Raw genomic sequence first — 429,895 nt, 5'->3', positions numbered from 1 at the left:
CAGGGGCTTCCCAATGTTTGTAGCTGAGATGGAGGACTTCTTGGATAGGCAGATCTGGTCTAGAAATCGATATTCTGTTTCTAGCCTTTGGCTTTAATGCTGGTAACTTCGAGCCTTCAGCCCACAAACTGCCTTGGAGGGACCCTTGTGAAAAATGTCTGCCTCGATGTCTTTTCGGTGGGACTCTCCTTAACTGGCAAACTAGGCATACACATCACTCTCCATAACACACTTCCTGCCCAGGCTGGTCCCCCTTTTTCTGCCTCATGCATTTACCACACAGAGATTCAACCAGGAATAGCATCTCAACTCTTTCTGCAAGGTCAAAAGTATGCTTTGGCCTATGACAAAGTCCTCCATGCCGCAGCCCCTCTCTTAATTAAGGCTTCCCCCTCTGAGGTTACTGGCCCCTGGACCTCAGAAATTAGGGTTTGTATACTCTTCACATCAATGGGTTCAGAGTGACTTACTGAATTTTCAGATGCCTCAAAGTTTAGAAGGATGGTATTGTGATAGGTGGCAATCAAAATTCAAAATGATATGGACAGGCTGGGGCCGGCCCAGTGGTGCAAGCAGTTAAGTGCACGCGCTCTCCTGCGGCGGCCTGGGGTTCGCCGGTTCGGATCCCAGGCGCGCACCGACGCACCGCTTGTCAGGCCATGCTGTGGCGGCGTTCCATATAAAGTGGAGGAAGATGGGCACGGATGTTAGCCCAGGGCCAGTCCTCCTCAGCAAAAAAAGAGGAGGGTTGGCAGATGTTAGCACAGGGCTGATCTCCTCACCAAAAAAAAAAAAAAAAAAAATGATATGGACAGGCTAAAACACAGGCCAAAAAAATCAACAAAATTTCATTTGTTCCTACTAAATTTACAGTCCTACTTCTAGGTTTAAAAAATGTATAATATACACATAGGATAAAGGGGATATGGTCTAAAGGACTTTATAGGGAAAGATTTGAGGATGTTAACTGACATGTTAGGGATCATTAGGAGCGTTGAGGATCTTTGAAAGATCAACCCAGCCTTAGACACTATAAATAGAAATATATTGTGCCAGTGAGAGGCTGTAAGAATTTCTGTTTCCCCTGCTGGTTACTTGAAGAATATAGGTTCCCTATATTAAGAGGAATGTTTATGAATTGGGTGGAGAGACTGGGAGAAGGGGAGCCAGAACCACAGGACTGGAAACCGTGTTGTTTGAGGAAGAAATCAAGAAACGAGGTGTTTACCTCAAGGAGGGAAGGCTTTATAGGAGACAAAGCTGTCTTCAAATATCTGAAGTGTTGTGAGAAAGGGGATTGCCTTGCTTTATGGTATTCTGGAAGATGGAATTAATACCTCATAGGAAGCAGGTCTTGGCCCAGATAAAAGAAAGAACTTAACAATTATCTCAGTAGGTCGACACTGAAAAGCCGTTGTCTAGAAGAGCTTCCCATCGGCCTCTAGTGAGGACCTCCCTCCCATGGTCCTACACTTGTCCCTCACATGTCCTCCAGCTGAAGGGCTGCATGTCTGGGGCCTGAGGCATCCCAGCCCACCCAGGCCTTTTCTAAGACTCTCATGAGCCAGTGAGGGGGAAGATGAGGATCTGGACACCTGGAGGGGAGATGGGGCTATGGATCAGACTCACCGAAACCAGCTCAGGCTTTCCCCCGAGTCACTATGATGGGGAAATACAACATCCCCCACTCCATTATGCTTAATTATGCTGTGAAATGAAGGGGAAAAATGTTGTCTAATATGACTTGGAAAAATAGCTCCAAATAAAGTTGGATGGTTTATAAATGCACTTCTACAGTTAGAACATGATATATTACTTGTACATAAGAGCAAACAGTCTCAATTCCAATGTTGAGAAGCTCGTGGAACAGCAAATAAATTACTGAAAACTGACGAGATTGTGTGATACCACTACTGATACAAGAATGCATTCATTAAACAAATATTTATTGAATACAAGCTATGTGGTGGATACTGCTGTAAGCACTAGGAATTTGGAATACACTGAGAAATAAGACAGACAAAGCCCCTGCTCTAACTGGGGGGCTATAGGTAAACGATATGGAGGTCATGGGGACCTTGACGAGAGCAGTCTCAGTGGAGTCCTGGTGAAAGAAGCTAACTTGGGATGGGGAATGAAAGAGGACCAGGAGGTGGGAATGGAGAGAACAGAGACTTCAGACAGTTCTTTTCAGACATTTTGCTGAGGAGAGAAGCAGAGAACTGGGGTGGTAACTGAAAGGTAGGGATGTAGGGTAAATGACATAGGATTGCCAAATAAAATACAGGGAACCCAGTTAAGCTGAATTTCAGATAAACAAGGAGACGTTTTTTAGTTTAAATATGTCCAAAATATTGCATAGACACACACACTAAAATATTATTTGTTGGGGCTGGCCTGGTGGCGCAAACGGTTAAGTGTGCGCACTCTGCTGCGGTGGCGCGGGCTTCGCAGGTTCGGATCCCGGGCGTGCACCGACGCACCGCTTGTCACGCCTTGCTGTGGTGGCGTCCTGTATGAAGTAGAGGAAGATGGGCATGGATGTTAGCTCAGGGCCAATCTTCCTCGGCAAAAAAAAAAAAAAAAAAAGGAGGATCAGCATCGGATGTTAGCTCAGGGCTGATCTCCCTCACAAAAAATAAATAAATAATATTATTTGTTGTTCCTCTGAAATTCAAATTTACCTAGGCGTCTGTAGTTTTATTTGTTAAATCTGGCAACCTTAAAATGACAGTGCTGATGGGGATGATCCATGGAGTGGGGGAGGTTATTACTAATAATGCAGAAGACAGAGAAGAAAGTGAGAGGGTCTGGGTTTCAACGCATAATGGGGAAATTGGCCTTTAGAAGAGCAGGGGTATTATCCCACTGTGGTGGGATAACAGAACACAGCACAAATTCAGGTCAGCCTGTAGATATGCAAAAACTGACAACCTTTCTGGTTCTGAAAAAAAATAACTTCAAGTGACTCTGTTACCATTTCTTTAGATTTATTAGCTCAGGGATTTTTTTTTTTTTTGTGAGGAAGATCAGCCCTGAGCTAACATCCATTGCCAATTCTCCTCTTTTTGCTGAGGAAGACCGGCTATGAGCTAACATCTACTGCCAATCCTCCTCCTTTTTTTTCACTTTTTCTCCCCAAGGGAGAAAGGGAACTTATCTTCAGGAGTACTGATACGGGCATTACCAATACTGTAGGAGGGGAAGTATGCATTCTTATCTTAAGAAAGTGCCTTCTGTGGGATGCTTTCTTCCTTTATGGAGACTGCCTTTCCGGATTACAGTCCTCACCCGGGCTCAGGTAAACGTCACCTAATCTCTCTCATCTATAGAATGGTTATTGGTTATTTTGCGTTGACATTTCCTTTGTAAAATTCTGTGGTTGGCATTCATGGTTCCTCTAACATTTCAACAAAGGAATTCCTGATTTGTTCACCATTCTTGTCTAGATATGAAGTATGTATGGTTGGCATTCATGGTTCCTCTAACATTTCAACAAAGGAATTCCTGATTTGTTCACCATTCTTGTCTAAATATGAAGTGTGTAATTAGTTCTGGAGGTGGAAGTCAGAGATCAGGGTTTCAGTATGGTCAGGTGAGGGGCCTCTTCCAGGTTTCAGACTTCTCATTTTATCCTCATGTGGCGGAAAGGGCTATATATTTTTTTCTGCATAATATTTCTCTCTATGGATCTACCATAATTTAACCATTTCCCTGATGTTAAACATTTTGTTGTTTATGTTTTGCTATTATAAATAATGATGGCTAAATATCTTTGTGTATAAATTATTGTCTAATTTTCAGATTATTTCCTTACAATAAGTTCCTAAGAGTGAAATTACTGAGGTGAATGGTCTGAGTAGATTTAAGGATCTTATTCCATATTAGCAGTTATTTTTCAGAAATCTTGGGTTGATTTATGTCCCCAATGTCCACTTGAGAATACACCTCATTATATCCTTGCCAGCATTGAATAACAGAGCTATATTTATATATTTTCTAATCTTTTATAATTTGACCAATGAAAAAGTTTCCACATAGTTTTCGTAATTATCATTTTACATCTATAAATATCCCATAGTAATATTATCTTACCTTTACCTTGTTCTTTGATATTTAGTGTTCTTTTCCCAATATGTTACATTATCTAGAACAGCAAATTATTGAAAACAACTAAAGCCGGGTACCTGAGGGTTACTGTAAATATTCAGTAAGGTTACCTTTCGACTTTGTTATGAAAAGAATTTTGTCAATTTTCTATTTTCTTGTTTAACCGGAGGGTGACTCAAGGGTCACAAGGATTTATGAGCTTGTTTTTTTTGTGAGTAACATCAGCCCTGAGCTAACATCCGATGCCAATCCTCCTCTTTTTTTTTTTTGTTGAGGAAGACTGGCTCTGAGCTAACATCTGTGCCCATCTTCCCCTACTTCATATGGGACGCCACCACAGCATGGCTTGACAAGTGGTGCGTTGGTGAGCGCCCAGGATCTGAACCTGCGAACCCTGGGCCACTGAAGCGGAGCACATGCACTTAACCACTGCTCCACTGGGCCGGCCCCTATGAGCTTGTTTTACAGAAGAAAAGGAATGTCTTCAAGGATCACCCGATAACCAGCCCCCAGCTGTGGTTGACGCCCAGAAGTCAGATTGCCCAGGGGCTTATCGGGAGTGAAAGAAACACAAATTACCCCTTTGTTTCTCTAAAACCCCTCCTGCCAAGCCACTTAGCTCTATCAACCCCCCTGCTTTCTTCTCTTGTTAAGGCAGATTTGAGATAACCTATCCTCCTGGCTTCGAGTTTTGACCAATTCGAATAAACCTTTCTCCACCTTCAAGCACTGAGGTGTCGGTGATTAGTTTACTGTGCATCGGGCACACGAACTTTTTATTTATTTTTATTTTTTTTTATAATTTTATTTATTTATTTTCCCCTCAAGCCCCAGCAGATAGTTGTATGTCATAGCTGCACATCCTTCTAGTTGCTGTATGTGGGACGCAGCCTCAGCATGGCCGGAGAAGCGGTGCGTCGGTGTGTGCCCAGGATCCGAACCCGGGCCGCCAGCAGCGGAGCACTCACACTTAACCGCTAAGCCACGGGGCCGGCCCGGGCACATGAACTTGAGATTAAGAGATTCAGTATCACAACTATTACTTTTCCAGACTATTTCCTAGCTTTTTTTCCTTTGAATTACTTTTCAATTAGGTAAATTATTAGCAATCGGTCATAAGATGTGAACGTTTTCCACATCTTTTATATGGACTTGAAGGGGTTCTCTCGTAGTGTGATGAACCTCATTTACTAGAAGTCAGCAAACAAAGACAGGTCATCCTTCTTGAGGTGTGGTTAAATGAATGTGTGTGTGCACATGTGTGTGTGTGTTTGTGTGTGAAAGAGAGAGAAGGAGATGGAACCCATTGGCCTCTAAGGTCCCTTACACCTCAGATTCTGTGACTCACTATATTGTCCCTGTCTCCAAGGCGTCTCACTGATGAGGATTTAAAGCAGAGAATTCTAAACCTTTAGAGGATCAGATTTTTTTTTTTTAATCCAAGCTGAGCTGCTTAGAGTGATGTGAGTTTGGCCAACTCACATTATCTCCTTGGGTTTCACCGAAACCCAAAGATGCCCGTAAAAATTTTTGTAAATAACATTAAGTATTAAGCTAAATATCTCTCAGTAAAAAAATTTTAAATGTTATCACCCTTAGACCATCATGGAGATCTAATTTGCCTTATATGCAAATTCCTCCCATCCCACAGGTCTTATCCACCTGGATCCTTGTCACCCCCTCCCTCATCCCACGGTTCTTCAGAGGGAATGCCCTTGGGAAGCTGGAGGTGAGAGGTTTGTTTGCTCCTATTGAGCTGACTGCCTTCCATGTGGCTTTATCCAGAGATGGGTTGGAAAGCTGCCATCTCTGAATGCAAATTGGAGATGCCAGGAGGCTATGGGAGGTTCCGTCTGTCTCCTGGAAAACTTAACTCTTGTAGGGTATATTGAATCTGTGAAAATTATTTTAAAATATTAAAAATAACTTTTAAAATTATTACAACCCCCTGTCTCCCTGATATTTATATTCTAGTTTTACTGAACAATGACGGTCTGAAATATCCTCAGTATAAGCCTCGTAGGACATGACATCTGAGGTTTTCTCACCATCTTAGCACCTAACACGGCTGTTATCTACCGCATAGCCCACTCTATTGTTGGTTCTCACTGCTAGGACAGACTTTCAGAACTGACCAGTAGTATCTACATTTTGGTTCATTTCTGGGAAAAACACATTGCGGTCTCACTCATAGTTCCAAACATGTCAATCACAGAGTTGCTCTCTTGAAAAAAACAATTTCTCCATATTTTCCCAAACCTGGCACAACCCTGGCATATCTGAAGGTGAAAAATCTGCCCTGGAGCCAGGAATATAGTAAGAGAGCCGTCAATTTTATTTTTTAATTCAACTAAAATGCACACTTGCCTAGAATTTTATTTATAGCCAACCTTTAAAAAAATCACATTAAAAGAAAAATGCTAACTGATACAAATCAATAGCAATGCTGTCTTCAGATTCAAAATAAAATTGAATTCAATAAATCAAGTTCAATATCTAGCAGTGGGAGTGCTGTGCATATTATTCTTGGGTGAGGCGTGGATATGATTGATGTGTATCCTGGAACAAGGGGATAGAAAGTAACAATGAAAAGTCCATTTCAATTTCTGGGACAACTGAATGAAATATCTGTATGGCAATTTAAAAAGCAAGTTATCCCATAATACTTAGTTTAATCAAGAATGAGTTTCTCCTGTGACCCAGCATTACTGCATCTGGCAGTATTGCCCAGGGAAGTACATTCACAGCACCATAAAAGGAACATGTGAGGATTTTCATGGAAGTGGGGCTTGAAGACAATCCAGGAGTGCATCTCCCGGGGAATGGAGCAGTGAACCATGGTGGTTCACATGGTAGAATCCCGTGCAGCAGCTAGAAGCTCTGAACATATGAACATAGCAGCGTAAATAGATCTTAAAAACATTATTACTGAATGAACAAAGTAAGAGGCAGGATGAGATCTAGTTTACATAAATTCAAAACACCCTAACTTGTAATAATACTTCACGTTTTACAAGAGCACATACAGAGACCCAGATGGTTGCCTTGGGGTTGGGAGCAGGAGAATGAGAGAGAGGAATAGGGAAAAAAGTGAATAAAGAGTAAAACGAGAGGGACCTTGCAGAGACCAGTGATGACAGAGTGAAAAGAACTGAGAGCTGTGAGGAACTACACCCTCTGCACAGATGTCCAGAAAAGTGGGGGAAAGTTCAGGTTATGAATGAAGAAAACTTCACACAAAGAAAGGCAAGGTCTCAAATTGGCTCAATATCATACATTTTTCTAAAATAGATAAGTAAATAAATGAGTACGGTTCTCTTAGGAAGAAATGGGTGGGCCTAGCCTGGTGGCATAGTGGTTAAGTACTTGTGCTCCGCTTTGGCGGCCTGGGGTTCACAGGTTCGGATCCCAGGCACGGACCAATGCACCACTTATCAAGCCATGCTGTGGTGGCGTCCCATGTATAAAGTAGAGGAAGATGGGCACAGATGTTAGCCCAGGGCCAATCTTCCTCAGCAAAAAGAGGAGGATTGGCATCGGATGTTAGCTCAGGGCTGATCTTCCTTACACACACACACACACACACACACAAAGAATGTTCAAGTTATGTATTGACCTGAAAAAATGTCAGTCATCTATGGAGGAAAAAAAACAATAAGCGAGTACTTAAAATTTTAAATTATTCAGTGATCCTAAGAATGGTTTAGGCATTAAAATTTGGTGCTAGTTCATAAGACGCAGAAGTTATCTATCGTAGCCTTTTGCTGAAGATGTTAAAATCATTTTAAACTTAACTTTATGCATAAAATACCACCTTCTACGGAATGAGTACCAAGATTCTCCCAGATACTTGTAAATTAGTTTAAAACAAAAGACTTAATTTTTTTAGGTTTTAGGTTCACAGCAAAATTGAGCAGAAGGTACAGAGATTTCCCATATACCCCCTACCCCCATTATTAACATCTCCCACCAGAGTGGTACATGTGTTAACAACTGATGAACCTACATTAACACGTCATAGTCACCCAAAGTCCATAGTTTACACTAGGGTTCACTCTTGGTGTTGTACATCCTATGAGTTTGGATAAATGTTACCTGAGATGTATCCACCATTATTGTATCATACAGAATAGTTTTACCCTAAAAAATAATAAAACAAATAGTTTCATCCTCAGTGCTCTGCCCAGTCATCCTTTCCTCCCCACTAACCACTGATCTTTTTACTGTCTCCATAGTATCACCTTTTCCAGAATGTCGGAGAGTTGGAATCATACAGTATGCAGCCTTTTCAAATTGGCTTCCTTCACTTAGTAATATGCATTTAAGGTTCCTCCGTGTCTTTTCATGGCTTGATAGATCAGTTGCAAATCAGTTTTCAAAAGAAGATTTGATCTGAGCATATCCAGAGTATAATTTAATTATTTCTGTACCTCACATATTGCTTATAACAATACAAAATTTGAGAAGAAGCCACTTGCTCAGCCAATGAAAACAGAGAAATATTTGCTTATTTTTATAGAACCATCTGGCTCTTATTCCTTCTTGATAGAAATGAACGTGTCACAAAAGAAATACGATAATTGCATTTTTGGTTCTGTCTGCTTTAGTGGGGAGGAGGAAAGGCTCCTTTGCACACTGAACTCTCATAACTCGGCATTTGCGGGCTGTAGGACGGTATTGCCACCTGCGCTGTGTCTCCTTTCATCAATGGTGCTTTATCAGTCTGGCCACAATTGATTATTGTTTGTAATCAAGTTTTTTTTTTTTTTTAAACTCTAGCCTTTTCTTTTCAGTACAAACAACACAATTACCAATATGCTATGTAGCAAATGTGTCTTGTACCAGACAAGCCTGTAACTGAAGCCAAATATTGCATCTTAAGTGTGGTTTCTTTTTTCTTAAGTTTTGGCAGCCCTTAGGACACCGCTATGCAAATTTTAAAAGGTGCCCATTCCTCAAGGAAAACTGAGTAAGTGCGTTAGGAACAACTGAGCTACCCAGAAGAGCTTTCCAGATCCCAGCGGGCAGCAGCCTGGGCACCCCCACTTGCTCTCCAGCTTACTTGCGCTCTGGACCCCAGGGCCTGCGTTGGCTTTTCAAACACTCCTCTCCCCGCTGCCATCCAGAGTCAGGCAGGGGTGGAATCTGGCTTGGCAGTGTCCGGCCGTAGGGAGCAGGCAGGTGAGGGAAGCGAGCTCAGGGACCCCAGAGCACGGCTGGTCAGGACAAGGCGCCAGTGTACGCGTGCGCTCCCCGAGTGTGTGCGCTGCCAGGTGGGTTTATCAGAGGGGTTTGCTAGAAGGAGGCTTCCTGCTGCCCCAGGACTTGCATGAGAGGTCTGAATTGCTACATTCCCCACCCTCTGCTGCAGCCAGCTCTCACGTAGATAAGTCTGGATGGGATGGCGCCTTTGTGCAGTGCATAGGATGTGTGTGACCCTGGGGCTGGCATCCGTCACCTCTAGTCACATTTTCCAAGGCAGAGTCTCCACCACTTGACCTGTTCTTGGGTGGGTAGTGTGTGATTTAGGGGAGGAGAGCAGTGATGGGCCATGGAGAGGTGCAGGAAGGCTGCCTGGGCATCCTGTCATGGAGGGTGAATCACTCCACACTTCCATGGCTTGAAGCTCCGTGGGGAACTGCATCCTGCCTGTTTGTCCAGTTGCTTCCATGTCTGTGGTCCATACATCGAAAGCTTTTGAGCACAAGGCTACGTTTGGTTTCAAGCTGAAACTATTCTTTTATCAAAAACTCATACTCCTTGTATTAGTTTGCTAGCGTTGCCATAACAAAGTACCACAAAGGTAAGACCAACAGAGTATATTGTCTCACTGTTCTGGAAGCTGGAAGTCTGAGATCAACCTGTCGGCAGGGTTGTTTCCTCTGAGAGCTATGGGGGAGAATCCGTTCCAGGCCTCTCCCCTAGCTGCTGGTGGTTGGCTGGCCATCTTTGGGATTCCTTGGCTTGTAGACACATCACCTGATCTCTGCCTTCATCACATGCTGTTCCCCTGTGTGCCTGTCTGTGTCCAAATCTCCCCTTTATGTAAGGACAGATTGGATTAGAGGCCCACCCTATTCCAGTGCCACCTCACCTCAACTAGTTATGTCTGCAGCGACACTATTTCCAAAGAAGGTTGCATTCTGAGGTACTGGGGGTTAGAACTGCAACATATGAATTTGGGGGGGACACAGTTCAGCCCATAACACTCCCTCTCAGAATTTTCCCTCATTTTCACCTAGTGACAGGAATGTCCCAGGTAAAAGGATCTCCTTCAAGGTACAAAGAACAGGTCACATGTTTCAACAAAGAATTCAACAAATAATCACTGTGGAAATAAACGAAGACCATCCAAATGGGAACACGCAAAAGCTTTTTATTCAGAGCTTGCTATAGTGAGGGAGTCAGCCACCATCATTTACATTTGGCAGAGACTCAGAGGTAGGCAGGGGCGTGGGAAAGCTCTGTGGGGAAAAAGGGGAGGCTTCAGGTCTTCAGTGTGCCCTTATTGGAGGCTGTTGGCAAGGGGCAGCTGTAGGTGGGCTAACTAGGAGTGGGGCATCCTATTGATTGGTTAGGAGTACATATTTGGCTTCCCCTGGTTGGTCCTAAGTTGGAAATGGCGACAAAGATTAATTAATTATATTAACTGAAGCTGTTAGTTATTAACCAAATCCTGACTGTTTGGGCCCATTGATATGGAGGTTGTCTGGCTTGCTGGCTGGGTTGCTGCAGATTGTGAGTCAAAGTTCTATTTTTCTATATGGTCTGGCCCTTGTCCATTTGTATATTTTGTCTCTCATCACAGAATTAAATTGTTGGGTAGACCTGCCAGTTACTCTTTTCCACAAATGACTTAAATATGTATAATTATGAACTCATGGAAACAATAATTTAAATTCTTTCCAACCTGGAAACCCCAAGGTTTCCCAAGAGCCTCCTTTGTTTTCACAGCTCTGCTGCTTCACTGTGATTACTTGCACAGGCCACCTCCCTAGTCTCCTCTGAGTCACTAATTCATCAAACATTTGCTGGGGTTTTGCTGCACACCCAGGCCTTGCGTAGGGGGAAGGAATCAGAGGTTAAAGACACAGTGAGAAAGACAAGCAGGTAGATATTACCGTTCCAAGTGCTCAGTTGTCAAAGACAAACAAAGCTGGACGTTAAGGTGGGAAGGACAGATTTTAATCAGTAGCATACTATTGCAACAAGGTGGAGAGTCCAGTGTGAACTGACTTCAACTTCAATTTGTACAGAGTGACTGGGCATTTTACAGAGAGATTGAAGGAGTAGAGAGGGGAGTGAGTAGGGGCTCAGTAGAGTCAGGAAAAGCTCAGTAGAGTCAGGAAAGTGAGAAATTACAGAGGTGGGTGGTGTAAATACTGATTAGGCCAGCTGTGTCTGCTGGCTGGCAATCATGGAAGTTGGGATTCCATCCTCCCACAGAGACTGGAAGACAGAGACCGTATCCTTCCTGATGATTCCATTTTAAAGGAATGGCTTTCAGGTCCTGAGATTTAGGAGATATACATAGATATAGATACAGATATATAGATATAGATATAGACATCTCAAAGGGACAGAGGAAGGATTCACAACTGTAAGCCCTTTTTGGTAAATGCGGTAAGAAAGGGTGGTCAGGGGCCTATTGTCGGGTGTTATCTAGAACAAGCAGTAAATTCTTTTTGGCAGCCTTGAGTTTTCTTATGTAGGCATTTTAAGGGGGACTAGGGTCATCCTAGGCACGCGGCCTTGAGCTGTTAAAACTCTTAGTGTGGGCCGGCCCCGTGGCTTGGCAGTTGAGTGTACGCGCTCCGCTGCTGGTGGCCCGGGTTCAGATCCCGGGCGCGCACCGACACACCACTTCTCTGGCCATGCTGAGGCCGCGACCCACATACAGCAACTAGAAGGATGTGCAGCTGTGACACACAACTATCTACTGGGGCTTTGGGGGGAAAAATAAATAAAAAAAAAAAACAAAAAAAAAAAACTCAGTGTTTGTTCAAGTCTTTTAATGTGGGGGGATGGGGTGGACGAAATTATTTGTGTTGAGAGTCTATAGTTTTTGTAGGCCAAGTTTGAGGCCTAGTTGAAAAGAGGGCTCAGAGGAGTCTGGCTAAAGTTTGGTCAAGGAAAGAGTCTTTGTCACAGTGCTACCCTGGGGGTGAACACAGGTCATTGAGGTGGGGCGTGTGTGCATGTGTGTGTGCAGGGAGGAGCAGACAGCTTGACTTGGAAGACCAATCCCAGTAAATCAAATGAATCCAATCAGGAGAGGGAGGGAGGAAGGGAAGAGCAAGGGCAGGTCCAGGTTTATGGGGCCTAAAATGTATTCAATTAGAGGGCCCTCTCTAAAAAAAAAGAAACAAAATTGCTAGAGGGCCTTGGGGTTGGGGGCATGCAAGTAGGGGACCCAAAGTTTAAGCCTCTCTCAGTTCACAGCAGATCTGGCTTGTGGGAAGGGTAAGTCCAGGTGATGTGGACAGCAAGAACGAAGGCATGAAGGATAGAAAGGGGACTGAAATAATTCAGAACTGGGTTTGCATGAAGGATGTGCAAGAGGAAAGCAAGAGAAATATCTTGGGATCCAATTACAGAAAGCCTTATGGGTCATCCTAAGAGTATGGATTTTACTCTGTCAGCTGTGGGGTGTCACTGGAGAATTTTAGGTAGGGGAGTGACTTGATCATTTATTTATGTTTTAGAAAGATTACTCTGGAAGGAAGTGTGGAGGATGGGCTGGAGCCGGGTAAGGCTAGTCGTAGACATCAGGGAGAGGTTGCCTACAAGGCACTCCTATCACACGCCCATGAAGACCCATGGAATCACACCGTATGTATATACATGACTTCAAAACAGATGCAAGGGTTCTGACAGAGAGCTGTTCTTCATCAAAAACATTTCCAGGGCCGGCCCCATGGCTTAGCGGTTAAGTGAGTGCTCTCCACTGCTGGTGGCCCGGGTTCGATCCCGGGCGCGCACCGACGCACCGCTTGTCCCGCCATGCTGAGGCCACGTCCCACATACAGCAACTAGAAGGATGTGCAGCTATGACATACAACTATCTACTGGGGCTTTGGGGGGAAAAAATAAAAAAAAAAATAAAAAAAAAAAGAAAAACTTTAAAAAACAAAAACAAACAAAAAAATTTCCAGATTCCTAATTCTCTAAGTTTAAAAATATACTTACGTATATTTTTGTGGAAAAGAGGCCCAAGCTAGCCTAAGATTTGTTTTTGATTAATCTTGCATGGTATAACATTTCATTTGTATTAAAAAATTATATATTTGGTTTATTTGTCCTCAAGTATCATGCATATAAAAAGGAATAGATTAAAAAATGATGATTTTTTGGGGCCAGCCTGGTGGTGCAAGCGGTTAAGTATGTGCGCTCTGCTTTGGCCCAGGGTTCGCAGGTTCGGATCCCAGGCACGCACCGATGCACCACTTGTCAAGCCGTGCTGTGGCGGCGTCCCATATAAAGTAGAGGAAGATGGGCATGGATGTTAGCTCCGGGCCAGTCTTCCTCAGCAAAAAAAAAAAAAGAGGAAGTTTGGCATCGGATGTTAGCTCAGGGCTGATCTTCCTCACACACACAAAAATAAAATAAAAAATGATGATTTTAAAAGTCAGATAATTGTGCCACACCTTAGTGTTTAATATTCTGTTTCTACACAGGACATTTTAATATAGAAATGCCCCGACCAGTGTAGGTTCTGTGTCACACAGTCTATAACGGTGTTGAAGACAGCATTGATTACTAAAGGCAAAATTTTTAGATGAAAAATACATCTGCATTAGGCAGGTTCTGCTGCTTTATACCAGGAAGATCTTAGATCCCTGGAAGTGGATACTCAGTTTCCCCCTCAGGTTTTCCTTTTTAATTTATTGGCGAATCTTTGCTTTGCTAGAATAAATAGATTCCGTGCTGAGAATAGATCCGAGATCCAGCATCTGGGAAGTATAGCCATCAAATTATGTAATCGTCTTTCTTTTCAGCCTCAAAGAAAAGAGCGATTGTGTGGATTTGGCCCATCCTTCCTCTTGTGCAGGTGAAAGAAAAGCAATTCACAAAATGCCTACATTTAAATGCGACAGTGACAGCAACTATGCATAATTTACTTCAATGTAGTCTAAGAATCTACACGTTGCCCCAGACTGGGGGGGATCTCAGACACCAGTTGGTGCTCTGACTCTCTGCTTTTTAAAGCAGAAATGAAATCTTACCCTGGAGGTCCAATATATAAGAGATAAGAGCCCGCTGCTCTGGTTGCAAGGAGGGCCGTCGTGCCTGCTCCTCAAATAGCTTTACGTGCTTTGCAACTGAGTTTGCAACCAGTGATTTGGTCCAACTCTTACAATCTCCACTTAGAAAGTTGATGCTCAGCAAGGTAAAGTGACTCATTTCTGTTCACGTTGGCCAGAAATAAATCTTAATTTCCCTTCTTTCTTTTTCTTTTTTTGAGTTAGTGCTCTTACCACATGTCACACTGTTTTATTTCAAAAATGTTTGCAGATATTAAATCAAAGCGTGCTCTTTACTGAATCTTTTCATCTCTAAGGAATTAAACCATCACATATTGTGGAAACTCTTTCCTTGAATTTCTAAAAAAGTGGAACACATAATCATGTATATGTTCACAGCACCGCAAGGGGCAGGGTGCAGACGCTTTTGTTCACATGATTATTTAACGCTTAGGAACAATAAATCCATCCCATTTTACTGCTTAAATGACTGGGATTTCAAAACTATCTGGCTTTTCAGAAAACAGTAGAATGAGCCGGGCGATCCCTCTAGTTCTCGTTGTCAGGGAAATTTATTTAGACTTTCTGAAAGAGCAATTGGGCAGCTTTGAGTCATTTGCCACCTCTAGAAAACATTTCTCCCTATTTCAGAGACCTCTCGCTTTTCTTTTTTGTATTATTACTGTTTAGAGTTTATCCAATCTAAATACTTGTTTCCTTTCAAAGGGCAGAAATTGTTTCATAAAGAGAGTCATTTTGTCCTGTCTTCCTTCTGATGAACCCCCCTCCTCTCCTCCCAACCCCCACTGGAAGAGTTCACAGTGACAGGCGACATCCTCGTGCTGAGTGATTCGCTGAGAGAGCGGGAGCCAAACCAACTGCTTCTTTGGAGGTCAGTTTTTCAACCATTTATAGAAGAATAGAGGTTCTGAGTGTGGAGTGATGATCATAAGTTCATCTAGGGCAAAGATTCATTCATTCATTCATTCATTCATTCATTCATTCATGGGACAAACATTATGAAGAGCTCACTAGGCCCCCAGGAGCATGAGGAAGTATAAACTGATTGTGAAGGCCCATTCATGATGGCTGCACCTCAAGGCAGAGCAGAATTGTTCTAACAGCACCAGCTCCAGGTCCCCCCAAGACCATCAGCGAAGACTGCAGGCAGAACCAGCATTTGAGCTGGACTTTGAGGAGTAGCCTCCATCCTGGAGGTGGAGTGGGGAGGCAGCTGCCCGAGCAGAGGGGATGGCAGCAGAGAAGTGGAAGACATCAGGATGAGGAGTGGGCCAGTCAGAGCCCTTACCCCAGATGTGCTGCAGGTCAGACCTGGAAAGATGGTTGGACTCATGCCAACAACCGCATGCCAGGCTGAGAGTTTCAATCATTAGATGTCACTGAAGGCTGTCAGCAGGGGTGTGACAGCATTATTGTGGCAGCTGCCCATGGGGAGTGACGAGCTGGGGAGGAAGCCCCTGAAGCTGGTGAGAACGAAAGGCGATATTCCTGAAATAGCGCAGGGACGATGTAGTGAAGGCCAGAGCCAGGGGCTGGCAGGGGGAAGGGAATGGGATAGCCACGGGAGACGTGTGGAGGGAGGAACAAGAGCTGCAGAAGCATCGGACAGACATGGGGGTGAGGGCGGTGGGGCGTCAAGGGTGATTCTCACATTTTGAAATGACATTGTGCCCTGGACTGAAGGGAGGGACAGAAGACAACAATCTATTTTTGGTGAGAAGGTTATGAGTTTAGTGTGTTGACTCAAAAACTAAATCTTTTCTTGGGCACCACCCTGGGGTCCCAGAAGAGAGCGATGGTTAAAATAGAAGCAATTCCCATAGGGATCGTCTGGAGGAAGGTGATTATCAGGGCTCGGAAGGCCCAAGTGCCTTTGGAAATTAGATGTGAAGGTAGCACTGGCCTGGCCTTTTTTGGATCCCCTTCCTTCTTCTTCTCCCTTAAAAGTAGCTGAAGCTTAAAGGTGAAAATGACTTGAAAATAATAGAAACTGCATTAGCACTACTCCCCTCCCACTGCCATCCACAATTGGGTGGTGATTGACGTTCTTGGGGCTACGATTCTACGTCTCATGCTTGCAAGTCCTTGGGCTCATCTGGAGTTAGCTTCGTCAGTTTATCCACACAGAGCAGGATGAGGGTGAGAAACAAGAGACTCCAACCAACGGCGGCCGCGATCCAGCCGTATTCATCCACTCCAGAGTGGCAACACCGGGCTGCTTGCGGGCAGAAGTCGACATCTGGCGGGGAAGGGCGAGCAGAACAACAGAGCCATCACACCAGCCCGCCCGCTCCTCCTCTAATATTCGTAATAACAAGAACAATGACAATACGATAGCTAACGTTTACGAAGCCTTGCTCCGTGCCACACACTATGCTAAGTGCTTTACGCAAGTTACCTTATTTATGCCTCACAAAGTGACAGATATGGTTATTATTCTCATTTTATCTGAAGAAACTGAGGCTGTAACTTGCCCAAGGTTATGAGATGGCAGAATCAGAACTCACACCCTTTACAGTAGGACTGTAAATCCATGTTCTTATCCTCTATGTATTATTGGCTCCTACCCTCCTTTTTTAGTGCCCAGAAGTAAACACATTTGGTCATTCAATGAGGGCAGAATAAAGGGAGCTGGACTTACAATAAAGCAAGTCTTTCTATTAATTAGACACTAGTAAAAGCGGTTGCTTTGTGAAGTGCCGGGCTCTTTGCTCCTGGGAGTATTCAAGTAGAGGATGAGCGCTCCTGCACTGGGCAGAAGAAATTGGACTAGTTGATTTTTCTGGTCATTGTACTTCTAAACTTCTGCAAGTATTTGAACTCAGGGCATCTTTGGCTGCTATCCTGGGGATGGGTCATTAAAGCCACCTGTACCAAAGATTGTGAGCCCAGATGGGGCCAAGGCCAAGAGAGCTTTTTAGATGTGCCCTGCAAACAGTTCTGGGGGCCGTGAGCAAACCACATGCGTGCACAGGAAGGCCAGGCAGGCCCTCAGCCCAATGCCAATGAACAGAAAACAAGGAGGATTAAGTTTCCCTCCCAGACCCAGGGCCAGCTCTGGGGTTAGAGCAGTTGACAGAAGCTTACTGAGGCACTGCTCCAGGGTCCCAGGGTCTGGGTGGTGGGCGGTCAAGGTTGAGTTGTTGTTGCTGCTTGCTTCTGGAAGAAAAGACAGGAGACAGGCTCAGACAGCAGGAAAAGCCATTCCTAGGCACAGAGTTCAAAATCTTTTTTGTAAAGGAGTAGTGAACATTATGAACGTATTATAGAAGTTCCAGTCTAGGTACATTGAGGCTTCATGCAACAAAGCTAACCCCCTCTTATGGACTGAATTGTGCCCCCCAAATTCATTTGTTGAAGTCCTAACCTCCAGTAGTGACTGTATTTGGAGATAAGACCTTTAAAGAAGTAATTGTAAAGTGAAATGGGGTCATATGGGTGGGCTCTAATACAAGATGACTGGTGTTCTTATAAGAAGAAGAAGAGATACAAGGGCTGTGCACACAGAGAGGAAAGACCATGTGAGGACAAAGTGAAAGTGTGGCCATATGTAAGCCAAGCAGACAGACCTCAGGAGAAACCAACCCTGCTGACACCTTGAGCCTTCAGAACCGTGAGAAAATAAATTTCTGTTGTTTAAGCCACCCAGTCTGTGATATTTTGTTATGGCAGCCCTAGCCAACGAATACCCTTCCCTTTTCCTATCATCATCTATTCTCATTCAGAGATGATTTATCTTCATTTCTCATTGTCCTTCAGTTACCAAGGGCCTGCTCTCTATAACTTTCCAAACACTCTATTTTAGCTGCTTTCTATGCATTTCTATAAAATGGTTTTTCTAGTATATATTAACACAATTACCTAAAAATCTGGAATGTCTTTTCATAACTATCTTCAATTCCCTTCAAAAACTTGAACAAACATTGAAATCTGACTTTAATTCTTTATTTCTGATGATGATGATAGTATTACTCAGGCAGATGGTTACCAAAAAAATTAAACACCATACAGGCAAGTCTAAAGGTTGCTAGAATACACAGTGCTTAGAATTGTTCCTTGATTAATAAGCAAGGAGCACGATGATACAAAGAACTTCAGCAGGAATTCTTAAAGTTCTATTGAGTTTGGGAGGTGAAGTGGGGTTACTGAGATGAACACAAGGATCCCCAAGGCAGAAGCCATTGCCCATGCTCCCTCTCATACCTGAGAATAAGAAGATAGATGATCTAGGTCCACTCTCTCTGATATGGCAGCCACCTGTGGCTACTTAAATTTATTAAAATTAAATTAAATAAAAAATTCAGCTTCTTGGTCATATTAGCCACATTAAAGCAGTCATTCACCACGTGTGGCTAGTGGCTACCATGTTGGAAGCACAGCACAGATATGGAACATTTCCGTCATCAAAAAAAACTTCTGTTAGACAGTGCTAGTCTAGGTAGATCAAGACCAAGAGACCAATTTTGAAAAATCTTTCTGGAAATTATATTGCTGTTCAATCTGCTTCTTTGGGAATGCAGCAACAACAACAAGAAAGGTTTGGAAACTCTCGAGGCCCCGCTGACTCTAGGGCGGCTTGTCCTTCAAAGGAGCTTGTTGTCACAATGCAGAATGAATTAGGAAGAAACTTCTTGTGTAGCCAAAGCCGTGAAATTGCTGCTCAGACTAATTTTATGCCACCCACCCCCAAGCCACTCCAATTCTGGCCTAAAGTAATTACCTTGATGCAATCTGATTGTTACTGTAAATTATTTACAACTAAATGGCTCACAGCTTGGTCTTTATTTGTTTTGGAGAAATTGATTCCTCAACATTTTAACTTACTTTAGAACCCAAATAACTTCCTTGGCCGTGACTTTCATCTCCTTTCTACCCTAGAATGGAAGTGGCCTCTGTCTAGAGCAAGTGAGTGGAAAAAATCCAGTTAATTGGATGCTAGGATTAGGTGAAACCATATGGAACTGCCATGTCTATAGGTCTAAAATTGTTTGATCTTAGCAGTTTTATATGGTTCAAACTGAATAGCCTAGTTATAAATTCCTACGAATTTATACATCACCCTGCTCCCTCAGAAACAGAGCCAGCCAGAGACAGGTCCCACTTGGGGTCACTTCCAAAGTAAAGGCCGCTGGAAGACCCAACAATTCAGTGCAGTTAAATTTGTGTACGTTTTTTGAGGCTCTATCATAAGCGAGGCACTGTGAGGATAAGCAGAAAGAAATAAAACACTCTTGTTTGGGGAGGGATGATATTGGAAAATAAAACAAACCCGCTAACATTCATTGAGTGTTTACCATTAAAAGTTCTTTACATGCAGTAATCTCATTTCATCTTTATGAGAACCCTACATATAAGCACTATGATTATCCCCACAATATAAAGGAGGAAACTGGGGCACAGAGAGGGTAAGTAATTTGCTCAAGGTCGTACAGCTAGTAAGTTATGGAAGCTGGAGCTGAGTTGAGGCTCAGCGGCTTGAGAACCCATACTCTGGATTTCCAAGGGAGAGATGGAGGATGAGAGAGACATAAAGACTGGAGGGGAAACGGCAAGGATTGGTGCTGAGAGAGGGAGGATCTGTCAGGGAGCAGGGCAGACAGTGTTTTCAGGGGAGCTGAGGGGCAAGATCAAAGCCAGAGGCAAAAGTCAGGAGCATGAGAGGTGCAGAGCCCAGCCTGGCAGAGCAAGACGGGACGCAACTCAAGCCCTCCAGCCTCTAGGAGAAAATGGGGCGATAACCCAACATCTCCTGTGTCCAGGGGAGGCGGGGGACGGTAGACAGTGTAGGGCAGCTTTCATGCATGAAGGTTTTGTGAAGGTTGCAAAGGAAGCTCTGGGCAAGGGAGGGACAGAGGACCTTAGGTAAGGGGAGGGAGTGCAAAGGGAGGACTGTAAACCATGACAGCCAGGGGCGCTGAGAAGGAGCCATTGAGAAACAGCACCCAAAAGATGTCCTTTTCGGCCAATTTAGTTCCCTGATGGGAGACACTCTGTACATTGTTTTTTCCTCTTTCTTTGTGACAGAGGCCAACAGAGGTGACTGTTCCTGTCCTAGCTGAGGAGTCAAGTATTTGATCTTGGTCTTAAGCAAATTTAAGACACCCCCACTCCACCCCACGACCTCCTGCCTAATCTTTCAGATGAGAAAGTACTGTTTCCTCTTTCTTTTATGCAGGACCAACCCTAGCCAGGGAATCCTCCTCCTTCCTCCTTCTTTCCCTCCCTCCCTCCCTCCCCCTTCCCAGTTTGGCCGAGAATAGAGCTCACAGTTCTACCTGCTAAGCAAGCCGAGTGGAAGGTGGCAAAGACCAGGCTGAGGACCAGGGCTGCCCGGGGCGCAGAGGTGAGGTGCTTCATGCCGGAGAGGGAGGCTGTCTGCACCATCCCTGCAGAGATGTGCTGAGTGCCCTGTGCCATGTGTCCTGGGTGTGCCGGGTCCTGCAGGAGCTTGGAAACAACTCTCTCACAGGTGAATTTCTGCTCTGTGTTTGGGGGAAAAGAGGGGGTGGAGCAAAGGAAGCTTTGGCTGTCACACCTTGCTCTTGCCTCTGTAGAAGTGAAGCTGAACTATGTTGGCTGGAGGGAGGAAGGGAGGGGCGATGTACACAATTCTTCCTTGAGCTCACATTTTGTTCCTACTGAGAAAAAAGAGGAGGACAGGAAAGGACATTTGTGCTCTGCTGGTTCCTTGAGATGAGTTTGCTGCCTCTTCCATCTGCAGGTGTAGCACTGGCTTCCCTGTTCCATTTAGTCCAGTATTTCCTTAGCGCCTGCTGTGTGCACTGCACTCTGCTCAAATCTGGGAATACCTGCCCTCAAAGTACTTTAATTACAAACACGCGTCATTAAAATGCAGAGCAGAGTTTCAGGAAGGACTCGGGAAGGATAAAGTACTTTGATTCTCAGCAGTGAGAGGCCACATCTGCTATTGGGCTGCTTCTTGGAGAAGATGGCATTTGAGTTAGGCCTGGAAGGATGGGTAGAATTTTGACAGGCAAACAGGGGAAGAGGCCATTGTAGGCAGAAGGGACAGGCGAGAAAAGGCCCAGAGGTAAGAGGTGCTCAGAAGTCCACTGTGACTGCAGCACAGATGAGTGCAGGTACCCTGAGGAGGGTGAGGTGGGGAGGTGGATGGAGGGCCATGAGGTTGAGTGTCTGGTGTGCCAGGCTGGGGAGATTAAACAATCAGGAAGCAAAAGGGAGGCTTTGTGAAGATTTCGAACTGAGTAGTAACTTGATTGGAGCTCTGCCTTCAGTCTAACCCACTTATTGAATAGCCCTCACATATACGAGAGGCATTATTCTAGGCATTTGAGACTCAAAGATGGCTAAGACATGACCCCTACTCTTGATCCCTACTCACAGTCCAGCAGTGAGACCAAGCAGTGAAGAAAGAATTGTGATGTAATATGGTAAGACTCAAATATGTGTGTCTTCCACAGTGATGGGGGTATAAACGAGGACGTGGTTGAATCTGCCTGAGAGGTACAGGTGGAGGATTTACAGAGGAAGGGACACTTGGGCTGGGTATTGAAGTTTGCATATGCAGATGGGAGTTGATGAGCCTTTTAAGTAAAAGGAATAGCACACACAAAGGCAAGAGCATTGTCTGTGCACGCAGGCTGCCACGTATGGATATGTGCATTGTGTTCTTGCATAAGTATGGGCCTAGTTAAGAGAGTGAGGGATGGAGTCCAGCTCATTCGAAGCTGTGTGGAAGGACATGAAGCCCTGTGTAAGCCCAGAGCAAGGATATCTTTTTGCAATACAACAGCCCCAAAGAGGCACTTTTTTCTAATTTGCCCAAAGGTACAAGTTAGTGGTGGCTCTATATTCTCGGATTTGGGGATTGGGAGCAGAAGTGCTTTAGGAAGGCTAATCTTCAGGCAGTGTACAAAAGTCCAGTTTAGGCCTACCACTTGGCCGAGCATTCAACAAACCCCAAGTAGCTACTGTGTGCTGGGCCCTTGGGACGGGAGGGGTGTCCGAGGTCGGTAAGGCAGCACAGTCCCTATCCTCAAGGAGCTCAGGGTCCAGTGAGGAAGATGGACAAATAAATAATAACAACACAATGAAATAAGTGTGGTAAGAAGTTTCTGCAAAGAATGGGAAAATCATGGAAGGCAGTTGGGGACTAGGGGACCCGGAAAACACTTCACATGGAGATGGAGACGGCATTTTGACCTGAAACTTGAAAGATGTGTAGTTCACTAGGCTCGGGAAAAGGGAATGGTATGTGCGAGGCCTCCAAGGCATGAACGTGTGCCCCCTGTTTGGGGAGTAATTCCTGTCCAGGGAGCATGGGGTGGGATCCAGGCGTGTCTGGTTAGACTAAGAACAGATAGTAAATGGTACTGAATGCCAGACAAAGAAACTTGCCTCTATTTTACAATTGGGGCACCCTATAAGGAACTTGTAGATGTGGACAACTTTGTATTTCAGAAACATGGAGGATTGATCTACGGAGGGCAGGCCTGGGTTCAGAGAGATCATCTAAGAAGCTATTGCAAAAATCCCAGCCAGAGATCAAAAGGGCCCTGAAATAAGAACTTAGACTGAGGAGAGAAAAGAGGGGAACAGAATCAAGAAGCATTTAGGAGGCCGAATTAACAGAAGGGAATCCAGGAAAAGGATGCAGGATGAAGGCAAGGTTTCTAGCTGGGGAGAGTGGGTAGCCACGAGGCCAGCCTCAGGTGGAATTCCAACCCAGCCTCTTACTGGCTGAGTGACCCTGGGCAAGTTATTTTATACATCAGAACCTCAGGTTCTTTATGGCAAAAGCAATAGGACAGTAGCACCTATCTCAGGAGTTGCTATGATGACTTAATTAAATAATCCACGTGAAGTGCTTTGCACAGTGCTGGCCGATGGTAAGTACTCAATAAATGTCAACTACCATTTCAATAGAAGGGTCATTATAAATAGAAAATGTGGGAAAAAGGCAGTTTTAGGGAAAAATAATACTATTTATGTGTTGCTTTATTTATATCCTGTCTTGGTCCAAAAAGAGTTTAAGGAAACTTACATACAACAAATTAAGCTAGAGAAAATAAATTTAAAATAAATGAGAAGAAATGACGCAAAGAGAAAGTTAATGCAGGAAATATAAGATGGGTCCCTGAGTGGGTTTACAGTACAAAATGGCACACATGTTTTCTAAGCTTTCTGGCGGCCAGTGTGAAGGGGGCAGCATGATTCATGGGCTCACAAGACGAAAACAGGAGAAGCACAACTGCTCTTGGTACCAAAACCAGAGAGGAATTTTCCCCTGGGTCCACACAGAGATGACATTACTTAATAGGACAAACACTATTCTTGACATTTTCCTCACAGTAAACCCCTCAGTCAGCTTCCTAGACTAGGATTGATGTATCCAGTGGGTACTAGAGAGAATAGCTGTGTGTGGAGTTTACGAGATTTTCGAGTGTCTCAAAAGTGTTTGAGACCTGAAAAAAATGTTCTCAGATCCAAAATATGAACAACAACAACAAACCTGTGCAATCAAAAGAAATAATTGTTTCAAAAGCAAAGTTATACAACGCATGTCAAACATTTAAACAGAAACAATTTAATGTTGTTGGGTGCATTTTAATATGTTTGATGTGAGCAGAGTGTCCCTCCAAAATGATGAGAGACTGGGACGGACCTGCCTCGGGTTGTGCTGGTGGTTTGAATAGCATCCACTGGTCTAAGCTGACAGCATCATATCAAATCATCTTAGTGAAAGCAATTCTGGGAAGCAGTGGATGGAGAGGGGAAAGGTAATGATCTGTCCCCTCTCTCCTTCTTTTTAACGTTGTTATTTGATTTGGGACTGTTTTAGATTAGGTATTTTCGAGTCAATTAAAAGTTAAACATTCTCTTAGCAACAGATGAAAGAATTTTATTTTCCTAAAACGAGATGGACTTGACTGGTTTCTGATGACTCATATTCCCAAAGGAAGGGCTGCATGGCAACTATTTTACAAATTTCACCATTATTAGGGTGTTTTTTTTTTTTAAACAGGTCTGTAACTAATAACTCCATGCAGCTGGTGACCTCACCCAATAACTCGCTCATAGATTTTACATCACGTTTGCTTTGAAAGGTATACGAGGAAGTTGCCTTGCTCAAAGCTAGACATTCTGCGGGAACTTTCTCGAGTTTATTCATTTTTTTTAATGATTGAGATAGGTGGTTGGTTACACATACTTTTTAATGTCCAGGCTAAAACGTCTATGGCTCCATGGTGGTGGTTGGGGTGGGGTTGGCCAAGAGGATGGGGTTCCAGGGCCCTCACTGCCTCCAATTTTGTCAATTTGCCCTGAGACCATTCCATTGAAGAAGAAAATGAGGGGGCAGAGTGTTTCTTGTGCTAAAAGATTGAAAACCAGCATTCTGTGGCCTGGAATGGCCTCCGCCTATGGGAAGGATATTTTATGTAGACGAAGCTTCCCTTGTGATTCTGATAGGACCGTCTACCGCCTCTCCATCTCTGGGAGGAGAATTCTGGCCTTGACTTTGGGGCATTCGTTTCCAGTCAGTCCCCTCTGAGGAGAATCATGGCCCTCACCATGGCTGTGCCTGCTCTTCCCTGACTTCTGGCAGAGACGGGAGCCACAGCTGTCCCTGCACGTGGCTTTGTCGGGATCTGTTTTCACAAAATAACGTCAGTCTCTAGTTAGACGTTCACCTGAGCAGCATTTAGTTTGTGGAGGAGCTTAACCTCACTCACTGCCACTCAGTTTTGGGTCTATAATTTGGAGAGCATGAGGAGTACTCTTTTAAGAAAAATGGAGAACTACACAGAGAGTAACTTTGAGATGATATCATAGAGTTGATAAAAGACACGTGAACCAGGCCTGGAGCCCACTATTTGGAATCATTTCTGAACAGGTCCCACGGTGATTCATTCAGCTTGCTCTTAATCCACAATTGCACTAGGGGGTGATGGGACCATGGCCCAGATGGGGAGGGCGGTTAGTAAAAAGAAGGAGACTCCCTCTTGGCTAAGGCCATCTTCCTTCCCATATTCTCAGATTGCACTGTGATCTGTGAACACACTTTGATGATTTCTTTTTTTTTTTTTTTTGTGAGGAAGATCAGCCCTGAGCTAACATCTATTGCCAATCCTCCTCCTTTTTTTCCGTTTTTCTCCCCAAAGCCCCAGTAGATAGATGTATGTCATAGTTGCATATCCTTCTAGTTGCTGTATGTGGGACACCACCTTAGCATGGCCGGACAAGTGGTGTGCCGGTGCGCGCCTGGGATCTGAACCTGGGCCGCCAGTAGTGGAGTGCGAACACTTAACCGCTAAGCCACGGGCCCGGCCCCAGATGATTTCTATTTTTTGATATTCATTAAGAACCATCATATGGCCAATTTTTGTAAATGTTTGGCAGTACTTGAAAAGAATGTGTCATGGAATTGAAGGGTTCAGTGTTCTACATAAGTTCATTAGATCAAGAGTGCTGATTGTGTTGTTCAGATCTTCTACATCTTTCCTGTTTTTAATTTTTTTAATTTGGTATGCTTACTCTATTGAATACTGAGACAAATGATTGTGGATTTCTTTCTATTCCTTGTAGTTTTGTCTATTTTTGCATTAAATATTTGAGGTTGTAATTAGGCCTCATACAAACACAGAGTCGTGACACCTTCCTGGCAAATTGAACCTTCTTTAAAAAATCATTTTGTAATATCCCTCTTTATCTCTAGTAACGCTTTTTTGCCATAAAGTTTACTTTGTGTGATATTACTATAGTTACACCATCTTTCTTTTGCTTAGTTTTGCATGCTGTATCTTTTTCTATTATTTCTTTCAACTTTCCTAAATCCTTATTATGTTTTAGATGTATATCTTACAAAAACACAGTGTAGGATTAAAAAAACCCCAGTCTGACAATCTTTGTCTTTAATTTGGCCACTGAATCTATTTACATGGAATGTATTTCCTGATGGGCGTAGGTCTGAATCTCCATCTTACGAAGCGCTCTCTGGTTTTCCTCTCTGTTTTATGTTCTTTTTTCTCACTACTTTTGGCTAAGTTTTTTATTATTCCATTTTTTAGAGATTACAGTATGCATTTTTGTCTTACCAAAGTCTAATATTAATTGATATCTTTACCGTCTTCACAGCTAATGCGAAGACTTTGGAACTTTAACTCTACTTTTCCACTCCTGATTTTTATACCATTATAGTTATGTATTTTAACTACATACATATTTTTTAACTCAATAAGTCATTATTACTATTTTATATAGTGAATGTTTATTTAAATTTGTCCATATAGTCACCAATTTTTTGCCCTTGATTCTTTTCTGCATGTCTGGTCTTCCTTCTGTGATCATTTTCCTTCTTTTTGAAGAATATCTTTCAGTATTCCCTCACTGGAGTGAGTAATGCTCTCGTTTTTGTTTGTCTGGATACATTTTTATTCTTTCTTCATTCTGGAAAGATATTTTCATTGAGTGTAGAATTCTAGGTTGACAGATATTTTCTTTCAGTGCGCTTTTGACTTCCATTGTTTCTTTTGAGAGCTGTCTATCTAATTGCTGCTCCTTTGTAGGCAATTTGTCTCTTTTTTCTTTGGTTGTTTCTAATAGTTTTGCTTTGTCTTTGGTTTTCAGAAGTTTTATTCTGATGTGCTCAGGTATGGATTTCTTTTTATTTATCTTTAGCGGGGTTTGTAAGCAAGTGAATATGGAGTTTGATATCTTTCATCAGTTTTAAAAAGTTCCCAGCCATCAATTATTGCTTCTATCCCATTTTTTCTCTCTGTCTGGTACTTGAATTACATGCAGGTTAGACTTTCCCACTGTATCCTCTAATTCTCTCCCGTCTTCTTTATTCTCCATCCTTTTGTTTTCAGGTGCTTTATTCTGGATATTTTCTTCTGCCCTCTCTCTTATTAAATCTCTTGTCATCTGTGCCTAATCCACTTTTATAATGTTAAAAAATTGATTAAAGAAGACAACTGAGGTGATACAAACAAAATTTAACACTTCATGAAGTGGACAGTCTCCTTTCAGAGAACTGCAAAAGGGGGTGGAAGGCAAGAAACTTTTATAGCATAAAGAATAAGGAACAGGGAAGAGACAAATAGAAAATACCTGATTGGCTGGGGCCACCTAGTCAACCTTGTTTGGGGTGAGAAGGTCCAGAGTTGGCTTGGTGTTTGGGGATTGGCTGATTGAATATACTGTGTTTCTGGTGAAGTGGAGCATTCACAGGAACACAAAAGTTATCTAAGTTTCAGCTGGCTGACGTGGCATCTTGAGCAGGACTGTCTCCATCTTGGGCCTAGAAATTTATTTCAACAATAACTACCTGCTGGGTTCTTAATTTCAGTTATTTACTTTTAGTTCCAGAATTTCTATTTGTTTTTTTATTATAGATTTTTGTTATTCAGTCTTGTTTTTCATCTTCATAAACAGAGTGAACATAATTATTTAAAATCTGTGTCTGAGGGCTGGCCAGGTGGTGTAGTGTTTGGGTGCGCATGCTCCACTGTGGAGGCCCTGGGTTCGGATCCCAGGCTCACACCGCCGTGCCGCTTGTCAAGCTGTGCTGTGGCGGCATCCCATATAAAGTGGAGGAAGATGGGCACAGATGTTACCCCAGGGCCAGTCTTCCTCAGCAAAAAGAGGAAGATTGGCGATAGATGTTAGCTCAGGGCTGATCTTCCTCACACACACACACAAAAAAATCTGTGTCTGATAACTTCAATATTTGCCCACCCCCATTGGTCTGTTTCTGTTGTTTATTATTCCTGCTGATTTTCATTCATGTTGTTGTGTTTCCTTGTGTATCTGGTTATTTTTTATTGTGTGCAAAATTGTAATTACACACAATTGTTGGCAGCAAACTTGAGACCTGGGATGACATTCTCTTCCTCTAGTTATTATTAGTTTTGGGGGTTGCTTTAATCAGGCGCTTGGGGGTAACAACAATCTGCCACCACGTCAGTCCGGTCTCAGCAACGGAAATGGTTTATAGCTAAGTTGTAGACTTTGTAAGGGTCGGTTTACTTTGGTCACTTTTCCTTCTCTGGTGCAGCTCTTTAGAAGTATTTTTCCCCAAGGAAATAACCAGAGATGAGCATAAAAATGTATATGCAAGTTTCTCCATCTCAACATTATAATATTTGTAAAAATGAAAGCTTAGAAGCAGCTTATAATGGAATGAAAGATAGCTATTAAAATGATGTTTTAGTATAACATTTGATTATTTGGAAAAACACTTGCTATATAATACAAAGAGAAAAAGCAGGATATAAAACTATATACTCAGTATGATTCTCGTTTTGTAATACACATACATGTACAAAGAAAAAAGTTTGGAAAGTATCCTATCCAGATGTTAGCAGTGGCCATATCTAGAATGTACAATTTGGGATAATTTAATTTTCTTCTTGACATTTTTTGTGTGTGTGTGTGTGTGAGGAAGACCAGCCCTGAGCTAACATCTGTCACCAGTCCTCCTTTTTGCTGAGGAAGACCGGTCCTGGGCTAACATCTGTGCCCATCTTCCTCTACTTTATATGGGACGCCGCCACAGCGTCGTCCCATATAAAGTGGCTTGACAAGTGGTGCGTCGGTGCGCTCCTGGGATCCAAACCTGCGAACCCTGGGCCGCCGAAGTGGAGTGCACACACTTAACCGCTACGCCACCGGGCTGGCCCCTTCTTCTTTACACTTTTTTATGTCTCTCAAATTCTCTACAATGAGTGTGTATTACTCTTACAATCAGGAAACAAAATTAAGTTAATACATTTTTAAAAGGAGTAGTTCACAGAAAAGGAATACAGTCACCATGAAGCAGATCAACTACCTTTTACAGTACCTGTCTGATTGTCTGTGAAAAATTTTCAGTGTCAGAGAATCTTCTTTTCCATTAAAAAAAATCTTAAGTTTCAAGTTGCATATGGTGCAGAGAAATGCTTATTGACAGCCTCTGCTCTTGGGGTGCTCAAGATATACAAAGAATGTACAGATACCCCAGAATTTTCAAGAAATAATGACAACTAGAAATAAGACAGAAAAAATTTAGAATTTCAGTGTTGGAAAGGGACCCAGAGGCCACCTGGCCCAATCTTTAACTTGGTAAGAATGTTCTCCTACAGGGAAGGTCGTATGTTATAGAGTTTGGTATAGCTACATTTGACCTCTCCTGCCTCTCAAGGTTGTTGGTTGGACTTCTGCTAAAATGCCTCGAGTGACAGGTTTCTCACTAATTTTTAAGGCAGCCAGTTCCACTGGGGATGGCTCTAACTACTAGAAAAGTTAGTGAGTTACCAGCATCAAACAGGTTAGGGCATTTTAAGGTGAAGTTAATGAACAGTTGGTTCTGCCCAGCTCCGTGACTGTGATGGGCGATTTCTGGCTCCCTTCGATTCCCGGTCTTACCATTTGTGCAAAATATTTCTGTTGGCACAACAATGCTTGTGGTCAGACTCATTTTGTGTTTAATAAACAGACATGTGTGTTCTCAATGAGTAATTTTAAGCTAAGGTTTTCGGGAAATAAGCTGCATGTTTGTGATAAACACTCAGGCAATTTTTCTTTTCCAGTTTTGTCCACATGAAAGTAAAAAGGATCAGAGAGTCGAGACAGAGATTACTGGCCCCTCTCCCAACATCCAACTTCTCTCCTACTGTGTCATTCCAGCCTCTTCTGTAACTTTCCTTCTCTCTCTCTCTTTTTCCTTCATGTCTCTTGTCCAGGCTGCCCATAGCCCCTTGGGGGTCAACACAACCAACCATGAGTCAGGAGTCCTGGATTCCACTTTTCATGTTGTGACTTCCTGTGTGACCTTGGGGGAAGTCACACAACCTTGGTGATGATGCTTCCCAAGAGATATGGTGAGGGTTCTCTGGAAGGGGGACACAAGGGAAAAATCCAGAGAAATGCTGCCTTGAAGCCTTTGTGGGAAGACCTTTGTCAAGGGTACTCAGGACTCCCCAGAGGGGATAAATTACCCCCAGAATGGGTTTTGCTACATATGGCGCCTACACAAAGAATTGTTAAGTCCTATGAGAAACAAACTAAAACGCTGCAGTGATGAAGCGAAGTGACCCTGAGAGTCAGGAGCCCTGTGTTCTGCTTCCCCCTCTGCCACTAATTAGCTGGATGACCTTAGACAAATCCCTTTGCCTCCCTGAGGTTGTTTCCTCACCTCTAAAGTAAGGGGATTGGATTAAATGATCTCTAAATTTTCTTCTAGTGGTACAATTCTATGACTCTGTGCTTACTACAGTATATTAAATGAAGAAAGAAGAAAAACAAGATAGTTGTCTTTTTTTTTAGTAGGTAGAGGTAGAAATCATGCTGAAAAGAAACCCCTTAATTTAGTTTAGAATAAATATTATTACAGAAAAGGCAAATAACTGGGGAAATGCTCCCAAGTGAAAAACATAGAGATGTGATAAGTAAAATCCATCCATGACAAACTTTGAGGCATTCTGTTCTCTTCATGATGAAATTTTATTTTCCTAAATCTCACTTCCAGTCAGTCTGTGACTTGGCAAGTGAAGACAGGAATGAAAGGGATGTAAAGCAGCTCTGCTCTGGAGAGAAGAGAAACAGAGAGACAAGGCCAAGATATGTTAAGGTGGAGAAAAGGGAAGCTGGAGGCCTCCATGATGGAGGATCATCTCCTGAGGAATGAGGGGGCTGTGTGCTCAGGGGGGAGGTGGGATGAGATGGAGGGTAGAGGAGAATGTAATGGTCAGTGAGGGCCACTGGGAGGGCTCTTTCTCTCAGGACATGGTCTGGAGGACAGAAAGCTGTAGAATGAGAGTGCTGGCCAAACTGATGTTGGATGGCTCCAATGCACACTGAGACCCATCACTGGAGGTCTGTGGCCAGGAGGGAGTGGGGCTATACGTGGCAGGGCTATGCGTGATCCTGGTTCCTACATAGATATGACCTCAGTGTGCTCATAACGTGAGCTCCTGGACATTACTGTCAATGAATTGCATCTAATTGTCTGTGTGTGTGAAGTTGAATGCCATTTCCTCTCTTTTTAGCAACCTCAAATCATTCTCTTTCTGTCTCTTGCACTTTCTCTGTTAGTGCATATTGTGAAGGATTGTGAATAGTGGGCTGAGTGCTCGGCCAATGGTGGAGAAGTGCTAGGCAAGTGGATGGTAAAATCAATTATTTGAATGAAAGTGATCTGGCTGAAATTCAGTTCAGAAAAATTAGACACTGTTGTTAGAAAATCAGGTTGTTACTTTTTTAGCTAGATTATTATTTTTGGATTAAATACCTGACAGGCATTTTAGCTTGCTCTCCACTTATCCCTTTTCATTTTTTTAAATTATGATGATCTCCTGTAAATTGATCTTGTACAGCTGAACTTGTTGTTCGCACTAGCATCCTAATTCCGGGTACAGGGATATGAGAAGACAGGAGGCCCTTTGTTTAAAGGAATGTTCATTTGAAGGAGTGTAAGTGAAGCGCTCACCTCTTCAGTTCCTCAAGAGCCATTTTACAGAAAGTCCTCAGGACATGAGAGTGCCTCACCTGAGACCTGCACAGACAAGCGTCCAGTGGTCACAGCTGGCATTGAGCCCCAGGCGTGTCTAAAGAATGGGAACAGCGGTGTGAAACACTAAATGTTGAAAACTGTTCTTTTGGCTCATATAGGGGATTGATTCTGCCCTAAGAAGGTTGTTTCTCGCAAGACCTAATGCCAAATTGAAGCGTTTATTTTCCTTTAAATTACTGAGTTGGGATTTTGAGAGTATATTAAAAATATATTTAATAAGTAATAGGAGAATTACTTGCTTTTAAAAAAAGTCAATGACAAATAATTAAAGAGATGAGAATGTGCTATCTGGCTTAGCCTCATTCTGCCTCCACTCCAGTGAGTGAAGCGCACTAAATCTGTCTCTTTCCCACCTGTCAGTGACCTCTTGAGGGTCAGAGCTGTGCTTGGTTCTTCTCTCCCCTTCTCTCTCCTTCCTTCACTGTTGAGATTCACAGTAGAGAATTCAGGAAGTTTACTTTGGTTTTAGACTAACTGGACTGTGGTTGCTAACACTTTATCTGTTCCAATCTTCCCTGAGTCAGCAATGCTATGAAATGTTGTATATAAAATATTGAGCTCAGTCAGGAAGCTTCCAGAGAAACTTAAAAGATATCTTTGTATGGTTCAAAGTGATTGTCTCAAATGTACATAATGGGTAAGGAAAAGGAGAAGTTGCCATTTTCTAGATGTGCTGTGCAACTAGAGCTCACAGAATTCTCTTGGGTCATCAACCTTCTCTTCCCTTGAAAAAATAAATAAAACCGTCCCATGATGCTTTATTTTCTCCTCTGCCACTGCCCTGCTCCCTCCTTCCCTTTCACAGCCTGGTATTTTGAAAGAGTTGTCTGTATCTTCTCCACACCAGCCACTGACTTCCCAATTCCACACTCTTTACTTTGAATTCTGCTCCCTTCATTCCACTGAAGTAGGTCCATCGGGGTCACCAGTAACCTCCAGATGCTTCTCAGTCCTCCTCCTGCATGACCACTTCGTGATTCTTGAGACACTTTCTTCTCTTGAATTCTCATTCTTCTGATCATCCTCCTCCCTCTCTGTTTCTTGTCCATCTTCTCTGTCCTGTCTTGAGACCTTTGAGTTCTCCCATGCCCAGGCCTGACTTCATGGCTTCCTCCTTGTTATGAGCTGAATTGTGTCCCCTCAAAATTCATATGTTGAAGTCCTAACCCCAGTGCCTCAGAATGTGACCTTATTTGGAAATAGGGTCTTTGCAGAGGTAATTAGTTAAGATGAGGTCACACTCATACTGGAGTGGACTGGGTCCCTAGTCCAATATGAGTGGTGTCCTTATAAAAAGGGGAGATTTGGACACAGATACATACATGTGAAGATGAGAGCAGAGATCAAGTGATGCTTCTACAAGCCAAGGAACCTCAGAGATTGCCAGCAAACCAGCAGAAGCTAGGTGAGAGGCATGGAAAAGATGATTCCTTAGAGCCCTTAGAAGAAATCAACCCTGCCGACACCTTAATCTTAGACTTCTAGCCTCCAGAACTTTAGATGATAAATTCTGTTGTTTAAACTGCCCAGTTTGTGGTTCTTTGTTAAGGCAGCTCTAGCAAGCCAATACCCCTTTCTCCTCTCCCCAGCCCAGTGATGCCTTGATGTTTTGGTCTAGGGTCCCGTTTATACTCTTAAAAATGATTGAGAACCCCAAAGAGCTTTGGCTTATGTGGATTCTGTCTACTGATATTTACCACACTAGAAATTAAACCTGAGAAATTTAAAAAATACTTATATATTAGCTCATTTAAAGTAATATTAAGCCTGTTATATGTTGATATAAATACATATTTTTATGAAAATAACTGTATTTTCCAAAACAAACAACAATTTGGTGAGATGAGTGGCATTGTTTTATTTTGCAAATCTCTTTAATGTCTGACTTAATAGAAGACAGCTGGATGTCTTTTGCATATCTATTTTTGCATTCAGTGTGTTGCTATATGTTATTTTTGTTGAAATATATGAAGAAAATCTGGCCTACATAGATATGTAGTTTTAAAAAAGGGAAAAATATTTTACTAGCCTTTTCAGATAGTTGTGGATATTTTTCTTTGCTAATACACCAAAACTTAACAAGTAGTAATTTTTAAAAGCTTAGTTGCTTGTGGAATCTGGAACCAAATCAACGACCTTTTCATCAAAATCCATTGGTTAATCATGTACTTTTGATGGATCATTTGCCCATACATGATTTTATAACATTATACATTGGCAATTTGGAAAATATTGGTTCATTGAGTTACGCAGATCCTCCAAATGTTGTCACCTTTCATTACAAAATAAATTTTAAAAATCACATTTATAAATATCCCCACAGAAATATCTTCATCAGGAAAGTTTTGAGTATTGGGAAGCTGTCAAGTTCACGGTCGCAGATAAGTTTTCCACAATTTTAATTATTACTTGAAAGCTAGAATTTTATTATTGGCAACAAACACTGTCAGTTGTTTTCCTTTGAAGTGACAGAATCATTTGGATCATTTTTGAGAAAATGCCTGCCAAATGCCAAAGTCTGAATAACTGTAGTTTGTCAGCTGTTCTTTCAAGTAAGAATGGTGTCCATGAAAATAGCGGCTAATTCAGCTTGCAACTCAAACAATCGCTTTTCTTACTTCATTATGCTGTAAAAGTGCTTTATGTGTACTTTCCATTCTGTCACACAGGACATTAAAAATAAAGAACATTTCATCTTTTGCCTGGACCTCTATCCTAGTCTCATGACTGGTCTGCCTGCTGCTACCCTTGCCTTGCCTCCAATCCACTCTGTAATTAGAAATGCATTCTCAGAGCTGCGTTACTTACCCACATCCCACAGGCTTAACACCTGTCAAGGCTTCTGGTTGCTCTTAGGATAAATACACAATCTTGAATAGGGTCTACAAGGTCCTGAACTTTGTCTTCCTGCCCAGTTCACCAGCCCCATCTCACAGCCCTCCCTCTTCTCTTTGCCCTATTTATACCACCTTCTTTCCCCAAGCAAGCCTTCCCTGAGCCCAGGCTGGGTTGGGTTATGCAGCTCAGAGAGCCGTAACCCTTGAGCATGCCCGTCCCAGTTATTACATATTCATCCCTGCAGTTATATAATAATTTGATTAAATTAGCTCATAGTAAGCATCATCGGTGTCTTAGCCGTTGATATTAGGATTATTGGATCTGACTCCTCCTCTAGACTTCACAGGAACAGGAACCATTTTGCCCACGTTGCACCCTAAACACCTAGTACCTTGCCTGGCACATCACAGTTGCTCAATAAGTATTTTTGAGATTATTTTCTCTTATTGTTATTGAAAATTTATTTTTAATTATATGTTTAATTTTCTTCAAACTAATAAATGGACACAGATTTTAAAAATCAAATAATATAAAGCGTTGATTAAAAAAATGCTAGTCTCCTGATCCACCCCAACTGCAATTTTGTTCCCTAAGAATTACTTTCGACTGTTGTAATTTTTTCTTTTTGTATTACCTTCAAAATCTCCAAATAATATGCTCACATTGCTATTCGTGATTTATCTACTTTAGACATTATCCATTGACTTGTAGGCTTATTTTTTTATTTCTGGTCTCTCCTACCTACACTAAAATATAAGCTATGACACTTTGGTTGTGTTTGCTGCTGTGTCTGCAGAGCCTACAACAGAGCCTCACACACTGTAGGTGCTCCATAAATAGCCACTGAATGCATAGGTGGCTACATCAGGACACGCTTCAGGAAGTGTCTGTAGATGCTCAGCGTTGTGCTTGGCTTCTGAGAGGCACTCAGTGAGGACCAGTGATGCTAGATGGAAATAGAATCACACCATTTCTATCCTTACTCTGGCTCAACTGTTATCTTCTGTCTTTTCTCCTTTCTGATCAGTTTCCATATCCATTTTATTACTTACCCAGTTGTGAATATGATGCCCACTCAAGTTGACATTTTGCTTTGTAACATCGTGTCACTAAGGACTTCAAGTTTTCCCCCAAATGAGTTTCTTGTATTGTTTTTGTTTTAATGTGCATAATCTCTCACCTGCAATCCAAAATCCATAAAGCGCTGAAATCAAAAAAACTTTTTAAAAACTTGGCAGCACAATCTGACCTGATTTAACATGAACCATGTGTAGTTTTTGTTGCTCCTTCATAGTGAGAATGTATATATTTAAGTATAGAAGGATTAACATGCATTGATTACAGGGTGCTGCCCCAGGGCCTAAGGGATGTTATATAATATATAGTATATACCCAGTTTATCTTTCTAAAATAGAAAACATTCTGAAATCTGACAGACATCCAGCCCCAAGGGTTTCGGGCCTGTAATACAAAAGCTTTATGTGTTTGTTACAGAAATACCAGAAATAAAGAAAAAGACAAAGCACATAAATAATACCCCAAATCCTATACACTGTGTTGACTTTAGTATAGCGCCATCCATATCTTTCAATGCAGATTACACATATTGAAAAACATTTAATGATACTATACATACTGTTTCATAAAATACTTTTTCATCAACAACGTACCAAGAGCATATTTCCTTATCAACAGAATTTGTTTTGTGCTATTTCAACAGCTGCACTGTACTCTATCCCACAGATGTGTCACAATTTATTTAATCAGTTCCCTAATGTGGGACATTTCTATTGTTTTTCACTTCTTAAGATCTCTGTCCCAAAGATTTGCAATTTGTTTTTACAAAATTATATATACTTATCACAAAAAATTAAATATTTAAAAATTCAGAACATGATATCTATCAAGGCTGCTTCATTGTTTTTACCAATTATAGCTCAAGGATGGATTACCAGCCCTCCCTGAAATCATTTCAAATTCCTTCCTCACCAACTAGCTTCCTCTCTTGTCCATTACTAATCCTTTCTTCATGCAGCTTTCGGAGTAGTTTGTTTTTTATTTTCTTTTTTTTCCCTCTAGTTTTCACACTTCTTTTTCATGGGGAAATCCTTTGTTCAAACAAAAATTATGCAGCAATGCCATAGGTAAAGGTGTTGCTCAGGATTAAGCAAGGTGTCTTGACCCTTTCTTTTCCTCTTCCCCTAAATGGCCCCTGAAAAATCTCTAGGGTTCTGTGCACCAGTCTGGAAACCACTGATAGGGCTCAATATCTTCTTTTTGCTATGAGGAAACTGAGTCTCGTGGTGGGGAGTTATCTTTCCAAGGCTGCTCAAATCTCTTGGGTTAGTTTGATCTAGAACACACATCTCTAGAGATTTTTCTCTGCCCTCTCTCCACTGTAATGCCACCTAAGCACAAGTCATCTTTGCTCCTATTGAAATCTTTTAAAAAAAATCTTTTCTTTTGAAATAATTATAGATTTTACAGAAAGTTGTAAACATGGTACATGTTGGTCTAGTGCACCCATCACACAGTTTTCCCCATTGGTTACATCTTAATGTAACAACAGTACAATATCAAAACCAGGAAACTGACAATGATAGAAAGAGCATATATAGTTCTATGTCATTTCATCACATATATAGATTCATATAACCAGCACCATAATTCATATAACAACAACAATTCATATAACCAGCACCACAAAATCTCCCTCGTGTTACCCCTTCACAGTTTCTCTCTCTCTCTCTCTCGCACACACACACACACACTCATCACCATCCCTAACCCCTAGCAACCACTAATTTGTTCTCCATCTTTATAATTTTGTCATTTGGAGAATGTTATATAAATGGAATCATACAGGATATGACCTTTTTAGATTGGCTTTTTCCAGTCAGCATAATGACCTTGAGATCCATCAAAGTTGTCACGTTTATCAATCGTTTATTGCTTTTAGTGCTGAGTAGTGTTCTATGGTATGGATGTACTATAAGTAGGATATTTAGATTGTTTTCAGTTTTTGGCTATTACAAATAAAGCTGCTATGATTGATGTACAGGTTTTTTTTGTGAACATAAGTTTCCATTTCTCTGGGATAAATGTCCATGAATGTGATTGCTAGGTCATAAGGAAAATGCATGTTTAGTATTTTATTTTTTTAAATTATTTTATTGAGGTCATATTGGCTTATAACATTCTGTAAATTTCGGGTGTACATTATTATGTATGTATAGATTGCATCATGTTCATCACCAATAGTCTAGTTTTTATCCATCACCATACATATGTGCCCCTTTACCCCTTTCTCCCTCCTCTCACCCCCTTCCCGTCTGGTAACCACTAACCTGTTCTTCTTATCCATATGTTTATCTTCCACATATGAGTGAAATCATATGGTGTTTGCCTTTGTCTGGCTTATTTCGCTTAGCATAATACCCACAAGGTCCATCCATGTTGCAAATGGCATGATTTTATCTTTTTTATGGCTGAGTAGTATTCCATTGTATATATATATACCACATCTTCCTTATCCATTCATCAGTTGATGGGCATTTGGGTTGCTTCTACATCCTGGCTATTGTGAATAATGCTGTGATGAACATAGGGATTCATAAATCTCTTTGAATAGTTGATTTCATGTTCTTTGGATAAATACCCAGTGGTGGGATAGCTGGATCATACGGTATTTCTATTTGTTTAGTCTTTTAAAAAATGGCCGAACTGTTTTCCAGAGTGACTGTACTGTTTTACATTCCCACCAGCAACACATGAGAGATCCAATTTCTTCACATGTTTGCCAGCATTTGAAATTGTCACTATTTATTATTTTAGCTGTTTTAATAGACATATACTGATATTTCATCATGGTTTTAATCCATATTTCCCTAATGGCTAGTGAAGCTGAACATCTTTTTATGTGCTTATTTGCCATCTGTATATTGTCTTAGGTGATATATCTCTTCATGTCTCTGGCCTATTTTCTTTTTTTTTTTTTTTTTAAAGATTTTATTTATTTTATTTTTTCCCCCCAAAGCCCCAGTAGATAGTTGTATGTCATAGCTGCACATCCCTCTAGTTGCTGCATGTGGGACTCGGCCTCAGGATGGACGGAGAAGTGGTGCCTCGATGCGCACCCGGGATCCGAACCCGGGCCACCAGCATTGCAGCGCGTGCACTTAACCACCAAGCCACAGGGCCGGCCCTCTGGCCTATTTTCTAATTGGATTATTTGATTTTTTTTTTTTATTGTTGAAGCTTGAGAACTCTATAAATTCTAAATATGGGTCCTTTATCAGATATGTGGCTTGCGAATATTTTCTTCCAGTCTGTAGCCACCTAAGCATTCAATGGCTATGGAGCACCTACAGTGTGTCAGTCTGTTCCTCCTTTTAACAGAACCTTTTGCACAGCACAAAGTATTTTTAAGGGATTTTTCTCTTTTATGGATTGCACTGTAGATGTCCTGTCTAAAGAACTTTTCACCAAGCCCTCAGTTCTGAAAGTGCTCTAGTGTGTTTCTTCTAAAAGTTTTATAGTTTTACGTTTTACATTTATCTATGATCCATTCTGAGTGAATTTTTGTACAAGGTGTAGAGTGTAGGTCTTGGTTCAATGTTTTGCTTATGGATGTCCAATTGCTTCAGCACCATTTTTTGAAAAGACTCTCCTTCCTCCACTGAATTGCTTTCTCATCTTGGTCAAAAATCAGTTGACCAGACTTGTGTGTGGCTGTTTCTGGGTTCTCTATTTTCTTACATTTCATCTGTGTGTCTGGTTTTCCACCAAAGCCACAATCTGGATTCCTGTAACTCTACGGTCAAGTCTTGAAATCGAGTAAAGCGGTTTCTCCACTTGATTCTTCTATTCACTAGACCTCTGCTGATGCCGCCCTGGCTGGGAGGAGCAGATGTGCCTGGTTACAGCTCCCCACAGGACCTCCACGCCCCGGTGAGGGGGTGGACTCATTACCAACGGGCAGTGGTGAAAGTTCTGATTAGGTCTCTTCTGACCTCACCCCAACGCGGGTTAACAAGGGGTGCCTTGTTACCACAGGGCAGGGCTGGGAGTTCAGACTCCGCACTTGGCCCTCTCTGACGCCACATGTGGGTCACTTTGGTATGGCTGGCTGAGGGTAGAAGTGTAGGCTTTCCAATTGGGCTTTGCTGGCATGGTGGGTGTGGGACCACATATTTTTCTGTGGTATTTGGCTGGATTAGCGTGAACATCATCTGAAAGTCTGTCTTCGTAGACTGCCCTTTCTTGGTCCTTCGGCTAGAGAGAGCAGGCTTGCTTTGGAACTTTTTTTGTCTGCAGAGCTTGCTGGCTTCTGCAGCACCACATCTAGAATGTATGTGGCAAAAGAAACCCCAGAGAACTCACCTCTGTCGTTCCTCAGTCCCTAAGGTCCCTAGAAGGTCTGTCTTCTCTCTCCACTTTTCAAGGTCTTCTAATGTTTGTTGTATATATAATGTTCAGCGTTTACAGTTTTACTTATTGGGAAGAAAAAATATTTCTACTCCATCTTTCCAGAAGCAGAAGTCAAAGTAATTAAAAAAAAATGTGAATCAAGTAGTGTCACTCCCTTGTTTCAAATTTTCCAAGGCCTTCCCAATGTGATTAGAATAAAATTCAAATTTCTTAGTGGCCCATCAGACCTCAGGTGGCCTGGCCCCTGCCTCCACTCTGACACACCTCATCTTACCTCTCCCCGCCCCTCACATGCCCCAGGTACATTGGCCTCCTTTCTGTTTCTAGAATATGTTGAGCCTTTTCAGACCATGAGACAATATCGTACAGTAGTTGTAAACAAAGACTCTGGTGTCAGATGACCTGTCGTGAGTGACTGTGTGACCTTGGGCAAGTTACTTAGCCTCTTTGTGCCTCTGTTTCCTCATGTGTAATTTGAGAATAAGAATACCACCAACCTCATAGGTTTGTTGAGAAGATTAAATGGATTAATAAATATTAAGTACTGAAATATGTTCTAAAGTCATGAGAACAATGCCCAGCACTTGGGGAACGCTCAATAGATACATTACCTATTGGGATGATGTCATATTCCTGCTCTTACATAGCTGTTCCTGCTGCCGGGAATATCCTTCTTGCAGCTTCTTTTTGCAGGACTGGCTCATTTGAATCCTCCAAGCCTCAGCTCAAATGTCACTTTTTGAGAGAGACCTTCACTGACCACTTATGTAAAGTAGCTTGTCTTCATTTCTCTAAAGTCTATCTTTCTTCTCTCCTTTTTTTTTTTTTTTTTTTGGTGAGGAAGATTGGCCCTGAGCTTTCATTTGTGCCAGTCTTCCTTAACTTCGTATATGGGATGCTACCACATCATGGCTTGATGACCGGTGTGTAGGTCTGCGCCTGGGATCCAAACCTACGAACCCCAGGCTGCTGAAGCAGAGCACGAGAACTTAACCACTATGCCACCAGGCCAGCCCCCGTTTTTTTAAAAATTGTTTTATCGAGGTCACACTGGTTTATAACATCGTGTAAATTTCAAGTGTGCATTATTATATTTCAGCTTCTATATAGACTGCATTGTGTTTACCACCAACAGTCTAGTTTCCATCCATCACCATACATATGTGCCCCTACGTGCCCCTTTACCTATTTTGCCCTCCCCACACCTACTTCCCCTCTGGTAACCACCAATCTCTTCTCCTTATCTATATGTTTGTTTATTTTCCACATATGAGTGAAATCATACTGTATTTGTCTTTCTCTGTTTGACTCATTTCATTTAACATAAAACCCTCAAGGTCCATCTATGTTGTTGCAAACGGCATGATTTTGTCCTTTTTATGGCTGAATAGTATTTTATTGTGTATATATATACCACATCTTCTTCATGCACTCATCTATTGATGGGGACTTGGGTTGCTTCCAAGTCTTAAGCCTGTCTTTCTACAATTGCACTTTTCATAATCTGCAACACCTTGCTAACTTCTTACTTGTTTACTATTTGCCTCCTTCCATAGGGACATAAGCTTCATGAGGGGAAGGGCCTTGTCTCTTATTTACTGCCCCATCCTCAGGGCCCAGAACAGAGCGGACACATAGTAGATTTTCAATAATTATTTACTGAATGGATGAAAGAATTCAGGTCGTTTACAATTATACACTTATTACTAACAATGCTACAATAGACATTATTGTAGTTAAATTTTGATTTACATCCTTAAGAATTTTTTTTAGGATGAGCTTCCTAGAGTGGGATTATTGAGTCGAAGGACAGGTAAATTGCCTTTTAGAAGGAGTACGCTGGTTTATTGTCCTGCCAGCATCATGTGAGTGTGCTGGCCTTCTGCACCTTCAACTTGGGGCTTTAGGAGAAGAAAAAACAAACCTTAAAAATATCCTCTCCCTCCTATACTTCCACATTCCACATTCCAATTATCTAACATCCTATTATATTTTGCTGATAAGGACACTGAGGCCCTGGGGTTAAATAGCTTCCCCAAGGTCACGCATGGTAAAGGGCAGATCTCGCATCCTGACTCAGGCAGTTTGCCTCTAGACTCTGCTCTTAACCATCAAGATGTTCCTTTTCCTCTATACGCTCCTCAGTGATTCCTGGGCCCCTGGACATTTGAGAACTCCTGCTCCCCCTGCTGACCGGAAGCCACAGCAAACCCCAGCCCAGGTGAAGAGCAGAATGAGAGGTGGGCAGGGGAAGGGGCAAGGAGAGGCAGGCACTAATTGGGGCGGGGGCTCCTCTTGCGTCCAGAGCTCATCTGGTGGGAGAGGCAGAATCAACCCTGGTGATTCCTTTTGCAGTTTTCAGTTCTAATCCTCCTGCTCTGCTTTGCGAATCCTGAGTTCAGGCTTCGCAACTTTGCCAGGTGAGTCTGGATTCTTGAGTGGATCTGCGGTGTTGGGAGGGGTGGGTGTGGCCAAGCTCTGCTTCCTAAGAAACCCTAAGAAACCCTTGCCTACAGGGCCTAGCTACAGGCCACCAGCTCCTTCCACTGCCCCAGGTTCAAAATCATTGCATCTTAGCCAATCATTTCCAAACTGCATACACCCTGCTCCTGCCTGCTGCCCCCCAGGCTAAAGTAAGATTTTTCACCCTGTGTCTCAAAAGAAGTGGTTCTAATTCAATCCTGCACAAGAATCACCCGAGGGGCTTATTAAAAATGCAAACCTCAGACAATGTGGGAAATTTGAACACTGACGAGGTATTTGATATTAATGAATCATTGTTGAATTTTAGGCATGGCTGTGGTATTATATACATGTGTGTGTATAACATATATACACGAAAGAATCCTTATTTTTTAGAGATACAGACAAAAGTATTTTGAAAGAAATAATATGATGTATGAAATGTGCTTCAAAATAACCTGGGGCAGGTAGAAGTGGGTGGGGGCATAGATGATACAAAATCCAACAATTGGTGACTGCTCAGTGGTCTGTACGTGGGGGTTCCTTATACTGTTCTCTGTACTTTTGCAGATGCTTTAATTTTTCCATAATGAAAAGTAAAAAAACTGAAAGCACCCCTCCCTCTAGAGTACGTTTTACAGGCACCCCAGGTGGGTGCATGCAGGGGCTCTGCGCACCCCACCTGGAAAAACTGCTCTCCAAAGCTCATGAATATGAACTCAGGTGGCCCCTGCCGGGTAACCCCTGGGCCAACAGCAAAGGGGTCTAGTCGCCCAGTCCTCTGCGCCTTGCCCTCTCCGCCAGATAAACGCGAGAGGTGGAACTCCTTCGCAAGACGAGGGTACATTTCATGTCTAGCCCTGTCTCTTTTTACCTGGGCCACATGGAGGCTGCATTTTAGCCATTGGGTATTTTTAAGGACTTGTCTGTCTATTCTCCTTTGAAAGTGAAGTGTTTTTGAAAGTAATTGTTGATAGGATGGTATGATATTTTTTTCTTTTTCAAAACTTTTTTTTTTTAACGTTATTTCATTTTTACAATGAAAAGAAGGAGTGTTTTGGTGTGTGCTTAGTAGATACATTGGAAGGTTGTCTCAGGGCCCTTCTGAGGCTCAAGAAGCCTCTTCCCAAACCCTGCGCTCCCTGGGATGTAAGGTACTTTCCTCCAAGAAGAAAGTCACTGCTTCCTGGTGGGGCCCCAATGTCGTGGCCGAGGGCACAGGTGGGGCGGGGGAGGGAGGGGGTTTGAGCAGGGCTAGCCGGCGGGGCAGGTTTGTCCTCACCCGCGACAGGCCGGTGTTGATACAACAGAGTCTGGGGAGGAGAAGCAGCGGGGAGAGGCTCGTTACCGCCGGGAGGTCGCCTGCGGAATCCCCCAGCCAGGCTGGTCCCACCCGGCCCGCCGCCCGCGAGCCCAGACCACTCCCGCGGCCCGGGGGTCTCCCTGCGGGGGGTCGCCGAAGGAAGCCACCGGAGAGCCAGAGCCACAGCCCCATCGCCCGCTCCAGACCCCCGCTCAGGACTTGCTTGGCTGAAGCTGGGGTAAGGTCTTTACCCAGGGCTTTTCGGTCTGCGCGAAGCTGCCCTATGTCTCTTTTCTGTGAAAACATTGCCTTAATTTTCAGGAAGGGCAGTATGAAAATTCGATTCACCTCGGTGTCAAAAGGCAAAAATAGAGGATCGGAGGGAGGGATGATTAGTCAATAAATCCGGGAACATTCGTGGAGCATCTGCTTTGTGGTCAAGCTAGACTGGTGATAGAATGAAAAAGTTGACATAAATCTAACCTCAGGGATTTTTTCTGGCTGGTGGGCAATGCAGACATTAAACAAGTAATTGCAGATGGTTATATTCTGGGGCCATAGAGGAAGGGCTTAGTTCACTGGGGCTGTTGGTGGTAACCGAGAAAGGCTTACAGAGGAAGAGGATCCTTACACTGAGACCCCAGGAATGACAGGATTATGTGGGGTGTGGGGGATGCAGGGGGGGAGGAAGACTTGAGGTTCCAAATCTAGGGGCGAGCATGGACAAAGGTCCTGAGGCAGGAAGGAGCTCCGGGGGAAATTCTGTGTGTCTGGAGAGCAGTGTGAAGAGAGATGAAGCTGGAGGGGAAGGCAGAGGCCAGATTATGCTGTCCTTTATTGGCCGGGTTAAGGGTTTTAGACTTTATCCTGTGGGAAAATGGAACACGGAAGGATTAAAACAGGAGAGATAGATCCAGTGCCTGACAAATAGTAGATACTCTATACGTTGGAAAGTGACATGGGCAAAAGGGGCCCCCTCTGGAGGTGTGATCCTTCTTCCAGAAGGTTGGACTTTGGGGGAAGCAATTTGCTTTGGCAGCAGGAGGGCAGTCTAGAGGGTCTTTGATGGGAATGGATTCTGATGAATATCCGTTTTCCATATAGAGGATATACAGATTTGTTTCCTTCCTGCTGGCTGCACGGGATTCTGTTATGTCAGTTTAATCATTCCCCTGTTGATGAACATCTAGGTTAGATCCATTTATTATAATTATCATATACAATGTTCTCAGAAACACCCTTGTGCATCCACTTTCCCGTACATCTCCAAGTTTATCTGGGTGAATGGCAGTGGAAATCTGGGGTCATGGGTATGAGCAATATAAAATTTGATAGCTGTTGACAAATTGCTCTCTGAAAAAGCTGTACACATTTACACTGCCACTACTAAGCGTATGACGATGCCTGCTTCCTCAGACCCTTCACAACATCTTGAATCATATTTTTCAATCTTTTGCCAATCTGATGGGTGGTGAAAAGTGCCATCTTGTTTTTGGTTTATACTTTTAAAATCAGGAGGGATTCCTGTTGGATCTTTTTGTTTTCCTGTTGGACTTTAATTTAACTCGATTAAAACCAATTTTCATCCCAAGGTTTCCACATGTCTATTACCTCAGATATGTTTGTCTCCCGCAGACCAAGGCTGGGTCAAGATGGCGTCTGTGTTTCGGAGTGAGGAGATGTGTCTGTCACAACTGTTTCTCCAGGTGGAGGCTGCGTATTGCTGTGTGGCTGAGCTCGGAGAGCTTGGATTGGTTCAGTTCAAAGATGTGAGTACTGCATTCTTTGGAGACCAGAGGAAGGTGGGGTGGGATTAGAAAGCCCTTTCATACCATTTCTTGTAGTGAACGAAGTGCAGGGAGAGGAGCCCTGAGCTGGAATAGACGGAATTCAGTGGTTCCAGTCCTTCTGGCTCGGATTTGTGATAACATCGGGCAGGTGACTTGTAAACATTCTCCCTTCCTCCATGTGTGTCTTCTCTAGAGGAATGTTTTGAAACCCTAATGTACTCGCTACGTGTTAGATGGTGTTGTATTTTATTTCCTGCGTAGCATCTTCAAAGCGTTGGAAATACCCAATGGGCATGTGGATTACCAAACCTTGTTCTCAGGACAGAAACCTATTCTGCCTGACTAGTCAGTCTGATGACAAAGTATTCCGGAATCCACAGTCTCCCTAGAGTGACATGCTAAGTCTAGACTGTCTTGAGTGTGATGTCAGAGTATCGTTTCCCAGGGGCGGTGTAAGATCCTCACCAAGGTCAAGGTCAAAATTAAGCTCCTGCAGGGAGGGATCATGTCTTATTATTTTCGTCCCTAGTTCCTCGCACAGGACCTGACGTGAGGCAGATCCCCAATAACATTTATTGGGCTGGGCTGAGGGTCACCAGCGCAAGGACGCTGAATTTGTGTTGATGACCCTGATACATTGCATGGAGCTGTGTAGTTTTCAAGGTCTTGTCATATTCTTGACTCCACTGGGGATTTCAAGGGTCTCTTGGATGGCAAATGCAGCTAAAAGAAAGGAAATCCTAGCTGTGGGAGTACCTTGTTTCTCTTAGAAGTGTAAGAAGGCCAGAGCTGAGGCATTTGGGGGATTGAGTGTAAGAACATGGAAGTGTGCTTTGCCTGTAACTCACCTCTCTTGTGCAGGGAGGTATCTATTCCTAAGACGATTCCAGCAACATTCTCCAGCATTAAAAAAAATAAAATAACCAAAGGGAATATGTTGGCAGCTGTTGCTACTAGTGTGTGCCTTGTGGTTTTTTTCCCCTTCTCTAGTTAAATGTGGATGTGAACAGCTTCCAAAGGAAATTTGTGAATGAAGTCAGAAGGTGTGAGTCACTGGAGAGAATCCTCCGTAAGCCAACTCTCTGCTTACTGTCTAAGTGGGAACTGGCACTGGGGAGGTAAATGGTTTGCAGGACTTGGTTAACAAACAGGTCCCTATTGTAATACTTTACAAGGGGATCCTGGAGACAGGGTGGGGGAGGCGAGAGATGGGATCCAGGCGCTGGGGCGGGACCTGGAGCAGTTCAGGCCGCTGAGCTGGCCAAAAGGCACCTGTTCTGCTTGTCCCCATTTCTTAGGTGAGAAAACACAATCACGTTGGGCTCTCTGGTGGGGTTTCATCCCTCAGGTTTTCTGGAAGATGAGATGCAAAATGAGGTTGAGGTTCAATTGCCTGAGAAGTCCCCACCGACCCCTCTACCACGGGAAATGATCACCCTGGAGGTAGGTCCTTCCCTGCTTTGCTAAGCACAGTTGTGAATCTGTCTCCTGGGGAATCTGGGAGCCACTCATGCATCCTTTACCCAGTTGCTGCAGGCGTGGAGGCGGATTTACGTGGTTGTCCACTTTTCAGTGTTACTCCCTCAGGGAAATCCTGCTGTGCAATTTTCAGAGTCACTCCTCCTGATCCCAGAGAGAGCTTTTTTTCTCTCCCAATGCAGCCCTAGGGAAGCGCACCCCACTTTGAGGAGTGGTTTCCTTTGTGGGCGAAATATTCTTACAGGCAGCGAAGTCTTGTCTATATGGTGCCACTGAACAGGTTTGATGCTGGCATGATGAAATGTTCCTTCTTTTTTTAAAGCTATTGTCACCATGCTGTACATTGCATCCCTAGGACTTATTTAGCTTATAACTGGAAGTTTGTACCTTTTGACCACTTTTACCCATTTCGCCCCCCCACCTCCAGCCCCCCACCTCTGGCAACCACCAATCTGTTCTTTGTGTCTATGAGTTCTTTTTTTTTCTTCTTTTTTTTTAGATTCCACACATAAGTGAGATCATGCAGTATTTGGCTTTCTCTGTCTGCCTTATCTCACTTAGCATAATGACCTCAAGGCCCCTTTATGTTGGCACAAATGGCAGGATTTCCTTCTATTTTATGGCTGAATAATATCCATTTGTGTGTGTGTATATATATATATCACATTTTCCTTGTCCGTTCATCTGTTGTTGGACACTTGGGTTGTTTCCATGTCTTGGCTATTGTAAATAACGCTTCAGTGAACATGGGGATGCAGATATCCTTTGAGGTAGTGATTTCGTTTCCTCCAGATAAATACCTAGAAGTGGAATTTCTGGATCCAATAGGACATTTCCTAATTATCTGTCTGATGGGAAACAGCTGATGCATTGAGTCCACTCTAGATTGAGGCCTCTCCTCAGACTTGCTTCTGAGATTAACTGTGCTGAGATCAACCAAAACAGTTTTCTTTAGCCAAGGACGTTATGGCTTGTGGGACCCTCCCTCTTTCTTTCCCTTCTCTGTCTACTTCCTTTTGTAAAACATTGAGTACCTGCCCTGTGCAAGGCACCTTAGAGAGAAATAAAACATGGATGGCCATACCCTCTAGGAGCTTCTAGAGCAGATGGTGGGGAGAGGAGGGAGGGGTGAGAGGTAGGAGCCAGATCGTGAAAGATCATGAAAGGCCCTGTAGATCTTGATAAAAAATTGGATTTGTTTATCCTCAGAGGAGGAAGTGCTCACGAAGGGAGGTAGATAGGTAGCAGGGAGCTTCACTGAATTGAGCCTTATCTCTGCTGGGTGTTTTTTTTCTTTTAGGATAACTTAAAATTCTTGAAATTTTTGAAGCCATCAGTAGTATAAATCTAGATACTCTAACAGAGATATGAGATGGGCAACTCATCTAGAAAATATTTTGGATCTTGTCATATTAAAATCTGGGTATCTGGAGAGAAAGCTTTTAACCAGTATGAATAGGAGCTCCATAAAATTGTCTCCAATTTCAGTCTTATCACTAGTCTTCTAATAGCAGCCCCCTCCCACCATCATCCCTTTCACCCTCCCTAACACCTAGACCTGTTCTTGTGGACTGGGGGGTGTTCTTCTGGCTTATGCTCTCACCCTAATCTTTTTTTTTTTTTTAATTTTTATTTATTTATTTTTTTCCCCCAAAGCCCCAGTAGATAGTTGTATGTCACAGCTGCATATCCTTCTAGTTGCTGTATGTGGGATGCGGCCTCAGCATGGCCGGAGAAGCGGTGTGTCGGTGAGCGCCCGGGATCCGAACCCCGGGCCGCCAGCAGCGGAGCGCGAGCACTTAACTGCTAAGCCACGGGGCCGGTCCTCTCACCCTAATCTTAGTTCTGAATTTTGGTGGAAGTTTTCTGGGTTTTCCAGCTTTCTTCTTAACCATTCCAGTCTCTTCTGCCTCCTACTGCCAGCCTAACTTCTGTCATGGTAGTGCTTTATCTTGCCACTTTGCTGCTCAACAATGCACAGTGGTTCCCTTCTCACCTATGTCAGGTCCAACCTGGCCATCAGAGCCTGCTTCCCCAGCCCTGTCCTACCTCTCAAGTCCTCCACTCTCCTTGAGCTGGCCCCTTGATTGTTCTCTGTTTGTCTCAGGTTCATTTCTCAACTCCAAGCTGTTATTCACACCGTACCTCATGCTCAGAGCCTAGTGTGCCTTTCCTGTATGCACCCACCACTCTCTCAAATCTAACCACACCTCCAGACTCAGTTTAATTCTCGCCTATTCTATAAAGCCTTCTCCGACTATGCCAAGACACATGACTTCCAAGTTTCTCAGAACTTCTGTTGGGCTTCTGATCAATATTACATTTCCATAATTCATCTTCTAATTCAGTGATTCTCAAGCTTCTTTATCTCAGACTCCTTTATACTCTTAAACATTATTGAGGATCCTAAAAAGCTTTATTTATATAGGTTATATTTATTGATATTTACTGCATTAGGAACTAAAACTGAAAAAATTATAAAATATTTATTTATTAATTCATTTAAAAATAACGATAATATCTCATTACATTTTAATTTTTTTTTTTGTGAGGAAGATCGGCCCTGAGCTAACATCTGCCAACCTTCCTCTTTTTTTTTTTGCTGAGGAAGACTGGCCCTGGGCTAACATCCATGCCCATCTTCCTCTACTTTATATGGGACGCCGCTACAGCATGGCTTGACAAGTGGTGTGTTCCTGCGCTCCCAGGATCTGAACCGGCGAACCCCGGCCCACCGTAACAGAGTGCACTCACTTAACCGCTTGCGCCACTGAGCCGGCCCCTAATTTTTTTTTTCACTGAGGAAGATTGGCCCCGAGCTAACATCTGTGCCAATCTTCTTTATTTTGTATGTGAGTCGCTGCCAAAGTATGGCTGCCGACAAGTGGTGTACGTCCATGCCCGGGAACCGAACCCAGGCTGTGGAGGCAGAGCACACGGAACTTAATGTGGGGCCATGGGGCTGGCCCCCATGTTAACTTTTTTTAAATGAAAAATAACTGTATTTTCCAAGACAAAAACTTGGTGAGAAGAGTGGCATTGTTTGCAGATTTCTTAAATGCATGCCTTAGTAGAAGACTGGCTTCTCACATCTCTTTCGCTTTGAATCTGTTATGATATGTTGTTCTTGTTGAAGTATATAAAGATAATTCAACCTTGCACAGATATGTAGTTGGAAAAGGGAGGAGTATTTTAACAGCCTTTTCAAAGAATTGTGGATACTCTTCTTTGATGTTACATTGAAACTTGACAAGCACAGAGACTTTCTTGCTTTTGTTAAACGGGTAACAAGTGTTTTTCTTTCTTTGTTTTTTTTTTTTTTTGTGAGGAAGATCAGCCCTGAGCTAACATCTGCCAATCCTCCTCTTTTTGCTGAGGAAGACTGGCCCTGGGCTAACATCCATGCCCATCTTCCTCCACTTTATATGGGACGCCGCCATAGCATGGCTTGCCAAGCAGTGCGTCAGTGCGCGCCTGGGATCCAAAGCGGCGAACCCTGGGCCACAGCAGCGGAGCATGCGCACTTAACCGCTTGCGCCACTGGGCTGGCCCCAGGTGTTTTTGTTTCTAAATTGAGTTGGTTATATGTTTCAGATAGTACCTTAAAAATCAATTCATCCACATGAGTTTGATATTGGCTGTCTGGTTGGTTTTGAAACTGTACATTCTCACATTTGGAGTGATAACCTGTCAGAGAAGGGGCAATTAGATATGTGTCAACAGTCTTTACTCAGTTATTTCCCTTCTGGATATTATTTATTATAAAGATGAAATTAAAATATGAGCTTATGAGAGTAATATCTGTCTTACCATTGATCATGAGGGTTGGTTGGTTGATTGATTCAACTGATCTGGCAGTTAGTTGAGCTTTCCTCCCACATTCCTAGAAAGGAGAATCCTTCTACTGGCAAGAGTACACAAGTAATTTTGGGCCTTTGCCTTGTAGAATTTCTGAAGAGGCTTCGTAATGATCCTAGAAGAAATATTAATTCAGAAAAAAAATCTACACACAAATCCACCATCTCAGCAAAAACTGTCTTAACTTTTCTCTTTTCAGGTGTTATTCTTATCATCTATGTTTTTATATAACTATGTATCCATAATCTACATTGTAGATTTCTACTTTTTGCATTTACTATCACACTGTAAACCATTTCTTAGATATTGCATTGTTTCCCAAAATATTTTTTATGGCAGCATTGTTTTTAGTGGAATCATTAAGTGAATAGAGCGAATGGTTAAAAAATGGGGATTTCATTTTTTTCCTCAACTTTGTGCCACTATAGTCAGTGTTCAAAATTTGGGGTAGTGATTATCTCTGAGAGAGGAGGGAATGGGTTGCGACTGAAGCTGGGTGACAAGTGTGTGAGGTTCGTTATGCAGTTCTCTCCACTTATGTGTGTTTGGAATTTTCCATCATAAAAAATGTTAAATATTCAATTTTGTTTGATATTAATATGCTTTTTTAGGGGGGAAAGGAACTAATGTTGGCATGGATATCTTTTTTATTGTTTATTTTTTTCTCTTTGGTAAGGGTGACTCTTAGATGAATTAAAAAAATAACTAGCATGATAATCTCTGTCTTTTAATGTGATTTTAATCCATTTTCATTTATTGTGATTATTGATTTTCTGGCTTTTTGGTTTACCACTCCCTTTATTTTTTTCTCCTCTTCCCTGCGTTTCTGTAATACCCTCCAACCTCTTCTGCCTTCTCTTGGTTTGAAAGCTATAGATTATAGTTACACTTAACATTTCAGGATACATACTTAGTAAATTTTTCTCATTAACATCTGCTGCTGGTTCAATGATTATTCCTTTGTAGGTTATATGTCTTTTTTTCCCCCAATAGCCTTTAAAGTTTTACATTTGTTCTATAGTTTCACTACAATGTGTTTAAGTATGGATTTATTTGTAATTGTTGTTATTAAATATTGAATTGTTACAGTAGAATTTTTAGAAAATATGTGTAAGGTATAAAGAATAACAATATAGGAAACAACAAGTGCCACCACCCTGCATAAGATGAAAGGTGACCACACGGTGATGCACTTAAAGCCCTCTGTGTGCCCTCCTCATCCCTCCCTTCCCCTCCTCAGCCCTCCCCTACTCTCCTCTCCCCTCTTTACCCCTCCCCTCTTCTCCCCTCCCCTCTCCCCCCCCTTGGAGATAATCTCTATTCTGAAATTTGAATTTTTCTTTTCCTTGTTTCTTCATAGTTTCATTACATATTTAGTTATCTAAATAGCATATGGTTTAGCTTTGCACATTTTAAAGTTTTATATAAATGGAATCTATTGTATATTCTATTGCAATTTGCTGTTTTCGTACATCATTTTATTTTTAAGCCACCACATTGTTTCATGTTTCTGTAATTAATTCATTTTCATTGTTGGATAGTGTTTCTTTTATTAAATATGCCACACTTTATTCATTCTATTGTTGATGGACATTTGGTTAAATGAGAAATGAGCTTTCATATTTTTTAATTATTTGCTAAATCTCAGTAGTGCATTCACAAGTTGTGTCCAGTAGAGAGTCGATCCTCACCTATTGGATTTTGAATTTCAATAGCTATATTTCACATTTCCAGGATTTCTGAGTAGCTCTCTTTATAATTCCCAGTTCTTTCATTTTAGGACATGTTTGTTTAATAATTTCTTATTTTTCTTTCTAGTGAAAGCGATGCCTTCGTTTATCTCTTTGAACATTCTCTTAAAACTTTAAACTCATTTTCAGACTATTCTATGAACATAATTTCACCCAGTGTGATCTTGTGTTCTGATTGTTGATTTTGTTGGTGATTTTTCTCATCATTAGATTTCTTTGTGATTTTTGTCTTCTTCCTTCTGTGCTCACCCTTCTCTGAATAGCCTTTGTCACTTGCTCATACCTGGCTCTCCAGAGCCCAATCCAGAACTGGTGGTTTCTCTTTTTATATTTTATTATAAAATATTTTATATTTTATCATTACACAATGTGTTTGGGGCAGAAGGGATTCTCATTAAAGACTGAGAAGTCACTCTGGAGAGTGTGAATTCCCTCTAGCGTCCCTTTTTAGTGTTTTAAGTCGGGGGAGACATGCGATTTGCCCAAATGCCTTGACTTGTTCCTGAAGCTAACTTCCGTTCCATCAGAGTGTTTCCTAACCCTCGCATTTGATGATGGAGCTCTAGAGAGTGTGTGAATGTGATCTAGCTTATAGCTCTGTAAATTAGTCACCACTCAACTTCAAACTACATTATGATGCACGGAATAGTTTTTTGATATTTAGTTATCTGATGTGGTTAATGTACAGTAAACGTCATAGCACTTTCTGCCTGGCTTACCTTCTTTCTCCCTCCTGCATAGACTGCTCTAGAAAAACTGGAAGGAGAGTTACAGGAAGCCAACCAGAACCATCAGGCTTTGAAGAAAAGCTTCCTAGAGCTGACTGAACTCAAACATCTCCTGAAGAAAACCCAGGACTTCTTCGAGGTCGTTATTTGGGGACTATTTATTAAAGGGCCCTTTCCCTCAGAGCCTCAATTTTCCGTTTTGAAAGCTAGCTGGTTTGGAATATAAATAAATCACTCTGTTTCTGTGTCATGGCTAGGCCACTGGTGAGGGGGGAGAGTATTCTGGGTGGAATGTGGCTCTGGGTGGAAGGTGGTGCTGGGTGAACTGAATGCAAAAATTTTACTGTGCTCATTAACAAGTATGCACCCAAAATGGCCCAGACAGAAGTGGAAGTCAGAACAAAGCACAACAATTAGTTTGAGCAGATTTGGGGTTTTGGTGGGAAGAGACTGGAGAAGCTTTTTGATCTGTCAGAGAGCACTCTGCTTTTTGAGTTCTGTTAACTATTTGTGGAAAATTAAAGCTTCATTAAGAACAGACAAAACGTTGAGATGTGGGGTGCTTTTAAGGTAGTCTAAAAACATTTAAATGAAAATAGCGGTTCTTTGACTTTCAGACAGAAACCAATTTAGCTGACGATTTCTTTATTGAAGACACTTCTGGGCTCCTGGAGTTAAGAGCTACGCCTGCATACATGACTGGAAAGCTGGGGTTAGTGTGATTCCGTGTTCTGACAGTTACGTGTGGGTGGGTCCCTGGTCTGTAGCTCCATGCCTGGCGCGTGATAGATTTCCCTGAGTGTGTGAGTGAATTAATGAATGAATACACAAATAGCCACTGGAATGAGGATTATGTCACATGAATATAAGGCCTGCACACAGTAATAAACCCTTTAACCTTTTCAGGTTGGTGGAGTTTGAGGTAGTGTTATCTTCTTGTTAAAGGTGATACTAACATTCTTGAGCCTGAAAAGGGCAACGTTTGTATTGTTCCCACAGGGAAAAGATGCGGCGATAATTGTTTAGATGGGTTTTCTCAACTATTCTCTGGCTTTGGAACAAGGCTTATGGGGTATCTGTTTTTTCCCTATCTTTGAAATATTGCTTTGCTAATAAATAGATTTGGAGTCTGAAGTTTGAAGTGCAATTAGAAATGAGGTAGTTATGCAATCAAGTCGTCTACAAGTAGCAGTAATACGATGCAATTATACCCATCAAAGTGTGTGATGATTCAAAATGGTGGGATTTCATTCAATTTCCAAGTAAAACTGATGAATTGGTAAAAGTGGTGAGTTTTGGAATTCTAGTTTTTTATTCAATAGGTACTTGGAGGCCTGCTGTCTGAGGCATTGGGCATTAAATTTGAAATGGAAAGAAAAATATGTATTAAAAATATTTGATCAGAAAGTAATACAGGATCAACGTACGTTTAAAGTAATAGATCCATGAAAGCAGCAATTTTAAGGTTAATATGAAAAATTTGGGTCAAAAATTATCTAGATACCTGGATGATAGTAAAAGTAAAGATGTATAAAAATTAATGTATATGTTTCACTCTTAGTACATTATTTGTAAAAATGCATACTGACCATTATTGAGCATTTTGAACATTTGCTTCCTTAAGCCATACTGCTATAATGAATGGTTAATCATATTTTTAAATGCAAATAAGTGAATACATAGTATTGGGATGATTAAGGAAACCTCAGCATGTCAAAGGAAACATGAGGTCACAAGGCACTTGGGGCAAGTTGGGGCTTTGTGACCTTGTGGTCTTATGACCCCTGCCAGGTAGAGCTGTGTCGTCACTTCCTGCTCAGAGGGAAGTGGTTCTTCGTCTTATGGTTGCACATCTTCACCTCCTACGGGGCCTTGTCCCTGCAGCCCACTCCTCGTGCCTCAGTAATGCCTCCTCTCCTGACTGCCCAGGTTCACGGCTGGTGTGATAAACAGGGAGAGGATGGCTTCCTTTGAGAGGTTGCTGTGGCGCGTTTGCCGAGGAAACATCTACCTGAAGTTCAATGAGATGGAGGCGGTTCTGGAGGATCCCGTCACAGTGGGTATCTCAGGCTGCAGAACACTTCCTCTCAAATTTCCTGTAGACCTCACCAGAGGGGGTTCGTTCTCCCGAACATCAGGTCTTTAGTTCTATGAAGTTAATATCTATTTTCTTTCTTTCTCCTTTCGTTTTTTTTTTCTTTCCCTTTTTTTATACCTTTGAAAGGTCAATTCAAGGTCTGATTCTTTTTAACACCTCGTAAACGTTCACTCCTCCAAGAAATTGAGTATACTAGTTCCTGGAAACTTAACTATACTAGTGCCACACTGGGCAGCAGCTGTGTCTTAATCGTAAAGAACTAAGAACTGATTGAGGTCAGTGTGCTCAAGCTTCAGAGGGCAGAGGAGCCTAAGAGTGACCTGGGGATCTTGTTAAGATGCACATTCTGATTCAGTGGGTCTGGGGTGGGGTCTGAGATTCTGCATTTTTAACAAGCTTACTAATGCTGGTAGTCAACGGACCTCACACTGTGAACAAGGATTTCAAGGGGCTCTTCACCGAGTGCCACACATTTGTTGTTGTTCATTCCATAGGATTTTGCTTCCTCCACCCTTCCAGTTAGTATTTAAATCCACTTACTCTTTAATTCCAAGAAGCTAGGCTTATTTCTAAGAGAGTCATAATCTTTTCCAGAATAGAGGCTTAAAAAATTAATTTTATGCTTTTTTTCATGGAAAACAACTTTATAGTTAAAGTAAATGCAATTTAAAATAAGAAGAAAGCTTATAAAAACAAATGCGAACCCCCACCACTTTAATGTCTTTATTTTTATTTTTCCCTTGTGTTGTTTTTCTCTAATCCAGCCATAGCCAGGTATAATTTAATGTAATATGGTAGTAGTAATAACATAAAAATCATTTTTTATACTTTTCCTTCCTTTTAAATTTCCACCTATATTACTATGCGTCCTTTATAAATATTTTAGAGTTTGACATTGAATCATTACTTTTCATTATCATGTTTTGACATGTAATAGTCATGGTGGTAGAGAGTATTTATAAAGTAGACATCTGGAAAAAGATGACTTTAGCCTGCTAACATTGAAGATCTACTGGGCAGATAACATGAGATCAGAATGAATTCTGGGTTCTGGTGGATCAAGAGACAAGAGAACCTAAGAGATTCAGAAAGGACTAGGAGTGGGCTTCATGGATGAAGAAACCTTTGGAAATAATGTAAAGCAAGTAGCTCCCCAAATCCTAAAACACCCCTCCCCTGCTCTGAAGAGCAACTCCCAAAGAGATGATTCATTTTGATGTTATTTTCATTTGATGCCTAATGTTTCCATTGAGCTCATGTGACATTTACTATTTTTGGATACTTTATTTCCAATTTTTTTTTTCCAGAATATAGACACTTTGATAAGCCTCTTCATGCATGAGGATTTTTTTTTTCTTTTGAGTTACTTCCATGATATGAATTCAAGGAAATAGGATTGCTGGTTTAAAGGATGTGGTTGTTTTCATGACACTTGATGGGTCCTGACAAATGGCTTTTCAGTGGGGTCGTACCTGATTCTAGTGCCCCGAGTGGTATGGGACAAGCGCGTTGGATTTGTTATAACTTTTCCAACAATGGGTTTCATAATTTTACCTTTACCCCTCACCCCAAACTAAATAAAAGTGAAATAGCACATTTCTTTGCTTACAGTAAAAGTTAAAACATTTTCATATATGCCTATGAAATATATATCCTCCCTTTTTTGTGAATTGTCAAACTTGGACTTTAAAAATGCATTTTAATCAGTGTCCTTATGAGCATATATTGAGTAACCTGTGAGTCAAACATTAGACATGGCTTTACCCTTGTTAAATATCAAATACCCACTCACCCCTGAAATGTAGATGTGTACACTTAATTCTGGTGAATTAGGACAGCTATTTTTATTTTAAGACTTGCAATATCCTGATTCCTCTCTTCTGGATGTTTCCGTGTTTATTAACACATTTATTATAGGGCTTAGAGCTGAATACAAGACCCAGCTGTGGTCCAACTAGTGTAACAAATAGTGGGGTTTTTGCTTTAAGACTGCACTGGGGGCCAGCCCCAGTGGCCTAGTGGTTAAGTTTGGTGCACTCTGCTTCAGCGACCTGGGCTGGTCCCCAGGAGTGGACCTACACCACTCATAGGTGGCCGTGCTGTGGCAGCCCACACACAAACAATGGAGAAAGATTGGCAACAGATGTTAGCTCAGGGTGAGTCTTCCCCAGCAAAAAAAAAAAAGACTGCACTAGCCTCTCTGAGCCCCCCGCCCCCGCCCCGCCTGCCTCTGTGGCCTTGCTCTCAACCATAATGAACTGTGAACTTAGATCAACTGGGAGAAGTTGAAGTTTTCCAATTTTAAATTTATAATTTTTTTTAAACCGAAAAACAGGACTTTACATTTCTATTATATTCTAACTAGAAAGAAAAATAATTTTTTTAATTTGTTCTGATTTTCCAGAAAGAAGAAATTAAAAAGAATATATTCATCATATTTTATCAAGGAGAGCAGCTCAGGCGGAAAATCAAGAAGATTTGTGATGGGTAAGAGAGACTGTTCACAGCTGTTTCACCAGTGATTGGGTCAGGGTAAGGTAGAGGGGTGTGCAGTGCAAACGAGACGTGACTGGGGCTACTTTGAGGTCCATTAGGGGTTTAGAATAACTTTCCCATATTTGACAAGATAGTGTTAAAAATGCCACTGATTTTTAATAACTTTGGGAATAGGAATAGAGAGAACTTGAATAAGCAAAATTTAAAGGTAACTAAAAGTAGACATTTTAACCATTTCAGTTTATTCCTTCTCTCTTCTTCTATCAGCTGCTAAAGAGGAGGCAAACCACACGCCAGTTGTTTCTGAGTTTACACAATTTCTTATATCCAGCCCCGTAGAAGCAAAAATTATTCAGTAGAGATTAATCAATTCTGGGGGGAAGAAGAGACAAGTCAAGCCTGTAGTCTTATTTATAAAACAGCTCACAGGTTTTATGGTTTGAATGAAGCTCATTTATATAATAGAACCATAGCTTTAATTCAAGTAGTGCGAGTGAGGTGTTGGGAACCCTGATGATGGGGACTCATTTCTGACTGCCGACGAGGCAGTTGTTCTAGGAAAAGGCGGCCATCCAACCAAAGCCAGCAAATGATGGCGTAGCAGAAGAGGACGTGCAGACTGCTTTGCAGCAGTAACCCATGTGTGTCCTTTGGAATGCATTAAACTTAGGTTTCGAGCCACCGTATACCCCTGCCCAGAGCCTGCGGCGGAGCGCAGAGAGATGCTGGCTGGCGTCAACGCGAGGCTGGAAGATCTAATCACCGTGAGTGAGGAGTTCCGGTGCATGACCTGAGTGGGGGTGTAGATGGGCTACCTCTGCCATTTCTGCAGAAGTCCTGTCCCTAGCGACCCTTGCTGGAAGCCTGGATGGCATGTTCACTATGCTCTTCTGGCTATTGCTGCAGAAAATATCATAATTAGAAAGCAGTGTTCAGTAAGCTGGAGGTGATGATTCTGCATGTCAGTAATGCTTTGCCCAGGCTTGGAATTGACCACAGCCCTAGTCAGCCTTTGGGTGGCCACCCCTCTCTGATAAAAGGAGCCCTTTATTGCTCACCTAGCCTAGGGCGCAGCTATGATACAACTAACTAGCCAATTAAGTTGAACAACCAGTCTGACCGAATCTTTTTCCAGTGAATTGCCCAGTTGTTTGAGCCAACCAATTAATTCTGTAAAGACAATGAGTTTCACCATGTGAACACACCCCAAATTCATATCCTCTTATAAAGTCTGTCATCAGCCAGAGTGGCACTCAACACATATGATTAGAACACTTTCTTCAATCAGCTTTGAAAATATCACTAACAGCAGCTGGACCTCCATCAGATTGAATATTCTGGATCAGTGCTGTCCAATAGAACTTTCCATGGTATCAGAAATGTCATATAACCTGCGAGTCCAATGTGACATCCATGAGCCACATGTGACCGCTGTGCACTTGAAACATGTCTAGTGCAACCGAGGAACTGAATTTTTATTTAATTTTAATTAAATTTAAATTTTAGCAGCTGCATTTGGCTGCTGTATTGGTCACCATAGTTCTAGATCCTCAATGAGTGTGTTTAGAAATTAGGGGTGTATGTGTGTGTATGTGTTTCAAAACTCTTAAGCTGGGGCCGACCCCGTGGCTTAGTGGTTAAGTGCGTGTGCTCCGCTACTGGCAGCCCACGTTCGGATCCCGGGTGCGCAACGACGCACCGCTTGTCCGGCCATGCTGAGGTGGCGTCCCACGTACAGCAACTAGAAGGATGTGCACCTATGACATAGAACTAGCTACTGGGGCTTTGGGGAGAAAAAGGGAAAAAAAAAGAGGAGGATTGGCAATAGATGTTAGCTCAGGGCCGGTCTTCCTCAACAAAAAGAGGAGGATTGGCATGGCTGTTAGATCAGGGCTGATCTCCCTCACAAAGAACAACAACCACAACAAATTAAAAGAACAAAACAAAACAAAACAAAAAACAAAACTCTTAAGCTAACAGACATATCTTTACCTTCCCAGAAAAATCTGTTTAATTTCTTTAATCCTCTCTGTTCCCTCTTTGTCACTTGTCAAGGAGACTGTTCCCCTGAGGCAATTACCCTTGAAGTCCTTCTTCCCAAAAAGTCTGTGCTAGATTTTATGAAAACTTCATGGGGAGAATGGAAAAGAAGTTATGGTAAACTTACGCTTATGTTGAGTATGACTTGGGTAGCCATGTGTAAAGCCACATACTGAAAAGGGTTACTCAGTTGTTTCACCAGAACAAAAACTAATTCCATTAAATGAATTCTATGTGGGCCAAATTGTCCATTTGTTCCTTCCTTCATTAATTCACTTGTCATTTATTGGAGAGATTATGTATGTAAAGCATTTGGATAGGTGTATTAGTTTCTTAGGGCTGCTTGTAACAAATTACCACCGAGTGTCTTAAAACAATAGGAATTTATCCTCTCACAGTTCTGGAGGCTGGGAGTCCTAAATCAAGGTGTCAGCAGAGACATGCTTCCTTTGAAGGCTCTAGGAAAGGATCCTTCCTTGTCTGTTCTGCTATGGTCCGAATGTTTGTGTCCCCCCAAAATTCATATGTTGAAAACCTAACGCCCAAGGTGATGGTGTTAGAAGATGGGGCCTTGGGAGGTGATTAGGTCATGAGGGCAAAAGAATTAGTGTCCCTATAAAAGAGGCCCCAGAGAGCTCGCTTGCCCCTTCTGCCATGTAAGGATAGAATTTGAAGTCTGCAACCCGGAAGAGGGCCCTCACCCAACCACGCTGGCACCCTGATCTCCAGCCTCCAGAACTGTGAGAAATAAATTTCTGTTGTTTATAAGCCGCCCAGTCTGTGGTATTTTGTTATAGCAGCCCGAATAGACTAAGACATCTTCCTAGCCTCTGGTGATTATTGGCAATCCTTGGTGTTCCTTGGTTTGTAGATGCATGACTCCAATCTCCGCCTCCATCACACAGGGTGCTCTTCCCTGTGTCCCTTGATGTCCAGCTTTCTTATAAGGACACTGGTTACGTTGGAGTAGGGCCCACCCTACTCCAATACGACCTCACCTTAACTTGATTACATCTGCAAAGAGCCTTTTTCCAAATAAGATCATATTCACAGTTACCAGGCATTAGGACCTCAACATATCTTTTTGAGGGACACAATTCAACACATAACAATAGTACTGTAAGGAATTAGAAGAAAAGGAAGATATGATCTTTTCCTAAGGGTTTTAGCCTCTAGTAGGGCAGATAACTGCTCATGAGAGTTAAAGGCCGGGTGAGAGCTTCAGGCCAGAGGAGGAGCCCAGGGCAGGGGAAGCCACTATGGCTGATGAACTCCATTTTTGCCACATTGCCAGACATCTCCATAAGTGTCCCTTGTGTTTCTGCGTGTTGTTTTTGCCCAGGTCATAACCCAAACGGAGTCTCACCGTCAGCGCCTCCTGCAAGAAGCAGCTGCCAACTGGCACTCCTGGGTCGTCAAAGTGCAGAAGATGAAGGCCGTTTACCACATCCTGAACATGTGCAACATCGACGTCACCCAGCAGTGCATCATCGCCGAGATCTGGTTCCCGGTGGCCGACACCGGGCGCATCAAGAGGGCCTTAGAGCAAGGCATGGTGAGCGGTGGGTGGATCGGAGTGGGGGGGGGGGTCAAGTCCAGCTGCGGCAGCTCCTCTGCCAGACACTCAGGTTGTCAGCCTCCTAAGGCACGTGAACCTCACAAGTGAAGTTGGTAGGATTGTCTCCTTCATCTTTGTATCTTCAGTTCTTAACCCAGTGCTAGGGCGCATATCAGAAACTCCTTTTCTTCTCAGGGTTTGACAAATATTCAATATTTCTTTGATCTTCAGTGAGTGTGTATTGAGCACTGATGTGCAGTCCCTCTGCTAGTTATGTCGTAGGTCATCCTTTACCTCATGAAGGTCACAGCCTAGCTGGAAAGACAAATAACCAGGCGCTGTAATCATGGTCCAATGAGTAGGTTGCTCACTGTGTGCCAGCAACTGTGCTAAGCACTTAGGTACCTTATTTAATCCTCACAGCTCTCTCTATTCATCCCTAGATGTTCACTGTGCACCAGGAACTGATTGAGGGCTATGCTGGCAGAACAAGGCCCTGCTCCGATAGACTTTCTAGAAAGGGGGATGGACAGTAAGCATGTCCATAACTATACGACTTCAGGCAGTGATATGTGGTGGGCAGGAAGTAAAGCAGGGGATAGGGAAGGATGGGGTGGGGAGTAGGAGCTTGTTCTGATCCCCTGTTCAACCCATTGGTGAAGAAGGGACACTTTCCCTTAAATAGTACCAGACGGCCAAACACGTGACACCTGACACTGGACAGATGAGCTTGGCAGCCGTTTATTAGTCATGTAGGTTCATAGCCCAGGGGAGGAGGACGCCATGTGTCACACAGGGCCACATGGAGTTTACACTTGGGACCTTTACTTGGGAGCAGAATGAACCAGCAAGGGCTATGGGAAGCAGGCTTTATCGTGACAAGAGGGTGGAGTAACCCCTGGTTTCCATAATTTTCTGGGGTGGCAGAGGAGTGAAACCCATTAGGTTGAAGACTGGGCTGTGTGCAGCTAGTCTGGCTGGTAGGAGAACCAGCTGGGTGGGGAGCCTGTCCTGCTAAGTGGGTGGCGTATTTGGTAAGAGCAGAGGAACTCATGGCTTTGCCTTTGGGGCCATGTGAGACTCAAAGATGTCAAGGCAGCACTTGAAATTTTAGGTTTTACAATACCGTTATAGGGCCGTTGCCAGAGAAGGCCCCTCTGAGTAGGTGGCATTGGAGCAGACTTCCCTAAATGTCATGGGAAAGTTGGGGTGGGGTGGGAGGAAGAGCTTCTAAGCTGAAGGGTCTGAAGGTAAAGGCTTTGAGGTGGGATTGGACTAGGAGATAGGAGCTATCTTTATTCCCTTTGCACAGATGAGGAAACCAAGGCACAGAGAGTAGAAGTAGCTTGACCAGGGCCCTGTCAGAAGGCAGCCATGTCCGAGTGACACGATCCAGTTTGCATTTTAGAAACATTTCACCACAGTGTGAAAAAGATTGTGGGACCAGCAGGGAGGGCTTGTCCCAGTGCGGATTTGAACTGAATGGTGTCATCCTATAATCATGAAGGGGTCGGACTTCTACATGGCTACTTAGAACTATTTCTTCAGTTTCTTCAGTCCTCTGAAATAAAAAAAGTATTTCCCCAGATAGGAGTAGAAGGCCTTATGTGGGTAGGAGATGAGCAGAGAAGTGTAAGAGGATAGCTATCATGATCATCATCACCAATAAGCAAAAAACACTTACTCTTTGCCAGGCATTATGGCAGCTGCTAGGGAACATGTTGAAAAAAAAGGAGGAAGCCACAGCCTTTGCCCTCCAGGAGATCATAATCACACACATGAAAAGATATATAATGATAGAGTAAGAAACTCCTCCACTTGCTGTGTGACCTGGGGAAGTTGCTTAACCTCTCTGTACCTTAGTTTCCTCATCTGTAAAGTGGGGCTTGTGGTGATACCTACCTCATGGTGTTGTTAGGAGGGTTGATGAGCACCCATTTAGCTGGTGGTGCTAAGTCCCACTGAGTGTGCAGGTGGTAAGTGCTGTTGGAGTTTGGAGTGACCAGAAGGTTCCTAGGGAATGAGCCTGGAGAGTTGTTAATACTTGGGTAAGTGAAGAAGAGAGATGGTAGTGTGGAGTTGGCTGATTTCCATGGAGAAGTGGAGGGATGCAGGTGTGAATGGAGGATTAAGTCAATATTGATTATAAGACTACAGAGTTTTGATATCATTCTTTAGAAACTAGGAAGGAATTTGAAAGGAATAGGAAGCCTTTGAAGATTTTTGAGTAGGAGGGTAACAAGACTAAAGTAGTGCTTTTTGTTTGTTTTGTTTTATTGAAAGGATGGCGCTGGCTGGAGTGTAAGGGAAATGAAGGGAAGGAGCTGGGAGGAAGATGGTGAGGCTCAGGGCTAGGCTGGCGGCTGTGGGAATGGACAGAAGAGGCGTGTGAAAGGGGCAGTTAGCACGATTTGGTGATTGATTGAATCAGAAGGGACGAATCTGATGATTCCGAAGTTTCAGGAATCTGGAGAATGGAGAAGGAACAGGGAGGTCTGGGGAGGACCTGGCTTTGGGGCAAGTTGATGAGTTCAATTTTAGGCTCTTGGATTTTGTGGGGTTGCTGAGGCGTGAGAGTGTGAAAGCCCAGGCAGGCAATTAAAAAAGAATTGAAATTTGGGAGAGGGTCTGGGCCATTGGGAAGACAGGGATAAATTAGGAAAATGGATGAGCTCTTGAGGGAGTAAGTGGAGAGAAAGGAAGAATGGAGAGCCTGGAACTGAGGCATAACATGCATTTCCAGGAGCAGGAGAATGGAAATTGCCAGAGAAGCAGGAAGAATTCTACTCTTTTGATAGCTCTCCTGTGAGATAAATTAGATAAGTATTAGGAAAGTATTAACTTTTACAGATGAGATGATGAGTCTCAGAGAGGTCAAGAAATTGTCCCGAGTTCACCCAGTGAGTGATGGCAAGAACTGCCCTGTGATCGCGTGCTGACACCTAGCCCAAGACTCTCTTCCTCACGGTTTTGTCACATGTTCTTTTGGCAGGAACTAAGTGGCTCCTCCATGGCCCCCATCATGACAGCAGTGCAGTCCAAAACAGATCCTCCCACATTTAACAGGACCAATAAGTTCACAGCTGGATTCCAGAATATTGTAGATGCTTATGGCGTGGGCAGTTACCGGGAAATAAACCCAGGTAAAGGGTCTGATGTGTTGCACAACTGAGCAGCTGGAAAGTGAAAATCGGGTAAGCTTTACCCCTGAGGTGACCTAGGAGGTGGACTGCTTAAAACTGTGACATTCCTAAAATCTTACTTGGTTTCCTAATGCCCTGCATTGTCTTCTGTAAATGGTGGTTAGTGAAAGATTTGCTCTTTGTCGGGATTTCCCCTGTTCTCCCTCAAACCGCAGCCTTATCAGGCAGCTGAATTCAGTTCTTATTCCCTTACCAATTCAGTGAAGGTCATCTTTAGCATCTTCACAGTTCTGTAGTTATCGGGTGGGAGAGATGGGGGACACAGAACTTGGAGTCGGAAGGCTGGATTCTTAGTGACCCAAGCTGTGTGATCTTGGTAGCCTGGTTTGTAAAATAAAGGGGTAGACCAGATGCCCTTTAGCCAAGCAGTTCATGGTGCTGTTCTTCTCTAGCTGGAGTCCCAATCTAACTGGTGACGCATTAGGCAGGGGCCTCATGGGTTGAGGGTCCTGTGAGTGAATGCTGGAGGTGTGTGATGCATGTGAAAGGAGGAGAAACAGACAAAAGATGGTGGTGGAAAGAGTATAGAAAGCACTTAGAGATAGAAAACTGGTTTTAAATCCTCTTTAACTTTGTCATCTTGGGCGAGTCACTTAACTGCTCCAAAACTCCGTTAGCTCATCTGTAAAGTGGGGAATAATAATGCCAGCTCATTGGTGAGCTAATGTATGGGGAAGCTAAGCAAATGTCGGGAGTGGGGATGGTGAGGGAAGATAGAATCAGACACAGGGGAACCAGCATCTGGGTCATGGAGCGTGACAGAGAATCTTTGATGAGGGGCCCAGAGGATGTTGGGAGGACTCAGACTATTGGGGTCTCACCTCCGCAGCTCCCTACACCATCATCACCTTCCCCTTCCTGTTTGCTGTGATGTTTGGAGACTGTGGTCACGGAATTGTGATGCTCCTGGCAGCCCTCTGGATGGTCCTTAGTGAGAGACGCTTGCTCTCCCAGAAGACGAATAACGAGGTGGGTGTCCATCAAGTGTCTCGCCTTATTTCCTCGAGGTAATAGTAGAATATTAAAAATGTGTGTGTCGTTTTCACCACGTAAATAACATGTTTTTATGAAATGTAAGGGAAAGACAGTATATGTTCATTGTAAAAACTGGGAAAACACAATAATCTAACTACCTAGAGAAAATCACAATTAGTGTTTTCGTGTATCTTTCCAATTTTTTTCTGTGCTTATACACAAATATATAATTTTCAAAAATTGGGATAAAATACTGCATATTAATTTGTAGCTTCATTTTTTCACTTAAAATATCACAAATATTTTTTCATGGCAGAGCCCTTCTCCCATGATCAGCTCATGATCAGCGTTCTTGTGAAACACTGAGAAATCCTGAATATTGTGTCTTCATTTTTTTGTGTGTGTGTATGAGCAAGATTGGCCCTGAGCTAACATCTGCTGCCAATCTTCCTCTTTTTGCTCAAGGAAGATTGGGCCTGAGCTACCTCTATTTTGTATGTGGGAAGCCACCACAGCATGGCCTGATGAATGGTGTGTAGGTCCACGCGTGGGATCTGACCCTGTGAACACTGGGCCACTGAGGCAGAGAGTGCGAACTCAACCACTACGCCACAGGGCCAGCCCCAGTGTGTCTTCATTTTTACACTTGAAGTTTCCGCACCTTCCGTGAAGTCCCTTCACAGTGTTGTGAAGGTTGAGACAACTCAAGAGTCTGCATTGTTTCAAAGTTAATCAGTTAGCGTCACTTTATGTCCATTGCAACACATTTTACGAAGTGGAAACATGCCTTTAGCTACGTTGTGAATTTTAAGAATATCTGCAATCTTTAATTACAAGTTGACTTAACTAGAGCTAGTGCCGTGATGTCATAGTGAGTTTACCATAAGCAAGGTTAGTGGGAAAATCAACCTATGACCAATGTCGTTTCCCATGACAAGTGTTTTAGCAGATGTGGTTTCCTATAGTAAATATCTGAACTCTCAAAGTTACTCTTGAGCAGTTCTGACAGTGATTGATGTGCATCGTCCAGTATTACTGGAAAGCACTTTTCTCTTCTTAGTGGATGTACTTAGAGACTTAATTTTACCGTGAAGACCTACAATGAGTATAGATTTGACTTGCCGTAAAGTTGAGCAGCCGTGTGAGGCCAGCTCAGTGCTCGTCTCCCAGAGGCACTTGAGACAACAGCCGCCCACTTTCAACTCAGCTTCTGCTTCAGTTGCGTTTTCTAACCAGGGCTGAATGAAAAAAGGTGAGGCTCTGTGGTTTTCCATAATGGCAACTGCCAGTCTAGGACTTCTCTGATTCACCTGTGTGAGCTCAGGAAAATCGTGATGGGTGTGCCCTTTCTATTTGTATTGCTTTCGTGTCTGCCTGGTCCTGTGGCCCCTCTGCAAAGGGCCTGTGTGCCTTGCTGTGGTTGGGCTAGTGGTCTTGGAGACATCCTATAACACGCTTTCTCCCGGGGTCTGGTTCAGATCCCACTGACATCATGCTCTCTGTCTCCCTGAGGCCAGATCTGGAACACCTTCTTCAACGGACGATATCTGATCCTCCTTATGGGCATCTTTTCCATCTACACGGGCTTGATTTACAACGACTGTTTCTCCAAGTCTTTCAACATCTTTGGTTCTTCTTGGAGTGTCCGACCCATGTTCAGAAATGGCACATGGAAGTAAGTTTATAGACAGAGATAGGTCACTCCCTGGCCATCCAGGTGGCCTCAGTGACAGTTTTCATGGCGGGGGGAGTCTACGCCTGGCTCTGCTCAGAGGTGCACCCACAGATTCAACAAAGAATTCTGTTTTATCTGCTGAGTACAAGACCATGTGCCACTTCCTCAGTGGCTGTGCTGGTAACTGTAATGCATGAAAACAGTTTTTAAAACTTCAGCTCAGTTAAGTATATATCATGGAGTGCATACTACGTGCCAGGCGCTATTGTGAAAACAAGCGGTGGAGCAGGTATCGACTGGGCATCATGGTAGCAGTCACGGAAGCAAGGCTTCCTGGAGAAGAAGGCGGCATTTGAAACATGCCTGCCTCTGGCAGGGAACTGAGACAGAGGGGAATTGTGCATCCACACACGTAGGACAGTAGGCTTTGCTTTAAGAAAGGCTGCTGTGGGCGTTGAACTATATAAATGATTGGTTTCTGGTGTTCAAGACCCTAGACTCTCCAGAAGGGCATTTTCTTTGACTGTTCAGAGAAGCTTGATTCAACGTTAAAAGCAAAGGAGGAGATGGTTAGTTTTGCAGTGCTGGTGCTTGGATTTGTCTTGTGGGTGATGGGGTGAGGTGGGCAGGGGTAGGGTGGGGTAGCTGGTGAGGAGATGTGTTGGCTGCAGAGACCACACAAAAGAAAGACCTGGAAGCTCTCTACCTCCCCACAAACCACACCTCCATAGGCATTCCACAATTATTTTATACAGTTAATTGGACAGTCATCAGAATGGAAACACAGCTCTTCAGGAATGGAGACTTTTATGGGGAGGGAGAAAGATTTTCGAGTTTGAGAGATAGGCCAGTTTGATGAATTGGGAGAAAAGAGAAGGGCCCTGGAGGACGGGGGACTGCGAGGGAAACAGTAGAAATTGTGACCACCTCGTGATCTCCGGGGGACCTCTGGCTGCAGGCAGCACCCACCTGAGATACCCATGGAAGTTTCAGGGCTAAGTTGCAAGGCCTAAAAGTCACAGTGATGTTTCCTCACGTCTGTCTGCCCAGCTTCTTCAGGTCAGCTTACGGTTTTTCTCTCATTCTGGAACTTTCAGTTGAAAGTATGACAGGAGAGGACTGAAAAAAAGTGAAGGCAGAGATGTGTAAACGTGTTTGCAACCTCACTTCCCATCTGTTCTCTCCCAAGCATGGCAGGACTCTAAAATTCCTATTTCAGGTACTTCAAGTGTTTTGCTTGCTCACCAAAATCTGTACTAAACATCATTAAATGGGGCTGAGAATAAACAATCTCATCCAAGGATTTTTCAGTTAGAAAACATTCAATCCATGCTGACTTTATGAACTTGAAAGTTTCCCAAGTGCATTCTAAGGACTTGACGCTGATTGAAGACACAGCTGGGCTCAGAGGAACTATGATAGTGTGGGTGGGTGTGTCATGAGAGTTCAATGCATTCCCTTTTAGTTTCTCTGCTGGGTCCAAGTCCCCTGTAGTAGAGGACAGGAATGTTAAACAATAAATAAGTAAATAAAAATGAAGAATAAAACGTTTTCCAGAATTACAGATGGCTATATCTACAGATTTTATTGTTTTTGTTTTGCAATTAGTATCCTGAAGAGGTGCCTAGAAGAACAAAACTATCATAAATTTAAAGATAAATTACTGGGCCGGCCCTGTGGCTTGGTGGTTAAGTGCGCGCGCTGCAATGCTGGTGGCCCGGGTTCGGATCCCGGGTGCGCATCGTGGCACCACTTCTCCGTCCATCCTGAGGCCGAGTCCCACATACAGCAACTAGAAGGATGTGCAGCTATGACATACAACTATCTACTGGGGCTTTGGGGGGAAAAAATAAAAAAATAAATAAAATCTTTAAAAAAAAAAAAAAAAAAAAAAAAAAAAAAATAAAGATAAATTACTTAGTTCTGCTCTTCAGATTTAAACTCATAAGCATGCTATGGACTTTTGAAACGTGTTAAATCAGCATAATTTCACCAAACTAACAACATGAAATCTCATTTACCCTGGAGTGTGATTGGGAAAGGTCCAAGACAACCGGCTTGTTGTCACTTTGCAAACATAGGTCGGAATATTGTTCTTTTATGCACATGCAAATTCTCTCTGCCCCAATTCAAGGCTCTTCGAGGCCAAGCCCAGTCTGAGAGATGCTCTGCCACGTGCCCAGGCATTGATAGTATGAAGCAGAACCTCATTAGCAGTGAGGCAAAAGAAAATTGCAGTCATCCATCAGAGCGGCAAAGGACGCAGCAAGCTGATTTTGGTCACCAGCCACCAGCTAGGTCTTGGGCCTGCCTTCCCTGACAATTGATTAGGGTCACTGTCACAGTGTCCTTCAGCCAAAGACCACCAGAAACAAGCCTGTTGTCACCCAAATTGGGTTTATTGACTCAATGAGGGACATGGCTCACCATTGGGGACTGTGGGCATCTCAGTAAGAGGGTGTTTGAAAGGGCTTAGAGGATTTGGCCTCTGTGACGATGAGGGGGATGCTTGGCCATTTCTGTGGTTTGGACAATGTTTTTATTTTTGCCTGTGTTCAGATATGATTGTGCAATGGTCTTGTTTTGTCTTGATCCGTCATGGTCACAGGGTGGCCTTGTCTGATGTTGGTGTTCTATGAAGTTGTTTATGTTCAACAGCAAACACAGGCTTAGCTCTGGGTGCCAGGCCAGTTCTCTCCCATCAGGGGTGGCTTTTTTCTTTGTCGACACACAAACACATCTCTGCTAATTAAATCCAACCATTTGCACTGAAGCGTGCCATTAGGACAGGGTCTATGTCTGCCATGGCCAGTCAGGGCTGGCTGTTTCCACTGTACATTGAGGGCCTGGTCGGCATGATTGGGCTTCCTCATTCCCCGGCTGCTACCTAATAGCTCCTAGCTCTTCAGTTGCAGGAGGGAGGGTGGGAGTGTATTTCTAGGTAGGCTGTCAAAATTGCCAACACTCTGTTCCTCATCTTTTCAAATGCTCATTCTTAGGCCCCTCCATAGATGTGTGCTCTGGAAAAAAAAAAATTAAATCTTAATGTTCTTATCTCCAGAGGGCTTCCAGAAACAGTAAGAAATTCCTATCCACTGAAGTTTGTGCTTCTGGGCAAAAATGGGACACCGATTTAAAGACACTCAATGGATCACAGCGTTTGAGAGCTAAGTTTCACAGAGATCAGGGCCCGTGTGTGAAAGCCAATTCATTCCTCCAGGATCAGCCCACGTGCTCCCAGGGGAGATTTCCCAGGCTCATTCCTGGGCTGGGATTTATTTCCTAAATGCTCCTTCATCCCTGCCATAACCTCTTTTCTGATGTAGTGTTACTGTTTTTCTTTACTTTACCCCATCAGGCTGAGAGCCCTTGGGAAACTCAGATTGTGAACTCCTTGGGCCACATGGTAATTTCCGCAGCCTCAGCACCTAGGATGATACCTGGCACATAGTAGGTATTGGGTACCCATTCATAGAATAATTGAAGGAGCCAAATTGATGGGTTGCACCAAGAGTTAGGCTTTGATTCCTTGCAAGTTCATGATTCATGGATGACACGTAGTTTTTCCTGCCTCTCGTTGATCCTTGGTTTTGTTTTTGTGTTTTCTTTCTCCCCCTGTAGTAGGCAAGTAATGGAAACGAATCCAGTTTTACAGCTGGACCCAGCCGTTCCAGGAGTGTACTCTGGAAATCCATACCCATTTGGGATTGATCCGGTAATAATGTCTTCTTGGGTTAAATATTTATTATGTAAAATGTCTTGCTGAGGAGATCTCTGGGTAGAGGGGAAGAAAGTGCCGGAACCTGTCAAATCAGCAAACTTATGTTGAGTTAGAATAACATGGACTGGAGGTTTTTGTGACACACTCTGCTGGACTCAAGTAAATGTCCTACCTGCACCCTTTACCCAGCCCCTGCGTCATTTTCCACACAGTTCCCCAAACATCCGCCTCTTTCTCCTTCAGTTATTCCCCTGGGGGTTAATGATTGCCTCTTTAAAGGCCCTTGGTTGCCTGGAAAGTAGGCATATTAGATAAGCTATTTAGCATCCTAATCCAGTTTTCTGCTTTGGCATTTTCTTGCAGTGACTCCCTTTTTCCTAGAAAAGTATGGATTTGCTTTTATTTTTGCTTTATTTTACTGCATAGAATTGATACAAGTTAAAAAAAATGGTGTGTGTTGACTTTTATTTATTTGTTTGTTGCATCTATCTCAATTGGATTTGAGCCAAGTGAAACAAAACTGCTTCCTCGCACAGCCTTCAGATGCAAAGGGTTTTCGAGAAGACTCACGTGCCTATTTGTGTAAAGCCATGCACCCATGATGGCCCAGCGCATATCGCCACCAGGTGGCGGCCCTGTGCTCCATATGAGCATGAATGGTGTAGACCTCAACTTGGCAAATGCTGTCCCTATGTTTCTTTTAAGCTGTTCTTGTGGGAGAGAACCTGAGACTTCAGTTTTAATTGCTGACAAGTGAGAGTAAACAGTACTAGCCCTAAAATTGTACTCTCCCATCTTGTGGGTCATCTCTTCAGTTTTCCTGGGTCCTCCCATTGTCTGCCCACTTCCCCTCCCTTATAAAAACAGAAAGCGTCATCCAGGATTTATTTATACTTGCCACCCAGGGCACTTGCATTCTAAGTTTTATCAAAAGAGATAAAGTCTTTGAAAGCTTGTTTGTAAGCTGCAAAGTGCTAAAAACAAGTGCAAGGTCTTATTTTCGTAGACTGGAAGGCTTTATCCGTGATCCGTGATCCGAGGAATTTCATGATGGCAAGCAGGCAAGGAGGAGTCCAGAGGGGGATGGTTTTAGGGTGTGGTTGACCTTCCTTTGCTTTGAATCTCACTGCTTCTACTGTCCTACTGTCCTCTCTCTTCCCTTCACAGCCACGTCTAATTCATTAGCAGATCCTGTCTGCCTCACAGACAAAGGGTAGTGCATTTCCCATTTCAGAACTGAGTGGTCCAGGGTCCCTACTCTGCATGCAATTTTGTCATCTGCCCAGTAGTTAGAAAAGAAAGGAAAAATGTGAGGGTGAAAGAGAAGATGGGATGTTGAAAATAATTTTTTTCCTAGGAACATTTAGATTTTTGAAAATTTCTGGTCTTTTTATTATAAAATAATAATATGTATGATTAAAAAGCCATATAATACAAAATATTATAAAAAATGAAAAGAAAGGGTTGTCTTTCTTACCTCTCCTGTTCCTGCAATTCTATTCCCCAGAGATAACCTTTGTAACAGAACATTTCTGTGCCTATGTTAGCACTTATGTATATTAATGAAGGTTTGGTTTTTACATAATGTAAATTTCTATAGCTGTGTTTATTGACTGTGTGCAGCATCTATTTGTGAATCAAATCAGAATCAAAACTGAGAGATCTTTCTAAAGGTGTTTGTAAATATTTTATAATAAATGAAACATAGCACAGTAGTTAAAAGCCCACACTTAGGAATCAGACAGCCTATGTTTAAATCTTGGCTTTTCTCTTTCCTTGCTATGTGATTTTGAGCAAGTTAACATCTCTGCGTCTCTGTTTCCTCATCTGTAAAATGGATATAATGGCCCTAACTCATAGGGTTGCTCAGAAGATTAAATGATTTTTACATGAAAACACAGAGAACAGGGTAAATGCTCGATTTGCTATTATATTATTTTTTCCTAGGTGTGTAAGTAACTTAATCTCTCTGAGATTAAGATAAATTCCCTTGGCTGTAAAATGGGAATACTTATGCCCATCTCAGAAGGTTTTTGTTAGAATTAAATGAGATAAATACATTTAAAGAGCTTAGTATATGCCTGGTACCTAACCATGAACAGTTTTAGTTTATCACACTTGGCTGGGTCGGAAGTGTAATGGTAACCCTGCCCTCACCATGTTGAGTGATCCTGCGGGGATTGGCCAACCAGGAGGGCACAGGGAAAAGCAGAGGGTGGAGGGCGGGCCTGGTGCAGCTCAGATGCCAAGGCAGATGGGGAGGGTAGAGGAGGTACCTCTGGTGTCTGGGCTCCTGTCATGGGAGTCCTTTCCTGCACCTTCCCAGCAGCCTCCTTAGTGACTGTCCAGCTGGCAGCACTGAGGACATTGTCAAGAAAATCAGTGAGATGTGGTTCTTGCCTGTGTGTGCATGGGGGAGGGGGCAACGTGATTGCATTGAGGCTGCGTGTAGGTGGACGTTGACTCCTTAACAGAAGCAAAGATGTTTGGAGGAGGAGGATGTTTTAGGAGGGAAGATGAGAAGACCCTTGTGGCTGTGTTACCTTTGAGATGCAGCATGGCACACCCTCCCGACGTGTCTAGCAGGCAGTTTGGGATGTCAGGGGTCAGGGGCAGGAGCAAGGACTCGAATCATTTGCGTAGGGGTGGGAGTGGAGACCACAGGGGCGTTTGAGATTTCTGTGGGGAAGGAGGATGTTAGTGACTGGGGTCATTAACCAGGGAGAGACCCTGACCAGCCCCCTAACCACTCTGAGGTCTTGCTCCGTGTGTCAGGCTCATTTGGGGCAGCCAGGTACATGTGTCCCTCACTCTGCAAGCCTGGAAGCTCTGTTTAAAACAGGGACTGCGTAGAAGGCAAGGACCGTGTCTTACCCACAACGCTAATAAGTATTTGCCACAGGAGTGGCTGCTTGAGAAGGGCCTGGGAAAATGCTTTGTAATGTGAAGTGCTATAGAAATTCAAAGTAAAACGCGGCTTTATTAAGATTGGAGGGCCGGCCCTGTGGCTTAGCGGTTAAGTGCGCGCGCTTCGCTACTGGCGGCCCGGGTTCGGATCCCGGGCGCGCACCGAGGCACCGCTTCTCCAGCCATGCTGAGGCCGTGTCCCATATACAGCAACTGGAAGGGCGTGCAACTATGACGTACAACTATCTACTGGGGCTTTGGGGGGTGGGAAGGAGGAGGATTGGCAATAGATGTTAGCTCAGAGCCAGTCTTCCTCAGCAAAAAGAGGAGGATTAGCATGGATGTTAGCTCAGGGCTGATCTTCCTCACAAAAAAAAAAAAAAAAAAGAAAGGATTGGATAAATTCATGGGCCAGAGAGCTACACCTTTAATGGAACTAAGGCAAGTTTGAGATCGCCATGAGGTTTCAGAATTTCTTTTCATTGAGAACAAGGGAAAAATCGTGTAGGACTTTTCTCCCCAGGTTCCTTCTAGACACTTGGTATTTTACTAATGGTCCTGATGCGTTTATCCTTAGAGTTGCATTTATAAGGGGCTTGGTCCTTTTCCTTTTCTGAGGCTAAAATGCATGCATTAAACTGGACTGAAATGTGGAAATGCTGTTCCCAGAGTAAATTCCGTAAGGGAAATCATGCCAGAGCCCCCGACTCCAATAGAACTTCCAGACTCTGATCACCTGTATTTCTTGTCACTTTCCCATCCAGATTTGGAATGTGGCTTCAAACAAACTAACATTCCTGAACTCCTATAAAATGAAGATGTCGGTTATCCTGGGAATTGTCCAGATGGTTTTCGGCGTTATTCTCAGCCTTTTCAATCACATGTAAGTTTCATGATTAACTTTCTGCCTGTGGTCTGACCACACCGATGATGAGCAGTGACAGAACCGCCAGTCGGGCCCTGCGTCCCTCCGTGTGAGAGCTGCCTTCCCATGGGGCATGCTTTCCTGTGTCGCTTGGCTTGAGCCAGGACAAGCTGGTTTGCCAGAAATGGCAGCTCTGTTTCTCCTCAGCTGAGGCTCCTTAAAGGTGAGTGCACCTGTCACCTCAGAGATATTTGAGGTTCAGAAAGAGATCGGCAAGCCGCAGTGTCTTTTGTCCCTCACCCTGAAGGGCCTCCGTTGGTGCTGTACCAGGCTTAGCTCTCACTGGTGGGCAAATGGGGACGTAAGTACATTTCTGCCAAAGTGCCCTCAGATTCTGAATTCCATTTGGTGTAATTTCTTCCTCCTGGCAGCAGCCTCTCTCTCACTTTTTTGGCTGTTAATGTTGTCCTGTCTATTCCTTTCCTTCTATCAAGATCCACCTCTGGAAAGCTTCTCAAACTTATTTACACTAAAGGTATAAATGTTTGAATATAGTTTCCAATGTGCCCATTCAGAGGCACCTTGTGTGGACATGCAGCTTGTACCTGTAGCTGAAGCCCCACCTGCCCTGTAGTTTAGGAGTAAGTGAGGGCAGCATGGTGCCACAGAAATGGTAAAGGGTTTGGAATCAGAAGTTTAAGTACTGGGTCCAACTATCAATAGCTGTGTGATCATAGACATATTGATTAATGTCTCTGGGATTGTTTTCTTCTATAGAATGGGAATATAGTAGTCAGAATGGGTTAGGTCATTGTGTAGTAACAAACAACCCCCAAGTCTCAGTGGCTCAAGACTGTGACACATGTCCACCATGGGCCCACTGGGGGCTCTGCTACTGTCATCCTCACACTGGGACCCAGGCTGATGGGCATTCACTATCTGGAACACTGCCAGTTGCCATGGCAGAAGGAGAGTTGTCCATTATGCATTGACTCAAGCTTCCACCCCGAAGTGACACCTGCAACTTCTGTTCCCATTTCATTGGCCAGAGCCAGTCACATGGTGACCCCTGACCTGCAAGCCCATAGAAGTATGATTCTACTGGAAAAATCAAAACTATTTCATGAGTGAACTAACGACTGGTACCACTGCCTACCTGAAAGTGCTGTGAAAATTAAATGAGAGAGAATACCGGAAAGTACTTTCTGGACTAGACTATAATTGCCATCATTATGTGTCAGGCTGGCCTCACCTCTCTCTAGTAATGCTGTTTTATTGTGGGATCTCCTTTTTCCCTCATATGACTCTTGCAATTAACAAAGGGAGTGGGGGCCCTGTCTGACATTTTAGCTTGGGGGCCCCAACTTAGCCTTGTGGGACTCTCTCTGTACCTTAAAGCAGGAGTTGGCTGACGTTCTCTGTAAAAGGCCAGAGAGTAAATATTTTAGGCTTTGCAGGCCACATGGTCTCTGTCACAACCACTCCACTCTGGTGCTGTAAAGGGAAAGCTGCCATAGACGTATGTAAACGGATGCTTGTGACTATGTTCCAATAAAACTTTATTTATGAAGACCGAAATTTGAATTTCATATAATTTTCATGTGTCATAAAATATTATTCTTCTTTTGATTTTTTTTGCCAACCATTAAAAAATGTAAAAACCATTTTTAACTTACAGGCTGTACAAAAACAGGAGATGAGCTCAATTTGGCCTGCAGGCCATAGTTTGCCGACGCCTGTCTTAGGGCATTCTTAGGAGAAAGCTGCCAAGTCGCTCTTGTATATCTTTGTGCCTTTGAATGTGCTGATGTGAGTTAGGTCTGCATGTGAAGCTGTGGCCAGATCACCAGCTCTCTACGTGGACATGATCTTTGCTTCAGACTTACCTTGTAACCCTGGTTCTCTCTGAATCTTTTCTGCAAAAGCACTTTCCTTTCTCTTCTTTTCCATCCATGCATGATTGCTGCTTGCCAGGGTAGTGGATGCAGTGTTCAAAAAATGACCATCTTGTGCCTTGGGGAGTATCATTAGTTACTGATATTCCCTCGGTGTTCTATCTTGTATGCGTGTGTTTTTTCCACCCCAGATACTTCAGAAAAACTCTCAACATCATTCTGCAATTTATCCCGGAGATGATTTTTATCCTGTGTCTGTTTGGATACTTGGTTTTCATGATCATTTTCAAATGGTGCCACTTTGATGTCCATGTGTCCCAACATGCCCCAAGCATCCTCATCCACTTCATCAACATGTTTCTGTTTAACTACAACGACCCTTCCAATGCACCCCTGTACAAACGTCAGGTATTTATGGTATTTTTCTTCTTTTATGCATGTGATTATGTCAAATCTCTCTCATACTCTTGAGTATTTCAGAGAGTGGTTATTTGCAAGACTGAACCATCTTAGCACCTAGTCAAGGGTGTTAGGGTCTTTAAATTTCAGAAAGCTTCTATTAGATGAGTGTACAGGTGTGGAGGGCAGTGTGTTGGTGTAGCTCCAGCCATTCCTATTTGGGTAGTATGTACATGAGAGACGTTACTGCTATGGGGTTGAAAATTGGCTTGTACATTGTCTGTGAAGAAAGAATAAAATATTTTTTCAAATTGATTGGCTGGAAACTGTAAATGCTCTAAATGGCACCTTACAATTTAATACAGTCATGCATTGCTTAACGATGGGATATGTTCTAAGAAATTTGTTGTTAGGTGATTTCATCATTGTGTGAACATCATAGAGTGTACTTACACAAACCTAGGTGTTATAGAGCTTACTACACACCTAGGCTATATGGTACTTGTCTTATGGGACCACTGTCGTATATGCAGTCTGTTGTTGACCAAAACATTGTTATGTGGTGCATGACTATAATCTTTTATTCTAAAAGTAAACTCTAGTTAAGGTTCACAAGAAAGAAAATTGAAATAGAGTCAAGAAGAGGAATCCTTCTGTTCACATGTGTAGTGGGTTACTGGAAAACTATGAACCAAACTCATGCTCTCCTATGAGCTTCCATGGCTAGTTGGAGATGCTTTTTTTCTTTTGGCTCTTCTTCATGGACAATACCTCCCAACAATTGGCCCTTATTGCCATTCTGATTTCTTCCATTTCTAGTAATTCATTATCAACTTAGCAATTCAGCCGCATTATCAACTTAATATTTTATTTTTAAAAAGTATAAACGTCTCATGGGAGCTGGATATGAAAATAACTCAGTAAATAATTCTTTGGTAACACAAATGATTCTTCTCTGGCCTCTGCCAATGATTAACCTGATAACATTGCTTGAAGGTAGAATTTCACTAAGGAGAACCCACTTACATAGGTTCTGATTCCTCTGGATCCAGCTCCAGGGCTAGTTTCCCAATGCCAGGTGGCCCTGGGGTACACCTGTTGCCTGCCCGTGATTGCTCATCCTGGGTGTCCTAGTTCAAGCCATGCTCCTCCTATGGCCATGCACGTCCTCATGAGTTTGATTCCTAGTTGTGTTCTCCTCCCCTACAGAAGCAGCAAATACTGAGAAACAATGCCTTATGACAGGGCATTTTTATGAAAAATAAGGAATGATTTTAGATAATAATCAGAGAATACATACACCTCTGAAAACTCTTTTGTGGTATCCCACCCCTTCCTGTCGTAGCGGCTTTTTTGTTATACATCAGTGGTAACCTTAAATCACCCCCAGACTGTTAGCTTTAAATGAGTGTACTTGGAAGGTTCATTTACTCAATGCTGGAGTCTAAATGAGAGTTTACCTGGATTTCCCAAACAAGTCTCTTTTAGGCAAAGGACTCAGATTCACCAAATATTTAATGTGCTAACTCCTTTCATAAAGACTAATGTCCTCACTTAGTCTGGAATATACACTGAGCATTGCACAGTGAATGGCTTTTCCATTCAAAAACATTATTGGGAGTTGGCTCCCAATAATGATGGGGAAAAGCTTTGTATGAAAATGTACAAACGGCAGTGAGGTAGCTTCGTGCACAGGGAACTAGGACCCACAAGAGCGGTGTGTGGTCACATGGTTCCCATCCTTCTTTTGAGCATTTAAGAGTGGAGGAGGGTAGAAATGAGCAGATAAGGTGTTCCCACTGTTATCAGGGTAAATCTTATTACAATTGGGATAATAAGTCGTCTCCTGGCGTTCCCTGAGAGCTCGGCCAGCACAGTTGAAGAAATGTGCAGGCTCAAAAAGCGTTTTTCCTTTTACTCCACGCACTCAGTTTTCATTCCTTTTCAATGGCTGTGACCAAGCCTTCCAAGTCTTCCTGGTTCTTTTGACAATAGCAGCTCTGGGTCACTCCTCAAAAGTGGTGACTAGGGAGTGTATAAAAAAGGAGGTGGGAGCATAAGGATGTGAAAGGAAATATGTAACAGAAAGATAAAATAGACCAACTCCTGGGTTTCAACCGAGGCTTAAAGGCCATAGATGCCTCATTCCAAAGTGAATTGTGAGAGAGAGACAGCGAAAGAGAGTTCAAAATAGATACCCCAGAACCTGGGGGGTCACTCACCCACAATGAGAGTATGCAAGTCAGGTGGAGATTGCGAGGAACTTTTTCTTTTTGAAAAAGAGAGAGAGCAAGAGAACTCAGATAATTACCTCGTACTGGAAATATAGAATTCCTGACTGAGATAATGTCTGTGATTAAAGTGACCCAAGGATTTTGGTTGCTAGAGTGGCCAGTGAAGTTGTGAGACCTGCCACACTCTTCATCCAGAGTCAGGGGCTAACTGTTCCCATGGAAGAGAGTTAAAGGGATGGGGACGAATGGAGTTGTCCTCATGATGTGTCTCAGGAGCACTTCCTGTTCAAATGACTGGTTACATATGGTACGTGCGTACAATGAGGGGCTACTAGAGAGTAAGGGATAAAGAGAGTGCGTTTCCAGTGCCCACCCTGTGTTGACATGGGGCACCACTGGACCGACATTTCTCCGTCTGCAGTAGGAATATTCTAAGATGTGAAGGTCAGGAGATTCACTGAAATGCTGTAGATCTCATCAAGTACAAATGGAATGACCCATATTTATCATTTTTATCATGTAAAGTATGCTGTGTGGTCACCTTAGAATGATAGAACCTTACCTTTTTGGTCTTGCAGCAAGAAGTCCAAAGTTTCTTTGTTATTATGGCTTTGATTTCTGTGCCATGGATGCTTCTGATTAAGCCGTTTATTCTTAGAGCCAAACATCGGCAATCTCAGGTAAGGGCCATTCATTTCAAGTTACTCGCTGTGGGTAGGAGTGTGGGTTTCTTGGAAATAGAATGTGGGGTTTAGAGAGAACGCAGGGCATATAGGGCCTGAAGGACAGTGGTGAGGTGAGGGACGGGCCCACCCCAGATGTTTCCTTCTGTAGAGTTCCACTTCTCTGCGCCTTCTCATTTCCAGCATAATCTTCTATTAAGGGCAAGCATCTTATGCCTTGGAAACTTTGCTTGGGGTGTGTGTGTGTGTGTGTGTGTGTGTGTGTGTGTGTGTGTGTGCCGAGTGTAGCGGTAGTTAATGACTTATAAGGGTCTGAATGTGGTTGTTTTAGTAGGGGAAAATAAGAGATTTTTAAAGATATTTTAATTTTGTTGATGGATATTGAAAGTTATTTTCATCAGAATTCTAAAGTTGTGAGCTTTTACTATGGTATGTTACAAATTGTGTGAGAGAACTGAAATAGTAAACAAATTAAAATAAGTCAATTCTTATTTACCTGTGATTTTTCCCGTATTGCCCAACACCGGTTTCAGCCCACTTCCTCCTTTTGTCTAAACTGCCCCTGAGCCTCAGATTTACTCAGGGAGTGAGGAAGAGTTTATTATCATTCTAAATCAAATAGGATTTGGGAAGATTAACCTTCTAGGGACATCAGAGTCCAGAAATGACGCACAAGCGCTGTTTGAGATTCTCAGTCTCTGCTTTCCTCCGTTAGTGCAGAAGGTTAAGTGGATTGTGCTGATATCGCGTATGTTTTAAATGGTTGTAGATATTTTCAGATAAATTCCTTTTTCTCTAAAATCTTTGTTGGATGTTGACCTGGCTGGCGGTAGAGTCGGGGACCTGGAGATGATGGGGCTGGAGTTCAGGAGCTTCGTCCCTAGGTGGCGCCCTCTTTCTATATCGCCAGCTTCTCCCACTATCTAGTTCCTGCCAGTCTTGACTAGTTCGAAGCCTGTCGGATAAATATGATTTATGTGGAATATAAATAAACAGGAAGGCAAAGAATGCTTGTTTATTGTTTGGCTAATTGGTGAGAGGCCAAGATGGTAAAGGTGATTGAGGAGGAGGGTTGTCCAAACAGGTGACCAGATGTCTTAAAGGAAGGTGGCAAATACCTGTTTGTAGAATAGATGCAGTTCTCTTTCCTAGAAACTCAACCTGTCCATGGGTCAAGGGCTGGTTTACTGCTGGCTCACCTGAGTCCCAGGACTCTGAAACAATGGCTTGTCTTACTCTTTGCTCTACAAAAGCTGTTTAAATAGTTGCTGCTGATCTCAAGGTGGTGGATTTCTCCCTTTTCCCTAAGGGTGATTTGTACAATAGGGAAGGAAGGAGAGAGGTTTTTCTTAGTCTGCCATCTTAGGTGGTACCTCCTAAACTGACTCTGGGTGACACGAGCTCCCCAAGACCGCTTGGAGGCCTGTCTCCTTGGCCCTTGGGGTGTATGGCTGTTGATTGGTTCCTTAAGCTGCTGGTTAGGGTTCTGGTGGTCCTTTTTCACGTTAGAAATGTTTCCTACCACCTCCATCCAAGAAATAATTCTATAATGGTGTTATTTGGCCCCCTCCCAATTCCCCCATGAAACCTGAAGAAGGCCTAATACGCAGAGATCATAAATAAATTAGTTCTGATAGGCCTCAGGGGATATGAGCAGAGATCCCATCCACTCAGTCTCCTCTATGACCCTATAACCCAAGGTCCCTGCAGAACGTGGTTTGGAAACATGTTCACTAGAGGGCCCCGTGGCGTATGCCCCAGGGGTCGTCTGTGAGTACACATCTTCTTCCTGGGACTGCTTGGGCCTCCCACAGTCTGCTTCCCCTTCTGACTTGCTGCCGTGGACCCAGGTCTCCTCTTACTCCTGTATCTCAGGTCACAGTGGAGTAACTTTGCATTCCTATTTAAAATCTTTACATTTGCATGTGCATTTTTTATGGTAAAGTTTACTGAAGTGTAACATACATACTGGAAAAGGCACAGATGATAGGGCACAGATTAGTAAAGTATCACAACACGACCACTTCGTGTGACTAGCACTCAGATCAAGACACATGACACCATCAGACCCACAAGTCCCTTTGTGCCTCCTTCCTGTCACTCTCACCCCAAGAACAACCATTGTCCTGACTTCTAGCACATACGTTAGTTTTGCCTGTTCTTGAACTTTATGTAAATAGAATCATACAGTACACCTTCTTTGGATCTGGCTTCCTTCAGCCAACGTCATATTTGAGGGGGGTGTGTATGTGTATGTGTGTGTGTGTGATTGCTATATAGTATTGCCTTGCGTGAATACACCACAATTTTTTAATCCATTCATATATTGATAGTTATTTGGCTTGTCTCCAGTTTTAGTAATTACAGATAGTGCTGCTATAAATACCCTTGTGTGTGTCTTTTGGCACATGTGTTTCTAGAAAGTTGCTAGTAACTTTAGCTAGTAATTTAAAATTGATTTGCTATCATATTTCACCAGGCACACAATCAAGCATTGTGGAATGATTAGTTCAGTAAGAGGAGAAGATAGGCATGAGGATTCATAAAGTCTGGTATCACGCTTCTGCAAAATTATTCATGTTCATTTTAAACAATTTCAAGATAATGACCAGAAAAGGCTAGAATTTAGGGATGGAAATGGAGAAACTGTCTTCCATTTCTTCTTTGGTATTTTCCTCCTTAAGTTGACAGGGAGAGAAAAATAGGATTTTAAGATGACAAAGTAATGTCAACTTGAGCCACATCCCTTACCATGTTGGCAAGGAACCATGCGGAAAAGGGGAAAGTCTTACTCAGAGCCCCCTCTTGGTACCGAGTACCCTGGAATTCCTGTCCAGGTGGACTCAAGCCCACTTCTGGGTCCTCCAAAGGGCCAGCCACACTCACTGGCGTGGGTACCACTAGACGCTGGCTTGGCCATGGGGCGGCTCTTTGTGGGGAGTTGGGGTGGAGCGTGGACATTGTGGGTCGGAGTGTCCACACATGTGCACACTGGGCCCTCGTGCTGTGGGATGAAACCAGAGGTGAGAAGGAAAGAGTGGCATGCCATGGTCCAGGCCAGCTCTCCTGTGCTGCACATCCTGGCATGAGACTCTGAATTTGAACCTGGCTTTCCAAGTTCTCATGAGTATTTATTTATCAAGATAGGAGGCTAGAATATATTTTATGTAGGATTTTGTTGGCTTGATTTATAACTTTTAAATATTTAAACATATGGCATTTGGACTTCCATTTTTACCTTTCCCAAGGGCCCTGCAAATATTAAGTGCAGACCTGCTAAAGAAAGAAAAGTAAAGGTACTTTAATGCCTAGTTTGCAGTACCCCACCCGTGAAATCATCCTAGGAAAAACTCTGGATGTGGGACATTAAGTTTCAGTGACTTGAACGAAATAGTCTGTTCAAACTCAGGGATAAAACCAGGCCAAATTAAATGGTGACTACACCTAGATTTTTTTTCCTTGCATTTTTTCTTAGCTATTTTTATAAAGGTAAAACTTCTTTTTTATTATGTTTTTATTTCTAAAGGTATATTTGTGTTGGAAAAGTCATTGTCTTGGTCCATTTGGGCTGCTATAACAAAATACCATAGACTGGGTGGCTTATAAACAACAGAAATGTAGTGCTCCCAGTTCTGGAGGCTGGAAGTCCCAGATCAAGGCTCCAGTGTGCTCACCTGGTGAGAGCCCTCCTGCTCGTGCATAGCTGGCACGTTCTCGCTATGCCCTCACATGGTGGAAGGGACGAGGGGGCTCTCTAGAGCCTCTTTTATAAAGGCACTAATCCCTTTCTTGAGGGCTCCACCCTCATGACCTAAGCACATCCCAGAGGCCCCACCTTCTAATACTATCATTTTGGGGGGTTAGGATTTCAACATATGGATTTTGGGGTGACACAAACTTTCAGACCATAGCAGTTATTAATCTCTCTTAGTTAACTTTGCCCATAGAAATTTGGTTGTTCAGGTCACAAAGCTATGTTGTCGAAGGTACGTTGACAATTTTATGACAGTGCGTATTTTTTTTAACAATAGAAACGCACTGTTGTACATGCATTCGTTTACTGTAAAGACTGTGATTAATGTGGCACCTTCTAGAGCAGCATGGAGAAAAGCATGTACTCTCTCAGACTGCCTGGGTTTGAATCCTCCTCTGCCACTAACTAGCCTTGCCAACTGTATGATCTTGAGCACATTTCTTAACCTTTCTGTGCTGTAGTTTACTTCTCTGTAAAATGGGGTGAAAATTGTGCTTACATAAAAAGATTGTTATAAAGGCTAATGGAGATAAGACAGAGTTTGGAACAGTGTCTGGTACGTGGCAAAAATTTAATGAGAGCCTTTATTTCATATGGAATTGTTGTAATTCTAATTCTAAGGATGAATTTAGTGCTTCATTTCCGTGCTTGTTGACAGTTGCAGGCATCCATGATCCAACAAGATGCTGCCAAGGACCTGGAAGGTGGCAACTCCATCCCTTCCGTGAGCTCTGGTCAGGGGGCTTCTGCAGGTGCCCCCGGGTCTAAGGACGACCATGAAGAAGAGGTATTTGGGATTTCCCAGTTTGTACAGATTCTAGAAGGGGATCTAGTCAGGGGTGATAGTCAAGTATTTAACAGCCAGTGGGGCGTGGGCACGGGCCCATCAGAATGGACTTAGACAGTAGAGCTGGGAGGGTCGGGAGGACCCTGCTGGTGGCAGCCCTGTAATTGGCGAGTCATGGGAACTTGGAGAGGTCCCAGGGGAGGGAAAGTGTCTATGAGGGTCAGAACAACTATTTACCAATCTGGGAGTATTTTAATATTTTAGCTCAGGTGCTTCTATATCTGTGCATATGAGGTGACTATCAGATCTAGTGACATAAAATGTCCTAAATGTTACTCAGGCCTCCTTGGCTCAGAACCATGCCCCTGGGAGTCAGCTACATTTATTATGAGCTTTCCCATCAGTGTCCCTCAAACCATGAGAGCAGAGTCCAAATCTAGCCCTAGTATTGAAGCAAAAAGTGGATTACTTATACTCAGCGCTCCTCTCCAACATACGCACGCACAGCTACCATCGCCTCCTCCTGCCTCAACCCTGACTCTGTCTCAACTTTGTTGACTTATCGCTGTAACATTATCTGCCTCCCCTGTGAATTCAGGAATTGTTTTGTTTCCTGCTCCCTCCTTGCTCCTTCTGTCTGAGGGCAGCCACTCCCCACTCAGGAATGTGCCACGTTTTCCCGGAGGGAGGCAGCTGGCTGTTTTTATCCATGATTGAAGTCACCCACAGTCCTGAACTGGCTGGGGGTTTTAACTGGAACTCTGTTCTAGTTCTGGAGTGGGGACAGGGTTACTGTGAGGCCTAAGGGATGCTGTAAGTAGCTCCATTTGTGGTGTTAATTACTAAAAAAGAAAAATTCATTTGCACTAATGGATGGTCAATTAGAATTAATGAAAAATCTGGGTCATGGAAAATTTTTCCAACAAGATTCCAGGTACAGAGAATAACTCATATTCATGGCTATTGATATTACTAAGTCTGTTGGACCTGCTAGAATGTTTTAGAATTCAACCCACATGTGTTCTGACTCATCAAGTCCCAGCCTTTCCAGTCCAGCCTTCCTTATCTGTTCTTTTCATGGCTTCGATATATATCCAGTCAATTTTCACTTGCTACCTGCGCCATGAACTGGCTGCCCTTGTTTGGGCAACTTCAGGCTCCGTTTGTAGGCTCCTTCTCCCAGGTATGCGTGGGTCTCCTATCGAAGACAAACACAGGCTTGACTCTGCTTCCCCCTCAAAGTTCTCTCCCACCTCTCTCCTCACCAGGAATTAGCCAAACTCAAGGTTAAGGCACAGTTCTTCAGAAGGCCAAGTTTGCCCAAGACTTCTGATACTAGCTACAAGTTTGGGAGCCCCCAGGACCACCCTCACTTCAGACCAGCAGGTTACAAATTCAGTTCCGTCTAAAACTTTAGACTCCCTCAGATTCAATAATTCATAGAACGATTCACAGAACTCAGGAAAGTGCTACATTTACATTTACAGTTTTGTCATAGCAAAAGTGAAAAAATCAGGACCAGCCAGAGGAAGAGGAACATAGGCAGAATCTGACACTGCGAGGGTTGCAAATGAGAAGCTTCTGTGTCCTCAGGAATGCATTACTCTCCTAGCATCGACCTGTGGCACTATGCGCATGGTGTAGCCTGCCAGGAAGCTCACCTGAGCTTCAGTGTCCACAGTTTTATTGGGGTTTCACCATGTAGGCATGATTGATTGAGTGCAACCCAGGTGGTTGTTCTCAATCTCCAGGTCCCTCTCCTCCCCTCCCTGGGGATTGGGCTGATAACACATGGCTCCAAGTCTCAACTCTCTAACCACGTGGTTGGCCTTTCTGGTGTGGTGGGCCCCACATAAACTATCAGATGTGCTCCCAGGGGCTCACTATGAATAAGAAAGACATTTCTTCCACTGGGGAAATGCCAAGGGTTAGAGGTTGCCTTCTAGGAGCCAGGACGAAGCCAGACCTCTCTTTGCATGAGGTTAATTCTTCCTTTACCTTGACTCTCTCTACTCACTCCCTCTGTTTCTGCCCATCCCCGCCCCTTCACTTCCCCCGAGCTGTTTTCACTGATGAATTGAGAGGCGTCGATTTTTGTCTTTTCTCTACAGCATCTGACCTGGTTGACCACAACCCCTGTTCCTTCCTTGACTGCAGAGATGTAACTCCTCGTGGTTCTTTGACCTTTTCTTTTCATCATCAGTTTCTTTCTTATGTTCAAATGAAGATGTTTCCCAAGGCTGGGAGCTCTCCTCTCTATGATCTTTCTGATGTTGATCATCTCAGTCCTCTTAGCTCCCACTGTCACTCCTCTCACAGATGAGGTCCCAGGTGTCCGTGTCCAGCCCGGACTTTTCTTCTGAGCCTGTTCTGCCTCTACTACTGTGTGCCGAGAGATCCTACTTATGTGGCCAGCTATCATCTGAAATGCAACACATCTGAGAATCAACTACTCATCTCCTTCCCTGATTTATCCATTTCTGTCAATGCCATTCTTTTAGCTACTCAGACTCAAGAACCTCAGAACCTGTATGACCCTGGCCTCTACAGGGTAAGGGGCCCTTCTCTGTGTTCCCACAGCACTGCTGCATTCTTGATCACTGCACTTCCTGTACTGTTGTGTGATAACCGGCTGTTTGCATAGCCTCCCTACTAGGCTGTGAGCTACTTGAGGACAGGGATGGTGCCAGTCAAATCATTTCCCCCACAACATCAGAGTGCATGAAGGAAACAATGAGCTAGTGCTGTCTTTGTGCTGTTTTCCCCTCGTACCTGGATTACTAAGCTAATTAACAAATTGGCTTTTTTGCTTGTAAGATATCCTTTCACTGGTCCGTTTTGCTACCAGATTAATCTTCCCCAAGTATTTCTTTATTTCCCCCTGGTGCTTTCTATTCAGATGCTTTTTATGGTTCCTCATTGACACCAGGTTATTTTCTCATCCCTGTCTGTAGTGGGTCTTTCCCAAAACTTCACTCCCTGAGCACTCTTTTCTACTCCTCTCTAAAACAAGCTCCCAGTTCCAGCCAAATTGTTTTCCCCCCAAACTTGCCTTCCTGATGTTCCCAGCCACCTGCCTTTCCCTTACCAGGCATCATTTTTTCTTTACCAGGAATGGTCTTGCTTCCCTTTTACTGGTAGATTCCTGTGATCCTTCATGGCGTAGTACAAATCTCACCTCCTGTGACCTCTCCCCTTACCAACCAATATCTCTTCTTCTTCGAGCTTTTTTCAACCATTATGTTACCAAATGTTACCACACACATATCATATCCTTTGTGCTGCTAATTCTCTTTCTACAAGTATATTAATTAATATTTATTTTCCTCTAGACTTTCCTCTAGGAAATGTCTTAATAGCAGAGCCCATGTCTTATTTGTCTAAGTATTATGTGTAATACCTTTTGGGTCAAAAATATTTAATGAAATAGAATAAAAAATTCTCTCTTTCAGTTCAACTTTGGAGACGTCTTTGTACATCAAGCCATCCACACGATCGAGTACTGCCTGGGCTGCATTTCAAACACAGCCTCTTACCTGCGGCTCTGGGCCCTCAGCCTGGCTCATGCACGTGAGTGAGCCGCCCATCGGGGTCCCCATCAGATCTCCCCTGGGAAACAGATGCAATGTAATTGTAGGTCAGAGTGCCTTCTCTGGGTTATTTCTGGTATGTTTGCCTGAGAAATAGCCCCTCCTTCCTAGGAAGAAGTGACCTTTTTTCAGTAGGTCTGGCTTTATACTACTGGGATGGTTATTCTCTGTATCAGTTTCCTGTTGCTACTATAACAAATTGCCAAAAACTTAGCAGCTTAAAACAATACAGATTTACTATCTTACAGTGCTGGAGGCCAGAAGTCCTAAAACCAGGGTGTCAGCAGGGCAGTTTTTCTTCTGGAAGCTCTAGGGGAGAATCCATTCCCATGCCTTTTCTAGTTTCTAGAGGCCACCTGCATTCCTTGGCTTGTGGCCCCATCACTCCAACCTGTGCTTCTGTCATCACATCTCCTTTTGCTCTGATTCTGACTTTCCTGCCTTCCTCTTATAAGGACCCTTGTGGTTACTTTGGGCCCAACTGGATAATCCAGGATAATGTCCTTATCTCAGCATTCTTGACTTAATCTCATCTGCAAAAAGCCCTTTTTGCCATATAATGTGACATATTTATGGGTTCTTAGCATTAGGACATCTTGGAGGAGAGGGGGTCATTTTTCAGTTTTGAGAGAAGGCCTGCCTTGATTATGAGCACTGGCGGAGGTGAGCCAGTTGGCTGCCCATTGAGCTGACCCACAGGGGTTGCTCCCCACCTTGGTGAGTTCACAGCTGTCCAGGGTTGGGCCAGGCCCAAGAATCCAATTTTGGTAACGATTCAAGCCCTGGGGTTGACTTAAGTCTGGAAGCCTGACTCACCAACTTACTTTGTAAGATGCCTCTTGATCTCTGCCTGCCTCTCCAGTCTAGTCTCTTGGTATTTCCCTCAGTGCCCCGCTGGCACCCCTGTACCCACCCATTTCACGTGCAGTGGCCACGAGGAAGTGCATTGAGGTTCCTGAAGATACCACGCTCTCTGGGCCCCTCTGTATGTTTGCCTGCAGCTCCTTTGCCTGAAATATTCCTCCCTTCTTTAACTCTCTCCCCACCTGATATCTAATTTCTCATTCAGAGCTCAGCTCAGATGGCACCTCCCCTGGAAGTCTTCCTCCCTAGCCCCCGGTCTGGAAGGTGCCCTTCCCTGGGTTCTGGGAATGCCCCATCCTAGCACCTTGTAATTCTGTCTTGACGAGCCTGTCTCCTTACTAGACTGTGAGCTCCTGGAAGGCAAGGACCCTGACTTTTATCTCTGCATTCCCAGCACTGCGCATAATATTTAGAACAGAGAAGCCAGGCCAAGGTGTGTGCTGAATGGATAGAAAGCAGTGTAACGAAAGTGAGCCTGATTATTGATTTATAGCAGAAATGCAAGTGCTCAGCATTAGTCTTCACTGCTTAGGCTGTGTTCATTTCCTTGCATAAACTCACGTGTGCGCGCGCGCACGCGCACACACACACACACACACACACACACACACACACTCTTCCATGTGCACAGAGATGCTTAGATGCATACATACATCCAGCCTGCAAGTGCCTGCACTCAGATACCCACAAGTGCCTGCATCCATTACCTGTGTGTTGATATGCACTCATGAGAAGCGGTTATCCAGGGACCTTAAGTGGATCTCTGAGCTTCGTGTGGTCAGTGGTGTTGATGTCAGCCTTCAGCTCCAACCTCAGCCATGGTTTGGAGGATTCAAGTCACAGTGGGGCGGAGTCTAGATAGGAGAGAAGGAGTTTTGGCATTTTCAGTGCCTGGGCCAGAGTTTGACACTGGATGTTGGGGTACCCTCTAGCCAGCCTATGCCCATTGAGGGCATAATTTGACTCCAGAAAACGCATATGGCTCACAGCTGCCTGGCATGGTCCACCCATTGGGTCTTTCTGGAAGTTCCTGCAAGGTATAGCTCCCATAGATACCCTCCACTCCATACCAACAAACTTGCTTGAAGAGGTAATTTGGTAGAGTGAAAAAAATAAAAATACTGATTTAATTTCTACTTCCTGTGCCACCACTTTTAGCTGAGTAACTTAGGTGAGCAGCCTAACCTGTGTGTGCTTTGACTTTTGTTTGTGGTTTTAGCAGTTGGCCTGCTGTGTTAGTCAGGCTACGCTAGAATATGTTAGACATCCCCAGATCTTGGCAGCTTAAAACAATAGAAGTTTACGATTTATCACATCTGTGTTCATCAGTGCCGGCTGAGACCCAAGCTGAGGGAGGTTTTGTTTTAACACAGGCTTCAAAATCACCAAGATGGGGGAGAAGGAAGGCAAGAGGAAAACACTGGAATTAAATGCATGCCTTCCCACAGGGCCATGGTGAGGCTCTCATGATGTGGCTTCCACTGAAGGGCCGTGGTTATTAGACCACTACCTGTGGGGAGCGGGAGCAGAGGAAAGCCGCTCTCAGGGAAGTTCTGTGTGATTTTACTTGTCTAAAGGCTGTGGGTCAGAGAAGCCACCTGAGTTCTGCAGCACAGCATGGTTCAAATTGCTTTCATTTTTTATTTTGATAATTTAGTTAAATATAGAGGCAAAGAATCTATCCCAACTTACAGCGGAGAGGACGGGTAAGAGTAGGAGCAGATGAGTAAAGCTGTTCCCACTGGTGAAGGACCTCGCGTTGCTCCAGCAGGCAGAAAGCCAGAACTCGGGTGGGGGGCACAGAGCAAGCACAGGTCCTCCTCCTGTGCTCCCCTGTGTCTCTGCTCTCATCATGTCCCCCTGGCCACTTGCAAGTCACAGGCCTTTGTCTCTCTGGGCCAGGTCATTGTAACCTTTTAGTTGGGGGGCCTCAAGCCTCAACCCAACAACGTAATGACAGTATCTTCCTGAAAGGGAGAGAGAGAGTGTGCATGAGTGAGCTCCCTGGTGTCCCTTTCATAAGGGCACTAATCCCATCATGGGAGCCCCACCCTTGTGACCTCATCTAACCCTAATTACCTCCCAAAGGCCCCATCTCCACATACCATCACTTTGAGGGTTGGGGCTTCAACTTAAGAATTTGGGGGGTGGGGGAGACACACTCAGTCCATATCAAATCATATTACATGTGTTCTTTTGTGTTTTGCTTCTTTGGTGTAACATTATGTTACTCAGATTTATTTACATTGCTCCTGGTAACTATAGTTTGCCTACTTTCATTGATGAATAACATGCCACCATATATTTGTCTTCTTGTGGAAACTCCTCCATTGTGAACAAAGCTGTGTAGACAATCTCGTGCAGGTACACTAGAGCACACGTGCCCACATTCTCCACCTGGAAGTGGAGCTGCTGAATCATAGGGTGTGCAGATCCAGGATTGTAGTATAGAAATAATCTGCATTTGCTAGATAAGCCCTCTGGTTGAGAATGTTTCTCTGCATCTTACAGAACTGTCTGAAGTGCTCTGGACCATGGTGATGGACATTGGCCTTCGCATTCGAGGCTGGGGAGGACTCATTGGGGTCTTTATCATCTTTGCCGTATTTGCTGTCCTGACAGTAGCCATCCTCCTGATCATGGAGGGCCTCTCTGCTTTCCTGCACGCCCTGCGACTGCACTGGTAAGGATGGTGCTCTAGAGGCTCTGGGGGCTCTAGGGAAGGTCACCTGTTGGTGTAATATTAAATGATGTAATATATGCACACATGTATACATATATAATGGCTGCCCTATAAAATGTTAGTTCCCGTTTACTCCTTCTCTTTTAAGTGTTCGTTTAAGGGACATCTCCAAGTATTGATAAGGGGACAGATCTGAAATAGGCTCACAGACGGCAGCTGAGCGAATGTGGGATGTGTGGCCCTTCGTGCTGAGCACAAGAGTTACATCAGTAGAACAGGCAACTAAACTCTCCAGAAAGTGGAAACAAGGAGGGTGCCCACGGGGAGGAGGGCGCTCGCAGGAGGCCTTTGACGTTCTCAGATGTGTCCAGAGACTGTCGGCTGTCACTACGTTTACAAACATGGAAACATTTGTTTAGGCTTCTGCTTTTCTCCCAAGTGCCTTTTCAACCACGAGTTTCGAGTGTGCCACGCGTGCCCTGAAACCACACAGACCGTCTTCAGCTTCACTGATGCTCTCGCTCCCTCTGTGGCCATTGTTCCTAAAGAAAAGTTTCCACACTCCACATATTGAGTTGAGAGAATCACAGCATCCCCTGCCTCAGGTTATAGCACCATTTCTTCCAGTGTCATTAAGGAAATGAGCTCTGCAACAGAATAGAACACAAACAAGGATGCATGGTATCTGTTCTATAAGTTATGAAAATATAAGTCACGGTGCTGGTGGTTCTGCAGTAGTGTAAGCCCCGCAATTTAAGATCAGGATGGAAATGTAAAACCGTGTATAACCCGTGGAGCACTCTCTCCTCCTAGCTCGTCAGACATTGCTGCACTGTCAGGGCTTCTTCGTTTGTGGGGCGCTGAGGGGAGAGCCTTTATGCTGTGATCTATGAGGCCGCTAGCAGAGGCCTGGAGGCAGTGGGGCGGGAGGGGAAGGGGAAGGTGTAAGAGGGAGGGAGAGAAGGGTTTAAAAAGCCGCAGGGCTCCGTGGCAGCCTGGGTGCCTCCCCTGGCACGCCTTTCTCACTCTGTGCTTGATTGTACAGATGCTCTGCTTCTTCCTTCCAGCTGCCAGCCTCTAGCTTACATGTTTAATCCCACTTTTTCTTGCCCCCCAACAACAGGGTGGAGTTCCAGAACAAGTTCTACGTCGGGGCTGGTTACAAGTTTTGTCCATTCTCCTTTAAACGCATCCTGGATGGGACAGCCGAGGAGTAGCTGCAGGTCCAGCGGCGGCCGCCGCCTTCTGCTGCGGTCTTTGTGTCAGTGAAAGAAGTTCAGTCTCGTCTCTAATGTCGGCCTGTGCAAGGCGGTCAATGGAATGATTGTTCTTGGCTAACTGGAGGTAGCAAGCTCTGCATTATATACTTATAAGCCTTGGGATTTGATATGACTTAGCCATGTCACACAGGAACCGCATTGGCAAGTCATTTCAACCTCGTGTGGGGTCTTAATTGTCAATTACTACAATGATTGAGAAATGGGCGGGGAGGGTGCGAAACGAATGTTTTCTTGCAATTAAGTATTATATTTAAGAAAATAAACTTCTGGGCCATTCACTCTTTCTTTGCGATGTCTTTATTCAAAATTATTCCATGAAATTTAGTATTGATAATTACAGGCCAAAGCTAAACAGTAGAGTTACACAGACTAATCCCAGAGGAGGATTATGTTGGTTTTATTCCTTCAGTTCCTGCTTCCTCAAACGCCTTTTTCCTTGTCTGGGGCTAAGCTTTACAAGATTAGGAACTTTCTCACGAATTTTCACTCCAGGTGAGGAAGAATGGATAATGTTCTCTGTTGGGCTGGAGGGTTGGCCCCAGCATGGCTCTCTGCATTGTTAAATCCTGAGGAATGAAGTGTGGCACATGACATCATCAGTGACTTTGTTTACTCTCCATGCACACACTGTGCTGGAGTAACTGGAGAAAGAGATTTGTGGGCTTGGGCAAGTGCTGGAAAATGGCTTGCCAGAAAGGAGACTGCCAGACAGTCTGCCCTAATACTCTCTGGGTCAGTCGGCCCCAGTCATTTTGTAGGGCACATGGATTGGCAAACTCTTAAGAGCCAGGTGTAGAATAAGATATGTTCCATTGACTATTTAGTCTGAATGACCTTTATCCAGGTTAATTATGACCTCTGTGGTCACTACACTGGCAGAATTAAGTTTAACTAACATCAGTACAGTGCTTTATAATTTACGAAGCACTTCCATGTAGTGTCTAGAGCTAAATAAGATTCCCAAAGATCTGACCAAATTCAAACTTGCCTTTTGGACAGGTCTCTGTTTTTTCAGCCCCATCTGCCCCTCCGTGTAGTGGGGTTGGCTGGTGCTCATGGAAGTGATATTGCTCATACCCAAGGAAGCTTCTATGTCACTGTGGGGGAAGAGGGAGAATCCTCCTCTGCCCTTTCCTTTAAGGTTCTTATGGCTGGCCAAATAATTAACAAGACAGGTTAGCAGGAGAAAATAATACCAAGTTTAATAACATGTATACATGGGAGAAAGCAGGGACACTGCATTTCTCAACACAATAGCAGAAATTCTCATCTTAAATACCATGTTCAGCCAATGACAAAGGAGGATGTTGGGGGTGGGGGGAGTCAGTTACAGGAGATTACCACTAAAGCACAGTAAACAAGAGTAAGGTTATTATGCAGATTTAAGGCCTCACCTTTCACATTGATAAGCCTCTAGAAATGAGGCCATCCCCCCCTTCCCAAAACAGAGAGGGAGACACCTTTACAAATGGAGATTTCCCTTATAAATGTAAATGATTGTCTGGCAACTCCTCACAGGGCCATCCAGAGAATGTGGCCAGAGAGACAGAACTTCTGATAAGATGGGCGTGTTGGTGCCTTTCCTATTGTAACATTTATCCTACCTTATCTTTACAGCCATCATGATAGATCTGTTCCAGGAAGGAGCCACCATGTCAAATTCTTTAGGCAGTTAGTGGGGGAGGTCAAATATCCCTCAGAGAAAACAACCAAGGTAAAGAGATATATTTTAGGATGGTCAAATCTTGATCTCCCACGTCACCTTCCACATCAATGTCATGACTTGTCCAGAACAATTTAAGGCACAATTAGATGCTCAACAAATATTCATTTAATGATTAAAATAGGTTAGCCCAAGAATGATAGTTGGCATCAGAAGACATATACCATTGAGTTCTAACTCTGACACTTTATCATGTGTGCCCTCGGGCAGGAATGGGAGTTGTTCCCCTCATTGCCAAAATGGGGCTAGTGATCTCCACCTCTCTGGGTTGTGGAAGCGGGTAGGAAAACACCAGGCATGGACGTGGTACTCAGTCAATGACATTGCCCGAAGGAAAGAACAGGCTAAAGCAGTGTGTGAATGGTGGTTGTAGGTCCACACATCCTAATGCCACCAAGGTCACTGACAGTTTCAAGGTTCTCAGCTCCTTACTGCCCTTCTCAACAGTATGCTCTGCCTTCATGCATCCCCAGCCTTTTGCCCTTCAACTCTAAATGGTGGTGGCTGTGAGGAAAGGTTTGAAAGGGCAAAACTTCCCTCTGCCCCTTGCCTAGACCCCTCCTCTTTCAGAAATCCCCCGGCCTTCCTGAGAACAACATATTAGATTCTCCCAGTGTTTGGCAGCCTCTTGGTGTCTCAATGAGAGGTGTAATTTCCCCTTTAAAAAGGGATGGGGTGAAGGGCTGCTGAGAAAGGGGTGTGACCTGGATGTCACTCACTTGCTCAGGATGCAGGGTTGTTCCTTAAAGAATCCTGTTCATAGAACTGAGCTGAAAGGGGAGGAAGAGACCAGGGGCCAGGATTCTTGGGAAGGTAAGTCCAGAAGCCCCAAGAGGCTATCAGTGGTCCAACTTCTGTGTGAGATTTGGCTGTTGGCTGTTGTAAGGGGGAACGAAAAGCCTGAAACTGGAAAGCTTTCCCAGAAATATGCAGAGGTAAGAAACTCAGACAGGCAACATGGATCTGGGTGTATTTTTCCTGCTCTGGGGGGTGGGCGATTGACCATTAGTGCTTGGCTGAAGGCAAATGGAATATGAAAATTTCCTTCTTCTTACTGATGATATTGCAAAACAAATTACATCTCACACACACACACACACAAGTTCCATTTTGAAAAGCTCTACGGTGGCCCAATTATTTCTGGCTAAAAAATTCAGTATAGGAAAATGCAATAGAATAAAATGTCCATCAGTCCGTTAGAATTTGTTTTAATGAAGCTTGAACTCCATCCGAGCCTTTGAGTTTCTGAGTAAATCTCAGTATGTCAGTTCTTATTAGATTTTTTGAAGGTAGTTCATGGTTTACTTTCCCATTGTCGTTTTTAAGGAAGGTGAGGGATGTGAAGCATTCTTCCTCACGTTATTCCCTATTTTCCTGAATTGGTCTGACTGATCGATCCATCTATCCATCCATTGTCCTCTTCCTAGGTTAGAAGGGATTTAGAATGACTTAGGGAACCGAAGAACAGAAGATGCCAACTCAGCTTTTCCAACATTCCATTTCAGAGTCGAGATTACAAGCCCTATCTTTCAGTAACGTTCCTCACATCCATCTCTGTGAAACGTTTTGTCTTCTTTATGAAAACTTTTCTTTATGAAACTTTTGGCTGAAACTCTAGAAAATACTAAGCAAATACTTTCCATATCTACTAACTTGGAGTTAGTGTTTGAGTGTCCTCTTAATGACTTGGAACATAAGCCCCTTTACAATGCACAGATGTAAATTCCAAAATCCTGATAACCTATCAACACCTCTGTGCCCCCCACCTCTGTGTTCCCATCAAAGGAATCCTATTGTTGAAGACCCTGTATAACCTAATAGGGCAGGAACGAGAACTTTTTCTGTTGCAGGTGTCGGGGGAAGAGGGAGAATCTCCCTCTGCCCTTTCCCTTAAGGTTCTTCTGGCTGGCCAAATAATCAACAAGACAGGTTAGCAGGAGAAAATAATACCAAGTTTAATAACATGTATACATGGGAGAAAGCAGGGACACTGCGTTTCTCAACACAATAGCAGAAATTCTCGTCTTAAATATCTTTTTCAGCCAATGACAAAGGAGGATTTTGGGGGTGGGGGGAGTCAGTTACAGGAGATTACCACTAAAGCACAGTAAACAAGAGTAAGGTTTATTATGTAGCTCAAGGCCTCACCTTCCACATTGATAAGTCACTAGCAATGAGCTCATCCCCCTCTCTTCTCCAAACAGAGAGGGAGATACCTTTACAAATGGAGATTTCCCTTATAAATGTAAATGATTGTCTGGCAACTCTTCGCAGGGTCATCCAGAGAATGTGGCCAGAGAGACAGAACTTCTGATAAGAGGGGCGTGTTGGTGCCTTTCCTATTGTAACATTTACCCTACGTTATCTTTACAGCCATCATGATAGATCTGTTCCAGGAAGGAGCCACCATGTCAAATTCTTTAGGCAGTTAGTGGGGGAGGTCAAATGTCCTCAGAGAAAACAACCAAGGTAAAGAGATAGATTTCAGGGTGGCCAAATCTTGATCTCCCACACAGGTAACTTGTACATTTGTTTCTTCCGTCCTTTGGCAACCTCCCCTGACATTGGGAACCCACCCAGGCCTTGGCCATCTTCAAGGGCTGGGCGTTAGAAAGGTTAATGTTGCAGTCGGTGACACTGAACACTGCGTTGGTGGCTGGGCAAAGGCCAGTCTTGCTCCTCTGAGTGCAGTTAGAGTGAGTCACACATCACTGTCATCCCTTTTCTCCACCCCCACCTCACCCCTGCACCAACTAGGCCAATCCAAACTGAAGTTTGGAAGGTTTTTCTTCCTCTAAAATATACTGATTTTGCAATGTAAAGCAATGTAGAACAACAGGAGCATTTTTAGTGAAAATTATTCATTTTGTTGCGCCTTTCATAAGTAAGATGAGGTTCTGGTTTGGATGGATAGAGGTGTTATATGTCTGGTTGGATTTATCTGGTCTGAGTTCTTATAGGCATGTAGCACAGGTGAGAGTTTCCTAACAGCACTTAAGTTTACCCTTGAAATAAAATCCATCCATTTCAGAAAACAAGTAACTTTTTTTCCATTTGGTTAGTTTTTCATTTGAGCCCAAGGTGTTCTAATGTTAGCAGGATATTAGTAAGAAATGCCTTTGAAGAGATAAACATTTGATAACTCCAAAGATACTTAAAAACTTAGCCTGAGTGTATTTGATTTGTGATTATGGTGAAATTTTAGAAATTTAGTTGGTACCTTTATTCAGAGATGAGAAACAGTACTACCATGAAAGCTTATGTTGCACGGGGCACTATGCCATATTATACAAACACCGTCTCCTTTAATCCTCATAGCACACTTAAGAGGAAGTTCACCAGTCAAGAATTGCATACACCTGGTAGGTCTGAGTGCCGTGGTGTTTACAATCCGTCACAGCCAGTCACAGATTTCTTTGTTCCTTCTCCACTCCACTCTTCACTTGACTAGCCTAAAAAAAAAAAAAAAGAATTGCACACAACTGCAAGTACCAGAGACCAGAAATAACAGTGTCTTAAACAAGAGAGAGCTTTATTTTTTTCCCATGTAAGTGGCATCTGGAGATAAGCAGCCCGAGGCTGTATGAGAGCTCCACATACAAGGTCCCAGGCTCTTTCTAGCTTCTGCTCTGCCAGACTGAACCCAAAGTCTCTGTCTTCACATTTCTGTCATGACCCACGACGCCTGCTGAAGCACCAGCCATCAGGTCTCTGATCCAGGGAGGAGTCAGGAGGGAGAGGAAGAGGGGCAAAGGAGGGCTTTCTCAGAAGCCCCCGCAACAACCCTCACCTACACCTCAGCTGCCATCCTCCTCAACAAGGTACCAGGGAAGACTCATTACTGTGAAGGCTGCAAGCTATTTCTCCCACAGGTGGCTAGTATTATTTTTATTTTCAGATGAGAAAACTGAGCTAGAAGAGAGGGAATCAGTTCAATCTCAGTCTCACTATGACTACTGACTTCTCTCCCTCCCTCCCACTTCTTCACTCCCTTCCTTCCTTCTTCTCTCCCTCCCACTGTCTTTTCTTCCTTCTTTCCTTCTTATGTTTGTTAATTTAGTAGGTATAAAATGATACCTAAAGATTATTTATTACTGTAATTTTGTCAGTTATTACAGATGAACAATTTTCTAGTTTTGTTTACAATTTATATATCCTCTTGTGAATTGCTTGTTCATATAATTGGCATGTTAATCTATGAAGATCTTAATTTTTTTCTTGTAATTTGTGGTTTATATCTACTACAGATATTTACTGAGTGCATGTATATATAAAATATGTATATATATTTGCAAATAGTTTTTCTTCTTTTAATTTTTGAAATTGTGCTAAAATGCACACAACATAAAATTTATCATTGTACCAATTTTAAAGTGGAAAATTCAGTGGCATTTAGTTGTACGATTTAGTTGCACAATGTTGTGCAACCACCCCCACTATCGACAGGGCCTCCTGTGACAGGCCACCTCGAGGACTTCTGGCCAATGATTTGATCGTCTCTGGGTCAAGCACCCACCGCTGGCCCATAGGTCACGGCCAGTGATGAGGGCAGGTGGGGGCAGGTGCCCCAGGCCCGCCTGGGACAGCGACCTAGGGAGCATTGTGAGCAACTGCACATTGGTTCATTTTTTCCAAAAAGAATTTTTATGGTAAAAGAAATAGCCTTTCTAAAATTTCAAACTCTGCAGAAAAGTACAAAGAAGAAAGAAAGGAAAAAACAACCTAAATTCTCCCTGCCACAGGTAATTCTTTCCTCCCCTTCTCCTGGCCAGCCCCTCATTGTCCTTCAGGTCTCCATTGAGACGCACCTGCAGCAGCCTCCCCAGGTCTCAGGACTGGTAAGGGACCAGTTAGAGAGGGCCAGTTAGACCTTGTGTCGACAGAGTAGCCTCCCCGTAACTCTGAGACCACTTGTTCCCACTTGAAAATGGGCCTTTATTCCCCACTGGACTGTAAGCTCTTTGGGGGCAGGAACCCTTTTCATCATATTTTGTTGTCTGATATAGTAATAGTGCTCCACAAATATTTGTTGAAAGACAAAACACAGTTTTGGACAACATCTCCCCTGAAATCTCTATGTAGGTATGTATTAAACTGAACTTTAAAAAATTGGGATCATTATATACATACATATACATTATGGATACATATACATTATATATACATGCATATTGGAAAATGCTTTTTAACACTATATAGACTTTCACTCAAGAGCTTTTAAATGGCACTGTTACAGGAATATCTTATTATTCGTTTAGCCACTTCTCTACTGGTGGGCAGTTAGGTTGTAACCAATTCTTTTGTTATTGTTGTTAAAAGAAAAGTGTGGTGGCCTTTCTTACACCTGTATCTTTGTCCACCTTTGACTACCTCATCAGGATGAATCCTAGGAGTGAAATTGCCTAACTAACATCATTTCGTCTTTGCCTAATTGCCTTCTAGAAAGGCTAAGGCATGTACACTCCCATCAATAGCTTCAGTGCCTGTTTCCCTTACACTGGGTATAATCAATCTTTAAGATTTTTGCAAATCTTATAGAGGAAAATGATAACTCATTTTAATTTGAAGGCATGGTAACAAGTTAGGTTGAACATAATTTCATAGATTTATCAGCCACTGTATTTATTCTTTTGCGTTGGTCCATCATGTCCTGACCCCTCTGTCATTTTCTTCCTGACCTCAAGAGTTTTTGTTAAACACATATGTTTCAGATATTCTGGTTTTTGTTTACATTTATTTATATTTATAATTTTTAAATTGAAGTAATAAGTACACATGGCAAGAAATCAAATTGTCAGATGGGTTTATAACAGGAATAAACAACCTCCTGCCTTGACTTTCCCCATCCCCAGAAAAATTTCTTTCAATTATTTGTTTTTACTTTCTCTGGTGATTACCTTTAGAGTCAAAACAACATAATTATACTTTATTTCTTGATTTATCTACTTAGCAGTATCAATCCATTACTCACTATGAAAGATGATGATTTATGTCATAATTTCCTCTTTGCCAATGTCCCAATATTTTATAAATATCTTTTTTTAAAGCCAATAATAGAAGTGTTTTTTGTGTTATTAAAAACTCTGCATAAATATAATTTTAAATGCAGGATGTATATTAGTTTACATACCCATTCCCTCTTTACATTTAGGTTGTTTTCCATTTGTCATTGTTAAAATAGACTTAGATAAACTTGTTTGTATAGAAGGCATTTTCCATATTTACATATTTCCTAAGGGCAAATTCCTAGAACTAGAATTACTAGTTTAGAGGAAATTAGTTTTTAAGGCTTTCGATGCATTGCCAAATTGACACAAACTATTTGAAAGGCATAGAATAATGGTTTTCAGGTGGGGACTAGGTATAGCATAATGGTTTTCAGGTGGGGCCTAGGTGGGGCTCATTGTATCAGAATCACCTGGCAAAAATTTTCAAACCACCTGTGTTGCTCCACACGCCCTCCTTCTTGGGGTTGAGAATCTCCGGTAAGGAAGGAAGAATTGGGCTTTGGGGCAGTGGTGTGGTGCTGGTAAACGTTTACTAACAGGACCTCAGAAAAAAAAATAGATGCCTTCATTTGTAGTGTTGGCTAATTTCCATAGTGTAAATATTCCCACCATGGCCGATCTTAAATTACCAGTGTGACGTTACTGGATACAGAGTTGGGAAAAATGTGCACAACTGGTTCTCAACAGCTGGTGGGAGCTGGCTCCAGCACCCCACTGCACACCTCACTGGCTGGCCTGGCACACCGTCATGTCTCTTATGTGCAGGTTTGTACACACGTATTTATTCATTCTCTTTCACCCACATTCCAAGTTCCCATTCCTTTGCCCCACAGGTAGTCACTGTAATTGAATTTTCATATATCTACGTAAAATATAAAATGTTCAGTTTTGGGCTACATATTTTTATTTTACGTAATTATTATATAGTTCTTGTTCTTTTTCTTACTCTTATTTTTAATTATTCTCTCAGTTATTTTTGTAGTTATAAGTAGTATACTGATGAATACATGAAAAACAAGATATATTGGAGGTAGGAGGAAGCCATTTGTTTTAAAGCTGATTCGGCCTGACCTTGTTTTTCCAGAAAGGCCTGCTGTGGCCTGTCGAACATGCACTGTACATCTGCTTTAAACACTTACAATGTCCCAAAGCCAAGAATGATGCCTTTAAAGATAGGGATGTTGCCTCCCCCCATATCAGCATTTCTTTAAGGATAAGCATTTCTTCCCAGCAACTAAGGATCAGTTACTGACCTGCTGTGCTCACCTTGTGACCACTGACCTGCTGTGCAGCAAAGCATCTCGTGACTGCAGTAAAAGAGACATTCCCGTCGTATGTGAAGTATGTTCCTTGTTCTGAGATGCTATATCACCACTCTGCACATCCTGCTTCCTCAGAGCGCTTCCCTCCTTAGTGGAGGTTCTCTCCTGGGCTACATGGCCTTTAGGATTGGCTCATGATAAAGTCACCCCAGTTTGATTTATAGATTGATTATGGATTATTTGTATTGACAATACTTATGGCTGGAGTTTTTATACTGATCCTGTTGGTGCGCTGCCTGCCCATCCCTCCGTCTTTCCTCGCTGACTTCCACCTCTCATCTTTGTCGTGTACAATTTTACTGTCTCATTGTCAAGGGTATTAACATTTCCATTCAGTTCTGGAACCACAGTCAAGTCTGCGTGTTTTATGCAAATGCTGACTGAAACCTGTAAATGAATAAAGAGCCATGTAAATATTTTTATTTTTTATGACCATGTAGATATTACTTACTCTAGGAACGAGCGTTATTATGTTTATTTACATTTATAAGATTACATTTATTTCTCTAAAGGTCCAATGTCATGACGGAAAGGAATTCTCTTTTCTTTATCTCATCAACTGCCTAAAACCATGCCACGCTTTAGTTTTCTTCATATTATGGAAACAAAATAATATGAGTCTCTTTTTTAGTCGAGGAAAATATGAAATCTCGAATGTGAATCTCCCTTTCCGGGATCAGCTTTTGTAGGATCCCAAAAAGGAAACCCCAACTCCAGTCTCGGGAAGGCGCGGACCCACAGACACAGAAGACCGAGCTTGATGCAAACGCAAGAGGTTTATTAAGCGGAGCTCCGGGTCGACACGTATCTCTCGCAGGAGACAGAGGAGTCGACCCCGGACCTTAAAGGGCAAATTCTTATATAGGGTTTGGGAGCACAAAGCGGGAAAAGGTTGGCGCAGTCTTACATGATTGGCTAATTTAAAACATTTAAACAGTTACATTTTATGGCGCGAATTGCTATGGCGCAAAGCGATTATCAGGTTACACACACGCGTTCCCATCTGGACCCCCTCCACCCCGACCCTCCCAAACTTATCCCTCTGGAGCACTCTCTTGTTCTCAATTCTTCCCCGAACAGTTTAGGGTGGGTCTTTCATGAATAGAGTCAGTCAGGATCGATAAACGTTCCCCCCTATACCAGGAATCCTTAGGGCGTGGAGGTGCCTGTCTCTAAGGTAGTAACTTTTTAATTTTTAATATAATTTTTACTTCCTTCACTTTAATCCAAGAGAAACTGTGACGTAGTTATCTTGAAGGTAACACCTTTGGCCAAGCTCTCTGTGATGAATCACTTCTCTTTGTTGATAAGAGGAGTATGTAGGATAATTATGACCCATAGAGCTACCTACTCAGATGAAAACACACACACTCACTTGAAATTAAAACTTGTTCTGCTCCATAGTAAGTGGCAGATCTGGGTTTCTTTTCTTGCCACTCAATACAAAAAGCAAGGAGACTTGCTGGAGATAGTCTTATCACTCCTTCAGAACGGAAGGCTTTATGATTGTTAAAATCATAAAACATGATTAGATTGTTATGAGAAGTTATAAAACTCGACTGATTGAAGAGATTAAGTGTTGACTGAAGATTGAGCTTATTGTTGAGCATTTTAGTTGTAGCTGAATTTAAGATGAACTTACTGGGATTTAAAAAAATTATTTTCCCACCAGACTAAGTTGTTTTGTTCTCTAACATGACAAATGGCCAGAATCATTTTTGGTTTTTAAGTCTGCTGCCATGATTTGCATTACTATTTTTTAGGAAAAAAATTGATGTAATTTACATACAACAAAATTCATCATTTTAAAGTGTATAATTCAGTGATTTTTAGTACATTCATTACATTATGCAACCATCACCGCTATCTAATTCTCACTGAATGATCTTGTTTTCATATTTTGATTAAGTTAAATCTATGTTAATAGTTCATCTTCCCATCTAGAAACATGATGTTCAGTTATAGGCAATTTTTAATGTGTACTGAAGTCCTTTTCATAATCAAGAGAAGGTGATTTTTCTCCTAACTACTTTATTTAAAAAGTTATCAGATGAAGAAGACTCCTCCTTGGGGCCAGCCCCGTGGCCTAGCAGTTAAGTGCACGCCCTGCTGCTGGATCCTGGGCACACACCGACGCACCGCTTGTCAGGCCATGCTGTGGTGGCGTCTCACAAAAAATGGAGGGAGACGGGCACGGATGTTAGCTCAGGGCTGATCTTCCTCACACACACACACACACACACACACAAAACACTCCAAAGGGTGTTTGGACAATATCTGAAAAGGGAGCAATAGAAGTTCTAGAACAGTCTGTCTTCATGAATTTTAGGCCCTCAGCTGGGCTGAGAGACCAATTTTCACTTTTTCCACTCTGAAAATAAGAGCTTTTTGTCCTTTTCATGGTCTCCCGTGGGAAAGAGGATTTCATGGACTTATTTCTGAGGGTTATTGATCTATCTCCCATCTGGGAATATTTGTGTCTCTGTGACAATGTTTTAAGAAAACAAATAGTATCTGTGTTACAGTATAGTTGTTTCTCTGTGTATCTTTGGTGTCCCCAGCTAGATTAAAAACTTCTTAGGGCAGGGAACATGTCAGACCCTCCTCCTCTCCACAGGAGCCCGCACAACACAGGACACAGAGCTGGCACTTAGCAAACATTAACGACTTGATGTGCTGCTGGGCAGCTGCTCTGGGCTGTTTTTGTCTTCTGGGAAAAGGAGACCTTTGAGTCCTGACTCTGCTACTTTCTAGTGGTCTGACAATGGAAAAGTCATTTAAGAATTTCAGAACCTTATTTTTTGAACTATTTGTTTTGAAAAGCGTTACACATCCTCAAAAGCAGAGGATAGTAAAATGAAACCCCTATGTCCCCACCATCCTCCTTCAATAAATTTCAACATAAGGCCATGCTTTTTTCATCCATACACCCGTCTACTACTTATGCACCCTTTTCCCACCCTACTATTGAGTTATTTCAAAACGAATCCCAGACATCATGTTGTTTCATCCGTAAATATTAAAGTATGTATATCTAAAGTATAAAGACTCTTTTTTCTTCCATAGAGATCAATTCATTGTCACACCTAATGATGTCCTCAGTAATTCCTTAATATCATCGAACTTCCAAACTAGCTTAGATTTCTCTGATTTTCTCTCATCTCTTTTTCGTCTCATTCTCTTTGTTCTTGTTTTTACAGTTGGCTTTTTTGAACGAGGATTCAAACAAGATCAACTAATTTATTTGGTTGATTTGTCTCTTTTCTTTTAGTCTATATGCTCTCCTTTCCTCTTTTTTTCCTTGCCATTTATTTATTAAAGAAGTTGGGTCATTTATCCTGTAGAAATTCCCACATTCTGGATTTTGCTTATTGCATCCACATGGTGTAGTTTAACATGTTTCTTCATCCCCTGTATAAACAGGTAGTTAGAGACGCTTGGTCAGTTTCAGGTTCAATTTCTTTTTACAAGACTATATCATAGGTGTATACTTCCAGCCTATTGCATTTCTTCAGGAGCCACATGATATCTGATTGTCTCTCTTTTAGTTGCATTAGGATTTTTCAATGGGTTTAGGTGTTATCAGTCTTATCCATCTCTTAGTAAAGTTCTCCATCAGACTTTCACCTAATAGTTTACCAGCCATTGGTGATCATTGCCTAGATCCGTTATTTCTTTTTTTTCTTTCATCAGGAAGATCAGCCCTGAGCTAACATCTGATGCCAATCCTCCTCTCTCTCTCTCTTTGTTTTTTTGCTAAGGAAGATTGACCCTGGGCTAACATCCATGCCCATCTTCCTCTACTTTATATGGGACGTGGCCACAGTATGGCTTGACCAGCGGAGCGTCGGTGCTCGCCCGGGATCCGAACCTGCGAACCCCAGGCCACCATAGCCGAGCGCTCGCACTTAACTGCTTGCACCACCGGGCTGGTCCCAAGATCCATTATTTCTTTAGGAGTTGCAAAATTGTGATAATTTAATTCCATCCTTCTTTCTGCATGTATTAGCTGAATTTAGAGAATACTTTTCTTTCATCAACTGTTTGGTTACCCTGAAATACAGACAATTTGTACAAGAAAGGCAAGATATTTACTAGTTTTCAAAATGAGTTGGTTTCTTACTATTCTCCAAAGATGGTCAATGAGATCTTCATTTTAGTAATCCTGTGAACAATCGATTTTGATGGCTTTGATGTGTTTCAATTCTTTGCAATCATTTTTCTTCTTCATATATATACATATACATAATGAATTCACATTGATATTTCCAATTCAAAATTAGGATTATAAGTTTTTTTTTTTTTTTTGTTTTGTTTTTTTTTTTTTTTTTTTAAAGATTTTATTTATTCATTTTTTTCCCCCCAAAGCCCCAGTAGACAGTTGTATGTCATAGGTTCACATCCTTCTAGTTGCTGTACGTGGGACTCGGCCTCGCGTTGGACGGAGAAGTGGTGCCTCGGGGCGCGCCCGGGATCCGAACCCGGGCCGCCAGCACCAGAGCGCGCGCACTTAACCGCCAAGCCACGGAGCCGGCCCAAGGATTATAAGTTTTTTACATAACTTTGATTCTTATATCCTTTTTTCTCACACTGAAAATCTTTGTTCCTAATAATATTAACATAATTACTTATTTGCTTTATCCTACAATATGTACTAGTATCAAGACAATGATACCAATGTTTTTACTAACAATATGATTACTGAGAACAGATTAGAATTTCTATTTATCCCACTAGGTACATAGAGTTAAATTACTGTGTCAAAGTCATTTGAAAGAAATTTCACTAACTGCACACTCAGCTTTCTTTGCTTTCTTTTTCTTTTGATTTTTAGGGTTAAGAATCCTTTTTAGGGTTAGATACAAAAAAGGGGATAAAAACAAGTGCTCCATGAGTTTCTGGCAGAATTGAATGAAAATGAAATATGGGAAAGCACACTATAATACATGGTTACACTGTAAACCACAGGATCTATGGGAATGTAGAGTGCTGGCTATTGTAATTCTCTCTCTGTATCAAAGGCCATCTTCACTCCCAGTCAGAGGACGCTATTGGTCAAATTGTCAAGGGCTTGCTCAGGGTTGATTACTAGCCACCAGGGCCCAATTGTCTCATTTGACCATTTAACCTCTCCATGTTTCAAGTTCCTCATATGTAAAATGGTAATAAACTATAATACTTACTTCAAAGATTTTCTGTGAAGAAAATTAAAGGAGATTAAAGGAGAATATGCACTCAAATTATATTTCTTTTCTTCTTCCCTCCCCTACTTCCAGCAGGGAAGCTGTGCAGGGAATTTGAACCATTTAGAACATGGCAACCAAGCAGACAGAACCGGTCACCACCATTAGCCTTCGGAAGTTGAGCTTGGGGACCCCAGAGCCACAGAAGAAACGTAAGATGATCATAGAAGTCTCTAGTCTTCAAGTTGCTGCTTAATCTTTCCCAGTGTATTCACTAGATTTTATAGTAATGAATTGGTTTTCCAACATCCTCCAGGGTGAGCGGTAATCCACACACTTTCCCTCCCCACAGAAACTGTTCCTTTCACTTTGCCTTTTCTTGTTAGAGTCAAAGACATTCACCGTGGAAGAGGCTGTGGAGACCATTGGATTTGGACGTTTCCACATTGCCCTGTTTCTGATCATGGGCAGCACTGGGGTAAGTGCCCCTTGGAGATCGTTTGCATCTCTCATTGTTGGACACATAGAGTCTTCCAATGACCTACAGCTTGGGGTTGTCCATTCAGGGAGGGGTGTGAAAGGGAGCAGGAACCCTGTGAGGTGGACACTCCAAAAATAATTTTCATCTACCTTTGGTAGGCATTCGGTTATGAGCAAATGAATATCTGTGTCTCTGTGTTCTGGGAGTTCAATAGTCATTTTAAAAATTGAAGTGCTGGGAAGAGAGGAGAAAACTGTGGTATTATTCAAAGAAAAATTAGACACATGGTTCTCAAACATTTTGTGCATAAGAATCACCGGGGACACCTGTTGTAATTACAGCTTTCCAGATCCTTTCAGTGGCACTGATGAAGGTTTGTTATTTACCATCTGCTATTTTGAGAAAAGAAGAGTGACAGCTCAGCCCAGGGCTTTCATAAACAGTGGGACGTACTACGAAACCACTATTTCCCCCATTTGTAGTTGGAGTGAGAATATGTTAAGAACCCCATATTGAGATTTATAATGATAGTGATCACAAGACAGAATGAAAAATATAAGAGAAGTGATCAACACAACAATGGTTTCAGGTGGGAGATAAAGATAACTAAGAGGGAGACCAAGAGCAAACACTAGAGAGCCCCGACTCTCACTGCTCAGCTAAATAGTATAAGAAAAAGGATGACGTGAGCTGGAGACAGCATGCGACAAGTTCTGGTGCATCTCTCAAAAGCCTTGGCTTCTCAGGAGACAGTCTAGTGTAGAAAGAGAGAAAGGCAAGACATGTCCTAGTTCTACTTTTATAATAACCAATAGCACAGTGTAGCACATTTCTTCATCTGTAAAGTCTCACCAAGGCTCCAAATTTTTAAGAGTCTATATTTCGAGAAACAAGTAGATATGAATCGGTAGGGTTTTATCATCAACTCTCCTTTACTTTCAACCAGAACGTCTCCACTTCTGTTTTGCATATTTGTTTTCTAGTATGGTTTCATTTCATGGTCCCCTTGGCTTAAACAGTGTTGGAAACTCTCTGCATCTTTTATCTTCAAATATGTTGGGAACCCTGTCTTTTCTTCCGTAACAGCCCTCTAGCAAGTGAAAAGAAAATGTAGAAATTTTTTACCTCCCCAAATCAACCAAACCACCCATATAAGGGAAGTGCCTCTCTATTAGTGGTTATCTGTATTAGAAAGAGGGTGCCATTGTACTCCCCTTCCAAACAACAATTATGATGTCTGTATAGGTAACCCCTAGATGTCCGTCTCCAGATTTATGCCCACGGAGATTGTATGTCTATTGCATATTCACATTTGATGTTGTTGTGAAATGGCTCCTGGTCTTCTTTCAGTGTTTTGTAGGCTGCTTCAGTTCTTCCCAGCCCACAAGCTAGGAAGAGCTTTTTACCAGGCCGCCCCCTCCCTAGCTCATACACACAAAGGAAAAGAGAACTGTTTGTTTGAGTGTGGTAACCAAACCCCGCCCCTCCCCCGCCAGTCTTAGGATGGGCTGTTTTGTGGACCAAGACTTTCTCATGAGGATAGATACACTGACAGTGGCAGGTGTGGGAGATCAAGATTTGGCCACCCTGAAATCTATCTCTTTACCTTGGTTGTTTTCTCTAGGGACATTTGACCTCCTCCACTAACTGCCTAAAGAATTTGACATGGTAGCTCCTTCCTGGAACAGATCTATCATGATGGCTGTAAAGATAACGTAGGGTAAATGTTACAATAGGAAAGGCACCAACAAGCCCCTCTTATCAGAAGTTCTGTCTCTCTGGCCACATTCTCTGGATGACCCTGCGAAGAGTTGCCAGACAATCATTTACATTTATAAGGGAAATCTCCATTTGTAAAGGTATCTCCCTCTCTGTTTGGAGAAGAGAGGGGGATGAGCTCATCTCTAGTGACTTGTCAATATGGAAGGTGAGGCCTTGAGCTACATAATAAACCTTACTCTTGTTTACTGTGCTTTAGTGGTAATCTCCTATAACTGACTCCCCCCACCCCCAAAATCCTCCTTTGTCATTGGCTGAAAAAGATATTTAAGACGAGAATTTCTGCTATTGTGTTAAAAAACGCAGTGTCCCTGCTTTCTCCCATGTATACATGTTATTAAACTTGGTATTATTTTCTCCTGCTAACCTGTCTTGTTGATTATTTGGCCAGCCAGAAGAACCTTAAGGGAAAGGGCAGAGGGAGATTCTCCCTCTCCCCCGACAGTTTTGGCATAGTCGCCAGGAGCCACACTGGCTGGCAAGTTGCCTTCTCTGGCTGGAAGACCTGCCTTCTCCCTGGACTACTGCAGATGATGAGATACGGGAACGCCTGACGAAAGCCGGCAAAAAGGTAAGACTTCTTACCACGTCAGCCTCCCGGAATCTCTATCTGCGGAGTCCAGCGGAAGGAAATGGTGAGAATTTTTTTCTCTTTCTAAATTTAGATTGGCAGGAGAAAATATTTGGGAAACTAGTTTCTTGGGCTTTTAGTGACTCTTGGTTTAAATTTGGTAGAGTACTCTTGGTTATGATCTTGATCCCTTTTCCTCCCAGAGGTAGTCTCTATTTTTCTCTTTTGTCTGTGTCTTTTGTCATAAGAAGGAAATACCATAGGGTAAGACGCAGGCATAGGCCCTATAAGCCTGCTGTCTGGGCCGGCCCCACAGACTGATGAGTTTGCAGGTCTCACCAGACCAGCGTCTACAAACTTTGCTGTGGGTTATTATGCACATGAAGTGAAGGCCACTGCCAAGGGCATCTTGGAAGTCAAAAAGGCCGCAAATTTGGTGGGGGTGGGTCGAGCAGTTAAGAGCCATTAGGGCGCTCGCCACTTTCAGAAGACTCCCGTGTCAGGATAAGTTGGGTCACGGAACGGGGTAGATGACACAGGTCCCCCGCCAACTGCAAGAAAATGTCCGTGCAACGACGAGGTACTCTGTAAAGCACACAGTCCCCAACCCCGTGGCACCTCCCCCTCTAGGTATTATTCTGGCTCCAAGAGACCTAAGGCTTGGCTAAAGCTGTCATTGTGCACAGAAAAAAAAAAACAAAAAAACCGGATGAGGTTTTTCCTTCTGTCTTGTTCTGTGTCCTGAAAAAACTTGGCTTTGTGACCAGTGAGAATATTCTCCTTGGTCTCCACCATACGAAAGGTGCATTTACCGGGGTGCACCTTGGTGGCCAGTCGAGTAGACTGGGGTTCCGAACTGTCTCTTTGTCCGGCTGTGCCAAGCTCTCAGGGGAGTTTGTCATAAAAGGCCCAGTCCATAAGGGCTTTTGTCGTCTTAACCATCGTTGCTTGTTAGTGCTGGAAAAATCCCATTCCATTATCGCCCGCCCGGTGTCACAGATTAGCGGGTCTGTGACTGGAGGCGTCCCACACTATTGTGAGAGACCAGAGACACCGTTTTCACTACACCATCCTTACCGCCTGTGCAACGAAGGTCTTTACTTTTTCTGAATATCTTTGGGAGTAAATTCTGTAGATCATGGGGGCTACATCATCTGCGCCCTCACCAGGGACGCCTCTTGCGTCCATGGTAGATTTATTCTAAGCGTAGAAAGTTACCTCCGGGTCTTTCCTTAAAAAGGCTTATTGGTTCGAGTCACTATTGGAATAAATATACAAATGAAGATCCTACTCGTCAATGACCAGACGACGGATCCTTTGAATTAGAAAAACTTCTAAATTGGGGGAAAAAAATGTTTTGAGAGCTCTCACATAATTATTTATTTGGTACCTAAGAAAAGGCCAAAAAAAAAAGAAAGGAAAAAAATTTGACTAGCCTTAAGACCTTGACTCAGGTTACAATTAAATTGAAAACATGTAAAAGTATAAGTGTTGATAAGATTATAAAGGTTAGAATGTTTGAGCTAATTTTATATAAAGAGGTTACATCAACCTTGCCTGAGTATGTTTTAAAATGTCTGACTGAGAATGCTCCCCTGGTCCAAAATTATAAGACCAAGACCTATTGATAAAAATCTTAATGATAACTATGTTTAAAGGTATAAGAGGTGATAAAATTTACATGAAATTTTATAAAAAAAAAACTGATGTTATTTCTATTACAGAACTGGTTAACAAAAATAGTAATTTAAATGATGGCTAATTTTATCTGAAGTCTTATAAAGTCTTATAGGCAATCTAAATAATTATTGGGAACAAGTAAATAGTTGTGAAAAAGATAAATGTTGGATGAACTTTAAACAATAATTATATGTTATGGTGGTTACAGCTTCCAAACTCTTTTTGGTGACTTTTAGAGTTTTGCTAAAATTTATGATAAAAATTCTCTGAGTATCATCATTTCCAAATAAGATAAAATATTAGACATTGATTGCTAAATGTACGTTTGTCTACTTTTGGCTTTTCATTACAGAAAAACTAAAAGGTGTTTTGGGTCTATTGGTAAACGTGTTTTATTAAAAGATTGTACTATAAAGTAACATGTTTCTAGAAGTTATGAAGTGTTTATAAATTTTCCAAGCCACAAGATACTAATGTAAAAGAAAGTTTATAATGGTTTACTTAGTTTTTACTTACAAATTGAAGTTTCTAAAGGTTAAAATTTCTAATTAGTATATGTAATTGAAAATTAAAAAAAATATGTCTGTGTACAAAGGAAGTAAGATATATAAAGAAAAAACAAAAAATGGAAATATTTTGTTGGTTGATTAAGAAAGATAAATTTGTCCTCAAGTACTAGAAGAGAAAAAAAAGACATGGGACAAATTCTGAATGTAAAAAGAAAGTTATAGAAGGTTTGTGAAAGAGGAATTCTGAAAAAAGAGTTTTTGCATGGTCAAGTTGGCTAAGATTGAAATGAATTTAATTAAGTAAATGAGTTTTAAAGATTTTATTTATTCATGTTTTTTTTTTTTTTAAAGATTTTATTTATTTATTTTTTCCCCCAAAGCCCCAGTAGATAGTTGTGTGTCGTAGCTGCACATCCTTCTAGTTGCTGTATGTGGGACGCGGCCTCAGCATGGCCGGAGAAGCAGCGCGTCGGTGCGAGCCCGGGATCCGAACCCGGGTCGCCAGCAGTGGAGCGCGCTCACTTAACCACCAAGCCACGGGGCCGGCCCTATTTATTCATGTTTTTCCCCCCAAAGCCCCAGTAGATAGTTGTATGTCGTAGGTTCACATCCTTCTAGTTGCTGTACGTGGGACTCGGCCTCGTGTTGGACGGAGAAGTGGTGCCTTGGGGCGCGCCCGGGATCCGAACCCCGGCTGCCAGCATCAGAGCGCACGCACTTAACCGCTAAGCCACGGAGCCAGCCCGAGTAAATGAGTTTTAATAACAAAAGTAAACTGGTGCAAAATTGAAATTTCTCGTAAAAAGATAATTTGCTTAAACTTGATAAAGAGGTTATAAAAGATTGTTCTTTACCTTTGAGTAAGTCTACCCAAAAAAAAAAAACCTGTTAAAATAATTTCCTACGTTCAAAAGACTGAAGTCTCTCTATTAAGGCTTTTTAGACTGTTAATGCTCTGTTTGCTTTGACTTTTTATATTTTGACAAGCTCCCCAAAATTCATATCTTAAATAAAGACTTTATTTTTACTTTTTTCTTTGAGAATTTTCAAAGGGCCCTGAAACTTCTCAAAGAAATTTGCTCTCTTCCTATAAGGAAGAAGACAAAAAAATTTGCTCTCTACCTATAAAGAGAAAGATACTAAACTTATTAGGCTCATTCAGTATGGTAAATTACATAAAAAACATTGTGAGACAAGTGATGATAAGCCTGCTTAGGTGGTATTTTGTGGGTTAATGTTAATGATATAGGCGTTTTAAAATTGTATAACATTACTAAAATTCTGATCTGTCCTGATTATCAGTCATAATTCTGGTTATTATTTTAAAATGTTGTACGTCACAAAATTAACCAAATTTCTTTTGTCAATTGCCATTTTGAAGTCTTGTTGTTTACAGACTTATTTCTTTGCTCTAATGTTTTTACAAAATGTTTCAACTTCAGAAAAATTCATGGAAAGGACTCTGATATTTACACTGGAATACAGGTTTCTGACAAACTTTCTGATCATAAAACTGAACTTGGTAAGAAATTACAGAAATCTGATGGAGAAACTGACTTCATGAAGCTGCTAACAAAAAGACTGGGATTGAGAATAGATTACAAAGGACTAAATGTACTGATAAAGATGATTATAATTTTTATGATTTTTCGTTTAAAGTATTGCTAAATTTTTAATGTTTTGTTTTTTCAGATTTAAGGAAAACTTTTTCTCTTTTCTCCTGAGCTAGCTATGACTTATAACAATTTAATAAATGATATTTTTGTGAGTAAAATTGAAATATTTATCTTTTTCTCTCTATCTGATCCCTCGAATTTAGAAACTCTTAGTAAGTGAGTATTGTTGTTTTCATGGCAATATAGTTATTTACATAAGTTCAATAAGAATCTGTTCTCCTTATAACAGGACACAATTGAAAACACTGGGTCTATTACCAAAGTTGTGACTAGAACATCATATTTACAATATAACCATACAGCTCTTGAGGAATGAAGATTAGACTTTATGGAATAAAGCCACGTGGAAATATTGGCCTGGTACCTTTATGTTCCAAGCAGCACTTACCAGGATAAATAAAAAATGTCACTTATCTGGCAGGTACAAGGAACCTCCAAATATTTTGGGGAAACCTCGGAAGAGAGAAATTCACCCAAATCTATAGGTATTACAGGCAACGTCTGATGACAAAATCCTTGGCTTGGCTTTCCTGGCCTCGAGAGGCCTTTGAAGTTCAATCTGAGATTCCTTATAAAAAGTTCCAGCAAAGCAGATTTAAAAGAGCCTATGTGATCAATTGCTATTCTTGCTGTACTTATGTAAATAATTGGGCCAACTCTATTGAAACTAGACTTATTTTGCAAACTAGTTAGTTTTAATTTGGCTATCTTTGATAAAAATGAGGGTGATTTTAGAAAAAAAAAATTATGTTTCAGTAAAAACTATAGTATACATTTGTGGATATTAGATCCTAGTTTTGTTAATTGTCTTTTGAGGTTTTTGTTTTATATCTGTTGACGGGACTGGACCCTGATTTCTTCTAGTCTCCTAAAATATCTGGCTAAAGATGTCCAAACTAACGTTTTTGATTTTTTCCATCATTTTCATTTGAAATCACTAAAAACTGAACCTGCCCTTTTTCCTGAAGCCTTACAAACTAAAGCTGATGGACTTGATACAAACTTAAGAGATTATTTGATGACATCATCAGAGACATTTTAAACTGCAAAAGATACTTTGACGCTGACATCTAAAATTCTTCTTCACTGGCTGTCCTCTGAACTCAAAAACTGCTTTACAACTTACTCTAACCATTAACCTTGTTTTTCTTTCGTTTACACAGAAATGCTTCTATTAAATACTTGATTGCTTGCTTCCACAATTAGGCGTAACCTTGAGAGCCCACCTGCATCACCATCTTCCAAAATAAACTTAATTGAACTGATCTATTATCAAGACTAAGAAATGTGTTCAGTGAGATAAAACAATCTACCAACTCAGCTTCTGGACTATAAAACTTCTTTAAGTTTCAAAAAGATTGTGAAACTTATAGTTTCAAAGGCAGGACTGTGGGAGATCAAGATTTGGCCACCCTGAAATCTATCTCTTTACCTTGGTTGTTTTCTCTGAGGACATTTGACCTCCCCCACTAACTGCCTAAAGAATTTGACATGGTAGCTCCTTCCTGGAACAGATCTATCATGATGGCTGTAAAGATAACGTAGGGTAAATGTTACAATAGGAAAGGCACCAACAAGCCCCTCTTATCAGAAGTTCTGTCTCTCTGGCCACATTCTCTGGATGACCCTGCGAAGAGTTGCCAGACAATCATTTACATTTATAAGGGAAATCTCCATTTGTAAAGGTATCTCCCTCTCTGTTTGGAGAAGAGAGGGGGATGAGCTCATCTCTAGTGACTTGTCAATATGGAAGGTGAGGCCTTGAGCTACATAATAAACCTTACTCTTGTTTACTGTGCTTTAGTGGTAATCTCCTATAACTGACTCCCCCCACCGCCAAAATCCTCCTTTGTCATTGGCTGAAAAAGATATTTAAGACGAGAATTTCTGCTATTGTGTTAAAAAACACAGTGTCCCTGCTTTCTCCCATGTATACATGTTATTAAACTTGGTATTATTTTCTCCTGCTAACCTGTCTTGTTGATTATTTGGCCAGCCAGAAGAACCTTAAGGGAAAGGGCAGAGGGAGATTCTCCCTCTCCCCCGACACAGGCATGGCTCCTCCTGGCCACGGTCTATTCGGGCTCTTGGTCAGAGGCATTTGGAGCAGTAGCTGGGTTTCAGGGCCTCATGTGACCAGGATGTGTGTAACAGCATCGCAGGAGAAGAGCAGCCTCAGTCCATGACCAGGACTTCTGAGTCCTGGTCTTCTCTAAGATTCTCCATGAGGTCTTCTAAGACCTTCTGATATAGTGCTACTCCTCTATGCCCCACTCCCTCCCTCCTGGCTGGTCCCTCTCCCCTAAGGCTATTATATCAGAGTAGGACAGATCCTTATCCCTTATTGGCCTATTTCCTCCTAAGCCCCTTTAGAAGAGTGGAGTCCTGATTAATATTGACCCATCTGCTCTATATTACTGAGGAAGATAAGTTTAATAAATCAAACATTCTTCTGAGGTCATCACGCTATCTCTTAATCATAATACTTTTTGGGCTAAAACATACCAGCTATCTGAGCTCCAAACATGACTACAATACTCTCTAAGAGAGGATAGCCATTATGATATACTTCAAATTCCCACATACTAGCTAACATCACTACACCTTTTTCATCGCAGACCCCCAAGATACACAAATATAAATAGTGCCATAATAAATAACCCATACAAATATGCTATTGTTATCAACAGAACATGTCCCAAATTCATCTTTCCTCCCTTTAATTCCCCCTTTTCCTTCTTGATACCCTTGTCCCTCTCAGTGATGTCATTATTCATGTCTTCCTCCAGACAAAAAGCCTTTGATTACCTTTGACTTCCTTCATTATTATCCTGTACAGAATTTCTGTCATCCTTTTCTATTTATTCTTTCAATTCTTTTCTAGCATCTACTTCTTCCTTTCCCTAGGAGATAAACTCACCCTGTAATGGATTGCAAGATATGGATAGAAGATGGTATTCAAACTTTCTGTTGAAAGAAATATCTAGTAGCATATCTTACACTGTTTGCTAAGTAAACATTTCTTCCAGATGATGAACTCATATTGTCTTGTATTTGTTGCTTTATTGTTTTCTGGCTTTCATGAACCTTGCCTCCATCCTAGCTTCTTGAGATCAGGAACTATTTCAAAAATCCATTTGCAAGGGGTGTGCCCTGAGATCTTCACGATGATGAGTATAAAACAACAAAGCTAGGTTGATGAGGATGCTGGTGGTTGGCTAGGTTCACCCACTAACTAAGTGACTGGCCCCCACACAACACCCTCACAGCGTTACAGTGCAAATGCATGGATCAGCAACATCATAAGTGAATATGTGTCAGAAATCTTTGGGGGCCTTCTCAAATTGTTCAAACTGTAAATGCTACATCCATGAAAGCCAAAGTTCTACTATACATCTTTATCCTACTAGCAGTGCTGAGTGGGTACACAGTAGGTGCTGCCTAAGTGGGGGAGGGGAAGGAGGAGGTTAGGACTTGAAGGATGATGGACAAGTAGACGTGGGAAGAAGTGGTAACAAACTAGCACTTAGACATGGCATTTCCCTCCTTCTTCATTAAGGTTGCCGAGGCCATGGAGATCATGTTAATAGCGGTTGTGTCTCCTGTCATCCGCTGTGAATGGCAGCTGGAAAACTGGCAGGTGGCATTAGTGACCACGGTGAGTGCCTTCTTCCTGTACTGCGAATGTGCCAACTGAGGACCCAGAGCTTCTGCTCCCCTTTCCCCATCCCACAGGACTGAGAGCCAAAGGATGCCTCACCATGTGGCTTCCAAAGTTCATGGGTTTGCAGGCCCAAACTAGCATTCGAGGCCTTTTTTCCCCTTCCTCTTTCCCCCTGGGGAGCACAACCTTGAACTGCTTATTTGCCAGCCCCTGGTAAAAGCCCCGAAGAGATAAATGCGAATCAGAGAAAGTGACTCTTGTGTCATGGGTTAGTTATGGTTTAACTAACTATTAATTATTAGTTCAGGGCCGGCCCCGTGGCTTAGCGGTTAAGTGCGCGCGCTCCGCTGCTGGCGGCCCCGGTTCGGATCCCGGGCGCGCACCGACACACTGCTTCTCCGGCCATGCTGAGGCCACGTCCCACATACAGCAACTAGAAGGATGTGCAACTATGATATACAACTATCTACTGGGGCTTTGGGGGAAAAAAAAATTATTAGTTCAGATCACTAAGAGGCTACTTAGTTGGACCATAGTGACTTAACAAATTACCAAATCAACCTCACTGAATTGTATTGTGTTACGCATTCGACTTTTCTCAAAGACCATTATGAACAGCCTTACGACTGGACACCAGGTTTTGCTACAAAGTGGAATTAAGGATATCATCCACCATTCTTTCAAAAGGTATTTATTAAATACCAACGAATTGCCAGTAGACTGTGTGAGCGCACGTGTGCATGTGTGTTGGAGGGAGTACAAGCAGTTCCACATTGCTTAAATAGAGAGAAAGAAGAGGAAACAATAGGAGGCAAGGTTGCAGAGACAGCTGGGGGCCAGAAGTATCTCAGAGTCTGCTCATGGACTCCATTCTGTAGACCACTGGGCCACTACACCCCAACTTGGGCCAAAGTGCACAAGCTCTCCAAGCAAAAAATAGTTGGCACAAATTTTTAGGACAGTTTTTCAAATTACTGTTTTGCATAACAAAAATCAATTTTACCTAAACGCGTCGTCGACTTCATGCTCATTACGTATTTCTCATTAAATGAATAGTAAAGTACACCTTTTATCATGCAGAGCTCTGCTAATTTTTTTTTTAATCTTAAGAGAGGCTCTTAATGCATAAAAATGTTAGAGGCAAGGGGCTGGCCTGGTGGCACAGTGGTTAAGTATGCACCTTCCTCTTCAGTGGCCTGGGGTTCACAGGTTTGGATCTCAGGTGCAGACCTATGCACCGCTCATCAAACCATGCTGTGGCAGCATCCCGTACACAAAGTAGAGGAAGACTGGCACGGATGTTAGCTCAGGGACCATCTTCCTCAAGCAAAAAGATCAAGATTGGCAACAGATGTTAGCTCAGGGGCAATCTTCCTCATAAAAAAAAAAAAAAAGAAGAAGCAGCAAAGAAAAAAAATGTTAGAGGCCACACCGTGGATGATGGGGAGCCATTGAAGGGATTTAGAGAGGGGCATGGTCCATTTCTACGAACGCTGAGGAGACAAGTTTGGAAAGTGGGTAGGTTAGGACACTGTGGCGGTGGTGAAGCGACAGTGCATGGAGGTGAGAAAGTGTGTTCTGGAAACAGGAGGTAACATCAGCTTAGGTGGTCACATCAGCCAAGGAGGTGAAAGAAACACAAGGTGAGGAGTGGAGCATTGATTTATTTGGGTACTGAAGCTGGTTTTCACGAAGGCAGGACTTAGAGAGAAACACTGTGAACCAGGTGCCAACATCTTCACTGAAAAAGAGAGTGTCTAGGAAGTAGGTCGACGGTGATGGGTAGAGGACGACAGAGTCAGATGGCAGAGGCCTTGAAGGAGGATAAGGTCTGAAAGAGAGAGAGAGTTATGGTCTGAAGCTGGCAGTGGAGAATGCCGGAAGTTTCCCCCCACCCCCTCAACCTTCTGAGGGTTGTGGGCAGAGAGCAGTGGAAGGCTGCAGGGGAAGGAGTGCCCCACCTCTCGCTCACTGCCTTTACCAAATTCTACCTGGGAATTTTCATCTGTGTTGGGAACCAGGAAAAATTCTCCTTCACTTGAGGAACTGATCTGATTCTCCTCTCAGATAATGTGCATTACATGCCCAACTGTGTTTCTTTCTGTGTCCTGGAGGCTGCGAAATTTGGAGCCCAGTCACAGCAGCAAATGTACAAATCTGCCCTTATTCTCTTAGTTCCATTTCCCTCACGAAAATTCCTCTATTCTTAATTCTGTAGCACTTGCTTCTTTTTTTTTTTTAAAGCTCTCTCTAATACTTTTAGAAAAGAGAGAGGGTATAAATAAGAATAACCAAAGATTGTACCTGGGCTTGTAATTAAGTGACTCAGCATTTTTCATTTTCTTCTCCACATAAAATATAGTTACCACTTAGAAAGCATTCCTTGTCAATCCTTGTACCTTGATGGTGATTGCTGTAACGTTATGTGTAACTATAACTGCTCCACACCCCACATGTAGGTATGCATGTCTTCACTCCTGAGAATATTGCATCTGTCACTCCCACAAAATTATACATATCTTCCTCGACTTACAATGAGGTTATGTCCCGATAAAGCCATCGTAAGTTGAAAATATCGTTAAGTTGAAAATGTATTTAATACTCCTAACCTATCGAACATCATAACTTAGCCTAGCCTAACTTAAATGTGTTCAGGACACTTACATTAGCCTGCAATTGGGCAAAATTATCTAACACAAAGTCTATTTATAATAAAGTGTTGAATATCTCAGGTACTTTATTGAATACTGTACTGATAGTGAAAAACAGAATGGTTGGATGGGTCCAGCATGGTTGTAAGTGTATCATTGTTGACCTTCTTGGTCACGTGGCTAACTGGGAGCTGCGCCTGCTGCCCAGCATTACGAGAAATGATTGGACCACCTGTCGCTAGCCTGGGAAAAGATCAAAATTCAAAATTTGAAGTACTCCTTCGAATTTAGTTTCTACTGAATATGTATTGCTTTTGCACCATCATAAAATCGTAAATTGAACCATCGTAAGTCAGGGACTGTCTGTATTACATGGTACAATTTCTATATTTACAGCTCCCATTTCATTGGTTGCATTCGTATTGTTTCTAATGGAGCCTAAAGAGGCTCCTTAATATCAGCAGTAACATGACTTCCCTTGTTAGGTGGGTCACAGCTCAGAAGACTTCTCTAGGTCATGCAACTCGTCCAAGATGTGGCTGTTTCCTGCTCTGAGTTCCTCACCTCCTCCTGTCCTCTCGTCTCTGTCCTCCTGGCTGTGAGTCCCATCTGACTTTGGCAACTGTCTTCTGGCTCACTGACCACAACCTTGCTATCAGGAGGGGCCCAGAGTGATATAGCAAAGAGGCAACATTTTCACCATCTCCCAGGCTTCCCAGCCCCCAACTCCAACTCCACTTTCTGGATAACCTGGCTGAGCAGTGGTTGATGAGTAACCTTAAGGATTGTGAGTGAACCATGTCCCCCACATTTTGTAAATGAGAGAGTTAGTGCTGAAGTAACAAAACTTCATGTGGTGCATAAATCAGAAACAGAAGAGTCATTTTTAAACTAAAAATAAGTACCTGCAGAAAAGAGCAGAACTTCCAAAGGGAGGGAGGAGGAGTTGGGGGGCGGAGGGGAGAGTTCTATGTCCCTATGCCATCTCCCACACAGGATTGCAGAGTTCCCAAGCTTTGGAGTTCATATAGACTTTGAGTCAAGCTTCAGGTTACAGACAGGCTTAATAGTAAACAACTCAACCTTATGAAAGTCATTCCTTTACACTGAATGAAAAGAAAACAAGAAAGAAAATAAAAAGTCTGCCACTTATGGGAGAGAACAGTGTAAACTTTACATTTAATCTTATTCTACTATTTCCTTCACCTTTATTAATCAGCTAATTTATTTTAATCCAGTTGCAATTTAGTTTATTTACACAACACAGCATCTCAATAAACAAAAGTATTTTAAGTCCAAAGAGCCAGTTTCCTCCTTGCCTTAGGCAGTTTGCTATTGTTTCCTTTTATTCAAGTCCAGTAAAAAGAAAAAATATTAGTTAGCCTTTCTCTTCTTGGAGGGAGTTTGATAATTTCTGGCCAGTAATAGAAACTGCTTAATTTCAGGGGCACCCAAAGTTTGGAATTCACCAACCGATATGATTTTTTAAAAATTGAGTGGCTGACATAGGGTTGACATTAAAAAAATATATGTATTTGACAAGTAAGGCCATTAGAAGAAGAGGAGAAAAAGGCAGAAAATCTTGCCATCGACTACCATCATCTTTCAAGAAAGAAGGGCACATTACTACCAATAATCAGAAAGAGAATTATTCCAGAATAAAAAGCTCTTCACACTTAATAAATTTAGATTTTTGCAGAATGTATCACATTGTCCTTATTTTTACCTTTTTGCTCAGGACTGGCTAGATTTCATTACGGTGCAGCATCTACCCCAGGACTGGCATTTAGAAAGCACTGGCTTTTTCCCTCCCAGTCCAGCCTGAGAAGACAGTGCACAGAGGAAAAGTATAGCTTTTGTCATTGAAACATAGACATGATGGTTTTTATAGTTCCCAGTAGAAGAAATGCATTTGAGCCTTCCTTATGAAGAGTGAGGAAGGGAGAAAAAGAGAAAGCAAGGCAGGCAGCAGAGAGAAACAGAGCTTTTTCATTGAAAAAGTGTTAGAAATGTCAGCTAACACTTTTCCTTTGATTTCCCTGGAAGCAATTAGTTAGGGATCTTACCAGAAAGGAGACCCAGTGGAGCTTGGAAGCGCTTGAAGGAAGAAAAACAAGCTGTGTAAAGGCACAGACGTTAGATTACAGCTCAGGCTGAGTTAAAATGCTGGTATCATCTCCAGGTTCTTGAATTTTATCAGGGGACGACAAGCCATCGTGAGAACAAGTAAGGAAAAGAAGTAGGTTTATATTAGTTCTGAAGAGTGTTTCTAAATGAATGATGGGTTTTGGTGTTTGTTTAAAGTTTATGTTTACCTATAATAATATAAAGGAGACTCCTTCTAAAAGTCTCAACTTGTGTGTGGAATAAGGCTGAGCATGAATGGAGTAGTTTTTTCTTTAATTAAAGTGGAAATTCAGGGGCCGGCCCCGTGGCTTAGCGGTTAAGTGCGTGCTCTCCGCTGCCGGCGGCCCGGGTTCGGATCCCGGGTGCGCACCGAGGCACCACTCCTCCAGCCATGCTGAGGCCGCATCCCACATACAGCAACTAGAAGGATGTGCAGCTATGACAGACAACTATGTACTGGGGCTTTGGGGGAAAAGTAAATAAATAAAGTGGAAATTCACAATTATGCATCTGAGTAGAGCGGGGCCAATGCCATCATCTCAGATCAGAGGGAAAGCAGTTACCTGCTCCTTCGACCCCTGTTTCCACCTGGCGGCAGTGTCTCCAGGTGTGGGGTCGGCCAACAAGAAGTTAACCTCTGATGCCCTGAACGTGTTCAACAGGAGTTAGGGGAGAGCTTTGTGAGAACACTCTCTTCAACTTCTACCCCTCGCACACTTCCAGTCTACTTTTAGTGAAGATGGATGAATGCTTAATGCAGTAAATTAGGGTATTATAACAACTCTGTTTAGAGGATAACTTCTTCTTACCCCACCTCCAGATGGTGTTTTTCGGCTACATGGTATTCAGCATCCTCTTTGGCCTCCTGGCTGACAGATATGGCCGCTGGAAGGTAGGTTGGCCTCGAAGGATGATTTGGAATTTTCTTTTGGGTATTCTTTTGTGGCCGTGTCAACTTTGCTTCTCTTTAGTGGACATTTCCCTATCAATTCCCAAGACAGAAAGTATGGAAATGTCCTTCTCTGATGTTACATGCCTGGATTCCAGGCTTGTCTTCTTGCTTTCTCATCTTTTCCTGAGGTACCTCTCCCCATCCCTTGTCCCTGTAGTCCAGGTATGGAATTGATGGATGCGCGTAGTTAGAACATATTACAATGTGGGAACTTGCACATATAAACAAACAGCTTCACATTAGTTAACTTGGGTATAGCTTTGAAACTAAGCCACTTGCTCAAGGTCACCCACCAACTGAGATTAAGCATGAGGACATAAACCTATGTCTTCTGAGTATAAACCCAGGTCTCTCTTCTTTTCTTCTCTGATTTCTGGTGGGCAAGTCCTCTCCAAGCACAAGCACAATGGGAGAAGCCCCCAAGGAAACCATTAATAGAATTGGCAGTATGTGTTAGGTACACAAAATAAATATCATCGACTCTTATAAATTAATAAGAAAGCACAAGTATCTCAAAAAATGTAAAGAGCATAAAAAAGCATTTTACAAAAGAAGAAATAAAATAGTCAAGAAACCTTGAAAAACAATCAACCAAAAGCAGAATTGATAGCAGCTCAATACAAGGTTGACATGAGGGAAGCCATACTGTAGAAAAGAAACAATATGGTACCTTTGAATGATCTCTGATTAACTAGCTCAGACATGCTCTATGGATTTTATGGCTTCTCCCAGCTGCAATAAGTCGTTAACTTTGTTCTTTTGAGTTCCTTAGGAGTGTGATGGCCCCCAGGCAGAGAGTTTTTATGCTGATAGCCATCATCTACGACAACCGAAAGATCAGGGTATAGGGCGTTGCACTGGTCTCTGATGCATATCCAGTAAAACAAAAGACTATCAGGAACTAAGACCAGATGTCTGCCTCCACCTGGAGATCAGACAGATGCCCCCACCTGGAGACCAGATGCCTCCCCCACCAGGAGACCAGCCACCTATATAACTGGCCTGTAGTCTTTGTTCTGTAAGATGTTTTTTTTCCGGACAGTAGTCAGCCATCTTCCCTCTTGCTAGCAAGCTGTAATAAAAAGTCCTTTCTCTGCTACCACCTTGCCTCTTGACTATTGGCATGTCTTATGGTGGGCAGATGATGCCTCCCCTTGGGCAGTAACAAAATTACACAGCAAGATATAATTTTTTCCTTATCGAATCCATATCAAACATCAAATCTATAAGGAATTATTCTTTGTCTTAAAGAGCCCTGCAAGTGTACAGACACCCTCATATACTATTGGTATAATTTTTCTGATCATCAGTTTGGCAGTATGAATCAAGAACTTTGAGAATATCCAGTCTCTTCACCTGATAATTTGCCTTCCAGAAATCTAGCATGTTTAGATCATCAGATAACAACAAAGATTTATGCATAGTCATTGTCACAGCTAATTTTGATAGAGAGAAAATGTGAAACAACCTCAGCATTCAACGATCGGGGAAAGGTTGATGCATCACATTACGTGTGTCTTTCCACCAGAATCTTTTGCAGCCATTAAAAATATGTTTTCCCTTACAAACAGGGAAAATAGGGTAAAACTGTGTTAATGGTATTTTCCCTGGGTTGGAGAATCAAGGGTGATTTAAATATTTTTATTGGTGTTTTTTCTTCCATATTTTCTACTATGAACTTATATTATCTTATAATTAGTGAAAAATATTAAATTTTCTACTTGTACTCATTCCAACACAATGCTTTGCTATGTTCCTGACATCCCTGTGAACAGGGAGCTCAAGTTTTCACAGTCTGATTTACAAGTTCAGTTTCCTACTGCCTGTGAGGGTGGGCAGCTGGGCAGTTTTGAAGAATGGTCTAAATGCAGAATGTCTGGGCTTTCAGACAATAGAAAGGCATGGACTGTATTGTCTGATGATTGTGTGGGATCAGTGAGCTTGCCATAGATTAGCTCCTCAGAGAAGCAAATATCTGGATGGAAATTAAAAGTCACCTTCAGAAGTTAGATTTTCTCTCCTACCTTCCATCGAGGCAGGTCCCATTAATGTGTCTCCTTTTCTTGCTTCAGATTTTGCTCATCTCATTCCTGTGGGGAGCCTACTTCTCCTTGCTGACCTCTTTCTCTCCCTCGTACATCTGGTTCGTCTTCCTGCGGACAATGGTGGGCTGTGGTGTGTCTGGCCATGCACAAGGGTAAAGTCTTCCCCTAGAGGATCCTTGAGAGAGATGTGCACACCCACTGATGCTCACAGGCACACTGTGCTTAATGGACTCATAGCATCAATAGACTTCACTTGTGCTAATTATTTTTGAGCTTTTTTTTTTTTAAGCAATGGCTGCTTATTCCTCTAGAAGAAATATATTTGTTCATCAAGATGATGTTTGATGGTGAGACTAGCAGACTGCTAGATTGAGCATCTGTGAACTTTTTTGTTCCTGCGGCTGATCATTATTATTATTATTATTTTTTTTAAAGATTTTATTTATTTATTTTTTCCCCCCAAAGCCCCAGTAGATAGTTGTATGTCATAGCTGCACATCCTTCTAGTTGCTGTATGTGGGACTCGGCCTCAGGATGGACGGAGAAGTGGTGCCTCGGTGCGTGCCCGGGATCCGAACCCGGGCCACCAGCATCGGAGCGCGTGCACTTAACCACCAAGCCACGGGGCTGGCCCTGATCATTATTTTTTAGATGAATAATATTTTGTTAGACTAAATGGGAATAAAAAGTGCCGTATTAGGTAGGTAACAAAAATATCAACCCAAACACCATCTATTAATTTCTTGAGAATTTAGTTTGGCCATAAGCATCTTTAACATTTACGAATAACCATTGTAAAGTGCCATCGACCTGTAATTTAAGACTGTGTCATGGGGCCGGCCCGGTGGCGCAAGCGGTTAGGTGCGCGCGCTCCGCTGCGGCGGCCAGGGTTCGCTTGTTCGGATCCCGGGCGCGCACCGACGCACTGCTTGGCAAGCCATGCTGTGGCGGCGTCCCATATAAAGTGGAGGAAGATGGGCACAGATGTTAGCCCAGGGCTGAGGGTCTTCCTCAGCAAAAAAAAAAAAAGAGGAGGATTGGCGGATGTTAGCTCAGGGCTGATCTCCTCACAAAAAAAAAAAAAAAAAAAAAAAAAAGACTGTGTCAAAGTGAATTTGCAAAGCAGGGTGAGACGTGCTGAAAGAGACGTGCTACTGCTAGTCTTCTGCCCTGGGATGGGTGTGCACTGTGCTATTGTGCATGGGTGGGAACGTTGTTATGCTAAATGTTCAGCAACTTGGGAGCCTCCCTTACATTAACAAGGCCCCTCAAGCTATTCTCTCCTGGGCGCCTTGGAGCAACTTACCCTTAGAATGTACTAGGAGATGTCAAAGCACCTAATTATTGTCTTAATGTGTTAGGGAAAGCATCGTTCTTCCCTGGGGCATAGGTTAAGCATCACTCTGAGCTTTGGAGCCATAGAGGAATAGAAGTTAGATAGAATTTTAAAACATCCCTCAGACAGCCCAATAAATATGGTAAACCCCCCAAATTCTGGTTAATAACTGCAACAGAGAAGAGCAATTAGAACACTGATGGGATAGGATTCCATTTATTCTTCTATTCACAAAATTAATGTGTACTTAATTAGAAACCTGTGCTTTGACTGTCATTAGTTGGGGAAATTACCTTCTCTTGGGTGTATTTTAATTTCCCAAGTATGTTTTAGAAAAGGGAATCAGGCTTAGCAAAAGATTTTGCCAACATTTCTCTTGGCAAAAGAGATAAAGCTAATATCTCTTAAATGGTAAGAGATAACTTCGGGAAGAGATTACTTTGACTTTCAATAACTTTGGGAATAAAAATGGGAACAAAAGAGTAGTTGTAAGTTTACTTCTTATTGTTCTCTTACGTGGATATTAGCTGTATTTTTATTTCATTTTATTTATTAATTATATTTTGATATATGATTATCTAGGAAAAACTCTCTTCTGTTTTCCTTTACACACTCACACTCACTACTTCTGACAATACTTCACTTCTTTTTTTTTAATAAGACTTCACTTCTGGGGCCGGCCTGGTGGCACAGCGGTAGGGTGCGCGCTCCGCTTCCGTGGCCCAGGGTTCGCAGGTTGGAATCCTGGGTGTGCACTGACACACCGCTTGTCAGGCCATGCTGTGGCGGCGTCCCACATAAAGTGGAGGCAGATGGGTACCGATGTTAGCCCAGGACCAATCTTCCTTAGCAAAAACGAGGAGGATTGGCAACAGATGTTAGCTTAGGGCTGATCTTCCTCACAAAAACAATAAATAAATAATACTTCACTTTCGACACCAGATGTGTGGGTTTTTCCCCACACCAACCAATTTTCTGAAACCACCTGGATGGCCTACAATTCAATTCAGTTCTGACCCTAACCAGAGTTAGTGCAGATCTCACAGGTTAAGGGACAATTCCCACAAGACCGTCCCTCACTTTGGACACCACTCACAAGTATCAGGTCCTCAGGTTACCCACAACTTCAGTCTGACTTGGCTACAAATTGAAAGTTCCCAGGAATCCCTCCTTGGGTTTGAGAATCTGCTAGAGTGACTGACAGAACCCAGGGAAACAGTTTACTTACTATTGCAAAAGGATTATTTATTACAAGGGTACTTGACAGGAAACAAATGAATATCCAGATGAAGAGATACATAGGGTGAGGTCCAGAAGGGCTCCAAGCACAGGAGCTTCTGTCCCTGTGGAGTTGGGGTGCACCACCCTCCTGGCACATAGATGCATTCACCGACCTGGAAGCTCTCTGAACCTTCTATGTTAGGGATTTTTATGGAGGCTTCACCACGTAGGCATGATTGATTATTAACTCATTTTCCAGGCTGTCTCCTCCCTCTGGAGGATGGGGGAATAGGGCTGAAAGTTCCAAGCTTCTAATCATGACTTGATCTTTCTAGTGACCAGCCCCCATCTAGAAGCCCACCAAGAGTCACCTCATTATGGGGCTGGCCCGGTGGCACAGGCAGTTAAGTGTGCGCGCTCCACTTCAGTGACCCGGGGTTTCCAGGTTCGGATCCCGGGCACGCACCAATGCACTGCTTGTCAAAGCCATGCTGTGGTGGTGTCCTATATAAAGTGGAGGAAGATGGGCATGGATGTTAGCTCAGGGCCAACCTTCCTCAGCAAAAAAAAAAAAAAAAAAAAAAGAGGAGGATTGGCATCAAATGTTAGCTCAGGTCAGATCTTCCTCACCCAAAAAAAAAAAAAAAAAAAAAAAGAAGAGTCACCTCATTAGAACAAAAGATGCTCCTATCACCCAGGAAATTCCAAGGGTTTTAGGAGGTCTGTGTCAGGAACCAGGGTCAAAGACCAAATATTGGCAGGAACCGGAATGATGAATGTGTATGTTTTTTAACTCTTTACCTCTGTGACAAGAAAAATTATGATTGTTAAAAAAAAGTTATTTGGTTTTGTAAAAATGAAATTATTGTGTCTTCCCCCCTTGCTGTTTAGGCTAATCATAAAGACTGAATTTTTGCCTACAAAATATCGAGGCTATATGCTCCCCTTGTCTCAGGTAAGGTAAAATAGGAATTCTACCCAGTCTTCTGTTCCTATAGGATATGACGTACATGGTTTTCCATCTTGCCCATTGATTGTTTGATTAGCACACTGCCTATTGCTTAGTACCAACGAAAGAGCGTTGGGAGTGCTTGACACCAGAGGTCCAATTCCAAGGTTTTCTGAGCCAGGACTTTGTCATCCAATAATAGCATTTGGAACACAGTAACCCCTTCCTCAATAACCAGGAAACATTGCCATGGCTGGTTTCACTGGAGTAGTAGAAGCCCAGGAATGCATATGAGATGAACTTTCACCCCACTGAGTCTTCAGGGGAGGGACACAGCTACTCTCCCTTTTAGAGTGTCCCACCTCCCTTGCAGGGATACTAGTGTCTGCAAGTCTATAATCCGCCCGTGCCTGTGGGAACGTGCCGTAATTGCCTCCTCCCACAGCTGAGCCATTTATCCAGGTGAGAAGGTTGGGATGTGCCCAAGCCCTCCTCAGACCCCTGCTGGTCACTGATTTTGGTTTTGCCTTAGAAGCAACATCAATCTAGGTGCCCCTCTACCGTCTTTGATGCCATCATTATCCAAAAGCCCTGACCTTTCAGAGGGCCCATGAAAGAGACAACCCTTTCCACTGAAGCATTGTATATTTGGCAATAAATAAAGCAGTAGGAGAATATTTTTAAATTTATTTTTAATTTTTCCAATACTAAATTTAGGCAACAAAAAAATTGGAAAGAATCTAACAAACACAGAATAACTCTACATTCCTCTTAGATTTCTTCTTCCGGTCTTTGTTAAGATGGATGCACACATTTCTAATACTTAGCGGTTGGATTTCACACTTATTATTTAATGGGCACAGTCCTACTCAAACTCATCTATGGACATTTTCCCTTCCACCTGCCACTCATTCCATGGCCTACTTCCTGGTTATGTTTTCTCCTTGCTAGTCTTATTGTCTAAGTCTTCTTGGGTCATCTAATTTAGTCCAATGGTTTTAACTATCTATGTGCCTATGACCCCCAAAATCTTTATCTACAATCAAGAGCGTCTCCTTGAACTTCAGAGCCATGGCCACTTACCTGTTAGTCACTTGAATATCCTACAGGCTTCTCAAAAACAACATGCGTAGAACTAATCTCTTTATCTTCCTCTGAAACCTCTTATTTCCATGTTTCCACTCTCAGTTAATAACAAACACTGTCCCCTCAGCCATCTGAGCCACAAACTCAAGAGCCATCCTGGACCCCTCCCTCTCCTTCACCCCCATTCTATCAATCACCAAGCCCTACTGATTCATCCTCTATTAATGGACCCTCAACCACAGTGTCCATCAGCAAACCCTGTCACCTTAACCTCCAAAATATGTGAGCAGTCCCTCAATTAAAATTTTTTTTTTGCCATTTCACTACTAAAATCCTTTTCAATGCCATGTCGCCTGTTACCTGATCTACTGCAATGGTCTTGTCACTGGTCTTCTTGTTTGCTGCCTCTTCAGAAATGTCAAACTTGATCACTCAAGTTACTTGCCATCACATTACTGCTTTTTTTCCCCATAACCCCTATCACTTTCTGAAATAATCTTTTTTTTTTTTTTTTTTTTTGGCTGGGAAAGATTCGCCCTGAGCTAACATCTGTTGCCAATCTTCCTCTTTTTTTTTTTTTCTTCCCCAAAGCCCTGTTGCATGGTAGTATATGGAAGTTGTAAGTCCTTCTAGTTCTTCTATGTGAGCCACTGCCTCCTCACAGCTACTGACAGACGAGTGGTGTGGTTCTGAGGCTAGGAATTGAGCCTGGGCTGCTGAAGTGGAACGTGCTGAACTTTAACCACTAGGCCATCAGGGCTGGCTCTTGTTTGTCTTTTTGTAATAAAATTATTTGGTGATGAAATAGTCACCTCTTAATTAATCCCCCAAAGGGTCTCTTATTATATTATCTTCTCTCCGTCTCTGTAAGGTGGAATGGAGTTATCATTTACTCTCCATCTTCTGATGGGGAAATAATGCTCAGGCTAACACTTGGAATTGTTCTAATTCCCAACTCGTGGTGCCTGGCCATAGTTGGCTGCCATGTTATTTGTTGATATATAATGATCTCCAAGATATATTTTTCAGTACAAAAAGCAAAGTGTACAGCAGTATTTATACTATGTGCCATTTATGATAAAAGAAGAGAAGAACAAAATATATCTTTATTAGCTTGAATATGTTTAGAATAGCTTTGGAAGGCTACACAAGAAACATAATATTTGTTCCTTCTGAGAAGAGAAACTGGATGGCAGGGCACTACGAAAAGAGGAGAATATTTTTAGTGTTCTCCTTTGTGCCTTTTGAATTATGAACCAGTGAATATGTTATTTATTCAAGAAAAAAATGTCAATGTCTTGGGTCCCAAATTTTTAAAACTTTGGTGACATTGCTGGCCCCTGTCTAGCTGAGTCTCCCATGTATAGACAGGCAGTCTGAGCCGCAGAGAACTGAAGTGACTTTCCCAATTCCTCCAGGTCCTAGAGGTAGTGCTAGGAGCAGAACCTGAACCTTCCACTCCTCCATCAGACTCCCTCCCGTCTCACCCTTGTATAATGCTAAAATGTTAGACAGTGTGGCTCCCGAGAGAAGAGATGTTGAGCACATTTGATAGGAAGAATTTTAATCTTCCATTACTCTCCCTAGGTTTTCTGGCTTGCTGGCTCGCTGCTTATCATCGGCCTGGCCTCTGTGGTCATCCCCACCATTGGGTGGCGTTGGCTCATCCGCATTGCCTCCATTCCTGGCATCATCCTCATCATGGTCTTCAAGGTGAAGAAGCTCGTGAGGAGGCTCATCCCTCTTGCCGTCCTTCCAGCTATCCCAGTAGCCTTTTTGCCCGACAGATATCTTAATCACCTCCATCTCTTTCCTTTATCCCCAAATCTGTCTCAATCAGCTTGTGTCCCTCACCTCCTTTAGCCTGCCTTGTTATCATTTATTCCTGGAAGTTTTATCTGACAACTTGACCCTATTTCAGCTGACCCCTCTCTAACCTTTAGTACTCATGTCTTTTACATGTTCTCAGGCCACTGTGGACCATCTCAGGCCACTGCTGGTTTGTCTTCCTGCTCTCCTGCTAATCTATAAGCTGCTCAAGTGTAGAATCATTATCTTCCTTAGGTTCCAGTAGAATTCTGCTCATTGTTCAAAGACAGAGTTGGCAGCTCAGTGGAACTTGGATCTGTTTTTTTTGTGTGTCACCTACCCTATGGAATCAAAGAATTTCAGAATTTAGAAAGGTCCCTAGTGGTCATTTATTCCAAACCTCAACCAATGCAGGCATTCCTTCTCTCTGCCAGAACTCTCCTAGCTTCAGGCATATGACTACTTTATAGACGCTACAGCATGTTCCAGCTCTAGGCAGCCCTAGTTCTGAGGAAGTTCTTTCTTATGTTGAGTGGAACTTGCCTCTTTATGAATTTACCTGCAGATCTTAGTACTTCTGTCTGGAAAACCCAGAGGTCTATCTTCAACATGATATCCCTCTAAATATTTAAGAATTGAGCCCAACCAAGGCTTCCTTTCTCTAAGTTAAACAATACCATTACCTTCAACTCTTTCTCACAGCACCTCGTCCCAGAGCCCTATTTTCTTCTGGATGAACTCAGTTTGTCAGTGTCTTCTCTGCAGTGAATTGCTGCTCAGGCTCACACACAGGCCCCCAGGTGCTCTGGGACAAGTGGCTTAGCAGGCCTGTTGCTTCCTGTGGGCAGACCATCCGCCTCTGTTGATGTAGTCTAAGACTGCCTTGCTTCTTAGCCAGCTTCACCCCACAGTTGGATGCTGTTGGGCTTAGGATCAACTACAACCCCAAGATCTGTTCTATGTGAGGTGTTTCCAAGCCTAGATGCCTGAAATCTGTAATTGGGCGATTGATAGGTTTTCTTAAATCTAAATGAATCACTCTACTTTCAAATAGTTAAATTTCACCTTGTAGCTTTAGCCCAGTGTCCCATCTTGCCTGGGTTTGCCTCCAGGGGGGCAATGTGGTCTATTAGTTCTGGAATGAGACCACCTAGACCAGAGTCCTGGCTCCACCATCCTGGGCAAGTCATTCCACATCTTTATGCCAAACAAATAGTGTGTATCTCGTTGGGCTGTTGCAAGTATCAGCTTAGAAAAAGAAGCAATTGCAAAATAAAAGGAGAGTGTTTATTTGGGGTCTTAGAATTAAAATTCAGGGAACACAGTTTCTGGCAGCAGCCAGAAGTATGTCCCCTTGAGGAGTAAAAGTCAGGAGTTTTTATTAGCAAAAAAGAGAGCCCAGAACAATCACCCCAGTTGTTTGTTACGGAGGGTAAATTTATGTTATAGTTCCTTGGCTTACTCAAGGACATCTTGTTGCTACCAGAAAAAGTATATTTTTGCACAGTCCTTCAGAAAGTCCTTCCTCAGCGAATAACTCCCTTTTGGTAAGTCAGCAAGGTCAGCACAGTTTCATGTTTTTTTTAAGATCGAGTCCAGGGTACAAAATGGAGTCACCGTTGTCAACTCATTTCACACGAGGATTAAACAAGATTACATGTAAAACTCTCTTCATATAGGGCCTGGAACATGAACGGTGTTCAATGTGTGTTAGCTATGGAGCTATGCTATCACTTTTTAAAAAATTATTATTTGGAATCACGATCTTGTCATTTAATTCATCACACTCGCGTTGAGTATATACCAGGCTCAGCACCAGGTTCCAAGGCTAAAAAGATGCATAAGACACAGGTTTTGCCCATTAAGGAGCTCTAGCCAATCAGCGAGAGATAGACAGGAATGCAAAAAGTAACAGTACCAACTCGACCTGGACAAGTGTTGGAATAGCTCAAGTTCTGTGGGTGCTCTGAGGAGAGAGTGATGTATTCCAGTGGGGTTACGCTGTTGAATTTGGCCCTTGTGGAATAGAACAGACTGCCTTGGATGGCCAGAGAGTGTGGAAAGGGCCTTTGGGCAGGACTGATGCACAAGCCCTGTCGTGAAGGTGTGAAAATGCAGAATCCGTTTGGTGGACGGCAGGTAGGCTGGAATGGCTGGAGTGAGGGGTGCAGTGGGAGGCAGGCTGGGAAGACAGGCCTGTGACCGGATTAGGAAGGGCCTCGAAGCCCAGGGGCGCTGGAGGTATGGAAGGGGTTATGTGCTGGGAAGCTGGCACGTGGCTGTGTGGAGCCTGGGCATGGGGGAAGATGGAAAAGGCCAGAAAAGCAGTTAGAAAGTGTTGGAATAATCTCGGTGGGAGATGAGGAGGACCTCAACAGCCCGCTGGCTGTGGGAATGGGGAGCAGAGTGCTGCTGGGGGAGATGCTTTCCTGAGGAAGAACCAACCAGCCCTGATTGGGTGTGAGGCAGAAGGGGCAGCGGACAGTCCAAGTCAGTTCTCAAGGTCCCAGCTTCCGTGGAGGCCTGTACTGTTTTCCGAGTGTGGTGTTCAGAGTATTCAACAATCCGTGGGTTGAGGGCCTTGACAACTAGCACTGATTCCTCCACCTTGTGGGTGCTGGAGGCCCCTGCCGCGGTCACCCTTTAGGATGTTGCCACATGAGGAGGTCCCAGGGTTCCTGGGGAGGGGCTGGGGTGACAGAGCAGTGGAGAGGCACCAGGGCCCTGGCGCAGCAGCTATCACCAACTGGATGTAAGAATTTCATTTTATTAACAAGTAGGTTGGGTTGAACTGGTGCGAAGCTCAGTGTCACCCCGCTGGCATCCAAGATGGGACTCTGATAGGAGAACGTGACCTTTTTTGTTCCAAATCAACTTCGAATGCAAGAGAATGCCTGCTACATTGTGTGCCTTCAAACTTGCTACATCCTTTCCCTTCTCGGGAAACTGGGGCGGTGTAGGATATGGAGCAATCATTGCCGTACCCCTGGGGTCCACAGCAGCTGCAACTCTGATGTTCTTTGTCATCTGTGCCCAGTTTATTCCTGAATCTGCTCGCTTCAATGTCTCCACCGGGAACACTCAGGCTGCCCTGGCCACACTGGAGCGCATTGCCAAGATAAACCGCTCGGTCATGCCGGAGGGGAAGCTAGTGGAGCCTATCCTGGTGAGTTCCCAGTTGAGAGATCTTCTCCCCCCATAGGGCCGCTCAGAAATCCCCTTTGTAGAAGCTAGAGGGAAGGGGACATTAGCTCTCTAGTCCCGCCCCTGGAGAGAGGAGAGAAAAGAGCAGAGCAGACGGGACACCACAAGCCACGTGGTCCTGGTAAGTTACCTACCTTCACTTTCCTCATCAATGAAATGGGAGTAATAGCACCTACCTTGTAGAGCTAGTCACATGATTTAGTATCACAGTTTATAGGTGAGAGATTGTTTTATAACTTATTTTCTTATACAGGGTTTGTCTTATTTTGATATCAAACCTATAAACTTCATAACAAATTTATAAACTTCAAAAACAAACTTATAAAATAATTTTAAGATATAATTGGGCATTTAAATTCCAGGACTCTCAAGGTCAGTCTGCATTCATTTCTCACACCAGCCAGACCACCCACTTCACCCACCTGCAGGCAGGTCAGTCACAGGCTCCTGGAAGAGTTTCACCAGTGCTGCCTTCCTCACCTGTCCTGCCATCTGGGCAACAGTTTCTATGACAGGAATTAACCTCTTTGAATGTTTGGTAAACTTGCCTATAAAGCAGTTTACGCCTAATGTTTATTTTGAGGTGAGTGCTCGGGGGCGGATAATTAGAGGGTGTTAGAAGGAAGAGTTTTTAAAACTACTTTAAATTTATGTAAAGGTTAGAGTCTACTTACTTTTAATACTTTTGATTAAGTCAATTTCAGTTATGTATATATTTTACAAAATTGTCCAGTTCATCTAGGTTTTCAAGTTTATTTTATTTTTTTTTATTTTGTTTTATTTTATTTTTCCCCCAAAGCCCCAGTAGATAGCTATATGTCATAGCTGCACATCCTTCTAGTTGCTGTATGTGGGACGCGGCCTCAGCATGGCCGGAGAAGCAGTGCGTCGGTGCGTGCCCGGGATCTGAACCCGGGCCGCCAGTAGCAGAGCACGCGCACATAACCGCTAAGCCACAGGGCCAGCCCTCAAGTTTATTGATATAAAATTGTTCCTAGTGTTCTCTTGTGAGTTTTAAAAATCTACTGTGTGAGTATGTCCCCTTTTCCATTTTTAAAGTTATTTATTTGTGCCTTCTTTCTTTTTTCTTGGTCTATCCTAGTAGAGGTTTGTCTATTTTATTAAACTTCAAGAACAAGATTAATTTTTGGTTGTTGTTCTCTTTATTGATTTTTTGGTGGTCTCATTAATTTCTACTCTTTATATTTTGTTTTCTTCCTTGGCTTTTTATGTTCTTCTAGTTTCTAGCTTCTTGACTTCAGTCCTCAGCTCATTTCTTGTCAGCCTTTTTGATTTTTAATAGACCATTTAGCTACATTCAGCAAGTTTTGTTATGGAGTAATTTTATTTTTATTCCTATTTTGTAGCTCCTATGAGTTTCTCTTTAACCAATGAGTTATCTGTTAATGATCTTTTTTATTCTTTGTTTCTAATTTAGTTGCATTTTTGTCAGAGGATGTTATCAATTATTTGGAATTTACTGAGACTTTTCTTTTGTCCTCTGCATAGTGACTTTTTATTAATGTTCCATGTGTACTTAAAAAGAATGTGTGTTCTCAATGAGTATAAATATTGTTAATTGTGCCAAATAAATATGTGATACTTGTTCTAGATTTTGCCTGCTTGAGTTAACAGTTTTTCAATAAGATGATGGTTTTTTTCATTTCTCCTTATAGGCCTGACAGTTTAATTCATATATTTTGAGGAATCTTGTTGCATCCTAGTATATGATTGACTTATTCTGTGTGTGGATTTTTCTTATTATTTGAAGTATTTCTTTATTCCTATATTGCTTTGGGCATTGGATTCTATTTGCTCTCATACTAACATATCAAAACTGGCTTTGGTTAATATTTTCCTGGTATATCTTTTTTCTAGCCCTTTATGTTTAACCTTTCTGTATTGCTTTGCTTTAAATGTATTTCTTATAAATATATAGCTGATGTTTATTGTTTTCACTGTTTCATCCGATATTCTGTGTCTTTTAATAATGAGTTTGATCTATTTACATGTATTGTGATTACTGACGTATTTGGACTTGTGCCTGTCATTTTATTTTATATTTTCTCTTAATCATGTCTTTCCTTTTCAGTGTTCTTTCTCCTTTCTCCTTCTATTAGATTGATTCAGTTTGCTTGTTTCCTCCTGTATTTCCTTCTACTGGCTTGAAACTTATACGCTCGATTTCTTTTATTATAGAGGTAGCCCTTAAATACTGAAAATGTGTACTTACGATAGTTAATATTATTTGGCATCTTTATCTGCCTTCCAAACAATTCAAGAACCTTAAACCTGTTAATTCTGATCTGCCCCAGTCTCATCTTCCAAATCATTTTTGTCTTGTATTTTAGTTTCACATTGTTCTTTTTTTTTAAATAATTTTATTTATTTATTTATTTTCCCCCAAAGCCCCAGTAGATAGTTGTACATCATAGTTTCACATCCTTCTAGTTGCTGTACGTGGGACATGGCCTCAGCATGGCCGGAGAAGCAGTGTGTCAGTGTGCACCCGGGATCTGAACCCGGGCCGCCAGCAGCGGAGTGCGTGCACTTAACCGATAACCCACAGGACTGGCCCCTCACATTGTTCTTAAGTTTCCCTAAATTAAACATTTTTCTTTTTTTTTTTTTTTTGGTGAGGAAGATCCGCCCTGAGCTAACATCCATGCTAATCCTCCTCTTTTTTGCTGAGGAAGACTGGCCCTGGGCTAACATCCGTGCCCATCTTCCCCCACTTTATATGGGGCGCCGCCACAGCATGGCTTGACAAGCAGTGCATCGGTGCGCACATGGGATCCGAAGCTGGGCCGCCAGCAGCGAAGCGCACACACTTAACCGCTACACCACGGGTGGGCCCCAGGAGAGCCTGCTGTTGACCCAGGTCTTGCTCCGTCTCTGAGATGGGTTCAGAGAGGCAGCAGCTCTCCCCAGCCCTCCTCCACAGAAATCTCACTCTCTCAGGATCGTGTGGCCATGGCAGGACAGGTGACGTCCAAGTGTGCAGTTCTTACACGTCCTACACACCAGCGAGAGGTGGGCTACTCCGGGCATTCTTGATTGGTTTCCCAGGACACCTCTGATGACAAAAGCACTGTAATCCCACTGCCACCTGGCCTGCCGCTAGACATTTTGAGTGTGAGATAGAACGTGCCCAATAGTAATGCAAAAATCATGAGGATTAAATATCCCAAACCTCCCCCACACTCACAACTGTATTTTGGTAAAAGTGTTCTCACTTCGCTCTGTGGAGTGTTTCCCCTAATTATTACATGTGCCTCAAAACCTAATTGTAAAACAAGAAACCCAGGCCTCTTCCATAGGATTAAGGATAATTCTGTTATTCTAATTTATTTTCTGGATTTAGGAAATAAGCTCTTGTGGTTCAGAGGTCAGGAAGGTTCTATTAGGCAGTATCAGCGCTCTTCTACCTTCCTACCAAGATACTGACAATTACATCTTATTGAGCCAAGCATGGTGGGAGGACTAATTAGTTGCTAGGAAACAATGATTAAATGAAGGAAGCTATTAAGTTTTGTAGAAACTGGAACATAATCTTTAAGTGGCTATGAAATTTTGATTGTCGATGGTATAAAAAATGAAATTGGTTGCAAAGAGAAAAAAAATGTTTCTTAGCAGAGACAATTAACTCAAAACCATGGACAGCTGTATAATCATGAGGGCCCAATTCCAACCATTTTTGGCATGAATATTTTAATTGAACTCAGTAGTCTCTCCAGGACTGAAGAGCGCTGAGCTTCAGTTCTCTCCTCCCTCCTCTTTTCCCTCCCCTCTTTCCTCCCTACTCCACCCTGGCTCTTCCGTCTCCCATCCCTCATTCTCATTCTCATCCTCGTCCTCCCTCCCCCAACTTTCCTCTGCCGCTGTATATCAGTCTGCTTGGGCTGCTATAACAAAGTACCACAGATTGGGTGGCGTAAACAACAGAAATTTCCCCGGGAGGCTAGACGTCCGAGATCAAGGTGTTGCAGAGTTGGTTTCTTCTGAGGCTTCTTTCTTTGGCTTATAGTTGCCCATCTTCTCATCGTGTCTTCACATCATCTTCCCTCTGTGTGTGTCTGTGTCCTAATCTCCTCTTTTTATGAAGGACATCAGTTGTGTTGAATCTCAGTCCACCTGATGACCTCATTTTAACTTAATTACCTCTTTAAAGGCCCTATCTTCAAATACAGTCACATTCTGAGGGTTAGGACTTCAACATATGAATTTGGGGGGGGCACCATTCCCATAACAACTGCCCTCTCTCCTCCATCCCCTCTATATTCTCAATCCTCTCTCCACATTCTCCATCCTCCTACATCCTTCTCCTTTCTCCTCCTCCCTTCTTCCTCCCACTTTCCTTCTCTTGCCTTCAGCTTGCAGCTTCCATCCATCACGCCCATTAAATGATCTTGTCCGGGGGGCCGGCCTGGTGGTGCAGTGGTTAAGTGCACGTTCTCCGCTGAGGTGGCCTGGGGTTCGCGGGTTCGGATCCCGGGCGCGCACTGACCCGCTGCTTGCTAAGCCACGCTGTGGTGTTGTCCTATAGAAAGTGGAGGAAGATGGGCCTGGGTGTTAGCCCAGGGCCAATCTTCCTCAAGAAAAAAAGGGGAGGATTGGCATTGGATGTTAGCTCAGGGCTAGTCCTCCTCCAAAAAAATAAAATAAAATAAATGATCTTATCCTTCTCTTCAATCATCTTTTGAGCAAGGCGCTGTGGATACAGAGCTACAAGCAGTACACTCTGCCTTCAAGTCTCTAAACCCACTTAGTGAGATGAGACTTACATAGGAAAGAATCAGTAACAAAACAGCCCAGATGCTCAGAACCAGGTGAGCGGCACAGGCAGCAGAGTGTGCGTAGGATCAGAGCAGAGAGGTGACCGTGAGCCAGGGCAGTCGGAGCCACCCTCAACTGAGGGGTAAGTGGGGCATAAAGTGAACACGGAAAGGAGAGGCAGCCTCAGGGGAGGAAAGAGGCCACTGCAGGCAGGAGCAATGGTGTGAGCCAAGAGCAGAGGTGGGAAAGCGCAGTGGGTTTGGCCACATTGACTGCCATAGGAACGCCATGCGGAGGAGGCTCGACAAGATGCTAGGAGCAGTGGAGCGTGTGCGGCTTCACTCCAAAGACACTGAGATGAAAGGCTTTGGTAACTGTCTGAGGAAGGGCCACAAAATGGATGAAGTGAATGAGTCCACCCATTGGGATTGTAGCCAAATGTTCAGAATTTATTAGGATAAAATTTATGATTCATTGTGATTCACTACAGACTCAGTTTTCTGTATCTCCAGTGACACTTGGGGAGGTGAGGGGACCATAGTCACATCTAAACCGAAGGGGACATGGCAGCTAGGTAGATGGGCAAGACTCAAGACTGGTGCTCGGGAGACCTGGACGCTAGGCTGGCTCTGCCTCCAAACAGCTGTGTGATCTTGGGCAAGTCACTCACCCTCTGTGGATCACATATCCTATGTTGGGAAATGGGAGGACAGGACTGGATCAGAGGTTTTCCAAAGATGAGTAACCAGAGCCCCAATATGTAAAGCAGATGAAAGTGGAGCGTCGGTTGCTCCACTCCACCCACAATGACCTCCAGGAGCTGAGCCTAAGAGTCACTGGAACAAAAGACCTCTAAATTCCCTTAAGCTCTAACTTTCTGTGACGACAAGATCCGGGACACCTAGGACCACACTCCTGGTCTCTCTAGAGGGGGCCTGTGATCACAGGTCTATTTGTGAGGAAAGAGTAGTTGGTTTTCAACTGAGCAGCCCCTGAAGCATTCCTAGGTTTACATCAAAATCCATTACTGCCCAATCATATAACCCATCCTTATTTATTTTTATCCAAAAGTATTTGATAAGCACTGACTATGGGCAAGAACTTTTGCTGATTACCCTAAAGAGACATACAGAAATTGGACATTCTATCCTCTTCTCAAATGTATGCCAGTTTTTTCTTACGAAATCCTCATATTCTTTTTTAGTATTAGGTTTCCCCTTTTTTTAAAAAATTTTACTTATTTATTTTTTCCCCCAAAGCCCCAGTAGATAGTTGTATGTCACAGTTGCACATCCTTTTAGTTGCTGTATGTGGGACACGGCCTCAGCATGGCCGGAGAAGCGGTGCGTCGGTGCGCGCCCGGGATCCAAACCCCGGGCCGCCAGCAGCGGAGCGCGTGCACTTAACTGCTAAGCCAGGGGGCCGGCCCTAGGTTTTCCCTTTTAATGTTAATGTTAAAAGAATCTCTCACCAGTTTTATGGTTACTTTTCATGTGTCCTCCTGTTTTCCATACTCCACCCCACCTCTCGCCAGCATTGGTGAGAAGAGGAAGAGTTGAAAATGTTAGAATCTTAAATTCAATGAGTTTTAGTATTTGCGGAGGATAATAAAAGGGTGCAAAGACTGATTGGCTGAGATGAATGTGTTAAAAACAATTATCTGTGAGTTTGAGGGAGGTGTACTCGTGGGAGCAGAGTGGTTATCTGCCACCACGTTGTTCTTGTTTTCTATGATCTAAAATATTAGAGACCTTTCCTTGTCCTTAAACCACTAAGTCTATTCTGCCTCTTCCTTTTCACCACCCCAGGAAAAAAGAGGAAGATTTGCAGACCTATTGCATGCCAAATATTTACGGACCACGTTACAGATCTGGGTCATATGGTAAGAATGTAATTATTTCAAAATGAGTTTTAAATAAACAAGCATTTGGAGAAAGCCTGCTTAAGTAAATCCACTCTGACTGCTACTGGGGAGAAAAACACAAGGCAGACTCCAGCAATGTCTTATCTTTCCGCTAACACCAACAACCACACGCCCACCCACCCAACAAATAAATAAATTTCAAAAAAAAAAAAAAATTTTTTTTTTAAAAGAAGGAGAAAGAAATTGTCTACAATCAGTTTTTTATTTTTCACGTGAGTGCACTTTCTAACATTTTGCAGCCTGGTCTTTTCCCTCGCCACGTGACAAAAACTGATGCTTTGAAGTCACCAATAATCAAAATTCAACGGAATAGACTCTAGTGGGCCTCTCTGTGCTTCATTTCTCTGCAGCCATGACCTTGAGTAAGCAAAGATTTTCTAAACAGGACACAAAAAGTGTTAACTATAAAGGAAAAGATTGACGAGTTAGACTACATTAAATTAGGAACTCTGTGTCAGGAGATATCATGATGAGTCTGAAAGGTAAGCCACCAAATGGGAGAAGAAATTTCCAATATATATATCCAATAAATTATATATATGTAATTATTTTCAACAAGAAAAACATACACAACCCAGTAGAGAAATAGGCAAGAGACTTAAACAGGCACTTGACCAAAAATGTATATCAAATAAACATATGAACACATGTTCAACCTTAAAGTCACCAGGGAAACGCAAATTAAAACCAAATGAGGGCCGGTCCCGTGGCTTAGCGGTTAAGTGCGCACGTTCCGCTGCTGGCGGCCCGGGTTCGGATCCCGGGCGTGCACCGACTCACCGCTTGTCTGGACATGCTGAGGCCGAGTCCCACATACAGAAACTAGAAGGATGTGCAGCTATGACATACAACTATCTACTGGGGCTTTGGGGGAAAAAAATAAAATAAATAAAACCAAATGAGACATCATTACAAATCCACCCAAATGGCTAAAATTAAAAAAACTGACTATATTAAGTGTTGAGAAGGATGTAAAGTAACTGGAACTTTCATACATTGTTGATTAGAGTTCAAATTAGTACAACCACTTTGGAAAACTGTTTAGAGACATCCCTTACAGTTGAAAATATGCATATCCTAAGACTCAGGAATTCCATTCCTAGGTTTATATCCAATGGAAATGCATACATGTTTACCAAAAGACATTTACATGAATGTCTGTAGCATTATTTTATTTGTAAAAGCCCCAAACTACAAACAACCCACATGCCCATTAACAATGTAACGGATAAATTGTGTTACATTCATAAAATGGAATGCTATACAATAACGAAAATAAGAAAACTAGTGTTCTACACTCAACATGGCTGAATCTTACAAATGTAATAATGAGCAAAGGAAGCCAGACACACAGAATACATATTATGTGATTCCATATATATAAAGATAGAAAACAGGCAAAACTAATCCATAGTGTTTGAATTCAGGAAAGTGGTTGTCTATCTGTCTTTCCCAGATATAATCACTATTAATAGGTTGGTATGTCTCCTCTTGAGACTTTTCAATTTTTTACTCTTAATATTTGGAAATTAAATGAAAAAATGAAAGCTACATTAATAGCAAGGGGAGGTGTTTAGGATTGTTTTCTTTTTAAATATTTCGTTATGAAAATTTCCAAACACACGTGAAAGTAGAGAGGATACCGTGATGAACTCTGATTTACTCATCACCCAGATCTGACAATCGTTAGTATTCACCCATATTTGCTTCAGCTATGTTTTTCCTGTGCTGAAGTATTTTCAAGCAAGCCACAGACTTCATAACATTTCATCCCCAGATACTTCACGAAGAGTCTCAACTACTTGAAGACATTTTCTTCATTTTCTTAGATGACTCCAATCCTATAATCACATCAACAAGATGAACAATCACCACGTTAATATCATCCAGTGCCCAGAACTTGTGTGACTTCCCCTGACTGTCCCCATATGTCTTTTACAACTGGCTTTTACAACCATTTCTGCGAAACTGAAAGGGGCACCAGGGGGGCTTCTGGGAGCCTGATATTATTCTTTTTCTTGATTTTAATATATGAACATTTTTATACGTTATTTTTATATCTCAGCAAAATATCTATTAAACAGAAAATAGACAAGAAGAAAATACAAAACAAAAGCGAAAACCTTCTGTGGCTCCTCATGGCCTGCAAATACACTTTGTGATGGGCAGATTCTAAAGGTGACTCCCAAGATTCCCAACTCCTGGTGATTCAATCAAACACTAATGTGGATGCTGATGTGAAGGGACTGTGTAGATGTAATTATGGTTATGGGTCTTAAAATTGGGAGATTATCCTGGATTTGACTGGTGGGCCCAATCTAATAACTCAAGTCCCTAAAAGTAGAGAAATTCCTCCAGCTGGAAACAGATACGGAGCAGAAAAGAAAACATGAGAAGAAGCAGAAGGAGAGGTTCAAAGCATGAGAAGGACTCAATCTACTGTTGCTGGCTTTGAAGACAAGGAATGAGAGAAGCCTGTAGAAGCTGAGAATAACTGGTGAACAGCCAGCAAGGAAATGGAGATGAGTTCTAAGTCCCATGAAGCTGAATTTTGCCAACCATCTGGATGAGCTCGGAAAGGGATTCTCCTCCACAGAAAGGCCTGCGGCCCTGCCTACACTTTCATGTCAGCCTTGTGAGACTAAGAGCAGAGAAATCAGCCAGACCACTGAAATTTTGACCTCCAGAACTGTGAACTAATCAATGTGTGTTGTTTTAAGCTGCTAAATTTGTGCTACTTTTTTACAGCAGCAATAGAAAACGAATCCAAACTTCCTTTGCTGGGCCTGTGGGGTCCTCTCTACCATCTAGTCCTATCCTGCTCTTTCTTGCAAATCCATTTCCCACCGCACCTCCAGTGGATGCCACCCTCCAGCCTCTCCCTGCTCTGTGAGCCTGGCTTTCCATTCCCTTCCCTTCCCCTGCACTGTGCCTTCCCCCTGGAATGCTCTCCCCGTTTCTCCTCGCCTCTCATGGTGCCACCCCACCTTCAGGCCTGGTGACAGCTTTTCCTAATGTCGATCTGTTCTCACTTCCAGGCTGGGAATCTCCTTTGCCTACTACGGGGTCATCCTGGCCAGCGCTGAGCTGCTGGAGCGGGACCTGGTCTGTGGTTCGCGGTCTGAGTCGGAGTCCGAGGTGGTGGTGACCATGGGGGATCCAGAGGGAAGCCAGAGCCCCTGCCACTGCCACATGTTTGCCCCCTCTGACTACCAGACCATGATTATCAGCACCATTGGTGAAATTGCTCGTAAGCGTCTCTCTGTCTATTGAGTCCTTCTGTTTCCTGTTGAGGGTCATGCAACTCAGAGCATCAGAGCAGAGAAGCGTGACCCTGTCACAGACATGGCTTCTACCTGGTAGAACTGAACAAGTCCCCAAATCTTGCTGACATGTCTCCAATGTGGATTGGCATGGGGAGGAGAGGTCTGGAGGAGTAGAGCTTTGAATTACTGTATTATATCAATTCTAAGATGCATTTTTTCTTTTCACATTTTAACATCTCAATTTGGGATGTGTGGTACAGTGGCTTGTTAGATTTCAATTTGCAGCACTTTCTGTTTTAGTGGACATAAAATAATGGTACTTGAAAATCAGTGGCACCTTGATTTGATGAAAAACAGTATAAAACATTTAAAATATAGGTCTAGTAAGTTGGCAATTTACAATAGACATACATGATGTAATAAGCACCCTGGGCATAAAATATCCTTTATATACACCAGTGCTTGTCATTCTTGGACCCACGAGGGAAAAGTATATTGAAGGAGTCATGAAGCTGATGACAGTGTGACTGGGTTTTGGCTGGAATACACATGAGGTTTGGATGAAGTTGCTTCTTTCTGAAATGAAAGTGAGGAATCCATGCCAGTGTTGATAAATGCCACTTGCTTTCAAGGTTCCAGAAAGTGTCTTTGTTATCTGCTTTCCAGTGAATCCTTTAAATATCCTGGGCATTAATTTCCTGGGCAGACGGCTGAGCCTTTCTATCACCATGGGATGCACAGCTTTATTCTTCATTCTCCTCAATATTTGCACTTCAAGGTATTTTCTCTCTGGTTGCTTCAAAACAATCTAGTTTGGTGCAGTGGTTTTGAGATGGGGTCTTTTGACCCACGGTGTTCCGTGGGCGAGGCCCTTTCACCAGGGGAGTAGAGAACGGGCTGCTCAAAGCCATCTTGCCTGGTACCTGCCACTCCCACGTTCCTCTTGCCGCTGACCCGGCCCCTCCTTCTGTTATCACAGGATGTGGGAATCAGTGTTGGTGCACTCACTTCACCAACTGAGATATTTAGGATCTTCATGCAAAGCTTCCTGGAGAATCAGGACTCTGGTTGTTTACCAAATTATCCAGACCACTCTCAAGATAGTTTAGTGACATGGATAACATATCTGTGGCATGAAAGTTTATTTCACTCTGAATTTGTGACCCTAGAGTGGCCTCAATGATAATATACATCATTCTGCAAACTGAGCCATTTTTGGGGGGTGTTGGCAGAAAGTGTGCTAATCTGGGTGGCCAGGCTGGAATGGCACACGTTGGGGAGTGGAGAGGGTGGGGGTAGGATTGAAGGTTTGAGTCAGGTATTTGCTTTAGGACCCCACAATCAGGCCAGTTGAGAAGCAGCATCTCCCCGGGACCTGGTTATCTGGGGGTGTGTGTGGGCATCTGTAATGCACTTGGGTCGGGGCCCTGGAAGGCCCTCCACGTTGCTTTTCCTAACTTCCCTCGCTTCTCTTCCCTAGTGCTGGCCTCATTGGCTTCCTCTTCATGCTGAGGGCTTTGGTGGCAGCCAACTTCAACACCATCTACATTTACACTGCTGAGGTTAGTTTTGGGAAAGGATTGGTTACATCACAGCACACGAGGTGAGCTGCTTAGAGAGAGTGTCAGTCCACAGATAACATACCCTTGGCTTCTGTTGACTTTTGATGATTTTCTAAAAACATCCCATCAAAATGACACGAGGAGGTTTATTTGCCGTGGAGTTTCTCCGGCCCCATTGAGTCTAGTGAAAGAGGGTCTCTGAGAAGAAAGATGGAGCCTTCTCCCTTTCTCACTAAACAGCACGTAGGTAAAAATCAACTCATTGTCCTAGCATCATGCTTCCAGAAGAAATAGAGTCCAGTAGCTGCATGCTGCTGTCAAAATGTAAAACTCCCTATTTCTTTCTCTTTTTGAAATTAGAATGTATTTTTCTCCTTTATTCTTTTGAAAGATCACATCCCCCTCCATCTGTTATTTGCCGCATGTAGCTTAAATTCGAATATTCTTCATTTTTATTTATTCTTTCTTAATTTATTGAATTAATACCTCCCTGAGGGAGCTAGAGGATCTCCTCGTAGACCCCCACTTTAAAGAACTAATATTCCTAGAAATAACAGTGTCTGAATAGGAAATTTAGTATTTTAACTGGTTTTGTCACGATTACGCTAGAGAAAGCAGTGCTGTAGGGACTGATGAGGCTGCATCCAACTTCATCCCAGGAAATGCGGAAGTTTGTTCAGATTACAGCTATGACATGACAAAACCATGAAAGTCACAGAGAAAAGTATTCTTTTCCCACCACACAGATAAAAATAGGAAATTATGACATATTTGACATATACATAATACTTCATTTGGTTCTGTTAACAAAATATTCTAGAATTTTGTGAATTTATGAACCTAAAAATCTGTGTGTAATATGATGTGCTTCTAAAGTTGTATTTGGAATAGTCAATTTAACATACATTTTGGAATGTGTTCACTTAAAGATTCATTTCTAGGTCTTTTTCTTCCTGATACTTGTTTATTGTTTTTAAAAGAATCAAAGATGTGTACTTGAAGATGATTGTCTTTCATCTCCCAGAATTGTCAAAACATGAACAAAACAAAGAAAAAAGCATCACCATGTATCTGAATCCATTATTTTCAGTTATAGCCAGCAGCCTCATTTCTCAGAAAAAGAAAAAAACCTCCCCACCAGACACTCCACACCTAGACCTTCTCCTATAAATACAGCAGTGTCCTCTGAGGCAGGAAAGCATCTTGCTTTTGCATTTGACGGATGGTGGCTCACAAGATGTGGCCAAGTAAAGGGGCTACGTGCTTTGCTTTAGTGAATTGATAAAAACTGTTTTATCTGTATTACATAGCATTAAGAGAAAATTTTCCAACATTTTGAAAAACAGTTCTTTCATATAGTCTCCCTATGATCTCATTTATGAAATAATATTTGTTTACTTATCAAGAATTCTGAATCAATGAAGTACAGATTAATGAGGATTTACTATAAACATAAAAACGTTGCAACAGGAGAGTAGAATATGCCATAAGATTCTGCAACAAGAACATGGTGCATGGTGTAGCACGTCTCTGGCACTCCGGCCAATGCTTTTCACTATGTCTGTATTAAAGGTTTCATTAGATTGTTATTATTTGGGGAGTATTTTCTTTCCATTCAGTAGAACCACCTTTATATGTTTATAGTCTAAAGCAGAAATCCTCTGACTCCAGAGCTTACCTTTCTAAAATTATATGAGAATATTTAATTAAACACATATTTTAGAATTTGCTCACTTTAAGGATAATTTCTAAGTGTTTATTTTCTGATATTTATTTAAAAAATTCGCAGTTGTGTACCTGAGAAAATGAACGTCTTCTATTCTATATCCTACGTTTCTATATAGAATATTTGGTATTTAATATATATACCAAAGCCCGACCTGGGGAGGGAAGGGCAGAGGACTCAGGGAAAGAAGAGGCCTAAGCGAATTGATGCTTTCTGTGTTCCTCCCTCCAGGTCTACCCCACGACGATGCGCTCTTTGGGGATGGGGACCAGTGGCTCCCTGTGTCGCATTGGTGCAATGGTGGCGCCATTTATAGCCCAGGTACGGCCCAGGAGTCTCTGTAGGGAGGATGAGGTTGAGGGAGGTGGGGAAAGACAGACCCTGGGTCCCCTCATGTTAAGGTTTTAGCCAAGGATTTCTATTTACTTAATGAGTTTTCCTGAGGTTCTGTTTTCCCATTATTTGGCAAATTTGGGTAGGGAAAGAGGCCAAATAAATGCTTCCAGGCTTCCAGGTAGTCAATAGCATGGTTTGCATCGCCTGCAGGGCTTGGATCTTGCTGGGCATTGTTGCAAGAGGATGCAAAAGAAATGGATGATACAAGGAGCTTGAGCAGTTGAATGACAACAGCTGGAACCCTGACACTGGCCAGGGGTATAATTGAAAAACAGAGCACAAAAATGCAGGGAGGTGGCCTTGGGTAGGGTAAGTCTAGTGCTAGGCAAACCAGGTGCAGGTGAGGATAAAATCTAGGGGTGACCTGGACTCGTGGATGGTGCCCTGTTTCAGGAGGGAAATGGGCAGATATGGTGACCCACATGGTCATGGTTCCTCAGAGGGCTAAACAGCTGGCCCACCTGCATTAGTCATTCTCTTTTAGTCGCAAGAAATGGAAATCCACCTGAGCTGGCTGCAGCAACAGACAGGAGTGAGGTTGGGCCCTGGGAGGGCCTGATCCAGCTAGTGGAGGCTGATGGGGATCCAGGCTGTATCCTCCTCATGTCTATCTGGGGCCCACAGTCACTCCTCTGCCTCTCTGAGCATTCAGCCTTTCCTCCTTTCTCCCTGGAGACCAGAGTGCCATGCTTGCCTGTGTAAATGGCCGCCCCACAAATCCCAAACATATATCCTTAGATCCAGCCACCAGAAGACACTGATGCGCTCTCTGCACCCCTACAGAGGGGCTCTCACTGGCCAGTCTGGTCAGTTGTTCACACTTGAGCTAAATCAGTTGTGGCCAGGAGTCAGGGTTATATATACATGCTGCTGGGGAGGAGTAGTTTTTGGAGAAAGGGGGTTGTCATAGGCTGAGCAGACTGTAACGTGTATTTCCTATAATTTAACAGAGATTTTGCTACCACTAGTTTTTTAACTACTTTGGAAGTATTTTGCACACTCCTCTTAAGGAAAAATGAGGGCAGCTTTTGTCTTGTGACTTTTGCTTTTCAAAGATCTTTTATACTTATTATTTCACAAATTTCAGAAAAGAACCTAATGGTGACAAAGACAGCAGTAAAATATTAATCGTATTTCTGGATGATCAGACCAAGGTATAGTTTATCTTTCAAGCTTTAATTAGGAATTGAGTCTCTTAGTTCTCAACCACTTGGAACATTTTCTCTGGGTATTAGTGGTATTTATCCTACAGGCCACTCCACTTTTGGTGGGCTTGTGGACCAGGAAACATCTCCCAACCGGGACTGGTCTCCTGAGGCGATAAGGCTCTGCTCTGCTTAGCATCCTGAAGCCAGGGGGTTCTCACCTCTTTATAGCCACATCATTCATCTTTCTGTGGCCCGCTCATTTGTAAAATAAAGATAAATGATAGCACCCTAATCAGTCAGCCTTCCTTTGGATGTAGTTCTCAAATTTGTGTGCATATCAGAATTCCTAGGATCATTTGATAATGTGAAGATTCCTGGACTCCACCCGGAAATTGATTCTGTATATGGGCCCATCACCTGTATATATATATATATATATATTTTTTTTTTTTTTTGGTGAGGAAGAGTGTCCCTGAGCTAACATCTGTTGCCAGTCTTCCTCTTTGCTTGAGGAAGATTGTCCCTGAGCTAACATCCATGCCAATCTTCCTCCATTTTGTATGTGGGACGCCAAGCATGGCTTGATGAGCCGTGTGTGGGTCCAAACCCACGACCCCAGGCAGCCAAAGCAGAGCATGTGAACTTAACCACAACGCCACGGGGCCGGCCCAGTTCACCTGTATTTTTAACAAGTACGCTGAGTGAATCTGATGCAACTGGTCTGTGGCCCACCCTCTGAGAGGTAGGCCATTAACGGGGAAGATACCAGCTGGGAGATTAGCTTCTACTTTCACCTAGTTCTCTTCCTCTTCCTCCTCTTCCTCCTTCTCCTCCTCCACCCCCTCCATCTCTTCTTCTTTTTCTTTTCTTCCTCCTCCTCCTCTTTTGCCCTAAAACAGGCTATTAAACCAGTTAAACTAAAATGTTTACATATTAATCAGTCAAAAGTTTATATATTCTAATGATTATATTTATAAGTTTAATAAAAATATCTCTAAAAATGTTTCAAGACATTTATTGGTTAGAAAGTTTAATGGTTGTAGAAATAATAGGAGTTGTGAGTATATAGTCCAAGAAAACAAAAAAGGGGGAATTTTGCTACAGAAGTATTAAAGACTCAGTAAATACAGATGGGACCAGTATAGGGCCCTTACCCATAGATCAGGGACTGCCTCCTCACTTATTCTGGGAAACTTCAAGAAGTCAGACTCCTTAGCCCTAGACAGGCACTCCTTGGTTCAGAGAGTTAGGGCCTGCTGGTACTGCTATAGATGGATAAGGTCCTTTGACCACATACATGGCTTTGGACTTCACCCCAACCTTGTGTTGCAGGCCCTTGTAGCTCATGGCCACATGGCTGTGGGGACTACAGGTCTGGGTAACACAAGTAAGACTGCTGTCTTGTGACCAGACTTAACATGATGTCACATCAAAAGAAGCACAGTCCAGCATCCAATAAAAGCATTGAAAAGCATTTTATTTTATTTTTTTAAAGATTTTATTTATTTATTTTTTCCCTCCAAAGCCCCAGTAGATAGTTGTATGTCATAGCTGCACATCCTTCTAGTTGCTGTATGTGGGACTCGGCCTCAGGATGGACGGAGAAGTGATGCCTCGGTGCGCGCCCAGGATCCGAACCCGGGCCACCAGCATCGGAGCGTGCGCACTTAACCACCAAGCCACGGGGCCGGCCCTGAAAAGCATTTTAAACCTTTACAAAAGCTTTTACAGACGTGTCGATGGGGAAGTCCATTTGTGACTCCCAGCAAAACTTTTAAAAATCCTCTTTGCTTGCCTCACTTTTGTTGTCACCGATAGGACAGCAGTTGTCCCTGCTCTCCATTCTCGTCCTTCGATCTCTTCACCCCTCAAAGTTCAAACTCTACTAAAGCACGGCCTGAACTATTTCTTCTCTGGTCCCTTCTACAACCTTCCCAGATCTCTTTGTTTGTTCTCTCTTGAGCAGCTCTCTGCTCTTTCTAACTGAAATCATTTAGCCTCTCAGGATTCGAAAAGAAGCTGGTTAGACACACAGAGACTCTTCGTTAGGAGGCAGGAGTGTTCCTTCATTTAGGAACCTATTTTGGTGACCATTCAACAAGTTGTTTTCAGAGTAATTCTCTGCAAATTTTAGATACCCTGTGTGCAGTTTGGCAGTTAGAACACCACGAAGGACTCCATTAGCTACAATCTATATTTGGTAGAGTAGAATGGAGAATTATTTTATCCCAATTCAACATTCAGCCAGCATGGACTGCGCTCTTCCTCTATGCCTGCCGTTGTTCTGTTTATTTGCAGCAGTAACCAAGCCAGACAAGGTTCTTGTGCTGGGCGGGAGCTGGCCTGCACTGGCTTGTAAAAGTTGATTGTTAAAGTTTCAGGAAAGTTTGCAAGCTGGTTAATGTCACATTGTAGCTTGAAATGAGCTATGGTATTATCTATACCACGGACATTGGCAAATGCTACCATCAGAGCTTTTCTTTTTTGAAAACCTGTTGCTAAATATTTGGCAGCACACCACCACAAGATTCCTGCTCTCAAGACTATTTTACAAATATGCAAATAATTAAGGTAATTTCAGATTGTGATAAGTCTTTTGGAGATAATACTATAATGGGAAAAGGGAGTGACAGGTCTTTTCAGGCAAGGCCTCTCTGGGAAGGTGACACTGGAGTTGAGACCTGAAGTATGTAAAGGGAAATAGCATTTCAAGTAGATGACAGCTGGTGCAGGGCCTGGAGGTGGGGCAGGGATTGGTGTGTTCCAGGAACAGAAAATAGCAGTGGTGAGCAAAATGGAGAGAATATGCCTTATATGCAGATTGAGGACTTTGGATTTTTTCTTAGGAGTAGTAGGAAATAATTTAAGGATTTTAAGAAGGTGAGTAATATCATCAGCTTTGCACTATAGAAAAAGAATCTAGTTGCTATGTAGAGAGTGAATTACAGGGGGCAGGGGTCAAGGGTGGAACAAGCTTGTAATAAGACTTAATTTCACTTTGCCAGGTACTACTTCCATGAAAAGGGAGAGTTCGGAATTCTGGAAAACCCTTTCTTTTATAGTATAAACATATCGGAAAAGACTACATAAAAACTTTAAACTCCTGCAGAGAAAAAAAATCCACCATAGATAAGAATAAAAGACAAATGTTTATCTTTCAAGAATGTCAAAAACCCCTAGTTGAATTGTTACAGCTGAGCAATGATGTTGTCTTATCAAATACCTGACCCTCTCCAGAAGCAGGGAATCCAATGAATAGATGCATGAGATCATACACAGAACTTCACGAGTTAACAAAGTGAAAAACATATCCATTTCATATTTCCATAAATGATTTCTAATAAGCACTGAAAATGTACATTGTTAAAGACAAACAAAGCTGGACACTAAGTTGGTAAGGACAGAGTTTGATCAGTAATAACTATTGCAACAGGGTAAAGGGTGCAGTGCGAACTGAATTCAACTTTGATTTGTACAGAGGTGACCCAATGTTTTAAGGAGAAGAGGAGGGCATAGGATGAGCAGGGTCTCAGAATAAAGGAAGTGAAAAATTGCAAAAAGTGGGAAGAGGGGGTTGGCTCATATGAAACCCAGACATTGTATATTCTTGGCTCCTTTGTCATAGATTAGTTGACCATATAGGTGTGGGTTTATTTCTGGGCTGTCTATTCTGTTCCATTCATCTATGTGTCTGTTTTTATGCTAATACTATACCATTTCAATGACTATAGCTTTGTAATATAGTTTGAAATCAGGAAGTGTGATACTCCAGCTTTGTTCTTCTGTCTTGAGATTGCTTTGGCTATTTGGGGTCTTTTGTGGTTCCACAAAAATTTTTGGATTGTTTGTTCTATTTCTGTAAAAAATGCCATTGGAATTTTGATAGGGATTACATTGAATCTGTAGATTGCTTTGGGTAGTATGGACATTTTAACAATATTAATTCATCTAATCATGAGTATGAAACATCTTTCCATTTATTTGTGTCATCTTCAACTTCTCTCATCAGTGTCTTATAGTTTTCAGTGTACAGGTCTTTTCAGCTCCTTGGTTAAATTTATTCCTAGGTATATTATTCTTTTTGATGCAATTGTAAGTGGGTTTTCTTAATTTCTTTTTCTAATAGTTCATTATTAGTATATAGAAACACAACAGATTTTTGTATATTGATTTTGTATCCTGCAACTTTACTGAATTTGTTTACTATTTCTAACAGTTTTTTGGTGGAGTCTTTAGGGTTTTCTACATATAATATCATGTCATCTACAAATAGTGACAGTTTTACTTCTTCCTGTTCAATTTGGATGCTTTCTTTTTCTTGCCTAATTGCTCTGTTTAGGACATCCAATACTATGTCGAATAAAAGTGGTGAGAGTGGGCAAGTCTTGTTCTTGATCTTCGAGGAAAAACTTTTAGCTTTTCACCATTGAGTATGATGTTAGCTATGGGCTTGTCATATATGGCCTTTATTATGTTGAGGTACATTTCCTCTATACCCACTTGCTTGAGAGTTTTCATCATAAATGAATGTTGAATTTTGTCAAGTGGTTTTTCTGCATCTTTTGAGATGATCGTATGATTTTAATCCTTCATTTTGTTAATGTGGTGTATCACATTGATGTGTGAATGTTAAACCATCCTTGCCACCGTGGAGTAAATCGCACTTGATTATGGTGTATGATTCTTTTAATGTATTACTGAATTCAATTTGCTAATATATTGTTGAGGATTCTTGCATCTATGTTCATCAGGGATATTGGCCTGTTGTTTTTTTTTTCTTGTGGCATCCTTGTCTGGTTTTGGTATTAAGGTAATGCTGGCCTCAAAAAACGAGTTTGGAAGTGTTCCCTCCTCTTCTATTTTTTGGAAGAGTTTGGGAAGGATTGGTATTCTTCTTTAAATGTTTGGTAGAATTCACCAGTGAAGCCGTCTGGTCCTGGACTTTTTTTTTATTGGGAGGTTCTTGATTACTGACTGAATCTCCTTACTAGTAATTGGTCTGTTCAGATTTCCTATTTCTTTATCATTCAGTCTTGGTAGATTGTATGTTTCTAGGAATTTATCCATTTCTTCTAAGTTATCTGATTTGTTGGAGTATAATTGTTCATAGTAGTCTCTTGTGAGTCTTTGTATTTCTGTGGCATCAGTTGTAATGTCTCTGTTATTTCTGATTTTGAGTCCTCTCTCTTTTTTTTGTGAGGAGGACTAGCCCTGAGCTAACATCTGATGCCAATCTTCTCCTTTTTTTCCTTGAGGAAGATTGGCCCTGGGCTAACATCCGTGCCCATCTTCCTCTGCTTTATATGGGACACGCCACAGCATGGCTTAACAAGCGATGCATCAGCGCGTGCCTGGGATCCGAACCTGCGAACCACGGGCTGTCAAAGTGAAGCGTGTGCACTTAACCGCTGCACCACTGGGCTGGCCCCAAGTCCTCTCTTTTTTTTCCTTGGTAAGTCTAGCTAAAGGTTTGTCAATTTCGTTTATATTTTCAAAAAAAAAAAAACAGCTCTTAGGGGCTGGCCCGGTGGTGTAGTGGTTAAGTTCACATGCTCTACTTCAGCAGCCAGGGATTCACAGGTTTGGAACTCCGGGCACTGACCTACACACTGCTCATCAAGCTATGCTCTGGCAGTGTTCCACATACAAAATAGAGGAAGGTCGGCATGGATGTTAGCTCAGGGCTAATCTTCCTCACAGAAAATACAAAACGAAAAAACCAGCTCTTAGTTTCATTGATCTTTTCTATTGTCTTTTTCATTTATTTCCACTCTGATCTTTGTTGTTTCCTTCCTTTTACTAACTCTGGGTTTAATTTGTTCTTAGTTTTCTAATTCTTTGAGGTGTAAAGTTAGATTGTTTATTTGAGATCTTTCTTGTTTCTTGATGTAGGCATTTATCACTATAAACCTCCCTCTTAGAACTGCTTTTGCTGCATCCATAAGTTTTGGTATGTTGTATTTCCATTTTCATTTGTATCAAGGTATTTTCTGATTTTGATTTCTTCTTTGGCCTGTTGGTTGTTTAGTAGCATGTTGTTTAATCTCCACATATTTGTGAATTTTCCAGTTTTCTTCTTGTAATTGATTTCTAGTTTCATACCATTGTGGTTGGAAAAGATTCTTAATAATTATTTCAATCTTCTTAAATTTATTAAAACTTCTTTTGTGGCCTAATATATGATCTATCCTGGAGAATGTTCCATGTGCGCTTGAGAAGAAGGTGTATTCTGTGGCTTTTGGATGGAATGTTCTGTATATATCTGTTAAGTCTATCTAATCTAACATGTTGTTAAGGCCAACGTTTCCTTATTGATTTTCTGTCTGGATAATCTATCTATTGGTGAACGTGGGGTATTCAAGTCCCCTCCTATTATTGTATCGCTCTCTATTTCTCCCTTTAGGTCTGTTAATATTTGCTTTGTGTATTTAGGTGCTCCTATGTTGGGTGCATAAATATTTACAAATGTTATATTGTCTTGTTGGATTGACCCCTTTATCATTATGTAATGACCTTCTTTGTCTCTTAATACAGTCTTTGTCTTAAAGTCTATTTTGTCTGATAAAAGTTTAACTACCCCAGTTTTCTTTTGGTTTCCATTTGTATGGAATACCTTTTTCTATCTCTTCATTTTCAGTCTGTGTGTGTCCTTACATCTGAAGTGAGTCTTTTATAGGTAACCTATAGATGGGTCTTGTTTTTTTAATCCATTCAGTCACTCTATGTCTTTTGATTGGAGAATTTAGTCCATTTACATTTAAAGTAATTATTGATAGGTATGTACTTATTGCCATTTTGTTAATTGTTTTCTGGCTTTGTTCTTTTGTTTCTTCTTCTCTTGCTCTCCCTTTGTGATTTGATAGTTTTCTATAGTAGTATGCTTGGATTCCTTTCTCTATTTTTTGTGTATCTACTATAAGTTTTTGCATTGTAGTTACTAGGAGGCTTACATAACACATCTTATAGATGTAACAATCTATTTTAAGTTGATAAAAACTTAAGCTCAGGGGCCGGCCCCATGGCGTAGTGGGTAAGTGCACGTACTCCACTGCTGGCGGCCCGGGTTCAGATCCCAGGCATGCACCTATGCGCCGCTTGTCAGGCCATGCTGTGGCAGCGTCCCACATAAAGTGGAGGAAGATGGGCATGGATATTAGCCCAGGGCTAGTCTTCTTCAGCAAAAAGAGGAGAATTGACAACAGATGTTAGCTCAGAACTGATCTTCCTCACAAAAAAAAAAACAAAACAAAAAACTTAAGCTCAAATGCATTCTAAAGCTCTACATTTTTACCCCCCCACCACGTTTTGTTTTTGATGTCACAATTTACATCTTTTTATCTTGTGTATCCATTAACAAATTATTGTAGTTATAGTCACTTTTACTACTTTTGGCATGGAGCAGAGGAAGAGTGCAAAGATGATGTTCACTGCCCTCCCTGGTCTCTGGAAAGGATTATAGTCAGCCCCTAGATGTGTGCTTAAGTAGAAGCCTTCCCCTCAGGCCACAGCTATGAAGATAAGCCCATAGGCCTCTTTCACAGAAAGACTGGGGGTGTGGTTTAGTCTGTTGTCTCTGCACTGTGTCTTGGGCTGGGGAGGGTGGTAATCAGTTCAGAACTATTTGTTTATTAACAGTGCTATGGGATCCACAGATGTAGGTCCCACCAGCCAACAGAACCAGGTGATCAAGGGGTGTCCCCTGGGTGGCAGCCACAAAAACTGGGGCACCAGACATATGCACAAGCTCCTTTCCAGGTGATACCAGTGATCTGGAGTGAGCCAGTGGGGGAGTGTGAAGATAGCACCTGTCCTATGGGGTTTCTGGAGAGGATTACAGTTGGCCTCTAGATATGTGTTTAATTATTATTTTTTTTAATTTTATTTATTTATTTTTCCCCCAAAGCCCCAGTAGATAGTTGTATGTCATAGCTGCACATCCTTCTAGTTGCTGTATGTGGGACGTGGCCTCAGCATGGCGGGAGAAGTGGTGCGTCGGTGCACGCCCGGGATCCGAACCCGGGCCGCCAGCAGTGGAGCGCGTGCACTTAATTGCCAAGCCACAGGGCCAGCCCAATATGTGTTTAATTAGAAGCCTGCTCCTCAGGCCACAGCTGTGAAGATAAAGTAATAGGCCTCCTTCCCAGAAAGATGGCATTTTAGTCTGCTGGCTCTCAGCTGCTGTGCTCTGGGGTATAGCTTGTTAAGAACTCTTTGTACATTTGTTACAGTTCTGTGGGATCCATGAATGTAAGCCCTGCTGGCTGCCAGAGCCAGGCAATCAAGGAGTGTCTTCTGGGTGGTAGCCACATAAATGGGCACCAGATGTGTGCACAAGCTCCTTTCTGGGGCATACCAGAGATCTAGAGCAAGGCAGAGGGAGAGTGCACAGATGGCACCCACTGGCCTTCATCCTTGGAGAGTATTTCAGTAGGCCCTTGGATGTGTGTTAAAGTAGGTGCCTGCCCCTCAGGGTGATGCTTTAAGATAAACAAATAAGCCTCTTTCACAGAAAAACTGGATGTGTTTCACTGGGTTGCCTCTGTGCTGGGCCCTGAGGGGGTAGCCGCATTAGTCCAGATGAGCTCTCTAAGAACATTTCTCAGTTGGCTATAGCCCTGTGGGTCTCATGGATGCAAGCACCAAGCCACTAACTTGGCTTTCCAAGTTAGATGTTTTGGGGCTCATCTCTTAGGTGCAGGTCTTAGAAGTTGGGGTGCCAGATGTGAGGTTCAAACCCTTGGCTCCTCAGGGAGAAGCCTGGGGTTGTGAGTTCCCTCCTGGTTGTGGGTCACCATACCAGGGATGGGGTTTATGGTGAGATTGTGTCTCAGGCTCTCCTACCTGCTCTTGTTATCGCCCAAGGGATGTTGTCTGCCTGCCGCAGGACATGCCGATAGTCGAGAGGCAAGGTGGTAGGAGAGAAAGGGTTTTATTACAGCTTGCTAGCAAGGCGGAAGTTGGCTGACTAATGTCTGAAAGAACCATCTTACAGAACAAAGACTATAGGCCAGTTATATAGGGAGCTGGTCTCCAGGTGGGGAAGGCGTCTTATCTCTGGGTGGGGGCAGACATCTAGTCTTAGTTCCTGATAATCTTTTGTTTATCAGAGACCAGAGCAATACCCTACACCCTGATTTAAAGATAACAAGAACACAATCTTTAATATGTATAGTAAAGGTTACTGTTCACGTGAGTGAATCACTGACACAGACAGTTTAGAAACACATTTGATCCCCAATTAAATTATAAGGAATAGCCAGAGTCACCACACCAGATCTTTCAGTTGTCATTGATGATGGCTATCAGCAAAGGCTCTCTGCCAGGGGGTCATCACATTCCTAAGGAACTCAGAAGAACAAAGTTATCAACTTGTCGCAGCTGGGAGGGGCCATAAAATCTACAGAATTTGTATATCTCCTGGAGGGTGCATATCCAGCGGGGTTAGTTAATCAAAGGTCATTCAGAGTTACAATATGGTTTCCTTTCTACAATATGGTTTCCCTTATGTCAACCTTGTGTTGAGCCGGTATCATTCTGATGTGTTTTTTTTTCTCGTTTGCCTGATGTATGGGAGTTACTCAGCTAGTTTTTGGGTTTCTTTCCCAGGAAATTGTTTCATATGTAGCTGTAGATCTGGTGTGTCCATGAAAGGAGGTGAATTCAGGATCCTCCTATGTTGCCATCTTGAAATGGAATCTTCGTGTGCTTTTTATAGCCTGCTTTTTGCATACAACAGTATGTTGCAGACATTTTTTATGTCAATAAAAATAAAAGTCAAGCCATTTTTCGTGCTGAAAAATATATCATTGTATGTATACTCCAAAAGTTACTTTTCAATTACTTTATCAGTTCTGTATTGTTAAACGTCTAGACTATTTGATATTTTTCTTTTATAAACAACAGTAATGAGCATCCTTGTGCTTACATTTTTATCCAACTATGTAATTATCTCTTTAGGATAAATTCCTAGAAATTGGATTGGTAGGTAGGTCAAGGGTCTGCTTTTTCCATTTTGGTATATTGTGCTAAAATTCTCTTTGGGAAGGTTGTACCAGTGTGTAAGGCCATGCTGCCTCACATATTTGCCAATTGGTTTTGTTAGTCTTTTTCATCTTGGCCAATCTTGCGGGCAATAAGTGATATCTCTGTTATTGTAATTAGTATTTCTTTATTAAGCATGAAATAGAATGTTCTTTTCATATTTTAATTGGGTATTTTATCTTTTTTAGCTTGCCCATTCAGGTCCTTGCCCATTTTTCAATTCAGTCTTTCAAACATTGATTTGTGAGAGTCCTTCTTATATATAAAGGATTTTAACCATTTTTCTGACATATTACAAATATTACCCCCAGTTTTCCATTTGTCTTTAATTCTTGTTTATGTTCTCCTTTATCTGTACAGAAACTTTAAGTTCATAGGCACTCAAATTTATCAATATTTTCCTTTACAATTTCTGGATTCTGTGGTCAGGATTGTAAAAATACACATCTCTCATTTCTTCCAGTCTTGCTTGGCTTTCTCTTGTTTGGAGAAGAGAGTGTGTAAACTTTTTATTGAAGTATAACATACATATAAAAGTGTCCAAATCATAAGTGTACAACTTAATAAATTTTCACTTTGAATGCATCCAGGATTCCGACCCAGAAATCCCTGATGTACCCTCTTCCAGAGCATCGGTGTATCAAAATGTGAGGTCTAATGCAGGAAACAGCTTTATGATTTCCTAAATGGCAGGCCAGTTGCCCCTACACTATATATTGCATAACCCATTTTTTACTCATGGATTAGAAATGTCTGTTTGCTTATACTCCCACAATTACTTGGTCTATTTCTAGCCTCACTATTTTAGTCCATTGATCTGTCTGGTTTTGTTATTGTCATATTCTTTTCATTGGTCGAATGAGATTTATAGTACTTTTTTTTTTTTTTTTGGTGAGTAGATCAACCCTGTGCTAACATCTGCCAATCCGCCTCTTTTTTTTTTTTTTTGCTGAGGAAGACTGGCCCTGGGCTAACATCCGTGCCCATCTTCCTCCACTTTATATGGGACGCCGCCACAGCACGGCTTGCCAAGCAGTGCGTCTGTGCGTGCCCGGGATCCAAACCGGCGAACCCCGGGCAGCCGCAGTGGAGCACGCGCACTTAACCGCTCGTGCCACTGGGCCCGACCCTATAGTACATTTTTAAAACTGGCCGTTTAAGCCCCACCTTATTGCTCTTCTTGATCAGATAAGCTTTAGAATCACTTAGTTACAATGTGCCTCTCTTGTCTGCCCAAATCCTATTAAGATTTTAATTGTTAATTTGTTAAATGTATTGGTTAATTTAGGAAAAACTGACTTTTTTTCTTGGTGTTGTCTTCCTATCTAAGAACAAGATTTGTCTCTCCATTTGTTCAACGTTCCTTCCATACCCCTTGCTGGGATTTTATTGTTTTCTTCAAATAGATCCTGCACATCTTGTTAAGTTTATTCTTAATCATTTTAAGGCTTTTCATTGTTATTGCAAATAGATTATTTTCTTTCATTATAACTTCTAGTCTGACATCCTAACTAATTATTTGTCCTTAGAAAGGCTATTGAGTTTTTTAATCTATTGATTTTTCAAACAGTCAGCTTACTGAACTCATTCCGGATAGTTTTTCATTTGAGCCTCTTGAGTTTTTCAGGTTTATAATCATATCTGTCCTGTGATTTCAATCTATCCCTCCACGTGAATCCTTCCTGTCAGCGTTTTAATGTACTTAAGATTCCATAGCTTACAAACTGTTAACTCAACCCCATTGACTCTCTCTTTCCAGGCAAACCACTTAAACTGTTCCTTCTCACTATCCTCATTTCCTTCTCCTCACTTGCCGCCTCGCCTCCTCCAACCTGGCTGCAGCCGTCCCTACTCCAACAAAATGATTCTTGATATGGTCTCCGGTGACCTTCCCTTCTCTAAATCCAAACCTTGTTTCAATCCCCCATCTCACTTGACCTCTCCTTCCCTTTAAAGACTTATGGCCACACCCTTGCAATCTATTCCTTCTCATGGCATCCATCACCTTGCAGTCTTGTGGTTTTCCTCCTATATCTTTGGCTGTTCCTTCTCAATCTCTTTGTGGGGTAACTTCCTCTACTCTTTCTTTATTGTTGGAGATTCTTATTGCTTAATATTAGACCCTCATCTTTTCATATTTTACTCTTCACTTTGGTGGTTCCACCCATTTTTATGATTTTAGTTACCAACTATATGCTTGTGACTCCCAAATTTACATCTCTAGATTAGGCCTTTTTTCCAAGCTCCAGATTCATACATCTAATCACCTCCTCAGCATTTCCACTGGAACGTCTCAAAATCATCTTAAATTCAGCATGTCTGAAATTAAACTCATAACATTTCTCCCCAAACCCACTCTTCTTCCACAGTTTCCATCAATGAATGGCATTACTCTCCAACCTGGGAGTCATCTTTCTCTATTCCTTTCTCTCTTATCGTCATATTCAATCCCCAAACCATGTAGATTTAACGTCCTAATAGATGCTGAATCGTTCATCTTATCTCCTTTTCCACCACCAGCCTCACTCTGGTTGAAACTACCCCACATTTCATTGGACTGCTAAAATAGAGTCCAGACTGTACGCTCTCATTCTCCTTCAGCACGTTTCCTGCACTGCATCCATGTAGATCTTACATTATTCTTGTGCTTTTAAGCTTTTATCATCTCGACCTTGCCCTTCCTCACAAATAAAGACTAAAATCCTCAATGTGGTTTACAGGGCTCTACCAATGATACCCTCATCTTGTACTCTTATCTGCTGTTTACTTAGCTATAAACAATCTAGTTCTTGTAGTTTATTAAAGGCACCACAGTTATTTCCTCGTGGGGTTTTCTCACTCGCTATTCCCTTGGACTGGAAACTCTTTCTGCCCTCCCACCCCATCTCCACCTCCAGTTATCTGTGATTCATTCCCTGCTTAGGAAAGCCCTCTCTCATGCCCTAAACTAAGTCTTGTCCCCCTGCTATGAGCTCTTAGGCACTTTGAAATTTTCTTTTATGTCGCTTATCAGATTGTAATTGCCTATTTATTTGTCTGGCTATTTAAAATCTCTCTTCCAATAGACTTTAAGCCCCGTGATGAGGACAGGGACGTGTGCCTCATTTGCTAATTTTTGTATGCCTAGCTCCTACTCCAGTGCCTGGCATATAATGGGCACTCAAAACATTTTGCGAATGATGTTTCTAACTGGCTATTTTTTGTATATAGAAAACGAATTTATTTTTCACATTAATTTTGTATCCAACTATTTTACTGACCTATCTTATAGATCAGTTTGGGTCCTCAGAAGAGCAGATGCTAACGTGGAATTACACACGAAAGAGATTTGTTGGAAAACACCTGGAAGGGTAAATGAGAAAGGGAGCAGGGTTGGGCAAGGAGAGCCTTCAGACCACAATGCAGGTGTGACAGCGGCGAGGACCCCACCTAGCCGGAGTATTTTCTTCTAGTGAACCACTGAGTTTTATCTGCCAGTATTTTTGTGTGTGTGTGAGGAGGATCAGCCCTGAGCTAACATCCATGCCAATCCTCCTCTTTTTGCTGAGGAAGACTGGCTATCTGCCAGTATTTTATTTATAATCTTTGAATCAATATTCGTGCATGAGATGGCAGTTGGTTTTTGTATACGTTTTATCTTTGTTAGATTCCGGAACTGTTGTTCCTGAAATCAGCCAGGATTGGTTTCATTAAAAGGAAATAGGAAGCTTTTCTTCTCTCCCTGGACTCTTCCTGGAGATTTGAAAGAACTGGTCTGTGAAAGCGAATCCCGGCACTTTTGAGCATGCGCTTTCTTGGCCGCTCGTTTCTTCTCTGATTATTTGTTTCTCTTGGTGCTGTGTCTTGTGTAAATGTGAGGAAACATTTTTATTGAATATTTGCTTTATTCAAATATATTAGCAAAGAACTATGGGAAGTATTCTCTAGGATTCTTTTCATTGATTCTGTATTAGTCATTATTTCCTTGTTCACATTCTTAATTCCGTGCATTTATGTGATTTTTCACTCTAATTTATAACCAGCTTTATTTTATTTTTTTATAAAATAAAATAGCTCTTGGGTCGAGTTATCAAGTCCATTTGCTTCTGTTTTGTAATTTATTCATTTAGGCTTTTTTAAAAATTATTTTGCACTAGTTTCTTAGGTTTGTTAACATTTTTTCAACTTGAGTCAGAAGTATAGTTCAGTGTTTCTATTATTATTATTATTATTATTATTATTATTATTATTTTTGGTGAGGAAGATTCGCCCTGAGCTAACATCCGAGGCCAATCCTCCTCTTTTTGCTGAGAAAGACTGGCCCTGGGCTAACATCCATGCCCATCTTCTTCTACTTTATATGGGATGCCGCCACAGCATGGTTTGACAAGTGGTGCGTTGGTGAGCGCCCGGGATCCAAACCTGCCAAACCCGTGCGGCTGAAGCAGAGCGCGCACGCTTGACTGCTCTGCCACTGAGGTAGCCCCTCTGTTATTTTTTTATTAACAAGGTTTACAATCATTTTTAGATTTTTTCTAAATATAAAAATATGCTTGTAAAATTTCAAATACAGAAATGTATAACTGAGAAAGGAAAAATTCTCTGTAATTCTATCACTGGAGATAATCACTGTATCTCTTAATATTTTGGAATATATTCTTCCAGATGCTTTTCTATGCATATATTATTTGTCTCTCTGGGTGTGTCTACCAGTAATATTTGTATATATGTGTGTATATACACACACACACTTATTATGGATGTATTATACATAGATGTATGTATATATGTAGGCTGACTGACTTCTGTGAGTATCTGCATATCTATTTACGTCTGTCTATATATCTATATGTCATGGTCACCTGCAGAGACAGATGGAACTTCCTCCCCCACCCCAAAATTTGGATAGGATGTCAAGACACACATACACACACCAAGAGGGTATGAAAATGTTTCTTACTTAATTACACAGTTGAGATCTCTGGGAGAGCAGGACAGGCCTCTCAAGCAGATCTGAAATGGCCTGAGAGAACAAGGCAAGGAGACTGGCTGGGGTTTTTTTTTTTTTTTGAGGCAGATTAGCCCTGAACTAACATCTGTTCCCAATCCTCTTCTTTTTGCTGAGGAAGATTGGCCCTGAGCTAACATCCATGCCCATCTTTCTCTACTTTATATGTGGGACGCCTGCCACAGCATGGCTCGACAAACAGTGTGTAGGTCCACGCCTGGGATCCAAACCTGTGAACCCCGGCCTGCCGAAGCAGAGTGAGCAAACTTGACCCCCTGGCTGGGGTTTTTATTGTGGCCAGGGTGAGGGTTCCTGCACTAGGGCAGGGGCTTGTGTGGTTTGAATCCCCTGCTGGTGCCAAAGGAAGGAGCACTCAGCCTTTCTTATCAGTTTGTCCAAAAGTTGGGGAACAAGGGGAAGAGGGAAGGGTGAGCCTAAAAGGCTGTCAGCAGTCATCAAATGGAGTCAGACTCCTCTTTACAGTGTATATTTATGTCTGTGTGAGTATACATGTAGATAGGCCTGTGTATAAACAAACACACACACACCCAAACCTATCCATCCATCTCTCCACATACATCTACATATATATCTACATATTGCAACTGCCTTTTCTCATTAATAATCTTTTTATATCAGTACGTGTAGATCAACCTCATTCTTTAAAGTAGGTGCATAGATTTCCATTCCATGGATGGGCCATAATTAGATAGCTATTATCTTCTTGATGAATAGGTTGTTTCTATGTTATTTCTTTTGGCTTTTACAAACAATGGGACACTGAATATCAGGCACAATACACCTTCATACATGTGCAACTATGTTAGTTCATTCAACAGTTACTGAGCTCTATTATGTTATAGATATGGTACAAATCAAGGTCCCAGATTCTTTGAGGTTACATTCTAGTGGACAATGCACAAGAGACAAACACTTTACTAATATGTCAGATATGATTAATGCTATGAAAACATATAAAACCAGGAAAGGAGATAGTGATGGGGGTGATCTCCTATATAGGGTGGTTAGGGAGGTTCCCTACAATAGGGCAGAGACACGTGGGAGTATGTCTGAGGGAAGAGCATTATTTTGTAGCAAAAGTCTATTTGATAATTTTTAGGTCAAATGGTGGACATATTTTAAATTATGATAGATCTGTCAAATTGTCTTCTCTATTTTAAAAAAATTTATATACTCCTTGATATAATGACATATTATTACCACATTTTTTTTTTGGTGAGGAATATTCGCTCTGAGCTAACATCTGTTGCCAATCTTCCTCTTTTTACACTTGAGGAAGATTAGCCCTGAGCTAACATCTGTGCCAATCTTTATATGTGGGTTGCTGCCCCAGCATGGCTTGACGAACAGTGTAGGTCTGTGCCTGGAATCTGTACCCGTGAACCTGGGCCGCAGCGGTGGAGTGTGCCAGACTTCACCACTATGCCATGGGGCCGGCCCTATTAACACATTCTTAAACAAGCATCCCTTTTTCTTTCCATCACCACCAAAAGGGATAGCTGGTTGTTTCCAGGCCATTAATCGTTCTTTTGTTGGGCTCCTCTCAGTTGATTTACCGTGCCCCTATTATAATAAACCAAATTTCCATTGATACTTGGATCTGTGTTGTCTCATCGTTTCCCTGACCTCTATTTTGGCACCAACATCACACCACTAATGATTGGAACTTTGTTTAATGCCTCTTAGGTTATTAGCCTAAGAGAGCCTGAGGGAGGTTATTTCACATGTCTGAAAATATGTGAAAACACGCATGTTTTCAGAAGTTTCCTGATTTATTTTACATGTTAATTCTTTCAAATTAACTGTAGAATCATTTTTTTCTCTCAAATTGATGCAAAAATCTTACTGGGATTTTAAATGAGAATCCATTAGAATTCATATTACTTTGGTGAGAACTATATTTTTACAATGGTGCATTTTTCTATCTAATAATTAAATAGATTTATTCAATTTTTCATGTCCCTTAGTAGTTATAATTTTCCTTATATCTTATACATTCCTTAAATTTATTCCTAAGTATTTTTGTTCCTATTAGCTGTGTCTCACAAATTTAATATACTGTATTTTCATTCCATTTAATGTATTTTTTTCTGTGTGTGCGTGAGGAAGACTGGCTCTGAGCTAACATCCAAAGCCAGTCCTCCTCTTTTTTGCTGAAGAAGATTGGCTTGGAGCTAACATCTGTGCCCGTCTTCCTCTACTTCATATGGGACACTGCCACAGCATGGCTTGATGAGTGGTGTGTCAGTCCACACCTGGGATCTCAACCTGTGAACCCTGGGCCACCGAAGTGGAGCGTGTGAACTTAACCACTATGCCACCGGGCTGGCCCCTATTTAATGTATTTTTTATTTATTTTTCTTGAGACTTCTTTGACCCATGGATTGTTTAGAAGTGTTTGGAGACTTTGCTATCTTTCTGTTATTTTTAGCTTGATACCATTTTAGTCAGAGAACACATTCTATGACTTCAATTCTTTTAATGTTTTGGTTCATTTTATGGCCCAGAGCATGGTCTGTCTTGATGAAAGTTCCATGGGCAGTAGAAAGGAATGTGTGTGCTGCTGTTTGTTGGGTGGAGTGTTCTATAAATGTCAACTAGATCCTGTTGGTTGGTGGTGTCATAAAGTTCTGTATCCCCGATTTTCTGTCTAGTAGTTCCATCAGTTGTTGAGAGAGGGTTATAAATTCACCAACTATATGTGGATTTATCTGTTTCTCCTTTCAGTTTTTGCTGAATGTATTTTGAAGCTCTTTGGTGTGTAAACCTTTAGGATTACTGTCTTGTTGGACTGAACCTTTCATCATTGTGTAATGTCCCTCTTTGTCTCTGGTCTGGGCTGATTTTTAGAAGTAGAGACTAACAGATCTCTTTCTTTTTGATACAGTGAATCTGGATTGAGGCCTGGAAATCTGCATTTTAAAAAAATTCCCAGATTATTTTTATAATCAAGCATTACTCAGTTTTTGCTTGCAAACAATGGGAACTGACTTCGGTTAACTTAGGCAGAAAGGAATTTATTGGAAGAATATCCAGGAACATCTACTGGATTGCTAGAGTCCTGCTAGGAAGCAGAGCCCTGTATCCCTCTAGGGAAGCTAAAGGGACAAAGCAGTTGTTCTCCCTGATCCTAGCTGGTGGAGCACAGTTATGTGACCTAAATTCAAACCTTTAGGGTCTCACACCACCTAGGACTTCGAATCTGGTGCCAAGGATATGAGATATAGTTTAGAATTCATTCTGGTGGTGGCAAGAATTTTGGTGTCAAATAATAGAAGTGGCAGCAATGGCAGAATCCAGACACATGCCTAACTATGGTATGATTTGGTCATCGTTCAGACTGCCTGGTCTTTTTCAGTTTCTACCCCTTTTCCCTTTTCTGAGCCTGGTTTCCCAAACTCCTGTTTGGGGAAAATTGTAACATTTTATTTTGGGACATAAAATCAGAAAATAGTATCTGTTACTTACTAAGTCAACTACAAACTAGTTAATGAGGTTAGTATTATGGGTTCTGTTTGCATGACAAGTGGAATTATTTACTGTTTTGGAAGATAGCAGACCTTATACACAGGATGGGCTCTCAAATTGTGTATCTTAGGGGAACCTAAGTGGTGGTAACAGCACTAGGCTGTGTGGTAGAGATCTCTGGGACTTTGGACAAGTAGTCACTTAGCCCTTACTCTAGGGTCATCTATAAGTGAGGCAGCTGGACTAGACCAGATAGTTTCGGTCTCTCCAAATTGCAGTATTCTGTGACCCTGGACAGCCTTGCTATGCTTTAATCACTTCAGTTTACCATGCTTTTGAGATTAGTTGACAACTACCAAGTGCTTGGCTTTTTGCTAACTTTGGGCATAGTCCTGGGGAAACTGACACGTGAGATGGAGTGTCTGAACTAGCCAGTCTCAGGGTGAGAAGATCCAGGCCAAAGGATGTATATAAATTGGCAGAAATCCATTCTAACTGTGGAAAACGGACACGAAACAAAAAAGTTTTGATTGGTTGTCACACATGAAGCATAATGAACACAGACAGGACATGTTATCTTTTCAGAAACCATGAGATTACATCTCCTCCAAAAAAACTTTCTCCTGGTTCATCCTGTCAGAACTGAAGAGGGAAGGTGGATGTCTGGCAGAGGGTGTACTCCATCAAGTAAGAGGATAGGAAGTTAAGAAAGCTGAACTGTATGAGAGAGGGGGTGGGGAAACAGGCAGATCTCCCATCTTCCCCAAGTGCTGATTTGCTCTGGAGATGCCTGAGGGGTGGGTGCAGAGAGAAGTCTAACCCAGCTGGTGCATGTTAATGTCAGTCCCAGCTCATAGAGGAGTCACACAAAATGCCCACAACAGCTTGGTCCAAATGAATAATAGATCTAAGATGTCAGGAATGCACAATTTACAAAATGGCTGCAAAGGACCTTCATCTGTGTACTTGGCGAGGTGAATCCTTATTTCCCCTTTGACATAAAGATCAGTTTAGAAGTGACAGGGGCGGGGGCTGGGCTGGCCCCGTGGCTTAGCGGTTAAGTGCGCGCGCTCCGCTACTGGCGGCCTGGGTTCGGATCCCGGGCGCGCACCGACGCACCGCTTCTCCGGCCATGCTGAGGCCGCGTCCCACATACAGCACCTAGAAGGATGTGCAACTATGACATACAACCGTCTACTGGGGCTTTGGGGGAAAAAAAGGAGGAGGACTGGCAATAGATGTTAGCTCAGAGCCGGTCTTCCTCAGCAAAAAGAAGAGGATTGGCATGGATGATGCTCAGGGCTGATCTTCCTCAAAAAAAAAATTAAGAAAAAAGAAGTGACCGGGGCACACTAAATTGAATCATTACTTGTGACTTGCAGGTTCTTATGAGCGCATCATTCCTGGGAGCCCTGTGTCTTTTCTCATCTGTCTGTGTCGTATGTGCCATTTCTGCATTTACTCTCCCCATTGAAACCAAAGGACGGGCTCTACAGGTAAGTGATGCAGGAATCTTTTAAGTATTCTCAACTACCACCTTTGACCAAAGGAATAAAGCTTAGAGTATGGAAATTCTTCTTTGAAGCAGACATAATGATATCCAAGCATGTGCTAAGATAGTGATATATTTGTTTAGTGGGTTCCGATAGAAAAACTGGGTATCCACTTTTCCTGCATGTAACTTTGAACAGCAATGAAGTTAAAGTAAGCAATTATTCACTTCAAATCTTTGCTTCCCATAAAAGTTGTATCTTGAACAAGGGCTAGGATGAATGATATTGTTGAGGCCTCAGCATTCTACCCTTCTCACTTTTCTGTCTGGATGTAAGCATTGCTGAAGAGCTAACGGTAGCCAAGGAGCAGAAATAGCTATTTGTGTTGCCCTTAGGATCACAGGGCCTTTACATGTTGGTCCAGCTACCCTTCCCCTAGTACTACTGGCTGCCTGTGATGAAAGCAGAGACAAAAGCTTCAATGCTGCACCAGTTGCCATCCAATACTAACAGTCAGCAGACACTGACTGCTCACTCTGTTTCACAAAGTACATCAAAAGGATACCCCAGAAGTGTAAGGTCTGCTCTCAGGGGCAAAGTGGTATCCCTCTGCCCTCATAGCTGGATCCAGTGAAAAACATACCTCAAAGGTGGTGGTTCTTGTTTTCCTCCCTCAAACATAAAACTTGTTGCTGGTGTGCAAGTGTGTATGTGTGTGCACACGCATACGGAAGGGGGAGAACAGTTGGGGTTAGGTATATAGTTTGCTTGATCTGAGCCACCACCTGTGAGGTTGTGAAGAGTCATGATGCTTGTATGGCTGAATGTGACTTGCCCTCTCTCCCATGTCCTATTCAAAGTAAGTCATAGACACATGTTAATATTTATGTTGGTACAGATGTGTTTTGTTGTCTGTGAGTAGATATAAGAAAGGCACTATTGAGTAAAGAGAGAAAAAAAAAACTTCTTACATCAGTCTCAATTTTTGTCCTAGGTCCTAGGTCTTATTCCATTTTTTCCCTTAGCTTGTTTGTTTATCTTTAAGGTAATACACATTTTAATCACAGATTAGATAACCTGTCATGTAATTATGAATTTAGGGCTTTGTTTAGTTTCCTTACCTGGAAAAGTAACCCATTCATTGAATGCTTAAAGCCAGAGACTGAATTAGATGATTCATATGATTCCTTTTAATTTTAAATAAAAGGATTATCATATCTTTCACACAAATGAGGAAACTAAGGCAAAGGGAAGTCAAGTAACTTGCATAAAGGAACATGCTAGTATATAGTGGGTCTGGAATTTAAACTAGATCGCAAAATTAAGTGGCGCTTAATCTTACACTAATTTTCCATGGTGGTTTTATTTTTTTAAGTAGTAACAATACATATAAAAGCAAACCTGGCTCACCATCTAATGTGCTCTATGGATTTCCAATTCAAGTCACATTCACTTACAAAAGACCATTCCCTCTTCTGTTGACTGGGACTTAGTTTTAACTTTGTGGTGAAATTATTTTTGTATGTCTGTTCACAAGCCTTTTTAATATCCTTTCCTTACAACTTTAATGTGTAGATTCAGTAAATACAATTGTATGGGCATGGGCATGATGGCTCTGCCACTCACTGGCAATATGTCTTTGGGCAAATCTTAAAATGTGTGTTGGTATCTCGCAGTGTTGTGAGCACTTAACATATGAAACTACCTAGTGACTGACACAATAAAGCTTCTAGAAATGTGTAAAACATGCCAAAAAACTTCAACTTCCTTCCAACAACAACGTAAGACAGCATCCAAATAATTTGGATGAAGCTGTTCAATAGTTTAATAGTAGTAATTCCACTTTAGAATTACTCTAAGAAACTCATTCATTTTGATGAGCCTGGTAAACTAAAAATCAAAAAAACTCTTGAAAGAGGATACTTATAATGTGATTTTTTCTGAATGTCTGTATTGCACTAGAATAACTGAAGTATAAAGCTGCCATTGCATTGTCAGGTACACAAAGGTAGATGCTTAGGATCTCAATTCTTTACAAGTTTATTAAAGAATCTTCTGTTACCAGTTTCTAGTGCCAGACAGCTGAGCATGAATGAAGACTTTCTTTTTATTAAAAGTATTGATTAAATCACTTCTTATTCCAGCAAATTAAATGAAGACTTGCAAACCTATGTCTACCAGAGAAGAAAAATGCATTTTATCTTCACAAAGAGCTGTGGCACATCTTTAAGATCCTGGTTTAATTTTTATGTTCTTGTAATTAAAAAACTGTATTTTTGAAAAATAAGGCACATGAGAATGAGGTGGGTTAACTGTATATTGATCTCTTCCCTGGGAGACAATATATTGAGAACGTTTATAAAATATACTTTAACATTGGAAAGGTGTGTCTGCGGGAGATGGGTAGGGGAAAGGTGGCTTTTCTTCTTTGATGTCAAGACTGTTAACATTCATATGAATAATAAATCTCAGACAAAATGCATATATACTTGATATTCTCCCATGAGGTTTATAGCACAAGTTGGACTGAAATTGTATGGCTAAGACATGAACTTGGGGGTGGTACCATTAAGCCTTTCAAAACAACTAGAATAGTCATCAAATTCACAAATAAAATTAGCATATTTATTTAAATTGTGGACTCAGTTTACTAATGAAAATTCTTATATAAAATAATATGTTTAAATTAGTAAGAGTCTTGTACATAATCACTAAGAAGCTGGGAATAAACTAATATTTCCCCAGACGTTCTGTTTCTACTCTAACTTCATTATTTGGTGGGAGGACTTTTTGATTGCCGTGAGATAAAAAATTAAAGAGTGCAGCAAGCTTTCCTCCATCGTGTAATTATTTATCTGCCCTTTGCTGAGCAACTGCTTGCACGCATGATGTCACACCTGTGCACATCACACTCTATTAGGTTAGGTATGCTGTGGAAAGAAAACACCTAAGGCTTACATTTAGATTTAGTCTTTTATTGATGTTCAGGCTTATTGTGGAGACCTCTGAAGTTGGGGACGCCAAGGCTTGGCTCATCTACTCCTCCCACGCCCATTTTGCAGTGGAAAAAGAACTCGCTGCAACCACAATGAAGTGTTCTTGCACTAGTAAACTACGTGCATGCGAGAGTTTACACCCCTGCTTCAGTAGAGGTACAAATCATTCCTATTTGAACCACAGGCACAAATCACTTAAGGTCAGGAAACCTTTTCTGTAAAGGGCCAGATAGTAAATACTTTAGACTTTGTGAGCTATATATGGTCCCTGTCACATTTTTCCCCCCACAGCCTTTAAAAATGTAAAAAACATTCTTAGCTCTCAGGCTGTATAAAAATGGGCTATAGGTTGAATTTGACTAACAGGCCATAATTTTGTTGAAATAAATTTCTAGGTCCAAGATGGAGCCACTCCTGCCCAGGGTGCCACGTCAACCAACTGAAACTTAAATACTCTTATGTCCCTATTAATGCTCCACTTGACTAGAAATGCAGTATATCCAGTCAGAAAATCCCCAAACACCAAGCAAACTCTGGGCTCTATACTTACTGCCTTGTTCCTTAGTCTTTATCCTATAAAAGCTTCCTGCCTTCTACCCCATTTTGCAGTTCTCTGGACCCTTGGGAATGGAGACTGCTCACTTCATGAAGTGTCAAAGTTTGTTCTCAGAAAGGTTCTGGGGTTCCAGAAAGGCTCCAGTACAGTTATATTGGGAGTTCGCAATGGGTGGCAGCAGTTAGCGGACTCATAAAGCCTCGTGGTAGGTCCATAAACTGCAGGGGGACTTGGGGAAATAAACTTCAGATAAGAAATTTAAACTGTTTTAACCAATGGTACAACAAAATCTAAGTAGGCACAAGGCAGACTATTAAAAGCCATTAGGGTGTCTGCCACTTTTATAAAGAAATCTTCTGGTGAAAGGAATAGATCTGTTGCTAATGGGAATCTTGGAAGGCAAAGCAGCAAAATTAGTGGGTGTGGGTCGAGCACTTAAGAGATGTTAGAGCATTTGCCACCTAAACCTAAGACTCCTGTGCTAGAATCAGCTGGTCACAGAACAGGTTACATCAATACAAAGTTATTCGCCAACCTCAAGAAAAATGAGGTACACTGTAAAACACCACAAAATCCCCAACCCAGTGGTGCATCCGTCTTAGGTATTAATTTGGCTCCAAGAGTCCCAAGGCTTTTTTTTTTGTGAGGAAGCTTGGCCCTGAGCTAACATCTGCCAATCCTCCTTTTTTTTTTTTTTTTAGGAAGACTGGCCCTGGGCTAACATCCATGCCCATCTTCCTCCACTTTATATGGGACGCCGCCACAGCATGGCTTGTCAAGTAGTGCGTTGGTGCGCGCCCAGACCCGAACTGGCAAACCCCGGGCTGCCGCAGCAGAGCGCGGGCACTTAACCGCTTGCGCCACCGGGCCGGCCCCAAGAGTCCCAAGGCTTAGCTAAAGAAATGGGAACCTCAAGTTTTAAAGAATTGAGCTTGCCACCTTCCAGCACACCTGCTTATTTTATGTCTAAGAATTGTGGTCCTGGAAGCTGTAGATACTGTTATGCACCACCTAACAAAGTTTCAGTCAATGATGGACTGCATATTATGGTGGTCCCATAAGATTAGTACCATGTAGTCTAGGTGTGTAGTAGGCTATACCATCTAGGTTTGTGTAAGTACACTCTATGATGTTTGCCCAATGATGAAATCACCTAGTGACAAATTTCTCTGAATGTATCCTTGTCCTTAAGCAACACATGGCTGTAGCTACAAAAAGGGCACAATCTTACTAGACAACCTAGAATTACAGTGGCCATTATGGGGAACATTCCGATCAGATAAGGTCATTCATTTAAGAAGTGTACTTGAATGTAAGGGTTTCCAAATCAACAATCAGAATGCGATACCTACTTTAATTGGTATGTGGAAACCTCCAAAAGAAGGCTTCACAATTCCAAAATAGCATCATTGAAAGATTCAGTGCAAAAGGCTAATAATGAAAAATTATAGACAAAAGGTACCTAAAACAAGACTTGAAGACTGATGTGATTCCTACAATTCCCCTCTATTTCCCTTTAGCTGAGTACTCACAGTCTACTAATCCTCTATCTGAATTGCCTTTCCACTCTGAAGAGACCACAAGACTGTAAACAAAGGTCCACCAAGTTAGTGACCTTAACAACTGCTCTAAGGCCAGAAACCTAACACAACACCAGGGCCTCCCTCAAGGCACCCTCCTAGGGGGTCCAGCATCAAAACACTGGCCCAGAAATCAGTGTCTCATTTGCAATCAACTGGGACGCTGGAAAAAAGATTGTCCTCTAAGGTTTTGTCAAATCCTTCCACACCAACTCGAATGCCCCCATATCTACCCTCAAAGGAGGGCCCCCATAATGGCACTCCCTGGGGTTGATGGGACCCTGAGGGATTCTCCATTACACTGCCACCGGTTATTCCCTTAAACAGCCAAGAGGAAACTAAAATTAAAATTAATAGAAAATCCTCCCAAATTCTGGTAGATATGAGAGCTCCACACTCTAAACCCCACTTGCCGGAGGCTGTACATAGCATCCTGGGAAAATGGGCAGAAGCTGGTGAAGAGCGAGAATTGTTACTAAAGCCAGCTTTTCCGGACCTCTGTAGTGCCCGCTCAATAGGTTTTTCATGTTGTTTCCAAACTCAGACTCTTGTGAATTTGGTTTTGGGGAACCCATTGGTTATTTTTTTTTCTCTCCCAGGGGACAGCTATTGCCTGCTTGTCTCATTTTGTGTCCTGAGAACTTGGCTTGGCTTTCTTTTCTTTTTTTTTTTTTAAAGATTTTATTTATTTATTTTTTCCCCCCCAAAGCCCCAGTAGATAGCTGCATGTCATAGCTGCACATCCCTCTAGCTGCCGTATGCGGGACGCGGCCTCAGCATGGCTGGAGAAGCGGTGCGTTGGTGCGCGCCCGGGATCCGAACCCGGGCCGCCAGCAGCAGGGCGCGCGCACTTAACCGCTAAGCCACGGGGCCGGCCCTGGGCTTGGCTTTCTGCCTGCTTTCAGCCTGCAGGTTGTCGGTTCTAGTGTATGTAGGTGGCTCAACCATCAGATTCGGGGCCCGAAAATATGGCTGGACAGGAATGAGGATTGTACCCCACTTCCGGCTCCAGACCTACCAAATGTTGCCAACTCCGGGGAATTGTCTAAGTCCTTCTTTCTTTTGGCTATCTTTGGGGTGGCTCTGGATCTGGGAGGGTGGTTGTCTTTGGGGTATGTTCAATATTGTCAGGAATAATTACTGTTTGTCCTGGCTGAAACTTGACATTTGAAACGATTTATTTATTTTTTTTAAGTAACTCTGTGGTCAGAAGTTGGCCAAACAGGAAGCTGATATTCAGAGCCTGATAGGCACCTTTTGGGCCTTCTCCCCTAAGCTAAAGTGAAACTGTGTACCCTGGAGGCAGGGGAGAGATTCCAAAGACAAAACAGTTCTAAATCTAGAACATAGGAATCTTTGATTTCTCTTAGTTGAAGATCTTATCCCTGATATAAACAAATTGAAGATAATGTAGTTGGATGGGTGGGTCAGCCCCTTGATATCATTCAGGTTGCAACTCAGTTCTTTGAGGAATTACAAACAACTGTCCTTGCCTTATAGAGTTCTTACAAGAATAGAAAAAGCCCACCCCTCCTTTTTTATCAATCCCCAAACCTTCCCTATTCATCTCAAAAGGCTTGTAGGTATTGTAAAAAGTTTGGATTTAGGAAATGAAAATCCTTCTTGGAGGAACTTGCATTCATTCTCTGAGCCTTTGAGAAGTAAACATTCTACTTGGTCTTTTCTAGGAACTGAGGGCCATTTCTTTGGAATGCAAACTTCAGGGAGGTAATTCTTATTTAAAAAAGGGGAGGGGGGCCGGCCCCGTGGCTTGGCGGTTAAGTGCGCGTGCTCCGCTACTGGCAGCCCGGGTTCAGATCCCGGGTGCGCACCGATGCACCGCTTCTCCGGCCATGCTGAGGCCGTGTCCCACATACAGCAACCAGAAGGATGTGCAGCTATGACATACAACTATCTACTGGGGTTTTGGGGGAAAAAAAAGAGGAGGATTGGCAATAGATGTTAGCTCAGAGGCGGTCTTCCTCAGCAAAAGGAGGAGGATTAGCATGGATGTTAGCTCAGGGCTGATCTTCCTCACAAAGAAAAAAAAAAGGGGGGGGGGACGAGGCTATTTGGAAACGAGGCAAATGAAAATCTTAAGTCTTCCCCACAAATATTAGTAAAAAGTTTACGCCATCTGAGCAGGTATCGTTATTACTCTATTTGCCAGAAACACAATTTGGATCCAACTATTCTTTCACAAACCAGTGAGTTTTGCATTATCATACCCATTTCACGTGTAAAATTTTAAAACAAAACCTATAAGATCTGTTTCTGTTTAGTATGTCTATGTATGTATGTTATAGATGTGATTTTTATTGGTATTGCCAAAATTAAGTTGTAAAGAGCTCTATTTAATTGGCTTAAAGAAAAACAAACATTTATATAAATCAAGTATACTCTCAGAAATACTGAAACTAACCCAAATGTTTTTCAAGTTCACATGATCTAGGATAATCTTTGGTAAAAAAAAGCTAGTTTAAGTTTGTTGGTATGTTGGTTGTTGGTTAAGTTTGTTGGCATGTCTTTAGAGTTATCAGCATTAAATATAATGTGGCTGTACAACTTTTATTCTACCTAGGTATACTGAAAGTCAAATAAGCTCATGTTATCTCTGTTACAGAATTTGTCAGCAAGAAAGATAACTTAAGATGGTTAGCTGTTTAATGTTTCATGAAATTTTCATAAATATATAGTTAAGAACAAGCAAATTAAATTGATATTAGAAACTTATAAATGAACTTTTCAATAATAATTATGCTTTACCGTATGTCTACTTAAAAATAGTTGCCAAAATCTTTTTGGTGACTTGGAACCTTAAAGTTATTTTATATATATATATATATATATATATAGAGAGAGAGAGAGAGAGAGAGATATTACCGCCCAACGTGGGGCCTTCTGCTCACCTCAAGACATGCCAATAGTCAAGAGGCAAGGTGGTAGGAGAAAAGGGATGTTTTTTATTACAGCTTGCTAGCAAGCGGGAAGATGGCCGACTAATGTCTGGAAAAAACCATCTTAAGGGGCATAAAGTCTTACAGCAGTTATATACGCTGGTGGGTTATAGGGGAGGGGGTTAGGAATGTTGACCTTCTGGTGTTACAGACTAGGAGTCACCACACCAGACCTTTCAGTTCGTTGACGATGGCTATTAGCATAGATTCTCTGTTCGGGGGTCATCACATTCCTAAGGAACTCAAAAGAACAAAGGTATCATCTTATCTCAGCTAAGAGGTACATACACAAGCAGGGGTCGTGAAATCAACACAGCAGTTAGATCTCCTGGAGGGTGCATATCCAGCTGGGTTAGTTTGTCAGAGGTCATTCAAAGTTACAATAGGGCTTCTTTTCTTTTTTTAAATTTTATTTATTTATTTTTCCCCCACAAAGCCCCAGTAGATAGTTGTATGTCATAGCTGCACATCCTTCTAGTTGCTGTATGTGGGATGCGGCCTCAGCATGGTCGGAGAAGTGGTGCGTCGGTGCACGCCCGGGATCCGAACCCGGGCCACCAGCAGCAGAGCGCGAGCACTTAACTGCTAAGCCACGGGGCCGGCCCTAGGGCTTCTTTTCTACAGTGGCTTCCCTCATGTCAACCTTGTCTTGAGCCGGTATCAGAGATAAGTTAAATGATGGATATTTATTGAATAGCTAGATCACTTCCAAGTAAGATAAAATACTAAAACATTAACTACTGAACATGTTTATCCATGTTTGGCTTTCTTTTACAGAGGAATCAAAGATATTTGGGGCTATTAGTAAACATGTCTTATGCCACACTGAAAACTTTACTATAAGGAAGAATACACTTCTAGAAATTATGAAATGTATTTATAAATTTGCCAATCAACAGAATGCTAGTGTAACAAATATCCACAATTCCTTACTTAGGAATTAAGGAATTAAGGATTCTAGGGTTAAGAATTCTAATTAATATATATATAATACAGGAAACATCTCTATGCAACAAAAGTAGGATGTATTTTTGGTAAGAAAAGGTATGAAGATGTGTTTTTGTTAGGGAAAAAGAGTAATTTTGTCCTAAAGTAAAACAACTGATTGTTCCAGAAGGAGAAAGGAAAAACAAAACATTGGGCAAAAATCTGAATGGGTATAAAAAAGCCATAGAAAGTTTGTGGAAAAGGAATCTTGGGAAAGGAATTTTATGTGTGGTCAAGCTAGCTAAAATTAGATTAAGTTTTTAAAAAATTAGTTTTAATATCCAAAGTACATTGGTGCAAAATTAGAATTTGGTTTTCTCTGTTAAAAGGCCAAAGTTTTTTTTAGATTATTGGTCTGCTCTTAATAAGAAATTGTAAATAAAGATTTTTCTTTACCTTTTAAGTAATCTGCCTAGAAAGCAAAGATTTTATGTCTTACCAAAATAAAGACAATATAAAGCACAGTAAATTATTGAGTCATTGGTTACTTAAGAAAATTCAGTCTTTTCAATATTAAAAGAACTAAGTTTTTTTAAAAAACTACATAAATTCTTGTACTTGCCTTGAAAGTCACTGGTTAAATGGATATTTTGGAGAAAATTCCCCAAAATAAAATGTTAAATGAAGTCTTTTTGACCTCAAACTAACTTTGGGATTTTCCAGAGGGCCCCTGGAACATCTCAGAAGATTTGTTCTCTCTCTTTATAAAAAGAGAAATTAAACCAATTAGGCTTATTTGATATGTTAAATTATATACTAAGCATTGTCAACTAAGTGTTCCAGAAATTGTATTTAACTTCTAAAAATCTGACAAATGCCTGGTATAATGTTATGTCATAATTGCAGTTATTATCTTAAAATGTTATATCACAGAAATTACCATATTTCCTTTTCAATTCCATTATAATGAACTCTCATCAGATCTTTAACCATGGGCATTTTTAAGTCTTTTGTCATTTACAGACAGTTATTATTTTACTCTGGTCCTTTTGCAAAAGTGAGATTCTTGGAAAAGACCCTACTAAGTACTTTTTTTTAAAATTTTTTTCCCCCAAAGCCCCAGTAGACAGTTGTATGTCATAGCTGCACATCCTTCTAGTTGCTGTATGTGGGACGGGCCTCAGCATGGCGAGAGAAGTGGTGCCTCAGTGCGTGCCCAGGATGCGAACCCGGGCCGCCAGCAGTGGAGCGCGTGCACTTAACTGCCAAGCCACAGCGCCAGCCTCCCCTACTAAGTACTCTTGACCACTGACACCACTGCCAAATTTCAAGGTGTCAAACCTCGGGTGCATATTTCATAACTGAAGAAGGCTCCCCCTGACATCTGGTCCTATGTAAACACTGCAGACCTCAAAATCAAATTGATTGGAAAGAGAAGTAGCTGATATTGACGTATACTGCTTCCTCCCAAGAGGCCAGATCAAGAACGATTCCTCCCATTCCTCCCTCCCTCTCTGACCATCCTTTTCCTAATTCTTATATCATGAAAGTCTTTTATTCTTTTGTCTACCTTTTGCTTTGCCCCGGCCTGGAAAGAGAATGCTATTGTTTACATATCTCAGGCCACTACAAGGAGGGCAATCCAACCTCCAACCAACTGTTGGATTTGCTGTGATGGTGGTGATCCTGTAGTTTTTTCTGCCTGTCACAAACTTCTCTGATTTCTAATGCCTCAGTTTCTGTGGAACAAGCTCACTGGATAAACACTTCTGGGGAAGTGGAGACACAATTACATGAAATACATAAACAGGCCAACTGGCTTAAAGAAGCAGCTCCCTCTTCGGGGTCATTTCTTGACTTATTTGATTCTAGTTGGTTTGGGAACCCTGGCTAAGGAGCACTCTCCAAACCGTGGGCATTATTTTGATGCAAATTATTATTGCCTTCCTAATACACCGTGTTCCTTCAAAAGTTTTAAATGTATGTGGGCAGCCATTGACTAGCTGACAAACTGTCTGACTGGAATGACAAAAGAGAACATAAGAACATAACCAGCTCCAAGAATATGAGCCTGACATCTTCTATTTTGAATACTACTCTGAGACCTGAAGAGGCAATGGTACCTGAGAAACAAACTAAGACCGATATTTTTAATCAAACCTCTTGAATGGTCAAGAGGATGATCAAAAGGGGGGACTACTGAAATAAATTACCAGGTCCAAGATGGAGCCACTCCTGCCCAAGGTGCTACGTTAGCAAACTGAAACTTAAATAACTCTTGCACCCCTGTAAATGCTATGCTTGACCAGAAACACAGTATATCCAGTAAGCCAATCCCCAAGCCAACTCTGGGCTTCCTTATTCCTTATTCTATAAAAGCTTCCTGCCTTCTGCCCCATTTTGCAGTTCTCTGGATCCTTGGGAATGGAGACTGCCTGCCTCACGGGGTGTCAAATAAATCTTGTTTGGATCACCTAAATTGTCTTCTTTAATCATTTTTAAAAGTCTGCAGACCCATCTTAGTCATTAGAAAATATTAGGCCAAAATATTTTTGATGCAAAGATGTCTTGGCTACACATGTAAGGTTAACCGAACAACCTACCACAAACCATAATTGAAAATCCTGAAGCTGACGTTAGGAGCAATTTATAATCAAAACCAAAGGATAGCAGTGACTGAAAGCCACAGTCAACCCCTGACAACGTTGATGCTCAAGCACCTTCCCAAGGACTTCAGGAACTTTTAATACCTGTGGAGGTATCCAGGCTTAAGGAACTTTACCATGTTGTCCAGCACTGTCTAGTACTCAGGCTTCCTGGAAGATACTAGTCTACAACAAACTTTATTAACATAATTTCGATTAAATACTAAATTTGAGAAATTCTTTAAAAACTCATGTGTATTGCTTACCTTACTTACTAGTATCAGTCATTAGTAGAAATGGAAGTCAACAGATTTCAAGTCACTTACCTCTAAGAACTTTTTTGGATTCATTTCACAACCCACCAAAAGACTACAAGACAATACTAGTTGGGGTATTAAAAATGGTAATATAACCGGAATCACTGTACAAGCATATTTTGCTTCATGCAATAGGATCAAGTTTGAATTTGTCTGAATCTAATAGTTTTACACACAGAAGGGAATTTGACTTCTGTAAGTCTCTTAAAAGCACGGTCTATAACAGCAAATAAATCCTGTTAATAAGAATGCCAAAACCTTTATTTTGGACTTGTTGTATTTTGGGCTTTCTTAACATACATGGTCTTTAGTAAATCCTTAAAACAATCAGATTAGAGAACCAGCATCATTGTCAAATTGTGGCACCTGGTGGCCACTAAGTTTGTTGTTCCTGTCTTATCGCCATTCCTCCTCTTTCCTGCTAAGAAGCCCCTAATTTTCTTTGGTGGAAATGCCACTTCTCAGGTCAGTAGATTCCCATTCCAGAGGTGAGAAGTGCTTAACCCTGGTTGATCCATATAGTCTATCTCCTCCCCCAAAACAATGACAACTGGGCTTCACTCATTTGCAATGGAAAGATTCCTGACTGAATTTTCTGGCTCACTTGTCTTGGGGTTAAGGGTATTAGAGAACCTGAGTAAAGAATTCACACTCACAAGTATCCTGATACATGGCAGAGGACATTAAAATAGCCATTCTTCCACATCACCTTTGAAAACATGGGAAAGATAGAATTTTGCTAAATGTTTAACTTGTAACTTCTAAGGAAGGGTGTTTTTTTTTTTTTAGGATTTAAATTAGGACTTATTCTATTTAAAAACTCAAATTTAAGAATCAATTAGAAGCCTGTTCCCACGCCCATCAAGGTAAGGTGTATTAAATATCCAATAGCGAGTTTTTAAAATAATTTTAATTTCTAAGACTCAAAACGGTCCCAACTTTATAGGTGAAGTTAACATAGGTAAACTTTCCAAGTGACTTGTAAAATTCCCCACTCTTTGTCTTCCCCCTCATCTTCCAACAGGTTTCAGACAAGGAGAATTCTTCATGGCATTTTCTTGGTTCTCTTCCTTTCAGGGCAGTGAGAGAATCAGCAACTGAAGATATTTATTACCTTCTTCCTTCCTGTTTGCCAAGTTATTTTTTGCTTATCTTTTGAGGCTGGTTAAAGACATGTCAGAATTTTTAAAAAATTTTCCTGTTTATGGACTAGTAGCTTGTTGCTATGTGTATCAATTTTATAGAGAAACACATAAAAGTAGTTATGGAGACTCAAACTAGTTCAAGTTCTACTGAATAACGTACAGTAATTTTTCTATTAAAAATTCCTTGTTGTAAAATATTCAAGTAAAAATCCATTGAAGCTGATTTTTATTAAAATCAAAGCACCAGGTGGGGCCCTGAAATTTAAAAAACAAAATAAAACAAAGACTACTGCCTCAGATGTCCTTTACAATAAGCAAAACCTCCAAGAGGAAAGAAATCTGTGATCTGATTGACTAGCGTTATTCTCACTCAGGAACATGAGCCACCACCATGTGAATTATAACCTAGTAAACTCACATCCAAGACGAAGGAGCAATATATGTAAAAAGACATCAACCATTAATTTACAGGAGGTTATAAAATACTCTAAAAAAATATGTACATGGTTATTTAAAAGGAGGGCCACTACTTCAATAAGAAATTAGATGGTTGAACTCACGGTCATGTCCATAATTTTAATGGCCAATCAGATCACTCAATTTCTCTCATTCATAACACATACAGATAAACAAAAAATAAGTACATTTTCTATTTAAACCTAAAATCTTTTTGCTCACATGCAGCGACTTAGTTTCGGAATTCACATTAATTTGTGGAAGAGGCCTCAGCAAAAGGAGTTCCTCCTTTCATTGTCTACCTAGTCTCTCCATGGAACCCAATTTAAAAGTTTAAGCACTGTAACAGCATAGGAATTTCAAATGCAAATTCATAAATAGAGCAATTGCTGTATACTCACCCTTCTGACTGCGGAGTGAAATCTTTTTGAAAACATCCCTAAGATATAATACATCTCTACTACTGTGTGGTAGTAAAACGTGGAGCTTCTTCTTTAGCTTAGAAAAGAAAGTACAACTACCAAGTGAAGAGCACATTTTCCTTTTAGCACCTTCCAATTTCCTACCCCTCCATTCAGAAAAGATAAGCAGGACTTGTTAATTCAAAGGACAAAAATGATTGCACTGCCAGATGCTGATGAACAAATATATTCTGAATATGGCATATTATCTCAGTCCATCTATACGTCTGCCACTGCCATATAAGTCTTTGACTGTGTACTTGCTTTTCCTTATTGCCGGGAAAGATTAGATGCTTGGCACCTGGGAAAGCTTTCAACGAGTTGTAATTGAGTAAATCCTGGCTCCCACGTGGTCTCCTCATTCATAAACCCTGGCCAAATGTGTAATCATGTGATCACATTCAGTCTTGGGGGTCTTGCGGCTATGACACTGGGGTCTTGGTTCCAAATCCAGAGGGAAATCTAGAGTTTTTGATCAGAGGTAAATACTTGAGTATTTTAAGTTTAGGTCAAGGTTTCTTGAACAGCACTGAACTTTTGGGAAGATGCTCTCCACATGAGCATGGGGTATTTCAGATAAGTCTATAGCTTACTTCTATTAGAATTTAAGGACTACTTAGCTGAGATCCACCTGGGCACACAGGCACTTGTTAATAAGGTTACGGGACTTTAACCTTAAAGATCATTAGGAAACGGCTATTTGGAGAGAGAAACACTTTTAATATAATTTATATTATGTATGATTACAGGAAAGCTGGTTCTCAGCTGCCTTTCATTCAGCAAAAAATGGTAAAGGTGAAACAAATACTGTTTTAAAAGATTAATATGGCACTGAACATAACAGTGAAAGTTTTGGGTACATTAGTAGAAATTCTGGCTCAGATGCATATAGGGAAATAATATTTTCTCTCTCCTAGGTGCTACTTCCCTTTGTGATCCTCCTTAAAATCTATCTGTGTTGCCCTGTTTTAACTCAGGAGACACATATGGAAGAATAAACTGTCAGAAGAACAGCATTCTAAGATACTGACAATAAATAAACTTATTAGCAAAAGCTCCATAGCTGCTGTGCTAAAACTGCTGGAGCAAAAAAAGACAATGAAATGATATATGCAGTTATCAAAATTTGTTCAGTCTTGGGAGAATAAATGTCAAATGCATATTCAAAACAACAACAATTACCCTGAAACACATATTTGGAAAAGTGATTAAGACTTTTTAACCATTAATACATAATTGATATATTATGGACAAGACCTAAGTCTACATAAAAAGTGAAAAGCCATTGCTATTAAGTTTTCTCATATTTTATCTTTAGCAATATCTGAAAACCCAATGAATCACCACAGAATATTTTCAAATTGTCCATTTTAAGAAGTAATGCCATGTTGATAAGAAAGCAAGTCCTCTAGGTTTAATTCAAGGGAGATGATACCATGCAAAGAATAATATTCTTTCAAGTAAGCTATATTTTTACTCTACTAACCTAAGGAGAAAAATTTCATCAGCCAATTAATGTTTTATAAATAAAAATTTACTTTGGCAAACTAAAAAAATTCATGTGTAAATATTCTGTCAATGTTAGATTAGCAAATGGCACAGCAATTTTCTTCTATCTTAATCTAGCTTCCTTCTTTGACACTGAACAAGTAAAAGGAATAAATGAATGTCAGCTAAGCTAGCTAGGTCTGGCCCATTAAGAATATGCTTGCCCTCAGAAGACAGGTCTTCTGTATCTCTATCAGGAGAATGGTAATGAAATTCAGAATTAAGTCAGATCAAAGATTCAATTTGAGCTTCCAACTCTTAAATTTAAAACAGGAAATAGATGCTTCATAAAAAATTAAATTTTCCCGGGGCCAGCCCCGTGGTGTAGCAGTTAAGTGTGCATGCTCAGCTGTCGGTGTCCTGGGTTCAGATCCTGGGTGCGCACCAATGCACCGCTTGTCAGGCCATGCTGTGGCGGCGTCCCATATAAAGTGGAGGAAGATAGGCACAGATGTTAGCCCAGGGCCAGTCTCCCTCAGCAAAAAGAGAAGGATTGGCATGGATGTTAGCTGAGGGCTGATCTTCCCCACACACAAAAAAATAAATTTTCACTCTAATTCCCTCTAGCTGTCTGCTCCTAAATTCCACAACACATTTCCATTGCAAATTATGAAAACTAGTCCCTTTCAGGGGAACTTTAATATTTAATGCCCAATAGGGTATACGTTGAAGAATTCTCACATCAAATATGGCGCACACTGCTGTATTTCATATTTTGGGTAGTTTCACTAAAAGCCATACTGCAAACAATGAGTCTTGTTATAAAAGGATCACCTACACAATTAAAAACCAAACAACAAACTACACATAGACACACACATAGACACACACAGCAAAATGAAACATGTGTACACTTACTTCTTCAGTGGAAGAAGTAACATTTAGAAAATGTATGAAAAGCAGTCTTGAAAACCTGCTATACCAAACACCTCTACAGACAAGAAGACGACAAAAACAAAAATCAAACCTTTGTTTTCCTGCTTTTTCTTTAATACAGTTGCCATCTTACAAGATATACCATCAGGTGCCTTTTTAATAGCATCTAATCTACTTTTTCGTTGCTACCAGTTGGCACCCTAGGATAGAAATCGTATTACCATTCATGTTCATGGAGTACTGCTCTTAAAGACAGTATACCTAACTCATGGTTGGGCCATAATTAGCAGATAGTGGTATTTTCTAAAAAAGGATTAATGCACACATCCAAACCACATTAAATTTTCAACTTAGAGTTCATACAAAGTCTATTTCCTTTCTATAGTAGTTATCACTCCAGATTGCAGCTTTGAAATCCAAGAAGTGGGAAGAATGTCTTTTTATTTTGTTGTTGATGCTTCTTTCTTTCTTCCTTTCTCCTCCCTCCTTCCCTCTCTTCTTTCTTTCCTTTCTCTTTTTCTTAATAAGACAATTAAAAGAGATGGGTTATTAATGAAATCAAAGTCTTTAGTAAACATCAGAAACTTATGGATCAGAGTGGTCACAAACTCTTCTTGTAATGATGTTAAATTACTGACAAAATGTTTATTGAAAACAAACAAAAATCTAAACACCAGCACACGCCAATGGTGCTGCTTATTTAAGCAACTGGCGTTCCTCTATGCTTTTCAGGCGTTTCTTCCGGGGCTGCACAAAGTCATCATCTGAGTCATCACTAAATTTATTATCTTCTGATTCATTCCTGAATTCTAGTTTAGGAAACCTTTTTTCTGGATAAAGGTTCTTTAGAAGTTCTTCAAAATAGCTTTCAAGTTTTATACCAGCATTGGCTACTTCTGAATCAGGCTGTTGGATAAAAATAAAAATATGAATTACAAAAAACACCAACATTTTAGATACTCAATAGAAGTAGTAAATTTCTCAACATTTTTGTTCTTTTTCTTTTTTTTTTTGGTGAGGAAGATCAGCCCTGAGCCAACATCCATGCTAATCCTCCTCTTTTTGCTGAGGAAGACCGGCTCTGAGCTAACATCTATTGCCAATCCTCCTCCTTTTTTTTCCCCCAAAGCCCCAGTAGATAGGTGTATGTCATAGCTGCACATCCTTCTAGTTACTCTATGTGGGACACGGCCTCAACAAGGCTGGAGAAGCTGTGTGTCGGTGCGCGCCCAGGATCCGAACCCGGGCCGCCAGTAGCGGAGCACACGCACTTAACTGCTAAGCCACGGGCTGGCCCTCATTTTTGTTCTTTTTTAACTCAAGATTATGAATATCAGTGGATTGTTTTGAAAAAATGTTTATGCACAGTCATTGATATAAAGTAAATAATAGCCTGGAGCTAGACAAAGTCTAGAGAAGGGCAGATAAAAAAAGAAATAAAATGTTTTGACTTATCGGGATTATTCTATAAGGGGGCGGTAGTGGTAGAACTGGATTACCAAAGCGATCAAAGAGACGCCATAATCACCGAATCATGTAACAGGTATTTTTACCTGTTGTATTGGTTTTTTTGTTGCTTTTTCCCCCCTCTCACCTCATTGAATTCAGCACAGTTTTGAAAGATCAATCTAAAATCAGCTACAAAATCTTCAGGCTTTGTGTACATGCAATAATCTTCTTGTAGTCTTTTCTTGATGGTCGACAAGTCCATTGGATTTTTAATTATTTTGTAATAATCAGGCACCTTTCAAAATAAACACAAATAATACAAAATGTATTATAATACAAATCATACAAATAACTAAATTATACCTGGTCCTAAGTACATTCTACAAGTAGTATAAAAGTCAGATTGTTCTCACTGCTTTTCTCTGTACTATTTTGTCACTGATAAGGAAAACTACTCAGCAACATTTACAAGCGCCTATAGACTTCCAAACATTGCTAAGTGTGTTGTGTCACATTTTTCAAGAATTTCCACCAATTATTTTTAATGAAAAAACTTATATTTTCCCTCTTAAACCTTCTCTCTTCTCCTTCATTATTTATTTATTTATTTATTTTTGTGAGGAAGATTCACCCTGAGCTAACATCTGTTGCCCTCCTCTTTTTTTCTGTTTTTGCTTGAGGAAGATTAGCCCTGAGCTAACATCTGTGCCGATCTTCCTAGACTTTGTATGTGGGTTGCCACCACAGCATGGCTGACAAGTGGTGTAGATCTGCGCCCAGGATCCAAACCTGTAAACCCTGGGCCGCCAAAGCAGAGTGCACTGAACTTAACCACTGAGCCACAGGGCTGGCCCCTCTCCTTTCTTATTAAACAAAAAGCATTTATTAGAAAAAGTTTTACTTCTAGCAGGATTTGACATGTTTTCACTGCATGTGTTATAGCCAGTGGGCCTTAAATCTGGGTTTGAACCCTAGGTTCTACTACTCGAGACTGTGTTTCTGGTAAGTTACTTAACCTCACTGAAACTTAGTTTTTTCATATTTCAGATAGGGATAATCCTACCAACCTGACAGGATTTTGTAAAGACTAAATGAGATGATATATATTAAGAAAAAGGGGGCTATTTTGCTGTTGCTGTTGTTATTAATACCAAATGTAGTCTGTAAGTCAAGATCATAAAAAGCGCCAAGTTCTAGGTTAAATTTTTAAGTGGATCAAGTTTTTACTGGCATTATAAGCCTCTTTTCTTTGACTTTTTGCCCTGCCTCTTTTGGATACAAAAGGCCCTTCCCCCTGAAGACATTTATTTCCTTTTCCTAACTCAACTTCTCAAAACTTGTTCTCAAGAAAGAACTTGATTGTTTATCAGCTGAATATATTTCCTAAGCTAGTTTTCTTTTCTGACCTTGCATTAAATTTTTAAAATTTATCAAACTGTAGAACAAATCCATTAAATTTTTAAAGGTATTTTGGACACCAGAGAATAGAAGAACATATTTTGAATAGTAGCCCTTTCCAGCACTCTAAAATTATGCATTAAAGTCACATCGAACTTTCAACATGAACCTTTTTAAAGTCAATGGTTAACACATATACACATCTTCGTCTATTGTTTAAGTCTACTTATTACTTGATGTCTGGACCTATAAATCAAAGTATGTACACAGAATTTTGGGGATCTTTATCTCAAATGGTAAGTTCTTTCCCAACAGCTTAGGATATATTCCTAAACTTCCTGAGAGAGAAACAATTGATAAATAGAAGGTAAACTACACGAGATGAGAAGTAAAAATGTACAAGAAATGAAAAGAAGTTTTGGGCCAATTTGTTAACATTAAAATGTATTTAAGATCAAAGCATTCATTATGTATTAATAAGCTTAAAGATTTGGATTGGATATAAGAAACTAACTAATGAAAAATGGTACAGAAACTAGATTCTCATAAATCGAGTTTCAGAAAAATCATCCCACTGTGTAAAAATGCACAAAATGACATCAATACTTACAGTTAGAGGAACTGGGTCTTGAAATGCCAGGCTCATTTCATGGCAGTAAAGAAATAAAAGTAGGCGTTCACACTTCTAAGCAAAAAAATAATAAAATCAAATTACAATTTTTAATAAAATAACAAAGTCACAGCTTATTTTTAATAACAATGTCATGGGTCTCAAAGTACCAGAATAAAAATTAAAACCAGATGAATAAAAGAAAAATGTTGATACTTAAGAGTTTTGATCTCCTTCTTAATCATTTACTGAACTGCACGTGATATATGAGAGCAGGTCTTATAATCAGCGGAACAAAAGCAATGTCATTAGAAACCCATCAGAAGCTCTTTAAAAATAAATTTCCACTTATCTCGCCAATTTGTGTATTGAATTATTAGTAGTCAATAAAGGAAGAACATATGTATGTTAAGAGATCCAGAGGTGGAGCCCTTTCCATGGTGTGTCCAGTCCTAAGGCGCCCTCTCTGAATGCAGATGGTCCTATCATGTACTCTACTATGTCTCTGCTTATGGGTTTACCCAGTAAACACTGTGTAGTACTGGTAGCATGTGTTTGGGCCCCCTCCTGCGTGAAAACTTTCATACTGATTGTTCTACTTAAATAATTTAGCAAAGGAACATCTTTAGTATTAAAGAAGTGTTGACTTAGTACCTTTAAATGTTAAATTACAGTTAAATATTTTAGCTGGCTTTGAGGTATAAGCCTAGTACCACTTGGTGAAAGAATGGAATTATTTCCAGGAAGACTGAAGAGAAAAACTCATCTCTTTGGTGCCAACTATCAACAAATTCAGAGGAAGAAAACTTATCTGAAGTAAAACAAAATTACTAGAGTTAGACTAAATTTAAAAGTCCATACCACATAAAGGATACACATTCTACTTTGTTCAACACAGTATTTTAAGCCTCTAGAAAATGTATATATAGTACTGTGATTCTTTTTAATTAAAAAAAAGTTGTATCAACAACAAAAAAAAACTAACAACCAAATTAAAAAACGGGCAGAAGATCTGAACATTTTTCCGAAGAAGATATACAGATGGCCAACAGGCACATGAAAAGATGTTCAATATCATTAATTATCCTGGAAATGCAAATCAAAACTACAATGAGATACCACCTTACACCCATCAGAAGGGCTACAATTAAAAAGACAAGAAATAACAAGTGTTGGAGGGGATGTGGAGAAAAGGGAACTCTCATACACCTCCGGTGGGAGTGCCAACTGGTGCAGCCACTATGGAAAACAGTATGCAGATTCCTCAAAAAGTTAAGAATAGAACTACCATAGGATCCAGCTATTCCACTGCTGGGTATTTATCCAAAGAATGTGAAAACACGAATGCATAAAGATATATGCACCCCTTATGTTCACTGTGACATTATTCACAATAGCCAAGACTTGGATGTAACCTAGGTGCCCATCAAGGGATGAATGGATAAAGAAGATTTGGTATATATACACATTGGAATACTACTCAGCCATAAAAAAGATGGAATCTTGCCATTTTGCAACAATATAGACCGACCTTGAGGATATCATGCTAAGCGACATAAGTCAGAGGGAGAAAGTCAAATACTGTATGACTTCACTCATAAATTGGAAGACAAAAACAACAACAAACAAACTCACAAGAGATTGGATTGGTGGTTACCAGAGGGGAGGGAGGAAAGGAGGAGGGCAAAAGGGGTGATTTGCATGTGTGTGTGGTGATGGACAGTAATTAGTCTTTGGGTGGTGAGCATGATGTAATCTACACAGAAATTGAAATACAATGATGTACATCTGAGATTTACATAATGTTATAAACCAATGTTACCTCAATAAATAAATAAATAAATAAATTTGATTGAGGGGCTGGCCCAGTGGTGTAGTGGTTAAGTTCGTGTGCTCTGCTTTGGTGGGTCGGGCTTCGTGGTTTGGATCCCAGGCGCAGACCTATGCACCACTCATCAAGCCATGCTGTGGCGGCATCCCATAGACAAAGTAGAGGAAGACGGGCACAGATGTTAGCTCAGGGCTAATCTTCCTCAGCAAAAAGAAGAGGATTGGCAACGGATGTTGCCTCAGGGCCAATCTTCCTCTCTCTCGCGCGCGCGCGCGCACGCACACACACACACACAAATTGACTGAATATACACATCTTTGATAAAAGGCACACCTGCATTACAATAATGCATCTAACCAAAAGAACTGTTTAACTTTCTAGGTTGGAAATGCTCAAAAACTTACCCTTTTATCTATTGGTGTTAATTTAACAAGACCTTCAGTTTTCTTTTTTTCTGAGTTGTGACTGGGAGCATCACAATCATAATCAACTTCCGGTTTAGATAAGTCTCGGCAGAAAGTGCAAATCCACTCTCCACTGTTGGGGAATAAAGTATTTCTGAGTTCCTAATGCATCATTTCTCTCTTTGCCATGCCCCTTTCCCACCTCCTCCACGTCATCTATGATACAGAATTATTTACTGGTATGAATTTTAATCACTGAGGATTTACTGCATATCTACCATGTAAACAGCACCATGCTGTGATAGCATAAAAGCAGAAATACAATGCAAGGGCCTGAGTGGTAAATATTAGTCTAGCTAAGGAGGCATGAAATACATATATGAAATAAACACTTAAAACAAATAAACACACACATTAATCTACAGCTGAGATGAGGCATAACTGGCTCATTTTCACCTAAATGATTCAAGAAAAAGAAATGCTCTTGGGTACTAGTCTTGCAACTTTAGGTTTGAAATTAAAAAGTGCAATGTTTGAAGAACTAAGAGATCAATCCAATGGCAGATCATCATCATCATCATCTCATGGGTTGTTTGAGAATTTACTTGAGATATTTGCAAATGATACAGCTCAATGCCTGGCAAATAAGATGCAATAAACTGTGGCAGCTGTGCATAAAGACCATTGTTCTTTATGGTAACTCCTTGTAATAATTTAAAGGCTGGTTATTTTTTTTCACCTCATAACAGACTAGGTTTTTGAGAAAAGCCCAGGGAATGGGAGGCAGGGTACGGGAAACTCTATGTTGAAGGTTTTAGAGTATGCATTTGTGCCAAGTGTACTTTTAACTTTTTACAAAGGTTTTATGTCACAATGATTGTCAAAAGTTTATTCCTGTTATTTATAGTGAAAGAACGTGTGAAAGGGAAGCAAGTACTATCTTACCTTGGAAAATTTGCCAATGCGGGCACATGACAAGAAAGATGGAATACTTTAGGACACTTGTCGCAGCACAGGAGTTCCCCTCCATTCTGACAAACTGCACACCAGTCCTCATTGGGGTCATCCTCTTTCCTTGTCTCCCCAACGTGAAGGGGTGACTTCTGGGAGGCATCCAGCCACTCAGACTTTCCATTTGAGGAATTTTCCTGGTGAAGTCCAGGTTGATCTCCTGTGCTATCAGGGGCATCTGATCTTAGCACTGACTCCTCAGAAGCAGAGCTCTGACTGCTATTTAAGAGTAGGGAGGTGAGTATGCTTCTTGGATAGTTGGTCTGCAACAGAAAGAGGTAACAGTACATCTACTTCTTAAAATTGGCATTCATTATTAGCACTACTGCAAATTTTGGACTATAGAGTGCTCTCTCCTGGGCACCTGATTACTTCAAAAGAGTTTGCAACTGTGCATGAGAACAGAATATGTTTACTGCTAACTATATTAGAGTCCCTAATGGTAAAGAAGACATGGACCTCTACTAAAAAAATTTCATCAAAATAGAAGATAAGCAGTAAAGGGGTGTGAATAATATAGGAAAAATCTTTGAATTTGCTGATGGCTACAGAAATGGAAAAATAGGTGGGTAGTGTAGAAGTCAACCACATGAACTGTAATTACATTTTATTGGAGCTGTTAATTCAAATTATACTTAGACACAAAATGTGCCTAGTGTAGATTTTTTGTAATTCATAGAAAGGTATACTGCTTTAATCCTTAGAAGTAATTTCACCCCTTCAAGAGCCATTAGTAACTTTAAGATGAATCTAAATTTTATGTTGGAGCCTAGGATGGTGAAAATTTCAGATCAGTAACAAAACCTGTTATCTCCTTTAAACATTTTTTAAAAATTTCTAAGTAATAAATGTAGATTTAGTTAAAAGCATGGGTACATAAGCTCATTCCCTGGAGGCAATTATTTTCAAATTATTTAGCTTTTCCTTCTGTTATTCACTTCTATATTTCTAAGTAATAACCCTTATACTTCATTTTCTCAAATTTTCCATTTTAAACATATTTTCAGTTTTAAATATATATATATGTGTATATACACATATATATACCCTAGGAAGATGAGAGAGATTTTTCCTTCTGACTCTGCACCTCCTCCTTACGCTTACTTACACATCCCCCCCCCCACATTAACATAGTTTTATTAAGCATTGATTTTTCCAGTTGGTAGGCACCAGCATATAACTGTGGCCAGCATCTATCCCAACTGGTCAGTATCATTGCTGTACTAGTTAAGTATCCTGAAGAATCAATTTTTAATTAAATGTATATTTAAGTTATATCCTGATTATATTTAGTTCTTAGTTAAATTTGTATTCAGGTGTTTACATCATGACTATATAAATATTGTTCATTGCATAACCATAGAATGTACTATGACTACGCTTCCTTTTTTGTCTTTTTGTTTTTACCTTGAGTCAATAATTACCTTATTTATTTCATTTACTTATTTTTCTAGGTACCTATCTCTAAGTCATTCTCACAATCTCCAGCAGGGTTATAAAATGCTTTTCAAAACTGTCAAAACATTTTTCTCCCCTTACATACACCCCTATGGAGTCTTTTCTCCTCCTGCTACAGGGTGTACTTGGAGGAGCTGTTATACTGGGAACTACTCTTTTTTTTTTTTTGCCTCTTTTCTGTGTTAGATCGCATTTCTGGGATCTTATGTCTTTGTCTTTCTTGGTTTACTCCATTTTTGATGAAGCATATTCTCAAATATCTTCCTAAGAATGAGTGAATGAGAATTAAATATTTTGAGACCTTGCATGCACGTCTATAAATGTTTATTTAATCTTCACACAATTGATAATTTGCCTGGCTATAGAATTCTGGCTACAAAATATTTTCCTCACAATTTTGATATTTCTCTACTGTCTTCCAGCTTCAAGTGTCTGTGTTGAGGACTTGGTGCCATTATGTTTGTATAAAGTGTTTTGTCCTCTGGAAGCTTTAAGAATCTGTTTAGAATCTTGGTATTCTGAAATTGATGATGATATAACTTGAGTATTTTTTTTCATTTAACATTTTGGTATTTGGTGGGCCCTTTCAATCCACATGCTCATGCCCTTCAGTTACAAGAAGTTTCCTTATATTATTTCTTTGGCAATTACCTTCCATGTTCTCTCTTTCAAATGCCCAACTCTCTCGTTTGAGCTTCTGATTTTTCCGACTCTTGTCCCTGTTTTCCATCCTTTTGTTTTAATTTACAGAGATATTTCCTCAAATTTTTCAATCTTTAAGTTACTATTTCTCTGCTTTTAAATATAACATTTTTTACCTCCTAGGAGCTATTTAAAAGTTTCTCTCACCCTATCCCTGAAATAGGAATAGTATTGCAATCATTGATATAATTACATTTTGAGGCCTAGATTCTTCATCTGATTCTTGTTTCACTATAACAACAGGAAAATCATAATTCTCAGGTGGTCCACTGTTTTCTTGTTTTATTCGGATTGGCTCCAACATGACTACTGGGACTTTGTGTGTAGAATCAGCTCCTGCTGGTTTGCTGGAAGAGCCAGAGCTGTAAGTATAAGAAAAGAAAAATCTCATAGAACATTACTTTAAGTATCTCAAACAAAGTATAACAATAGCTTTTGGGAATAATGCTGTATCTTCACAGCAATGATAACTATGTTACATCAGCAATAAATGATACCTAAGTGAAATGCAACTGCTGTATGCAAAACAATTTATGTACAAAACTGTTTTACACATTAACTGATCTAAATAGCTACATTACACATCTGCAAAGATATTTAAATAAACTTAAATAAAACCTGATTTAAAAGAAAACTGACCTCAATATTCTGAGGCTCTAAAATTCAGCAGCCAGATTTAGCATCTTAGAACTAGCATCTTTTTTTAGGCTTTCCCATTTCCTTCTCTAATCAGTGACAAAGAGAACTCTAGGCTCACATGAATGATTTATTGTCAGAAAGTGTGAAGACCATTAACTAGGGGACATAATTTATTGGTGTTCTGCTATTTAAAGCAAACTTTTCATCTTCAGAGAAAGCTTCTTCCATATGATTAGGAAAGTAAGAATTGGGTTGCTATCTAGGAGGAATTTGCAAGCATAACGAGTGGGGGAGCAAAGCAGTAAGTTAAAATAGAATTTCAACAACTGTAAATTTATTTATTTTAAAGCAGAATAATGTTTGGTCATTGGAAAAGTCAGAGAACACTGAAGTTAGTATAAAATTATTGTTTCTTTTCCCTAAGTTTGTATTTGTATGTGTTCTTACATAGTGCAGTGTGTTATACCTACTTCACTTTCTATTTTTTCCTTGCTATTATGCTAAAGTCAAACATATTTTATTTTCAACATATACACAAATATTTTTGTACCTTTAAAGATAAAATTATACTTTACTTAACCCACTAATGAATTTACTAAATTAACATAATAATTATTAAATTTTTAATTTAAAGGTTAAAAATTAAAGTAAGTTGTTCAAAATGTATTGAGTACCAAAGCATGCCGAGCACCGGCAAGAGAAATCTAATTCAAGATTTTTATATACTAGGGATTAATATTAAGTCAGCGTACCTTCCTCGGCTCCCAACGCTGGAGGCACTGGGTGAACGTATTGGCGGGTGTACACTAGTCATAGTAACAGGTCCTGAGGAAGAAGAAATCATACACATTCATAAAATGAATTAATAATTATATATTTAATTCCTTTTGAATGTGTTCGCTCAGTGTTACACTGAAACTGGGAACACATAATGAAATTATATAAAACAACAAATAACTCCCAGCACAGTCTAATTCCCCTTATCCTAGCAGGGCTGTTCAACCTCAGCACTATTGAGGTTTTGGGCCAGATAATTCTTTGTTGGTGGTGGTGGGGTGTGGGGGGGCGCTGTCTGTGCACTGCAGGATGGTTAGTAGTAGCCAATAGCATCTCTCTACACTTGCCACTCAGGGGTGTGACAATCAAAAATGTCTCCAAACACTGTTGAATGTCCCATGTTACAGTAACCAGGGTAGGATCTCAGTGAGGACACTAGTGCCAGTGAAAGCTACAGAAGACAGTGAAAAGTAGTAGGGCTAATATAAAAGCAGTCAAAGAAAGCAAGCCACACAGAGACCAATTAATGGAAGACAGTGAAACAAATATTCTACTAGGCAATGCATATAAGGTACTTTGTCCAGTGCCTGGCCAGAATCAATACTGGATAAACGTTAAGTTTTAGTAATATTGCCAAAATGGGTTTCCAGAAATGTTTTGTCATGTTATACTCCCACCTGCTATGTATCAGGGTACTTCTCTCATCACATTCTCATCCATGAGTATTTTCACTGTTTAAATCTTGGCTAATCCAATAGTTACAAACTATATTTTGTTTTGATTTTTTTAATGACTACTAGTGAGACTGAACATCCGCCCCTGCCTGTTTTACTCGCTATGTGTATTTCCTCTTTAGGGAATTATCTACTTAAGTCCTTTGGCAAGTACCTTCCTTAATTATCTGTATGAACTTGTTATATATATATAATTAAACAGTTTCTTTGTCATATTTTGTCAACAATTTCCTTCCAGTTTGTTATATTTTAAGTTTAAGTTTTAAATAAGCATCTCCTTTTAAATTGTGTAACTGCCTTATTATGTTTGTATGATTGGTGAATGACTTAAAATTTTCCTTTCTTTATTTTGGTCTAAGGCACCTATTTTGCCCAAGTCTCTGGGAGTAGTGTTAGAGTGCTTCTCTCTTGGAGGAAATGAGTAGGTATGTTAAAAATTCTTAAAGACAGTCACCAAACAAACCACTAAAAGAGTGACTGTCACTGATAAATTTTGACTCTAGGCAAATTACATGCAAAAAGAGACCACATCACAGGCAACTTAACTTACCAAAAAAGAGAAAGTATAATACTAAATTCCTCCTGGAAGTGCTATAATGCCTCTAAGTTTTGTTAAAATTGAAAAGGTACAGAGGTTTAATCTTTGCTTCCCACTTTGAAAGTATACTAATTTTAAATAGTGCCAAAAACTCAAACCCATTTTAATTTCAAGATAAGCGGAGGCAGGGTTTATTACAAGCAGAGTAAAAACTGGAAGAACACTCACAAAATCAAAAGAAGCCCACTTTACCTGCAAGGCCTGGAGATGGCACTGATGAATTTGGTGACTGGACGGTTCTGTTTGAGGGTGGTCTTGGCTGGCCATGATCTATACTAGTATCTTTTCTCACACTATTGTCCAGCATAATAGTACTTGAACAGTCAATCTTACAAGAAAAGAAATTATTTCATGACATCCTGACTTTGCAAGTTAAAAGCTACTTTAAATTCATAAGAAAACTTCAATAGTTTAGTTAGTATCAAATAATAAAACATGTAAATATGATATTTTAAGTTATGATGCATATTTTCCCCATAAACAAACTTGAAAAAATCTTTCTTTTTAATGTTCCATCTTAGTAAATATACTGAGGACACACTATTTCAGAAGTCATGAGCCAGGAAAAAGGAGAATTGTGTGTCATTCACACCCTTAAAAATTAAAAAAAATTTTTTAAATATTTAACTTATTTAAAAATAACAAAAGGTACCCAATTTGAAAAAAGAAACTTGGTGAGAAGAGTAGCACAATTTCATATTTTTGCAAATCTCTTTAGTGCCTGGCTTAATAACAGCCAAGTGGATTCTGACATCTGCTTCTGCACTCAATCTGTTGTGATGTAGTGGGGTTGACGTGTTGAGGTGGTATGCTGTGATGTGGTTTTGGCTCAAGAACATGAAGAAAATCCGGCCTTCCACAGGCAGAATCTTGTGCAGCCTCTGATAGGGTTGTAGGAACCCCCATGATCTTGGCCCACACTTTGAGAACCGATGCCTTGGTATGCACTAGATAGACAAAGCAAGTCCATATATAACACATTTCCAGAACACTAATCTCACGTAAGTACGTGATTACCATTTGGTAGAAAAAAACTGATCTCTTATAGATTCTTGCTTAAATGTAACAGGTATACAAATAACACTTCTTTCCTAATGATTGCCAGGCTAAAATACTGATAAATTTCTACTAAGACTTTAATGCCTTAGATGCAAATATTTTTCATGCTTAAATACACCATTTATTTTCCAAGAATGTCTTTATGGTTAAAATCTAGCTCAATTCTCTAACATAGTTCCAGCTTTTCTCAACCAGAATTTTACAAGAGAATTAAGTCCTACAGTCCTAGGGCATAAATTGTACATAATGAATTTACTTCTCCCCTCTGCATCTAGAATGGTGCCAGTTATGAACCACCCTTGGGAGGAATGAGAAAATAGTCACTCAAATCAGTTTCTTTATTCTGTGGTTCAGATGAGGAATCTCAGTTGAGAAAGGCTGGTGGACAAATGGTCACCTGTATCTGAGGACTGCAGAGGAAAGAGCAGAAGGACAATTTTACTTTCTGTGGGTCCTCTTTCAGTTGAGGGAGGGGAGAAGTACACAGGGGCATTTATATTTAATATTCCTTTGGCAATACCTTAGCCAATACTTTTTCAGAGAGTGCAAAAAGTACTGGAATGACTGGATTTGTTAGATCTTAACGTAAGGAAAGTTATTTACGTTACAGAGTAATCCTACAAGCTAAAATAAAATTACAGGAATAAGACAAAAGTTTTCCTATGTATCACCTATGCATGAAAAATACATGTACTCCACCCATTTAAAGTATATACAATTATTTAAAAAATGAAATATCTCTGGTAAGGTTAATGATGCAACTATTAGGAAATATTGGTTGATCTTAGTAACTTGAAAAAAAAAAACTAAATAACAAAAATTTAAAAATTCTTTCACAATCTCACGGGATAGTTCTTAAAAGTGTTTAATGTTTGTCTGCATGATTACCTAACCTTGTAGGATAAGAAAAGGTAAAACAAGTATCAACTTATAGAGATCTGTCTATAGAATGTTATATTTTCTGCCTTTCAAAAAGATTTCTTAAGAAGTCATACTGACAAAGTTAGAGTTTAGAGAGTCAATATATTTAACTTAAATATAAAATAAATCAGAGGTAATTTTGCACTGGTCAGTATGATCTAGCAGAAAATGTTTTCATTTCTATTATTAAACTTGTCCCCATTTCTTCTGATGTCTTAAATTCTAGCCTCCCTCTCTAACCTTATTCTAATATATCACATTCCAGCAATTCAACTTTCCAGTACCTCCTCCCATGTTCTTACTTCCCTCCTTTCCCAGCTTAGATTCCATAATCCATCACCATAACCAGTCATTTACAAATGCCTTTAACTCCAATGGCCTGAAAGACATTCTGTAGTATGTTCAAGTGTTTATAATCTTTTTATTTTTCCTGCTGTTATAATATTTCTAAACAATAAAAATAACTTCTGAAAACACACAAACAACCTATAATCCAGCAAACCCATGCCTTCTACCAGATCCAAGTTCAATTAAAATTTTCAAAATAGATTTCTAGTATAAATTTTGTGTATACTTACATCTGGAAGAGAAGGAAGATTATAAGAACCTCCCACTGGTGAGCTCAAATCAATCATAGGTGAACCAAAAGCCTTTCCATCATATCCTGCTGCACTAGTAATGGTGGGACTTGAAGGAGTAGAGGATGTGCTATTGGCAGTTGATGGGGCAGCCTGCCCACTGCTGATCTGCCACTATAGCAGCAAGAAGGGAAGAAGAAAGGTTGTCTATCAGCAGGCCTATAACATAAAATGTCCACCTAATCGCTGTTCCAGACAAAGAACAAAGTAGAAGACATATTCTGCTATTTGAATTCAATTGTAATTTGAATGGAGAGGCAGGAGGGCACAGGTATATAAAATTTCCATTAATCCTGTCCAAAAATAGGGGCCGGCCCCGTGGCTTGGTGGTTAAGTGCGCGCGCTCCGCTTCTCTGGCCATGCTGAGGCCACATCCCACGTGCAGCAACTGGAAGGATGTGCAACTATGACATACAACTATCTACTGGGGCTTTGGGGGAAAAAATAAATAAATAAAATTGTTTAAAAAAAAAAAAAAAAATTCCTGTCCAAAAATAAAAAGCGCTGATTTTTACCAGAGGACAATAGTTAGTATACACCAGAAAACCAGAGTACCCAATCTTGGAAAGCTTATACATATTGGAAGAGAAATATAAACACAAACATAGCAACTTCAAGGTAAAGATGAAGGGCTGAAAACATACATTTTCATCTGTCCCTACCTGATACACCTAAAACTAAAATAACAGTTACCGGGAATTTTTAAAAATGCATTGACTCAAAGACAAAGAAAACAAGAGGGAAGCCAGAAATCACATTTTGGAAGCTGGAAAGCAGACAGACAAATAGCAAATCACTTAGTTTGAGAAAGCTGAAACCTAAGCTGGCAGTGGGGAAAACAGAGAAGCAAATCAACATATATTGCAGAACCCCTAAGACCCTGGGAATTAGATGCATGAGAGGTGAAGCTGGGGCTAAAAACAGGATGATCTGTTGAAAGTTTATTTAAGAAACATTAAATCTCATGTTCCTTTCCTACTGTATCTGTAGTTACCCCAAGATAATAAGGACTTTCTCTCCCTTCACAGAAGAAGGCTGTAAGTTTATTTTCTAAAACAGGTAAAACAATGTCTTTGGACTGAAAGGTACCAGGCTCAGTTGAAGGCAAAAATATTGCACTGAAAATGAAGATTAAGAAACTGTACATACACAGAATGCTGAGCTTCCCGCCCACTCTGCCACTGGCCCCTACCAATCTTCTTCCTCACAGCTAGTTTCAACTAGTAGTGAGGCCCTACATTTCAGGCAGAAGACAGAAAGAGCCTTTGGGAACTGGACCAGCCTAAGAGGTAAGACCTAAAAATGGCGACACTAGGAATTCTCCCAATAAATACCCCTAGTGGCCCTTACACTAGAGTAAAAACCTTAGTCATCAAACATTAGCCCCAGACCTGGGCTTTCAGTTTTGGGTTTTTTTTTCCAATTGTTTCTCATATATGAACAGGTAATTAAGCATCAACAAATATCTGAGGAAACTTTGTCATTTATGTTAGAGGCTGAGATTAATATATTTAAGCTAATACGGGAAATGCTGAAGTATACAGAGATGAACCATGCTGCTATCTACAATATACTTTGAAACCTATCAAAAAATGAGAAGGCTTGACTGATAGATGGATGGATAAATGGGTATACGGATAATAAATGAGAAGGCAAATAGAGCAATTTGTCCCCTATACAACTCTTTCAATTTGTTATATTTGAAAATTTTCATGAGACAAATACTGAGGAAAAGGAAAGCAACTAAGAGGTATCTCAAGACTATGCATGGGGAAAAATTCCTAAACACAATATCATTTATATATCAACTATACTAGATAGAGTGATAGTGTCTGAAACATTCTAATTTTGAAAAATCTAATTTATATCCTCCACCGAAAAAACTATGTAAAGAAATCTATGAATGTGAATGTCATCTTTCCCATCTATCCACCCCTCATATCCATCTCTCTCTCGACCCTCTTCCTCCTTCCCTCCCCAGAATAATCACAGTTATAGTTGATCTATATCTTTCCAGGTTTACTCTATGTATACGAGATTTAAAAACACACAGACACAAATGAGATAATACCTCACAAAAATTCGATAAACATGTTTTTTTCCCACATAATATACTTAGGAGATCATATATAGATTACTGCATTTTCTTAATAGCTGAGAAGTATTCCCAAGTATAAGTATACTATAACTTGTTAAACTATTCTACCAATTAAAACCAATTCCCCCCTATATTTTCTCCTAGTTTATTCATTTATTCATTCATGTTTAGATTTTTGGCCAGGAAACATTTTTAAAAACATTCTTAGAGTGTGTGTCTACCCATTAAAAATAAAAAATGGAGGGGCTGACCCGGTGCCGTAGTGGTTAAGTTCGCGCACTCCACTTCAGCGGCCTGGGGTTTGCAGGTTTGGATCCTGGGCACGGACCTACACACTGCTCATCAAGCCATGCTCTGGCAGGCGTCTAACATAAAAGTAGAGGAAGATGGGCATGGATGTTAGCCTAGGGCCAATCTTCCTCAGCAAAAAGAGGAGGATTGGCAACAGATGTTAGCTCAGGGCTAATCTTCCTCACCAAAAAAGAAAAAAATAAATAAAAAATGGGGAAGAGGAAAAGTAAACATTTGAGTATGCACAATGTGCTAGGGGCTTTTATATACACCACCACTAACACAGCAGAACTCTGCAAGGTACTCATTTTATGGTTGGGGCAAATGAGATTTAAAAGAATAAACTTGCACAAGGACACAAAATTATTAGAAAAATAAGGAGAATGGAAGGCCAAACTGTAGCTTGGGACCTTTTCACCTCACCTCTAATTATGAAATATAGAAAGGTATAAATTTTATTTAAAATATTATTTAAGAAAATTTGGTGATATTATAGCAAAGCCAAACTAATTATAAACACAAAAAAGACAAACACACACAGAGCAAGTGTACTTTCAGAATAAAATTTTAAAATCATTTGATTAAAATGAATGTCATAGAATTATGTAGATAGCAACATATTCTTTATTTTCGTCTCGGCAAAAAAATTAAACTGAAATCTATAAGTCTTAAGCTGAAAAGACTGTTGACACAAGTACTTGGAGAAGACAAAGCACTGAAAGAACTTTTTAAAAAATCATGTAACATCTAGAAAGTATTTTTACCTGGACATTAATAATATAAATATTAAACCTTATCAGATTTAATATACCACCTTAAATATTAAACTTCATCAGATGTATACGTACTCCATATTAAAACTGTGTCATTCTAAGCTTGTTACTAAGGTCTCCTTGAAACACTTTAAAGATTTCATTTACTGTTCTCTTTTGCAGAATGTAACCTGTATGTTAGAATACTTCTGTCTAAGGATTAATGTATTCACCTAAAAGCTACACACATCAGTACTGTAAAAATTAATACCTCCAACTCACTGATTATTCTGGGCCTTCACTCTTACATAAGTGGCTCTATTTCTCTTGTTAATTACAAAGCATCAAGACCCTTTCTCTCAGTTTTGTCTATATATGTCTGTCCGTAATAAACTTTGTAACCCACATTTATTGTAAAAAAAAAAAAAAAAAAAAAAAAAGCTTGCTTTTGCTCTTCACAACTGTTGCTTTATCTATAAATTCAATGTGATTTGGAAGCAGAGAGAAGAACAAGCAACTGAGGAGAGGAAATAAATAAATATATATATACCTGTTTTATGGCTTGTTGAGCTAAGAACGCCATCTGTAGGGGGTTGGGCTTTATTGCTTGTCGTGGCATATTCTGGTTTGGTGGATATCTCAGCTGTTGAGGATGAGGAGGAAGAACTGGTCCGTTGGGTTTGGGGCTGTGATTTTGAAAATTTATTAAACGTGGAGGGGGTTGCTAGAAAAAAGAAATTAAACCAATTCAGTGACAATCATCTCCTGAAAGACAAATTATAGACAACTCTAACTTTTACAGAAAGACAGCAACTCTACCACAGATGAATCATTTTAATTTTGCAACAAGGGTATGGGGGAAAGGGGAAGCCTTCCAGCATGTATATAAGCAATTTAAAGAAAAGGAGTTTTATTAGGAAAGAGCCTTGGGAGAGCGGTTTCCAACTGTAAGTAGGTTATACCAGGATTAGGCCATGTTGGAAGTAGGGAAACCTTGTTGTTGGTATCCTTTTAAGTCCTTGATGATTATCTTTTGCAAAGAATTGCCCTCTTCAAACCTCCTAAAATACCGTGGTGGTAGAATAATTGTTAACATTTACTGAGCAGTTATTACATGCCAGGTACTCCTTTAAGTGCTTTACATGTGTTAACTCATTTAATCTTCATAATAATCCTATGAGGTAGGGAATATCTTTATTTTACAGAAAAGGAAATTAAAATATAGAGAATTTAACTAACTTGTCCAAGATTAACAAAGATAGTAAGAAATGGAACTGGGATTTGAACTCAAGTACTCTGGCTCCAAGGTAGGCACTCTTAACCAATAAATCATTAATAATAAAAACAGTTGATATTAATAACATTTAAAAATTAATGAGTTTTAGATCTTACTGAGATCAAACTGCTTGCTAGGTATTGTGATTAGCATTTTACACGTAATATCTCATTATTATCTACCCCTCACTTTATAAAGTAGGACACTAAACACGAGAAAGCTTAGGTAACTTGAAAAAAGTCACGCAGCTAGTAAAAGGCAGCAGTCTGCCATATCATTACCAAAACATGTTCTCATGTTCAGTGGGGGTTGATTAAGGTACTAATTATTTAGTCTTAGAGGATAAGTTTTCCCTAAAAGAAAACAGATTTTGAAAGGAAACCCTTCAAGGACAACATCGGCTGATTACAGGATAGGGCAAGGACTGGGAAGGCAAGCCTACTTTGCTCATAAATTCTAGCCCTGGAAATTGAGACCAGTGTTCTAGAAAAAGGTAACCTTATATGCCAGTCTCATTTGTGCTATCCAATTCTATGGTTGGCAACTTACTGAAAGCAAATACTTATTTTCAGGCTATCTTAACTGTATATAATTAGAACCTCTTGAAGAAGGAACTATTAACTGCCACATTTATAAGAAGACAAACAAATGTGGAATTTATAAGGTTGAAGTAGCAACACCTTAAACTTTGACCCTGTGAAGGCAGACAACTACAAAGTGTAGCCATGCCTTTTTTTTTTTTTGCTCTTCCTTCTCCCGTTTTTGGAATTTACTCTCCCTTCCTGGGTAAACTGCTTCTCTTTCCTCTCTCTTACAAATTAGTTGGCACCAGGTTCACTTTCAGTAACTTTCAAGAGTGGCCAGCAATTACAGACCCAATGAAAAATAGATTTAGATACTGTTTCAAGACCAAGAGAAATTTTATTGGTGAATAATATAAAAATATTAGAGAAAAACAAGAGAACATGTCAAAACTTTACAGAAGCATAAGCCTGAAGTCATAGCAATTCTTTTTGATTCTTCTATTAAAGTTTTGTGACTTGAAGAGTTTTATATCATAGAGACACAAACAGAAAATAGTTGCAGAATTATTGTGGAAAACTTCTAAATTTATCTAAGAGATAATTTTTTAAAAAGTGGGAAAGCACCCAAAATGATCCTTGAGAGAGAATAAAGGTAGTTACAGAAGTCTTTTGCTACCCTACTCTGACACCCCCACCAAGACGAGGTTTATATATTGATTCAGTCAAGAAATGACACTTGATGCCAGAGTAATGCATTCTGTGAGAAATCAGTGTGGGAATGGATGTTGACCTCGACATCAAGGAGCTCATGGTGTGGTAAGACGTGATTTTTTTTTTCCCTCTCCTCAACTGTTATAGTTGATTAAGTTAATTTCTAAGAACCCTGAGAAGCAACTTGAAAGAATAAGATTAGGAACTAGTTATGAGCATAAAACAAATAGCAAAACCAGTGCTATTTTAATTAAATGGAATCACTTAATTTGCAAGATACAGAAGGAAAAAAGGGAGAGAATAGAGAAATAATTGAGAGCTTAAGCAAACTGACATAAATTATCATTATCCTCATCCTCTAAGTACTTTTATTATTATAAGTTTTGATTCTATTCTAGATCAGTAGTTCCCAACTGTGTATAACCATGAAGGATATCTGCTATCCTTCTAACATCTATGCACTGTTTAGGAAAATTAATGCATACACATGAAGGCGAGTATCTCCAAAGCAGTAAATCTGGCTCAGGAGTGAGAACCATTGCTGTGAATTATGTATAACATATGTGACAGTGCTCTCTAACAAACTTAGACCTGCCAGTTGGAGTATAATAGAGTATACTGTATACTGCTAAATAAACAGAGATGCCCAATGTCTATCAAGTTTGTAACACTCAGTCAAATAACTATGTATTCTAACTCTGTATCACTCAACTCTTTACCATGCAGATTACGTGGTTATTCTTCAGTGGAAGAAGAAAGAGGGAACTATCACGTAAGTGATTTTTAGAAGCAGTCCTTTAAATTTACCTGTATCCTACAGACAGATATAGAGCACGATTTGAACACAACCAGAAAGCCAGAGGCACACATGCAAACTTCTTATAGACAGACATTTTCCCACACTTATATATGCAAATAAACTTGTAGAAAACTAAGAATGTAGGTGGGCAAGGCAGTGTAAAAGTTCATAGAAGAGGGCAAATTGATAAGTGAAAAATGTTTGAGTGGGTATTTGGCAGAAAGCAGATAAAAATGACAGATGAGTATGTGAAAGAAGGTCCAGGAGTCATTGAGAATAGACAGAAAAAGAAAAGCGTATGAGGTAATGACCAAAAGATGCAAAAATTACTTTATTTCTAAGTGGGAAAATTAGGCTGTATAATAGAGATTGTACATTATATAGATTATATAGTAGTAAATTCTAGAGAGGAAAAATAAGATCAAGAGCAAATTTCTGAGATAAGCAGGCTAAACAGCTCTGAAGTCACTTCTGTTGTCATTGCTTATATAAGTAACTATTTACGAGAATGTGACCAAGTCACATAGTATCTATTAACTGCCTCAGTTCCTTACTTCTTAGTGAAAAGATAATTAACACAAATGATGGATTTATCAAAGACCTCTTAAATTGCTTGTTATTTACTTCCTGTAAGAATCTGGGTTAAAACAAAGTTCAAGAAGAATAATCAATTGGGCATACTAATATTCTCCTGGATTTGACATGCCTTCTTAATCAAATTACTAGAAAGCCATAAACTTCAAATATATCACCTCAGGCCTTCACAGGAGGGAATTAAAATCAGGATCTACATATGCCCATAACTTTTATTCCAGGTTGAAGTAGGAATCCTATGAAGACCATTTCCATTTTTTATAAAACTGGTACCAAAAAATGCTATTATGCCATTTAATTGCTTTTTCATAAAGAACCACATTACATATTCCTCTTAGTGCTAATAAAATACCAGTAAAAAGTTTCTCCCTTAATTAACTGGCATGTTTCCTTTTTATCAAATAATATAGATACTATTCTTGTTTCTTTTTTTGCTTTGGTTGACAAAAAAATTCTGAGCTAAGTCTTGTTCTCACGTATAACGAGAATTCTTAGCCTAGTTCTGCACACAATTTGACTCTTATTAAACCCCATTCCACGTTATTTGTGTCATTTACTATAAATCACTTCAAATCCTTCTCAGAAATAGTAAGAGTATAAATAAATGTAACTGAAAATAACAATTTGTACAAATTAATTAGACTACTCCTTACCAAACCTTTATTAAATCTAAGTATGCCCACATCTAATCTGAGTAGGATGGTTAAACTATTTAACAAAGTATATAAAGATTTCACCTTCAAAAATTGGGTTGAAAGTAAACAGAATATTTCATATCTAGCAAAAATAAGAGTGCTTCATGGAATATTTGCTCAGGAATAAAGTTTGAGAAAGGTAGATTTCTTTTTTTTGGTGAGGAAGATCGGCCCTGAGCTAACATCCATGCCAAGCCTCCTCTTTGTTTTTGCTGAGAAAGACCGGCCCTGGGCTAACATCCGTGCCCATCTTCCTCCACCTTATATGGGACACCGCCACAGCATGGCCCGACAAGCGGTGCATCGGTGTGCGCCCGGCATCCGAACCCCGGCCGCCAGCAGTGGAGCGCGTGCACTTAACCACTACGCCACAGGGCCAGCCCCGAAAAAGATAGATTTCTAATAAACCATTTCCCTGACCTTTTCTATCTCATTTTGCCCTAGTTTCTAAGATGCAATGTGGTTTTCTAAACACTGCATCCCCAGAGAGTTCAGATACCTAAAACTTAGTCATTCTGAAGCACTAATATAGGAATTATGAGTTCAGGTACACAATTTTTCCCATCAATCATAGGCACGGATTATTTAGAAATGCAATCATTTATCCTCTGTTATACTTTGAAGACAACAAAGAGCAGATGAAAACAGATGTACCAGCTAAATAAACCATTAATTACTTTTTGAGAAGGGCTAAAACTAGGATTTAAGTCAGGGATCCTTAATGTGATAAATTTTTATCAATTCATATATTTAAATCACGGATGACGGATGTCGTAATTATTGTAAGAGCTGCTGAATACAAGTGTACTATAATTATCTAAGTTAGGACAGGCCTGCTTCCAAATTTACCTGATGAGAGATGGAAGGCTGCTGGATGGGCCCCTGCATTCTAGGGTTTGGTAAACCCACAGGTGCTGGCCTCCGTTGCACCTGTTGCCTCTGAGCCATTACCTGTTGCTGCATATGCTGGAGTCGTAATTGAGCTAGGCTGATCTGTGTTGGAAACTTGGATAACTGGTTTGAAGATAAACCACCTGGGGGCTGTGAATTCTGTTCCACGACAGGATTCTGCTTAGGCATTTGTGGCTGACTCTCTTTATCTTCGATTACTAAAGAACCTAATTAAAGAGAAAAGGTTAAGTTCTAAAGTTTTTCTGATAGTGAAATAACACATTTTGTAAAGCTGTTTTTGGTGCACTTCAGAATTGCTAAGGAACTTTTTGGTCTTAGGAGCCCTTTACACTCTTAAAAATAGAAGGCCCCAAAGCGCTTTGTTTGTATAGGATCTATCTATCAAAATTTACCATATTAGAAACTAAAAACGAGAATTTAAAAAAATTTTACTCAATTAATTCACTTAAAAATAACAATAAACCCATAATAACACATTTTTATGAAAAATAACTTTTAAAAAAAAATTTAGTGAAGAGTGGCATTGTTTTACATTTTTGAAAATCTCTTTAAATGTCTGGCTTAATAGCTGAACTCTTATATCTGTTTCTGTGTTATCTGTCATAATATAGTTTAGGTTGAAATATATGAAGAAAATCCAGCAACACAAGGACATGTAGTTGGGAAAGGGAGGCCTTTGTGGTCCCCTATAGGGACCTATACTTTGAGAACTGCTGTTGTATATCAAAATAAAACAAGCAAACCTGACTGGTTCTAAAAACAAGCCCGCGAAGTGTTTCTGATTCTTTAGTATTAACAATTTGTAATCTCTCAAATTCCTTACACCTTCACAGTGCATACTCTGTCTGTTCTCTGACAGAGAATACTTTGACTGGCTTACAACTACACTTTTAGAGTTTAAAGGTATCTCTAATAGGTCTGATCCAAGCCTAAGGCACAGCTTGATTTTTTCAACAGTAGAGACTCAATTAAATGCTTCTGATTTACTAAGCATATGCATACTAAAAAAATATGGTTATTATTCATTAAATACTTACTGTGTGTTAGGCACCGTGACAATAGGTGTATGTATATTCTTGTTAAAGTACTTTTTACAGATAAGGGAGCTAAGGTTCAGAGAGACTGAACAACTTACCCAAAGTCACCAAGACATTAACTGAATATTCATTTAGATCAATATTTTTCTCTTTCAATAAGATGTTTCTTCTATAAGACATTTCTCAGAAGCCATCGATAAACAAGTTTGAGAAACTCATCACCTTCTTGGAAGATTTAAAACATAAATCTCATTGTAAATGACAATTTACAGAGCTGTAATGACAGCTCTAAGTCCCACACTAAAGGATTTTGTTTAATTATATCAGAATTTCACAAACAGGAGAGGCTGGTTTATTTTGTTTTTGCTGATGTAGATTTATTTAAACCTATATCCATTTACGTGTGAACAGGTACACACATATTCTTATTTATTTATTTATTTTTTGTGAGGAAGATCAGCCCTGAGCTAACATCCATGCTAATCCTCCTCTTTTTGCTGAGGAAGACCGGCTCTGAGCTAACATGTATCACCAATCCTCCTCCTTTTTTTTTTTACCCCCCAAAGCCCCAGTAGATAGTTGTATGCCATAGTTGCACATCCTTCTAGTTGCTGTACGTGGGACGTGGCCTCCGCATGGCCAGAGAAGCAGTGCGTCGGTGCGTGCCCGGGATCTGAACCCAGGCTGCCAGTACCGGAGCATGCGCACTTAACCGCTAAGCCACGGGGCCAGCCCTACACACATATTCTTAATTTAACCTATGTCTACATCATGTGGTCTATAAGTGATATGAATGTGTTGTGGTAGGGTGGGGTAGGGCAAGAGAGTTACTTATACATATGCTCTGTATTAAAATGCTTCTTTTTAGTAATGTAAGTGAGAGAGTGTGATTCCAGTTGCCTGCTATGTATCAATAAATATATGGCTGCATGTACTTCTAAACTGAGCTATACAGGTTACCTTATCACCTTTTCTTCAAGGAGTCACCTTATGATCCTTTTTATTCTTCCCTTGTATGGATGAGATTTGTGTATGCCTATTTCTTCCTTTCCTGGTGTGTTCTGAGAACACTGGCTCACTTTCCAGCTATTTCTTCCTTTTCTACCCAGAATTTAGCCTAGGGAATGAGAGAGCAACCATCTTTGATGATTTTGAAACAAAGTCAACGAGCTCAAAAATTGTCATCAAAGGGAGTATTGGTGGTTGATGAACAATGTATAGGGAATTCTTAAAGGAATTCTTAAATTTCTGTTTCTATAGTTTCTCTGTGAGAAATTAAGAAAAGGAGGCAAAAAGTAAAAACTTTTCCCACTAGCAAATAATATAACAAGAAAGCTAAAGTAATAACTTTCTGCTGAACTGCCTGCAAGGATATTTGAGCTTCTAATGTTACCAACATGACAGTTTCCCTTTGTGATAAATCAGTGGGCTTTAATACTTAAAATTTGGGCACTTTTCTGTATGCCTGTTACGCTTAAATTAAAAAGTTAGAAAATATATATAATTATTATGTAAAACGCACAAGAAAAAAAATGAGAAGTCTTCCCTAGCAAGATATAGCGAATGAACCATTAGATGGCTGATGATCGGGTCTAAAGAGAAAGCAAGCCAATAACAGTATGACAAATACTATTTTAACAGAAAACATTCTAAATATCAAAAATCGTATATCAGTGGCAGTCAAGAGTTTTACCAACCCATTCTGACAAATCTACAGTTAACTGTAGATAGTACTATACCAAGATTCTATGGAAAAGCAAGATTCTATGGAAAAAAGAACTCCTAAATCCCAAAGTCTAGACATCCTGTGACTCAATATAAAGGATGTTTCATATCATCCATATATTACATATATGTTTATAATCATGCATATGTCATACATACATACACATTAATGAAATACAAGCAAAAAATCCATGTCTTGAAGACAAGATAATGATAACACTTTGGGGGCAGAAGGGAATACATTTTCAATAACATGTCATAATTATTAAGAGTTCCAGGAACAAATGGCACTTTAAGAAATGTACATAATGGCCTACCTAAATTGATAATATTTTGAGCCCAGAAACTGGGATCACAGTGAAATTGGATGGTATTGTTGGTCACCGGGGAAGCATCACACCTTGCTCGAAGGAGGTGCCGTAACCGGTACGTAATCTAGAAGAAAGGAGAGAGACAACTAAACATCAATATCTTTATCAAGCAAATAATTTAACTTCCCAGTAAAAGACAAAAAACAGTCTCTAGTATGTATACCAACACAAAATAAATAACCATATATAAGTTACAAAAAGTGGACACACAACACGTTTTTCTTTCCAAAACAAGTTAAAAGTTTTGAGGTATAACTCAGTTAGCTATCCTGTTGAATACAGAACTAAGTACCTTAAAGTGATAGGTTAATGTCAGTTTTTTGAATTAATAAAACTTTACAGAAACACCAACTAAATATTTATAAATAAAACATTTTAACACATTTTGCTCTTTTATTTATTTTACTTACTTTTATTTTTTTTTATTTTTTTTTGTGAGGAAGATCAGCCCTGAGCTAACATCCATGCCAATCCTCCTCTTTTTGCTGAGGAAGATTGGCCCTGAGCTAACATCTGTGCCTATCTTCCTCTACTTTATATGGGATGCCGCCACAGCATGGCTTGACAAGCAGTGCGTCGGTGAGGGCCCGAGATCCGAACCAGCAAACCACGGGCCGCTGCAGCGGAGCGCGCGCACTTAACCACTTGCACCACCGGGCCAGCTCCCTATTTTACTTACTCTTTTAAAGGATTGAGAATTTAGATTAAGGGGCTAATCAGTTACAGAAAATACAAATTAATCTCTCTCAGGAAATATAAGTACAGCCCATAATTAGGCCTGCTAGTGGGATGGTTCTCGTTGCTCCTATGCTTTGAATCTCACGTCATCACCGCAAACCACCTACCCTCTCCACACTGCAGTCCTCAGTGAATACTTGATAATTCTCCCTCAATTCTTGAAAAGTTTAGCTCCTGGCTCACTATCACCATTTTCAACATTACTACTGTCACAATTTGTGATGATTTTAACATCCAACCAGATGATCCTTCCTCCCAGCTTACTTCCTCTAGTACCCAGACACCAATAACCCTATAAACCCTCAAGTTCCTATAAGCCTTTGCTCTTACAATTCTCCTCTGTCCTTTGATTTCACGTTACCACTACCCTTCCCCTCTATCCCTCAGTTCCTCCTTATCCAGCTGAAATCCCAGGGTCAATCATCATAATCATGTCCTTGCATATACCCTCAAGACCTCTTTCTCTCACATACCCAATTACACACACTCCCTTCCCTCTCCTCAACCTTTTGCCCAGACAAAACACAAGAAACGTCGTTGGTTAAATCCAACTTTTGCCTGAATATAACTGGACTGATAAATGGACTGACTTCATTTCAAACCTTGCCGGCTCAAACCTTACTCAAAGACATGGCTCAGCAATTTTCTTCCCTCTCTGGTATTACCAAGCTTTCCACTTGACTGGATCACTCTCATCAACATATAAACATGCTTTAACTTTTCCCAACTAAAAACAAAAACTCTTAGCTTCTTTTCTCCTGCCATCAACTGCCCCATTTTCCTGCTCTCTTCTACAGCAGAACTCTTCAAAAGACTCATCTATATTTCTTGTCCCCCATTCTTCTCCTATTCTTTTCTGAAACCACCCCATTCAGGCTTTCAGTAGCTTTTCACACAGGTGGTCATTTGGCCTTCAAGAGAATATTTTCTTCATTTGGCTTGCAGCACACTATAATCTCATGGTTTTCCTTTTATTTTACCAGCTGCTACTTTTTGGGGCCACTGAGAATAGGTCTGGGTTCCAAGGCACCATCTCAGTCTCCACTGTTGATTCTTTCTTCTCTCCCACACCTCTATATGCTGGAATGCCCCAGGGCTCAGTCTTGCAACTGCTCTCTTTTCTCCTACACCCACATACTTTTAGTGATCTCATCCAGTCTCATAGTTTAAATGACACCTTAATTTATATTTCAAGCTTAGACCTGTCTTTTGAACTTGCATTTCCAACTGCTTACTCAACATCTCCACCTGTTGTCTAATAGGCACCTCAAATTTAATATGTCTAAAAGGGAACTCCTGATCTTTCTCAAGTCTACTCATCCTATAATCTTCCCCATCTCATTTATTGGTAACACTATTTTTCCTACTGCTTAGTTGGTCCTTGGTTCCTTTCTTTTCCTCATGCCCTACATTCAACCTGTCAGCAAATCCTGTTGGCTCTATCCTTAAAAGATATGAATAATCTTACCAATTCTCCCATCAACTCTATCAACTCTACCGCTACCACCCTGGTTAAAGCCACCTCATTGCACTAAGGTTCTAACTGGTGTCCCTTATTTCTCCTTTGCCCTCAACTACCTATTCTCAGCAGCCAGAGTGATTGTCTTAAAATATAAATCATATTCTGTTATTCCTCTCCTCAAGCCTCTCCAATGGTTTCCCATCTCACTCAGATTAAAAACCCATGTCCTCATAATGAACTACAAGGCTTGTGCTATCTGGCTTTCCCTTACTTCCCTGACCTTACTCATACTACTTTCTTCTCCTTTACTCTGTTCCAGCCCCTCAGGCCTCCCTGCTGACCAAATCACAAAAACTCCCACCTCAGTCCTTGCTGTGTGCTCTGCCAGAATATTCTCTGCAAATATTTGTATGGCTTGCTTCCTCATTTTCTTCAGGTGTTTGCTCAAATATCACCCTCTTTAAAGAGACTTTCCTATCTAACATTACAACTCCCACACAAATACTCCCAGATTCCTCCCTTAATTTACTTATCTCTAGAGCACTTAATACCATTTAATAGTCTATATATTTTACTTATTTTGGTATTGTCTATGTCTCTCTACTAAAATGCTACTCCTTGAGGGCAGAGATTTTGTTTTCTGTTACTTCAGTACTTAGAATGCTGCCTGATACACAGCAGGTATGCAATAAATAATTGTTGAATAAATAAATTTGCTTCAACTGCTAAATTATCTCAAACAGCTACAATAAATTCTGAATAAAAACCATGAACTTATTTTGGGGCTATGTAGACTATATGGCCGTGTTTAGCAAATAGCATTCAATACAATGTTCTTTTCCCTAAGTTTTTCTCCCTTTCTTAATTTTCTGTATCCTCTAATAATTCTCTCTAAAACATGCTCATAATATGCTAACCAAAAGAATTATCCCAAGAACTTTCCTTTGTAAATATCTTCATATTTTATCATTTTCTAAAATTTAATCATTTACTTTGAAATAATTTTAAAATTGTATAAAAGTGAAAAGAATCCTTCACCCAGATTTCCGAACTGTTAATATATTAGCACATTTGTCCTAGTGCCCGCCCAACTGCTCCTGCGCACATACATTATTACTAATCTTTTGCTGAACCTTTTGACAGCTAGCTGCTGACACGAAGTTCTCAGTTCCCTAACACTCCAGTGAGTATATCTGAAAAGATCCTCTAACAAGATAAGCAGTAAATTCCAAATTCAGAAAGCAAGTTTGTCACAACACTACCATCCAATCCAAAGACCTCATTCAAATGCCAACTGTCCCAACAGTGTCTCTTTTCAGCATCCTGGAAGAGATGCTATCAAGGAACACAGGTTGCATTTAGTTGCCATGTGTCTTCAGTTCCTTAGTCTTTCCCTGTCACTCATGTCCTCGATGGCTTTAAAGATTTCAGGCCTCACATTCTGTAGGATGACCTTCAACTTGAGCTTGAGTGTATTTCCTCCTGATCAGACTTAGTAAAGCATTCCTGTCAGAAATGTGCACTTCTCAGTGCATCATATCAGGAAGCTCAGGATGTCAACTTGTCCCATCAGTGCTGATACTAATCTTCATCACCTGGCAATTCAGTTGCCCAGTATCTCCATCTTAAATTCACCACTTCCCCCTTTGTAACCGATTAGTATTTTGCAAAGAGGTATTCTAGGATTATACTAAAATCCTGTTCCCATCACATTAGCATCCACCCATAACTCTCTCTGAATCACCTCTACAATAGTGACCAAATGTGTTTCTTTACGTCCCCTATTCTATCTACACTCATTAGTTTACAATCTGACAAAACTTATCCCTTCTTTATCATTTACTTAATTATATCATCATGAACTCATGTATTCCTACTTAATTCAATGTGTTATAATTCATTACTATATTTAGTTTGAGACTCAAATTCGTTGATGTGCCCAGGGGAAGCCCTTTTAGGTGGAATCCTGGTCCTTTTGACATGTCCCCATCATTTCTCTGGCACAAGATGTTCTGGGTACATCTTATACTTTCCCTCACTTTGCTTGGTATTTAGAAACCAAGATCTGAAAGGACAGTGGACTCACTGCTATGGGCGTGTAGCACACAAACATATATACACATACAGATACATATATATACATCTATAACTATTTCCGGATCTGTGTATATATATAAAACTTCTTAGTTCATACTCATACCTCCAATTCCAATCCGACACACCTTAGGGCTCTGTCTGGCCTTTCTTCTTTCTATCTTTCTAAGTATCTTCCCCAGTAGCAAAAAACTTGGCTGCCATTACCCTCAATATCTTTACTTATTTGCTTAAATGTGACCAAAATCCAAATAACACTGGCTGTCTCTGCTTACCATCTCTGTGTTCACTCACCATTTCATATCTCTGGCTGCTGGCCTCGGCCTCAGCATGGTCCCCCAACCCACTTCACTAACCTGTGTCCTCACAGTCACCATGCTGATGTCTCCACGCCAGGAATAGAAGATGCTTGATTCTTTTTATTAAAAAAATTTTTTTTTCCTCCTGTAGGCACACTACACTGACTTAGCATTTTGAATATCTTATGATTTTTTAGTGTGGAAATTGAATAATATAAACTTTCTTGCCAAGAAAAATGATTAAATCAGAAACGAGAATATTTCCTTAAAAGGAAATCAGCTTTGATTAAAGGGAACTATGAGGTAAATCACATAGATGTAAATACTTTTTTTTTCCCCTTGAGGTACTATACTGTAAACCCCTTTTGCTAATGACAAGCCAGAAAATACAGAATTTATTTACAACTCAGATAGCTAATTAAGTTGTGGTAAGGTCTAAAAGTAATATCAAACTTGGCCAAACTCTGCTCCTTTATCTTAGGTAACAATTTTTTCTGCTGTATTTTATTGCCATTCAATTTAAAGATACAAGAGCTTTCTCGTTGTCAAATTATTTTATTACCCATCTAAAATGTAAACCATTATACTTGTCAAAACTCCTAATGCATGTTTTAGATAATTCTAAGAAGTCATAAAGCCTGGCTAATGTAGAAGTTAAATAATGGTTCATTAAATATACTTGTTAATCCCTTCAGATGTATCTGAACTTAAATGAACTCAGGTTTCACACTGAAAACTTTCACACTTTGAAAACAAACTGAAAACTGAAAGCTACTGTTCAAAAAGACAGAAACATTTTTAAAAATAAGAAAGATGTCAAGACAGCTTTTGAGATGGCAATACTGAATAATGTCTCCCTTCTACTGAAGTTAAAATAAACTTAAAAAAGACATTTAGTATTTCTGAGTTTCCAATCCCATAAAAATTAACATGAAGTTTTGTCTATACTTTACTTGTAGCTGCTGACAGGAGATGTTATCTGGTACCTTATTTTTTCACTATCAATCTACATCGAGAACTGTGAAACACAAAATTCCTATCCTTAAGAAGTATAAAGTCTAATGAGATTCATAGGAAAATGTGCAAATGTAATAACAGTAGATAAAAATCAGTGATAGTATGATGGACATACGCACAAGGGCTTTGCAAACACAGAGAAGGAGAATCCAACCCAGACTTCGTCATGGAAGGCTGCCAAGAGGAAAGGAAGACAATCCTAAACTAAACCTGGTAGTCTCTAAAAAGATGAGCATTAGTTATCGAGGAGAAAGAAAAGGCTCATTTTAAGTAAGGATACCAGTACCCAGGCAAGAAAGCATGATAATATACTGAGCCCCAGGGATTAGAAGTAAGGAACTGGCAACGAGACATTCACGAAACATAAAGATCTTTGAAGATTAATTAGATGGGAGGATGGGGAAAAGGGAGTGAAAGAGATTGCAGAATTCCTTTTTTACTGCTTATACTTTAATAGTTTCCTAATCACTACTATTAAAGAAATAGCTACTGCTAGTAAAAAGAACAACTACGTTTTGCTCTCCTGGTCTCTCTTCTGTCAATATTTCCTGCCTTTCTTCCAAATAATATGGGGATAAACTCAATGTTTAACAGATGACAGAAGAATCATAAAGAAATACTGTGAAAATGTTTCACAATATATTTAAAACTAGACTTCTGAAGGGATTTTGCTATTCCAATGGGTTTGTTTTTTTATTGACTTAATTCCTATAGTAAAAAGATGAACTAAGAATTTCAAGCTTGAAATTTCAGGCTCACATGGCATTTCTTTTTAACTTTTTAAGCATATAAAAGCCATCATTTAAAGGATAACCTGTGTAAACATGGCTATATTTATAAAGCATAAGAACTCTGAAGAAGAGAGTTGTATAATATAGTGATTTTCAAATTTTTTGGGATTGGAAACCCTTCTACATATTTAAAAATAATCACAAGCCTCAGCTTTGCATGCATTACAGGCAAATTATTTTATTAACTACATCTGCTACCAGTGATGCATCAAGGCCCATTTGGGTTCCATAGGCTTTTAAAAATTAGAAAAATACGATTTAGTCAATCAGGAATCTGGTAATATTGGTTCCTTAAGATCTTCTCCTATATATAATATAGAGAACAATCTCCCTCCCTCCTATTTCAAGAGGTCATTGAGCAGATTAAGTAATCCCATCTTCTGCTTTTATTGTTTTCTCCATATCATAATCACAAACAAAATAAGAGAATAAAATTAGAGAAATGAATTTTTAAACTAAGGAGATTGACTGTGTGAATAATAGGCTTTCTTATCCACATACAAATAAATACATTCATTATGGGTCCAGCTGAAAAAAGACAATTCTCTCACTTTCTCCTTTTATCCCTTCTCTGTTTGACTTTCAGGAAAGTATAAGTAACAGAGAAAGTATGTACTATATAGAAGCTGTTTTTCATAAGACCAGCGAAGGAATGAAAAAAAACGAGAAAGAGAAAAGGACTCAAAGTGAGAGACTACAACATTAATTATGAGAAAAAAAACAAAAAAACCCCTAAGAGTTGAATACAATTTGTGTTAGGAAATAGCGTTAGAAACAGTTACAAATCAATTTTCTAATAAGTCACTCAATATTTGAACCTATTTTTAGAAAGTTTATCCAGAAGTACACGTCCTTATTTCAAAATAGTCACAGGAAATTTCTGCCACTTGATTCCAAAAAATGGAGTAGGTGAATAGAAAACTGATTTGGATGTTATAATTTGATTTCAAAGCATAAATCCTTGTGGAATCTTTAATAAAACGAAAGTAAGGCAGGAATTTTTAAGAATGTTTATATGGTTTCACTTTCAGTGGCTAAATGTATTCTAGAACCTTGCTACTCAAGGTATGGTCTATAGACCAGCAGCATCAGAGCACCTGGGAGCTTTTTAGAAATAAAGAATCTGGCTCTACTCCAGATCTACTGGACCAGAATCCTCAGATGATTAGTATGCAGTGACCATATTTTCAGTAGCAAGGTTCTAGACTACTGCCAAAATAGTTCATCAAATCACAGAGCCAGTTTCCTGTAGCAAATGGGGTTAAACTATCCAGCACCATATACTGCTGACAGAGTAAACAACATAGTGCTGGCAAGAGGAACAGTCTCTGGGCTCAGGCGTCCAAGTTAAAATTCTGGCTATCCCTCTTACTGTGTGACCTTAGGCATGTTACTTAATTCTGTGCCTTGGTTTCATTACCCATACAATGGGGATGGATATCTATTTCATAAAAGTGATGTAAAAGTTTCAGTGAAATATTACATGGAAAATGCTTAGAATTAGTGCCTAGCACACTACAGGTGATCAGGAAATATTTACTATTATCATTATTAGTAGTATTAATTTTAAGTATTTCAATAACTCCATTGTTTCTCTCTGTATTTTGATGCTATGTTAAATGCCATAGTCTATCTTACCAGTCGCTTGCTATAAAGTAACGCTGTACTGCTGCCACTGGAAACCGCCCATTTAGAAAAATGCATGACATGTTCTAACTGTTTAGAAAGTCCAGCCACTTCCTGTTGTTGTTGCATAAGTTTCATGCGATGGTCCTTTGCAAGGCTCTGAAAAGAAGAAAATAATTTCAAAATTAGTTCTGCATATAACATATATTTTAATGGTCATTTTCAGATTACCAAATTAGAATAACTATCACCACTAAGAACCCAAGTGATAGAAACTGAAAATACTGAGTTTTTCTCCCTTAGTGCAAAGCATCACTTGCACTGCAGCAAAGAACTGTGCTCCAAACACTGCAGCTGCTGCTGCCGCTACCACGGCCTCTGCTGCCCACATCCCCCAGGCCCTCCGTCTGGTTTTACATATTCTGGGATTTAGGTCTCTGTTCATGCATCTTCCAATATCCAAAAAGGGGCAAGAAATGTGGATTAACTATAATATAGTAAATGCCTGTTAAATTCAATAGTCACAAACAAAATAGATGTACCATTCAGCAATCTAGTAAAGTTACTAGATCACATGATTTACTCAATCACATGATTTCCCCTTTTAGGCATTCTAGTCCTGATCGCAATCAGTTTGTGCTCAGTCAATGCCATGTGGTAGACAACACTTATACCTTGAATGTGGTAAAAAAGGCATATTATTTTTGTCTATTGAGAATTACCATGGGAGCCAATTGATACAGTGACTAATGGTGCCTGCCAATGCACTCCCAGAAAAGTTACATAAAAGTAGAATACAGAACCTCTCTAAGGAAAGTACACAAGCAACAGCACAGGTTAATCAAAAGCGGAGAGGACTAAACCTGGGTTATTTGACAGGTCTCTATCCAAAAATCTCTTCTACCTGGCAAGGAAAGGGGAAGAGAGTAGGGCTTTCTACTGGCTCTGACGAAAAGTTTAAAAGTAAAATTGCTACACTCCAATACAGACTTACATTAAAAAATGAACCTAGATCCTGGCCCTAGTGAGTTTCAAATTTGGAAAATACCACGTGCTAACCTGAATTAAGGAAAAAACTTCAGTGACTGTCAACAGCTTTATCATGTCTAAGATAAGTTCATAGATAATTAGGTTATTTCTGACCTCTGTAAAAACTAAGTTTTTCTTTGGGGACATTCTAGAAAGAATAGAAATTACGTTGACTTTTGGGGAAGTTGCAAATTGAGAATCAGAAGTCCTACTTTCTTGGTCTTCTACTGTATCAACTATCTGGGCCAATTTCTCTTGAATGTTAGATAAAACTGGCTACATTTATTTGCCTTAAGGGAGGATTTTGTGAACTAGGAGAAGGGGTATGAGGATTAGAGGCATATTTAAAATGTGCTGTAAAAATAAATCAATAAAGTTGATTAAAAAAATAACATTGATGGCCAGGTTCATTTTTAGAGGTTTGGAGATCTGGTCATCTTTTTTTTCTTATCTTCATTTTTTTTTTTCTTTTTCTCCAGCTTTATTGAGGTATAATTGACAAATAAAATTGTATAAATTTGAGGTGTACAACATGATGATTTGATATACATATATATTGTGAAATGATCACCACAATGACCTTATCTTCATTTTTTAAAAAAACTGCAAGTGATTCTGATGTACGTGAAGTTTGGAAACAGCCACAGCAATGCATGCACTACTAGTCTCTGAGAAAGTAAATCTGAGACATTTGATTTTAAGCAGAGCTTTGAAAGTTTTTTACATTGTTTAAATGCTTGAAAATATAGTTATTGTAAATGGGGTCTGATTCCTCCTGGCCAGAATATTTCTTTACTAAATAAGTATTTGTTTACAAAAGAACAGAGAATTATTTTAGTCTTTTCCTGTGTGACCGATAAATCATGAGAATGACCATGCTTTCGCAGGAAGAATAGAACTTTCTGACAAAGATCTTCTAATTTTGTCAACTATAAAATAAAGAAGTTCAATTAAATTATTTCTAGGAGTCTTTTTTTTTTTAAATCTTTGAACATCAAAATTTTTTATTTTCTCATTCTAAATTGCTTCTTTACTGTGAATTCTTTCTGCACCAATATACTAAAAGAACACTAAAATGTCATGCAATTAATATTATATTAATATACCATGTAAAAGTTGTAGCCTCATATTATTTGAAGTCAAACGCTGACTTTTGATCTTGACCTTCATGAGTGTAAAAAAGCTGATGAAGAGTGTAATATTTTTCATACCTGCAGTGAGAAACAACTATCTTAAGTGTCTTGAGTATCTCTCCCTAACTACTGCTTTCACAATTAAGACTACAAAATGTTGAAGGCAGGAGGCACGTCCTTTTACCTAATTTCTCATAAGATTAAACATACATATTTGAGAACTAAATATAGCTAACTTAGTGTATCTTTCTAAAAAAGTTTGCTCAGTTGCCCTCCTTTGGTGATGCAAAGTTGTCACTTCAGTGAATCTCTAAAACGATTCCTCTCTTCCCCATTTACAGAGCTCCTCCTTCAAGCAAGGCATTATGCTTTGTGCTATGAAGTGAACAACAAGGATTAAGACATTCCTAGTGTATTATAAACCCATAAATTGTCAGCTGCAATGCAGAACCTGGCAAAGGAAAACTTGGGAAAGAAGAAGAAATATTATTGAACCATAAATGGAAACAACTATATGAAAAAAGTGATTTCAAATTCACAAATACATGAGAAAATACTATGTTAAATCACTACAACATACTGTCCCATTAACAGTAACTTACCTCAAGCTGATGCAGTAGAGCTTTTCCTTTTTTATTTATTTCTACCATCAATGTAAATATAGCAACTTTAATATCCTGCTCCACCTGCTTTTGATTTTGATTTACTTCAATTATCCTGAAAATTAAATGAAAGGGGGGAAAAATCTAAAATCTAAGGCAGAAGATTTGTTTTACAATACTTAAAATCGATATTAAATAATGTCAAAATTAGACCAAAATATTTTCAGCCCTTAAAAGCTCAGCTATTTCTAAGGGTCCTTCAGTTTAAATTGACTTGCTTGAAGATGAGACAGCAGAAATATAATTGTTCTGAAAGCCAGAGTCACTTAATTCAATCTTAAAATCAAAATGTATAAAATTGCAAGAGAATGAACACATGTTAAGAAAACATGGTTTAGAAAGATTATGATGACACCCAAGAAAATCAATACTTGGTCTAAAAGAATGGACAAAAAAATGGTTTATAAACAAGATAAAGAAAACTATGACTGAACGAGTTTTACTGTATTCACTGCAACTAAGAAGTAGAAAAGTGTAAATGTGTCACTCTTATCTTAGTCATCTGAATGGCTACAGTATTCATTATACCTGAATAGAAGCAAGAAGACAACAATAGTAATTTGCTACTTTTAATAACACATTTCTCTTGAAATAAGCAGCCAAATAGCAACTTTATGTTTCATCAACAACTATATATGTTTTTTCCTTTGATAAGAGAAAATAGGAATGCTGTTTTCATGGAGATCGAGATGGATATAAAGAAAATATATAGCATCATGTCAGAGCATCTTATAGAAGCAGAAAAGAATAATGGGACATCCACCAAACATTATGCGATAAATAAAAAGCTTCGTTTCTTCTTTCTGCTTCTCTCATAGTTACCCTCCAATACTTAAGACCAAAAGGACAGAGATTTTATTCCCAGCTGGAAATTCTTCAAGATAATTATTTGACATCAATATTGGCTATAGGATCAAGTAAACCGAATAGGTCTGAGAAGCAAACAACTTCAAAAAAACTAATTTAAATCCTTATGGTGATAGAACAGGATGAAAAAGGGACAAGCAGTGCCATGGTTGCACATACATAAAAACGAATTAATAGAAAAGTCAGTCAGTCCAGTCAACTTAATCCTTCTATAATCAGGTAGGCTATAAAAATATGAGCAATTAGCATCTAATCTAAAGATTCTTTAATTCTTACCACAAGTCAAAAACCAAAACCCTACTGCACAACAATCTATTATTTTGTAAAAACAGCATAAACCTAACAAAAAGGTAAAAAAACAAATTTGGAGAATTCACACTATCTGACTTTAAGACGTTCTAGAAAAAGCTATAGTCATGAAGAAAGTAGGGTATTGGCAAAAAAGAAAAACACAATGGAACAGAATAGAGAGTCCTGAAATAACCTCACATATATATGGTCAACTGATTTTCTACAAAGGTGCCAAGGCAATTCAATAACAGAATGGTCTTTTCTTCAACAAATAGTGTTGAAACAAATGAACATCCATACGTAAAAAAAAAAGTGAACTTCAGCTCATAGCTCATACCATATACCCAGTGAAAGCATAAGAAAAAAGTCAAAGGGTAAAGTTTATCAAGGGTGGATCTTTTACATAATATTATTATTTTACAATTGCTACCATTTGCCACTAGATGGTAGAAATGCCTATAATTATTTTGCATCACTGCATAAATATTCATCACAAATTTTCAATTACTCAGACACAAAAAATTTTAAACCCATCAATTACTCTATTTGGCAAAATATGGTATTGTGATTAGAATATAGTAAAGGAAATAGTATTTGGTTAACTATAGTTATGTGAAAGAGAAAGGTAAAATAAAAGAAGAGTTGATATGGAAGAATGATAAAACCTAAAAGACACAGAAGTTATTACCACAACATATAATACTAAATAGATATAATAATAATACTGGGACATCAAGAAAAGATTAAATTACGTTTAAGAATCTCTCTTAAGGAAATCAGGTAAACCAGGGAATTCCTTGGGGAAAAAAACCCCAAATGCCCCACCCTAGCCATGTTCCAAAATGATAATAACAGATTGATTTTAAGGAAGATAAACCACAAAAGGCTGACACTATTTTCCCTGTGAAAAACATTCAAATCCCCTGCAAAGCCTCTCTTATTTAGGCTTTTTCTAATAAGCATTCCTTGATCTATCTAGGCAGTGACATTACTCTTCTATGCAACACAACAAAAGAAAGAGGGCATGGGATTTCATAGGTGTTGTAGGTGGTAACATGTCAGTGTGTGCCCCAAATGGGATAAAAAGGGGCTCGACAAACTCCCTCTTCCCCACGGAGGTTAGTGGTTTGCTCCCCCAATCACTGAACTGGGAGACATGAGTCTTTGGACAGTTAATGATTTCTCCTTTGGAGGATGAAAAGTATAACAGATAATATGTAGAAACTGTTTACATACTGTATCTGACAAAGAACAAGAGGTGTCTGAAACAGTTTAATGATCTCTGTCTCCTGGTATCCTAAGATCTCCACTTCACTGCAGTTAAAAGATGACAGCCCAGAGGAGCCATCTCAAAGTTTAGGAATCCTTAAAATAGCAATTATGCATATAATCAAGTGTTAAAATATTTTATAATACTGGCAAAAACAGTTGATTTTGTTTTGAAATCCTGGCATTCTGTTAAAATTTGAAAACATCAAATAATTATAAAATTGTCAATACTTGCCAGATAAATGAGCCATTACTAAACGTAGGTTACTACCATAATAGTTTTGAAATTTCATGGCTGAAAAGAATGATTTCCAACCCAAAGTTTCCAGAAACCCAAAGTTTCTGGAAAAGTCTTGTCAACTTTGTGTTACTAGAGCCATCTGACAGCTTACTTAGATCTACTTCACCACGAGTTAAATAAAATGTCTGTTCTAAAAATGAATATACTTAACACATTATATAAAGATGATTAATTATAATACCATAAATGTAAATTTACCTGTTTTGGATCTGATTTCCTGTGAATTTTATGTATTTTGTTTTTTCCATCAGTTTGGTGATCAGTGTATCTATGATCACTTTCTGATTCTGAAAAGCTTCTTCTATAAATTGGTATCTGAAGAAATAAGTAAATAATTATTTACACAAACATATCTGTCTAAAATGAGGAAAAGCCCCAAAGCAAAGAAATAATTAATAGAAAACTATTTAAGATAATAAGAGTATAAAGGACATAAAAATCTTTTAAAATATCAAATATATCCCTTGAAGGCAGGTTTTCCCCTCCTCTCAAAATTACCCCTTAGGAAAGAAGGAGTCTTTACAGTTATTACTCATGGACATTGTTTAAATTATTTTGAAAATCTGGGAAGGACACACATCCATCACTCATAGTTTCAGAGGCTTATAGGGCTCACTTGGCAGGCCTGACAAAAAGTAATCATAGATATTTAAGCAGATTTAACTATTTTGCAATTTCATAATTATGAAAGTTTGATGCTGTAAATAAATATTTTGAAGGCCACTTTTAAACAATAGATAATCATGCTATAGAGGTCACAAATATATGCCTTTAAGATAAATGGGCAGAGGGGGAACAAAACTCCTGATATTATGCCTTACATGCGATAAGGCTTCAAGCAATAACATCATAAAATACAGCACTTATAGTAATTTAACTTGGAAGTGAAGATGATAACCTTTGACAAACTATGTAAGATGATTCAAGAGCAGCTCTAGAGAAATAGACAATGATGGAGAAGATACCTATAAAGAGTTTTATTAACAGTTTTTCATAAAAAGGACAAAATACAGTATTTTACATAATGTGATTTAAAAGTATATGCATAATTAAATCAATAAGTACTATAAATAGAAATGCCAGGGTAAGAAAAAAAATCCTATTTATAAATAATGACATCTTAAATTCTTAAGTAACTCACATCTTTTACCTTAGTAAACTTTTTTGCTTACTACACTGTTTGGGACCTTAGTAAAATGTAACGTTAAATGGTCAAAATGGTCATCTTTATCCTGTTCCTAAACTCAATGTAAAAACTTTCAACATTCCATTATGATATTTTCTAGTTCTTTTCACAGATAATCTTTATTAGAGTTAGGAAATTTCCTTTTATTCCTAGTTTGCAAAAATTCTACATCATGGGTGTATTTTTTTTTATTGAATGTTTCTTATGCCTCTATTGAGATGGTCATATAATTTTACCATTATTCTTTTAATATGAATTACATGAGTGATGTTCACATGTTAAATAAACTCTGTATTCCTAAAATAAGAACAACTTGGTTATGATTATATTGTCCCCAAATCACAAAACTACCGGATTATGTTTATTTCATGTGTGAGACTAGTCTGTAATTTTCTATTTTTATTCTTTATAAAACAGGTTCAAGAGAATTCATTCTTTTAACTATTCTTTGGACAAGACTGTATAAAAAAGGTGTTATTTTTACCTTACCTATTTGGTAGATTCATCAGTGAAGTCATTGGGTCTATAGTTTTCTTTGTGGGAAAGTTATAAATTTTGGATTTACATTAAAGGACTGTTCTGACTTTCTACTTTATCTTGTGCTAGTTTGGTAAGTTGTATTTTCTAAGAATTATCCCACCTCATGGAGAAATTTTCAAATCTATTGACAGATATCCTTTTTATATTCTTAAATGCCTTTAGAAAATGTGGTGATGCCCCCTTTTCACTCCTGGCATTGGTTATTTGGGCCTGCTCTCTCCTTAATCATTCATAAAGGGATCTGTTCATTTACTAGTCTTTTGAAAGATCCAATTCTTGGCTTTGACTGTTTCATTAATTTCTGCGCTTGTCTTTATTGTGTCCTTTTTCCCACTTACTTTGGGTTCAATTTGCTGTTTTTTCCTAAGTTGAGACAAATGTTTCGTGCATTTACCTTTTATATTTACTATCTAATATATGCACTTGATACATATTTCCCTCTAATCACAGCTTTAGCAGTTTAATTCAAGGATAGTATTTTCACTATCATTCAGATAAAAATATTTTCTAATATCTATTGGGACATCTCCTTTGATGCTTTATTTAAATTTAACTGCTTATTTTGAAATAATTTCAAAGTTAAATTTGCAATACTATACAGATCTCACATATACCTTTATACAGCTTAGGTTTTCAAATATTGCCTCATCATAACCCTTTAACGCCTTATTACTAGGCATTTCCCAAAAACAAGGATATTCTATTACACAACAATAGTATAATTATTAAATACATGAAAATTGACACTGAGATAATACTTTCATCTAATCTACAGACCATATTCCAATTATGCCATTTGTCGCTGTATCATTTTTCCCCCTCTAGTCTAGGACACAGTCCAGAATCGTGCATCACTGCATTTAGTTTTCATATGAATTGCATTTCTTCATTTTCACATATATGAAGACTGTTCTCATCTACTATTGTTTTCTATATTAACTGCATTGAGTTTACACAAGACTTGGTATGATTTCAATCCTTTGAAATTGAAGACTACCCTGGCATATAGTCAATTAAATTTTTTCTTTTTATGTTTGAAAAGAATGTGTATCATTGGGTGCAGTGTTCCTTAATGTCCATGAGGTCATTTGCTAATTGTGTTATTTGAATCTTACTGAAATATCCTCATTTTTAGTCTGCTTGTTTTGTCAATTATTGAGAGAAGTATGTTAAAATTTCCCACTCGAACTGTGGATTTGTCTATTTGTTCTACGTTCTGTCATTTTTCTTTATATATTTTAAGGCTAAGGAGCATATAAGTTTAGAACTGTTACATCTTTTAGATGAAGAGAGCATTTTATCACTATAAAGTTTCCCTCTCTATATCTCTGTCTGCTATACCAGCTTGCCTTTGGTTAGTGTTTGTATGGCACATCTTTTCCAATCCTTCTCTTTATATACCTTAGGTTTTAGATGTTTGTCTTACAAAAAGCAAATAGATTTTCTATTTTCTTTCTTATATCCAGCCTGAAATCTCTTAATTTGGAACATTTTATCCATTTACAGTTATTATAATTACAAATGTATTTATAGCTCTACCAACTTATCTGTCCTTATTAAATCCCATCTGTTCTTTTTTTTTTTTTTTTAATAATTTTATTTATTTATTTTTCCCCCAAAGCCCCGGTAGATAGTTGTATGTCATAGCTGCACATCCTTCTAGTTGCTGTATGTGGGACGCGGCCTCAACATGGCCGGAGAAGCAGTGCGTCGCTGCGCGCCTGGGATCCGAACCCGGGCCGCCAGCAGCAGAGTGCGCGCACTTAACCGCTAAGCCACAGGGCCGGCCCATCCCATCTGTTCTTTGTTCCTTTTTCTTTTTTGGCCTGTGTTTAGACTGATTATTAATTATTCCATTTTCTCCCTGCTGTAATCTTGATAATCATAGACACTTTTCCTTTTCTTTTAGTGACTCTTGCATTACAAAATGCAGATCTTGACTTATCATCTAATATTAATTTGTATTTTTTTACCCTCTTCCTAAACTGTGCATGAGCCCTAGACTACAAACTTCATATCTTAACATGTATGCTGTATGATATACCATACACACACATAAGACACACCAAGACATTTTTGTTTCATAAGTCAACCTTTATTCAGATTTACTAATACTTATCATTTTATTTGCTCTTTTTCCATCATGCATCATCCATCATTTTCTTCTGCCTAAAGTGTACTTTAGGGAGGGTTTACTGAGAATATATTTTTCCAGTTTAATTTGTCTAAAAATGTCTTTCATTAACCTTCATTTTTGAAGAATATGTTCACTAGGTATAGAATATTAGTTTTGTAAGTATTTTCTTTTTGCACTTTACAAATATTACTTTCTTTTTTAATTATCCTATTATTATAAAGTTCTAAGCCATTATATTCTGTCCTTAAGTGTCGCTTCCTTCACATTCTCTCTCTCTCCTCTCCTTGGACACCAGTTTACCCTGTGTTACATCTTCTCTATCCCTCTTCTGCTTTCCATCTTTCTGTTTATCATGCTTTATTCTAGGTATTTAAAAAATTTCCTTCTAGTTCATCAATTCTCATTTCCTGCTATGTCAAATCTTCTGTGAAACCCTCTATTAATTTCAATTATTGTAATTTTCAGTTCTAGACTTTCCATTTCATTCTTTTTTATAGTTTTCAGTTCTCCACGCAAATTTTCCACTTTGTCTCTTACCTTCAATATAATAAGATGCAGCCCTGAGGGTCTTTTTATAGTGTTTATTGTATCTGCTAGGTTTTGTTCACATTGTTTTATCTCGTAGCATACTAGGTTACTTCTAATTGTGTACTGGACCTTTTTGCAAAACTCATTACTGAATAAATCTGAGGCCTAAGATGGTGTTTTCTTTCTCTAGGGAGGATTTACATTTGATTCTATCAGGTACCTTGGGGCACCAGAAATATGATTTCAATTTAACCCAACTTCGGGTACTGAGAAGAGTTGATGCTGAGCTTTAGTCCCTGTGAGGAACTATTTACTAGCTAGTTCATCTTTACTATAATAGTGTAGTCTTTCAGGATCCCAACTCATGGCAAGAAGAAGCCTTCAACCCCTGTGACCGTTGAACTCCAATTCATATCTTCCCAGCTCTGTGAGGCTATTAAAGGTACTCCTCAATCTCTAGGCAAATGCCTCAAAGGGGAAAAAAACCCCTACCATTGTCTGTCCCCACTCCAATCCAATCCTGGTCCAATTCTTTACTACTAAGCTCTAAAATTTCTTATCAATTTCTGTATTTTGTTCAGCTTTTCTAGTTATCCTCACTGGTACGGTTGGTCCAAATTCCCCAGTCTGCCATTATATGGAGCCTAGACCATTTTAAGCAATTATATTTGTATCAATTAATCGGAATTTTGCAGGTTAAATTAGTGGTTGCTAACTCAAATGTCTATGGAAGTCAGATTTAAAAGGAAGCTTCGGTAGGAAGTATGATGAATTGGAAAAGGCATGCCTTATTCTAAAGAGCACTAAAGTCAATTCCAGCCAAACACTGACATGAAGGTATGTGGGGCCCAGGGCTACAACAGTTTCCATTTTCTCAGAAAGACCAAAGATCTAGATTTTTTTTTTTAACTTAAAATCTCCTCATTTAACCACACTAGCAACTAATTCTACATATATTACAACACTGTATAGGCCAGTGGTTCTCAACTCAGGGTGACTTTGTCCCCAGGGCATTTGGCAAAGTCTGGAGACATTTTTGGTTGTCACAACTGGGAGGATGCTACTGGAATCTAGTGAACAGAAGTCAAAGATGCAGCTAAACACCATACGATGAACCAGATAGCCCCTCCCAACCAAGAATTATCTGGCCCAAAATGTCAATATTGCCAAAGTTGATAAACCCTGGAATAGGCCAACAAACTGCCGGCCAAACAAAACATTATTTGCAGACTGCCACTGGGCTGGGGTGCCAGCAGTCTTCTAGCCTTCATAAAGCTGTATTATAAATTATGTATATAATGAAAGATGCTGATACCTATGCTCTTTATGTTCTAATAACTGGCAGTCCCGACAGGTCAGTTTGTCACATGTTTCACAGTAAAGCTTCAGCTGCTCCTTCTTATGAAAAGGACAAAACACTGGTCGCTGACTAGTCACTCCAACTGCCTCTGTAGAAACAATGGGAGGCAAAAAGAAGAAAATTAACATAATTGAATAGTAAATAATTATTAGATTATCCATTTAAACTCAAATCCATTGAGATATAAAAACAGCTTGTTTCATTGATGCCATCACAATCACTAGGTTTTACAGATATTAAAATATTCAGAAGGAAACGATAAATGAGCTTTTCACTTTCCAATGTAGAAATTAAAATTAATTCAGGAGAAAAACCAACTGTATACTTAAAAAGATGCTTTATGGATTTAAAAAGTCTTAAAAAAATAACCCAGATAAGTAAGTGTGAACCAACTGGATGTTTTCTATTTAAATGTGGGGAGATTTTTTAAAAATCTAATTCAGAAAATTTAATAAAAATCTATAAAAGAGGTGGTAAAAAAAATTATTTCCCCACTTTTACAAAAATCATAACAGAGGTTATATACCCATTAACACAGAAAAAAATCATAAAGTTTCCACTATTATACCGTAGTTATCCATCTAACTTCTCAACACTTATCCAGAGTGGGGATAAAACTGGGCAATGCCTACGTTACAACGTTAAACGGAAAAATCAGAATACAAATAAATACAATGATTGATTAAACAGTAAACACTGGTTATCTCACTAATAATTAAAGGCAAAATCTAAACATTTCAGAAATAATCCCACCTAAAGAGATAACCTCTAATAACCTGGTATATGTTCCTCTGGTTGTTTTTCTGTTTATATAACTATATATACTAATAGGTATTTTGTTTTATAAAGTTAAAAAAATAGTACTACATATATTGTAAGATTTTTTTCACTTACTCTATCTTAGATACCTTTCTGTGTTAGCAAATACATTCACTTATTTATTAACTGTATAGTATTCCACCAAATGGATATACCAACTGCCAGTGGACATTTGAATGCTTCTCATTTTTCAATATTGTATGCTAATGCTGAAATAAACATATGAAATTTATAAATCATTGAATATTACCATAAGATAAATTCCTAGTAGTAGAATTGTTGCATCAAAGGGTAATTTATACATATATAAATGGCCCTCCAAAATTGTACCAATTTCTACTCCTACCAGTGTAGAGTGGCTATTAACCTACTACCCGAGTTTTCTCAATATTTCTAATATTTGCCAATTTGATAAGCAAAAAAAACAAAAAGATTTTTCTATCTTTGGATGCATTTCTTTAACAACTGAGATTGAACAACTTTTCACATTCATCAACCATTTGTAACTCTTTTTTTTTGTGAGGAAGATCGGCCCTGAGCTAACACCTGCCAATTCTCCTCGTTTTTTGCTGAGGAAGACTGGCCCTGGGCTAACATCCATGCCCATCTTCCTCCACTTTATATGGGATGCCGCCACAGCATGACTTGACAAGCAGTGTGTCGGTGCGCACCCGGGATCCGAACCAGCGAACCGCGGGCCACCGGAGTGGAGCATGCACACTTAACCACTTGCACCACTGGACCGGCTCCTGTATCTCTTTTAAGAATTATCTATTCATAATCTCTACTATTTTTCTGTCCAACTGTCTTTCTTCTCAATTTGTAAACACGTTTGACATACGACCTGCCAAAGATTTTAGAAATATTTTCCCCAGTCTGACTTGGTTGAATGGTACTTTTTTCCAAGCAGATCCTTACAAGTTTCTATAGAAAAATTTATTCGTTTTTCTTCTTGTGGCTTTAGCTTTTGAGCTGCTTCCAGAAAGGTTTTCTCCTTTCTAATTATAGAAATGTTTACTTTTTTTTTCTTATATGGCAAACTTTTATGGTTTCTCTTTGTTAAACTTTTTACTTATCTGAAATTTATTTTCATATATTAATATTTACTAAAACCTTAAGTGTGTGCCAGCAAGTAGAATGAGCTAACAGACTCACATTTTCTGATCACGATATAATAAAACTATAAGCTGAAACCAGAAACGAACAAACAAAATCCAAGCACCGGGAAAATTTTCCTTTTTCTTTTAATGAATTCTTGGGTTCATAATAATCCCACTGTTCAGCAACTTGCTTTTTGCATTTAATATACATCATGGGCCTCTTTCCATATCATTATTTAAAATCTACCAAAGTAGAAAATAACAAACACAAAAATTCATAAATCCCCAACTGCTTTGTAACCATACATGCAATCTAAAAAACAGCAGAAATCAAAGTGGCAAATCATAAATCAAGCTTTAAACACTTACAATTCTAAAGAAAATGAAAATAAATATCAAGTATTTACCTCAAAGAAGTTAGTAATAGAACTTTAAAACAAAACTAAAGTGGGCGGCCGGGTGGCGCAAGAGGTTAAGTGCGCATGCTCCGCTGCGGCAGCCCGGGGTTCACCGGTTCGGATCCCGGCGCGCACCGACGCACTGCTTGGCAAGCCATGCTGTGGTGGCATCCCACATAAAGTGGCGGAAGATGGGCATGGATGTTAGCCCAGGGCCAGTCTTCCTCAGCAAAAAAGAGGAGGATTGGCAGACATTAGCACAGGGCTGATCTCCTCACAAAAAATAAAATAATAATAAAAATAAAACTAAGGTAAGCTGAGAGGAATTAAAAATAAAATTAATGACTAAAAATGTATAAAGGATAATTAGATAAATAAAGTTAAGAGCTGTTTCTGTGGATTAAAACAAAAAGACAACCTACTATCTAGTCAGATCAAAAAGAAGATAAAAATACATAAAGTTCAGAATGAAAAAAGATAACCAGAGAAAATTAGCAGTATACTAAAAAAAATATTAAAAGCATAATACATCAACACCAAATGGAATTAATTCCAGCAATGGAAAGATGGTTCAATATTAGTAATTTGAATATCCTCATAGCTCCCTGCACCCTTCTCCTTGATGTTCATGTCATCTGGGCACCACACAGTAGATAGGGTGGGTGACCATACATCTTCAGTTGGCTTGGGACATCCTGCCGTCCAGGAATGATTATTTATAGAGCTTCTGATTTAGACAATGAGGACATCATGTCACCCATTTATAGATTTCCTTTATATACAGAAGAATTTAGATCCTGACTCATAGTCATCCTCCTAGTCCTAAGTCTCATCATCATCCTGGATGATTTAGAAGTCCACAGAAATTACCACATAAAGACAAGCCTCTCAGACTTTTTCATCTCTAGAGACTTGTACTTCATTTTAGCTACTTATTCCATTTAATATACATCATGGTCCCACCCTAGATTATTGATTGTCCATAATTGTTTCATTTCTATAATCATAAATTCAAACATCCCACTCTAACAATTTCTATTTTCTAACCTTCCAATTCTTAACTATTCTCACTGTAGCTCATCGATATCTCTAGTTCCTAACCATTTCTTTCACCCTGTCAACTGACACTACCAACTTCACTTCCTCGATATAGTTAAAATCCCCAAATCCTTCATTTCAATACATGCCATTATCTGCATCTCTCACCCTGTTGAACTTCTGAAACAACTGTCCAACTAAACCCCAACCCTAGATAAGTTCAATTCTTCTTTATACCCACACCCAGACTACTGAGGCCTGATGGAGCAAGTTTTAAAGGCCTACACACCAACTGTAACCTCCAAGCTACCAAGCAATCCTGTTCCCGAAGCTGGAGCTCTCTTTCAACTGGAGTTATTTCAAATATCCTCCACATTCCTTATCTTTTAATCCTATTTCCTCTGCTCTCTCTCTTTTTTTTGTGTGAGGAAGATCAGCCCTGAGCTAACATCCATGCTAATCCTCCTCTTTTCTTTTTTTTTGCTGAGGAAGACCTGCTCTTGCTCTCTTTTTTAATAGAAGGCTGACTTCACAGAAAAACAGAAGTCTTTCTAATACTAATCTATTAAACTTACCTGAATCTATACCTGGCCTTCTTTTGTGCCTTTTCTTCATCAGTGTCTTCAGAAATTATATCTTCCTTTTCCTGTCTCCATACTGCTAGGCTCATCTCTTACTACTACTCCTCTTGTATCTTACCCTCCAGCTATACACAACTTTCTCCTTCTGGAAATTTGCACATGTGCTTCAGTTTTCCCCACTCTTCTCCTTCATGTGATGAACTTTTATGTATCTTTGAACTCACAGATTTGGCCTCGAACTTAAATCTCCAAATCTGAGTTTGGTACCCTTTTCATGTGCTCCCACAGAACTTATGAGGACAAACTATGATTGCTAATTTGTTAGTCGTCATCACAAGGGTAGGAAGTGTTTGTCTTATTCAGCTTTTCAGTTCTAGTACCTAGCGAAGTTTTAGAATATAGAATAGACATACAAACACTGGTTGACTCAATGAGTAAAAAACAATAAAATAATTTTTAAACAAAAATATATTAATGAGCCATAAAAAGGAATGAAGTCCTGATAAATGCTACAACACGGATGAATCCTGAAAACATTGTGATAAGTAAAATAAGCCCGATACCCAAGGAGAAATACTGTATGATTCCACTTGTATGAAATATCTAGAATAAGTAAATTCAGAGACAGCAGATTAGAGGTTAGCAGCGGCTGGGGGGAGAAGAGAATGGGCAGTTATTACTTAATGGGTACAGTTTCTTCTGGAGGTGATAAGTTTTGGTAATAGACAGTGGTGATAGTTGCATAACACTATGAATGCAATTAATGCAATTGAATTGTACACTTAAAAATGGTTAAAATGGTGGGGCCGGCCTGGTGGCGTAGCAGTTAAGTGCACACACTCCGCTGCTGGTGGCCCAGGTTCGGATCCTGGGGGCACACCGACGCACTGCTTGTCAAGCCATGCTGTGGCTGTGTCCCATATAAAGTGGAGGAAGATGGGCACGGATGTTAGCCCAGGGCCAGTCTTCCTCAGGAAAAAGAGGAAGGACTGGCATGGATGTTAGCTCAGGGCTGATCTTCCTCACAAAAAAAACAACAACAAAGGTTAAAATGGCATTAAAATTTTAAGTTACATAAGTTACATATATTTTACTACAATAAAAAAAGTATTAGTAAACTTTATATTATAAGCAACAACATAAAAACCCAGAAACCACACTTACATAAAAAGCAAAGCTTCTTTGGTTACCTATATATCAAATATCGTGAAACAGGTTTACTACAACAATATCAGAGGGAAAAGAGTTGTAAAACTTTTTTTAAGCCCACTCCTTGTCATCTTAGAAGTAAACGAAGAGATAAGAGAGAAAAGTTCAAAAAGCAGCTTTGTTTTCATTTGCTGTACATTCACACCAAATTAGGGCATTTATAGGAGAAAGAGGGTCGAGTATGAATATAAGGCAGAAGGATTCTATATCTATTCATACTTACCAACATTTGTAAGTATTCAAATTTCAACTACAATATAGACCTCCTTGTATTAAAAAACAAGAGTATATTTAATGCTTAAAAGTGTTTCAAAACAAATCAGTATAGGAAGGAAGAAAAGATGGTGGGGAGGCATAGAGGGAAAAAAAGAGATCAAAAGAACTAATTTATTACCTGGAGATACTTCTTCTTTTTGTCTCACGGTGTGGTCTTTTGTGAACTTCACCCTTTGATGAGCTCTGATGCATGTCTTGCAGAGCCATTCAACACACTCTACACAAAACCCATTAGCTTCTGCATTGTCCTCACAGCTTGTACACACCTAACAAAAGAAACATGTTGCATCAATTTTTGAGAAAAATGAAAAGGTGGTCACACCACTAGTCATCCATAAATGATATACAAACCATACTCGACTCTATCAGTTACCTTCTTAATAGTGTTCATAAATTTAAACTAACATTATGTTTAAATTATAAACATATGAAATGGAAATATAAGGACACTGTCCTTAGTTCAATATAGGAAATATTCCAGGCACTATGCTAAGTGTTGAGGATACAATGATTATGAAAAGTAAACACAGTCTCTGCCCTTATGATACCTAGATTCATAGATGAAATGTGGCTTCAAATTCTAATTCCCCGACTTACTAGCTCAGTGGTCTGGGACAGGTTACTTAGAATGCTCATCTTTAAAATGAGAATAATAACACAGATTTTACTGAGTAGTTGTGAAGATTAAATGTGAGGCAGACAAACATTATTGGAATAATCACACTAATACATAACTGCAATCTGAGAAGTGTCATAGAGGAAAAGTGTGAGAAGCTATAAGAGCATATGATGAGGGAAACTGATCTCATTTTAGTGGGGTTGGAAGGTTGGGGAAAGTGAGAGGAGAGATTTTCCAGGCAAAGCTTCTAAGGAGATCATATTAGCACCAAGATATGAAAGTTGAGTCATCAATTACTGATGAAAAGCCTTCTAGGTAGGGAGAACAGCATGTACAAAAGCCTCTGGCAAGAAGAGCATGGCAAGTTCAAAGAACTGACAGAAAGCCAGTATGACTGAAGTGGAGAGATCAAGAAGACTAGGAAGAGAAGCTGGTGGCAAGGCAGGCAGGAGCCAGATCAAACAGGATCACATGACAATATTGGTCTTTGTCTGAAGAAGTCTCCTAAATCTCTTAAGTGAGTGAGTGACATGGCCAAATTTACATTTTTAAAATCGCTGTCGCTGAAACGTAGAGAGCAGATTAGAAAAGGGCAAGTGTTTCTACATAAAGACAAGTAAGAGGCTTTTTCAGTAGTTTAGATGAGAGTGGGTAGAAGTGGAGATGAATGAGGGAGATTCAGGAAGTAATGCTGACTGGTTTGGAAGACGCACTGGATATGGGAGGTAAAGGAGATGGCTCCTATGTCTCCAGCTTGTTTACCTGTGTAGATGGTGGCACTATTCTCTGAGGACTGATACTAAAGTTACACAACATATAAGCAGTCCTCAGGATTATCACTTGTGGTTGGGAAAAAAAATCTTCCCCCTCAGTCAGTGGTTTACATTAGCCAAATTCCAAATATCTGGATAACATTTCCATAAACCAAAACCTGCCTTGTCTCAGCTCTTATCATCTTTGACTTTTCTAACATCATTCGATGCCACTGACTCCTACTTCCTAGAAATCATTTGGATTCCTTGATACGTCCGGATCCTCTTACGTCCCCAATTGCCCCTCTGAATCCCACCACCACTCTTTCCTCTAATTCTGTAGATTTTTGTTAGAGCTGAGGATTGGTCTTGTCTACTCCCTTAGTTTCAACTATCACCTCTGTAAGAATGTCACTTAATATTTAATCTCCACAGTATGCTACAAAAAGGAATGAAGGATCTCTATATATTCTGCCAGAGAGGGATCTCTAGTATATAAAGTAAAATAAAAAAAGCAAAGTGGAAAAGCATATCATTCCACAGCTTATCTAAGAAAGATGGGGATAGGGTGGGATGACTTATTTGCTTATATTTTAAAAATAGATAAAATTACTTAAAATTATATATAAAATAATATTAAAAATAGAAGGATAAACCATAAAAGAAATTAAATGGTTACCTATAAGACAGAGAAGAAATAAGGTAGATGGGTAGATGAGACAGGAATTGAAGTGTGAGTTCTCTGAATACACCCTGTTTTACAGATTTTACTTTGAAACTATATGAATATTTTATGTACTTATACAAATTTAAATTAAAAAAAAACTAAATCCCTAAACATCAAAAGCAAAATGAAACAAATGAACCTACGTATCAAGTGGGTGGCTTAACCATACAGAGAAGAATTATTTCACATAACTTTTTTTTTTTTAAAGATTTTATTTATTTATTTTTCCCCCCCAAAGCCCCAGTAGACAGTTGTATGTCACAGCTGCACATCCTTCTAGTTGCTGCATGTGGGACGCAGCCTCAGCATGGCCGGAGAAGCGGTGCGTTGGTGCGCGCCCGGGATCCGAACCCGGGCCACCAGCAGCGGAGCGCGCGCACTTAACCGCCAAGCCATGGGGCCGGCCCCTCACATAACTTTAAAACATGATTTGGTTGAATATTTCCAGTGCATACGTGTAATAATTGCTGTCTTCCTTGCTTTCTGTTTTGACAGAAATAATTCTATAATTTCTACTTTCAGCACCAACTCTTCCACACTCCTACTCTGCAAGCCATGTTTATGCTCTCTCAGCTGGTTCCACATTAGAGTCTAAGAAGAGGTGGTGCCGGAGGGAGACTACAATGTCAGAGGAATAAGGGACTTGATTATCTTGGTTGGCTTCCTATTTGCTTGCATTTTCTGTGAACATCCCGCCAATCAATGCTGCTTCACTCGAGCAGCAACAGTTCCTTCCCAAAGCAACAGTTAGCTCAAGTTTGCAGTTTTTCCAGTACTTGTAGAACCAGCTTTAGAGACACCAACACCACAGGCATACTCCTGCTCCTCTGAGGTCTGAGATCTCATGACCAAAGGCTAAGACACTAGCACAAGACAAGTAACACCTCCTCTTTAGATGTCTGAACTGCATTTCACAAGGCCCATCCTCTAACTTTTAATAATTCCAACCTTTTGCCTTTGTTCCCTCAGCTGATTCCTTATAGTTGCTATCTCTGTGATACGTTAAGAATTTTTTATTTATCCTTTCAGTAAACAAGTTTATATCTAGTTAATAATTCTTAATTTTAAGAATTAAAATGGTTCCTGATTGTACCAAAACTGATGCAATATACCCTGTAATACACACACACACACACACCCCTATACATATATATGTATGCAGAGTCATGCACCACGTAATGACATTTCGGTCAACAATGGACTGCATATACACTGGTGGTCCCATAATACTAGTACCATATAGCCTAGATGTGTAGTAGGCTATAACATCTAGGTTTGTGTGAGTATACTGTATGATGTTTGTACAACAACAATATTGTCTAACAATGCATTTCTCAGAATGTATCCCTGTTATTAAGCGATGACTGTGTGTGTGTAGATATATAAACAGTTATGTCAATGTAATTAAAAACCAAGATTTCCAATATTGGAGAAGTGAGATAAATATAAAATCAAAAAAGTAAAACCTCACAATTCTAAATTGGGCTTATATTTTATCAACATATACTTATGATGTATTTTCTCTTTCTCTCTTTTTTAAATAAAAAGTATTTGTTAAATCACTCTCCTGAAGGGTCTAGAAAAATGACCAACCAAATGATGATGAGCACCCCTAGCACCCATTCTGTGTTCTCCAAATACCATTTCTGACTAAAAGGAACCAAAGCTCCCAGGAGAAATGGCTGGTTCCAGGTCTAGAACAGAAAATGAACAATATCTTGTCCAAACAGAAAGCAAGGAAGACAGCAAGGACTACTGGGATTCTATCAGGAGTCAGGAATCAACGTGAGGCTCCCATTGCCAAGATGACACAATTTGAGCACCAATAAGAGTAACAACTACAATACATTTTAAGTTAAAAATCCATGAGTTCATAATGACTAACACACACCACCACGCACTAGTCACCTCTGAAGAATGCTAAGAAACTAAGTCACTACTCTAAAAATTAGCAACCGATAGGAAGAATCAAGCATTTAACCTACCTTTCCTGTATAACCAGAGTAGATGAAGGAAGATTTCTCTTTCTATTCCAGTTAAGAAATAAAGGGGAATGATAGAAGGAGAATGTCACCATTTATCAAAGCCATAATGAAATATGGGACTGTAATCACAGGCCCTCCAGGACCAGTTCAGTTGACCCCATCTTATCAACAGAGTAATTAAGAGTAGTTTTTCAGGAACTGAGATCCCTTGCCCGGTTCAGGCCGGTTGAGACCATCAATCCATCAGCTGGGCCTGCGCAAATGCTCAACAAGTAACCTTTTTGACGTCAAGGATCTAGAAGGATCTCCACCCTCAGATCATGGTAACACTGCCATTTTGTGAACATGTGTCCTATGAAGAGGCATGAAGCTTGACTACACTTGTGCAGATCATTAATCAATTTCCTCACTTCTCCTTACCTCCAATCATCTATTCCCACACTTCAGACCACCTTGCCCCTACCCGATAAATATCCTGAGGCCCAATTTTCCATGAGGTGGATCTGAGATTGATTCTCCTGCCTCCTCGCCTGGCTGCCTTGTGATTAAATCCTTTCTCTTTGCAAACTCTGCCATCTCAGTGATTCCCATAATCGTGCAGTGGGCAAACAAACCTGGTTCAGTAACAGGATCTTGGCAGTGATCATTAATGGCCATTAACTTCAGAAAAAAGAAAGACAACCAAACATCATATGCCTCCTGATTGAAATACACAGGGACATATGGATCAAAGTATTCTTACGCCCCCTCACCCAATGGGACCTGAATCTAAACCAGCCTCTACATTTTTATTACCAGTTTATACACAATACAGGAGACAGAGAAGCATGTTAAATGACTTCATGGAAACGGTCAGCAAAATTCAGAATAAGGCTAACTCTACTGGACTAACAAACAATGCAGTTCATCCAACAATATGTTAAAAGGGAGGAAAAAGAAAGCCAGCAAGGTAAAGGGGTAATTTGAGATTAATTAAAAGATGTATTTAAAACAAATCAACCAGGGCTGGCCCCATGGCTTAGCGGTTAAGTGTGCACAATCCGCTACTGGTGGCCCAGGTTCGGATCCTGGGTGTGCACCGATGCACTTCTCCGGCCATGCTGAGGTGGCGTCCCACATACAGCAACTAGAAGGATGTGCAACTATGACATACAACTATCTACTGGGGCTTTGGGGAGAAAAAGGGAAAACAAAAAAAAAGGAGGATTGGCAATAGATGTTAGCTCAGGGCTGGCCTTCCTCAGCAAAAAAAGAGGAGGATTGGCATGGATGTTAGCTCAGGGCTGATCCTCCTCACAAAAAAATAAAATAAAATAAATAAAAATCAACCAAATGCACTATGTAGAGCTTATTGGATCCTTATAGAAACAAACCACTGTTAAAAAAAATAAACTACAATTAGAGACATTTGATCACTGTCTGGATGTTTGATGATATTAAGGAATTACTGTAAATTTTTTACATATGAAATTAACATGGTAGTTATGTTTATAAAAAAATTTATCATAGAAATAAATATTGAAATATTCATGGATTAGATGATATAATGCCTAGAATTAACCTCAACATAATCTAGTGGTGCAAAAAGTGTCAGGTTATACACAAAACAAGAGTTGATGACTATTGACTTAGGCAATGGGTACATAGGAGTTTGTTATGCTCAAGTGTCCCTTTTTTTTGGTAATGCTTGAAATTATCCATAACAAAAAGTTTTTAAAACTTTATCTCCAGCTATGAACTCTTCAGATCTCATGTTTGACCACAGATGACAACTCTATCTTAGTCTTATTGGCAAACTCAATCACATTCAAAACCAATTCTCTACCTCTATTACTTCCCTGCCCTTTCTATCTGTGAAAGGCACCACCATCCTGGATTGTCACCTACACCCTTCCTTTCCTTATTACCACTATGCTAGTGTTCAGCTTTCACTACCTCTTGCCCATTGCTTCCCAGCTCCAATTATCCTGCATTATCATCTCTTCAGTCTTCATTCCCAAACTATCGCTATAAGCACCCTATTCTCCAACCAGATCTAACACCCTCTCCATCCCCACTTATCTACGTTGAAGATATCTATTAGAGTCTATCTCTAGTTTAATAGATTAAAACTTCTTCCTATTATGCTTCAGTGACAGAAGCAGAGTAAATAAACATAAACTTACTGAAAACTGATTATATAGAGGCATAAAGCAGCCTCTTAAATTTGTCCTTTAGATTAGAATCCCTTCAATTCTCATCTCTTTTATCATCATTTCATGTCATATCATTACTCCACTCTGTTGATTATTTATGCTACTTTGTTTTTGAATTTTCTGGATTGAGCATTCACATGTACTACTAGAGTTCACCTGACAGAGTATAATTGCTGAGTGATATGACTAACAAAGTATATCTAGTATAAATATAATCATATATGAAGAAAAGTGACATGATACTCTAGAAGACAGAAACAAAATCATTAGTATTCAGAAGCGAACTTTCAGAGGGGTCAGTACTTCACACTGTAGCTCATATAAATAATTCCATTTCCATTCTTTAAAGCCAGTTTCACAACAGTTAGAAAGTTTATTCCCTGCACCAAGCCCTATTTTGGTCTTTGATGAAAGTTCATATTAGGAAGAATTGTGGACACTTGTGAAACAAAGAGGTATTTTAGTTAGTAGTGGCTAAGTTTATTTAAGGTAAACCCTAAACTCCTATAGTTCTCCTAAGAAACAAAAAGCTGAAAATGAAAAGTACAGAAACTTAGCTGTGTGATTACTGAAAAGAGTCCTAAACATTACTTTTCAGATTTTACATTTTAGATTAGTAATCATTATTCCATAATCAGATTCAGTTCCTTCACAGATCTTCTGTTCCAAATTAAAGGAACTACCTAGGAAATCATCAGTGAATCACGATCAAAAAGTAGACTAATACACTATATTAGTGTATTAGTGTATTACTAGAGTAATACAGTTCATCCACTAGGGACCTGACATTTAGATTTAAGGGGCCAATAGAAATGTTCTACAAGTGGGTTATGGAAGTAGGGGAAAAAAGAAAAACACCTTGGACAATACTACCAAATGATGCTTTCAAAGAAATACCATGTAGAAAAGAAGATTTTCAGGCCGGCCCCATGGCTTAGTGGTTAAGCGCGCGCGCTCCGCTGCTGGTGGCCCGGGTTCAGGTCCCGGGTGTGCACCGACGCACTGCTTCTCCAGCCATGCTGAGGCCGCGTCCCACATACAGCAACTAGAAGGATGTGCAACTATGACATACAACTATCTACTGGGGCTTTGGGGAAAAATAAATAAATAAATAAAATTATAAAAAAAAAAAAAAAAAAGAAAAGATTTTCTTAAAATATAGAAACTGTACTGATCAAAGACATGGAATTTTTTCATGTGTATCACTATAGAGTTTATTAAAGTAGAAAAAAATGAAAAGAGGGGGGCTTGAAATAAAAAATCTAATTGCTAATACATAGTAAAACTACAAAGAAATGAAATGAAATAATGTCAAATATGAATAATGTTTTTTTCTGAGGGCATAAAGAAGGTGCAGGTGCAATCAGAGCTTCTGTATTGGCACTGCTTTATTCCTTAAGATGAATTATTCATTATTCTTTATATACCTTTTAAAATACTACATAATTTCATAGATAACGCTTTATTGTTTGACACATTTTATTGTAGAGTCCTCCAGAATTTTACGCTGCCTCATTAAGAGGAGGCAAAAGATTCAAGACTTAACGCACTTACCTGATTAGATTTTTCTACTGTACTGCTGGGAACCTCAGTAGTGTCCTTCACAAAAAAATTGTCTATGATGTGTCTCTCTGCACATTCTTGGCTACAAACTGGACATCGAATGACTCCAACTGGAAAAGACAAAATTGCATTCTAAGTTTTTTTGTTTATATTGTGGTATAATTAACATAACATTATATTAGTTTCAGGTATACAACGTAATGATTGATATTTGTACACATTGCAAAATGATCTCCACAATAAGTTCAGTTAGCATCCGTCACCTTAAACAGTTACAAATGTTTTTTTTCTTACAGTGAGAACTTTCATGATTCACTCTCCTAGCTACTTTCAAATACACAATACATTACTATTAACTACAGTCACCATGCTGTACATTATATCCTCATGACTTATTCATTTTATAACTGGAAATCTGTACCTTCTGACCCTCTTCACCCATTTTGCCCACCACCACCCCGCCCGCACCTCAGGCATCCACCAATCTGTTCCCTATTACCATGAGCTCATATTCTAAGTTTTAATACAAATATACTGAGCACTAAACCGACACATCTCATGCAAACTGTGACTGGGTTCTTTTACAATATCCACTCTCCTCAAATTCATACCTGTTGTTACTAAACACAAAGCAATTCAGTTTATGTACATTTGTGGATTATCTATGTGTGTATATAGATGCACAGATCTGCCACACCTAGTATATTAAATGATGGATCATCTTCATAATTTTAAATGAGATGCCCCTCCAAATAAACATCCTCATGGGCTACTCTTTTTATTGTTTAGCAACCACTCTTGCAGTGGTTTTCAAATAGGGATGTGCAGAACCACAGGGGAGATTTCTAAAAGAACAGAAAGCTCTGGTTCTCTCTGGACCTATGGAATCAGGATTTTTGAAAGTGGAGCACAGATATACTTGTTTTGTTTAAAATCTCCATGGGAGATTAAGAAACGCTACTCTGTTTCCCTTTAACAAGTGCAAATAGTGTTCCTTTGGGGGAAAAAGAAAGAATCATCTTTCATAGTGCATGGTAAAAAATAAATAATAATTATGAATGAATTAAAATCTAAATTTTTAATCAAATTAAAAAAATCTAATATAAACTTGATGCCATAATTTGTACCAAGGAGACTGCAATAAGGTTCCTAGATACATTTTTTGTAAAATTCAATGCATAAGCATGAACACAAAGTAATCTGAAGGTCAATTTGTATATATAGGCAATAAACAAAAATTTTAATTAAAAAACCCATTTCACAACAGCAGTAAAAATATATTAAGGACTTAGGAATAAATTTTTAAAAATGTTTAAAGCCATTGTGGATAAAAATGTTAAGCTATATTTAGAAACACTTAAAAATATCTAAGCAATGAAAAAACCATGTTCGCGATGGTAAAGATGTCAGTTCTCCCCAAACATATCTATAGATTCAATGGCGTTTTAACTAACAATCCCAATCTATTTCAGTAGTTTCGACCAGCTGAGGGGACAAGATTCCAAATAACAAAACTTACTATAAAGCTATAGTAATTAAGACGGTGTGATATTTATGTAAGGATAAACAAAAATGGAACAGAACATACCATAAACAGACTCACATATATGTACATTTTATATATGACAGATGTGGCACTAGAAATTAGTGGGAAAAGGAATGAATTTTTTATGGTGCTATGGTTCTCTATAGCAGGAGGGAGATGAAATTAGATCCCTACTTTACTCAATTCCAAAAATAATTCTTTTGGATAGATTCAGAACCTTAAAACTTTCACAAAGAAATATAGGAGAATATCTGTGTAACCTTATTTCAGAATAAATTTCTTAAAGCAAGAAACAAAAAGCAAGAGCATAAGGAAAAGATTAATGAATTCAACTTCATTAAAGTTAAGAACTACATGGGGCTGGCCCAGTGGCGTAGTGGTTAAGTTTGCACGTTCCGCTTCAGTGGCCCGGGGTTTGCCGGTTCAGATCCTGGGCACAGACCTACTCACCGTTCATCAAGCCATGCTGAGGTAGCGTCCCAGACAGAAGAGCTGCAACTCTACAACTATGATACACAACTATGCACTGGGGCTTTGGCGAGAAAAAAGAAAATAGAGGAAGATTGGCAACAGATGTTAGTTAGCACAGGGCCAATCTTCCTCCAATCAATCAATCAATGAATCAATCAATCAATAAAATACAGTTAAGACCTACAGCTAGTCAAAAGATTATCACGAAGAGAGAGAAGACAAGCTCCAAACTGGGAGACGATATAACACATAGTACTGACAAAGAATAATTAAAATCTGTAAAGAGGTGACACTGCATTTTATGGAAGAGAAAGACTGAGTAAATATATTTTTCCTTGTTCCTCTAGATAAGTATGACTAAAAACTCTAAACATTCTATATAAAACAATCATAAGAAGACTAAAAGGTAGAGAGAAGGCGGCAGACTGGCTAGAGACCTCAGGACCCAAGGAATGACAAGTGGTGAGTTCACTGGTGTTTTCTTTTAGCCTCATATATTCCAAAGCGGGTATTCATGAAGCTACCATTTCAGAAATACCAAAAGGTGTAAACAGAAAAAGCTGCTCTCTCTATCCAAAAGACCAGGAAAGGGGCAGACTAGCAAGACAGAAAACTTTTAGACAAATAACCACTCTCCTCTAGCCAAACACCACAGAAGAAACTGTGCTCCCTTTCCTATCAGCAAAGGCCCAGTGGGAAGCCTAGACTTCCACCCTAGCCAAGCAGAAACCAGGGCACCTGGGTGTGCCTGAGGGAAAGCCGGGGCTTTGATCCCCACTGGTAGTGAGTCCCTAGTAGTGGAGACCATGTGAGGAGCCTGAGCTTGCAACTCCAGGACAGTAACGAGGTACTCCTTTGCCTCCCGTATGCTAGGCTGGCATCAGAGGAGGCCTAGTAACAGTAAGGACTTTTATCGTTGCCTACCAGTAACCTCCCCTGTCCCTAGGTCGCCACTTCTTGGATGCATCAATGAAGAACACATGGGAAGCAGTAAACAGGCACTCATGCCCCTACCAGGCAGGGAGATATCAACAGAGGCCTAGTGGGATCTTGAACTTCCACACCACCCACCAGCAAGGAGAAGGCTCTCTGCTTCTGGATATCAAGGGAGGCAACAGAGGGAACGTAGACTTCAACTTCCACCTCACAGGAGGGAGAAAATAATAAGAGCAGAAATCAATGGAATTGAAAACTGAAAAGTCAGTAAAACAAAAAGCTGGTTATTTGAAAAGGTCAATAAAATTAACAAGCCTCCAGCATAGTTGACAAAGACAAAGAAGAAGAGACAACTTACCAGACATAATGAAGAAAAAAGGGGATATCACTACAGACCATGCAGACATCAAAAGGATAAGAGGGAATACTAAGAACACTCCTCACATAAAATGACAATATAAGTGAAATGGACGAATTCCTCAAAAGGCACAAACTACCACAACTTACCCAATATGAAATAATTTGAATAGCCCCATAATTATATGAAAATTGGCTCTAAACAAAATGAAATACTTAGGTGTAAACCTAACAAAACATGTATAGAACTTGTATGCTGAAAACTACAAAATGGAGAAATCAAAGAAGATCCAAATAAGTGAGACAATGAGTGTTCATGCACAGGGATAATCAGTAAAGATGTCAATTCTCTTTAATGTGATCTACAGGCTTAACACAATTCCTAATACAATCCCAGCAAGATCTTTTTTTGTAGATACAGACAAGATTATTTTAAAATTTATAAAGAAAGGCAAATGTACTATAATAGCTAAATCAATATTGAAAAGAAGAATAAAGTGCAAGAATTGCTTTATCCAATTTCAAGACTTACTATATAGCTACTGTCTGTAATCAAGAATGTCTGTTATTGACTGAGGGATGGACACATAGATGAACGAAACATAATAGAGACCTGAAATAGACTCACACAAGTATGGCCAACTGATTTTTGACAGAGGTGCAAAAGCATCTTTATTCTGACAACTACAAAATGCTGATGAAAAATAGACTCTATGCATGGATTGGAAGACTCATGATAAAGATGTCAATTCTCCCCAAAATGATCTATAGGCTAATGCATTCCTATCAAAATCCTAAGTAAGATTTTTTGTAGATATGAAAAAGATTATTCCAAGATTTATGTGGAACCAGAAAGGAACCAGAATAGCTAAAGCAATTTTGAAAATGAAAAAGTGAGAAGAACCACTATCCAATTTTAAGACTCATATAGATATAGTAATTGAGATAGGGTGGTATTGGCAGAAGGATAGACACACAGATGAAAGGAACAGAATAGAGCATCCAGAAATAGATCCACACAAGTAAGCCCAAGTGATTTTTGACAAAAGTGTGAAAACAATTCAGTGGAATAAGCAAAGTCTTTTCAACACATTGTGCTGGGTATTCACAAGCAAAAAAGTGAAGCTCAACTAGACTTCGGATTTTATATAGATATTAACTCAAAGTGGATCAGATTTAAATATAAAACTATAAAACCTTTAGGAGAAAAATCTTAAAGATCTAAGACTTGTTGAAGAGTTCTCAGACACATCAGAAACACAATCCCAAAAAAATATGGACAAATTTGATTTCATCAAAATTAAAAACTTTTGCTCTGCAAAAGAGGATGAAAAACAAGAGGAGGATGAAAAACAAGCTACGTACTGGGAGAAAATATTTGCAAACCACAGATTTGACAAAGGACTCATATCCACAATATAAAAAGAACTCTCAAAACTCAACAGTGAAAAACAGTCCAATTAGAAAGTGGGCAAAAGACATGAAGAGACATTTCACCAATGAGTACATATACATGGCAAATAAGCACATGATAAGATGTTCCACATCACCACCCATCAGGTAAAGGCAAATTAAGATCATGATGAGATACCAGTACACAGCTATTAAAACAGCTAAAATAAAAAGTAGTGACAATACCGAACGCTGGCGAAAATGTGGAGATATTGGATTTCTCATACATTCTCAGTGGGAATGTAAAATGGTAGAGCCACTCTGGAAAACAGTTTGGCAGTTTCTTGAAATACTAAACATAATATTTATTATATGAATCAAGTCTCATTCCCGGGCATTCCAGAGAAATAAACTTAGGTCCACACAAAAATCTGAACATAAACATCTTAATTCAGTGCTGATACTCAAAATACCCCCAAACTTGAAACAACCCAAACCTCCTTAAGTAAGTTAATGGTTAAATAAACTGCAGTACATCCAGACCATGGAATACTAGATAGCAATAAAAAGGGACCAACTATTGATATATGCAACAAATTGGATGGATCTTAAGTGTACCATTCTGAGTGAAAAAAAAAAAAGCCAATTTCCAAAGGTCATTTATGAATGATTCCATTTACACAGCATTCTCAAAATTACAAGATTACAGACATGGAAAACAGATTAGTGCTTTGCCTGAAATTAGGGACAATGGGGTGTGGGGCGAGAAGTTAAGTACGACAACAAAGGAGTAACATGAGGCAGAGCTTTGGTGGTGATGGAATAGTTCTGTATCTTGATTGTGATGGTGGTTATAAGAATCTACACGTGATAAAATGGCATAGAACTATACGCACTATTGTACCAACGTTTATTTCCTGGTTTTGATATTATACTATATTTATATGAGATGTAATCACTGGGAAAAACTGGGTACATAGGATCTCTCTGTAACTTCCCATAAATCTATTATTTCAAAATAAAAAGTAAAAAAAACCTAAAACAGGGGCTGGCCCAGTGGCGTAGTGGTTAAGTTCGTGCACTCCACACGAACTTAGAGCTGAGTTGCTGTGAGTCCTCAGACTCAGTCCTGGCGGCCCAGGATTCATGAGTTCAGATCCCTGGTGTGGACCTACACACCACCCACCAAGTCATACTGTGGCAGTGTCCCATATACAAAATAGAGGAAGACTGGCACAGATGTTAGTTCAGGGACCATCTTCCTCACACAAACACAAAAAAACCTAAAACAAACTAACGTTTATTTAGTGCTCTCCTCGTGTGTACTGCTCTATCCTCATACAGATGAGGAAATGGAGATCAGAGAATCTAGTTAACTTGACCAAGGTCACACATTAGTGGAGCTATGATGTGAACCCATGGCTGGCTGATGGCAGAGTGCAGGCTCTGTACTACTACACTTTACAAAAATGTCTTAGAAAACCATGGGTTGAGGGCCAGCCCCGTGGCACAGTTGTTAAGTTCCGCTTCAGCAATGCACATACCCTGTGAGCCACAATTCCACCACGGAGAAATTCTTACACTTCAGCATCAGGAGACACGTTCAAGAACGTTCATAGCAACATTTTTCATAAAAGCCCACAACTGGAAACAACCCAAATGTCCACAATAGAAACAAAATATTGTAGTATATTCAAATAATACTATACAGCAATGAAATCAATGCACTTAAACTACAGGCATCAACATGCCTGAATCCCCAAAAATATGTTGAGTGAAGAAAGCAGGTCCCAGAAAAATACATATTATACTCCACTAAAGTTCAAAAACAGTCAAATCCAAATAAAATATTATATAGGAAAGCACACCTAGCTGATAAACTATAAAGAAAAGCAAGGGAATGATTAACACAAAATTCTGCATAGTAGCTATGCCTAGGAAGGAGAAAAGCAGCAGCAGCTCCCCTCCAATACTAACTTCAACCCACCTATCTTTCTTGAACCAAACTGCTTTCAAGGCCTAAGAAGAGTATGGGGAGATGGATGGGTGCAAATGAGACTCAGGCCCAGTCAAAGACCTGCTGGCTTTTGTCAGAGCTCTCTTTTAGGGTTAGAAGAGAGCCTGAGGACCAGTAACTCTCACAGCAACTCAGCTCTAGTGCATTAACTATTATCCCCACTTTACAGATCAGGAACTGAAGGCCAGGACTTGCCCATGGTCATACAACTACAAGTGGCAAATCTGGGATTTGAACCCTGCCTAATGACAAGTCTTGTGTACATGGAAAGTATTTAAATAAAAAAAATACAGCATGGACTTTAAAGCCATATAGGCCTGGATTATTCCTCTTTATTGACTGCTCTATAACCCTCAAGCAATCTTTTTGAGCCTCTATTTCCTCTTCTGTAAAAGAACAGTACATGATAATCATGATGATAAGGGTTACCATATTGAGAACTTGCTGTGTTCCAGTTATTATGTTAAATATTTAATGCTCATTAGAACTAATTTGAGGCAGGATTTTTATAAAGATTATATGAATAAATATATAAAAAGGGCCTCACAATGTCAGGCCTGTACCTGGTAAACCTGTGTATTAAACTCTGCACAGTGCCAATTTAAAATCAGTTAACAGTTGATTTCTTCTGAAAGGACCAGCATGACCTCATGTACCTGATTCCCTCAAGTATGATCTACTAAGGCTACAAATGAATTCTGAGTCATAGACGTACCTCTACCTAACAAGGAACCATGGGACTAAATGTTAGTGAATCTCAAATTTGCCTCTCTACCCAAACTTCATTCCCAAGCTCAAGATGTACCTTACCAGTATAAGAAAAACCAGGGACTGCATATTATACAGTAAATACTGGAATGCCTATATGAAAGTGATTCTTTTGACACACTATCCTGGGAAGAGTGGGAATACATAGAAACATAATTCAACTCCCATTTTTTAAAAAAGAAAATTTGAAATCTGAAAGGCAAAGAGGGAGTCAACTTTAATCAAAGAGAAATAGTAAAGCAAATGGACCAGTACAAATGCTATAAATTGCTTCTCTTTGCTGATATCAAACAGTAAGGGTACAGAATATATGCTGGGAACAAGCTAAACAAGGAAATCACCTATTTATTAATCAAGTGGAAACAACTAACACTTCAGTATTATATTTTTCTGCATTTTAAAGGAAAAGGACTGTTGAAGTTATACGTTCACTACCCTCCTAAATGTAAGTTTCTGTGTTTGCTAAATGAAATCATGAAACATGTTTAGATAATTATAAGGTCATAAAACATGACTGATGTAGAAGATTAACGATAGATCATAAATTATAAACTTCTAAAAGTAACTGGACTTAAAATGAATTTACTAGGTTCTGGTTTTATTTTTTTCCTGCAAATTAAATGTTTACATCTTTCAGGTTTTGAGATGTGAATATGATTTGCTATCACCTTTTTGTAAAGTTTTAGTTTCTAAACCTAAGCAAAATGCAGGGCTTATGCTTGGACGTTAGGTACGAGGAATGACTGGCAACTCTTTGACCACCCATCTCCACAAAAGAGATGTATGTGGATTTAAAGCATCTTATTTCTTATTCCCACACTGTGGATCATAGGCACAAGTGAGTTGAACAACAGAACCATGAGATGGACATCACCAGTTGGGCAAGTAAATTTCAACACCTATGGAAGAAAAAGGAGAGGATCAATATAATGCAAGATAATGCTCTGTCCATGTTCCTGTCAATACCATTGATGGCTTGCTAGTTAAACATACATACGTCTATACATAGTTATGTGCTACAAAACGACATTTTGGTCAATGACAGACCGCATACACGACAGTAATCTCAATAGATTGGTACCATATGGCCTAGGTGTGTAGTAGGCTATACCATCTAGGTTTGTGTAAGTACACTCTATGATGATCACACAATAACAAAATCGCCTAACGACACATTTCTCAGAATGTATCCCCGTCATGAAGTGACACATGACTGTATAACAAAAGACCCAATTAAATGCTATCTACAAGAAATTCAATTTAAATACACACATAGGTTAAAAAATAAAAGGATGGAAATAGATACACATTCAAACAACAAGTATACGAAACCTGGAGGACTTTATAATATCACACAGAGTAGACCACAGAACAAGAACTATTACCAGATATAAAGTGGGGACAGTGTATAAAGATAAAAAGGTCAATTTCTCACTAAGACACATAATCCTAAAAACACATGCACCTAATTAACAGAGCTTCAGAACACATAATGCAAAAATTAACAGAGCTGAAAACAGAAACAGACAAATGCATATAATAGTTGGAGATTTCAACTCTCTTTTCAGTAATCAGTAGAGCAGTAGACAGAAAAGCAGAAAGGATATAAAAGACCTGAACAGGGGCCGGCCCGGTGGCGCAAGCAGTTAAGTCTGTGTGCTCCGCTTCGGCGGCCCAGGATTCGCAGGTTCGGATCCCTGGAGTGCACCGACGCACTGCTTGTCAAGCCATGCTGTGGCAGCGTCCCATATAAAGCAGAGGAAGATGGGCAAGGATGTTAGTCCAGGGCCAATCTTCTTCAGCAAAAAGAGGAGGATTGGCAACAGATGTTAGCTCAGGGCTGATCTTCCTCACAAAAAAATAACTTGTTTTCCAATTGACATTTAAAGAACACCTAATGTTAGCAGAATGCATATTTTTTAAGTGTGAAAAGAATATTTACCAAGATATATGCTGGGCAATAAAACAAGTATTAATAAATTAAAAGAACTAAAAACATACAAAATATGTTCCACCACCACAATGAGATAAACTTAGAAATCAGTAACAGAACTGGAAAATCCCAAAATATCTGGAAATTGAAAGACTTACTTCCAAACAACCCACGTGTTAACATCTAAAAATTAATGATCTAAGCTTCCACCTCAAAAAGCTAGAAAAAAAAGAGCAAATTAACCCCAAAGAAAGTAGAAGGAGGGGGCCGGCCCGGTGGCGCAAGCGGTTAGGTGCATGCGCTCTGCTGCTGGCGACCCGGGTTCGGATCCCAGGTGCGCACCGACGCACTGCTTGTCAAGCCATGCTGTGGCAGCGTCCCACATAAAGTAGAGGAAGATGGGCACGGATGTTAGCTCAGGGCCAGTCTTCCTCAGAATAAAAGAGGATTGGCATCAGATGTTAGCTCAGGGCTGATCTTCCTCACAAAAAAAAAAAAAAAAAGTAGAAGGAAATAAGGAGCAGAAAGCAATTAAAACAAAAAAAAAGAAGAAGAAAATGGGAATAAAGAAAAAAGAAATCAACGAAACCAAAGCCAGTTCTAGTTGGGGGGGGGGTGGTGCTGAGGGGTAAAATTAATAAACCTCTAGCTAGACTGAACAAGAGAAAAAAAATGACCAAAATCAGAAATAAAAATAGAGGGCCGGCCCCGTGGCTTAGCGGTTAAGTGCATGTGCTCTGCTGCTGGCGGCCCGGTTCCGATCCCGGGCGCGCACTGACACACTGCTTCTCCGGCCATGCTGAGGCCGTGCCCCACATACAGCAACTAGAAGGATGTGCATCTATGATATACAACTATCTACTGGGGCTTTGGGGGGGGAAATAAATAAATAAATAAAAATTAAAAAAAAATTCACTGTAAAAAAAAGAAATAAAAATAGAGGCCATTTCTATAGATTCTTTGGAACTTAAAAAAGTAAATATGGGAATATTATGATCAACTTAATTAAATGTGTTGATTCTTTGAAAGACACAATTATCAAAATCTTCTCAAGAAGAAACAGAAAACCTAAATAGCTCTATATCAATTAAAGAAATTGAATTTGTACTTAAAACCTTCCCACAAAGATAAGTCTAAACCTAGAGGGCTCCACTGGTGAATTCCATCAAACATTTAAGGAAGATAACACCAATTCTAAACAGCTCCTTTAGAAAATAGAGAAGGAGGGAATATTTCCTGTCTCATTTTATAAGGCCAGTATTATCTTGATACTAAAATCAAATATAGTCAAGGAAAGAAAAATATAGACCAATATCTCTCATGGACAAAGATTTAAAAAATCATTAACAAATTATCAGAAACCAAATGCAGAAATACATAAAAAGGATAATATATTATGATTGAGTAGAGTTTATTACAGAAATGCAAGGTTGGGGCCGGCCCCGTGGCTTAGCGGTTAAGTGTGCATGCTCTGCTATTGGCAGCCCAGGTTCGGATCCCGGGTGCGCACCGATGCACCACTTCTCCAGCCATGCTGAGGCCGCGTCCCACATACAGCAACTAGAAAGATGTGCAGCTATGACATACAACTATCTACTGAGGCTTTGGGGGAAAAAAATAAATAAAATTAAAAAAAAAAAAAAGAAATGCAAGGTTGGTTCAGCATTCAAATCAATCAAAGTAATTCACTGCACAGTAGTCCTCCCCTTACCCGTGGTTTTGCTTTCCGTGGTTTCAGTTACCTGCAGTCAACCTTGGTCCAAAAACATTAAATGGAAAATTCCAGAAATAAATAATTCCTAGTTTTAAATTGCACACCTTCTGAGTAGCATGATGAAATCTTGCACTGTCCCACTCTGTTCCACAAGGGATGTGAATCATCACTTTGTCTAGCATATTCCACACTGTTTAGGCTACCGGCCCATTAGTCACTTAGTAGCTGTCTCCATTATCAGATCGATAGTCTGGTATGTCAGTGCTTGTGTTCAAGTAACCCTTATTTTACTTAATAATGGCCCCCAAACCAACTTTATTATCAGTCATTATCATTAATCTCTTACTGTGCCTAATTTATAAATTAAACTTTATCATAGGGCCGGCCCGGTGGTGCGAGTGGTTAAGTGCGCTCGCTGCAGCGGCCCAGGGTTTGCCGGTTTGGATCCCGGGTGCGCACCGCCGCACCACTTGGCAAGCCATGCTGTGGCGGCGTCCCATATAAAGTGGAGGAAGATGGGCATGGATGTTAGCCCAGGGCCAGTCTTCCTCAGCAAAAAGAGGAGGATTGGCAGATGTTAGCTCAGGGCTGATCCTCTTCACAAAAAAAAAAAAAACAAAAAAAAAACTTTATCATAGGTATGTACACATAGGAAAAAACATAGTCTATATAGGGTTCAGTACAATCTGCGTTTCAGGCATCCACTGGAGGTCTTGGAATGTATCCCCCAGAGATAATGGGGGACTCCTGGATTAACAAAATAAAGGAGAAAAACCCTATGATCATCTTTGAAAAATTCAACACCCATCCAAGGTAAAAAAAAAAAAAAAAAAAAAAAAAAAAAACTTCCAGCAACCTAGGAATGAACGGCAACTTCCTCCACCTGCTAAAGGCTATGTGTGAAAAGCCTACACCTAACATATTCAGTGATCAAATACTGAATGCTTTCTGGTGTGACTGAGAAGAAGGCAAGGATGTCCACTCGCACAACTCCAATTCCAAGCTGTTTTAGTTAGTACAAAAAGGCAAGATAAAGAAATAAGAGGCAAACAAGTTGGAAAGGAAGAAGTAAAACTGCTTATATTCATAGGTGTATAATAACTATGTATGTAAAAAATCGTAAGGCATCCACACCCACACAAAGAAAAGCCACATATAATACTTAGGGATACTTTTAACAAAATATGCATAAGACCTATATAGTGAAAACTACAAAACAAAAATTAAAGACCACCTAAATAAAGGAGACATTAAACATGTTATTGGATTAGAACACTCAATACGGTTAGGAAGTTTCTTCTCCCCAAACTGAGCTAAAAATTCAGTGCAATCCCAATTAAAATCCTAGCGGGCTTTTTGTAGAAACTGACAAACTCATCCTAAAATTTATAAGAAAATGCAAAGGACCAAGAATAGCAAAAACAATTTGTAAAAATAACAAACTTGGAGGACTTATGCCATCTGATTTCAAGACTTACTACAGAGCTACAGCAACCAAGACAAGGTGGTATTCATATAGGGACAGAAATACAAACAAATGGAACAGAACTCAGTCCAGAAATAGACATATACATATAGAATATATAACAAGTATTTAATCAGTCTCAAAAGGATGGACTGAGAGAAAATATAATAAGAATTCCATAGAAGTGATATAATCTAAAAATTTTCCAGAATGAATGAATCCCAAGTAGAATAAAAAGAAACTACATCTAGATATATCACCCTACAACTGCAGAAAACAGAAAAATCTTAAAAGCAAAGAAAAAAGGAGACAAAACATTGATAGCCTGCTTCTCATCAGCAACAATGGAAATCAGAAGACAGTAGAAAGATGTTTTCCAAGTGATAAAAGAAAATAATTGCCTAGCCAGAACTCTAAACCCAGCAGAAATATCTTTAAAGATCAAATAAAACGTACTAGTTGAAAGATAAATTGCCACACTAAATAATAAAATCCAATAGGCTGTTGCCAATTTGGAATATTTTTATGTTCACTAGTTGGTTTACTTCTAGTTTTACAGTTTACTTTTTTATTTCAGTATAAACTTATTTTTGAATATGTGAAAGATTTACATGGTTCAAAAGTCAAGAACTATATTAAAAAGTATACCGGATTTCACTTCTATTCCTATCCCTCTACACATTTCATTCCTTCTACTCCACTTCCCTAAAGGTAACCATTTTCATTAAACCATGTTTCTGGTTTATTCTTCCAATAACTTATTTTTTTCTTTTTCTTTCCCCAGAAGTTCCTTTCGCAAAAATATTTATATTTTTTCATACACAAAAGTTACAAAGTACTATATACACAGTAGTATAGCTTGCTTTTGTTCACTTAACAGTATATCCTGGCAATTTATTCCTTATCAGTAAATATATATCTTTATTCTTTTTCCCCCACATTGCATGGATGTACCCTGGTTATACAGCCAATTCTCTCTGATGGCTTATTGCCAATCTTTTGCTATTACAACGATGATATAACGTTTGTCTACACATCACTTTTGACAGGTGTACCCTTAAAATAGATTCCCAGAAGTGGGTTAGTGGGTTAAAAGATAAAAGGATCTGTAATTTTGTTAGAAATTGTCAAATGGACTCTCATTAGAAATGAATGACAATAGTTAGTTCCTCCAAGCCTCATAAATAGGAGGATGTTAACAAACTTTTGGATTTTTGCCTTATTGATGAGAAATAGTTATCTCAGTATAATTTTAATTTGCACACTCCTTATTAAGGTTTAACATCTTTTTCATGAGGGCTCTTTGCAACTGTATTTAGTATACCATCAGTTTTTATCTTTTTTTTTAAAAATAAAAACTGCAAGGCAATTTTAAACTACATTCAGTAGAATTTATTGTTAAGAATAATACTGGTAGTATTATTATGAAGGTAATAAATTTTCTGTAGATAAAGGAAACACATAATTGTGTTAATGTTATTAGGGCAAAGATTATCAGAGGAATAGAAAGAAATACAAATGTGAAATCAAAGAAGTCAAGCAAAAACACTGAAGTATAAAACTGACTTGGAAATATCAATATGTGCAAATGAATTTTTAAAAATATATTTCCTACTTCTGTCCAGTATCAAAAGTCCTAGAAGTGATCACATCCCAGGACCATCCTGGTTTTTTGGTTTCTAAATACCATTCTCCCATTAAAGAGACAAAATCATTGATTCCAAGTCTGTGGCCGACTTGTGATGCATGGTCAGACTGGGATTATCTTGTTGTGCTAAAAGGCAAGGAAGAGTTAAAGAGAAAGAGGGTTGCATCAAATTGAGACAATCTGAAGGGCAAAAGCAATAATGACTCACTAAAATGCATTCGATATAAAAAAATTTATGAGTTCATATGATAATCAACAAACAAATCCTTTGCCACCAACGGCAGTAACAATGATCCTAAATCTGCATCTCTGAAAATTAGTTAAAAAAAAAAAAAGCATTACATGTTTTTCTTCCAATTATATTAGGAACTAGGCAGCCCAGTTAGTGAGGAAAAACTCTTATCGTACAGAAGAATGTAGCCAATGAAATTAGGAAAATCACCATTTTGCAGCCCCTATGAAGAAACAGATTAATTGATTTAGCACCAATAATGCTAAAACCATTAGCGAAAGGTTCATGGGCAACTGAAGTCACATGGTTCCCAAGTATCACCTCACAGCTGACTTACTAATTCTCAAAGGGAAAAACTACTTTATAACATATGATCTGGCCAGTCAACCTCAATACTATTCTACTAGCAAATTTGACATTATTTGCTTCCTGATGTAACGCAACATGAAGAATATAGCATCTTTTATGGAGTATTCTTACCTAACAAGGTTTAACCTGAATTTAATCAACTCAACTTCTAGTTGAAAAGAATGACTTACAGAGCATACGAGGAAAAATCACACAAATCCAGAATGCAAACTATTTTACAATCCAACTGATTGGTTCTCTCCACCAAGTCCAAATAACAGAAATAAAGATAGGAGAGGGAACTATTCTAGATTAAGAAAAACTTAAGAAATATAATAACCAAATGTGATAGCTAATCCTTGACTGGATTCTGGTTTGAACAAAACAGCTATAAAGAACATTTTGGGGACAAATGGGTAAGTAAATGTGAAGATGGACTTGTATTAGAATATTAGGAAATAATAGCTATTTTAGTCATAATAATGATATTGGGATTATCGAGGTGATCACCCTTATTTCTTAGAGATGCAATTTAAAGTATTTGAGGATGAAATGCCAAATCTGTAATTTATTTTAAAATAGCAGCCAAAATGGCAGCAAAGGATGTCAGAAAACATGGCAGCTTCAGCCGTTGGTCCCTCCACCAAAACAACCATTAACCTGGAAAAAAAAAATAACAGAATCAACTATTTCAGAATTCTGGAACTCACTCAGACATTTACAGCAAGCAGGGAAGTGCTTAATGAAGAAAGAGGCTGCTGAACTTTGTAGAAGAAGCTGCTGTTGCATGAACCAGCTACCATGCCCCATTCCCTAATCCTGCTGCAACGTGGGGATGGCAGCCCACATTCCTAAAGTGGCTGGCTAGTGCCAGGGTGGACAGTTAAGGACTTTGTATCCTAAAACCTGGGGGTTGTGTGATTTGGTCAGTGCAGGAGTTCTCTGAGGGCCAGCTGAGTTGCTTTGGCTTTAATCAGCTCCGCCAGGCTGCAGCAGCTTCTCTGGTGGGATCTATCAGAACATTTAAAGAGGCATATACACTTTTTTTTTTTAACCCATACATTTAAAGAAACCTCTGAGATTCACAGGCTGAGTGTTAAGATAACAGATCTGTAACACACACACACCAAGGAATGCTTTGCAAAAATAGTTTGGACAAGTCGCTATACAAATAGACAACTGAGAGCCAGCCCTGATGGCCTAGTGGTTAAAGTTTGGCACACTCCACTTTGGCAGCCTGGGTTTGGTTCCTGGGCACAGAACCACATCACTCATCTGTCAGTAGCCATGCTGTGGCAGTGGCTCACATAGAAGAACAAGAAGGACTTAGAACTAGAATATACAACTATGTACTGGGGCTTTGGGGAGAAGAAAAAACAAGAGGAAGATCAGCAACAGATGTTAGCTCACGGCGAATCTTTCCCTGGAAAAAAAAAACAAACAAATAAACAACTGAAGACTTCAACAAGCAACAAAACCAATCCTTGAGGAGGGGGAAAACCTGAGTTCCAGAATTACCACAATATAATATGCAAAATCTCCAGTTTTCAACAAAAAATTACAAAGCATAGAACAAAACCAGGAAATATGCCTCATTCTTAGGAAAAAAGAATTTGACAGAAATGGCAGATTTGAACAGGCAGAAGAAAGAATCAACAAACATGAAGATAACCCAATTAAAATTATCCAGTTTGAGTAGTAGAATGAAAAGAGAACAAAGAAAAGTGAACAGAACTTGAGGGACTGGTGAGATACTATCAAACATACCAACACACACACACATCATGGGAATCCCAGAAGGAGAAGAGGGAAAGAAAGGGGCAGAAACAACGTCTGAAGAAATAATGGCTGAAAACTTCCTCAATTTGATGAAAGACATGGATCCACACATCTAAGAAGCTCAACAAACCCCAAACAAAATAAACTCAAAGCGATTTTGTTATTATGGTAACTCTAGAACTCTAATTTTCCCACTCCTCAAAGATTGCTGATTTTTGCTTGCTGATAGCTGGAGCAGTCCATTTGTGACTTTTCCAAACTATTCTGCAAAGTGTGTATGTATTCCTTGTTGAGTGTGGTCACTGAATTTTCTGTTCCATGCTATGTGGTGCCCAGCCAGTAACCTGACAAAGATTCTCTTAAATGTCTGGCTCCAAAAGGGGAGGGAGGTACTGTCTCTTTAAATCTCAGCAAACTTCATTGTCCAGACCTACCAAAACATGCAACCCCAAATTTCTGTAGCCCTCTGACCAAAGAGCAGCAGCCTCTCTCTTCATCAAGCACTCCCCTAGTTCTTTTAAGAGTTTGATCAAGGTCCAGAGTCTGAAATAGTTGATTCTGGTCATCTTTTCCACTTTATTGGTAGTTTCAATGCAGGCAGAGTCCTACTCTGCCACTTTGCATGATGTCACTTTGACTTCAAGAAAATTTACAACTACTGTACATCAAATCAAAGGGCACTATCAGGAAGGTGAAAAGATAATCCACAGAAATGGAGAAAATATTTGCAAATTATGTATCTGATAAGGATTCAATATCCATAATATATAAAGAACCCCTACAACTCAACAACAAAAATTTAAAAATGGGCAAAGGTACTGAACAGACATTTCTCCAAAGAAGATACGCTAACAGGCAATAAGCATATACAATGATCCTCATCATTAGTCATTAGGAAAACATAAATCAAAACCACAGTAAGATACCACTTCACACCCACAAGGATGGGTATGATCCAAAAAACAGAAAACAACAAGTGTTGCTGAAGATGTAGAGAAATTAGACCCCTGTGCATTGCTGGTGGGATATAAAATGATACAGCTGATGTGGAAACAGTTTGGTAGTTCCTCAAAGAGTTAAACATAGAATAACCACATGATCTGGCAATTCCATTCCTAGGTATATACCCAAAAGAATTGAAAACAAAGATTCAAACAGATACCTGTATGCCAGTGTTCATAGCAGCATTATTCACAAAAGCCAAAAGGTGGAAACAACCCAAGTGTCCATCAACAGATAATGGATAAATAAAATGTGCTATATCCATAAAATGCAATATTATTCAGTCATTAAATGGAATGAAATTCTGATACATGCTACAACATGCATAAACCTTGAAAATATTATACTAAATAAAATAAGCCAGGCAAAAAAGAACAAATATTATATAATTCCACTTATATGAATTATCTAGAATAGGCAAATTCATAAGGACAGGAAGTGGAATAGAGGTCACCAGGCACTGGTGATGGGGAAATGAGTTATTGCTTAATGAGTATAGAGTTTGTTTAGGATGAGGAAAAAGTTCTGGAAATAGTGGTGATGGTTACACAACATTGTGAATGTACTTAATGCCACAGAATTGTACACTTAAAAATGGTTAAAATGGTAAGTTTTACATTATGTATATTTTACCACAATAAAAAAAAAAGTATTCAAAAAGTTGGTAAGGCATGGTAAAATAAACCCAAAGAAATTAGAGAAAATCAATAAAATGGAATAAAACCAGTACCAAGAATGAAAGAGGATATGGTAACTTGAGATGATACAGATATGAAGAATTAGTAAGAGATTATGATGAACTACTTGTATCAATGAAATTGAAAATTTATAAATGTACAAATTCCTAGAAAACAATGAAACTATCTACCATAGTCTCTCAAGTGTAACAGAAAACCAGAAGATAAACCCTTAAGAAAACTGAATCAGGAGTCAAAATCTCCCTACAAAGAAAAGTCCATAGGCAGATGCTTCCATATATTTGAGAAATACTTTAATTCCAATCTTATATAAATTCTTTCAGAGAAGTGAAAAATGTAGCACTCTGCAGTTCATTTTATGAAGCTTGCATAACTCTACAGGAAAACACATAAGAGTATATAAAAAAGGAAAATCACAGGCCACATAACTCATAAACAGAAGAAAAATCATAAAATATTAGCAAATCAAATTCTGCAATGTGTAAAAAGGATAATATATGATCACTAAGTAGACGTCTGCCTAGGAATGCAAGATTATTTTATTATTTAAAAAATCAATTCTTAGAATTCACCACACAACAGATTAAAGGGAAAAGTTATTATCCTTTCACTAGATGTAGAAAAGGTGTGTTTTTTTGTTTTTTTCTTTTGGTGAGAAAGATTAGCCCTGAGCTAACATCTGTTGCCAATCCTCCTCTTTTTGCTGAGGAAGACTGGCCCTGGGCTAACATCTGTGCCCATCTTTCTCCATTTTATATGGGACGCCACCACAGCATGGCTTGACAAGCAGTGCGTCGGTGCGTGCCTGGGATCCAAACCCCAAGCCGCCACAGCGGAGCGCGCACCCTTAACCGCTATGCCTCTGGGCCGGCCCAGGTGTTTGATTTTTTTAAAAAATCTATTCATGATTAAAAAAAACAAAAACCTTTCGTGGCTATTAGGAATAAATGGGGTGACCTAAGGCCTAAAATTACAGATTAATATTATGTGCTGCCTGGATTGTGGCAAAATTGGGAGGGCTTCCAATAGCCTAACCACAAGTTCCCCTCCTCACCCTACTCCCACAGATAAGGTCTTCTAACAAAACATCCCTCCTTTATCAAATGGATCAGGCAGTTTCTGCTTATCCTTGAATAGTGGGTTTCTGTGCCCTGCCAGTTTACAGAATTATTCAAACAAGCCAATCACAATCTCCTGTGGGAACTAGGGGGCACCCCACTTTCATAATAGCACAGTACAAAGCCTTAACTCCCACTGCACCTGGTTGTTCACTCTGCCCCAAGTGCAACCCCCATGAGGCCTTGCATGGCGTGCAGTGTCCTGCTCCCCAAGGCTGTGAGTATATGTGACTAATAAACTGCTGTCAATGTCGTCCAGTGTTGGGTGTTGTGTGTTGGGCCATTCTTATAACCCTAGGGTGAGAATATCTCCCTCAATGATGAGGTGAATAGTAGGCTATTAAAACAACACCTATAATCTTATAAAAGATATCTATAAAAAGCCTACAGCAAAATTCACATTTAATGGTATAATGTGGAAAGCTTTCTCTCTGAGATTAGGAAAAGACAAAGATGCCCACTGGTACCACTTTTATTCAACAATGTACTGGAGATTTTAGGCAGCACAGTAAAGCAAGAAAAAGTAAAAGTTTAAGGATTAGAAATGATGGAATAGGGCCGGCCCCGTGGCTTAGTGGTTAAGTGCGTGCACTCCGCTGCTGGTGGCCCGGGTTCGGATCCCGGGCGCGCACGGACACACTGCTTCTCCGGCCATGCTGAGGCCGCGTCCCACATACAGCAACTAGAAGGATGTGCAACTGTGACATACAACTATCTACTGGGGCTTTGGGGGAAAAATAAATAAATAAAATTATTAAAAAAAAAAAAAAAGAAATGATGGAATAAAAAGTGTTGTTATTCACAGATGATATGATTACATGTAGATAATATGACCATATACATAGAAAAGCCAAACAAAGTTATAGAGAAATTACTAGAATTGTAAGATTCAACAAAGTTACTGGAAAGAAATAAATACTTAAAACACATTTATATTTACCAGGAACAAAAAGGTGAAAATGAAGTTAAAATAGGACACCACTTACAACAGCACCAAAGACTATCAAGTACCTAGGAAAAATCCTAAGGCAATATGTGCAAAATTCCTTTGGGAATAATTATAAATGTTTAATGAGTCACTAAAGAAAACATAATAAGAGAATTAGCATGGCTGTGGATTAGAAAACTCAACATTACACACATAAATTCTCCCCAAATTGATCTAACAATTTCCCTCAATTAATATCCTATCAGGTTTTTTTTGTGGAACTTGAAAGTGTATTCTAAAATTTGTATGATAATTCAAAGAGCTAAAATTAGTCTAAAGAGGTTTCTGAAGAACAATAAGTGGCAGTGGGGGTTTACATAAGGACCTGTTTTACCACCTATGAAAATCTATTGTAAAGCCATAGTGATTAAGAGTGTGTGGCACTGGTGGGGCCGGCCCAGTGGCTTAGTGGTTAAGCGCGCGCACTCCACTACTGGCGGCCAGGGTTCGGATCCCGGGCGCGCACCGACGCACTGCTTCTCCGGCCATGCTGAGGCCGCGTCCCACGTACAGCAACTAGAAGGATGTGCAACTATGACATACAACTATCTACTGGGGCTTTGGGGAATAAAAAAAGGAGGAGGATTGGCAATAGATGTTAGCTCAGAGCCCGTCTTCCTCAGCAAAAATAGGAAGATTAGCACGGATGTTAGCTCAGGGCTGATCTTCCTCACACACACACAAAAAGAGAGAGAGATTGGATAATAAATACACATTTAAGAAAAAAAGAAAGAAAGAGTGTGTGGCACTGGTTCAGGAAGTGACAAATAGACCAACAGATCAGAATTGGCTGAGAAACAGATATCAAGTCCTGAGAAACAGATTCATGCGTATATAAATACCTAATAACTGATAGGAATGGCACTGCATTGGGAAAAGAACTGTATTTTCAGTAATGGTGCTGGGACAGCTGGTAAAAACATGAAACTAGATTACAACCTCTTGCCATACATATAAATCAACTGCAACTGAAACGAAAACCTAACTGTGAAGGGCAAAACTATAGAGCTTTTAAAAGAAAACAGTTTCATTACTTTGGAGCATAGAAAGATTCTTAAAACAAAAGCACTAACCACAAAGGAAGATTCATAAAATTAAGTTTGGGTCAAAGACCTTATTTAAAAAAGTAAGACAAACAGAATGGAAGAAGATATCTAGAATATTAAACAACTCCTATGAAAATTAAACAACCCAATAGAAAGATGAGCAAGACTTGAACAAGCACTTCACAACAGCTGAAATCCAAATGGTCAATATTTATAGGAAAGATGCTCAACCTAACTGGCACTTGGGAAAAGCATATCATCAGAACCAAAGAAGTTAACAGGAAACCCCCATTGGATTGCCAAAAACTAAAAAGACTGATAACACCAAATGTTAGTGAGCATCCACATCTTAGCCAACAATAACACACATTAACTGCTGATGGGTATGAGAATTGGTAAAAGTTAAGTTGAAGATTCATATACCCTACGACCAAGAATTCTACTTTTTTTTTTTGGTGAGGAAGATTGGCTGAGCTAACATCTGCCCATCTTCCTCTATTGACAAGTGGTGCATCAGTCCACGCCTGGGATTCGAACCTGCAAACCCTGGGCCGCCAAAGGGGAGCATGCGAACTTAACCACTATGCCACTGGGCCAGCCCCAAGAATTCTACTTTTCAGTTAAAAAATTCAGGATTCATATACATGAACACGGCAAGATACACTAACAAGAATGTTAATAGCTATATTGCTTTAAAAAGTCAAAAATGAGCAACATTTCAAATACCAGCAACAATGGGAAAATTGTGGTATATTTGTACAATGTACTATTATACAGCATTAAAAATGAATGAGAGCCAGCCCCGATGGCCTAGTGGTTAAAGTTCAGTGTGCTCCGCTTCGGCGGCCCGGGGTTCAGTTCCCAGGGGGCGGAACCACACCACTCATCTGTCAGTAGCCATACTGTGGTGGTGGCTCACATAGAAGCAGCGAAATAAAAAAAAAAAAAAAAAAAACTACAAATAAATAACATCAGGTTAATGAAAAAAAAAAAAAAAAGGAGAACCAGAAGAACAACTAGAATGTACAACTATGTACTGGGGCTTTGGAGAGGGAAAAAAAGAAAAAGAGGAAGATTGGCAACAGATGTTAATTCAGGGTGAATCTTTCTCAGCAAAAAAAAAAAGTAAAAAGTTAAAACAACTGAAGTTCAAGTAATCATTTTAGTTTAAAAATAAATAAAAACGAATGAATTATAGCTATATGCAGCAACCTGGATGACCCCTTCAGTGTTAAAATAGCAAGAAATGAAAAGAAGTGAAATGTATCAGTATCATTCCTTTTACACAAAATCCCAAAACAGGCAAAGCTAAATTATATTACTTACCATAAAGTAAATGAAAAAAGTGATTAACACAGAACGTTGGGTAAATGGTTGTGTCTATGGGAGAAGGAAGGGGTGATGAAAAAGGGACACACAAGAACTTCTGGGGTACTACCTGCAATGTTCATTTCTTGACCTAGGTGGTGGTTACTTGAGTGTCCACTTAAACTGTTAACCATACATATGTTTCCTTCACATTTTTGAAACAGTCTAAAGGTCCTAAGTTTTAAAGGTGGAAAAAAAAGAAGGAAACAGATATCTAACAGATATAGAAAGGAGAGTTGACAGAATTTGCCTGGGAGAGTAGCTTTAAAAAAGTCAAGGATGAAGCTTTAACTTGTAGCTTAGTATTTTTAAACCCGTATTAAATATATAGGAAAAGAGAAAGCATATAAATAATGAACTTTTCCACAATCAAATTAAATATTATTTAAATAAGCTGAGCTTTACTAACTAAATATTGCCACGGGTACGATTTTAAGAGACTTTTTCTACTCTAAAAATAATTCAACTTACCCTGACCTATTAATCAACATACTTCTTCTAGTTTTCTTTTTTAATTTTACTAAAACACATACCAAGTTCCTTTTAAATTATAGTATTACAAGAGTTAGTATAGAAAACAGGAGTCCCCTGTCCAGCCATACAGTGGAAGATGGTGGATAAGCCTCCATCCAGACATTTCCCTCTTCATCCTAACATTTATTTCTATTAGTTTTCCACTAAGTGAAACCATTATGAACATTTAATAATATTCACAAGTGAGCCACAGAGCATATTACAATTATATTTCCTTTCTCAAACAATTTTGTTCTTAGTAATTAACAGTTCCTGCATTTTTTTATTTGCTTAGTTTTTAGGTATTCATCACTAAATCAGTCCCAAACTTTCCAACAGAACAGCAAATTCCTTTCAATATGTTCTAATATATACTTTTGTTTCCTCAGATGTATCCTGCCCTGAAATGTGAAGTCCTTCCTCCAGCTCTAATCTTTCTCAAGCTTGCTGCAAGCTGCCATCCCGGGATTTTCCTTCATCATTATCCTGGGAATTCCTTTGCCTAATGACATTACCACAATTATCTATTTGCTTCATGCCACAGGAAATCTAAATAGTTTCAAAGTAACTATACCAATATAACCACTAAAAATAGGCCACAAAATGAAATATAAGATTTCTTTTTGTGTTTAGGATATAGTGTATTAGAGATACACAATTTATATTGTGATTTAAATCAGTTGAGGGCCGGCCCCGTGGCTTAGCGGTTAAGTGTGCTCGTTCTGCTACTGGTCGCCCCGGTTCAGATCCTGAGCGCGAACCGATGCACCGCTTCTCCGGCCATGCTGAGGCCGTGTCCCACATACAGCAACTAGAAGGATGGGCAACTATAACATACAACTATCTACTGGGGCTTTGGGGGGAAAAAAAAAAGCAGGAGGATTGGCAATAGATGTTAGCTCAGAGCCGGTCTTCTTCAGCAAAAAAAAAAAAAAAAAAAGAGGATTAGCACAGATGTTAGCTCAGGGCTGATCTTCCTCACAAAAAAAAAAGAGAGAAAAAAATCAGTTGAAAAAACACTTTACTATGTTAGTACAACTACCTGATTGATTATATATAATGTTCATTTGTTTGGGGATTTTGTGGGGGGGTGCGGTAGGGGCTAATATTTTAGGTTTTATTCATTATATAATGCATTTGTATCATTCCAAAAATCAATACTGCAATAGATTACATACACATGAATCTAGTTTTCATCCCTAATCCCTCTCCTATTCTCTCTTGCCTGCACTGATAGCCATTTTTAGTTTTTTGTTTCTTTTTGAAATATAATCATATATTTTTTCTCTAGCTCGCTTATTTCTTATTGTTACTGAGATATTGTTGCTTTTAGGACCTTTTAGTGGACAGAGATAAAAAACACATACAGACACATGATTACACCCCATTTTCCACAAAAGTTAGCGTATAATACACATTCTGCTACACCTTGCCATTTTCTACTCAACAATACATCCTGGAATTCACTCCCTAGCAGTCTATAGAGATCTTCCTCATTTCTTTTTTACATCTGCACAGTGATATACCATAGTTTACTATGCCAGTTATCTATTGCTGGTCACTCGAATCTTTCATTGTTGCAAACAACGCTGCAACAACCCTGCACATACTTTTCATACTTTTGCAATTCTGTCTTTGGGATATATTCCTAAACATGAAGACTGCTGAGTCAATGAGGAAACGCATTTGCAATTTTGCTAGATGCTGCCAAATTCCGTTCCATGTAAGTTTTACTATTCTGTATTCCCACCAGCAATATTGCTGAGTTCTTCCTTTCTCCACAGTTTCACCCAAAAAGTATAATGCCAAATTTTTTTTGCCATTCTGGTAGGTGAAAAAATGGTATTTCAGTATAGTTTTATTTGTATATCTCCTGTTATCAGCATATTGTCATGTGTAAGGACCATTTGCACTTTTTTGTGGACCTTCTACATGTAGTTTATCTTTTTTCTACCAAGTTGTAGGTCATCTTAATTTTTAGAAACACTTTAAATACAAGGATAAGCTCTTTGGATATAAGTTGCAAATATTTTTCTTGGTTTGTCATTTGCCTTTTTTACTTGCTTATGGTGCTTACTGTATTTGTCACTGTTTTCCATTTCAGGTATTCAAATTTTTCAATTTTTTCCCTTATTGTTTCTAGATTTGAGAGAATGGCTGGGAAACTTTCCCCCTATTCCCAGGTTATAAATAAATCCATTGCTGTTTTCTTTCAGTACTTCATTTTCTACATTGTAGATCTCTGATCAATTTGGAATTTACCCCGGTATACGGCACCTAAGAGAACTGGATCAAATGTTATTTTTTCAGTAGTTATTAAAAGTTATTTCTTTTCCACCTGTGATTTGAGATGCCATTTTTATTATATACTGAATTTTCATATACATTAGTTCTATTTTTGGATTTTCTCTCATGCTCCTTGGGTCCATCTATTCATTCACCAGTACTGCGCTATTTTAATTAGATAGCTGTTATATGTTCTAATATCCCATCCTTCCTATTAAAAACAAGGAATGCCTTCTCATTTGGCTCAAGTCTGCCTCTAAGTCTTTTAGAAATGTCCAACTATTTTCATCGCATCAACTATGTATGTGTAAGATTCTTAGATTTTTTATTTTAATTCTTAGTAACAATTACAATGGAATCTTCCATTATATCTTCTAACTAGTTACTGTTCATATGTGTAAAGGGTATTGATTTCTCTATAATTTTATATCCTACAACTTAAATTTTCACATTATTTGTAGTAGTTCCATACATACCTGAAAATAGAGTAGAGATAGTGGTCATCCTTGTTTTTTTCCTGATTTTACGGGTAAAACCTCTAGAGTTTCCCTCATTAAAATGCTGGCTTTTGAGATGAAGTATATTTAATGTTTTTCTATAAAAACTGTCTATCAATTCCTATTTTATTGATTATTCTTAACATGAAGGAGAGTTGAATTTTGCCAAATGACTATTTTTTGCTTGTTTGTTTTTACTGTGGAGACAATCATAAAATTTTTCTCCTTAGCTCTAAAATCCAAATATTGACCCTTGCATTCCTAGAATAAATCTTTGGCATAATTTTTTTAATATATTGTTTGATTCTGCTTGTTAATATTTTACTTAACTTTTAATATTGATATTCATCAGCGACACTGATCTATAGTTTTATATATCTGTGAAATATTTGCTAGGCTTTAGTATTGATATTATAAATGATTCATAAAAAGAATTTAGAAGTATAGAAGTTTTCCTTCTTTTTCTATATCTTGGAACAACTGAAGTAGCACTGAGATCATCTGGATTTATTGGACCTCCACTATGAATCCAAGTGGGCTTGGAACTCTTGCCTAGGAGAGCCATTTCTTTCACTTTCTCTATTTCTTCTATGGAAATTGGTCTGCTAAAATTGCCTCTCTCTACTGGGGTCAATTGTGATAAATTCTTTTCCTATAAAATGATCCTTTTCATGATCAATTTTCAAATTTATTTGGATACATTTTCATGTAGTTATCTTTGTGAATAAATTAAAATTTCCTGTTTTGATGGTTACTTTCCCACTGTATTTAAGGTTTCTTCTCCTTTTTAAAAACTTGGTTAGCTAATGGGTTGTCTGTCAAACAAAAACAACTTCAAAGAACCAAAATTTTGATCTATTAGTTTTACTATTTTTCTGTTATCTCTAAGTCATTATTACCTTTATCATTACTAAATCTTTCCTTCTGCATTCTTTTGGTTTATTTAGTTGTTTTCCTACTTTTTTTTCATTTTCACTGATATAAGCTTTTTTTTTTTTGAGGAAGATCAGCCCTGAGCTAACATCCATGCTAATCCTCCTCTTTTTGCTGAGGAAGACCGGCTCCTTTTTTTCCCCCAAAGCCCCAGTAGATAGTTGTATGTCATAGTTGCACATCCTTCTAGTTGCTGTATGTGGGACACGGCCTCAGTATGGCCGGAGAATCGGTGCGTCGGTGCACGCCCGGGATCTGAACCCGGGCCGCCAGTAGCAGAGGGCGCACACTTAACCGCTAAGCCACGGGGTCGGCCCACGATATAAACATTTGGTGCTAAGAATTTTCTTATGATAATTGCTTTGGCTACAACACTATAGTCAAACTATAACGCTACTCACAAACTACAGTCCACGAACCATATCCAGCCTGCCACTTGTTTTTGTAAATAAGGTTTTATTGGAGCACAGCCACACTCACTTGTTTATACTGTCTATGACTGCTTTCAGCTACAACAGAAGAGTTTAAAAGTTGCAACAAAGACCATATGGTCCATAAACTCTAAAATATTTACTATCTATGCCTCTATAAAAAAAGTTTACTGACCCCTGCTATAACCTATTGATTCTGATGTGTCATGTAGAGAAACCTAGCAATTTTGTTTGTATTTTCACTGTGAGCCAAGATTTGTTTGGCAGCATGTTTTTCAGTTTCCAGGTGGAAGGATCTTTTTGAATTTTTTTTTTTTTTACTGATTTTTAGTTAAAAAATGCTGTATCATTTTAAAGGGAAATTTTGGGAGTTTTCTTTATATGTCAACAAATAATCATTCTTCATCAATATTCCATGTGCATTTGCAAAGAAGGTGTCTTCTCTCATATGCAATATATAACCATGAGATCCACCTTTTAGTTGTTATTTAGGTCTTCAATAGCCTTATAAAATTTTTGTCCACTTGATCTATCTCCAACTGAGAGAGATTTTAAGTCTTCTATTATTAATATGTTTCTAATTCTTGACTTGCCTGAAACTTTTTCTTTTTTTTTGGTGAGGAAGATTCGCTCTGAGCTGAGCTAACATCCGTTGCCAATCTTCCCTCCCCCCACCCCCACCTTTTTTTTTTGCTTGAGGAAGGTTAGCCCTGAGCTAACATTTGTGCCAGTCTTCCTCTACTTTATATGTGGGTCACCACCACAACATCCCACGCTGGGGATCTGAACCTGAGAACCTGGGCCACGGAAGTGGAGTGCACCAGACTTAACCACTATGCCACAGGGCCAGCCCCTGAAACTTTTTTATAAAAATCAAAGTTGTCATCAATATCCATGTATCCGGCCATACATCTTCATTGAGACTTGCAGTTTGTAGCCTTGTAACATGTCCTATCTGTTTAATGATGTCTGGCTTGAGTTCTACCTTGTGCAACATCAAAATAGTGACCTCTGTTTTTATTTGATTTGTCTGGCAGATCTTTGCCTAACTTCTTATTCTTAATCTTTCCGAGTCTTCCAGTCTTGTGGTTCTATCTTTTGCATGGAGCACAGTGTTGGATTTAGCTATGTTAGTTAGCCTGAAAATATTTTTTTCTCTTAATAGGACAGTTAATTAAGCCCATTTACTGATATGACTGATAGGTCTCAATTCTGTCATAGACAGAATATATAAATTATTTCATTTATATGTTTCTTTTGTTCTCTTTTTTCTCCTTCCATATTTCTTTTGGTATCTAGAAAGGTTTGGGTTTTTTTTTTTTGTTTTTTTTTTTTTAAAGTTTTTTTTAATTTTTTTTTTTAAAGATTTTATTTATTTATCTTTTCCCCCCAAAGCCCCAGTACGTAGTTGTCTGTCATAGCTGCACATCCTTCTAGTTGCTGTATGTGGGACGCGGCCTCAGCATGGCTGGAGGAGTGGTGCCTCGGTGCGCACCCGGGATCCGAACCCGGGCCGCCGGCAGCGGAGCGCACGCACTTAACCGCTAAGCCACGGGGCCGGCCCAGGGTTTGGGTTTTTGTCCTAATGGTTATCTTTATACTATACCTTTATATAACCTTAGTTCTCTATTATAGATACTGTCTATTGATTTCCTAGTATAAGCAATATAGAAATTAGCTCCTTTCTTCCCCTCACAGCACCCCTGTACCACATCCCTAGCATCTATTTAAAGTAATAATACCCTTTGATGCCCTGGTGAATTTCTATAAGGCAATCAATGAGCCTATTAAACCATTTCTTAGTTGTCTACAATTTATTCTCTAAGAGCTTCCTCAGGAAAAATTCAAGTGAACCATATTCCTTAAGTTCTTGAATAATTGTATCATATATACATTGTCAGAACATATAACAAGTACATACTATTTTGTCAACCCTTATCCCCATCATTAAATTCAGTTCTACAGTTAGACATAATTCCCTGCAGAACATCCTCCTGGTTGTTTTCCTGGCATAAGATATTTTGGCATTAATATACAGACTCAACAGCATGGTACCGGTGTAAAGACAGACAAATAGATCAATGGAACAGAACAGAGAGCCCATAAATAAACCCAGACATACACAGACAACTGACATTTGAAAAAGGCAATGCAGTTGAGAAAGAATCATCTTTTCAACAGTAGTGGTAGAAAAATTAACTATCCATATATAAAATACCACATACAAAAATTAACTCAAAATGGATCATAGACTCAAATGTAAAACGTAAAACTACAAAACTTCAGGAGAAAACATCTGTGTTAGGTAAAGATTTCTTAATACAGAACAAAATAAAAATTCATAAAAGATCGATTGGGCTTCATCAAAATAAGGAATTGGGGCTCCTTAGAGAAACAACCAAGGCTGGTGCAGAAAAAGTACAAGATGAACCTAGAAACTCTTTGTTTTGCCAGAAGTAAGTGTTCAATCATTAGGGGCATGTCAAAGGACAAAACGTCAACTTGAAGGGTTTCTACTGCTCAAATTGGTACAATGTGATTATCAAAATAAATAATGAAAGGAATGGATTATAACATATTAAATAAAAAATTTATAAACCCATAATGGTAAATAAATGGAAAAGAAAAATGTCATCCATAGAATGATAGGAAAATCACCATTTTGCAACATCATAGTAATAACTGATGAAGGCAAGAATCATCAGTGGATGCCAATCTAAGGTTTTTGGGAACAGAATATTCACACAGACCCCAAAGTATCTCCCAGGAGGTTACTTATTAATTATAAAGAGGGAAAAAGATATCTTTAGAGTGGAGAAATCTGGCAGTTCACTACCTTAAACAGGTGATCAAAGCCAACACTAACAATAACGGGACAGAATAAGATCATGGATTCCTAAAGTAAAGCACTGAAAAGGACACATTCCTTTTGCCAAAAATGATGCACCAGTCTGAATACAATAAGGAGAGAGAAACCACACATTAAGTGTGAAAAAAGTAAGTTTAACATAAATAATTAACTACATCAAGGAAATGGGTTAACAAGGACTGGCTAGTAAGACGTAGAAAGAACTCTAAAGAATACAGATATAATACAACACACGGACAGATAGAACTGTTTGGTGGTTACCAGGGGCAAGGGGGTTGGGGGGTAGGCACAAAGGAGTGAATGGATGCACTCATCTGGTGACTGACAAACAATAATGTACAACAAAAATTTCACAATAAAAAAAAGCAAAAAAAAAGAATATATTCTTTTTTTATATAGATAAGATACATAGATATATGATATATGATATATAATAGCCACTACCTCTAAGGCTGAGACAGAGTCCTCAAGAATTTTCCCTCCAGGGCTGATATCAGACCTTGTTGGAGAAGGCACAGCCATGGCTCACACTTTGGTGTTGCACCAGTGGGATTTGTTGGAAATTCACCCTCTGGAACTTGTCCACAAATCTATTCTATGAGATGTGCTGGCAATCAGTGTCCTGGATCCCCACCCCCACCCCATCCCCCAAAATAAAACTGCTGTGAAGAACATTATTGGGACAATTGGGAAAATTTGAATATAGATTATATATTAGATAATAGTGTTATATCAATGTGAAATTTCCTGAATTTGGTAATTATACTGCAGTTACATGAGATTATTTTTGCATATGTCAAAACTCATCAACTTGTACATTCAAAAAGTGAGCAGCTTATTGTATGTTAATCTTATCTCAATAAAGCTTAAAAAAACTTTAAAAAAATAATCTCTATTCTTCAGATACATATTGACATGTTTAGGGCTGAAGGGTCACGATGTCTACAACTTACTCACATTAAGGGTCAGAAAAAACAACAATAAGTATACTAAAGTGAGAAATAAAGAAAATATAGCAAAATCTAGCATCCTTAGGAAGGGCTCAGGAAGAATACTCATTAAGTTCTTACGTATGGTTTTTATGCTTGAGGATCACTTGGCTGGATATAAGTCCAACTCATGTTTTCTGTCTGTAAAAATCTTAAAATCTTTACTCCACGGTTGTCTGGGCTCAAACGTTGATGTTGGAGAGTCTCATGATAATCTGACATTCTTTCCATTTTAACTGATGTAGTCTTTTTACATAGATGCCCAAAGTATTATTTTCTTTTTCTTTAAAGCCCTAGAACATGTTTCAGTGGCCACTATTTCGTTTCAATTTTCCTAGGCACATGGTGAGCCCTTTTAATATAGATGTTTATCTTTCTTTTAACATCTCGGATTGCATTTTTTATTTTTTTATTTTTCTGTTCCTTTGAGTACCTTCGGGTAATATTATAAATGTCCATATATTTATATGTATGTATACACAGGATCATCTTGTCCCTTTCTCCATGAATTTCTTTTATCTCTATCTTTACTTGTTTGATTTGTTTTCATTTGTCTTTTTCCATCCTGTATTTCTTTCATGGTACTTCTTAGAGTGTCTATTCATGCAAGAACTTTCTGGTTCATCTTCATTTCTGAAATAGTTCTAATACATTCCTTAGTTCCATCAGTGTTTCTTTTTCATGACATCCTATAGCCTGACCATCTCATTTCTAAACTTTTCTAGCTCTAGTTTATGCTGTTTTTTCATACCATACCGTTTTATCCTCCCAGGTCATTTTGTATAAATAGGTTTCATTATATCTCTGCCTTAAGACCAAGATATACTGCTATCTTCATTTCTTTAGAATAACAGTGGGCTGTTATTCTCTTTTTCTAATAACATCTTTGAATGGTATAAAACCACAGTACTCAGTACTTTCTATAATTCATATTAGAGTAGAATGGGTTTTCCTGTACTTACAAAAGTTTTCTATGTAGGAGTTGTACATAGGCTAAGATGGCTTTCCTAGATTCAGAGTTCTAGGGTTTCCTCTAACGTTGTTACCACAAAGTATTCAAACCTATGGTCACTGGCAATGGACTCTGACCTATTTCTCGTCTTGAATTGCAGGTGTTCCTTTCTCTAACGTCCTTGACGTTGTTTGTTTCAGCTATGTTCCAGGAAGAAGATATAAACACCAAACGCCTCGAACGGGTCTTGATTGCACTGCAAGACTGATGCTCGCACAGAATAAACAAGCAGCACCCTCGAGTAACCTCTACTTCATTAACATAGTAAAATCCCCACCCAGTGGGGAGCAATACTACACTTTTAGGCACAGAGGAAGCAGGGACACCTAATGCACCTGCACGAGCTTACACTTGCCCCTACATGTAAAGACAAAACTTCCTTTTTGAATATTCATTCCTTACCTCAAATAAAAGGCACCCGCTGGGGCCGGCCCAGTGGCGCAGCAGTTAAGTTCACGGGTTCCACTTTGGCGGCCTGGGGTTCACTGGTTTGGATCCTGGACACGGACCTACTCACTGTTCATCAAGCAAGCCATGCTGAGGTGGCAGCCCACATACAAGAGCTACAACTCTACAACTATGATATACAACTATGTGCTGGGTCTTTGGGAAGAAAAAAGAAAAAGAGGAAGATTGGCAACAGATGTTAGCGCAGGACCAATCAGCCTCAAAAAAAAAAATAAGGGCACCCACTTCCCCTTGCTCAGGGATCCACGGCTTTGGAAAATTCTTCTCTGTGGCTCTGCAGTCTCCTTATTTGCGGCAAATAAATTTTACGTTGTGTGACAACTACTTCTGGTGAAGGCTCTGATTTTAACTCACCAAGAAGCAAACTCACTTTGGTTCGGTAACATGGTACCTTAAGTGTAATCACTTCTCTAATACTTTCTGAGATCTGCCTCCTCCAGTGCCCCCTCCCACATGTATCTGAGCCTTTTCTCTTCTTTACCCCTACATTCCTACCCTGGTCAATCTGTGTTTATTCACAACAGTTTCTTCGCAGCATGGGGCTCTGTTCTTTCACTCAATATTTCCAAGAACCTTAGGAACCAGGCTGTCCCAGCTCCCTCAGACTTTCCTGTGACAAACCCTTTGTCTCATTTCAGGCCCATATTAATAGTCTGTGGACCACACTTTGAGTAGCACTGCCCTAAAATACTCTGCTTCTTCAGAATGGTGCTGCGTAGCATTATAAGACGGCAGACAGGTATCACTATAAATGATCTCTAGCAGCATACAGGCCTCAACATGATCTGCAACCATACTACATTTTACTGGGAAATGCCTTCCACTTTGAGGATACACAGACAAACCTTCTGCACTTACACCTATTATTGCCTTCTCTCCTGTTCATAATAAAGAAAATATCTCTCCTTCTATACCAAGTGACCAATCTCTCCACCTATACCTTGGATTAATCCTGTCCTGCTTTCTCAGAAGCCTCACACACTCACAAGTCTCTTCTTTTGTATATTCAGTAGCTCACCGGAGTGGATCCTTTCCACTTTCATTTAAACATGCTTAAAACATTCCCATTTACAAAAAAGGAAATAAACAAGAAATCCTCCTTAACTCCAAATTTTTTTCTCCCCAGGTATTGCCCTATCCCTTTCCTCTCCTTCAGAAGTAAACTTTCTACATAGTCGTCAAAACTTTCCATCTATATCTCTTTACCTCCCACCCATTATTCAAGCCCCCCCAATACGGTTTCCCCTTCTACCTCTCCACCAAAATATGCTTTTGCACGACTGCCATGCATCTAGTCCTAAAAATGTTTTTGGCCTTTCTTACTTGACTTTGCAGGAGCATGACACTATGAAACACTGCTGCCTTTGTTAATACTTTGTTTCCTTGGCTTCCATGACATTACATTTTCCTAGTTTTCTCCTACCTCTTCTTCTCAGTCTCCTTTGTAGGTTCATCCTTGTCTAGTAGCCATTAGGTATCAGAATTCCTGAAGGCTTGTCCTAGGTGACCTCCTCACTCTACTCTCCAGAGTAGAAGGGAAGGGAGCAGAGGGAAGACAACAAGGAGACCAAAAATGAAGGGTCAGAGAAGCAGGAGAAGAAGTGAATACCAAAAGTGGGTGGGAAAGCTAAGCCGAGAATCGATAAAAGCAAGCTGAGGCACATGACAAGCAAGTCAAATCTAGAAGATTGATGAGGACAAGAAGAAACATAAATCAACATGCACCAGTACAAAAAGTCAGACACTAGGAATCTCATGTGCTATAGTCTCTCTTCCTGGTTATGCTTCATGCTGAATATAGACAGTCAACAGATCCCAGGGAGACTATTCATCCATAATCAAAGTAAAATAAAGATCTTCTGCTAGTTATGATTATTAATTACTATATAAGACACTTTTTAAAAAATGTATTGTACCATGACATGAGTACCTATGGAATCTTTTTATTAGAAGAAATCAGAACAAAGTTCTTTGAAGAGTAGGGTAGCTTTACAACTTCAAAGAAGAGAATTTGAAGAACATTTTGAAAGACTAGACAAACATGAGAAAACATTGAGGCAATTCAGATGATATAGTTCTACGTTTGTGTATTCTTTTGAACACAAATATGTGGATGTCCACCCTACATATATATTTATTACATACATATACTACAGTACTAGTGTATCTTGTACATAATCACATAAACATAAGACATTTTTAAAGAATGAAATCAAGGTGAAATAAATATTTTTAAATGTCTTGCTAATCATGATACCTTCATATTATTATCAGCTAACGGTCCAAGATGTAACATAAACTTAAGGCACAGTTCATCATTAATGTAGAGAATGTCAACCAATTTCAAAGAGTCTTCTTGTTAATACTGAACCTTTCAGGATCACTTTTTGTTAGATCTGGTTAATCACTGCCGTTAACCTCACAATAAGACTGATAAAGAGCCTTTAAAGTATCAGTTCTGCCACTCTAAAGCTGTTATGCTTGCAAATTAGTATCTTTATCATCGCTGAAAATGAGACTAAAAATTCAAATAATTCAAAGCTGGTGGAAAATCACAACTCCATCAACTCCATACATCTGATAAAATGAAACACAAAATGGGGCAGCAATGGTTACAGCTTTCTATAGAACACGGATCTCCTTGCCAGCTAATCCACCATTGATTGCACAGTCAAGTGCCAGGAATGACAAGTATCTATCCCTCTACACAACACTAGAGAAGTCATCAAATATGAGCAGCCCCGATTTCTCTGAGCTCAGCTTTTTGTATTTTCCTAAACTGGGGAAGAGCCAAGCCATCAGCATCCAACTTTGATTACAGACTTAAACAGAACTATCTCTACACTGTTAATTGGAATTGGGGATCACTTTTAATGGCTATTGCACATGTGTCCTACATTCTACAACTTAGGGACTTTCCATACTGCTGACACTGAGGGGCTTTTGTGAGTGGCCTCCATATGGGACTTCCCTAGGAATCGAGACTAGAGGGTTTTATGCCATGGTCCTGGTAATGGCCCATGACCTTTAATCTTTTGACAGTCATTTTAGTTAAAAACAGACATTAAAATCCATAAGCCTACTTATCCAAGCACATGTAAATTGTGTTATAATTTGTGGGGGGAAAAAAACACAATACAGTCTGCCGTAGAGAAATCTCATTACCTCCAGGGCAGTTTGTGTACAGTTTGAGAGGTTGTACAGCACAAAGGACTGTAACTTAAAAGAGGGCAAATAGGGACTAATACGCATTCCACTTCCTAAGACATGTATCCCTTGGTGCTACCTATCCAAGAGGCTGCTTATTTCTAACTCACACAAAGGTACCTATTGGACTTGCAGCAGCCCTGACTCCTTCCTCAGGATACTTTGTATACTACCTGTGAAACATCAGTCATTTGATATGCTTATTCACGTGACATGACAATCTGCGTATCAAGTACTTTAGAGTTTAATTTTTATGCAAAGAAGTTGTAACATTTTCCCTTACCTCGATGGATTATATTTTACCTCATAATGTGGCACACACCCATTTTGGAGACTACTGCTCTAGTGTGTACTTGAAAATGCAGGAGTAAAATTTGAGAAAGAGGTCAAGGTCACAGGAAGAAATGAGCGACTTGTGGATCTAGGTGACAGTTTAACTTGATGAGGTGTCTAAGAAAAATTAAAAAGAGAGAAATCTAAAGATCTGAGAACTAAAGTCTGCAAAGTGTCCACATTTGAATACATAAAAAAGGCTCGACGCAATTTAAAAATGGTCTTCTGACATCAACTTTCCACCAGGACAGAGTAACTAGTACTGAGACAAGCTTGCTGTGAACAGCTACATGTAACTAGGAGGAACTACGAGGCAACTGTTTTCAGGCACTGAACAATAGGCAATGCAAGACCGTGATCCCTCAAAAAAAGGGAATCAGGAGGTAAGCCCCTAAAATGTCTCAGTTCTCTGTCTAGAGACTACTTCCTGACAGCGGCACAGAGAGCTAGAGCCTAAGCAGAACATAGCTAAGGAGCAAGAGGAAAATTTGGGGCTGTGAAACAGAAACACTGAATAGAAGGGAGCTGCACAGAGGAAGGACGCCAGCAGTCTAGCTAGTGTTTCTCCAAGTCTTTGGCTGAAGGCTATTATGCTTGTGCAGAGCTGAGACTTCGGGAAGCTTACAGGAGAGCAGCTGCAAAGATACTAGAGGCCCAGCATGAACAAAGAGAAAACAGATAAAAAGATGGTAGTCTTAAACTCGACCATACTAATAATTACTTAAATGTAATTGAATAAAACAATAAAAGCAAAAATTTACAGCTTGGATAGAAAAGCAAGACAACTATACACTTTCTACAAGAGAAACACTTTAAAGATTTTATTTATTTATTTATTTTTCCCTCCAAAGCCCCAGTAGATAGTTGTATGCCATAGCTGCACATCCCTCTAGCTGCTGCACGTGGGACACAGCCCCAGCATGGCTGGAGAAGCGGTGCATCGGTGCACGCCCGGGATCCGAACCCGGGCCGCCAGCAGCGGAGCGCACGCACTTAACCACCAAGCCACAGGGCCGGCCCGAGAAACACTTTAAATAAAGGATAAAAGTAAAAGGATGAAAAAATACACCATTCAAACACAAAGATAAGAAAAGTGGTATAGCTATATTAATACAAGACAACGTAGACTTCATGAAAAGGTACTTGGAGAGATAAACAGATATTTCATAGTGTTAAAAGGGGCAGGCAATTCATCAGTAAGACAAAGCTTCAAAATACCTGTAGGAAAAACTAACTGGATTAAAGGAATAAAGAGATAAATCAACAATCATGATTGAAGATATTAATTTTAACATTCCTCCTCCCTCCATAACAGACAGAACAAGTAGACAAAAATAAATAAGAGTATAGATTTTTACAACTCTATCAACCAACTTGACCTAACTGACATTTACAAAACACTACACCCAAGAACTGTAGAACTTAAATTATTTTCAAATACACATGGAACATCCACCAAGAAGGACAATATGCTGGAACATAAAATGTCTCAACAAACTTCAAAAGATTTAAATCTTACCAAGTATTTTTTTGGAATAAGCTATCTAGAAAATCCCCCATACACCTATAAATTAACAACTTCTAAGCAACCCATCAGCCATAGAAGAAATCATAAGAGAAATTTTAAAAAGTTTTAATGGAATGTTAATAAAAACACAAAATAAAATTTGTTTGAGGTGGCTAACACATGTTAGAGAGAAAATTATACCTTTAAGCAGAGACAAACAAAATTAAAGCCAAAAGTTAGTTGATAAGCCCTTAGTAATAGTAACCAAGAGTAAACATGAATTACAAATAGAAACAAAAAAGAGAACTTAGTTCCTGAAACATTAAAAGGATAGGGAATACTGTGAATAAATTTATGCCAATAAATGTACCAATTAGATGCAACAGACAATTTTCTTCAAACAATTTACCAAATGGATTCAAGAAACAGAAAGTCTGAATAGCACTATATGTATAAGACATTGAATTCCTGATCAAAAATCTTCCCATAAAGAAAACTCCAAGCCCAGATGGATTCATTGGTGAATTCTGTCAAATATTTAAGGAAAAATTAATACTAATTTTACAAAAACTCTCAGAAAACAGAGATGGAGGCAATACCTTATACCACATTTTGAGGCCAGTATTTTCTTGATACCAAAATCAGATAAAGATACAAGAAAACTATCATCAATACTCCTTATGAATATAAAAGAAAAAAATCCTTAAAATATTAGCAAATCAAATCTAGAAGTATACAAAAAGGATAATACATCATGACCAGGCGGGGTATATCCATAGAATGCAAGATTGGTTTGACATCTGAAAATCAATGTAATTCACCACATTAACAGAAAAAAAGAGAAAAACCACATGATTATTTTGATACAGAAAATGCATTTGACCAAATTCATCATCCATTCATGATAAAAACCCTTAGCACACTAGGAATAGAAGGGAACTTAATTTTGATAATGGGCATTTACAAAAAACTAACAAAGCTAACACATTAATGGTGAACAACTGAACGTTTTCCTCCTAAGATCAGGAATAAAGTAAGCACATCATCTCTCATTTAATATAGAAATTAAACTTGTATTCAATATTGTACTAGAGATCCTAGCTAGGGCAGAAAGGGAAGAAAATGACATAAATTATAAAGAATGGAAAGAAGAAGGTAAACTATCTACCTGTAGGCAACATGATAGTCTACATAGAAAATCCTGAGGAATCTACAAAAAAACTACCAGTTTTTTTGTTTTTTGGTGAGGAAAATCAGCCCTGAGCTAACATCCAATGCCAATCCTCCTCTTTTTTGCCGAGGAAGATTGGCCCTGGGCTAACATCCATGCCCATCTTTCTCTACTTTCTATGGGATGCAGCCACCACACAGCTTGACAAGCGGTGTGTTGGTGCGTGCCCGGCATCTGAACCTGTGAACCCAGGGCCGCCGCAGTGGCGGAGTATGTACACTTAACCACTACGCCACCAGGCCGGCCCCCAAGACCACTAGATTTAATAACTGAATTTAGCACGATAATGGAATACAATCAATATATAAAAAGTCAACTGTATTTCAATATACTAGCAACAAACAACTGGAAAGAAAATTTTTAAAAACACCACTTACAATATCATTAAACATTATCATAAAATATTTTAGAATAAATTTCACCAAAATTATGCAAGACCACTACAATAAGAGTGCTGAGAGAAATTAAAGATCTAAACAAATGGGAGGGGCCGGCCCCGTGGCTTAGCAGTTAAGTGTCCGCGCTCCGTTATTGGCCGCCCAGGTTCAGATCCCGGGCGCGCGCCGACGCACCGCTTGTCCCGCCAAGCTGAGGCCACGTCCCACATACAGCAACTAGAAGGATGTGCAGCTATGACATACAACTATCTACTGGGGCTTTGGGGGAAAAGTAAATAAATAAAATCATAAAAAAAAATAAAAAAATAAACAAATGGGAGATAAACACGTTCACAGTTAGGAAGAGTCAATATTGTTAAGTTCATTCTCCTCAAATTGGTATCTAGATTCAAGGTAATTCCAATCAAAATCATAGCAAGCTTTTATGTATAAATTGACAAGCTGATTCTAAAATTTACAAAGAAATGTAAATTTACAAAGTAAATTTACAAAGAATTTACTTCAAAGAGCCAAAACAATTTTGAAACAGAACACAACTGTCCAATTTCAAAATTTGCTTAAAAAGCTACAGTAATAAAAAAATTACTAGTACTGAATGGACAGATCAATAGAACAGAATAGAGAGTACAGAAATAGAACTATATATATATATGTTCAACAGGCTTTTTACAAAAATGCCAAAGTAATATAAAACACAAACTTCAACCCTTCTCTCACACAAAAATTACCCAAAATGAGATTACAGATCTAAATATAAAAGCTAGAACTATGAAAATACTAAAAGAAAGGACAGGAGAAAATCTTAGTAAACATGAGGTAGGCACAGACTTGGTCGACAGAACGCAAAAATCACTAACCATAAAAGAAAAAAATTGATAAATCGACAATCAAAATTTAAAACTTCAGCTCTTCAAAAGACACCATTAAGAAAATGAACAGGCAAGCTACGAGAGAAAATACTTGCAATATATGTATCCAACAAAAGACCAGGACATAGAATATATATAAAGAATTTTTACTTTTCAGTAAGACAAACTACCTAATTTAAAAAATCTGCAGGGCCCGGCGTGGTGGCGCAAGTGGTTAAGTGTGCGTGCGCTCTGCTGCAGTGGCCCGGGGTTCGCCGGTTCGGATCCCGGGCGCGCACCGACGCACTGCTTGGCAGTCCATGCTGTGGCAGCGTCCCATATAAAGCGGAGGAAGATGGGCACGGATGTTAGCCCAGGGCCAGTCTTCTTCAGCAAAAAAAAAAAAAAAAAAAAAAAAAAGAGGAGGAGGATTGGCAGATGTTAGCACAGGGCTGATCTCCTCACAAAAAAAAATAATAAAAAAATAAAAAACCTGCAAAAGACTTAAACTGAAATTTTAGCAAAAAAGATACAAGAATGGCCAATACCCACAGAAAAAGATGCTCATCATTATGCACCAGGGAAATGAAAATTAAAACCATGAGATACCCCTTCATGCAGACTACAATGGCTAAAATTAAAGACTAACAACACCCAAAATGGTGAGGATGTAAACCAACGGTAAAACTCTCATACATTGCTGGTGGGAATGCAAAACAGTACAACCAGTGTAAACATTCATTTATGATGCAAACAAGAAATTCTAAGTATTTACCCAAGGAAATGTAAATATACCCACATAAAGACTTGTCTACAAATATTTATAACAGTTTTATTCATAATAGCCCCAAACTGAAAACAACAGTAATTTCCAGCAAGAGGTGAATATTGTATAAAGAACTGTTGTGTGTAAAAATGATAGACAGGGGCGAGCCCTGTGGTGTAGTGGTTAAGTTCTGTGCGTTCCGCTTCCGGGGCCCGGGTTCATAGGATCAGATCCTGGGTGCGGACCTACAGCACTTATCAGCCATGCTGTGGCAGCATCCCACATACAAAATAGAGGAAGACTGGCACAGATGTTAGCTCAGGGCTAATCTTCCTCAAGCAAAAAAAAACAGGAAGATTGGCAACAAATGTTCGCTCAGGGTGAATCTAAAGCAAAAAAAAAAAGTGATACAAACAATATGGATTAATCTTAAATACTATTAATTCTTGGTCATTATATCTTGTACTCATAAGATGTTTGTAATTTTCGCCAAGGAACAAAAGAAATCACCTCTCAGAATTGACAGTTACATATTTTATAGATTGCCAGTTAGTAAAGAAGTCTAAGAAAACTGTGAATTCTATTTACTCTTCCTGGACAAATAACTTGACCCCTTCAAAAGTATGCTCTCAGTATTCTTTAAAAATAGCTCTTAGAGTTTGCTACTCCGGCTGAACAGCACATAAACACCACAAAATATTGCACAATATGGTAACATTTCTCCACTATCAGTTTGTCTCCTGACCTCATGTACCTAAAATGTACCTAAAGAAAATCTGTTTTCTAAGATCTTCCCTCTTTCTTGGATATAACTGCATACTCAGAAAATGACAGTCAGGACTGAGGCAGCCATCCAACCTTAGCTTTGGTCACTCACCCTTCATTCCTTCCAACTGATAGCCTCAGAAGGACAGTTTAGATCAATCTTCTTAATGGGGGCTTGGTAGCTAGTGTAATTGTGTCTGAGCATTTATAAATTATAATACTTTTTTGTTGTTATAATATAAATTAACTTCATTTTTTTTTTAAGACAGTTAAAGCATTATGTTGATTTCTGCAAAAAGTATGTGTCAGGAGGGATTTATTTTCTACAAATATCATTTAGGATAACAAAGGGAACACCAAAAAGTAATAGAAAGGAAAACTAGGTCTGATAGTATTGAGAACTACTACTTTATACCTTGAATTTTGGTCTTAACTTCCTAAAGAATCCTCTTATGATCAACTGTACTTTGGAATATAATACTGCTTGAGCTTAAGAAACACTAGAGCTTAATATTATACTCGAGAATTCTAAAACTGTACCAAATTGGGCTCACTGGGGCGAGGGGCCTAGAAATCTAAATTTTTAATAAGTATACCAGGTGATCCTAGTAGAGCTAAAATTTGAAAACCCTTATCTAAACCTAAAAGGGAAGAGTATAACTGCAACATGATATGTGGTCTCAACAAAACTTGTTTCGTTTGGCCTACAGAATGGGCCTATCTGTGTATGTGTATTTTTTTTAATTACTTGCCAATATCTAATACTAGAGACATTTTACAAAAAAAAAAAAAGATGCTTCAACACTGGCCCTGCACTCTCACATGACAATCTGCTGGAGCTAAGCAGAGTTTGCTCCCTCTCCCTTTTACTCTCCACCATTCCCTATTATTTTACCTAGGCTCATAGTTCTCCATCTCAGTTACCTGCTTAGCTCCTGTAGGTACTGTAGTTTGACCCATGATGTCTGTATCTACAAGATCATTAGGAGAATGAAGAACAGAGATGATCAAATGAACCCTATTTTAGTTCTGAAATTTACTGTCTAAACTTTTGCTTCAGCTAGTACTAAAATAAGTTTGCAAGTAGAGAGGAAGGCAGAAAACATCCAAGTAAACAAGACTCAGGACAGTATTTTTAATTTATTAAAGATAACTCTCTTTTTTTAGAGGAGTATGTGCAAGTATCATTTGTTAAAGCCTTCTTCTTTCTTAGTATGGAAACAAAAACATGGGGCCAGCCCCATGTTTTTAAGTTCAGTGCACTCCACTATGGCAGCCTGGGTTCGGACCTACACCACTTGTCAGAGGCCATGCTGTGGCGGCAACCCACATACAAAACAGAGGAAGATTTGCACAGATGCTAGCTCAGCAACAATTTTCTTCAAGCAAAAAGAGAAATATTGGCAACAGATGTTAGCTCAGGACGAATCTTCCTCAGCAAAAAAAAAAAAAAAAACAACAAAACATTATCTTCTAATTTAAATGCTTTCCTTGAACTCTTGCTTACAATACAAAGATAAAAGATATTTGGAGACTGGAATTACACAGAACATTCTGAGACATCTGGAATAACAAACTTGTCTCAGAATTGAAGATCAGAGCTCTTATTGCCCATGTTCTCATTTATTCAGGTCTAAACGTCATCACCAGGCACACAATAAATCTTAATTCTAGAATTACGCAAAATTCAGATCCTAATTGGCTATTGGCCTGTTTAACCATTTTAAATATGAATAAAAGAAACTTTAAAATGTCTAGAAATTAAGAACTAAGATTTTTTTGTGTGTGTGAGGAAGATCAACCCTGAGCTAACATCCATGCCAATCCTCCTCCTTTTTTTCCCCTTTTCTCCCCAAAGCCCCAGTAGATAGCTGTATGTCATAGCTGCACATCCTTCTAGTAGCTGTATGTGGGACGTGGCCTCAGCATGGCCGGACAAGCAGTGCGACGGTGCGCGCCCGGGATCTGAACCCAGGCCGCCAGTAGTGGAGCTCGTGCACTTAACCGCTAAGCCACGGGGCCGGCCCTAGAAATAAAGTTTCACCTGTACTAACTTTCCAACAGGTGGGCCACATCAGAACAAACTAGTGTGAAGAATCTGCGATTTTTACCCTACTTGCATGCTAACAAAGTAGCTTACCACGGATGCTGGTAGAAGACATGAGACTCAGGGGTCAGAGACAAAGGGCAGCTTGTTGCTTACTCACCGTAAAAACATAAGCCAAAGCATCAACAGTTTTGCACTCGTTACCAGAGCCCCAGTTCCCACTGGGCAAAGTAAAGAGGGCCAGTTGACACCCGCACAGGCAATGGGTTGTGTTACAGGAGATGAAACCTAAGCTTGGAGAACCCTCATCTTTTGATAGGCAATAAGCATGCCTGCCTTTTACTCCAGGAGACATTTCTCTTTTTTATACTGGACCATATGCATGCCTGCTCTTTGCTCTGGTGGAAGACACTATCTCTATCTTCCAAGGCTGTTGCTTATACAAACATCCTTTAAAAACAGAAACAAAGGGCAGTCAGTACCTCCACTGGCAAGACCTGCAGAAACAGAAAGAGACCCATGGAAAATTGTTTCCCTCAACTAGATGTTGTTCCTAACATACAATTAATTGAGTCCAACACCACAATCTATTTAAAACATCAATTTCATATACCCCTTGACCTAGCTCATTTAATTAGAATTTTATCTCAAATTAAATCAACTAGTCCTTCTAAAAAGGAAGTATATATTAAAAATGAATTATTTCCCTCTTCCAGTTACTTTGTATTGTCTAAAAGGAGGTGCTCAAATATTCGCAATATTAAAATAGAAAAACCCCAAGTATTCTACTAGAAACAAATAATTACCGTGCTTACTTTAACTAACTTGAAATGTTTCAAACCTGTTAACGTTAGCAATAGGCATGAACTACCTGTCAAAAGTCTCATTACACAGTAACAAACACCACAAAGAAAACAGTAAGTTCAACATTTCCAGCTGTTGTCTACAAAATACAAGAAAATCCTACACCCAAATCACTTTGTTCTATTTCTCTTTACCCTTTACAGTCTCAAAACCTTCAAAGAGAAAGACAACAAAACACTGTCTCTTAGTTCCTTTGTCCCCAGCAGAGGGAAGAGAAGTGGGGACTCATTAAGGTCAAGAACCCAAAACGTGTAAGACAGAAAACAGACGGCATCCGATCTGTAATCAATCATCAAAGAAAGTCACCATCACTTCATCTTCATCCCGCCCGTGCCCCCTCCAGCTCAAATAACGGGAGTCTACAGGAGATGATTAGGATCGTATGGACCTGGACAAAGCTTTGGGGAGGCAGAGGTTAGCAGTTCACTAGATGCAGTCGGCGGAGAAGCCGAGATACAGCCGACAGCGGACTCCGACAGAGGTTTTCAAAAGTGCGGCTGGCGGGGCCACGCAGCCCCGGAGGAGAATGCCGAGGAGCAGGAGCAGCAGCAGCGCCGCCGAGTCCACGGCGCCCGTGGAAGTTGCTCGCGGGGCGCGCGGCACGCCGCCGAGCGCGCGGGCCCTCCATGTCACCGCCGCCAACACAGACCCTCCTCCCCACCCCTCCCCCGCCGGGCACCCGGGCGGCGGCGACATGCCAGCGGGTCGCGCCGCACCGGGGCGCCCGCCTCCCCGCCCGCCTCTCACCTTGGGTGGCGAACGGCGAGGAGCCGCTGACCGGCGAGCCGGGGGCGGGCACGGGCGGCGGGGTCTCGGCCGAGCCCAGCAGGGGCGCGGACAGCATGAGGTAGCGCTGGGGCGCGGGCAGGCAGCGCTGGCAGAAGGAGTGCAGGCAGGGCAGCAGCTTGGGCGTCCGGCTCTGGATGTTCTGGTGGCACACGGCGCAAGTGTCCAACAGGTTGAGCCGGGCCGCCTCGCCTCCGCGCTCCGAGTCGGGGCCCTGCCGACTCTCGGCCTCGTTCTCCCCACTCGGCGCCGCCGAGGGCCCCCCGGCGGCCACCGCCGCCGAAGCCGCCGCGGCCGGCGTCGCCGCCTTCTCCACAGCCACCTCCATTGTCCTGCCCCCGCCGCCGCCGCCGCCGGGGTAGGGGGAGCGCGGTCTCCGCCCGCGCCGCCCCCGACGACCTCCTCCTCCGCCTCCTCACAGGCCGCTCGGGTGACCCGCGGGAGAGGGAGGGAGGGAGGGAGGGCCGGGCCGAGGAAGCCTCCTCAGGCCCCGCGGATCCGCCTCCAGTGTGGCGCGGCCGGAAGAAGGGAATCTGTCAGCGAGGACCGTTCCTCGCACCGGGAAGGCTGCGCCCCGTCCGCCTCGCCAACCGCCGCGGCGCTCGTCGAACCCGCCCAGCCTGCCCTCAGCTCCCCGCCTTTCTCTCGGGGCCCCCAACTCACCTCGCGCCCTCCACCCGCCCTCCCTCTCCCAGCAACTGAGGCGAAGGCGAGGAGCAAGCCGCCCAATAGCCGCCGCGCATCGCCAGGGGGCGGGGCCTGCCGAAGCCCGCGAGGCTCCGACGGCCGCGGCGGGAGGGTGGGAGGCCGGGAGGTGGGAGGGCGCTCGCCCAGCCCCGCCCCCCCGGGCTCCTAGAACCGCGTCCTCTGATTGGGCCTTTGTGTGTGTTTAGCTCCTTGGTCAAGATTAAGGGTTCGTTTGTTCACGACCGAGCACTTAATTCGGTCCGCCTGTGTGAGCTCCTCCTATGGGGCGGAGCTCCACCGGGTCTGCTGAACGCCGTTAATTAAGTAACTGCTTCGAAAACTGTGGTTTTACTACTAGAGACAGGGGTCCTGTAGGAGCAGTAAATATGGTAGGAGGGTCAGAGGAGGACGAAGTGGAGATAGTGAAGAGCAAACAAGGAAAGAATTTTAAAAATGGGAAAATGTTGTGTAAAAAGGACTATGAAGGCAGGATGGATTGTGCCACCTGAATGTCCTCATCTCTGTGATGAATGATGGAGCATGAGTAAGGGGCGAGGTTCTTTTGCAAGTGGGGAATTTTTAAAGGATTTGCTTTTTAAGTGAATAAAAATGGTTCATTTTCCAAGGAATTAATATATAAAGATTGCAAATGTCTTTTTTTTGTTTGTTTTTGGGTTTTTTTTTTTGTGAGGAAGATCAGCCCTGAGCTAACATCTGCCAATCCTCCTCTTTTTTTGCTGAGGAAGACTGGCCCTGGGCTAACATCCATACCCATCTTCCTCTGCTTTATATGGGACGCTGCCACAGCATGGCTTGACAAGCGGTGCATCCGTGCGTGCCAGGGATCCGAATTGGCGAACCCTGGGCTGCCACAGTGGAGCGCACGCACTTAACCGCTTGTGCCACCGGGCCAGCCCCTGCAAATATCTTTATTGCATAAATATGGCATCATTACAAGAAATAAAAATAAATATCAACACTGATGTCCAAATAAGTCATAACTTCAGTATTCTTTTTCATCCCCCGCCCCCCACACACACTTGTATCAGAAGTTACACACATTTTCACTCAAAAAATGGCCAAGATTTTAAGGAGCTTGAAGTATAGAAACGGGATGGGGAAAACAAAGCTTTTGTACACACATGACTGTAAAAAAAATTGTATGGAAGTGTCATTTTTAAGTACAAATGAAGTGGCGCTGGACCTTTGAGGAGAGTGGGATGGTCTCAGAAAAGGCTTTGTTAGAATTGAAATGATCCTGGAAGAAGAAATGGCAATGGGGGAGGGCAAACTGGAGACATCCTGGCCCTCCCTCAAGATTTTACTTTTCCCAAGGTATTCCTCTGCTACCAGCCTCTTTCCCAACCAGTCTCCACCGGCCTAAAATCCAGTCTCCACAGGCCTCCAGAGTGAAGTTCTCTTTCTTAATGACATTCAAAGGCTATTTCTTTTGTATAGTAGCAGTTCCTTAAGCCTTAGTTTGCATAAGAATCACCTGGCAAGATTACTCAAAAACTGGTTCTTGGGCCCATCCCCATATTCAATTTTAGCAGCACCTCATGATTGTGATCTGGGTGGTTCAGGACCACCCTTAGAGAAACAGAGGCCTATCCCAAATTTCTTAACCCACCTACCTTCCATCTGTGATTTCATCCCTATTCACCTCTCAAGCTGAAGCTCCCACTACTTGCATACTCTACCCTCCAGCAATTTTAACGCCTTCCTCCTTTGCACATGTTGTTCCCTTTGTTTTGAAATGCCCTTCTCTCAAAATTCAGACTTACCTATTGTCCCCTTAAACCACCCCAGACAAAGTTCATCATCCCTTCCCCGGTACATATTCTGTACCCTATCTTTTTGTAGCTGCACTTTGAAAATCTTCATATACTAGAAAAGCAAATTCTAAGTTAATGATTTTAAGATGCTAGTAATTCATTACAAAGGTGGTATACAGGATTCAAGCAGACTAAAGAAAAGCGCCTTTTATTCCTTCGATTGATGGTGGTGGAGAAAGAAGGAGTGAGAGGTAAATTGAGGAGGCTCGTTTTGAGAGAGTTCCATGTAATTTGATACAACCCACTAGTTTAGTTTCTCAAATTATCATGGATAAATAGTTTTAGAGAAAATTATCTTCTGTATTCTTAGACTTCCTAGTCTCGTGTAATTAAAACAATCATATGTTTTACTTTGTCCAAATATATATGGCTTCTGGGGATTTTTTAAGTCCAGAAAATGAATTTATTGTTTTAGGGTATTTTATTTTATTTATTTTTTTGTGTGTGTGAGGAAGATCTGCCCTGAGCCAACATCTGCCAATCCTCCTCTTTTTGCTGAGGAAGACTGGCCCTGGGCCAACATCCACGCCCATCTTCCTCCACTGTATATGGGACGCTGCCACAGCATGGCTTTGACAAGCAGTGCGTTGGTGCACGCCCGGGATCGGAACCAGCAAACCCCGGGCTGCTGCAGTGGAGCGCGCGTACCTAACTGCCTGGGCCACTGGGCCGGCCCCTGTTTTAGGGTATTTTAATCATGTGATTTTCTTATCTAGATATTGTTGTCCTCCCAAGTGTGTTGCAAAAATATTTCACAGAGATCCACACTACTGATAGATTATGTTTTCTTAATTACAGCTCTGAATTTAACCCCCTCTCTTGTTCTACAATTTCTATGGCTCCCCACTGCACCTGATCATCACTGCTTTCCCATACCCAATCAAAACTTCAGCCTAATTGGATAGTTTACCATTTTCTAAACTGCACCACCACCACGTCTACCACCTCCTCTTGATACTGGCTCAAGAAAGGTTGACATAAGGGAAGCCATATTGTAGAAAAGAAAAACTCTACTATAACTTTGAATGACCTCTGACAAACTAACCCAGCTGGATATGCACCCTCCAGGAGACTGTGGGAGATCAAGATTTGGCCACCCTGAAATATATCTCTTTACCTTGATTGTTTTCTCTGACAGACATTTGACCTCCCCCACTAACTGCCTAAAGAATTTGCCATAGTAATTCCTTCCTGGAACAGATCTTCCATCTGATGGCTGTAATATAATGTAAAATAGATGTTACAATAGGAAAGGCAGCAACAAGCCCATCTTATCAGAAGTTCTGTCTCTCTGGCCACATTCTCTGGATGGCCCTGTGAGGAGTCACCAGACGAACATTTACATTTATAAGGGAAATCTCCATTTGTAAAGGTATCTCCCTCTCTGTGTTGGGAAGAGGGGGGATGACCTCATTTCTAGAAACTTATCAATGTGGAAAGTGAGGCCTTAAATCTGCATAATAACCTTACTCTTGTTTACTGTGCTTTGGTGGTAATCTCCTGTAACTGACTCCCCCCACCCCCAACATCCTTCTTTGTCATTGGCTGAACATGGTATTTAAGACAAGAATTTCTGCTATTGTGTTGACAAATGCAGTGTCCCTGGTTTCTCCCATGTATACATGTTATTAAACTTGGTATTATTTTCTCCTGCTAACCTGTCTTGTTAATGATTTGGCCAGCCATAAGAACCTTAAGGGAAAGGGCAGAGGGGGATTCTCCCTCTTCCCCCACAAGATCTAACTGCTCTGTAGATTTTACGACCCCTGCTTGTGCATGTACCTCCCAGCTGTGATAAGATGATAACTGCTTTTTTGAGTTCCTTAGGATGCGATGACCCCCAAACAGAGAATCTATGCTGATAGCCATCATCAGTGAAAAGTGAAAGATCTGATGTGGCACTCCCAGTCTGTAACACCAGAAGGTCAACATTCCTAACGCCCTCCGCAATAACCCAATGGCCTATATAACTGCTGTAAGATTTCGTGCCCCCTTAGGATGGTTCTTTTGGACGTGAGTCTGCCATCTTCCCTCTTGCTAGCAAGCTTGCTAATAAAAATAAAATAAAAAAGTCCTAAAATAAAAAAGTAATAAAAAAGTCCTTTTTCTCTTACCCCCTTGCTTCTTGACTATTGGCATGTCTTTCGGCGAGCAGAAGGCCCCACGTTGGGTGGTAACACTCTGAGAGGGGACATAAGAGTTGGAGCTAAGAATCCTTGTCTGGAAGACAAGGGAGTCTGCAAGGGGAGCAAGAGCATTAGATGCTAATGAGGATTTCTCATGCCCACCCCTCGAAAGGTAGTAACAAATAGAAATTCTAGAACTTCCAGGGAAGTTTAACAAAATCATTTTTGAATAGAACTCTTAGAGATCGTGATACATATCTAGGCAAGGAGGGTTTGAGATAATCCCTTCACCCAATCTCCTATAGCTTTAGAGGAACAAGGAAAAGATTCTGTACCTTCAGTAGTAGCTGAGAGGCTTGGATGACTTGAGGCCTCATTGTTAGGACAAGGAGGATGTAGTGTGTAGGGATCAAAGACCGTCTCAGATTATATCGGTGGCTTCCACAGAGATGCCAACATTCAAGAACCAATGGAGACAAGGCACATTCTGTGTATGCCACCGTGAACCAAAGATGCCCAAGGACTCAGGTCTCTGAGTCCACATGCCATGGCCCTATTAACCCCTTGGATCTTCAAATTGGCCCTAGATGGAAGGGAGAATGAATATTATATTGACTGACTTAAAACCTGCAATGATGACCAAAACCAAAATGGAAATAAAACCTAAAGTAACTGAGAATATGATTAGATTAAATTTTCTGCCATCAGGAAGATAAAAAGTTCAGTCATTTTTTTAAAAATGTTGTAGGGGCAGAGTGGTTAAGTTTGCATGCTCCACTTTGGCAGCCTGGGGTTCGCAGGTCCGGATCCCGGGTGCGGACCTACGCACTACTTGTGAAGCCATGCTGTGGCAGATATCCCACGTATAAAGTAGAGGAAGATGGGCACGGATGTTAGCCCAGGGCCAGTCTTCCTCTGCAAAAAAAGAGGAGGATTGACAACAGATGTTAGCTCAGGGCTCATCTTCCTCAAAAAAAAACAAAAAAAGTTGGTAGTCTACATATAGCTTGGGGGTGCAGTAAAGGGTTAACTCAATGAGCTTGGGTTACTCAAACCCTGTACATTCCAAAGAAAGAACAGGCCCTTGACTAACTCCAGGGAGATAACCTCGAACTTTATCTTACCTGATAAGAGTGTTTTTGTGTGCTTGAGGTTTTGGGCCACACTCCATCAGTTTAACCAGACAGTTTATGCTAATAATGGGAATTTTGGCTAACACTAGTTTTTTGTATACCTGAGGCCTTGGGCCATGTTGTGTCAGTTTGACCTCTGAGGGTCTGGAGACTGAGTAGCTAAGGTCAGTCACACAGGTGCCGCATGCCTATGTGACTGACCTTCAATTAAAATTCTGGATACCAAGGCTTGGGTGAATCTCCCCAGTTGACAACATTTTACACGTGTTGTTACATGTTGTTGCTGGGAGAATTAGTGCTGTTTGTGGGACTCTACTGGGAGAGAACAACTGGGAGCTTGCTGCTGGTTTCTCCTGGGCTTTGCCTATGCGCCTTTCCCCTTTGCTGATGCTAATCTGTATCCTTTTGCTGTAAATGGGAGTATAGAACTTTTTCTGAATCTTGTGAGTCCTTCTAGCAAATCATTGAAACTGAGGGTGGTCTTAAGGACACCCAACACAAAGGGCATGTTATTACTCCTACTAGATTGCAATTCCTGGAGGCGAAGAAACAATTTTTCTCTTCTGCATTTTTTTAATATCTCACAAATTTCATGGAAGCCAAAAATCTAGAGCTTGTTTCTTCCTGCTTTAGTCCTCATGCTGTGCTCCATTCCAAGTATTTGCTGCAATTATAGCTGCTTTCCTCAAATATTTTGCTCTTTTGAGCCATCTGCTGAAGAGGATGATCCAGGACAGATAATTGCAGGTGGTTTTCCTTTTCCCTCGCCACCTCCCCTCCCCAATCATTTTTTCTTCCAGGTAAATAATGTTTTCAGAACATTACATGCAGAGGAAAAGAAGTCACACAAGGGCTGGCGAGTGACAAGAGAAGGGGCATATTTAGTCCCTTATTTGAAGAACAGAAGTAATGAAGTGGGCTGTAAACTGAATATTGACTCATGAGGCTCTGGTCAACTTACTACCTTTATGGACAGATGGAGCGAGTCACCATAAGGACTGGGAGCAATACCTGTGCAGACTGTTCTGGGAATATCTAGAGGCAGAGAGAAGCCCCGTATTTTAATATTCTGCCTGCTCTGTGGAGGAAGTTTTACTGAGTTTTATTTTGAGGTTAGGGATTACAGAGGAGAAAAAGAAAAAAAAAAAAAAACAGTGAAAAACTCAATAGATCAAGAGCAACTCAATAAGAAGAAAAACAAAAGAAAGTGAGAACAAGGCAGATAATAAGGGAACAAAAGAAGGAAAACAAACAGAATAAAAGAAAAAAGCAACAGTTGCAGATAACATAACAAGAGAAGAAAAAGCAAAGTGGAGAAACCAGAAGCTAAAAAAAAAATGGGGAGATCTGTGACACTCTGTAAGGAAGCGGCAAACAAGTGGGAGACGAGTGAGTGGACCAAAGCGGGAGTTTGAAAGGACTCTGAAAATGATGACATGGTTTGTTCCTGAGAAATAATTTCTAAAAAAATCTATCCTAGCACAGCTCAACATAAAGCACAGCAATAGGAGAAGCAATTGAAACTGGTGGACAGTTAGCCATTAATGATTAGGCAGCTAATAACTAAAGTTTTTTTGGCAATTACTAATTTTAGACTTTAGTTGTTCGCCTGCCCGTTGTTAGCTGTGCTGCTTAGGCAATATGTTAACCAACTCCCACTAGGTTCCTCATAGATGACATCCCTGACACTTGGGTCACCACGGTAACAGATGCCAGAGTTGTTTTTCAGGACCAAAGAGTCGACCTCTGTCCAAGTCAGGCTGGTCGAGATCACCAGCCCACCAACTGAGCCTGCCTGTGAAGGTGTCCAATAGGTGAACTACTGATGCTGGGGAGCCAAAAATTCCACCCTCAGATCATGCTGACACCACCATTTTGTAAACATGTATCCTATGAAGAGCCATGAAACTTGACTACACTTGTGCAGATCATCAATCAGTTACCTCACTTCTTACCTCCAATTGTCTATTCCCACACTTCAAACCACCCGGACCCTTTATCCCATAGATATCACTAATCCTCATTTTTTGGGAAGCGCAATTTGAGATTTGTTCCCCCATCTCCTCCCTTGGCTGCCTTGTGAATAAACCCTTTCTCTGCTGCAAACTCATCAAACGAACCTGGTTCAGTAACACGATTTCTATTTTTCAAGAAATATTTCACCTGATGGTAGAATTCATTGTATACATTTGTACTTTTGAAAAATGTCATTCTTTTGGGTTATTTTTTTTTGACATTTAACTTTACTTACATGAAACAAATCTTCATTTGTTATATAGCTTTTCTTTGCTTTTATGGTGGTGATATATGTCAACCACTACTTTTAGTTATGCCTACTTTTATGTTCTATAATTTCTTCTTAATGGAGCCCAAAGATACCTGCCATTGCCTCCCTAAATCCCATCTACAGAGTTCATTCCTACGAGGGGGCATCTTTTCAGAGTCTATGTAAACATACTCTATACATACACACCCACATCTACACAATTTGACATAATTGAAATCACAATATACATGATTTTAATAATTTTTTAAACTCAATGCTACAGACTGAATTGTGTCTCCCTTCAAATTCACATGTTGAAGCCCTAAGCCCAGATGTGACTGCATTTAGAGATAGGGTCTTTAGGATTTAATTAAGGTTAAATGAGGTCATAAGGGTGCAGCCCTAATCTGATAGGATTGTTGTCCTTATAAGAATAGGAAGAGATACCAGAGTGCATCTGCTCTTGCTGGCTCCCTCTCACTCTCTGTCTCTCTCGAAGCATATGCACCAAGGAAAGGCCATGTAAAGACCCAGCAAGGTGGCCATCTGCCAGCAAGGAAGAGAAATCTCACCAGAAAGTGAATTGACCAGAAACTTGATCTTGGACTTCCCAGTGTCATTTGTTTTTTTTGTTTTTGTTTTTTTTTTTGGTGAGGAAGATTAGCCCTGAGCTAACATCTATTGTCAATCCTCCTCTTTTTGCTGAGGAAAATTGGTCCTGGGCTAACATCTGTGCCCATCTCCCTTTACTTTATAGGTGGGACGCCTGCCACAGCATGGCTTGATAAGCAGTACATAGGTCCTTGCCTGGGATCTGGATCTGTGAACCCTGGGCCGCCGCCGAATTGGAGCACGCCAACTTAACCACTACACAACCAGGTGGGCCCCCCTTCCCAGCGTCTTGAACTACAAGAAATAAATTTCTATTGTTTAAGCCATCCAGTCTGTGGTATTTTGTTACAGCAACTCAAGCAGACCAAGAAACCCAACAATACGTGTAGACATCTATAGATTTATAACATCACTTTTAATGACTGCCTATGATTTCATTATAACAAAATTTATTTAAAAGAAAACTATATTGACATTTAAACTTGTATTAGTTAGGGAGCCGGCCCGGTGGCACAAGCGGTTAATTGCGCGTGCTCCGCTGTGACGGCCCGGGGTTCGCTGGTTCAGATCCCGGGTGTGCACCGACGCACTGCTTGGCAGGCCGTGCTGTGGTGGCATCCCATATAAAGTGGAGGAAGATGGGCACGGATGTTAGCCCAGGGCCAGTCTTCCTCAGCAAAAAAAGAGGAGGATTGGCAGATGTTAGCACAGGGCTGATCTCCTCACAATAAAAAAAACAAAAACATGTATTAGTTAAGTTATAGGCCAAGCCGATATGACAATTTTCATGGCTCAAACAATATCAAGTTTAGTATTTCTCTTTCATATAACATGTCCTAGGGTGGGTCTGCAGCTCTGCTTCTCCATCATTCCAGGCAACAGCTTCCTTCCGGCTTGTTGTTTTGCCATCCTCTAAAATGCTGTCCTTGTCTACACGGCCAGTTCTGGCCCACAAGCACCATGTTTTCACTTGGGAAAAGAGAAGAACTGGCAATTTTCATCAAGTAACACAAAAGTTGAGCACTAACTTCCACTGACATTATGTTGTTACAAGGCCACATCCAGCTTCAAGGTAAGCTGGAAATGTTCTCTTCAGTGGAGTAGTCACGTATCATTCTAAAACTCAGCAGAAATGGAGATTCTATTAGTAAAATGATAAGAGGAGATTGGATGGGGCAGATGCGGGCAGAAATTAGTAACCTGACATACCATTGTTCGCAATATTTCATTTATCTCTATGACCTTAGATTAAATTCCTAGAAGTGGAATTCTTAGAACAAGGGTTGCACAACTACTATCTTTATATTTATTGCCACACTGCCCTTCAGAAATAATTTATATCACACTCCCACAAATGTTGTATGTGAGTACCAATTTCGCTATATCTTTGCCACTATTCTAGTTAATTTTTGCCAATCTGAATGTCTAAAAAGATAACTCATTATAGATTTTATTTTCATTTCTTTGATTAATGCTGAGACAGAACATATCTTTATATATTTAGGAACATTCACATCTTTTTCATTTTTGATTGCCTGATCGTGGCCTTGGCCTATTTTTCTATTGGGTACTCATCTTTTTTCTTATTGACTTGAAAGAGATCATTGTTTATTACAAGCCACATGTTGCAAAAAATTTTCCTATGTGTCATTCGTCTCTTAATCTTGTAGATTTTTGTTTTCTGCTAGACAAAATTGTTAAACTTTTTATGTAGTCAAATTTATCATTTTTTTTTCCTTTATGGCTTTTGATTTTGTGGCATATTCAGAAATGTGTTCCATTCAGAGATTATACAAGTATTCATCCATATTATCTTCTGAGGCATACATTTTAATAGATGACACATTCATATGGTTTAAAAATAAAATAAGAAAACTACACAGTGAAAATTCTGTCCTCTTCTATCTCATTAACCTCATGACCTTTCTCCTCCTCTGGAAAATCAACCGTAAACTCATAAGAGAATGAGAGCAAAAAGGGTAAATAACATATTAGTATCATTTTTAAAATAGTTTTGACCTCATGGATCCCCTGATAGGATATCAGAGACCTTTAGGAGTTCCCAGACCACATTTTGAGAACCTCTGCACCAGCCTGATACTAGTAGGTAGACGACTTTTCATAAAAGCTAGCTGAATAGATTAATTTATTAAATAATTACACATTTATTTAGTGACATAATTTTTACAGCCATTTCCATGTGACTGTTTTGTAGTATTATTTATTTTTAAATCAGGCAATTATGGAAGTTTGGAATAAAGAATAATGGCTCCCACATATACTCTACCCAGCTCTAATGCTCCTCCTTATGGTAACCATGGTAGCAGTTTGTTGTATATACTTCCAGATCCTTTTTCTGTACGTATGTATTCATTTACACATGTGTATTTGGGGCTTCAGGTTTGTCCCCCCCCATTCCCCCCCCCACACAAACACACATAAGTGGGATTGTGCTGTATAGATTTTTTCTGTGACTTGCTCTCTTTGCTTTATAGTCTGAAAATCTTATTTTTACACATAAATGTACTTCATTCTTTTTAACAACCACATAATATAGTAACAACTCTGTGACATGGACATTTTATTATTTTGAGGGAGGAGAGGAGGAAAACCCAAATTCATTCTTGTTTCCATATAGATGACCAGTGTTACTAAGCACATTCATTAAATGGTTCATCCATTTCCTCCTAATTTGAAAGGCCACTTGTAGCTTATATCAGGTTTCCGTATATGCATGGGTCTGCTTCAGATACTATTTCATTGATTGATTTGTCTATTCCTGAATACTATTTTAATTTCTGTATCTTTATAATGTGTATTGCTATATAAGAGGGTAAGTCCACCCTCCCCTTTATTTCTCTTTTCAAATCGTCTAGACTATTCTTGTATGTTTACATTCCATATACATGTTTTTCCACAAAAAAATGAAGTACCTTTATTACCTTGCATACTGAATTTAAAGAGTTTTGCTTCTCAGAAGCAATTTGAATAAGAACAGAAATACTGGGCTGGCCCCATGGCTTAGTGGTTAAGTGCGTGCACTCCGCTGCTGGTGGCCCGGGTTTGGACCCCGGTCGCGCACCGACGCACCACTTCTCCGGCCATGCTGAGGCCGCGTCCCACATACAGCAACTAGAAGGATGTGCAGCTATGACATACAACTATCTACTGGGGCTTTGGGGGAAAAAATAAATAAATAAAATTATAAAAAAGAACAATACATCTTTTTGAACAGTCATGTATATTCTAGTCAAGATCTATAATGTAAACTTTAAACAATCAGAAGCAGCTTTCAGAAGGTATTAAATCGCTATCCATATACATTTTAAATCAGTTTGTCAAGTTCCTTAAAAATATAAATGAAAATATAAAATGAAATTATGTATTTTTGAACAGGAAATACATGGGCCTGATGCAAAATTCATACACAAAAGTATATAAATGTATATATGTGCATACTAGAAAGTGGTCATAGCAGATGGTGTGGAGATGCTAATGGCTAGTAGAAAGTTAATTTATGACCCTTACGTTCTTAGTCTGTCATGACCATTAATTTCTGTCTTTGATTTGTACCTTTATTTTTCTCAGTCTTATTTTTATTATAGTTAATTGTATATATAATTGTATATTTGTGCCCAACAGAAGTGTGGGCTTCCCAGAGACAGCATTTGTGTTCACTTCTCTTTGTAGTCTAGGGCCAAGAATATAGCCCAGAGGTTTTGGATAGTGTTAAAGAAAGAGAAAATGAGATAGTTTTGAAGTGTAAGAAGGTGAGCTACATTAAGACTGGGCTCCAGCAGGAGTAGACACACTGAAAACTGAAAACAATTGTCACTTAAAATATATAAACAATCATCTGCCTCCTAGAAGGAGAGACTTGATTTACATTGAGGCCAACCCTGAGTTTCAGGAAAACCACTCCAATTTTGCTTTAGTTGTGCAAATGCAAAGTAAAGAGCTTCTTGGAATGGAGCTGTGGTCTAGGAACAAAAGTGCTCTTCATAATTCTATAACATTTGTCACATTGCTGGGCAGAATTGTGATCTGAATATTATGTTTCTTTTAGGCTGTTTCCTAGATTCCAATTGTCCCATGCAATTGCTTCTGCATATTCTTGGGCCATCTGTAGTTATATCTTTTATGCTGTTAGTTGCCCACAGGAAATCACAAAGGCCCTGAAGACTGGTGAAACAATATGCAGGTCTGGTCATCCCTGTCATCATGCTGGAAGAGGAACTGTCCAAGGACCTACACTGCTCTTGGTGCTATTTGACATAGACTAGACTGTTGCTAGCACATGGTTTTATTCAAGACTGAATATCCCAAACTTTGATAACACTACTAATATTGGATTACTATATTCTTATATATCACAACACCTAGCATATAGAAAACACACTAAATATTTGTTGAATAGATTCAATAGATAAACTATGCTTGGAGGGATGAAAAATCAAGACTATATCTATGGCTGAGGATAGGGACTTCGCTGAAGGTAATAGAATTTGTAGTCTGTTGGGAAGAAGTCTATCCATGGAAAGGAAGTAGGAATATAGGATATGGATGAAAGAAAACTGAATTCTACTCTGAGCTTCAAAGAATTTGATGTCTGGACTCCAGGCATTGGCCTGATGGAGCTAGCTTGCACTGGCTAGCAAGAATCAATTGCTAAATTTGCAGGAATCTTGCAAGTTGATTATTAAACTGTTAGTAGCTTAAAAATTGGCCATGGTCAGAATATTTATACCATGGAAACAGGCAAACACACAAATGGGCTCCCTCCTTGCCCCAAGAGAGCACTTCGCTGACTTCAAGTAAAGGAGACAGACTCAAAGTACAGTGACCAGACATCCCTCCTTTGTACGGTCTCATTGTACACCAATTTTCCTGGTGTAATTTTTAATAGCTTCCCTTTCACTGTTGAAAGTATCTAGTTTGGACAGTAAATATTTGGTTATTCTAGCTCAAGGGCACTCCTCTTAAAGAGCAGTAAGCTGGCCCTGCAGTCTGGCAGGTGGCCAGGCTCAGAGACTCCTAGTACAAGGCCCCAGTTGGGACTTGGACCTATAGAGTTTGAGAAACACCATATACAACCCTCCTTTTGTTTAACATCTTTAATTAATTCCTCCAAATGCTAGTGCCAATTAAAAAATTTCAAAAACATTTTTTCATTAATTTTAGCAGGAAAAATTATAATGCCTTAAACCCCAACCCAAGATCCTGTATAATTTTTGCAGAAAAGTATAATAATTAAATAATACAAACATATTTGTATAAGTAATAAATAACAATTTGAAAATAAATAAACATGATTTGTATATAAAGTGTAATGTAATGAAGGTTGATTGTACCTGCCAAAGGATGAATTAAAGACCTGGTGGTGGATGGTGGAGAAGGAAGCAAGGGAATCTTTCTGAGAAAGATACTGGACAGTGCACTAATGGACTTTCAGCTAGACACTCAAGGTCAGAGTGAGACACACTTGATGATAATTTCCTCTTTCTTGAAACTGAAGCTAGAAGAAGCTCCTTTGGTGGACATGATCAATTTCCCAGAATATACGACTGATTCAGATGTTTTCTTTATCTTCTCATAATTTGCAAAAATTCTGTACACAATACGGTGATCTCGCCCTCAAAAACATTCAAAGTATTTTATTCTGTCTCCCTTTTCATTCTATTTACCACACCATCTTTGTTCCATGGTTAGTTTTCTCACCGTTTTCTTCTTCCTGCACCATTTTTTTTCACTAATGTATTTGAAGCTTTTAGAGGCTCAAACAACTGTGCACTCAAGATGCTCTTAAAAATGAAGTTATAACACAAAAAACCCTTTAGGACAAGGCTAAACAGAAAAGTACTTCAAAACAGACTGAAGGACCCCTCTCACTTAATGTACCTGAAAACATACACAATACAAAAGTCAAACATAGCACACAATTCAGATTTGTTCCACATGATATTCTTTAACTGGAAACTATTGTGTCATGAGAATTGGTGAGTGGGTCTTTGTCTGAAACCATAATGTCAAAATATTGCTGCTTATGGAATATTTATCTAGTATGTTTTTGAGGGAAAAAACATTATACTGGAAAAATGAGTTGTCAGAAAAGTGACATTATGGCTAACTGGTGAAAAGTTGTAAAACGAATAATCACTATAGGTTAAGCATGACAAATAAAAAAATTTAGCCTGATATGTTGAAATTCCATTCTGAAATCTTTTAGCTTTTAGTAAAGTCTTGTTCAATGTTCTAGCCAAGTCTCAGCTATCACCATTGGGAACAGAAGGAAGTGTGCACGCCCACACTTGGGATCAAGCAACAAGAGAGAAGGGTAGATGATTTAGAACACAAGAATAAGGAGACATCCTAAAAGCTTCTAAAGAGAAAACAAACAAACAGGTCATATGTAAAGGATTAAGAGTCAGAACAGAATCAAACTTCTCAAGAGCCATACAGGAAGCTAGAAGACAGTGGAGAAAAGCCTTTAGAATTATGAGGAATAATTATTACCAATCCTGAAAATTTTTCTGTATTATTCACTTGATTTTTAAAAAGATAACATCAGAGCCGGGCCCGTGGCTTGGCAGTTAAGGACATGCTCTCTGCTACTGGCGGCCCGGGTTCAGATCCCTGGTGCGCACTGACGCACTGCTTCTCCGGCTATACTGAGGCCACATCCCACATACGGCAACTAGAAGGATGTGCAACTATGACATATAACTATCCACTGGGGCTTTGGGGGGAAAAGAAAAAGAAGGAGGATTGGAAATAGATGTTAGCTCAGTGCCGGTCTCCTTTCAGCAAAAAGAGGAGGATTAGCACGGATGTTAGCTCAGGGCTGATCTTCCTCACACACACAAAAAATAAATAAAATAAAATAAAATAAAAGAGAACATCAGCTCGTAGCTTTATGATTACAGAAATTCCTAACCCTTCTCCAGCCTAAGAGGTAATCTCATGGGAAGAATGTCTCTGTCCTATTTTTAATGTTATAATCATAGTAAAGTGTTGCCTGTTACTGACTTTAATGACTGGATGCCCTAGAAAGATGTGAGATCTTTCTTGAGTAGCCTCGCCCCCTCTCATACCTGTCTCCCAAGAAGAATTTATTCTCCTTTTTGGAACTCCAATGTCACTTATTTTGTATTGTGATTAATTGTCTTCTCGTTAGATTGTAAGGGTCAGAAGCTCATCTTAATCATCTTATTACACCCACTTGTCAGCACAGGACCTTGCTCAATAGCTATGTGTTGAATGTCGCTACACCTTGAGTCATCTCATATCTTCGGAAATCTTTCTAAAAACTTTTCCATTATTTCAGACTATCTCCCCAACACCACCCCTACCTCAAAGTAAAAAGAGGAAAAGTTCTTTCAAACTCATGATTTCCTACGATCAGTTGCATAGGAAAAAAAATTCATGTTGAAATCATGAGGTCTAATCACTCTTCATCCCCTGAGAATATTTTCCTTTTTTCATGTATCAATCATTAAGAGAAATAACTATTTATTACACTCAATTCATTATTCATTGTTCATAAGTATTTGAATTGAATCATTCCAGATGAGATTTGGTAATAAAATACGCAATTTGAAGTCTCGCTTTCTCTTGGAATAGTTGATTTTGGAGCTTTATACGTTTTTCCTCCTAAATATTTTTTTTTTTTTTTTTTTGCTGAGGAAGATTGGCCCTGAGTTAACATCTGTGCCCATCTTCCTCTATTTTGTATACGGGATGCCGCCACAGCATGGCTTGATGAACAGTGTGTAGGTCCGTACCCGGGATCCAAACCTTCGAACCCCGGCCCACTGAAGTGGAGCGCAAGAACTTAACCACTATGCCACTGGGCCCTCCCCACCCTCTAAATTGTTCAGTGAATGAATCCAGTTGGTCTCTTACACTGGTGAACATCCATTCCTTGGAAATGGAAAGCAATATCCATTCAGCTCCTCTAGAAGCCATCAGTTGCATGACTGGTAGTTCCTGTCTCCCATTTCTTTTTATGAAAGCATAGTATTATAAAAGTATTAGTGCACTGGTGGGAGTATAAATCAATTTAATTTGAAATATGTAACAAAAACTTGATTACATTTATACATTTGATTCCAAAATTCTACTCTTAGGACTTTATTTTATGGAAAAAAGTATGCACGAATTTAAATAATGGTTTATGTACAGTTTTTGAAAATAACAACAATAGTTATAATAGCCAAAAAAGTAGAAACAACCCATAAACCAATACTGAGTTTGCTTAAATATATTGTGTTATGCAGCGAAATGCCATGTAGCCATTAAAAATTTTCTTGTCAGAAAACAATATAGGAAAATGTTCCTTATAAATAGATGAAAAACTAAGTTACGAAAGACAGAAAGAAAGAAAAAGAGGAAGAAAGAAGGAAGAAAGGAAGGAATGAAAGAAGAAAGGGAGAGAGGGAGGGAAGGAGGAAGGAAGGAAGGAAAGAAGGACAGACCTGGAAGTTTATATAGCAAAATGTTTCAGTGGTCTCTTCCCGAGTGACAGTGCAGATAATTTTTATTTTCTTCCATGTGTTTTTCTGCTTTTCCAAGATTTTAGGCAATTACAAGTTTGCTTTTTTAATCAGGCGACAGATTTTAACAAATAAAAAGTCAAAGCAACCAATGTAAACTATGACTTTGGGTGATAATGATGTGTCAATGCACCATTTTGATGGGGGATGTTGATAATGAGGGGGGTCAAGCTTGTGTGAGAATAGGGGGTATGTGAGAAACCTCTGTACCTTCTGCTCAATTTTGCTGTGAACTTAAAACTGCTCTAAAAACTAAAGTCTATTAAAATAAATATAAATGAATAAATAAAAAAGAAAAAGGGGAAAAACGTCAGAGTTAGCACTGGTGTTGGGCAAAGTAATGGATTCAGCAACTAATCTCCAGATTTTGTTAATCATCTCTGTCCTGCTTCTGTCTTCTTACTCTTCCGCCCTCTAAATTACGTCTTGTTTAAAACATTGGACCTATCCATAACTATAATAAGTTTATATTTTATATAGCTCTTTAAATAATTTATAAAACATTTTACGATTTAAGAGAAATAAAATTGCCTCAAATTTGAGAAAAAGTGGTTTAGAGTAGAACTTTGTTTTGATGTAATAATTAAATCACCTTCTGGGAAGTATCTAGCATTTCTGAGAAAATGTTTTGAGCAATTTTCTGACAGACTTTGATGATACTAAGAGCCTCTTTAGACCAGGACTCCTTGGAGAAATGACTGATCTCAGATTTGGGGCAGAAAATGCATAAAATGATCCTGGAACATCTTGTCTTAACCGAAAAGCAAAGAAACTATGAAAGACTACTGTGGTCACATCAAAAGGATACAAGACTTTTTGGCGACTTTGAAGCTGGGGAGATCCTGGTCAGGCCGAGGACATCGGATTTCACTGTCCTTGCAGCCCTTCGACCCTCCCCTGAAGTCCCTCAATAAAATGGTGTGATCCACCCTCTCCCAAAAAAGAATACAGGAACCAACTTGAAGGGGCTCGTATTGACCAAAGTGATAATTCGAACATTAAAAAGAAGAATGATAACCACAATGAATTTAACATATCATTATGTGTGAAAATTCAAGCATTCATATATAGTCAACACGAAATCACATTGATCATCTCTGGAGGATGCCGGAGAACCAACTTATTTGCCCACTAGCAAAAAGTTATCCTGTCTCAGAAGAACTGTACTTCAGGGAAATCATGTGGGAAAATTCTTCCTTATAGAAGAATTCTAGATTATCGATATAGAAGAATTAATAAAATTACTTTATCACCATTCATCCCTTAATGAAATAATGAATCTAGGAAATAATCATCAATGGCTACTAAAACCATTAGGTGAAAGTTGGTGGGAAATTTTATAATGAACGGATCAGGCCAATAGCACCAGAAGCCAAAGATTAATCTTAACACCACAAAAGGACAGAATGTTATTACATGCCTCTTGAAGAAATGCAACAGAATGTACGTTACCAACAATAAACTATTTTTGGCAAAAAAAAAATCAGACTTGAATCTGATCAAGCCCCTAGTTCTACCAGTTTACAGGAAATTCAGAGAATTGAAGAACATGTCGGGGGAAAAGCATAGAGATGAAGTTGGCAAAATCCAGAACATGGGAAATTCTATAGAAATACAAATAACTTGGGTTCTTCAACATCAACAACAAAATGACAGAGAGAGAGAGAGAGAAAGAGGGAGAAAGGGATAGAGAGGAGAGTATAGGTTAAAAGAGGACTTAAGAAATATATCAACCAAATGCAAGGGGAACACCTTGTTTGTATCCTGTAGAACAAAACAATTATAAAAACTAAACATTTATGAGTTGATAGAGGAAGTTTGAACACTGGCTGGATATTATATTATTGAATGATATTAAGGAAGTATTGTTCATGTCTCTTAGTTATATTAAAGGGGAGAGAGAAAGAGAGGGAAGATATCTTAGAAGTACAAACTCAAGTGTCCGTAGGGGAGGAAAATCTTCCTCTATTTTCTTAGGTTCTTCAGCTGTCTTTGCAGAGTAAACTGACAACAGACATTAACAGGAGAAAAGGCATACTAATTTATTTGATGTTAAAAGTTTTACGTGGCATGAGGGGACTTCATAGAGAGAAGAGAAAACTCCCAGAGAAATGGCTAAGCTTGGAGGCATTTATAGAATTCTGGCAAAAGAGGATAAATTTAAAGAGAAGTCATAAGACAAAGGAAAGGGACTTTGAGCTTCAAGAGGTGGCAAATTGTAGGAAGGTAAATACATGGAAAAACTAGTGGTAGATAAGATCTAGTTAGTAAGGTTTGTTTGTATAGACTCTATCTCGGTGCCATCTCGTCTTGGGTGATAAGCTTGTTATTCTCTTTCTGGCATGGGCAGGGGTGTGCACACCTTCAAAAGGGAGATTTATGATATTTTCAGGAAAATGAGGGATAGCAGAGTGCTCTTGTGTCTGCTTTTTCTCAATTGCTTTCAGCTCAAAATAATCCTTATGCCAGAGTGGCATATTTTGTGGTGACATGTTCTGATCTCCTACATATCTATAGGTGAAATCTGGAATTCACTTTAAAATGATCCTGTTTGGGAAGGGGAGTACACAAGAGTGTACATAAATAAGATTAGTTAAGTGGTGATACCTTTGGAAGCAAGGTGATAATATTGGATCATTATACTATTCTCTCTAATTTTGTATATATTTGAACCACAACAAAATGTTTTAAAATAAAGAGATTTTATGGGTATTAAATTTCCCACCATAGTTTCGTGAAGAGTAATTTGCACACAAGGAGCCTAATAACCTGTACCCAGATACTTTTCCTTGTACTTAGTCTAAAAATGTTATCTATCTGTCTATTCTTGCTAGAAAAAGTGTCTATGAAAGAAATCTATAAACTGACTTTCTTCAAGTTCCCTTGAGCAAGACCGAAGGAAACTTTCACTGTGCTTGCTATAAATCGTTGCCTTGACAATTATTTGAACAACTCTAAGAGATAGGCAGTATAAGTATTGGTATGCCTATTTTTTAGATAAGGAAACTGAGATTCAGAAAACTGAAATTCCAAAGACAGCTAGCTCTACTTGAATAATTGGAAGAATGATTAGTAGAATCCAGGTCGTGCAATGCTTAGGTGAGTACAATTTCTATGCACCAAATGCTTCTCCACTATCCCTTCCTTGCAAGGTTGAGAGAGATGTCAATGATTTCAACCCACAGAAATCAAGATATCTGTGCTGCTGTGTATTAGACATTCTCTTTCTTACCTTGACGCTGTTCATTTGACTTGAGATGTGCACAGTGAAAAAACAATCTTCTTCTTACTCTTTGTGGATCATTCTGTTATATGATTATTGTATTATAATATCACACTACTTACTAAAGCTTTACTATAGGCAAGATCACTTCATATATGAGAGGGTATTTTAAGGCCACTTAATGCTATTCATTTAGGGGAAAATAAATCTCTCAGACTGGATGTGAAAGGAATAAGGAATCTTGGCTTGCAAAATATGACGCCTCTTTTTGTCAGCCAGACCACTAATATACCTTGTACTCTGTGCTTATTTCTGTTCTGTAAGTTGTTTTTAAAATTTCAGGGGCCTGCCTGGTGGTAGTAGTAAAGTTCACACTCTCTGCTTCAGCAGCCTGGGGTTGGCCGGTTCGGATCCTGGGTGTGGACCTCCTCACTGCTCATCAAGCCACAAGCCATGCTGAGGCAGGGTCCCATATAGAAGAACTAGAAGGACCTGCAACTAGGATATACAACTATGTACTGGGGCTTTGGGGAGAAAAAAGAAAAAGAGGAAGATTGGCAACAGATGTTAGCTCAGGGCCAATCCTCCTCAAAAAAAAAAAAGACATCAATTAATACTTTAAAAAAAATACAAATAAAATTTCAGGCTGTTTCGACTCTATCTCAAAGAAACCGGGAAAGGCTTTTGTCCACTCTTGCTCCAGAGAGTTAACATGGAAGCAGGGTAGCCCTGTGGGTCAGGATGATTGCAGTTATAAATAAAGTCATAAGTTAAATCATAACCCAAAGGGAAGCTAACATACCATTAATTTGGCGACACCAGATTTATTAAGTAGCACATAGGAGAACGAGTGGATTGTGAGTAGGCTTTCTCAGTGAGCTCTTTTTAACTTGGGAAGACTAAAACATGCCTTTATTGTAAAATAACAATAAAAGAGCTTTCAATCCATCAACAAATATTTATTGCTGACAGTATCAGTCAGGTCAGCACTCTGAAATTACATCTCTAGAAGCTGGAGGGAAACATATTAGAAAGACACACAGTAATAACCTAGTTCAATTTACAAAAGAAAAGGCCAAGAAAGATGGCCAGGAAAGGGAAGCTTCAACATGAAATTAAAAACCACCTCTCCACAGTCAAGGCAAACAGATTCTCTTCCAAATTTCAGTACAGTGATTCTGACAAGAGCCTGTTAGGAACTGTTAGTTTGAGGCTGAAGCAATGAGAGAATTAGAAAAACTTGGAGGAACTTTGAACTGAGTTAATCAGTGATTGAAAAGATTAAGCAATTGAGAGGATGAGAGAGGGGAGAAGGTTGGTATAAGAGTTCTAAACCCTCATTTATCACTGCTGAAGTCAATAAGCAATGTCTAAAATTGATAAATGATAAAACAATTGTGTAATTAAAATACGAATAGCCAACTTATATTAAGTATTCACGTGGCGGGGGGTGGGGGAAATGGATGAAGGGAATCAAAAGGTATAAACTTCCAGTTATAAAATAAATAAGTCATAAGGATGTAATGTACAACATGACAACTATAGTAATAATACTGTATTGCATGTTTGAAAGTTGCTAACAGAGTAGATCTTAAAAGTTCTCATCACAAGAAAAAAGAACTCTGTAACTATGTACGGTGACGGATGTTAACTAGACTTATTGTGGTGACCATTTTGCAATATATACAAGTATCGAATCATTATGTCATACACTTGAAACTAACATAATGTTGTATGTCAATTATACTTTAATTTAAAAAAATATTGAGGGCCGGCCCCGTGGCTTAGCGGTTAAATGCGCACGCTCCACTACTGGCGGCCCGGGTTCGGATCCCTGGCGCGCACCGATGCACCGCTTGCCTGGCCATGCTGAGGCCGCGTCCCACATACAGCAACTAGAAGGATGTGCAGCTATGACATACAACTATCTACTGGGGCTTTGGGGGGAAAAAGAGAAAAAAAAGGAGGAGGATTGGCAATAGATTTTAGCTCTGGGCCGGTCTTCCTCAGCAAAAAGAGGAGGATTGGCATGGATGTTAGCTCAGGGCTGATCTTCCTCACACACAAAAAAAATAATAAATAAATAAATAAAAAAGTATCAATGTACCCAGCATCGTTCTAAGTTCTTGACATGTAATAGTTCATTTACTCCTCTCAATAATCCTATGAGATAGATATTATTACATCTCTTAAGGGTATTATCTAAATCAAGAAAGGTAACTAACAAGAGAAAGAGCTAAGAGTTAAAAAGTGGTTCCCTGTGGAAATGAGACTAAGAGGTAGAGAAGGATGGGGAGGGTTCCAGTGTCTTTCATTAAAACTCTTCTGTACTACTTGATCTTTAAAAACTACTCCAGTAATACATTTTCTTGTAAAATGTGAACATAGCAGAAAAGGTTAAAGGCTAAAATCCACTACCAGCAGCAGTAACTATCTTGTCGGTTTTGGTGTGTATTTTTCTAAATATTTTCATCTGTGCTTACATACATACATATGAACTCTTGAAAATGTATGGTATTGTTCTTTGTGTGTGTTTTTCTATATATGATGTACTATTTTTTATGGGTTGAATTGTGTCCCCACAAAAATTATATGTTGAAATTCTAGGCCCCAGTACCTCAGAATGTGACCTTATTTAGAAATAGGGTCTTTACAGGTAGCCACGGTCATTAGGGTATGTCCTAATCCAATATGACTTGTGTCCCCATAAAAAAGGGAAATTTGGACACAGAGACAGGTGCATACAGAAGGAAGACATGTGAAAACACAGGGAAATGCCATGTGAAGATAGAGGATTGGAGATGTGCTGCCATAAGCCAAATAACACCCAGCGCCATCAAAAACTGGGAAGAGTATGCCCTAGGAGGAGGAAGGATTCCCCCACAGCTTTCAGAAGGAGCGTGGCCCTGATGACGCCTTGATTTAGAAGTTCTAGCCTCCAGAACTATGAGACAATGCATTTCTGTAATTTTAAGCCACTCAGGTTGTGGTGTCTTGTTACAGCAGCTCTAGAAAACTGATACACTATTCTGTGTGTCTTCAGGTTTCCTGCTTTCTTTTTCCCCCCAAAGTAGTTTGAAGCTCCATCCAATGGGGCACTTTGGAGTGTGAATAGGGGAACAGGTATAAACTGGGGCTACCCCGGGTAAACTGGGATGTACGTCACCTAGTATATCTAAAGCTACCTCCTTTTTGTTTTGTTTTGTTTTGGTGAGGAAGACCAGCCCCGAGTTAACATCTGTTGTCAATCCTCCTCTTTTTGCTGAGGAAGATTGGCCCTGGGCTAACATCTGTGCCCATCTTCCTCTACTCTATATGTGGGATGCCTGCCACAGCATGGCTTGACAAACAGTGTGTAGGTCTGTGCCCGGGATCTCAACCTGCGAACCCCAGGCCACGGAAGCAGAGTGCACCAACTTAACCACTATGCCACCTGGCTGGCCCCTACCTCCTTTGTAAATGCTGCATAATATTGCATAATATAGCTACAGTTTATTTAGCTGCTCCACTTCCGGTGGACATGTTAGTTGTGTCTAATGTTTCATTGTAAAAATGATGCAATGAATGTCTTTTTATGAGTTTTCCAGCATATATGTGTTAATTCTTCTCTAGCATAAATACATAGAAGTGGAACTGCTAGGTTATAAGGCATATGAATTTCCAAATTACTCTCAAAGTTGTTTTACCGATTACATTTTCACCAGCAATGTAGGAGACCATCCATTTTCCTATAACCTCACCAAACCTGATACAGTAAACTTTCTTTTTTTTTTAATAATTTTATTTATTTATTTTTTTCTCCCAAAGCCCCAGTAGATAGTTGTATGTCATAGCTGCACATCCTTCTAGTTGCTGTATGTGGGACGTGGCCTCAACATGGTCGGAGAAGCGATGCGTTGGTGTGCGCCCGGGATCCGAACCCGGGACGCCAGCAGCGGAGCGCGTGCACTTAACCGCTAAGCCACGGGGCCGGCCCTACAGTAAACTTTCTAATCTTTACCAACATGCTGGTTGAAAATGGTATCTCATTTTTATTTCAACCTTCATTTCTCTATTACCAGTGAGATTTAGCATCTTCTCATATGTTTATTGACTATTTGTGTCTCATCTCCTATGAATTGCTTGTTTGTGTCATTTGCTTACTTTTCTATTGATTTGTTCATGTTTCTCTTATTGATGTAAAGGAGGTATATACATATATGTATATATATTATATATATATACATACATATACAAACATATCCATATATATAAATATATATATTCTGGCTTATAAACCTTTGCCTGTTATATATAGTGCAAATATTTTCTATCAGTCTGTCCATTTCTCTAACTTTGTTTATGGTATTTTTTTTATCATACAGAAAATTTTAAATTTTGATGTAATCAAATTTATCAATATATCACCTTTTTGTCCTTAGCTTTTGGTATCTTATTTAAGAAGAAAATCTTGGGGCCAGCCCTGTGGCGTGGTGGTTAACTTCAGCATGCTCTGCTTTGGCAGCCCAGGGTTCAAGGGTTCGGATCCTGGGCGCAGACCTACACCACTCATCAAGCAATGCTGTGGCAGCAACCCACACACAAAATAGACACCACTCATCAAGCCATGTTGTAGTGGTGACCCACATACAAAATAGAGGAAGATTGGTATGGATGTTAACTCAGGGCTAATCTTCCTCAAGCAAAAAAAGAGGAATATTGGCAGCAAATATTAGCTCAGGGAGAATCTTTCTCACCAAAAAAAAAAAAAAGGAAGAAGAAGAAAATCTTCTCTAAGACCATCAACAAATTATTCTGTATTTTTCCTCCATTATTTTTTTTTTTTTTTTTTAAGATTTTATTTATTTAATTTTTCCCCCCAAAGCCCCAGTAGATAGTTGTATGTCATAGCTGCACATCCTTCTAGTTGCTGTATGTGGGACTCGGCCTCAGGATGGACGGAGAAGTGGTGCCTCGATGCGCACCCGGGATCCGAACCCGGGCCACCAGCATTGCAGCGCGCGCACTTAACCACCAAGCCACAGGGCCAGCCCTTTCCTCCATTATTTTTATAATTTTTTTTTTTTTTTCTATTTGACTTTCAACTATGTGCATGCATTACATCAATACAAGTTTTAAATTTATATGCATACAAATTTTAAAAAAAGAGTGCAGGATTTTGAGCTAGTCAGAAAGATATGGGTCGGAACCCAGTTCTGCCACTTCCCAGTCACGTGGCCTTGGGCAGATGACCAGTTGTAACCTCATAGGGCTTTTTAAAACTGAATGAAAGAAATACACATAGAAAGAGTTCAATAAATAGTATCACTATTATTTTTAAAAAATTAATCAGTGGGGCCGGCCCCGTGGCTTAGTGGTTAAGTGCGTGCGCTCCGATGCTGGCGGCCCGGGGTCGGATCCCGGGCGAGCACCGACGCACCGCTTCTCCGGCCATGCTGAGGCCGCATCCCACATACAGAAACTAGAAGGATGTGCAACTGTGACATACAACTATGTACTGGGGCTTTGGGGGGGAAAAAAAAAAAAAAAATTCCCTTGCAGAAGCCTGCCTGTTCTTTGGGCCGGCCCCGTGGCTTAGTGGTTAAGTGCTCGCGCTCCGCTGCTGGCAGCCCGGGTTCGGATCCCGGGCGCGCACCAACACACTGCTTGTCCAGCCATGCTGAGGCCGTGTCCCACATACAGCAACTAGAAGGCTGTGCAACTATGACATACAACTATCTACTGGGGCTTTGGGGGAAAAAAATAAAAAAAAAAAATTAAAAAAATTAATCAGTGATGATTGCACAACAATTTGAATGTACTTATTGTCACTGAATTGTATACTTAAAAGTAGGTAAGATGGTAAATCTTTTTTTCTTTTTGCAGGGAAAGATTTGTCTTGAGCTAACATCTGTGACAATCTTCCTCCTTTTTTTTCCTCCCCAAAGCCCCAGTGCATGGTAGTATACCCTAGTTGTAAGTCCTTCTACATGAGCCACTGCTACGACATGGCTACTGACAGACGAGTGGTGTGGTTCCATGCCCACGAACTGAACCTGGCCTGCCAAAGCAGTGAGAGCCCCAAACTTTAACAACTGGGCCATCAGGGCTGGCTCAATAAATCTTATGTATTTTACCATGGTTTTCTGGGCAATTGACCAAAATTAACTTAAAGGTTTATCAAAGACTCTATGAATTTAGGTTTGACTTTAAAAAAGAAAATTCCATGATTTAAAAAGAAAAAAGTAACATCTAATCTTGGAGTTTAGAAGACCATGACAATAAAGGAAAGAAAAGAGAGGAAAAATGTGCAAACACTTAATATGAACCAATTGACACAAAATTTTAACTAGTATAAAAAAGTTTTGGGGGCTGGCCCGGTGGCATAGCGGGTAAGTTCGTGCACTCCACTTTGGTGGCCTGGGGTTTGCAGGTTCAGATCCTGGGCAAGGACTGACGGACCACTTATCAAGCCATGGTGTGGCGGCATCCCATATAAAGTAGAGGAAGATGGGAACAGACAGATGTTAGCCCAGGGCCAATCTTCCTCAGGAAAAAAAAAACGTTTTATGGATAATGAATGGATTTGGGGTAAAAGATAGTTTATAAATAATCTAAATATAAAATATAATTATAAAATCCCATAGCTTACTTCAGGGCCATTATAATAAGAATTTTTGGTCTAAGGACACAGATAAAATGCTAATGAAAGAGAGTTGGACCCTTGTCTTACACCGTACACAGACATCAACTCAAAATGGATTAAAGACTTAAACATAAGACCTGAAACCATAAAACTCCTAGAAGAAAACCTAGGGGAAAATCTTCCTGACTTTGGTCTTTGCAACAATTTCTGGATGTGACACCAAAAGCACAGCAGGCAACAAAAGCAAAAATAAAGTGAGATTACATCAAACGAAAAAGATTCTGCACAGCAAAGGGAACAATCAACACAATGAAAAGGAAACCTACCGAATAGAAGAAAATACTTGCAAACCATATATCTGGTAAAGGATTAATACCCAAAATATATAAGAAACTCCTGCAATTCCAAAAAAAAAAAAAAAAAAAAAAAAGAATGAATAAATGAATGTGGAAAAAACTAAAAAAAAAAAAAAATGAACAAGGAAACTGAATAGACATTTCTCCAAAGAAGATGTACAAATGGCCAACGAGTATATGAAAAGGTGCTCAACATCACTAATCATCAGAGAAATGTAAATCAAAACCACAATGAGATATCATCTCACACCTGTTGGGACAAAAGATAACAAGTGTTGTGGAGGGTGTGGAGAAAAAGGAACATTTGTACACTGTTGGTAGGAATGTAAATTGGTGCAGCCGCTATGGAAAACGGTATGGAGTTTCCTCAAAAAAAAAAAAAAAAATGCTGATGGAAGACAGCCACAATTGCACCTTATAGTGGCAATACGAGCACATAGTAGTATTTGAAGGTATGTATAGCAAAATCCTTAGGGAAAAGCTTGCATATTGAAAGTGGCAACACAGCCTGGTAGCCAACACTGAGAAGCAGAGACTTTCTATCATAAGATCGCCTTCTACACAAAGCAGAAGCTTTTTTTTGAAAAGACTCCACAGAAGGATTTGCGATCCTAAAAACGATCAAGGTATCCAGGGCACTTAATTTTACAAGAATAATGAAAAGATAAAAATATGATCGAATGGGGACTGGCCCAGAGTGCACGCACCCAACCAGCAAGCAGTTTGGTGCGTGCTCCGCTTCTGCGGCCCAGCGTTCACAGGTTCGTATCCCGGGCATGCACCGACGCACTGCTTGTCAAGCCATGCTGTGGCGGCATCCCATATAAAGTAGAGGAAGATGGGCACGGATGGTAGCCCAGGGCCAATATTCCTCAGCAAAAAATGAAAAGGATTGGCATCAGATGTTAGCTCAGGGCTTATCTTCCTCACACATACAAAAAATAAATAAAAATATGATCAAGTGTAGCCAGGCAGACATTTCTAAGTATTTCAGGTTCATGAACATTCCAGAAACACCCTAAGTAGAGACATTATAATCAGAAGTAATAAATTTTCATTCACTGTGGAGTTTTTTTCATCAAACTCTGTGCAGATTTTGAAAAACCGTCAGGGGGTCATTGGCCCCATAACATGGTAAAATTTAAGTTTTAACTTATGTTCAGGTTGGAGCATCAGCTTCCCATATTTTGATTTGAGAAATAGACTTACCTCCACAGAAAAGCCTATCTTTTATTATAAGAATGATTGAAGAACTTGAACTATTCATCTGGAGCCGTAATACAAAATAAAAGCCTAGAATAACAAAATGTGGTATATATATACAATGGAATATTATTCAGCCATAAAAAGAAGGAAATCTTGCCATTTGTGACAACGTGGATGAACCTTGAGGGCATTGTCCTAAGTGAAACAAGTCAGACAGAGAAAGACAAATACGGTATGATTTCACTTATATGTGGAATCTAAAACTAAACAAACAAAAACTGAAGTCATAGGTACAGAGAACAGATTGGTGGTTGCCAGAGGTAGGGGATTGGGAGCGGGCAAAATGGGTGCAGAGGGTCAAAAGGTACAAACTTTCAGTTATAAAATAAAAATGTCATGGGGATGTAATGTACAGCATGGTGACCACAGTTAATATTGCATTGCATATTTGAAAGATGCTAAGAGAGTAGATCTAAAAAGTTCTCCTCACAAGGAAAAAAAATTTGTAACTAGACTTGTTGTGGTGATCATTTTGCAATATGTACAAATATCAAATAAAAAAAGGAATTGATTAAAAAAGAAATACCAGGGCCGGCCCAGCGACGTAGCAGTTAAGTTTGTGCCTTCTGCTTCGGTGGCCTGGGGTTCGCCAGTTTGGATCTGGGGTGGGGACCTACTCATTGCTTATCAAGCCATGCTGAGGCGGTATCCCACACAGAAGAACTAGAGGGACCTACAACTAGGATATACAACTACGTACTGGGGCTTTGAGGAGAAAAAAAGAGAAAGGGGAAGATTGACAGCAGATGTTAGCTCAGGGCCAATCTTCCTCAAAAAATAAATAAATAAAAATTAAATTTAAAAATAAATAAATAAAAAAGAAATACCCTCTGGTCAGGCGACAAGGGATATACAAAAATCTATCCAGGCACCACTTAATTGAATAAATTTAGAATCAATTCCCTATGAGAATCACAAATAGAGAGGTCTGCGCGTTAGTGGAAGAGCATGGACCCTTAAGTGTCTGAAAATGTGGTTTTAACGCACTTCTAGCTGGGCGAGTCTTTGGGGAATATGATTCTTCGGCAATCACTGAGTCTCGGTTTTCTTATTTATCTTGAGAAAATTAAATATTTTCCAACTCTAAATTTCAATGACTCTAGTTGTTTTAAAAATATTGCATTTGATGTTTAATTTAGAGTATGAAAGAAAGAGATGCTCTTTGTTAAAGCAACTAGATGAATAAACTAGTAAAATTAGAGTTAGTTTATGCACTCAAATGCCTCAAAATATTGAACAGTTGTAAAGTTTTTATAGCTGATGAATAATTATTGAGGGCTTTACTTCCAGAGGAAGTTAAAAAATGGCTAAATCTTTTCATTTGTAGCTCTGACAGAATGCAGAGTAGAGAGTATATAATTTAATATACATAATAATCTCATGGACAGCTGGGAAACACAAAACTCATCTAAAAGAGATTGCATTTTTATTCACGTACATGCAATTTACTCAAGGGTGGATTATTTTTTAATTGTGTGTGTTTGAAGGAATTTAGTTTTATCAAAGGAGATGAAACAATAACATATGCCTCGCTCTGCAAGCTTTTAAAAAGTACAGCAGACAATAAGATACTGCATTGGAGGTTTAACAGTTCTCTCTTTTAATGCCCCACAACCATCTGTCCCATATTTTCTAGGACAGACCTGGTTTTAATATCCTTTCCAATCACTGACATAAGCTTGTACAATTCTCTAAGAACTCAAATATTTTGGATATTCTGACAAGTGGGAAATGAACAAATCAAGTTAGTATCCATTAAAAGAAAAAAATATACATCTCAAAAAAAAAGACAAGAAGTCACAAGTGACAGAGAACTATAGGTTTAACAAACATCTTGATTGTTTACAGGAGCTCATGCATGCCTGTTAAGTATCTACACATAGTATTGTCATAGATTCAGGAGCTATGGAGAATGAGCACAATTTCTATTCAGCCTCCCAAATCTCAGGACACACTTTCGCAAATAAACATGGCTCTGCCTCTGTTAGTGGCTCCATTTCCGCCCATCTGTTCTGGTAATTGCTTTTCCTTCCTCATGATAGTCTCCAGTGTCTGGACAGGCTTATCCTGTTTCCTCCGGATGGTGTTTTTGTTTGGAGTCAGTTCCTGATTCCTCTTCCTGTTCCCTTTAACCTACTCTTGTTTGGCTTCTCATCTGCCCTATAGACTCCTTACATAGAAAATTCAAAGCATGATTCCAACCAACCATCCCGACATGGAGGTATGGTGGCTGGAATACTCTGGCACTTGACTTTAACATTATAGTTTTTTGTACCATTATACACACTTGCACGCACGCACGCACACACACAACTTCAGGAAATTGAGAAGAATACGGTGGATGGGGGAAGTGGCTAATTCCTTTAAATTTATTGTGGCACCTAAGTTGTATAGCTATATACAGACAACAACAACTGATAAAATTCTACCTGAAAAGTCACAAAATAGGAGACAGCATTTAACTCTGTGTTGGTGTTGGGGCAATAGTGTGGGTAGGGTATATCTGAAGTACCAGCTATTAAGCTGTGAACTAGAAGAGAAGAATTCAAACCTGGGAGAGGTCATTGGCAAAAATTCAATTTGCTCACAGGAAAAGGGGACTCATCTATAGCTATGCGAGTGGGAGGGAGGAGTCACCACAAAGACCAAGTCCAAATAGGGGCTGGTGAGAGAATTCTCCAAGAGTTTCTTGCATTTCTGCCCAACTTGCAACCAGGGCACTGATTGTCCTTTGTTCTGAACTGTGTTTTCAAGGATGTTTGTATAGCAAACTGCCTTGGAAGATAGAGATAGTGTCTCCCTTCAGAGCAAAGGACAAGCTTGCTGACTGTCCAATGTAGTAAAAATAATATTTCCCTCCAGAGCAAAGGGCACACATGCTTCTAGTATGATAGTGCATTATAAAAAAATTTTTGTTCCCTGATCTCAAGGTGCCTTTCTTGTAAAGGAACCCACTGCATGTGCAGGTGTACACTGGCCCTCATGTCACCCTGTGGGAATTGGGACTTGGGGAAATGATGCAAAAATCGGTTACTCTGCCTACTGCTCTTGCTGTGAGTAATAAACTGTACTTCATTTCTTACATAGGAGTCTTGTGTCTTCTACCAGCATCCATGAAACTGTGCTGGGCTAACTAGATAACTAGCATTTAGAGTAAAATCTCAGATCCTCTATAGTTCTTTTTTTATTGTTTCCTGAGGAAGATTAGCCCTAAGATAATATCTGTTGCCAATCTTCCTCTTTTTGCTTGAGGAAGATTGTCCCTGAGCTAACATCTGTGCTAATCTTCCTCTATTTTCGCATGTGGGTCGCTGCCACAGCATGGCCACTGACTAGGGGTGTATGTCTGCACCTGGGAACTGAACCCGGGCCGCTGAAGTGGAGTGCACCAAACTTAACCACTAGGCCACGGGGCCAGCCCTCTCTCTAGTTCTTGATACGGGCCTGAGCCCAGATATTAGGATTATATGGGCACCTGAGCCAGGGGAATCAAGGCAGGGGGTAGAACTGCCAGATACAGAGCCAGAGGATTTCAGAGTTTTCATTTCAAGCCAGTCAAAGAAGAACAGTTCTTGAGCCCAATCCCTCATGAAATGGACACACAAGACTCCAGGCAAGTGCCAGTTCTCTTACTGGGAGTTGGCACAGGTATGTGGTCTTGTGGTAGCAGTGGTGAGAAATCTCAGATACCCAGGAAATCTGGGTGGAAGAGATCAGATAGTTTTCCAGGCCTCCCGATGGAGATTTCATGGGTGTTGCTGTCGTATAGTGCCATAGAAATTCCTGGCACTTCAGTCTGTGGAGCAAGTCAACAAGCTCCAAATTCTTCTGATTTATAGCTGCAGTCTCTACATGGGCCCTGCATGTTTCTTAGGGGGAGAGTGGATCAAGCTACAGATTGCTGCATGCCCATTTTTAATAGCAAGTATGGGGCAAGCACCGACAAATCAGACACTAGAGCAAGAGTCAGCAAACTTTTCCTTAAAGGGCCAGATGGTAAATATTTTAGCCTTTGTGGGCCATGCAATCTCTGTAGCGAGTATAGAACTCTGCTATCGTAGAGCAAAAGCAGCCGTAGACAATACCAGTGGGCATGGCTACATTCCAATACAACTTTACTTACAGAAATAGGGAGCAGCTGGATTTGGACTGTGGGTGGTAGTTTGCTGACCGTTGTGCTAGAGGATTGCCATATATATAGGCTGACCTCATTAGTGCGACCTGAGCAATTGTTCAGGGCCCTGAGCTCAAAAGAGCCTTGTACTTGGTTTGATGCTCTGCTGTCACTGTCTTGAAATTCTTAACAATTTTTAAACAAGGGTGTCTGCATTTTCATTTTGCTCTGGGCCCCACATACTATGTAGCTGGTCCTGTTATCTTTTTTGCTATCATATCAGTGTAGGCCTGAACAAAACCAAATCAATCTGAGATGCACAGAGTAAAATTATAAAATAAGGTCAGTTATATGATACAAGATATGTGCCAGAGGTGCCTTAGAGATAAAATGTTTTCGGGTCCAGAAGCAAGAAAAGTAAGAACCTGTCTCTTATCTTATCAATAATATTGGCATATATAAAGAAAAGATGGGGCTGTCTGAAGAAGAGCTACTGAGTGATCCATTAGGCAATATTCTGGACTGCTGTGGTTAAGGACTCAAAGTACGGCATGAATCTGTTGCTGAAATATCAAGCCTAATGCCAACAAATACCTAAAACACACCACTTCTTGCCCTGAGTCCAAGTACCATAATTTCGATTATAATAGTTTCTCACACAGTTGCTCTCTAAGAATTCAACATTGAGCTGCTCAGAATAGCCAGTCCTCTTGCCAGTTAAATTTCCCATTGTTGTTAAATACATCGGTATTGTTGTTTACATATCAATCTTCTGTTAATTTAGTGAGCCCGGGCTCTGGGCAAATTGACAAAATTAATTCAAATGAAGACTTGCCGCAAAAGTGATGACTTCAGCAAGACAAATGTCATCTTGACAAGTCAGGCACTAGTCAATATCCTGTTCTTCACCACATGCATTCTTTTAGCTTTCATATTAGGCTTTATCCAGGCAATGATAATCAATTAAAAACTTTTTGTTAAGTGTTCTTCAGTGTATTTGTTAAACACTGCTTGAATAGGCATGTCTTTTTTTTTTTTTTTGGTGAGGAAAGTTGGCCCCGGGCTAACATCTGTTGCCAATCTTCCTCTTTTTGCTTGAGGAAGATTGTTGTGGAGCTAACATCTGTGCCAATATTCCTCTATTTTGTGTATGGGATGCTGCCACAGCATGGCTTGATGAACACTGTGTAGGTCCACGCCCAGGATCCAAACCCATGAACCCCGGGCTGCCAAAGCAGAGTGCGCGAACTTAACCACTATGCCACCGGGCTGGGGCCCCTATTAAAAACTTTTATACAGGGAAACTATATGATTAACTCTTGATCTGGTAATAGTATGAAAGAAAGGATGGATGGAGGTAGACTGGTGGGGTTGAGCGAGAAAGGAAAGTAAGGAGGAAAGTGAAAAAGGGGGTGATCAAAAACATTCCATTGTTTCTGGGTCTGATCATTTGCAGGAAACCTGTAAGAGTTAGCCTTTCTACTCAGCCTAGTGATGGAGAGGGTAGGATTACCTCACTTGTACCCTTCATTTCATCAAATTGTCAGAGTGTGAAGGCAGGAAAAAAGGTAATCTTTTTCATATGTGGTGGGTTTGCCCAAGGACAGTTAAGATTCAGAACAGCATACTTTAATTACAAGGCATGTTTGCTTAAAGACATTTGATTACTATTAAATACATTCCGTAAGATCAATGTTTAATTTAAAAAAGAAGGATTGCTTTTGATTTTAATAGCTGTAAAATTCTGCTAAAGAAAGAAATCAGAAGAATCTACTCAAATCCAAGCTTGGGTAAATGAGATATGGAAAGATAAGATACAAGAAAGACAAATAAAAATACATTTACAGGACCGGCCCTGTGGCTTAGCGGTTAAGTGCGTGCGCTCCACTGCTGGCAGCCCGGGTTCAGATCCCGGGCGCGCACTGACGCACCGCTTCTCCAGCCATGCTGAGGCCGCGTCCCACATACAGCAACTAGAAGGATGTGCAGCTATGACATACAACTATCTACTGGGGCTTTGGGGGGAAAAAAAATACGTTTACAACTTGAGTATGTCATTTTGGTTTCAGAATATAGGATGATGTTGATAAAACTTCAAAATTTTAAAGGCAATTTAAAAATAAGCTATAAAAACCAAAAGGTGATTTATAAACTTGGTGATACAGCATAGAATGAAATGAGTTATAAATATCTGGAACAAAATAGGTGGTGAAGATATTTATGTAAAGCAACCTACAATGCCTGCTTTTTGTTACTAAAAAAAGTTTTATAATAGAAAGGTCTAAAAACTGCTTATTGATTACATACACTGTGTAAAGGACTATTTTAGGGAAATTAGAGTACCCATGTTATATTATGATGTAGTTTTACCCTCAAACTTAGAATCTAGTGGAGGGAGAAAAGGCACACATAAAAACCTAATGAATTTTACACAATACCAGACAAATAAAAGTTATAAAAAGCAATATTAATAAAAATGTATTTCTTAAAACATTTTTATGCAAATAAAACTAAATATAAAAAAATTTTGAAAAAAACACAAGGGACTGTTGGGGAGGAAAAACTTTCCTCTATCCTCTTAAGTTCATTTCTGGAGGCTTGCAAATAGACAGATTAACAGAGGGCAAGGCACACAATTTTTATTAATATTTATGTGATGGGAGTTCACAGGAAAGAAGTGAAACTCAAAGAATTGGTTAGACTCAGGGGCTTATATACCCTTTTAACAAAGGAAAGGAGGTTTGGGCTTCAAGGGATGATAAATTGTGGGAAAATGACTAGGAAATATGTGGGGAAACTAATGGAATGGAAGGGCTATTTTAGGAAGGTCTGTTTATGCAAACTCATCTTGGTGTTGAGTCCCTGTCTTCAATGATAGGAGTCATACTTCTCTCGCTGGCGATGGTGGGAGGCCATCTTCCTGAAAGGGAAATTTATGCCCTGCCTTTAGGCAGATAAGGGGAGGGCAGACAACTCTTTCTGCATCCTTGATTCTCAATTGCCTTCAGCTCAAAATAATCCTCATGCCAAAGTGGCTTATTTTGAGGTAATTCCTTCAGGTCCATACAGTCTACCCTGCTGGCCAGGTTTAATCCTTGTGATAGGAATATTGAGAAAGAAGAGTGCTCTTTGGCTTCACAGATACAGAAAATTTTTCCACAAGAAGCAATGACAAATTCTTGTATCTCCTGTTGTGGAATTTTGAAATAACTTTGTAACAATTTTTACTGATTATAAAATAATACCCGCCGCTCAACATGGAAAATTTAAAAAGTTGAGAAAAAAACAACTCCATCATCCGGAGATACCATCACTGTAAGCCTTTTTCCACATTACTTACTAACCATTTTTTATTTTTTAATATATTTAAGAATATGTAGCTGGGATGGCAAAAAAATTCCTCGTGAATGCCAAATCTAATTAGTAGAGATTGGAGCATGGAATGAAGACGACTACTAATGCTCAGTCCAATCTGTGCTTCTTGATGTCAAAAGGTGCCTAAAACGCACTAATGGTCAAGTCCCTGTTTTGGATGATTGCTGAGAGGAGAGTGGCAATTGACTCTTTTACTCTTTGTTAGAAACTCCTTGATTACGTTTTAAACAGCTTTATTCAGATATAATTTACATATATACAATTTACACATTTACAATTTACAAGTCAGTGGTTTTTAGTATATTTACAGAGTTGTGCAACCATCACCACAGTCTAAGTATAGGACATTTTTGTCAACCCATAAAACCCCTGTGCCCTTTAGCAGTCACTCTTCATTTGCCCCCAATCCTACCAGACCTAGGCAATTAGTAATCAGTAATCTACTTTTTGTCTTTATAGATTTGCCTATTCTGAAAATTTCATATAAATGGAATTATACATTATGTGGTCTTTTGTGACTGGCTTCTTTTACTTAGCATAATGGTTTCGAGGTTCATCCACATTGTAACATATACTACTACTTCATTTCTTATTATCGACAAATAACGTTCCATTGTATGGATATTTCATATTTTATTTATCCATTCATTAATTGATACACATTTGGGTGGTTTCCATTTTTTGGGTACTAAAAATAATGCTGCTATGAATATTTGTGCATAAATTTTTGTGTGGACATATATTTCCACTTATCTTGCTAGATAACCTAAGAGTGAAATTGCTTGGGTCATGTGGTAACTCTATGTTTAACATTTTGAGGCGTTGCCAGACTGTTTGCCAAAGGAGTTGGGTCATTTTACATCCTCACCAACAATGTGTACGGGATTCATTTCTCTCCATCCTTGCCAAAACTTGTTATTATCTGTTTGTTTGATTATAGCCATTATAGTGGGTGTGTGTGGTTTTGATTTGCACTTCCCTGATGGATAACGATGTTGAGAATATTTTCGTGTGCTTATTGGCCATTTATACATGTTCTTTCGGAAAATGTCTTTCAGATCCTTCGCCCGTATTTTAATTGGATTATTTGTCTTTTTATTATTGAATCATAAAAGTTCTTTATATATTTTGGATATAAGGCCCTTATCTGATGTATGATGTACAAATATTTTCTCCCATTCTGTGAGTTAACTTTTCTCTTTCTTGATGTGTCCATTGTAGCACGAATGCTTTCGGTTTCAATGAATTTATCTATTTTTTGTTATTGTTGCTGATAATTTTGGTGTCATACCTAAGAAGGCTTTGCCTAAACCAGGGTCACAAAGCTCCCTATATTTTCTTCTCATGGTTTTATAGTTTTAGCTCTTATATTTAGGTCTACAATCAAGACAGTGTGGTGGTACTGACATAAGGGTAGACATATATATCAATGGAATAGAACTGAGAGTCCAGAAATAAACTCTTACAGTGATGGTCAATGAATTTCCAACAAGGGTGCCAAAATAATCCAAAGAAGAAAACATAAATTTTTCAACAAATGATGCTGGGGCAATTGGACATTCACATACAATAGAATGAATTTGAGCTTCTTCCTCACACCGTATAAAAAATTAAACCAAAATAAATTGAAAGTCATTAAATGATTTTCTATTTTTGTTATACGGAGGTGTCATACAATCCCTTATCACAGACACATTTTTACTGCAATAACTAAAAGGTATAAGTTTTTACTATTATAAGTAAAACTCTTTATACAAACCTTTGCCTTCATTTCTGATTATTTCTGTAAGGTATATTTCTCAAAGTAGAATTGCTGGCTGAAGGAATTTGTTCATTTTTAATATATAGTGATAAGCTGGTAAATCAGTTTCAATGACTGAACTATAGGCCCATGCATTTACCATAATGCATTTACTTGATCATCTCCATACCTAGCATTTCCCAACACATAATAGATACTAAAGAAATATTTATTGGTGAATAAATGAATTCCACTCCTGTGGAACATTTTAGTTGTTTCTAAATTTTCAGTTTTATAAATAGTATTGAATTGTGTATTCTTGTACATCAATCTTTTTGACACCTTTGGTTATTTTTTTTAGGATATATTCCTAGCACTGGACTTTTTGGTAAAAGAGTACATTTGAAGCTCTTGCTTCAACTCCTTTCTGGATGAGTTCTATTTAAACTAAAGAATTCTGGAGAAATTAGGTTTTGTAGGTTTTCTTTTGCCTCAAAATTATAAGCTTTTGATTTTATCAAATTTAGTATCTTAGGGCCGGCCCCGTGGCTTAGTGGTTAAGTGTGTGCGCTCCGCTGCTGGCGGCCTGGGTTCGGATCCCGGTCGCGCACCGACGCACCACTTCTCCGGCCATGCTGAGGCCGCGTCCCACATACAGCAACTAGAAGGATGTGCAGCTATGACATACAACTATCTACTGGGGCTTTGGGGGGAAAAATAATAAATAAAATTTAAAAAAAAATTTAGTATCTTAAAAAATTTTTTTGATTTTCGACAAATTTAAATTTCTTTTATCTTTATTTGCTTCTTACTTTTGACCTACTTTAGGTTTGCTCTTATTAACTTTTCTTGATAATTTAGTTATGAGTGCCTATGAAAGTTTTATTTACATTTGTCACAAAGGAAGTGACCTAAATATACCAAGGATTTACCCTTGGTAGTGAGATTCTATAAGAATAGCAAATGGTTAAACAATCATCTAGTCATCCTTAGGTTAGATAAGAGAAAAGAAGAATGCCTAGGTAAAGATCATCAGAATATTCATTGATAGTCATCTGATTGGATGAATACTTAATTTCTCAGAAGATGAATACCTTACTCTCTCTTTAATTCCATTAAGGTTTATTAGAATTACTTAAATCTTTTATCAGGAATGCTAATTTCTTATTAGAGGGAGATTATGAAGGAGTAGAAATTCTGGGCTGGACAAGCTTTGGGAAATTTTTTTATCTCTTTATTGTTGTTTTTTCCGTCTTCTTAATTAAACTTACTCAAAAGAAAAAAAAGTTCTATATGCAACCGGAAAGAAGTCATCTAATAGAGAAACCCACCAGACTGGACTGAGATTTCCCAAGTAATGTTTGAAGACATAAAAAATTGCAAAAAAGAATTCTCTCTCCTGCTCAGTAGTTATTTATATTTGTAGAAGCAACAGGAAGATGTTCTCTTATGTGCAAATCCTCTGGAAAGATCCCCCAGCATATTTCCTAAAGAAACAAAAAACAAAAACCCAACCACACTGTAGGGAAATAAATTTAAATAATTTATATAATAAATTATTTAAAATAATTTTCCTTCTGCCCGTCTGAGTTCTTTGCTGAGAACCCCTGTAATAAAAGACAAACTAACAAGAGAAAAACAAATAGTTTTTTAACATGTATACCTCATGTACACATGGTTGACACCCAGGAAAAACTTAGTAACTCCCCAAGACAGCCCCAAGCCACTGCCTTAAAAACCATCTTCAGCTAAAGACAAAAGAAGGATGTTGGGGGAGGAGGAAGGAAGACAGTTATGGGAGGTCAGGAGGAAAAGCACAGTAAAGAAGGGTAAGGTTTGTTATGCAGATTTAAGTAGGTGCCTTCTCCATTGACAAGATTCTTTTGAGATTTAGAGTCAACTTTCTTTTCCCAGCAGAGAGGGAGACATTTACAAATGGAGATTTCCTTTGTAAATATACATTTCTCTTGCAAAAGGGTAACTTCTACTCTCTTTTCAGAACTTCGCCTGTGTCTGTAGTTTCTCAAAATAGTCTTTATGCCAAGAAGGCACAGTTTGGGATGGGATATTCTGCTACTCTTGAACACAAAAAACTAAATGACAGAATCCAGGGAGAAGAATCAAAAATAGAAAACATATAGTGAGGAAACAGTTATAAGAAATGAAGCCTGCATGTAATTAATGCACTTATCCATTGAATTTAGTCTAAATAACTATAAAACAGAAAACATATGTTAGGATTTTTGAAAGAAATCTAAGATGGATGACAGCAGGGATTATCACAGATTTTGTTTACTGTTGTATCCTAAAAACATGGTAACTGCCCAATAAATATTTATTGAATCAATGAAAAAAATGCTACTAAACATAAAATAATGGTTATAGTTATAATGAACTGGGACAAAAATTTCAGAGCATACTAGCCAAGCAAATGAGAGTGGTAAGAACATGTGCACTATTTTTATTATGCGGAATTGACAAACATAGTATTTTTCTGTAGTTGGTTCATTGAAAGTAACATTGAAAAGTTTTTATGCAGAAATGGGCTTGTTCTCTTCAACAGTGGGGAAGGGTTGTCTTTCCTGATGAGAGAGGATTAGGAGAATTCTGACATTAAAAAATCTCCAGCCTCATCCATATCTGTCCAAATGTCCCCATCTCATGTCTTAGGATCCCACTCCTTCCCTACCAGTGCCCTTGCCTCGGTGCAAAGGTCCACCACTGCAACTTTGCAACTCTTACAATCAAATCCTGGCCTTGGTCCTTGGCAGTGACATGTGAAGGAGGCAAGGGACTCCTCAAAGCTGTCTAGTTCTCTGTATGTGTTCTTAGTTGCCTATGCATAGCTTTTCATTACCCTATTCTCTGGCATCAAAAGATGCCAGGTGACTCCACTCTCTTTATTGTCATTATTGTCATCATGACTAAGTCACTCAAGCCACTAGATTTCCCGATGCATTTTCCTTCACCTGAATTCATCCTGTTGAAAGATAAACTGAAGCATATTAAATATTTTAAGCATTTATTTAAGCAAAAATTGATTGGAATCAGGCAGCACCAAATCAGACATGGTTAGGAGCTCTCTGCCCACAGGGGCCAGGAGAATGATATACAGAGAAAACGTGAAGCCGGGTACCTGAGGGTTACTGTAAATATTCAATAAGAACATGACTATCCTTCAACCTTGTTCCCAACACAGACACAGATGAAAAGAAGTTAATCTTGTTAATTTTCTGGTTTCTTGTTTAGCCTGAAAGGTGACTCAAGGGTCACAAGGACGGGCCAGCCCCATGCTATAGCAGTTAAGTGCACGCTCTCCGCTGCTGGTGGCCCAGGTTCGGATCCCGGGTGGGCACTGATGCACTGCTTGTCAAGCCATGCTGTGGCTGCATCCCATATAAAATAGAGGAAGATGGGCATGGATGTTAGCCCAGGGCTGGTCTTCCTCAGCAAAAAGAGGAGGATTGGCATGGATGTTAGCTCAGAGCTGATCTTCCTCACAAAATAAAAAAAAAAAAGGGGGTCACAAGGATGTATGAGCTTGACCTTGTTCCCAACACAGACACAGATGGAAAGAAATTAATCTTGTTAATTTGCTGTTTTCTTGTTTAACCTGAGAGGTGACTCAAGAATCACAAGGATTTAAGAGCTCGTGTTGTAGAAGAAAAAGAATGCCTTTAAGGAAGTTAAAAATCACCAGATGACCAGGCCCTAGCTGCCATCGATGCCCAGAAGTCTGATTACCCAAGGGCTTATCTGGAGTGAAAGGAACACTCCAAAACTCCTCCTCCCAAGCCCTTTAGCTCTATAAAGTCCCCTTTCTTTCTTCTTTCATGAAGGTAGATTTGAGAGAACCTATCCTCCCACCTCTTCATTTTGGCCAATTCAAATAAACCGTTTTCCATCTCCAAGCACTGGGCGGGGGCGGGGTGGTCTCAGTGATAGGCTTATTGCTCATTGGGCACACCAACTTGAGATGGGTTTGGTATCAAACAGAAGCAAAGAAAAGAAATTATTTGGTTGGTTATAGCTTAAAGCCTAGTTGGCTATCTGAGATTGGTTGTCCTTAGCATTTTGATTTTGCATCTTTGAGGCATTTACAGGCTTAGATTTTGGTTTGCTTAGGTAGGCTGCTATGGCACTAGAGCCACCTGTCTAATGACCTCCTTGTTTAATTAATTTAACAATCCCAAGCTACCACTGGTGTTATTTTGAGTCATTTTGATACCACAGCATGCAATGAATTGCTTGAGTTCCATGCCTGCCATCCCCCACTCTTCTCCACATCAAGGATGGGACCAGGGTGAAAGACTAGGGTGAAGAGATGAGACACTTAGGGTGCATTCACTCTTGGCCTGACCCTGCGAGTGAGCACCTCCTGAAGTTTTGTGTCCCAGCCCTGCCCTACACTCTGGCAAAGAGGTTATCCTTACCTTCCTCAAATATATGAGCAGCCTAATCTAGAAGTCTACATTGAGGAAATGTTTTCTGGGGACACTCCTGGCACCAAATAAGTCTGTGACTCAGAGTCCCAGGAGGAAATAGATGTCACACTCAAATTAGGATAATTTGAGGAGGATTTATAAATGGACTACTTGCACATGTGAGGGCAAAGTATAGAGAAACCACAAATCCCTGGGACTCACACCTGCAGGGACCTATTACCATTGAGATCTAAATGGGTAAAGCGAGGGAGTGGTTACCAGGGCCCAGAGACAGAGTGAGAGTGGAGGGGCACCTGACAAGATCTTGAGCTCTGATCAAGTTCTTAGTGACCTTGCAGAGAGGGAGCCAGGGGAATAAATGCTCTGACCTCTTGCTCTATGTGCTGATTTACTGTCAATTTTCCCCATTGGCCAGTCAATATTTGTCAGCCTCCTGGAGCAGGTGTAGAAAGGGGACGAGCAAATCTAGAGGAGCAGACAAAGCACATCCAGCACTGGTGGCCAGCTGTATACCAAGTAAAAGATATCAAAGTAACATAAAGAATAGAGGGTCATTATAGTCATGTCAAAGTTGAATACAAGGCAAAAAGTGACAAATAATATAGGGTCACTTACTTTTATAAGTCACAAAAAACCCCACATAATTTCATTAACACTTTTTACATCTAATGACATAGCTACAAAAATATGAAAATTCATAGCTGCAAGAAATCTAAGGAGAAATTGACAGATGGAATATAGGGAGAAGCTTTTTGTTTGTTTATTTGTTTTTTTTTCGTAAGGAAGATCAGCTCTGAGCTAACATCCATGCCAATCCTCTTCTTTTTGCTGAGGAAGACTGGCCCTGGGCTACCATCCGTGCCCATCTTCCTCCACTTTATATGGGATGCCGCCACAGCATGGCCTGACAAGCAGTGCGTCGGTGCCCACCCGGGATCTGAACCCGGACCACCAGCAGTGGAGAGTGCGCACTTAACCGCTACCCCACGGGGCCGGCCCAAGGGAGAAACTTGAATATTCGGTTTAGAAGAATAAGCTTGGGAGAAGTTGATACAACGTTAACAGGGAAAGCTGAGAAACTTCTCTAATTACGATTCTTAGGCTGCAAAACTAGAAAACGTACCATAGAACAGGAGTTGGAGATCTCCACAGAAGAGATGCAGTATGAACGTGATCAGAGTTATAAGCTGAAATCCAGGCATTGGTCTGGAGAATTTATAGTATTACAGCTTTATTTATTTATTTTTTTGGTGAGGAAGATTGGCCCTGAGCTAACATCTGTGCCCATCTTCCTCCATTTCGTATTTGGGATGCTGCCACAGCATGGCTTGATGAACAGTGAATCGGTGAGCACCCGGGATTCAAGCTTGGGAAATCCAGGCCACCGAAGCAGAGCATGTGAACTTAACCACTACGCCACTGGCCTGGCCCCTATAGTATTACAGCTTTCAATTGATATGTGTATCAATTAGGATTCACTTCAGCTGCAGTTAACAGAAAATCCCCAAATAACATTGACTTAAACAAGATATAAGTTTATATTTTTTTTACATCAATGTCCAGAAAAAGGCAGTCTAGGGCTGGTATGGCTGTCCACAAAATCTTTGGGAACCCAAGCTACTTCTACTTTTCTGCCCCACTGTATCTAAAGGGTGGTCTTGAGCTCATGGTCAAAATGGAGCCTCACCGATCTGTTTATCTTCTGGGCAGCAGGGTGGAGGGGAGGAAGAATGTGCAAAGCAGAAGTGCCAGCTCTCTTTTAAGGGAAGCTCTTGGGAGTCGTCATGCAACGCTTCTGCTTATATCCCAGTGGCTAGAACCTAGTCACATTGCCACATCTGGTTGAAGAGAACCACGAAAAATGCAGAATTCTCTTTCATGTTCTAGTTGGCTACATGGCCAGCTGAAAATCTATGACTAAGAAAGAAGATGAGAGCAGATACTGAGAGCCAACCAACAGTCAGTCCCAGCCACAGCTGGCACTTCACACACTTCCTGGCACACAGTAGAACCTCAGTGTTTGTGGAAGAAATGTTGATGGTTTTTACTGGGTGCGTGGACACAGAAAATTCAAAATGAAAAGGTAGGAGTTATGTCTTCAAGTCCTGTTTTCAATGTAACCCATCAAGCTGGAGTCTAGGGCCAAGCCTACATTTTCCTCTCTTGGTAAAGTACCTCCCCTTGCATCGTAACATCAGATAATGTATGAGAGTGATCGTGCACTGGGCTGCCCAGCTAAAGATCGAAGTGTTTTGTTTCTTCCCCCTCTTCTTTATTGGAATGATGCCAGCAACCACGTTAGACTCACTGGAGGGAACCTCTCTTAACTGTCAGTTACCCTTCCTCATTTTCTGCATAAACAATGAAAGTAGTTTTCTTTGGAATAGGAATAACTCTTAGTTCCTGGTGTACTAGTCAAGACACCAGTGATTCTTAAACTTACATGCGCATAAGAATTATCTAGAAAATTTCTTGAAAATTCTTATTCCTGAACTCCACTACCCAGACATTCTGATTTGATAGATATGCGGTGGGACTTAGACTCTATATTTTAACAAGTTTTTTGAATAATTTTGATGCATATGTTTAGAGTAGCACCCTCCAACAGAAATGTATGTGAGCCGTCTATAATTTTAAATTTTCTAATAGTCACTTAAAAAAAGTAAAAAGTGGGGCTGGCCCAGTGGCATAGTGGTTAAGTTTGTGGGCTCTGCTTTGGTGGCCCAGGGTTTGCAGGTTCGGATCCCAAGCACAGACCAATGCACACTCATCAAGCCATGCTGTGGTGGCGTCCCATATAAAGTTGAGGAAGATGGGCACGGATGTTAGCCCAGGGCCAATCTTCCTCAGCAGAAAAAGGAGGCTTGGCATCAGAAGTTAGCTCAGGGCTAATCTTCCTCACACACACACACAAAGTGAAAAGAAAATGGTAAAATTAATTTTAATAATACATTTTATTTAACCCAATATATCCAAAACATTATCATTTCAACATGTAACCAACATAAAAATTATTAATGAGATATTTTGCATTTCTTTTTATACTAAGTCCTCAAAATCCAGTGTGTGTTTTAACTTACGGTACACCTCAATTTTGACCCGCTATATTCAAATGCTCGATGGCCGGGTGTGGCCATGGCTATTGTATTGGATAGATTTAGAGGATTAGACAGCACTAGATTGAAACCACGGAGGTCAGAGACTGCTTTTCATTCTTATATCTGTAGAGTCTAGCAAAGCACCCAGAATATAGGAAAATTTCCAGGAAATATTGGTTGGTGAGTTAGTTACACTATCAGGTTGGGCTGTAATGACACGTAGCCATGTGCTTATGGCTGTGATTACAGCTTGGGAAAGAGCCCCAAGTTTTTCTGGAGTATTCAGAAATCTGCTGGGGCAGTTAATAGGTAATCTTTAGTATTCCATTCAGAATAACTTCAAAGGCTGGGAGGGATGGAGGACTCACTTCAAAGGTTTTATGAGGGAAAAATAGAGCAAGTTGGTAAAGCCGGTTGCTAGGACAACCTTCTCAGGATTGAAGTGGACAATCATGCATTGTGGACCTAGGCGTGGCATGGCTGTGATCTCCCCTTTTGTAATATACTCTCCTTTTGCTTGGCTCTAAGGAAGAACAGTTTTAAAATGGCTATTTAAGAGTATAATTTGGAGGCAGAGGGCCATGTGGTGCTAAAAGTGTTTAAGTGCAAAGAGAAGGAAAATGAGCCTAACTTTGATTGGAAAAGGGCCACCTGAAGTGAAACACAATCACTTATAAGATTCCTGTGAAACTATCGGAATGTGCAGTTCAGGAAGAACTTTCAACTCCCAACTGCAGATAGACCTCACTCCTGGGAATAGAAGAATGGGGATCAAAGTACGTTTTTTCCTTGGGCCTCAGACTATCATTAGATAAAGCAGTTTAAGATTATTAAGAAAGTAATTATTTGGTACTTAGGTGATTTTATTTTCTTAAGTCTTATGCTCAATTTGTCATTTAAATACTTATACAGATAATAGCTGGTAATTAATGTTTAAGTTTTTAAATAAATTCTAAATAGTGACCTTTTGTTAGGCAATTACTATATACCTGGCACTCTGCTAAATGCTTTCCATGTACTCAAGTCCCAGAAAAAAATCATTTTTTTTCTACATTATACAGATTAAAAAAAATGAAATTTGGAGAGATTAAGTGACTTGTTCAGGAATTGTTTCTATAAGAACAATATAACTAGGGATAAATTTTATATTGTGCTTTCCACTTTTAGAAAGTACTTGTGAGTATTATTCCTCATAATAGCCTTAGCTAAATTATAAAATTCAAATTTATAACATGATGGTAAACTCATGGGGCCTTTAAGGATCTGATATTAACAAGAGATTACAATTGTAGATTCATGTAATGAAAGTGACACTTGAGGAACACATTGCCCTAACAATATTAGGAGAAACTGAAGTAAGCAGAGATTGGAGACAGACAAAGTGACTAGAAATAGCTGGTTACAATCCCAGCAGGAGGTGAAGGGAGCCTGGAGTAGAAGGGTATTTGTACCCAGACAGGAAGGCGCTATGATGAGCCTCAGTAACTGGTTTTGTAACTACACAAAGGGCATGATCTGCTCACTGGGAGACAAATGACAGTTTTCAAGAGGTAAGATGGTGGCAGAGAAAGGGCAGTTTATTACAGCTTTCTAGCAAGGAGGAAGATGGCCAACTAATGTCCGAAGGAACCACCTTACAGAACAAAGACTACAAGCCAGTTATATAGGGCGCTGGTCCCTGGGTGGGGGAGGCATCTGGTCTCAGGGTGGGGGCATCCATCTGATCTCCGGGTGGGGCAGATATCTAGTCTCAGGGTAGGGGCAGACATCTGTTCTTAGTTCCTGATAGTCATTTGTTTTACTGGGTAGGTATCAGAGATCAGAGCAACGCCCTATACCCTGATCTTTCAGTTGTCATTGATGATGGCTGTCAGCATAGACTCTCTACCTGGGGGTCATCACATTCCTAAGGAACTCAAAAGAACAAAGTTATCAATTTATAGCAGCTGGGAGGGGCCATAAAGTCTACAGATCATGTCTGGGTTGGTTAATCAGAGGTCACTCAAAGTTATAATAGGGTTTCTTTTCTATAATATGGCTTCCCTTATGTCAACCTTGTGTTGAGCCGGTATCAGTTTCACTTATCCAACCTTCTCTCTCTTTCGTTTCCCGTAGGGTCTTCTATTCTAACAAGACCAGTATGACTATTACTTAGACTCCATTCATTGCCATGTTGGCATTAAGTACTGATTTCTCCAGCCTGATATGCCTTCTTTGCACTCTCTGTTGAGAAGGAATAACTGGGCAAGAACAGATTGATTCCACTCCCCTTGCCAAACACGGAATTAATTGGCTCATTTTATAAGGTAGTGTGGACAAGATTCAGAATTCAAGGAGGTAGACATGAAGCACGAGGATTCTTCAAAAGAGTATTTTTTAACCTAATATTATGCTATAATCAAAAGTTACCTGTACTTGTTCCTCAACCCTCTTTGGCGAGAGTTTTTTTTTAATTCAAAAATTCCAGTAGTGAAAACAACACTAACTGCCTTTCCCACCACCACTCCCCTGCTCCCGTCTAAGGAAAGGCAGATAAATAGAAGGTCCTTCAGAGTCAAATTACACACTCAAAGCACTGCATACTCTAACTCCCTTTGCTGGTCTAAACAATTGACAGCAATACCATTTGTGGTAGTCAGATGTTCTTGCCAAAAGGATAGGAGCTAGAAAGTCCAGAAATTTGGGAATTTGCAGGATTGGAAGAAGGGACTGCTTTTCAGGCCCAACTCACAACATAAAATTCAGAGCCTTTGTGTGACAAAGGCATAAGAGTTCATCCTCTTGGCAAGGAATAAATCAAGGGTGTGACCAATACACCCATTAATAAAAGCTTTTAATGGATTAAGGTGAAGTCAAGCAAATCCTTTTAGTTAGACCAAATGGCCTGGGGGTGGTAGGGGAGGACGGGATATTAAGGGTGTGGTTCTTCCACTGGAGCTTGATAAACTCAGGAACTTTCAATTAAGCCCAGCAGAATCATGGGGCAAGAAAGCCAAAAAATATAGAAAACCCAAAAAAGTATAAGTAGAAGTGAACTCTGGATGAAGTTATTAGTGCTTTCAGTTAACTGGAATCAAGTAGATAACAAGCTGACAAGAGTAGGTGACAAAAGAACCACCATCTTAGACTAAAAGATACTATGACTGTTCAAGATATAAAATTATACTTAGCCCCCAACCTTGTATCAGCAGGAAACAGATTAAGAAAGCTACTCAGTCCCTCAGGAGGGCATATTCTCCAATGATCTTTTTGAACATAACTAAGGAGCAAAATAGAAAAGGAAGGAAATTCCAGAGGTTGGAACCAAGGGTTACAGAGAATCATGGGCTGTGAAGCCTTCTCAAGGAGCAAAATTGGAGCTAATATGGACCAGTTTCTGCAGTGTATCTTCTCGTTCCCTATTCAAATGGGAGTATTTTGTGTGTATCTTGTGCCTGTTCCACCATCGTATATTGGGTGTATAAGGGACAGATAGTTCATACTTTTAACTCATAGGTGTGGTGAATCAGATTATTGTTCATCAAACATTTACTCCCATCCACTTTTCCTGTGTGGGGGAGTATATGTCCCTGTCCCAGTGACCTTCAGTGTGCCCTTGCTTTGTGACTTGTGAACATGATAACACGTGACTTGCTTTGGCCAATGGAATGCGAATGTATACAGTATAGGCAAAGGCTTCAAATCCTGTGCATTTGGCTTTTGCTCCTTTGCTCTTGTAAACCGTCATGGAACTAGCATGTCTCTTGGACCAAGAAAATGTGGAGACATCTGGAACAGAACTGAATCAAATCTGAGTGAAAACAGAAATGTTTGTTGTTTTAAGCGACTGAGTTTAGGAGTGGTTTGTTATACATTATTATTGCATTAATAGCTGACTAGTACACTATTTCTTTGGATGAAGAGAAGCTACATCTGGATACAATGTCCAGAATCCACATATCATTCCAGATGTAGAGTCTGTCATGACTTGAGCTTGATACTATAATTAGAGGAGACTTTTGGGTTGTCAACTTGGGGGAAGTGGTGAATGTGCTTGGGGTGCAGAGAGAAGAGTGAATTAGATATTTATAATGGCCATAAGGTATACGATGGTAGTCAGCAGAGCTGTTCACTATATGTTCTGTTTCCCCCCTTCCAGGCATATAGTACAGAGAATTGTATTTGCTGGCCCCCTGTGATTGTGTGAGGTCAAGTAACTAGTTCTGACAAATGAGTTGTGAGCAGAAGTGACGTAATTGCTAACGCAAGAACCTTGAGAGCTTTCTTTTCATTTTTGCACAGTGATTGGTGTTTTAGATGATAGCTGCTCTATCAGCCTGGGTCCTGAGTGAGGACACTGATGACATAGAGCAGAGCCTCACAAACACTCAATGGAAGTGTGGCATTAGTGAGAAATAGAAATCTTTGTTGTGTTAGGCTCACTAGGATTCTGCAGTGGGAGGAAAGATATTCTTTCCCATCTATTTTTGGACTTGGTGTCTGGATGTGGGATTGTTGGGTTGATATTTTTCTAGTATACTCAAATTATATAGTTATTATAGCCCATTCACATTCTGCTTGCTCAATGCCTATGCTCTGCTGGTTATTAAATATTTTGAATGTCACTCCTGTGGGTGGCCAAAAATAATGAAATGTGCACAGTGTGCTATTACAATGAACATTTTGAGCTTGGAGAATATTAGTTTACTCGTTTAAAAATTTTACTTCTTGGATTATATAATTGGTATAGAATCCCCAAAGAGGGTACCTTGTCTCACATTATCATAGTACTAAGCAGTGTGGATAAAACCTGGGCTGAGAATATGTAAGCTCTACCCTAGGAGGCTATAAAATAAGGAATGTCAAAGGCTTTCTTTTTGTGTGTGTGTGAGGAAGACTGGCCCTGGGCTAACTTCCGTGCCCATCTTCCTCTACTTTATATGGGACGCCACCACAGCATGGCTTGACAAGTGGTGTGTCAGTCCGCGCCCGGAGTCCAAACCTGTGAACCCTGGGTGGCTATAGCAGAGTGTGCAAACTTAACCGCTATGCCACTGGGTTGGCCCAATGTCAAAGGCTTTTGATGTGAGAATTGAAATCCAAGTGCTTCCCTGTCCCTTTGTTAAACAGTACTGGGAGCAGGCATACCGTCCTTAAATTAAACAGTTCTGAGACTCAACATACTTCCTACCTCTGAGCTAAATAATTTTAGGTTGAAGAATACACTAATTTCTTTGCTAAATAATACTAAAAACAGGTAAAAACAGCTTAGTTGCTTGCTCCAGGACATACTTTGTAAATCAACAAATAAGTTTACTTGTTAAGCCTAAAATATACAAATCAAGACTCACTTACCTCACTGTGCCCACCAATCCCAAGTGATGATGCTGTAAACTGTGCCCAATCCTCAACAGTTCCCCACACAGTAAGGCCTACTTTAAAACCACCCAGGGCCAGCCCAGTGGCACAAGTGGTTAAGTGAGCGTGCTCCGCTGTGGCGGCCCTGGGTTTGCCGGTTCGGATCCCGGGTGTGCACAACGCAATGCTTGTCAAGCATGCTGTGGTGGCGTCCCATATAAAAAAAAGTGGAGGAAGATGGGCATGGATGTTAGCCCAGGGCCAGTCTTCCTCAGCAAAAAGAGGAGGATTGGCACTTGTTAGCTCAGGGCCCATCTTCCTCACAAAATAAAATAATAAAAAAATAAAACCACCCAGCCCAGGTGCTAAAACTCTACAAATATCCTGTCTTAATTTCCCATTCTGAGAAGCTACTGAGGTTCTGGCAAGGTCATGTTCTGCCTTACTGCAGTAGATCTAATAAACCTACCATTCCCCCATCCAACAGGGTTTTCTGACAGTTTTTTAAGGAGTCAACTCACTAAATTGCTTTCTTTTTTCTTTTTTTGAGGAAGATTGGCCCTGAGCTAACATCTGTGGCCAATCTTCCTCCTTTTTTCATTTTTTCTCCCCCAAAGCCCAATAGATAGTTATATGTCATACTTGCATATCCTTCTAGTTGCTCTATGTGGGATGCCACCTCAGCATGGCCTGATGAGCGGTGTGTAGGTCTGTGCCCAGGATTCGAACTGGTGAACTCTGGGCTACGGAGGCAGAGCGTGTGAACTTAACCACTACGCCACCAGGCCGGCCCCTAAATTGCTTTCTTAAGTGGGAAGTTTCACTAGCCTGCATGAGGGTGATGAAATCACTTTATCAAGGCTAGCATTAAATATGATTACATTTGGAATTCTTTGCTTATTTGAGAGGGAAAAAAAGTATTTTGTTGTGTTAATTTACACTCTGATCACTCTTAAGTTTGAACACATTTCAAGTTTTAATTATTCCATCTATCAAATAACACATGTGGATCTAAAATTAAGGTCCAATATTATGTGCTGCCTTGAAATCTGGTGAAATTGGGAGGGGCTTCGATGGACTAACCGCAAGTTCCCCCACTCCATTCTGCTCTCAAGGATAAGGTCCCCTAGACAAAAAACACTCCTTATTAAAGAGACTGGTGCAGTTCCTGCTTATCAATGACTAGTGGGCTTCAGTTCCTTGCCAGCAAGTGGAATTATTCAAATAAACCAATCTCACCCTCCCAGGAACCAGGGGGCACTCCACCCTCTTGATACTACAAAGCTTGCCTCCCATGGCACCCGGTTGTTCACTTTGTCCCCAACTACAAGCCCTGTGTGGTGCTTGCCTGGTGTGTCCTCCTTCCCCAGGCTGTGATCATGTGACATAGGTAAACTGTCGTTGATTTCACCTGTCTAGGGTCAGGAGTTGTGTCTTCGCTCATCCTCGTAACCCTAGGGCAGGAATCCTTCTCTCATCAACTGCGTGAAGAGAAGGTGATTAAAACAATACTACAAATATTTATTGCGTGCTTGCAATATGTCAAGCGGCATGCCAGTTGCAGAGGTCATCATAGTGAACAAAACAGACTTACTCTGCCCTCACAGGGCTGATAGGTTTGTGAAGGAGATAGACATTAAACAAATAGCCACACAATAATATATAATTAAAGTGGGGCTAAATGCTATGAAGGAAAATGTCAAGGTGCTTTTGTGAATTGTTCACGTCTTTGGAGCATTTATCTATTGGGCTCTTAGTGTTTGTCATCTTAATTTACTTGAGCTAATAATATAGTTGAATATAAACCTTTGTCAAATTTCTTGTGTGCAGTTTTCTCTGTTTGCAGCTTAGTTTTTCTATTTTATAATATAGATGTTTTAAATTTTATGTTGTCAAAGTGATCAATATTTCCCCTCCTGATTTTTTTGTTGCTTTTAGTTTCCTTCTCCTTCAGAAATTTAGTAAGCATTCATTTATTTTTGTACATACATAAATTTTTTTTATTTGAAAAGAAATATATGCATATATATTAAATGCCCATACAAAAAATGTCAAATAGTAAAAAAGAATATAGAACGGAAAGTAAGACTTCTTTCCACTCCAGATCTCCAGACACACCAATGGGTCTAAAGTGTTCTTTTAGAATTTTCTGGGCCGGCTCCGTGGCTTAGCGGTTAAGTGCGTGCGCTCTGATTCTGGCGGCCCGGGTTCGGATCCCGGGCGCGCCCCAAGGCACCACTTCTCCGTCCAACGCGAGGCCGAGTCCCTCGTACAGCAACTAGAAGGATGTGAACCTACGACATACAACTATCTACTGGGGCTTTGGGGGGAAAAACATGAATAAATAAAATCTTTAAAAAAAAAAAAAAGAATTTTCTGCACACATATACGCATATAGCCTTTAAACTATGATAGCCTACTACAAACTCTCTTGTGCTCCTTGTTTCTTTTGCTTAACAATATATCTAGGATCTTCCTAGATTAGTATGTGTGTTTATAGCCCATTTTTTAGAATAGCTGCACAGTTTTCCACTGAACACCTCAAGACGAACAACTATGCCTCCAGTCTACCGTGTTATAGATAATGCTGCAATCAACAGTTTTGTAAATATCTCTTTGTACATATATGCAAGAATATCAATGGTTAAAGTTTTAAAACTTGAACTGCTGGGTTAAAGCCATTGTTTATTAAGAACCCTCTATATACTAAGAAAATCAGCACTTTGTCAAATATGTCATAATTATTTTTCACAGTTTGTCGTTTAAGTTTGTGGTATTTTTGGCCTTACAGAAAATAAATGTTTATGTAGTTCAATTTATCAATCTTTTCCTTTATGGTTTCGGGGATTTACATCTTGTTCAGACATATACCAAGATTAATATATGTTTTTTCCCTACTATATATAAGATTTCATTTTTACATTTAAATTTTTGACTCATGTGAAGTTTCTTTTGGCGAAAAGAAAGAGATAGGGAGCCAAGTTAATTTTTTTCCAGATGGCTTCTCAGCGTCCCAACACCATTTATTACAAACCAATTTTTTCCCTACTATTTGATATGTTGCCTTTATCCCATACTAAATTCCCCTTTACACTGAGATCTATTTCCATAGATTACATTTTGTTCTATTGATCTGTTTGTTTATTCATGCATCAGGACCAAACCTTTTAAATTATTGTACTTTATAAGACATTTTATACATTAGCTTTTATTCCATGTGGAATCAATTTTGGTATATGATGTCATGCAAGAATTTAAATGCCAAATAAATCCACACTAGATAGAAAGAAGAAAGAAGTTAAAGAAAATGGAGGTGCTTGGTATAGATCTCTCATGATTTGTTTGTATAATTAGTTCATGAAAGGTGGGAAAAGAGAAAGGATAGCTTAAGAGTATGATATTTTTGTCATTTTATTACTAAAAATATATTATGGTATTTATTATTATTAACAATATAATAAATTAATATTGGTGTTAAGATATGACTATATTGATCAGTTTTCTGTCCCTACAGTTCTTTGGAATTGTTAACATTAAATTTTGCTTTGGGAAAACTCTATCCTGTTATTACACTACCCCACCCTTCTCCCTTTATATTTTTGTCTTTCCTGTTTTTATGATTTTTATAAAAAATGATTTAAATACAAAACAAAATGTTTGAATTTTGCTACAGTGCTCCAAAGAGGAGCATACCATGATGTGACAGAAATACATGGAGCTGAGCCCAGAGTCTTTGTCCAACAGATTAAACTTGCCTCTAATTATACATATTAGCTTCCTTTTAGTGAAATACAAAATGAACTACATCTCTAAAGAAAACAGAAGCTTTAAGCACTGGAAGAGTTTAAAAATAAGACTACAAAAGTAAATGACACTAGGTTTCCTCCTCCTGTGTGTGTGTCCCAGAAATAGAGCTTAATTTCCCAAGAAACACAACAGTTTAGGGTTGATTTCAGCAGCAATTTTGTGGCAGTCACAGTTCACAGCAGTCTCCACCACAGAGACTGAGAAAGCCAACAACTGACTTCCTTAATCTTACTTGTAGCCAGTTGTGACTGATGTTGAAGCATAAGACTGTTGGTGCATATTGGGAAAGATTTTTCTTCCTTTTTTTTTGAGGAAGAGTCACTCTGAGCTAACATCTGTTATCAATCTTCCTCTTTTTTTGCTTGAGGAAGATTAGCCCTGAGCTAACATCTGTGCCAATCTTCCTCTATTTTGTATGTGGGTTGCCGCTACAGCATGACTTGATGAGTGGTATAGGTCTGTGTCTGGGATCTGAAACCGTGAACCCAGGCTGCCAAAGTGGAGTGTGCTGGACTTAACCACTATGCCACCAGGCCAGCCCCACTTTTTCTTTTCTGATGAAAGAGAATGCTATAGATTGAATATTTGTGTCCTTCTAAAATTTATATGTTGAACTCTAATCCCTAATGTGATGATATTATGAGATGGGGCCTTTGTGAGGTAATTAGGTCATGAGGGGGGGAGTCATCGTGAAAGGGATTAGTGCTCTTATAAAAAAGATCCCACAGAATTCCTTGCCCCTTCTGCCACGTGAGGATACAGTGAGAAGACAGCTGTCTACGAACCAGGAAGTGAGTCCTCACCAGACACTGAATCTGCCGGTGCCATGATCTTGGACTTCCCAGCCTTCAGCACTGTGAGAAATAAATGTTTGCTGTTAAAACCACTCAGTCTACGGTATTTTTGTTATAGCAGGCTGAGCAGACTAAGAGGTGATATCTGGCTGATACTATCTCTTCTCCCCTTTTTCTCTCTTGAAGACAGACTTGATGTCTGGAGTTCCAGCAACTATTTTTTAAACATGAAGTATACACAAAGATTATCCAGGGTCTTGGCCTGAACTTTGACACCAGGACTCCCTGTCTCCAAATATCTTGTGTGGGAAAAAAAAACCTTTATTTGAGTCACTGTTAGTTAAGTGTTCTAAAAGGTGCAGCCAAGAATGGTAGACAACTAATAGAGACAGTATAGTAACATATAAAGCAATAATTAAAAAAATACAAATCAAGTAATAAAGTGGTTTCTTGCCTACATAGCTTCAATGAGGATTTTTTCAGCAGATGTTTATAGGAGTTGAAAAAAGATAAAGTGCCAATGGATTTCATTTGAAGACTTAAATATGAAGACCCTACTTACATCATATAGAGGATAATGTTCTCTTTGAGTTATCTGATGAAAAGTTATTAAGAGGATTCACAGAGCTAAAAAACAATCTCAAGAAATACTCTATTCTTGCCACTCATTTTCTGTCAGATGGAGAATGAAACAAAATTTCTTTGTGTTTTTTTGAACTGGTTTCAAGTTTAAAAAGCTCTACATCCCAAGATTATAACAGACATTTGCCTGTATTTTTTCATTTTTAAAGTTTTATTGTGTATATTTATGTTTAACATTTTAATCTGGCCAGAATTAATTTTTGATTGTAGTGTATGGTGTGAGAGAGGTTAAACTTTGTTATTCCAATGGAAAGGCATTGTCCTCAACTGTATATTGAGTAATTTACCCTTTCTGCATTCATTTGAGCTGTCACCATTTATCACTCCATTATCATATAGACGAGTCCATTCCTGGACCTTCACTGTTGTCACAATGTACTCACATATTTCCACGCCTCTATGATGCCGTGTTAGCCACTGTACTTTGTCTTTAGTTTTCAGAAGGTAATATGGTGTGTCTTGGTGTGGATTTCTATTTGGGGGGGATTTGTTCAGCTTCTTTATTCTATAGGTTTTTGTCCTTTCCCAAATAAGGGATATTTTCAGCCATTAGTTGTTTGAATACTTTTTCAGCCCCCCATTCTGTCTCTTCTAGGGATCCAATGGTTAGATCTTTTGTTATTGTCCCACAAGTCTGTGAGGCTCTGTTTTTTTTCCCCAGACTTTTTTCTCTCTGTTGTTCAGATTAAGTAAATTCTTTTATTTTTCCTGAGGAAAATTCGCCCCGAGCTAATATCTGCCACCAATCTTCCTCTTTTTGCTTGAAGAAGATTCTCTCTGAGCTAATATCCGTGCCAATCTTCCTCTATTTTGTATGTGGGTCACTGCAACAGCGTGGCCGCCAATGAGTGGTGTAGGTTTGTGCTGGGGGAACCGAACCTGGGCCACTGAAGCAGAGCGTGCCGAATTTAACCATTAGGCCACAGGGCTGGCCCCAGATTAAGTAAGTTGTATTGGTTAGTATTCAAGTTTCTGATTCTATCTTCTATCATTTCCACTCTACTATTGAGCCCATCTGGTGAGTTTTCATTTCAGTTATTACATTTTTCAGTTTTATAATTTCCATTTTTTAACTTATATTTCTTTGCTGATATTTTCTATTTTTTGTTCATTCCAAGAAAATTTGTAATTGTTTTAAGAGTATTTTTTGTGATGGCTGCTTTAAAATCTTTGTCAGATAGGTCCAATATCTGATTAATCTCAGTATTGGCAGCTGATTATCTTTTCTCATCCAATTTGTGATTTTCCTGGTTCTTGGTATGACAAGTGATTTTCTATTGTATCCTAGGCATTTTGGATATTGTTAGGAGACTCTGAAGCCTATTTAAATCTCATATTTTAGCAGGCAATTAAGATGTAGGCCTTGGCTTACTTTTGTGGGCTGTGGTTCCAATGATGATCTCGTTTTCAGCGCTCTCACGGAGATGTTCTGGTCTCCTTAATTCACCTGGGGCTACTGGTGCTCCTGTGGTCCCTGTTGGTGCCTCCTGCTGGGGCCAAATACCCTTCTCTGGTCGTGGTGTTGCTGAGTGGGCAGGGGAGATAATGGCAGGCCCCCGGGGAGGAGAGCAGACCCTGGGCTGCCTGGTGCTGGTGGGATCCTGCTCAGTTCCTGCTGGTGCCGTGCATGGGGAAAGGCACTTCCCTGGGCCTAATGTTGCTTCTAGGCAGGAGGTGGGGGATGCCAGGGCCCTTGGGACAGAGAGAGTTTCCCTGCTTCCACTCTCTGGGCTTCCAGGTGTTGGTGGGCTTCCCTCCTGATCTCTCTTGATGCCTCAGGGCAGGGAAGAGCCTACCTGAGTCACCTTGAGCTGTGGGGTGTAGGGAAGGCAAAACTTTACCTCTATCCATCTGAGGTTTTTAGCTGGGACTCTTTAACAAAAAACAGAATAATAAGAGAAAAACAAGGTCTTTTAATGCACGCAGTCCACATCACATGAGAGAAACCTAAACCAAAAGTAACTGAAATTGGCAGCTTAGAATTCCAGCTTATGTAGCATCTTCAACAAAGAACAATAAATTTGTAGAGAAATGACAGGACAAAGGAAAGCCATTTTAGGCTTCCAAGGGCCATGAACTGTGGGAAAGTAAATATTTGGGAGGGAACTAGTGGAGTAAGGCTTGTTTGTATTTCCTCTGGTGCCGTCTCTGGGCTGATGAGGGTCTATCTTCAGCAAAAGGAGAATTTAAATCTTGCCTTTCGGCAGATAAGGGGGAGCTTTTTCTGCCTTTGTTGCTTCTTAATAGCCGTCAGCTCAAAATAATTTTTATGTCAATGAGGCATATTTTGGGGTGACATATTCTGGTTTCTTTCAGGGGGAAGGAGGTCAGGAAATGCCGGGCCTGGGTTGCCTTCTGCTGGAAGTGGAGGACGGGGATGCCAGCCCTGCTCTGCCCATTCCCCTGATAGCCTGCCTGCCGCCAGTTGGTTTGGAGCAATGGACAAGGCTCCCTGCTGGGTGTCTGCTGGGCTGCCCCTTTCCTGGTCCTTGGGCCAGAGAGAGCATGCTTTTCTTGGGGCTTCTTTTTGGTCTATGCCTGTTGGCGGTTGCAGGTTGCAGGCCTCTCTCTCCAACATAGTTTGAGATAAATGGGAGACAAAAAGAAAACCCAGGGAACTTGCTGCCTTGTTGTTCTTCAAGTCCGGAGGTCCCTAGCCAGTTTGCCTTCTTTTTTCCATCTTTCAGAGTCCTTTTATGGTTGTCTATTTCTGTGGTTGTCTTTAGAGGAGAGGAGCAGGGAAACGTGCCTATATGGCATCTTTAAAGTAAACTTCGATTTCTCCCAGTCCCTCCCCCCCAATATTATCAACTTGTGGTATACATATTGACCAGTGGGAAACAACGGAAGGGAGGTAGCTAGGCAGATACGTTCTCTCTGCTCTTACCCCTCTATGGGCTGTTCTGATGTGTAGTTTCTTCCTGCAAACCTTTTGGTCTCCCATGCTGCGTGAACAGTGGCTGCTGAGCAACCTGCCGCTCTTTGGTGGCTTGTTTTGGAGCAGTGGCCAGCATTGTGCTGCGCTGCATTTAACTGGTTGATATTCTCATTTCCTTCAACTCTGCGTTTTGCATCTCCCAGTACGTTACCAGCACTCTAATTCCTGCCCTAAGTGCTGCTTTTTTTTGGAGGACTTGGACTAGAACAATGCCGAAGTATTTAGGGATGACCAAGTATTTAGGAATGACCTAAATACTTGTCATAATGTCTACAATTCACTTTCAAACTATGTGATGGGGGGATGGCCCCGTGGCCTAGCAGTTAAGTGTACGCGCTCCGCTGCTGGCGGCCCGGGGTTCGGATCCCGGGTGCGCACCGATGCACCGCTTGTCAGGCCATGCTGTGGCAGCATCCCATATAAAGTGGAGGAAGATAGGTGCAGATGTTAGCCGAGGGCCAGTCTTCCTCAGCAAAAAGAGGAGGATTGGCATGGATATTAGCTCAGGGCTGATCTTCCTCACAAAAAGCAAACAAACAAACTATGTGATAGGTATACAGGTGTCAATTAAACTCTACTTTTAATTTTTTGAAGTTTTGGAAATTTAATTTCATTTTATGTTATAATATGTTATATTCCCATGAAGAGTCCTAGCAAGGTCATTTGTTTTCGTAAAAATCACAAAAGTAAGATTTTACAGCAATGTATAAAGACCACTGTCTTGTTGGGGTGGAAAAATTTTCCTCTATCCTTCAAAGGTTCTTTTGACTGGTCTAATAATTAAATTGATATGAAACAGATTAACAGGAGAAAAACTAATTTTGTACATAAGGGAACCCCACATACATGCGAGGTTCGAAGAGAGAAAGGTAAAGTGAGGTATATATGCCATCTTGAGCCAAGGAATGGGATGGGGCCCATGGCCTCAGACGGGAGGAGGGCAATTCACAGGACGAGGAGAAGAGCAGATGTTCAGTAATTAGATGTTTGGGCTGCCACACAGATAGGTCATAAAAATTTATTTCTGGTAATAACTCTTATTAGGGGCAAGGCCCCCAATTTAAATTCTTTAAGGGAGAGAAGAGTTTCTCTTGAGCCCGCAGGGTCTCGATTGCCTTTAGCTCCAAATAATCCACACGCCAAAGTGGCGCATCTTGGGAGGCTGTTCTGAATCCCTGCAGTCTCTTTCCACTCCAACTTCTCATGTTGGTAGCATTGCAGTGGCTGTGGGCGTTGTTGGAATCTGGCGAAAGGGAAGATGACTTGGGACTGCATTTAAGTTGGGTTTCATGGGATATATTTATGTGATTTGTAGTCAATTCATGGTTATTGCTCACCACCCTGATGTAGAAATGGATTTCTGGAATTCTCCTGCCCACTGTGCCAGCTTACCTGGCATCCTGTCTTCCACAGGTGCGGGTGCAGAGCTCCCGTAACAACATGAACGTCTACTATGTGGCAGCACTGGAAGTAGGTGCATAGTTAGGAAAAGCAAGGCTTGAATTGTATGGAACGTGAAGCTAGTCTCTAGAAATCATTGCAAATATCCAACATGCAAAATTACAGTGGGATGACTTAGTTCTCATTAATACCTAGTCAAAACTATGAATAATTAAAACAATTTTGATCAATCATCCCAGACAAAAGATCAAATTATTTTCCTCTTCTCTTTGTAAAAGTAATATCACAAAGATAGTATTATATAAAGAGGCAATTGAAGCATATACAGCCATATATTTTGAGGATCTTCTGTTGCCTGGAAAATCTGGGAATGAGAAATACTTTATTTTTGAATCTAGCAAGTCCTGGATTCTTTATATTTCCTTTCAGTTTCCTTAAAAACTGAACAGTTCCCTTTTAAGCCGATCTCTTTCTTTTTTTTTTTTTTTTATGAGGAAGATCAGCCCTGAGCTAACATCCGTGCTAATCCTCCTCTTTTTGGTGAGGAAGACTGGCTCTGAGCTAACATCTATTGCCAATCCTCCTCTTTTTTTCCCCAAAGCCCAGTAGATAGTTGTACGTCATAGTTGCACATCCTTCTAGTTGCTGTGTGTGGGATGCGGCCCCCGCATGGCCGGAGAAGCGGTGCGTCAGTGAGCCCCAGGATCCGAACCCGGGCCACCAGTAGCGGAGCACGTGCACTTAACCGCTAAGCCACAGGGCCAGCCCCTAAGCCGATCTCTTTCTATTTGTATCTTACAGGCAGCCAATAGAGGGTAAGCGGCATTTTCAATATTCTTCCTGGAAATCTCCTTGGCTACATCATAGAGTATATTAGATACATTTTCTAGTTTCCACACTATTGCAGGCAAGAGTGTGTGAAACTTTCTGCTGCTACATAACAAGAGGCTCCTTTCCTCCAGCTTTCAATAATATTTTCCTGTAAGTCCTCCCTGACAGCTTCCTCCAGGCTCTTTCAGTTCTCGCTAATAGTCTCCGCGAGGTCCTTCTAGCTTCCTCCTGCTGCCTGGTCTCAAAGCCAATGCCATGTGTTTTAGGTTTTTGTTATGGCAGCACTTCACTTTTAGGTAGAAAATTTGTTCTGGTTATTTATTGCCGGGTAACAACTGAAAATTGCAAAAACTCTCGGCACAAGTGACTCCGTGTCCCACTCCCCCACCAGCTAAGAGATTTGACCAAGCTCTGCATGGCTTCCAGCAGCCTAAGGCCGTGTCCTTGGGACAATCCAGCCCCCCTTAAACTCCAGTCTGGAAAAGCTCAAGGCTGCCAAAAGAATTGACTGTTTCTTTCAGCCAAAACCTGATGATAGGCACCTGTCTTCCCTTTCTTAAAGTATTTGCTTTGCAATTGTAAATCCTTTCTCTGTCTCTTTGAGATGCGTATGTACCTGCTACAACCCAGGAATGTCTTTCCCAAAGACTTGGGAGACATTCCTTTGAAAAGTAATTATCAAGAAGAAAAGGGCCAGTTAAGCAGACACGGATGGCTAATCACACCCCTTAACGTCCTTCAGTACCTTTCCTTTAGCACGTACAAGATTTTTGCTGGTGAGCAATACAGGAGGGCTCAGCTGGTGGGTCTGGCTTGGGGTCCCTCTTGAGGTTGCCGTCAAACAGTGGCTGGAGCTGGAACAGCAGGAGCTAGAGCAGTGGGGGCTGGTTGGGCAATTCGCTCACTTCCTGTCATCTCAGGGTCTCTCCGGGTGATCTCTCTGCGTGGGCTGGTCTGGGCCTCGGGGCAGTTGGACTGCTTACTCCGCAGCTGCGGGCTTCAGGGGCCAGTATTCCATTGAGCGGGGCAGAAGCCACAATGCCTTTTCGGATCTAGCCTTGAAAGTCACGCAGCATCCCCTCCACCGCTTTCTAAATAGAATGTTACAGCTGTTCCAAGTGGGTCACAAGTGGGCCCAGAGTATGTGGCAGGAAGAGCAGAAAAGCAGACCCCATTTCATGATGGGAAGAGTGTCAAGGTCACATTGTTGACGAGCCCGAGGAATGTCAGATACTCTTGGGATCATTTTGGGGAAACGCAGTTTGCCACAATTGTCTACTTTTCAAGCATTCAGATTTAATATCGTACAGTCTTTTATACCTACAAATAGAAATATTTCTTTCTCCCTTCATTTTCTATTGTAAATTTAGATTCTCTCTCTTATTTGTGGGAGTTTACAAAACTGTAGCCATTTGTCCAGAGCTTATAAAGCTGGGAGGAGAAGGCTTTACAAATGTTGCTAGAAATCTGTGCTTTTGAGATCTTTCTTAACCAATTCATGCTCTGGGCAACTGCGATTGCCCAACTACCTTCATTATTAGCTCTAGTGTTCAAGCCCAGGGACTTTAGCCTCCTGAGATTTTTTTTTTTCCCATTTTAAAAATAAAGCAATAAAAATTGGTAGTGAGATATAAAAATTAATTAACATTAACTTTTCTATCCTTGAAAGTAATTACAAGCTCACTGGAGAAAGTTGAGAAAATAGAGATAAGTAAAAAAGAAGAAAATAAAGTCAGCTATGTTGAGTTTGAACTTCAAAAATCTCTAATTAAGAATCTCAATAAGTTCTTGATAATGGTATTTTTTTCCCCTGTAAGGCTATGTAAGGAACACAATAATGTGCAAAAATGAGGGTTTTTTTCAAAGATTTTTTTAACCTACACCCTCTTCCGCCTTTAATTAGCCAGAGAATAGCAACAAAAGAAGATGAAGATACTCGCCGCCACTCGGATAAAATCCCAAGTCCAAGTCTGAGCAACTTTTGGGGACTTGGAAGCAGATGGGTGTACCTGGAAGGGTGTTCTCATGGAATCCTGAAGAAAAAGTAGTCTGTGAAGCAGCTCCACTCTATAGGGATCAGAATGCTGAGATGCTTGAATCTTTTCCTCCTTAACTGAGTTTGATTTATGTCTGATGTGATGGACAGAAGCCTAGACTACAGGTGCGGCTGTTGGATCCTCATGTAGGATGGAAGTCCCATCTTTCCCCATCTCCATCTGTCTGTGCCGTTCCCTGTACTCCCTATATTTGACAGAATTTTAACTTGGCACTACAGTTAGTTTTCTCTTTCTGCACTTGCTTAGTTCTAGACTCAGGCTTAAATTTTTTGGAAAGCATGTTTTTCCCTAATCGTTTTAGTGTAGTCTGTTACAGAGCTAAATTTATACTGTGTGTAATCTCTATATTTTGACTGACACAGTTTTCTACTCTGATTTTAATATACAACAATCCATATTTATAAACAGTTTCTGTACAGTATTTCTGACCCAGAGATGCAGTCACTATAGAATATTTGAGGGCAGGAAATTTGAGGCCTTTGGGGAGTAAAGAAATTTCCTCAAATAATTTTCTACTACAATATTCTTAACTCCATCTACAAATATAACCATTGTTAACATTTGGCTTTATATTTTTCCAGTCATTTATTTCTCTGAAATTTTCTTTTTACATAATTGAGATTATATTGAATATCCTATTTTGTAACCTGTCCTTTTCTATGTTGTATATATAGACTTCAACAATAATTTTAATGGCTCAATAGTAATCCAATTGTTATTGAACCAGGTTCATTTTTGCCCACCTCCCAGAAAGCCAAACACCGAGATGAAGAGATTGCAGCAGAGAGAGGGTTTAGTCACAAGGCAGCCAAGTGAGGGAGATGGGAGAACAAGTCTCAAATCCACCTCCCTGATAATGGGGACTCGGGGATATTTATGGGGTAGAGGGCAAGGTGGTCTGAAATGTGGAGATAGATGATTGGAGGTGAGGAGAGGTGAGGTAATTGATGATCTGCGGGAGCGTAGTCAGACTTTATGCCTCTTTATAGGACACATGTTCACAAAATGGCGTGTTGGCGTGACCTGAGGGTGGAGTTTTTAGCCTCTTGACATCAAAAGGTCGCTTATCGTACATCTGCTCAGGCCCAGTTGATGGGCTGGTGGTCTCAACCTGCCTGAAGTGGATGATGGTGCTCAGGGCAAGCTGCCCCAGGAAGCACCACTCTGGTATGCGGATTATTTCGAGCTGAAGACAATAAGGATATTTGACTTCTCCCACTAACTGCCTAGAGAATCTGGCATGGTGGCTCATTTCTGGAACAGATCTTCTATCATGATGGCTATAAAGATAATGTAAAATAGATGTTACAATGGGAGGGGCACCAAGCACCTTTTATCAAAAAACTCTATCTCTCCCTGACCAAATTATCAATAGATGACCCTGAAAAGAATTGTCCTTCTGCCCTCTGAAGTCCCAGGCCACTACCCACCCCCAACACGTTCCTTCGCCTTTAGCTGCAATACTTAAGCAAGCAGCTTAGACAGAGGGACGAGTTGCTCATTTCTGAGCTTCTCCCATGTATACATGTTATTAAACTTGGTATTATTTTCTCCTGCTAACCTGTCTTGTTGATTGTTTGGCCAGCCAGAAGAACCTTAAGGGAAAGGGCAGAGGGAGATTCTCCCTCTTCCCCCGACATGGACAAGGGGCTCTAATTCCTGAAAAACAGCTCAAACATCCATTATCATGGTGACCCAGGCTTCAAGGAGATATTATCTCGTGGGAGTCAGATAGCATATTGCTGTCTTGACATGAGTACAGCCATGTTTGGCCAGTCCATGAACCCACAGCCACCAGCACACACAGAAATACAAAGCGGCTGTCTATGTGGTGGGAACTGGCCCTTCTCCCAGAGATAGTTGCAATGTGTAAAATTACAAGATTCTTTGGGCATCATAGCCTGGGACAGACTGGACATCCATGCTGGGTTGGGGCGGTAACCAAGGAGCTCAATGCACTGATAATTATAAAATATAATATATAAAATATAAAAATAAAACTGATAATCATTTGTGCATGAGAACACCAAATGCTTACTCTGAAAATTACTCATACTATATAAACTGCTAGAGACTGGGGCCTGGTGAGAGTCTCACCTATGTGGGGGACGCCTTGCCCAGGACCTCTTTGGATCAGCACTCCTGCCTAGCCGTGTCAGTTAAAGGGACTCTCCCAGGTGTAAGGGCGTGGATGTTGTAAGTACCCGATCTGATGTTTCTCTTTTTCAATTGGTCTAATGTTTCTCTTTTTCAATCGATCTGATGTTGTTTCCTCTTTTTATTGACCTATTTGGATGTTATAAGTACCCAGTCTGATGTTTCTTTGTATATAGCTACTTCCTGTATTCTCCATATCTATTTGCTAACTTTCGCCTTTGCCCTTCCCTATATAATAAAGTGTGCACTCAGTCCATTTGTTTGGGATGGAAAGTTCCTATTTACATCTCCAATCGAATCCATTGAACCTCTTAAAACAATTGCCTAAACAGCACAGTTAACAATGGGCAGAGAACAAATAAAAGCTACAATCAGTAATTGCAAAAAGGAAAAAAAAACTTTAGCTCCTAGCTACTTCATCATCAATGGCTAACTGTTTGCTGGTTTCACATTATGATATATCACAATTTATTTCATTAATCAATTACTATTAGACATTTTGGTTGTGTGGGGGATCAGAATTTGCCACTCCAAAATGTGTCTCTTTGGCTTGATTATTATTTTTGTGTGTGTGAGGAAGATTAGCCCTGAGCTAACATCAGCTGCCAATCCTCCTCTTTTTGCTGAGGAAGATTGGCCCTGGGTTAACATCCGTGCCCATTTTCCTCTACTTTATATGTGGGACGCCGCCACAGCATGGCTTGATAAGCAATGCTTCAGTCTGCACCTGGGATCTGAACCTGGAAACCCTGGGTCACCAAAGTGGAGAGTGTGAACTTAAGCCTGCCCCTGGCTTGATTATTTTTAAGAACAAAAGACTCAGGAAGAAACTGACCTTTCTCCCAACTGCCTAAAATAACTGAAGATATAAAGCCTGTCCCAGGAAGGATCTATCACCATAGATAACTCTAGGTGTGGTAGACTGGGAGGAATCTTGGCCCATTTTTATCAAAGTTCTCTCTTGGGTCACATTGTTTATAAATGGCCCAGCAAACAGTACTCAATTTAAGCAATACTCATTTAAATTATGAGAGTAAAAAAAGAGTAGCCATCAAGTAATACTGATCATTAGTTAGAAAATATAGTTTTATGTAAAGGTTCTGAAGTGATCATTCACAACATTAGTAGGTTCCAGTGGGTTATGTTTATGGATAAATTTGGCTAGGAGCTTTTCCATTTTGATTTATTCAGCTATTTCAAAATTAGCACTTCTCAAAACATATTCAGAACAAAAGTAAATATACAATCTTTTTTGTTTTTAATTTTATTTATTTTTCCCCCTAAAGCCCCAGTAGATAGTTGTATGTCATAGCTGCACTTCCTTCTAGTTGCTGTATGTGGGACATGGCCTCAGCATGGCCTGAGAAGCAGTGCCTTAGTGCGCGCCTGGGATCCGAACCCGGGCCGCCAGCAGCGGAGTGCGCGCACTTAACCACTAAGCCATGGGGCCGGCCCTAAATATACAATCTTTTTTGCTGCTTGTGATACAAAGGTCAGTAAGTTTTGGCAAGTCCATATGGAACACTCCCCATTTGATGATTCACAAATCTTCTTTAATATTCCATATTAAAGTTTTGAGAAGTACTGATGTCAATATATTTGTTTAACTCTGCTTAACTTACTGTTTCCCAAACTTACTTGACCATGGAAATCTTTATTTTTCAAGTCACATTTAACAATAGTCTTCAGAATACAATATAGTACATTCTTCTGTAGAAGAATGGCCCTTGGACGAGCAGTAGTCTTCCTATAAATATTAGGAATAGAGACTTAGTAATGTCATTGCTTATCTAAGGATTGAAATCTCCAGAAATATTAGTCATCAGAGTTTGGAACACCTACAAATGAAGAAAAAATATCGTAATAATCAGTGCACTGCTTGGCAAGAAGTATTTATTTAATAAGACATACCATAACCTTTACTAATGGACCAAATATGGATGTAAAGAGAGAAGATCTTATTGATTAAGCATGAAAAAATAAACGAAATTTCCCCTGAATTTAGAGAGATAAACGTGTCTGGTTCTTGCTCTCTTCTAACAATATTTTTTCCTCCACGCAGTTGGAAAATGTAAGGACTAAAGCTTTAGAAACGAGTGAATTGATATTCTAAAAAATCCAGCTCCCGTAAGGCAGACATTTTTATGTCTCATGAGGTTGAGTTCTTTTCATTTAGAACCTCATCCTGTCATATTCCAGAAAAGGAATTCTAATCTGGAAAAATGTAACTGTACACATTATGTAGTTCCTTGTCATTGGCTACTTGGGTAATATCAAGATGATACATGAGTCTGGTTCATCAGAGTTGGAGAGCCTCCAGGATAACAGCAGCTTCTGAAATGTTCTCTGGGGATGAAATTGAGAGGGGAAGATGGGACAGTCATGGAAGAACTTAGTTCATCCAAGGTGATTTTTTCTGAGGGAGAAGTGAGGAGGGAACAGGATAGGAGGCAATAGATAGCTCTCATAGGATAGGATGTTGATAAAGAAAAAAGGAGAACAATTTCTAAGCATTTAAGGAGAAATTTAAAGATTTATTTTCTAGTGGTGAAGGTAATAAATTAATTCTTGTTGGCCTTGTGTATTTCTTGTAGTCTTTAGATATTTATTGTTTTCCAAATCTGTCCTTTGTTTACTCTGTTATGGCATTTAGATGCATGGCTTCAGTTGCTATATTCTGAGCTACTTATTGTATCAACAATAGCTATTGGCATATTTCTCCTACAGCATATGAATGATGTCAAAACATGCATCAATTTTTTATTTCCTTAGTATATTTAATATCCATTGATTGCAAAGAATGGGACCCATCAATTTTAGATGATGTGTTCCTCATGGAAGGACTAAATGGTTCATGATGTGAATATCATTCTATAGTAATGCTACACAGTCACTGCAGAAGTCTTATTGTTGTAATAGATGTTTCCTTTGGCAATTCCTCTGTGTGTGTGTGTGTGTGTGTGTATGAGAAATGAGGTCACAATAACAATAATAAAAGGGTATTGTTCCTCCAAGTCCCTCCTTATTCATAGAATACTAAGGACTATTTCAAATTCTCTTCAACTGTTCAGGAGTTTTCCAGGGGTGTCTAGTGTGTGTTTGTGACTGCAATCCTCCCAGATGCCCTTTCCTCCAACAAGTCCTCAGAGACACATTCTCTCAGTTCTAATATGGTATCCTCCATTTGTTCTTGCCTTGCTCTGGCTACTGCAGTGATATTCCTTATTGGTGCTTCTCAATTCAAAACTTAGACTCTTATGGCTCAATGTCCAAATAGAAGTTATGTTCTATACTCCAATATGCTCACAGTATTGAATGGGAGTGTGGTCTGTTAAAGATAGTCACAAATTCTTTGCTTCTCCTCCCGTTGAGAGGTAGAGCCTATTTCCCCTACCCTTGAATCTGGGCTGGCTCTAATGACTTCCTTGATCAATAAAATGTGGCAGAAGTGACATTCTGAGGTTTCTGAGTCTAGGTCATAAGAAGCTTTGCAGCTTGCAAACAGACATCTTGGAATGATCGCTCTGAGATAAGCCAGCTGTGGCAGAAGTCCATCCTATCCGTAACCACCATGCTGTGAGATAGCCCGAGTCAGCCATGGGGAGAGGCTGCGTGGAGAGAGATATTTCTGTGTCCCCAGTGTTCCATCCATTCCAGCCAGGCACCAGACAGGAGTGAAGAAGCCATCCTGGCCATTCAGCTCCAGCAGACGTGACATGGAGAAGAACTGAGGAAGCAGCTGATAGTTGAAACCGGAGCCCAGACATAGGACCTCATCTCAACTCTCCCTGGCCATTTGAGCCACCTGAGGTCCCAGCGGTGATGCAGCAGGGGCGAGCTCTTCCAGCCTGCTCTGCTTGAATCCTGATCTACAGTATCGTGAGCATAATGAGATGATTGTTGGTTTACACCACTAAGTTTTGGGGTGGTTTATTTCTGTCTTAGTTTGTTCAGGTTACTCTAACAAAATACCAGAGAATGTGTGGATGGGTGGCTTATAAACAGTAGAAATTTATTTCTCACAGTTCTGGAGGCTGGGAATTCCAAGGTCATGGCACCAGCAGATTCAGTGTCCAGTGAGAATCTGCTTCCTGTTTCTTAGACAGCATCTTTTACTGTAACCTCACAAGGTGGAAGGGGGCAAGGAAGCTTTCTCAGGCCTCTTTTATAAAGGTACTGATCCCATTCATGGGGGCAATAAACTCTCATGACCTAAGCTCCTCCCAAAGGCCCCACTTCCTGATACAATTAACTTGGCAGTTAGGATTTCAACATGTGAATTTTGCGGGGGCACAAACATTCAATCCATAGCAGTTACACGGCAATAGACGACTGGAACAGGGAGAATGTCCTCTTGCCTCCCTTATGTCATCCCATGTTACCCAGGCTAATGAGTAGGTTCCCTGCACTCTCATTGCTCAGAGATTGTAGGGGAAACAGCTGTCCTCTGACCTCTGGTGTGAGTCCCTGGACTGGGGGCTGAGAGAAATTGATTGGAGAAGATATGAGCAGCACATATCCTGTTTTATTAAAAATTGTTCAACTAGAAAATCACCTCAAACAATAATGAGAACAAGAAACAAAAACTTCAGAGAGAAAAAAAAAGTCACTTACAAAGAAATAGGAATTAGAATGTCATCAGACTTTTCAACAACACCAGTGAAAGCTTGGAGACAATAGAAGAACGCCCATAAAATTTTGAGTGAAAATAATTTTCAACTTAGAATTTTACACACCCTCCAAACTATCAGTCGAGTATGGAGGTAGAAAGAAAACATTTTCAAAATAGAAAACTCAGAAAAAAAAAGTATCTCCTATGTAAACTTTTTCAAGAAAGTACTGAAAGATGTTCTATAAAAACAAAGAAAAAGAGATGATGTAAGAAATAAGAAATTCAGTCTGAAGAGACAAAGGGAAGTCTTAAGATGTTAGCTGTGCAGCATATCTAGAGAACAACCAGTCTACATTTGAGCTCCAGCTCTGGGTTAAAAATAAAAAGGGTTAACCATGTAAAAAAAAAAAGTGTTGAAGGTATTACACAGAACTACTGGAAGTTGTAGGAAGACTTAGTCAGACATTCAAAGAAAATTAGCAAATTAACTCCAGATGAAATAGAAAATTGTACAAGAAAGAAAATATAATCTTAATATACCTCTGACTCACCAGGGAACAGTATTTACATAGTCACAGTCATTAGAGGGAAAAAGTGAAAATGGGGATAAAAACTATAAGCGGTAAGGTGGGGGAGAAAAGGAAAAATTGGGAATGAGTTAAATCTTTATCTGTTAGAATATGAGGTCATGGATATTTTTTAAAATAGATGACTCAAGAGGCTATATGTATTTTACTTAGAAATATGGACATAAATACCAGAAGAAAGAGTCAACTGGGTTGAAAGTGGTTTGTTCTGTGGAGTGAGATAAGAGGAGAAAGGCAGAGGAGAAGAAGGAAATGCCAGGTTGGGTATCAGCCTTTTAGTACTATATGAATTTTTAGGCTGCTTACATATAATACTTCTATAAATGTAAAAAATATTTGGCCTGGGCTCATGTATATAGATATTAAAAATAAGATTAGAGGTTCTTAAGAATGAAAACATATAAATACTTTTTTTCTTTCATTATATAAGTATTATGTTTGTTATTTACCAAAATGAAAAATATAAAACGCCCAATGAAGAAAATAATTGTCATCACACAGAGATGATCCCTGTTAATGTTTCAGCATATTCTTTTATTTTCTCTGTATATGTGAATATTTTTAGAACAAACTTACTGAATAGTGTGAATCTGGTGGAGTCAAAATTCTGCCCATGCTATGTTGTGTCTTTTTTTTCCTGTCCCTTAATAATACTGTGAAAGATCCCATAACTTTCAGTTCAGTTTTGGTTATTGAATGAATTTTAGTGTAGGTAGAAACTTTCATCTCATTTTTCATTTAAAGCGGCCTCTTCCTCAGCCTGGCTTTGGCTTGAGGGATCTGGAGAGTGGAGGGAGTGTGATTTTCTCCTTCACTCTTTTTCTCCTCCTTGTTGTAGTTCTTTCTTCTCCATCCTGGGGCTGGGAAGACTTAGGGAAAAGGACGAAGGACAGTGTTTCTACCTGGGTGTGTGATGCGGTGCCTTCTCTCTTGATTTCACTGTATCTTGGTCAGCAGCTGATGCATGGCAGGTACCAGAACACTGGCTCTCCTACAGCAAAAATACAATTCCAGAATGTTGCATATATTGACATTTTGAAATAAAACATTTATAGTACCTTTTTAAAAAACTGCGTATCCAATGGAATCTAAACACCTTTGCAATTTGATGCACAATATCATTCATTTAAAAAATACAGGACCGGGGTTGGCCAGGTGGCCCAAGAGGTTAAGTGCGCGCCCTCCGCTGCAGCGGCCCGAGGTTCGTGGGTTCGGATCCCGGGCGCGCACCGACGCACTGCTTGTCGAGCCATGCTGTGGCGGCGTCCCATATAAAGTGGAGGAAGATGGGCATGGATGTTAGCCCAGGGCCAATCTTCCTCAGCAAAAAGAGGAGGATTGGCAGATGTTAGCTCAGGGCCGAACTTCCTCACACACACACACAAAAAATTGAAAAAAAAAATTGAAAAAAAAAATACAGGACCAAACATTCCTTTAACAGTCAGAAATTTTAAACCATTCCTTTTTTCTCCATCGACACTTATTGTCATTCTAAATCCATAGAATTTATACTAGTGTAATACATTTTATGCTTAAAAGCCTTTTATTGGTCACTATTATACATATGCATATACGTATATATAAATATTTTTTTCAAGAATTTCTGATGATTTGGCTCTTAATGTTAAAAAATTTCCCCTAGATTGAGTTATCTTTACAACTATAAATTCACAATTAATCAAAGCAACATAAACATTTTACATTTTGATGAATAATTATCAAATATAAAAAGTAAAAAATTAATGGGAAGGCATCTCTTAATAAGATGGATGGTGCTCCTTCCCTAGTTACTTCATTTATCTGTGTCTAAATTGCTGTTTATTGCTAGAATGAGAGAGGATTCAGCATCAATCCGATTCCTATTTTTCATCTTTACAGAAATAAGCATTGAGAAAATGTGATTACATAAATATGTAGATAAAAACGGAAAGAGTATTGCTATAGCAATGCCAATCAATTCTTTGGATGCTTTCTGAGTTATTTTTGAAAAATCATATAGTTATCTTTGTTGAAAATTGTTTTTGATGAGCTATCAGCTGGCAACTCAATTAAGTCCTCCAATTTTGTTAAGCAAATAATTGGAAATCATAGGACTTGCGAAAAGATTTGTTATCTGCTTATTAAAGGCATTCATTTACTCAGTTACTGATAAGCATATCAAAAAAGCCTTAAAGGAGTTATCAGTGACTATTAACATACCCACTTGTTACTAATTTAGAGGTGCCTTGCTTTGCTGAGCTAAAAGGAGGGGAAACTAAGGTTAAAATAAGACTATAATATTGAAAATTGTGCATTTTAGGATTTTTTTCTTCATAGACTGTTAATAAATTCGGGCCAAATTAAAGAATTTTTTGGCTGTCTAAAATGGTTTAGTTCTCCAAAATGATATGACTGATGGACACTTGAAAATTATATTACAATCTTTAAAAAACATTCATATGTCCATCACAGAACTAATAATTAATTTTTTGCCATATTTGCTTAATTTTAGAGTAAAATAGAGACATCAAGTCATTTCACCCTGTGTATTTCATTAGATATCTCTAAAGAATGAAGTTTGCTAATTAACCACAATAACATTGTCACACATAGAAATTAATAAAAACTTCTTAATATAGTTTCAAACCTAGTCCATAGTTAAATTTCCACAACTATCCAAAAAGTGTCATTTATTGTTTTGAAAACCAGGACAAGTTAGGGTTCACATATTTCATTTGACTATGTCTCTTAAATTTCTTTTAGTCTAGAACAGTACCTTCCAGTCACTGTTTTTTTTTTTTCCCCTTCATGATATTTATTTGTTTAATAGATCCAATCGATTGTCCTGTAGAATATTCCATCATCTGGATTTGTTTGATTGCTTCCTCATGATGTCATTTAAATTGTTACTCTGACATTTGTATAGATCTGGAAGTTGTAAAGATTTGATTAGTTTCAAGTGAAGTATATTTGGTGAGAATAGTTCATAAGAGATGCTGCTCCTTCATATTGCGTCATGTCAAGAGGCACATAGCGTCAGGTGATCGCACTACTAATGTGCTAAGGTTAATCACTGGATTAAGGTGGCGAAGCTCAATCCGTCCATTGTGAGTTGTGTTTTCCTTGAAACCAGCAAGTAATTAGTGGGGTGACACTTTGGAACTATGAGATTATTTTGTCATTAATTTCTTTACTAACTGGGGCTCTTTGGTTATTCTGAAAATCAGGTTCTAGTAAAAACACAAGAAAAATGCTTACTATGTTTCCTTTAATTACTAATTTACTAATTTTTAGAATAAGGAGATGATGCAGCAGCTATCTTCAATGATGACAAATAAGGTTTTTATTTGTTTTTTAATTTGCATTTTGGTTTTCTCTTTTTTGAGTATTTTGATCCATTCAATAGATTTAACATCTTTGCTACATTTCAATCAAGGAAAGTTAGGCAAAAATTGCCCCAGTTTTGACCAAAGGCAGCCCTATTAATCCGTATTTTATGGACTTTTGACACCATCTCACCAGTCTTTGAAGGCTTTCTTGCTTTTTGGATCAACAAGATGTCTCTGGTATCAGTTGGCAACATTCCCTGGAATCAGTCATTTCCCTAAGGAGTTCTGGTTCCCTTTAATGGGGACTTGTGTTTAGATACTAAAATCTGGGTCCTAGATGCTCAATGCTACTAGGGAGTCATTGCTTCTAGGCTCTTCACAAGACCAGATCAGAAAAAGTATCTTTAAAAATCTTGAATTCATAATAATGCCAATTAAAATTAACATTTTGCTACTTTGACTTTTCTTTGGTTTTGAATTTCATATCTCTTCCCTCTTAAACTGAAAATCTTGGTTCCAAACAAAATTAACATTTGCTTTATCTTATAATGTACATAAAATTGTTTTAGAATAACAAAACAAATATTGGCAATGAAACTTAGTAAAATTCAAAATTTCTTTGCAACCCTTTTTATCTTAAATCCCACTACGGATATATAGTCAAAGCACTGAGTTTGAAGATCTCTGAAAACAATCATTTTCTCTTCAGAGTTATGGTAGTAATTTGACTGGAAGTTAGGATTATTTATTTTAATTTGTTTTCAATTTTAAGGATTGCTTTTTGCCTTCTTGCTTTAATTTATTTTTGGATTCATAAAGCACTTAAACATTCTAAAAGTCAAAACTATATAAAAAAGGTCTATTCAAGGAGTCTTGAGGCCAGCCTGGTGGCGTAGTGGTTAAGTTTGTGTGCTTTGCTTTGGCAGCCCGGGGTTCGCAGGTTTTTTTTTTTTTTAATTAATTTATTTATTTATTTTCCCCGCCAAAGCCCCAGTACATAGTTGTATGTCATAGCTGCACATCCTTCTAGTTGCTGTATGTGGGACGCGGCCTCAGCATGGCCAGAGAAGCAGTGCGTCAGTGTGCGCCTGGGATCTGAACCCGGGTCACCAGCAGCGGAGCGCACGCACTTAACCGCTAAGCCACGGGGCCAGCCCGGGGTTCGCAGGTTTGAATCCCGGGCGCGGACATACACACTACTCATCAGGCCATACTGAGGTGGTGTCCCACATACAAAATAGAGCAAGACTGGGCACAGATGTTAGCTCAGGGCCAATCTTCCTCAACAACAACAACAACAACAACAAAAAGGCTTGTTTCCATCTGTATTAGTTATCTTTTGCTGTGTAATGAAGCAGCCAAAGCTTAAGACAGCAACAATGTACTATTTCTTGCAATTCTGTGAGTTGATTGGGCAGTTCTATTGTGTGTGGTTTTGGTTGGGGTCACTCATATGTTTGCATTCAACTAGCATCTGGGCTGGGCTGGAACATTCAAGAAGGGCTCTATTACACGTCTGGAGCTATGGAGCTAAATGTAGGCTTAAGCCTCTCACATCTTTCTCCAAGAGGCCTCTTTCTCCATATGATGATGTCTCATCTTACAAGTCTTCCCATGTGGCTCTCTCTTCAGAAGGATAGTCTGGGCTTCTTTATGACCTACCTACTGGATTCCAGGAAAGAAAAATTAGAATCTGCCAAGCTTCATAAGGGCTGGGCCTGGAACTGGCACAGTGTCACTTCTATCACATTCCATTGGTCAAAGTGGGTCAAAGCCCAGCCCAAATTTAAAGGTAGGGGAAATGGAGTTCACCTCTTGCTGGGAGGAGCAGCCTATGTGTACAGGAAAAGAGGAATTGTCGGAAACCGTATTTAGAGACCATCTACCACATCATCAGATCTTCTCCATCCATTCCCTCCACCACAAATAAGCATTTTTAAGATCAGTTTCTGATTTTTCCTTACTATGTTTCTTTTTGCAAATATTAGCAAATATATTTGCATATCCTGATTTCCTCTCTTTTTAAAATAAAAAGTCAAATGATACAACACTATTGTGCAACTCGCTTTCTTCACTTAATATATCCTAGAGCTTATTATCCTCTGTTGTACATAGTGATCTTCTTCATGAAGCCACTTTACAGGACACTGCATCCTAGAGTGCATTTGGGGAACATTATATCCTGTTCCCATATTTAAATGTGCTTTTAAGGGTACAATTTAAACTACTTCATGGCACTTAATAGCAAAAAGAAGAGAAGGCATCAGACCATTAGTAAGAAGTGGATCTTACAAAAGTGTGTTAATTATTGCTGTTGTACTGGAGGAAAAAGTTTTCCTCAACCTTCTCAGGGTCCCTGGCTGAGTCTGAAAATTAAACTGACAAAGACAGATTAATAGTAGAATAGCATAAAAATTCTATTAAATTTTTACATGTACATAGAAGCCTTCACAGGAGATAGAAGACCCAAAGAAGTGACCAGAGCAGGAAGTTTTTTACATCTTTTAGACAAAGGAACAACACATTTGTGAAGCATTGACAAGACAAAGAGTTTTGGGCTAAGGGTAGTCAATGGTGAAGAAGTAACTAGGAAGATTAGGGTCAGTGTAACAAGGCTTATTTATACAGATTTCTCAGCCCCCAATCCCCTGTCTCTGGTGATAAGAGTGTCTTCCTTCCTCCTGGTACAGGAAGAGTACCTTTCACATACCTGTGTCAGGGAAGAAGGGCGAGGTGGGGAGGTCAGAGTGACCTTCCTTCTTCTGCCATTCTCGCAGACTACTTCAGCTTAAGACATTCAATACACCAAGGGACCATATTTTGGAGTAACATGTTTTGAACCCCATGACAGTTAAGTGCATTATTTACAGTGAGATATTTTACATTAAACTATTTACAACCTATTCACATTAAGTTTCCCTAAGTGCAATAAGAATACGGCAGGAATGAATAAAAAACCCAAAGAAGTAGTTGATTAGAGAAAGCAAGGAGAAATTATTGTGTGCTCAATTAAAAAATAAATATGGTAGCATTTTGGCAAAAGTTAGTGAAGTCTGAATAAATATTTAAGAAAATATAAAAACATAACATGCCTCCCACATGTTTCTTTTTTTTTTTTTTTTTTGTGAGGGAGGTCAGCCCTGAGCTAACATCCATGCCTATCCTCCTCTTGTTTTTGCTGAGGAAGACTGGCCCTGGGCTAACATCTGTGCCCATCTTCCTCCACTTTATATGGGACGCCACCACAGCATGGCTTGACAAGCAGTGCATCGGTGTGCGCCTGGGATCCGAACCCGGGCTGCCAGCAGCGGAGTGTCCACACTTAGCCGTTACGCCATGGGGCCGGCCCCCCGTATGTTTCTTTAACTGAAAGATATAATGTTGATTTACCAGAAGTAAACATGGACCTTTTTACCTCCTTCCCCTTGAAATCATGCACAATTGATAGCAGATACACACGTGAGTAGACTCACCAAGCTCTTTCCTTTTTTTTTTGTGAGGAAGATCAGCCCTGAGCTAACATCCGATGCCAATCTTCCACTTTTTTTTTTGCTGAGGAAGTTTGGCCCTGAGCTAACATCCGTGCCCATCTTCCTCTACTTTATATGGGACGCCACCATAGCATGGCTTGATAAGTGGTGAGTTGGTGTGTGCCCAGGATCCCAACCTGTGAGCCTCGGGCTGCCGCAGGGGAGCACGTGCACTTAACCACTTGAAAATAGTGAAAACATAAACATGTGCCTTGTAGCATATTTTTATTTCCCTTTATATATATATATATATTTTTTTTGGTGAGGAAGATTGTCCCTGAGCTAGCATCTGTGCCAATCTTCCTCCGCTTTGTACGTGGGATCCCTCCATAGCATGGCTTGATGAGCAGTGTGTAGGTCTGTGCCCAAGATCAGAACCTGCAAACCCTGGGCCACTGAAGTGGAGTGTGTGAACTGAACCACTATGCCATGAGGCCATCCCCAATTTCCCTTTATAGTTTTAAATCTACAAATGTTAAATATTGTAACTCTAAGATAAAAAGATAGATGAAAAAATAGATGGACAGTACGCCGAGTCATACCATGAGTCGTTGCCTAGATTAAATAATACACCACTGCCTTCACTATCTCTTACTGCATTGTCTTTGTTCTCCAAGTCCTCTCCTTGGGAAGTGACAGTCTTTGATAAAATAATAGCTGGAGGAAGCAAAAGGCAAGGTCATTAACAAACATCACAGTTATTCCTTGTATCCTGTTTTGCAATATATCTGATTTCAGAGGGTAGGGGAAGAAAATTCTCTTCCTTTATGCATCTTCAGTTCTCCAGCTGGGACTGACAGAAGACAGATTAATAAGAGAAAAACAAACCGAAGTTTATTAACATGTGTATCATGTATATAATACATGGGAATCCCCAGAGATGGGTAACTCAAAGATTTGGTTAGAACTTAAGTTTATGCAACTTCTTAGCAAAGGAACAATACGTTTTAGAGAAGCGACAAGACAAAGGAAAAGGACTTGAATCTCTAAGGGCAAATCATGAAGGCAAATGTATGGGAGACTAACGGTAGATAAAGGCTAGTCAGCAAAGTTTGTTATGTAGATTCCTCCGGTGCCGTCTTCAGACTGATAAGGGTCTAAAGTTCTCTCTGTGAATAACTTTTGCCCTTCCAGGTAGAGGGGGGGAAGGGACACCTTTATAAGTTTATGTCCTGCTTTTAGACAATAGGAGGAGGGCAGAGAGCTTTCCCTGCATTTGCTGCTTCTTAGTTGCCTTTAGCTCAAAATAATTCTTATGTCAAAGAGACATATTCTAGGGTGATGTAGGGGAGCAGAATTTGCTGCCCCAAAATGTGTCTCTTTGGCTTGATTATTTGGGGCTGATTATTTTTAAGAACAAAAGACTCAGGAAGAAACTTTGAACTTCCCCAACTGCCTAAAAGAATTTAAGATAACAGCCCTGTTTCAGGAAGGAGTTATCACCATAGATAACCATAGTATAACATGAACCTTGGTGTGGTAGACAGGGGAACCTAGCAAGATGCCTTTGATCAAAGTCCTCTCTGTGTCCCATTGTCTCTAGATGGCTCAACAAACATTTGTTTACCAAACATTAACTCTTTTCATCTTCCTGTAAATTACCTCCTTTCCCTTTGAAGACCCCTGCCCCTTCTCCTTAGTCCAGAATGACATGTCTACCTCATTTTGCCTGACCTCCTTTGGAATTTTTCATGCTTATGTGAATTCCCTATGTGCAGGTACTAAACCTTGTTTGATTTTTCTCCTGTTAACCAGCCTTATGTCATTTTAATTATTCAACCATCCATAAGAACCAAGAAGAAATTTTCTTGGCAGGAATTTCCCCATCCTCCACAGTGACATTCTGGTTTCATTCAAAGCATCCCAACGTGGGCCAAAATACCCCATTTCTAACACCGTTTTTCTCCCATACCAGATGTATTTATAAGAACAGAAAAGACATGATGCCCTACGATGGGTTCATCGTGCCTTTATTTAAGGAGGCTTTACCAACATCAGTATTACAAATCTTGCCTTTGGTGGGTGTCCCATAAGCTTTCACACTGCAGGGCATTATGCCAGAGTGAGATCAGGTCTGCCTTTCCTTTGTAAAGTTGGAGAGGAAGATGATGAAAAGGAAAGGAGGCTCACCTTGCCTGTGGTGCTTTCACAGGCATATATCAGTCTTAGGAAGTAGCACCTGCGGAAGTTGAGGATTTGGAAACGGATTCCTTAGGAGAGTTTACTGTCCCCTCAACAGCATACATACCTCCTTTAAAGACTGCTACTCTGGAGCGAGGTGGCTGCAGAGGTCCACTGGGACTACTGAATGTCTGCCTGCTTGAGGTTGACATTTCTCCTGTATGACGCGTGTGAATGGACCACCATTCCCAAGGCAGAGAGCCTCACATGAGCGCTTCTCCCTCATAAGTCTGGAAAGAGGTTCTATGAGCTCCCACATCCTTTCAGGTGTATTTTCTGCTGTGTTCACTGACAGAAAACATAGCTTCACCTAGGTGGTTTCCTCATAGACCAACAACTCTATCAATTTGCTAAATGTGGCTTTCCTATTTACAATGCCTCTTTCCTAAAATCCTGTTGTTTCATTCACTTTAACACACATACATTTTTCATGATAAAATTAGTTGCAGCAACATTTCAGAGAAGGGGAACTCTTTTCACTACCAGAGGGGAAGCGGGGAGGGAAGAGGGCGAAAGGGATAATTCGGCACATGTGTGTGGTGATGGGTTGTAATTAGTATTTGGGTGGTGAACATGATGCAGTCTATGTAGAAATAGAAGTATAATGATGTACACCTGAAATTTATACAATGTTATAAACCAATGTTACTGCAATAAACAAACAAACAAAATATCTGATTAATACCTTGCCACTCTAATTGTTTATGTCATTTTTAGATGGGAAAATATCCATTCTCCTACAAATTATTGGCTTCATTAAATTGTTGAAATATCTTGAAAACATTATACTAATCCTTCTCAATAAGTTATGAATTTTGGCCTCTAAATCATACATTTAGGATGAGACCAAGAAAGCAGTCTGTAACAGTGAGTAAGAGCAAGTGCTTTGAGAGGCAGAGAGATGTCATTCAAATATCACTTCCACCACTAGCTAGCTATGTGAACGTGGACAAGTGTTGTAAGCTCTCTGCATCTCAGTTTCATCAGCCATAAAGTGTAGCTAATCATACATGTATCACTTGTTTGTTTTGAGGGTTACATGAGTATTTGGCATGAACAGTGCCTAGCACAGCACCTGATAAGTAGTAAGCATTCATTAGATAGTAGATGATAGTAATATATCATTGCAGATTCTTGCTATACTTTCCTTATCTCATTGATAAAATGTTTAAGAACAGGTTGTTTCATAATATTCTTGGGTTTCTTTTTACCCTTTTAATTCAGTAACAGGAACTTTCTGTTGAAGGAAGTTGTACAGCACAAGTAAAATTTAATCTGTTAATATCTGGATGCTTTTACCAGTATAACACACTGTTACAATAACAGTGTGTTGTAACAGGTTTTCTTTTTTTTTTAATAATTTTATTTATTTATTTTCCCCCCAAAGCCCCAGTAGATAGTTGTATGTCACAGCTGCACATCCTTCTAGTTGCTGTATGTGGGATGCGGCCTCAGCGTGGCCGGACAAGCGGTGCGTCGGTGCGCGCCCGGGATCCGAACCCAGGCCGCCGGTAGTGGAGCGCGCACTTAACCGCTAAGCCACGGGGCCGGCCCTATAACAGGTTTTCAGTAGATGACATCCACCTTCTGAATCATGTCAACTGGGTTGTGTTCCATCCATCATGATAGCAGAGCCATTTCTAGAACTCAATTCTCTTTGTTCCTGTTTCTATGTTCATTGCACTACATTTCAATATCTTTCAGAATGAAACATCAAGACAAAATATGTAGGATTTACCACAAGGGCAATGCATTAAAAAATAAAGTTGCAAAGACCCAAAGAGAAAAGTAGGATAAATTGTCCTACTGCCCATGGTTACCATCTATTCCACTTCATCTTCAGCACTGCCACCACAGCTATTTTTCTAAAATGCAAATCTGACCACTTCCCTGTTTAAAAGCCTTCAATGATCCTTTGTCTGCAGATCTGAAGCACTGCTTTTGAGAATTCTGGATTTCATGGAGGAATACATTTTCAAAATTTGAGGAAAGCACCAGACATATTTAATATGCCCAACCCTCCTACTTTTCTAGCAATGGATTCCCTTTCTGTCCATCCTCATATTTTCTCAGCCTTTAGGCTCGTTTGATGGCTGACTCTATAAGGTATGCAGAAGACAGATCTAGCTCAGAATGTGCCCTGTGTATGAAAAGTTCTTCCCCAATTTTAGATATATCTTTGCCCCCTTACTAAATCTAGAGACACTTAAATAGTGTTTTTTTTTTTTGTGAGGAAGATCAGCCCTGAGATAACATCCATGCCAATCCTCCTCTTTTTGCTGAGGAAGACTAGCCCTGGGCTAACATCCGTGCCCATCTTCCTCTACTTTATATGGGATGACGCCACAGCATGGCCTGACAAGTGGTGCATTGGTGCGCGCCCGGGATCTGAACCCAGGCCGCCAGCAGCAGAGCGCGCGCCCACTTAACCACTACGCCATGGGGCTGGCCCCTTAGATAGTGTTCTTGAAGTTAATCTTTTGTTGTCTCTATATCCACCAAGAGGGAAATGATGGTGGTGTATGGAACAGATATGTGCAGTTTGCTCGCCTGGTGTTTGTGAGTAAATCAGAATTTAAAGTTTATGAATTTAGGGTACATACTCTTGAATGACTTTGCCCTCTCAGGCAGCCTGTGCATTTGCTCACGCAATACTATTTTCCTGGAAAGCTTTCTCTTCTCTTCTCCTGTGGAAATCCTGACCACCTTTCAAATCCTATTCAAATATAATCTCTTCTATGATCATTCCTTGATAATGATCATCTCCTCCGACCTACTTGCATTTCATCATAACCTCTTCTGGTTCCTTACGGTACTCTGATGATACCGCTATTATAGCACCTACCACCTGGCATTAGCTGTTCATCTCTGTTCTCAACCACTGCACTAAATAGGAGCTTCTTGAGGGCAAGGACGATGTCTTTTTCACCTCTATTCCTGGGAGAATTGTTTTTCAGTGCAGCCCAGCAGGCAACAATGGAGGTTGTGAAGATGTTATTTATAGAGGCTCTGGAAGGAAACCGCACATGCGGTTCATGTTACATTCCCTCTGACTTAACCAGGATATGTCAGGAAAGTATTTCCACAAAGCTGTACTGTGCAGGTGCCAAGGCTGTTCATTGGCTGAATTGCTGAAGCGTGAAAGCCAGGTTTATCCAGACGTGAGCTCTAATCTATGCTACCAAGTCAGCTATGGAACAAACAACCTTCAGGTTATCTGCAGTAGCTGGGCAGCCTGGCCTACATATCTGTCTCTCCAAGAGCTCACTAATCCCCAGGGGACAACTCTGGGTCCAGGCAGATGACTGAGTGAGGCAGAAAGAGGCAATGAAGAGTTTGTAGAGGTGGTGGGCCCCATTTACCCCCGCTCTCTGCTAGCCTTTGCGTCTGTAAGATTGTGTGTGTGGTCACTCTCTTGCTCAGGAAACTGGGATAGTTCACAGTGCTTGGCAGAGTAATGGTGGTTAATTCTCAAGCATTAGTTACCATTGGACACACCTGTTTATAAGTCCTCTCTGTCACTACCATATTGCTTAATCTTTTTAAGTCTTCATATATAAAGTTGTGCACTGCAGGAGAATTTTTTGAGTATTTGAAGGAAAAAAGGAGGGGCCGGCCCAGTGGCGCAAGCGGTTAAGTGCACGCGCTCTGCTGTGGTGGCCCGGGGTTCACCGGTTTGGATCCCGGCCGTGCACCAACGCACAGCTTGGCAAGCCATGCTGTGGCGGCATCCCATATAAAGTGGAGGAAGATGGGCAGGGATGTTAGCCCAGGGCCAGTCTTCCTCAGCAAAAAAGAAAAGAGGGGGATTGGCAGATGTTAGCACAGGGCTGATCTCCTCACAAAAAAAAAAGAAAAAAAAGAAACTACTAACTGTTGTGTATTAGTCAGGGTTCTCCAGAGAAACAGAACGAATAGGTTATATATATGTGTGTGTGTATATGATAAGGACTTGGCTCACGCAATTATGGAAGCTAAGTCCAGATCTGCAGTGTGGGATGGCAGCCTGGAGACCCAGGAGAGTTGATGGTGCAGTTCCAGTCTGAAGGCAGTCTGCTGAGGAATTCCCCGTTCCTTGGGGAGGTTGGTCTTTTTGTTCTATTCAGGCCTCCAACTGATTGGATGAGGCCCACACACATTATGGAGGACAAGCTGCTTACTCAAAGTTGACAAATTTAAATGTTAATCTCATCCAAAAGCACCCTCCATCTTGACACATAAAATTGACCATCACATGTTGAATATCTACCGTCCTGATAGACCCTTTTAGATTCTGTCATTTCACTTAATTTTCACAACAACCCTGTGAAATACGTATCTGATTCTCATTTCACCTGTGAGAAAACTGAGGGTTACATAGTCTTAATTTTCTTTTTTTAAGGAAATAACTAGTGGGAATTAGAAGGCTTCATTCGTCTGTTTAAAAGCCTGCACTTTTCCACTATGTCAAAGTCCAATATATTGAGAGAGATCTTGTCTGTTCTGACAATTTTTTCTCCTGGAAAAATATCCCAGTTCCTTAAATTGTTTTGGAGGGAGGATTCCCCCTCCTTTTTTTCTCCCCTCTAGAAACCAGGTTTTTGGAGGCAAGAGATTTGCAAACTCTTACGCTCACCATCATATTCTACAGATAAGTATTTCTGGATTAAGTATTAGGGTTATTGTGTTATTAAGCTGACAATTATCCTGAAGTGGCTTATAAGATAGAATGCATTGTGGGCCATCTTTCTCTTCCCCTGCCTGGGTAGGATTCCCCTTCAATTATCCAAGGAAGTCAGGTTGGAGATGGAGCAGAATCCTGCAAATCACAGCAATTAAGTAAAATCTAGACATATGTGGTTGCATTTTATAATTCCATTTGGTTAAACTTTGGCCTTTAGTTTTGCGTAAAACCTTCAATCTCCTTTTAGTTGTGTTGTGGGCTATTAAGGGCAAAGCCATGTGTTCCAAATGGATGAGAGTGTTAGAGCTGCAGCTGCATGACATGGCAGCTCGCAGTAATGAGAGATTGATTGCCAAGGAGGGGTAAGACTTGGAGGCGGAGTCGAAGTTCACATCCCACCTGCACCAAACCACATTGAGGATCCACTTTCACTACTGTATTTGCAAGATCTTCATTTTCTTTTGGGAAGAGGGCAGCTTTCTTATATCTCTTCTACTGGTGGACACAAGTTTCACCACAGCCTGGAATTAAAATTCCAGCTTTCCCTTCTCATATTATATTATTGTTCTCAAAAATGGCCAATAATAACTTGTGTCCCCTCTTTGAAATATCCCAGAAGGACCTCTTAGGAATCTTAACATAGATAGCAATAGTTTATACTTCAGGTTTGCCCTTTGAGTATTTTCAAGTTAATAATAATAATAATAAAAAAATAAGTTTGCCCTTTAACTATTTTTCTTTCTTTTATAGAACTTCAACTGACCACCAAGCATGGACTGATAGTTACTTCTAATTTATGTCATTAGATTATCGTTAGATTTGTGAAAACAAAGTCAGGCATAGATATGAGAAATTTGCATAATTCATACCAATGTCTTTTTAAATATCTAAGAATGTTGCCTTACCAGATGGAAAGGACTTGGATATCATTAAGAATAGAATAAAATATTAGGCTAGGTTAGTTGAATCCAAACATGTTTAAATTAGCAACCTTGGTGGAAGCTACAGACAAATCTGACCTGGTAATCAGGTAATGTAAGTAAGTGAGGCTGGGGGCCAGAGCTGTGAGATTACCCCATCAAATGCATACAATCAAGAGTCCCTGTTGACTTGGATACTACAGCAAAGGACTCAAAATGGCAGTCCAAATTGTGAGAAAATTTGCCCCAGGTATCTGCAGCTCTGCATCTCATGCTCCAATTATATGTCTGGTTGAGGATATACAATCTCAGCCAGCCACAAAGTTACTATGAAATGTATCTGCTTAGTGGGTATGGCTTACCCCTGGAAGATTTAGAATTAAAAACAGAGAGGATGAAGTAAATTGAACCAATCAAGTTAAAATTTTTGTTTTAAGTTTGGAAATTGTCTATGCATACACAGTGTTTTAATAATTTATGTGACATTTTAGAGAGTAATTTGGTATATCAGTCTTGGGATTACAATTTAAAATGCATAATTAAGCAATTTCTTAGTATATTTAATATAATTTGATTCACATTCCAAATATGTAAAAATTTACAATATTGGATTTATAAACCATAGAAGTGCTTGGAAAAGCTTGTTTTTATTAGTTCGACAATTGAAATACTTAAAAAGAAAAAGGATCTCAATAGATGCAGAGAAAGCATTTGACAAGATACAGCGTCCATTTATGATAAAAACTCTGAATAAAATGGGTATAGAAGGAAAGTACCTCAACATAATAAAGACCATATATGACAAACCCACAGCTAATATCATCCTCAATGGTGAAAAACTGAAAGCTATCCCTCTAAGAACAGGAACCAGACAAGGATGCCCACTGTCACCACTCCTATTTAACATAGTACTGGAAGTCCTAGCCAGAGCAATCAGGCAAGAGAAAGAAATAAAAGGGATCCAAATTGGAAAGGAAGAAGTGAAACTGTCACTGTTTGCAGATGACATGATTTTACATATAGAAAACCCTAAAGAATCCACCAGAAAACTTTTAGAAGTAATAAACGAATATGGTAAAGTTGCAGGATACAAAATCAACATACAAAAATCAGTTGCATTTCTGTACACTAACAACGAAGTAGCAGAAAGAGAAATTAAGAATACCATCCCATTTACAATTGCAACAAAAAGAATAAAATATCTAGGAATAAACTTAACCAAAGACGTGAAAGATCTGTACACCGAAAACTATAAAATGTTTCTGAAAGAAATTGAAGAAGACACAAAGAAATGGAAAGATATTCCGTGCTCTTGGATTGGAAGAATTAACATAGTTAAGATGTCCATACTTCCTAAAGCCATCTATAGATTCAATGCAATCCCTATCAAAGTTCCAACAACATTTTTCACAGAAATAGAACAAAGAATCCTAAAATTTATATGGAACAATAAAAGACCCTGAATAGCTAAAGGAATCCTGAGAAAAAAGAACAAAGCTGGAGGTATCACACTCCCTGATTTCAAAATATACTACAAAGCTATAGTAACCAAAACAGCATGGTACTGGCACAAAAACAGACACACAGATCAATGGAATAGAATCGAAAGCCCAGAAATAAACCCACACATCTATGGACAGCTAATCTTTGACAAAGGAGCCAAGAACATACAATGGGGAAAAGAAAGTCTCTTCAACAAATGGTGCTGGGAAAACTGGATAGCCACATGCAAAAAAATGAAAGTAGACCCTTACCTTACACCATACACAAAAATTAACTCCAAATGGATTAAAGACTTGAATGTAAGACCTGAAACTGTGAAACTTCTAGAAGAAAACATAGGCAGTATGCTCTTCGACATTGGTCTTAGCAACATCTTTTCAAACACCACGTCTGACCGGGCAAGAGAAACAATAGAAAAAATAAACAAATGGGACTACATCAAACTAAAAAGCTTCTGCACAACAAAGGAAACCATCAACAAAACGGAAAGACAACCTAACAATTGGGAGAAGATATTTGCAAACCATACATCTGATAAGGGCTTAATCTCCAAAATATATAAAGAACTCATGCATCTCAACAACAAAAAAACTACCAACCCAATCAAAAAATGGGCAAAAGACCTGAACAGACATTTCTCCAAAGAAGATATACAGATGGCCAACAGACACATGAAAAGATGTTCAAAATCACTATCAGGGAAATGCAAATCAAAACTACAATGTGATATCACCTCATGCCCGTCAGAATGGCTATAATTAACAAGACAGGAAACAACACGTGTTGGAGAGGAAGTGGAGAGAAGGGAACTCTCATACACTGCTGGTGGGAGTGCAAACTGGTGCAGCCACTGTGGAAAACAGTATGGAGATTCCTCAAAAAATCAAGGATAGAACTACCATATGATCCAGCTATTCCACTGCTGGGTATTTATCCAAAGAACTTGAAAACACCAATGCGTAAAGATACATGCACCCCTGTGTTCATTGCAGCGTTATTCACAATAGCCAAGACTTGGAAGCAACCTAAGTGCCCATCAAGGGACGAATGGATAAAGAAGATGTGGTATATATACACAATGGAATACTACTCAGCCATAGGAAACGATGAAATCCAGGCATTTGTGACAACATGGATGGACATTGAGGGTATAATGCAAAGTGAAATAAGTCAGAGGGAGAAGGTCAAATACCATGTGATTTCCTTCATTAAGTAGTAGATAATAACAACAATAAACAAACACACAGAGACAGAGATTGGATTGGTGGTTACCAGAGGGGAAGGTGGGAGGGAGGAGGGTGAAAGGGATAATTTGGTACATGTGTGTGGTGATGGGTTGTAATTAGTATTTTGGTGGTGAACATGATGTAATCTATGCAGAAATAGAAGTATAATGATGTACACCTGAAATTTTTACAATGTTATAAACCAATGTTACTGCAATAAACAAAAAATTAAAAAAAAAAAAGAAAAAGGAGTATATTGAATGTATAAAGACAGTTAAAATGATTTCAGTATTAATTAAGTGCTTAAAAATCTTTAATTGTTGAAATTTGTGGATTTATAAATAGCATAATATTACTTACAAATTTAATTTAAGTTTAAGAAAGAACTAAATTTTTTTTTGTGTCTGAGGAAGATCAGCCCTGAGCTAACATCCATGCCAATCCTCCTCTTTTTTTTTTTGCTGAGGAAGACTGGCCCTGAGCTAACATCTATTGCCAATCCTCCTCCTTTTTCTCCCCAAAGCCCCAGTAGATAGTTGTATGTCATAGCTACACATCCTTCTAGTTGCTGTATGCGGGACGCTGCCTCAGCATGACCGGACAAGCGGTGCTTCGGTGGATGTCTGAGACCCTAACCCAGGCCGCCAGTAGTGGAGTATGCACATTTAACCGCTAAGCCATGGGGCCAGCCCCCAAGAACTAAATTTTGAATTTGTAACTTTAATAACATAAATACTAAATTTGAAAGCAAAAGTAACCTCTGAAATAATCTTTTCACAAAAGCTACCTTCCAGGGACCAAAAAACTCACATTGACGTTTTATTGGAGATATTGATTTCATCTTTTCATAGAACACGTTGTCAGGTTCCCTAACATGTAGTCAGAAAGGTGAAGCTTAAGATTCTCTTTTTCTTACTCCTTTATTTTGAAACCTGACATTCAGGTTTCCTTCTTTCAAGATTCAATACTTTCAAGATTTCCTTCAAAATCTCTATTTCAATATGAGCATGGCTATTTAAGTAACATACTTGCCCTTTCACTCCCAGAAATAATACAAAAGTGATAGAACACAACACGCACTGAAAATTCCATTATGTCCAACTATGAGACATATATAATCTGCATACTCGAAAACACGTGTAAAGCCTTCAGAATCAACTGAGTTTGGCAGAAGCTTCAGCGGATAAAGTGAAGTGAAGAAATAGAATGAATTTCAAAAGACCCCAGTGGTGGCAGATCTCAGAATGTTCCAGCAATAACACCATCCTGATGGGGAGAGGCCCGTTCTGAAGGGCAAATACTGCATCCCTCATTTACTGCAATGAGTGAGGGAATAGGGCTGGTAGTGGAAGCCTTCTTGGAACTAGGCTGATAAGACAGCAGAATAGGTGAGAATACAAAGGGACTCCCACAGCCGCCATATTTGTGGGGAGCAGTGTGTCTCTGAGGTAGCAGGGGAGAGTGATTTGGGGTTGTCAGTATTTAACACGAGAAGTTATTGGGGTGGCATCTTCAAAATAACATGGAAAGAAAGCAAGTGAACCAAAGATTTTAAATCCAATCGTGTTGTCTTTGAAGCATAAAAGCAGAAGATGAGAGGAAGATTGGCCCAGATGTTTAGCTCAGGACGAATTCTCGTCAAGCAAAAAGAGGAAGATTGGCAACAGCTGTTAGCTCAGGGTGACTCTTCCTCAGGGAAAAAAAAAAAAAGCAGAAGATGATTTAATATGCAATAATTCAAGAAATGTTATGCTCATCAAACTTTCTTAAGGAAACTTCCAGAGGGTGAATTCTAACCATCAAAAATATGATTGAGGAAACTATTACAAATGAACTGGCAAGGAACATTGAATATATTAAACCCTAGACCTGAAACTGAAAGAAATATGAGGACTAGAGTTATAGATAAGAATGTAAATAGTATACCCCCTCAAAATAATATAACTATGAAAAATTAGGAGAAGTGGGGATAGAAATTCTGAGGTAGAGTCAGTTCAGAGATTACCTTATCTATGTTCACTAAGAGTGAATGCACATAATTTAAGGCTGACAAATCAAATAATAAAATTATAAGCATTTTAAATAGCAGAAATGCTAAGAAAGAAAAAATTGACTAATATCAGAAGTAGAGAAAGGATGAGAGAAGAAAAAGGAAAAAATAACAGTAAATTTATTATTCCTCATTTTAGGTATATCTATCAAACAAGAAAAAGGAACTATGAAGTGTATTTAAAACTAAAGAAATGAGATAAGCATTTGAAATGAGATAATATGAATAGGTGGTCAACTTCATCAGTTATAAGAGAAATGCAAATTTAAATCATCATGCAATGCAACTACCTAGCCAGGAGAATGGTTCAAATGAAAAAGGGAGGCAATATCAAGCATTGGTGAGGATGTGGAGCAATTGGAACTCTCATTACTGTTGATGGGAATGTAAATTGGCGCAACCGCTTTGGTAAAACTGGCAATATTTACTAAACTGCGCATAAGCACATCTGTGATTCAGCAGTTGCACTCCTAAGATATATATCTCCAAGAGAAATGCATGCTATGTTCACCAAACGAAATGTACAAGAATATCCATAGCAGCGCTATTCAAGCCCAAATCTGGAAACTACTCAAATATTCATGACCCATCAAGTGGATAAGTAATGCATTCACACAGTGCTATAGTATACGGCAATTAGGATGAGCAAACTACAAATAGATATGACAATGATAAATCTTACAAGTATAACATTGGGCCAAGAAGTTAGACATAAAAAGGTACATACTGTATTTTTCTATTTATGTAGAATACAAAATAGGCAAAGCTAATTAGCGGCCTTAGAAGGACCACCTTGGCAGAGTTGTGACTGTGAGAGGACAAATGAGGGATTTCTGGGGTGTTGCTCCTGTTGTGATTCTTTTGTTTTGTTTTGTTTTGTTTTTGTGAGGAAGATCAGCCCTGAGCTAACATTCATGCTAATCCTCCTCTTTTTGCTGAGGAAGACCGGCTCTGAGCTAACATCTATTGCCAATCCTCCTCCTTTTTTTTTTCCCCAAAGCCCCAGTAGATAGTTGTATGTCATAGTTGCACATTCTTCTAGTTGCTGTATGTGGGATGCCGCCTCAGCATGGCTGGGGAAGCGGTGCGTTGGTGCGCTCCTAGATCCCAACCGGGCCACCAGTAGTGGAGTAGCGGAGCGCGCGCACTTAACTACTAAGCCATGGGGCCGGCCCTCCTGTTGTGATTCTTGATTTGGGTGATGATTCCATGGGTACATTTTTACTTTGTGAAAATTCATCAAGCTTAGGATTCGTGTACACTTAGGATTTTGTATTTTTCTGTGTGTATGTTATACTTTATTAACAAGTATAACAACAACAACAAAATAGAAGAAATTTAATACAGGAAATTGATTACACAAGTGATGGAAATGTTAAGAAACCAAACAAAGACTGGTAAGGCAACTCAGAGATTAGCAACAGCATGAAGTGACCATGCCTCCAAGGCTGAAGGAACAAAGGCAATATTATTGGAGCCCAGTTATGAACTTTAGTCGTGATCCTTTGAGCCCTCTTCTTGGATGGGCCTCAGCCTTGGCCTTTCATGTCTGGCCTGCTGAGCCCAGTTTTAGCAAGAATCCTGTTAAGTCAGTCAGTGAGAATCCCCCAACCCTTGATATCTGATCAAATTCCTCATTCCTCAACCCTGATATCTAAATCCTTGCCTGCCTTTAGCAAAAATCCTGTTAGGCCAGTTTGGCAAGAATTCCCCCTACCCTTGAGTATCTAATCAAGTTCCTCCTAGTACTTTTCCATTTACTGATCCCTTTGCCCTGCTTGTTGGCTATAAATCCCCAGCTGTCTTTGCTGTATTCTGAGTTGAGCTCAGTTCTATACCAAGGTCTCTCTCCTACTGCAGTAGCTTGAATAAAATGTGTCTTGCTGTTTTAACAAGTGTCTGGTGTGTGATTTTTCTTTTACTCTATGGACTGGGGTCATCTTGCAAAAGCTGAAACCGGAGCAGTGATGTTTGGAGAGCCAGAGGAAATGAAGCCACTACAAGAGCTGCTGCAGTAGGTAGAGACTGCAGTAGGGTAGGGAAAAAAGTCTTTTCCTACCACCCAACTTAGGTTCTCCTGCTGGGGCCCTGTAAATTAGACTAGCCAACGAGGGATCAACAAAAGAAAAACAAACAGAAGTTTATTAGCATATGCATGGTACTTTTACATGGGAGTACCCAGAGATGAGTAACTCAAGGAGGGGGAGGTTAGAACTTGGGCTAAAATACCAACAAAGGAAAAGGGGATTTGGGTTTCTGGGCAGAGGAGGCAATTCATGGGAAGGTGATCAGGAAAAGTATGGTGAACAAGGATTGTTTCATAAGACTTGTTATGCAGATTTAAGTCAGTGCCTTCTCCATTGATAAGACTTCTTATGAGTCCTCCTCTTTCCGGCGTGGAAGAGGGAGACATCCTTACAAATGGAAAATTACTTTATAAATGTAAATTTCTTTACAAAAGAAAAATTTATGCCTTGTTTTTAGAGCTTTTCTTGTGTCTGCCAGTTTTTAATGGCCTTTAGCTCAACATAATCCATATACCAAAGAGGAATATTTTGGGGCAGCATATACTGGTACCCTGCAAGGTGCAGGAGGAATGCTCAGGCTTCTCCCTTTTCCCTCCATTTCCTGACCTCCAGTCTGCTGCCAGTATCTCCCACTGGATGACTCAGAAAGAAACCAGCTGACACAGGTCTAATAAGTACACATTAACCTGATTTCTATTCTTTCAGTCTATCATAGTTTGTCTCTTTTCTTGTTCTGTTACCAGTTCCACCAGAGACCTCACGTCTCTGCCTGAAAAATCAAATTCTTTCTCCTTAGAATGTTTAAGGGCTGGAGATATCTGAAGGTTTGCCCAAAATGCTAAGATAAACAAAGAAAATTCTCATTCTTAAGAAAGAAATAAGCCTCTTTTTTTTGGGTCAATGACATAAAGTGGGAAGATGACAGGAAGAAATTTGAATTCAAATTCTGTTTTACTTCTGTTTTCTGCAAAGAATGTTGATTTAAAATGGTAGGAGAAAAGTGCAACTGAAGATGGGTAGAGATTATAAGAAAGAATCTTGCTGATCTAAAATAAGTTTTAAAACCTCATTCAAATTATATTCTCAGTACTTAAAAATCTTGCAGATGAAATTGACAAGAAGATCTAAGATGGGAAAATGTTTAAATGTTCACAGTAAGAAAGAGGATGTGTACCATGTATTGTGTATTACTTAGCAGCACATTTCAATCAACCCCAGACAAGGTTTGAGAACAGTTTATGAAAGAAATTCCTATTAAACAAGAAAGTGGTTGTCATTCAGACCAAGTGTGATATGCCTACAAACACATAGCAACCTATCTAATGCTTCACTTGGACCAATTTACTGGCATGGTTATGAGGAAACAGAGACTTTGCTTATGGACTTCACCTTGATTTAAACAAAGAATACCTTCTTTCCTTGTAAACAACTTAGAGTCGTATGATTTGAATGCTGATACATTTAGCTAGATTAGAAATTGGTTAATCAGCCACACCCAGGATTTACATTAGTGGTGGATATCAACCTGGAGAGTTTTATTAACATGAAGCCAGATTCTTTCCCCTTCTTATAATTGGGATTTCCTTTTAAAATCAATCTTGGATAAAGAGAAGCAGGATGAGATCATCAGCTATTTGGACGACATCAAATAGCCAGTTCGCCTTCTGCCCAGCTTTCAGAGTTCTTTTTATCATTGTCTGTTTAATAATTTCCAGGTATTTAGTTGTATTTAGAGAAGAAGAGCAGGGAACAGTGAATCTACACTATCTTGTTCTGGAACCAGAAACACAAATCTTATTTTGAACATATATGCAAGTATTCTAAATAAAATATTAGATCAAATCTAGCAATATATAAATTATATGTTGGGTATAATCCCAAGAATGTAGTGTTGTTTTAATATTAAAAAATTAATTGATATAATTCACCATATTAGTAAACTGAAAGAGAAAAATCATGATCTTCTCAATCAGTATAGACCAATTTGCTAAAATGTAATGTGGGAGATCAAGATTTGGCCACCCTGAAATATATCTCTTTATCTTGATTGTTTTCTCTGAGGGACATTTGACCTCCCCCACTAACTGCCTCAAGAATTTGACATGGTGGCTCCTTCCTGGAACAGATCTTCTATCATGATGGCTGTAAAGATAATGTAGGATAGAGGTTATAATAGGAAAGGCACCAAGCCTCTTTTATCAAAAACTTTGTCTCTCCCTGACCACATTATCTATAGATGACCCTGAAAAGAACTGTCCTCCTGCCCTCTGAAGTCCCAGGCCACTACCCACCCCCAACACGCTCCTCGCCTTTAGTTGCAATACTTAAGCAAGCAGCTTAGACAGAGGGTTGAGTTGCTCATTTCTGAGTTTCTCCCATGTATACATGTTATTAAACTTGGTATTATTTTCTCCTGCTAACCTGTCTTGTTAATTATTTGGCCAGCCATAAGAACCTTAAGGGAAAGGGGCAGAGGGAGATTCTCCCTTTTCTCCCGACAGTAACAATCTTTCAGAGTAAGAACACTTACCAAACTAGAACTTTCTTATTCTGAAAAAGAGATATATCTATAAAAAAACTACAAGAATGATATTTAATAATTAAATATTGAAAGTTTTCCCTTTGAAATCAGGACAAAACAAAGAATCATACTATCAGTACTTTTTATTAGATACTAACAGTTCTAGCCAGAGAAATGGGCAAGAAAAAGAAGTCAAAAGCATAAAGATAAGAGAAGAAGATAGAATATTATTGTTATTTGGAGATAATCTAATTGTGCATATGGGAAAGTTTTAAAATCTACAGAAAAAATTTTAGGACTAATAACAGGGTTTATCAATATTGCTGAATACAAAATCAATAAACAAAAATTAGTTGTATTTCTCTATAACAGCAAAAATAAAAAAATACAATTTGAAAAAGGATACCATTTAACATAAAAGCATCAAAAAGTATCACGTGCCTGGGAATAAATCTAACAAATATGTGCAAGAACTCCATGGGGATGATTATAAAACTTTATTGAGGGACGTTAAAGAAACCTATGGGAATTAGGAGATGTGTCATGCTCATGACATAAAACACTTAATATTGTAAAAGCTTCAATTTTTCCCAAATTGAACTGTAGATTCAATTCAATGCATATATATAGACAATCTGATTCTAAAATTTATCTGAATATGGAAGAGCTAAGAACAGCTAAGGATATTTTGAAGAAGAACGAAATGGGAAGTCTCGTTCTGTCAATAGATATCATTACTCATTATAAAACTATGGTCATTATGATAGTGTGGCATTATTGTGATGGTAGAGAACTTGACCAATGAGATAGAATAGAAAACCCAGAAACAGACTCCTGCACATATAAGCAACACTTGACTATTGAGAAAGTTGGCACTGCAGAATTGGTCTGTTTAATAAATAGTCCTGGATCAATTGCATATCCATAATAAAAATGAAATAAAATTGAACCCCTACATGGCACCATGCCAAAATTTAATTGTAGGTGGATTATTGACCCAAATATGACAAGTAAAACTGGAAAGCTTTTAGAAGGTGATATAAAAGTAAATCTTCATGACCTCAGCATTGGGACAGTTTTCTCAAACAGGAACCACTAACCATAAATGTTAAAATTGATAAATTAAGCTACATTAAAATGAAGACCTTCTGTTCATCAAAAACACTATAAAGATAGTAAAAAAACCCCTACAGAATTAAATAAAATATTTGAAGACTTATAACTGACAAAGGAATTGTACCTAGAAGATATGAGGGCCTTCTATAAATTAATAAGAAAATAACACCCGGGTTAAAAATGGATTAAATATTTGCACAGTTCCTTCACAAAGAAGAAAAGCAAATGACCAATGAACATATGAAAAGATACGATCCCATTATTAATCAGAAAAATGCAAATTAAAATCACAAGGAGATACTATTGAGTAGCCACTAAATAGACAAAAATTTAAAATCTGCCAATAATGTGTTGAGTGAGAACGTGGAGCAATGGGAACGTTCATACCATGGGAGATAAGATGTGGCCACCCTGAAATATATCTCTTTACCTTGATTGTTTTCTCTGATGGACATTTGACCTCCCCCACTACCTGCCTAAAGAATTTGACATAGTAACTCCTTCCTGGAACAGATCTTCTATCTGATGGCTGTAATATAATGTAAAGTAGATGTTACAATAGAAAAGGCACCAACAAGCCCATCTTATGTCTCTCTGGCCACATTCTCTGGATGGCCCTTTGAGGAGTTGCCAGACAAACATTTACATTTATAAGGGAAATCTCCATTTGTCAACATATCTCCCTCTCTGTGTTGGGAAGAGGGGGGATGACCTCATTTCTAGAAACTTATCACTGTGGAAGGTGAGGCCTTAAATCTGCATAATAAGCTTACTCTTGTTTACTGTGCTTTAGTGGTAATCTCCCGTAACTGACTCCCCCCACCCCCAACATCCTCCTTTGTCATTGGCTGAACCTGGTATTTAAGACGAGAATTTCTGCTATTGTGTGGAGAAACGCAGTGTCCCTGCTTTCTCCCATGTATACATGTTATTAAACTTGGTATTATTTTCTCCTGCTAACCTGTCTTGTTAATTATTTGGCCAGCCATAAGAACCTTAAGGGAAGGGGCAGAGGGGGTTCTCCCTCCTCCCCCACAATACTATATTGTTGGGAGTGTAAATTTGAATAACCACTTTGGAAAACCATTTTGTGTTGCCTAGTCAAGTTGAAGATGTACATATCTTTTGCCTCAGCAATTTCACTTTTGCATATATACCCCAGAGAAATGTGTGCACATGCGTACAAGTGTACACGAATGATGATGTTCATAATGGTATAGTTCATAATAACCTCCAAACTGGAAACAACCCAAATGTCTATTAATTGTATACTCATATAATGAAAATGAATTATAGCCACAGGAATGTAGGTAAATCTTACAAACATAATGCTGAGCAAAAGAAGCGAGACACAATTGAATACTCTCGGGGAAGAGGGAGAATCTCCCTCTGCCCTTTTCCTTAAGGTTCTTATGGCTGGCCAAATAATTAACAAGACAGGTTAGCAGGAGAAAATAATACCAAGTTTAATAACATGTATACATGGGAGAAACTCAGAAATGAGCAACTCGTCCCTCTGTCTAAGCTGCTTGCTTAAGTATTGCAGCTAAAGACGAGGAGTGTGTTGGGGGTGGGTAGTGGCCTGGGACTTCAGAGGGCAGGAGGACAATTCTTTTCGGGGTCATCTATAGATAATGTGGTCAGGGAGAGACAGAGTTTTTGATAAAAGAGGCTTGGTGCCTTTCCTATTGTAACCTCTATCCTACATTATCTTTATAGCCATCATGATAGAAGATCTGTTCCAGGAAGGAGCCACCATGTCGAATTCTTGAGGCAGTTAGTGGGGGAGGTCAAATGTCCTTTGATATATTTCAAAGGTGGCCAAATCTTGATCTCCCACAATACAAAGAAACTTTCCATTTATGTAAAGTACAAAACCAGTTAACACTAAACCATGGATTTTGAGATGGGGACAGTGGTAGGCACAATAATGCCCCCCCTCCCAAAGTTGTTCACACTCTGATCCCAGAATTTGTGAATATGTTATTTTACACGGCAAAAGGGACTTTGCAGATGTTATTAAGTTGAAGACCTTGATATGGGGGAGATTAATCTAGATTGTCCGGGTGGACTCAATGTCATCACAAGCATCCTTTGAAGTGAGAATTAAGAGTCAGAGAAGGAGATGTGACAATGGAAAGAGGGTCAGAGACGTGCTACACTGATCACTTTGAAGATAGAGGAAGGGAGTCATAGCCAAGGAATTGGGGCAGCTTCTAGAAGGTGGAAAAGGCAAAGAAATGGATTTTCCCCTAGAGCCTCCAGAAAGAAATACAGCTCTGCTGACACATTGATTTTAGTCCAGCAAGACTTGTGTTGAACTTGTAAGTCACAGAACTCTAAGAAAATAAATTTGTGTTGTTTCAAGTCTCCAAGTTTGTGAAGCAATTTGTTACCACAGCAATAGGAAACTAATGCAGGTACATGAGTGGTAAAATTATAAATAAAGGTAAGGAAGTGATTGCCATAAGTCATGACAGGGATCACTTCCGGGGAGGGGTTGAGAGGGTGGTGTGAACAAGAAAAGGCCTTTGGAAGGTGGGGGGCACTGGCAATGATGACTTTCTTGACTTGAGTTGTAGTTACCTGGAAATTTGCCTTCTAACTATTCTTTATACTTTATACATTTATATGTTGTGCCCTTTTATACCCATGGGTTATATATCACTTTTTTTTTTTTAAGGGGAAAATAGTTCTCTACCTTCACAGGTAAGAGATAAAGTTCTTTAAAAAAGATGACTTCTGAAGCTGGGAATCTTGAGGATGCTTCCCAGTGGACCCCTGGGAAGGCAAGCATTATCATTCCATATGCTCCTAGGGGAAAGGAAAAGTGAAGGCCATCAATCAGTTTATCCAAGTGGGCTTCTCAGTTATCCAGTGACAGCTCAGTGTTTCTTATTCTGTAAACCCTCTGGCCAGGATTTCAGCCTATATGGGGTTCATGCCACCACCTGGCTGAACACAGATTGAAATGGTCCTACTCCTGTTTCTTTGAACCATGTTTTGGCTGGTCCTTATGATTGCAACCTGCTTTTTTTGGTTTGTTTGCTCACTTATTTATTTTTTTATTGCGGTAACATTGGTTTATAACATTATATAAATTTCAGGTGCACATCATTGTATTTAGATTTCTGTATAGATTACATCATTGCAACCCATTTTTGGTTTAAACAGATTCCAGTTTGCTAGCTGCTTAAGTTTAAATAACGGTCTGCATCAGTAGTTAAGATTCATTCATTTATCCCAACAATTATTCCTTTTGTGTCTTCTCTGTACCAAGTACCATGCTAGGCTCTGGGATACAGAGACGATAGATCATAGTCCTTTCCTCATGGGAAATCTTGAGTCATGGAGCAGATGTAAGAGTAGATAAATGGCCATGTGAAAATTTCCCCATGAGCAAAACGCTATGGGAACACACAGAAAGAAGTGTCTAATGTTATCAGGGAGATTAAGAAAGGCTTCCTGTAGGAAATAAATGGAATTAAAGAGTCATTGTGGATTGAATAAGAAGACTAAGTAGAGAAGAAGATATTTCAGGCAAAGGAATAGCTTTTGACAAGTGAATGAGGTAATAAGGAGCATGGCCCGTTTGGGGATCTGCTTTAACTCTGCTGGCTAGCTGAGATTGAGAGGTCTAGGGGAGACTGCAGAATGCAGGTGCAAAGTCTAGATGTCAGGTTAGAAATCAAGGTGTCAGTGCCAATGCACTAGGCACTAAGGAATAGTGATTAGGAGCTAGAAGAGTATTACTGGAATCTAAAGTCAACAATAGAGATGTAGTCAGCAGAATTTATACAAATATCAGGGGTCAGATAACAGGTTAGACACAGAGCCTTTTCTTCAGTGATGATTTTCTGGCTATTTACATAGCTCCGTTTAATCTTCCTTGGTTTATTCATTCAACAAATATTTATTGAGCACCTCCTATATGTTAGGCACTAGGCATTGTATATACAGTGGTGAATGAAGCAGCAAGAGTCTATTGTTGGGCCTTGCTTTTCATTTTGTGCAGCTGTGGGGGTCGCCACTCAGCAAAAAGGATCTGAGCCCTGAGGTTGGAGTATGTGTGCCAAATCTGTGACTGGTGAGGAATCAGCTTCCAGCAGTGAATGTGGTAATTTGAAAACAGTGACAACAACATTAAAAAAAAATCTTGTTCGCACGTTTGGTCAATCATTTAACTGCAGGTAGTGCCCACTGGAAATGTGATTTTGAGTATCTAAGAATTCTAGAACTGCCTTTCCTCTTCAGAAGTGTGAGATAAATTAGGAGTCTCTATAAGATAGGATCTTTTTGTAGGTCTAGCAGATATAACGTGATCTAGGATCTCAGGGCACCTCAGGGAGTACTGGAGATGATCTTGGGAATTAAGTCATTTTTATTCTGAGTGCAATTTAGTTGAGAATCTCAAGCTAGCTGTAAAAAGAGGAACATAATACTACAAGGATACAAAGAAAGAGGTTTGGCTTTCTGATTCTCATTCCTTCCCCTGCCTATATATCTGTTTTTCTTTCTCTCCTTCTCCAGTGGATGGGCAGAGTATAAAATGTTTACTTTATGGACACCAAACTAATGTGTTGTAGGTTCACCCATCTGAGGAGGATTAATTTCTTTTTCAGTCCTGCTTTCAATTTCCTGTCATAGGGAACCTGATTGGCCCCGCTTGGATTGGATACCTACTGTTGTCCAACCTGCAGGCAGAGTAGACATGGGTGGGTGGGACTGGGATTACGTTGAATCAAATGGCTGCCAGAGGATCCATGGCTCTGAATGGAGTGTAGGGGAAGGGGACAGTGACAGAGGCTAATGGTGTCTCAAGATCAGTCCTTGGATCTCTTTTATTCTCTGTCTATAGTAACTCCATTGGTGAGCTCATGATTCTAATGACTTTACATGTCATCAATGGACTGACAATTCCCACATTTATGACCATGGCCCAGATCTCTATTTCAGACTCAAACTCGTATCCAATTACCTATTCAGCATCTCATGTAGATGTCATAGACGTCTGAACTCAACATGTCCCAAACTCAGGGGCTGATCTCCCCCACTTCCTCGCAAAAAATCCCCACTCCACTTCAGCCTTCTTCATCTTTTCCATTTCCTATGTCATTCTTCCAGGTGCTCAAGCCAAAAACTTGGAGTTATTCTCGTCTTCTCACTTTCTCTCAAACCTCACTTATAAATCATTAGCAAATTCGCTTATTTTTCTGTCACGATATATCTAAAGTCTGATTACTTTTCACAGCCCGCTGTTACTACCCTGGTCCAAATTATATCATTTCTTGCTTGATTACTGTTCTCTTTGCTTCTCCTCTTGCCTAGCCCCCACAACTGGAGTAATTTTTTCCAACCATTGAGTAAAGTCTCGTTATTTCTCTGCTCAAAACCCTCCATACAATGGTCCCACATGGTCCTGCATAACTTAGAACTCCGTCACCTTGCGGATTTTATCTCTGGGCTCTACCCCTCAGCCCCTCTGCTCTGGTCATTGCAACTTCCTGGCTGCACATCAGATCCCATCATTTCCTTGCTGGCAGCATACAATGACTTACCATGATATGCTATATTAGTCAGCTCAAACTGCCATAACAAAATACTATAGACTGTGTGGCTTTAACAACAGAAATTTATTTTCTCACAGTTCTGGGAGTCAGAAGTCCCAGATCAAGGTGCTGGCTGTTCCTGTTCCTGTTGAGAGCTCTCCTCCCATCTTGCCCAGGCTACCTTCTTGCCAAGGCCTTACGTGGCCTTTCCTCTGTAGCGCGTGCTGAGAGAAAAAGAGACAGAGATCTCTTTCTCTTCTTGTAAGACCACCAGTCCTATTGGATTAGGGCCCCACTCATATGACCCAATTTCCCTATGACCCTATTTCCAAATCCTATCACATTGAGGGTTAGAGATTCAACATACGAATTTGAGGGGAGACGCAATTCAGTCCATAGCACATGTGGAATAAAACCAAGCCTAGAAGCCTGGAAACCTCGCATGATCTGGTTCCTGCTTGCATCGCCAACCCTATCTCTTACCTCTCCCCCACTGTTACTTCACTCCAGCTCCACAGGGGCAATTTATGGCACTCTCTAGAGCCGTCACCAAGAAGATGCTGTGTTTACATCTATTCAGTTCATGTTTTCCCTTGAAAGAGCTCCACCCCCACTGGCAGCATCTGGTATCTCCAATCACATTTGAAGACCAACCAACCTGTCCTCAAACACAGGCTGAATCCGCTGTGACATGGTGGTGCTTTCTGTCCTTGGCAACTATTCCTGCTAAACGTACAACTGAGCCAGAGAATGCCTGGCCAACGGAGAAGTCTCTCGGGAATAACAAATAATTTTGACAGTGCCCTATATTCCAGTAGGGACTACATATATAGCCATAAAAATATTCATGCACTCTGACCCACTTTGGTAATTCTACAACTGGAGTTTTATCTCAGAGAAGTAATTTAAAACAACAACAAAAAAAAATAGAGCTATATGTATGACAATGTTTATAACACATAATTTGAAACTGCAAAAAATGATAAAGTGTTAAAACAAACTATAAATATCCTAAATTTTAGAGAATAGAGAGATGTTTATAAATTATACAATGTCAATATGTTGGAATATTTTACAGTCATTGAAATAAAAAGTGTGATTATCGTGGAACACATGGAAAACATGTTTTAAAGAAATTTAGATAAACAAAAAAATTAAAACTTAAAATTTAACCTATATTATACTTCAACTATGTAAAATCTCTATATATGCTCATAATGACAATAATTGTTACTAGCTGCACTTTGTTGAGTGTCTCTTTCCCAGACACTATTTGAAGCACCATACCTCATCTTTTATCCTTACAAAAATCTTTGAAAATAAACATTATTGTCTCCAAATAACAAATGAGAGGCTCAGAGAATTGAGGTTAATTTAATAAGCAAGTGAGAGAACAGAATATGAATCCAGACTAGTCTGACTTAAAGTCTTATGTGTTTTCCCCTCTGCAAAGCTACCTTTCCAAACTTGGAAAGGAAAATGAACAAACAAAAACAAAAAGAATCTAGTTATATAAAAGTAGCATGATTATAAAAGAAATTTTTATTTTTGTATTTTTATTATATTTTGAAATTTATTTAACACTTTTTCTAAAAGGTACCCAACATGCAGTGTCGGTCCTCACACAAAACACTAAGAGTGATGTCCATGCACTGCCTGAAACATGCCAAGTTCAATGTGTTCTTTCCTCAGCTCCGTTTATATTTGAACTCACATACCAACCAATGACCAAGAGCAACAAGTCAAGAGCATTATTGTTGAAGTACAAATCGCCTTCTGAAGACAAACTAGACTCCAGCTCCAAGTTCTGTCCTGCAAACTTCCCACACAGATAGCCTTTGAGGATCTCTTTCTCCACGTCAAGCCAGAAGAGGGGAGGATTACTCACCCCACTGCAGGCCAACAGAAGAGGGCGTCGACAAGATTATTTGGAAAGATTAGGGGTGCCTACAAGAGGGGGAAAAGGACATTTTCCTCCCCTGCTGGGTGCCTAATGAACTGCAAAAATTCTTGGACTCACCCTGGTGAAGTCACTGGCATATAGAATGGTGAGAAGTTTCTTGGGAAAGCTTAATATATGTGCCTTGGAATCTGGGAGTGCCGTGAACCTAGAAACTGATGCCTTTTTCTCCCCTGGAGAACTGAACATAATGGGGAGCTGCCTACATATCCACCACCTCGTACTGCAAGTTTGCATGTGTTTCCTGTGGGTTAAATGGACATCAAAGAATGATAACTGGGCTCTTGGTGATCTTATAAGTAGCTTGTCTCAGAGGTAAGCCTGCCAGGGTGAGGGAGCTCAGCAATAGGAGACTATGAATCCCAACACCACAAGCCATTGCTAAGGGGGAGGGACATTACAAGAGCACAGCCAGATAGTATGTTGCCCGTGTCAGGGTCCAAGCAGAAGCCTCTCACAGGACTCATAGCCTGCATCCTAGCAAGAGAACCAGTATTCAGACTGTACCACTAGCCAGGTTACAGTAGCACCAACTAGGTAAGTTATTAGTCCTGTCTTGTCTAATTCTTCCTCCCCTCTGCTGACTCTGGAGAAGCCAGAGGCAACAAGGGTTATAAGTGGATGTATTAGTTATCTATTGCCACCTAACAAATTACTCTAAAACTTGCAGCTTAAACCTAAAATAAACATTTATTATGTCACAAGTTTCTGTGGATCAGCAATTTGGGAGTGGTTTAGCTGGGTGCTACTGGCTTAGGGTCTCCCATGACATTACAGTCTAGATGTTGACTAGGGCTGCACTCATCTGAAAGCTTGACTGGGGCTGCAGCATCTGCTTCCAAGATGGCTCCCTCATGTGCCGGGTGAGTTGGTACTGGCTGCTGGCAGAAGGCCTTAGTTTCAACACATCTAATTCTCCATAAGTCTGCTTGAGTGTATTCAAGACATGGCTGATGGCATCCCCAGAGCAAGTGAATCAAGAGAGAGCAAGTCAGAAGCCAAAATATCTTTTATGACCTAGCCTTGAAAGTCACATGCCATCATTTCTGCAATATCCTTATATGTCAGCTCTATTTTGTGTGGGAGGGGATTGCATAAGACAGTGAATACCAGGAGGCGAGAATCATTGAAGAGAGGCATAGTGTTAGGACAGATCTAAATTTGGAAGAGGAGGGAGACCTTGAATAGGATATATAATTGAATATGTAATTTAGACTGCCCTGGACTTTTTAATCCTTGAAAGTGAACATAATTATGAAAAAGGACTTATTCTTCTAACTGGAAGTAACCAAAAATTTATGGGTATAATGGCAACTAGTGTTGAAGTCATTTTCTAAGAATAGAAGTACTGGCACTTTGACTGATGTTTGGCTCCTGAATATGTGTGGAATCTCCTCCAGGATTATAGTAACTTTATCTAACATATAAATGATGTGATAATGCTGTGTAGTATTTGCTACCAAGTCGTACTGTTTAAATTACTTATATGTAGCACTTTAGACCAACTGTTTCTAGGCTCCAGATACGATGTGGCTACAGTCCTCCAAAGTTCAGTTCCAGTAAATTGAAAGAGAGTGTGGATTCTTGTTGTCTGGATTGGGACATGATAGAGACCCATCTGTTATGTGATTATCACCTGGATAGGAAGAATGGGGAGTCGGGACAGGAAGGTCTCCTGAGCACTGAGAACCAGTCAGTGATAGGAAGGACCATCCAGAAGCCAAGAGTTAGCAGCAAAGTAGTAAGTTAAGAATTCAGTTGGCAAAGCCTACTGTAGGTTGTCACCTGCGGGTTGGATGATCCCTTAGCCACCAGCTTGTCCTGGCTCGCTGGTTATACTTCCACTGGAATCTTGATGCTCTTTTCTTCGAGCCTCAGGCACATGCATAATCCAAGGAAATAGCCTTTTACATTATTAAACATTTAACATCTCCAATCAAAGAACACAGTGGGGCTATTTGCCTTACGTTTGCATAGCTACAGAGAACGCACAGCAGATCTATTTGGTTCTACCTCAGAGGTAAATCAAGATCCAATGCTTCTTTATGCTGAGCAAAATAAGTCAGATGGAGAAAGCCAAATACTGTGTGATTTCACTCATATGTGGAAGAAAAAACAACAAGAACAAACACATAGAGAGAATAGATTGGTGGTTACCAGAGGGAAAGTGAGGGGGGAAGGGTGAAAGGAGTAAAAGGGCTCTGGGGGATCAGAATCGGCCACCCCAAAACGTGTCTCTCTGGCATGATTATTTTTAAGAACAAAAGACTCAGGAAGAAACTTTGACCTTACCTCTAACTGCCTAAAAGAATTTATAGTAGGGGCCTGGCCCAGTGGCGCAAGTGGTTAGGTGTGTGTGCTCCTCTGCAGCAGCCCGGGGTTCGCCAGTTCAGATCTGGGGTGCGCGCGATGCACCGCTTGTCAGGCCATGCTGTGGTGGCGTCCCATATAAAGTGGAGGAAGATGGGCATGGATGTTAGCCCAGGGCCAGTCTTCCTCAGCAAAAAGAGGAGGACTGGCAGATGTTAGCTCAGGGCCGATCTTCGTCACAAAAATAAATAAAGAAAGAAAGAAAGAAAGAAAAAAAGAAAGAAAGAATTTAAGGTGGAAAGCCTGTCCCAGGAAGGAGCTATCACCATAGATAACTCTAGATGTGGTAGACAGGGAGGAACCTAGCAAAAGGTGGGCCCTTAAAAAAGGCCCATTTTTAATCCAAATTCTCTCTTGGGTGCCATTGTCTACAGGTGGCCAGCAAACATTAGTTTACCAAAATTTGCTTTTCCATCTTCATGTGAATTGCCTTCTTCCTCTCTGACGTCCCAAACCTACCCCAAACATCCTCCTTGGTCTTTAGCTGAAGATGGTATTTAAGGTGGTGGCTTCAGCCATTTTGGCGAGTTACTCAGCTTTCCTGGGTTTCTCCCATGTATACCTGTTAATTTACTTTGTTTGATTTTCTCCTGTAATTCTGGGAGAGCTACCATCTTCCTGCCCGGACTTCTGGGCCAGGTCTGGCCACTTTCCCCTCTTGGCCCCCAGAGTCTTATCACCACACAAAGCCAGAGAGATCCTTTTGAAACACATCCAGGGAGCCGGTCCCTGTGGCCTAGTGGTTGAGTTCCGTGTGCTCCACTTCAGCAGCCCGGGTTCGGTTTCCGGGTGTGGGCCTACAACACTCATCAGCCATGCTGTGGTGGCATGCCACATACAAAATAGAGGAAGGTGGGCTCAGATGTTAGCTTAGGGCGAATCTTCCTCAAGCAAAAAGAGGAAGATTGGCAACAGATGTTACCTCAGGGCAAATCTTCCTCAGCGGAAAAGAAAAAAAAAAAAGAAAAGCAGCAACAAAAAACACATCCAGATCCTGTCACCACTCTGCTCAAAACTCTCGAATGGCTTTCCTTCTCAGTTAGTAAACTCTAATCTTTAAAATACCGTTCTCGGGGCCAGCCCCGTGGCTTAGCGGTTAAGTGTGCGCGCGAGCTCTGCTACTGTCGGCCCAGGTTTGGATCCCGGGCGTGCACCGATGCACCCCTTGTCCGGCCATGCTGAGGCGGTGTCCCACACACAGCAACTAGAAGGATGTGCAACTATGACAAAGAACTATCTACTGGGGATTCGGGGACAAAAAGGGGACAAAAAGGAGGAGGATTGGCAACAGATGTTAGCTCAGGGCTGGTCTTCCTCAGCAAAAAGAGGAGGATTGGCATGGATGTTAGCTCAGGGCTGATCTTCCTCACAAAAAAAAAAAAAGAAACTCATTAAAAGATCTACTACCTGTGCATAGGATAAAAAATAAATAAATAAGTAAAATACCATTCTCTAGTCAGAAAAAAATTTTCCTCCTTAACAACTACCCCATTACCCCAGCCTCTGTCTAAATCTTCCAAAAAACAAACTGTTTGAGGAAACTATTTTGTTAACATGTGCCTTATAGGGTTCTGATGCCTCTCTAAAGTTCAGAAAAACTATCTAAAATTTGGAAATCAGGCAGAAAGCTGCTTGTGTGACTTAGTGTCCAAAAAACCCACCAAAGTGTCTTCGGGCTCTGAGCACATGATGCAGGTTGACTCAGGGCCAGTCTTTTTACAATTCTGTCAAGTTGCAGGTTAACTTGTCGAAAACTGGTAAGGTGAGGTTTTATTTTTTCTATTTACAGAAAAGATCACCCCAAAGTTTTGGGTTTATTGCCTTGTAGCTCATTAATCATTTTTGTACCTAATTTAGCAATCTTAGTTTTAGCATTCCTGCTTTCACTTATTAATCCACTTTCTCTCTTATCTTCTCAGAACGTGCATTGTCACTCGGCTGCTTCCCTCATTAATGAATTGATTAAACCATTGACATGGACTCACTATTTATTTGTATGAGAAGTATTTTTATAACTTTTTTTATAATCACATAATTTTAATTTTATATTTATTCAAAGAGCTCTCAGATTTATTTAGGGATTGGTTTTTATTATATTATCACTCTAGATCATTCACAAAAGGGAAATACAAGTGAATACTTCCAGTGACCACCTGTATTCCTTGGCTTACAGACCCTTCCTCATCACTCCAATCTCTGTTTCCATCATCAAGTCACTTTCTCTCTGCCTCCCTCCTATACAGATAGTTGTGATTATACCAGGCCCACACTGATAATTCAGGATTATCTTCCTAACTCAAGATCTTTAACTCAATCACATCTGCAATAAGGTAATGTTCATAGGTTTTGGGGATTAGTACGTGGACATCTTTGGGGAGGGCATTATTCCACCTTCCACAGATCTCAAGGAGTTGGTTCAGTTCATCTGGATCCCCTATTACCCATGCCCCATGTAGAAGAACCCCCACAACATGCTGCCTGCTTGCCAGGACTCCCACTAGGCTTATGTAGACCCTTGAGAGTCTCCAAGGGTGCAGAAGGCAGTGGGGCAAAGCCTCTGTGTCCACGTGGAGTTGCTCCTGTTGGTGACTAGCTCCTGAGGCATAGGTGTTGAAAGCAAGAAGTTTCTTCCTCAGAGAAGACTCAACTCTAGTCCTGGGTGAATCTGGTAAGAACACGTGTCCTTGTAGTGCTCTTTCTCTTGGCGTCCTCCCCTGGCTGCCCCCACTGGTTCCTTTCTCCCTTATCCCGCATCCACTTCCTTCTAGCTCTCTCATTACCTCTATATCTTGTAGGGTGTTGCCCACTCTTTCTTTGTTCTCAAGATAAAAGCTCCTTTCACTTCTTTTCTTTCTTGATAGCTCTCAGGAAGAGCCTAAATCTTTAGCATGGAAAACAGATTTCCTTTTCCTTAAGGGCAGGGAAGACTCCACCAATTTGTTTAATCCATCCAAGAGGAAAGAGAAGTTTCCTTTCCATCTTGGAGAACATTCCTCTCTTCTTCTCTTTCTTTCCCCCACAAGGGGCTGAATGGTTCTATTAAAGAAAACAAAAAGCAAAGCAAATCTTTTTCATACTTAAAAAAAAAAAAACAGCAAAACAATCATAACTGCAATCTTGAAAACTCAAAAAGGAGGGAGCATAATGGAAGAATTTTTTTGGTGACTTTTAAGTGATGTTAAAAATAGTAATTTAGAGGGGAGAAATTCTGTTGGTGAGTTTCCAACATGTAAACAGCATCAAATGGGGATGAGTCCTAGCTTCATCTCCAGAGTTCCCGTCCCACATACCCAACATCATGTTGAGTATTTCCACTTGTATTCTTTGTAAGGGTAAAATGCTGGAATTTTCTTTGAGGAGGGGAGCAGCTGCCACTCCACTCTCCCTTCCATAGAGGGTCTCCTTGAAAACATCATAAGCTCCATAAGAGGCCCTATCTGTGATTTTATAGTGTAAGATCAGGGTCTTTTGATCCTTGGAACTGTAAACACTTACCTCCAAAATGAATTCAGAAATCTCTCAGGAGGTATAGAGGAGAAAATCACAGACTCATCCATGTATCTCCTAAGGAAATCAGAGACATTTTCATTGTTCTTTCTTCTCCTTTACTGTAAAAAATTGCGTGAAATTCTAACCAGACTATTACTGAGCAAGGGCTCGCCACCCGATGAACGCAGAAGCCGACACTGTGTACACCAGTCTTTGAGAGAAGAAGCAGTTAATTTTGCAATTGATTGGTAAGGAGACAGAAGGGCAGGCTCTCAACTCTGTCTGCCCGATCCCAGGTATGGGGGAAGGTTTAACGGATCAGAGAGGGCTGGCTGGTATGTGGAAGCACTGGAAGGATGAGATTCGATTGGCAGATCAAAATTTTCTCTTCTGTGCATGCTCCTGGCGGGCTCACAGCCTCTGAAAAACAGTTTTTAACATCCTGTTGCTAAGATGAGGTCAGTTATGGGAGGTTACCAGGAAAAGAACAGTAAACAAGGGTAAAGTTGTTATGCAGATTTAAGTCATTGCCTTCTCTATTGATAAGTGTCCAGAGATTTAGAATCATCCTCCTCTTCCTGGCACAGAGAGGGAGGCACCCTTACAAATGGAGATTTCTCTTAGAGATGTAAATTTCCCTTACAAATGGGTAACTTCTACTAGGTTTTCGCAGCTTTCCTACCTCTGCTGTATTTTTTTTTTTGAATAAGCATCGGCTCAAAATAGTCCTTATGCCAAACAGGCATATTCTGGGGTGGCAAATTCTGTTCTTGGTCTTGTCATTAGAAGACTTTGTAGTCACGTTCATGTTACCTTACACGTGTGTAAATCTGATCATGCTTACTCAGTAATCATTTGTTTCTCTCTCTCTTCTATATTGTTACTGTTAAAGCAACTGGATCGGGCCCAAGATGGAGTCACTCATGATAAAACCCACGTCAGCAAACCAATACTCAACTAACTTTCTATGTTGAGCTCTCCCAGAAAAGGAAGGCCTAGGTCAACCAATCATCACTTGTCTGCTCAGCACAAGTTACCTGACCGGCTCCACGACTTTCTTTCGCTCCAGTTAAGGAGAGTAACCCTGCTTTAACCAACCAGCAAATGTTCAGTATAACTTCCTGGTTCCTGCTCAGTTTGGTCTATAGAAATCTCTCACCTTGTACAGCTCGTCAGAGCTCTTTTCTATCTGCTAGATTGGAAGCTGCCCGATTCATGAATCACTGAATAAAGCCAATAAGATCTTTAAAATTTACTCAGTGGAATTTTGTTCTTTAACAGTATGGAGGGCTGTTTGTTGGCAGGGCTGTTTTATTTCTCTAAAACCCCTCAAATTCCTCAAACTCAATGTGCTCAAACCAGAACTCACCAATTTCCTGCTTCCTCTGACCCAACTTCCTCTTAAGCCTAAGAATGACAACACAGCCATACCTAGGCACCAAAGGTAAAAAAAACCCTTGCCTTCCATGGCCTATTGTCTCCTTTATTCGTTCAACAAATATTTACCGAGCACATGTTCTGTGCCAGACACTGTTCTGGGTACTGGGAGACAGAATGTGAAGAAAACAAAGTCCTCCTGGAGTTTACTTCTGATGGGAGAGAAAGACAATGAACAAATCACTAATATAACATCAGGGGGTGTGCCACAAGTGCTATGAAGGAAAATAAAGCTGACTGAGGAGGACAGAGAGTAACGGAGTGGTGTCTAGAAAAGCCCCATGGTGACATCTGATCAGAAACCCGAGCGCAGTGAAGAAGTGGAGCCAGCAAGGATTTGGAGCGTGGTTGGAGCTCAGTGAGGCACGGGGAGAGTGCTGGGTAAGGAGGTCCCAGAGGCAAGCGGGGCTCCCCTAGGACATGTAGGCCGTCTGAGGCCTTGGATTTCAATAAAATTATGTTAGGAAGCCAGTGGAGGGTTTTGAGCAGGAGAATAACAGGATCTAATATAGGTTTTAAAAGCCTTCCTGAATCTCTTCACACTGCAACCAGAGTGGTCTTTGCTGTGCTTTCTTTCTATTCATCCTCCACCTTCTCCTTTCCTTCCTCTTTCTCTTGTTTTTCTTAGTGAAAAAAACTTGACCGATTTTTCTGATTGTAAAAATTTCATATGCTTCTTGTAAAAATTTCAAAACAGAATAGACAGTTTTTAAAGGAAAAGTTGAGTGAAATCTAATGGGTAATGTTTTGGTACATCCTGCTAGTATTTTGGCACATACAGAGACGGCTCTCAGAGTACAGATCTGCTGGCTTTACTCCTTGAATTGAGGCCCTTTAATACCTTTCCGTTGCTCCTCAGATCAAGTTCACGTCTTCCACGTTGAACTCTGTCTCTTCATTACCATTACTTCTCCATCCTGCTCTCTTTTCATCGGAGCTTCTGCGGAGACCCAATTCCCCGTTCTCCTTTACCCAGCTAAGCCTTCTCTTAGCCTCTCAGACCTCTGCACCTTCCTCCACTCCCTTGTCTAACAGCTCAGCTCTCTATCCATGGACTATGAGCTTGGAGGGCAGTCAGAGTCTTCCTTGCCTCAGCATCCCAGTACCTAACCCAGTGCCTGGTACAGAAGAGACACAATAAATATTTTTGAATGAATGTGTGAGAGAACTTTGATTCTAGATAACCCATTCAAGAGACATTTAAGTATCTACCGGATGCCAGATTCTATTCTGTTACCAGGAAGATAAATGATCCATGAGCCAAGGCTCCCCTCCTTAAGGTTTTCAGTCTTCTGCTGGTCCTTCAGATAGAAATGTCTTTAAACTAGAGAAGGGCAGTTCTGTAGGCTGTGTCAGCTGGATACCGACACTCTTTAAGAATACTGTCTTTAGCTGTAACTCTGGGATTCCAAGCACTCTTATGATCTGCTATTTTGTCTACTAGTCATTTCAAGATAAACCAGTGCAATGTCTCCTCCCTTCCACCCCATTTTGTTTTTATTGTGGTAAAATACATATAAAGAAAAATTTGCCTTTCAAGCATTTTTAAGAGTACAATCCAGTGGCATTAATTAAATTCATAATGTTGTGCAGCCATCACCTCCATCTGTTTCCAAACCTTTTTCATCACTCCAACCAGAAACTGTGTACTCATTAAGCAATAACTCCACAACACCCTCTCCCAACCCCTGGTAACCTCTAATCTGCTTTCTGTTTCTACGAATTTGCCTATTCTAGCTATTTCATATAAGTGGAATCATACAATATTGGTTCTTTGCTGTCTGGCTTATTTCACTCAGCATAATGTTTTCAAGGTCGCAATGAGCTTTTTTATTTTCATTTTTTTAAATACGGAGGACAATGTTTGGTCTACTACGCATTTAGAAATAAATCAGTGCAACACTGTTTTTTATTTTCATTTGTGCTTGGAATATCTTTTACAACAGAAAGTAAATGCTTAAAAGTCCTATTAGTTTCTTCTTCTTCCTTTGGAGAAACTTTAACTGGTTTTTGGCTCACAGGTTTATGGCATGTTCTTTCTACAGTGGTCTTATTCTATCCCCCATCCCCATCCACAATTTCCTCCTGCTCCTGTGGATGTTCACTCACATTAACCAGAGTGACAAGAGTTCTTGACCCTGGAGCTGGGGGAATAGATGACATTACTCATTAGGTATCCTGTTCCCTCTGGCCAAAGCTGGGAAGGGAATATCTTGAAGCTGGGGCTAAGAGGCAATTTTGGATTTGCTGCTATTCCTTGTCCTCTAGTTTCATTTTACATGCAGTCACAATTTTTCTATCAATGGTCAAGGCCAAGATTGTGACCATTCCTTCAGGTTCTCCAGTTCCTTCTAAGTGTTTTATTATCAGTTTCCACAGCTGGCTAGCATAGCAATGGCTAAGGTTCCTCCATTGCTCCTTCTCCTTCTCAGCTGGCGTACCCTGGCCTTGGCTCTAACTCTTTCTCTCTTTTGGCAACATCAATGAAATAATAGTAGTGACACTTGTGTAGAGGAGGAAAAATAATTTCCCCTCTACTCTTCATTGTTCTTTGCTGAGACCACCCCCCCCATAAGAAAGGACAGATTATCAAGAGAAAAATAAACAAGTTTAATAACATGTTTATTTCATGTATACATGGGAAATACCCAGGAAAACTAAGTAAGACTCCTCCAAACGGCCTAAGCCACTACCTTAAATACATGTTCAGCTGAAGACAAAAGAAAGAGGTTGGGGAGGAGGGCAGTCTAGTTATCAGAGGTTACCAGGAAAGTGTGGTAAAGAAGAGTAAGATTAATTATGTGGATTTAAGTGGATGCCTCCTCCAATAGCAAGATTCTCTTGTGATTTAGAGTCATTTTTCTCTTCCTGATAAAGAGAGGGAGACACTTGCAAATGGAGATTTCCTTTATAAATATAAATTTCTCTTACAAAAGGGTAACTTCTACTCTATTTTTAGAGATTCTCGTCTCTGCTTTTTCTCAAAAATAATTAGCTCAAAATAAACCATATGCCCAAGAGGCATTTTGGGGTGGCACACTCTGCTACCCATCAATACCAGTGTTTTATCCTCAAAACAATCTTGCAAAAGAGATAGGGTGGGGTTTATTTTTCTCCCTTTACAAATGAAGAGACTTAATAAGACAGGAACCAGCCTAATGAGGCAGGGCCATCTGCAAGGCCCCTGGCCTAACAAGATAAGGCCCCTAACCAATCTGTAAGCTAGGAGAATAATATAGAGACCACCAAGATCCACGTTCTGCAGTTTCTGGACTTTCCTGGGCTTACACATGAACCCTAGCACCCAGGAGTCCACTTAGGGTCACCCTAGCCCCATTACCATACTAAAAATCACACCCAGGGGTGTAGAGCTAACACCCTAATGATACATGCGTTGCATGTAGTAGCATGTTACACAACAGCACAAGTGCAAGCACGACCCCACCTCCACATGCCGTGACAAGGCACTTCTCCCCAACCTTTGCCTAATAAAAGCCCCACAATCCCACTCCATAACGAGCCAGTCACCTGCCCCTTTCCTTTCTACACCGGCTCCCTTGTGCCTCTCCTGTGCACAAGTTAATAAACTTTTACTTTTCTACTCCTGTTTGTTGTCTCTCTTGATTTCCATCCTGGGGGACAACAAGAACCCAATGTGCCAGAAATATTTTGGCGACCATGAAGGGACTTTCTTGAGTCGTGGTCAAAGATTGGATGGGCCTGGTGCCAGACCAGTCTGGCTGCCTGAATGTGGGCATAAGTGGCTGCAGCCAAACCTTTGTTTCAGGCTCCAGCATTTGGTAAGTGAGGTCAAGGCCTGGGAGCCAACAGCCTCTAGTCGGACAAACTCTCTTAAAGTCTCCCTCTTTTCCTTCTCTCTCTCTCTCTTCCTCTTTAGGAGAATCTTCTCTCCTCTGGTTTCAGGGGTACCAGGAGCCCCGGGGTCAGTAATTAGCCTGACAATCTGGTTTCTCTGGTTTCAAAGAGCCCATGTTCTACCTCTGGGTGTTCTCCTCTGGTTTTTGAGCACCTGGAGTGATTCCAGGTTGGACCCTCAGTCAGCCCTTTGACTGACGGTCTGGAATACTGTTTTGTCTCCTGTCAAGAAGCAGTTTAGTATTTTAGGCGCCTACTGAGTCAGTGATGGGGACAGGAGACCTGTAATTTATTCTGTAAACTGTCTTGCTGGTGTTGTCTGCCCGAGCATGGGAACGGTTGTTTGTGTGACCCTTATATTGATAACCTTTGGGAAGAGGCCGTGAGGTCAAGGCCTGATCACCTCTTTCCCTTCTTTGTCTGTCTCATTTGTCACCTCCTCTGTTGTCACCAAGTCAAGGTTAAGTTCAGGCTGGACCTGAGCATAACCTGGACCTTCTGTGAAATTGAAAGTTGAAAATATTTTGCCAGGGACTGAACTCTCAACCCTGGCATAGGGAGCCCCTGGCCCACTCTAGGCCTTTGCCTCTTGCCTCCCTGGCTTGCCTTGTGCTGGCTCAGGGACTAAGTGCCTGGGCTGAGTGGGACTTGACTAAATCCTATAGCTATATTGAAACCCACAGTCAGGCTCTCGGAGTCCACCTTGGAGAAAACTTGAGTGGTTTCTCTGTGCCTTTGTGATGTAGTTGGACAGGTAGATCAACCTATAAAGTCATTTGAGTTACAACCGAATTTCTCAGAAATCAAGAGCAATTGTCCTTAAAAAAATTCCTTATAAGACTGGAAAAGTAGATCTAGAGGGAGTTCAGCTTCCACCCAGTTCCTCTATCTCAAAAAAGGATTATCATCTCCTCTCTCCAGGAACTGTTATCTAGCCCATCACTAATTCCTAGGACTGAAGAAAAAAAGGAAAAAAAGTAAGAAAAACAGCCATAAGAGTGCCCTCACCAAAAATCTAGCATCTTGAGTGTCTTCTCCACAAATATTAGTAAAAAGGCTTAAAACAAAATTTGGATCCGTAACTGGGAAGCTTTGTATTATGGTACCTGATTCATGGCCGTAATTTTTAAAACAATAGCTGTGGAGAGTCTGTGTATGTGTGTCTATATATATACGTTATATATGTGTGTTATTTTACCTCTGGATGGTATAATTTCTAAAGAGCTCTATTCAGGTGGCTTAAAGTAAGTGCTTACATAAATTCTAAATGTAATAGAAATTAACCCATATGTCTTTCAAGGTAACATGATATAAATTAATCTTTGGTAAATAAAAGCTTATTTAAGTATGTTGGTTTGATTAAAATGAACATGTTTTCAGAGTCATCAGCATTGGATATGATGCAGACACACAGCCTTTATTCTACATTTATTTGTCAAATAAGCTGATGTTATCTCTATTACACAACTGGTTAACAAAAATAATAACTTAAAATGATGGTTAATTTTCTCTAAAGTCTCATGAAGTTTTATAGGCAATGTAAATAATCATTGGGAACAAGTAAGCTAAATAGATGTGAAAAGATAAAAGTGTTGGGTGAACTTTTTAAAATAATTATGTGTTATGGCATGTATATTTAACATAACTTCCAAAATCTCTCTGGTAACTTGAAACTTTGAGGTTTTTCTAGGTAAAATTAAATGATAAAACTCATCGGATATCTGGGTCATTTTCAAATAAGATAACTTACTGAAACATTATCGCTAAATATGTCTAAGTTTATCTACTTTTAGCTTCTTATTACAAAGAAACAAAAAGATGTTTGTGTCTATTAGTATACGTCTTGTATTTGTATTAAAAGATTGTACTATGAAGTAACATGTTTCTAGAAATTAAAGTATTTATAAATTTGGGAAGCCACAGAATGCTAATGTAAAAGCCAGTTCATAATTGCTTAGTTTTTAGTTTTCACTAAGGTCTATAAGGGTTAAAAATTCTAATTAATATAAGTAAGTTTTAACATAAAAAGTAAGCTGTTGCAAAAATTAAAACTTGTTTTTCTTTCTCTTAAAAGGGATAATTTTCTTAAACTCTGAGTCTGTTCTTGATAAAGAACTTATAAAATGTTTTTCTTTATCTGTCAGTAAGTCTACCTAAAAGACAGAAAATCTATGTTTTGTTAAAATAATTTCCTATGTTCAAAAGGACTGAGGTCTCTCTATTAAGGTTTTTTTTGACTAATTTTAATTCTCTGTTTGCCCTTGACTGTTTCTGTTGTCACTTTGATTGAATGGATAACTGAGCATTGTTTCACAGTGAGCATTTTTTCCTATTTAACCAAGTGTTTTAAAACCCTTTGATATTTTTGACAAGCTTCCCCCGCAAAAAAAAATTCAAATTCTGAATGAAGTCTTTCTTTTGACCTGGAAGGAGGAAAAAAAAATTTTATTCTCTGAGAAGTTTCAGAGGTCCCCTGGGACTTCTCAAAGAAATTTACACTCTATTCCTATAAAGAAGAAGATACTAAACTAATTAGGCTTATTTGGTATGTTAAATTAAATGGGAAGCATTGTCAAATAAATGATGATAAACCTTCTTGGGTGGTATTATGTGGGTAAATGTTATTGATATGTTTTTAAAATTATATAACATTCCTAAAATTCTGATCTGTCCTTGTTGTCAGTCATAATTCTATTTATTATCTTAAAGTGTTGTATGTCACAGAAATAGCCAAGTTTCTTTGTCAATTGCCCTTTTTGTCTTTTCTCATTTGCAGATAGTTGTTTTACTTTGATGTTTTTGCAAATATGTTTCATATTCAGAGAGATTCATGGAAAGGACTCTGACACTTATTCTAGAATACAGATTTCTGATAAACTTTCAGATTATAAAACTGAACTGGGTAAGAAATCACAGAACCCTCACAAAGAAAGTGATGACTTCATGAAACTGCTAACAGAAGATTAAGATCAAGAATCAATTATACAGAACTGAATGAACGGATGAGGATGATTATAATGTATATGACTTTTCCTTTGAGATATTGCTGATTTTTATTTATTTATTTATTTATTTTGGTGAGGAAGATTAGCCCTGAGCTAACATCTGTTGCCAATCCTCCTCTTTTTGCTGAGGAAGATTGGCCCTGGGCTAACATCCATGCCCATCTTCCTCTACTTTATATGGGGTGCCACCACAGCATGGCTTGAAAAGTGGTGTGTCAGTCTGCACCTGGGATCTGAACCCGCGAACCCTGGGCTGCCCAAGCGGAGCACACAATGCTATGCCACCAGGCCAGCCCTGAGATATTGCTGATTTTTTAAATGTTTTTTTTTTTCTGATTTAAGGAAACCTTTTTCTCTTTTCCTTAAGCTAACTATGACTTATAGCAATTTGGTAAATTATACTCTTATAGGCAGAATTGAAATGTTTATCTTTTTCTCCCTACCTGATTCCTCCAGAATTTGGAAACTCTTAGTGAGTACTGTTTTCATGGCAATATAGTTATTTGCATATGTTAAATAAGAATATGTTCTCCTTATAACAGGACACATTTGGAAATACTGGTTGTAGTTCCAAGGCTTTGACTGGAACGTCATATTTGAGAGAAACACACAGACTCAGATATGACAAGATAGCTTTTTGAGGAATAAAGGTTGACTTTCTGGAGTCACTTGGAAATATTGGCCTGGTACTTTGTTTACAAGGTTCCCAGCAACCATACTGGGTAAGTAAAGAATGTCACATATCTGGCAGGTACAAGGAACCTCAAAATTTAGAGGAACTTCAAGAAAAGAGAAGACTTCACCAAAATCTACCTTATTGCAGGCAAAATCTGATGACAAATCTTTGGCTTGGCTTTCCTGGCCTTGAGAGGCCTTTAAAGTTCAATCTGAGATTCCTTGTAAAAAGTTCCAGCAAAGCAAATTTGAAAGAACCTTTATAATCAATTGCTACTCTTGCTGTACTTATGTAAATAATTGGGCCAATTTTATTGAAACTAGACTTACTTTGCAAACTAATGAGTCTTAATTGGTTATCTTTGGTAAAAATGAGGGTGATTTTCAAGAGAAAAATTGTTTCAATAAAAACTTTAGTACACATTTATGGATAATAAGTCCTACTTCTGATAATTATCTTTGAGGTTTTTGTTTTCTATCTGTAAACTGGACCGCATGCGGAATTCTTCTAGTCTCCTGAAATATCTGGCTACAAATCTACAAACTAATGTTTTCAATTTTTTTTCTATCATTTTCATTTGGATTCAGTGAGAACTGACCCTGCCCTTTTCCTGAAGCCCTGCAGACTGAAGCTGGACAACTTGGTACAAACTTAAGGGAGATTCATGTCTGTTGCTGTGTAAGACACCCAGAAAGATACTTGAGGGGGCCGGCCCCATGGCGTAGAGGTTAAGTGAGCGCGCTCCGCTGCTGGCGGCCCAGATTCGGATCCCAGGCACACATCGATGCACCGCTTATCAGGTCATGCTTTGGCGGCATCCCATACAAAGTGGAGGAAGATGGGCACAGATGTTAGCCCAGGGCTAGTCTTCCTCAGCAAAAAGAAGAGGATTGGCATGGATGTTAGCTCAGGGCTGATCTTTCTCACAAAAAAAGAAAAAAAAAAAGAAAGATACTTGAACACCCTATGACATCATCAGAGGCATTTCAAGCTGCAAAAGGTACTTTCACTCTGACTTCTAGAAATACTTTTGGCTGGCTGCTCCCTGGGCTCAGAAACTGGTTTATAATTTGCTCCCACCATTAACATTGTTTTTCTTTTTGTTTCACTAAAAATGACTTATGTTGATAACTCAGGGAAGGTTGAGACCAACATCCAGGAGATCTATGAACAAGTGTCCTGGCTTCACCAATGTAACCAAGGTGAAGGTGCGGGCACTGATCAAGGATACCCTCCCATCCCTCACTTGATTCCTTCCCTTCTTGGGACCCCTGGTAATCATCCTACTCCTATTAATTTTTGGTCCCTGTCTTTTTTAACCTTCTTGTCAAGTTTGTGTCCTCTAGGCTCCAACAATTCCTGTTAAACTGATGGTCAGGCAAGGATTCCAGGCACTTCCAAAGGCTGACCCACTTGTCCTCATTCTCATTCCTACCAGAGCTTGAAATAAACTGAAAAAGATTTTTACTCCTCCAGATATAGGGCCCCTTTCTCAATGCCCCTTGTCAGCAGGAAGTAGCTTTAGAAGAAGAGACCTTCGCCCATGATCCTTAAGTTTAAGGAAGATAAAATCTCTCAGAGGGGAATGAGACAGGAACCAGCCTAATGAGACAGGGCCATCTGCAAGGCCCCTGGTCCAACAAGATAAAGCTCCTAACCAATCTGCAAGCTAAGAGAATCAGACAGAGTCCACCAAGATCCATATTCCACAGTTTCTGGACTTTCCTGGGCTTATGCATGTGCCCTAGCACCCAGAAGTCCACTGAAGGTGACACTAGCCCCATTACCATACTAAAAATCACACTCAGGGTGGAGACTTAGCATGCTAGTGAAACCTGTATTGCATGTAGTAGCATGCTGCATAACAGTGCAGGCCCAACCACGACCCTACCTCTATACGCCATGACAAGGCACTCCTCCCCAGCCTTTGCCTAATAAAAGCCCCACAATCCTGCTCCCTAACAAGCTGGTCACCTGCCCCTTTCCTTTCTGCACCGGCTCCCTTGTGCCTGTCTTATGCACAAGCTAATAAACTTTTACTTTCCTACTCCTGTTTGTTGTTTCTCTTGATTTCCATCCTGGGACACAACAAGAACCCAATGCGCTGGTAACATTTAGATATAGAGAATTTCGGTGATCTGCACAGATTCATGCAGCTAATAAGTGGGGAACCTGCATTGCAGCCATGATTTGTGATCAGTTGCTCAGCCACGTTGCAGCTAGACAAAGCAAAGACTCAATAAATATTTGTCGAATGAATGAATGCTGTGCTTGTGTTTGCTCCTGTCTGTCCACTCTGTTGGCAGGGTCTACACACAGCCAGCTGTTTCTTGGAGGAAGCAGAGCTTTCCCATCGCTACTGTTTACCAGGTGTCTCAGTAATGCTCACTGTTACTTGGACAAACTTTTCGATGGACAGTTTGCCTTATCCAAGTTGCAGAAGATCCTTAATTTATAAAAATTCTCAGAAAATTGTTATAGGAAAATAATAGGTGAGAAAGTGGAGGACTTGGTTCACTATTCATTCATAAAACCCTTATATTTAAAAACATTGATCCAACACATTAGAAGGGGAAGGAGGAGGGATATGAGAGTTTGGGCCTAAAGGAGAAAATATTTTATAATTAAATAGAAGAAAGCCACTCATGGATCTATGGTGACACTGAACTATGAACTAAAGAATACGATCAACCCTTTGCACCTGAGGTCCACAAAGAAAAAAACGTTCCATAGACGTTTTTCATTCCTCTCCTCCATGTAATAATGGAGGGGAAGATACAAACAAAAAACCTAAGTCCACCTAAAGAGATGTAGTTTTTGAATTTCACTTTTATTTTGTAAGCAGCATCATTTTGGAGAAGAGCCATCTCCAAAGAGAGAATTCTTTACATAGCTGCCGTCCTAAAATGCAAGCCATTTCTGCCAGTTACCACCAGATCTTTTCTGCCACCTGGGGAGTTACTCTCAATTGTATTGACTTCCTGTGACCTTCCTTTATCATGCAAACCAAGGCAGTCAAATTGACTGAGCTGGGTCCTCCCCAGTCCCCAGCAGATGGTCATTAGTCACAGCAAGTGGATGGTAGGATTATCTCGGGCTCTGGCTCTCCCTACCAGTATGCAAACCAGTAAACAGCTTCAAGGTCCCAAGATTAGACAGATATTTGTGATGGCTGATGTTCTGTCATTCTCTCTGGAATGAATTCCTATTTTGAAAGTTTTAAATGTTTCCAAATTACAGACGAGGACTGATACAACATACTATGTAGGAGTTGGTTTAAATTCTTAAATCAGTTACATGTTAACAGTAAAAACAAAATGATATTTCAATACTAGCCATGAAAGAAAATAGAAAACAAATTTGTTAATAAAATTATCTCTATCTTGAAAGATATTTTATGAAAAACCATTTTTAACTTAAAGATAACATGTTTTCTGGTTCTAAAATATCTTCTATGTATAAAAACTGGAAAACAGAAATTACAAAGAAAAAAATCTGTTTGAGAATCACATCACCCAGGGATAAGACAAATAATCCTTGTTTGAATTGTATTTCTTTCCAATCTCTTGTCTGTACACTTGCATTTTTACTAAATCAGAACTTACTAAAGATACATTTTTTCATGTTTTTCCCCCAGTTTTATTGAGAAATAATTGGCATACATCTCTGTATAAGTTTAAGGTGTATAGCATTATGGTTTGATTTATGTATATTTGTGAAATTATTACCACCATAGGTTCAGCTAACATCCATCTTCTAGTATAGATACAATAAAAAGAAAAGAAAGAAAAAAGGAAAAAAATTTTCTCCTGTAATGAGAACTCTTAGGATTTACCCTCTGAACTTTCCTGTGTATCATATAGCAGTCTTAACTGTAGTCACTGTGTTGTTCATTACATCTGTGGGGGATTGGAATTTGTCACCCAAATGTGTCTCTTTGGTTTGATTATTTTTAAGAACAAAAGACTCAGAAAGAAACTTTGACCTTCTCCCTAACTGCCTAAAAGAATTGAAGATAGAAAGTCTGTCCCAAGAAGGAGGTAATACCATAAGATAGCTATAGTATATTATAAACTAGGTGTGATAGGGAGGAACCTAGCAAGGGCCGTTTAATCCAAGTCCTCTCTATGTTTCATTGTCGTTACAAGGCATGGTCAACGTTTGTTTACCAAACATTTGCTTTTCCATCTTCATGTGAATTGCTTTTCACCACTTTGAAGTACCAAACCACTGCTCCCAACATCTTCCTTTGTCTTTAGCTGAAGATGGTATTTAACGTGGTGGCTTCAGCCATTTTGGTGAGTTACTCAGTTTTCCTGGGTTTCTCCCATGTATACATGTTATTAAATTTGTTTGATTTTCTCCTGTTATTCTGTCTCATGTCAATTTAATTCTCAGACCAGCCAGAAGAACCTAAAGGATAGACGAATAGTTGTTCCTCCCCTACACATCCCTAGTACTTATTTATCTTATAACGGGAAGTTTGTACCTTATGACCACCTTTCACCAATTCTCCCTTCCCCCACCCTCTGCCTCTGGTAACCACAAATGTGATCCCTTTTTCTATGAGTTTGTGTTTTTGCTTTTTCAAATTCCACATGTATGTGAGATCATACAGTATTAGTCTTTCTCTATTTGACTTACTTCACTTAGCATAATGCCTTCAAGATTCATTCATATTGTCACAAATGGTAGGATTTCCTTGTTTTTTTAATGGCTGAATAACACTCCATTGTATATATATATCTTGACTGCTTTATCCCTTCACCCATCGATGGACACTTAGGTTGCTTCCATGTCTGGCTATTATAAATAATGCTGCTATGAACATGGGGTGCAACATTTTTTTGAGTTAGTATTTTCATTTCCTTTGGATATATTCCCAGAGGTGAAATTGCTGGATCATATGGTAGTTCTGTTTTTAATTTTTTGAGGATCCTCCATACTATTTTACATAGTGACTGCACCAAGTTACAATCCCACCAAGGGTTCCCTTTTCTTCACATCCATGCCAACATTTTTTGTCTCTTGTCCTTTGGTGATGGCCATTCTAATAGGTGTAAGGTGATATCTTATTATGGTTTTAATTTGCATTTCCCTAATGACTAGTGATGTTGAGCCTCTTTTCATGTACTTGTTGGCCTTTGGTATATCTTCTCTGGAGAAATGTCTTTGCAGGTCTTTTGCCCATTTTTAACTTGAGTTGTTTGTTTTTTTGTTATTGAGTTGTGTGAGGTCTTTATATATTTTAGATATTAACCTCTTATCAGATATATGGTTTGCAAATATTTTTTCCCATTCTGTAAATTGTCTTTTCACTTTGTTGATTGTTTCTTTGTCTGTGCAGAAGATTTTTAGTTTGATGTAGTCCCACTTGTTTATTTTTTATTTTGTTGCTTGTGCTTTAGGTATCATATCCAAAAAATCATTACCAAGACCAATGTCAAGGAGATTGTTTCCTATGTTTTCTTCTAGGAGTTTCATAGTTTCGGGTCTTACATTTAAGTCTTCAATCCATTTTTAGTTAATTTTTTTTTAATAATTTTATTTATTTATTTTTCCCCCAAAGCCCCAGTAGATAGTTGTATGTCATAGTTGCATGTCCTTCCAGTTGCTGTATGTGGGACGCAGCCTCAGCATGGCCGGAGAAGCGGTGCGATGGTGTGCGCCTGGGATCTGAACCCGGGCCACCAGCAGTGGAGCGCGCGCACTTAACCGCTAAGCCACGAGGCTGGCCCATTTTGAGTTAATTTAAGATAATTAAGTGAGTGGTATAAGATATGGGTCTCGTTTTATTCTTTTACATGTGAATATCCAGTTATCCCAGCTCCATTTATTGGAAAGACTGTCTTTTCTCCATCGAGTATTCTTGGCTCCCTTGTCAAATGTTAGTTGACCGTATATGCTTAGGTTTATTTCTGAGCTCCCGATTCTGTTCCATTGGTTTACTTATGTTTTTATGCTAGTACTATACTGTTTTGATGACTATAGCTTTATAGCACAGCTTGAAATCATGAAATGTGATGTCTTGTGCTTTGTCCTTCTTTCTCAGGACTTCTTTGGCAATTCTAAATGTGCATTTTTGATTTTTGAATTATTTCATTGAAAATTATAAATCATTAGCATTTTCCATATTATTAATAACTCCATCAAAGTGTTTTTGAGTACTACCTTATAGTTTATCATGAGAATATACCATTAAAAAAATCAAATTATAAAGTGCTAAAAGAAAATTTTCAGGGCCAGCTCTGCTTTGAAGTGGAGCACCCACAGAACTTAACCTCTAGGCCGTGGGGCAGGCCCCCTATTTTGTACTTCCTTGATGACTTACAAGGTTGAAGATCTTTCTATACATTCATTGTTTATTCTTCATTTGTGAACCACCTGCTCAATTCTTTGTCTTAAAAGAAAAACTATACTATTAATTGTCTCTTTTCATGGATTTGTTTTTTTAATATTCTGAATACTAATCTTTTGTGACTTATCTTTTTCTTGTTTTATTGTGAGGAAGACTAGCCCTGTGCTAACAACTGTGGCCAATCCTACTCTTTTTGCTGAGGAATATTAGCCCTGGGCTAAAACCTGTGTCCATCATCCTCTACCTTTTTTATATGTGGGATGCCCACCGCAGGATGGCTTGATAAGCGATGTGCAGGTCAGTGCCTGGGATCTGAACCTGCGAATCCTGGGCCACTGAAGCAGAGTGCGCAAACTTAACCACTACGCCACCGGGCCAGACCTCATTGATTTTCTTGCTTATTTTTATTCTCTCATCCCCCCTACTTTATTTTAGTTTGTTTGCTTGCTTATTGTTACTGTTTTATTATGTTGAGTTAAAATTTTAATATATTTTTACTTTTCATGTCTTCAAGTTAGTGCATTTAAGGAGATAATTTTCCTCAGAGCATTAATTTTGGTATATTTCACAAATTTGACATGCAGTGCTTCTTTTTATTTGTTTGTTTTATGTATTTCAGTATAAAATATTTCTAATTTTCCCTTTGATTTTCTTTTCAAACCATGGCTTATATATTTTTCTTTTTAGTTTCAAAATATCTATGCAATTATCTTTTTTTTTTTGAATTCTATTATACTGTGGTCAAATTTTGTCAATTTTTAAAAGTATTTCATAACAGGCTAAAGATAATAACAACCAAATGCAATACTAACTCTAGACTGGATGCTGTGTTGGAGGGGAGAAAACGCTATAAAGGATATTATTAGGTCAACTGACAAAATTGGAATATAGACAGTAGATTATATTAAAATATCCATGTAAATTATAAAGCTGATAAATGTATGGTGGTAATATAAGAGAATATCCTTATTTTAAGGAAATACACACTGAAGTATGTGAGGGAAAATAACCACAATGTGTGTAACTTACAAATGATTCAAGAAAAAATTTACACACACACATACACACAAAATTGATGAAACAAATGAGATTAAATGTTAACAATAGGTGAATCTGGGAAAAGGCTATAAAGGTGTTTCTACTATTTCTATTTTTCAATATTAAACTTTCTGTATATGTAAAATTATTTCCAAAATGAAAATGAAAATACAACATGCAAAGATTTATGGGATGCAGCAAAAGCAGTTTTAAGATGGATGTTTATAGTAATTCAAGCCTATCTCAACAAACAAGAAAAATCTCCAATAAATAATCTAACAGGGCACCTAAGGGAACTGGAAAAAGAAGAACAAACAAAGCCCCAAATCAGTAGAAGGATGGAAATAATAAAAATCAGAGCAGAAACTAATGAAATAGAGACTAAAAAAACAATAGAAAAAAATCAATGAAACTAGGAGTTGGTTCTTTGAAAAGATAAGCAAAATTAACAAGCCTTTAGCTAGACTCACCAAGAAAAAAGAGAGAAGGCTCAGATAAATAAAATCAGAAATGAAAGAGGAGAAATTAAAATGGACACCTCAGAAATACAAAAAATTATAAAAGAATTCTATGAAAAGCTATGTGCCAACGAATTGGATAACCTAGAAGAAATGGATAAATTAGAATTATACAACCTTCCAAAACTGAATCAAGAAGAAATAGAAAATTTCAATAGACCAATCACCAGTAAGGAGATTGAAACACTAATCAAAAACCTCCCCAAAAATAGAGGTCCAGGACTGGATGGCTTCCCTGGTGAATTCTACCAAACATTCAAAGAAGACTTAATACCTATCCTTCTCAAACGCTTCCAAAAAGTTGAAGAGGAGGGGAAGCTTCCTAACTCATTCTATGAAGCCAACATTACTCTGATACCAAAACTAGTCAGGGATAACACAAAAAAAGAAAATTACAGACCAATATCACTGATGAACATTTATGCAAAAATCCTCAACAAAATACTAGCAAATCGAATACAACAATACAATCAAGTGGCATTTATTCCAGGTACACAGGGATACTTCAACATCTGCAAATCAATCAATGTGATACACCACATTAACAGAGTGAAGAATAAAAATCAGATCTCAATAGATGCAGAGAAAGCATTTGACAAGATATAGTATCCATTTATGATAAAAACCCTGAGTAAAATGGGTATAGAAGGAAAGTACCTTGACGTAATAAAGGCCATATATGACAAACTCACGGCTAATATCATTCTCAATGGAGACAAACTGAAAGCTATCCCTCTAAGAACAGGAACCAGACAAGGATGCCCACTTTCACCATTCCTGTTTAACATAGTATTGGAAGTCCTAGCCAGAGCAATCAGGCAAGAAAAAGGAATAAAAGGGATCCAAATTGTAAAGGAAGAAGTGAAACTGTCACTATTTGCAGATGACATCATTTTATATATAGAAAACCCTAAAGAATCCACCAAAAAACTTTTAGAAATAGTTATTTATCCAAAGAACATGAAAACATGAATGCGTTAAGACATATGCATCCTTACGTTCATTGCAGCATAATTCACTGTAGCCAAGATTTGGAAGCAACCTAGGTGCCCATGATGGAAGAAATGGATAAAGATGATATGGTATATATACACAGTGGAATACTACTCAGCCATAGAAAAGGATGGAATCTTGCCATTTGTGACAACATGGATGGACCTTGAAGGTATCATGCTAAATGAAATAAACAAGAGGGAGAAAGTCAAATGCCGTATGATCTCACTCATAAACAGAAGATAAAAACAACAACAAACATGTAGAGACAGTGATCGGATTGGTGGTTACCACAGAGGAAGTGGAGTGAGGAGGGTGAAAGGAGTGATTAGGCTTGTGCGTATGATGATGGATTATAATTAGTCTTTGGGTGGTGAGCATGATGTAATCTACACAGCAATGAGAATATAATGATGTACACCTGAAAAATAATATATCAACATGAAAAGCCAAAAAGTAAAAAAAAATTAAAAATTTTCTAAATAAAAAGTTATAAAAAGTGTTTCACAATTCCTCAAAAAGAATGTACATTTTCTACTCATCGGGTGCAGTATTCTGTCTGTATTAGATGAATCTTCTTAGCATGTTAATCATGTCTTCAATATCCTTAGTGGTGGTCCCCTTGGTCTGCTTCATCTATCAGATTCAGAGAGAGGTTTTTAAAGACTCCCAATAGCTTTGGATTATTTGAGTTTTCCTAGTTCTCTGTGTTAGGTTTTGCTTTATACATTTTGTGTAGGGGTTCAGAACGAGTTGCCTCAAGGTGTGCCACCTGGCACACAGATTATTTTGAGCTGAATACAATCAAAGCCCAAAAGACTCAGAACCTTTGACCTTCCCCCTAACTACCTAAAAGAATTTAGATAGAGGACCTGTCCCAGGAAGGAGACGACTATAGATAATTATAGTATAACGAACTAGGTGTTGTAGACAGGGAGGAACCTAGCAAGGCTTATTTGATCAAAGTCCTCTCTGTGTCCCATGGTTTTTGGATGGTCCAGCAAACATTTGTTTACCAAATATTTACTCTTTTCATTATTTCTGTGAATTGCCTTCCTTCCCTTTGAAACTCTTCCCCCTTCTCCTTAGTCCAGAATGACATATATACCTCATTTTGCCTGACTGTCTTTGGGATCTCTTGTGTTAATGTGGATTTCCTGTGTGTAAGTAATTAAATTTGATTTTCTTTTGTTAATCTGTCTTATGTCATTTTAATTATTTGACCAGCCAAAAGAACCAAGAAGGGAAGAGTGGAATTTTCCCCTTCCTGACATTTGAAAATATATTGTTAGGAGCATCATTATTTTTCTCTTTATTTTCGACTTCTATGTAATTTCACCTTAGCAGTTCCTACTGTAAAAACAAACAAACAAAAAGCAAGGGACACCCACTGACTAAATCTGGGATAAGTTACATAGCAAAATAAATAATGATAATAATATATCATAACCCAAGGAATAAAGTAAGAATCTACAAGTCCCTGCTGATATAAACAAACAAACAAATAAATAAATGGAGGTGAAGGGAAAGGTCTTCTTCACATTAGAATGCCAAATAATAAATGTAGAACAAATGTTTCAATAGAAAATTGACATTTGGCAACCACATACAACAGTTTTTTGGGGGAAGAATCATCGAGGGAGGCTAAAACGAATGGGCAGAAGTTTGATGGCAAACAGGATATTTACATAGTCCCAAAATATCTCTCTGTAAAATATTTATTAATTACAAAGGGAAAAATAGTAACTTAACAGTGGAGAAACTTGGCAGACACCATCTTCACCATGTGATCAAGTTAAGTTCAATAGAAATGGGATAAATCAATATTTTGTCATCTAGGTCATGAAACATCTCCAATTTATACTTAAATGGTTGTATCCATTAAATGATATTTTCCCTTAAGCCATGCCCATAAATCCATAGATTCCTGGTTGTTTACCATAAGAATCCTAACTAACTAGGTCCATCCTATTAAAAGCATTCCATAGATAAGGACTCTCTGCTAGCAAATACCTTTAGCACTTTTGCTGGAGGTATTCATTAGCATTTTCACAAGGAGATTAGGCCTAGTCATCTGCCTTATTTCTGTCCCTACTCTCTTTTCCTGAAATAAGAGGAGAGAAGAGACTGCAGATTTACTGCTTAACTCTTTCCTTCCTATAGACATCACAAATATATTCACATATTCTCCTCTATTAATTTTCCCCCTGGTACCCCTCATTGAATAGAAATCCTTGATCTTGATAAAATCATGTTCAATAGTTTGATTTGTGACTTGTACTTTTGAATTGTGTTTATGAAATGGTTCCCTACATCAGGTCGCAAAGATATCCTCCTTTATATTCTTTGTGTGTGTGTGTGTGTGTGTGTGTGTGAGGAAGATCAGCCCTGAGCTAACATCCATGCTAATCCTCCTCTTTTTGCTGAGGAAGACCAGCTCTGAGCTAACATCTATTGCCAATCCTCCTCCTTTTTTTTGTTTCCCCAAAGCCCCAGTAGATAGTTGTATGTCATAGTTCCTTCTAGTTGCTGTATGTGGGACACGGCCTCAGCATGGCCGGAGAAGCGGTGCATCGGTGCGCGCCCGGGATCCGAACCCGGGCAGCCAGTAGCGGAGCGCGAGCACTTAACCGCTAAGCCACAGGGCCGGCTCATCCTTTATATTCTTATATCAACTTTATTGGGTAATGTTTTCTAAATCTTGATTTCAGAGTTGGAGCAGCCCTCCAAAACTAGCTTGATGCACACAGCCCTGGTCTACCTCTCTGTGCACAGGCACGGGCTGCACTCTTCTTCCTGAGTGGGTATTGTGGGATATCAAAATTGGCCACCCTGGAATATATCTCTTTACCTTGATTATTTTCTCTGATGGACATTTGACCTCCCCCACTAACTACCTCAAGGAATTTAACTCTGGGTATGGACAGACTGGCAGGGTCCTCGCTAAGCCCATTCTTTTCAAATTTCTGTTTACCAAATATTTACATTTGTAAAGGTATCTCCCTCTGTGTAGTGGGAAGAGTGGGGGATGACCTTAGATGTGAAAACTCTTATCAGGACGGAAGAAGAAGACTTAAATGTACATACTCTTGATTACTATAATTCCTGTCTCTCTGGCCACATTCTCTATAGGTGGCCCTGCAAAGCGTTGTCTGACAAACATTTACATTTCCCTCTTCATGTAAATTGTCTTCTTCCCCTCTGAAATCCCAAGACACTACCCACCCCCAACATCTTCCTTTGTCTTTAGCTGAAGATAGTATTTAAGACGAGAATCTCTGGATTATGTTGAGAAACTCAGTGTCCCTGGTTTCTCCCATGTATACATGTTATTAAACTTGGTATTATTTTCTCCTGCTAACCTGTCTTGTTAATTATTTGGCCAGCCAGAAGAACCTTAAGGGAAAGGGCGGAGGGGGATTCTCCCTCTTCCCCCACAGTATCATCGCTCTAGCCCCCAGTGTGATTTAAGCCTCCATCCAGCTCCAAGAACTCTGTCAGCCATTTTGCCTTCAGCCTCCTCATGCTGCTGAAACTTTAAGTTCACTCTTTTTGGCATCTTGGGTTTTTATTTTTAGCTTGTCTATGTTTTTCTTCTCCTCCCATTTTTTTAAGTAAAATTTTTGCAGCATTTCTATGTATGCAGGCTTGGTGATAGGTAACCTTTTCGTATAAACCTTTGCTTTATGTTGATTAAACAGTTATAATTCCTTTCCTTTACAACATCATAGAAGAGAAACTAGGTACCTCTGCGGGTAAGAAACTTTGGGGGAAAATAACAGGAATATCTAAAAAAGAACTTTATTAAGTTTTTTCTAATGTGATATGTGACGTGAATTTTCCTCAATGGATTTGCCCCCCAATCTTGAGTAAAATATTCTCTTTTCGTTAATGCCTTTCATCAGTAGTCTGAACTTGGATGTGGGTGAAGACAGAGGCAGCTCATAGAATCCACTCAGGTTACAATCTGAGGTTCAAATTCTACTTCTCTGTGTAGCTGTGTGACTTTGGACAAATTACATAACTTCTCAGAGTCTCAGTTTCCTTATCTCATCAGTCAGGGTAACAATATTCACCTCACAAGCTTTTTGTGTTAAATGAGGAAGGTCATGTACGTGTCTTTCCTTCCTATCCCCCTGTGGAAAAGCAGAATAGTAGGGTAGAAAGATTTGAGGGAGGGTCTGGATCTGTTGCTAACTCTCACTGTATTATTGGTTAGGACACAGCCTCAATCTCTCTTAGTTTCACCATGTATGAAACAGTCTCTAAGATTTCTTCCAAATCAAAAAGTCCACGATTTAAGGTTTTGGAGCTGTGTTTAAGATAAAAGCCTGAGAAGGCTCCTGTTAAGTTCACTTTTTCTTTGCAAGAATTTATTTATATTTATTAGTTTACTAAATGAGAGAAGTGATTTTATTTATGAGTTAAATATCTCACAAGGTAGAATAGGGTATTCCTTAAGTTCTCTGCTTTATCGCTATACACAGGCATATTGTAACCAATTGCAAGGGGTGTGTCAAGTCATTTAGTCCTAAAATTATTAATTGAAATGGTAAGTACAGTGGAAGGGAAAAGAGCCAGGAGACGGGGACCAGAAATGCTGGAGAGATGTTGGGGGGAGGGTTGACTAAAATCTGCTTTTACTTGGGAAGTTTATTTAAGCATTTATTCCTTAAAAAACAACATTGAGGGGCCGGCCCTGTGGCGTAGTGGTTAAGTGCGCGTGCTCCAGTGCTGGCGACCAGGGTTCGGATCCTGGACGCACACTCATGCCCGGCTTGTTGGGCCATGCTGTGGCGGTGTCCCATATAAAGTGGAGGAGGATGGGCACAGATGTTAGCCCTGGGCCAGCCTTCCTCAGCAAAAAGAGGAGGATTGGCATGGATGTTAGCTCAGGGCTGATCTTCCTCACAAAAACAAACAAACAAAAAAACAAAACAACACAACATTGAGAGTAATTTGAGTCTTCTGGTGTTAATTTGCCTAATTTGATGATCGTAGAGAGTTCTAGTTACTGGTAGAAACGAATTTTTCCTTCCAGCTCAAAATGACAAAGAACTGAGTTTGATAGAACTGATAAGGGCTCTCTTCTCTCTGTGGTTATTTTTATTCTTTTACAAGTCATCCATCTTCAAGGAGATTCTTTTTCTTACAGGCAATCTAAATTGATCCTTAGTGATTGGAAAATAACAGGCTATTCTTAAAAAACTGTGAACAGGAGGCTTAAAACTAGCTCCTGTTGGAAACAGTTGCAGAATGTTCAAGAAATATGCACATGCACACACACAAAGAGGCCTCTCTCAGAGATGGTGGAGCAGCTGAACTGCATCGCTGCAGAAGGCCATCGATCACATTTATTACACTGCAGACAGCAGCAATTTTAAGTGAGGCTGGGCTTCCCAAATGAATTCCAATAACTCAAGTTATGATTCCTAAACCGTGTCTCAGACTATTTCAGTATTACTTTTAGGCAAAAACAAAAAATAAAGTTGAAATTATTACTCCTATAATATGGGTAAAAGAACCTGATTTTATTACCTTAATCATTAATAAAGACTTTGCAAATCACTTGGTGATTTTTTTAAAATAAAATAATAAGAAAAATTGTGCAAATCCTACTTACTCCATCACAGTTGCATAAATGGTCAAGTTTTTTTGTTTTTGCTTTTTTACATCAGAAATAGATTTACTTTGGAGTATACTTTGAACTTTGAAGAACAATGATTTGTTTGAATTTTTTTTTCCCTCAAATGGAAATGTTTTTATTGTTTTGGTTGGTTATAAAAGTAATTCATGGTCATGAAAAGGAAAAGAATACAAGATATATGAAAGTGAAATTTTCCCCAGATAACATCTTTTGGGGATATGTAATAAAAAAAAAAAAACATGTATATTTTCCAGATTTTTAATATAGAGCTTTTCATCCATCCATTCATCATCCATCCATGCCATCTTTCCATATTCAAAAGTAGAGAGTTGAGGAGGGAGGCAGGACAGATGGGTTCCTGTCCCCATGGAGAGGAAGACTCACACATTGCACGTGATCAGGGCCCTTTTGCTGGGGCTCCCCTGTGAGCAAAGGAAGGCAGCCCTGCTGTGGGGCAGGCAGAGCTGTGTGCTGAGAGTTTGGGTTCCATGTGCTCACTTCAGCTTGGTTTCTAACTAGTGTGAGACTTTGGACAAATCACACAACCTCATTTATGAAAGGTATGTTCTTTGTATGTTAGTACACTTTGAATTAGATTCTGCTTTGTAACCGTGTTTTGATAAAGGGATCATTAATTTTTGATGAAGGTGATTTTTATTTACAGGACTTTCCAATTTGTGGATGCTCTGAAATACTCTAATCAACATGTGACAATGTATCTTTTTTTTTAAAGCCCCATAATGACTACTTAGCTAGCCTCCTTTAGGCTAAGCTTAAAATATTTGATGTTATTGAAGAATAGAGGCAAAACAAATGTCTCTGCTGGCTCTGAGAAAATGCTTCAAAAAATAGATTATGTCTTGCCATTGATAAAATGATGCCGGCATTGGGATCAGTAACACAGACAAGGATTTGGGAGTGGTTGTCTATGCATGCTGAATTTCAAAGATGTGATTCTCAGGAATACAGGGGGTTTTGTATAGAGCTGAATGAAACTTCCACAGTCTGAAAGCCCATCTTTGGGAAACAAATATCTGGTTGCCATGGAGACACTCAAGGTGGATGAAGGATGGATTAATCAAAATACAGTAAATCCTTTTTACGAGCTTCCTAAGAAATCCAGTGTGACATGAACCCTCTGGTCTGTCTCCTCTTATTCTTCCTTCCATCACACAGGAAATCCACCATGGACATACAATGACACACTTTTATTGTACTAGGTTCTACATACACACTAGTGAATGACACCCTCTCTTGCCTGACAGGCATCGTCATACAAGCACAAGGGCTCCTCAAACGTTTATTTTTTAGGATAGTTTTTGAAATTTAAGGAAAAATTTTATCCTACTCTCCACAACAAAAAGAAAAGAGAATGGTTAGAAACAGCCTCTGAAAATTGTGATTATTTATTAACTGAGCTACATTCTCTGGGGAATAAAGGATATGAAATAATTTGTACTGAGATAGAAGCCGCATTCAGCTTGTCTAAATGCACAACTAATCTAATCATTTTAACTGTTCAATTTAGTAAAAAAACAAGTCATCTCAGTCCTAGTATCAGTTAAATAAATAAATGAATCTAAATAAATTATTAAGTTGAATAAATTAAGTGAATAAATAAATTAAATGGCTATTCCCTTCCTTCCCAACAAACTGATGGGTCAAATTAATCAAAATAGTTAATCCAGTTGTGGACGACATTTCCAGAAGCCTACAGTAAATCATTCTTGGGCAGCCAATTCGATTTTAACCCCTGGTCTTGAACAGCCAGTGCATCAAGTAGATTGGACAAGCTAGCACACAGAGTCAAGCTGATGTAAAGTAGGTTTTGAACACCCCCCAAGAACAGATAAAGGTTCACAGTGAGGATGTCAGTTATCGCAGGCGAGGGGCCTACAGGAAGTCCAAAGGGACCCAGTAGAGGGTACAGGTGGGGAGATTTTCCACATCAGCATGCCAGTTCTGAGGCTCGATGTGTTCTCACCGACTGATGGGAAGACAGAGGATGCAGATTCCAAAGGAATGCAGCACAGAGTGAAACAGTGGTTCTCACCTGGGACTAATTTTGTCATGACTGGGGGTGGGGAAGGCTGGGAAGGGGTGCTACAGGCATCTAGTGAGTAGAAGCCAGGGGTGCTGCTAAACATCTTACAATGCATAGGACAGCCCCCTGCAAAAAAGGCAAATGTCGATAGTGCTGAGGTTGAGAGATCCTGGAGTAGAGAAATAAACAGTTAACAGATTCTAAGCAGCACCTTAGATCGAGCACAAATTCATGGATTTACATGAGCAGAACAGAAGGGCTCTAATTTCTGAGCTGAGCAATAAGGAATCACCTCTGAACTTGGCATTTGAAGACCTGGATCTCAATCCGAGCCTTGCTATTTATTATTACCTATAACTTAGACTCTTTGAGGCTAGGTTATTTGACTGTTAAATGGTGATAGTGATGTTTATCTACCTTATAGTGAGGATTGAGTGAGATGACAGATATGAAAACGTGGAACACAGAGTCAGTGTTCAGGAAATAATGACTGGAAACAAAGGAGCCAGTTTATCTTAATTAATTAAAGATATATTACATTTCTATATTTCTTTGCAGTAGAAAAAAGAAGAGAAAGGAAACATTTTAGGAGAGGTCCAATGGGGAGGACTGTAGCTAGGAAAACAGGACAGGAAGCATGGGTGCAGGTATCCAACAGGATTTCAGAAATGAAGTTTTGCTGTGAGATGTGCAGTGTAACTCTCTCTTCCAAACATTGCAAAATCTTCAGTAAAGTCTTCTTCACTCCTCTGTGATTTGTGGGATTGAATTTATTTGTTTTTGATGTAACCAAGTACTAAATCCTGCTTCAGTGTGAGTATGCAGGGCTGCTGCTAGCCCATGTTAAGAAAAATTACCCAAAACTTGGAAATAAGTCAAAAGGTGGTTAATGTCCTGCTAAGAACATTTTCTAACAAGCCCATCTAAGGCACATCTGATTTCAGGACCTTAAGCTTGTTGGTATAATTCATTAGAACTCAGAGATTTTATAATTCTGAAAGCTGATCTGGTGCAATGATTTTCCTTTTTGTTTGGTAGGAAAGATAAGCCTGAAGATTATGGTTTTATTACTCTGTAGGATTTTAACCACTGTATACCTTTATCTAACTTGGCAATTTTATTTCAGCGTGACTTTTCTGCCATTTATTGTAAAAATCCCAATTTCTTAAATTGTCCTTTGAACTGGTTTTATCATCCTGCTGCTTCCCTTATTAATAGGTTTAATAAATCTCTGACATGTGCTCACTATCTATTTGTATAAGAATTATGTTTTTAACATTTTGAGGCTATGCTTTGGCACCTTTGTGTGAATCAGGCAAAAACCGTCCCTTGGGCCGGCCTCGTGGCTTAGCGGTTAAGTGTGCGCACTCCGCTGCTGGCGGCCTGGGTTCGGATCCCTGGTGCGCACCGAGGAACCGCTTCTCTGGCCATGCTGAGGCCGTGTCCCACATACAGCAACTAGAAGGATGTGCAACCATGACATACAACTATCTACTGGGGCTTTGGGGGAAAAATAAATAAATTAATTAAAAAATTAAAAAAAAAAAAAAAAAAGAAAAAACTGTCCCTTCCTTGAATATGATTAGTTTTCTTGTCAAGTACAATTTTTAGAAGGTAGTATATTATTTATCTCTTAATAATAAAAATTACAGCAAGCCTGAGGTTATTCTATATAAATTCTACAAATTAAATTATTGAACACACAATAAAGGAAGTACAAATTTTTAATTATGATGGTAACTCACTGGAATACTTAAGAAATCAGTAGGCTTTAACAATTTGTTATAAAATAGTGATACATCTTGCTTTCATAGAGACAAAATTCTTTATGACAGTTTCAGTGCCTACTTGCTTCAGTGTCTTATTTTCTAAAGAAATGCGCAATTTTTCTTGTGGCGTTGGGTACATTTAATAAACTTTCGTGAAGCTATCAAATTTTCCACTGGCAAATGCTACTGCAAGGTTAAATTTATTCTGAGCTTCACAAAGTTACTGGAAATGTGTCCCGTAAATTATTGTTCAAAACTTAGTATTGCAATACTTCTGCTGGAGTATTATAAGTGTAGATTTTGGAAATCAACTTAGGATTTTAGTTCCTTATACATTGAATTCCTATCAGTATCATTTTCCTTACTTTGTTCACCACGCAATTTCAACTGTTAATGCTTACACAGTTGCAGTAGTTCATGTTCACCGGAATTCTTTAAATTACATTTGCCATCTAGAACACTAAAAGGTCATTATATTCTTTCAGTATTTTAAAACTTTCCTTTGAAGATGACATTGTATATAAGGTATAGAGAAAAGAACATTGAATCTGAAATTTAGTTTTGGATCACAGATGGGATTCTCAGTTGAATTGCAACTTCTTACTTCTTTTTTAGCATTGCCTCTGTTGAGGGAATTGTCAGCATCAAGAGTTTCTGCTAGTTGTTGAGTATCGATATATTTTTCATAAACATTATTGCTTTATTTGTCTTTGAAAAATGTATTAATTCCTTTGATGTCTTTAAGTGCATTGTGTACATTGATTTTTTGTTCCTGCAACATTTTGCATTTAACATCAATTTTTTCAAAGCTATTATGCCAAATTGGTACTGAGCAAATAAATGTAAAAATGATTATTTTCAAAACCATACCTTTGACTTGTGTTGCAGAAAAATATAACAATTCACAATAATTTCTAACAGAGCTTTGCATTCTTCCTTTAAGTGAGTTTCTAATGTCATGATAGCTGCAGCTTGACTTTCTCATCAGTTTTTCAAAAATGGCTTCAAATTTCTCTCTCCTAAAATTGTTTTCGATAAACACTAACATTGACGCTAAAAAAGTTGTTGCATGTTTTCTATCAAGTTTAAACTAAAGAAGGAATATAAAATGTTTTATAATTGTTTTTCAGGGATTTGCTGTTGTGATCCCCTTTGTTTTCCCTGTGTATTTGTGGCACTGTCGTATCCCTAGTCACTCCAGTTATTTTGTCTATGTTCAGTTTTTGTAGGCATTCTACTGAGAATTGATATTATCTGTGTCAACATAGCCTAGCTGTTTTTCCCCAGGAAATTCTAGCCCAGGAAGATAAGGTTGCAAACCAATAAATAACTAACTTCATCATTTGCTTCAGGAAATTCCTGCAAACCAATTTATCAAGGCAAACAGTTGCCTCATTGTGGCAGAACAGCCAGTCTGCAGAAGAAAACTGTGTGCTCACCTGGACAAACAGCTTGCCTATCAGGACAAGAGTTTGTCCAGACTTGTTTCAAAACTTGCTGCATCCACCAACCTTAAACTATTATGTCACAAATTTTGCCCAATCCTCACCAGTTCTTTTCCTTGAAGGACTTACCTTAAATTACCTGAGCCCAGACCCCAAAGCTCTCCCCTGCTGAGGCACTAGGCCTCTGTTAAGATGGTGCTCTCCCTTGCCGCTGTAAGTCTGATACACTTGACTTTGCTTCATCAACAGGTTATTCTGGTAGTTCTCATGGGGGAGTCAACAGGCAACATTATTACAAAAACATGTAGTCTTTTCTAGTCATGTCGTCTACTGTACAAACTCCCACAAAATGTTCACCTACAGACATATTTGCCTTTTTGAATTCAAACATCTCGTAATAATTATAATCTCTTTTACATAGCTTGTATTAGAAGTTGTATCTAAAATGGTGAGTAATATTTAGCACTTCTTACCTTATTCAAATAATACATGATTTGCTGTTGATATTTGTATTCTAAGAAAATGTTCTGCATTTAATGTTATCATTTGTTGTGGTTGCTGCCAGATGAAGAAAATTCCCATTGTTATAAAGTTCTTGGATGATCTGAGTGATAGCATTGTCACACCAAAAATGAATCATCTATGTTGTGTTTAACAATTGCACGTGATATTTTATCTTATTTTCATGTAGTTTCTGTTTTGTAGCATTAATAATTATAGCTATATTTTAAAATCACAGTTAATTTTAAATGCATAGCACTATTTATATGCATTTAATCTTCTTCCTGTTTACTAAAAGCATGTGATAAATGCTGCCAATCTTTGCACTATTGTCAATCTTCAGTTGATTTTTTTCCATTCTCAAAGACTTTGACATAGAGACAAAATATAGACTCTTGTGACGTAGAAAGTTCTAGTAATATTTTTCATCATTTGGAAGAATTTGTGTGTAATACTCTCAAAAACTTATTATCTGTAACTTGAAGTGGATAATTATCAACTAGCATTTCCTTTGAATACTCAAGTTATATGGATGTGTGCTTGCATTCACAGAAAGTACATTGGGTTTAATGGAGTCTTTGGTTTTTTTTCTCTTCTAGTTTAAATGGAAACTCATCAGCTTTGATTGATATGGAGTTAGAAGGTAAATTCATATTGTGTCTGGTCAGTGACATTTGTGTTACATTCTGCTGAAACTAGTAACTCTGAGATCTTTTCCTTTTTTACTTCTACATTTCATCTATTTTCTCCAAAAATTTGTTCAACAGTACAAATAGATTTCTTTCATTTTCTCTAATGCATTTCCATTTTCTTATACTGGTAATTAAAAAAAATTCTATTTGACATCTGGTAAGAAGTTATGAACAGCTTAAT

General features: G+C 39.8%; 4 protein-coding genes across 12 annotated transcripts; 2 read left to right on the top strand and 2 right to left on the bottom strand.

Moving 5' to 3' along the window:
• Window positions 1-15,174: 15,174 nt before the first annotated feature.
• On the bottom strand, window positions 15,175-20,815 carry TMEM213 (transmembrane protein 213). The gene is made up of 3 exons (XM_004430709.3): window positions 20,651-20,815; window positions 17,463-17,534; window positions 15,175-16,614 (listed from the first exon to the last, which is right to left on the bottom strand). The coding sequence occupies exons 1-3, from the start codon at window positions 20,790-20,792 to the stop codon at window positions 16,445-16,447; spliced, it is 384 nt and encodes a 127-aa protein (XP_004430766.1). The 5' UTR covers window positions 20,793-20,815; the 3' UTR covers window positions 15,175-16,444.
• On the top strand, window positions 20,771-93,538 carry ATP6V0A4 (ATPase H+ transporting V0 subunit a4). Of its 4 annotated transcripts, none has more exons than XM_087431432.1 (21): window positions 20,771-20,844; window positions 45,578-45,711; window positions 46,723-46,801; window positions 47,081-47,175; window positions 53,562-53,687; window positions 54,166-54,260; window positions 55,478-55,604; window positions 58,051-58,133; window positions 58,813-58,906; window positions 61,525-61,737; window positions 64,733-64,883; window positions 65,773-65,912; window positions 67,436-67,593; window positions 71,215-71,308; window positions 74,986-75,104; window positions 77,173-77,389; window positions 80,193-80,294; window positions 84,710-84,838; window positions 88,291-88,408; window positions 91,804-91,975; window positions 93,099-93,538. In XM_087431432.1, the coding sequence occupies exons 2-21, from the start codon at window positions 45,595-45,597 to the stop codon at window positions 93,190-93,192; spliced, it is 2,523 nt and encodes an 840-aa protein (XP_087287558.1). In that variant the 5' UTR covers window positions 20,771-20,844; window positions 45,578-45,594; the 3' UTR covers window positions 93,193-93,538. The 4 variants fall into 4 exon arrangements, with proteins under 4 accessions (XP_087287558.1, XP_087287547.1, XP_087287552.1 ...); XM_087431421.1 differs by lacking the exon at window positions 20,771-20,844 and adding an exon at window positions 42,515-42,596; XM_014787714.2 differs by lacking the exon at window positions 20,771-20,844 and adding an exon at window positions 43,955-44,180.
• A 2,143-nt stretch (window positions 93,539-95,681) lies between these two features.
• SVOPL (SVOP like) lies at window positions 95,682-172,690 on the top strand. Of its 4 annotated transcripts, none has more exons than XM_004430711.3 (16): window positions 95,682-95,791; window positions 107,585-107,703; window positions 107,878-107,969; window positions 117,747-117,845; window positions 123,450-123,521; window positions 125,654-125,778; window positions 129,075-129,138; window positions 131,806-131,931; window positions 135,065-135,193; window positions 141,816-141,889; window positions 144,970-145,181; window positions 145,864-145,975; window positions 146,678-146,759; window positions 148,717-148,806; window positions 169,929-170,042; window positions 172,184-172,690. In XM_004430711.3, exons 2-16 carry the CDS (start codon window positions 107,622-107,624, stop codon window positions 172,193-172,195), a joined length of 1,485 nt encoding a protein of 494 aa, XP_004430768.2. In that variant the 5' UTR covers window positions 95,682-95,791; window positions 107,585-107,621; the 3' UTR covers window positions 172,196-172,690. The 4 variants fall into 4 exon arrangements, with proteins under 4 accessions (XP_004430768.2, XP_087287520.1, XP_087287524.1 ...); XM_087431394.1 differs by lacking the exon at window positions 125,654-125,778 and adding an exon at window positions 118,456-118,538; XM_087431398.1 differs by lacking the exon at window positions 131,806-131,931.
• Window positions 172,691-183,359: 10,669 nt separating this feature from the next.
• On the bottom strand, window positions 183,360-291,338 carry TRIM24 (tripartite motif containing 24). Of its 3 annotated transcripts, none has more exons than XM_004430713.3 (19): window positions 290,647-291,338; window positions 245,101-245,219; window positions 237,387-237,534; window positions 231,803-231,935; window positions 226,295-226,411; window positions 223,309-223,423; window positions 220,557-220,703; window positions 212,464-212,581; window positions 209,322-209,590; window positions 204,424-204,597; window positions 200,673-200,846; window positions 198,307-198,442; window positions 196,758-196,830; window positions 195,560-195,728; window positions 193,141-193,469; window positions 192,196-192,328; window positions 189,961-190,035; window positions 188,098-188,247; window positions 183,360-187,409 (listed from the first exon to the last, which is right to left on the bottom strand). In XM_004430713.3, exons 1-19 carry the CDS (start codon window positions 291,011-291,013, stop codon window positions 187,200-187,202), a joined length of 3,156 nt encoding a protein of 1,051 aa, XP_004430770.1. In that variant the 5' UTR covers window positions 291,014-291,338; the 3' UTR covers window positions 183,360-187,199. The 3 variants fall into 3 exon arrangements, with proteins under 3 accessions (XP_004430770.1, XP_004430771.1, XP_014643204.1); XM_004430714.3 differs by having other exon boundaries at window positions 209,424-209,590; XM_014787718.2 differs by lacking the exon at window positions 200,673-200,846.
• Window positions 291,339-429,895: the final 138,557 nt, after the last annotated feature.

The sequence above is a fragment of the Ceratotherium simum genome, chromosome 1, assembly GCF_057802395.1.
Source record: "Ceratotherium simum simum isolate JZ-2026a chromosome 1, ASM5780239v1, whole genome shotgun sequence".
NCBI lineage: Eukaryota > Metazoa > Chordata > Mammalia > Perissodactyla > Rhinocerotidae > Ceratotherium > Ceratotherium simum.
This window is presented reverse-complemented; position numbering and strand designations above follow the sequence as displayed.

Excerpts from the sequence above, each read along its gene's own strand:
- TMEM213 (XM_004430709.3), bottom strand. The coding sequence starts at position 20,792 with ATGGCACAGGGCACTCAGCACATCTCTGCAGGGATGGTGCAGACAGCC. Across the intron at positions 17,535-20,650 it reads CCACTCGGCTTGCTTAGCAG|AAGCAAGCAGCAACAACAAC; the intron begins GTAGAACTGTGA and ends CTTTTCTTCCAG. Across the intron at positions 16,615-17,462 it reads GACCCTGGAGCAGTGCCTCA|ATGTCGACTTCTGCCCGCAA; the intron begins GTAAGCTTCTGT and ends CTTCCCCGCCAG.
- ATP6V0A4 (XM_087431432.1), top strand. The coding sequence starts at position 45,595 with ATGGCGTCTGTGTTTCGGAGTGAGGAGATGTGTCTGTCACAACTGTTT. Across the intron at positions 47,176-53,561 it reads GGGAAATGATCACCCTGGAG|ACTGCTCTAGAAAAACTGGA; the intron begins GTAGGTCCTTCC and ends CCTCCTGCATAG. Across the intron at positions 55,605-58,050 it reads TTCTGGAGGATCCCGTCACA|AAAGAAGAAATTAAAAAGAA; the intron begins GTGGGTATCTCA and ends CTGATTTTCCAG.
- SVOPL (XM_004430711.3), top strand. The coding sequence starts at position 107,622 with ATGGCAACCAAGCAGACAGAACCGGTCACCACCATTAGCCTTCGGAAG. Across the intron at positions 117,846-123,449 it reads AGGTGGCATTAGTGACCACG|ATGGTGTTTTTCGGCTACAT; the intron begins GTGAGTGCCTTC and ends CCCCACCTCCAG. Across the intron at positions 145,182-145,863 it reads CACCATTGGTGAAATTGCTC|TGAATCCTTTAAATATCCTG; the intron begins GTAAGCGTCTCT and ends TCTGCTTTCCAG.
- TRIM24 (XM_004430713.3), bottom strand. The coding sequence starts at position 291,013 with ATGGAGGTGGCTGTGGAGAAGGCGGCGACGCCGGCCGCGGCGGCTTCG. Across the intron at positions 223,424-226,294 it reads GGAAATCAGATCCAAAACAG|GATAATTGAAGTAAATCAAA; the intron begins GTAAATTTACAT and ends TTTAATTTTCAG. Across the intron at positions 192,329-193,140 it reads GCATTGGCAAATTTTCCAAG|TGGAGAGTGGATTTGCACTT; the intron begins GTAAGATAGTAC and ends ATTCCCCAACAG.